Genomic DNA, 481335 nt, shown 5'->3' on the forward strand with positions numbered 1-481335 from the left:
AAAACACAAACAGAGAAAAAGGGACAAGTAAAAAAACTAAGTAAAAAAACAGAATTAGATTGAATTGCTAGAAAGTCAACCCAATTTCAGATTCCCCCTACTCCTTGTCCCTTCCATTCTTCCCAGACCCCTCTTTTTTTAGAACGCGGTAAATGTGCTTGAAATTGGCATGATCGAAACCACATTAACTTTACCTATTAGGCCCAGGGGCTTGAATAAATACGCCTTTCTTATTTGCTCACAGGACATACAGTGTCTTGTGATGATTTTTTTAATGTATTTTTTGCCACTCTTTCAACGCTGGGAAAAAGGACCTTCGCCAACGTACTGTCCCATGACATTTCATTTCTGATATTGGACTATGCCAGATGATATTGTTGGAGCGCTGTTGTATAAATTTAAATGTTTACTGTTATTTACATTTACAGCAAAAGCTTCTCAAGTTCGAATTTCATTTTATTATAGAATTTTTCTTTTGTGTGCTTTCCTTTAACTGAATATTTCTATTTCGTATTTTTTGTATGGATTGATTGAAAAAATCTAGAATTTAGTCTTTCTCAAGTTCCATAGGGTATACTTATGCTGTATAAATACTTTAAAAAAAGTTTTAAAATAACCAAACGCTAAAAACACCTTTTAATGTTCACTGATACATTCTCATCTTATGTTTCGTTCTCCTTTTCAAGAAGATATATATTTCACTTGCCTTCAAAATATTTTCATTATTTTGAAGCATTCACAATTTAAAACTGAAACTAAGTACAGAAAGTTAGTTCGATTTATTATATTTTTTTCCCACCCTCAACTTAGAAATCGCAATATTATTTCATGTTTATAGAATTCACATTGAGAAAAAAATTTTGATCACATTATTTTACTGCACGATAATACAATTCCTGGTCGCGAAAGAAAAAAATCCCCATAACTTTGGTTAATAGAACCAAAAAATACAAAAAATATCAAAAATATACGCAAAAATATCAAAATATACGATATTTAAACGATTAATTCAATAGTTTCTTTGTTCAAATGGTAACGGTTTGCCTGAAATTCTGATTTGCATATTTTTAGTTCCTATTATAGTACCACACAATTTGTAAAAAATCGAAAGCTGAAGCGCATATTTAACCGAATGAAAGATCTTAATGCCATGTTCTAAGGTCTAATAAAATTAGCAAATTTTTCCACATTTACCCAGCTTTATCACATATTATGTAACCATATTTTATATTTCATTTACTCAGTCATCTTCGGTAAGAATTACCGTGCTTTCTGGTGTTTCCATAGAACCAAAGACGAGGTAAATTTCACCATATTTTGAAAGATTTGACCATTCTTTTTTTTTCTTCCATCGAATTTGTTTTTTCCGTCTGTTATTTGCTCTCATATATATAATAATTCATATAAGGTAAACAATAACTGAATCAGTACATTCTTTCAAGTCAAGAGTACAGGTAGAAGTTATTTTAACAATTTTATTTTTTATATTGCATAAGACATTTGTTGAATCTATTTGAGAATGGAAAGTACTTATTAAAATCTCTGCTAACAATTTCCACCAAAAGCTTGACAGATTTGTGATTTAAATTGAAAGTAAAGCAAAATGTAAAAATTGTCAGAAAATGAAATATTTGACACTAGATAAAATTATTTTTAATACAATATGCATTCTTTGTAGTAATATACAGTAGCTTGAAATATTAAATTACAAATTTGAATGTCTTTTCTTATGGAGGGGGGTCAGCTACACCCTAACGCTGAATTATAATTTATTAATGCCAAGTTTTGCTGGCTTAAGTTAAATAAGTTTAAGTTAAACAAGCGAAACCATCATTATTAAATTAGCAACACTTAGTTCGTCGTTGACAACGGAATATAGTTTCATAGGTTTCTAAATATATTTTTACTAGGACCTTCTTAATTAAGAGAAGATATTTTGAAAATTAAGTAAAAAGTATGCAGTAAGCTTTAATTTTAAGTGAACAGATTATAAATGACCTATAAATGAACTAAAAAAATACATTTTCTTTTTCCTTCCTTGTTTTAATTAAAATTTTCAATTATTGCATAAAATATTTTTTCGAATTCTATAGTTAATATCACAGTGATTATAAAAATTTATTAAAGAGCAGTGAAACTAAATAAATTCCAGTAAATTCTGTCAATCCAATTCCAGAAAAAATTCCAGTAAATTCTGTCTTTGTTCCATAAAAAAATCTGTTTAAAAATTTGTTAAATAAGTTGCTAAAAGAATTCTTAAAACAGAAAAAGGAGTAAAATTTTATGAGAAAAAACCGCAAGCGCATGCTTATCTGCTAATGGTGGATAATTTTCTGATAAATAAAAAGTATGCAGACATGCGGTGATAATGCGGACAATGTAATTTATGCGTTATTCTGCATCTCCCGCATTTTTCCACAATTTGTGAAGGATATTAAAAAAGTTAAACGAAACCAAAACTGCGGGGAAAAAGCTGACTACTCAAAAATTATCGAACACGAACAACCGCAATACAAATTCCCTTTCTCCTCCAATGATCATCCTCCCAAAATCTTCAGGTGGAATAAATAAAACAGGAAACACTCAGAACGTACTCCAGAACTGATGGCGGCTTCAAAAGCAGCTACCAGGATCATGCATCACGTCTGCCTATCTACCAGAGAAACAAATGAATCCAGCAAAAAGACCTATAAAAGAGAATAGCAAAGATACCCCAACCCACTCCGTTTGTCCAAAGCTGATGATCAAATCTGAGTTGGTGAAGCTATGCTCGTATATTTTTGAGGCTTTACATAATTTAGAGGTGCTTTAAATCCCTTCCTGGTAGATATGGTTCGTGCCTCAATCTCGGGGCCCACAGGTATCCGGGAATTTCGACCACTGTTTTGTGGTCTTATATAAGTATTGCAAAGAAAAAAAAGCAGCGCTTTACTTTTGCTTTAGAGTTGGAAGGAGTGCTAAAGTATTCATAGGAGGACGGAATTGCGTTGGAGTTTTATGTGGAAATTCAATAGACATCGATGATGAATCCACATAACAATAATAAAATAAAGCCACAACAGTTTGTTACTTTAAAAATTTGTCCCTGACTTTTTTTTTTAATCTCGCTTTTTCATCATCAGATTTAAAATTGCAGTTCAAATTGCTTGGCATTTATCATATATAAATCGGAGTTGTGATAAATTCAAATGATAACTTTAGAAGCAAAGAAAATATCGATGATAAATTCAAATAACAATAACGAGATAACAGTTTTGTTGCTTTAAAAATATGCTTCTGCCTTTTCAAAAAAACTTTTTTCAACACTAGATTTATATTCCAGTTTGAATAGCTTCGCATGCATAATATTGAAATCGGAGTTATAATAAATTGAAATGATTATTTTAGAAAGACATTAAGAAAACATCGATGATGAATCCAAATAACAAGAATAAAACGAAACAGTTCTGTTGCTTTAAAAGATGTTTCTGCGTTGTTTTACTTATCATTTATAACACCAGCTTGACATAGCAGTTTAAATTGCTTGGCATTCGTAATATTGAAATCGCAGTCATGATAAATTCAAATGATTATTTTGCAAACCATCAAGAAAACAGCGATGATGAGTTCAGATAACAATAATAAAACGAAAACAAAACCGTCATTTTTCTTCTTGCCTTAAAAATTTGTTTCTACTTTTGTACTTAATATTTTTAGCACCAAATATATATATCCCAAACAGTTTAAATGGCTTAGCATCTATAATAATGAAATCGAAACTATGATAAATTCAAATGATAATTTGAGAAACGCATTAAGAAAACATCGATGGTGAATTCAAATAACAATAACAAAATGAGAAGAAAACAGTTATGCTGCTTTAAAAATATGTTTCTGCGTTGTTTTACTTATCATTCATAACATCAGCTTGGTGTAGCAGTTTAAATTGCTTAACATTCATAATATTGACATAGCTTGGCACTTGGCATTCATAATATTGAAACCGGAATCACAATAAATTCAAATGATTGGTTTGAAAATGCATTAAGAAAATATCTATGATGAATCCAAGTAACAAAAATAAAAGTAAAGCATAATCGTTATTTTTTTCTTGCTTTAAAAATTTTTTTCTGCTTTTGCGCTCAATATTTTTAGCACCAAATTTAGATCTCAAACTGTTTAAATAGCATATCATCCATAGCATTGAAATAATAAGTTCAAATGATTATTTTAGAAACGCATTAAGGAAGCATCTTTGATGAATCAAAATAATAATAATGAAATGAAAAAAAATAGTTTTGTTGCTCTAAAAATTTCTCTGCTTTAGTGATTGACATTTTAAACATCAGATTTATTTCTCAGTCAGTTAGTAGTAGAATCCATAACATTGAAATCGTAGTTATTATAAATTCATATGAAACAAATTAAGAAAACAGCTTAGCAAAGAGATTAGAGTTCCTAAAAATTTGATTTCTGATCGAATCAAATTTAGGATCACCTCTAAGCCCTCGCCTTTTTCTATTTGTTTTATATTTCTTGTGTTAAGGCAACATTGATCCAGCTATAAGGTGCATACGATAAAGCGAGTATTAGAAAAGTTAGATACATTAAGCATCGCGAGTTTAATTTTTTTGGAAACAAATGGAAGGACGAAATATTTCTTCACTATTAACGAAATTGATTTCCTCGAAGAGAAGACGATTGTTATTTCGTCACTTTGACGAAATGCTCGCTCGGAACATATACCAGGAAACGATATCGTTTAAAAACGGAGAAAGTTTCGTGAAATTTGAGTTATTTTTTTGCAGTGTTTTCTTTTCTTTATTTCTATAAATATAATTATTGAAATGCCATTTCAAAACGTAAAAAGGCAAATGGATGCCATCAACATAGATTTACATAACTTATTGTTACGTTAAACAATTAAATTAAATAAAAAAAATTTAAAAAAAAGCTCTGAACCTTACACTTTAAAAATTTTTTTTTAAGAAACCTTTCCCACAAGTATAATGCTCAAGCAATCTGTCACATTGTAGAATTGTGTTTGTGAAAAATGTTATCTTTTGTACACTCTTTTACCTTTTGATTTCTTCTCCTTCAAACATAAGATTAGTTCAGTCGAGTAGATTTAATCCTGAGGACTCTCGATTATTCGTTGGGTTACATTGTGTAGTAGGCACCTTTAGAGTTTTTCCGACGACGTGACAATTCATTCCAAGCAAAATCCCTTCCTTTTTTATCCAAATCCACATTCACTCAATCGGCGTTTCTTATGAAGTGAATCAGCAAAGCATAAAAAATTAGAGAATCGTAACATGAACTGTAGCAAAGAGTTGAAAAGCCTGAAGAACTTCACGCTATAGATTTTTTTTCAGTCAGTACTATATTCTAGCATGCTGTTGGAGAGTTATGAGAAAGCATTAAATATCAATAATTACTTGTAACTTTTTTTACGAAAGGAAAGTTTGCTATGCGGACACAAAAACTCTTTTTAAGAAAAATAAATCTTAAAAATTTCGCTGTTATTTATTTTAAATATGATTTAGCACTACAATTTTTAACTGCATGAACTAAATTGAAAACCCAAAAAACTTTTTTACATTTTACAATCTATACTATGGATTGGCATTCTATCATGTCATGAGAGAGTTTTGAGAAAAGTTAAATATCAATGATAACTTTGATTTTTTTTTTTTAGTAATTTAAAATTTGCTTTACAAGTTCCTCCTTGGATTGGGCTTTATGTGCGCAAGGCAGTAAAATTATACTGGATAACACAAAGTTTATAACTGATAAGATTGAATTTTAATTGTAAAATTTTAAAATTTATAATTTTAGTGAAAATATTAACAATTAATGAAAAAATTTTTTTTGAAATTTCCTTATTAAATATTAGAAGATTTTTAGCCAATGAAAGAATTTAGAAAGCCCTCTTTTTTTTGCGGACATAATCGTGTGAGCTGATGATGAGATTAGATTATATCTTTTCCTTATTATGTTGTCCAGCTTTTTTATTTTTTTTTGTTCAATTAATTTATTTATTTTTTCTTTTCTCTTAAAATATATTCTTTTCCATGTTTTCTCTATATTTTTTACTTATTTTATCATATATATATACATAGATAGATATATGTATAATCGAAATAAGATTATTATAAATAAAGGTATAATGCTGTTATAGATTTATTTTCATCGATAAAGAGAGCAATAAAACTAAATATTACAAGGTGAAGACAATTAATTTGAGGATTCTATACAGCGGGAGAAAAATTTCTTTGCAGATTCTGTAGCATTTGTAATTGAAAATTAAAATTACAGAAAAATGTAAGTTCAGGTAAACCAGTAATAAGCAAGATGCTTTAAATGCTAATTTTCGCTTCAAAAAAATATTAAAATATTATGAAGTTATGGCAAGATTATTGCCTAGTTGCGTAATTCTGTCATAATTTGTTTACATTTTGATATTTTGAAAAAAAAAGTCTTTTTTTTTCAGCATTTCGAACTTTATGTTTTACTTTAGGTTTACCTGAATAAATTTTTTTTTCGATACTTTAAATTTTAAAATATTTATGAAGGTGAAATAGAATTTCACATAAAGCATTCCTTCCGCGATATAGTGTCCATTCAATATGGAGTGATCAGTTTTTTTTTTCTTTTTTTTTTTTCACTTTTAGAAAAAAGGAGAAAATAACCATAAATTTTTTCTACTTTAGTCATTAAAAAAAATTAAAAGTAATTAGTTTGCAATAACATAAATTTGTTTAATGTTACCTCATCATTTGGTTAAACCCATCGATGCATAATTTTCATGAAACATATTTTTTATACTTGTTTCATTATTTTTTCTTAATTTTGATCAAAACAACTGACAAGTATTATATTTAACATTTTAACAATTTATGGTTATGAAATACAGCATAAAAAACCTAGGTCTTTTTCTGTGTTAACGAAAAAATCTTCCCAACATGGCTCACTTCGAAGAAAACATTTTTCAAATTTGCACTTATTTGAAGTTATTTAGATCTAAGAGGAACAGTTATTCATCATTGAAATTTCTCTAATTTACAAAATCAATTATTGATAGATCTTTAGTGTGATTGAAATTTTTTTCTCAAACTTCGTTTTTTGGATTTTGTATTTTAGAATAAACATAATTCTAAGAAACTCACAGATTTTTTTTTCGTAACTTTCAGACTATTTCTTATAATTAAAAAATACTAACATCTATTTTTACTTGTAATTAGACTATCAGAAGAAATATATATATAAAATGGACGCTGGTGTCCCTTCTAAGGCCAAAGGATTAATAAATTCAAGACACAAAAAATTTATTTCTGAATCTTGCCAGATAGATATTACAATCAACCGTAAGGAAGCGGGCAGGAAACGCAACGACTAAAAAGAGCACGATATCCAAAAAAATTTCGGGGAATGAGGGAGGCTAGAGAAAGATATAGATACAAAACTAAAGACAGATAAGAAGAAAGAATATTGACAGGTAACATAAGAACAAGAACTTGAGCGTCACAAAGACGCGACACAAGATAATATTCTGATTTGAGATGACACGGCGAAGGGCGAGGTGAGCTCAAAGCGAGTTTTTGAATGCTTAACGAAATCCAAATCTGGGATAAGGAAGTTGCAATAAATAGTAATTATAAAGTCATGATGTACGAAAAAGTATAAATTTTGCTTTTTTTATTTTCTGAATACATTTATTTCCTCGTTCAATAAACTGAGCTAATTGTTAATTTAAAAAATACATATGCAGATTGATAAACGAGTTTCTTTCAATATTTAATTGGAAAGATAGCCAGATATACAAATATACACAAAATTGTATAGAAGTAAAGAAAAGAGTTTTTTTTTTCGAGCAATAACTCGATAGATCATAAATCATAAAATTAATTACAACTTCATGTCTATGTACCTTTATATATTTCTTTAAATAATTAACTATAAAATAATAAGTGTCTGAATTAATATAGCTTAATTTTCAAAGAATTCTGGAATTTTGAATTATTATTATTGATATAATTGTCGTTATATATATATATATATATATATATATATATATATATATATATATATATATATATATATATATATATATATATATATATATATATATTACAATTTCCGGCATTTCTACTGGGCAGAAAAAAATCACCTGATAATTAATAATCAAAGGAAATACAAAAACCTTAGGGAGTTTTTCAGTATAAAATTTATAATGATATTAAAAAATAATTTATTTAATTATCCTTCACATAACCACATTTACAAGCAATCATTATTTATCATCTCTTCGTAATATCATTTTCTGTCATTATCAAGTACTTGATTTTGTTTGCCATTAAAAATTAAAAGTCTTATTCCTTCCAGAACTAAGTCATGGATTAAGTATAGCTAAATATGCTGACCCCTTTATGCTTGCCTCTTTTTTTGATTCACCCACTGTCAATTGGGATTTTTTTGATACAGTATATATATATTAATATATCGAATTTCTTTTTTTTTTTTTTGGATTCATCCACACTCAAAAGTTTTTTTTCAATATAGGATAACTAAGTCATTATGGCTAGTCTTTTTTTTTTTTTTTTTTTTTAATTCCTCCGTATTAAAAGGTATTTCCGATGTAATGTAGCGGAGTTATTATTGCTTATCTTTTTTTTTAGATAAAGTAAATTCCTTTTTTTTCTTTTTGGTTTCTGTCCATTTTCCTTGTGGTTAAATATTTATCGAACATCTTTATTTTTAAAATGAGCAAAATTATCAGTTTTTAGTACTGTATGTTTTATTCTTTGTAGTACACATTGCATGAAAGAAATTGAAAGAAATTTGAGAATTTTCTTTACTCTACCTTTAGACGAAGGAAATGAAGAGTAAAAAAAAAAAAAAAAAAAAACTCTCACCCCTTCTTTTTTTTCTCCCTACTATACGGTGCGCAAATTCTCAGTTTAAACTTAATCCCATCATCTTCGGTTGAAAAACTGAACAGAATGATGTATCTTTTTCAGTATCCTTTCGTCCACCCTCTTGAATCCCCCCCCCCAAATCTAGGGGTGTCGTCGAAGCGAGACGGCATTCTACAAATTACCTGCCGTCTGTCAGTTGATATTAGAACACGCACGCATGCATTCTGCATGAGCTCGTTTTATCGACCCCCTCTTTTGCATGTTGGGGGTGTGCGTACTCGGTTACGCGTTGTCGGATGTTCAACAGATTTAGTGTTATCGAAGAACACCCTGCGCAATCTGATCAAACTTAATTTGAATCTTAACAATGGATTAATGAAAAATTGATATTCTTGTATTTCATCCACAAAAGCCGCTGGAATATTTTCGGAATAGAAATTTCTATCCTGCCTTAAAATTACTGGATTTGAATGCATTTTTCATTTCATTTTATATAATTAAAGTGCATTCGTTATAGATATTTCATATTGTATTGTAAAAAATAAAAGTCGAAAAATTTTTTAACACAGTAAAAAATCGAAAAAAAAATTTAAAGAAAAATCTTAAACTCTGTAAAAAATTCATGATCAAATCACAGTAAACAGTACCGGCACTCAGGATGTCGGTAGTTTTTACTGTAAAATCCATTTTTACCGGAACATGTTATTGACAAATATCTGATGTACCGTAATTTTTACAATAGTTACAGTGAAATAACTAAACCATTCTAATTAAATAAATACTATCGTTAAGATTACGGTTATAATATTTTACAGAAAAAGTGGATTTTATAGTAAAATGGATTTAACGGATGTAGCACCCTAAGTGCGGGTACTTTATTTAGTAATTTGATCTGGAATTTTTAACAGTGTAGTTCATAAATCTTATGGTATAGTTAACCATTCTATCTTGCATCTCAGAAAAATTGGTTCAACATTGGACCGAAATATCGTACATAGGTCATAATATGACAATAATTTGCTTCAACCTTAAAAGGGAGCAAAATTGAACCATAATTTGAACCTAGTATCTTTTAAATAAATTTAAGGCTGTTTATTTTGCACATTAATAAGGTTAAACATTGTACCTTATTAAGCTCCATAACTTTTCTCAGAGGTCTGAGAACGATTGGAAATTGTAATGCCATCTGACACAGAGCTCTTATAGAAATTTGGGAGATCTAGCTAGTCGGAAAGTGATCGAAATTGTCTACCTATCAGCAAAAATCATGAAATTTCTAGCTTAAGAACTTTAATTTCCAGCAAAAACTTTCTGTTTTTCAAAAAAAAAAAAAAAAAAAAAAAGAAAAAAGAAAGAAACTCTAATAAACATCAAGAGAAATAAATATATCATAGTTAATTAAAAGCAATTTAACTGTCGGAAATTTTGCATTTCTTTTGAAGTTTTAATCGCAAATTTTTCATTTTATTAACAAAACTATGACTTTCAAAATATTTTTCAAATGAAACATTTTCTGGAAAGCTCGGTTAATTATTAAAAATAAAATTTTATAATTTATTTCCTGTTTTTTTTTTTTTTTGAGAAATAAATAAATTTAATGAATCAGGAATCAAATGAGAAAATGAGAAAAATAAATAATATGTATAAAAATAAAATCAATGATCGAATAATTAACAGAAATTTTTACTATTTATTTAATACTAAATCTACTCTAAATCCCTTATAATTTCAAAATAAGTGATGCTAAAAATTAATATTTTTCTCAAAATTATTTTAGTACCTTTATATTGTTGATTTTACAAATGCTAATTAGTTAATCAGTTTCTTTTAATAATGCTGAAAACTGTGAGAAAAAAATCATGCAGGATACGGCTAACAAGGTTTCATTAAGCAAAAATTGGAAATTTTGAGAAAAATCTTTATTGCTAAGTCGAGTCAAAATAATTAGTGACATGAACAAAAATAATCTGGCATGTTTATTCACGGCATTTAAAATTTTATTAAAAAAGTGGCCACTGAAAACTTTATCACGAATCGGGGAGGGAGTATAATTTGAAACCAGGAAGAAAAAATTCCTTCAAATGATAAAGCATTTTACAATGATGTTTTTAAAACTTGTATTTAAAATTTTGAAAACTTTATTTAATAATTATTTTACTTTCGCTATTTCAAATTTTTTTCTTTTAATATATATCTATATTATTCAGGTTAAAATATGCACTGTTAGAAATTTCTCGGAAAAAATGGTTAAATAACTATTTTTTAAATTGTTATTTTACCATATTCAAGCAAAACAGTTAAATAATCCTAAATAAGATGGTATTCAAACTCTTAAATTTGAGAAAAACAGGCGGTCAGTGTGCGGGTTGGTGACCACTTGGATCAGTCTGCGTAGGGACCGAGGCTGTGCGGTATTGGTCCTCGGTAAACTGCTCTACAGCAAAGTGCTCGACTTCGCGTACAGGTCGTCGGGCTACCGAAGCGGGGGTGCCATCCCCTCTGCAGAGGATTAAAATGACATGTCTTCGGATCATCCTCAGGGATGTTTCCCAGACCGTCGCCAAAAGCCCATTGTTCATCTCTAGTGTGCATCTCTAGTAAATGAACTACAACAACAACAATTGAGAAAAACCGTTTATTAACTGCTTTCACCTAATATGGTTTAAAAACTAAAATTTTATCCCAACAACTAGACCCACCTATTGAAGCCACTTAGTTCCTTGCAGCTGGGTACATATTATAGCCTATAGGCAAATCTGACAATCTCATGACTGACGGATCGATTCACGTCGACAGCATAATTTTTTCTTCATTCCCTTCAGCACATGAAGAGTTTCCAGTGCACTGCACTGACCAATTTGTGACCCAGGACTGTTCAAATACAAAACTCTTACTTATGCAAAATGGTAGCATTAGAAAGCTGCTTAACACAAAAAAAGTCTAGTATTTTCCTTCCCTTATGATAGGATAGGTGAAACAACCAAATAAACTAATTAAACCGAATTCCATGGTTTATTTTATAAAGCACAACTCAACCAAAGCCTAACTCTAATGCCCATTACCTAATGGAAAGCTTACTTCCAATGTCCAGTTAATTTATTTTTTACGGTTTTGAAACCATGCTAGTTGAAAATAATTAAAAAAAGAATATATAGTTTTATATTCATGGCTTGTATCCATACTAGTTGTAAATGATTTCAAAACCGTAAAGGTAAAAAATATTCTTTACCCCAATTGGACGGACAGACTGCTGTCAGTTGTTTTACCGTAATTTTAGAATGAAAATTTTAACGGTGTGCTTTAACGCAAAACAAGGCACATAGATTATAATATAGACATATTTATATTTTTATCAAACAAACCAGAAAATGTGAGTAAAATCCTTTAAATAAGTAACCAAAAATAATTAATAGAGTTTGAAACTTTTAAAATCTATTATGCATTAAAACAAAAATTCATAAACGTAAATTTAGAAAGTTGCAAAAACAGGATGAAAAAAGTATATATATATATATATATATAATTTTGTGTTACAATACAAATATGAGCAATACGTCAAGTTCACATCAAATTATTCAAAATAAGGGACAACTATAATTCAGAAACTTAACTTCATTTTATTAACTTCTTTCCGTGTTTGTGACGGAAGAATATTTCGAAAAAAAAGATTGATCATTTTCAGAGTAGCTAACAAACTCAAATATCTTAAAACGTTCTATGCGTGTTTCAATCGTTCAAAAATTATTGTATCTGTATTTATCGCATACATTTAACATCATTCATAATCCCGAACACTTTCCACATTTCTAAAGCAGTTAAAATTCATATGGATTTCTGCGCAGTATGAATATACAAGTTTAAATCGTTCCTGAACCCCTAGAACTTCAGAAATAATATTATTTTTATAATTATGAAATTAAGAGCATTATTAAGATTGTTTGAAAAGCAAATGTTGATTTAAGTTTCAATTGTGCTAGTACCAAGGGCATTTCATGTTAATAAAACAAGAAATACTTTTTTGTACCCTAATTCTTCCCTCTAACACTATTGCTTCAAAAGTTTTTTTCCCCTAAGGAAGTAATAAGTAATCATAAATGATGGAAAATTTATAAATGCTTCTCCAATAATACTGTTTAGCCGAGCAGGTGGCCGAGTGGTTAGCGTGCCTGACTGCAGAGCCGATGGTTGCGGGTTCGAATCCCGCTCAGAGCATGGATGTTTCTTTCTCTCTCTGTGTTCTGTGTCCTTTCTCCTTTGTGTGTGTGTAATTGTGTGAATGTGACCCACCCTATAAATGGGTCTGTGGTTGTGTGACGTGGGCGATGCTGCTCCACCGCCGTGGCTTCGCCACAGGTGCACATTGGGTAACGAGAAGAGAGTAGCAGTTCTGGCATTCCTGAGGCCAATGGGTCAATTTCCTAAGTGCCCGCCATTGGAAAAAAAATAAATAATACTGTTTCCGCAGTTAGAGAATAAAATAATCCTTTAACCTAAAAAAAAAAAAAAAAAAAAAAAAAAAAAAAAAAAAAAAAAAAAAGCGTCTTATTTAAACTTTGGAGTAACGTCCTCTAAAATACCATGGTAAACATAGGCTAAGTAAAATGCTTATATCCGTAGTAATTCATTCTAAAGATTTTTTACTAAGGCAGTAACAGAAAATGAAACAAGAGATAGAAAATTTACAAATGCTTTTCCAATAACCTTGTATCATCAGTTATGTAATAAAACAGTCATTTAACCTCAAGAAAAACAAAAACAATTTCTTCAAGTTTTGAGAAAATTTTCGAGAAACTTCCTACAAAATGCCATGGCAAGCATTAACTAAGCCAGAAGTTCAGATACTTGATGATTCAAAAGTTTTTTTAAGAGGAAAATAATGGAAAAAACCAAGCAAACGAGAGAAAAATAATTAATGCTTCTTCAATAACTTTGTTTCGTTCAGTTATGCAATAAAATAATCATTTTACTTCAAGATAACTTCCAGAAATAAAAACGCATTTCAAAATAAACAGCGGGAAAAATAAGCAAAAGATGCTGATAATGAAGAAAAATAAGCCTGAATATGATAAGTAAACATAAAAATAAAATTTCGGAAAGTGTTAAAATTAGACTTAAGGATGGGGAAAAAAGAGACGAAAATGAAATGAATGACGTATAAACTTAAAAAAGTTGCCGATGTATAAGACCACCCACAGCGCAGCAAACGTCGTCGCCTGGTCGCATACATCATCGCCAAATGGCGTGTGCCACACAGGATAATTATCTTAGTGTCACTTTTTTATGAGGTATTTAGGCTTCCTGAAAGCTCAATATCATATCTGAGATCTCATCTCCTTGGTTGTTGGAGAACGGCAGAGACGTCTCCTCGAATTCCTGTGATTCCTTGGTGACGCATTCGTCAATTGGAAGAGCTTACCAAACACGCCTTGAATTCTTTTTGTTGTAGTCAACACTTGTGACGTCTAAGTTAAACAATCATAAATCCAATAGAAGGAAGAAGAAAAAAAATGTTTTTATTGACTAAATTATTTTTCTAATGTAATAAATCTGTTTTTGAATGAACTTTAAAACAAAACAAAAAAAAGAAAATTAATAATTTTTCCATGGTTTTTGAACATCTGCTTTGCTTAGAATTTAATCGCAGAAGAACCATTTTTTGTCCATACAAAAAATACGTAAACATGTATTTGATGATGTTGATATAATTGTCTTAATTTAACTCTTGGATCATCAATTAGAAATTTGAAAAGCAGGAGACATTATTCTTATTATTACCTTGTTTTTAAACAATAATAATACTATTATTTTTTTACAATGATAACACTAGAGGAGAAACCTCTGGACTTGAATGCCTTTAATTTGAAATCAGTCAAACATCCAGATATCCTCCAACAACTTATACTAAATTCGATGGATATTTTGATTATAATTCTAGAATTATTAGAATTATAATTCCAGAATTATTAGAGTTATTATAATCATAATACCAATTTAATATAAAAAATATATTCAGTTTTGCAACTTTATGATTGGATTAAAATTTTATTTACAATTTTTTTACAATTATAAGTTATATTTCAGAAATATTTTTTGCCCCATTGAAAATGGAACTACATCGAAAACTGGGTCAGGTAAGCTTAAATATCTGCTCCTATTCTGGACAAAAAATGCAACAATATTGAAATGAATGTTAACTTAGGATTATAATAGACAAAATATTATGCAAATCATAACATAATACACCAAAAGGAAAGGGGAAATCTTGAAATAAATAAAAAGAAAACGAAATAGAAAGCAAATATGAAAAACTAGTGGGCTGCTGCCCCTGCTCGCTGAAGCTCGCCAACCCCCGAAAATTGCTACGCAATCTTATATGGTTTGCTTCGCGAAAGCAAACTCGCTTCGCTTGCTGTTAACTTAGGCACATCGCAAATGGTCAAAATTCTAAGAATTCAAAACAATCATTCAAATCTGTATAACAACTTTTTTTAAAAAAAAAAAAATTACATCTTTTTAGTAAATACTAAGTCATTAAAATTAATTTGAATTCAAATAAATGACATAGGTAATTCGTAAAACCTATTAGAAATGTGCTATGGTATAAAATCTTAAAGCGTAACAGCACGACTGAGACTCATTTTTCAATGAATAACAAATAACAATAATAAAACAAATAAATCCGTGATATAAATCAAAAATCGTCAAATAAATTCGTAATATATACATTTTTGAAAAAAAAGCGCTTTCGACAAAACACTAAAATAGAGATCTATCGACAAAGACTACTCACTTTTGCCTAGATTAATAGTATGAGATTGCCGCAGTTGATAGGGTGAATTTCGGAAGAGATCAAAATTGGTGAGGATGCTCTCTCTGGTTATTTCCGTTTCCGTTTTTAAAAGCGCTATATGTTGAGCCACCTCAGATTTGGCATGTGACATTTTTAGCGGCAATCATTGGTCGATTTTCCAGCGTTGTCATTCGAGGAATTGTAATGAGGCTTTTTTTGTCGTCGTGTAAGAGAAATATATATATATATATATATATATATATATATATATATATATATATATATAGGGGAGTTGGGACCATGGAACTTGTATTTATACGAAATTACTCCTTACCTACTATATTACTACTTTTTTACTTTTTTTAAAGAAAAAAACTTCTAAGCAATTACCATAAAACGGGATAACTTTGTGACCGTCAAGGTGAATATCTATCGCACTCCTTTATTGAAGTTGTATCTAGCTAGCTGGATATTGTTCATTTATAAGCTCTACAGCAAGTAAAGTGATTCTGCAGAATAATAGCCGTTACCTTAAAGAAAAAAAAGTTAAATTTTCTTCTGGTCGGAAACTTTGCATTGGTGATTTAATCACCTGCATTGGAGAAATAAAAAAAGTACCTCTGAATTATCAGAGAAGAATGTAAAAATGAATTCTTTTGAAACAATTGGACGCTTGATTTTACCATCAAAAGAAATAAAAATTAAGAAGAAAGATTAAAATGCTAAGAAAGAGATATAAATAGTAGTGAAAGAAAACACAAATAATTAAGATCAAAAGGATAAAACTTCTTTGAAAAAAACGCGCTAAGAAGCAGCAGAAATTTCAGAAAAAAGTATCAATACAAAACAAATGAAATAAAATAAAAATATGACCACCGAAGCCGACGTCTTCAGGGGGTACCGGCCCCGGTAGCCATTAAAAACAAAACCATTTCTATTTGAGGGAGAAGCAAAAGCTTAAAATATCTCCCTCAGTACCCCGATGGTTTTGTATAGAGGTCCAGGAAAAACAAGATTCAAAAGAATAAACAAATTACGAAAAGAAAATCAATAAAAATCATCAGAAAATTAAAAACTCACAGTCACAGGTCAAGAATCAACTTCAAAAGCGGAGGAAAAGAAAACACTACAAACTGAAAAACAACGCCCCCTATAATAATGCGCAGTAAAAGTTTAAAAATGATATGAAAAGGTCAGGAGAAGGAGATACGTAGATAAATTAATAGAATGTTTAACTGGGGCTGCTCAGTTAAGACTGGAATTGCGCCCTGTTAAAAGAAAAAATATATAAAAACTTAAAAACCATCAATCATTTTTTTAATTAAAAAATTAACATTACAAAAATTAAAAGGAAAATCATTTTTACTCAAATTATTTAAAAAATTATCCACAGCTTCCCTAAAACTTTCAACATAATTACAAATTTTCTTAATCCTAACTAATTGCGAAAAAACAAGATTTTAGAATATTTTACTACACAAATTAGTTTTAAAGTTGCAGAAAAAAATAACATTAAAATTAAAGGCTTTTCTTTTATCAAACACACCAATTTTAATAAAATTGTTAACAATATCAATTTTAAAATCTAAAAATTCAATATTAAAGCAATTTTCATTAGTTTTTTTCAGGACCAAATCACCAGGATAAATTGTATAAATAAAATTATAATCGTCACAATTAAACAAAATCAAATCATCAATATATCGGAAAGCATCAAGTACCCCATGTTCAAGAAATTTAGCCTCAAAAAAGTGCAAAAAAATGTTGGCAAAAGCCCCAGAAAAGGAATTACCTTGTGGAATTCCAATAATTTGTTTATAAAAATCTAAACCATTAAAAAGAACATTCTCAAAAAGATTAAACTTGCATAAATCTAACCAGTTAAACCTATCAATTTTTTCATCAAATAAATACTTGTCATAAATACCTTCACAAATCTCAATAATTTTTTCATGTGGTATGCTGGTATACAAATTTTCAAAATCAAAAGTGTTAATGCTGGAAATATCATTACTTTTGATAAAATCCAAAACTTCAACATTACTTTCAATAATAATATTTTTCTCTTTTTTAATTTTAAGCAAAATAATTTTTAAAAAACAAAAAAACCTTTTACTAATATCAGAATTATAACTATTAGTACCACATGCTATAAACTTAAATTTAATCGGATTTTTATGAAATTTAACTATTGGAAATAAATATGGAAATGTAATCCTATTTAATTTAAATTTTAATTTTTTACTAAATGCAATAATTCTTTTTTCAATAACTTTTTTATCTTCTTTTAACTTTAAATAGGTATTATTTGCATTATATTCCCCAATAATCAATTTTTTAAAAAAATATTTACACATAATACAGAAATTATTTGAAGCTTTATCTACAACAGTAACAATGAATTTATCCTTAAGATTTTTAATTTTCCTAGATAAATCATAATCAATAAAAGTACCTTTAGGAAATGAACTAAAACTGGTATTAAATAAATTAAATCTAACCCTTTCAATAATTTTAGCTTTCCACTCAGAAAAACCTTCAACAGGCCAATGATATTTTCTGGAAATTTTTGCAATAAAAAAATCTAGATGTTGAAAGTTTTAGGGAAGCTGTGGATAATTTTTTAAATAATTTGAGTAAAAATGATTTTCCTTTTAATTTTTGTAATGTTAATTTTTTAATTAAAAAAATGATTGATGGTTTTTAAGTTTTTATATATTTTTTCTTTTAACAGGGCGCAATTCCAGTCTTAACTAAGCAGCCCCAGTTAAGCATTCTATTAATTTATCTACGTATCTCCTTCTCCTGACCTTTTCATATCATTTTTAAACTTTTACTGCGCATTATTATAGGGGGCGTTGTTTTTCAGTTTGTAGTGTTTTCTTTTCCTCCGCTTTTGAAGTTGATTCTTGACCTGTGACTGTGAGTTTTTAATTTTCTGATGATTTTTATTGATTTTCTTTTCGTAATTTGTTTATTCTTTTGAATGTATCTTGTTTTTCCTGGACCTCTATACAAAACCATCGGGGTACTGAGGGAGATATTTTAAGCTTTTGCTTCTCCCTCAAATAGAAATGGTTTTGTTTTTAATGGCTACCGGGGCCGGTACCCCCTGAAGACGTCGGCTTCGGTGGTCATATTTTTATTTTATTTCATTTGTTTTGTATATAAATAGTAGTTTATCTATGTAAATAAAACGAAATGTTTCTATGTATGTATGCGTATGTAAGTACATACCTTATACAAATCCGCAATTCCTAACCAATCTGCTTCAAATTTTGTGTAAATATACATTAGAACAGTGGTTCCCAAATGGTGTTCCGAAGAACCCCAAGGTTCCGTGGAAGTGATAAAAGGGATCCGCGAGTTATTACTTTTTATAACCAGTGATGAGTTTTGAAACCTCTATTTATATTTAGATACAACCTATAATTTAGAATTTATTTAATGTTTCGGTTGCTTTAAGAAATTATTTCAAATGAAATAGAAAAAACAGTTTTTTAGAAGAAAATATTATATTTCCACTAACAGTATATTGAATAAATCATGAAAAGAGCAAGCATTTGTAAAATATTGGTTTAGTATTTCCTATCGTGCTCTTCAAATCAAAGTAAAAGAATTACATTTTTTAATAAAGAAATGTGTTTCCCTCATGACAATTTTCAACGATTATAGCAGTTCTTTCAAAATTTCATATTGAAGTAAACTATAATTCTGCTTATTTCATTCATTTTCATCTTATGTACGTACACCAAAAAGAAATTTATCACTAGACTAGATACACTACTCTACAATAATGGAAGAGACACTTTAAATTTTTGACATTTTTTTTAGATTTCTCTTGCAATTTTTCATACTCAGCAATAGAGCTTAAAATTTTGAGAAGTTTGAGAGATTGACAATAAATTACGAAAAAAAAGGATTTTTGATTACCCTAGCTCAGAAATTCAAGCAGTAAGCTTGTAGCTTACATTGATTACTTTCATCTTAATTTGCAATATCTGCGTATAACTTCGTAAGCTTCGTTTAAATATTTGTTGTGATATAGACATTTTTTAAGAAAAATAATCTTTTTTCAATCTTGCGTTATTTTGCAGTAACTATAAAATCATTCGATAAAATTAAACAAAATTTAAGGTTCAATTTAAATAATTATAAAATTATTGTTTTAAAATTTGAAAAAAAAATCTTTAAAAACTGAGCAAGAAATAAGTATTTGAAGTTATGAAGTGCATGCTCGAAAAATATTTAAAAAAAATTTCCTCATAATTTTGTAGTCTGTTGTATATAACAACTAATGAAAAATGTTTGAATGAAATATCGTAGAAATTTAAAAAGTTTCAAGCAATTTTCTAAGTAATTTTTTTACTTTTTAAAAGAAAGCTCAAAACTATAAGGGGTTTTCCACATATTTCATTTTGTATTATGAAGCAAGATTTGTGAAAAATGAGACCGGTATTGTGTGGGATCATCCCCCATAAAAATAAAGTCTTCGTCCACATATTTTTTTGATATACCATCACATTTTTGTGCACAGATGATTATTGTAAAGTATCATTTGTTATTAAATTTTATTTCATGATACAGAATAAAATTTGTGCTTACCCTTATCGTTTTGAGCTCTCTTTTAAAAAGCACAAGAAATTCTTGAGAAATTGCTTGCAACTTTTTAAGTTTTTAAGATGTTCTCATCAGACATTTTCATTAGGTGTTTTCATTATATTAGTTGTAACTAAACTAAACTCAGCTGCGCGACAGCCCTTGAGGGCCAAGGCCTACTGTGCCCATCTTAGTTTTCTTGACCTTGGGCTCTGGGGTGCAGGAGCAGATGTTCCGGTCAGGTGGTCAGCCGAACGCGGAACCCCCAGTGTTTAGTTCCCAATCATGCTTGGTACTCATTTATCGACCTACTGAAGGGATGAAAGGCTGAGTTAACCTTGTCCGGCCCAAGGATGGAACCCAGGACCTGTGGCACGGGAGCGCGAAGTGCTACCACTCAGCCACCGGGCGTTGTTATATACAATTCCCGACATAATTATAGGGAAAAAAAATTTCGCGCTCGGTCAGTATAAAAAAACTACGTTAAATAGTCATTTTTAATGAATTTTTTTCAAATTTTTTACCAATAATTTTATAAATAATTTTAAATTGCTAGATAAAAATTATCTAAAAATTAAATTGCTAGATTAAAATATAATAGATTTTCCAAAATACAAGGGGTAGGCACAATCTGGGAAATATGGACCTCATAGTTTGGTCAGGAGAGCGGTCTGAAGTTTGGACCCCTGTAATCTTTATCTTATTTTTTTACGTATATTGCCATATATCTCGAGAACTCCCTAAGAGGATTGAAGATATTTCGCTTATCCATAAACTGACTTGTAGTAAATATTTAGTAAATTTAACATTTTATTTAATGATAGCTGTAAACTGTAAGGTATTCAATTTTTTACATCATTTTAAAGAATCTAATTTTATAAGGCAAATAGTATACATAAAAATGTATTATCTAAGCTAAAATGCAAAATTTATGCAAATCGGTCAAGTAGTTCCTGAGAGATCAATTTTTTTTAAAATGTCACTTATTTTGATGTCGATTTCTCAGGAACTATTTACTGTACATAAAATGTTTCTACATGGCAAAAATTAATGAAAACACTAAATAGATCTCATGTATATATATATATATATATATATATATATATATATATATATATATATATATATATATATATATATATATATATATATATCAAAAAGACTGAATAAAATTAGCTGGTTAAAGCATCTTCTATCCTTCTGGAAGTAAGAAGATAGGCTTTCATGAGAGAGATATACTTGGGAAGCAAAATCTCAACTTTTCTAGTGTGTGACTGGGACTTATCAAAATCGTTCCTCCTCCCCACCCTATCTGTGTTCATCTTGTGAGGGTGGCGGCGAGTTAAAGTAAATCTCAAGCAAAATAAACAGATTTCATTCTCCCCGCTCCCTCTTTGCCCACCCTTCTTAAGTCGGCAGAGCTTGGGGTTGTTGAATGAAATCTGTGAGGACAGAGAGAGAAAAAAAAATTCGGTGAAAAAATATTATTCTTCCGTTGTTAATTTTCTTTTACCTTTACTCGTCAAAAAATATTTGGACTGATATAATATTAATGCCGGGAAGACTTGAGAAGGGGTGTCATGTTTATATAAAGCACGCAATATAATAATTAGCTTATAAAGCGTAATTAAAATACTTAACATCAAGATTAAAAAAGTCGTAGCTATGTTGAAATATTTCGAAATTAAAGAGTGATAGATTTTTGTTATACATGTTTCATCCAAAGCACTTATAAAGTCAATTTTTATTATGGTCAATTTTTATTTTTTATACTTCAATTGAAGAGTATAAAAAATTTTCATTTTTCTTTATGATTTGGGAAAAATAAAAATAAAAATTGACCATTTCCTGGTTGTTTATTTTGTAAAATAATTTCTGTAACTAAGATAATTAGTAACTACTTTTTTTGCACTAGATTAGAGAGTAAACGCATTTCGTAAATAAAGAGTATAAATTTTTGTAATACATTTTGTTTCAAAGAAAATACTTAATACTGAACAGTATAAAAAATAGTGTATGATATTTTCTTTATGAATTGAGTAAAATTGAAAAAAAGTTAATCGTTATCTATTAGTTGTTGACTCTTAAAAATATCTTAATGTTACTAAGATGTTTAGTAACTGTTTTTTACTGTCATGATTTTATGTGAGAGGGAGTCTATTGAAAAATATGAGAAAAGTATTTATAAAACATTATGAAAAGGGATCACATGACTAATGAAAAAGTATTGAATTTATAATAATACAATTTTATTTTAAAATCAGTTATACTTCATTATCGAAAAATTCAGAGATTAGTTTGACCCTTGTAACTTTCTTAGTCACTTTTTTGCTAACTTTCTTAGCTAACCTTGTAACTTTATCAACTTTTTTTTACAATGTGTCTTTTTTAGGGAACTCTGTACCTTAAGGTGAATTAAGTATCAAAATAGAATATATTTGCTATTATATTTCTGAATTCAGGAATCTTCAATTAAACAAATGAAAAATGAAGCGAATTTGTTTGAAAGGTCAAGAAAAGAGTAAATATATGTCTTATGGGAATGCGTTTTATTATTTACTGATATGTTTTATGTGAATTAGCGTAATGAATATTATAAAAACGAGGAGCATCACGGGATTAAATTCATGGCTAAAATCAAATACAATTTTCTCATTTCAAAAGTGGATATTGAAGTGACCAAATATGAAAAATTTATTGAAAAGTAATTAGACAAGTAAAACTAATCATGCAGGCCGAATATCGAAGTAAACTACTTCATTAATGTGCCTTACACTTGAAGTAATGTAATTTTAAACTATATATATAATCTTTCCGTGATTATATATATAGTTTAAAATAGTTATATATAGTTTATATAGTTTAATGTAGTTAAATTATCTGATCTTTAAAACGAACAAATGACTTAGTTTTAAAAGTTATTAAAATTTTTTAAAAATTGTCAATTTTGATACATTTTTCCACTTTGATGAAAATTATCAAAATCACTACCTTATTCTCAGTTTTTGCAAATTTTTATGAGCCCAGGTAAAGCAACATTAGATTAAGCTTTTAAATATTGAAAAATTAGATCACAAACGTTTTTCATTTAAAAAAAAAAAACTGTGGCTTTTCTCCATATTTACGTTTTGTGTCATTGGCTTCAGGTGGCTAAACTTGACCTAACAATCATGAGTAACAGTCGCAAACTCACAGCAGTTATAAATATAGCATCATATTGCAAAAAAGCATCATTTCATATTACAACGGAGATTTCGAAAAACAACCTTAAAGAAAATTTATTACTCATATTGAATTTTTATATTTGGGCAGGAGTAAGAAATCTCAGAGAGCGAGATCAGATTTATATGACAGGTACAGCACGTGTATCTAACGTAATTAAAGAATTGCGATTGCCGGCTTCAAAACTGTCCAGATTGGAGTCTATGGAAGAAAAAAAAAGGATATTAGAGTCGGTTGCCACACTTGGCAAAAATTCTCTCAAACTATTCAAGATTACTATCTCTCAAAGATTCAAGATTAATTTTAAAAACAAAAGAAAAAAAATCTTATCTGTAAATTTGAAGTTCTGTTGAAAAAAATACTTTGCCAATCACTCCTAATTAGCGTTGTTTTATGAGATTTTTTCGCCAAGGAAAATAAAAATTTAAGTGCATTACACATACTACAATGCTATAATTTTAATTTATGTTTAGAACTGACGAATAATTTTAATACTTTAAGAGGTATTTAACTTTCTTAAAAATTGGTATTGGCAAGATTTTTTCACCCTAGATGAAAATTGCGACTCTCACAACATATATGAAAAAGGCATATTATTTGAAAAAAAGAGAAAGAATTTATTTCATGTTCCTATTTCCGTATAGCACAAAAAGATAGCGGTCATTGCATTTTCTTGAGAAAGCCCAGTCGTCAATCGAATACACAATTTCAAAAATTCAATGGTAATCAAGGCAAACATTTATCTTCTGAAATCAAAGAAAAAAAGCTGTTTTATTTGCATATTTTAAATCAATAAAACAATTTCTTATAAAGAAATTAAAGTTCTTAAAAAAATAACAAGTAGAAGCAAATTCTAAATAAAATATCTTAAAATCATGCATCACTTATATAAACTGTAAAATAAAAATACATGAAAAATTATGAATGTAGTAAAACAGAACTATTAAGGTTATATTATTTATATTTAGTACTTACATATCGTTTCTTTTACTATTTTTTTTTCAGTTGCTTTATACTTACATCCCGTTTCTCAACTTCAACTGAGGGAGCAGCATAAATATAAAAAACAATGTCCATCATTCTGGCTATAGTTGTTAATAAAAAATAAAAGTTATTAAACCTAACTTGAAAATTATGGTCACTAGTTTGTAAAACTGCTTTTTTAAAAACCAATTTTTAAAAGTTTCAAAAGAGAAACGTGAATAGAATGTTCTCGGCCAACTCAAACATGTAAAAGGAATTTTAATTTGTTTTGAAATTTTGCAAATATGTGCTCCAGGACTCATAATTTCGAATCGTACTCTAACCATTAAGGGTAGATGGGACACCCTCATATATATAGATATAAAGTTTAATGGTTACTAAAAAAATCTGTTAAATTATCGTATTTATATTTTTACTAAAATATAAAATCCAAAAAAAATTAGTTTGAAAAATCTTTCTCATTCATATTCAGAAATTTATCAATAATTAATTTTGTAAATTAAAAAGAAAAAAAAAAAAAAAAAAAAAACTCATTGACGAATAAAAGTTTTTCTTGGATATAATTGACTGCAAATTAAAAAAAAATTTAAAAATTATTGTTTGGAAGTGGGGCCGTGTTTAGAAGATTTTACAGCGAAAGACATGTATCATGCTTTATGAAAAGTGTATCATGTTCTATTTCATAACCAAAAATCATTAAAATTCGAAATATGGTATTTTTCATTTATATTTACCTAAATTAATACAAAATAATGGAAAAAAAGTATGGGATGTAAGTATACTAAATATTCTGCGTTAAAGGGCCAAAAGAATTGATTATTTGATCAAAATAAAATTGCCTTTAAATTGTAAAAGCTAACTTAAAGTCTGAAGTAATGCATTATACATGTACCCTGGAATAGATGACCACCACAAACCTCTCCCAAACTTTTCCCACTTAATTGTGCAGTCGTCCTCTAGTCCCAGGAGTTGTTAATTTCTCCAGTTAATCAGGACCCTCGCTCCCCATTCGATTAGTGTCCACGAGATAGGGGATTTGATCTAATTTCCTTTTTCACTTCTTCATCCACACTATTTACATCCCCCTATTTTCTTGACCATTTTCAGCGGTCAAGTGATTCAATAGCGTGATCACGATGCATGTCCGCGTCACAGTCGAATGAAAATCAGAAGTATCCAATTTTTCTAAAGGGTTTTTCCCTCCTCTTCGTCCATTGTGCATAAACAACGGTACTTGATGACGGAGGACTGGGAACTACGATTTCATTACAGCTTGGTTTAGATGGTAGGGAGCTTTCAGTATTGTTTGCTATAAATCAAGTATTTGTGTTCGAGTTTGAGGATGTAAGTATCGCGTTAAACTAATGTACTGTAAGGGAGTACTCGATATTGGGTGCTGAAAAGACTTTAGCAAATGAAAACCATAATATAAGAAAATAAATAATCCTTCTCCGTTGCCAGCAGAAATATTTGTACCCTGCCCACCAGTTTATGAAATCATTGAGTTTGTGCCATCAGCAGCTTATAGTCATCAAATTTGATAACATCCCGGTAAACAGATTCACAACCTCTGAATACTCGTATAAAAATCAGGGATACCAACTTGGTCCGGACAGCAAATTAATATTTTTGAGTGGTAGTTTATTATTGTGTGAATCCTGGTTTAATAAATTAAATTTATTAGGTTTTTATCCACCACTATTTCTAAATATTTCAAATGCTTAAAGAATTCACCACTTTTTAGCATTAAAGTCATGTGACATCTTTTAAAGAGTAAACAAAATCAGTCAAATATTTGCAAATTTTAGTATGTAGTTGTTTACCGTTTTTTACATTATTAAGGCGCGTCCGGAGCAGTTGGCATCTCTGAAAAATTTCTGTTCCACATCGAAATGTTCTAAAAGAAAGTAATGCCTTCTAAAGAGACAGAAATCCTTACCTGCAGTAATTTTCTTGTTTTTTTAAATTTTTTTTTACATATATTTGCATATATATGTAACAATACCAGTTACTAATAATACAAGATTTCACTTAATTCATAAATTATAAAACTGAAAAAAATAGAAATTTTTTTTCTACCACTATAAAATAAAATGAGTGTTAACAAAATAGGCACTCGTTCTCATGATTCGCTAGATTCGATTTAAACAAAAATTATTTAATCAAAACAGATTTGAAGAAGAAAACATATAGTTGTCAACAAAAAAGGAAAATAACTGAAGATGAGAAACGAAACAAGAAACAAGAGCGGTTGCCGTGAGACACAAATCAGGCCCGGATCTTAATATTTCGATCCTGGATTTAAGGCTTCATGGATCGTAAATGTGAATTAAGTGTGAATGCACAAACATGTCATTAGTGTACGCTTAATGTATCTAGCCGCTATTGTCACCCAACCACTTGCCATTAAAAATATGAATTATTTTTGTAAATTTTTTTGAAGTTTTTATTTAAAGGATATTAATGTACTGTCAAAAATTAAAACTTTGCGTTTGAAAAAGATGCCATTAAAAATTTGGATTGTTTTAATAAATTTCAGGAATGATTATTTTAATAAATTGAAGGAATGATTAGTTTAATAAATTTTATGTAATTTGATCTGAAATGTTTCATAGTGTAGACACTTAACTTTAACTCATAATATTAATTCAATTTCCAACAATTATGAAAAGTGTAAGCGCATCTGCCGGGGAACAAATTCGATTTTTAAACCTACTTGATCTAATAAGGTGTTTGATAGGCAATTAATCAAATTTACATAAATAAAGAAGATTATTATTTATTTATTTTTTGGATAGCTTTAGACAAAAATCTTACAAATCATACTATACATAAGTAAATACCAAATCACAATACAGAGAAAATTTGCTTTGTTACAACGTTTAAATTTTCATTAATCAACAAACTAATTATTCATGTTCTTTAATAATATATTTAATGATTCGAAATTAAAATTAATTCAATATATATTTCAAAAATCTATTTAAATCACTGACGCAGCAAATTTCTTTATTTTTTTTCTATACTTTACCCTCTTTATACTGGAAGTTTATTGTAGGCGAAGCGAAAAAACATCACATAAAGCTAGTAGTACAATTTCTATTCTTTTCCAATTTTATGTTGGAAATATATTAAAAATAATGTAAATATCAACAAGACAATGTAAGGACAAGAAACCACGAGCACATTATAAAATATCAATTAAAGCTAAACATCCAATACTTTTTTGAAATTAGTTTAAAATGCTTATGAATCAATAAAATAAACGTGTAAGACTTACTTGTTAAGTTGATTGAGGTAGAAAACTGAAAAGTGAGGAATAAAAATGGTGTCCTCGGACAAAATATCAAGTACAAAATATTTCCATAGGTGATATTCAACTTCAGATAATTATATGCTGTTAATTAATAACGATAAACTAAAAGTCTTATAACAGGGACGGACAGCTCCCCGAGATATTTTATTCCGCTCGGGACTTGAAAATCCCTTCGGGGCATAAAATGTGGAAGATAAAAAATATATCGCAAATAACAAAGCAGTAAATAAACTTCCTTTTGTTCTATACTTTACCCACTTTAATACTGGAAGATTTATTGAAGACGAAACATAAAACATCACAAAAAATTAGTATTATAATTTCTAATATTTTCCAATTTTATGTTGGAAGTATACTGAAAATAATATATGTTAAGACAGGAAAATACGAACACATTATAAAATATCAATTAAAGTTAAACATCTAATACTTTATTTTAAAATTAGTTGAAAATGTTAATGAATAAATGAAATAAATATGCAAGACTTACTTGTTAAGTTGATTGAGATAGAAAATTGAGAAGTGAGGAATCAAAATGACGTCCTCGAACAAAATATCACCAACTACAAAGCAAAATATCACCAACTACAAAATATTTCCATAGGTGATGTTCAACTTCAGATAATTATATGCTGCTAACTAATAATGATAAACGAAAAGTCATATAGTAGGGACGGACAGCTCCCTGGGATATTTTATTCCGCTTCAGTGTTATATGGAAATACTATTAGGGACTTAAAAGTCCCTTCGGTGCATAAAGTGTCGGGGCATAAAATGCGAAGAAAAGAAAAAAAGATATCGCAAATAACAAAGCAGTAAATAAATGTCTTTTTTTTCTCTCTATATTTTACCCGCTTTAATACTGGAAAATTTATTGAAGACGAAGCATCACAAAAAATTAGTATTATTATTTCTATTCTTTTGCAACTTTATGTTGGAAATATATTGAAAATAAGACAATGTAGAGACGAGAAAATAAGAACACAATCTAAAATATTAATTAAGGCTAAACATTGAATGCTTTGTTTTACAACTAGTTAAAAATGTCTCAGATTAAAAAAAAAATTTAAAAAAAACCATAAATATTTCCTCTTTAAAATTGATCAAGATAGAAAATTGAGAATTAAGGAATCAAATTGGCTTTCCGTCAGTGCATGAAAGAAAAGATAATGCAAATAACAAGGCAGTAAACTAATTAGTTAGCACTGTTAAAAATTGGAAAGTTAGAATTAGAAATAGATTATTTAGAAATTAGTTAGGACAAATTAATAGATTTAAAATTGAATAGAAACCTATGCCTTGAAAAGTGGGCATACGCCACTAGGGGTGCTTCTCCTATTAGAACCAGTTTCTCCCCTTTCTTCTAAACATGTCATTAAAGGGTAACACTCCTTGTCATGTACGACTTGGTACTTAAGCAATTTTTATCTCAGCGATGTGCCTTAACTCCCCTGAAAGTTTGTCACAACATTTAGCGACCCCCTCTCACATATAACGTTTTTAAACTTAAATATTTCGAAAAAAAAGATACTAAAATTTCCTTTAAGAAATCTGTTGTTTTAGCAGCAAAATTGATTTCAGTTTTGAAATCAATAAACCCGAATTAGGCAAGATCAAGTATTTTTATGAATGCAAGAAATCTGTTTCACAGTCTAATGCAAATATTATAGCAGTAAATTAATTTCCAATTTCCTATACTTTACCCATTTTATACAGGAAACTTATTGAAAAGAATACAAAAAAGAAGTATCACTGAAAAATAGTATTATAAATCCTATATTTTCCAGTTAATGTTAGAAATACATTGAAAATAATGTAAATAACACCACAACAAATTAATTATTTAAACCATACATTGGAAGTATATTTATTGAAGATAATGCATCATGAAAATACATTCGCAAACATCATCATTTCAATTCAAATCGAGATGAGAGAATGAAGACATAAACAAAGCGTGGGTCACAAAAGAGACGAAACTTAAGCTTTGGCCCTGGGCATTGTGAAGTTCGAATTGCATGATCGAAGCCTTTCCACTTGATCTTCCGCTCTTCCTTCCGCATCCCGTTTCTCCCACTGCTCTTCCGGTCAGTTGTCCCGGACAGAAAGGGGTGCAATAATGGAAAAGCGATGATCTATAGTTGTCCCATTTGTTTCAATGAAGAGATTCTGAAAATCGATATATTTATTGCTTGATATATTTGGATAAGGATTATTTGAAATAAATATTTCAATCAATAAACAAATCTATATCTATTAATAAGAAGTTATATAAGGTAGGACAGAGTAGAGTTCAATAACGTACAATAGTTAAAAAGCCAATGAATGCAATATTTTTAGAAATAGTACAGTAGTTAGTGCATGATAAATTGTGATAAGTTTATAATCTTCAAATAGCATCGAAGGAATGAGTAAAGATTTATTATATATAAAAAGCGTTGAACAATCGAATCAATTCTGAGTTCAATGTTCAATTCCCTGGTTTTGTAATTTTTAACCCTACCCAAAAGACAAGGGGACTCCTGGATCAAGATTGAGTCAACCTAGCCTTTGCGGAGGATTTTTTTATGGAACTAACTGGCGCTTGTGTTACATGGAGAATAAAAACACGAAAACCCCCATGGCTATCCCGGCAGCTAAAGGATTTTGACCAATGATCAGTCTACCTCTGATCATTGGTTAAAATCATTGGTTAAAATCATTGGTCCTCTGATCATTGGTATTTTTTTGTTTGTTTATTGGAACTGAAAACAATCAAAAATTTCAAACTCTATCAAATTAAGTGAATTACATAGGCTTTTTCTCTATTTTCTAAGTATTGTATTTTTAAACAACATAAAAATACAATTGTATTTCCGAAATATTTGCTAAAAATAAATGAATTAATTAATTAATAATCGAAGAAACTTAAAACTTTATACTTTTCTACTAAAAGGTATGATAGACATTATTCGAGCAGGAATAAAAAAAAAGGTGACCTTATCAACAAAATGATACACGAAAATAACGTTTCAAAAAATTTATTTTAGATTCGCAACAACAAAATAATTTTTTCAAATAATAAGAAAACAATTTAGCTTTCGATTTTGGTTCTATAAACTATATTTTTCTTTATTAATTAATGTTTATTACTCATAGAGAATGAAAATAAAAAGGAATTTATATCATTATTTCGATAGCATATCCTAAAATTGTGTAAATTTGCAAGAAAGGCTTAACTTCTGTTCATTTTGACTTTCCCAAGTAAAGTTGAGAATTAGAATATACAAAGAGCAACGAATAATCAAAAAAGAAAATAAGGACACCTAATTGAGAGAGCGTTGGCATTCGTAGACGTAGTAGAGATTTTTCCCTCTAGATGGGGTAAAAGTCGTTTGTCGCATTTAAAAGAACAAAAGAGTGTGTATGAAAGTATGTTTCCAGTGTGAATAATCAGCAACAGAGGATGCTATGAGTCGCACAGAAGTTTTAGAGTGGGATTTAGGCACTTTAACCGTGGTGAGATGAGATGTAATGGCTATGTTCATTCTGGGCGCCCTTCTCCTTTTCGAAACGGTAAAAAGTTGAAAAAATCCGGCGAAAGGTCAACGAGGATCGTCTTCTTACGATCGACTGAATTTCAGAAGTGCCAGGCATGAGATAGAGCTCGAGCAAGTAGATTTTGTCTGAGGATTTGCAAATGAGACGCCCCCTCACGCCCCGTCTCACAAGAATCCTACTATTCTCCCTCTTAAGAATGGAATGTCATTTTCTATCCACCGTATTCACCAGACCTAGCCCCATGTCACTTTTTCCTGCTGCCGAGAAAGAAAAAAAATCTAAAAGGGAAACGTTTTGGTATGGTGGAGGTGGTAGAAACAGATTAAATGAAAGCACTGAACCAGAACGTTACCAAAGTTGCTGAGTACCATGAAAAATCTTCGAACAGTGGGGGAAAAAAGAACTTTGGTATCGAAAGAAAAGTACTTTGAAAGTGACTTAAAGAATTTTGTTAAAAGTTAATGACTAAATTTTTTATAAAAAGAAGAAAACAAATCTGGAAACCATTTTGTGCTATGTGTATGTATATATATATACACCCATAAATATAGGACATCAATTTCAACATGTGGCAAATAGCATGATTCAAGTTTTTTTTAATAAAATCTCTTAAAGAAGTCATTTATCGTCTAAGAGTAAGCTTGAAATATAAAATAAGTGTTTGAGTTTTGAGCTTCATATTTTGATCAGATGAAGAAGATTCGTGAGAAAAGACGGATGAGTGAAGTGAAAAATCAAATTCCGCTTATTTATTTTTTAACGGGAATTATCTATTTTTGATCTAGAACTTTTATCAAGTCACAAAAGCATTTCCTTTTAAATTGATTTCTGTTTTGAAAATCAATACTTTATTCATTATAGAAACTCCTAAATAAATCTTTAATAATAATAATAGTGAAAAAATATATCTGAAACAAAAAATCTGAAAAAACAGAAATCTGGAAACTTAATTTCATAAGGAAACGTTGAAATCATGGAAAATCTATGTTTTTTCCCCCACAGATTAACCGTTTTCATATTTCCTGATACTTTCCCACAAACCCACTGATATTTCTTAACAAATTTACAATGTGGGACAGTGATTCTCAACCTTTCTTTTGTGGCGGCACAATTTTAACGATTTCGAAATTTGCCGGCACACAATAAAAAAAAAATTAGTTTAAAAGTTGTTTACTTACCTATAATACACTGTGTTAAATAGTTAGTGATAATAATTTTGAATGTGAAATAAAATAATATGTACAACAAAAGCACGTTTATTAAGAGATAATTATTTCTTTCGACTAATTTTGTATTAGTTGGTAACAGTTATTTATTTTTTTGCTAGTTATTAATTGTTAACTTGTTTTCTATAGTTATTAACTGTTAGTTTTTCTGCATTGCTATTTTTGTGTGATTTCTTGTTAACTAGTTTTTTTGCTAATTAATTGTTAGCATATTTTTTTGTTAGTTATCCTTTGCTAATTCACTTTTATAACTATTAATTGCATAGCTTACTTTAATGATTAGCTTTTATTTCCGTTTGAAAGTCATATTTAGTTTTCTTTCTTTTGTTAATTAATAATTTTAATGGTCATTAAATTTTCTACTTATTTCAACATTTTTTAAAATTGCCATAGACAATTTAAATGCTTCCTTCTTATTTTAACTTATTTTGAGATTGTCAGAGACAAGACAATCGATGACAAAGATTTTCACGCTGTTAAAGCCCGGAAAAATTGCAAAAGTATATATATATATATATATATATATATATATATATATATATATATATATATATATATATATATATATATATATATATATATATATATATATATATATATATATATATATATATATATATATATATATATATATATATATATATATATATATATATATAATATTATGTATATATATATATATAATATTATGTATATATATATATATATATGATATTATACATAATATACACTTTTCTTTAATTTAAACTTTACTCGTAATAAAAAAAGCATTTTAATTTTTATTGTATCATTTCTAATATTTGGCGACACATTTTAAAAATTTGGCGGCACACAAAAGTGCCGCGGCACAGTGGTTGAGAATCACTGATGTGGGAAGTCATTTTTTCGAAAATTAAACTATAAAACGGAAGAAAAAAAAATTAAATTACTAACAAAACTATTACTTTTCAAAAATTAAAATGCAAACGCAAAAAGAAAAAAAAATCTTTCTGTCATTTCGATTTTCTAAGAAATACTTCAAAAAAAAATTTACGTTTTTAAAGCACTTAATTAACAGCATAATTATTTTTGAGAATTCCGTATAAGAAAAATATATTCATAAATTTTGCAAAACATTGAAAAAGGGATTTCAGTCATTATTCTTTACTTGAATAAAAACATAACAAGAAGACTGAAAATTTTTAGATTCCGAAAAGATGAAACAGTCCGTGATACAGAGGATTTGTATCCAAGTCACTTAACAACTTGTGGCCAGTTAAGCAAGTTGCGGATTCATATCAACTTATCCACTCGGACTAGGCAGATAACTGCATCCACCACCTTATGAATGTCAAACTACTTTTCTGGGGATAACCCCCAAAGGGATCCCACTCTTGCTTCCAAACAAATACGAGAGTCACCCACGGCTCCTGATGCAGACATCACGAGCTATACTCGAGGGAGTCATCTTGTCAAAGCTAGACACCGACAGCTGGAGACGGCCTCAGAAAAGCCCCTCAACCCCGCCTGTCATTTAGCTCGTAAGCTCCACTTGCCCCCTCTCTAACTACCGTGTATCAAACCCGGGTCTCTTTCGGGACCCAAAACAGATTGTGTGATTGATTTTAGAATCCCTCGGAACAACAACCATTCGATCCACTCTTCGGCGTGAGGACTCAGTTTGGGTCCTAATTGAAATACGGATATCTTGGGGGGCACTGGTCTGTTGAGGAATAGTGTGCTCTGGAGAGAGACTAAAAATAAATATAATGCAACGAGGATTGTGTCATATAAACATTTGTCGCGAATTGATGTGACATAAACAACTAGGAACACTACTCTCATGTTTTTTGTTTGCCTTTTTTTTCTCTTTCAAGTATGCAAAAAATGTACACTCAGAAATATAGTAATAAAAGTTACCGCACTTTTACTTTTTTTTGAGGTTTGTAGTTAAGTCAAACAAGTCAAACAGCAACAGACTTCAGTTACAATGTCTATAAACAAATAAATTTTAGTTCAAAATTGCTAAGATGGGAATATAATTTGATAGGGCCTGGTACATTTCCCCGACAATCAGTTGCCCGACTACAACTGCCCGATAGGCATGTTTGCTCGGCAGCATATTTTCCCGACAGGTACTTTTGTCAGACATCTCATTTGTTCGACAATGTACTTGTTAAGCTTTTAATGCTACCCAGAATTAACTATGATTCAGGTTTATAACATTAACAGTTATTACATAAACAGTCATTAAATATCGCTTGCACTTTCTTAGCATAAGTAATCCAGCCTTATTTAAATGGTCAAACATTTGTCATCAGTGAAGAATCTTATACTCATTTCTTTTACCTGTCAGACTGTCAGGCAAACGTATCCATCGGGAAAATATATATTTATTTATAACCTTTTTTATTTTTAAGTGCTTGAATAATTTTGGGTTCCAATTTTGCGACCCAATTTTGGGTTTACTACTAACAATGCTCAACTCTGCAGTCTTGTAATTTTGAACCCGATTCAGAAGACAAGGAAACTCCTGGATCAAGCATTGGGAGAAATTTGCCTTCGTGGAGGACTTTTTTGATGGAACTAACCCTTATTTGCGTTACAAGGAGTGGAAAACGACAAAAAAACTCCCAAGGTTACCCTGATGGCAAGAGGACTCTAAACCATGATCACCATGATCAGTCTACCACTGAGGATAATATTCGTCATCACTGTGGTCGGTGCAAGCCGGATGCAGATTCATATCGACCAGTCATCGCTGGGATTCAAACCCGGTTCACCTCACTGGAAAGCGAATGCTTTATCCCCTGAGTCATCACGTCTCGGGCACATGGATGTGTTGGGAAATTGTACACATTGGGAAAATTAATTGTCGGACGAACGTACCTGACGGGCTATTGAGTTGTCGGATAACGGAATGAGCCTTTATGTTGTCTTGCAACTTGAAGCCGCCTGGCAAATGACGGGATTTGATTTAAACAAATCGTTTTTTTTTTTTTTTTTTTTTTTTTTTTTTACAAATACAACTTTTTTCTCTTAAATCAACCCGATAATTTTTCTTTTTTTTACATTTTTGCAGTTCCCAGTAAAATGATGCAGCATTGATTTTTCTTTAATGCATACACCAAATATTCAAATAAATAAAAACTAGGTCATTCACATTGTTTATTATTCCAAGGTAAAGCGACCAATTTAATAAGATATGAAGTTCAATGCTCCTAAAAAGTCAAACTATCATAAATAAAAAATAAAATTCTCACTATCAAACAGCCAAAGAATAACTAAGATTATACAATAATCTCTTACACAAAGGATCTAGGTTCGAACACCGATCAACGCTGGCTTGTTTATATACCACCCAACTCTAAAAAATTACGCAAATATAGTCAGTGGCGCACGGGTTTTGGATTGAAGATCTATTGACGTTGTAATACCCCAGAGAGCATGCAAATTTCCAGATTTACAATAATGAACAATAATAAAGGCTAGTTTCCTTAACAAGGTTTGTAATAGAACTTAATTAGCGAGTTATCTAGATATTTTATTCAGACGTTCCTAGGCCTTTCGGAAAAAGGGTAAAGATATGCCTATGAACGTCGACGGGAAAACTACTTTATTATTAAAAAATCAGGATTAATTAATTACCAACAGTTTCCATTATAGAACCAAACTAATGAAGTCGATGCATAGAATTTTTTCGTTAATATAGCAATTTTTATCAAGTTACGGGAATAAAGTCAATTTAATACTTTAGTACCAGTACAAAACAATTTGGTATTAAAAAGAAACGTAAAGAATTACTGTATTATCCTCGGTTGCCATTATAGGCATTGCATATTTCTCAGCCTTTAAAATTTCTTTCATTTCATAAATAAAGTTTTTAATCCTTCTTATTCCCGTTATAATAAAATTAAACCAATAATTTAATTTTAATCATATTTCATAAAAAGGGAATTTTTTTCTTAACAATCAATGTAACAGCTAACCTTTTAGTTCAATACAAATGTATTACTACTCATTATTTCAGCGTCGCGACTAATCGAATATCAAAATCTATTTTTAACTCCATTTTTCTTTAAGCTACTTTATTTCTCTAACAACAAAAATGTTTCGATTGCAGGATTATATTAATTTATAAAATTCTTTCTGGTGATTAAGTTGTAGCTAGATAATTTAAAGAATAATATTAAGAACGCGGTGTTGGCTTTGTTTTTAGCTATATTATCTATCGATAGCTCGCCAACTTAAGAACTCTCTCTACGTGTTCATATACACGTAACTCACCATTCACAGGTAATTTTAAAATTCTTGCCGCTAATACAGTTTATTTCTTCTTTTTTTCTCTAGAAGTCCGATGGTTCTCAGTCTGACCTAATGGATCGGCCTTCGTCTCTCTGAAAGGAGATTCTGCTTAATATTTTACTGGTTAATATTTAATATGGCCACATTTGCTTAATTTTTAAAATGAAAAAGTTTTTCTCTTCATTACTCTGCAGTAATCCCTCTTTTGTTGCAAACGCAATGTACTGGAAATTTACACCTCTCAAAACAATAATACAAAATCACAATAATACATGAGACAATGATACATGAAGGAAAAATACAATTATGCTTCGATAGATGGTTGCTGCGAATATATTGAAACTAAAACTCAAAATAATTTACAATCAACTTGCCAATTTAAAAAACACTGTCTCTTTTCTTGGAGGAAAATGTAATAAAAAAAAATAACAAAAAATTTAATTTCCTAATTTGCATTTCAGAAGAAATAATCCTTGTTGTTGGTTTGTTATATGGGTCCCTTGATTAGTATAACATGAAAACTGGTGATTTACCACCCTGCGCCCGGGAACAGATGGCCAGCCTGCGGGGCCAGCAGACCCTTCAGGCTCAACCTTGCGTGCGAAGATGCGATACTGCAATACAGATTGAATCCCCCCCCCCCCCGATTTTTCTCATTTTTTCCTAGTTCCAATTGAATAAAAAAAAATCTATGATAAAGAAGAGAGCACAATATTAATTATTTCATTGTCGCCAGAACCTGCTTTTTGTAGCGAACCGCGTTTCTAACAATAACCCGGACACGCTTCAACAAACGATTCGGGTAAATGAAGCGGCCTAACAGGCGCAGCGGCCTAGCAGGCCCTCTGTTTAACGGGGGTTGACTGTTGAATCTGTTGTAGTTTTTTTCTTTTTTGACTTTTATGTGAGCTTTTGATTGGCGTTTCAGAGATACTCGTGGTTCGGGTGTCATTTTAACGGGAATATTTTACTTTTTGTGTTTATTCATAGCTCAATGGTGGGGAGGGGTTTGTTGAAAAGACAATTATTAGATAAACAGGTGAATTATGGCTAAGACGTTTTGGTTATTAAATATAGAAAGAACAGCAAAGCAAATGCAAATTTTGAAAGAAGTTCTATAATTTATTCATGAACTGTATGCATAGAAGCCGTAATATAACAGATTTTATACAACTAATAAATTTTCTTTTTCTTTTTTTTTTTAAAAAAAAAAGACAGCTGAAAAATTAATTAGTTAGACACTGAGAAATTAGACAAAATTAATAGAGAAATTAATGAGAAATTAATAGAGAAATTAGACAAAAAAAAATTAATTAGAAAATATAAAAATTTTTTTAAAATAAATTTAAATCGTTTCATAGTTAATTTCTTTTTAATAAATATTTTTTAAAAATATTCTTTAATAAACTATGTTTATACATTTATATAAGTTAATAAATGTATATAATTTAATAATATATATTATTATTATAATTAGAATAATTAGAAGCTTAATAAAATTACCCATTAAACAAACTATATATATATATATATATATATATATATATATATATATATATATATATATATATATATATATATATATATATATATATATATATATATATATATATATATATATATATATATATATATATATATATTTATATATGATCACGTTGATTTTTTTTGCTTAATTATTGCATTGAAAAGGTAAAAATGCTGTTTGAGCAAAAAAAGAAGGAAAAAAAATTCTATGTGTTTCATTGGCCAAAACTGGTTTGCAAAAATTCGTCTAAGATGAAGATGTACCACACTAGTTTAGGCTGATGCAGACCCAATAAATATAACCTGATTAAACGCTGAGACGTTAAATGTATCGAATCGACGGTTCATAATAATTTGCAACTCCCAAGGTTTGATCTCAGAGCTCAACATATGGGTTCCTCATGTTGCGGTAAGAAATTTGTGCCTTCGCATTGACGCAAGTGATTTGCTTCTGAAACGTCAAGAAAATTATTTTTCATCACTGGAGACGAGAAATGGGTTGTCTAATATAGTTAAGCTTTATTTTGATGGGATGAATTTTTAAAAACGTGTTTGGCTTAATCTAGTAACTTAATGCCAATGCGAAGAGCAACGAATAATAATAAATAAAATAATTAAATTCTTTCAGCTTAATTAATTGCATCTGCATAGGTCTTTCAATTTTTTGCATAATATCGTAAAGAGAATGAATATCAATTTTTTTTTTCTCCCAGTACAAGGAACGGCTACTCAGCTAGTGTTAAAAATGTGTTGAAAATTATTTTCTTGAAACTTGAATGCAGTTTGAAACTGCATTCAAGTTTCAAGAAAACTTTTTAGCAATGAAACTTTTATTAGTAATCATTTATAACGGTGGATGATATTTTTATTGATACTATCTTCCAAACCTTTTAAAATTACTAAATTTTTAAATTGAAATAACTGTTTAGTTTAGTTTATTTTGCATTAGAAGAAAAGCAAAAACAAATAAAAATTTCTAAAAAAGCTCTTAATGAAAAACAATATTACAAAAAACTGAGATAATTATTCAGTTGTATTTCACTTATTGTTGCAGTTTTTGTGTACCGTAAGTGTATAAAAATGAAAATTCTTTTCAAAAAATTTAGTAATATAGTTATAAGTTTATAGAACAGCGCAATAAAGAATGATTGAAAAGCAAGCAAATCTATAAAAGCCTCTAATGGATTTTTTAAAAAAAAACTTTTATTATATTATCAGTTTTAAAGTGACACCTGAGATATTTATTATTATCAACACTATTCTATATCATCCAGAACGGAGGTCGGGAAACCCCTCTATTCACCTCTATTGAATATAAAAAAGTGTCATCTTTGTACCATATGGTCTTTATATACAAACAGAGTTATGAAAACGACTATAGGGAGATTGTGCCTCATAGGAATCATATTTCTGTTTTACTGGGATTCTCAAATATCATTTTATGTACTCAATTCTGTATTTATGGTATTACATATTGCACACTAAATGCACAGTAAAAAATGGATAGTCAAATTTTTAAACACTTTCTTCGTTTTTGACGAAACCGTTTCCAGATCTATGCTCCAAGCGAACATTTTGTCATAGGGACGAAATAACTATCGTCACTTCATCGAGGAAACGAATTTCGTAATTCTACACTGGTTATCATAAATTAAGGAAAAATCACAAAAATAGCGATAACTCTTTCAAAAGTAAGCCAAACCGTGCAAAATTTGCATATGTTGTCCACTAAGAGTAGCTGAGTAAAATTGCAATATGCAAATTAGTGGCGCTGCACTCGGCTTACGTCATCTGCCTGGAGCATAAAAGTCCAAGTTTGAGAGAAAGCACACAAATTTTACTGTGATTGCGACATTGAAAATCTGAGATAGCCAATTCGTAATAATGACCTCTAGGCATCATTTGCCTGAAGAACTACGATGGAGAGCCATCGGGAGACTAGAGGCAGGGCAGAGTCAATCAGAAGTGGCCAGATGGCTAAATGTGAGTCCATCTGTGGTTCATAGACTTTGGAGGCAATTTCAAACCACAGATTCGGCATCTAGGAGGTTCAGTCAAGGACGGCCAACTGTTACGACCAGTGCCGATGACCGATATTTGACATTAAGTGCACGCAGGAATAGAACCGCTACTCCGACACATCTTAGATCCTCTCTTGCTGCAGCCACCGGAAGGTTGGTGTCAACGTCAACTGTGCGCAGAAGGCTCCACGAAGGTGGTCTGTATGCGAGACGACCAGCCATTTGCGTGCCGCTCACATCACGCCATAGGAGAGACCGTTTGCAGTGGGCCCGACAACATGTCCACTGGACGTCAGATCAATGGAGGCCTGTTCTCTTTACGGATGAGTCCAGGTTTAGTCTAGAAAGTGACAGTAGACGTTATTTGATATGGAGAGAACCTGGGACCCGTTATCATCCATCAAACATCCGTGAAAGAGATGCATACGGAAGAGGCAGTGTCTGTGTTTGGGGAGGCATATCCTTAGGAGGGCGCACATACCTCCATGTCTTTCCAAGGGGAACCGTGAATGCTCAGGTTTATCGAGACAACATCTTTGATGCTTATGTGCGCCCATATGCCGGGGCAATTGGTGATTGCTTCCTGTTACAGGACGATAATGCAAGACCACACAGAGCTCGCATTGTTGATGATTATCTTCAACAGGAAACAATTACTCGCATGGAGTGGCCAGCTCGATCCCCGGACTTGAATCCTATCGAGCACGTTTGGGATGCTCTAGGGAGGCGTGTATCTGCCATCAATCCGCCCCCTCAGACCCTTGCCACGCTTGCAACTGCTTTACAAGAGCAATGGCTCTCACTTCCTATTGAACTGATAGACCGCATAATTGAAAGCATCACACATCGCTGTTTGTGCTGTATTGCTTCTAGAGGCAATCATATTCCATTTAAAGGTACTTTTTCTATTGCAAACCGATACTTCCAATTTGTTTATTTTATACATGTGCTAATTTCTATACTACTATTAATGTCTGATAATTTCTTTTTATGTTGTTTAATACCTTACTATGTGTTGTATATTGTGGGTAAGTTTCATAAAATTCCATGTGTAATTTCTTGAGTTATCGCGATTTTTGTGAATTTTCCTTAATTTATGATAACCAGTGTAGTTAACGATCACCCACAACGCACTGCGATAACGTACCGGATGCGAACTGTGGACACATTTTCGTCATAAATCACGTGATTTCGTGAGAGAAAAAATGATTCTCAAAATTAACGAAAAGATCAAGGATTTCTGAATCGTCAAAAGTTGGAGATTTATTTTTGATTGTGTGGTTGCTTTTAATATAATGAAACATTTTTACAGAGAGTACTGGACACTGAATCAATTTTTTTTAAAAAGTTTTAAGCAATAATCAATCAAATTATTTTTTTACTTTTTTAAATTAAACTAAAAAATTGACACTGAATTAAACTTTTTCAAATTACATAAAAAATAAATGTATTCACGTATTACCTCATTATGCATTTATGCCAAATCTGAAAATAAATTAAGAAATGGTTCAAATTCAAGCATTATTTTATTTTATTCTTTCATGCAATATGTTATACTTGTATTTTGCTAATTACTTTATATTCAATTACTTTATTAAAACAAATTTGAAAGACACTAAAATGACTTTGGTGCAATGTCTGCGAAAATGGTCGACGGGATAATATATAAGTATCTAAATAACTATGATATTACTAGCGAAAAATCAGTTTTACGCCTGTTTATAATCTGTTAAAAGATGAAAATTATTCCACCTCTTTGTTAAAGAATCGCTGTTTTGTAATTAAACATGTTTCCTGAGGGTTTTATTTTCGCTATGGTTTTTCTTATTTTATCAGATTTTCTCTTCCTTTGTTAATTATGATTATTATTAAAAGCTATTGGCAGTACTGATTCTTTGATTCATACTTCTTAGGTTCTTGGACATAAATTCTTAGATGTTCAGATTCTTTGAAATAAGTACTCAGATGCTTTGATTCTTAGAGACAAATTCTTAGATGATTAGATTCTTCGAAGTCAATTCTTCGATGCATAGATTCTTAGAAATTAATTCTTAGATGCTTAGATTCTTAGAGATAAATTCTCAGTTGCTTAGATTCTTAGAAATAAAATTTATGCTTTGTAAAAATTATTTTTTTCTTTAACTTTTAAATAAAATTAGAAATCAAAGATCAAAAGAAAAAATTCTGAATAATGTTATTATATGTCGTGAAAAAGTTGAATTACGAAAGTTCTGTTTGAAGTATAAAAATATATCGTTTTTTTTTTTTTTTTTTTTTTTTTTTTTTAAATTTATTTATTTCAAACAAATATTCGGGTATCAAACTATAAAATTTTTATAATTTTGTGCTTATAAATTTTACAAAAAGAAGCAATAGTAGAAATAAATATGTGATTTATGAATAAAATCAAATGTCAAGAAATACCTAATTAAGATAAATAAGAATGCATTATTTTTTAGTCTCCAACATCAATAACATCATAATTGCATTGCATTATCAAATGATTCTTGATATTCTTAAAATAGAAAGATTGCCTATCGCCCAAAAGCAAAATTTATATTTTGAAAAACTGTTCAATATCAGCACTTGTTATTCGATGCAAAATGAATAACATATGTTGATGTTGAACGCTTGTTATTCAAGATTCAATGCGAAATTTACATTAATTTGTGTAAAACATTTTTTCTTAAAATAAGAACTATTGTTCAAATGTTAAAGTAGAAAGAAAAAATATCTAAAATACAAAGAAAAAAAGAAAAGAAAATGAAGTTAAAAAACAAGGCCGAACCAGAAAGCATTAATAATGCCTCATAGAAGAAAAAACAACCAGACATACAAAAACTGCTTTCATCATCATCATCATCTTAGCTCTAATTATTGCTCTGTTTACTTTTTTTTTTTTTTTCTTTTGCGATCAAAATTTAAAGAAAGAATATGTAACTCAAAATGCAAATCATTACTCTTAAAAACAGTCAGTCTAAACATTAATTTAAATACCGTATTACCTGACTACGATTACCGTTTAAATGTCTGACCGTGGGTTCAATTTGTGTTTAACGACGTCACAAAATTAATTGTATCATTACAGTAATTTGTAGGCATAATATAATTATATTGTAATTCTTTATGCATAATAAAATTACATCGTTTTAAGAATATAATTGTAATTAAAAATTGAAAAAAAGAAGCTACAACTCAATAATATTATGTATGCGAGTAAAAATAGTCGTCTTAACCATTTGTTTAAATACAGTTCATGTTTCTTTGATTAGTTGATAAACGTCGTAAGGGCCCGATTTTTGAAAAAAACGAAATTAAATTGCAGTCACAATAGTTTGCTAAATTTCATGCATAAAAAAACGAGATTTCTCATTATTGAGGGAAGAGTATATACCCACCTTACCTCAGCCAACGACGACCATGGATTAGTCACATTAAAGTAAATATCTCACTCTTAGTTTCAATTCGAGAATAATTTCGTCACCATTCAAATTGCATAAATGGAATAAATTGTATGCTTTGCTCAATACAATTACTTTGTTTTCAAATTTCAATTGCTGTTTAAATTTTATCAGAAAAAGTATAAGATTTGTGTACCACTATAGACAGTAATTATAGCAACCATTTGTTTCAATATCGTTCAGATATCATTGATTAGCCGCTTTGCCGTTTAAAAGAGGTGAGCGTGGCTGCTATTCGTGATTAATATCGTCACGAAAGGATATTACCAGTTCTCTATAACGACCCTTTAGCCTATAATTTTGTATTTGTACCTTCACCCTGCATTTAACACATCGTCTGAAAAAAAGCGAACAAATAGGGCAATTAAGGAAAGCATTAACGTCAAATATTTCCAAAAAAAAAAGAAAAAAAAAAAAAAAAAACTGTGTTCGACTTTGTATGAATATTTTTTTGTATTGTATTAGTTAATATTTCGTTTTCACACGTAATTTTTAAATATTCAGTTTCCTTTTTCAAAAAAAAAAAAAAAAAAAAAAAAAAACTCTTACTCTTTCTTAAAAAAAGAAAAATAAATAAATAATAATTATCATAATTATCTATCTTAGTAAAAAATTTCTTCTTATCCTTTTTTAAACTAATAGACATTTTTGTTTTGGATTCAATTTTAGGCTTTTGATAAATTTCATTTTCTAAAAATTATATTTAAAAAAAATAATTTTCTTTTTAATCTTTCAAAAAAAAATAATAATAATTCTCTATTATAGTCTAGAATTTTTCTCTTCTTTTCTAAATTTCCCTTTTGTTTTTCTTAAGAGTTAGAATGCTTTCCAGTTACAAAATTTTTTATTTTTACCTTAAAAATTTCTTGACGTTGTTTTCAGCTTCATTTTTTATTCTCTGTATAAGCCATTTATTTTTGTTGTAATTTTATGTGTTTTATGTATGTTTAATGTATGTTTTGTCTGTAGAATACATGTTCTACTCTCGTGTGCCCTTGATTAGGGCGGGTCGAGATAAGAATAGACAATACACATATCCGACTGATATATATATATATATATATATATATATATATATATATATATATATATATATATATATATATATATATATATATATATATATATATATATATATATATATATATATATATATATATATATATATATATATATATATATATATATATATATATATATGTATATATATATATATATATATATGTATATATATATATATATATATATATATATATATATTTATATATATATATATAATTACCTATCTAACAGTATTTCACAGTTACATTCACTTGTTGTCAGAGTGATTTTTTTTTTTTTCTAAATTGAAGCTTCTAAAATTGGTGCTATTTTAACATGAACAGTTCCTATGATATTACCTTATTTTATAATACACATAATAAAATGGTAAACCATTTCTCAATTAATTAAAAAAGTAAATAATCACTATTTTCTTGTAAGATTTAATTTAAATAGTTGCTATGAATTAATGGAGTTAAAATAATGAATACAAAACAGTAAAATATTGTTTAGGAATTTACGTTTTGTACCAATATGAAATAATTTTTATGACAAAAAGCATTTAACGAATTTTTAGAGTAACTAAAAATTAAATTGGAATTTAAAAAAAGAAATGAAGTTGCAATGGCGTCTGAGCAAAATTATTAAGTTTAAATTTTATCCATATAGAATCAGTTAATCGGTCTGTTTAACACTTTAAAAAAATTAACAAAATTCATAATAATAATAATCATTGTGTAACTATAGGGGGTTTTATGAGCGAACAGGGGTATATTGCCCTACTGTTTTAATATTTTCATTTAGTAAATTCAAATGTTTTATTTAATTTTTCTTTTTCAATTTTAATTGAAATGAAATGCATACATAATTTATTGCTATATAAGTATATACTGTAACTTTAAATTGTATTAAATTACTAAAAGACATATATTTAATTTTAAAAAAAATATTGAAGATTATTTTAAATAAAACTTATTATTATTTTTTAATTTGATACTAAATGACGATTATTTATTTACCTCTGAAAATTTCTAGACGAAGCCCTTTAATAACAGTGAGGCCTTATATATAGCATATTAACATTGCTTTATATTACATACAGTAATACTTTGCTATATTTTTTATGACTTATTTTCAGAAAATTATTTAATCACTGTTGAAGAGTCGAGGAAATTTTGAGTTTAGATGAAAAATTTAAAAAAATACTTGGTTGTACAAAAATTTTATATAAAAATTTATTACAGCTTTAATTTAGTGGCGCCATCTGCTACAAACGATCTAAACAAACTGTAAGGTGTTGAAAAACAAATAGTAATATATTTAGAACATTTCAAATATTGTAATATGAACGTTAATTAGAGAAATTAAACATCATTTAAATTATTTTTATTATTTTAGACTAAATAAAATAAATATATAGAAATCCTATTCCTTTGCATTGATATATATTTGCATTATTAAAATATTATAATATGACATGCTAGAATCACCAATTGAAATTAAACTACTGAGTTCGGTTTTTTAAACATCTAGTTTCTTTTTCTTTTCATTGTTAAAATATTAATTTATTGTAGCATTTATACTTTTTAATCAAGCATTATTAAAGGCAATAATTATATTTTTAAATTCGAACATTGTGACCATGAAATATGCAAAAACTGCATAATCAAACTAAATTGAATACAATTACTTATTTTTTTTATGTATTATATTCTTCTTTTAATTAATATAATTTAAATGTAATTTCAGGCAAATAGAGAAAATTGTATTAATTATGCTTCGAAAGAGTCATCACGAAAAATTATTTTCTTCTTTAAATAGTATACTAATGTAAGCATTTTGAACAAATGTTGACATACCTAAAATTATTTATAAATTCTTAATGAAAAATTTCTTTTTCGTTAAAACCTACATTTTAAAGAATCAGTTAATGCCTACATTTTATTAATGGTCAGGAAAAACTGTTTTTATAAAAACATTTCAGTTTTTAATGAATTTGTCAGACAATTATTTTAATGTTAAAACACTCATTATTAAAATTATAATGCATGTTATATTAAGAAAAATTAATGTAATTAAAGAAATAATATAATTTTATAGTAAGAAAAATCTTACGTTTTGTACGCAGTAACTGTATATTGTTCACAATGCAACGTGCATTATCTTATATATGTTGATCGAAGTATAAGTATTTAGTTCTTGTAATCAATATTAAATTTTTTGAAAGAAATGTACTTAGTTTTTTTTGCGTAGACAGATGTCATATACTTTACTGGTTTTCTTGTTTAAAAGTTATTTCCATGAGTCCTTTTATCATCTCTAATGTTAAAAAATCATTGAGTCTTACAAGTTGTCGTAAAAAATATAAAAAGTTTTTTGATAAATTTTTTTGTCAAACACGCATTTATTATTATCATTATTATTATTATTATTATTTTTACTATTATAAACTTAGTAGGATAAGTTTAGTAACTAATATGTTCTAAATCTGTTTTTAGCAGATTCTGAAAATTTTACTTTTTTGCTTTTGAAACTTATATTTTAAGATCAGTTTATAGTAATAATGTGTCATCATTCTATAACTTATTTTTTATTTCCTAAGTTGTCAGACAGAGGGCACCATTAGTAAAATTTTACTTGAAAGATCTTCATGCTTTTTGAAGGCTGTGCTATACGATTCTGGAAATTTAATATGGCGACATGGATATAATGTATGGTCACAAAATATGAATTGTTTACGATTTATAACATGATTTACAATTCTTTTAATTTATATAATTTTCTTAATGAGCAATTTTTACGTTACCATAAAAAATAAAACTAATTCAATATCTGTCCTAAATAGTTTTGTTAACTATTACTACGTAGTTATATTGTATACACTATATTATAAATATATTGAACATACTTACAGTATATACAACATAATGTATTGTTATATACTGTACATATTCAGAGTTTCAGTTTAGAAATTTCTTAGTGTCATTGTTATAGTTAGTGAAAAGGGGAGAGGGAGGGGGTAACAAGATGTGACATCACATATTTTTAAATCGAACGTTTTAAAAATCAGCAAATTAAAGATTTTAATATTATTTGTTTTCCTCAAAGTAAGAACACATCGAATCATTATTATTGCAATTCTCGCTAATGTCATTAAATCACATAGTTCAAAGAAGTGGAAGAGGGGTCAAAAATAAGTGTGACATCATTTATGAACGGCCTCTTATTTTTGCTTTAAAAAACAGACACCCACAATATTTTTCACCTGCATCTGGCGAAATCCCGGTTTGGCTCGGAAATTTTTTCCGACACTGGAATTTTTACAAAGCAAAAATTAACAAATGCAGAAACTGGAAAAAGAAAACAAATATTAATTAAGGTTAAATACGTGGAAAATTTTAAACTGTTCTGAGCAAATGAATCTTCGTCAACATTCTCATCTGTCTTGTGAGTACTTATCAATATGTTTTTCAAACAAATTATAACTTTCTTAATTTTTTGCACATTTAAGTTTTCTACATTAGTTTAAAAATTATAATTGTTACACTTGAGATTATATTTTGCAAATTAGAATATTCTTTTCAAACATTTTCCTTTGAATCTTAAAATCTGTAACCTTTTTTAAGACGCAAAAAGTTTTGAAATTATTGCTGTTTTGCGTACAGAATATTGCTGTGTCGAATATTTAATTTTTTTATCAACTTATAAATTATTCCTATTATGTTGTTTTAATATACAGTTTTATGTCACCTTTATTGCTTCAACAACCTAAAGAGAATTTTCTTAGAACTTTTATATTTGATCTGCAATTCCAAATTAGAAACATTAAATTTTAGTTAATATAAGCAGCAAAGTCATAAGTTTCACCTTTGTTATTTGATTGATACTTTATAGGTAAACGTTTTTCACAATACTAATTTGGGAAAATTCATAAAATCTGCATTATTAATAACAATTATTTTACTTTTAGTACATATTACTATTTTATTCATGGAAAAATAAGAAAATCAGAAGTTTAGATAAAAATAGATTCGACAACTCACTCATAAAATAATGTTGTAAAAGATCAAATTTTGGAACAATTTATCCTCGCATTGGCGCTAGGAAAATAAAATAAAATTAAAAAAGAAAAATTGATAAACACAAATTTATCATGCCTTATTATTAGTTATTATTAGATCTAGGAGGCTTTGGATATAATAAACTGCGTTTTCAAAAGGCTAGAAAAAAGAAATTAATGTTCTTATTGTTGCCTAGATGGCGCAACAGGCATATTTTAAGAAAATTCTTCATTGTTAATATGCTGCATTTGTAAAAAAATAAATTTATGCATTTGTTATATGTTATGTTTCAAACCTGTTGCATTTTAAAAAAAAAATCATTTTTTTAGGGTCCCATTCATAATTTCACTTGAAAGGGCTGAAAAAAAAAAAAAAAAAAGAAATGATAAGAATACATAATGCACGTTCTTAAACACAATCAGTTTTAGGAATAATTAAACATTATTTAGGAAATACCGTTTTAGCCACTTGCCACTATTGCCTTGCAGTTCAAGCTCAGTTAACTATTTAGGCTTATACTCAATCCGCGTCAATACTCAATGCAAATGTATGAGCCAATAACGTCATATAGTAGCCTAAAAACTAGTTAATAATGATTAAAATGGATTATTAAAAAATATTTTTCTATAAAACGGTACAGTAGTATAATGTTATTGCAGTAATATAATATAGGGTTATTAGACTATGTAGTATAATTTTTTTCTAAGTAGTATAATTTCTAAATGGAAGTAAAATCATCGGGAAATTTATTTAACCTCACTCAATAGTATCATGTAGAATATCGAAAAATAAACTTAACGATTTAAAATTATATTGCAGTGATTGGTAATTTATTTGTACCTTTAAACAGAAAACTAAATATGTACAAGCAATTAATAATCAGGAGTAAAATATTTTAATTTAAAATTGATCATCTCTGAAAATGGTACCTATATTTGGGCATAAATAGAAAAATAGTAAGAGAAAAAAACTTAAAGGTTTTTATTGTATATTTATTAGTGTAAAAGAGTTATAACACGTGGAAAAAATTTCTGGTAAAATTACCGTATAGTATCATAATGAAATTTCTGGTAAAAAAAAATAATGGCATAATTCTGATTAATAAAACAAAAATATACGGTATTTAAACCATTTATTCGTTAAATTGTCCTCGCTCAGGGTAACGGTTTATGAAAAATTCCGGTTTCAGAAATTATTGTTCTTATTAACACATATTTAGTAAAGAATACAAGACTGAAAAGTAAATTTAATTGGCTAAATTGCCTTTATGCCATGCTCTGAGATATCATGATAAGTATTTACCAAGTTTCACCACATTAACCAAATTTTTATCACAAATTATAAAGCCATATTTTATTGTTAATTTGACCAAGATCATTACCAAAAACTACCTATAAACTTTTTGATGCAAGTATAGAGACAATAAACTGAGAATATGGTAACCATATTCTGGTAACCATATCACCATATTCAGGCAGTTTTGAGTATATTTGTTTTCTCCTTGAAAATACCACCAAAAAGAATTTTTAAAAGAATATACGATAGATACTATTCCATCGAATAAAATATCTCTCTTTTCGTGCAAGATTCAGCGTTCGTGCAAGAAACATTCAAACTTCATCACCAATAGGCATTAGTATGAAATGAAGAGTTCTTAAACTGTTATTCTTCTTTTGAAATTTATTTCATAAGTTTTCAGCTTTCATCATTTTTGTAAAAAAAAAAAGATGTTCCTTTTTAAGATAAAATGAAATAAAAAATTATGGAAAACAGCTTCTTTAAAGCTATAAGAAAACTAAAAGGAATTGTTATAAAATCCAAGTGTATACTATTACAAATTCCTCGGAAAAAAATGATTAAATAACAATTTATTTAATTGTTACTTTACCATATTCATACAAAACAGTTAAGTAACCATAAAAAAAACAGTATTCAAACTACTAACTGCGTGAAAAATTGTTTATTTACTGCTTTCACCAAATACAGTTAAACAACCGGAATTTTACAACATCAACTAGGCTCACCTAATGAATCCACTTAGTTTTTGCAGCCAGGTACATATTATAGCCAAGAGACCAGATCTGTCAATATCATGTCCGACAAAACGGAGGTTCTAGTCCCAGCGTTGACACAATATTTCCTTCAAAACGTGAAGAGTTTCCAGTGTCTTGAGAATTAGAATACGGTACTTTCATTCACGCAAAAGATAAAGATGGCAGCACCATAAAGCTGATTACACAAAAATGGCAAGTATTTCCATCTCTTACGTTACGTAAAACAACCAGATAAACTAATTAAACCACATTTTACCGGTTCATTTGATAGAACACATTTCAACCACAACCTAACTCCAATGCCTATTACTTAACTAAAAAGTCTAGCTCCAATGTCTAGTTAAATTTCTTTTTTGAAGTTTGGATACTTTGCTAGTTGTAAGTGATTAAGAAAACCATATTATTTCGTATTCATGTTTTTTTTAAAAATCATTCTAGTTGTAAACGGTTTCAACCAGTAAGGTACAAAAATAATCAACTAATATGGTTCAAAATCATAAAGGTAACAATCATTCTTTAATTTAAATTTAACGGTTAATTGCACGGGCAGACTACAGCCGGTTATTTTATCGTAATTTTGGAATGAAAATTCTAATAGTGCACGTTTCTCATTTTTCTGCAAGTGATTATCATATTTCAAAATTGCAAATAAAGCCTGGTTAGTATGGAGTTTGGTCCATGTCCAGAGGGGGTCGTGAGTACGATCCCCACCTGTCAAAAACTCTACGTGTAGTAAATGGTGACTGGTGCACCTTAAATTCGTCGGGCCTCAAAATCCTCCAATTTCCAATAAAAAATCAATAACTCTGGATGTTCTGTGTTTGAAATTGATCGTTCTCTGACTCAGGTCAAAATTGCGATCTGTCGTTGAATGAATGGATGTATTAATAGGTCCACCCTATAAACGGACTGTGACGTGTGTGTGGCAGAATTCGTATTCTTGACCATAGATGGCGCCTCTGAAAAACGAGAAACGCACCCTTTACCTTAAATTGGTATTGGCAGGTGGCATTAGAAACAACACACAACACTGGTAAAATCCTTTTATATAGTTATGAATTAACTTCAGAAATTGCTTTCTATTTACCTAAAAATAGTGCGGAATTCAAATCTACAGATGGCAATATATAATTAATTAATATTTTAATATTTGAAAATGTATTAAAAACATAATTTTTAATTTAAACACTCTGTATATTTATTATTTATAATCTACTTTTGTGAGCTTTTAAGAATATCTTAAATTTTAAATATTTAATACTTTTGAAAAATGTTTTAACTTCAAAATAACTGAATATAATTGCCTTTGAAAAAAGTTTATGTAAATATATGCAAATTAATTTGAAAAAAATATTAAAAAGTTATATCCCAGACAGAAATAATTTCAAAGCATTGAGAAGTAAATTTAAATATGCGATATTTTTAAAAAAATATTTAACTGCAAAATGTCTGAAAATAATAGCCCTTGAAAAAAACTTATCTAAATATTTGTAAATTAATTCCTTCCTTTAAATAACTTGCTTTAATAAAATATTTTTTGCATTAAATCACTAAATTTGTATTTAAATCTGAAATTTATCGCTAAGTAAGTATGTAAATTTCAAATTCTTTATATAAAACACTATTTTTCATTTAGAGTAATTTTATGATTGCTGAAAGTTATTCTAAAGAATAATCAATGTACTAAATTCTAGAGAAGAAACAAAATTTATTTATACGCTTCAATTATATTCTTTTATATTTATAAATTTGAAAGAAACAAAGAACGAAATACAAAATTGTTTGCTTTTATAACATAAGCCGATATAGATTTATAAGCTTTTCATGTCTTAAAACAAAGATACTTTTAGTTTTTGGTACAAAATAATTTATACTAAATTTATTATATTTATCGCTTTATATTACCATGGAAAAATATTTAAATAAAATTTAGAGCTTCCATTTCTTAAGTTCTCGTTAAAATGATTGATTCCGAAAAGCCAAATATGTAAAAGAAATTTGCTAGCATTTCTCTTATTTAAATTGTATTTGCAAACTTTAATCCTGTAGCTGATTTATTCTAACATGAACTAATACTGTTTGATTGTTATGAAATGCTAAAAAGAAATTAATTGAAATATTTTTGAAAAATTTAATAGGTATGTTAGGAAATAAAAAGCTATTCTCAAAAATTTATTCTGTTTTTCTTTTACATTCAACTCCAAACTTTAACTTTGTGCTAAATTTATTTTGCAACACAACGTTTACGTAAGGTGCGTAAAATACAAAATGGATCACCGTGAATAACTTATGATCTAATGATCGGATCTTCACATTCTAGAACTGAATCTAGAAGGTTTAAGTAGGTTAAGATTGATCCCCAAAGAAACAACCTGAAAGGTTCACGATCTCAAATATGCTGATTAATTAGTGCAAAAAATATTTTAAGTTATGAAATTAAACTCAAAAATGTACTTTCTCTGAATAAAATACCCTTTTTTTGATAGATTTGGATTTCTGATCCCCGAAATATAGGGGGTAGTTGTAATTTGGGAAATATGGTCCCAATAGTTTGGTCAAAAGAGAGGTCCAAAGTTTGGACTCCTTGATGTTAATTTTACTTTTTGTTTATTTCACCATATATTGCGAACTTTTAAGTTAATTGAAAAAATTTTGCACCCAGTTATTAAATTTGACTATTCGAAGACGATATGACTTTTTACTAAAGATTTATTATTTTTTATTATTTTATTTAACAGCAGTACGAAAAAAATTAATTATGAGGCATGCATTTTTTTTAACAAAATCTAAAAAAAAATAAAAATGAAATTTTAATTAACATAATACAAAATTTAAGCGAAATCGGTCGAATAATTCCTGAGAAATCAAATTTTTAAAAAGTAGTATTTTTAAAATTTAGCAAAAAGTAGATCAAAATATATTTCGGATTGTCCGTTTATTTATTTATTTACTTTAGGCACTGGGCATTTTTAAACTCTCTATAACAATTTTAAATTATTATTTTTTTTTACTGATTATATAATCGATTATTTTTAATTAATGTGCTTAATTATTTTATAATTTTCAATATTGGTTTGAGCAATATATAGTTTACCAAGTTTTATTTTCTGTGTTCTACGTCCTTCCTTCTGTGTGATTGTGAGAATGTAATCCGCCCTATAAACGGGTTTGTGGTTGTATGACGTGGGCGACGCTACTCCACCGCCGTGGCTTAGCCATAGGTGCTCACTGGGTAAAGAGAAGAGAGTAGCAATTCTGGCATTTCTAAGGCCAATGGGAAATAGAGCCAAGTGCCCGCCATAAACCAAAAAAAAAAATAAAAAAATGTTTTTTTTTTTTTTTTTTTTTTTTTTTTTTAAACCGGAATCACCATACACAGTTATAATGTAATATGTTCGACGTATTTTTAATTATTTAAAAACTCTTTCTGAATGTTTACTTGGTTTGTTCAACGTCTTCATGTCTAAGAAATGTGAAGCAAAGTTATGAAAATGAAATAACAACGCAAAAATATAATTAAGCATAAAGGTAGGTAAGCACATTTTTTTTATTTCAAAATTTGAATTTCAAATTATTCAATCGAATTATTAAACAGCGTAAAAATTATTAAAAAGAATGAGATGTAAATATTTTGTTTGTAAGTAAGGAATTTAGATATTTTCAAGCTTAATGATATTAAAATCGTTTTTACTTTAAATTAGTTGAGACTAATTGGATTTTATGCTATCGGAAAGTATTTTAGGGCAAAATGAATTTCAAATCTTTCCATATATCTTGAAAATTTCTCTTTAATTCTGTAACCGTAGCTCAAAGATCCAATCCGATTAAGACTTATAACTCACTAACTTTAAATATATTACTATTTTTATTATGAAATAAAAATTTTTAACAGAGAAATATTTGCTACAAGTAATGAATTTTATGACAAATAAATTGTAATTTCCCTAACTACAGTAACGACATTTTAATCATTGAATTTTTAATCTTTGCATTTATGAAAAAAGCTAAGATAATTTTTTTGTAAATAAGAACATTTTTTTTTAATCTTTGGACAATTAACACTTGCTTAAAAAGAATATAGACTTTTAATTTCAGTGATTTTTTCAAAAAATAAATTTGCTTTTTTTCTCCTTCTCTGCAATGTTATTACTACTCATTGCAAAGAGTATCCAAAATAACCACTAATTGAGGAGTTCTCCCCGGGCAACCAAACGTCAGTGATTGTTTGTTAAAGGAAAAAAAAAAAAAAAAAAAAAAAACATTAAATCTCTTTCATTTAAATCAACTGGGTAAATGCTTTAATTTTTTTCAGCAATGTTGACAAACGTATGGTCGTTGTGCACGTGATGCCATAGTAATCATTGCATACTTCCTAGTTTTTAAAATTTCTTTAATGCCTTAAATTTAATTTTTTCAATCATTCTTAATCGAATTTTAATTAAATTAAACTAATTATTTATTACTTATTATTCAAAGCTAATATAAATATTTCTTAATTTTGTTAACAATCAATGAAATGGTTAAATTTTTATTGCAATACAAATGTAAAATTCAATAATTCACTGTCGTGACTAAATCGAACATCAAAACAGTATTCGACTAATTCTCAAGATCCTCTTTTGGCGATTAGCTATAGCACAATTATTTTTAATTTAATATTGATTACGGGGGTGGATTTGTTTTTGAATATTTAAACTTTCGATAAATCTCCTACCATGGATCTCTTCCCATGCTCCTAACTGTCCTTCGGGAACAATTCACTTTACTTCATTTTGAATTCGTTGCGTTCGAACTCAGGGCTTCGGCCCTAAGCCCAACCATTCAATTTTAAAATTTTACTTTTCGAATTCGGAATGAATTTCCACACCCCTTTCACGAATCCCTTTTTTATTTTAGTATTTTAAAAATATGGCCATATTTTTTATAATAAGATTTACAAAGATAACAAATCAATATTGCTAAAATGATCTTATTTATTTTTCTGGGAAAAATATCTCTCTTTCATTAAAAATTATTGTGTATATGATACGGCTGAAAATATGCTTAATGCTATACTAATGTCTACTATACTATACTATACTATACTATACTATACTATATACTATACTATACTATACTATACTATACTATACTATACTATACTATACTCCACTGTCCACTGAATTGGACTAACAATCCCCATCATAGGCAGTTCTCATAATGAAAGCATAATACAAATGATGATGAGGATGATGAGAGCATGATACACATGAGAGCATAATACAGATCAAAACTTTAAGTTCTGACAATAAGTAAAATTTAACTCACAGTATTATTTTTTAAAAAATAAATTTACAATACTGACTAGTTACAGGAGTTTACTTGAATAATTGCAAAAGCGCTCTAAAAATCCTTAAAACAATTTTTTTTCTAATTAAAAGGGTCACTTTAAAAAATTTGTGATGTTAACTGAGCAAATGCAACACCAAAAAAAAATTGTTTTTTTTTTAAAATAGTATTTATAATAGAAGTTTAGAAATAAGTTTAAATAAGACGGTTAATAAGTTATATATTTTACTTTATGAAATATTATTAAAAAAAGTAATTTAGTGTTATGATGTGCATGCACTATTATCAAAAAATACGGTAAAGCAAACAATTATAACTTATTTGTTTATTATTAAAATATTTCATTAAATATTTAAGTATTTATTTATATATTCATGAAATATTTCAGCAACAAAATGCTATTTTCTTATGCACAAAATTTAGGATTTCCCAAATTATGTGAAGCACGCAACGCTGATGGTCTTTCCCATAAATTTTATTATTTAATATAATCTGATGTCCTAAAATCCAATGAAAAAAGTTGTGTTACAGTATTATTTTTATTTGAACAGAAAAACATATTGAATTAGAAATGAATAATTAGTGCATATTCCGTAAGTATCAATATAATTCAAAATTATCAGCTTCTCACATTATTTTTCTGACCTTTTGAGAAGTTTTCTATTGTGAAAAATTGGAGGGCTTTCGCTAAATTCTCACAAATAAAGCAAACTATTCCAAAAATACACAATATCTAAGAATGAACTGTTTGCTAATTTCCGGTGTGGGACTCTTGTGAATTAGTTTCAAATAGAGAATCTTATACGATCCTTTTCCATTTTATTAAAGGCTTGCTTTAAATACACCTTTGGCGATTTATGTAGTGACATTTATGGGTAGAATGCTCTCTTAATTTTCTTCTATTAGCAGATGTCAAGGAGATAAGTTGTGTTTTTTGATAATAAATCGCATTTTATGTTTGAAAATCGTTAGTAAATGTCTGATTGTCTCACATAATTCATAATTTCATTAGAAATTTTCATTAAGAAATAAATTTGGAAATTTTAAATTACAGAAATAAAGGAAAATAGAAGAATGAAACAAATGAACTGCTTAATGTGAAAGTTGCAAAAATTTTATTCAGAAGTTCAGGAATTTAGTTTCAAAACTCGCCATCAGGTGGCGACAAAACGATTAAGATGTACCAGATTAAGAGGTTGAAACCATGCATATTATTTAAACAACGGTACTGGAATATCACAGATTAGATTACAGTCTTGCCAATTCAATCTACAGTCAATTTTTTTTTTAAAAATAACTTATATCAATCCTTTAAAAAAGTGAATAACTATTAAATATTACTTTCTCCGTAATTATTTAGAAAATATGTAAGGAATACTGGGGGATAAAAGTGTTCTGCTAAATTTTGAATCACGCATTTATATTGTATTCATATATTTTAAAATGAAAGTCAAAGTAGGCTATATTTAAAATTTTTTTTTTGCGAAATTGTGATATTATTGTGATCTCTCCATATTAACCGTTAAGTTATACCGTTAAAGTTACACTAAAGCTTATCATATCGAAACTCAGAAACTACTTAATGCACCATTGTGAAATTTTCAACATTTTTATCGAAATGCTTAAAATATATTCTGATACGAAATTTTTAATGATATGATGAGTTGTTTTCTGTCAGTTTTTTGCGCCACACATTTTTCAGTTTAATGAAAACTATTAGCATGAGAATTATGATTCTTTGAAGCTACCTACTCTCAGGAAACTAAATAACCTTGTACTTAAAATGTCTTAATTTCCCACTTTAAAATATTCGTAAAAAAGAACGCATAATCGATAAAACCTGCTGATATATCCATATATTCTCTGGATAAAATAATACTTCAAAGTGTTACAAATTTTATAAAATACGTCATAAATTTTAATAAAATGAAAATACTTAAATGTATCATAGTTTAAAAATGATTTAACCTCAAACGTAACTTATTATATTTATTTGCAATTAGTTTTGAACATCTGGATGAAATCCTTAAAAGTCTTAACTAAATAGAATCATATTTCTAAATAGCACGGTTACGTAAATTAGCATTTCTATAATTTTAACTATTTCAAGATTTTAGTAAAGCTTTGAAAGATAGTTAGCTTTCGACATTTACGAGTAGAAATTCAAGTATTCTCGAGATTTAAGCAATTTATAATCCTCTTATAATGGAGAATAAATTTCAATGGGACTACGAACAATGTACTTTTCTCATTTAAGATAACCTTTAATTCAAATGAAGACATAAATGATAAATAAAATGAATAATAAACTTAGAAAAAAATTAAGAAACAAAATTAATATATATATATATATATATATATATATATATATATATATATATATATATATATATATATATATATATATATATATATATATATATATATCATTGAATTATGATGAATAGGCTTATAGGCTTATCTTGTCTAATATTAAGTGCTCGAGCCACGTTGAATCAACGAATAGAGAGTTCGCCTCCCAATGTAGTGACCGAGGTCTGAATCCCAGTGATGGTTGGTTGATGCAAGTTTTGCTCCAGGTTCGCACAGACTACTATGCTGACTTAAAATATCCCCAAGCGTAGACAGATCATAGGTTAGAATCCCTTTCACATTGGGCTAACCGTTGGAAGTTTTTACGATTTTCCTTTCCATGTAGCACAAAAGCGGGTTAGTTTCATCAAAAAGTCCTCGACGAAAGTTAGTTTGTCCCAATGCTAGATTCAGGAATACCCAGGGCTCGAAAAACCGACCGTCCGCCCGGTCTTAGGCGGTCAAAAATTTCCCGCGGACAATGAATTTCTCGAATCAGACGTCCGCGCGGACGGCCATTTTCCCGTTAATGGTCGTGATACACTTTTAATTTTTGTTATCTTACAAGAGTCTAGCGCCTCACTTCTAAAATGATCCTCTAATCTAGAAATCCCGTACAGCAACATACTGCACATAGTGGATTGATGTTTTTTCCGTCTGGGAGTACTGCAGCAGTTGAAAGGGACTTTTCAGCAATGAACTTACAAAAAAACACATTGCGCAAGCGTTAAACGCAATTATGAACATCCACCTAAATGGAAAACCCCTTTCTGATTTCTGTGCAGAAACCTCTGTAAATCATAGGCTTTATTGTGGAACTGGCAAACGTCATAATTCATTTAAAAAATGCAGTACCCTCAGATAAATTGACATTCCAGATAACTTGACCTTTGTCATTTAAATTATTTCATAAAAGAAATAAATTATTTCATAAAAGAGATACTAGGTTTCACTATTAGTAACCTAGTATTTCTTTTATTACTGTATAATGTAATCCTAGTAGCTCCTAATTCATTGTGTAATTTATATAAATGTTTGTAATAAATAAGAAAAAATAATATTTTTATTTATTTAGAAGCGACCGGTTAGTTTCAAAGGAGGATGGGTACATTGTTGGACAAGCCGTCCTCGTGGACGGGTAAAATTTCTGAGTTTTTTCGAGCCCTGGGAATACCCTTATTTTCTGGTTTGGGTTCAAAACTACAAGGCTACGGTGTTGAACATTGATAGACGTAAACTCAACATTTCGTCGAGTATTCAACGCCGGCTATTAAATAAAATATTAAGTGCTCAGGGACGCTGAATATTTCAAGTGCTCGGTGACGCGTTAAATTTGTCACTGCTAAAAGTCTTTTCATAGACTAAGGCGTGGAAGTTTGGACTGAAGAATACCTGTTCTGACGCTATCAATCTAGGATTAAAATTACGTGTCATTCCTTCCAAATTTGTAAAAAGATCGAGCACTGAAAAACAGGTTTAGGTGCTTTATGGTTGGGTAATATATCTGATATTAAGTAGACCCTTTGGATGGTAACTTTTTTATGAATATAAATTTTCGAGAATTAGTCACATAAGTTAGTCAGTCTTTTCTTTAGCAAGTCCTAGGTTAACGATTGGCATACCTATTCACCTCTAATTATTAATTTCGACCAATTGCCTTGACAAGAAATTACATCTGCACTGAATTGTATTGTATTCCAGTTGTATTAGTTTCCTATTCTTAATCGCGATTTACTTAACTTTTTAATAGATAATTTAAAACTATTTTCGAAGTTTAATTTGTAATTGAGGATGATCATGCTTGAGTGATATTGTATACTTCTTAAGCATAAAATGGCATTAGCGTGAAAAATAAATAATTAAAATTAGTTAATTCAATCTCTCTATAATAATTCTTTATCATAAATCTTGCACCAAGCAAGATATTTAAATTTTCATTTGTTTATTATGTTTAGCGTACTTTAGATGAATTTTAAAAATAATATAACACAAAAGGAATTAATCTACTCAGAAGTAGGGAGGTAAGCAATGCTAATATGTTTGAAAATGACTTCAAAATATATCTGAGATATAATTGATTTCGACCTACTTACATGCAGAACTTTGTTTTTACCTGCTAATGTACATATTCTTCTTGTACCCTGCAGATATGTACTTTTAATACCCACTTATTTGCCTAAATAAGTAGTTGAGATATATTTCGAGCAAAACCTATCTCAGAAATATCTCTATATATCTCATTAATATCCCTATATGATATATATCCGCAAATCAAAAATAATAGAAACTAATAGGTTTTTGTCGAGTGAGATAGCTCCATTATTATTATATTTAATTATTTTTTATTTTCGATATTTGAAACTTGTAACTTCTTTTTAGTTTATCAAATATTCAAAATATATGCTGGAGAAAGATAAAATATCAAATCAGAATAATTAGTTATGAGTAATATAATATTGAACTAATACAAAACAAGCAAAATTTCCAACAAGAGCAAAATAGTAGTACTGAGGTAATATGATGATAAGCTACAATTTCCGTTTTCTTCTTCTTTTTTCGTTGACCTGGTATCAAGCGGAAATTACGGGAAAGTTATACAGTAATTATCTAGAAATAATACTAAGGAAAACTTGAATTTAAAAATAGCATTTTTGAGAAAATAAAGATTCATATTATGTTATCATCATCATTATAAGCCTTTAAATTAATATAACAACTCATAATGATAATTCAGAAATTAAAATTGAAAAATATACTTGTTTACGTAGTTCGAAGTTAACGATGATCTATTGGTCGCGGACCTCTAAACGGTCCCTAATATCCTAATATAATACAAATATGAAATATAAATCTATAATATATCTTATATATATATATATATATATATATATATATATATATATATATATATATATATATATATATATATATATATATATATATATATCTTATTTATAGTATGCTGTTAATATAAATCTTATTTATAATATTTTATCTATTATATATTATAGATAAAATATACTATATCTATAATATATAATTATCTATAATTATTTTGAAATAGAAATGGTAATAAGTGTTTAAATTCAGAAAGGTGCGAAAGAAAAAAAAACAAGCATTAAACATTTAATTTAAGGAAGTAATAACACAGAAATTCATTTTCATTCAGTAATGTTTATGTTTAGAAACGTTTTATCCTGTGTTATGGCGTTCATTGCCTTGTGTCTTAAAAATAACGAACATATTTTGAATTGTTTTTCTTATTTTTCTTCCATTGTCTGCGGCATTGTCCACATCCTTACGTACGAGAACAATTGCTTTGTATGGTAAGTTATTCTAGGTATTTTAGACACTTTCTCTTCCACTTTGAATACTGAGATTTTTTTTCTCTCCCGATATTACAACGCCAAATAATTGGCATAAAAAAGTACAAACACTCAAAACATTGAGTTACATTCAAGTGTAAATTATTATTGAGATGAAGAGATTTTTTTATTATTAAAAACAGGCTGATTACCCGAAAGGGGTAAAAAATAATTAATACATTTGCAATAATCAGCACTACGAAATAATGCACAAAACTAGAAGGCATATTCTGAGACAGTCAATTAAACTGAAATAATTTCATTTTTTTAAATTTATCATTTCTTGTCTCTCTTTCCGGTGCATTTCAGTATCTATCAGTTTGCTATCAGCATCTATTAGTAGCTATAGCAACTCACCAAAATGAAGTTTATCTATTAATATCAATTAATCAAATTTTCATTACTAATTTTGCTCTTAAATAAATAACTCATAGTTATTATTTCAATCACCATTGCTTTTAAATTGTTTAGCACACCGAAACGCGTTTCAAAAGCCTTACTTTTAACAGCATAAGCAGGTGGTTTCAGAAATTTTTTTAAAATATTTCTGTGACGGTTCTGTGTACTTTCCCGAATCTCTTTTTCATATTTACTTTTATTATGTTCAGTACTTTGAAAATTATTAAAAAAATTTTTTTTTTACTTATGTAATGTAAAATAAAATTACACCCAGCGGCTGAGTGGTAGCACTTCGCGCTCCCGTGCCACAGGTCCTGGGTTCCATCCTTAGCCCGGAGAAGGTTGACTCCGCCATTCATCCCTTCAGTGGGTCGATAAATGAGAACTAAACACTGGGGGTTTTGCGTTCGGCTGACCACCTAACCGGAACATCTGCTCCTGCACCCCAAAGCCCAAGATCAAGAAAACTGAGATGGACACAGTAGGCTTTGGCCCTCTATGGGCTGTAGCGCCTCTGAGTTTAGTTTAGTAATGTAAAATAAAATTTTTCTTATCTTAGAAAGAGCTAATGTATTCACTGTAGTACGTAAGTAGTGTGCTAAAATAAACAAGTACTGTGCTATTTTAAATAAGTAGTAGGCTTTAAGTTTTACTTAAACGAAAATGAAAAAATTATATTTTTCAAGTTGTATTTTTAAACTATGATATTTATAACTGTATTATTGATTTGTAAAGTCTTGTTTTTTTAAATAAAAAATAAAGGTTTTACCATAATACTGTTAATTTATTTTGAAAAATGTAACATAAGTAGCTAGACATGATATCTCAGTGGTTAAAGAGCTGGGCTGTCATTATGAAGAACTGGGGTTCAATAACTAGTGGAGAATTGAATGCCTCTAATTTCAGAACGGTTGATATAAGCTGGTTTGGAAAGTAAAGGTACCCTAGTGAGCAATACTGGCAATATTGCCGAAATCATGTCACTGGTCATGAAATTGCGAAACCTTATGCTTCCAATCCACAGTATCGGGAATGCTTTTTTCCTTTTTTTAAAATTCTTAAATAAGTAAGAAGTTATTATATTAGAATTGAGTTTAGCGAGTAGACTGCCACGTCACCTATATTCGGGTGACAGCTAAGTTTCTGATCCGGCCGCGTCACTTGTCTTGGGGTGACGCTTATTTGACTACTTGTGAAGGATATTCGTATGAACTAGAAAAAGTATTTCACAGGAAATAACAAAACTATTGAATTGTCATAAAAATAATACAATAATACTAATTTATTAAGAAAATTATTGTGAGCCTCGTAAAAGCCTTCTTGTTCAATACTATTTGACTCACTAAGAGATAAGTTTTCCATTTTTCTTTTCGAAATTTCAACTAATTAGGATAAAGATTTTAAGTTACACTCCTCTTTACTCTTCAAAGCCTCAAACTGATCGTGTAAAGTGGCGAGATGAGAAACAGATGCGCAGCAATGGACACAAATAAACAGACATGATTCCATAGAAACAAACGGAGCGAGAAATTTTTCTTCTGACCACCAGAGGTTTGAATGGCGGTGTCCACCAGAGACTCGCATCATTAAAATATCGGTGGGAATACTTAGCAGAATACGCTTCGTACAACGGTACTTGTGGCCTGAAGGAGATTTCACTGTAAAGGCGTGTGGCAGTCAACATATTAACAGTATCGCCGAAAGTATTAATTACCGTTAAATATCTATATCTATAAAAATGTTAAAATATTAATTATATTTTTACATAAACAAAACCTACTAATTCATTTCATACATTTTGTAAGTTCTTCTTAATTTTTCCAATTATATTCCAATTAATTTGTTTCACAGTAAAATTTTAGTTTATAAAAGTAATAATCTAGGGAATAAAAGTCTTGTAGAACAAATTTCGAAGTGCTAGCTAAAACTAAATCGAGTTTATTAAAGTGTGCTAAATTTAAAAAAAAATGATTAAAAAAAAAGGTTTATAATACTCAAACAGTTATGATACAATGGTCACTAAAGAAATGTATGTCATAGATCTGTTCTATGCAGCCTATATTTTTCTGACAAATAAGTTTTAATAAATTATAAATAAATATAAATTTATTTTTTTGTTCACAATATGTAGAAGTTAATGTGAACAAAACTCCTATGTATGCAAATATATTCGTTACGCAACATGAAACAAATTAGCTGTAAGTCAATTACGGATTTTAAATGTAATACGAGAATGGAAAAAAACAACAACATAGAAATTCCATTGAATAATATGAAAGATGTAACGTAGTAAATATCTTAGCTTCAAACAGTATGCTATTCTGGCGCAAAAGAAATATTTTCGAACAAAGTAAAACATCTTCCCACGCGATAACTCCTAACTTCTGCCACTCCTCATTTAGAATTTCGAATGGTAATTCTTTTTTCATAACAAGATTTTCTTCACTGTATCCATAATCGAAAGGGGGATACGAGTGAACCGAAAAATCTCACAAAAAGCGAGAAAACATCCTAATTTCATTTTTTCCCCATATACGTTGGCAGAGGGCGCTCTACTTCAAAGTGATGTGATCAGATTCGCAAAATTTTCAACTGAAAAAAAATGGCAAAAAAAAGTTATGTGAGTTAGACTGCGTAATTTTGCTTATCTGTGACATATTATGAGCGGCGTTTTTCGTAGGTGCGGCACATAACTCATGATAAGCCATTTTTTTTTCTATTTTTCTTCTTTATGTCTAGGTGAGAAAAAGATATTTACTGCGATACAACGAAACGAAATGTAAAAACATAAGTTTCTGTTTTTTTTCCTTTCATTTTTCTCGTGCTCTTTTGTAATAACACCAGCTAATCGCTTTTAAATGAAGCCGAAAAGTTACCTTTAAACTCTATTACATTAAATCTAAAAAGAATATGTTGAAATTCTGAAAAAAAAGAGTAGTTTCTCGCTTCGGCTCAACAATAAAATTAATTAGCGCTAAATTCTTCACATTGTTCGAAATATCCAATAAAAATAATTGTTATTTCTTTTCACATCATCAAGCAAAAGTTAAACTACGTCAAAAGTAATAAAAGCATCGATATTTCACAGAGCACAATTAGTTTTTTTTTCTTTTTGAGTTCTTGTTATTAATGAGATATTTAGAAAATTACCCTAATTTACAGAGTCATTAATTTACGACAGAAGATCGCGGTAGGGATTCGAACAAAGCAGCAGCTAGGAAGTATCTCACAAAAAAGGAAGTTCATTTTGAAAGTTGTTAAATTGAAGAAGGGAATACAGTAACATTCCAATATCTCCAAATTCGCAGAAATCTTTTCATTTTAAAAACGTTCACATGATTGAGGATATTAACAAGTTTCTGCATTTCTAAAAATCATTTTCAGAGAATAAATTATAAATTCCGTTCTATTTTTATATGCAGATATAAAGAAAATTGTCATATCCACATAAATCTAAATATTTCAGCTAAATTATAAGGATAGAATTTAGAAATAACCAAACAAATAACAAAATAAATTTTAATTGCTAAAACACCTTTATAATACTAAGATTGTTTTTTTTTTCAGTCTTTTGTTTGGTAGCATCGTTCCCGAAAGAATAATAATTTTCTGCATATTGCATTGTTTCGGTTTAATTATTTAAGTTTTATATTATTCTAATCTTACAAAAACCAGCATGTTTGAATAAAATCAAGAGTGTTCTGTTTTAAAAGTAACCCGAATTTTTTCACCAATAAATAAACAAAAAGGTATTTAATATTTAAAATAGCTATCCTCTTTTGAAAAAGAACAATAATGACAAAGACAATGAAAAATAATAACAATGAAAATTCTAGCTTAAAAGAAAAAACAAACTATTTTTTGTAATCCTCAATTTTTAAAGAGGACTTATTGTAAGTTTCCAAAAGTACGTTTTTTTCAAAGATAATGATATTTTTATGTTGAATGTTGCATTGTTCTGGATAAATTATACGAAATTTTACATAATTTCGATTTAGAAAAACTGACGACAGTTTAGAAAAGTCTTTGAATGAGTCTGTCAATCGGAGATACTTTGGTTCAACACGAAAAAAAAGTTGTTAATGTTTATACTGAACAAACAAAACAAGACATATTTTTTTCTTCTTATAATCAGCGAGAAACAGTCGATCCTATTCTGGGTTTACTACTGTCAATGTTTGACTCCGTCGCCATGAACTGAACCAAAAAGACTAGGGAACATGGGGACAAAGTGATCTTCACTTTTTGATGGAACTAACTCGCATTTGCCGCATGAAAACGAAAACCCGCATGAAGACGAAAATGACGAAAAATTCTCGTGGTTATCCCGACGGCAAGTGGATTCTAATTCATGATCCGTCTACCACTGGAGGTATTTAATGACAGCACTGTGGTCGGTGTGAGTGGAGAGAAGAATTCGCATCAAGCAACCACTGCTGGGATTCGAACCTGGTTCACCTCATTGGGAGGCGAACTCTCTTTCCCCTGAACCACCGTGGCTAAAGAAATAAAACAAGACATATGGGGATATTTGACCTTAAAAAATAATTTGTTTCCAATATGAGGAAATTTTATTTGATTTAGATGATTTCAAGCTTTTACTATTGGCAACATAGGAATTTTTACAAATCATTGTTTTTATGAGAAAATTGTAAACCTATAAATTTTCTGTTAACGAAGCCAATTACCTAATAAAAATAAGGTAGGGGAGAGGGGGGCACATGTGAACAATTTTTTTTATTTCTTCACTTTTCGAAAAATATCATCAATTTTTCATAGTAAAGAAGTCCATATGTTTAAATAGTCTTTTCTTTGTCTTGTGGAATTTTTTGAGATTTTTCAATAAAATATTTCTTTACTTTATAATATTTTAGAAAAACGACTTCAATTGTTCACATGTGCCCCTATTGGGGGCACATGTGAACAGGCCTGGGGCACATATGAACAAGATTAAAAACACAAAGCAATCATCATATTTCAAAGAAAAAAAATCTTTAATATAACAGATATAGGTACGCATTATACTGAGGGGGTTGTAGCTTACTATGTGAATTTAAATTGTACAACAGTACTGTCAATAAGAAAATAATTTTTCAGCTGTACAATAATTTTTCCGTAATTGGGTTTTTCGCAACTTCATGTTTCACGGGTGTTGTAATGGGCCTTTTTCTTTCTTCTCTAATACTCTTTCATGCTTTTTTTTTCATTTTTTCATTTGTAGCTTTAGCAATTCTATTTTCTCAGGTGTATCAGTTAATATGCGTGATGCGCGATCATCCATTTAATAAAAAAAATTTTTTTTAAAGGAAAAATTAATAAATTAATTATGGAAAATCAAATAATGATAATTTTAAATGCATACATATTTTTTAAACTTATAATATCATGAAGATAATAATCTTAATACTATGTAGGGGCACTTGTGAACTGTTCACATCTGCCCCAGATGTTTTGTTCACAAGTGCCCCCATCATCCTTCTTAAACCTAACTTGAAAAATAAAGAACTTTTAATTGAGTAAAAAAAAAGAATAATTGTCATAAACTTACCTGAATGTTCATATAATGATCTGCAATAGTTAATTTTAGTTTATTAGTTGATTTATATTATGCTTTCACTTGGAGAAGCGAGCGATTATAATATATGCAACACCAGCTGATACAAAGAAATTGTCAGAATAGACCAACAAAATGTCTCATTGTTCTGAAAGTTTTTCAGAGAGGTAGGACTAGTACTGCCATCAATTGAAAATTTTTCGAGATTTTTTATTTCAAATCATATTGGTAAAACATACCATGTTCACATGTGCCCCCTGTTCACATGTGCCCCCCTCTCCCCTAAGTATTAAAATATTGCCATTTAGTAATCAATTATCAATATGCGATAATTCTTTTCTTTACTTTTTCGCCTCCTTTCTTTCTTTTTTTTTAACGGTACATTAAGTTTTCGTGAATATAACCTATAAAATCAAGCATGATAGAAGGGATATTCTTGTTCACGAGTAAACTGAAATGAAGAAAAAATTCCAACCCCCTTAGTTAATGAAACGAGGATACTTTAATGATCCTGAGATGTCTGATAAAGAGTTAGAATAAAAAATTAAGCATTCAAAAGTAAAAAATAAAGTTTTTCTCGCGTTTTTCAAATATTATTATTTTTCTTTTCGTGTTTTGCGTGAAGTGTGTTTTTAGTTACTAAGTTGCAGTGTCATTTCATTTGTAGATTCCTGTGCATAGATTATAATGGTCCAACATAAGAATATTCTTGTGTTAGAATAAGTAAGTGATCTAAAGAAGCTCCGAGCGTGAATTATTTTGGTCCAAAATTTAAATAACTGTAAAAAAAAAAAAAAAAAAAATCTACGAAGGAAGAATCAGTTTACTTCCTCATACTTTATACCTTAAATTTCATTTTGAATCTTGAAAATCCTTTTATTATATATTTTATAAGCAAATATGTTCGGGTAAATAATAAGTGGTTCAAAGTAACTCCAGTTGTCGGTACGTATGCACTGTAAAAAATTCCGGGTCAAATTACGGTAAAAAGTACTGGCACCCTGAGAGCAGGATCTGCGCAATTCACTTTACAGTAAAATTTTATACCTTAATTTTTACAGTAATATATATATTTAATTACAGTGATTCAGTAATTTTACAGTAACTATTACTGTAAAAATTACGGTATATTAGAATTTTTTGTTCTGTAGAATCTTATGGTAAAAAAGTTCTGTTGCACTCACAACTTAGCAAAGCTTGAAATTTTGGAAATATTCCAATAAAATATCATTAGCGTTATGTTTCTGATTAATTTGATTTAACTTTTTTTTTTCAATTCAAAATTTATTTTTTCTAAAGTTTTCAAATTTCAAATTTTTTTAGCTTTTTTATCAAATCAAATTAGTCTTATGATTAATTAATTTTCGTTTAATATTTCGTTTAGGTACAACTTCGAACGGTATGGGTTTGTTGGTCCAGATCTAGGTATTCGCAGCAGGTTCAATTAGCACAGATGCAATTCTTTTCCTTCTATACCCTTCACAAACGTGGAAAAGATGTTCTTATTTATAGTAAAGCTTAAAATTTTTGAAATATTCAAATAAAATATTATTGAGCATTGCGTTTATGATTAATTTGATTTATTTTAGCTTATACAGGTCTTTGAAAAGTAAGTTTAAATTTCACGCATGAACAAATTCAATCAACTAATAAGCTCAGAAGAGAATAACTCGCAATGAGTTAAGTCAAATGAATAACATACAATGGTCTAGGATATTACGATCCAAGTTTCAACGAACCAGTTTTTTTTACCTTGAAAAATTTTTTCTTCTTCTGAACAGCATGTTAAATTTTGTTCACAAAAAATTAGATCTAACGTATAGGTATTCTCATAAAATTTTTATGCGGAAATTTAAATTTTTAATTTCCACATGAAAATTATACAATGTTAAAATTGGTCCAAGGTCTAAAACTTTTCTCAGCATATAGATTTTATCAATATTTCTTTTACCAATATTTGAAGTGTAAATATTTAAAAACATTTTACATTGCAAATTCTTGCTGTTACTTGAGAGACTGAGCCTCAATTTCTGTTTTTGTAACAATTAAAAAAAATCATAAAAATGGCTCATAATAAGACTCTAGGGATGAATAAGATCAGGGATAGATAAGAGTTGTATATCTATCCTTTGTTAGAACAGAGCAAATAAGTACGGTTAATTTGTAAAAACGAAAAATAATAAATTCCTATTCTGAGTTTCAAGCAGGTGTTGCAAACACTGATTCTGGGGACATTTTCAAAAAACATGTTCTAAGCGGATGCAAACAACAGGAGTCCAAGCAATAACGACAGCTGCATTTAACGCGAAGCTAAAATTTGCATTATATTGTGATTAGAAAGACAATGAAGAGTTTCCATACTCATTCTTAAAGTAATTGTAAAGTCAATGCAACCATGGTGAAGACTCTTGTTTTATTTTATAAAAAGCTTCTTCACAAGAGCTATTGGTCAGTTTTGTCAAAAAAATTATGGATGTATTTTTGCTCTAATAAAGACTTCAATAATTTAGGTGTACACAGTTCATACTTTTAAACAAATTAAGCATAATATACTGCTCGAATTAATTGAGACAAGTCTAATTAATTGAGACTATACTGAGTAATTAATTGAAACTTTTTAGTTATATCCTAATCTTAGTATGTCGAACAAACTGTAAAACACCATGCATCACAAGGAGCTTAATTACTTCGAAAGAATTTTTTTGTAGTAATAATAAAAGTTGCCATGACAATTTGGAATGACTTAAGGAATGGACAACTGAGGAGATGGATATCACAATTTAAATCCTTATGGCACAAAAAAATAATAAAAAACCAAATGTACTGTACATGATGCAATATTCATCCTCAAGGAAAATTAAGCAATCCATGCAATGGGTACTAATTGTTATTGTCAACGTCGTTTTTCTTAGCCATATGCTTTTAAATGTGCTCGCTGAGGAAAAGGCTTTCTTATTAAAGGTAAAATATTTTAGCAGCTATATAATGGTTTTCAAATTCCATGCAAATGCATTAGGTAGAAGTAGAGGGTATCTCCGAAATTAGATTGATTTCCACCAGTATGTCAAAGTTGATTGAGAAAAAGATGAACTATTATATTAATGGTTTATATTTATTAGTAAAAGATAAAATTAAATATTGATTTAATTTTTAAATGATCGAAAATGTGCTACGCTTATATTTGCATGACAATATATAGATACTAAAATGGCCGTAATAGCAGGCGTTTGGCAAGTTTTTTAAGCATTGTTTTTCTCCTTGAGATAATTGAAATATTATGGAAGGATTCATTTTGTGCAACTAAAACAAGGTTTCCTGATTTATATGGAAATTATTTACCAGACAATTATTAAAAATTGTGGAAGATTTTGAAGAGTCTTTTAGGAAATATAAGCTTAGCAACAAAATATCGCATGAAAAATAATGCTATGATTGTTTGGTTACATGATGAAATTAAGAATATATGTGGTAGAATATGTGCAGACTCTTTAAAATAGGCTCTATAGACCCTATTTTAAAGAGCCTGCAAAAATTCATTGCTACCAAACACACTATTTATGATGCAGAGAGCAGACAAAAATATGGAAACACTTCTACACTAACACTATGTAAAGAATCTTTCTGCAAGAAACAGATGTTTTGAAAGATTTTTACATGGTGAAACTAGTGGCATAGTATGATGGATCAGGCTTGAAGGTTTTGGAAATGATGTCATATTTACCCATGCAAAATTTGGATTGACCAAAATGAGTGGAGGATGGTTAAATCTTTTTTTAACCTTAATAACAGTAATTTTGAAATTGTTCTATAGTATTGCAATATTAATATCAGAATACTTTTTTTAAGTCATATTGGTATTAAAAAAGGATCTGATCTAAATTTCATGAATGAAATTTTTACATGGGTAAAAAGAACCTAATTTCTAAGAGCATTCATTCAAGTTGTGTCATCTTCAAAGATATTTGCTGCTCACAGAAGGATTACTTGCATAGAGTTAGCATAGAAGTGCTTCCATACTGTTACAAATTTGTAAATTGGTGTATAATTTTGTAAATGTTCTCTTGTTATGAGATGAAATGCTAAATATCTCAGACGAACCCTAAATAAGCAGTTTAATTAGAAAAATTGCCAGAAAGTCCCAGAATTTTAGCAGAATTTAACGAGAAAATAACACCTAATATATTTCGTATACAAGACTCGATTTGGCGATGCTTTTGCCAACTTGGCCGTAATCTTAGCGATACTCGGGGATTATTTCGGCAACAAAATGTATCTTGTGAGTGTTCTCTAGTGAGTTCATTAACCCGTCTGAGTTGGTGAAGCTTGTGTCCTGTTTTGTACTTCACTGTTATTTGAGCTAAAATAGAGAGCTAGAAATAGCTGTATTTCCTGAAGGACTTTATTGATAAATTTTTGGAGTCTTCAAGACTATTTTATTCATCTCCAATTGAAACGAACCCCTGTGCTCGGTAGATTAATTTTGTCTAACCGCTGTGTTTAATTACACTGCATGAATAAAGACATTATATAAAGCTGAAAATGTTTTTCCCTTTTTACACTCAATTAACACACTATAATCAAATAATAGAAGTGCTAAACTATATCTTCAAAATGATTGGTGTCTTTGATTTCTATGAAGCTTTATGAAGCGTCAAAGGCAGAGGATAAATTTATAATATATCTTGATTTCATTTTTTAAGTTAAGTAGTATGGTAAACCCTCATGAATTGCCCAACTTTGAAAGAAGAAAACATTAAATGCGATCAAAATGCCTTGTTTGAAATGTATAGTAGTTTTCAATATTTCGTTTCAATAGGCAAAAAGTATCTGAATTCATTTCGTTCAGATGAATTTGCCTACAATGGAGAAAAAAAAATTAATGAACGAAAAAAGTATAGGAAAAGTAAGCCATTTATCAATAAGAGATTTATAAAGTTCTCAAACATTAACAATTAAAAGTTCATTAAAATAGGAAGATAGATACAGCTCGTAATTTCAACTAAATGTTCGTTGACTTTTGACATATTTATCAACCACTTCGATTCCCATTTAGGTCAAAACCTAAAATAATTCAGGCGGTCCGTTCAAATAGAAATAATAGAAAAATTTCATTAATGTGATGATGTCACGAAGGTGTATCTCCACCCTGTGATGATAATCCTTTGACAGATCTATTGTTCCGTTTGGAAATTCGCCCATTTTAATAGGGGGTGAGGTAAATAGAGATCGTCTGTATCTTTTTGGATCGATAGTAGAGGCTCCGGCGGTCTGTCTGAAGAATCTTTTAAGAAAGTACACACTAGACTTAAAGAGGTCTTAAAGAAAGTCATAAATTTTGTTTAGAGTGTTGAAAAGTCTTTTCTTTTGTGGTTTTGAAACCTCCTTTTCAACTTTTATTAAAATATTCTAAGACCAAGATTTTGTTTGGTATTATTTATGTCATTTTAGAACTTCAATATATTATGATAAATGTTACTGCGGTGGTGGTATTTTATTAGAACTAAAAAACTATAATTTCAAGAATTTATTTTTCGATGATTAATTGGGCTTGTGTATTTGTTGTCACAATTTAACACTTTTCATTGTTTTTTTTTCTTTAATTTTAAAATTTTCCTAAATATATTATTTATTTATGATAAAATAAACTGTGCAGTCACCTGAACATCTTTTCTCCTGTCCGGCCGATTTGGCCGTCTTACAAAAGATTAGGATTTAGGTCCGTAGGATCTTTTTTCGGACATTTGCCTTGATATAGCTGAAGCAGTGTATAGGACTTCCGGTGCTATACATTGTTTTATTGATTTATTTTTTATTTATTTTCCACGTCTATAAGACGATAACCAACCAGCCAACCAAAAACTGGGGAAAATAATATGATGAAAACCTTGTATATCTTGCTATACATTGTTTTATTGATTTATTTTTTATTTATTTTCCACGTCTATAAGACGACAACCAACCAGCCAACCAAAAACTGGGGAAAATAATATGATGAAAACCTTGTATATCTTGTAATTACACTACTTAAAGTTTGCAGAAAAAACACCAATTAAAATTTACTTATAGGTAGAAATTGCCTTTTCTATGATTGTTATTAAATGAAATTGACACTACTAGTATAGACGTGTCTTCTTAAAAGTTTGTTGATCACTTTCGTTATTGTATAATTTATGGCCTAATAATTACTGTAAAGTAATTCAACCAAAGATAAATAAAACAGCATGTGCAAATTAAGTAATGAGACTGATTTATAAATATTTTTTATTCGTACAGAAATACAATTCAATATCGTCACCCTCGAAATAATTCCCTTTGAGAGGGCAGGCGGCGTTGGTGATGGTTCTTTCACTTCATATAGCATAGCTGAAACTCTGGTGTAATAGCATTTAACTAATGGTGGCAGTCTTTTAAGTGCTTTCCAGTGTCCAAAGTTACGATGATTGAGAGGATTTTTCAATCTTGGGGATATAAAAAGACCAAAAGAACTCAATTTAGGAGAGCAAAGAGATTGAAGATAAACACAAATGTGTTTTACTGCCCAAAACTCATTTTTTGACATTGCTGAGGGACAAAAAACTTGCCATTCATGATGTTTGGTGTCAAAGGCATGATTTCTTTCGTTGTACAATTTCAATTCATTTTTCAAAATATGATAAACAGTAGTGGGATAAAAAATCAATTATTTTCCGATCGTCAACCAATGATCTGAAAGTTCATGAGATTTTGTCAGTATTTCTACCGATTATTGCAATTAAAGGCCTTTAGCTACCTGATTCCTTTTCCATCAACTCTCTTCTTTCTGAAAATGTCTTAAACCACTGAAAAACCTGTGCTATTGACGAAACATTAAGCCTGCTGGAATGTTTTCAACTGTGCCCAAAACTGAAGCAAAGTCTGATAGCACACCGTTGGTCCATACTTAATATCACTCATTTTTAGAACGCACTACAAAAACTGACTTCTGAAGAAAGATAATGCGGACAATCTACCGAGTTCACGTTTGTACTGAACGTATAACAGATGTTCATCTACCACCCTTCCAAGTTTGGTGGATCCAGGACCGCCATATCGTATGCTACGTTCCCAGTCTTGTGAAGAATTATCAGGACTTTAGAATGAACACATTATTTATATTATAAAAGTCATTAAACTTTTTTAAAATCTCCAATTTGGAGATATTTTTGCCCCTAAATTAAAATTATCAAAATCAATACCTTATTTTCCAAGTTTTAATGAATCCAGAAAAATGCAACATTGGAGCAAGTTTTCAAATATTGAAAAAATTAGGCCACAAACGTTTTTCACTTTCTCAAAAGTGGCTTTTCTTCATATTGACGTTTTGCACTATTTTTCGGAATAATCAGAGATATCTAAAGATAGGTCAAATTTGACGTAACAGTCATCAGTAACTGTTGCAAACTCACAGCAGTTATGAAAATAGCATATTATTAACAAAAAAAGATAATTTTATTTGATGACCTGCAAGTTTGTTTTAGGACCTTACAGACTTCAGTTGTTAAACAATATCTTTATTGATGCACAATATTAAACATCGTGATATCATGTCCATAGACCTTCCACAGAAATGATGAGATGTTAACGGAAATGATATTTGCTTAATAATTTATTGAATATTGTTTTTGCGTAAAGCAAAGCAACTGAATAAAGTTCTGTACAGATGATATTATATATTACAGTTTTCAGCTTTTATATCTTTTATAACTCCTATCAATTTCCATCATGATTATGAAAATGACAGAATGATTTATTGATATTTAGCTAAAAAGAACTCAAAAACTTTACTGAAGTTTTATTTGATACTATTACTTCATCTAAAATGCCTGAAACTATTGCTTCGCGCGTTTTAACTATTGCTTTGAAACTATTACTTCATTTAAAATGCCTAGAATTTGAAAGCCAAAATTTTATTTTTCACCATCTGTTCAGCTATTTAAATGCTAAAATAATTTTTTAATGTTATTTAATGCTAAAATAATTGTTTAATGACTTTTCGTAAGTTGTTAATATTTAAAACTGTTACAGTCAATACTTATCTAATGGATAGCAAAAATTCATTTAATGTTAAAATAAATACGAAGCAAGTTTCTGTAAGCTGTTAATTATATACGTTGGTTTCTTTTGTAGCAGTCAATTTTGTATAGAAATAATTGTTTCCTGTCAAATAATAAGTAACGGCTATGATACTTTCTTGTATGATTCTTATTTTTAAAATAACTATTAAATTATATCTTGTAAACTGTTGATAACTAAGACTGTAAAATTTTGTGATTTTCAATTCTCTATTTCTTAAAACACGTTTGTATGAAATTTTGGATATGAAAAATGTTTAGTTATTTACATAAATAGTATGTTACTCTATGATACTCATGATACGATATGAATAGTATAGTACTCTAAGTTTTCTATCTGACTCTTCCTCAATTTCGTAGAAATACATCACGTGGCATACTCTTATATGTTTCTAGAAATCTAAACCATGTCTTTGATCGCTTTAATGCCTCTTTTGGTTTTGAATACTCAAAAATACCTGTTTATTTCGTTTTATTTTTCACTCAATTAATGATTTTGGTTAACAAACATGTCTCAAATGTTACTTTAAAACAGTCTGTAACAACTTAGTGAATGCAAATTTGATTAAAAAATCCATAGTTATTCCGGCAAAGCTGAAGTAATAGTATTAATTAAACTTCACACGGTAAGCATTCTTTCATCTTAACAAGATTTAGTTTTACTTCACAGTACAAATTCGAAATTTTATGTCAAACTCATGTTAGAAAGCCTGGGGGAACATCATCGTGAAACAGTAACTAACGACAGAAATTTCACGAGCAATGAAAGCTTTTCAAAGTTAATTCGAAAAACATTTTTCAAACAAAATAAATTTCTAAACACAAGAAATAGTTTTTAAAATTTTTTAGGATTTCCTTCCTGTATTATTGAAGATATTTAATTTTCCTTTTTAATTTTAGAGGAATTTTTAATTGTATTTGCAAATCAGAGATATTTTTGAAATTCTTCAATTCCTTTTTACTTATTTTCCTTTTTGTTTTTAAAACCTTAAGAGCCTTAACCTGTTAACAGTTAAGAGGCTTAATTGTTAACTTTTCCTCATATGGTTTTATTTTTCACCTATTTTATTTTTAAACTTTTTTTAGACGTAATAAGTTATTACACTGAAATTAAAATCCAGATAAAATTATGGTAAAAAGTACCGGCACTCAGGATAGCTATACTTTTCCCCATTAAATCCACATTTACGGAACAAAATATCTGAAATATCGTAATTTTTACAGTAAAAATTAACGTAAAATCAATGAATAAATCTAATTAAATAAATATTATTATAAAATTTACGGTATAATATTTTACAGTAGAAACGGATTTTATAGTAAAATGGATTAAAGTGATTAAAAGGAACATGGGAAAAAGATAGGATAGATTAAAAGAGCATTAAAAATTGGCTTGATCAAAGGGTTAAATAAGAACCTGAGAAAAGGCAAAAAAGCACCATTAAAAGGGATATAAAAGTAAAAGGTAAAATTGGTGTTAAAAAATAAAGTTAAATGACAAAAATTTTTAAGTTCGTTATCCGTAAAATCTATTTTTACCGAAAAATATTATACTATATTTTTTACAGTAATACTTATTAAGAGTGATTAAGTCATTTTACGGTTATTATTACTGTAAAAATTACGATATATCATTTGTTATGTTCCGTAATACTTTCCGTTAAAAATGGATTTCACAGTGAAAAATACCGGCAACCTGAGTGCCGATACTTTTTACTGTAATTTGATCAGGAATTTCTTTCAGTGTATGGAATGCCTAGACATTTGATCGAAGAATCAATGCTCTTTAGGCAAAGCATGAAATACTTAATAAGCTTAAACTATGAGTGAATTATGAATGAGCATAAATTATGCATTATATACTTTGCCCCGTCATTGCCCTGAATGGCGATGCTTCGGCAATGTGAGAAATATTAACTATTTCTAACTTATTCAGTTAATTTTACAAATTTTTTAAATTAAATAGGTAATTAAGCATTTCATACTTTGATGCTAAGATTTTATATGTTAATATAGTATATATATTTAAAAATCAGCCAGCATTCATTTTGAAATTTTCGAAGTTCAACGGATTAAATTCCGTTAGAAATAAATAAATTTTATTTTCTACAAAACTGGCTTGCAAGGCTTTTAAATAATAGTAAAAAGTACGCGTGGGGAGATGTGTTAGACATATTTACACAGAACTGTTTTTAGAAATTATTTACTTTTTAACAACATCAGATGCGAAATTTCACGTAGCAATCTTTATTCCATCGAGAGCAAGTTACACATTCCTCAATTAAAATCCTTTTTGTTCGTAAAGTAATTTTCGTCAGCGAATGTTTAAAAAGCTCTCAACGAGTTAATTGCACAGCTATTTGATTTACGTTAAGTAAAAAAAGTGAAAAAAAAATTCCACTTTTTAGTCACTTCTGGTGTTTTTTTAAAAGTGAAATGAGAAAAGACAAAACATTAACTTAAATAACTTTTCCGTAGGTTTTATGAAAATTATTAACTAAAATAAACTCATTTCTTTAGCAAAAAATACGTAACTATAAAAAATTAATGAAAAAATAATTTTTCGTAAACTAATGCTGAATTTATTTTTATTCAAGATGTCTATAGAATTGTTTGTTTAATACATAAGCATAACTAAGAAATAAGTTTAACGCATTTTTTAAATTAAATTTAGTAAAAACAGCGAACATTTCCTAATTGCAAAATTTAGTGAATATTTTAAGGAATTACTCGTATCTCTTAGAGATCTATTTCGAATAGACATTTTATTTATTTTTTGAAGCTTTGGGAATTATTTTAGTAATTTTTTTCTCCTTAAATAAATAATTTTTTCCTTCAATTTAATTTTTTAAAATTATTTTTCAGTTTTTGTGACAAAGAAAACCGAATATATTCGAATTCTTCTTCCAAGGCATTGTTTTTACATTTGCTTAAAATAATTATAAGACATTACTTTAAATAATTCTCACTTACAAATATAATATTTAACTAAAACATCCTAAATTTAGTTTATGAAACTATTGTCGCCCAGGAGAATTTAAGCCAATTTACCTTAAAGGATGTAAAAATAAAATTTTAAATCAATTTTTAATGAAAGAAGTGAAATCAATCCGGATATTATTAAATATATAAATACAGGGTGTTACGAAATTACTGATCATAATTGTAAGAAAAGGTAGAGAACATTAAATGATAAGAATTAAGAATTATTCAACAACCCATGATGGGAAATGTGATCATACATCACTTTGGAAGCCAGTTTATTATGGGCTGGCTGTTCATGTGCATTTATTTACCGAAATTATCTAAATTTTATGTTTTCTAATAACTATTGTAGAAAATTGCAATAAAACAAGACATAAATAGCATTGCAATTTACCGATTTGGTGACCTATTTGGCAGTATTGCTGATACAGATATTATTAATCGCAAGAATATTTTTTTAGAATTTTTGTAATGCGAGCTATAACGAATATATATTTGTTTAAAGAAATTTAAATGGCATTTTTAAAACTCACCGCTAATGTACATTTCTTTTAAAGAAATTATGCGTCGAAACAATTTATTCAGGCCTTTCTTTTCGGCTATTTTTTTGCCAATTTCTTTTATAAATTAAAAAGAAGAAAATTAAAATAGTAAAAATAAATTTTAATTCATAAAATTTATAAAACGAAAGGTAATCTAAATTAATTCGATTGATTTGAAGAAAGTATTGATAATTGCTATAAAGGATTTGAAATTCTGATTCAAGCTTAATGCATTAAATATCTCTTTTACCTCTAGAATCATTTTTTTTATTCACCATAGATTTCTTAAATGCACATTATGATAGTAATTCTAAGTTCAATTTTTTAAGCTTTAAAATGAAAGATATAACATGGGCATTGTTTCAAAAACATACTTTTATAAAATTTTTCCATTAAAGTGTATTTGCTACTGTCTTAAAACTTATCTAAACGTATTACTTAATTTATATAGTTTCAATTATTTGATATTCTATTCCTGAATATAAATGAATCTAATCTCATCAAATTGTCGGTGACTAATCCTCTCTATATATATTTCTCTTACACGGCGACGAAAAAAAGCCTCATTACAACTTCCCGAATGACAACGCTAGAAAATCGACCAATGATTGCCGCTAAAAATGTCACATGCCAAATCTAGATGAGATGGCTCAACATATAGCGCTTTTAAAAACGGAAACTGAAATAACCAGAGCGAGCATAAGCTAGACCGAAGGGAGTAGTCTTTGTGGATAGATCTCTATTTTAGTATTTTTTCGAAAGCGCTTTTTTTTCACGAATTTATATATCACGAATTTATTTGACGATTTTTGATTTATATCACGAATTTATTTGTTTTACTAGAATTTATTTGTTTATGCAGGTTTTTCCATTGCAATTCACGTATTTCAATTTTTAATAGACTTAATTATAGCCAAAATTTTAATCTTTTCAAAGAGATATCCGTTTGAGAAATTTTATCTTAAGATTTTATACTATAGCACATTTCTGATAGGTTTAACGAATTGCATGTCATTTATTTGAATTCAAATTTATTTTAATAACTTAGTATTTACTAAAAAGATGTAATTTTTTTTTAAAAAAAAGTTGTTATGTGGATTTGAATGATTGTTTTGAATTCTTAGAATTTTGTGCATTTGCAATGTACCTAAGTTAGTTGTGAGCGAAGTGAGCTTGATTTGCGAAGCAAACCATATAAGATTGCGTAGTAATTTTCGGGGGTTGGCGAGCGTCAACGAGCAGGGGGGGCAGCCCACTAGTACTAGTATTGAATATTTTTCCTCCTTGTTTAAATTGCTACCTGTTCCATTTGGAGACTTTTTTCTTAAAAAAGCAACTTCCAATATGAATGGAATATTTCCTCAAGAACTACTGTTTTTAAAAACCTAAATTTTGTTAACTATACATTTTATATTATTAAAAATAAAACAACCTGCATTAAGTAATCAAAAACAGATAATGTTTTGTTTCTTCAACTTTACATTACATTTTAATTTTATGTGGTAAAACAATAAGACTTAGAAACTTAAAAATATAAAAATAGACAGAAAAATGAGATACAGAGAATACAAGGGAATAAAAACTTATTTCTGAAAAATTATTTTGAGAATTATTAACTTTTAAATTTGTAAGGAAAAATGCCAAATGAATAGATTTGCATTCAGGAAAAATTTGATATTTAAATTTGACTTGATGAAACTTAAAAAAGTCTTTTTTTTTTTCTTCAAAATTCAACTTACTTCGAAAGTTGGCTCATTTTTATGTGCTTTTTTGCTAACTTTTTTTCTCAGTTTATTTCTTAAACAATCGCAATATATGCTTTGAAATAATGTGTTGCAAAATGGTTTTAAATATAATTTTAATAATTATATATTTTATTAGCAAAATTACCTTTTATAAAAATAATGAGAGATAACCACGGGGCTTATGAGTAGAGTCTCCCTGATTTTAAACATATCTTTATTGGAAAAAAGCTATCTAAGTTGCTTGTATCGTAAATTTTTTGAAAACGTTCTTTAAAAATGATCCTTTTTGATATAAATCGTATAGGGATTCAGATGTGTTGTTGTTGTTGTTCATTTACGTTGCACTAGAGCTGCACAATGGGCTATTGGAAACATCCCTGAGTATGATCCGAAGACATGCCATCACAATTTTGATCCTCTGCAGAGGGGATGGCACCCCCACTTCGGTAGCCCGACGACCTGCACGCGAAGTCGAGCACTTTACGATAGAACAGTTTAACGAGGACCAATACCGCACACCCTCGGTCCCTACGCAGACTGATCCAAGTGGTCACCCACCCGCACACTGACCGCAGCCAGTGATGCTTGACTTCGGTGATCTGCTGGGAGTCGCGTCTTAACGATCAGTTCATTGCGGGACTCAGATGTGTGAAATAAACTACTTAAATTGTTTTTAGGATTAAAAAGCGTGGATAGATAAGTAATTGACTTGAATAAGATCAAGATAGATTTTACACCATATCCCCAAACTGTCATTTGCCATATTAATTTCTCGGGATTTAACACCTAAAGTCAAGTATAACTGGGTAGTTTTGAAATATTAATTACCTTTGGCAAAACAATATTTGTCAGTTAAATGATTGAATTTCTAGAATGACGTAATTGATGCATGTCTAGACTCTATCTAAATTAATAATAATGCTGAATGTTTAGAAAAGGACTTATCCAGCAAAAGCCAGCATAACTTTCAGCAGTAAACTTTCCATGCATTTAGTTTCAGTTCCACTAGAGTTAGTTCGTTTCTCTAATGAGTAGGTTTCTGTCAGAAAATCAAAGTTCAGCAGAAACCTGCAGATATTTGTAAGACGTATAAATCTCAAAACTATTCCTCCGTCTTATTTGACGAATGAAAAGTTTACTTAAGACCTCAGTTTCTGAAAGTCACGCAGTGAAGAATTTAATATATTCGTAAGTATTAAGACAAAAATAATTATCGTATAACAAAATTACTATTTTGTATAAAATATCACACTTATCAAAACTTATAACGTAATAAAACTTTAACCATTTTGCACGAAATTCTAAATTTTCTTGCTACGTAATGAAAACAAGGACAAATAAAAAAAATTTGATTCAAGCATTCAAAACTTTTCCCTCGTCTTAATTGACTAATGAAAAGTTTACAAATGAAAAGTTTACAAATGAAACTTAGTTTATAAAAGTCACGTAGTAAAATATAAATTTTGATATGCCTGAATTTTAATATATGCCTAAGTATTAAAGCAAAAAAAAAAAACTTTTATAATAAAATTAGTATTTTGTAAAAATCTATTATCCCGTATCGAAGCTTATAACGTAATAAAACTGAAATAATTTTGGATGGAATTTTAAATTTCCTAGCAACATAATAAACCAAGGACATATCGAATGAGTAATTTATTTAAAAGTAATTTATTAAAAAGTAATTTATTAAAAAGTAATTTATTCAAAATTTCAAAACTATTCCCAGTATTCATTTCGATAAGTGCTACTATTACTGATAATGGGTGCTGTGGTAATAGTCACTTAATTTTCCTATTTTCCTTATACAATTAAGATTGGAGTAAACTAATTTGTGATTTAAAATATAATGCTATTGTACAGACAAAAGTATTCAAAAGGTAAAGTAAAAGTAGACAAAAGTAGTAGTAGTATTACTTTATTTACGTCGCTCCAGATCTGCATACTCAGCAATTGGCGACCGTTCGGGAAACATCCCTGTGAATGATATGAAGACACGATTTTCTGCAGAGGGATGATTCCTCCTCTTTGGTAACCCGATGATCGAAGTCAAGTACTTTACTGTAGGATTGTTCTTTAGCGGGTAGTACAAGGCGATCACCCAACCGCTCAATGACAACAGGGAGAGATGCTTGACTTGAAGATCTACGGGGAAACATGTCTTCCGTATTAGACTAAAAGTACTTTAGAAAGATACTAAAACACACTTCTGAAGTCAAACATTGCACTTATTTGCTTCTGTCATTCTTTGGTTATTATAGAGTTGTTTTGCCCGTCAGTTATTTTAGTTTTTTCCAAGACAATGCATAAATTTTTTTGCATGCATTTTTAAAGTCTAGAACAAGCCATTCATTTCTGAACTGATGTCTTTTAATTCATTATTTAAATTAGTTTGATTCCTGTTGTTTTTAAAACTAATTTATAATTAACAATTTTGTTTGTGAATTTTACTAAAGAAAGGTAGGTACCAATCGAATTTGGATGGCCAATAGTAATAAAAAGAAGTTGCCAAACTATTATTGAAGCTAGCGATGCTAACAAATTATGATAATAGATATACTAAATATATTACCCAAATGCACATCAACAAAGGTTTTATAGGATGTATAGGTTTCCTATTTTTGGAAATTCATTTTAAAAAAAGCATCGTCACACACAAAGCTGGACTAAAAAACAAAAACATCCGATAAGCGAGTGAAGTGAGCTTCAATTACGAAGCAATCCGAAAAGAACTGCAAAAGCAATTCCGGGGGTTTGCGAGCACTGCGAGCAGGTGATTAGTCCTTAGTATTTTTCACTACACTGAATTGACTGAAATAAAAAAAGTCGACAGCATAGGAGTAATAAAAATTTATCAATATTTTATGTATGAAAAATACAATTTCTGGTCCATACTTAGGTATGCTTGTTTGACATTGCTCCAAGTAAAACATTGTTTCTAATGCAATTATTCACCGTTAATCCAAGGAAATCTCAATTAAATATTTTGAAACTCACAAGGTTTAATGCGTAGAAAGGTGTAAGTCAAAAAATATATTTTTCATTCCTAAAGCCCTCATCATTTTGAAATTATAAGTTTTGTCGACTTTTGTTAAATCTTATTTAAATCAAAGAATACATGAATAATATCTCACTTGCCTAGAACGAAATATCAGACACTGAAATAGTTAAAAGTCAAAGATTATATTTATATAATTGAAACACTTATAACTTTTAGATTATTTTATTTTATAGACTTAGGATTGGTCTTGCTCTATTCATTATATTCACGCAAATAACTAAGAGACAATACCTTATTTGTCTAGATAGTGAAGTTTAGGATAAAAATTATAAGTAAATCAGAAAAACATTCTTTTTAAAACCAAATAAAAATTAAATTGAATGAAATGCTTGTAATCCGAGTCACAATATTGTTTTATGAGATCTAACGCAATGCTGCCAGAGCAAGTCACTAAGACCTTCGTTAATTTTTCCTCTGGGGAGAAGTATTTCTCTTAAGTTAGCCTTTTTTTTCCATCCTTCTTTTGAGTAAGGAACTTCAAGTATTACAATAGCAATGTAAAATGCATTTAGGTCAAAATTTATTGTTTTTTATTATTAATATAAATCTTAGCAACTTCGAAATCATTCGGTCTAATGATTTGGATTCATAATTAAATCCATTGGAGACAGAACATCACTTGTCAAGGAAGCAATTTTAAAATTTAAAATTCAATTTTGAATCAAAATTTTAAAATTCAATAAATTCAAAATAGTGACTTAAGCTCAGCTAGCAGGAAAGCACAAACTTCAGTTGTTCATATCCGACTTTGATTTCCTGTTTTACCTAATTCTCTCTGAGAACTCTTTGATTATCTGTCTGATGTTTTTATAATAATTGGTAATTTATTAAACCCCTAAATTCTTTTTCGGTTGTCATTAACTGAACAAGGAAAAAAAAATATTATTATGCACTCGGTGCTAAAATTCACAATGTCATTCTCGATTCATTGTGCTTCTAGGAATTATATTTTCAAAATATATTTTGCTTATTAAACACCTAAAATGCTTTTTTGGCTGTCATTTGTTAAGAAAAAGGGGAAAAAATACTATTATGTTCTTGGTACTAGAATTCACAATATCTTTCTCTATTCATTATGCTCGGCGGAATTTTATTTTCAAAAACAATATGCTAGCAAAACTCTACTTACATAAACCTACAAACTCATTTTAATAGAAAACACCCAGTTTTATTTCGTAGTAAACTCAATTTTATGAAGATCTGCCATTCGTTGATAAAAATAATAAACTTTTTTTTAAATGAATCTATTTATGAAGTGAAAGTTTAAACTGTTTCATCAAGCAATAGAGTAAAAACTAATATTTTATAACTTATTAAAATCTTATTTGTAAATTATTTTATTTGAAATAATTTATCGTTCTTGTTTGCTTGAAAATGTTGAAAAATATTAAGCTGACATGTATGGTATAATTTAAAATAATTTCATAGATTTTCCGAGAATGATAATTTATTTATTTATTTTTAAATAATTTTTAATCTTAAATATTTTAATAAAAAGGAACATCATTTTTACAAATCTCAAAATATTATGATGTTTTTAATATATGACTTTAATAAAACATTTATTTTCCAGTTTGGAAGTATAATAGAAATAAATTTGAAAATGATTAAATTGCACGATTTAATATTTATATTTTATACATTAAAAATTCACGATTATTTCAGAATATATTATATTGAAATAAATTCATTTTAATGTTCTATTTTTGGACAAGATTAATTTCCATTTTCTTTATCTCTTTATCTTTTTAAATTAGTAGATAGAAATTTGATTTTATCTCATTACTTTAAAGGTTGTAAGGTTATTTATTTTTACCGCTCTATATTAAGTTTCTTTTCCAAAACTCATTATGGTATAAGATTATTTTGAAATTATTCATTATTACTGATTTCATTATTTCAATGTTTTTTCGCTGCAGATATAAGTTATGTTGAAGTTTTATTTAAATAAAAAATATAGCTTTCAAAAATCTTCGTCAGATTACAGATCTTGGTTAGATCACGAGGTCGATGATTGAGTAACTCGCTTTTTTTAATCTAACAACAAACCAGAAGTAAAGAGCTCATCTCTATTAATATATATGAGAAAGTCTGCCAGGGTGAATATTCGATAATAACTCGAAAATGGGAGCATCGATTTGGATTGTGCCTTTTTCTTTTTTCAGCAGTCTGCAAATTTTTAAGTGATGGTATGTATTCAATCAATCCCTTCTTTTCGTTGATATGTGATTTGGGCACAGAATCGAAGATACGAAATTTCATTGAGGAAAACCATTGTTACTGATTAAAACGTGCATTGTTATGGAAAAAGCTTTTTTACAAAATATTGAGAAAAATAGAAGCAGACGAAACCACTAAAAATATCCCTAAAGCTCGTTAAACTCATAGTTTAGGTGCAGAAGTAAATAGTGGTAAAAGAAATATGCAAGCTGACATAAATAATCGAGAATTGGAGGATATTATATTTCGCCTTTAGTGTTAATGTTTAACTTAAATATGGTTATTTTTAATCATTCAAACGGCATTTCACTTACAAGATTTTCAAACTTATATCAAGCTCTAATACTAAAGTGCTTTAATACTAACAATTCACAAAAATAATTAATTGTTCAGGTCTTTTTTTTGCCACGAATTTTATATTTTTCACACTTTATATTATTTTCCTTCAAATGAAAATATCATATACTTAACTAAAAGAAAAGTATTTATCTGTTACTGGTACTAAAAAGCAGAATTCACCAACAAGTAGAACAACATCAGGTTCTGATTTATACAGGTTACTGGCTACTGATAATGGACAATATCGTGACAAAGTGATAATTAGAGAATACGATACAATTGTAATTAAATTTTATTTGGGAATCAAAAATATCGGAGTCATTATTTAGAAATTAGATAAATTTAGAAAGTTATCGTGATATATTTTTTTAATTTTTACTCATTAGTTCATGTTAATGCTTGTGTGGGAGTTCATGTTAATGCCTAAACGAGATCCTTTTAACCGATAAGCAGAGTTTGGATACCAACAGCAGATGTCCCAAATTTCCATAAATTATCTATTTGAATACACACATTTAAAACATGAATCCGCACTCCAAAAAAAAAAAAAAAACTCTTACTTTTGACGATTCACAAATTCAATTGGGTAGTATTTCGTTAGTTTTGAGAATCATTTCGTCACGAAATTACGTGATTGTGGCGATACCCTAACTCTCAAATATATGACGAAAATGTTTCCTCACTTCGGAACCTCATCGCAGTGCATTGTGGGAGGTACTCAGCTATACTTAACAAGAATGACGGATGTAGAAGGAAAACTAAACTGTTGAAAATGAAGCTTCGACATAAACTGACCGGAGTGTATGGCGGTGAACTGTTTTGCCTTATACTGGGAAGATCCCGGGTTCGAATCCCGCATTGTCTTTCTGTCATTCTTGTGTTTTTTGGTGACATTGATCCAACTATATGGTACCCACGATAAAATGATTATTAGAAAAGTTATTAACATTAGGTGTGACGATTTTTTTGGAAAAAATAAAACGACAAAATTCGTTTTCTCGAAAAAGTGACGAATTGTTTCGTCTCTTTGTCGAGATGCTTGCTAGGAGAATATACCAGGAAACGGTTTTGTCAAAAATGAAGAGATTTTCATGAAATTTGAGTATCCATTTCTTACAGTGCGTTAGGTCTTAACTCCGCGGTCTCAAATTAAGTAAACTTAATAACAAAAATCTTTCTTTTTGAGCTTAAAAAATTTAGATAAAACTGATTGGCAAGCTAATACCTGTTTTAATTACCAATTTAACGTGACAAATAAATGTAAAGATTGATGTTAACTTTGTAACGAAAATAATCTTTTAGTTGGTCATGATTTCTTTTAATTCTTGGACAGTGCCATTAGCTAAATTATTGCTTAAAAAATTGTTGTTTATTTTTTTATTTTTTTCAAAATTCTGACTTAGGAGATAGAACACTCTCCTTCCAATGAGGTGAACCGGGTTCGAATCCCACCGATGGCTGGTCGATACGAATGTGCATCCGGCTTGCCCTGACTGCAGTGCTGAAGTGAAATATCCTCAGTGGTTAGAATAGTGGTTGGAAATATCATGGGTTAGAGTTCCTTTAGCGTCAGGCTAACCGTGGGAGGCTCTCGTGGTCTTCCTCTCTATATAACGCAAATGTGGGTTAGTAACATAAAAAAGTTTTCCAAGAAGGCAAATATCTTACAATACTTAATCCAGGAGTTCTCTTGTCTTCTGGATCGGATTCAAAATAAAATGGTTACGGAGTTGAGCGTAAGTAGTCGTAAAACCTAAAATTGGGTCGGCTGTGTTCAACGACGGTAATAAAATAAAATAAAATTACTTAATATTAATAAAAGTCAAAGTTCGTTTCGTTTCGGCAGAAATACCCATCAATCATATGAAATTCATTAGCTCCTATAATTAATAATAGAAAATAAGTGAGCAGTTTGATCTTGACAAAGTTATTAATTTGGTTTATTGAACTGGGAATTTTTTTTTCTAATAATGTTTTCAAACGTTTCAAAATTTTAAAACTTTAAAAGAATACTGATATGAGGTCTAACAATGAAAAATAAAGGTTTCTAACTCTTTGTTCATTTATAGAATAAAAATATTTATCTGTTAAACATCAAAAATTTCTGAGAAAACTAGTAATACCCATTCATAACAAAATTCCTTTAAATTAAATTAATCTTACTTTGGACATCTGTATATAACATACTTTTTTAAATCTCAAGCTTTTGAGTCAAAATCAAAATTTATATCCTTTTTTTTGCAATACTTTGGATTCGAGCCATGGCGATGTATCCAATTTTCTTGGATGGTAAAAAAAAGGTTGAAACATTGTTTTTTAAAAGTAAAATTTTTTTTTTAAAGAAATAAAGAAAAAAAAATGTTTCGAATGAAACTCAAAATTAAAAAGTACGAATAAAGTAAAGGCAGAAGAAAAAATTCATTTTCTGTTGTTTTCTTTCTGCTCTGAAGTTACAAAAAAAAGCGTCTCTTTTACTGAATTACTATTTACCTTTAATCTTTTTTACTGACAACAACAGTTTCTCCGAGAACATGCTTTTATTTTTACTCGAAAACAACCAATTTCTGCCATCTCTTGTTACAGTTGTTCAAATGGCTTGAGAGATATGGCAGTTCTGTCCTACTAAATCTTTTTGATCTCTCCTGTGAGAAAACCGAAATAAAATAAGCGAGCTAAGATATTAATTTAGAGAAAAGAAAACGTGAAAGTGGCTTACTTTTCAAATTTATGACGCTCTGCCACACGAAGAGATTTAAGGGGATAACATTTTTCTGTGCTTTTGTCTCAGTGGAACTGTGTGTTTTGGAGACTAAACAGTTTTTTAAAAAAAAAATCACTTGTAAGATTTAGGAGACAAAAACATTAGTGGTTTATTACACACTATCACTCATTAATTTCAATACACCTTTATTTTTTTTTAAAGAAGTTTTCAACAAAAGCAAGCGATATGCAGCACTTTAATGTAATATTCCCAGTGTTTTTGATTTTGAAATGATTTCATAAATTTTTTGTCTCAAATATAAGTAATAAAAAAGAGATATAAAGGTATAGCATTCTTTTGTGCTTTTGTTGCTGTGGAATTGTGTGTTTTGGAAGCTAAATAATTTTTTAAATAAAATATCTTTTGAGCTTTAGGAGACAAAAAAAATTTGTGGTTTAATACGCATTATCACTCATTAATTTCAACACACCTCTATTTTTTTTAAAAAGTTTCCACCAAAAGCAACCAAAATAAAGCACTTTAAAATTTCCAAAGTTTTTGATTTTGAAATTATTTTATTAGTTTCTGTATCAAACATAAGTAATAAAAAGAGAGATTTAAAGGGATGACATTTTTCTGCGCTTTCCTTTCTGTGTTATTGTATGTTTTGGAATCGGAACTATTTTGTTTTAAGAATGTCCCTTAAGATTTAGGAGACAAAAACATTAGTGGTTCATTACGCATCATCGCTTATTAATTTCAATACACCCCTATTTTTTTAAAAAGTTTTTAGCAAAAGCAGGCAAAAATAGGTACTTTAATCTAATATTCCCAAAGTTTTTGATTTTGAAATGTTTTTTAATTTCCGCATCAAACATAGGTAATAAAAAAGAGTAAAAAAAATTAAATATTTGTTATAGTAATTTTGATCACTGTAACATACTACGCAAAATATAAATGATGTTAAGTGAATAATTTGGATCATAGCATCAGAAATATAATTATTGCAAGTTGTGAAAGATGATTGAGTGTGATTAGAATAATATTGGACGCAAAATTTTAAATAAGTTTATCCATATTGCCAACACATCTATAAATGCGTGGGAGATGATTTCTTCTATAACAGATAACTTGAATTCTTAGAAAATTAAATAAAGTTCTGTTGTATTTGTTAAATTATGTAATGAAATATGATTGTTTGCTTGCCTGAATAAAAAATGATATTCATGTGAAATTTTAAAGCTTTTGCTATGAATTTATTATAAAAACTAATAAACAGAAATTGATTGTTTTTAAAGTCCAGTACACAAATAAACAACTATAATTAAACACTGCGTGAGGAAAATAGTATTGACTACCATATTTCTGGATATAACGAATGAAACAATTTCCAATAGTTGAAGATACACAAAAGATACAGGTGCGTAATGCTACATGTACTGTACATAGGATGACCTGTAATTAGTTCTCTTCTGCGGGGTTTTTGTGTTCCTGTGGGGTTTATTTTAAAATGTAAGTAAATAACAACTTTTTCGAAATTAAATGAAAAAAAAATACTAATAATCTAGATTCGCAAATTATGTTTAAAACAGAAAAACTGACGAATTATTATTGAGGTCAATAACAGTAAAAGGGAGATAAAAAGAATCTTAACAATCTTATTCTTCTGTGAAAGAAAATTATTGGGAATGACTTTCACTTTTATTCCTAACTTCAGAAATTTCGACCCTTATAATCATTTGTTAAGTTCTTAAGATACCTTTGTTTTATTTTTTGCTAAATATTAGTTTCAAATTCAATGACTTGTATGATTCTTTTTTTATATTGTACTCTTAAAAGTACTTTGACACTACTTTGTGATTTAATATAGGAGATTCCGTTGTAACCGTCAAACGGATATAAAACAATTTAAAAAAATGCGATTTTGATGAAAATTCTATCTTGGCTACTTTTAGAATGTTACTTAACAATACAAATGTATTTGTAACTAATAAAACATTTTTTAAAAATAATCATCGTTAAATAGACGTTGTTGTAACAAACCGAAATTACCTTGTTTTCAGGTATTTTTATATTAAAGCGAATTACTTGTAAAATAATTCGTATTTTATTATAAAAATAACGTATTTTATTAACTGAGAATTTAGAAACATCATTTTCAAAAAGTTTAACTGGTACCACAGTTTAAGTACAAAGAATACTTCTTTTCTCTAACATAATAACGCAATCTATATTAATTATATTTTTTATAGTAAATATTACAATTAATGTAGTAATAAACCTGTAGTTTAAGATGGATTTTCTTTTTGAAATCTAAGGACAATCTGGAATATGATCAATATTTTTTTATAAAAATCGAAATTAAAAATAAAAATACGAAAAAGACTTTGGTTTCTTAAATAAATATTTTTCTGCTGTATCCATGGATGCCTTAACGAAGACGAGGTTGATGACCTACCTATAAACAAATAAATTAATAAGATAAAATTAATTTTTATTTTAAAAAATGTCTTTTTAAGTTCTAAAAACACATATTACAAATTTTATAAATGAGAAAAATATTTAAACACTTTCTTATTTGGCAATCAAAAAATAACTGGCTGTATTTTTCTACAAAAGGCTTCATTATCTAAAAACGTCTATTTCATTTGAAACTTATGCATTTTATTTTACTAAAAATAGTTTTACCCTCGTCTCTTTGTTAGATAGCGCAATCGATTAATACGAAGAGGAGCATTTATCGGAGCTAGTTAAAGAGGAAAATGAATTAGGGTGATAGTTAAAGGCATTTTCGAACTCATTTATTAACTTAAAAATACCCGAGGTTTAAGTTTATTTTAATAATGATATTAAATGAGATGAAATTGTCTGATACATTATTAAAAATATTTTTAAAATTTTGGTGCTAAAGCTGGTAAAAGTTTAAATTAATTTGGATTTTAAGAAAGAAGGATTTTTAAGATTGTATTTATTGAAATATTTGTAGAAGTTGTAACAATTAAATAAATTGTAAAATAATTAAAAAACAAACTTTGAAACGTAGCTAAAAAGGGACGCTAGTAGGCATTAAAACTTTCCGATGGCCACGCACCTAATAAGTCGTATTTTGATCTGTATTCATCTTTCCTCTCTCAGCGAAATTCGTTTTTCTACGATTTTAGATGAAGAAACGGGTTCGAATCCTGCTCAGGGCATGGAGCCTTCCTCTCTCTCTGTGTTCTATGTCCTTTCCTCTTTGTGTGAATGTGACCCACCCTATAAACGGGTTTGTGGTTGTGTGACGTGGGTGACGCTGCTCCACCGCCGTGGCTTCGCCACAGGTGCCCACTGGGTATGGGACAAACCCCAAGGACCCGCCATTAAAAAAATAATAATAATATATTCTTTGGCTAAACTGTTAGTTGTTCTACCGTATTATTCCTTTTGATAATTCATTAAACAAATGGCGCCAAATTGTTTTTGGTGAAATTGGGAGGACATTTTATTTTCGGAATCCCTGCAGCAGTATTTCAAACATTTTATTTTAAATTTTAAAGTTTGTTGCTTCAAAAGAAAATCAATTGATCCCAAGAAATATTTTTGTACAAATAATGTGAACATTTTTTTTAAAAAAAAGCTAAGTGATTAGCAATTTTTTACTTTATTTTATAACTACAATTTTTTTTTCGCGTTAGAATATTCGATGAAAGTCTTTATTTCTTATAAACCGGGAGCAACATTGAGTTATTATTTTTTTTTTTACTATGATACGCTATCTAAATGAATACTTTAGTAACTTGGAAAAGATGCAGAAGGGGAAAGTATCTTAGAAGTGGAAATGGAAAATTTACATAATCGATATATCTACTTAACATATATGTTTGAGATTGGAGAGAAACGCTAGTTGATAATGATAAAAAAAGTTTTTGAACAGAATTCTGACTTTTCTGAAGCTTTTCTAGAGTTGGGGGGATTTTTTGTAAACCAAGTACTTGACCAGTTTAGAAAAGCTAGTGGAACTTGCAATTTTGTTTCCCTCATGTTGCAAACAAAATTATATTCCCTATACTTTTTGCGTATATGCAAGGAACGTGATTTTTTCCGAACTATTCACAATCAAGCCTTCTCAAAAGGTTTTATACTTTAAAAAATGATACTGTAATGAAAGGTAACGTTTTTTTATAACTTTAGTACCTAATTTTATGAAAAAAAGTGACAAAACTTATATATATGGATTTGTATAGGTTGCAAGGTGTTTATTATTAAAAAAAAGGCTTTGATTTTATTCGTTTTTTAAATTGTGATCATTATTAACTGAGTTTTTCGAAAGTACTTCATTTAAATCAAAAGAATTATTGAAAATAGGAGGAACTAAAATATTTAAAATAAATCTTATTTTTAATTCTTGGATGGGTGTATTAATTTCTTAAGTTTATTCGATTTATTTCAAATAAAAAAAGTTTGGATAAATTTATTTTTTAAATGAAAATTTCTTTTAAAAGTAGCTTTATTCTAAAAATTATTTAATTAAAAACGTTTTTACGGGATGTAATCTAATTCACTTAGATGATATCCCCCCCCCCGGCTAACCTAAAAAAGGGATATTTAGCAGTAAAATATATGTTTTTTGATACATGATAATCAGTTCTTCGTAAATTTATTTTAACAATCTTTCTAATGCAGTTAATTCTTAGTAATAAGATTACTTTCATCCGTAATTCTATACTCTTGAGACATATTGCCCTGTTTTATACAAGTTTTTTCTTAATATGATCTTTCATAATATATTTAGTTTAATTTACAATACCAGTTTCATCAGTTTTAATAGAATTAATAATAAAGATCCCCAAGGCTCAAAAAACAAACAAAAACTTGACAAAATTTTGTTGGATCAAACCATTTTATATAATGCGTAGCACCCATTACAATCTGGTTCACAACCCGTTTTAATAAATTAATCATTACTTAAACATTAGTTTCTGGAAAATTATTGTTATTCTCCCTAATGAATTGAAATAAGTCTTAAATTGAAATTTGGCAAATATGTCTGATTTATATAATCCCTTGGGTGGTTAAGATTAATTTCCCTTCAAATTTTAAATAAATATTTTTTTCATTAATTTTCTCTCTGAATTTCTGTGTTTATTTAGTATTTTTTAAAAATTAAATAATAATTATTTACAAAAATATTTCTAATACTGTTTCAACATCCATTTTCGGCATCATATATTTCAATTCCGTGTTTCATACATATCTTGATTGTTTTGTAGCTTCTAATTTTTTGTTATCTTTTTATCTATATATGAAAGTATATACTGAGATCTGTTTAATGAGTTTTACAAGAATTTAATTCATGCAAAATTTAGAAATTATTTTAAGGCATAAAATTATTTGTTTCTCTTTATTTATAACAAGATACATTGAGCGCTACAAATATTCAATATTTCACAAATGTTTTCCTTTCTACTTTATATTTCATATATAATAAACCACCTTTTAACAATGGCAATGTCTGGATAATGGTCATATATTGTTTAAAATTTCTCATAAAAAATGGTCAAATAATAATTTATTGAATCGTTATTTCGATATTTTCAACTAAATCAGTAAAATAACCATAAAAAAGGAAGATACTCAAATTGTTAGCTGTGAGCTAAAAGTTAACTGATACGGTTAAACAACCAGAAACCAGCCAAATACGTCCAACTTATGAAGATACTCGACTTAAGGAATACGAAACTCTCATTCTCGCATATATGTATAGCTCGTTCACCAGGAGTTGGCACTTGGCTCCGCCTTCATCACGTGGTATGCGACGATACTATTTCGCTATTTTTGGGAGAAGGTTGTGAGCAATCCTGAACAATATTGCTATTTGGCGATCGTTTGGCAAAAATATTTATTTCGCAAACTTAATGTGCATTTTTTTAACAATGAATATTTCATAAATTTGATGATATTTACACTATTTTTTATGATATTTCTTTCTTTTGAGTGAATAGTTTGTCCTTTATGAGACATTTCGCTGGGAGAACAACAGTTTTTAAATTTAAACTATATTTAATTAGCTAGTGTAACAAAAGGTATATTAGCAGATGATAAAGCAAAGTAAGTGAAAAAGAATTCACTTTCTGTGTTTGGCGCAAATTAAGGGTTGTCTCAATTTCAACAACGGAGATGTTTGTCCTCTTACTCCCCCGCGCTGAAATGAACTCAGCGTCCGAGGAGGTGGAGCCAAGTCTCAACTCCTGGTGAACGAACTATAGCTCTACAGGGCTGCGGAACATAAAAAGTCTAGTACTATTTCCTACCTTTCAAGATAGATGGATACCAGATCAACTATTTAAGCCACAATTCATGATTTCATTTGTCAAAACACAACTCAACATTAATTAAATAACGAAAAGACAAACTTAACCCAACTGCAGTAAAATTTCATTTTTTAAAACCGTTCTTGTTGGAAATGGTTACAAAACTGTATAATTTTGTACTTACGATTCTTCAAGGATACCAGTTGTAAGCGGTTTTAAACACGTAAAGTGAATGAAATGCTCCTAACCGTAAACTTTACAGTTAAGTTAAGGAACATACTACAGCTGGTTAATTTACCGTAATTTTAGAATGAAAATTCTAACAGTGTATTATTACGGAATCGAACGACTTCCATATAATTTAGATTAAGGGGAACCTCTGAACGGAGATTTCAGAGCAACGGTCACCCGTTGCTTGCATGAATTTTGTTTCAAATTGTTTTAAAGCCAACCTTTTTTTCACTTTTTCAAACTCTAGCATGCAATAATTTCAGTTGATCATTACTAAACACGTGCTTTTCAGTGATTGTACAATAATAATTTTTAAGCATGTATACAGAAGTCAATCATTGATACAATTCGGCAGTTCAGGTTTGCTTACTACAGATATACTGTATCGTTATAATGAGTGGTCTGGATAATTACAGGAGTATTGTTGCAGCATTTATAAGGGGTGGCAGAAACTGATACGTGATTACTCGTTCATGCTCGAAAGAAGTAACTTGTGCACGCGTTAATCAAAATTTGTTGACGGATAAATTTTTTTTCTTCTCTAAGTCCAAGACATTGGCATAGATGTAGAAAGGAGAATTTTAGTTCATAAAAAATTGAAAAATGAGAGAGAACTACCAGAAAATTCCATGAGGCATAAAATCAAAGTTATTGGGAATAGTACATAACTGCGGCACTACATAACAGTAAAAAAAATTAAAAAAAAAATTAATGCATTTAAATTAAAAACTGATAGTTTTTGTATCACTGTCTTAGTGGACACTTCACTTGAAAGCATAGCCTTTGGCCTTCCCACGGGATTGGAACTTATATATTTTATTATTTCTTGTTATCTGTTTCCTTGACATGCTGTTTGACACAATTGCAGTAAAGCAATCGGTGCTTTTCCCCCAATACATATTTTATCTAAGAAGTTTATGATATTCAGAAAATATTAGAATGCCCAGAAATATTGTGATACCCTGCTTTGTAAGAAGAAACCAATTTTTCTGAACAGCATAAGTTTAAGTTACCAATGAATTAGAATGTAAGTTAAAAATTTGAGTTCCACATAGCTTTGCCTGCATTTGTAGAATACACGTTTTTTGAATTTTTTCCCATTCTTTTTCACGATATTTTGTGTCTATTAAAGGGTCCAATCTTCTCTAATTTTGCATCAAGAACCTTTGTTGCGAAGATAAATTCAATGAAATATTTTAGATGAATTATGTAAAACCTCGATGATCGTTTCCTGTGTTGGAATTTTCGGAAACATCGTGCAAATCCTTAATTATTTTAAAAAAAACACCATTACGTCAATCATGATAGCACCAATATTTTCATTATCACTGTTCGGATCAGGAGGAATGATAGATAGTTCAAAATAATATTATTCATCGGATTCTTCATGAGGTAGTGTATTGAAATATCCATCCGCTACTTCAATTTTTTGTAAAGAAATTTTTTCTTGATCTTCTAGAAAATTAATTGTTTTTAACAAAACGATGCAAATGACTTCATTTATTACTCAAACATATAATTTAAGTAAATTGCAATTTTGTTATTCAAATAGTAATTGCTGTGCATATTAGTAAATTAATATTTTTGATTGAAACAAAGATATCTGCATTTAGAATTTTTAAAAAGAAATCGATAAGATCAAGTTAAGATAAATTTTAATGAGCAATCTGATATACATATTATATGTTCGGTTCTATGTTCATGTTCAGAATTGATTCGCTTCTATATTCAGAATTTTGTTCAATGCTTTATTACTATTTTTTATACAATAAAATTACTCTATTCCAAAGGTTATCTTAAATAAAATTACGTTTTTTTCCCCAAAAATTTCAAGCATAAATTAAATTTACGCACTTTATAAAACTAAAAAAAAATCATGAATATTATAGAAAACCATAAAATTAAAGCAGTTTTCTTATAAAAATATAAGACAAAATAAACATTTATTCTGTTTTCAAAATGTACAGAAAATGATTTGGAATATGCAACACGCTGCTTTGCTTAATTTTGCTGGGAATTTTGCCAAATGTATGTCTACAGGGCGTAATTTTTCTATAGTGAGCAAATAAAGAAAATAATATTTTTGTTTAAATAAATACATCGAGTAAACTTTGGCTTGAACTCTTAGAAATATAAATTTATTTAAAAATCTTGCATATTCTTGCAAATTTTACTTTAAATGTCTCTAAAATAGTACATACCTGTTAGATTTAGCAATGACGCACATTCAACAAAATTAATTGTCCAGACACATGACTTCATGACGCTAATTTCCTTGTGATACTATCACATTGATCTTGGCAGACAGCCAGAACTGTTTTAGTTCTAAAAAAAATTAAGAGAAAACTTTTATAACGGTAGATACATTTAATGCTAATTGTGTTCTTTGTAAAAGATTCTGGCCTTGAATGGGTTAAAGATTTTTATCATATTCTCTTCTTGTTAGTGATCACGAAAAATAGCGGAGCTTGCAGAGGCATAACGTCGGGGTTTTTTGGGCTAAAAATTACATTCAAACTTCACCTTAAGTTTTTTACTGCTGGAATCAAGCTTCAATGAAAAGAAAAGGTGTTGCGATTGAAAATTGCTAAAGTTTGTCTTTGTAACTGCGACCATGAAAGCTGAGCAATCGATTATGGCATCATTCTTTACCGCATATAATATAATGCCAACCTACAATATTAATCTCACCCAAGCAGTAAACTCTTCAGAGAGTCAGCAAAATTATTTCATAATCGCCCTATGTACTATAAACGGTGTGTTTAAATCTAAACAATAATAAATCAGATTGATTCACACCATTCATGAATTATTTTCTTATCCAAAAATGCCACTTTTGGCGTATTTTGTTTCCTTGCAGCAAATTTTCCGCATTAGATTACGAATTTGAATGAATTGGCTGTCTTGCACGTTGCTATGCATCAACAGCTTAAATTGTACTGCAAAAACCGTGGTGTAATTTTTCTCCGAATAGGATGTTGAACAACGCAAACAATTGTATATTGGAACACTTAATTTTATGTCCTCACAAATAGAATTTTCATATACAAAATTTATTATTAATTATTCATTATAATTAATTTAACTCTAAACGCTTAAAATGGAATAAGCTTACACTAAACTTCCAAAAATGTTACTTTTGGCATATTTTGTATCTTGTCAGTAAATTTTACACGTAAGATTACGAAATAGAGTGAATTAGTTGTCTTTCACGTTGCTATGCATCAAGAGCTTAAACTGCACTGCAAAAACTGTGGTGTAATATCTTTCCGAATAGGATGTTGAACAACGCAAACAATTAGAATATTAGAATATAAAGTAACAGCTACCTTCAGTTCTTGGTTCAACGAAAAGCCTAGATCCAATAGTTATGTTTTACGTTTCACTATACCACTTTTGTAATTTTTTGCACCACTTTATTTTTAAATTTTAGAATGAAAATTCTTGCAGTGTATAAAGTAGCTGCCACCTTTTTTGGTGAAAAGATACACTAAAAGTTTTACAGTGCAACTGTTTTTTCTTTAAATTGTATCGTAAATATAACTTTACTGACTTTTATATGCATTAAATTTCCTTGTTATAATAAACTTTAGTATTAAAGCGTTAGCTCACACTGAACATGGAGGAGGCAACTTAAATACGAGCGGCTAAAGATGCTCACTAGATAAGTGGGAGGTCTTGAGTTGGATCCTCCAAGTTCTCATGATTTCTAACAAGACTTTAGAAGTATGTAGATATATTATTTAATAATATAAGTTATTTAAGATTTTAGTTATTATTTATGGAATGTTCTAGAAGTTTCTTTGAGTCATTTCCGTTTCCTGATTTCATTGTATATAAATTCACGCTGTGTAATCTAGATGTTTGTTTATAAATGCTTTGTGTATTCTAGATATTTGTTTATAAATCAATTCTACTTGCCGGTGTAAATTCTATTCTTTCTACGCGACAATCTGATAAATTTTTTAATTCATTTATTTACAATTAATCTAAAATTTGCTTTTAAGATAGATCATTAAAATCATACTGTGTATTTAATATATTACAAAAAAATAAAGTAATCGTGACGAAGCTTAGAAATTATTTTACATATTTGTTTAATTACATTAAGATAAAGATGTAAAATTCATTAAAAGGTTTCTTTCAATATATTTCCTTCCATGAAAAGAATTTAAACCCCATAAAACAAAAGACATTTTTGTTAAAATTGAAAAGCCGATGAGTTTAAAAACTCTGCGCGTACAGTGACTTTCTAAACGCTACTCAGAATTTATCGAAACTTCTGCACTAAAAGGCTTTATTATGTTTGTGCCGTTCAGTTTTTTAATCTGAAACTCCTTTGTTACAAAAAAGAACGACTTTTCAATTTTTCTTCTTTAGATGATTAAATTTAGATAAAGTAAGTACTTTTAAATGAAATAAAAAGCTTCCCAAACTATGTAATGGCTGCCTATTGAAGTTATATTTACTTTATTCTACTTATTTTACAATTTCACTCACTATAAATTTTTTTATGCCTAATAGAATTAGCTAATGCCATAATTACAGCTTGTGTATAATGTTTACGTTTTTATATAAGATATAAAAATGTTATAGATAACCAAATCGATGTTGTTTTTATTTTTTTAAAAATTTATATTGTGCATATTATATTTAGTTTAATTTCTATTCTGCATTTTATTTAATATTATTTTTATTTGGCTAATTTATGCACAAAATGATGTATTTCTTACGAATATTATTACTTACTCAAATAAAGATGGTTGTTAAAGTATTCTTTCGATGCCTGTTTTTGTTGGAAAGTAGCGTAGTTTTAAAAATCTTACGAACTTTAGTTTTTTTTTTCCTTTTTTGGATCAACTTTTTAAAAACGTAATATTTCTAATCTGTTTAAGCATCCTCGAATAATAAAAATTAACAGTTTCTTAAAAGAAATATTTATCAACTAAGCGAGTGTCCCAAAAAGGGTCAACATTTTCAGAAATCTGTTAAAGAGAAACCACACGGAGACAGTAGTGTAAGGATTGATCTCTTTAGCTCTTTAAAAATTTAATAGAGTAATCGATGTTTCAGACTTCAGTGTTCAACTTAACGTTGCATTTTGCTTAGCTGCGCAAAAATTACATGACTTAAAAAGTCAAATTATGAAGGTGTGTAGAAAAGGAGCAACTTTTTAAAAGCTTAATATTTTTAAGTTTCTTAAGCCTTCCGAATAATCAAAATTAGCAGTTTCTAGAACGAAATGTTTATCAACTAATCGAGTGACCCAAAAAGGGTCAATATTTTCAGAAGTCTGTTAAAGAGAAACCACACCGAGACAATAATGTAAGGATTAATCTATCTAACTGTTTAAAAATTTAATAGAGTCGTCGCCACCGCCGTTTTCGGTGTTCAACTTAACGTTAAATTTTGTTTAACTGCGCAAAAATTAGAAGTCTTAAAAACTCGAAAGTATGAAGGTGTGTAGAAAAGAAGCAACTTTTAAAAATTTGGAGCAGGTGTTCCTTACAAGATCTAAAGTTTCGATATTTTATAATAATCGGGGTAATTAGGAAGTAAATAGGCAAATTGGCAATAATGTTAAAAAAAATGTTTTCTACAAAGATTGAAGTTTCAGATTTGGATCACGTGTTCTCTATGAGGTACAAAGAAAGAATTGAAAATAGTTCCATTTTTTGTAATTATTTTGTAAATTGGACGATAATTATCCTAATTGTTTTAAATGCTAACTAACGTGATTCCTCCTATTACCAATGAGATTTTTATTCAACTTAACCGATTTCGTCTCTTGCGCCATTAAACCGCAAAAAGGAGAGTTTGTGCAGATCAACGATTATGTAGAACTAGGATGTTGTGAGTTTGAGTGGGTGGATCTACTGGCCATAGCAGACTAATTCGAGAAAGATTTAAAACATTCTGGTTTGCATTTCCTTCTTTTTACGCCGCACTGGAGTTGCACAATGGGCTATTGGCGACGGTCCGGGAAACAATCCTGTGAATGATCCGAAGACACTGGTTTACAATTAAAATAGTAATAATGATGATTCAGAGTTGCTGAAGGCAGCAGGAGCAAGCATATAACCTAAAAACGTTGAGTTTGGTAGAGAAAGAAAGATGTGGAAAAGCGAAATGGTCAGTTTATGCAGACAAGTCTTACTGGTCACTGCACGCGGCTAGTATGACTGCAATCAGTAAGCGGGTGGGTGAACGCTTTGAACAGTTTGCGTAGGGACCGAGGGTGCGTGGTATCGGTTCCCGTTAAACTTTCTACCGTAAAGTGCACGAATTTGCGCGCAGGTCATCGGGCTACTAAAGAAGGGAAGCCATCCCCTCTGCTAAGGATCAAAATTGCGATGGCAAGTCTTCGGATCATCCTCAGCTATGTTTCCCAGACCATCACCAATAGCCCATTGTGCAGCTCTAGTGTGACCTAAACAGAGTACCTACCTATGAAGCGGATAGTGTATTACATAACACAATAATTAGAACTTACAGCAACAATGTTGGAGTAAGAATATAATTGTTAGACACCCGTGCAAAAACATTAATTGGTATCAAGTAAAACATAGTTTTATACGTTTCAAAGCCCGCAGAGTCAACTGTTAATGGGTTCTATAACTAAGTTGAATATTTTTCAAGATTAAAATCTGTTTTCTTGAACAGAATGTACAATTCTATATCTGCTTGCTTTTCTTAATTGAGTTTTCAAGTTGTCGATCATTTTTGGGTACCCCGGTATCCTGACAATTATATTTTGATAATACTGTTTCAACACTTTACAAAAGTTCTCGAAAGGAATAAGCAATCTTTTTTTTAAATTAAAGTGTTAGTTTTCATTTTAATTTTTAGTATTAAAAAGTTGCTGACTTAATTGAAAAGCACAAATAAAACTTAAATTTAAAAAAAAAATGCTCAACCTTAAAGTTATATATCTAATATATAAGATAGTAACATTTTAGTCATGAATTAAAATTAACAGTCGTAGAAACTGAGTAATGTAAATTGTTATGAAAAAAACTGAAAAATCTCAGAGATTTCCCGTATTAGTACTTTATTCATGTCACACTAGAGCTGCACAATAACCTTTCGGTGGTGCTCTGGGAACCATCTATGAGGATGATCTGATGGCATGCCACCACAATTATGATCCTCTGCAGAAGGGATAGCTCACCTGCTTTGAAAGCTCGACGGCCTGAGTCCGAAGTCGAGCCAATTACGGCAGAACAGCTTAACGAGGACCGATACCGCACAATTTCGGTCTCCTCGCAGGCCTATCAAAGTGCTCACTCACCCGCTCACTGACCGTTGTTAGAAATTTCTGAGTTTTGCATTTAATCCACTGTGGGATCAGTATTCGCTTATAAAGTGATAAAATTATGTATGGTAGAATTATTTAAAAACGCTATAACAACGTAAAGGTATTATCCATATTTCAAATAAATGACAGGCTTTCTAATTTTTCAATACACTAAAACAAGAATTTTTGAATGAGCAATATAGAGGAAAATAGTGCTTTCGGTTGACTATAAGAAAATCATTATATAACCAGAGATTATGCGGCGCATATTCAGGGCTACATCGGAAATGAGACTCGTCATTTTTACGCTTCCAAGTTGTTGTTGTTCATTTACGTATCACTAGAGCTGCACAGTGGTTATTGGCAACGGTCTGTCAAACATCCCTGAGGATGGTCCGAAGACGTGCCATCACAATTTTGATCCTTTGCAGAGGAGATGGCACCCCCGCTTCGGTAACCTCACAACCTGCATGCGAAGCCGAGCACTTTATGGCAGAACAGTTTAACGAGGACCAATTCAGCACACCCTCGGTCCCTACGCAGACTGATCCAAGTGGTCACCCACCCGTGCACTGACCGCAGCCAGTGATGCTTGACTTCGGTGATCTGCTGGGAACCGTGTCTTAACGATCAGTCCACTGCGAGACTTTACGCTTACAAGAGTTTGAAAGATGATTCCAAATTGCCAAACTGCAGCACTATACTAAAGTTAATATTTTTAATCTCGTTTACTCTAGTTTATAAGTATTTACAACCAAGTGCTTAATTTTGATGCTCGTTTGTCGACGAAGACGATTTTTATTATATATATATGTCCCGCAGTGAACTGATAGTTAAGACACGATTCAACACCGAAGTCAAGCATCACTGACAGCGGTCAGTGCACGGGTGAGTGACTACTTGGATCAGCCTGTGTATGGATCTAGGGTGTGCGGTATTGGTCCTCGATAAACTGTTCTACCGTAAAGTGCTCGACTTCGCGTGCAGGTAGTCGGGCTACCGAAGCGGGGGTGCCATCCCCTCTGAAGAGGATCAAAATTGTGATGGCATGTCTTCGGATCATCCTCAGGGATGTTTCCCAGACAGTCGCCAATAGCCGATTTTGCAGCTCAAGTGCGGCTTGAATGAACTGTAATAACAACTACAACAACATATATACGTGCATATATCGTGCATGATTTTGTCAGTTTTGTCAGCTTCTCTGTCTCAGACTTGGACCTTAGTTCTTAGGAAATCATGGTTTACATTTTATGTGAAAAATCTGCTGACTTGTATACATTGTACGAAGAATACGCTGATTATATTGATTTATCGTCATTAACGAAAAGGCTCACATTTCTTAAACATTTCTCAAAGAGATAATGGATAAAATAAAATGCTCCCGACTGCGAAAGAGAATACATACCCTCCAACTGCTACGGAATTTCCGTAGTTTCAGAAATCTTCTTTTCAGACGGTAGCAAAATTAATGTCTTAATATTTTAAAAAAAATTAATTTTAGCGTAACTTGCTCACTATTACTTATAAAAGTGCAGGCCATATGGCTAGATTAAGTTCTGATAAAAGTTTTATGAGAGATCCATTTGCTTTAAAGATTTCTACTTTGGTTCGCTACCACTAGAAGGAATTATTTTCAAAATCCTCATAAATTGGAGGGTATGGAGAATATAGTGATATTTCCTATAGAGATATATTTTCCATGCATATTACCCCATCCCTACTTTACATCAGAGCGCTTATCACCTTGTCAGATGATCGCAGAAGTTTTAATCTTATTCTATATCTTAAAATTGTCCCATAGTGGACTGATCGTTAAGACACGGTTCCCAGCAAATAACTGAAGTCAAGCATCATAGGCTACGATCACTGTGCGGGTGGGTGACCACTTTGATCAACCTGCGAAAGGACTGAGTGCGTGCAGTATTGGTCCTCTTTAAACTGTTCTATCGTAAAGAGCTCGACTTTGCACGAATGTCATCGGGTTACCCAAGAAGGGTTGCCATCCCTTCTGCGGAGGATCTAAATTGTGATGGCCTGTCTTCGGTTTATCCCCATGGATGTTTTCCAAGCCATCAGCCCATTGTGCAGCCTCAGTTCGACGTAAATAAACTACAACAACAATTTCTTAAACTTAAATGAATTATTAATTTGGGGAACTTCTTCGGCTTACTTTGATTATTCGAGAATAATGGGATTTGATAATTTTGGCTGAAGTCAAAATACAGCCTTTAGAATTACACCATCTTTATTTTTTTATTCTATGAATAAAAGAATGAATGAATTTACTTCTGGGTCCTACTTCTAAATTTGTAAGTTTAATGGTAAAAAAAAAAAAAAAAAAAAAAAACATTTTGGGTTTTTTTCTGGTTAAGGGAAATTTCCTTTTTCACCAAATGCTTCGAGGCATGTAGGTGATGGGTCCAATTCCTTCTGTAGCACCTGAGGTAATTCATTCTTTGCGATGTTTTTTTCTACTTTTGAACAATATGTTTTTCGAAGCCATTTCAAAACAATTTATGTATGAATATATTCAGTACATTTTATATATATTTTTTTCAAATGAAAGATGTAATAAAAAATGAAGTGAGAAAAAGTAAGTAAAATATCACAGATTATAGAAAGACCGAGTGGCTATCATAGGAAAGTTTCAAAGAGGAAAATTAAGGAAGGAGGGGCAAGAGGGCATACTATTTTGAAGTTTTATAACAGTAAATTAACAATTTTTCACTGTTTTGCATACTTTTATTTAAAATATTATGATTGTAAGATAGTTTTGGTGTTTTTTTCTTAACCGTTAAGGAGCTTTTTTAAAATCTTTTATTGGTGATAAACATTTTTCCAGCCATAATCTTCAATGCATGCAACCTTACAATCGCGAAAAGAAACAAAAATAATAATAATAATAAAATAAAATAATTTTTATAACCAATTGTTTAGTTAAACGGGATAGCTTTAGTTAAGCCATTAAAATTGTTTTGCAAGTTCCTACGGAAGCTGTGGAAATAATAAGAGCTCCGTAATATCTATCTATCTATATATAATATATATATATATATATATATATATATATATATATATATATATATATATATATATATATATATATATATATATATATATATATATATATATATATATATATATATATATATATATATATATATATATATATATATATATATACAGGGCTCGAAAAAACTCAGAAATTTTACCCGTCCCCGAGGACGGCTTGTCCAACAATGTACCCGTCCTCCTTTGAAACTAACCCGTCGCTTGTAAATAAATAAAAATATAATTTTCTCTTATTTATTACAAACAATTATATAAATTCCACAATGAATTAGTAGTTACTAGGATTACATTATACAGTAATAAAAGAAATACTAGGTTGCTAATAGTAAAACCTAGTATTTCAATTATAAATAATTTATTTCTTTGATAGAATAATTTAAATAACAAAGGTTAAGTAATCTGTCAATTATCATGTCAGTTTATCCGATGGTACTGCTTTTTTTAAATGAATCAAATATGACGTTTGCCAGTTCCACAATCAAGCCAATGATTTACATAGGTTTCTGCACAGAAATCAGAAAGAGGTTTTCCATTTAGGTAGATGTTCATAAATGCGTTTAAACGCTTCTTGTTTAAGACCAGTAAGTAATGTGTTTTTTTGTAAGTTCATTGCTGAAAAGCCCCTTTCAACCGCTGCAGTACTCCCAGACAGAGAAAATATCAATTCCACCATGCGCAGTATGTTGCTGTATTTCGAGATTAGAGGGTCATTTTAGAAGTGAGGCGCTAGACTCTTGTGAGATGACAAAAACTGAAAATGTATCACGAACATTAATGGGAAAATGGCCGACCGCGCGGACGCTGGATTCAAGAAATTTGTTGTCCGCGGGGAATTTTTGACCGCCGAGTACGGGCGGACGGGCGGTTTTTCGAGGCCTGTATATATATATATATATATATATATATATATATATATATATATATATATATATATATATATATATATATATATATATATATATGATTGTCAAAGTTGGAAAATTAGTTAGCATATACTTAAATTAATAATTTGTTGTTACCTTCACATTTCTATAATACTAGAAAAGAAATATTTTGTCGGACACTATAAAACACATTTTTTTCCTTTGTTTTAGAAGAATCTAATAAAATTCGATTAAAGTCATATAAATTATTAATATACAATTAATAAAAACTAAAGACCTACTGGAATCTCAATGGGAAGTTCATTTTAAATGATAGTTTTTATTTCTTCTTTTAGTTCCGCCCTTTCACAAATTCAGTCGATTGCTAATAGATGGCGCTGTAGCAGGGAACAACCTTCAGATTGTACGGAAAGGGAAAACTAGTGCGATTTTACTTTAGAAAGATATTAGCCTTCTCTCGACGTAGTTTCAACGGGATTTAAATTGAGTGTTTTGACATTCGAGCGAAGCATGGTGCGCATGGGGTTGTTTTGAGATAAAATTTTGATAAGTTTGTCGATTTCATGAAATTTTAAAAACTTACCTTTGCTTCAGAAGTCAGGAAAATTATTTTTCCTAGAAAGAATATCAAAATTTTAAAAGAAATTTCGGAAAAATATGACTTTGATCTTAGAAGAAAAAAGAACAAAATGAAAATTTGGTGAATTATTTAGTGCAATTTAAAGTGGAATAAAACTCATATTACTTGAAAGAAAACTGTCAAGATCCGGACGGATTTAAATCTGAAATTTATTGACACTGAGTGATTTTCAATCAGTAAGTTCAAATTTTAATTAACTTATGATATTAAAATAATTTACTTATTGAAACATCAAAATATTTCATTAAAATTTAAGGAATCTAATTCGCAACCAAGATACTTGAAAATAGATTGGTATTTAAAATTCGAATGATGTTTAAAGTATTATAGTATTGTGGGAAAGTTAATTCATATTTTAAATATTAAATTTATAAAAATTAAGTGATTTTATGTATATCGTAACTGAAATTTCAATTAAAAAAATATTATAATTTTATGTAAAAATAATAAAATGACGGGTATGTTTGAAAAGATATAATCTATGTTTAAAAACTCATATTTAGTAAAATAATATGTATTGGATCGCTTGAAAAGGTTGATTTTTGACAAACTATGTATGATTGTAATACTTTAAGTTTCAAATATTCGCTGTATAAGATAAATCGCATGATATTGTTTCCCATATTATATTATAATAATGTTATTTTCACTATTTCAATTTAAAATGAATGGCATATTTAGGAAAACTAAAAATATATATTGTGAAAATTGTATTTAAATTTTGAACAAAATGTTCGAGAAACTAAATACACATTTAGATATTTTCAAATTGTCTATTTTTTTTCTTTTTGTATTTTTATGATATCGCTCTGATATTTATTTATTTTATAACTTGCGAAAATTTTAATAGTTATTGTGAAAATTATATGCAATTTTCAGAAAATGTATTTTGTTCTTGGTTCTGTAGTTTTAATCTGAACTTATAGCATTATAAAATATATGCTCTAAAATGCTTCGAATGGAGTTCTTTGAGAAATAGCGAAAATCCGTTCTACGCACAGATGAGCGTCTTTGCTAGTTTTCGCAGAGTTAGAATATTTATTAGCTGTATGTCATTTGGACTTATTTTAAGCACTCAGGTTTTTAAGTAATATATAATACAAACTTATCAAAATACAGTTTTATTAAATATAAAAAAGAAAATTTTAATAATAATTTGAAATACCATAAGAAAATTGGTATATTTTGCATAAATAATTTTTATTTATTTGTTTTTTATAAAAAAAGTTTTTGTACTCTGTTTTGTGAGAACATTTTTCGTTGATAAAGTACTGAAATTTCAGTTTATATTCATTTGAACATGACTATTTTTTGCATTTTGGAACAATATTTTTCTCATTTTAATTTTAACTCAAAAGCTTATTTCGGAACTTAAAATTTTTACGATGATGAATTTTTAAGTAAAAATAATTTTTTATTTAGCTGTAAATAGAAAAAAAGTTTTCTGATCCAAAATATTTTTAAATTGACACTAATACTAGCGAATTCGATAGAGATGGGAAAATTAGGAATTTTTAAGGAAAATTATAACTACAAGTTGTCTGAAAAAATACACATTTGTAAACTATTTACCATTTTTAGAATGAACTTCTTATTCTTCGGTTTTTTCCTAAGAAAACTTGAAAGGTGTTAATACTGACAGAATTCTTAGACCCACAAAACTTTAGATTCATATTGGTCCTAAATCGAAACCTTCATAAGAAAAATTAGATTTCTTATAATTATTTTCTTTTAGATAAAAATATTTTAAAATCTTCAACATTTATGAAATTAATTGTTAAATTAAGAATTCTTAAATATATTTAACTTGAAAGGATAAAATGAAACAGATTGTGGTTGGCTAAAATATTTAAAATAATTTTGGCTCATTTAACTTGCTGATTTTAAATATAAATTTTTTACCATAAATTTTTTTTGAATATGTGACACAAAAATTACGAAATTTTATACACCCAACAAAATTGTTTCCATACTAAACTATCAAAAAGAAATATATGCTTTCAGAAATTTTTGTACCCGTGAATCACGGCTGCAAGTCTTTTATGAAGCAAAGTTGAACAAAGTTGAAGCATTATTGTGCTAAATAAATCAAATTTAACGTGATCGCACCTTACTGTAAAACTAAAATTTACTAACAAAGCACAGAACATTTTTAAGTATTTTAAGAAAATATTGAAACAACACAAAACTTAATTTACGCATGTTATTGGAAATGTTTGCGATATTAGGAAACATTTTGTTAGTAATATGTCTTAGCATTATTACAGTAACACAAAGGAAAGATTCTAATATACGTTGCAAAAAAGTTAAAATAAGGTTTCTGCATTGAAATTGTATATAATATATAAACTCGATAATTATTTTTATATCTGGTATATTAAAAATTTATGTGGAACCCGTTCTATACAGTATCCTCTTTTGCCTTATGTTTTGTTCCGACCATGTATCAGATTTGGATTTTTTTTAAAATAATTCTGATTATAAAACTAGCTATGCTAAATCACCCGCATTAAGTCATTCATAAAATATCAAATAAAACGGTCATTTTCCTGTTTACATTTGCTCGTATCTGGCCACTTTACTTTGCTTTCCTTGCCTGCTTTGTTAGATTTTCTTCTGTTATTGTCTGTTATTTTTGCTCAATGCGTATATTTTCTTTTCTGAAAGGATGAAAAATTCGCAGAACTGCTAAATACATTCTCTGGTTAACAATTGATGTAAAAAATTGAAGTAAATTAAATAATTTTGTAGTAAATTAAAATTATAGAAAACTTAATTAAAAGAGTTTTTTTTGTTTAGAAAGTATCTCATTACAAGAATATTTTATAGAAACAGAAATTAAATTTTAGTTCCCGAGTGAATAATACTTTGAAATTTTAATGAGAACAGAAATTTAAAAATAGAAAGGACTTTTTTTTCAAGAAGTAAATGCTAATTATTTATTTCAATTTCGAATCAAATATTCTACGAGTTTCCGACAAATCATTTAAATTCTTTAAACTGAATTCGAGAGGGAAACTTATTTCTATTTCAAGTGATCCTTCAAGACTTGTTGCTTTGTAATTTTAATGAACGAAGTTCATTTAGTTTAACATAAGATATTAATTTCCTCTGAGAATGTATTTGTTACGAAAGAAAGTTTATTAATGCAACTAATATAGTAAACGAACCTGTCTTAATCAGTGTATGTTTCTAGTAAGAAAGTATTCTTTTGAACAAAAGAGATGTTACTGTGGAGTAAAGATATAATTAACGAAACAATTCTAATTTAGTAAGGAGCTTGTTTCAAGATTGCATATTTAAGTTACCGGAAAGGAAATTCTCTCATCAATTGTTCTATTCTTTAACTTGTCTCTACCACAATTGATGTGGTAAGAAACTGAATGGATAGAAATGTTGAGACTAATTTCTTGCGTTAGCAACCCTCTTATTTAAATAATGAAATAAAAAGTTAAAATATTACGTTTTTTAAGTTGCCTGAAAAGGAACTTTTCTTTCAACTTTGCTAGACATAAGACGAAAAACCTTGAAAGCGTCACTTTCGCAACTTGAAGAGGGGTTTTGGTGATTAGTTTGAGAAAGTAATGCACCCTATGTTTTTCCTTTTAGGTCTGACAAAAATATTTTTTCCCTTTTTAAGCAACTCTATAAATGTGACTTAATTTTTTAAATATTTATTTCAGAATTTTTTTAGTTATGTCTGTTATTTTGCTAATATTGGAAATTGGTCAAAATTTTTGTTTGCAATAAACGTATACTTATACATTGATATCTGACGCAGAGATCCAGTTGTAATTTGATAATCAAACTAGCTAGTGGTCAAAATTTGTATTGACAAGACATTTTTTCGGCGATAAAATGAAAATAAATTATGATAATAAAACTAGCTTATTTATAAGTCAAGAAACGATTACGATAAACAACATAAAAATTAAGTTAAAGAAATATAGCTAATTGGTCAACTGTCGAAATTTTGATGGACGATAAATTTCCTTTGTCAACATTATGGCAATAGAATCGGCTTGTAACTGTCAGGAAATGATAGATTTTTTCTAAAATTTACTGCTAACCTACTACTGACCTAATTGATCTTAATTCTTACCGAAATTAGGTTTATTCATAAGATTTCAGACTTACAAATTATACAGGGTGTCCCAAAAGGTCGTTTACAAACTTAACATGCTGGTCTGTCATATCATGATGAACAAGATTTACATAGGAACTTGTGTCCGAAAATTAAAACTGCGACCGCTAGAGGGCGATAATTGCACGAAAACGGGAGAGTGGGAAACACAATAATTTCAGGCAAGAACGTTGAAGGAGAAGGATGAATGAGTTTAGCAACGCAGAAATGGCCGACATGCATTACGTATACGGCGCCGCTGATAGAAATGGACGAGCCGCGGCACGGACGTACCTTGAGCGCTTCCCAAACAGACGTCAGCCAAGTCATGTTTTGTTTGGACGATTGCACCGCAGATTATGTGAATCAGGTGCTTTCGTATCACGTAGCCACATCGGTCGAGAACGTGCTACACGCACACCTGTCGTAGAGGAAACCGTGCTACAGGAGTATGCCATCAACCCGCAAAGAAGTCACCGAGAAGGCGAACGTGTCTTGGGTGTAGCTCGTTCCACCATAATGCGCATACTGCACGATGACATGCAACACCCTTACCACTTCCAAAAAGTACAGGCATTGTGCGCTGACGATTATCCCAAACGCATTGCATTGTCACGCTGGTATTTGCAACAGCGGGTCGCACAGCCAGATTTTCCATCATGGATTTTGTTTTCTGATGAATCCTGCTTTACACGGGATGGTGTCGTGAACCTGCACAACATGCACGTATGGGCGCATGAAAACCCAAGATGTACACGTGCCCATGCACATCAACAACGTTTCAGCGTAAACGTTTGGGCTGGTATTATCGGTGACATGTTGATTGGCCCTTACCTTCTACCTGAACGCCTCGACGGAAATACCTATCGTATTTTTTTAGAAAGAGTTTTGCCGGATCTGATGGGTGACGTTCCAGCCGCTACACGCCGAAACATCTGGTTTCAGCATGATGGAGCTCCTGCCCACTTTAGCTAAGCTGTTCGAGAATACCTCGATAGGATTTATCCTAATCGCTGGATCGGTAGAGGCGGACCAGTCCCATGGCCGCCGCGATCCCCCGACCTGACTCCCCTGGATTTCTACCTGTGGAGACACATGAAGTCCATATTGTACGAGACACCTGTAACATCGGACATGGATCTTATCGCCAGGATCGCGGAAGCGGCAGTACGTGTCCGTGACACTCCTGGCCAATTTGAACGGGTTCGTGAATCCATGCACCAACGCTGTGAAACGTGCATAGTGGCGAATGAAAGGAATTTTGAGCATTTGCTGTGATTAAATGATGTTTTATAATAAAAATCATATTAGCACCGCTATCGATATCATTTTTTTTCTCCTCATCCAAACCTGCACTTATCGCCCTCTAGCGGTCTCAGTTTTAATTTTCGGACACAAGTTCCTATGTAAATCTTGTTCATCATGATATGACAGACCAGCATGTTAAGTTTGTAAACGACCTTTTGGGACACCCTGTATTTGTCTCCATGTTTCCTAAATTTTAATCAAGATTTTGCCGACAGTTCAAAAGATTGTTTGACCTTTTCAGAATAAAATGATTGTTGTTTGCAAACAGGGAAAAAAAGTGGAGAAATTTACGATCATAAATTCCATTATTTTACCTTTATGGAGCATTTACATTTCGTGTTTGTATCTTGAAGCATATCTAGTAGAAAAGTAGAGAATTTAGGTTTCAAAAAAATGGCTTTTTGACTTCTCAAATGCTCAAATTTAATGATTTTAATATTAATTTAGTGCAGATAAAGGCTATATTCAAAGATTTGAATTTTGCTTTATTTTGTGAAATAAGATGTTGCCAGCAACGAAAAGAACTAATGTCATTTATAGTTATTGAGAATATATTGTTACGCTTTTAACTAAAATCATAACTTCTATTTTCTTCATTAAAATAGATTGTTATGAGCAAGAAAAAAGCATATTCATTGTTAAGCAATATTTTGAGTCATTTCCTGGTCGCATAATTTCCCGTTTTAGTGATCAAAATTGACAGCTCAGATCATGCGATTTAATAATGACGGTGGAATTTTTATTTTACATTTTTTTAGGTATCTGCCATTAGGTTGATAATCAACCATACCTTAAAGAAAATCGAGAGCTGAACCAACGAAATTCAACCTGTCACATTTTTGCAAAGTGCTCCTTGCGATTTTCTTTTTGATTATAATACGCAAAGCAAGATAATGAAGACTATGAATTTGAGCCATTTTACACGTAACTCTATACTATATACTAAATTAGGAATGAAAAATGACAATTTTTGTTTTAGTTTTCTACGTGATTTTTGTGTTTTCTATGGAAATTGCTTGAATTTTATGCAATTGCACGTAGTATTGCTTTATCAAATATACATTCGCAATTTTTCCCAAAATTTTAATTAGTAATTTATGACCGATGTTAAACCCAAATGTGTCAAACGTCCTCTTAATGGGACATTCCTTTTTCCAAAAGCAGAACCAAAAGGGTACAAAAAGTGTTTCATTATTCGTATTTATTTCGTGAAAGCAAGGTAATTCTACTGACCGCAATGTATCAAAGACATGAATATTTATATTAACATCGAAAGTCTAAGCGTAGTGCTTTTTAAAAGCTAAAGTCGTAAGTAATAGAATGAAACATACTTGGTGTAAACAAATATGAACTACCACTTTTGTGTCTGTGCTTTTTATATTTAGACTACTTTTTGGGGTCAGGCATTTACGGATTAAGAAATATATATGACACTATGAAGCGAAACTAAATCCCGTAAACAAATAAATTGGAAATTCTCGTAAATGAGCCTTTACGTTTTTCTTGAGCAGCGGTTCCAAATTTTTTCGTGCTAGGGAACCCTAAATGAACGATCTTATATTGATGGAACCACCAAGATATTGAATAAAGGATATAAATATAATAGGTTTAAAAAAGCCTTACTGATTTTCCCATTTTAAAAAGTCCTAACTATCGGAACCCCTGTGATCCACCCACGGAGCCCTCGGATTCTGCTGAGCACCATTTGGGAACCATTGTTCTATAGAATGAAAATAAAAACATTTTAAATTTTATGAGTGAATTTTTTTATTGCCATTTCTTGTCAATTTTTTGAGGGGAGGACGTACGTATAGCAGATACGCATAATTTAAACGTACTTCCAGCAGGCATGTTAATTATATTTCAATATATTTTAAGTATTTTCTAAATGTAAATTGAATGTCTGTTTAGAAATTGTTCCAGTTGTATATCAAATTTGTACACAACTTTTACGTTGTAACTTCACAACTATTTCATTAATTTGCCTCGGTTATCTTTACAGTACATTACTTAGAATTCTAATACTATTTAAGCAATTACTTTCCTCGAGTGTTTATGACAGACACGTTTCGCAGGTGAAACTACGCCAAATTATTTGTTTGGCCCACATGCAGCGCCATTCGTTTGTTTTTATGCTGACGAAAGGCTTTATTTGCACAGACAATCGCAAATATTAGACGCAGAACAATGAGTAGTTTGACAGACTAGCTTCTTCCCCCTTATGTTTACATTTTGTCTAAAGATGATTTCAGTTGCTACAATTAGGATAATTAGATAATAATTGGTGTATTTATGTCACAAATTTTGTATTTAATGTTTTTTTCCCGTTATTGTGACGATTGCGTCTTATGGTATGTTTTGTGAATGAAAGGTTTTTCGATGAAGACAAAACTTACACGCAATTATGCATTTTATTTTGATATTAAATAACATCTTAAAAGTTTATTTTTAATATTAGACTTAGAAAATTTCTTATTTTGTATGGGTAATACTCTCAATAGGCTCTTATGAAGTATTTGCATATTATCGAAATGATTTTTTCAAGCTTTAAGAGTCTTGCAAAAAAGTTATATTTACTTTTATTGGTAATAATTTTTAAATTAAACTTATTTTTAGAAAAATACAGTTACAATAATTTTTAATTTTAAAACTATGTTTGTGAAAATTTGCTTCTAAAATGCAAACAATAGAAAAAATAAACGATAGTTTTGAAAGAAGTTTTTAAAGTGACAATTTAACTTATTAGTAGAAATAGAATAATGTAGTAAGAGGTTCAGGGGATAGAGAGCTCGCATTCCAACGAGGTCACCTTAATTCGAATCTTAGCGATGGCTAGTCTATACAAATTCAGCACCCGGCTGCCCCAACTTCAGCGCTGTCGTAAAATATCCTCAGTGGTAGACGAATCATGAGTTTGAGTACCCTTGCCTTCAGGGTAACTATGGGAGCTTTCGTGGTTTGCCTATATATGTAACGCAAAGGTGGTTTAGTTCATCAAAAAGTTCTCCGCGACGGTAAGTTTCTCCCAATACTTGACCCAGGAGTTGAATTGTCTCCAGGATTGGGTTTAAAATTACAAGCTATGGAATTGCTCATTAGTAGTCGTACGCTTAAAATTGGATCGGCTGTTCAACGACGGTTATAAAAAATATACAATAAAATAACGTACTAAATTTTCCTCCATGATGCTAACAAAAAACTCGAATAATTAAAAAAAATCACATAAATCTGCAAATGGTTTAAAAAAACTTTTTAAAAATCTCGCTAATGATTTGAAACAAATCTTCAAAATAAACAAATGGTTTGTAACATTTCTACAAAAAAAAAAGATACAAATAGTTTGAAAATACTCTATATTCAATTACTAATTATTATGCAAATTATTTTTCTGCACTTAGTATTTATAAAAATGTTTGGCATATAAAATCACTATCATTAGTGATTTCCTTCAAAAACTGATATTAATTATTCAGTGATAATAAAGAGTAATGAAAAAATTAGAATTTGGGGATGCTATTTGTCATTATTCCCAATATTGCAAAGAGATTAAAAAAAACCCTTTTAAATGCCTTTTATGTTTTGATGGTATCGCTGTCAATTATGCAAAATAGCACAAATGGTTTCTTGCTTGCATCATAGCGATAATCATTGGAACAAATCGATACAACTGTTTTTCTAACTTGGCGAATACTCTATCGCCAGCTGTTCGTAATTACCTATTTAATTAATGTGGAATATATTATCTTTTAATTAGCGGAAAAAATGCTCAAAAGCTTGATTCTTATGCTCGAAGTGAAATGAATTGAAGACTTGCGTGGACAGTGATATAAAAGTAAAATTTTCTCATTCGCTTAGACACGTGTTATTTTATTTTTTAACTTTGGAATTTTAAATCTTTACACTACACTATATAGACTTTTCTATTATATTAGAGATTTATATATTAACTTATTTTATATATTAATTGTTTACATATATAATAGTTTTTAACTGATGTTTTTCATACATATTAGTTGAATGTAAAAATATTGAAATTTATTAGAAGTATAAATTTTAAAAATTATTACTACATAAAGCAGCAGTTCCCAATTTGTTTCGACTGTGAAACCTTAAATGATCGAACTTTTTTTGCGGAACTCCGAAAATTAATGAATAAATTTCAATAGCAATAGTGATCATATTAATTAACGAAAGACTATTTACTGTGTTACAAAAATGCAAAAATCTAAATTTGATTCATTATTTTGAAAATATTCAGCGAATTAATAAAATTTTTTGTCACATTGTTTTATTACCATAGTCTTAAACATGAGTTTTATGTCAGACATTTAAATTCACAGATCTGGAGCCTCATCTTTGTCTAGTTCTTAATTTGATTTTAGTACACTGCAAAATGAAAGCTGAAAAATAAGCTGAAATAAGGTTGCCGTTAAAATAAAAGTAAGGAATGAAAAAAAAGAATTGTTGTCAGGGAAACATACTTCATTGCTGGTTATTTTATTTGATTCGAATTACTAACAGAATTTTTCGTAAATGATGCATCTTTTTCACAATTCATTCATTATATTGTTATTGGAAGAAGAAAAAAATTTAAAATTTCTTTCTTTATAAGCATTTCAATTTAATAAATTCTTAAAAATAAAGTAAATATTTATTTAATGGACTATCAATTGTACGTAATTTTTTAATTACAAGTATCGAAAAGCGCAACGTTAAGAAATTCTTTTTTCTCGGAACCACAGTGTGATCCTTTCACGGAACCCTAAGGTTCCATGGAACATCATTTTGGAACCGCTGACATAGAGTAGGATTGGAAATATCTTTATTGTGATTCCACATCAGGGAGAAAAATCAGATTTTGTAATTTTATATATATTTCTGTAACAATAAAACTACTTTTATGCATTCACATTTTGCACGAAGAAATTTTAAGTTAAGAAACATACACCGAAGTGCCATTACATTATGACCACCCTGCTAATAACATGTAGGACCACCTTTAACCCTCAAAACTGCTAGCACCCGCCGTGGCATTTATTCCACGAGGTGCTGATAGGTAGTCTAAGGTATCTGGTACCAAGCTCTCGCCAACTGGTCCTGCAATTCCCTCACATTGCGAGGGAGTAGCGCGGCAGCATGAATTTGGTTTTCCAAGTAAGACCACAAATGCTCTATTGGATTAAGGTCAGGGGAATTTGGGGGCCAAGACGTGACTTGAAAGTCACTGGAATGTTCTTCGACGATTCGACCCTTATGACATGGTGCATTATCCTGTTGGTAAACACCTTCCCCTGCAGGAAAAACTGTTGCCATGAATGGGTGAACCTGGTCTGCAACTATGTTCAAGTAGCTTTCAGACGTCAGGGATTGTTCGATGAGGATTATGGGTTCTAATGTGCAGCATGAAAACATTGTTCCTGGGCGAGAAACCATGAAAACCTGGGCAAGCCCATTGTTATAGATGGAGGGTGGTCATAATGTTATGGCTCTTCGGTGTATTTACCTGATGTATTTTTGGCAAATGTATTAAATTTATGCGAAAAAACAGTGGAAAAGTTCTTTACAAAAATTACGAAACTGTTATCTCCGATAAAAGCGTTTATAACATTGGGACATAATTTTTTTTGTTTGTTTCATGTTTGACGCTATATACAAATTCCGAGACAACAGTCTGTTAAATTTGTCTAAAAACTTAAACACATTTAACTTTCGGCAAAAATTTAACGCATCTAATTTTGGGCATATGATGTTAAATATTATTCTTACCTTGTGGTATAAGAAATGTGGCAAAAATTGATTTAACAATTTACGAATTATATGTTACAGACAAATAATAATTTTATCGCGTAGAAAAAAATATCAAAATTTTTGAGTTAAATATAATTAAATTTAAAAAAATCTCATAAATATTGGAGTTATACGGTACAAGAGTGATATCTCCTCTGTATTAATCGTTCTGAAGAATATAAAGCAACAGGCTTAGTGGTGGGATGCACAGTGGCTTGTATATTCTGAAATATATTAATGTAAAAAGAAACTAATAGTACAAATTAATCGTATCATTTAATTAGCAAACGTACGGAGCTTTGCGGCAGTACTATTTAAGCATTTGAATCACGAAATAAATTGTCATGGTAAAAGTGCCCCAATTTGTATGTCTTTGTAGCGAATTACGTTTTTACACAAGTAATATCGTTCCACTTCAGTTTCTTGAGATTATCTATATATATATTTCTCTTACACGACACCAAAAAAAAGCCTCATTACAACTCCCCGAATGGCAACGCTAGAAAATCGACCAATGATTCCTGCTAAAAATGTCACATGGCAAATGGCACATGAGGTGGCTCAACATATAGCGCTTTTAAAAACGGAAACAATAACCAGAGTGAGCATTATCAGGTTGTCTAATTCAGATTCATGCCCTAAAAACATGATAATATTTAATTTAAACTCAATTAGGAATTAATTAGGCTGGCCTTCTTCATGACTATAAATAAGTCACAAGGTCAGACTTTTGAGAAAATCAGTTTAGTATTGACTAAACAAGTTTTTAGTCATGGACTTTATGTTGGCCTGTCAAGAGTTAAGTCATTTGACAGCCTTTCAGTAATTGCTCCAAGATGCCAAATCTATAATTGTGTTTTCAAAGAAATTCTAAATGCTTAGTGTTAATTTCTTAGAGCTTTACAGAAGAAAATGTTTTTTGGAAAAAATTTAATTGAAACTTCTATTGGCAGTAGGCAAGGGGAACTGCCAAAATCAAAACTCCCCGATTAGAAATGCAGCATGGTGACCTCCACGTGGCTAACAGCCACGAATTTTAATTTATTGTATGTAAAACATCCTTATTTTGTTCTAAAATGTTATGCACTTTATCACAAATGTTAATTAATATAGAAATTGATTTCAATAATGCTGATCACCAAAAAATATTTCATTAGGCGATAAAACAAATTTTTGTGTTCTTGAAAATCATAAGTACAATACTATGTCTTTGATGATAAAATTCTATGTCCTTGATGATAATATACTATGTGTTTGTGCTAGAACATTGTGTTCATTGGCGAGCGAGCGCAGCGAGCCATGGTTCACGGCGTGAACCACATAGGATTGCGTAGCGATTCTCGGGGGTTGGCGAGTGTCAGCGAGCAGGGGGCGAAGCCTCCTAGTTTACTTAATATTACAATAAAAGACCTTTTTAAAACATTGTATATAAAGCTGTTGAACTTTTCAACAGTAGTATCTGTATCGCAAACTTTAAATTTATTTTGACTGTATGTGCATCATTGATTTTATGAAGAAATCCTTAAAGTAAAATATGGTACCTTAAAGATGAAATATGGTAGGATCGATTACTGAAAAATAATGTACGCCAAATGAGACTTTACTAAATAATACAATGTGCACGGTCTTCCATCAGCAATGTATTGTTGAATTATTAAGTATTTAAATTATGTTATTTGAAAGCTCTATTGTAGTTATGTTATTTGAAATTATAATTTGTAAGGGCAGCTCCCTCCTTAACATTAAAAAAAATTAGAATTATTCCATGATTTTAGTTTACCATTTAGATTTTTTAATGGAATTATTTGGTCTTTTAAAACATTCAATTAAAAAAATAATAATTTTTTTAATGTTTTTTTTTTGACGCGGACAGTAAACAAGTTGAAGTAGAAAGTTGCAATAAAAGCTATTTTCGAAAATAATATAATTCCAATTTGAAAAAGTCTTTTGTTAGTGTATTCAGTGAAAATAACGGACAAAAATAATCATGCTCTTGCTTTTAATTTAAGAAAAAGTTTCGGCTAATACGGTTTTTCGTTGTTACTTACATTTTGAAATACATTTAAGCATTTATTTGATTTCATAACTGTCGTTGAATTGTCGACCCAATTATGGGCTTATGACTACTAATGTTCAACTTCGTAGCCTTGTAATTTTGAACACAATTCAGAAGACAAGGTAACTCCTGGATCTGGGGATATTGGGGAAAATTTTGATTTCATGGAGGATTTTTTGACGGAACTAACCCGCATTTGCGTTACACGGATAGGAAAACTTCCCACGGAATAACCCGACAGCAAGGGGCTTTTAGCCCATGATCCATCAACCACCGAGGATATTTTATGTCAGCACTGTGGTCGATGAGAGTTCGTATCGAACTGCCTTCGCTGGAATTTGAACCCGGCTCACATCACTGGAAGCTGAACGCTCTATTTCTTGAGCCACCATTGCTCTAACATTGAAGCATTGGACAGTATGGCTGATTCCGACTTTCAAACTATTTAAAATCTGCATTATCGATTTACTATTAATTTGCTTAGTTTTGGGGCACTCATTTAATATCTATGTGGGGATGGTAGTTACAGACCATGTCAGCCGTCCTGTATGGAAAGGTACCCCAGCATAGAATCGAGTTAACATGTCCTACATAGTAGTGAATTGGATTTGTATATTTGTAGTGGTAGATACGCTACAGTACTCCCCCACCAGAATTATAGCTGTGATAGAATTCGATATATGGATGCCACTAGTTGAGTCATTGCTGTTTTTTTTGTGTGAAGTCGGGAGAGCTGTATTAAGATCACCGTATTTTTTTGCTGATCGTGAGAGCTGACATACGTGAGATTTCAGCCCAGTTACGATAAGAGAACAAGCATCAGTTGATGTAGCGTTTGCAGCCTATGACTTGAAACGTGGTGTTTATAAAATTCCATCCAGAAAAAAAAAATATTTTTTGACCAATGGATTACCAGTGATTATAATAATACGACCAAAATGTTCTCTCTTTTGAAGTTAATTATCATTATATCTATTAGATTTTTATCTTTTAAATTGCATGAAAAAATTTATAGGGAAACATTGATATTTCGCAACTCTCATTTAATTCTTATTATAGTTTCTTGTTTACAATTAAAATAATTATAAAAATGCTATACGATTACGTCTTTTAACAAATATGAAAGAGACAAAACAATTTTGACTATCCAATTATGACCAGGAAGACCAATTATTATACGCCATTTTATGACGACCGCAAACCTGATATCGTAATATTGCCTATTGCTATCTTTAATTATGACTAGAGATGTTGATTACTCAAGTGCTATGTGGTAGTTAAATTCATCATATTTCACTGATGTATGCTTACAGTATGCATTGATTCACTTTGTAATATCGGATCTTATACTGTGTAGCATATAATATTGATATATTGTGTGACATTAAAATTCATAAGTCTGTAAATCGAGGGAAGTATGCAATAAGTTAATGCTTGATAAATCGATGCAAGGAAATATTTTAAATGTAGACAGTTGTTTTCTTTAATTGTTTGTTGACCAGGGATTTACGTTTCCAGTTTCAAGAAATATTAAATTTAATGAAGCAGTTTAGAAAATAAGAGCACTTAAGATACGATATTGTGCACTTATGCAAGATACGGCTTCTAGTGAATATGCATATTGTGCTAACCAAATTTCTAATTCTGCTTTTAATCCATAATTCAATAAATTATTGTATATTGCTGATAAATTATTAAATGTATGCCAACTTTAAGTTTGATCCTCATTGCGTGGTCTTATTTGAAAAAAAAAATGAACAAAACAGTGTCCATTTATATTATAATGGTTCTTTCCAAATTAGTTACAAGAAACTGTAATGGAGTAAGAAAATTTTATAACAGGAGTGCCCATCCCCCTAAGGCTTATTGGGACAAATACCAAAAACTTAGAAATTCTGCAAACTTCCAATAAACACAAAAATAGATGCTAATTTTTTTTTTAATAAAAAGCAACCTTTTGTATAAGCAAAAAAATTTTTTAATTACATATCTTCTATGATATATCATATTTAATGTATCAATAAACAGTAGTTTCTCTGAAAATTAATCTTGTTTTCAGTTAAAAATCACCACTTAGAAAAAGCATTATTTGTACACGATTATTATATTATAGTACAGTAGTGAAGTTACTAAAATTGAGAACGTTCTCAGAGCTCCTAAAGACAGAATTCTAATAATTTAATGTCTTTGTGCATAATTTCTTTCCTTAATATTCAAACCAATTTTTACATTCTAATTTTTGAAATAATATTACAAATTCGAATATTTGGGAGAGAGAGAAAAATTATAAGTTTTGAATTTTTATTTTAATGAAACATTTATGCTAGTATGTTTGTTTGTATGACTATGATTTAGAACTGCGTATTATATACAAAATATTGCATCAATTTCATCTTTAATTACATATCTTCTTTTCAAAATAATTTTGAGATATAACAAAGGTAAAATAAAAATGACCGAAATTGCCTCACCACAAAAATTTTTACAAAACGCACCACCTCCTCCCCCCCAAAAAAAAAAATGCATCAAAGATATAATAATTTCACTAGAAATATCCTCTCTCTTCAAATTTCCAAAAATACCTCGTTAAATATTCAATAGTATCTCTTAAATCTATTTTACACTTAAAAAAATATCTTAAACTATACGCATTCCAAAAATCGGGTACGGCGACTAAAGTCCCTTGGTTCCTCCTTGGTGGCACCTGATTTAATGCAATCTATTGCTCTGAATATCCCATATATTGTATGTCGTGCAACATTCATTGACTTAAAACATTTTAACTGTGTTCCAGACACTGGTCCAGCTGGAGTGGAACTGGACCAGTGGCCAAGTCCTGGGCTATATGGTTAAGGGTTTTCATAACTTAGGTACATGCTCAGGGCTTGGAGGAAAGAAGAAAAAAAAAGTGTTCCAGACATAGAAGACAAAATTCAATATGAACTTTGGTGGTACTATATATATATCATTATTAAGTGCTATTGCTCATGTCCGTATTTTTGTATTAATGTCTATATAACTGCTTAAGAGATTTTGCAAAATATGTTCATTCGTAAAAATCTAATCATATTTGTAACCAATAAAAAGTATTAAAATTAAAAACTAATTATACGCAATTTTGTATACTTTATATTTTCTTAATCTAGTTTGATATAATAGAAATTTTTTTGTATATTTTTCATACATCTTTCAGACATTTTGAGAAATTTTGAAGTCGATTTGTATGAATAAAATATGAAAACCACCCTTAGTCAGCTATTTTCTTGTTGTAAACTGTGCAGTAAAGTTACAAATTGCTAGCAGTTTTATGGCCTATTCTAGAAGCTATTCCACACAAAGTTATCCAAAAAATGACATTTTAAGTCCGCTGCTAGTCTTATTGTGATGCAAATGATAACGGCATACGTTCATTTTATTCAGGCATTATAATACGCTCTAAAACATGGTCTTTTTTCATAGAAGAAAAGTACTCACAAGCCTTACATTTATTTTTATTGTTTGTGAATGCACACATCATGTTATAAAGGCTCATAATCATAACAGATGGCATTAGATTATCTTGATAGTAATAAACTTGTTTTGGGGATTATTCTAAACCAAACTATAAAAGCTATTTTTACCCGAATTCTAAAGCAGAAGAAAACCACTTATTATCTATACACAATGAAGTAATATTAGCTTTTAAGAGTGAAAAACAACTTAGCAATTTGGCAGTTTAAGTTTACCGAAAAAACGATGTAGTATTCCATATTATATGAAGGGCTGAGATTTTAAAATTCGAAAAATAATATTTTCTTGAATAAAATACTTAAAAAATGGTATGTTTTCGGAATTTGAAAAGCGAATAAAAGTGCATTTGTTTAAAAAATATTAATCAATTGAAACAAACCTGTATTATACAAGAAGCACAAAACGTAACTGTAATGTCCAGTTTTTTAGGTTTAGATTAATTGTAAAGAAAAAGAAAACAAGGATTCTATATTTCCGAGGCATTCCAAGAATTTGGTTTGCTTTCTTTCAGATTTAGTTCTTAAAACGTTTTCAGCTTACTAAAACGTTTCACTTAGGTTAAATAAAAATTGTGCACAGTTTAGTGTATTAAAATAAATTTCCCCTCTGATATCCATGTTGAATTCTGAGTGAAAAATCCGACTCTGCAAAGTACCTCTGAAATTTCGCGATGTTTAAGTTAGTAAATAATTTCCAACGTTTCCATTTATCCTGACAGTTTTTAGGCTTACTACATGGTAAGTTTCGAACCTATCATTCAACCTATCATTTATCTCTGTAGGTTTTTGCGCCTGAGTTCACAATAATCTGGATCGTGAGAGCCGTAGCCGTGGTGACTTAGGGGATAGAGAGCTGGCCACACAATGGGGTGACCCAAGTTTGAATCCTCCTGATGGTTTGTCTATATTAATTCCGCATCCAACTCTCATCGACCACAGTAGTGACGTAAGAATATTCTCATGGTAGACAGGTCATAGGTTGAATCCCCTTTGCCACCAGGCTAATCATGGGAGGTTTTCGTGATTTTTTTCAGCAAGTAAAGCAAATGCGGGTTAGTTCTATCAAATTTCTCCCAATACTTAATCCAGGAGTTCCCTTGTCTTCTGCATTTGGTTCAAAATTACAAGGATACGGAGTTGAACATTGGCAGTAGTAAACTCAAGAATTGAGTCAGCTGTTCAGTGACAATTATAAAGTAAAATATAATCTGGATAATGTTCTAACCGTTTGTGGAGATAGCAGTTTTTGTCTTTTAATGTACAGTGCGCCAAAGAGAAGCTGACCACATGGTTTAACTTTTTATCTGATGATCGGATCTTAATTTTATTTTTGTTAATTTATTTTTAATTTTGCTTTGTTAATTTTACTTTTTGCGTATTTCGCCATATCTCGAGAGCTTTTTAACAGAATTTAAAAATTTTTGAACGCAGTTATAAAATTCGTTTATCCAAAGATAGTTCCATTAAAAAATTAATTATAGTAAATATTTATTATTTTTATTTTATTTAATAGTAGCCGATGAAATTTTGAATTGCAACAATAAGATATATAATTTTTATGTCACTTTAAAGTTTATAATTTTACATGTCAAAATACAAAATTTGAGCAAAATCGGTTGAATAGCTCCTGAGAAATCGAATTTTAAATATTTGACTTTTTTAAAATTCGAGTTCTTAGGATCTCTCAATCGATTTCACTTTTATTTTGTATTTTGCCTAATAAAATTACATATTTCAGAATGGTATAAGAAATTGTATACCTTACAATTCAAACTTTATTCATATTTAATAAAATATAAATTACTAGGAGGCTCCACCCCCTGCTCACTAACGCTCGCCAACCCCCGAGAATTACTACGCAATCCTATGTGGTTCACGTCGTGAACCATGGCTCGCTGTGCTCGCTCGCCAATGAGCACAATGTTCCAGCACAAAGACATAGTATATTATCATCAAAGACATAGTATATTATCATCAAAGACATAGTATATTATCATCAAAGACATAGTATATTATCATCAAAGTCATAGTATATTATCATCAAAGACATAGTATTTTATCATCAAAGATATAGTATTGTACTTATATAGAATAATTCTATCAATGTTCTTATTGGCTTTTAAAAAAGTATATTAGCTATTTAGATTGTACATGGTGAAAAAATCAAAACATTGCCTAAATGAGAAACATATTAGCAAAATAAATTATCAAATGTTGCAGTTACTCACCTAAATTCAACTAAATGTGTATAATAAATTAGCAAAAAAAATTTATTATTTAGAATTATAAACTTTAAACCCTAACTTTTCCTTGTGAGATAATAACCCTCAAAAAGTCTTTCATTTTCAAGAACACAAAAATTTGTTTTATCGCCAAATGAAATATTTTTTGGTGATCAGCATTACTGAAATCAATTTCTATATTAATTAACATTTGTGACAAAGTACATAACATTTTAGAACAAAATAAGGATGTTTTACTACAATAAATTAAAATGCATGACTGTTAGCATTACCCGAGAAATACCACGTGGAGGTCGCCATGCTGCATTTCTAATCGGGAAGTTTTGATTTTGGCAGTTCCCCTTGCCTACTGCCAATAGAAGTTTCAATTAAATTTTTTTCCCAAAAAACATTTTTTTCTGCAAAGCTCTAAGAAATTAACACTAAGCATTTAGAATTTCTTTGAAAACACAATTATAGATTTGGCATCTTGGAGCAATTACTGAAAGGCTGTCAAATGACTTAACTCTTGACAGCCCAACATAAAGTTGTCCATGACTAAAAACTTGTTTAGTCAATACTAAACTGATTTTCTCAAAAGTCTGACCTTGTGACTTATTTATAGTCATGGGGAAGGCCAGCCTAATTAATTCCTAATTGTGTTTAAATTAAATATTATCATGTTTTTAGGGCATGAATCTGAATTGAACAACCTGATAATGCTCACTCTGGTTATTGTTTCCGTTTTTAAAAGCGCTATATGTTGAGCCACCTCATGTGACATTTGCCATGTGACATTTTTAGCAGCAATCACTGGTCGATTTTCTAACGTTGCCATTCGGGGAGTTGTAATGAGGTTTTTTTTTGGTGCCGTGTAAGAGAAATATATATATAGATATATTATCTTTGGATAAATTAATTTTATTATTGTGCGCAATTTTTTTAAATTAACTTAAAAAGCTCTCGAGATATAGCGAAATACACAAAAAATAAAATTAACATTGAAAGGTGTAAGCTTTGAATAGCTTTCCAGTCAAAACTTTAGGAACCATACTTCCCAGTTTACTATGCTTGTCTACTCCCTATACTTTGGGACTCAAATATCCGAATTCGTCGAAAATCAGGTATGTTTTTTCAGAGAATGGACGCTTTTACGTCTAATTTCGTAACTTAAAATATCGTCTGCACTAATTAATTAGCATATTTGAGGCCACAACTTTTAACCTTATTATAATGAGTCCTACAACGTGAAGATCTGATCATTAAATCAAAAGTTATTTAGGGTAGTCAGTTTTTAATTTTGCGCACTGTACATGTTTCTTATAGCGTATTTTTCCATATCTTTAGAACTATTTAAACATAGAGAAAATCATTTGTACAATTTCTGAACTCGTTTATTTAAATTAAGTTCCAACTTAAATGTAATAATTTTGGACAATTTTAATTTTTAATTTATCTTTATAAAATATATTCTCTTTTTAGTGTCCTCAACAAAACATTATTGCTTAAATAACAAAGCCATAGTTGTCTAGGCTCTTTGTATTGTCTAGGCTCTTTGTGTAAATTAATTTATAGATCAAAGTACGTAAATAGGTTAATATTTCTTACTTTATCTCGCGGTGTATCGCGGAGGAAATTAACTCATCTTTTCTATACTTTTATAGATTGGTCAAACGAGTAGCGTCTTGGGTAAATTAATCAAAGGAATTCCTACTTTAAACGATAATGGAAGTTGTATATCAAACCTTTCGCTTATAAACTGAAGTTTGTTATGAATACTCGTAAACTTTGCGAAATTATTACATATTGTGGTGCGGCTGCGTTGGTTTAAGCACAATTTTCGATAGCATATGATTAGATTTTTCATATGCTAAAACCAAAATTTCGTTAATGCTTCAGAAAAAAAATATCGATTATCTATGTTTATTTTTGTGTATTTTTATTCAAGTAACATATGAAAAGTTTCAAGATTTGATTTATAAATATTTTGCGTTACCAGTTCAGTTTTTTTATTTTTTGTTTACATGAACTAGATGGAATTTCATGAAATTTACTAAGTTTAATAATGGAAGGAAAATTTACTTAGTATAGATAATTTAAGTTTTTTTTTTTAATTATTTCAAGCCAACCGACTTGTATAGGGGTCAAGGAGATGACCTCATGTCAGAAAGGTTTCTGGTTCGAATCCCGCTTTGGGAATGGATCTAATTTCTCTCTCTCTCTGTTCTATCTTTCTTATGCTGTTGGAGTTATTTGATCCACCTTTATGGGGCCCACGAAAAAGTTGTAGGCATTGGAAAAAACAATTATTTTATTGGTTTAAGTTTAAGAGGTTAATAAGGGATAAAATATATGACATTATTTAAAATGAAATTAAAATAATCTTAAAGCATTAATTTTTCACATTCGAGTGCTTGTTTTTATACTATATCTATATCACAGAAGAGTGGAAATCTATACGGATAAAATGAAACTTTTTTTTATTTATTTTAGCATCCATTTAAGTTCTTAAACTTTACAATAAGTTTATTTTAAAAAACAATGTTATTGACACGAGAAAAAAAAATTCAGTGAAAATAGTTGGATGATAACTTGCATCTCGCTTCCACTAAGCAGAAAATAACTGAAATAATTACTATTAATATGGTATAAACATACACCGAAGAGCCATTACATTATGACCACCCTGTTAATAACATGTAGGACCAAATTTAGTCCTCAAAAATTGCTAGCACCCGCCGTGGCATTGACTCCACAAGGTGCTGATAGGTGGTCTGAGGTATCTGGTACCAAGCTCTCACCAACTGGTCCTGCAATTCCCTCACATTGCGAGGGGTAGCGTGGCAGCATGAATTTGGTTTTCCAAGTAGGACCACAAATGCTCTATTGGATTAAGGTCAGGTGAATTTGGGGGCCAAGACATGACTTGAAAGTCACTGGAATGTTGCTCGAATCAATCCATGACGATTTGACTCTTATGACATGGTGCATTATCCTGTTATCAAACACCATCCCCCACATGAAAAACTGTTGCCATGAATGGGTGAACCTGATCTGCAACTATGTTCAAGTAGCTAACAGACGTCAGGGATTGTTCTATGAGGATTATGGGTCCTAATGTGCCCCATGAAAACATTGTTCCTGTGCGAGAAACCGTGAAAACCTGGGAGAGCCCATTGTTATAGATGGAGGGTGGTCATAATGTAATGGCTCTTCGGTGTCTAAGGGTAACATCGTCCATCAATCAGACACAGCGACATAGTAAATTAAAGAAGTGACATAGTGAAGTAACAACTACTTTTAACAATACATGGCTTTTTTTACAAATTCAGTAATGACGCGCAGACAGAATGACGTTACTTACGTTATCTGTAAAAGAAAATATACCTGTTGCCAACACACAGTTGAAACTTAATTACTATAATTCACTATTAATTCAATATATTTAGCATGCTACTCTAACAATTTGTTTATTGACACAAACTGTAGGGAAAAATTTCGTACCTCGCAATCATGTGATCGTTAACAAAAGTCTTAAAATATAAAAACTTATAAAATTTATTTTAAACGAAAGCTTTGAAATATTTTTTTTATTGCAAATAAATTATATAAGTATAACTTGTTTAAATGAAAATAGATGAATATTTATTACCTTGTTGTGTACATTATTTATTATAATGTTTATCAATGTCTAAGGGCTATTCATCGATGTATAAGTGGTTGCCTTTGTGCCCTTCTCCTTTTTTAATTTATTTTCTAAATTATTTTTCTTTCTTTAAAATCTACCTAGACATTCCAAGTACACTTTCTAGAATTTATTTTTTATATGATATTGATTTTGATTTGAATGTGTAAAAAGCCATTTACACCGCAGAGCCATTACATTATGACCACCCAGCTAATAACATGTAGGACCACCTTTAGCCCTCAAAACTGCTTGCACCCACCCGACTTGTAATAAGTCGACTTGATTCAAATGCTCAAAAAAAGGCACCCGTTTTTAACATTTGTTAAACGCGAATGAGCAGAAACAAGAATGATTTGAAATATAAAACGCAAGTTGTCAAGGGCAAATAAAAATAAGGGTGGCGAGCAAAACTAGAAAAACCTCTGAAGAAGAGGGAAAAAAAAAAAAAAATAAAAAAACAGAACATGAACTGTCCGAGAAGGGCAAATCAGGGTAAAATGCATTTCCACGCGTTATCGAGGGTTCATGAGGAACTAATGTCATTTTCAAATTTTGTTTCTCACCTTTATTCTCGTATTTTTCATTGGCAACTTTACGTTCTATACTTCAAATCACTTTTGTTTCCTCTCATTCACGTCTGGCAAGTCTTGAAAATGGACGCCTATTTCTGAGCGCTTGAAACATGTTGACTGTTATTTCCAATTTATTTATTTTTGAAGCAAATGAAGTTTTTAATCAAGTAATATCTTACCGCTTCAGTTTCTTGGTATTTATTTTATTGTGTTGAGAAATAATATAATAATACCAATTTTTTTTAAATATTTCCTTTATCAGGTTTCATACTTTTAAGAGTCATCTATAATATTTATTATCTATTACATAGGTTGCAGAAAGCAAGATGAATGATTTTTTTAAAAAATACTTTTTATATTTCCTGCGATGGCAACGTTAATCTTTCCATTCCCTATTGTTACATAGCAACATTTACAAATGTTTACAAAATTATCAATTTCAAAAAAGCTCTTGTTTTAAGATTTTAGCTTTTAAAGCTTCCAGTAAATAAAACGAAATACATTTTTTCAGAAAAAACATCTCATTAAATATTTTTAAACTATTTCAAAAACATTATGATTTAGTGAAATTTTTCATAGCGCATTTCTTTTAAAATTAATGATATGTGAAGGAATGTTTGTTGAAGTTGAGTTACTTAACAAATCTTTAAACAAGCAATATATTTTTGAAGTTAAATCTCCGAAGCTTCAAGCTATTAAATTAGTTTAGTTTGAATTGAATTTATTTTATATAAAATAATCTAAATATATTCTTATCAGGTACGTTATAAACTGATTTTATGCAACGAAACACTGATTATATTTTATTTTTCAAGCATGAAAATAAATATAATTTTCATCGGTCTATTCAGGCTCATAAGTTTAAAATATAAATGAAATAAAAATTATTTTGTTGATACGTTTTATTATTTCTTTAATGGCTGTTTTGTAAAAGTTCAAAATGTATGTATAATAACTAAGAGAAAAAAATGTTAAAAGTCAATATTCTTTTCTTTTTGCTACAAAAATAATGCTAATAATGATTTAACTGAAGAAATAGTTATTTCTTCTCAACGATGCGAAGACTTGGTTTCATTTTTATTATAACACTTTAAAGAAGCTTTTCTTTTATTAATTTATTAATGCTTTTGTTTGCTTTAAGAATAAATATTTCATAACTCAAAATCTATAAGAATAATTGCATGAAATGTAAAGAATATACATAAAATATTTTAATTAAAATTTGCCCTGAAGAATTTATAAAACATAATTTGATTTTTATTTCGCAGTTATTATTGCAGAATTTTTGTACTTTAGTATTTTGTTATAAAAAACTTATACTTTATTTTAAGTTACAATACGAGAGCGCATCGACTTCTTACAAATATAATCCGACTAAGATTATTTTTGTTTAATGAAGTAATTTTTAAGTTTTTTATTGCTTCTTGAAGAAATTTTGTCTATAATTTCACCGAAATAAATTTTTTACGCATTGTGAACTTCTATTTTAATCCATTGCTTAAATATTTTTTATAAATAATTTCTACCTGTCAACTTACGAAATTCAAAATTAACCTAAGTCAAGCAATTTTCTCTTGTACGTATCTCTTTCATTAGAGAGGGCATAAAAAACTAATCATCACATTACCTATTAGCTTTCAAATGATAAAGTATAACACCCCTTTTGTCAGACTACTCCTTCATTGGAGTGGACATAAGAAACTATTCACCACATTACCTATTAACTTTTAAATGATAAAGTCTAACACACCAATTGACACCCCTTTTGTCAGACTAACACCATTTTGCCATGTTATTTTATTAAAAATTCGTAATATCTTTTCATAGCATTTTAAATTTTTTTCTGCTTTATTATGTTACTTGATTGGTACAGTGAACTGCTCAAATATTTTTTATCGATTAGGCATTTAGTAAGTAGTTTTAATGTTTTTGTTTTAGCAATACTGTCGTGAGAGTCACGATTTAATGGTACTATTCCGTTTCAGGGAGTCATAAGAAGACGCGAAATTAATATTGAAAGCCAGTCATGCTACATTTTGGTGATAAGTTCTGTGATAATAACTACCTAATGCACTGTTATTGGTAGGCATAAGTTGAAATAAGTTCTTTGCGCCTTAGAAAAGTGGTAAGTTTAATACAGGTTAAGGTGTAGAATCAGGGATCCCTTGATTTGGCGATAATTATCGCTCAGTTTTACTCTAACTCCGTTTCTGATTAACGTGGTATTCTTTGCTGCCTAAGATTTCTATGACATCTCCTTTAGATTACCGCAACTTTTGTTTACCGCTATGTAATTGGTTCTTAATTTATTGTAATTCTTGAAAATAATTGCTATAGTACTTCACTTCGGAAAGTCGTAGAAAATCTTAAATCTAGATCCTAATATTGAAAAAGCTTAAAAAATTTTAATAGCTTCCAAATTTGGAAATTTTTTTTAATTTTCTGTGCATTTAATACCACAAAAACTCGGCTAACATTTTTATAATTATCTTTTGAAAACTAATGCTAAAGTACTATTATTTCTAATATCCAACATTCTTTCTCAGCTAAGAGAGTTTGTCGCACAAGTTGCTTTATACAATTTTGTTTGAATGTTTAAAAGCACCTGAAAAGGATTTTTTAAAACTAGATACTGTATCCTGGTATAGTTGATACTCTGAATTCTCCACAATTGTCTTGTTTTCCTTCAATAACTGGTTTTGTTGAGCTTCGGCAGGAAAGAACAAACTTTAGCTCACGGAACATCTCTTTAAATAGAGCTCTGCTAAAAATTATCTTGCTGAGTCGGTACTTAACTTCTAAACTTTCATTTTTTGTTATCTGTTGTCCTTTTCCATTACCTTTAAAATTCATAATATTAAGTTTATCCAAACAGAAAAAAGAAGTTTAACTTACCAAAACTCAATTTACATTTATGTTTATGCATAATTTTTTCAACCTGATCAAAAGTTAGTCTAAATTTTTTTCGATAAATTGGGTTTTTGTAAATAATTTTAGTTTTTTTTAAAATTTTAATTCTTGTTCACATTAAGTGATTTAAGTTGTCAGAAATACTTTTAAATAGCGTAACACGTGATTTCAAACATCGGGTAGACTATATTTGAGGGTGCCTCTTGATTTTCGCCAAGCTGGACGATGTTGAAACCCAATCGTGATTCTGATTGGTTCAGATTTCAGCGTTATTTTTAAATGTTCAGCGGTAAATGTAATTTCAGAGGTCCGTTAGTTCTACGGTGGATACCGACTGGTAAGATTACTTTTGAATCTCATCACTAAGATCGAAGTTATGTGGGCAGTCATAAAAAGGGATTTAAGAAAAAAATGTCACCGCTTGTCCGGTATTACAGACGCCATTTTCGATTCGTATTTCGTCGAATTTATGAGGTGATGGAGGAACGCAGATTCTGTTCATGATAAATTTAGACAGTATCTAACTGTTATTAGATAATTCTGTGCACCTAAATGTGAGAATATTCAAGTTTAATGAAGTTGCTTTTTTCTTTTTCTTTCCGCTCCTACTCCATTAGTTTTTGCTTCGATTCAAAATTCTTTTTATTGGGATTATTAATTTTGCTTATATTAGGTTCATTGCAAGTTTTGGCCGATGTTTTGTTGAAATTTTCCAATGTTTTATCGAAATGTCATTATGTTTTGGCTGCCATTCCTGTTACGACGGTTTTCCACGCAAACAGGAATAACGCCAAACATAAGTCGCCAATTTCGCCAAGGGGCACCCTCAAATATATTTTTCCCCAAACATCTCTCAAAATTTTAATGGGATACCTGTCAGTATGGGTATCTCAATCCTGATCGGTTGTTGAAACATAGCATTTGTTCACGTTAGCAACTGTTCTTTCCATTCTATTTCGAGTAAGTAAAGGCTGTTGAGTATTAATTCCCTTGAATGACACATTCTATATTCTTTCACAAAGCTTTAAATTCTTTCACTATATATTTCTTATTTAACCCAAAGGCAGGAACGAAGCCATGTGAAACATAAACAAATTATGCGTTGAAGTTGCCAGGTATATCAAACAAAAAATATATCACGGTCACAATAAAATACATGAACAAATAATAAATCTAAGTTAAGTAAAAGATGTAGACTATCGTGAATTCTTGTTCAACAAGTTTAATGTGCGATACGGCACTGTATTTAATTAACTATATGAACATTTTGAACAGTTTATGAACATTCTAACTTGTGTGGAGAAACTTAGCTCAACTTTAACTTTCCATTTTGCTTGCAAACGATCAGCTGGCGCTGACCTCGTAGGTCACATGTGTGGGTATCAGTGATCCTGAAGTGCAAGTACTCGATTCACTAATGTCACGAAGTATCAATGATGATTCTGCTTGTGCTAACGAAATAAGAAACCAAAGATAAGTGTAACGGAAGTAAGAACGGATCCATTAAAAAGCATTTTTGATTGAACAAAGCTATAAGCTTTCAAATTTCTCGTATTGTAAAATATTTATGAAATCCTATGGAAAACTCTTTTCTATGGAATGTAGCGCGTGAACTGGTCATCAGAGGGAATTTTAATGTAAGAAGTTAGGTCCGACTTATGTAAGTACATTAAATGCAGAGCAGATAAGTTCAGAATTGCGTATTTATATAAGGTACATACATGTAAAAATTCTGCTTTATTTACATAGATAAATTTTACAGTAATTCAGTTTTTTCAATGTCACTTTATTTATTAAAATTGCATACGTATGAAAAATGTGAAATAAAACAATACTCAGTCAGAAGAATCTATATTTCTGTTAGCTTTTAATTTTGACTGCAATGTTATATTTAGAAGCAAAGAATTGTATTCTCTTGTGGTTTGATCTGATCTCTTGTAAATTTAAATATTATGTAATCCAGCTCTAAAGTTGACCCATCACAAAATATTAAACCTAAGAAAGCACGTTTCGCTAAATATTAATTGAGAAAATGGACCCCTCCTTGATATTTCTTTTGAAAAAAGGAATCTATGTCGTTTTCAAGTCAAAATTCTGAAACTAAAACTCAGAAAATAGACAATGTTTGCGTTTTTTTTCCTTTACAAAACAAGACTTTATTTTGACAAATTTCCCAAGATTATGAGTAGAATTTTCTCAAAAACAGATCTTTCAAGAAAAAGTAGGGTATATCATTTGCACTTAAATTATTTCGCATCATAATTTAAATTTTGATTTGTACTTTTGCAATGACGCACGAAGAGGAATGTAATAACATGTAGCATTACATATACAGTGGCGTATAATGTTTAAATTTGCAAGAGATCCAATGCAACCACGGGAAAATACAGTTCTTTGTTTCCAAATATAACATTAGATCCAGATTCACGAATGAATAATGAATTTGTTTATTTAAAATTATTTTATTGTTTGAGAATCGTGACTGAATATTCACCTTTAATATTCCATTGATACATTACAAATATAGTAACTAAACCTAATTATCATAGTAATTTTCTCCCAAGCTTATATGTATACCCTTATTCCATTTTCCAGCAAATAATTCTAATGTAACTATGTTAACTGTGTCGGTTATGTTATCCATTATTTGACGTCTAATGTCACTAGTAACGGAAGTTATGATGAACTTGTAATAACATATTTGGTCTAAAACTAATGATTAAGGGCTATGCACTTATAAACAAGCAGCTTAGGACGGAAATCTGATAATATATTCGATGCCGAAGGATATGTTCGAGTTGCGTATTTTCGTATTTCAGAATAAATTGAAAATATAACAAATTAACTTTTTTTCTTTACAGGACAGAATGCGTACTGGAAATTTCATCATTAATTGAGCTTTTAATAAAAATTTACTTTAAAAAAAATCTACATGTAGAGAGATTGATGATTCATGATGGTCGATGATAGAGATCAATGATAAATCGATGATTATTCAGAGCCAAACAGATGAATAAAAAATAAAAGAATTTTATCCTGATATAAATCAATATGGGAAAAAAAGATCAAAATATTGTTTTTTCCTTAAAAAATCTACGCTATAAAATTACTAAAGAATGGATTAATTTTTAATTAAATATTTCAATACTCAAATTTGAATTTCGACTTAAGTAGTACATATTACTAACCTTGTTTGGTAAAATATAAATTACTCAAAGTTTGACGCAGTTTCATCCGATTCCGGAACTTCGGCCATTTAAATCTATATTTAACTTCGAAGTCCTTTAATGTACTGTTGAAAAAAAGAACTTTACAAAACAGAAAAATCTTGCAACCTTTAAGTTATTAACGAACTAATATTGCAATAAAATATTTTAGTATTGTCATATTAAAAAAAATTGACACTGCCAACTCAATTTGGTATTAAATTTTTAAATATTGCTTATTAATAAACAATATCGTATTATTAATAGTAATAAGCTAATTTAAATTAAAAACCTCGTTTGAATAAATTTCTGGTTGAAAATAATTAATTTCACTATATCTTTTACCGAATTTTTTTATAATATAATTTTTCTTTTTTTGGAATATGTCAACCTTTACACGGAGAAAATTTTTTTTTTTTGTCAAATTACCGTACTGTATATTAACATTTCTGGTACAAAATATATGGTATATAAACGATATTTTTTCAAAATTATAGTTTTTATTTTTACATATTCAATAAATTATGCAAAACTAAAAAGTAAATAAACACAATAAATGGTTCTTATGCCACCCTTTAAAGTATCATAAATTTTCGAATTTAACCACACTTACCAAATTTTATCTCATATTTTAAAATCATATTCAATTGTTAATTTTACTAAAATGATTAACAAAGTGCTTCGGTAAAAATTACTGAACTTTTTGGTGTTCTCATCGAATCAGAAACACATTAAATTTTTCCATATTCTGGTGGTTTTGACCAAACTATTTTCCTCGGTGCAGCATTACCCTAATTGTCAGATGCCCTAATTCAAAAAAATCCTTCAAGAAAAATCTTTGAAACTCTTAAAATTGCTTATATGTTGTTTTTAAATAAATCATGTCAATTATAAATAAAGACGATTATTTATTCTTTTTGGTAGTTGAAGGTTTGTAAATAACTGAGGTAAAAATAACAAAAACGAAATGTTTATAAATGTCGAAATGGAAATGTTTTTAAATTTAACAATTCTTTATATTGAATCGGATATCTTATACTTTGCTCGTTTTATCGAAGTCTCAGGAATCCAATTTTCCATTACTCTGGAGTCTGTTTTCACTTTACTATAGAATCGTAAACATTTTATTATATTCTCAAATATTTTTCTTAGCATGCTAATAATGTTATTGAAGGAAAAATCTAAATCTTCCGAAAACGAACATTTAAAAAAAATATTTTTTTCCTTATTAGTGTGTATTGTACATAACTTTTAGGGAAAAAAATTATAAGTCGTACATAAATTTATTAATTTTTTTTGCATAATTTCTAAAATATATTGACTAAATTTCGTACGATTATGTAGCTTTTTACTTTATTGCGGAGTAAAACTGAAATGAAACACGATTACTTATAAAACTTTACATTATTTATATCAAATCAGATCTCTCAATAATTTGCCATGTTATTATATTTCAGAGACTCCAATTTTCAATTACTCTGGAGTCCTTCAGTCTCCTATTTGTCAGGGAATCATAAAGACTCTATAGTATTTTCAAAGCTTTCATAATGTGTCAAAAATATGATAGGAAGAATAATAAAGGTCACCGGAAAAGAATTATGAAAAAAAAATCTTCGAAACAAAGCAAAAAATATTTCAATGTAATTGTGTGTGTGAAATACGTCGTAAGTTTCATGGAAAAACATCTCAAATGACATATAGTTGGAACTTTTTTGTTCTAATATGAATTGATATTTTTTTTTACTCTTATATATTCTTTTACTGAATTACGGAAAATAAATCCAGCATGTTTACGTATGAAAATTAATATCGAAATAGATACCATGAACTTTTTCCATGGAATCTCAAGTCTCCATTTTTTTATGGCTTTTCAGTCTTATGCTTTCTCCTTGCAAGAGAAATGTGAAGATCTTATCTTGAATCTTTCTCTCAATATGTTTGAAATATTATCGATATAAGTAGTATACTAATACAAAATTGTTTATGGTTAGAAATCCTAATCATATCAGTGGATCTTTTTTGCTTTATTTTTTAAATATATTAGCATGACTTTGTACGATTATTAAATCCCTCTTCATTGGAGGAAATAAAAACTAAACTTTTCAAAATGTTTATAAACTTAAAAATGAGTTATATTAAATCGGATATCTCATACTTTTTTCGTGTTATGAATGTCTCAAGACTCCACTTTTCGATTACTTTGGAGTCTTCTGTTTCCACTTTGCTAGAGAATTGTAAAGATTTTATCGTATTCTCAAATCTTTTTCTCAATATGTTAAAAATGTGATCGAAAGAAAAATCGAGATCCCCCAAAAACGGAAAATGGAAAAAAAAAAACTAGAAACTCAATTTAGAAGAAAACTATTGTCCTAAGAAGGAGAAAAAAATAAACTCTCATCGAGATTAAGTTCTGAATAAAATTTGACAACAAGTTTGAGTAAGCTATGTTTGTAGGTGAATTCGTTATTCATGGGAGAGAGAAAAAGATAAATTGTTAACTCTGGAATAAAAACAATTTTGTTAAAGAAAAATGAATGAAATCTGGAAAAAGAAACATCGTTTCTCTGGAAGTGTAAGGGAGTTTTTCTTGATTAAATTAAGCGTAATTTTATTCAAATACAAATAACGAGTTTGCATTGGTTTTGGTAAAGTTACAGCTGTCAAAGTTTCGTTTGTTTAGGGTTTAAATAAAATGTTAAAAAAGTTTACCTATTAATTTAAGTGGTATTTATTGTGTTAGATATTTATAGAAAAGTTTTATGAACATACTGTATTTTCTGTTAAAAAATTACAAAATTACCATTACTGTTATTTGTGGGATATAAAAGCAAAATATTTAAATTTTACTCATTTGTTACATGTTAAATATGTTTTTATTCTTAGAATCAAATTTTTTTAGTGCTTTTGATTTTTAAATTTGATTTCTGTAATTGAAGTGTAATAAGAAAATTAATATTGTAAAAAATATGCAAGTTTTAGACAATATATCAGATGGTACGAGTTTAAGAATACCTGAAGAAAAGTATTGTACTTTTTTTTAATCCCATTCCTTCTCGCTCTTGGAGGCGATTTTCCAATCCAGTGCCCTTTAACGATGCGCTGACAGGACGTGTGACAGGAAACTTTGGCATTTTCTTAAATAAAGGAAAACTAGATTCTTGACTTTTTTTTAAATTCAGGTAGCAAATTTTAAAAGAAAAGCTTGCTTTATACTTGGTATTCACTACAGCCGAAAGGAAAATATCTAAAATAGAGAGTCGATAAATGCCTTTAGATTGTAAATCAGCCTCCCGCCAAATTGACGGAGAGAAGTTTCGCCCTCTATTTTTCGCTCCCGTGATATTTTTAGGCTGGAGTGTTCAAAAGTAACACACCGAAAAAAAATATATTTCTTATACCCGGAATAATCTTTTTCGTAATCTATATACCAGATGAAAGTGGTCAGACAGTAAGAAACAGTTCATTTTATTAAACTAGATGTCAGCGCTCATCAAACATGTATATTTGTGATTAACTCAAAATTTAAAAATTAATACATATGTTGTACATGCACTCAGTTTTATATAAATTTTCTTGAATTAAAAAATAGGCATTTTTATGAAAATTTTCTTCAAAATTTTGTAACATTTAGGGGGTTATTAAATATAATTTGATATTTTAAAGGAGATTTAAGAATTTTACGAATTAATGATTAATTAATGAATTATACGAATTCTATGCATATATAGTTAAAAGTTATATTACAATAAAAGAAAAAAAGGAGAGAAACAATTATTTCTCGAGGTTAATTTTTAGTAGAAAGACATAATTTTTTTTAATAATTATAAATTAAACTAATGTCTTTTTATTATTGCAGTATAAGATTTTTTAAGCACTCTTTATTAATTTTCTGGCTGTAAATTATAGTTTAAACTAAACTCAGTGACGCGATAGCCCATAGAAGCCAAGGTTTACTGTGCCCATCTCAGTTTCCTTGACCTTCGTCTCTGGGGTGTAGGAGCAAATGTTCCGGTTGGGTAGTCAGCCGAACGCGGAAGCCCCAGTGTTTAGTCCACTAGCATGCTTAATTTATCATCGTTTATTAATGATAAAATTTAGTGATACTGTTTTGCAATGTAGTTTCCAATTTAAAACCGATAACAAAATGACACACATTCAGAGAATAATGAAAAAACTAATTTGTTATAGAAGTACTTTCATTGCAAATCAATTTCTTAACGAAGTCTAGCAAGTTACTTCATGTAATTCTATTACCCTTCCCTATTTGGTCACGAAAGTTAGGAAAATATGAAAATTAAATTCAACTAATTAAATTTATTTTTAATAAGATGCAAATTGTATAAATTGCTTGAAAGAAAATATGCAGTTTTATTTTAGCTTTGAGACAGTTTTGTAAATTAAAGTTTATTTAATTATAGTTTTGTTTGAATAAATTATAACATTCCTACTATGAACGGGAATTTCTCGTGAAATAACTTCAAAATAAACATTTGAAATTTTTATTTTTATTCATAATTTGTTTCACTTTTGGAATTGAATTTTAAAATTCTTTGCACAAGGAAAAATTTTAAGAATTTTTGCAGGATATCTTTTGCAGTAACTCATTAAATTTTATAAGTTGTTAATTTTTTATTACGTGTTATCCTTTTTTTGTAATTTGGTTGTTTAGTTATGCTCTTTATTATTTTATTAGTAACTCTAGAAATTTTTGAAGAAAAAGGATATTAAAAATACGAAAACCGGTTAGATTGCTGGTTTAGACATGAAAGTTTTTATAATTGTCTTTTAACTCTTGTTTCAGGATTGTGTTAAAAATTACAAGATTACGGAGTTGAATATTGGTAGTCATGAACTCAAAATTTTGTCGGCTGTTTAACGACGGTTATAAAATACAAAATGAAATTTCCTCAAATGTGATTCGCAAGATTTCTAACAACAGAGAATGTTTCGTTGATTATTTTTAATTTTGTTCTAGTCATCCTTTATAATTTTATCCTATTCATCCTTAATAATTTTATCCTAATAATCCTCAATAATTTTATCCTAATCATCCTTAATTTTTATCAATCATCCTATATTATAATCATCAGTGTTTATTTTATCCAAATTATCCCTAATAATTTTATCCTAATCATCCTGAATAGTTTTATCCTCACCCAGAATAATTTTCGTTACGCAAGGTCAATACAAGTTTTAATGCGAATACTGGAATTTCTAAAGAAACAGTTGAATAATTTTTCATAAAAAATTAAAATAGTTATAAAATATTGTATCCCATAATGATGAATCGATTTCGTTTAAATTTGGTTTTATTATGCAAATTAAAGAGCTGTTAATTTCTTTACACTTAAATTTTTAAAGGCTTTAAATCATTAATGACAAAAATAAAAATAAAGTAAATAAATTATTTCGTAAAATTTTCTTTAGGCACAAATGTTTTGTATTTAAGTAATTAAAAGTTTTGTAGTTAAGCTATTATTATCAAAAAATGGGGGAGCTTATTAATGATCGAAATTTCAACTTTAACAAACATTAAACTCATTAGAAACATTGAATAAGATAATCAGGATAAAAGGAAAAAAAAAGCTCGAAAGTTATTTTTACGAATTTAGTAACTCATTTACTTATAATTGAACGTAAGCTGAAGTTTTCCTTTTCCCATTCTGATATATTCCAGTAAAATTTATTCTTCCCGAAAAGTGAAAATTAACAAGGACTTCATAAAAAAGTAAAACAGAAACTTCAGTAATATCAAATATAATTTGGAAATTATTCGAATTAGTTAAAATGAGAACTTGAAGACTAATTCTTTAAATTCTTTAAATTTTGAATTCACATAATTTGCCTTTCACGATTTTGCCGTACTCTGTCATTACGGCTTTTAAAGTTATGCAATAGTTCACTAATTAATGCAATAACCGAGTAATTAACGAAGAGAGCTTGTATTGCAAATGAAGTACGTGCCCTCTTTTCATTCTCTATTAATGAACTTTCCCCCTTTTAAGTCTATAGTTCACGTATCGATTTTATCACGTGATAAATTTAAATAATTAGACTTTATTTGAAGAGTTTCTTCGATTGTAGATGAGTTGAAAATTTTATTTTCTCTTACAATTAAATTTGAATGTTATACTAGTTCATACCTGCTTAATTATTAATTTATTGAGCAAATTCCGATACTAAATAAATAAAAGTAATAACGTGCTTCGGAATTTAAATTGCTGCTCTATTATAATTATTTTACTTAGAATTTTTTGGAAGAAATAATTTACTTAATTTTTTTAATTGGTAAATATTATTGGTCGAGCAAAGTAATGAGAAGATAAAATTATTTTTTAATTTTAATTTACCAAACGTTTAAAAATGTTGTTTCCTCAAAGAATATAATTATCGAAAATCATTTAAAAGTAAATATAAAAATGCTGAAACTAAACGATTAATAAAGTTTTATAAAAGATTAAAAAGGTCTAGTTAAAATGATTAAAATTAGGGATTATTTCAAAAAAAGTTTTATTTTCTATCTTATTTATCTCAAAGTGCTACAAGCTCAAAAAACAGAGGTTACGTACTCGTAGTAGGCAAAAATAAAAATATATATACGAAACAAAGTATTAAAAATAATGTAATAAAAATTTTAAAAACTTCGTTTTACAAATTTATATATACAAAAAAGAAAATTTTATTCTTGTTTGAATTATTGGAAAAAAGAAGGGAAGAAATAGACCGCTTTAGAAGGCTGGTGGTTAGTTTTTAGTGAATTAAAATGTTACTTTTTGATAAATTTTCATGTTATAATTTTCTTTTACTTAGTTTCGTGTCTATTAGTTTACATCATAAAGTCAGAATTTTGTTTCGCAGTGAATTTTGCTGATACCTCAGGAAGTAATTTGAGCACTCTAGCAAATTGTAAAGTAGTTTAAGTTCTTATTGACGATAAAAAATTCGGTGATAATTGATTTCAGTTGGAATTCACTTTAGCGATATGTCCTATCAGAAAAATACCCTATTTTCACAAATAGATCCTATAATAACGTATCTTGACCGAATAAGGGTAAAAGTCTCCATTATTCAGCCTAAACAAGACCCTATTAAGAATTGTTCAATTCCGCCAATATTTTCAACTACTATTTAGCTAATGTAGGCCCAATAGAATTGTCAGATTTCTTCGATATTTTATAGCCATTACTCAGCCGGTGTAGGCCCAATAATTCTACATGGCCATAAATTCTGTTTAGAATCAAAAATTATTCCAAACAAAAATCAGAAATGATTGAAGCTTGTATTTATCTCATACACAGATGCTAATTAAACAATTTTCAATCTTCAAATTGAGTAAAATTTATTAAAAAAAATTAAATAGTCCTCAATTATATGGTTTTTAATTTATATCTATACGCTTTTTCAAGGTAACCCCAATAGTTTAATTTTAAATTTGAAAACTTTGAAAAAATATAAGGATTTGGCGCAAAAATTTAAAATCACAATCAAGTGTAATAATGCAAAAAAGAAAAAGGATAAACAAATTAAGCTATAAAGTTTAAATTCTAATTTGAGAAACTTATAATCAACCGTGACCCTAATTTTGTTTTGTCTCAAATTTTCTAATGACGTTAAAAAAGTGTTCGATAATATTCTGTGCTTTTATATTCTGTTCTGTGGAAGATATCCATAGTGTTCTATTATTAAATATATGTGACTCTTAATTAGTTACCACACAAAATGAAATAGTTTCTAAAAAACGCAGATTTTTTTTTAAAGTTAAAAACCTTTTAAAAGTAACTGCGAATTTTGGAGAAATTATTTACAAGTATAATAATAATAAAAAAATGTCAAATAAATTTACGTTTAAAACTTTTAGGCATAATAGAAGTTAGGGGGAAAAACATAAACAAATTACGCGGCCTCAATAACTAACCTTGACTTTAAACTTTCTTTTAATTGTCTCAAATTTTCTGCAGACATTAAAGAGTGTTTGATACTTATCTATTTCTATGCTTGGGTGAATGCGTCTTTTGGAAGCTAATTTCTTTTCGGTTTTATACCTGTTATATCTAACAGGTGGCGTCTTCAGCATCTCGACATTTCATTGAATAATTTATCACCCCTTTTTTTATACTCTTAGCCGATGATAACGATCGTGCCACCCAACTATTGCCTTTCTTTCGCCAAATATTAACGCGTGGAAATAAGACCCAGTATCTCGTAAACATTAAATACTTGACTGGAGGCATAATCGTGACTTTTTAACTCATTGCCACTTGGCGATCATGCACATTTTCAAATTTTCTATCTGATAAGTACTTCGCCAAAAGCTGTTATTTTGTTCCTTGCTATCTTCATTTTCTTTGCTCCTAAAATATTCATTCGCGAGTGTTTTATTTTGCAAATAAGAGAATTTGCATTCAAGGCGAGAGGAACGCGAAGTGGTATTTAGCGTTTAACATAAAAAAATCAAGTGCTATTTGGTGTTGAAGCGCGTTTAGGGAAAAATTATTGAGCTATTAAATCGAAGAAAAAAGTGGTTAGACATGTAGGAGCTACTGAATTTTTATATTTTTGGAAAAATTGTATTGGGTTTATTTGGCGTTGAAAGATTGCTTCTTTTTTTTAAAATCTTTTTAAAGCGATACGAAAATTATAATATGGTAAATAAATATATGCTGTAATGCGGAAAAGGGAATTGAATGTGGCTAGGAATAAAATTTATTGAACTGCTAAAAGGGAAAAAAAATGGGATAACAAAAAAAATTTGTTTCAAATATGTGTAATTGTTATCTCGCGTTTATTGATAAATAACTTATTGTTAATAATTAACAATTTTATTTAAAATATTTCTTAAAACTTATTATTACTTAATTAGTTTATTTTAAAATGTTTTTTGTATAAGAACTTTATATATATTCTTAAAATTTTTGCTTTTCCATTGACTTTTGAGTTTCTAATTCATTTTAAAACTGTCGTTGAACAGTCTACCCAATTTTGAGTTTACGAATATGAATGTTAATTTCGTAACCTAGTAATTTTGAACCCAATCCAAAAGACAAGGGAACTTATGGATCAAATATCTTTACGTAATTTTACTGTTCTACAGTATTTTTTTTTAAATGCTCTTACATTTGAAAGATTATACAACTGATTGTTTTATACTTATTATGTTTTAGGCACTATTAAAATAAATATTATTATACTTTTTACCTTTTACTTTATTGTGACGAGATTAGGAATTTCAGAATTTAATGAAAAGAAATGTAATGCAAAAATTTCCAGCCTATGAAGACATGTTTGACATTCAAAGAAATTAAATATGGAAATTGTATATAAATTTTGCATTCGCAACAAAACATAAAACGAAATGAAGCGTGCTTAAGACTATTTTTTTTAATCTTTATATATTCAGGTGATAAAACTTGACATATAAATATTTTTTAAAAGTATACTTCATTATAATAAAATGATTCTCGGCTAGCACTTTACTTCTTTTAAATATTTTAATAGCAGTTTCGTTTGGTGTAAAACTCCTTTTTTTCTAGTTTTATCATATTTAGTGATTATTTCTAATTATTATCATTAAACTTATTTTTTATGTTCATGGAATTTTTTTTGTTGATTGAACCAATGCATGTAATAAGGAAAAAAAAGTCACTATAAAAAATTATATTCACTCCGGCTTTTATGCCCAAATTTTCTCGCTTTAATTGTTCAAAAAAAGAAAAACCTTTAATAAAAAAACACGAATTGAATTATTTTGAAAAAATGGATTGCTTTTTTTAAAAAATTTGGTTACTTTGAAGATGATCTTAAAGTTACTTTTTATTTATTGTGTTATTCTTTCTAAGTTGCATTTTTAAGTATGCAGTTAATAAGCTTTTTCAACGTATATTTTAATTAACAGGTTAATAAAAGGCAACGCATGCGTCATTTTTATGAAAATAAATGAGTAAGCTAAAATGCAAAGTAGTATTCGTTTTTGTTCCATTGAATGGTATATTTTATCTGTCTTATTATACTTAAATATTATTTAAAAATTGACACAGCTTTGACATTTTTTATCATAATTTACAAATTTTACTGTGATTTTATGTGCCTGCACCACTTTCTGTGCATTTTATTGTGATTTCTGCTGAACTTCCAGGTTGTAAAAAGCTTACAAACCATTTAGATGGCAGCAAAATAAATAACATATTCAAATTCAGCCTCTCAATATTTTCAAAATGTTAGGAATAAAGATTTTGTTTCTCTAGATGAATGCCCCTGGTAATTTCAATTAAAGAACTGATAGTGCAGTGCGCTAAAAAGAAACATTCTAAATAACTTTTGATGTAATTATTGGATTTTCACTTATTAGGTTTCAATTTTAATAAATCTATGGCCTGATCTCAAATATGTTAATTTTTGTCAGATTACATTTCAAGTTACTAAAACTGATTTTCTCTGAATAATTTACTTTTTTACCATAACTTTTTCGTAGCAAATAAATTATTGGAAAATAAAATTAAAAATTTTAAAATCAAATTTTAAAAAAAATAATATAAAATAAGAAAGAAAGTTAATTTTATTAGGCTGAAAAGATTACTAGTTAGTATTAGATTGGTCCATATTTTTAGATTACAATTTTATATATTCCAATTAAGAACATATATTTCAGAATATAATTTTCTCCAACGAAATCGAGCAGTGTTCTAACAATGCAAGTCGAACAACCCGAAAGCATTTTAAAGCACTAAACTGGAAACAATAGAAATTCTGTTTTTTTTTTTTTCTGCAATTAGATTTTTTTTCTTGCAACTTTTCTTTCTCCCTAACGTATGTGGGAGTTAAAGTTATTTCATCACAGGTGTTTACTGAAGGCAGGGATATAAATGACCCGCAATTCTCAATTTTATTTGCTGAATAGACATAGGTAGGGTAACAAAGTCCTCAGGGGGCCTTTAGAAGGAGTGAATTATTTTTTCTTACGACCCGCGCAACTTTCGCTAAATACGATGAACGCTATTAGCATGGTCGATTTACCGCTAAATTACCGCAATTACCAATTAACTGCAATTTAGCGGACTATGATTTGGAAGGAAAAAGAATTTTTCGCTAATATTTCAGGGGTGAAAAATGAATTAAGGAGTATTTTGGTAATTATGTTTGAGGGATTACTCTGTAGAAAGCCTATTTATCAAACTGGCATACTGTTATAATAGAATTAGGCTCTAGGATATAATTGAATTGGACATATGTTTTGTTATGAAAGTAGCTTATTTCATGCTCGTTTCGATGTGTAGTGATTGTTAGTTGAAGACAATCTATAATTTTCCAATTATCATTAAAGAAATATTACAAAGAACTTTGTTTGCCAAAGTAAACAGAAATATACTATTTCAGTGACCTTTCATATGTATTTATTTAACAAACCAGCTAATATTTCTTTTATTTTTTAAAAAAAATTGTTATCAGATGTGAACAGATGAAAAAACAACAAAATTTTACATTTATTAATAAAGTAATTTTAAATGTTCATGCTCGTTTCAATGTATATAGTGATTGTTGAAACCGATCTATAATATTCCATTTATCATTAAAGAAAGATTACCACGAACTTTGCCAAAGTAAACAAAAATCTATTTCAGGGGCCTTTCATATCTATTATTTAACAAATGTATATCTTATTTAACAAATATGCAAATAAAGCTTTTTTTTCAAAAATGAATTTCAGTTTTCAACTGATAAAAAAACCAAAATTTTACGTTTATTAATAAATCAATTTTAAATGTTCATTTTCTTTTCGATGTTAAGTGATTGTTCGTTAAAGCCAATCTATAATATTCAAATTATCATTACAGAAATATTATACACTATTTCAGTGACGTTTTATATGTATTTATTTAACAAATCTGTGAAAAAAAAATTTTCTCAAAAATGAATTTTAGTTTTCGATTGATGTAAAAACAAAACTTTTGCATTTGATAATAAATTAATTTTAAATCTTCAAAAGATTTTTCAATAGTTATTCGTTAATACAAAAAACTATTAAAATAACCTTTTTTTAAAAAGAAAAGAAAAGGCACAGTTTTTAAATTTCCAAATTTATTTCAATATCATAATTTTCTTTCTAATGAAGGTTTTTAATTGATAATGTATTTTTTGTATAACGCAATGAAATAATTTCCTATTAATATTTAATTTCTACCCAAGACCTTTAATTGAAAAATTGTTTTTCTTTAATCTTTGAATTACTTTTACATTTATTTTGCATAAAAATGAATTAATTTAAAAACAAAAAAAAAGCACATTTCTCGAACTTTAAAATAGAATAACGGATGCACTCGCAACGGTGATTCGCACTCAAAGGTGATATTAAGAATAATTTTGTTCCATCTAAGTAATTTACTATCGTTATTTTTCATGTTAAAAAAAAACTTCAACTTTAAATATTTTGTGCACTCGAACTCCTTACAATTGTTATCTAAGCAATGTTTACAAATTTTTTTTTAATTTTAATTCCATATTTATTAGGCAGAAATATTACCAAGGGAATATCTGAAACATTTCTCTAACATTTTATAGATTTATTCAAACTGACTTTCTGAAGATCGAACCTAGGATTGGATTAAAAAATGCATGCATGCTCGCATATTTCAGACAAAGTGCTTTGAGCGAACTTCTCGCAAACAGGTGCAGAATATTAACAATACTTTTTTGCCTTATTCCCCCTCCCCACTACTCATCTAGGATTTGACAGAAAGAGCTTTGAATCATGCGCCGAGAAAGATGAATTTTTTGAGAAAGGCGAATACAAAAACGTTATTCTTAAAAGTGCGCTAGTAGTTCTCGCCCAAAAAATTCAAGAGCTCTTTGCGCTGTTGGCAATCCTTTCATTTGTATTATTCAAAGGTGAAATAAGAGTAGGAAAAGATTTTTTCTTTCTTTTCTTGTCATGGTTATTATTTTTTTCATATGCTTCTCAAGAAAAGGTTTGAAATTTTTTTTTTATGCTTAAACATGAAATTTAGTTTTACTTGGAGCTTGCTTCTAATTTTTTATGCCATCTTTGCTTTCTCAAATACCACCTCAATGAATATGATACCACGTGTTTTATATTTTCGTAGATTTATTGAAATAGAATTAGAAGAGGCGTTTTCCCGCGATTTAAGCAGTTTTTTTTTTCTCTCAGGTGAGCATAACGTTTTTTTCTGAGATAGGTCGGCTAACCTTGAAATTCTAAGCTTTCCTTTGCTGAAAATATTAGTCTTTGAGGATCTTGAATTGTTGGAGAATCATTGAGTGGTTTTGGTTGAGTGTACCTATTTTTTTTTCTCAATTTGAAATAAATTGAAAGTAGTTTTTAAATCTAAAAATTTATTTCTGAGTTCATTCCAATCATTTTGTGAAATAAAGTTGAAGTTTGCTAACTGAATTTCTGTGTATGTATTTCTGTCTTCTATCTACTTGTATTAATTTTTTTAAATCTCATAAATATCCATTTTTTATAGATACTATTATTTGATTTTAAAAGAATTCAAGAAAACGAAATTAATTTGATTCAGTTAAAATCTTGTGTGCTAATGGTGACTAGCATAGAAAATATTAAAAACACAAAAGGAAAGCACTTTCGCTGATGTGAATACAAAATATAACATTAAAAATAAGAAAAAGAGGAAAACAGAGCAAAACTGAAAATAATAAAAATAAAGCAAGTTAAACAAAATAAAACGATAGGCTGTTTTAGAGGAATTTTTTTTTTTCTATTTATAATTTTTTTCAAGTTCTCATTAGATATAAGCTAAGAGTACACTATTTTTATCATTAGTTAAATATTTACAGTGAAACATTTTTTGTTAAAGTAAACTTATACATCTTAGTACGTATTTTCAAACTCGTCAAAAAATGTTTTATTTGCATTTTTAATTTTTCGTATAGTGTTTAATCGTGAGATGACTCTGAATTTTTAGAAGATTCACATTTTCAACATCAATTAAAATAAGAAAACATTATGGTATTTACTTTTGTATTTTGCAACAGTCTATTTTAAAGGAAAATTCTGTATTTCTATTTGTTCTGTAGTTAGTGCTAATCGATATTTGGCGTCAGTTTTTAGCATTTATCAAATAGTTACTTTGGAATACTTTTTTTAAAGTAAACCTGTGCATCTCTGAAAGTATCCTGAAAGATGAAGAAACTTTGATTTACATTTTCTAACTTTTTGCAAAGTTTTTAACCGTGGGGACACTGTTTTAGAAAATATCCCATTAAAACATCAACAAAAATAAGAAAAATATTTATCGAAAATTATTTTTCTTAGTCACATTAATCAAAAAATTTTTTGGAGCATTTTTTGTACCTTAAAATAGTTTTTTGTGATTGCAATCAACAAAAAATAAATAAATGAACGTTACAAAAAAATGGCAGTGTGATACACATTTTAGATTTAAAAAAAATTAGGAGCACATGTCCAATGATTTCAAGACATATATAGATGGATAGACGAAGACATGGAGGGAGACATAGATAAATGGATATAGATTGATGGATGGATGGATGGACATAGGTGGAGGGATGGATGGACATAGGTGGAGGGATGGATGCACATAGGTGGACGGATGGATGGACATAGGTGGAGGGATGGATGGACATAGGTGGAGGGATGGAGGGACATAGGTGAAGGGATGGATGGACGCAGGTGGACGGATAGAAGGACGAAAAAAGATGGACGAATAGACATACAAGGATCGAGAGACATGCATGGATATATTGATGGATGGATAGAGAGGCATACATGGATGGATGGATAGACAGACATACATGGATGGATGGATAGACAGACATACATGGATGGATGGATAGACAGACATACATGGATGGATAGGGAGACAGACATACATGGATGGATAGGGAGACAGACATACATGGATGGATAGGGAGACAGACATACATGGAAGGATAGGGAGACAGACATACATGGATGGATGGATAGGGAGGCCTAATAAATGGATGGATAGGGAGGCCTAATAGATGGATGGATAGGGAGGCAGGAAGACACGGAAAAAGATACGCAGAGAGAGAGAGAGAGAGAGAGACATGACAATATCTTAAGGGTCTTAGACAAACACTAAATCAAATAATAATCATAAACGCTATCCCTCGAAATTAACTTTTTTTTGAAATTTCTTCTATCAAAAACTGTTAAACGGATACCAATTAGATATTGATTTCTTTTTTTAGTTTACTTCTGTGTAAAATTTTGAAATTTAATAGTTACCCTACCTTAGAACTCCAGATCTTTACAATATTTATTGTATTGGACTTTGTACCAATGCAACACAAATTCAATTCCATTCTTTTCCATCTTTACTAATTGATATAAATATGGAAATATACAAATAGGTATAAATAACTATTTTTGGATGGAAATTACCTTTGCGTCAACGCATACAAGTTTTGTAATAGGCGCAAATATATTTCGATTTGTGAAATTTTTTCCAGAGACATAGAGTAAAATACAAAGTAAAATGAACTTTTAGGTGAACAAAGTATTGTCTTGATCTCCAAATTGAACTCTTGAGGCCATATTTTGGAGCTTGTGACTTCTCCTCACTCCTATAAATTCACTGGATTAAAAATTCCAGTTCCTCCAAGAAATAAGTTTCTTCAGAAAAGTGTAAGCTTTTGCCAAATAACTTATCAAAAATAGCACTAATTAATTAGCATCTTGAACAATTTCTCTTAGAACCATAAAGATCGCAATTTAGTATAGACAAATCTCATCCTTAGATAAAAAAAAAATATACTAGGCTACATCACGGCTAGCTTTTTTCATAAATTTGTTAAACTTGTAAATTATTCTTATCTCTCTTAAACAATTGTTTTGCATGATATTTTGTAGGTCATTTGACCGAAAACCGATAAGCCCAACATATTATATGCCATTTTTAATAACAAAAGCATGTTATGATTTATTATAACAATAGGATATTTTCTTTCTCAAAAAAATTATTATTCGATAAATAGTAGTAATGTACTTATGGAAGAGAGAAACAAAGATCTATATTAAGTATTTTGTCCCCTTTATTTATCCTTTTTTTAAGCTGTCCTCTAAATTTTATTTATTTTGTCATTATGAAAAAATGCCGTAAAAATCAACGAACTACTATTAACTATTATGTTTACCTTTCCAAAAAGAAGTTTTAATGTGCAGCAGATGTTTCGATGCAGAATAAGAATATTCTCAAGATTCCTTTTATTTATGTTTTCCTTTAGAATATTTTGTTATTTGTTTGACATGAAAGCTGCAAATACTGAGATCTCGCGTCAAAGAATGGCCCTACTTCGGTATTTTTCATGTGAAAAATGATGAAAGAACCGATGATAAAATATTGCTTTCAGGCAGACTGTTGGTTACAAAGACCATGCATGTAGGAAAGAAATATACAATTCAACAGATACGGTTTTTATCTAATACCGATCATTATTTGCTTGAAAAACATCGGAAAAATTCATTCCATACTTCCCTTTGGTGATGCCTAAAAAAGAAATCGAATTTTATTTCATACACTTCTAATAGTACATAAAATAAGATTTTAGCGTGTGATCTTACTAAAATTTTAAATTCAATAGATTCTTGTTTTGCAATTTATTGCCCTTTCTCATGAGTTCTTGCCATTCGAATTGAAATTTACTTGTTTTCGATTCAAATTGAGAATTATGAAAAATAGTTTAAGCTTTTTCATGTTTCTTAATTCAAAAATTTTATGATACTCTCATTTTATTTTTATTACAAATCTTAAAGTCAGCAGAGGGGAAAAAATAAATCTCGTGAATGAGCTTCGTATATTAAAATATGTAGTTACAAGCGCCTTAGGATATATCTGTATATGTATTTTAGAATACGTTTAATGTCGGATCTTTAAAGAATCGACGATATATGCCTTGTCTATTGCATTTTTTTTTACGAAACTTAAATAATCGGGTTCATTTGCACTTACGCATCTCGTCATTCAAACTTAATCTATTATTTTTTCTATTGAAAAAGAAAAATGCGAAAAATGGTTTATACCTTTTTAAGTATAAAAAATTTTCGAATTGTATATTACAAATTGTTTTATTGTTATTAAAAACTAAGTTTAGTGATTGAAAAAAATACGAAATACATTCCTTAACACTTCTTAGGATATTTCTTAAACTTAGCTAATGCTTAGAATATATTTTTTTGCATTACAATACGTTTGATATATCATTTTTAAAGAATTACCATGAACTGTCTTTTCTGTTAATCTTTTAAATAATTTGGTTTATTGTTCTGATGTATCGAAAAATTAAAGCACCAATCAATGTAATTAAAAAGTTAAAATTTTCGATGCTATATTGGAGCACCTTCTTCGGTTAAAAAATTCAGAAACTTTGGATTTTTTTTCTGTACTTTTGTACTGAAAATGCTTCAATGCTACATCAAACATTGCATGAATTAACGAGTGGATTAATTTGTGAAGTTGAAAGCTGTGCTTTAGTTTAGTTATCATCCTCGCATTTCTTCTTATGATTCAATTCTTAGTTAAAAACAACTTGTTTATTAAATCACTTTCTAACTTAAATTAAATTTTTACTGTTTTCATGAAATTTCCTTTGTTTTCTTGGTATCTCAGTATCTAAAATATGCCTTTTCATGATTTTAAAATATTTATAAAAGTGCCTTACTGTTAGTTTAACTCATTATAATTGATTTCAATATTTGTTTTGATTTTGTATATCCCGTTTAAACTTCTTTTTCTGTAATATGTGTACCACATATATGTGTGGATAAATTAAATTTCTCTTCAGTTTCTAGTTTCAGAAATATAAACATAGGGAAATTTAAATGAAATATTTGCGGGACTATAATATATTTATCTGGAATAAATTTAGAAATTAGTGAAATTAGGTTTACCTGAAGCAGAAAGTACAGTATTTGCAATTGGTTTCATTGTAAGTTGAATAAGCACTACCAGGACAAAATCTTTTAACTAATATGGATGCTCTTACGTACAGAAAGGTGCATATCTATACACGTTATTTAATTAAGAGAAAATGTGCCTGTTGGGAGATCTTTTGCACAAGCTTACTCAAATTTTAAAACTAGAAAAATAAACACAGTCATTGTAACTTTTAACATAGGATATTTTAAAAGGATTGTAAATTCGCTGTTAAGTGTAACTGTGTTTCAAATAGAGTAATGAATTTATTTGAATGATTCTCATCACACTTTTGTAACCACATTTTTAACTTCAACTTGGTATTGTGAAATAGTCATTCCGAGTTTTATTGATGGCTTAGGATAATTCAGGTACTATTTATTCATCACTTATTTTTGTTTATTTAGAGGAATAAAAACAACGTACAGATAGACGGAAAAAACTCATCAATTTATGAAAAATGGAATAAAAAACTTATATGAATTAAAAAAACACCATGATGGAAAAAATAATTTAACAAAACACATCTCAAACTAATACAAACGAAAAAAGAATTAAAGTTTGCCTCTATATTGATATAAATTAGATTGTATCAATATTTTTTTATAGCAAATGAAGTCCCTATTTGAATATTGATAACATTCTACTAAACTCGTTTTTATGTTTGTTATAATTTCTACGTAATTATAAAACTAGTGCACAGTAAGCTTTTTTTTCTGGCAAACAGAGGGAGCCACAAGTCCGCATAAACAATACATTTATTAGAATTTTGAGGCTCTGTATCATAACATGCACAAAGATGGAGTTAAACCACTATTCAAATAAGCCCTTCTCATAATGTAACTGTTACAAGATTATATCTCCCATAAACTTATATCGGCAACAGAAGAAAAGAAACAAAAAAAACATGATAAATCTCTCATCCTGGATTAAGTGTCTGCCGGAAAGGTGTAACATATCTTCCTTGAACTGAAGCTGATGTAATTTCGTTTGTAGCTTTCTGACAAGGTAGTCTCACATTCTTCGCTGCATACGCGAGTTAGACCTAATACCGTTGCCTTGGCGAAGAAAAAAAGAATGACACAAAAAAAGAGAGAGAAAAGAAACATCAGATCTAAAGTCTAACCCTTTTATTTACCCTCGTCAAGCGATGAAAAGCATGCTTAAGAAAGAGTGGAAGCATATGACTGATGTTGCGACGACGTTTTTGACATTTCTTTGAAGAGTATTGCATTTTTGTGTCGCGGGATCTGTGACAAGATTTTTTTTACTTGCCAGCGCCAACTTGGCGAAAAGATTAAAAGATTCAACGTGTAAGGAGATCTAGGGATAGCATCTAAAGATCAAATACACTAAAAAAAGTATATTCTATTAATATACTTTTTTTTCTTCTCCCTTTCTAATCTCACTTCCGAGTAAGATTAAAGGGTTGTGAATAATGTATTAAATTCAGTTAATACGCTATTTCTTTTCCAAGTTTAAGTTTTTTTTTCCTTTTCATACCTCTGGAGAGGACATAAACTCTATTAGAAAATTAGTAATTGAATTGCAATTTCAGTTCAAATATCTTATTTCGTATTTCTTTTTACCTAATAAATGAATAGCTGCAAAGGACGAATATTCTGTACCATGTATTATAGCAAAGGATATAACTTTCTCTCCGTATTCAAAAATCGAACTACCTGCACTCTCGCCACTGTTTTGGATTTTAACTTAACATTACACATTGTTTCATTGTGTGAAAACTACAAGACTTAAATTCTAAATTGCTGGTTTGCATAGAAAAATGATAATTAATACGATGGATTTGTAATTAGTTCCAGATCTATTAGCTGTGCAATTTGTTGGAAAAATCACTACAAAGGCTGATCTACAGGTAACAGGAAGATAACAATAGAATTGAAATTAGGCAGACTGAAGTAGCTATATTTGCTTAATATTTTAGTGTTTTTCGAAATTCCTATTTGTTCGAAAGCTATTGTAATTTTAATTGCCCTTTTTTCACTTTTTTGCTTTACGTTACTTTATTTTGCAGCACAGAAACTAAACGACATTGAAACTAGATTATGAAAGCGACGTAAAAATAATTAGGGTTTAATGAAATAAGTAGATACAATTAGATTATTAGTTCGAGAGTTACTAACTGTTAACCCCCTTCCTTCTCGCTTCCGTGAAAATGACGGGGTGAAATTTCGCCCTCAATTTCTCGCTCCCGTGATATTGACGGGCTGGGGTGCTCTGTAGTAACGCACCAATAAGAATAAAACTAATTCATTTCTTTTGCCCGGAAAACATTTTATTTCTCATTTGACACACCTGATGGCAGTACCAGTTTATTTTTAAGGCAATTGTAGATAGTTAATTTATTTTAAACTAGTTGCAGCACTAATCAAATACGTAATACAAATACAGAAGTAAAAAAAATAGGCACTTTTATGACCGTTTTCTTGAAAATTAACCGATCGTTAAGGGGTTAAACTTGTAGAAAAAAAATCTTGCTTGTCTGTCTACTGCCTACTGAAATGTAACTACTGAGTTGAGAAGTAACTAGCTAATGTGACCATTTTAAATTATAAACTTAGCAATTTTTGCTTTGAAATTCTAATTTGTTTGAAATTTATTGCAATATTAGTCCTTTTTTTAATGAGACTATTTTTCATCCAATTAATAACCATTACCCATTGTCGTAGAGAACTTTCTCTCTCACAATTTCCCTTTTTTAAACTCGCACTTGACTTTATTTTAAAAAATAACAAACAAAAATAAGAGATTAGTTGTTGCCAGATATAAATCTTAATATTTCTATGGAAATGTTTACTAATATAAAGACGAGAGATTTAAACCATTTCCAATGCGATATGATATAAGGTTATCATCACACATATAATACATAAAGAGGTAAGAAATTATATAATAAAGATGTAAAAATTATAAAAATATGTAAAATTGGAGATGATGATACAAAGATGAATAAAATAATGAAGATGTAAAAAATAATAAGAATGTAAGAAATTTTTTCTCATTTTGTACTTCTTGAGTCACACATTCTGTATTTCTGAGTTTAAATTTTCGATAAGTTTAATTATTTATTCGTGATTTTATTGATTATTGACAGTTATTATTTTCCATACTTTGGTATTTCATAACGATGATGAACGAGAAGCAACCATGGGGGTTGGTGAGCGACGTAAACATGGGGTGGAGCCTCCTAATTTTTTAAGAAACAAAGATTCTTATTCTTCTTTTCGTGTTATCAGTTATTTTCGTTTTCATAAATTGATGTTTCTGGTCGTTGAAATTTGCAAAATTTGGCTCTTGTCCAAACTATCTTGTTGTAGTAAAAATAAGACTTCAGCATAATGTTTATTTTCAGTTTTTATGTATTGGTTATTTTTAAATTAAACAATTCTATTGCACTTAAAAATTATTTGTTTGAATTCACTTTCAGTTATTTCAATAATTAAATTTAAATATAATAGTTGCAATTACAGACATCAAAAAACCCATGTGGCATTTTTCAGAATTTTTGTTAAATTTCGAAGAGATCATTTTTTTTTTTTAAATTCAAAATAAACCAAGTTGCACGTCTCATACTAATTTTTTTTTTAACTTCCTAGAAGCCTATGACTATACATTTCTTTGATTTATTGTGATTTTATAGATTTTCTTTCAAATTATTACTTTTATTTGTCGGTTAGGACTTTTTTTTCGTTTTTACGATAAACGAAGAGTAAAAAAACACATTCGGGATTTAAACTTAAGAAAGGGACTTCAATGTATAAAATGAAAGCCCGCATGTATTAAATCTCAGTTATAAAATTGCTTAAGGTTTTTAATTGCAGAACTTTTTCTAAGACTTATGGTTTTGATAATTTAAGTGTCACTGTTTTTTTAACACTAAAAAAATTGTACTGAACTTCTATTATTCATTTGAAGTTTATAAGGTATTAATTCGCATCCAATGCATATTTTGAAAATTTAGATTATATCTTACATTTCTTTTCATACGAGATTCATTTCATAACAATTGAGTTCGCCTCTCACGAAATTAAGCATTGTTGTTTGGATTCTGCACGGTATAGATGATTCTATTTTCGTGCCATTAAACCATTAAATTTTATATTAGTTTCAATACAATCGAAAACAATAACTTTTTTCTCTCTTTCTTAAATTTTGTGAGATAAATTCTGTTTTCCAGAATCTCTTTACAGATTGATATACTTCTATCATTAAACAATTTTTTTTAAAAGAAAAACGATGGAAAAAAGTGACTGGTTGTTTATTTGATTTTAGTCTCCACTTTCTTTTTGTTGACTGTCCTCATGGTGAGTTGTAATTTTCGGGTTTAGCTGCTTACGCAACTTAAATTAAAATTTATCGCATTTTAATAAAAAAATCTGCGTAGCATATTTACCACACAGAAAATCTCAATTTATTTTCTTTTCTGTTTTTTTCACTACCTATAATTTATCAGTGATTGTATCTAATTCAATATATCAATATGATCCTCATCGCTGAAAGCAAGGTGTTATTTGTAGAGACAATGAACATATTATTAGTTGCTTATAGTATGCAGTTTCTACTTTCCTCCGTATCCGTAATGTACGAAATTTTATTAAATTTTGAACTTAAACGAACTTAAACGCAAGTTAATAAAAAAAATCTGATTAGTTTATTAACCATTCAAAAAATATCAATGGACTTTTTCTGATTTTCTTACGTCGTATAATTTATCAGTGATTGAATCTATTTCAATCCATCAATATGATCCTCATAGTGTCATTTGTAGCGACAATGAGCTTATTATTAGTTGCTTGTAATATGCAATTTCTCCTTTCCTCCGTATCCATAATATACGAAATTTTATTAAATTTTGAACTTCAACGCAAGTTATTAAAAAAATCTGATTAGCTTATTAACCACTCAGAAAATATCAATAGACTTTTTCTGATTTTCTTACGCCGTATAATTTATCAGTGATTGAATCTAATTCAATCCATCAATATGATCCTCACAGTGTCATTTGTAGCGACAATGAGCTTATTATTAGTTGCTTGTAATATGCAATTTCTCCTTTCCTCCGGTATCCACTAGATGACATGGTTGAACGACCAGATGAGACATTTTGTGGAGCTCACGTGGTAACGGAAATAATGCTAAGTAACTCAAGTAGTTGAATATTATGAGTAGCACAGCTGTTCCATTGACATTTGAATGGAGAAATTGCTCTTATTTTTCTCACTTTTTTTTTTATTCCAGCTACTCTCTTGTCTCAAGGTTTTGATCAAAATACAAAAAATATCTAAAAGTAACTTATTGTATAGTATAATTTAAAGGTATATTGGATTTCAAAAAAGTTTTTAGAAACTTGTGGAAACTGAGGTAACCAATTGGAATAAGCGGATGGAGTCTTAAGAAATATTATCGTTAAAAATGCATCAATATGTGTATTTTTTAAAAATTTGTGTAACTGTGAAAAGTAATTGCATTTAAAGTAGTTTGTTGTACAGTAATCTTAAGCATATGAATATTATTTTCCATTTCTGGATTTTAAGCTTCTGTTTCAACTCCATTCAAAAACAAGCATGATCTAGTAAAATATAGAAGTAATACATTGTTATTGCTTATTAAATAGATTATACGTTATATAAACTATGTCTCTATGACTTTTTCAAATGCAACTAAAATAAACATGAAAAGTTATTGAATGATTAGATTTGAAGCTGAAAAATCAGCTTATCCATATTTGTTTTTAAGATAACTATTTTAAAAGAACCAAGAAGCGATCAAAAAAAAAATACTACAGGTTCTCTTCTGACGTCATAGCATTGACGTGACTATCTCTTTTTTATACTTTCCGGGCTTGTATAAACTCGGAATACTCAGTTGTTCTGAATTTAGTTCTTGTGTAGTGTTTTTTGGAGAAAAAAAAATCTGTTCTTCGTATTTCAAAATATCAGATGAAGATATGAAAAAAAGTACTTAGGGTAATTTTCTTATATTGATATGCTATTATCTGATTGTTAAGAAACGGATTTACCTAATTTAGTTGACACCAGCAGAAATTCTTCTACCTGAATCTTCTACCGGAAGTTGAAACTACCGCTGCAAACACTGCCCTCTACCGTGAAGAAAATGAAACACGGCCAAGAATAGCCATGCTGATGTTAACGCTCAATTAGCTCGTTAATAACGGATTGTTATTAGGCATTAGCATAATAATTTCTCACTGCTATAATATGTCTCATAATAGTTTAATCGGGTACTTGTAACTCGAGAAGAAGTGAAGTGATTATGCCTAACCCTGTGATTTAAACCACATTTAATTGTATACCTGTAAGCAATATCATGAGTGTACGTATATGTATATGTATATATGTATATGTATATATATATATATATGTATATGGATATATATGGATAGATATATAATATATATAGTAACTGCGAAAGCTGTTCCGAGAAATGGCAAGTAACCGCAAATAAAAGGCGATAGACTCCAGATTATATAATTTTTTTAAAGATGAAACGCAAACATTTTTGCTTGAAATTTTAATAAATTTTAAAGAAGCTCACACATACATCCTTTTCCACAATATATATATTTTTCAGAATTTCCTCACCAAGCTAGAACTTTTATAATTCGATTTATTTTAAAAATTTGCAACCAAATCTCTCTTATCTTTCCCAGTTTCTTGATTTATATCTTTCAAAGTTTTATTAGTATGAAATAATTGAAATAAATAATTATGTATTAGAGTTTTGTCTATCAACAATTGAGATAAATTAATAATAACGTTTTCATAGTTCTTTTGCAAATTTAAGATATTTTTTCTTCAAATAATCATTCGTATTGCCTCGGGATATAATGTTAATAATGCTAATAAGTTCACATATCTTCGATGCAACCGTTACGCAAATTAAAAGAAGGAAGGAAAAAAATGATCTCAATCTTTAAATTAACTCCGTGTGACATGGAAAGAACAGTTGTATTGACAGAAACATTTTAATTTTCCGACTTGAAAAGTTAAGAGCAAACGCTCGTAAGTTCTGTCGATTTTTATGTTAATCCCGCTTCTCAAGGAACGATAACTTAAGACAGCTTAATTAGGCACTTACAAGAGCTTCGACCTTAATTATGCTTTCAACCTTTCGCTTTCTTTTAGCAGAAATAAAATGGCGGCTATTAACTTGGCGTGATGATAAACCACCCATGTACTAAGCGCATTTAATTTTCTTGATTATTCATACGCATTGCCTACGTTTTGTTTCATTTCACATTGGTGGTCTACGGCATAGACAGATGTTCCGCATTTGCCATGGCATTTCCCTTTTCTAAATTAGAAAATAACTCCGCTCGCGTTTCAAACATTAGTTGCGGAATTATTGTTTTTGTGCTTGGTATTTAGAATGTTTTGACATTGGTTGTCGAACTACTTTTGGGAATAAATGTTTCATTCGTAAATTTCTGCTGTTCTTTGATCTGTTTTGTATTAGGATATTAGAATTTGAAATTCCTGTATACTTAGTAGCATGGATTGCTCTTTTCGCAATTATAATAACAAATGTTTGAATCGTACAGTATTTTCCTATTTGTGATTTGTAGAATGGTTGCATTTAAAATTCATAAATACGGTGATTACCTTTTAGCTATTGTTATAGTTTAGGTTTTGTAATTATTTTTCTGTATTTCAATTAAAATGAATGAAACTGAAATACTGAAAGAATATATCTTTAATTAAGAAACAGAAAAGTTATATTTTAAACTATAACTGTCTAGACTATATTGCCCATTTCAGGATAAGCATTGAAATTTTATAAAATATGATATTTTTACTGAAATATGCTTAAATTTATATTCATTACTGCAAAAAAGTTTTTTGCATGTAATAAAAAATTTTACGAAATAAAATGGCACATATATGCACCATTGGCCAAATCAATAGACAAATAATTTAATTGAACATAATTTTTTCACTAAATTTGTTGTATTTTTTTTTTATTTACCAAACTTGCAATTTTAATCATATGTTTTTAGGAGGGATTAATCTCAAATAGAATAATTATACCTTTTCAAAATGTCAAATTTGCCTATAACCGTTTTAAAAACTTGTAAAAACGTTTCGATTAGATCAAAAATGTTTCAAAAGAAAGTATTTACTCCAATTGAATTAATAATATTTTATAAATGTCTTCAGAGTCCTTGACAGTAGCATAATTAAGTAGCAAAATTAGCCAAAAATAAATATCTAAGTGCTGATAAAATTATTACTAAAATGGTGCGTTTAAACAGCTTTATCCGAAAAAGCTTTATAACTATTATTAATAAAATACAAGTATCAGTTTTTAAAATAGACAATTATTTTTAGTATTCCAAAATGTTTGATAAATACTAATGTCTTTTAGCTATTCTTCTTCTTTAAATATTATCTTTCAGCTATTGTAACATTGCTCCTTTAACAACTCAAAGATATTTTCGTTACGGAACCTGCTCGCGTCTATTACCATTGCCGATCCCTATTATTGTTTCTCATTCATTGTTTTTCCCTTAAAAGTCAACAATTTTCTACAAAAAAACTAATTTATTAGATTTCTTTAAATAAAAAAAATTGACTTAAATTAATATATATTTTGGTTCTGTAAAAATGGAAAACTAGTAGTTTTAATGTTTTCCTGGCAGTGAATATGTATGTAGACAATTAGCAAATTCAAACAATAATTACACAAGAATTTCAAGCGTAATATATCACATTCATAATTTATATATATTATCAGAACTTATTCTTAGAAGTTAGAAATTTCTTAGACATATATGTTTACTTTGCAAAGAGTAAAGTTTGTTGCAATAAAATACAGCTAATTATTTTCAGTCAAAAAGGGAATGTTTAAACTATTTCCTACAGTGAAATATTTACTAGAATTTTTTAAAAAATGAATAAGCAAAAACACATATAAATGTCCCGAATTCACCATGTGCGTAAGTTTTACACCGACAGTGAATAAATAAATAAATTCAATGCTATTTAAAATATTTTCACAAACATTAGGCCAATATTTTGGAAATTATGCACGTTTGCTTGAGTATACGTATTGAGTACGCAAATATAAAATTTAAATACATTCTTTGAGGTTCTCCACTTTTAGGCTTATGCTAAAGAATCAAGTTTAATAGTCAAGTCTAAAAACTATTTTGCGTGAAAGTTTTATAAGCATTTTCTGAAACGCCGAAAGCGATAAACATTAAAGAGCGTATTCATTGGAAAGGTGATGATTATACCATTCAGAAAGAATTCTTAGAGATATTTTATGCAGGAATTTTTGCAGTGAATATAAATAAACTTTTTGAATAGTTCCGAACTTATTTTTATTCAGAAAGAATGTCTTTAAAAATGCAATTTTCACTCATTATTCATGTATAATAGGGTAAATAATTTTTTTAGAAATACGTTGATGATTTAATAAATTTAAGCAAATTTTATTAAAATACTCGGTTATAAGTTATTAGATATCTACAATGCAATGTGAGAAGAAGTTTTGAGTTAGGAAATATTAAAATTAATTTAATTCTTAATCCTTCAGATGTTTTTAAGTAAAAGAAGTTCTTAAGTAAGAAAAAAATTATGTAAACTCATTAAATTAAATATTTGAAAAAATAAATACAATTTTCTGTTCAAAAATTGAGAGTTGCTTTTAGGTATTTTTGTTAAATCCCATTGCGTTTGTTTGAAACATGTTTACTCAGAAAATGCTAAAAAATATTGAATAACAGTTTAAGCATATTTTATAGAACGCTTTCCATTTTAATATAACATGTAGCATTTATTTTGATTTTTAACAGTCACAAAATTTGCATTTTAGTTTATAATAATGCTTTGTTTTGTTATCTCAAGCTCCAAAAACAGTTTTCCTATGTTATAATCTTCTCTATTTTATCATCTGTCATAAAAACTATTTTAATTATTGTATGCATATGTAATTTTGAAAAAAATAATTCCACTTTTGAAACAGTGATTTTTAAATTGTGTTTAGTGATTTTTAAATTTTAAGTTGAAAGCGCTTTTATAAAAAAAAACTGCATTTGATAAATTACTTTATTTAGAAAAGCAAAGATCCTAGAAAAAGTAACAAAAGCAAAAATGGTGATACAATGTATTAAAATATAAACAAAGTCACTCTTTTAATTTTGCTACATTTTAAAACAAACGTTACAAAGAAAACAAACTGGATTGACGACGACGAGATGATGATAATCTCGTTTAGCATTTCGAAATGGTTTCTTTTCATTCCTTTGCTGATCATGGGACAGCCAACGTCAAGTTATTTTGTAAACGAGTCAAAAGAGGCAAGCGAGCAATTAAAGATCTTAAGAAAACGCAAACGTTGTGACAACTTGGGAGGGTCGGACCTTTGATTATAGCCTTGGCCAACTTGTTTTTGGCCTTCTTTTTTTTTCACCCCGCAATTCGGTTTTTCAAAAATGACACTAATGTGCGAGTAAGTAAAAAGAAAGAAAAAAAAAATCCGACGAAAACTTGTCTTTGTGGAAGATGAGACTATCTGACGAAGGCAAAGAAGAAAAATAGTGAGCATTCTGAGAAATTGTTCAGTGTGATCTAATTTACTGCATCAAATGCATTGTGTGTTCTTGCTTGTTTGATCCTCCAGCTTGTAAAATGTAACCTTCATAAATGGTTTACTCATAATTATGACCGATTTCTAAAGCCCAGAAGTCTTGGTAGTCTAAGTGTCATCAATGGAATAGCGTAATTAAACAAATATGTAAAATGACTCTTTATAAATTGTGTTTTACATATTTTCTTTTTCTTTTGACGTCTAACGTTCTTTTCAAACTGTAATGATAAGTGGAATAAGTAAATAACTACATTTCACCGATGCTACATTTCATGTTTATTGTATTCGTAAACTAATTTACAGCACCAAACGCATTCTAGAATTTTTCTTATTTGGTCTTGAAACTTATAAAACGTAACATTTATAAATGGCTTACTCATAATCATTATGACTGATTTCTAAAACCCTGAAGAATTAATGAAACAAATATGTAAAATGACTCTTTACAAATTGTGTTTTGCATAGTTTCCTTTTTTTCCTTTTTTTGACGTCTAACATTCTTTTCAAACTCTAATGATAAATGGAATAAGTAAATAACTACACATCACACGGGCTACATTTCACATTCACTGTGCTAGTAATCTAATTGACTGCATGAAATACTTTGTAGACTTTTGCTTATTTGGTCTTGAAGCTTATAAAATATAACCTTCATAAATGGTCTACTCACAATTATGACCGATTTTTGAAGACCAGAAGACTTGGTATTAAGTGTCATCAATGGAATAGTATAGTTAAAAACAAATATGCAAAATGACTTTCTAGAAATTGTATTCTGTTTATTTTCATATGTTTTTTTACGTCTAATATTCTTTTCAAACAGCAATAAGGGGAATAAGTGAATAACTTACACTTAACAGTGGCTATATTTCATAGTTATTTTACTCCTAATCTAGTTTACTGCATCAAATGCATTGCAGATATTTGCTTATTTGGTCTAGAAGCTTATAAAAAGTAATCTTTATAATTGGTTTGTTAAAAATAATAACTAATTTCAAAAGCTCAGAAATCTAATATCAAGTGCAATTCACCAAAGGAAAAGAGCATTTGAAATATGTATATATTAATTAAATTGAATCTTTGGGGCAACTTAGTATGTAAATTTTCATTTTTCAAAGTTTAGTATTCGTTTCAAAGAGTAGTGATGTGTGGGATGAGTTAAGGGAATTATTATACTTCACGTAGGCTATATTCAATAAGGCACTGCGTTTCACATTCAGAATAATTTAATTGCATTATAGATTTTTTTTTTTACCTTTTTGTTCCTGGGAATTATAAAACGTAACCTTCATATATAGTTTGCTCATAAAAATAATAATGGCATATTTCTAAAGATGAGAAGTCAAGTAGTCAGATGGAACAATGAAACTAAAACAGACATGCAAAGTGACTCTATAGAAATTATATTTTATACATTTTCATATTTTTTGATGTCTAATTCATACGTTCATATTTTTTCATATTCATTTCAAACTTTTGAATATCTACACGAAGTTTTAGCTTTAGTAAAAATAAACGACTTAAAATTTGTTTACCGATCAACTATGTTGGTTACAGTTCACGCTGTGTTTTGTATTCTCAGGTAGTTATCTTTTTTCGATAAACATTGGACAACTTATGCCATAAAGTGTCCACCTATCAGGTTATACCTATCAGGTTATCTATTTACATTTTTTGTAACACTTAGTTTATAACATTATTTCATTTGGTTGGTCAAATGATTTTGCTCGGTGAGTGATCTCGAGTAGGGGTGGGTTCCCTCAACTAAATAAATAGAATTTTAAAAAAAACTTTCCAAAAATTAAATTTTTTTAATATTCTTTAATAGCCGTGGTGGTTCAGGAAATAGTGCTCTCCTACCAACGAGGGGACCTACGTTCAAATCCCAGCGGTTGCTGGTCTATACAAATTCTGCTCCCAGCTTAACTGCTCACAGTGCGGATGTAAAATATAATCAGTAGTAGATGGATAATGGGTTAGAATTTCCCTGCCGTTGGGCTAATCGTGGGAGGTTTTCGAGGCTTTCCTCTCCATGTCACGCAAATGCGGGTCATATCCATCAAAAAGTCCACCACGGAACCTATTTTGTCCAAATGCTTGATTCAGGAGCTCCCTTTTCTCCTGGGTAGGGTTCAAAATTACAAGGCAACGGCGTTGAACATTAAAAGTCGTAAACTCAGAATTGTTTCATCTGTTCAACGCAGTTTATAAAATATTTCTAAATTTCTTTTGAATAAAATGTAAAATAATGTTGAACTTGGTAAAAAATATGAATAGTATATATTTTAAATAAACTTAAGAACCAAAATAGCTCAGTTAGAACAAAAATATATTATATTGATTAAAGAAAAATCTTAAATTAGTTCTGTAAAAAAATTTAAGAAAAATTAGTAAGCTTTGGAAAACTATCTGCTCAATTATAATATTAAACTTTATTTCATATGTTTAAAAGTAATATTATATTTAATAAATGGGAAATAGGAAACATTGCCTCACTAAAGATTTGAATGAATATTTATGCACCTGTGATATTTTTTTCAAAGGTTTATGTCATAGGGAAAAAATAAATATTTTAGAACAATCGATATTAATATAATTTTAATGCTAAAATCTCTCAAATATTCAACCATCTGTCAAAAGTTCCTTCCTCGCTTCAAAATGTCGCGAGCTGTAAAAAGCGAGGAAAAAAATCTTTTGTATTTCATACGTTTAGTAATTTATTCACCTAGTAACTTTTGCAAATGACTGCCATAATTTTACAGATCGTCGCATTTTAAGGGATCGGTGAGCGATGTTCAGGGCTAAATTTAAATGGAATCTTCTTTTCGCCAGAAGGTGTTTGGCTGTGTCGTCTTGGCGATGGAATTATTGCATGCTGAAACTTTATTTCACGCTGTCTCGTTTTTATGAGGGTATAAAAATAGGAACAAAAAAAGGGACAACCTTACTTTTTGCTTTTACAGAATTTGAAAGCTATTAAAATTTCTTCAAAATGTTTGAAGGGCTCATTTTTAACTCAAAAGATATCAATTAGAAAAGAAGTTTGGAAATGACGCCAAAAATTAAAAACTGCCAGTAAAAGCTTTGATTGTTTACGCTCTTTTATAACAGAGAAAAATTATAAAAAAAATATGTAAATAGGGGTCTTTTAAGGAAACTTCTTAACATTTTCTCTTCGTGGTTTTAAAAAGGAACTGCTTCAGGCATTTAATGTCATTTAGTTTCTAAGTTAAACTGTAAAAAAGAAAATTAAGAGTATTTTTTTTAAAATTAAGAATAAAGTTTCGAACAAAATTCACTTCATATATTTCAGAATAAAAGAAACTAATTGGGGGATTTTTGTTAGAGATTTAATTTTCTAACGCGTTTAAATTATTATTCTTATTGAAGAACGATCTTAACTACAGCTTAAAATATTCAATCACATATTTTTCTTACTTTTTAAATCTTTATCAGAAAATTCATAATCTTCTTTCCGTGTACTTTTTTTTCTATATGAGCTATGCCGTTTTGAAGGAAATTTTTCAAGAAAATATTAATGAAATTTTAAAAAATTTGTGTTTAAGTCTTATTAGGATCGTTTAGGGAATTCTCTACGTTAGGTTATTAGACAAAGTAATATTCGAAAATTGAAGTTTTATATCCGTTATATTTAACTGGAAAATCAATTCTTTCTAATTTCTTTCGTGATATAACAAGTAGTCTAATTTATTTATGAAGGATTTCCTTAATTTGTTGGCTTTTGGTTTCAAATATGATCCATACATTTCTGTAGTTGATTTTGAGCTTGGGATTTCTTGAAAATATCCTAACCTAATAATTTTTTATGCATCATACACTATCTATCAATAAGTATTTGAGCATACATGCAAATGATGATATCTACGACTCTGATCTATGTCACCACTTCACTACTTAAATGTCCTGTAAGAAACAGCATCGGCATTAGTCGAATGCAAGGTGCCTCACAATCCACAGCTGTCTGATTTCGAGAAAGTGGCAGTAGTCGGATATCAAAGAAGTGATCGATCCTTATGGGCCATATCTAGTGAGTTAAGCATTCCAGAATGGACAGTGACTTTTGTGATTAAGAAGAGGTGCTTGTCAGAATGTTCTTCGACCCTGAAGACCTACGAAACTAAGAAATATATACCGCCGAGATCTGTTTGAAGAAATTCACCCCAAACCAATGGTCCACATACAACAATGTGCTTCCAACTCTGGAGCATAGCTTAGCAACGCTTGGTGGGTTGTAGCATTATTACTTCTAGGATAACAACGCCATTTGTTTAGTTGCGAGGTCTGCCATGGATCAGAATGATGACAATGGAGTGAGCCGAACGGACTAGCCTGTCCGGAGTCCAGATCTGAATAATATAGAAAACTTCCGGGACGAGTTGAATTGCCGAATCAAAGGGTACAGCAAATATCCAAAATCGATTAAAGAACTTAAACAAAGCCAAGTATAGAAAAATACCACCTTTCGTAGTCCGAACAATTGTGGTCATTATTAAACGTGCTGCGGAAGATTACTGCTGTAATTGCCTGAGATGAAGGCTCTACCATCTACTGAATATGTATAAATTGTATTTATCTTTTTAATCCCAGGGGTGCAATTACTTATTGATAGATTGCGTAATTGGCAGGTAAATCAATTCTAATTTCGTTCTTAATATAACAAGTATCAAGACAAATTTATGAAAGATTTAATGAACTCAACTGCAGTTTGTTTTAAGCACATGATACATATAGTTTTGGAAATATTCTTAAGCCTATTTAATAACGTTCTTTGTTTTTTTCAATATCATCAATATTTTGAAAACTGAACAAAATTTCTTCTCCCTAATTTAAATAATTATATAAAAGATGAGCTTTCTTTCCCCAAGTTGTACGAATCTATGTTGTGAGACAGCAACAAAATGCTAGTTTATTCTTAAAGGAAAACATATATTTCTGCATTACCTATGTCAAAATTATATGTTTATCCTTAAACTACAAAATGTGAGTTATCACTTTTTAAACCCTGTGTCACAAACACGAATATTTTATGAAATATTTTTTTAAAAATATTTCCTAAAAAATATATTGTTTTGCGTAACAGTTAAAAAAAATTCATCAATTCATTATCAATATTTTGCAAATTACTTTGCTTATTCGGACTTTATAATATCACCGATCAATAGAGATAGTTGTTAACAGGAAAAATTATTGCTGTGAACTATTAACTCTTCATAATAGTCTTTCACGTCATTTTCAGAAATATTCATACGATATGCGATTTAAAAGGGGGGGGGATAAAATCTTCCTTTCAGGAAGACTTAAAACGATGTTAAATTCTTCAAAGCGTACCTCAAACGTGCAAAGAAGCACGAACTTGTGCTGAATTATTAAATCTGGTTTCGAAAGTTTCATCGCTAGTTTAATGTGATTCATATGTCAGATACACTAGCATTCAGTGAACAGTGCAATCAGTAGCAAGTAGCACGATTTAATTCTATGAAGATTAATTTCCTATCGTAGAAGTCTACGGATCAATATCTTGGTCTCTGGAAATAGCTTTTTAATTAAAAGATGTTTTGTGGCTCTAAGATAGCAATTTGCTTCCTTTTAGGATTTATAATATATTAAATGTAGTTAGTGTTGTTCTTCAAAGGGTACTTCCATCACGTAAAATGATGCATTTTATTTAATAATATGCTCTTTTTATAATTTGTTCGTATTAAGTTCTAACTCTTATGAGTTCTCAGGCTAATGTATAGAGAAACAAAAAAATTAGTCATGTAAAAAAATCCATCGTTTTAACAAAACTTTGAATAATTTATCTGAATCTGATAGTCTATTACTTGTGCATGTTTAAGTACCTTTTAAATAGCAATCTAAAGACAATTCCTGTGTTTCCTTTTAAGATGTATAATGAATTAAATGCAGTTAGGATTGTTCTTCAAAGATACTTCCATTGCAAAAAAAAAATAAAGAAAATAACGCATTTTATTAAATAATATGCTTTTTAATAACTTGTTTGCATCAAGTTCTAACTCACGTGAGTTCTTAACTAATATATAGAAGAAACTAAGTACTGTTAAAAAATCCATTGTTTTAATAAAACTTCGAATGAGTTAGTCTGCAGGTCAATTACTTGGGTATATTTAAATATTTTTAAAATAACAATCTAAAAACGATGTGATCTCACTATTAAAGTGAATAGAAAATTTTTCATCCTTCAAAAGATGAAAATGCTTTAAAAATGCTGTTTAGAACTTAAAAAGAATATTTATTGCATTTCACACAAAGCCCAAAGTTAAAGTTTATTTGATGTCAGAAACACAGTCTTTGCAAATAACACAGAGACAACTGATGTTATGTAAACTTCGCTTTGAAAAATTGTTCTATTTACTTTTCTAGGAGACATATCACATATTTTTCTTTCTTTCTCTGTCTTTCTCACTTTTCTTTCCGAGAAGAGAGTGAAAAATGGGTAAAACAACCGATGTCGTGGTACTATTTTGTCCTCACAGTAAATTTAGTCAATTTAAAAAAATATATAAATTTGTACTGTAGACCAGTAATTTTTTATTTATTTTCTTAGAAGCATGAGAGGGTGGAGTTTTTATTAAAATGTAACGTTCCGAATGTTTAGGAATTATTTTGAAATTTTTCTGGCCTAACACTATTTTATATAAAGATCTACGAGCAATGGCAAAATTATCACACATTCATGCGGATTTCTGGAAGAGAAGATGGAGTTGGACTGGACTTACATCGCATATATTTGGCCACCAGATGGAAATTTTTATACACAAAAAAGGAGACATTCTTGAATGTTCTAACTACCGGGGTATCAGCCTGCTCTGCACTGCATATAAAGTCTTTTCAAAAATTCTATTTAACAGACTTAGCCCCTATGTAGAAAACATCATTGGTGAATACCAGTGCGGTTTTAGGAAGGGCAGGTCTACAACTGACCAAATATTTTGCATAAGACAGATTCTGGAAAAGACCAGGGAATTTGGAATTGGTACCCACCACCTATTTGTGGATTTCAAAACTGCTTACGACAGTGTAAACCGAAAGCGACTCATTGAAGCTATGCGAGAATTCAATATCCCGGACAAGCTTGTACGACTCACCACACTTACACTGTGTAAGACCATGCAGAAAGTTTAAATCCAAAATGACTTCTCGGAACCAATGGAGGTAAAAAATGGTGTAAGGCAAGGCGATGCATTGGCATGCCTACTCTTCAATTTGGCATTAGAAAAAATTATCAGAGATTCAGGAATCAATACCAGAGGACATATCTTTCATAAGTCTGTACAAGTTTTCGCATTTGCCGATGACATTGACATCATAGCGCGAACACAATCTGACTTAAAGCAAGCTTTTCTATCCATGGAAAAAGAGGCAGAAAAAATGCATCTCACTATTAACCAGGAGAAAACCAAGTATATGCAATGCATCAAAATAACTGATTCTACAACTCACTTGCAAATTGGTGAATACAAGTTTGAAAAAGTAAACAGTTTTTCTTATCTTGGTTCTGAAGTCAACGTTAATGGCAATATCGCACCCGAAATACAAAGAAGAATTAATAGTGCAAGTAAATGTTTTTATGGATTAAAAAAATATTTAAAATCAAACCTACTAAAAGCAGATACTAAACTGTTAATTTATAAATGCTTAATCAGACCTATCCTAACATATGCCTCAGAAACTTGGACAACAACACAGAAAGATGAGAATTCCTTGGGAATCTTCGAACGTCGGATCCTAAGATCCATTTTTGGGGCAAACAAGTTGATGGTACTTGGTTCAGACGTTCAAACTCAGAACTCTATCGGGCTTTTAGAGAGCCTGATGTTGTCAAGTATGTAAAATTCCAAAGAATTAAATGGGCTGGTCACATCATTCGAATGAACAGAGAGCGTTCGACAAACATAATCTTTTTGGCTCAGCCCATCGGATCAAGGCCCAGAGGTCGACCAAAGCTGAGATGGGCTGACTGCGTGGAAAGAGACTTTTCAGTCTTAAAAGTCTCAAACTGGAAGACAACTGACAGGCGGAGGCAGGCCTGGAGGAAGTTGATTGAGATGGCCAGGGTCCACCCGGGGCTGTTGTGCCATTGAGGAAGGAAGGAAGATGGAAAACTTAAAATAGGAAGACCAAGACCAAAGATAAATTCACCACGATCTGTGCAAAACAAACTAAATGAATGAGGGAAGGTAGGAGGACTAGCTCTGGACAGGAGTTAGATTCGGAGCTAGAAAAAGGGAAAAAATAAAACTTGTGACAGGGAAAACTATTCGAATTTTCTTTAGAGAGGGTAAACCGAATAGGAACTGTTTTTAAATTTTCAGTATGGGATTGCATAAGTTGTTCTGGTATAGAAATTTTGTGTTCTTGATTTTTACTTTTCGTAATTTATTTTGTTGTACTAATTTGTTATGTTACGAAAAGAGTATCTTCAATGAACCATTTTGAACAAAACACATCAAAATCTTTGATCAAGGGTTTTCTTCAAAAAGAGACTTGATACTTTAATTGAAAGCTGGTTCAAAATAGGCCAAAATTAAAATTTCTTTCTGACTTATAAAATTCGAATAAGACTGGAAATTTGACAAACAAAAGCAAAACAGATTACAGCAATGATTTTTATTAATATCATAATAATAGTTTATATTTGATTTCTTGTACCATAAGAACTGTTTTTAGGAAAACTTTGGATCATGTAATGTTTTTTTTTATCTCCTGGTGGTGTTCTCCATGTTTTTGTGCATAGAAACCATATTAATTTTTTTTTTAATGAAAAGTCAAGCAGCATGCAGAAATTTTTTTTTCTTGTTGATTACCAAAGATTTTGATCCAAATAAATATATTTTGAATTATAAAACAAAATATTTATCGCCATTTTGAGTTTTGACTTCAAATTCTTTAAGTCGAATTGAATTTATGTTTACTTTTTAAATGAAGGGTATGGTTTAATTTTTCTTGAAGAATTTCACTAATATTTTTGCTTTGTTTCTGTAAAATACTTGAATTTTAAAATGTTAATACAAAATACTTCGACTACATTTACAAGTTCTTCTCAAAACTAACATATAAATTATGATTTCCTACGAAATAATTCGACCTCATAAAAATATAACTTAAGTTTCTTATTTCCGAAAAAGGACGTAAGTATATCACAAAAATATTCAATTTGAGCATCATTTCAAATTGAAAATAGAAATGCCTGAAAAAGAAATTTTTTAAGCTCAGAAAAAATACATTACAGAGTGTAAGTGCCTATAATCTCGTATAATACTTGGATCTAATAAATTGCTTTACCTTAAGAAAGCTATTTTCTAATAATATAGCAAATTTTGAAGCGCGTCTTGCGTTCCACTTTTTTTATTTTATTTTGTGCAAGGTTATAACTCAAGGATTGCATTATTCTGTACATTAATTTAATACATTAACTTAATTAAGTTAATGATCCTATAATTGTCGTTAAAAAAGTCGCAGCTGTCAGGCTAACAAAATAAATTGTGCATTGTTGAAAACGAAAACTTCCTTATGACCACTAGCAATATGTATCTATAAGATTTCGCTTGGTATTTGTATATGCTTGTTCATCTTTTTTCCTTCCTAGAATAATATGTAATAATGCCACTCGTCTTGGCTCTACTCTGCATTGGTCACTGTCGCTAAAATTTTCAAATTCTTTCTTTATTTAAAAAATGCGGTTTTGTCTTTTCAAAAATTCTGAAAAAAAAGTTAATGCTTGAAAAAATTCACTATGAATTGATGTTAAAAAAAATTTTAACCAGAAAATTTTTTCGTGTCATTTTTTTTTCTTTTCTTTGTTAAACCAAGTCAAAGTATGAAACTAAGTATAAGTATTTTTATAGAAAGAATAATTCCAAGGAAGCTAAAATAAAATATATTGGACCCAAACGAAAATAAAATTGATTGTCATATTTATTGAAATGGTAAAAAGGTCATGTTTCCAGCACTCAAGAACATTATTTCTCAAGTACAAATTACGTGAATGATCAGCAATTTAACAAATTATCTATTGTCATACACTGCAATTTAGCTCCGATAACTGCGAAAAATAAACTTCTTTAATGTAACGCTAAAATTCATTCCACTATTTAGCTTACTTTGATGGTCTTGTCTTATTTCATTCATATGAATGACAATTACCTGGCGAATAATCTCTGTTGTATCCTACTCCTATATTCAGCATATTCTATCCAGATTTCCTCCTGCGGCCACTTTAATCTCCTTGACTATTACGGTATTTTATGTTTTGTTTTGCTCCCTAATTTCCCTTCCAGTTTTTTGTTGACAACTGAGCCTTCTGTTAACTACCTGTTGATACAACCTTCTGAGACAACAAACTTGCTCTGATTCTTGTGAAGCCGTCTTACGAAAGAACTGAGCGCTCAAACTTTTTTTTCCTCTATTCAACTTATGACACTAATGAAGTTTATATTTTTATGTTTAAAAATTATTGCTATCTAGTTCAATTTCAGAAATATTTGATAATTTTAAAGAAATTAATAATAATTAATAATTTGATAATTTTAAAGAAATTAATAATAAGAATTAATAATTTGATAATTTTAAAGAAATTAATAATAATAATTAATAATTTGATAATTTTAAAGAAATTAATAATAAGAATTAATAATTTGATAATTTAAAAGAAATTAATAATAATTAATAGTTTAATAATTTAAAAGAAACATTGACTATTTTTGAAAATTGGACAGCGACTGATGTGCGTAAAGTTAATATATTGATTTTTTAAGAAAATTAGTTGGGTTTAAAATATCTTTCGAGTTAAAATTTAAATTATTTTTGACGACAAACTCTAAAACTGTCTCTTTTAACACAAATACTCAATTTCGGAAAGGCACATATTTTTTTTAAAACTTTCCATTACTAGATTAAGCTTATTTTTTTTTAAAACAATTCTCTTTAAAAAAATATTATAGATGTAACTTCTTTTCACCGCTTTTATGTTTTTTCTTTAAAAAACCACACCTAAAATTTCTTCAAAAAAATCTCTCTTAAAACTTTTCTCCAAAAATGTTTCAGGAAAACTGTTTACCACGCCTTTGTTACACAACCTCCAAAACAAAAGTTTAAAAAGGTATTCCATTTAAACATGGGTCGTTGTGCCTTTATTTTACGCTTTATATTTTTGCCTCCCAAAGAAAATGTTCTTTATTTACGACTTATCGAGTTTAATATACCCCCAAAACAGCATTCAACGCGCTTGTATTCAATCGAAGTATGAAATTGCACATCATTTAACCTTACTTGTAAAAAACTTTTTCATTCAATACGACCCTTCAAAAATTTTGAATGATGACCTAATAAAAGAAACTCGAAACTGCCGTTTGAAAGTTCTTGTTACTGCTAGCAATCCATTCAATGATCTCTTATTTAGAGTTATAGGACGTAAAATTCTCTTCTTTTTTTGTTATCTGAAGCGGCTAACGTTAGGCTTATAAAAATAAACAGAATTAGCGCTTAGTAACAAAGGAATCCACTGTTTTTTTATGCTCGGTCACCAAGAGTGATACTTTAGTTGGGGCGTGTGAAAACAATATTTTTCTAATAACGGAATTTTCATTTTTTCTAGTGTTCTGGTAATTTTGTATTTAAGATTGATAGTGTAGAGACAGTTTTAGCTTTTTATGGATGAATTAAACAGAAGAGTGCTTTTTGAAAAGAATGCAAAACAAAATAAATAGTTGTTGGATAACGGTAGTTATTGTTTAAGAGAAGGCAATTTATCACTTTTTAATTGACTTTTCTGCAAAAAATAGCTATTTGTGTGGTAAATTCTTCTGGGTTGTTGTAATCATGCACTGCGATGAGCAGTCGTTAAAATATTCTTTAAAAGTTTAACAATTAGGTTCTGACTATTTCCTTTTTAAATCAATGATGTGCTAAAACAATTTGTAATTAAATATAAATTGCATCTGGGATTGGATTATCAATATCAGATTGTCACATATTTCTGGAAATGAGGAATAAGCGGAATTTGTGCAAGTTGTTGGGAATCATCGTGGAATAAATTGTTTAATTTTAACAAAAATTTTTTTTAAATGTCGTCTAATACTCCATGTTGTTTATTCGCTTTAATTTGAGGAGTAACAATAGTTTATTTTAAACAATATGTTACATTTAAAGATAAAATATAGACATTTTTCTATGCGTACAATTTTTAAAAATAATTTTAATATCTTCAAAGCGTTTCCAAGGGTTCAAAGAGGTGAAGCAAAAAGAAATATTTTTTAGGAAATATAATTTTTAGAAAGATAAATGTGCATGTTATAGAAATAGGAAAACTAATGCCGAAAATTTTGGAACCATTTTCTGTTCACACATCCAAAAAAAATTTTTTTAAAGTTTATTTCATCCATTTTCTTAATTAATTTATATCATATTTTTAAGTGGTGATTTCATGTTTATTTTTATGTCCTTATAAGCTTTTAATTTAAACAGATTTAAAAAAATAGGGGAACGCTAAGATTCGAAGGCCTCTTGGAGCTAAATCATTCGGAATAGAAACTGTAAGAATCAATCAAGATACTCATTGTTGTTTATTTATGTAAAATAAATAGTTCATGAAAAGTCATCGATGAACTACTTTTTTCATATATGATTATTTTTCCTAGAAAAAGTTAGATCACCCGAACCTAACCCACTAGTTGGGTAAGATTGGGTGCAACTGTTAACTTTTTGAGAAATTTAGAGACACTAGAATTTCAGTGAAAGAGTCGAAAACATTTCTATTTTATACGTCAATTTAAGAAAATTATGCATGTTATTTACATGAGATTTTGTCAAGGTAATACTAAAGATGGAAAGAAGGATAATTATTTAGGATCCGACCAAAATCTCATACAAATAATATAGTGCTTATTAATTAGTTTTTTTAAGAAGAAAATTGCAGAAAACTTCTTTATCTTTATGAGAAACTACAATATTATTTAAAAGGTCTTCAAAAATTCTACAAAATGTAAAAATAAATCACTTTGTGCTTTGAAGAAGTGGACTGTATGAACTTTTTTTCTTGGAGATCGTAAAATCTTTGTTCAGACTTTAATGTAGTTTTTTTCTCCCATCTCTGCACGGCACCTTCTGAGGGCCCAGCAAAGACCCACAACAAGAGGGAAGGAGCAAGATCGGGTAGTACCCGGGTTTTCTCAGAGAATAGAAGTTATTGAAACGAATACTGTTGTACTCAACCCTTATTGTTTGTTAGGTTATGATTTCAATAAACGTATAATAAGCAGGAAAAATATAAATTTTGTAACTGTAATTATCAGTGAATATGGCAAGTTTAAAAACAAAAGAACATTAGAGAGCTGACTTAGTGAAAAAAAACTTATCTACACAGACTAATTAACTACTAATTAACTAACAACAATTCGCCAACATCGTAGGTCCTATTTCTTGACTAATGAAGTGTAATTCAGAGTTTGTCCACTAGGAAACTGAACTAGTCAATTGAGTTCAGTTTTCTAGACATAATCGAGGTACGCGGTTTGATCCCTTCTAATCCTACCCTGTCTAATCCCTTTCTCCCGACATTTTTTAATTGCAGTACGTTAATCTTTACTATTAAAAAAACATATTTATTTTTTCTTATGTACTACAATATACTTTGCGAAACATTAGACTATACTAGGTATTCAACATACTTGAAAATTCGAAGTAAAAAATTATCTTACTAAATAATATTATAAAAATAATCACAATTTTATAAAAACAGTCTTCTTTTTTCAAATTTTTTTAAACTATTTCTTTTTAATTCAAATATTTTTTAAAACAATCTCCAAAATGAAAATTGACATAGTATCTTGCTGTCCTTTACAGAATTTACACATTAAAATCAGAAGAAAACTCTTTTTTTTTTTGGCAGATATAATAAATAAAATAAAATAACCGACCTGCCCTTAATAGGGCATGCGGAGTAATTTTTAAATTCGCAATTTAAGAAAGATTAAGTTTCACAACATAATAGGCAATGATACAAACAGATTAGTTACACAATAGTTCACCACTAAAAATGGGTTGGCGGCAACAACAAAATTAAATTCATAGTACATAAACCATAGGAAAGTAAAATCATGTAAGGGGATAAAACACAAGTATAAGGCAACCAAGTATAAAATATGATTTTAAAAACGAGAAAAAAAAGAGTTAAAAGGTAATTTGGCAGTTATAATATCAAATCAAGTAGAATGTGTGAATACAGTCAACTGAATCAATGACTTTGTGTAGAAATATTATTACATTCAAATATATCACATTGCAATCTTATTTTTTATATTATAAAACTCAAATATTTTAATAATGAGTCGTGATCGCTCAGAGGATAGTGCGTTAGCCTTCCTATGAGGTGAACCAGGTTTGAATCCCAGAGATAGCTGGTCGATATGATTATCGCACCGTCCACAGTACTGACATAAAATATCCTCGGTGGTAGACGAATCATGGGTCAGTACCCTTGCCGCCAGGCTAACAGTGGTAGGTCTTTGCGGTTTCCCTCTCCATGGAACATAAATGTGGGTTAGTTCCATCAAAAAGTCCTCCAAGAAGGAAACTTTCTCATAATACTTGATACCGGTGTTCCCTTGTCTTCTGAATTGAGTTCAAAATTACAAGGTTGCGAAGTTGAGCATTGGTAGTCGTAAGCCCTAAATTGGGTTGTCTGTTCAATGACGGTTTTAAAATAAAGTATTGTAAAAACAGATTCAGAATTTTTATTTGAAATTTAATCAAATAACAGAATTTTCAACAAAAAGAATAGAGAAACATATAGAGAAAAATTATATATATTAAAATAGATCGCGATATTTACATGCAAACTTTATTTATCGAGTGAAATAGCTTTAAACTAAAAGTAGTGTTAGTTTATTATAATTTTGTAAAGTTAATCTTTAATATTACGTTTTGTTTAAAAACTTTAAATTATCCTAATATTAAATAGTTCTAGTAGATAAATTTTTCTATTACTATTTAGCCAGAAGTGCAAATATTATTCTATAATTAACTAAAACTAGTTAAATTTTCTTGTAAGACCGTGCCTTGTTGAAAAAAGATTTAATTGAATTGGGGCACCTAAACATGAAATAACCATGAGAAAACAATCTTAACTAGTAACTTTTTTGCCTTTTATTTTAATAAGAACTCTTTGGGGAATTACATCTCGTATGTATTTAGAGTAACTAAAAAATAATCTAATTATCACTACAAATCTAACAATTTCTTTTTACTGCTTTGAATGAAGTAAAAAAATTATTCCACGTTTTTGAATTATTTTAGTTACTTTTTTCTACAAGCTTATTAAATGTCTCTACTACTCAATAAAATAAAATGAAATTATTTTTCATATGAAAGCTATCCAAATTAAAATATGAAATAAGGAAATAAAATAAACGTAATTTTGTTTACCATTAAAATGCGTAAAAAGTGTGGAGGCTTTAAAATAAAAACAAGAATTACGTGAAAAAAAGGACTGATATTTTCCTTTAAAAAAATTTTTCTTATTTTTTTAAACTTATCACATATTTTATTGCAAAAGTTTTTCTTTGTAAAACAAAGTTTGAATTTACTGTAAAACCATTATTAAATTACTACTCTAGTTAGTATGAATTATTACCAGTGTTATTAGTTAGTATTATTATTATTAAACATTACTCTACCAGTTTTTAGTTACGTATTATTTATGAAGTGTCTTTTTACTTTTTTTGTTAAATTGCCTTGCTTCTTTTGCTAATACAGTTTGTTTTAGTGCTTGAAATTTATTTATGATAATTAAGTGTAAAATAGATTTGTCAATTTTCAACTAGTATTATATCTTTAAACTGACTTTAATATCCAATCAGTCAGTGTGTTAGCTACTTTTTAGTACTTAACTCCATAGTCTTGGATTTGGATACACTTGCTTTCGACAGAAGTGTTTTATTTTTGCAGTATTTGAATTGTATTAAGGGGAAAATCGCTAAAACTTCTTACGGCTAGCATAGCAGCCAGGAAACTTCTAGATATGTCAACCATTGAAAGGAAGTCTATCACTCATTACCACTCGATCAGCAATATACCGATCAAACATATTTGGTATTTGACTCGAGATATTTTTAATGCAGGGGTTTGCATCCATGCTCTAAGTATGGCACGTAAGATTATTACACTTGGCGCTTCAGAGAATTCAAATGTATTGGGAAGCCACTGTTCCTCTTTACTTTTTATAACTTAATTTCATATCTTCTAGATCGTGGGTAAACCAAAACCTTGCGATAGAGATTTTGTTTTTGTACATGGGATTTGAATTTTAATGATACCTGAGACCAAGAATTTTAAAATGTGTATTTTTTTACGTGTTAATTAATTGTAAAAAGAATAATTGTTAACACTTCGAAATAGAAAAGTACAAAAAAAGGAGGGTGATGGTCAGTTTTTATGGTGCCATCAGAAATGTAGATGGTTTTTGATGGAATATAAGTTAGAAACCAACAAAATGTGTTGGTTCCTGATACATGTTTTTGTTGGATCTTTGTAAAATATCAAAGTATGCTTGTTTTGTTTATGTTGGACCAACAAATAATTGTTCTTATTACTAACATGAGGTGATGGCTAATCTTAATGGTCCCATCAGGAATTAAGATTTTTGATGGAATATGAGTTGGAAACTAACAAAATATGTTAGTTCCTGATGATTTTTTTTGTTCGGCCATCAAAAAATACCATCATACCATGTTGATTATGTTCATGTTGGTCCAACGTAAATTTATTCCAATTCTTAATAGGAGGTAATGGTCAGTCCTGATTGTATCATTTAGAAATAAGACGGTTTTTTATTGAAGCTCCATGATGGCTACCATCATATTCATGATGGTCCGTAGAAGAAAAACCATTAAAAATTTTGTCTTGGGTAGTTAATAGGAGGTAGCATGGGGATGGGTTTGCTTTCACTTCGTCTTTTTCTTGTTTTTGAGCATACAACCTGTACCACGACTCCCTCTACTTCTCCTAAACAAATCCAAGTTCCAGTCCATTCAGCGTCAACTTAAGTTCAATGATCAACTATGATGATCAGAGATCCAAGGACAATGATCATAAAATGATCATTTTCTGGTTCATTTCTTAAGTGTCGTATATTGATTCTTCGTAGAACTAGGGTAAATAGGTTTATTTAACTGTGTAATTAAGTTATTCCCTTTTATTTAGGGAATACCTTAATAACTTATAGGTACTATTTAATATCCCTTTCCCTATTTATCAATCACTAAGGAATGTAAGTCTGTACAAAGAGTGATAGGGGTTGTAAAGAGTATCTGAACTCGCCTGTTCAAAAGGTTTTCAGCAGGTAAAGCAAGGTGGTCAACAAGTAGGTTGCCTTGCCTTGATAGGGAAACAATGTCTTTACTCCTAATTCATTCCAGACCATTTGATAATAGATGAAATTAAAATTTATCTGAGTTTCAGATATTTATTACGTTAAAAGGGAGAATAATAAGTATTTGTTTGCTGTGTGTGCCAAAGGGCAATTCCATATGTGACGGAATGACATTTTGACTTGCAAAATAACAATTAATTGAAGTTTCTATGTATCTAATTTCAAATAGAATTTTTTTTTTCTCATGCATATCATTATTATTGGCATAATGCGCTTCATAAACTAAAAAAATAGGATTTTCTATCTTTTTTACTTTTAATTTTACGAACTTTTTATTTGCGTGACGGAATGACATTTTGGCAACCAAGCTTTTGGCATGCCGCTTAGAACTGGTAGCTTCTGCGAATTTTGCAGCTATTATTTTTCTGAACTATTTTATACTTTTAGTATAATGTGTAAGCAATATAAAATGTGAATTTGGAAAATTAACCTCAGGTTGGCTAGCAGTTATTAACATCTATTTGCTGTGACGGAATGACCGTGACGGAATGACAAAAAGTTTAGTAGAAGAAAGCCTTCATTTAAAAAATGTTTTATTAATATGTAAATGATAAACAGAATGTAACAGATAAACAGGATTAATATTTATGTAAGAATTAGTAAAAATTTCAACAGCTTGAAAATTAGGTTGTCTCTGAAGAGGTTTTATATCTAGCTTGCCAATGTCACATCTTATCTTCGTTCTCAGGAAATTTATGCATTATTAAGACATGTGACGGAATGACGTAAAAGAAGTTACTTTTATTTTATATATTAAACTTAAAATGTTTACATTTTGTTCTATATGCATATTTTTATCAAAATATTGCAAAAGAAAGATACATTTCTTTTATTTTATAAGTATTTTTCAAGAAAACAATTTGAGCACAAATGTGAACAATTCACTTGTCAGCCATGTGATTACCTTAGAATGCTGCCAGATTCAAAAAATTTAAAATTATCAAAAATGAAACGGCAATATGTAGACTTTGGCTATTTTTGAACATATTTTTAAAATTAAAATATGCAATTCATAAAAAAAAAATTTTCACTTAAAAGTTGACACTTCCGTGGAATTGCCCAAAATATAAAAAATATTTACCTATGAATTACAAATCAGTTAAGTAAAATTAGGAGAAAGGAAATTATCCCCCTCCCCTCAAACAAAACTTATTTCTCAAAAGTCTGAAGTCTAAATAAATTAGAAAAAGTATACAGAAGCCACTATTTTTATTTATTTTTTCATCGCGTCCATGGACAATTAAATGGTCTCGTGTGTCTTCAAAACTGCATCCGCAAGCTCCAATGCATCATTACTGTAGAGGATCTCACGAAGTTCTGAAGCCAGTGGCACCATACCCAGTTATAAAACATATGGGGTAAGGGCACTCGAGAATGTGATCCGGGGTAAGCTGGATGTCGGTGCAGTTCTTGCAGGGAATATAAGTTCTTATTTTGTCGGGAAGAATTTTTTATCCCTTTAAAGTGGTTTGTTATTAATCTTGTAATTGTTGATGTTAAGATTCTGGAACAATCAAAGTCAGTGATGAGGGGTTTTCTGAAGGAATGGGGCAGAAGTCTGTGTCTTGCAACTGCATTTGCGTCTGCAAGCGTGATGGTGGTGCAAAGCCACTATTTAATTTTCAGATATAGCTATCGTTAAATCGCTCAGTAAAATTGGTTTGGTTAAACAACAGTAAAATTAGCCACGTACAACTATATTTTATATATTAATTTACAAATATTTAATTTTATGCTTTTCATAATTTAATGAACTAGGTATTACAAATCTGAGACATGAAAAATTGATTACATAGCAATAACTGGGAGCAATAATGACTAACATTTATAGATGCTCTCGAAATATTTTAGTTGAAAATGTACGGTATGAGGAAAAAAATATTATTTTCAGTTAACTACAGTTAGCAGTACGAATTATTGCAGAAGTATTGGTAATAGGGAAACGATTGTGAGGATGCATGCTCTTTCCTAGGCTCAGAAAAAATTTATTGCTGAAACTACCAGAATATGGTAAAAGTTACCGACTCTATGGAAACATCAATAATCTCGGCAATTTTTATGAAACACTTAGGTAATTATTTTGGTAAAATTAGCAATAAAATATGATTTCATATTGTGTGATAAAATCTAGTAAATGAGGTAAATCTGATAATTTTATTATGATTCCTCAGAGAATGGCATAAAAAGCATTTATTTGGTTAAATTCTCTTCTCAGTTTTGTATTTTTAAATAAATTTGTGGTATTAAAAACTATAATTTTGGAAATCAGTGTTTTTGTCATTTGAACGGAATTTTTTAATGTAATTGCCATGCAGTATTAAAATACAAAATTTTTTATTCCCATACAGTATTGTAATTTTATCTGAATTTTTTTTCTCCTTCTATGATGAAGGCGATAAACTTTTAATATCCTTCTGCTTTTATTTTATTGAATTTTTCAAACTGTCGTTCATTTTTGGAGACCCTGATAATTTATCATCAATACATGCTGCTGTACTTTATTGTTTAAAAAAAAGAGCTACTAATTATAGATTTTTAAGGCAGTATTACAATATAAAATCAATATTTATTCAATATTTAAAAAAAATTTCGTCATCGGAAAATATTATTCATAAAGTTTGAAAAACTAGTAACCTAATAACATTATATAAAAAAATATCTGTGCACATGGTTAATAGTATAATTTTAGGAATATGGAATAAAATAAGTTAGAATTCGAAATGTTATATTTCCTAAATCGTCATCGAAATGAATTAAAATGATAAACGAAAATCAAATTCATCAAAATAAAGAGACAATTTTTAACGTAAATTACTGTTTTTTTTATTGGTTTCTGTGATTGTTTTTAACTTAGCTTACGTGTGTTTTTACTATGTAAAAGTATTTCTTTTTAAATTTCACCTAGTGCCAGTCCTTTTCTCAAGTGAAAAAAGGTCATTTTGGAACTCGCACGAATTTTTCTCAGTAATGTCAAAAAATGGGTACCTTCATGGCAAAATAACACTAATGAACAAAAAGTGAGTCAAAAATGAAAGTAAATTTTTTAGGTATGCATATAATGGCTCGTAGTGTGCAATTTTATTCAAATGTAACTGCGAAGTAATGTCATTTCATGTGATGAATAATTTGTTTTTCGAAATGAAAATGATTAAACTTTTACTGCGAAATTTTTCTGTTTTGTTTCCAGTCTCACAAAAGTATTCTGTGTAGGAGTCATTACGTTCTTTTCGAGAAGCAAAATGCACCAGAATTTCTGAAGTCATATTTAAATGCAAATATTTTGCCTTGAATTATCGTATCTTAAATAAAAAAAGGCATCTCGGTGTTGAAACTGGAATGATAGGGAAAAAAGAAGTTATGGGAAAGACAATTACTTTAAAATTAAAAATAAATTTTTTCAAGAATAATTTGGATTGAAAAAAAAAATTCAAAAAATACAAAAACTTGACAAGCTGTTTTTATTTTTGGCAGATGTAAAAATTCTCATGTGAGACACTATTGTGTGAATCTAAATTTAAATAGTTCAGAATATCTGCTTAAAATAAATTTTTCAATAAGTAGTAAAATTTTTCTGGAATGTTTAACATACAGAAATTAAAAAAAAAGATTTGTATTTTGACTGAAACACATTTTTAAAAATAATTAATAGTCAGTTTTTCTTCTTAATATTTATCTGAAAATCAGTCTTTATTTACTAGAAACTGACAAATACTTTGATTTAACACATTAATATTAGAGGCTTAAAATCTTTTCCATTTTATTTATCTCCAAATTTCCTACTTTATTCCTTCTTATGAGCTTTTCTATTAACTGAATTGTAATGTAAACTTTTAGGTAACTCTTTCTGCTGTAATATTTAAATACGCATCTTAATAACGATTATAATTTTTAATATTATTTTCCCCCTTTTCTCATTAACTTAACTGCTACTCATTGTCAAAATTGTTATCATTTTTGGTACTTTGAATGGTAGATTTACAGTTTGCCTTAAATAGAATTTTCATCTTGTTTTGAAGAATAAAGTTCTTTAAAAAATGCTCATTAACTTTATTTTCCTTGAAGTGTCATTAAATGAGTTTTGCTAGCTTGTTGAGGATTTTTAGTGTCTTTACACTAAAAAATGTTTTTTTGTTTCGAAACCGACGAAGATTCTTTTTATGAATGAATAGTATAGTTCATTTCTGTACATTTATTTATGCTTTATTAACGTTTTTTTTGCTTTGTAGTTAATGACTGTGTCTACATAGTACGCGATAATTATATTTCTGTTTCCATTATTAACAAAAAATCAACTTTTATCAATATAGTTTCCTCTTTTAAATCCATAAAACTTTGTAATTTATCAAATTTTATTTTGTTTACTTCCTTATTCACCTATATCAAATAACTAAACATCAAATTTGTTAAAATAAGTTTAATTTAAACTAGAATACTGTCCTTAATTTTACCTTCAAGCAAGCCATGGACTAATCCTACTAGTAATTTCTTCTACTAGTAATCAAATTACGATTTTGATTATTTTATTTTAGGTCTTATCATCCGTTTAAAGCTCAACTTTTAAGATTTTAGTCGGGAAAAGAGCATTTTCTAAAAGTATAGAAATGGGCGTACTATAGTTTCCGTTCAGCAAGCAAGAACCTTGTTTTGTGTTTAGATCTTGAAAAAAGTTGAATCTCTAAATTCCAAGTTTCAGTGTTAGACTCTGAATTTTTCTCAGTTCAGTGTCAAAACACCTAAAAAGATATATATAGTTCTAGGTTTTGTATTGTTTGAAGATGTTCAGTTTCTAAACATCCGAAAATTTTTATTTTTTAGTGTTTAGACACTGAGGAGGATTTTTTTCTTCTGTTGAATCGAAATTATAAGGGGTATGTCTGTTTTATTACCTTTATTCTTTCGTTATTCACATTGTTTTTGTTTCAGAGTAAATCACTATTTTACAGTACCGCAGTGGACTGATCGTTAATAAGACACGGTTCCCAGCAGATCACCGAAGTCAAGCATGACTGGCTGTGGTCAGTGTGCGGGTGGGTGACCACTTGGATCAGTCTGTGTAGGGACCGAAGGTGTGCGGTATCGGTCCTCGTTGAACTGTTCTACCGTAAAGTGCTCGACTTCGCGTGCAGGTCGTCGGGCTACCGAAGCGGGGGTGCCATCCCCTATGCAGAGGATCAAAATTGTGATGGCATGTCTTCGGATCATCCTCAGGGATGTTTCTCAGACCGTCACCAATTGCCCATTGTGCAGCTCTAGTGCGACGTAAATTAACTACAACAGCACTATCTTACAGTTATAGAAAATTTTTGTTGGCATCAATATCGGAAAATAAACTTTGTCTAATAGCTTTCTTTTTGAATTCCATAAAAGATTGTAATTTAACAAATTGTACTTTTTTACTCCATTATTATCCAATAGCAAATAGCTAAACATGCAATTTATTGAAATTAATTGAATTGAAATTAAAATACTATCCTTAATTTTGCTTTCAAGCATTTCATGAATTTTATTACGCTCGCTAATTTCTTTGTTTCGTAGTTGCTTTAAACTACGATTTTGATTATTTCATTTTAGGTAATATAATCCGCTTAAAGCAAAACTTTAAAAGTGTTTGTATTGAAAGAAGCATTTTCTCTCTTCTGTTTACGGAGACGATGAAATTTTTCTATCGTTATTTAAAGTCTTCGATATTTCAGACAAGACGTACCCTTTTGATGAAAAGCTTAAGCATTCTTTTTGAAAAATGAAGCTTTCAAATTCGGTTCACTTTATCATTCTAAAATGCTTGAGCTTTTAAGATTTTTGGCAACAGGCTTTTAAAAAAGGCTTATAATTCCTTTAAATTAACCTTATAAATACTTTTTAATTTAAGAACTTTCATTGACCGAGTTTAATTACATCACTTTTCGAGTTTTAACATGTTATTTATAATTTACGATCTATGCAATTAAAAACTATTTTAATATTTTGTGTTTTAAGATAAAACAATTTCATTTAATGAGTGGTCTTTTTTATTTCATAAAATGCTTTGATAGTTTTCTTTGCGAATTAAAGGAATCTGCCTCTTACTCGATTGGCTCTCCAACCCTTATGATTGATGCAGTCGATTTTTTTTGTACTACTAACAGTTGCACTGTATAATTTTTATTGTATTAACTAGGATTTGGTTCGAAAGATTTATTTTTTCTTGTTCTTTTAGAATAAAGTTTAAACTGAATAAGTTCTTATGACTGTATGAACTTCATTTAAAACTTTTTTTTTTTGAAACATTTACTTAATTTTTGGTTACTATAAAAACTCATTAAATATTTTTTGTTTAAAATATTAGTTAAAAACAGTTCGAAACACTGTGATTGTTTTAAAATTTTAAGTAATTATTGTGGACTTATTGCTTTAATTTCATCCGTAATTTGAATGAAGTTTCACATAAAAAATTTTCATTAGAGTAAATTTCATTTTTTAAAAATAATTGCAATTTATTTACTATCTGTACGGCATTTATTTTGCATGAATATAGGAACCAACTCTAATTTTTTGAATGTTTTAATAGTGAAGGAAGGTTACAAGTGCATTTGGCTATAAAAATCGACAATAAACTCAGAAAGCATTTTTCGACCATATATTAAACCAACAATGGTGCGAACGTTAAAATTAGAACAGCTGACATGAATTCCTCGTTGCTGATAGGCAAACCGGGGGAGTTTTCCTTGGATTTCATTCTCTCGATAATTGAGCCAGAAGCTTCCTTGTCTCAGGGATTGGGCTCAAAATTACAAGGCTACGGATTTGAACATTGGTAATCATAAACTCATAATTGTGTCGGCTGTTCAACGACTTTTATAAAATAAAATAAAATGAATGTAAGGGGCTGCGAAAATTATAGTTGGGTGATTAAGGGGAACATTTAGGAATCAATTAGGAATTTGCGGCTAGAAAATAGAGACAAAATCCTTGTTTTTCACAAAGAAACACTAATGTCTAAACTTTATGGCTAATTGACTTAAAATCACTCAAGTCTTGCTTAAAACCTTACACTTATTAACTCTTAAAAACACTTTTAAACACAATGACTCATTGAATGAGATTTGTTTAAAATTTATACACATTTTGAATTTATATATAATTTTTAAACAATAATCAAATAAGAATATCAAATAAGATTTAAACAGAAAAATTTAACTGTGTAAAAATAGCTGCAAATTCAATAATCAAAAACGATAGTCGGAATTATATTAAACTTTCATTTTTTAAATTACTCATTTTGGGTAAATTTACACAATTTTGAACACCCGTAAAAACATTTTATAGTAAACTGAATGAGTAATGAAGTTTTTTGCTGTTTCAACAGGATATAATATAAACAATTATTCTTTAGCTCTGTTTTTATCTAAATTATGTCCGAGAATCACACGAGTAGCAGAAAACATTAAAATTTATGCGGCGTCATTAACTATAATTTTTCCGAGAAATGTAAGCCTTATGTCAAAAATTGTTTTATACTTAGGGGAAAAGTTAATAATTGAGAACTCATAATGAGAGAACATTAAAATACTTTATATAAATGAGCAAAGAAAAAAAAACTGTATGCAAGAGTACTAAATGTAGAGAATACTCATTTTTCGTCCTAAAGATGATTTTATGTTTATTATGTGTTTCGCCTTAGGAAAAATGAAACAATTCTTTTATTCTTTATAAAAAAATATAATTATTTCTAAGAAATAAATGCATAAAAACGCATTTGACGGAGAAAAAAAAATTCTTGTTCGTAGATTCCTTTGATCTTTTTTTACTCAAATATGCAGGTTACTTTTTTTTTAAAATTACTTTATTCAAGTCATTGGGTTCTTTTTTATGCCAGATTAATTAGTAAAATTAATTTAATTTGCGAGTTCGAAAGATTCTAGGAATAACTAATTTGTTTAGATTAAAACTATTACTAATGAGATTAGAGTGTTAAATGAAATGCAAAATTTATATCTGCTTTGCCGTTCGCAAATTTAATTAAATGTACATTTTTTTTAAAAAAAATTTTGATTAATTTTTTAATAAATTTAACATCTTTAATTATCAGAACAAAGTAATTAAAAAGTTTTACGTGCCTATAATGTCGGTAATAAACGAAGCCTACCTACCTTATTTAAATGGTAATTTAGGTTCTTTAATTATTACAATTCAAGAAAATTTTTAATTCAATTAAAAGAAATTTTTTTAAAGCAAGTATTCTTGCAGATGTTGCACAGAAATTCAATTAAGGGGTTAACCCCCCAGATAATTTCCTTCACCCTACCCATGTTTTTAGTTTTTGTTTTTTTTCATGATGAATAGATTGTTAGATATAAATTGAAAAGTATTCAACTGAAAGATTTAAAAATGTTTTGCTGTGTTAACACAGATTTGGTTTCACAGATTTAGTTTCACAAATTTAGTTCTTGATTCAATAGAAATAAAATTTATATCGATTAGTTTTTGTCCCTTACCATTACAATTTCATTTACAATTTTCTTCTTGAATTTTTAATTTTAAGTTACTTTAAAAACTCGTTAACATTTTTTTTTCTCACAAGATATAATTTAGTAATAGTACAAAAAAGTTCACTTATAATATTTTGCAATCATATATTCATAATTTTAATTGTATATGTTGATTGGACCCAAATTTAATTGAAGCTTTTAAAATAATAACTGTAAATAAGTAAATGTTATTTGTTTTCAGTTAAATAATTTTACAACCGTTAAATAATTAATATATCGATTTAAATAAGCTTATAATCAAATGTTACAAAAAAAAGATAATTAAGTAAAATTAGGTAAAATAAAATTTCGATATTAAAAATAACACAGCTTTTAGTTTGAATTTACTTGGAATTAATAAACAAAATCTGAAACTTCATAATTGCTAAGAACATAAAAAAGGATTATAAATATAACTGATAAATACCTTTTAAATTAATTATAAATATTTTATCGGTGAATATTATCTCATAATTTTTGCTAATTTTATACTGAGGGCAACCGAAGAAATGTAACTCTTCACGTGGGAATACTGGGTCATACCACCTGTTTCCATGTGTTTTATCAGTCTAATGTGTAATTGAGTCTTGGACAGGTTATTATTGTCATTCGATTTTTACCGAAGATAATCTAAGCATCTCAAAATATTTAAAGTAGAATGCTATACTTTTATATTTTAGACAACAGATAATTATTAGAAATTCAGACAATTAATAGATATTTAAATAATTATTAGATATTGAGATTATTATGAGGTATTCAGGTAATCATAAATTATTTAGGAAATCTTTAAGAATTTAGGATACCATTCGGATAATTATGAGACATTAAGAAAAGTATTAGAATATTCAGTTAATTATAATTTGATAAATTTTAGATATTTCGAAAAGCCGATTAGACTGTGTAGGGGCCAGGGAACGGGCCTTGCATCAGAAAGTCTCTGGGTTCGAATCCCGGGCAAGGCATGGATGTTCTTTCATTCTCTGTACTATCTGTCCTTACTGTGGGAGCAACGTTGGCCCACCTAATATTGAGCCCCTTAAAAAGTGCCCAATAAATCTGCCCTGTAAAAGCCTGAATTGATGAATGTTAACAAAGGTAAAAATTTATTATTTAGAAAATTAATTTTTCATCAGAAACACAGAAGCTGTGGTAATCATTCCAACGTAATCCTAACTTTTTTACTTTAATTCACTTAAGCTTGGACAATCAAAGGCAACGAATTATGTAAGATAACTAACATGAATTTCATACTAAATTTAAAAGCATAATTTTCCTGCAGTTATATTTTTTCGGTTATTCAAACTTTATTTTGTTCCAACTAATGTTGTCTTTCATAAAAAGATATAACTTTATGAACCTTTATACTGTTAATTTAAATATACTAAAAAAATACCGTTCTCTTTTTTATGCTGCAATTAAGAATATTTCCAGGTTTGGTTTGGATTAACTGATTATATTTATTTAAGAAGTATTATTATATATTGATAGTCTGAAATTTTTCTCAGTTCTTAATCGAGCGATTTTTCACAATTCCTAATTTACTTCATTATTTTTCACAATTCTATTATGTTTTAAATTGGAATCACATTTAATGTTCTCTGATTTTTTATGATCCACATCATCAAATCGTATTTAGAATTGTTCACATTCTCACGTTTTTCCATTACCTGTCCAACACATCGTAAAAACCTCATTAGAAAACTTAAATTTCCCAAAAAAGATTGAATGATATCAATTTATTGAATGGAAAATGCTTGTCACTATTAAATGAAAACCTAAATCAATCACAATTTCAATCAGTATTAATCTGTTTTTATTCCATTGCTCTGAATTGTAACTGGGGTGATCCATCTTTTTAAGAAAAGCGCCAATCACAGTTTTATTTCTTACGCCTGAATAGAGCGAGTAAGAAGCTTGGCGAGAAAAAAACGAAATTAGTACTTAGAGCTGGATCAGAGTAGTCTTAGAGTTTATCTTCACTATCTAATGTAAAGAAATGATTGTTTGTCGCGAAAAAAGATCTGAAGAAAATCTCTTTACGTGGGATGTTATGGTTAGGCCGAGGGAGAAAGTTAATTTTGTTTTTATAAATGCATGATTGTTTGGCGATAAAGTTTTATCCATATTTACAGTCGAATAATTTTTACCCATTTATTTATTCTGATTTTAGTTTTCGGAAGAGAATAAATACTGAAAACATGTAGGTAATCAGAATTTGTGCATTAAGGGAACTTTTTTATTTTATAATTTTTATTGAACTAATTTCGAATCAATTTTTCGTAAACAATAAAATTACATAATGTTTGACAGCAACAAGTTTAGTTTTATTTCAGATAATACTAGTTTCTAAGACGCTTTTTCTTTGCACAAAATTTAATACTAATCGGGGTTTTAAATATCATGTATTATCATGTATTATATATATATCATGTATTATATATATATATATATATATATATATATATATATATATATATATATATATATATATATATATATATATATATATATATATATATATATATATATATATATATATATATATATATATATATATATATATATATATATATATATATATAATATATAATATATATATAATATATAATATATATATAATATATATATATATAATATATATATATATAATATATAATATATATATATAATATATAATATATATATATATATATATATATATATATATATATATATATATATATATATATATATATATATATATATATATATATATATATAATCACATCGCCCAGTAAATATCTGGTTCAGCTAAGAAAAATTTTTTTTTTTAGAAATTATACATAGAACGATTTGTCTTTTTTCTCAAAATAGGCTGAATCAGAACTTTTTTTCTTCTCATGTGATGCCGGTTTTTCTTGATTTTTCATGCTCAGTCAATCTAATAATGCCATGTAGTATCCGCTATATATAGTTTAATCTTTTTCAAGATAGGCGATGAGCAAAATACCATGCGTGTCCGAAAATATGAAGGCCATAACCTTGCCAGCTGATAGTCCAGTTTTTTGTTCTCTTTGGGCGACTTTCACCGGCTACTTTCCCCTCAGCTGAAGCTTTTTCTGATTTAGGAGTGTAATAGTGGATGCTTGTTTTATTCATTGTCACATACCGACGAAAGAAGTCATTTTTATCTCTCTTTAAAAATTTCACACAGTGTTCTGAATCATCGACACGTTGTTCTTTTTTATTCGGTGTGAGTAAAAGCAGCACTCATGTCTAAAGCAACTTAAGCATTCTCAAATTTTTATGTAAAATCTGTAAACACACTACCTTCTGATGTCTTTACGGTGTCAGCTATCTCACACAACTTAACTTTACTGTCTTTCAAAACTATTTTATGAGCTTTTTAGATATTTTTCGGAACAAACGTTGATTTTGGATGACCAGAGCGCGTTCAGCATTATCAGTGTCTTTATGACTGCTTTTAGATTCAGCATACCAGTCAATAATAGTAGATGCAGAGTCTCTTAAACTCTTATCAATCCACTGTTATTATTAAACAGTATTTTTCCCCTATTAAAAAGCAATATTTAATCGAAATACGAAATTCCTTTTTATCCATTGTTTAAAAAATTACAAAACTAGGGTCATTAAAATCACTTGTAACCTCTTAGCTAATTATCAACATGTCATGAAATTTTCAGTTATAGTATGGTTTCAAAAATCGATGATTTTAAAGCAACTCGTCAGAATGACCTGATGTTTTAGCGGAACAATCGTGAGGTAATGGAATTTTGTTAGGCGAAGGAAGAAATAGTTCTAAAATTTGTCGATAGATGTCTCGAGATATTTGCCTGGAGATATGCAAATTACTCTACCATGAAAATGTAGAGTACTTGCACTTTGCTTGAATGCTTCATCATGACTCTGACTATGAAGGACCGCTCTCTGCTCGTTCTTTACGAGAACGACGGGCGTGCGCTCACAGCAATTAGGAAGTTCCGGACATTAAAATCCATAAAATTGGGTCCAATAACCACAAACAGTCTGCGAAAAATTATTGCTATATTTTAAGAGACCAGTTCATGTGGCTTGAAACGGGATAGAGGAAGGTAACCAGTTTCGGTTGCGGTAGTAGAAGATGTGGCAACAGCATTGCAAGAATAGACGAACAGTGATGCTGGAATCAGCAGTGCTCGGGGAACTGGCCGAACGTTGGATATGCAGATCAGCATTTTGCAGAAAGTCGTGCAGGTTATCGTTCGCTGGGACCCGTACATGATGACTCACATGCAGCAGTTGCTATTTGCTGACTGGGATGCACGTGAATCTTTTGCACTGCGATTGCTTGCCCAGATGACCATGGAACATTCTGTGGTCTGACGAACACCACTTCCATTTTCGAGCGTCTGTAAATACGCAAAATTGAAGGATATGGGTGATCTAGAGTCCATTCTATCTACAGCCATTACCTCTTCACTGTGAAAAGGTCATTGTGAGGAGCGGAATAACTGCAACGTTCATCGTCGGTCCGTGTTTCTTCGAGGTCCTGTGGGTCCAATTACCTGCACAATTACTGGCAAGCGGTACGAAGCACTTTTGCGGAGCCACGTCCAATCGGCACTTCAGCAGCGTCACTGTGTGGATCGCACAATATTCATGCAAGATGGCGCTCCTCCGCTCATTGCTACTCCTGTCTATTTTGGAGATGATAGAAACATTAGCAGCCATTTTCCAACAACGTGGCCGCTACGTTCCCCCGACTTAAGCCCGTGTGATTTCTGGTTTTGGGTTTACCTGAAGAATGGTGTTTGCAGCAGCCAGATGGAGAATCTTTGAGGAATATATATAAATGCAAAATGCTGCAGGCAAAAGATGGAAGAGTAAAATACAGCAAGAATGCTGCAATAAAAGTCTGAAAGAAAATGAAAAAAAAACGATATAATGTTTCCCCTTAAATTTTTTTTTTAGATGTTCTTGTACATTTTATTTCTTAAAATTATTATGTGCTTTCATTTAGGAAACTCGCAGTAAATATCATTAATAATTTGCATTCTTAAATGATTTCTTTAATTTTTATAGCCATAAAATTTACTTTACAAGATTGGTTCATAAAGTTGAAATGTAATTAAGAAAGTAAAATAATTATGTCACGTCTGTCACTTTTTGGATTTCATTTTTTATGATGAATAAATTAATAGCTGATACAAATTGCTAGTAAAAATAAAAATATTTGCAAAAAATTTTTCGAATAAAAACTAATAGCAAATTTAATTATTAGCTTAATAATTTGTCTTTTAACAACTTTTATGACTTTTTTTCTTTGTCTCAAGAAGTAAAAAGAGTTTGAATATTAGTTGCAAAAAAATTTACTGCTATTTATTTACAGTTAAGTGTTAAAAAAAAATTTATAGATCAAAAATATTTCTTTTCCCATTAAAGAAAAACATAGTAAGAGCTTACAGCTCTTTAATACTCAAATTTAAAGAAAAAAATTATGATCGTCTTAAACAATTTTATGCTTTAAAACAACTGTTCTCATTAAAAAATGTGAGAAATTTGCACAAGAAAAATGAAGTGCAAAGTAAAATTTAAGCTGAAAGTTAAAAAAAAAAACTGTTCCTCTACATTTTTAAATATAATTTGATTAAATAAATATTTATGATATCTTTTACTTTTTAAATTTTTTTTTGATTCTTTACACTAGAATATTCTGATTTTAAATACTGAACTATCGTATTAAATTTCAAGGTCTGGCTTATTATTTAAAAATTTTAAGAGTACTACTAACTATTACTAAATGAAACTATGTCGGATTCTTTTTACTGAAACTGTATATTCGATAACAACTGAACTATTGCATTAAATTTTAAAGATCTGGCCTATAATTTTAAAAATTTTGAAAGCTGGTCTATTCCAGTCTTACGAACTGATACTTTATATAACGAATCTAATAAGCATTATACTCTTATAACTGGTATAAAATTATTTCTGATATTGCACTAAAAGTAAAATGTACATCTATTTACTTGTTTAAAATAAAATGACCTTCAAAAATGTAAACTTTGACGACCTTAATCATGCAAAAGTAGTTGCCTTGAAAAGTAGTAATTTGAAATTGGTAAAATAAATAGAAAGAGAAAGTTCATCAAAAAAGTTTCAAAAATTAAAGCTAGTATTTAATAACTGAACTTCTTTAACTGAACAAACTTTTTTTGAAGATTTATTAATGAAAATACTTAATTAAAAAGCCAACCTTTCATCCACTTTTTTATTAAAGAACTGAAATTCGGAAAAAATAACACAAGGGGTGTTTTTTTTAATTAATTTTTGTGTTGACTAATTTTTTGCAATTTATTATTAACGAAAATAGCAGTAATGTTATTTTTCCCCGTTTGAATAATAAATGAAGACTACTATAATCAAAACACGTATCCCAGCTGAAAATTTGCCGAATCAGTTTATCTTTCTCCTTTAATCTAGATAATTATAAATATTATTAAAAGCAACTAAATATTTTCCTTTTAGTTAATTACATTTTCGTGAAGGTAAAAGTTTAATCAGTTTAGTGATAATAAAATTTTTAATCTTGCTAATAAATGCTTTTTAAAAATACCTTATTCTAGTACTTCTTGAGAAAAAAAATATTCGAAGGGTTAAATAAAAAAATTTACCCTTACATGCAAATCAAATATACTTCATTAGAAAGTTGAGTTCCCTATTCAAATATGGCTAATTTGCCAATTAATTAAAAACCTATTTTTAATTCTAAATAATTCTACGCCCACTTTCGAAATGTTCCGGCATAGAGATGAGAATGTCCCATGAATTAAAGATAATTACACTCCTCATCAGATTGTACGTAATCTGCATGATGTAAAAGAAGAAATTTAATGTTTAAAATTGTAAAATCTAATGGTTTCTATACTTTTTATTCCCAAAGAATGGCTTTTGTTATCACGGAAAACTCATTTAAAGTGATCTAGATCCCAGATTTTGTTTAAATGTGCGGAAATAGCGGTTCATTAATGCACGAAGACATCTTTTAGTTAAACTCTGGCTATTAGTGCGTTGGCGCATTTTCAAGTATTTAACAAAAGCTGTTTTGATTAGTCTAGCTTGACCCAAAAAGCGTTTTTTTTTCAACGTTATTCACTATCTCTAACATTAACGTTTAGAATTTTAAGTGGCGCCACGAGATTTGAGCCAGGAACATATTACAGGCTTCAAGGTTAATACTAAACATTCATAATCGAAAGCTCTATGTCAAGTTAATTACATCACTTAGTATACATAACATCAAGCAACTCATTAATTACCCAAGTTTTTCATGGTTGTTAAGTGATCTTAAAATATTTAAATTTTGATGGAGAATTTTTTTTTCTCTTCACATCAGCTTGAATTACTGGTATAAATCTATATAGGGAAACTGCTGAATGATTGCAGTTTAAAAATAACATTTTTTATTACGCATGTAATGTACGCAAACGATATTTTTTATAATTTAATTATTTTAACGTGACGTAAATAGTTAAATTTGGCTTTTTATATGAGAATTAATTTTTATAAGTAATTTTTCCATTACTTTTGCTGAAAAGTTTGAGCATTAATAAAGAGAATATAGAAAAGAAGACAAACATGTAACTGATAAATACAAAATAAGTTAAAAATATAACATTTTACCAATCGTTTCAACATACCTAAATGCATTAATAAAAAGTGCATAATACACTTTCTGAAATAAAGCTCTCACTTTTGATGATTTGGAAATCCTTGAGCAGTATTCCATTAGTTTTAAGAATTATTTCGTCACGAAATCACGTTGTTTGTGACTAGAGCCTTATTTGTGACGAAACGTGAACTCTTAAATACATGACGTAAATGCTTTCTCAACTCCTAATGATAGTGCATTGTGGGGATTATTTATTTGACAAAACTATACAATCAAAAATAAAGTGACTGGTTAAGTCGACTGACTGTTTAGTGGTCAAGGGGTCAGTCTCGTACAAGGAAGATGCGAGGGTGGGATCCTGATTCGGGCAGTGCAATTTCCCTGTTCTATCAGTCCCTGTGTAGTGCTACCTATGTTATATGGTTCTAACGTTAAAGTGATTAAAGTATTAGAAAAAATAGATGCATTAGATACTATTTTTTTGTTGAAAAAAATAGAATGACAAAATATTTAATCTTGACGAAATTCGTTTCCTCGGAGGAATGACGATACTAATCGTCACTTTGTCGAATTTTTTGCCCTGAGCTTGTTCCAGGAAACAATTTGGTCAGAATTTTTCATTAGAGTCATTCATTGGTCAATTTTTCATTGGTCAGTCATTTTTGAGTATCCATTTTTTACTGTGTAAAAGGGAATTTAAAATCTAATGTTTTAAACAATGCAATTTTTAAAAACTTGTTAGTTTTAGCTATTTTAATTTAGCTATTTTAGCTCTTTTAAATTAAATTTAGTTTGTAAATGTTAAATTTAGCACAGTACTTTATGAAAATTAGATTCTTTGCCTACAGTGCCTTAGCTTTTTTTCCTATTTTATAAAGCAAGAGAAAACTGGTAAATACCAAGTGACCAAGCCAAACCACATTTGATATAATAAAATTAAACATGAGAAATTCACGCAAGAATAATTTACGACTTTTAAGTTGTCTTAAAAAGTGGAATTGAGTATGCATTCAATAGATTACGCGAAGTACAAAATTTTTTCTCAGATAGCTGGAAACCTTACTGCAAACGTTGTATTTTCATTTGGATGGCAGAGAGAGGGTGACTAATTAAATTTTTCCTTAAAACTTAGTGGAAAAATTAGTATGCCAAGCTTATGTCCTTTAAAAAAATAAAGGCATGAAATCTCACTTTATAGCTTTCACAGTAAACCTTTTTTTTCCACTTTTTTTCATTATATCTCTGTCCATGCTCTCCAATGCAGCATTTTGTTGGCGTTGAAAAGTTAATGATCAAGCCAAACTTCCATTTAACCAACCGTTTAATTTTCGGTTTAATAATTACGATGTACATTGATTTTGGAGCATGTACAGATCAAATATTAATGTAAAAGACCTGTTGGTCATCTAGTTTTGCTTTGAAGTTCTGCAAAATTAAAATAAATCTATTCTGCCACTCTCTAATTGTGTTTCACAATTAATTTTCACCTTGAGAGATTGTGAATTGTCAATAATTGCATTTGTTAATAAAAAGTTTGGCAAAATACAGTTAATTTTACATAATTAATAGAAAATTAAAAATGTATACGCAGAATGAAAAGCATGAGTTTAGTTTAAAATGTGAAAGCTAGTATTTAAAATAAAAGTGGGCAATATATGTATAGTAACAAGACAGTTTATTTTATCAAATTATCAAAGTCGTTAAATAATTAACAACTGACCATCCTAGTGAAAGGTGTGTAAAGTGCCATTTCAAAAGCTTTGATCTGCCATCTGAACAATAAATGAGAGGAAAAAAATTTGCTGTCAACAACATCTTCAATGCTTTTGCATCTAAAAGTTTAATTCTTTTAAGCTTATTTATAAAACGTTACTAAGCAATCCAGTTTGCTACGCAAATCAAATTAAATACTCTTAAGCCTGTTTCAACGAAGTTACCTCTATACTTCATGAGTTAATTTCCTGTCTACCACCAAAATTAAGGTAATATATAAAAATATTAGAGATCTTATCTCCGTGTTTTCAAATTAAGGATGCAAAATTTTCCTTTTACAACAAACGAGCCCTTTCATTAATTCCTTAGAACCATTATAGACATTATGCTATTGCCCAATAATTGAAAAAGTCTAACGCTGCAAGAGCAGTATATTTACAAAAAAATGCAATATCGAGTGTATTTATTAAATTAGTGGACAGAATACTAATTTCATGATGTTTACCCATTCCGGGTTTGTAAAAAAAATCTTGTACGAAACCTTAGAATCATTATGTCTGGCACGTTGATTTTCACACAAATTGGGCGGTGTGAATCTGTCATATCCGATTAAAGCATAAGATAACTGATGAGAAAAGTGCACTTTGTGTTTTAATAATCTCTAACGGTAGGTGCGAACAAAATTAGACTCTCAATGCTAGAATTTATGACGGTGTCAGCTTTCAATAGGCGTTTTTAACTTGCACCATTTGGGCGTTGAGCCCGAAATGCAACGTAGCTTTAATAAGAAAATGCCACGGACGTACGTAAATAAATGTAATTAATGTGCTCCGCTTATTGCAAAGACTGTTGTTGAAGGAGTGAGAATTGATTCTCTCTTGAAGTTTTCCACTAACGTTGATATTGACTGAGAACATCATATTGTTGAATTTTGGAGCTTTGAATTTAAACGACCCTGTTGATGCTAGATCATGTAGTTATAGACTAATTGCTTTAGAAAGTTAATTGAAGAAAAATATTGGTCTTGTTGGGAAATACGATGGAAGAGTGGGTGTTTCTCGATTGTTTTTTTTTAATTATTTAGGATTTTTAATTAGACGAAGAGTTCTAAACTTATTAAACATGACTCAACGTTGTTCGTAATTGCTTCTGTGATGGTTAACTATTTTGGGAACAAAACTCACTGATTCATTTCATTCACTTTAATATAACATTGATTTCTTCAGTCACTCATTTATTCACTTACTCTTCTAATGCGTATAAACTAGGTATGTCAAACTTATTTCGTTACATAAACCAAATTATGAACAGTTGATCATACCACGGGTAAACTTTAAATGTATTAATAAGTAAATAATAGGTTGTAGTATTTATATTTGTATTTTTCCTTATACGTTATAATTTTAGCGCAACAAATATTTTTCTACCAGATTTAGCATTGACGGCGATATACCTAGTGAACTGTATTGAATGTCAATTTTTGTATTATGCAAACTGTATTCGATATGTAACACAATAGGACTTAAATTATCCACAGGAACTAAGTGAAATCCTACTGTGGATAATCGAAATATTCAGATTATAGAGGTATTGGGATATTTTGACTATTTTCATAAATTCTGAATAACGAAGTTCTTTAGCAATAGAGCTGTTAATATTTAAATTTGGTGTGTTTATTTTATTACGCTCTTTGTTTCCGAACAGGTACTAAAATTTATATTTTAAACTTTCCTTGCACTATTGCCAAAAATGGCAGTATTCCTTTATTTCTTTTTTAAACTGACTATGTTTACATCGTAAAATCGAATTCTTAATTGTTAGCTGAAGTAATTTATTTTTTAGTTGATTTAATTTAGATTCATTTTCCAGTTTTAAGGCTTAATCCCGATTCCATTTGTGCTACAATATTTTATCATTTTCGTAAAATAACATAACTCGGTTGACCAGTATTTTTTTCAGAATTTTTATGTTCAAATTAAACTAAACTACACTACAAACAATGAAAAAAGGAAACACTGGAAATTACTAACCAATAAGTAATAACGTACACACACACATATATACATTTCAAATAATATTCAATTCAAAAAATTGTGGTGTGTATTTCTAATTTTTTCATTTTTATAAAAATAGAACATGGAACATTTTAACTCTTGAATCAAAATAAATTGTGCAAATCAAGTAAAAAAGAATTGTCATATATATGAAAATGTTTTAGGTATTTTTTTGAAAATAACTTTTTTATGAAAAGCCTTAAATTTTCTTACTCGCTTTATTCAAACCCAAACAAATGATAAGCAGTTGTGATCAAACTATTCCTGAGGTTCTTTTTTTAAAAAAAAATTATTTCATTGTTGTCTGAAATTCTTTTATTCGTGCCTATTGATAGAACTATGCAATTATTCATTCGTTTGATTTTTTGAGGAGAGAATTCAAAGAGGTTTATAAATTTTTATAGACTTTTTCGCAGTGAGTTCTTCTTTGCTTTCAGTTTTGTTTGCCTTCATTCAAAATTAAAATTCCCTTTTATATCTTGTGGACATTTCAATCTCGAGAATTATTCATGAATACAGCTTGAAGAATTATTTGAAGAATTTTTTTTTTGTCCATGCGAGGTATTGATCTATTTTTAGTTTTTAAATATATTAAAATTGTAAATTCACTATAGAATTTTGTTAAAATGTAGAACATGGTTAAGTAAAGATTAATAAGATTAAGAATAAGGAATAAAGTAAAGATTAAGAACAGTCATATTAAGCTATGTCAAATAAAAGTATTAGCATAATACTATTTGTTTTATTGTTTTCACATTGAAATTTCTTAAAATATCATTTTTTGTGTAATTTATACATTTTTTTTTATTTATTAATATATTTCTAATGATTTGTGCCTGACGCAAAGCATTGTGAAGCATAATTAAATTGGTGATTTGAAAAATGTTCCTTAATAGCTCGTATTGAATATTTTTTTAATTACCCATTCAGCTATAGTATTCCTACTTTGAAAAAAAATAATATTCATCATCAATACATAGTGAATAATTTTAATAACCTACCGAGTTACAATATTCTAAATTTGAAAAATAATAATAAATGTACAAAAATAATATTAAAAAATAATATTCTTTAACCATACAAAGTGAATTATTTTTAATTCTATTTTCCTTTCATTCAACTAAAAATATTCGCGTTTTTGATATGGATACAATGCAATTCTTAAAATGGGTAATTGGTATAAAATTAATTGATAAGGTGCGAGGTGCAGTGTAGGTGCATTTGGTCCTTATGCTAATAAATTGATTGAGGGATTCAAAAAAGACTAATACACCTGAATAATAAATAGAGATCAATATCATTTTTCAATCATCCATCTAATTATGTAACTATTACCTTGAAAAAATAATGAAATGACGAATTCAATTTGAAGAATAACGCGACTTACTATATTTGAAAATTCAGAAGTTATTTGAAAACTCATTGTGTATAAAGTAACTTTTTAAAGTGAATCTAAAAAACTGTTTACGGCAATTTATTTGATCATCATTTAAATTGTGAGCTTTTTTTCCTTTGGTTTTTTTTCCGATTTGGTGCAGTTTAGTAGCTTTATTTTTTCGATTTGGTGCAGTTTAGTAGCTTTAGGTTCTTGTGTTGAGAAACTACGCATCCAATCCAACCCCGGTTCAATTTGCATTATATTCTAATAAAAAGCAAATAAGATCATTGGGAAATATTTATAAAAAATGACAAACAGATAAATTTAGGATGATTTATCATTTAAAAATATGACTTTTAAAAAAATCTAAACTTATAATATTAACAACCTAAGTAATTGTCTCTAAAAGAAATTATGTAAATGGGAGATATAAACTCTCTATTTCTGAAAAAACTGTTCATTAACAAGAGAAATTTGTTTCGCAAATTAATTTGAAAAATTTTTAAAATTATAAATTGCTTAAAAGCAGAGTTAGTACTTTTTAAAATCGTCATTAAGGTATGTTATTAAAATTGTTTCACACCGAAGAATACTTATGTTCTATGCTATAAAGTTCCGTAATTTTTTCCATGTTTTCTCTTCATTTTGAACTGACTTTATGCATTCTATTTACTTGCAGCTTATGCGTAGTAAATAAAACTTCTTTCTTATTTTTCTTCGTTTTTTTTCTTTTTGTCCTCCTTGTATTTATTTATTATGCTATATGTATATACACCGAAGAGCCATTACATTCTGACCACCCTCCATCTATAACAATTGGCTCACCCAGGTTTCTCGCCCAGGAACAATGTTTTCATGGGGCACATTAGGACACAGCATAATCCTCATAGAACAATCCCTGACGTCTGTAAGCTACTTGAACATAGTTGCAGACCAGGTTCACCCATTCATGGCAACAGTTTTTCCTGCGGGAGATGGTGTTTACCAACAGGATAATGCACCATGCTATAAGGGTCGAATCGTCGAGGAACATTTCAGTGACTTTCAAGTCATGTCTTGGCCCCCCCAAATTCACCTGACCTTAATCCAATAGAGCATTTGTAGTCCTACTTGGAAAACTAAATTCGTTCTGCCACGCTACCCCCTCGCAATGTGAGGGAATCGCAGGACCAGTTGGTGAGCGCTTGGTACGAGATGACTCAGACTACCTATCAGCACCTTGTGGAATTAATGCCACGGTGGGTGCTAGCAGTTTTGAGGGTTAAAGGTGGTCCTACATGTTATTAGCAGTGTGGTCATAATGCAATAGCTCTCCGGTGTATATATTGTTTAAAGCACACAAAAATATTAAATGTAGTTTGTTAGACATTTATTACAATTTTGACCAATATATTATCTAAAACTTTTACCTTAAAATTGAAAATTTTTTTATATAATGTTAAACATTATGCTGTTAAATCATAAACAAAACATAATAAAGAGTTAAAATGAACTGAATAATGCGATTATAAATTGACTATTAGACATTATTCTATACTTATTAAGTACTTATTTTCCAATGACAATGAATATATACAATAAATACTAAGCATTTGTTTACTTAACGTATTATTTAAGTTTTACAGCATAAAATGTTTTGTGTAAAATCCATAAACACTTAAAGAAAAAAAAAACTTTCTATTCGCTTTGACAGAATTCAACATCAGTAGCTTATTGGATTAAAATTTAAAACTTTATTCGTGAAAAGAAAACCTTTATGTCAGAAGTTTTCTTTTAATTTTTTTAAACCTTCTGTCTATAAAAAAGCGAAAAACTACGCTTCAACCTCAGCTGCGCAAGCTTTCCTAATCTAATATACCGAATGCAGTCGCCTAAAATTCTAGAAAAATGGTGGAAAGAAATATATTTTTAGAATTTCGAAAAGTAATTTCCACCTAGAAATCTCGGAACATAACTTTCCAAACTGGATTCTTTACGTTCTTTAAGAATCTCGAACCCAATTCATCCTTTACGTTTGCATATAAAATTTAATCAGTTTAGCATAAGGTTGGGTGGCTTATGAGCAAGATAAATACATTCGCAGGAAAACACATCTGCTTTATCACATTTAAGCTAAATGATACTTTGTTATGCTTTTATAAATACGTTGTGTTCTATTAACTAAAGTGTATATAAAGCATTAATTTTTTTACATTTCTTAAGCATGAGTTTTTTAAGCATAGATCCGTGCGCTCTAACAGCAAAATTAAACTGAAAGAAAAATATAATTGCGTTTGTCACTCGAAATCGGGACTTTCTTGTCTTTTTATTAAATATATATTCAAAATGTACTAACGTAAAATTACAACTTCGATCTTTTTTTGAAAAAAAGAACTTCGGAATAAGATTAGATTGCTAATGTTTGAAGGCATACGAAAGCCAAATTAATCTGGCAAAATTTTAAAAAAGTTGGAGAAAAAAACGTTCACTATTTTTGTGAGTACAATTTAAAATACATTATTATTATTTTTTTTCACTCTTAATATTTTTAACTGAATTTTTATTTTATTTTTTATATTACCCGCAAAGTTCTAATTCACCTTATTTGCTTATAGTCTATAGCAATATTTCTACTAATTGTGTTTTGATACAGTAGTAACACTTCATAAGATAATGCTACTCCCAGCGCCATCTCATAGAAGACTACAGAGTTTAAAGTTCAAATTTGAGTATAAGATTTCAAGGGAAGGGAGGGGAAGTCGGTAGGGCATATATCAATGCTGAAACTGATCTTTTTCGATGTACTTAATGCCATCGCTTTGAAATTTTTGGGGGATATTTGAGATTATATCAGTTGTATGCTGTGATGATGCTGTAGCTTTTACCAAGAATACTTTTTGAGTTATAAAAATTTTTTTATGAAGCAAAAAAAACCACTTTTTTTTTTAAAAAAAATTGGTTTTCAGTTCATGATTTTTTAAAAATTTTCTGCCAAAGATAGGCATTAAAAGTTATCACAGTTTAAACATGTTAATATTTTGTGGGAAAAAAAGCTGACGCTATATCCTGTTTCGATGCAGAGAAAAAATGCATCCAAAAAAGGTCACTTTTAACATTAATTGTATGCACTACCTATCCACTCAGCTTAATCTAAAATAAAGTTACTACCTTGTGATAACTTTCTAAGATTGTTTCTTCAAAGATCGTTCTCGGAGTGTAACATAACTAAATCAAACAAATCGTGTTTTTAGCGGGTTTTTTTTTAACTTTTAGGTACACAATCAGTTTATTTTTCCGAAATTTTTAATGCCCTAAAACTTGTAGTTTACTCTTCTTCCCAATCTCGTAAAGAGTTTAAAATCGGAACACTAACTTTGAAGTTATCCACCACGTGGCACTGTATGTGATCTAATTTAATACTGCAGTATTCGACTATAGTTTTTTTGAATCATGATTTTTAACCACCACATTTTTAGAGACCTCTTTTATAGCTATGTGGTCATTCGAAAGATAGGAGAGGGGATATTGATTTCTGTGAACCCCTTTTGGGCGTTTGTATATGTGTATATTAGAGTGGAATTTGAAATTTGAAGGAATAGAAACATGCAGGGGTTGTACAAAATTATGAGAACACTTTTATACTAACTCTATGTGATCAATCGTTCTTTTTGCAGCAAATGTTTTGGAAGACTAACATAACTATTGACACATCTTGAAAAATTGAAAAATCATGCTTAAAGCTTTTAGAAATGATATCATTTTTTTTCCCCATGTTAGATTTGGATGGACCAAACTGAGAAGATGGTTATAACTTTTTTCTATCTTTAATACCAGAAATTCTAAAATCATTCTATTAGTTTATTTTACGCTAAAAGTTATGAAATATAGCGAACATTTTTTTTCCATATCACAATAAAGGAAAATAAGTTTGTTATTGTCGTATGCCATTAAGGCAAAAGGGACGCGCTTCTTGTTTTCAGTGGCGCCATCTATGGTCAAGAATTTGATTTCTGTCACAAACATACGTCACAACTTGTTTATAAGGTGGACCCATTCATTCATCCACAGATCGTAATTTCGACCTAAACCACAGATCAATCAATTTCTAATTCAGTGCCCCAAGAGGCATGATTTGTTATGGGAACATGAAAGACTTTGGGACCCGACAGATTTAACGTGCACCAGTCACCATTTACGAGGAGACAAGGGACAGCGGAGATGAAACTAACGAGCTCTTAGACATGGACCAACCGCCCTACCAACCTGGCTTATAAATTCTTTAAATTATACTTTAGTTCATGTTTTGAGTAGGAAAATATTAAATTACGGAGCAATATTATTAATTTAAAGTATCTCGCTTTCTTCTAACTAAATTAGATTTCGAGATCACTCTCAGTTTTAACAGCAATTTTAATTTATCTTAAGCCGGTTTCATAAAACGAATCCACGTAACTTCATCAAATTACAGGAAATTCATTATACATAATAGTTCAACAAAACACTTGGGCGCTTGATGCATACTACAGTCACTTTCCGATAAGCTGTTTAACCCATAGATGGTTGATTCGCCTGCCGTGGCATTTTAATTATGAACACTCTCATTAAATGAGGATAGGCTTTGAATCTGGTGTAAAGGAAGTGGCGTCGTGTTATCTCATCACACCTCAGTACATAATCTGGAGAATTTAAATCTGATCTTGTATTATAGCTGATGACATCTTAAGAAGTTGTTGATAATCAATAAGGTAGATTTAGGCTAAACATTAAAGCTCATCTTAATCTTTATGTGATGCATGCTACGATAAAATGAGGATTAATTGTCGTATTCAATCATCCATATATATAAACAAATTTGTTGAACAAAATTATAATTGTTAAATGTAATCAAGTTTTATTATTCCCTTTTTTTCGAAATTTTGAAAAAAATGAATTTTTTTTTCTGTTGAATATTTTATATATTTTACATTTGATACTAATAATTTATTGCGTTTCTCAAACCCGCAGTTTAATACTTTTCAATCAAGAATTTATTAATTTTTTTTTCATGAAGAGTTGATTTGATTTTTTTATCAAGAGGTTGATTAGATTTTTTAATAAAGTGTTGATTAAAAAAGAAAAAGAAAATTAATCAACAGTTCTTTAGATTTTTCTAATAATGAGTCTTTTTTTTCTAATCAAAAGTTGATATTTTTTAGTTTTAATACACGAACACATTTAATAATTTAAAGGTTATCTTGTATTGTAGCTTATGGCATCTTAATAAATAGCTACCAATCAGTAAGACTAAACTAAACATAAGAAGCACCTTTTAGTCTTTATGTCATGTGTGTTAAAATAAAATATGGATTAATTGTGAACTTAATCATTTATATATTTAAATAAATTTACTGAACAAATTAAAAAAGAATTTAAAAACTCTTAAAAAAAATTCCTTAGAATTCAAAATTCTTCAGGGCATTTTTTAAGTGCATTCCAATAAAAATTTGATAGAATTTTCCTAATCAAGAGTTAATGAGATTTTTTTAGCGGAAATTGATTATTTTTTATTTAGTCAAGAGTTTATTAGAATTTTTAGTTACAAGACGACTATATATATATATATATATATATATATATATATATATATATATATATATATATATATATATATATATATATATATATATATATATATATATATATATATATATATATATATATATATATATATATATATATATATATATATATATATATATATATATATATATATATATATATATATATATATATTTTGGTTAACATTATGTTTAAAACTGACTATATTAAATAGAATTGTACAGCTTTTTTGACTTGATTACCATAAATGATTATGTGTTTTCAGGATAATTTTAAAAGGGACTAATCTGGTCGCCAAAGGCAGTAAGTATCCGTAAAATTACATATGAAATTTTCTAAGTAGAAAATTTCTCCTCTCGAGTTAATGGTTATTTGATACTATTCAAATGCTAAAATGTCTTTGTTCGAGAAAAAATTGTTTCAATTCTTTATGGTCTCTTAAAAATTTAGTATCCGTATTGATTTGACTAATTAAGTGACAATATAACTGAGTTCATTTTTAAAAACTCTTCATTTCTAAATTATTATTATGCAACGATATAATTAACTCCATACGAATATTCATTAATGATTATTTTATCAAAACCCCACTCTATTTTAAAATAATTTTATAGAACATGCTTTTTAAATTTCGAACCATATTGTAAAAAAAAATTAGTGTAAACGAGCTACTTAAACATTTCTTCTCTAAAGGAATCGATTACAACTTTGCATCTGATTTTTATCGCTAATTTTAAGTATATCATATTTCAAGTGATATAATTACTCGGCCTGCTAACCAATTACTGATGTAGCTATTGATTTCAGCGAGAAACAGTGAAGCCTAATCGTCTTTTTGATTGATGTCTGGAGTCAGCTGTTTTGACAAAGAGGATTTAATATCTAATTTCTCCCATCAACTAATAATTTCAGCTTGTGTTTGACCATCGCCCTAAACAGGTTTGGCGATGTTCGAACAGCGAGTTAAAACAAATCGTTTCAATCAGTGAAAGAATTGCTAAAATGAATTGGTTAGACATAATGTTTTGTTGTGCTTCAATATATGATTTCGCTCTTTTGCTTTTATTCTTATCTATTTTGACTGTGTCTAAAATATTGCTATTTAGTGGAATATTTATTGGTAGTTTAGTGAACATTGTAATAATATATCGCTCAGGTAAAAATGCTTCAAAATACAAAAATTGGTACTCATTTAAAAATACATTTGTATTGAATGTGATGTATTATTTTAACGTTAAAAGGATAAATCAACATATGTCTTTGTCATTACTGTGATTGGCTTAAAAAATTCATATCTAATTTAGCCTGCGTCAAAAACATCGCTCCTTATTTCCTTATTTTTAACATTTAATGGTAATTTATCGCTATTGAGCATTGAAATGATAAATCACTAAAAATGCTCCAAAAATACAAAGCTAAATACCTAGTTAGGAATAAATTTATATTGAATGTGTGTATTTTAACTAAGAATAAATAAAACGAAATCCTCCAAAGTCTTTGTAATTACTTAGCTTTTGGCTTACTAACTTACTAATTTAACTAATTTTGCCTGGGTCAGAAAAATAGCTCTTGATCTCTTTATTTTTAACATTTAATAGTAATTCATATTTATTAAACAATTGTAATTATAAAGTGCTAGTATAAAAGTCCTTGGTGACAGCTGTATATATATACACGCTGAAGAGCCAAAAAAAACTGGTACAGGCATGAGTATGCAAATAAAGGGGGTATGGAGCCAATCAAAGCACAGCACTGCAATCGGCAACGCGTATGTAAGACAACGAGTGTCTAGCACAGTTCTTAGATCGGTTACTGCTGCTACAATTCCAGGTTATATAGATTTAAGTGAGTTTGAACGTGGTGTTATAGTTGGCGCACGGGAGATGGGACATAGCATCTCCGAGATAGAAATGAAATTTGGAGTTTCACGTACGACCATTTCACGAGTATACCGTGAGTATCGGAAATCCACCAAAATCCCCAGACATGAACATTATTGAACATATTTGGGATGCCTTGCAACGTGATGTTCAGAAGATATCCCCACCCCCTCTTACTCCCACTGGTTAATGGACAGCCCTGCAGGATTCATAGTGTCAATTATCTCCAGCACTACTTCACACATAGATCGAATCCATGCCATGTCGTGTTGCGGCACTTCTACGTGCTCGCGGGGGCCCTACACGATATTAGGCAGGTATACCAGTTTTTTTTGGCTCTTCAGTGTATATATATAGATCATGAAAGAATAAGAGTGCTCCAAAAACTAATAAAGATTGGTACTTAATTTTTTCTCTTCATTTTTATTAATCGTGAGGTAATATTTTAATCTTAGATAACGAAATATAACCTAGATTCCTAGATATCAATGTTACTTGGTAATTAATTGTTCAACTCATAGTTCAGGAATTGAAAACAAATTAAGTCTTCTGTATATGTACATATTGCCTTAGGTCAAACGAGCTAACTTAAATTAAGGAGATATTTTATTAAAATTTTTAAAATGATAAATTTTAATGTTAGCAATAATCTTTAGACGTTGTTAAAAAATTAATAATACCTGAACTTCGTTAAACCGGCAAAAGTTAGTGCTCTATTATACGCATATTTAGCTAGTTAGGGTTAAATAATGCGTGAATAATGAATGATAGATAATAATAGATTTTAATGATAGAATTTGAAAAAAATTGATTGATTACTGAAAACTGCAAGAATCTTAGAAACATTGTCTATCCTTAAATTAAATTATGTAATAATAGTTTGTTTTTAGTTGCATTTAAAGTTAATTTTTATGGTACTAATTTAATGTTTTTATAAAAATCTATTGAATTTTCAAAAACCTCTTTGTTAATTAAATTATAAAATTTAAATACATAATTTAATTATAATTATAATTAACTCATATAATGAAAAAAGAATTATTAATATTTAGAGTATTCTTTAATATTTTTTTAATATAAAACTATTAAATCAATTTTTTTAACTTGTTTCTTTTCGAAAATTGAATTCTGTTTTTAAAGTATTTGTGAATTTAATTTTGAATTAAAAATGCCTTTTAGAATAATTAATTTTTAATAAATAAAAAGAGGAAGATTTTAAGGCTAAATATGCGTAATAATAAGTGAAAAAAAAGAAAATTTTCTTGTAATTGTTTATGAAAAAAAGCTCAGATTTCAAATTTAAAAGCGAAATTATTTTCTCTGTGTTTTAAAATACTTTATTAACAAATTTGTTGGATTCAGCGCCTTTTAAATATTTGAAACAAAATAAGGAAATTTTCTTCCCTTCTTACGAAATGCAATTATCTAGGGATTCAAAAAAAGTAAATCAAACTTTTTTTAAATCATTCTTTTAGACCGTGTACATTCGGTTGATTTAATGCGATGTGTTCGTAAATTAAAAAGTAGCAAATTTTGTTTATTTTTTTACCTTGTTCTTTAGTTTCGATGCACAAGAAAAAGAATTCTTCATTCTCGCTATGCAAAAAAAATTTAATCTTCTGTTGAATTTTTCGATCCCCCCACTCTTCTATTGAATGAATTACTTATACATCACACCTGATCCTATAAAGTGCCATTAAAGTTTGAAAAAAAAATAAATCAGTTGAGAATGTGTAAAAAAATTTATCTGAAAAAAACCCTATAATTCTTCAAGTTTTTGTAAAAGTACAATCGCTGAAAGTTAAAATAATCGGTTTTGAGTATTGTTAAATTATTCAATACTTTTCTTATACACTAAAAGAACGAAGAAAAATAAATGTAATGTGTGTGTTTAAAACAGTGTTTGAGAAAATAGAAAAACATAAGATAGTGATTCTTGAGCATGCATTAAAGTTTTATCGTTATGTTATTGTAAACATTTTACATTCTTGTATAAAAACTATATTCCTTTTTGAAAAAAAATATTAAGCTTTATTTACTAGAGTTATTTTATATTTATAAATTATCAAATTTATGTTGAAATAAGTTGTTTTAAAATTGTTTATCGTATTATATATCTGTATCATTTAAATTAAAGTAAATGTTAATTTATTGTATCAAATTGAATATTTGAAATTTGCTACTTTCTGTTAAACTTTATTAGTAAATTTGTTTGACTTGATTTTTCTATGAGTTTATTTAAAAAATGCATAAAAAAATTATTTTTTAGATAAAAAAACGTATATATCTCACACACAAATTTTTACTCCACTTTAGTTTGGCTTATTGCGAAATTTGAAATTCTTTTAAGGAAATTAAAATATGAATTAAAATCCTTGCTCCGAATTTTTTTATAGGTTTACTAGCTTTACTTCCTTTGTACATTCAATGTTTCAAAAGTCCAGATCTTATTAAACCTTGTTGCTAAGTCGAGTATTTAGCGTGTGCGTTGAGGCAAAAATATTATAATGATGTTTTTATTCTAAAATGTAAGTCAAACATTAAAACGCTATCAACTGTAGGGAAATTTGAAATGCCTTTTAAAATCTTACCGAGATGCACCTCAGAAAATCATTATGAAAGTGAAACATTCAGAAAATGAAATAAAAGTAAATAAATAAAGAAAAACTCCATTTTCAAGGGATCTTCAAAACTTATTAAAGTAGAAACTGCCGCAGCTCGATCAAAAGTACCATGAGTGAAACTTTCAGAAATGGAAAAGTTTCCCGGGACATCAAGGAAGGTTTATCTCTAAACTCTTTGCGCTCCAGGTAGAAGAGCTTAAAAAACTAATTAGAAAGACCGTTTTTAGTCTTGTATAATGCAACATTTGTTTTAAAATAAAAATATGGTGATACATAAGGTGATATTACAAGAAGTGTAAGGAATCTTATTTACTGGGAGGGACGTAGAAATATGGTTTATTTTTTATAACAGTTGCATAACTTTAATGTTCAGAAACTTGGTTTTTTTTCCAACATATTCGCCATATTAATATGTGTATACTTTATAGACACTATGAGAGCGCATTTATATGCCCTTGTCCCATCACCTTGTCCATATTCTAAGAGAATTGCTGAGAACTTTATCTTGATCACATTTCAAAAAACTGTTGGTTATTACTATATTGTTGTAATTTGTGTTTAGATTGCACCTTCTTGTTTAAAATTTTTTTTTATAATAATTGTACTTCCTAATCTTAAAATTAATAAAATATTTTAATATTAACACTCAAAATATTTTTGATTCAGCGTTTGCTAATCTTGGGGGAAAAAGCGCGAATTTTTCTCTGATATGAGAATAGCATCTGTTGGAAAGCAAGAATAAAAAAGAAATTGTACGGTGTTGTGATAAACAAAGCAAAAATAAGTTCATTTTGATTAAATTAGCTACCAGAAAAATATACAAATTAAATAGCTTATTCAAGAAATCTTTCAATATTTTGATACTTCCTCTCTGGCCTATAAGAAATCAAATTGCGAATTAGTATATGCGAATTTTCTAGTTATGGAGAACATGGCAGTTTTTGTAGGCGTATGACCTATCAACTCTTCAAAAGTTCAGTTGAAATATAGGCTATTTCATTTCGAAATTATTTCAAGAAATCTTTCTTTATATATACATTCCAAGTTAGGAAAAAGAATGGAAAACTTTCATAAAATTTTGAAATTTAGGGTAAAATACTCATTTGGAATCTAGTAGGCAACAGAAAATTAACACTTCCTAAGTAAACTCTTCCCACCTTTTCCCTATAATTTTAAGTTACTTTATAAATTTTAGTGCATATTTATTGATAAATAAGTAAATAAATGCTGGAAGACAACTTATGAGGATTTTATTAAGGAAAGAAAAATAGTTCCCATATCTTGAGGATATTCCCCGTCCCCCTGTAACCTTAAGTATTAAGTGCAATGTAAAAACATAATTTTACAGAGGTAGTTTTTAATTTTTAAACTGTTAAATAACTGAATTGATTATTTATAATTTAAAAAAAATCCCTACCTTTAAGGAAATGCCACACTTTTACTTGCATGAATTGGCATGAATGTAAATAAGCAGCGACAGAGGTTGGTGGTAAACGTGAAAAAGGATGGTATTGCTTGTCAGACCTACCAGGAATGAAAACATTGAACATTAGAATCGCTGGTGGTTTTATGTGCCCCTTGCACTTTTCCATTTTGAGCATCAATAAAGTAGTATCACCACCACTCAATTCATGAAGAAATAAGATAAAATCCTTTCAGTCATTTAGAATAGTAGAATTCTGCAGGATAGTACATTTCCCCTGGGGAATTCTAACTTTTTCATTATTAGAATACGAATAATCCTTACACAAATTGTCGTTGTTCTTAAGATTTATTTAAGGATATTTTGTGGTATGGTTGATTTAAGGTTTATTTGAAGTTAACATCAAAAACTTTCAAATATAAACCTACTAAGGTTCATAATGAAGGTGAATGCAGTTATTTTATTCATACCTGAGGTTGTTTTGAGATTGATGCAAAACTGCCTTGGAGCAACCAGCTTAGAGAGGTTGTAATTGAGGTGTACAGGTTATTTGCATATCATACTCATATGTATCATACTCAAATAATATGAAATTATTTTCATCCCTAGGATTTAGATAAATTATATCCCAATTAAAAATTACTTAAAAATTGAAAAAAAATATACTAAAAATATTATTTTGCAGATACCTAAAACTTGTGATGTCCTCTGTAAAGTCCTCTTCAAGGAGAATGAACAATGTCTTTTTCATTGCAAAAATATACACGAGTTACTTTCTATCAGTTAAAATCGAAATAATACATGCATTAAAATATAAGCTAGCATTAGAAGCAGTCTTTCAGGAAGTGGGAACTTTTCTTGTTTTTTATACTTAAACTTCATATCAGTACTTAAAAGTTTCAAAATGTTTCCATTATTTGTCACAGATTAATCGTCAAGAACACGGTTCCCAGTAGAACACTTAAGTCCAGCATCACTGGCTGTGGTCAGTAAGAGAGTCGGTGACCAATTTGATCAGCCAGCGTAGGAATTTAAGGTACGCGGTATCAGTCTTCCTTAAACTGTTCTACCGTAAAAAGCTAGACTTACCACGCAAGTCACGGACTATCAAAGCCGATGAGGCACCTTTTCTGCAGAAGATATAAATTGTGATGGCATGTCTTTGGATCATCTTCATGCATGTTTCCCAGGCCATCACCTATAACCCATTGTGCAGCTCTATTGCTACACAAATAAAGTACCTACCCAAGTACATACACTTATTTGTAGTCTTTGCATCCAATTTCAGTGTTTTATGATATTGTTGCGGTGTTTTGAATTTTCACTATTCTTTTTTTATTTTAAAGTGCCTTAACTAATTACAATTCAGAAATTTAAACTAATTGCTATATGATATTAATATTTATTCACAATTATTATATGTATATAGTAATACTACTACGTAATTATATTAATATTAACACTTTGTTTTTTCCAAAATTCACATTCTGTAATTAGCGTATCTAAGAAGTATGTGCGAACTTTCACCTTAGTGTGAAAGGAGCGCCTGCTTGAAGATTAGTATTGAAAACCTTATGTCATCGTCTTAAACAAGGCTAACATAAAATTTAATTTGATTAAATTAACTATTTGAAAAATATATAAAGTAAGTATCTCACATACCAGCATGAGTTTGATTCTGCCTCTCAGACTTACAATAAATCCGATTAATAATTCTTAACGTAGTTTCAAATTACTGAGAATATTTATAGATAATGAACTATTAATTTGTCAGAAAAATGCCGACGTTCAGTCAATGAAAGTTATATTCCATTATTATTATACAATTATGTAGGTGTCTAATAAAGGTCTTGGCGTACAAAATCAATATCTATAGTTTAATTGAATTTCATATCTTGACAAAATTGATCATAATGAAGCCTCTCGGTACGTTATAATTAAGTCATTAGCGAATATCAAAACATGGAAGCATGTAATAGGCGTGTGATTGATCGACGGTTAATTTCCCATATTTAGACAGGAATTTGGGGAACACCAATTAATTTCTCAGCTCATATTATGATATTGCTCTTTCAAGTTGTGAAACTAAGAAGTGACAAAATCTTGAATAATAGTATTTTTCCTAAGCCTAATTAGGCTTAATAACCTCATTGCGTGTTTTTTTTTAAACAAGACCAATATGAATTTTTTTTTTTTTTTGGTTTGAAAACAAAAATGCTTCACTTTTAACACCTAAATTCACCCTACTTCATTATTATGTGAAATATAAAGGAATACTACAAATTGTTCATTCTTATTTTATTAGATATATGGCATTCCTTCGATCAATTCAATAAAACTTGTAATAACAGTGACAGGTGAACATAAAATTCAGCATTTTTAAGTGGAAATATAGAAAAGACAAGAGAGCTGAGGGAAAATATCTAATACCTTTTTGAAAATCATTATATTTAGCAAAATAATCATTTCAATTACAAAACATGTAATTAATATGCTCTGTAATTACATTGAACGTTTACTTTAGCAATGACTGGTGTGACAAAAGGACAGGCGATATTAATGATATTTTACACTTTCTTAGTAAAGATGTTATTCATAATATTTACAACATGAAAACTAAGCGCTGTTAAAAAGCATCATTGTAAGATCATATGTTTCTTTTAAATGATCTTTGTAAGAAAAATAAACGACAAAGAACACAAATATCACACTTTTTAGACAGTAGCCCATATATATATATATATGCATGCATGCGGGGGGGGATGACTGAGGTGGACAAAACCTTGACCTAATAGTTATGTTTAATGTTAAAAATATGCAACAATTACAAACATTCCAAGCATTCCATAACAAACTTTTGACAAAAATACTTTTTCACATGAAGTGACAGCTTTAGAGTTTACCAGCTACACCACAAATTTAGTTTCCCAAATTATTGTTTACCAAGGCTAGGGATCTGGAACATTTAATAAATGGTAGAACTATACTGCAGAAACTTGTCATAAAGATTTTGAAAGTCGAGTTTTAATCGATCCAAAACTAACAGGTTTTAAATCGAAGCTCAAATTGACAATAAATTTAATCAAATAATTTCGAACTTCTAATTAGTTTTTTTGCGTTTTTCAAAGGGTATTTTTAAAGTATCAACATGGAAACTCTGAATACTTTTACCCAGTAACATCTTTTCCTTCTTTTTTTAGAGTTAGCAAACCAATTTATTTCCCAAAAGTAAACTTTTTAAATTAAACCAGAGAAACGCATTAATTCTGTATTGGATAGTTTTTCTTTGTTTGTTTACAAACATAGCCTTTCATTGCACTTTATTTAAATAGTATGTTACACAAAAATTTTGCAAATGAAGTTTAAAGATAAATTATAACACAAAGCACATTGCTTAACAGGAAAATGATTTATAAAACAAAGTTTGAATATGAGTATAATGTTCGTGTTAAGTACCTGCTGAATAAAAATTTATGTAATTGTGGTTTTTAATAGTTTGTTGTTACTAATTTTGTTGTTTTCTAAATGAAAAATCCGTCTGCTTGCAAGTGTCACTTACGGTTTGCAATGCGCCGGACAAGTTGGAAAAGTCTGCAGTATTTTCTAACCACCTAATTTACGTGAAGTATTTTTTTTCTTCATTTAGTTCGATTACGTTTCCATAATTATATTGTTTTTTTAGAATTTTAGAAATTTGATATAATTTGTAAATCTTTTATTGCTTGTAATATAATTAACCAAAAAATCTAATTTTAATACTACGACTACAGTATTTACAATTTTACTTTAAAAGCTAATATTAGTTTTTTAGCGGGCAGCAGATCAGATTGGAAAGCCTATTTTAATGCAATTTTAAGTTAATTTCAGTTGAACTAAATATCAAATGCTATAATTTTATTTCATCGTGCTTCCAGAGCATTTTTCTACACATCTTCGCATTGTCTAAAGCAAATAATTTTTACTACGTAACAAAATTTAACGTAAGGCTGAACGCCCAAAACAGCGGCGGTGTGTTTCGATATTTCTTTTCTTCTTTTTTTTTAATATACCGCTTGCAGTTTTTTTCAGTATAGAGAGAATGCTGTAAAGAGACCGTTGGAAGTTTTTGTGGTTTTCCTCTCAATGCTACGCAAATACGGGTTAGTTCCATCAAATAGTCTTCCATGAAAGCTAGTTTGCCCAAATGCTAGGTCCAGGAATTCCTTGGTCTTCTGGATTAGGTTCCAAATTACAAGATTATCGAGTTGAGCATTAATTGTCATAAACTCAGAATCGGGTCAGCTGCCCAACGCCGGCTATAAAATATGGTACAACAGCTTGTGCAACACATATACTCATTAAATAAGTAATCCAAGGAAACGGAAGCTGTACGATATCACTTAATTAATAATTTAATTCGCTTCAAAAATATTCAGATAGGAAAAGAGCAGTCGACACGTTTCAATCGCTCAAAAATAGGCACCCATTTTCCAGACTTTCCAGACAGGAATGAGAAGAAACCAAACTGATATGAACTATAAAGCGAAAAGTTGCCAACGTAAACTGGAGAGAAACAAAACTGGAAAAACCTCAGTAGTCGAAAGAGAATAAAAATAAAGATTAAAAAACAGAATATGAATAACCACTATGGCTGATAGGTTCATTGCATTAAGCGCGTGGAAATGCATTTTACCCTGATTTGCTTCTCTCAGCTACAGTGTGTCTTTTTATTCTTAATTTCCATCTTTATTTTTATTCTTTTTCGGCTACTGAGGTTTTTCCAGTTTTGTTTCTCTCATTTATTATCCAGTTGTCGTTGGCAACTTAATGCTTTACATTTCAAATCACTTTTGTTTCTTCTTACAAGACGACAGTCTTGTAAGTCTTGAAAATGGGCTCCTATTTTTGAGTGATTGAAATATGTCGACTGTTTTTTTTTCCCAACCTGTTTATTTTTGAAGTGAATGAAATTTTTAATCAAGTAACATACATTCATTATATTGTGCAATGCAGAATGGCTGTGTGTTTAAATTTAAGCCGATAATTTAATGCAGTTTTAAGAAGTAAAAATTATTTTCTTCTGTGATCACAAACAAAAAAAAGGGGTTATACCACACATAAATGACAGGCACTTATAAACATCGCCAACCAGCCGACCTCTTTCTAACGGCATTAAAGTCATAATTGTAAAATACTGCCAACGATTACTGCTTTCAGCGGGAGGTGAGAGTTATTCCAGTTCCACTTTCGTCTCTCAACGATTCATAAATCTTTCTGTAACTTATCCCGAGGCACCCCAACGATTCGAAACATACTTAAAGCTCTCCCAAGGCGAACCGTTGAGCCCGACATCGAACAACCAACCCTTCCCACGCGCACCCTGTATGTGTGTATGTCATTGGCGTGTCAGCTATCACTTCATTAACAAGATTCCGAGAATTTCATACTAACGCTGGAGCTAAGCATTGAAAATAATTACTCACAGTTGATTTGTGAAGAAGGTATTCGATGATTAGGGAATAATATACATCAATTATTCAGAACTGTTCATTGAAGTTTGATTATCAAGGAACTTCAATTTTTATTGTTCCATCTCATGCCATTAATTCAAACATAAGCTGTATCGATAACAATTGATTTTTCCTGACAATCAAACTTTAATGAACAGTTCTGAACCTTTTGTATTATTTATTTAATTTATTTAAAATTGAATTTATATTCACCCAAATAATTTTAGTGTACAGTTTTATATGTGCAGTTGAATTTATAAGAATAAAAATTCTAGTACTTTTCTATAAATATTCAAACTAATTCAGTAGTTTTCATGAACGTAATATTTTACCTAATCTTTACTCATTTCCCCACTTCAGGATGTTTAAATTAATTGATGACAGTCACAGACATAATCATTTTATTATATTATTTGCTTATTTTGAAGTTCGATTTTTTTTTCAAGCATTAAACTAAAACTTTTAACTGATGAACTTTTTCTGAAAAAATTTATCGTTGAAGGGACCGTAAATTATTGTTAAAATATATATTATCAAAATTTATTCTCAAAACTCAATTTCATTTACTTTTTTTTACATGCGCAGAAGTAGAGTATTAAACTAATGATTATGTTATGTATGAGTTTACGATCCTATCGAAAACAATCACTTTAACAAAACATATCGAGAGTTTCAAAGAGGACTTGCTTGATTTCGAGGGCAACAAGCTGATTTTTCATATCATATTTCATGCTTAAACAGTATGAAGTAAAAATTTTCAGCAGTCAGTTTTTTTTTTTTTTTTGGTTAAAATCCTTTTATACGAGTAGGCCTAGAGCAATTATTTTCATTGCATAACTCCAGCGTAAGTATTTTTGGAATTTTATTGAATGAGTGATATAAAACAAATATTCAGAACTATGCATTGAAGTTTGATTACTTAGAAGCATCTATTGTTATCGATCGTTACAGCTTTCATTAATATATATGACATAAGCTGAAACATACATTTCATACTTTAAATATCCAATTATGACTTCTCAGGAACAATTTGACCAATTTCTATCAAACTTCGCATTTTTCTATATAAAGTTACTCTTAAAACTATGTCAAAAATTTTATGATTTGCAATTTTAAAAATTTCCAACTGTTTTAACTGTTCAGATTTTTTAAATAATATAAAATAAGTAATTATTAAAAATAGTTTTTGCAGGGAATTTTTCTTGGATAAATGAATATTGTAATTGCGCGGAAAAGTTTTTCGATTCACTTAAAAAGTTTTCGGAATATTTCAAAGTACTCCAAAAGTAAAATTAGCATTAAAAGGATGAAATTTTGGATCGCTCTCCTGAACAAACTATTGGGACTATAATTCAGATTGCTGCTACTCCCTATATTTTATGGGTCGGAAATCCGAATCCGTTAGACAAAAGGTATCTTTTTTCATAGAAAGTACCTCTATGTGTCTGTTTTCGTAACTTAAAATATCTTTTGCATTAATTAATTAGCATATTTGAGATCAACTTACCCCTGATGTCATAAAACGTGAAAATCATATAAGTTATGGAGGTTGTTTCGTTATATAATATATGTGCATGGATCATATGCAATGGTAGCATATTTAAAATTATAACTATTACTTTTTTTAAAAAAAATACTACTTTCGAGTTCATTCAATGGTAAAGTATTCTATGCTTTGCCCATTACACCCAAAACGATAACTTTATAGCAATGTGAAAATTAAATGACATTTTCTAACTTCGCTAAAAGATCTTTTATTCCTCTAGTTATATAAAGATCATTACAATTACCACTTCTATAGTCATAATTACAATTCCTGCTGATCAGAATGGATAAAAGAGCTATCCTTTTTCAATTTGCAGAACTGTGAGAAATAAATTGCAAAGTTTGTAAGAAATCCGATCAATCAAAGATAAAACAAGAAAGTAATTGCATTCTAAGGATGTTGAACTCTTTTTCTTTTTTCTTTGAGATGAGTGTTGTTACAGTGTAGCAGACGTCTTAATTACTTCTTAAACAACTCCGATTCCTCTTAGATCCAAAAACAAGGTGACTATTACTGTTTTATTTATTAGGTTTGGTCATTTACCGTCAAACTAAAACGAATCCATTAATGATTTCTCAAGGATTTATAAAAAGCAAACTATATTAAATTAAATGCTCCACACGTCCATTTAAAAATGCGATTTTGTGTACGCTGTTTATTTTTTAATTGCAATATAAAAAAATAAACTTTTACCGTAAATGGATTCTTAATCGGATTGTTTTTGTCATACAATTTGCATGTTCAGCTGAGGCCCAGGCTGAAATTTTCTACATAATGAAATAAAATATGTAAAAAAAATTTGAAACAGTAATAGAAGACACCCATGGTAGGAACCCATGGAGTTCCCTTGTCTTCTGGATCGGGTCAAAAATCATAAGGCTACGAAGTTTAATATTGATAGGCGTAAACTAATAATTGGGTCCACTGTTCAACGAAGGTTATAAATTAAAATTGAAAAAAAAAATATATATAGTCAATTAAACATCGTTAATTCATGTAATTCATTTTTTAAACTTTGAAATATTTTTTGCTTTTTTTACTGGTGATTTGTAATGTATTAGGATTATAATTTGAAAATAATTAACTAGTTAACATAATCCTGGTCAGGAGAGCATTTTTTAAATTAAAATCATCGTGCTTTAAACTTGAATAAAGACTCAAATTCTACGCTATGTTTTGAAATTTTATATATTAAATTTCAATAACTTATTGAAATTAAAAATTAGTTCGCTATTTGAAAATAAAATGTCTGTTGTTAACTAACTAACATCCATATCTTCACTGCTAGCGTCTTTTTTGTTTAATTAAAGCATTTTTAATTAAGTTTGAAATATAAATAGTTGCATTACGTTGATGAAGTAAAATATCAAATAACATTTTAGTAAAAAAAGAATTATAATAATTTCGAGTGAAACTGTGCACAGATTTTAATCAACTTGTGCAACTCTAATCTATCAAAACAACGTAATCTGGAGAAGATTTTTTATAATTTATTTAAATTTTTATAAGAGATAAATATTATAAAATAGAAAATAACTCATATCTTATAACAAAGTTTTCCTAATGGATTAAAAGTTTACGATTTTATTTTAATTAAAAATACAATATGTTTTGAATTAAAAATTAATATTTCTACGTTTAAATTATGCATATTAGAGTTAACAATATGGTTAATATTTTCATATGTTATCCAGCGTCATATTTTCATAAATGCCCTCTGTCATTCATTCTTCATTTCATTTGACATACAGTGACATAATAAGACAAATTCATAGAAATGAAAAATCGTAACCATGTGGAAACTCTTCCTATTACAGAGCGGGCAAAGCTTACAGGTCGTATAGAACAGGGTTAAGAATAATTAAAACTAATTAGAATACGTTTAATTGTTATGCAGGAATACAGTAACTGCAATGCTTACGCATTTTAACAGGTTTACGCTAATTGCAATAAGCAATATTTTATAAAACTAGAAAAACAAAGCAAACGCATGCAGGTTAATAGGGTTAACAGTAACTACAGCATTTTTGCATGCTAACATGGCTAACAGTAATTGCAATATCTACACAGGTTAACAGCAATTGCAAGCGACACTTTCTTAAATGTAAATATTTATAATTAGAAAAATTAATAAAAATATAAATACAGGTAAATAAATTGAGTAATTTCTCTATGAATAATTCATTTTACACGAGTTGATTATAAAGATAAAAACAAATTCTTTGACATACAGCTGTTTTATTTGATAAAGAAATCATAGAAACCCAGTGTCGTGACCATAAAGAAATTCTTGCTTTTTATCTGCTTTTATTTATTTACAATATGTACAAAGATCACACGTCATAAAGAACAGGGTTAACAGTAATTGCAATCTTAAATGAATAGCTTGGGGAGGTCCTGACGCCAAACTTTAGATGAAAACAGTTTCTTTAATCTTTTGTATCTTATCACTTTCCTAACGCCCTCCTACACGCTTTTACTTGAAATATATTCATCATACTGCACCTTTACTTTGTTAATGAGAGGCTAACTTTATGTTTTGATGGGTTATGTTTATTTTTTAATGTTCCTTCATTGTATTGGGGTTATGACCTTTTCATCACCTTTTTCTTCAGATTTGCAGCTGAAGAATTAATAAAGTGGAGAGGGTTTTCCATGTCGTGATGAATCGTTTGTCTTAGTTTCTAATTTATTTTAGGAACTTGTGAATGTTTTGGGCTGAAATAATTTTTACTAATTAATTATATTTGTCGTTAATTAGGAAATAAATATTTATGAGTTTAAAGAATAGCTTAATTGCAAAAAAGTTAATTTATAATAATCTTATTACATCAAGTTATGCGCAAAATAAATTAATATAATTAATAGATTTTGATTAAGAATATTTAATTTTTTCAATTTTCTTCGAACAGTATATATATATATATATATATATATATATATATATATATATATATATATATATATATATATATATATATATATATATATATATATATATATATATATATATATATATATATATATATATATATATATATATATATATATATATATATATATATATATATACCTTTATACTGTCATATCCAGTATTTATATATTTACGAAATACATATTACTTTACTGTTCATATTTGAGGGTTTACTTAATTTTTTGGATAGTTAAAATTTTAATCATTAACTTTTTTTTGTACTCATAGCTTAAGGTTTTTTGATCAATTAAAAATGGTTTCTTTACTGAAATGCATTTTGAAAAAATTGCAATATTTACGGATTTATTCTATAAATATGATGTATAAATTTATTATCATGCATAAATTCATGAACCAAATGCTTAGAATTTTCATAAATTAACTTTTTTTTTATAATTTTTTTTTACAGACAAGTTTTTTAATGGGGTAAAGATCTGAAAACATAATTATTTTAAATTTTTTAAAAAATATATTATTATCTACATTTCTAATAGTGAAAAAAGAAGTATGCTTTACACCACTGTGCTTTCATATGTGATATCCTTCATACGTAAAAAATATCATGCTCGAAAGTGATGATAACGTTTGATAAATTTGAGACACTGAATAAGAATTTTTTTTTCGGCTAATAAAGACAAATTTCGATATTTTTTGAAAAATATATTGAAATTGCATAAATATATAATGTAATTTTAACTTCAAACATTCTTTCAATTTTTTTTTATTACTAATATTCAAAACGGCAAAGACAAATAACAGTAAATTCCTGCTTAGTGTTTTTTTTATCATTAAAGCATAATATTTTCAGTTACATGAAAATTTAGAGATATAAGTATTTCAATATCCCACTGAGGATTTCTTAAAATTTTCTCGGGCGTATTAATCGTATACACTTATACTTTAAGTAAATTATTTAGTTTTATTTTCGTCATATATTTTATACATTCTCACTTGGCCAAAATTGTAAGCTAAAATTGCTTCTTAATGCATTATAAAATTTGAGTTTACCCTTAAAATTTTAGTAAGGATTACAAATAAATTTAATGTGTTTAAGCAAAGCTTAGCAAGCAAATTTTGTATTCAATGTCGAATATCATTTTAAGTAAATTTTGAATTCATCGGTAGACTCGTATGGCATTAAAAGCAATTTAACTTCCATAATTTTCACTGTTAATTTTAGTTTTTTATAGTTCTAATTTTTTTCTAATTTGCCTGAAGTTTCTTTCTTTGTTTTTGAAATTTACTTGAATATATTGAAATTTTTAAATTTCAATATATTCAAGCGTGATATCAAACACCATTAAATGTTGCCAATGTGATGTGAGTATGAAATTCGATAATTTTTTCCTACAATTTAGTAGTAGTAAAGTGGAATCAAGCTCTTAAACTCTTTAAAAGTGCTAAAAAATTATTTTAACGTCTTAAGTTCCATAAAATTTGAGCGTAGCTTTTTAAAATAGTATGTTTCAATTAGTAACAGCAGGGTATATTATTTTCAACCTCCACTCAACTATTCCCTCAATTTAGTAGTAGTAGAGTGGAATCAGGCTCTTAAACTCTTTAAAAGTGCTAAAAAATTATTATAATTAACGTCATAAGTTACTTGAAAAGAAACTACGCTCAAAATTTATATAAGTTTCAAAAATATTATCTAATAAAACGTTCAAAAGCAGAATAAAAGCAACAGCAATTATTATATGCCAACCCTATAAGAAAGATTAGGTGGAATTTGATTACTTAAAAAAATAAATTTAAAAAAATCAAATAAACAATGAATTAAATAAAATAAGCTTTTTAGTTTTTTTTTTACAATATTTTATATAGATTAAACTAAGGTAAATTTAATATTTTGGAAACTGACGATATTGATTCTTTTGAAACGAAACTCAGTCTGCAAATCCTATGTTTAAATTAGTAGTATTGTACAATACAGAATATCCTGATCGAATGGAATATATTAACTTGGAATTCGGCTGGTGTTAACTATATGTAATACCATATCTAGAATAGTAATAATTTCTAATGATACACTTTGACAGTTAAGGGTGCAGATTTAACTACGAAGATATTTTTTGGGGGTTATTCAGGAACATGTCAATATGAAATTAGTTATATTTTATTGTTTTCTAGTTTAGTTTCTTCCTTCTGTATAATTGTTTAAAAAAATAAATGCAATCTAATGGAACTAAAGCTGAGGAGGAATCGGGATATTGATCATAATATAATTGCACATGTCGTTTAAATATCTATTACATATTTAACAGGAAAGTTGGGTGTTTTCTTAAAATAAAGAAAGTATTCGCTTTTTTTTAAATTTTATTTTAAGGCAATATTTAAAATTTTATTTGAGTGCAATGCCAGCTTTATAAGTCATTCCCGAAAATTTTATCATAATTCAAACTTCAAATCACACGGAAATTTTTTTTTAAGATTATGATTTCTATTAGTGGACATTAACGTTTTATTCATGGTATTATTTTGTATATATTGTTGGCAACATTCATTTCATACAGATGAGCTTCTGTAATATCATTGTAAACTATAAAATGTAATGTTTATAATAAACTCATTGATTAAATAGAATAGTTTTTCGTAGATAGACTTTTAGTTCAGTAAGATATAATTTGGAATTAAAATTTTACTCAAAGGCTTCTGTTTTTGAGAAAAGTTGTACGTGAGGTAAGATTTATTATGATTGTCGCAATTTGACTTTTTAATGTTTACTTCATGTCATATTCTTATTGATACTCTGAAAAGATGAGGATACTAATCTATGAGCCTAGGTCTGATAATTAATTTTACAACTTCACACACACCCGCTTGTTTGAGAACATGTGTTCCTCCTAATTATTTTTCTACGAAAATAATGAGCATGCTAATTTCAAATTGTCTTGTTCAAGTATGATTTAAAAGAAATACACGAATAAAATACAGCGATATCTCCAGGTAAGACGACCTTTGTGTAGCGACCTCTTCTTTTAAGACCTCTTTTGAGAGGCATTGAATTTTTTCCATAGGCTTTGTGTTGAAGGAAACCTTTAGGTGTATCTTACTCTTTAGGAGTTTTTTTAAATCAAAACCTCTCCTAGTTACCAGGCAAAACTCCGTTCCCAATTCAAAAAAAATCAAAATTAAAAATATTAACGAAAAAAAAATGGATTCAAATGTATTCATAATATTTGCGAGTGGCTTTTATTTAGAGCTCTTTTTGACAATTGCTGAAAGAGATTGACAACCTCATGTTACAGTAAGAGTACCTTAAAGACGTGCTATCAATGATTTAGTTATAGAGTTAAAAGTTAAATTACAAAAAAAAGTTTTTTTGAAAAAAATAGTAGGCATCTCAAACAAAGAAATCTCTAATTTTTTAAAGTAAATTAATTTTTATGATATAAAATAAACAGCAAACTTAAGCAAAAAAGTAATTATTTATTTAAAATAGTTCTATAATTTATAATTTGTAAATTTGTTTTTGCACTAAGTTATATGAGTAGGGATTATTTAAATTGTGGCTAAATTTTATTCATAGATCTAGTTTTCAGATCTTGGTTAGATTCTAGGTTAGATTATTACCTAGATTTGACAAAAGAATCATTCGTGCTTGAAAAAGAAAACTAACCAAAGGAATACAGATTGAGAAAAAAAAGGAAGACATGAGAAGTAATTTCACTCATTGAAGAGATTAATGACAATTCATATAGGAAACCGTTTTTATCGTTAATTATACATGTATATTTTTATCTTCATTCTCCTAATTTTTGTATGCAATTTAAAATTTTATTTTTGATTTTTCCTTAAAAATTTTAAAAATTAAAAAAATATTTTTTTTTGATAATCATATTATTAAACTTTTAAAAATATATATTCCCATGATAATATAAAAACAAGTTGTTCAAAACCCATATTTACTGGTTTTAAGTGATTAAAAAATTAACAATTAATAAAAAATTTAAAGGTCTGAAAAGTTTAAGAAAAGATCAAAATCTACAGATTTATGCTAAAACGAGATTTTTTAAGGAAATAAAAAGTTATTTACACTCATATTTGTCACTTGATTCTCATATAATGAAATTAAATAAGATTTGTTTTTCAAAATACTTTGTGGTGATTGAAATTAGGGAAATAGTTACGAACTTTTATAAAAATTCCACAAAAACGATGAAATAAAATTTGACATATTTTTCATCCTCAGAAAGAAGAATAAAGTCAGTTTCTTTAGTTTCAGGACGCACTTAAACTGATTAAGCTTCTTTTAACTAAAAAACAGGAAAATCGCACTTATATTCGAGAACTTTGACAACACTCATTATGCGCCTCGATGAAAATCACGAGTACTTGACGCAAACACTCGAAACTCTTAAGTTTTGGGATGTTTTGAATTAATAATGGAATTCTTAAGTTCTGTTTTCTTAAGCAATATATGGTATGACTGGTAGACTCATTTTGAATATTATGCTCGTGATGTTGACAATTTTTTTTATCAAGACAAAAATTTCCCCAAGTAGTTTTATGAGAGTTTCTTTTAAAAGAATGTAATTAGTTAATTAAACGAATTATATCTTACTTATAAATAAATATATGTTCAGATTAGTTTCTTATAAAGTAATTAGTTTTTGCTAAAGCTTTGTTTATAATATAAATGTTATTGTCTAAGTTGTAAATACGGCAATGGAAATAATGCCGAAAATCAGCCGCCAAAGCATGAAATGATAAAGAGCTTTCTAGGCTTTCTATATAATGCCAAATGAAAAACCAAAAAAAGCATAAAATATGATAATTGCATACTTCTAATAACTATAATAAATTTTAGCATTTGCTGGAATTAAATTCCTGTTACAATTTTGGTTCATTATATATTTTATTTAAAAACTTATGCATTTCTTATTAGTAATCTTAATGTACTATTAATAATAATTAGATTAAGTGGACTATTATCTGATATTTTCTATGCTGACTTTTATTGTAAGTTTAAAATCCCTTGTCCGGTATATCCTACGCCAGTGGTCGTAGAATTGTGGCTAATGAGCTAGCTTAACGTGATATTTTTGTGATTCGCTTTTCCTTCTGCTTTTAAATAAGATGCATATTCTTACATTTTCTTTTCAAATTATGCATATCTTTTATAGCCACAAATAGTCTTGATAATATTGATTTTTTTTTTCAAAAATATTATCAGATAGGTTGACAAATAAGTTTTTGAATGAGTAAATCAAACAAACTAAGCATTCTTGCAATTATTTTTAAATATATTAGTTTAAATGAAATTTTTAAGTTTATTTTGAGTCCAATTTGACTAATACTGATTATGCTTGCAAAACAAAACAAAAAATCATTCAGATTTTAAATGGAGTGCTTTAAAAATATTTTTGATTAGTCTCTTACGCCATTAAGTTCGTTTAAATTATTCGGTGTTCTTACTGTTTTTTTCCTCACCATACCTTTGTTAGTGATGATACATGGAATGAAAGATTCTGATTATGTAATAATTATGTAATGTATACACATGAGAAAAATCAAGAAAATTTTTGAATGGAAGTTATCTAATAAATTGGTAAATCTTTTACTAAAGAAAATGTTAATAGAATGAAATATTCATATATTTCTTCCAAACATAAATATTGTTTTATTCTTCCGAATATTTTAAGAATGAATTCGTTATTTATCTGAAATTTAAATTTGCATCCGTAATTTAAATATTTTAGTTTTTACTTATAGTTTTCGAAATAATCATGAATAGAAATGCATTATTATTTCGAAAAGAAATGCTCAGAGAAAAATGCATGGATTAAAACTGATTAACATGCATAATGTTCAGATTATTTTCTGTTTAAAATATTTTTCTGAATTAGCATTCATTTAGACTTGGAAAATAATTAGGACTTATTAAAAACTTTATTCTTATGGATTTTACAAAGAATCATACATATTCCATTTCTTGGTTTCAGAGCGGCTAATTTCTATTTGGGAGATTATCTGTGATTTTAAGTTTTAATGAATTTGTTTCATACTTTTTTCTATGAAAAAATAAATTATACCATTGGAAAACAATTTTACCAATGGGAAAAAAATTAGCACATTTGTAAGAAACGAAACTTTATGGTTGAATTTTAAATCATTTTAATTTCCTTTAAAGTGATTAAAGAAACTGAGTACAAAATGACATGAAACAGACCTCGGTTGGATAGCTGGGGGTTGTGAGTTTGATCGTGTATCTGCAGCAAGGTGCACGTTAAATTTGCCGTGACTGGAAGTCCTTTCGTTGGTTGTGGTGTGAAAGCTTGTTACGAGAGGTACCAGCTCAGTTGCTATCCCCGTCATATGACCAGGTTCAAAATTACGTAGCATTCCTACCATTTCTGTTAAAATATAGGGCCCTAAAAAGGGGAGTAAATGCTTGGGTCATGGTTAGGTGGTGATGAAACAGACATGCTACACTTTTGGAATAGGTAAGGGATTAATCCATATAAAAACTTACATCAGTTTCTAAACTCATCCCGTGTTTGGACACTGATGAAGATTCTTCCCCAAAGGTATTCCTAATTATTCTTACGTTAATTTGTTGATTTTTGAACCGAAATGAAGTTTAAAAAACAATATTCTATTTTAATAAATAAAATTTTCTTAAATATTAATTTTTCTATACATTTATTGATAGTGGAATTTCAAAACGACTAATTTGCTAAACTTAACAAATTGATGTAAAAAAGAAACTCAACGACTAATTTAGTTTCATAAGAAATTGTAAAGCCATTTTAGTTGTTTTTAAACAGTTTAATGGATTATATTTCTATTATACTTGTACAGTGCTCCAAAAAACGGACCACGAAATCGAATTTTAAATATACGATTTTTTTAAAATTTGATTTCATCGGAACTATTCTAAAGATTTTGCTCAAATTATGTATTTGCCATGCAAAATTAGATACTTTAAAATAATGCAGAATATTGTATACCTTACAATTCAAAATTATTTCAACTATTATTAAATAAAATAATAAATATTTAGTGAAATTTATTTTTGCTTTTAATTATCTATGGAAAAACTAATTTTATAATTGTGTGCAAAATTTTTTTAATCCGCTTAAAATATTTTCAAGATATACGCAAAAAGTAAAACTAACATAAATTGATCCAAACTTTAGATCGCTCTCCTAACCAAACTATTATGACCATATTTCCCAGATTGGACCTTATTTCCTATAGGTGGAAGTAAGATATATTCCCCCTATATTTTGGGAGTAAGAAATTCCCCCTATGTTTTGGGAGTAAGAAATCCAAATCCTTCGAAAAAATATGTTATTTAGAGAAAACACGCTTTTGTGTCAGATTTCATAACTTTAAATATATTTTACACTAATTAATTAGCATATTCCAGGTAACCTCCTAGAACCATTAAATTTTGAATTTTTGAGAACCTCGAACCATTATGAAGATGCGATCATTATATCGCAATTTATTCAGGGTGCACTGTACAACAAGATAGGCATGTATAGCGCTTTTTTAGTATCTATATACACATTATATAATATTTTTATGAATTATGCACAGAAAACGTTACGCATATATAGATCATAAAAATTTTATGGTTTTGAATAATTTAGTTTTCTGCCTTTCATTCATTTCTCGGGAAATCTTTTTTAAGCTTTAATTTCGTTTGAACATCACTCGCACTTATTTACACATATATACATTTCCCTTTTATAGGTTTTTCCTTTTATTATGGAAGTAATAGAAAAAGGGGGAAAAGTTTGCTTTCAGAAAAAGCTATTAAGGAACGAAGTATTTCCAGCTTAAACATTTTCAGAAAAAAAAAAACGATAACTAGCATCCCATCTGCTACAGACAAGAATTAAATTAATACTACCGGCAGTTTCCCACAACCAAAACTTATAAAAGAAATTTATGTGGATATTGAAAAAGTCGATTCATACTCAACTGCTTGAGAATCCCAAACAAATAAATATTACAATGGCTTTTCCACCTCTGTTTGTCAACAGCTCCAGAAGATAGTAGATTTTAAGCTTTTCCAATCCCCTAGTAAACACCATAGTTTTACTTTATGATTTTACTTACTGTCTCACACCATTGGAATAAATGGATTTACTATCTTCGCAGTATGAATCAGTTCTGAATGCGTTGGACATCGGCATTATTTACAAGGCTTTCTGTTTGCGGGTATAAATAATGTTCGCAATTCCTCCACAAAATCTCGGCAGCTGCCATTTTTCTCACAATGTCCTTTTTAGTTTTTCCACATCCCTGTCTTCTCATAAGTTACTCTTTCAGGTAGTTTATTATTATTATTTTTTTTTGCTTCGATGTTGTGAGAGTTTTTATGATTATTTTTAGATTCGTCACGTTCGCGTTCCTAGTGCTACAAGAGCCGATACGTGAGTGTCTTAGTTGGTACTTCGTCTTGTATTTTTGACAAGTTTTTGTTTGTTTTTCTCCCAAACTCAAAGAAGACAGCTGTTTTGAAGTAATTGGTGTGCCCCAGCTTTCGGCTCTAATGCGATATTTCGGAAGAATTTATTTATAAATTCCAGACTGATGCTTGTTTTTGAAATCTTTATTGCCGAAATAGTTTTTTATGATGAACTTAAATTACTTTGAGACTTTCGATTGTGTACTTTTCTGTTATAATTCAAAATTATATTCCTTATATTTAAAAAAAATGAATATTTGAGTTAAAAATACACATTTTTACTCTGTGTCTGATATATATATATATTTATTTTGTGAGAATTAGTCACGTGCATTTTTTGAAATTATTTATTTTTTAAAGAGTGGAGAAAATTTCGAGAAACACTTTATTTGCTGATATTATTGAATCAAGGTGGCGATTATTAGGAAAAAAATCATGTGTGTATATGTTGTAGAGTGAGATTATTTAAAACGTTCGAAAAACGATCATGTGATTTATAGACATTCCTTATACATTTAATGCTTCACTTCTTTTATGTTTTACATATTCTATTAATATATATAAAATTACGTATAGAGTTATTCTTTTTATTGGTGTAAGTTACTGGAGGCAAAATAAGTTGAGAATGTAGTTAATTGAAGTTTTATATAAATTTAATGAAGCACCGTCTGAAATGTTTAATTTTCTTAATTTTTTTAAATAAGTATATTTTAAATTCCAGTATACTTACTTGATAACTTCCCAATATTATTTTAAAATTGTTAAAATAATTGTTTTTAATACTTTTTGTTTTTTATAGAATAAAATCAACTAAATTTCTAACTACTATTTCAACTTTAATGTGTTTCTATTTTTCAATGAAATTAAAAAAAATGGTAAAACAGAAAAATATTTACAAAGGGCATTTTTTCCAACTTTTAAAAAAAATTTCTGATAAAATTAGCTCTAATTCATGGAAAATTTATAGTAGAACAAAACAATTTAGTCGAAGATTAGTTATGCGAGCAAATAAAAAAATATTAGTTCCATATGCATGAATATTCACCCCCTAATTTGTTAATTGGATATAAGATTTTAAAAAGGTAGTGTAATTGCCAACTAATTAATCTCTGATATCATGTTTTTGTTGTTAAATTTTTGTCTATTATATTATGTGCAGAGTTAATGCATACGTGCCAACAATTTTTTTTAATACTTAATTTGTTTTATAATAAATATTTAAACTTAAGTATTACTAAGGTTGCATATGATTAAAAAAATTTTCTTCTTTTCATTATAGAAGTTATTTGGGCTTTGTCGTTACCTCAGAATTTGGTTACATAAAAGAGGTTGAAAAGATGAATTGCTTCTAGAATATATTCTCTATCGTAATCTACGTATTTCTATTGTTAATGAGAAATTTAGGTAAGTCTTGTTGCTCTTTTTATCGATAACTTCCTATTATTACAAAATTTTATTTTGTTTTGCATTTATTTTTCATAGGATAGTAAAATAAATAAAAATAAATAATTTAAATGATTCACAAAATATTTAGACCGAGAGACCCTGGGTGGTAGGACGTTGGGCTAATATTCGTGAGAACAGAAGTTTGAATCAAGCCGGCCGAAAAAAAACCGTGAATTCAATGGTGACTGGTGCACGTTAAATCGGTCAAGGTTACAAAGTCTTCCAAATTCCCGTAACAAATCAATACGTACTGAATTGGAGATTGATCGTTATCTAGTTCAGGTCCAAATTGCAAATATGTGCATGAATGAATGGATGTATGAATATATCTGCCCTTTAAAACTGGCTAAGACGCGTGTGTGTGGCTAAAATCGTATTCTTTGCTATAGATGGCCCTACTGAAAAAACAAGATAAATAATTCACCCTCTGCCTGAAATTTGCTTGGTTACCCAAGCAAACTTGCTGATATTGGAAAGTGGCAATAGAAAAAACTACAGAATAATAATTTTTTATAGTGATTTTCTGTATGTTCATTTAACAACTAAGCAAATTATTTAAAAAATCTTGTATTCTCTTAGAACATCATAACCTGAAAGCTATGTCCATTTTCAATATATTTTTGAAATATTGAAAGTATAGGAAGCTTCTTCGTATTGGTTGAAAAAAGTAAGTAATCAATAAATTAGTACAAAACAACGCTTGGAAACCAAGCACGGAACAGAATGACATATGCCATCACAGTTAATAAAGTTTAAATGATTCTTTTTTTTTTTTATCAATTACCATATTTGGTTCCATCCGGAGGCTTTACGTTATTAGATTATGCAAAACACTTTTTTAGCAATTCATTCTATAAAAATAATGATTAAATATGTTCAGTATTCTTTTGTGTGATGCTCATGCAATCAAGCGGTTTTCTCTGGTACTTATCCTTTTCAAGGTTTATAAAAAAAAACTCTTAAAATTATATCTTTTGATATAATTTTGAACGTCTACTGGCTATAATTTTGGACGGCTACTGGACGGAATTTTGTTTTTATTAAGAGTTTTACTTACTCTCTAATCGAGAAGTTATTTTCTCTGTAACTTCATGTTAAAGATAAACTTATAAAATCTATTTTTAACGTGATTGTTTAATTGCTAAATTTTATAAGAAAAACTTATTATGAACGGATTCCCTTTCTCAAGTTCTATATATATAGACGCAACATAACGTAGGTAAAAAGTAAATAAGACTCTCAACGGAGCAATCTACTGACAGACCAACTGTAAATGGACTATTAGGTATTTTCATACTTTAATTGTAAGAATGCCATATTTAAAATTTGCGAGTAGCAATTTAAATTGCTTAAAATAAATCCAAATGAGTTTTTTAAACTGACTTGTTGCTAATATAAATTAGTATTATATCAAGGCAGTAAACATACTTGATTTTTTTTTACTTCTACATGAGACAAGAAACAAGCTGTCGCCCAAGATACCGAAAAAGGAGCCGCTTGGCGGTCACCCGAAATATAAAGCTAAAGAAGTTTGCATTCGGAAGAAAAAAATTGCGAAGATTATTCTTGTTGAGCGTCAATCATGACGGTGAAAGCTAGAAATTTAAGGAGATGATGTACAACTTCTTGACATTTGAACTAAATAAAAAGAGAATAACTTACTTGGATTACGATATTTAACAAGCTACCCGCATTAATCAACTCGGGTTATCACAATATTTACGATTTGTTCCATTTTAACTAGCAGCTGTGAAAGTAAAAGATTTAAAGTGTGTAATAATCACAGTTTTGAGGTGTCAAAATTGATAAAGCTAAACGTTACCAAAGACGTTAAATTTAAAAGGAAGAAAGCCTTTTTTGATTTAAATAAGATCATAATATATTGAAAACTCTTTGTTTCAAGAAAAATAATTTCTGAAACAGTTCAAATTTTTTATACACGAAATTTGTGTTTAAAAAGTGAAATTAAGTTATATAATGCTAACCTACATCTAAGGTTTTTCTAAAATTATTGTAAAATAAAATTGTGTCTTAAAAATTTAATAAAATAAAAATTATTCGAACACTTATTATAAAATCATTTGTATTTTACAAATTGTAGATTGTGTACAAAAGTTATAAATTTTGTTATTCAAAATTCCACTATCTTTCTTTCCACTTTAACCCTTTGACGCAGATAGGACCCCCGGGTCCCTTTTATGTATTTTTGCTGACGCTCTAATTTACAAGTAAAAATTCATTTTTATCTTTTTTAATTGAAAAACAGTCTAATAATTACTAAGAAATATCTGTTAGATTATCAGAATTATATATGTAGTAAGATATAAAAGCCAAAAAAAATAATTTGAAACTTTCCCATTCATATTCTAAAACGTATTAATTATTTATTTTGTGAAATTTAAGTAATGAATAACTATTTCTCTTAGATCTAAAGAACTGCAAATAAGTACTCATTTGAAACATAATTGTATGAAAGTGAGTAGTACCTTTAACACAGAAAAAGACACCAGTGTTTCATGCTCTATTTCATTTCCATAAATTATTAAAATGTTAAATGCAATATATTTCCCTTATTTTGAACTAAATTGATGCAAAATAATGAAAAAAGTATAAAAATCATGTTTAATAAAACTTCTGCGCCAAAGGGTTAAACGACAAAAATCTGAATCCACAAAGAAGTCATGTTTATTGTGAGGAATTGTTGTTGTTTGATTTCGTACTGAGGAATTTTTTATTAGTTTAGTGTCAGGTGATGCATTCTCTAAAAAGTTATACCGATTCTTCTTAATTCTTTTTGCTGTTGTTGTTTTTTACTGCATTTGTCACACGAACACTGAGACCTAATAAATGTAGTAAATGGTAGAATTTGATTTGCGCTGCGACTTTCATTAGGATAACCAAATTGTGTACTTTCACGTAGTCAAGAAAGAAACCATAACCAAGAAAAATGCTCCTTAAGGGTAACCAATTCTGGAAAGAAAGAAAAAACATAAATTCTTTTTTCTCTGCAACAACAATGATATAAAGATGTCACTACTTATTACTGTTGTAAAAGATGTTGTTTTTCAAACACTTTGAAATATCTGAAAATATTCACCTGGGGATCAAAATTTTATGAACCTAATCTAGAGGTAATTATGAAACAGAATATAAAAATTAACAAAATTAACAAATTACCAAAATTAGCAACAATGATATAAAGATGTTACTACTTATTACCGTTGTAAAAGGTGTTGTTTTTCAAACACTTTGAAAGATCTGAAAATATTCACCTGGGAATCAAAATTTTATGAACCTAATCTAGAGGTAATTATGAAACAGAATATAAAAATTACCAAAATTACCAAATTAAATATAACTGAGAAATTTATTAACGTACAAGACAAACAACAATTAACAAGTTGCAGAGTTTGGATGTAGGAAGAGATTTCCTTCAAATTAAAAATTCATCGTCATTTCTTGTTTCGCATTCCACAAGAGAATTGTCTAACCCAACCAATTACATTTCGATACTGCTTTCAAAACGTTGCTAATTATTGCTGTAGTTTAAATGGTATTAAATTTATGTATTAGAACTGAAGCTTACAACACTCGCAGAAAAATCCCTGCCCTCCAAATAAAACTAATTCAGTTATTTGAACAATAATTACAGAAATACAGATTAGAAAATATTTCGACCAATTTAACGAACATTATTAAAACACTTAATGATTAAAAAACAAACTCGCATGTATTAATTTTTCAAGTTATTTCTTAAATTTTAATTTTTTTTTAATATATTTTCTTATTAATTTTCGTTTTTTTTTATTTAAGTCTCGTCAATAAATTAAAATTATATTATAGTGTGCGAGTGTGTATATACAAAGTTCAGCGCAGAACAGAACATGACTTGCAGATATTGTAGAATGTATGTAAGCAGGATAAAAGGAAATTGGCAAATATTGGAATTAATTTGAATTAAAAAGCTTTTTTTTGTACAAAATAAATTGAAAAAGTGCAGTAATTTAGTTATTAAGCATTAGTATTTTTTATTCACTAATATTCATTAATATTTATTTAATAATTTCGATTTGATTTATTAATATCCCTTTCACATTCATTTTATTCATTAATGATTTCATTTATTAATATTCATTGTTATTTTCTTTTTCATTGATATATTTTTTTTAAGTCTTGACTTAAGTATAAAATAATGTATGGGTGTGTAAAATTCAATGCAGAAATGAACTTGACTCCTTCTTGCTGATATTGTAGATTATATCCTGTTATGAACAGAATGAAAGGAAATGGACTAATATTAAAAATGATTTAAATGAAAAACCTCTTTTTTGCACAAAAATTAATTAAAATAAAAATTTATTAAAATAAAAATTAATTGAATTAAAAATTAATTAAAATTAAAAATTAAATGAATAATTAAAAGTTATTTTTTGCTTCAAAAATAGTTTATATATGTATGAAAGATCAAGACTTTATAGTTATAGACTGAATAAAAATGTCAAATAAGTTTTTGACAGTGTCAAATAAAATAAATATTGTGTGTAAGCACAATCACTACGCAAAAACCAAAGTTGCAGTTAGTGACAGATATTAATTACCGGTAATTAATTTATCATCAATCGTTACTGGGAGCTTCAAATTGAGGAACATCTCTAAAAATAAGAAAACTAATTTAAGAACTTGTAGTGTTGATAAATAAGAAAATGTCCTTAAATGTCAGTTAAACATTTGGTAATTTATTTAACTTCACATTACCATTATTTATATATTTATCAAGCGCATCTCGTATGATTGTTTTGGGGAGAAAAAAGAATAAATCAATATAAATATTGCACACATCTGTGAAATATGAAATAGCATGTTTTTTTCTAGATCAGAAATCTGTGTCTTCTATCGCCTACGATTATTTGTCAGGATATCCTTATTAAAATGCAATTTTATTAAAAATTTGGCCGAAATAGTTTAGTTATATGAAACTGGTATCAGTCAGCATTTTTTCTAGAAGTATTCACAGTTTAAAGTTCATTATGAACATTTTCCAAAGAATTTCAAGCTAATTGTCTCAGAAAAAGACCCTCTATGTATAACTATTTTACTTTATTTACGACATTGGATTAAAACTGTTATTTTTGAAAAATAAGTAAAAATTGCTCCAACATAAATAGCTGGGATTAGTTAAGTAAGTGAAATATTTATTTTATTTTATAATAATAATAATAATAATAAAAATAGCATACGATATTTGTTTTAAATTAAATTTGTATTTTTATTTTAAAATTATTTTTATTTCATAATTAAAGTGAAAAATTAAGATATATTTCCAATCCATTTTAATTAAAATATTTGTTTTTAAAAATTCATCACTGTGGTGACTTAATATTGTATAATTATTCTCATTCATTATACTTGGTAATAAATATTGGAACAATCAAAACTGTATATAAGCAAAACTTATATGTGGAATATTATACAATGAAATAATGTCCGTTTCGTGAATTCTCACAGGACAAGTAAATCGCATGATGTTACATTCAATAAATATAGCAACTATAGATTGGAGCAGAGAACTGATAGAAGATATTAATGGAGTTTTAATCATTTGAGATCTTTTAAACGCTTATTTTTCTACTCGTTGTAATATTTTCTGTTTTTATCAAATTTCGACATTTTTAGTGAAAGGATTCTTAGGATTAAGAATGGATGCTTGAAGTATTTTTTTATCCTAAGATGTTTCTGCATTATGCTATAGTTGTCTTTAAGTACAGTGCCCAAAAAAAGTGGATCACTCTAAACACCTTTTGATCTAATAATCTTAATGGTCCGAGGGGATGAACTCAAATATGCTAATTATTACATACAATATCTTAAACTACGAAATCAAACACAAAACATACATTCTTTAAATAAACATGGCCTTTTACAATGAATTCGGATTTCTGACTCTCAAAATATAGGGGTTAGCCGTAACCTGGAAAATATAGTCCCAATAGTTTGGTTAGGAGACCGGTCGAAAATTTGGAGCCCTTAATGTTAGTTTTACTTCTTGCGTATATCGCTATAACTCGAACGCTTTAAGCGAATTGAAAAATATTATAAAATTCATTTATCTGAAGGTAATTTCTTGCAAAAAAATAATTTTTTGTAAATACTTTTTCTTATTTTAGTTCTTGATAAATGGAAAAAATTTGAATTGTAAGGTATACAGTTTCTTATATTATTTTGAAGAAAGTAATTTTACATTGAAAATACAAAACTTAAGTGAAATCGGACGAATAGTCCCCGAGAAATCGAATTATAAGGATCTGACTTTTTTTTACAATTATTAAATAAAATGATTAGAAAATTACAAATATTTACCGAAAGTTATTTTTTTGCTTGAAAATGTCTTCCGATAAGAGAATCTTATAATTGTGTGCAAAAACTTTTCAATTCGCTTTAAAAATTCTCGAGACATAGCGAAAAAGACAGAAAAGAAAATGAACATAAAGGTGTTCAAATTTTGAACCGCTCATCTTACCTAACTATTGGGACCATATTTCCTAAATTGCGACAATCCTCAATAGTTTGGAGGACATAAAAAAGAATCTGTCAGAAAAAAGGTATGTTTATTGCAAAAAAGTACCAATTTGTGTTTGATTTCGAATCTTAAGATATCGTCTGCCACTTATTAATTAGCATATTTGAGGTCATTCTTTCGAAGCATAAATATTGTGACCTAGAACGTAAAGATTCGATCATTAGATCTCAAGTTATTCAGGGTGGTCCGCTTTTTGCGCTCTGTACATGTCTTCGTGATAAGTTTATGGATGCGTTGAAGTTAAATATTTGTCATATGTAATCTGTGTGGAAAAGAAAATTTTCAACCCAAACAAAATTCCCCGTGTATGCAACAGAGCAACATTAATTTTAAACATTCATTAATTATATTCTATTAATATAATTTTAAAGTTACAGTTTAAAAATTTTGGTGACCTATTTATATATTGGATAAAGTAAGAAAATTCGTGTTGAAATATTTTCTTTCACGTACCATAGACTTATTAATTCTGCTTTTCTTTCCCAAAGTGGCTTTGGGGGCCAAAATCTTTTAGAGTTTCTAAGAAATATAGATGATATTTATGTTTTTCACGTACTTAACCTTTTCTACTGTTTACATCGCCGAAGTTTTACGATATTTTTCTATCGATATTAAAGAAAAAAATTGCTAAAAACTTTTCATTTCTATGTTTTTAAAATACTCGCATCTTTTTGATTGTTTTTTAAAAATGATCAGTTTTAACAATAAGTTTCATTAAATAATTGATTTATACTGTAATGTTTTATCCTTATTATTGCTTATTCTTATAAAAATCTTAACGCAATTCTAACATGAATTTAGTACCTATATAATATATATCAAAAGTTTCGTGAATTAGTTTTTACATTTTTTTGCAACAATGAACTATCAAACTAAAATGTATCATATCTTTTTGAAATTTATAATTTGAAATCATACATTTGAACGAGCTCTTATAACCATGATCCTTTGCTAATTTTTAACCAAAATAAAAATTTTGCTTTTAAATTTCGCTACATAAGCATGTCATCCACCTGAAAGCTTTATTTATGAATCTGGTGAATAAAAATATTTCCAATAATCTAACAGCTATAAAAATATTTCCAATTGTAATTTACTAAATTGTTTGTTATCATTTGAAAAATATGTAATTTTTGGAAAAATTACTTTACTTGCTTTGAACCAACTATGTTAATTCTGAAACATTTAAATATTTTGATCCTTTGAACCAACTATGTTCATTTTGAAACATTTAAATATTTTGATCCCATCCCGACTTGTTTTAAATTTTCATAAGTAAATATTATACACCATATTTATTTCGTATTAATATTCACTATTTTTTAGTTTATTAACATTTAAATATTTATTATGAAATTATATTATATTATTATGTATTAAGAAATTTTTTACCGATTGTATTAAGTTCGGGCCATTGTCTAGTATATCCTTGCCCGGTATTTCTTATACGGAGAAAAAAATTCTGGTAAAATTTTATGGTATCGTATTGTACGATAATGACCTTTCTGATAAAAAAAAGCATAATTGTGGTTAATAAAACCAAAGAATATGGTATTTAAATCATTCATTTGGTAATGTTTCCGTTCCTATGGTAACAGTAACGGAAATTCTAGATTTCGAAATTATATATCTTATTGTCTCACTTTTAGTGAGAAATAGAAAACTGAAAAGTAAATTTGTCCAAATGAATGGTTTTTATGCTATGCCTGACTATTTTAAAATGCTTGGTGACAATGATTGGCTATTTTTGACAATTTTAAAATAATAGGAATGCTTAATATTAATAATTGTAGGCAAGGTTGAAAAGCACTTATTTAAATTGCATATTTTTGTACATGTTTCAGATTTCACTGAGTTAAGCATTGTTTTGAATATTCTTTTTATTTTTATTGCTTTAATTGAAAATATACATCACTTTATTTAAAAGAATTTTAATTTTTAAACTATTTTAACAAGAAAATTTCGCTACATCTAAATAATTAATCTCTAAAAATATTACATTTTCTTTTATGTCTATCTATTCGCTTTTGTAAAATAACAATTTTTTCTATTCCATAAAATCCGATTTTTTCCCTTATAAAATTACGTTTTTTTCATAAAAGGCGAATATTTTTATAATTCTCAACAATACTATTATAATAAAATATAATTTTTTACTCGAATTCATAATTATTTGTATTATCAACAGGTGTTTGTATTATTCACAACTTCACTGATTAGAAAACAGATAAAAAAAACACAAATATCTAAAAATATGAAGTTTTCTTTTATAACTAATTATCAGTTTATTTTTATAAAATAAAAATTTTTCCTAATTCATAAAATGTGATTTTTTTTTCAAATCAAATTAACTCTTTTCTTAAAACGAGAGTCTTTTTATATTTCTGAACAATACCATTACAATAAAATATAGTTTTTTACTCCAATTCACATTTCTTTGTAACATCAACAGGCGTTTATATTATTCATTACTTTTCACGGATTAGAAAAGCGAAAAAAAGCAATTTCCATCACCAAACTAATAACCTCGAAAGATTTTTCCAAGATTACGTGTAATAAAAAATCTTTAATTCGATTGTAGTTTTTTACCTCTTTCCTCCTTTTCACTGTGTACAATTTATTTTCCTGATTTCTTGGGTAGTCATTTACTATCCCTTTACTCAACGAATTGTACAAAAAAGCTGAAGAAAATATAAAGAAGAAAAAAAAAATATCGGTATATATTTGAAGAAAATTAACCTTCTTCGGATGGTATTTTCTTTTCTTTTTTTTTTTCTCTCTCTCTTTGACTGCCGCTTCAAAAAGCTAATTTTTTCTTTGCAAACGGTGTGGACAGCAAAAAAATATTAAGTTGATTTTTATGTTATTTTTATTTTTAACGCCGTCATGCGATTGGTAATGCCGTTTCATAATTTATCTGGAATAAAATTAGCAGAATTTGGTTAAAAGCAGCTGGAGTTTTTATTTCTTAACGTAAATCTTTTTACATTTTGAATTTAAAATTCAAAATCAATTGATGCGTATTGATTTTCAGATTTTCCTTTAAATTGCATTTAACAATTCTTTGTTATGTCTTAACATTATCTTCTACGGGGCTGTGCAGTTTGTTTAAGATTCTTAAAAATTTTCTCGACTCCGACTCCGGTTTATTTCCGGTTGTTGGGTCCTTAGGTAAAAAAAAAGGGTTTTTTGATCCTATTAAAATTATTTAGACAAATATTTATAGTTTAAGTCAACAAAAATATCCCTCAAATGTTATATCAGTTATTTAAATTTCTAGGAGGCTCTGTCCCCTGTTCGCTTCTCTCATCAATCCCCATGCTCGCATCTTATTCACCTTTGTTCTTTTTTTATTAATTGAATGAGATTTTCCGAAAGATTTTAGATACTTTTGCATCGCTGGTTTCAAATCTGCAGTCTATTTCCATCGGCAAGCTACAGCTTTTTTTAAAGGACATTTTTAGTTTATTTTTGTCTTGTCTAAAAATGTTATATATAACACGGATCTGTAAATGTTGAGACAAACTTCCACAGCAGTTAGGGCACATCATAAGGATAAAAATTGCATTGCAAACCATGCCCGAAATGCCGTCATACGCCAAAAGAAGTACCTCTCTATTCTGAGCTGTTTCGTCGTTAAATTCTGAACAGGTCATGAAGGAAAGCGCCCCTAGTCGTCTAATATAACATTTTTAATCCATTAATTAATTATGCAATTTTAATCCTGATGGTGTGTCCTAACTCTTCAGAAAGTGTTCCTCAACATGTATACTGCCTTCCGTTATATGTAACGTTTTAAAACCTGATAATATCGACAATGGATTAACTAAAATATTATTTAGAAAAGAATGTGTAGCTTTAGTAGCAAAACTAATTTCAGATCTGATACTTTTTAGATAAAATGCGTCGAATATTTTAAAAGTGATCTTTTAGGAAGAAGCAACTAAAACTTTAAATTAAATATAAATAAGAAAACAAAATAATATATATTAAGTAAAATTACCAATCGTCTTGTATGATACACATCCTTCTTATCTTTCATACTTTACAAACCTTTCATTTACTTATTATCTGTGATTTTAATTAGTTTTAATGCAATCAAATTTTATGAAAAGTTTGATTGTTATATTTGTTGAATCAAAACTTAGAGTTCCAATGCATCAAGTTTCTCACTTTTTCCGGTAACGTCTGTATTCATTGCGAATATAGTAAAAAAGTAGTTTTCTTCTTCAGATTAATAATTTACCATTAGACCATTGTAGTAAACATTTAAAAGTTATTCAAAATTATATGTTTAACGAAATGTGGAATTTAGTATTAAAAGATTTGTTTATTTATCAGATTTCTCGAAAAAGTTCATTAAAACAAGTTTCTAGGTACCACTTAAAATAAAAAAATAGAGATTTGCTAAATCTGAAAATTTTTCTTTAAAAATTTATTTTTCTGATGCAATTTCTTGAAAACGTTTTACAAAATAAAATTCCAGAATTCACTTAAAATCTTTAAAAAAAACTGGAATTATTATAATTGTTTTTTAACCACTATTATTAAATCCCGAACCTTCTCGTTAAATTTATTACTTTCACCGTACTTTATAATCCACCTAAAGTAAGACATTAAAAGATTTATTATTCAGCAATTAAACGCTTCTATTCAAAATGCAGAGCTTTAAAATAAAACTCAACTTGAATTTATTTGAATGTCAGATAAAAAATTAAGATCTTTTGATCAAATCGAAAAACTGTCTTGAAACTTGAATGCTTTTCTAATAATATTTCTTTTGAAAAGATAAAACTTGATCTTAGAAGCTTTTGAAATCGAATGCTACTTTTTCTTTTATGTTCCTCCTCCATTAGTTGTTCTCTGAAAAGAAAGATTCGAACAAATGTATCCTTTTCTGTTCAAATACTTCTCGTTTTTCAACTTTTTTTTATATTTTTATCTTGTTGTTTTATTTTCCAGAATCAAATATAACGAACATGAAGCTTGGGACGTAAGTTTTTCTTTGAAAGAAATGTTACATCCGATAAAAGGCTAACATTAATCGGTTCGAGGTTCTCTTCTTGAATTATCCTAAAATTATAAAGTACTGTTACCTGGTATAGGTATGAAATGGAATCGCATACTTTCAGTCAAGCTAGAAATAGTGGGGAAAAAATTTAAAATGCAAGATAATTCAAAATGAATATAGACATTACAAACAGCTATAACTATTTAATGAAACATAATTTATCGATAGGATTAGAATATGATAGAATGTAGATGGAACTTCAAAATTTTTTTACGTAAAGCGCATGCGCAATAAAGTGGAATCCTGCGCATGCGCAATGTAGCGAATCCTGCGCATGCGCGAGTTTATTAGTGAAAATGGCGAGTCTCATGCGGAAAACATTCTGCGTGTTAGAATTTAACAATTGTCATTCTGTTACCACAGTGCAGGGAAGATTTCATCACTGTTGCAATCAAGAACCAAGTGTATGTGCTTACCATGCCCAAAACAATTGAGAAACTCAAAGAACGCATTTGTAATGCACTTGCGTCAGTGACTGCACAAATACTATAGAATTTATGGCGTGAATCGGAGAGCTTCAATCTATCGTGCCAGCGGTCTTGGGTTCAATCCTCGTGCTCACAAGGGTGACTCAGTGGGTCGACAAAATGAAAACCAAGCATGCTTGGGGACTAAACACTGGGTCTTCCACGTTCAGCTGACCATTCAACTGGAACATCTGCTCCTGCTCCTCAGAGCCTCAGTAGGCCTTGGCCCTCTATGGGCTGTCGTGCCACTCAGTTTAGTTTATATTTCATACTAGTGCGAAAAGAATATTTTATAACAGTAAGGGGACATTTTTAATGTTAGAAAAAAAAACATGATATGAAATTCGATTTACTTTTTATATTTGGCATTTTATAAATGTGTTCTCTAAGTATCCAAGATATTTGATTAATTTTTCGCTTTGTAAATCTCATTCTGAAAAAATAATTCACCTGACTTTAAAATTACTAGACGTATGTATGCATGTTTAGTACCTTCTTATTTCTTTTACTGAGTCTTGAATTGAAACTTGGGAAATATTTCTAGAAATATTGGTAAATTTAGTTTAATATTTATTAGAGTCTTTTTAATAATCTAATAAAATATATCTTTCACTGATCGTGTAAAATATGTAACTTCTTTAGAAAGCATTTTTAACGATGGGTTCAAAATAATTTTGATTATAATGAAATAAAATTTTTCTTGGATAATCTACACAAATCCTACTTTTCAAATACATACTGTTCAGGAATGATTGTCCTTTATAATTTTTTTCAGAATCCTTGAAATGAAATAATAAATATTATGATTTACAAACTGTTTTTTTAAAAGAGGAAAAACTGACAAAGAACTTTATTAAATTATGCTGAATTTTCGTAGAGGTTTGTGAGACAATTGATGAACTAAAACTAATAAAATATTTTTGAAAAAAACAATACAAATTTATGTCACATTTTATTTGATTTCTTGTTTTTAAACAAAAAGCGCATTAGTTTCATAAGACATTTTTTTTTCATTTATTTTAATGCAACCTTTTATTGGTTTAAATTCATAAATGTTTCGTTAAATTTATGTTTTATATTTTTTTTACTTAAATATCAATTTTCGTTAACTAATACATATTTTTATAATTTTTTTCAAGTATTCCAAAAGCAAATAATAAAAGCGATGATTATAGATCTATCCAAGGTAAAAGTTTTTTTGTATGTATTTTGGAAAATTTAGTAAAATATGTTTTTTTAATCTAAACAATTGTCATTTTTAGGTATTTCCTCAATAATCAAACCTGCCCCTTTTAGGCATGCTTTCCCTTATATAATATAAAAAGTTTAAAAAAATTTTTACTTTAACTCCCTACCGTATTCTTTCAAAATAATTTTAAGCATGGCACTTTACATTTTTGAGTTGAATGATAATAATTTGTTTAAAATATGATGAGTTTGCCGAAATTTAATATATTAGTCTATTAGAAATTAAGAATTAACAACAACCTGTTTTCGGTATAAAAGGCTATGAATATTAAGGCTCTTTAGTTTTGAAGGAAACAAAACGAAGGTATGAATCCACGCATTGCTCACTGACCGCCTTTACTTCGCCGATCATTATCTTCCTAAATTATTTGCTGTTCTCCAAGATAACATAAATTATTAATTACCTCTAGTTAAAAAAAATAATTAAAATTTTTTTTAACAATGAATAAATTGTTATAATATATCAAAAAAGGTTTATTACAATAAAGTCATTCATTGAATTATCTCTAGAACATTAAAGTTATACTTTAGAAATTTAAGAGCAAATAAACTGCGCATATTTTGTATAACAGTTTCATTGGTAGTTTTCCGAGACTAATTACTTTGAATAATACACCATATCGTCATGTATATTAAAAAAAATGCGTATCATATTCCATAAAATAATATTTATGCAATTAAATCAAGTTTTGAATGTTAGAAAATAATAAAAACTGATTAATTGAGTGAATTTTTTTTTCTAAATGTATTGAAGTGATTCTCAACTAATTGATAAATTTGTCTTAAATCTTGAAAATTTCCAAAATTCATACTAGATTATTTTTTCTTAAAAATTCAGATTTTCGAACACATTTAAAAAAAGAGGGGCTTAAGTGCCTCTTATTGAATTAATTATTAGTACAATTAATTCAATGAGAGGCACTTACGTCCCTCTTTTTTTATCATTATTAGTATAAAGGTATAAAGAATTTTTTTAAGTTTTATTGATAACTCTATAGTAGTTCAGACGCATAGTTTGTTTTAATTGCTTAATTACTTAACGGAAAACTAAGCGAAGTTTCTTTTTATAGTTTCTGCTTAATTGCGGGATCTTTTTTGCAACTACCACAAATATTTGATTATATTTATATTTAAATTGCAATAATCGTACTTTTTTTTTGAAAAAAAAGAAATATTTAAACTAAAAGTTGGAAGTGAGAATTTACTTACTTTAACCACATAAATGTATAGCTACTTTTTACATTGACATATTTTAGACGATGAATTTTATTCTACATACGCTTTATTTTCAAAGAAAGTGAATTTATTCTGCAATAACTTGCACTAAAAACTGCCATATAACCAATCTGCAAATATATTCTGTTTATCAATTTTGATGCAATTCAATTTGATAGATAAGAAAATGCAGGGATAAATTTTGAATTCCCTTCTATTTCAATGAGAAATTTCCTCTCTAAGATGGTCTATTTTCTACATTGATATAGTACAATTTTATAAACATTTCACTTCTTTTTTATTTCTTTGAAAAAAATAAAATTCTTTTCCCTTAAACGGATTTCAGTCCTATGATTTAAGAGATTATTTATCTCTCTTTTGTATTGCGCTTAAACCATTTATTTTGGCTTATGGATTTATCTGTTGAAGATTTACTACTCAAAACGAAGATAAAGATTATTTATTGACGTAAAATATTTTATTAAAATGATTCTTATGTTGATAGTTTTATCTCTTAATGGTTAAGTAGTTATCCAAATATTTCCATTAATCGCTTTATTGACGTTTTCTTTATTTGTTCTTAAGTTTTTTCTTTCTTTTTTTTGTGTTATTTCTTTCAAAGAACTTCATTACATTTTCCCCTCGTTATTTTATGTATATTTTTTGTTCAAAATTATCAATGAATTATGCTTTATGATATAATTAAGTTAATAACTGATTTGAATTTCAAATTTGAATGCTTTAAAGTAATCAATACAATTATGTATTAAAGAGGTAAACTCTAACGTCATTACTATATTAAAAACATTAGATACTTAATTAAATTCTTTAATGGAAAAACCTTTAATGAATGAAGTAATGGCATGAAAGTACCTTTTTAAAGCAACTAAGTATCATTGCGGGAGTTTCTTTTTTCTAATTTTAAAGAAATTAACCTGCGCAATTAAGATTAAATAAACGACTTCTTGGAAAATGCCATATTTTAGGATCTTTTTAAATGCTTAGGTTTTTTCTTTTTGTTTATATTTAACTAATGAAACTGTTTTCAAAGAAAATTAACAATGTTGCTTTTAAGTGAAATACATTTGGAAGGAAAACTAATTTCCTAATTAATATTATTAGTTATTGCGATTTTTTAAGACTGTAATTTTTTTTGTATTCAGTTACCATCCCAGGAATTTTGATATTCGCTTTTTCTGTTTTTTGCTTTTTTTTAAAGTTTTAATGAGAACACATCATTCAAGAGTAATATATTTTCAAAAAAGACAAAAGTTATGTCTCTATTAGATTACGAGAAATACAGCTCCAAATAACCTTCATATTTGAACTACAGCGGAGTTAAGTTGAAAATAATTAAAACAACTAAGTTACGCATTACTAATATATTTTGATTTTTTTTAATGTTTAGGTACATTTTTCTGTTTTTTAAATTCTTAGAAGTTTACACTTATTACTGTTCAACTAATGAAGATTGATTAAGTTAATATCTTTTAATTATTGTCTGTTTTTAAATTTATTTTTCAAATTCGTTTCATTTTTATAATTTTAAGAAATAATGTGTAATACTAAAATACTTTTTAGAAATACTGATTGCTGTATTGTATTCGTATTTCCTGAAAAAAAAATTCTAAAAATTTCAGGGTTATGTCTTGTTTTTAACTACTTGTCTCTTACATGCTTCAACAGCTACTGTAAATACTCAGCAAAAGTATTTTTTTAAATAAAACGAAGTTGTACTTTAAAAAAAATTTACCCGTATTTTTGAAACCTGCTGTCAGCAAATAAGTAATTAAGGCAGTTACAGATAATTTTACCTGGATTTTAATATTTAAAATTACCATAGATTTTGTGAAATGTAACATTTTTAAACCTAAGCTCCTGAAAATTGTTTGGTAACCGAAAATTTCGGTTTCGACTCTAGTAATTTTAAACTCATATAGAACTTTGCTTAAAATTCATTTTTAAAATTGCTATAATATGAATAGAATGTAAAATGTGAAGTCGTGGGGTTTAAGCTATGTATAATGTCAACCACCATTTATCTAATGGTGCCTCCAAATAGAATCGAGTTAACATGCCCTATACACTAGAGAATTGGAATTGAATAATTGTTGTGGTACAGTATTCCTCCACCAGAATTTTATCTGTGATAGAATTTGATGAACGGATCACACTAGTCAATTATTTGCTGTTTTGTGAGAAGCCGGGAGAGATGTATTTAGATAACAGGACTTTGAGTGCTGGCCGTAAAAGTTGTATTAAGTCCGGTCGTGATCGCACCTGTGTTGCAATTAGCAGTTGAGTGTATACAAGTCGATGTTGTGTGTGATCGAAATTGAGTAGCAACAGCGTGATAAAATGCTTTTTGTGATAAAACCTAGAATTACCAATTTCCTCACAACGGCGAAATTTAAGACAAACGTTGAGTACCTTTAATGGCGAAATAATTTTTTTTAAAAACTTAAAAGTAGAACAAATATTTCCAATATTTATTAATCAGCTTTCAATCGTATATTCTATCACTAGCATTTAACAAGCTGGTCAAAAGTTTAGAATATGTGGAGCAAAAATTAACAAACGATTCATTACTTAAAAATTTAAATATAACTTTGAAGTACATGCTATTCGGGTAAATAAATATATTTATAATTTAATTCTCCCATAATTTTCTCATTGAGAATTTGTTTCCCATATCTTAGTTAAAGATTTTTTTACTTGCAAATATGTATGTACACACAAAATATGTTCATCTCAATTTATATTATTAAATTTTAATGATTTTCTAAAGAGTTCTGGAATTACAAGTCTAATTATATTAAAAATATAAATTATGTGTAATTTCAGTTAATAAATGTATTTATATTGCATTACATGTTTGTATGTCTAAATTAAGGAACAATCTTTTTTAGAAAAATTTTATTTATTTTGATTATAATTGCAACTAATGAAATTAGTTATTTCAATCTTTTACCTAAAGATCGGATCTTCACCTTCTAGGACTCAATCTTTATGGTTCGAGGAAGTGACCTCAAAAATGGTAATTAATTAATACTGACGATATCTTAAGTCATGAAATCACACACAAAAATTCTTTTTCTTTCGTCGGATTTGGATTTCTGACCCCAAAGATGTGGAGAATAGCCGCTATCTGGGAAATATGATATTATTCACACTTTGCTTAAAAGAGAGGTCAAAAGTTTTGAACATATTGATGTTAATTTTAGTTTTTGCGTGTTTCGCCATATAACTTTTAAGTGAATTGAAAAATGTTTGCACAAAGTCATAAAATTCGTTTATCCAAAACTAATTACATGCAAAGAATGACTTTTAGTAAATATTTATTATATTTAGCAACTTTATTTAATAATAGTCGAAAATATTTTGAATTGTTTGGTATGCAATTTTTTACATTATTTTAAAGAAAGTAATGAGTGAATTTGGCCGAATAGTTCCTGAGAAACCAAATTTTAAAAATATGACTTTTTTATGTTAAATTTACAGATCTGGTTAGATATTATATTTTCAGAACAAGATTCAATTCGCATATTCTATTGGTTTAAGAATTAAGATGTCATTCCCACTATTTTTTAGTTGGAGATACAGCAATTAGATGAGATTCAATTAGAAGATCAGCAATTAGAAGAAATACAGAATTTCAGCATCAAGCGATAGCATTATTGTCGAATGCCATTTAAATCTCTTTACGCTGTCTTGTGCAATTGAAAAAAAACCTAAGTGCATTACGATAAATTTTGACTTGAAAACTATTTTCATTCCCTAAATCTATCAACTTTAAAATAGAATTTCAAGAAAGTTAGAAAAAATTTCATTTTCGGAAAAACGTTTTTTGAGCAATGAAAAGCATAAAAAAGTTCCAAATATATAAAACTAAATTTAAAATTTTTTGTCGCTTGAGTTCAGTTTTTTATTGCACGTAGAAAAAGTAATAGCAATAAATATAATTATAATAGTTCAAATATAATAAAAGTTGTAACAATAAAAGTAACTACAGTTTAACGTTATATCTTAGTACGGTTACAGACAAAATGCTATCTCCATATTCTGTGTCCTTCATTGTGTTTATTTTGAGATGCTGCTCTACGTCATAAAACTACAATGTTGTTCTTGAATTGCACCATACGTTTTACGAATTATTTTCTTTAAGAATGTATAAATTTCTAAAAGTAATACCCTCTATAATCTTCTAAATCTTTTTTTAAAATAAATCACATACATCAAATTTAATCTATTGGAATTTCTTTTGTTTAAATCAAGGAAAAACTTATTCGCTACACCCAATAAAATATATTACAAAACTTCAAATTTTAGAATTTCTTACTGCAAACAATTGATGTGTGTAAAGTACAAATCAATATATAAAAAAGCTTAAGCATGTTATTAAGGATTTCTCTATTTTTCTACTCACTTGTTTTTTGTAATATTTAAAATTAATGGTTGACTTAGTTTAAAAAAAAAAGAACATTATATTATATCGATTATTTTAAATGTATTCTGAGGAAGAATAGTTATATAAGACTTTATTTCGCTTCGAAACGTTTTAAAGAGCAATGGATAGGAGTATATAATATTTCAACCGCAAGAATTCAATAATTCAAGAGAAAATTGATTTCATATGTTAGTATCAAACAGGCATATTTCTTAGATTAAAAAAGCTAGATATATTATTATAAAGTTAAATTCAAATTTTTAAAGATATAAAATTTTTATTTAATCAGAAAAATAAATTGCTGGATCAGAAACAAAGGAAGATTTTTTAAAGTACACTGGTCGACAAAATTAAGAGATGGAAGACATTTTCCCAAATATCTCAAAAAATACTGAATATAAATCAATGAAATTTGGTATGGATATAGCTTATTCCATGATAATAAAGTATGTAAAACAAAAATGAAAGTGCCATTCACTGGCAAGACCTATTGCCAATAAATCCAATGTAGTCTGAACTTAAGGATAAAAGATGACAATAAAAATTAGGCTTGTACAGTGTGTGTTGCCTCTAGTATGGTGTATGGCCACCCCTGACAGACAGACAGCATGCACAACGAGTATGCATGCTGTTAATAAGGGAGTTAAGGAGGACTTGTGGAAGACCCTCTCATTCTTTCACCAGAGCAATTTTTATCTCCAGAATGGTTCTGGGGGGAGGTTGGAACATCACAATTGCTCTCCCAAGAGCATCCCAAGCATGTTTAATAGGATTCAGGTCAGGGGATTTGGCTGGCCAATCCATTCGTGCTTTCCAGATACTCATCAACCATGAGAGCCCTATGTGGTCGCGCATTGCCGTCAGTAAAAATGAACTCAGGGCCAACAGCGCCCCTGAAAAGACGCACATAAGGCTCTAGGGCCTCCTGACTGTACCTCTGGGCATTCACGGAACCATTGTCAAACACACGGAGCGGTGTGCGGGTATCTTGCATGATCCCTGCCCAAACCATGAGTCCTCCACCAGCATAATGGTCCTTTTCGATAATGTTGCTGGGATGGTATCAGATTCTAGGTTCCCTCCATATCAATAACCGTCCAGAAATAGCGTCATAGAAATGTGCGTCATAGAAGAATATAACGTCATAGAAATGTGCGAAAATGTGCCATCTCTTAATTTTGTCCACCAGTGTAGAATCAAATAGATGGTTGTGAAGGCTTGTATAAGTTATTATGAAGTTAAATTTAATTTTTAAAAATTTAAAAACTTTGTTTAAATTACGAAGTATGGCAACGGTTTATCGAAAATTTCGGTTTTCAAAATTGACACATTTTTAGTGAAAAAAAACTGATTAGTAAATTTAACACAAAAATAATTTTTATGTTGTGCTCTTAGGTGTCATGATGAAATTAAAAAATTTTAGGGCAGATTATAAAATCATATTTTAGTGTTAATTTTACCAAAATCATAACCAAAGCTCTTCGTTAAGAATTTATTGAACCTTTTGGTGGTATCTTAGAGCTGAAACATGGTAAATTTTACCATAGTTTTGACCATACTTTCTACCAAAGTTTTTTTATTTGATATCAGAAAGCTTTTTTAAACTTTTCTCGAAATATGTCACATTTCATATAGTTCCGCCGAAAAAAAACCTGAATTATGAGAATTAAAAGTACGCTTGGCTGAAATTTTTCTGAAACAACGGAAATTGCAGTTTTTTAATAAAAAGATAACATATCCGCGGTTATCCCGACGGCAAGGGTATTCTAACCCGTGATCAGTCTGCCACTGGGGATATTTTACGTCAGTTCAGCACTGTGGTCCGCTCCTGACTCACACCGACCACAGTACTGACGTAAAATATCCAGAGTGGTAGACGAATCATGGGTTAAACTCACCTTGCAGTCAAGCTAACCATGGGAAGTTTTCGTGGTTTTCATCATCATGAAGTGGAAATTCAGGTTAATTCCATCAAAATATGCTCGAAGAAGGCTAGTTTGTCTCAACGCTTGATTCAAGAGTTCTCTTGTTTTCTGGGTTTTGTTAAAAATTACAGGGCTACGGAGTTGAACATTGATATTCACTCAGAATCGGGTTGGCTTACAAACGCTGGTTAGATAAAATAAAATGAAGTAAAACTTTTCCCTTGCAATGTTCGAAATTTTATATCGTTTCACCGGATAAATCTTGAATTACGAGAGTCAAAATATGAACACAATTTTTGTAATAGAAAGATTATATATCATACCGTCGCATCAAATCCTAATTGGCTGTTAATATTTTTACGAAATTTCCAATAGCCTAGATTAAAAATTGTAATAACAATAAGAGTGTATAATTTTATATTCTTTCGGGTCTCAAATCACTTCTCAACGGATATTACATTTTTATGCAGCAGGTAAGAAATCGATTTTTTTTTCTTAATCTATAAAGCTGTATTAAAAATTCTTGCATAGCTGTTTTACCCATTCATCATTTTCATAATTACACAGCAAGTACATACCGCAGAAACGGAAGCTAATATACACGTACTTACTTTTTTCTGGCACCTTTAACTCATCAATAACAAAAACAATAAACAATTCTTCATTATTGAAGATTATCATAGCATTCTCATCACATTTAAATTGTATCATCAAAACATATTTACTTGATAAATAGACTATGATCGATTATATTCTTCAATGAGGCCTTTGATAATTAATTTTGAATGTTTAATCGTGATCCTTTTGAGTCACGACAGGCGGAAGTTCAGCTCTGATTTTTATTTTTATTGCAAGTTTAAGCATGATGTACAATTTTTCAGGAACAAGACATTTTAATAAGTTCCCGTTTTTTTTTATACTCATTTTGAAAAAATAGTTTGACTAGTTTTAAGAAAGGCATTTATTAGCCTTTTTTTCTTTGCTGTTGGAAGTGATTTTAGTGCTATGTTTAAAATAATTTACGTACATTTGTGGTGAAATTTATTGGTGACAATATATTGGAGAAGGAGAATATATATATATATATATATATATATAGTACTGGTCAAAAGTTTAGACTCACTCTTGAATTTTTAAAAATAAACAAATAACGAGGTTTTTAAACTGAAAATCACAACAAATTAACTTTATATTGATAATTATAGGTACACTTATGCTGTAAGAACTATAATTTTATATTTAACTTATGAATTTCGTCAATTCTTGTATTCTTCGAAATATCCTCCATTAGCCATAATCACATCAGCACATATTTTCGGCATTCTTTCTATTAGGTTTTGCAATGTTCTAGTTGAGATCTCGTTCCAACAACTATGTAAAGATTCCCAAGTTTGTTTTGATTGGTACATCGCATTTTTCTAATATTTCTATCTAGTTAATCTCACAATAGCTCAATAGACTAAATATCTTGGAATCGAGGGTGTCAATCCATGTATTTCAGTACTTTTTTTCTTTCTTTTGGTGCAAAGTAGTTTCTACACAATTTCGATGAATGTTTCGGATCGTTATCTTGCTGAAAAACAAACCCTTGATCAGCGATTCTCTGTTTACATGGAAAAGCTTGAAGCTACAATATTCTGTGATAATATTTTTTATCCATAATTCCCTCTATTCTATCAAGATCTCAAACTTTGTCACCAGCAAAACATCCATATACCATGACAGGACCTCTACCATGGTTTACAGTTGGTAGTAAACATTGATTTGTCATACGTTCTCCAACTAAGCGATGTACGTACTGCCTTCGTTTGCTTCCAAACAACTAAAATTTTGACTCAACAGTGAACGAAACTTTGACTACTGTTCTAAAGACCAGTTAACATGTTCTTAGCTCATTTCCGTCGTTTAACTATGTTTTGTATTTTCAAAATAGGTTTTCTAGTAGCTACACAACCTTTTATACCATAGTCACGAAGTCGACTTTGTATAACAGTTACTGACTCAGTTTTCAGCCTAGTAGCAATCAATTCCTTACGGATTTTTGATGCTGTTTGAGTCTGCTGATGCTTACTTTAAATGCATATAAACTTATCCTCACATTTGGACTTCATTATAGGTCTCCCTAATCGTTGGCGATTCTTATTTTGGCTAGTTTCTTTCTTCCTTTGCAAAGTTCCTCTGCAAAGTTCAGTGGTCTGGGAAACATCAGTTCTAGAGGCAAATTGTCTACTTGAATAGCCTTCTCCATGAAGTGCAATAAAAACTGCACGTGTTTCGACACTTAATTTTGGTTTTTGACCCATATTTTCAATCCGCATAAAAAGTTTTCGACATATAGCGAAATACGCCAAAAGCAAAATTAACATTAAAAAGTATAAAACTTAAGAAAGCTCTCCTGACCAACCAATTGGGACCATATTTCCTTGATTGCTGCTACCCCCTCCCCGATATTTTGGAAATCAGAAATCTGACTCCGTCAGAAAAAGGTATGTTTATTCAGAGAAAATACTTTTTTGTGTTTGATTTCGTAACTTAAGATATCATCTGCATGTAGTAATTAGATCCGATGATTAATTCAAAATTTATTCAGGGTGGTCTGTTTCTTTTTACAGCACTTTACATTAATATGAAGTCTTTCAAATGACAAATAATTTTTTCGAAGAGTAGAAAAATAAAAAATAAAAAACTTCAATAAAAGTTCTATATGCGGGAATATGCATTTCAATGTTTTCTTAAACTTAGAAAAGTTGCTTACGTTTTTCTGAAATTATCTAAGTGCATTCTTTAGCTTTACTTGTGCTTTACAGGAAATATAGGTAGACACCAGGCAAACAAATCTCTTAATGCCTGCTTGATATTTAAAAACGGAAACCAAATAATGATTAAAACATTTAATCAGTTTCTAAGATTTATTTTTTAAAAGACTCGTGCAAAATTGCTCTTTCTGTTATGAATAAAACATTTACTTCAGTTACCGTCGTTTATTGTCTTAAAAACGATAGCAAGGAGAAAAGGAAATTATTATCAGAAGAAAAATAACGATATGTTTGCCAACTTAGACAGACAACGGTAGTTATTAGAAATTTCATCCGACATTTTAATCATTTTTTTGAATACAATGACCTCAAATCAATACATTTGAGGAGGCAAGCACAAGTAAGCTGAATAAATTTGAAGGTCCTTTTTTTTTTCTTCTTGAGTAAGTTCGAAAGGAAACTCGAGCCTGCCCACATATCTAATCAAGGACAAAGTCGTGTTATAAATCGTTTTCTTTCATTTTTTTCACGCTTTATTTGGTTACAAATGTTTGGAAACTAACGCATCCTAGATAACAACCGTGAAGAAAAAGAAGAAATTGTTCTCTGGAAGCAACAAAAAACCGTATGATATCCAAGTCATAAACTGTCATTTGTAATACTGAGTAAATACAGAGAAGTCGCCATGTTTGTTCCCTTTGCGTTGCACTATGATATCGATCTTCAAATCCTTTGGGCAATGAATATTGAATATTTCTGCTATTTTCCAAACAAATACTGATATCAACAATCTAATACTTTATAAATCTCATTTTCTTCTCGTTGTTGTGTTTAAAATATTGAAAAGGGTTGGTTTCGAAAACAAAAAGTATTGCCATATCTTATAAAATGTAGAAGAAAACTAATTAAATTAATTAAAAGGTTTATTAATTAAAAAGTACTATATTATCTTTTTATTGTGTAATCATTTTGTTCTTCATAAACTTTTTAAATTTAACCTTTTTTTTTTTTTTTTTTTTTTTTAAAAAGTAGACTCCAAGGTACAACCGTGTAGCCTCATTTACACTTGTTGATGTTCAGCTTAACCCAGCTCTCGTGTCAGAACAGAAATTAATGCCAATTCCATGAGCATTTTAATCATTTAAATTCTTTATAATATTAGGAGGATTCTATTATAATACTTTTTGGAAGCAGAAATATTTAAAGCATGGTATGAAAGTGTGAGAGTGAATTGTAAACTTTTTTCATCATTTATTTGCAACTTTTAAGTTGTATATGACACAGTTCGTAATTTTTAATATGTAAGTCTCATTATTTTTAAGCAGCCAAGCAAAACGTTATCTTAAGTTGATCCTTAAATAGTGGCGGAGACGTTAATGATTTTTGTAATATAGCGAGAACACTCATTTTAAACATCACAATTTGGCTGACTTATTAAATGCAAAACATTGCTTTAAAACTGATTAATTGCATTCAATCTTTATCGAGCTTGAATCTAGATTATCTAGAGCGTAATAAATTCTTTCTACCCACCTCAGAAAAAGGTATAGAACTATAAGTTTTAAGAAGTACGCATTTTCTTTTATTTATAATAATAGCTGAGCTATGGTGACACAAGGAATAGAGGGAGAAAATGAGGTGATTTGAGGTTGTTTATGGGAATACAGAGGTTTGTTTTGTGTTTAGAACTTACGTACGTAAACGTTATAGGTGAGCTTGCAAAAAAAAATTTTCTCACCCTGGAAAAAGTAAAACACAATGTACATAATGTATGAATATCTTTTCTTGGTATGAAAATTAAGGTAAACATTTAGGCAGAAAAAGAAACAACTTTGAGGTTCCTCCCAACTCTCGTTGTCTATTCACGTACTGTTCGGGAGCAGCACGCTCTCTTCAGTGCGCTCAGCAGCACGCTCGCTCTATTTAGTAACCTCAGCAGTACATTCGCTCTCTTCAGCCTCAGTATAAATATACCCAGTAATAGACAGATCGTAGCTTAAAGTTCTCTTGACATTGGGTTAATCTTAGTACGATTTCTTTGTCAAATCTCGATGTAATAGTAAATGAAACATTCCCATTTAAAAACTTCTTCCCGAAGTGCAAGTGTAACCCAATGAGCTAGCTTTTGTTCCTTTTCTTGTTTCATATTGAAAGACTACGGAATCACAAGAACATTAGTATAACTTCAAATTTTATACGGATCGATTACTCCACGAAATAATAAAATAATTATATTATTAAATTAAATAAAAATAGGTAGAGTAGGAGAAATTGGCTGCTGCCATCACCTGGATTCGAACTCTGAGAACCTGTTTAACAAGTCTGCACTCTTATACCATCGCACAATATATACAGTTTTAAAATGGGATAAACAATGATAGAAAACACTTTTTATACACTGTGGTTACAGTGTATAAAAAGAAAACAATATAAACCTCAATTAATATTCATCTAGACCTATCTTCTCCTTATAATTTACAGTAAGAATTGAATACTGCAACGGAAACTATATTTCACAGTTGTATTTTCTTAAAACTATCCTAACATTTTTGGCAGTTAATTTAGTTTATTTTCTAATATTCAATTACGAGGAATATAATAAGATTTAATATGTAAAAATGCGATAAATAATAACACGTTACTTCAGGAATTTACTTTTGTTACCGAATTATATGGTAAATGCATATCCAGACAATAAAACCTGAAAAAGATTTTCTATCAAATATATTCTAAATCCAACTTTCATCATTAATGGCGTTTTGTTCTTAATTTTATAGTTTTCCCTTTACGACAATGAAAACTAATGTTTTCAAAATGTCTGTGAAAATTTAATTGAAACCATAATTATCATACCACAACAAACAAATGAATGTGTATTGTTAGAAATTGATATATATATATACGTTATTAATGAATAATTTATAAGAAATATTAGAATGAGAATACTTTTAAAAGCTCTGAGCCATATTGTTTCCTTTTTTTTAGAGTTTAATTGAATATTGAGGGCTTTTATTTATCCTTTCTATTTTTGAAAGTGCATTTTTTTTTTATATTTAAAATCTATCTTAAAGCATGAAATAAAACATAAAATATCTTAAGACATAAAATAACTAATTTTAAAATTTCAATCCAATAAAAAAATTAAAGAATTGCAGTAAACAAAAAATTAAGTCTGTCTTTCCAAACGAGTTGAAAATTATGCATGTTTATTTATCTTAAATTTAGTTCGTATTACTATGATGCGGTATCAAAATTCTATTTAAGAAAAATTCTGCTGAATTTTGATATTAAAAAAATCAAAAACTTTCAAAATAAAATATTCTTTACATTAATTAAAAGCGTTATTCTTGATCTTTATACAAAAACTTTTTATATAAAAGTATAATATTACAATATAATTATTTACGCCTTATGAGTCAAACGATATGCATTCATCTTACAGGAAATATTTTATCCTTAATTTTTACTATGCATGTATGACAACAAAATCCTGTTAATTAAAAATACCATTAATGTACTAAAATATTTTTGGTAAGAATAAATTAAAATAGGGAGCAAGGACTGAAAAAAAAACATGTTAAAATGATATTCATTATTTTGTTAGGAAAAGCTGGTATATTTTATTGCGTCTGTCTTATCAAAAGGTAAATGCTGTGACATTCTTTGAATATTTTGTTCCGTATTAAAAATATAATAAGGAATAGTGTTATCATGTTGGCATTTTTTTATTTGATATTTCAACATCGAAATTATTTATTATCGAAATTTGATTAATTTCGCTTTTTTTAAATATTTGCTGTCGAAAAAGGCATAAAAAATTGAAGCTTAAATGAAAAAAATTATTAAAAATCTTAAATTCGAAAAAAAAAATTGAAATAACAAACTTGTCTTAAAATAGTGAAATAGTTATTACTACAATTCCAAAGTAGTTTGTAGTGACTACATTTAAAATAATGTAGTTTTAGTTTACTGCATTTAAAAACAAAGTAGTTGTAGTAAAGTACAAAAATAATGTAGTAATCTGATAAAAAAAAAGGTAGTATAAAATAATTCTGATATTATAAAAATTATAAAATAATGTACAATTCTGACCACTGAGCATAATCATCTGGAATGAATTTCACAAGCAATTCCAGGGTCGTCGAGCGATAGCGAGCAAGAGAACAGCTCTTAATAAATATATAAAAAATAAGTGAAAAAATGAAAATAAAAGACGTACAGGGTCCTACAGGGGGCTGGATTTTTACTGAAAATCAAGGGAAGGTTGCTTTTGCAGAGTTTTATGCATGGAGCTTTAGAAATTCCAAAACATTTAGAGCAAGAAAGCATTTCATACTATTTATTTTTTAACTAAAGAAAATCTCTTTGAAATATAAAGATTCTAATCCTCTTTACTTTTCCGTAATTTTACGGTTTTCCTCTTACCCTCACAGGTGCCTAAATATTATTTTGCAAAAAAAAAAAAAAAAAAAAAAAAAAAAAAAAAAAATCAGCGAAGTAAAGAATTTTAAGAAAAGAATTGTAATTCATTTTTTTTTTTTTTTGAGTCAAAAGAAAATCTGTTCTTTAATGAGAATTTTTTTTATAAGAGCTTATATTTTTTTGAACTTACTTTTGTAAAATCTTTCTAAAACATTATCTATTGATATACTTTCGACTGGCTTACTTTTATATTTGAAATAGCTCTGACATGATGGAAACGTGATTCAAAATTGTTTCTAAGGGCATTTGACTTAAAACTTGTCCTCTTTTTATTCTTTTCCCTTTTAATAGGAACTTTTAAATATATTTTTAAAACCATGTCTCAGTACTCTCGCTCTCTCTCTCTCTATATATATATATATGTTAGTTTTTAAGAAATCATTTTTTCTTCAAAGTTTAAGTAAATATCATTTTCTTTTTGATAAAAGGAAGGAACTGTTTTTTAAACTGGGGACTTCTTATAATGTTGTCGGCAGAAAAGTTCAGATTATTTAGATTTATCTTGTTTTGAATCTTTCACTCTTTTTTTCCGTCTTGCTTTTAGTTTGCAATTATGTTTAAGATTAGGAATTTGTGACTCCTGTTTTTTCTTCTTTTTTTTAATAATGCAAAAGAATGCATCTGAAACGAAACACTTTAAATGTAGTTATCGCTGGGCAAAATATTTTTAAAATCTAATTTGATAAAAGTATGCATTTCACGAAATTTTTTTCAAGAACGAAGACTGCGAAAATCTCTTCTCGATAGCTTTTTTCCCTTAAGTCCCACACACGAGAAAGGAAAAAATGATATAAAACGCTCCTTTCTCTTTTACACCTACATTTGTGTGTGTGTGTGTGAACGAATCAAAGATCTTTATTTTTTTCCAAATCAGTTCAAAATTTGATTCTCTAAATAACCAAACATCGCATATACAAAAAACAGTGTTTTGTTCTAATAGCAAGGATGCATAATAAATCTGTAGACTAAGCTAATCGTATAATTCATGCTGCCTACAATAACCTCTGATAAAATTAAAACATTCGTTCGTAATGTTGCTTTAAAAGGAAAGAAAAACATTACATTTATTCTAACATATCTCTGAAAAACAAAACCAAAGTATTTAGGGTTCGAAAGGTGGCGAGCAACCACTCCGATTTCTACTTAGGAAATCGATAATGTTTTTGCAAGACTAGATAGGGGCTACCTAAATTAAATTGCAAGAACTAATTAGGACTTCGTTTGATTAATTTTAATTGATACAAAGCTAATTTGAGTACTGGTTGCTGTTATATGTAATTATTTAACGATACTTTTTCAATATAAAATTAATACTAATTAATTAGATATAAAATTAATATAATTCATTCAATATAAAATTTATACTAATTTATTCAATATAAAATTTATACTAATTTATTCAATATAAAATTTATACAAATTTTTTTAATTCAATTAATTTTCTATTGAATTAAAATTCAATTTGAAATTAATACTAGTTTTAAATTAATTTTCTTTCCAAATTGAATTAATACTACTTAAAAATTTAAATTAATACTAATTAATCTTTTATAAAAATTAACTAAATTAATTCTAATATAAAATTAATCTTACATTCGAATTGTTTCTTCTGCTTTAAGCAATATTTTTGAATTTTATGTAAGAGATTAATCTTCTTCATTTTAGTTTGACTTCATTTATGTTTCCTTTTTTATTATCTTGCTTTTTGCTTTCAAAATGATGCGTTACAAGTTTAGAAATTCGGTATCTTATTTTTTTATAATTCCATGAGTGTGCAAGCAACTGAAGTTTAATTTCTGCCTTTATAAGCTCAGTACTTTCAATGCAAATTTGCAAACATCAAGTTTTATTTTTTGTCCAAAGCTGCATACTTTAAATGTTATTATCTCCAGGTAAATAAATTTTCCAATTTTTCAACTCTCAAATTGGACAAAAATGGAGTCTCTAAAAAAGTTTAGACACTTTTTTCTCAATGCAAGCGCACTTGACGCTCGCAGTTCGCTAAGGATCATTTTCCTCAAGTCACACCCATCAGCCATACACCCACGGTTGAACGAATAGAGGATCCTCAAACTTTTTTTCAAGATCTGTTACCGAAAATGACCACACATCGCATTTCCAAAAGTAATTTATCTAATGGTTTGTGTAAATAAGGCGAGGACACGTAAAGAAAACTGTAATTCTAAGCCACTCACATATTTCTTGTTACCTACCACTAGTCTCTAACAACATTATAACATCCGTTCGTAATGTTGTTTTGAAAAAAAAAAAGATACATTAAGTTTACCCAAACTTTTCTCAGAAAAATGAAGAAAAAAGAAAACCACCGTATTTATTATCCCCGCAAAAGTGGTGAACGGCCATCCCAATTTCTACTTAAGAAATCGATAATGTTTTAATAAGACTTTGGATTGGGATTACCATGATTAGATTGTAGGAACTAATTAGGACTTTGCTTGATTAGTTTTAATTAATACAAAGCTAATCGGATGACTGAGTATTATTATTTGACATTTAATTTAACGCTACTCTTTTATATTAAAACTAAAGCTAATTTTCCTTTTATTTACAAATTGTGTCTTTCTGCAATGAAATATGTTTGAATTTAATGCGAGAGTTATTTGAACTCAGTTTGTTCATTCTGTTGATTAAAACTATTCATGTATGCCACAAATTGAAATGTGTCCTTAGTTGTGTTTTACTCAATTCTATCTTCAAAAGACTCAAAGAGCCACATTTGAATAGAGAATTAGAGTAATTAATTAAATGAAATAACGACAGAAGTGTAAATTTAAGATACGAAAGCCTAGCTATATTTAATTAAATTATCACTGAGAATTTGAAGACTCTATTTGGAAATAAATTTTTTAACAGTAAAGTATAAAAATCCGTGAGTTTTTTAACGATTTAACTAATAAATTTAAACTATTTAACTAGCTACTGAAATTTATACTTCAATTTATACTTCAAATTTCTATTATTAAATTTACAAACGTGCATTTTAAAAGTAATTAGCTTATAAAATTAGATTTTAATCCGAAATTTTTTAGCTCTTTGTCAGTGAGTTTTTAATCTGGACACAGCTCGAAATGTCTGTTTCCGAAAATGGACACAATTCGAAATGCGTGTTTAAAGAAATGGGCACAGATCAAAATGCATGTTTATGAAAATGGACGTAATTCGAAATGCATGTTTATGAAAATGGACACAGCCAAAATGAATGCCTACGGAAAGGACACAGCTCGAAATGCGTATTTACGAAAATGGACACAGCTTGAAATGCGTATTTACGAAAATGGACACATGTCAAATTTTCGTATTTTCGGAAATGAACACAGCAAAACGCGAGTCTGCGAAGTCAAAACTAAAGAGGAATTATGCGCTTACTTTCTATTTCTTATTAAAACACTAAACAAAGTCATTGCGGATCAAAATATTACAGATGTGACTTTCCAGGCGATGTTTTCGTATTAAAAACCCAAAACGTATCGTATTAAAAACCCAATAATCTGTTTTGAAACTCTAAATTCTAAAACGTAAATTTACTATCATCTTAATAAATTTATTGCACCCATGGCAACCTTGTTAAAAACAACTGTTAACTTTTTAAATATTAAAAAAAGACAGAAAAAATAAAATGTACAAAGTAATTTATTCAAATGGACGATATCACACTACGATTTTATTCTGATTCGTTAGTTTATTCTTGGAAAAATAATTCAAAATGTGTCCATTTTTACGCTCGCATTTTCAACTTTGTCAATTTTTGTAAACCGCCATGTTCAGATGTGTCGATTATTGTAAAAAAGCATTTCGAGTTGTGTCAATTTTCATAATACACGCATTTTGAGCTGTCTATTTTTCTTAATAACACGTATTTTAAATTGTGCCAATTTTTGAAAACTCACCAATGATTTGTTAGTTTTTTCAGTATATTAATATCATACAAAATTACAAAAAAATTACCAAAGATTAATATTTTCCATTAATAATTTATCCTACACATATTGTAGTAATAGTTTTTGTACATTTATGAAGAAGGAAAAGCTAGATCATTCAAAAGTAAAAAATAATAGTAAATCAGCTAGGTAACTCTGAATTTGTATTGACTCAGGATGAATGACTCGGTGGTTTGATCGGTTGGATTTTATCTCAGCCTTTCAGTCGTAGAATCAATTATGAATCCAGGCAAAGCATCGGCAATATTTATGCAGTCCTAATTTGCTAAGTGAAAAATTCTCTTTCCGATGTTAGTAAAATAGAAATTTGTGTGGGAATGTTACAGCAAGTCGACATCACAGAATTTCTCCGACCAAATTGACACTGTTTCAGCCATGGCGTTTGAAGTTAGAACTTTATGTTTCATAGTTGAGTGTGTTTCTTGGCTATTCCTGTATATTTAACGATGTCGAAGTCAAATACAATAAAAACTTTTCTCAAAATGTTTTAGGTTAAACGTTAAATTATTGTTAATTAAGCAATTGACAACACAATTAAAACCTTCAAGCCGAAGATTATAACTTTTCTTAAAAAGTCAGATGTCTGGTCAAAAATTATTTAATTTCTTTAACAGTGTTTGCTTTATTTTGTTTTACAAAGACATATTAAGTTCTTCATAAATAATGTGTTTTTTTTCTTCTTTTTTTCTTTTTTTTGAAATTTATAATTTAATGTCAAGAAATTTTTCTTATCTTTCGCAGTGTAATTTTTTTAAGTGCTTATTGAGACATTTAAATTAACATTTTATCGAATTATAAAAAGCAGTGTTGGTAAGTTAATCATTGTTAAAGTCGTGATGGTACTGGTTCTTTTGCTGTATCATCGGTTAAAAAAACAATCTTTAACACATTGCTAAAAAACAGATATTATTCATGTTTATTAAAAAAATTAATTAAATTGAAATAAAAACTAATTACTTATTAAACATTTTGTTAGCGAAGTTCAGTAAAAAAACTAAAAGTATAATCTGCAATTTTCTTTTAAATAATTATAATTTAATTTTTCTGTTTCTACAAGTATCAATTCTTTTTATTTAAGTAATATGATTTGGAAATATAATTAAAATGAGTATTTAAATTATAATGTCAAATTTAAAGTTGGTTTAAAAGATATTTTGTTAAATATTTGAGTTGTCACTATTGGTTTTGCCTTTTTGTTTTAAGTTATCACTTTCGTAAAATGTTAATACTTCTAATTCTGCTTAAAAAAATTTAGTTCACTTTGATCAGTTAGAAATTTAATTAAATTAGTTTTTATGCTTTGTCTTTTCTGTAAGAATAATTATTCAAAGCATTTACTTAACAACTAGGCGACAATTAGAAAAAAACTATTATTAAATAAAAAATTAAAGTATTGGAATAATTTATACAGTTGTAGGAGTATTAGTTTTAAACATCCAACGCGTTGAAATATGCTTAATCTTCTGTTATTAACTTTTTGTAATTTTTTTTTTCTTAAAGCAAATTTAATTATTAAAAGAGCTCTTCTACGTTTTTTATTTTTCGTCTGAAAAAAAAATTTTTTTTTTCTTAGCTAATAAATTTTAAAAGCTAAAGTGGGTTAAAAAAACTTTGTAAACATAATCTTGATAATTATTAGAGTTAATAAAATTAAAACAATTTAAAAAAGCAACGTGTGGAAGTTTAAAAAACAATATCTAAGTAAATAAAAGACTTTATTTAATAATTAAGAAGCTGGAGTAAAATAAGTTTAAAAATGAGTAAAAAATTTTTTGAATATATGTGATGAATTAGTATATAAGTATTATATTAAGTGTTTTATATAAAGTATTCCCGGACATGAATAAAGTAAATTAAATTATAAAGTAAGCTATAAGAAAAAGTGTATAAAGTAAGACTTATTAAATCAAATCCTTTTTTCTCATAATAAAATATTTTTGTAGATTGATTTTATAAGCCAGTATTTTTTAACCTTGCATTTAATGAAAGTTTGAATATTGCAAAACTTATTTAAATATACATTATATTTAAATAAAAAAAATTTAATTACTTGGCAGTGCTTAATTTTGCTGCACTTAATTACAGATTTAAAGAATCTTTGCTCAGTAAATTATAAATTTATCGAGAGCTTATGGTAAAAAGTGAATGTTTCTGTCTTAGGCACTTCCATGACCAATCCCCAATTTTTATCTGATACTTACGAATTTTAGTATTTAAATATTGGGGGCCTCTTGTTGTTTTAAGTTTGTTGTTTAGGTAGAATAGTGGGAAAAAGCTTTCATAGGAATAACATTAACTATATCAGCATTCAAAATTCAGAAAAAAAATGTAACTTTTAAAAAAAAATATTATCAAGCAAGCGATATTGGATTTAAATCATGCAACTTTTTTAAAAAAATATTATCAAGCAAGCGATACTGGATTTAAATCATGTCATTGCGGATTTATAGAATCCTTTTCTTTAGTTTTTTTGATTATCAAAACTTTAATACTTGTATTTCGATTTATTTCTAGATATTGGATAATGTTTCATTAAAATAAATAGCTAATGTTATTAAAAAAAGCATGATCAGTTTATGTTAAAGTCGCTCATTTTGATGCATATTTCCCCCCAAAAAATAATCTATTTATTTATTTTTAAATTCGATTGCGTGACAAAATTATCTTCAGTTTTAAAGTTTTACTTATTATATTTTTTGGTTTCGTTTTCTTTGTTAATCTAACACAATTTTAACTCTTGCATTCCATTTTTTTCGTGAATATCAGGGTTCTGTTCCGTTAAAATAAACTGATAATTAAATTATTTAGTTTATTTTTAATTAAATGGCTTTTGTTAATTTTTAACGGCATGCATATACCATCGCAAATAAGTATTTATTTTCTTTTATGGTTTCTTAAGTTTATACTGTAAAATGAATTTTAAAGGAAAATAACATTTGTTATATCAGAAAACATTAAAACTATTAAAAAAAGTTGTAACTAATACTACGGTTCACATTTCAACAGATATACTTTTAAAGACTTTTACTTTTTCTTATACTTTTTTTCAACAGATATACTTTCACAACTTTTAAAGTCAATTATATTGAGAAAAAATTGTAAATGTCAATTTTCAAGTTCTTTATCAAAATTTGAAATGCATAAAACATGGCAAAAATGTATACCATAATCTATAAGCAAAACAGAAGATTTATGAAAATCGATTCAGTATTTCCTGAGAAAAGGTACTTTATTATCAGCATTTTCAGCATGGGCTTGCATAAATTATCCAAATTATTTTAAATAGTTCATTTTATAACAAGCATTTATTTGCTAATATCAGATTTATTGCTGTATCAATGTTCAGTTCTGTAGTTTTGTAGCTTGGAACCCAATCCAGAACACGGTGAACATTAATACAAACATTTCTTCGTGGGGATAACTTTTTAGTGTAACTAAACCTCTTAAAGCCTCCCAGGGTTAGTCCAATCGCAAAAGAAATCTTACTCGTGTTCGTTCACTACGAAATACGATTCGATAAATACGAAAAATAACGTTTAATGCTTTATACTAAAGTACGCTTAAACGTTATAAAATACGTTGAAATACGTTACAATAAAATGCGTTACAATAAAATGCGTTACAATAAAATGCGTTACAATAAAATACGTTGCAATAAAATACGTTGTAATAAAGTACGCTGCAATAAAGTACGCTGCAATAAAATACGTTTAATGCTTCACCAGCTATATATAGCTGGTGAAGCATAAAACGTAGAATAGCAACGTAGCAAAGCATAGCAACCATAACCGGTTTGAAGCCTGTGTTGTCTCATTGGTAAGTACTTCATCCTCAGAGCCATTCGCATCCAAATTTCTTCTTAAATGTTTTCAATATATTCAGAATATACTTCATATAGAGTAACTTTAACATTCTCAGAAAAAAAAAGAAATTCATTTTGTGATTCATTGCGCTTTATATCCTTTACAATGATAGTATTTTTTTTAAAAAGTTTTTAAATAAAAAATACATGATTGAAGATGGTAGGGCACATAAAACTTGCAAGTGAATTAAAACGCTTCGATGGAGAATTACAATATGAAATATTTAAGAATATTGTTATTATATCGAACATTTTGTTCAAAAATTATTCTTTTATTTTTTCTTTAACAGTTGATATTATAGACTTAGAAAAACATAATTAATCTTAAACATTTCACTTAAATACGCGATTGTTTTAGGGAAAACATTTAAAGATTTGATAAATAGATTTCGATAATACCTTTAAGTAGAAACATGAATTAAATCAGTAAAGTTTAGTAGTGCAGAAGATTTATCTTTTAAAAACATTTGCAATCGACATGATATTCGAATCTATGTTTTGAATCGAGGCAGTACGTAAAGTGTTTCAGTAAAGAGTTAACATTCAGAACTAGCAAATATTAATTTAAACTAAATCAAGGTATATAAAATGTTTCAAGTTTGCGAACGCGTTGACAGGAGTACTTTAATTCTCATTTAACCATGTAAAGACAGGTGGTATGGCGATAAACTTTCCATTAGTTGGAAGTGGTTTTTACGAACTTTTATTGGCTATTGGAAAAATATTGCTATTCGTGGGCGAAAAAAAATCATCTCAAGGCTCTTAAGATGATCTATCTCTAGATCATTATTTAAGAAAGAAAATTTTTTGTCCCACTCGGAAGGTCATGATTATATTGCTTATCGATCAATTTGGTTTTATGAAGAACTTACATCATAAAACAAACTTTTCTTATTTTTTGCCAATTATATTTAAAAATTATCTGTATATTTTATTTTAAGAAGACATACATATCATCATGACTGTGAATAGTTGAAATTAAATCGATAGTTGAAATGTTCGAAATAAGTTTCCGACTTAGGTATATAAAATTTTCTTCGAATACTAGGAAAGTATATTTTTAGTAAATTATATTTGTAAGTATGTTTGTATTATGAAAGTATATTTGCAATCAACATTTTATTTTTAAATCTTGATTACTAATTATGTACATCTACTGTTTCGTAAAAAATGTACTGTTCAAAGTTATTTTTAATCAACAAAAAAAATTTCTTTTTCACATTATGACAAATGAAGTAATAAATTTTAACAAATTATAAGCAAAATGCATTAACATTTTTTTAAAATAATTTTGAAACTTAGTAAAATAAATTTGATTTTAAACTTGATATACCAAAAGGCAATTTATTTATAACACCGGAGAACAATTATTTTTTTATTTGATGAGATTTTTCACAGATTTTAGAAGCTTTCTGAACGCTGATTTCAAATCTGGAATTTCTTTCTTTTTCCAGTTTTTTTAATGACTTTCTTAGTCTATATTTTGTAGACTGTATAAACATACAGATGGTGGAATAAACGTTGCTAAATACTTTTAAGGAGTTAAAACATATCATCAGCTTAAAATTGCATAGCCTGATGATATGTTTTAACTCCCTAAAAGTGGAACCCATGCCCAGAAATGTCGTCATACTCCACTAGGGGTACTTAACTATTGTGAACTCTTTCTTCATATGCTTCTGAGCCAGTCCTAATGGGGATGCGTTCCTAGTCACGTAGTATTTCCGACATGTACTCGTATGCAATTTTTATCCTGAGGATATGTTTAAACTACATTAGAAGTATGTCGCAGCATTTATGCTACCTCCTGTTATATATAGTGATTCAAATTTGTACATTTTGTCAAAAAATAGACTAAAAATGCAGCGTAAAAAATTTGCATCTTCAGGAGCAAAACTAATTTCAGATTTGAAATCCCTACAACTGAATTAGTGAGATAAAGTATTTGCAAGTAAGCAACAAAAATGTTTTTTCCAGGTGTAATTTATTTCTTAACATCGAATTTTCTTCAACTGCACTACAGCCCAACGCAGGCCTATGCTTTCTCAATCCTCTTCCTCCAGACAAAAAAAAAAATTACAGCAAGGATTTACAGCAAGGTTACTCCACCTGTTCAGTCCCAACTCTCTCAAATCCTTCTCTTCGCTGTCCACCCATTTCGCAACTGTTTTTTTCAAAAGTTTATAAATTTAATGGTTATTTTTTCATAAGTTCAATCAAATTAAGGCTCAAAAAAGATCAAGTGCAAAAAAAAAATAATTAATGTGATAAACTGTAGCCTAAATAGTTGTTATGATATTCATTTAAGTAGTATGCTAAATATTATGTTGTATATAAGGACCTAACTTATAAGTAACCTTCGTAGATTCTAAAAACACGCTGTAAGAAAATTTTTAGTTTTACCTTCTGTGAAACGTTTGTGGATTTGTAAGCCTTCTGGGGATTTCACAATAGATGCAGAACATAAGAGTTATTTGGGTAGAAACAGAAGAGATTTTCGAAAAATTAAGAAATGTCGTTAAATCTACTTGCTCGTAAGCGAAACTAATTCAGTTATTCTGAAAATCATTTTTTTTTTTGACTTACTGGCACTACATGAAGCTTTTAAATTTGCAGTTACTTAATATTTAAAATTAGTACAGTCAAGAGCATACAGGTCCTCGTACATGTACTTTGGCACGTATGTCAAAATTAATGACAGCGTAGTAGTCAAGTGAAATCTTATAATATTGTAAGTTTTCAATATTGCATCTATTTAGTAATATTTTTATGTGTATTTTAATTGTTTTATATTAAGATACATGCATTTTATAACTTTAACTTTTGTGTTTTTTTTTTCCATAATTTTGAAGTTTACCCCGAAGAATTAAATATTTTTTAAATATTTTTAGAGCTAATGGTAAATTCTTTTCAGTAATTATTTATTTTACGTCGTTTGCATAGTTAAAATATTTTTGAAATTGAGATATCATGCAGTAATACATGCTGCAGATATCATTGGTATTACATTAAGCATTATTACATCTCATTGTAAAAACAAATGTATTTTTTAAAAATTTTTTTTCTTAAATTCTTAAATCATTGTATTTAATAGACCATAGTATAACATTCTGCATGGTAAATATTTGCAATTGAACAATTGTCCCGCAGTGGACTGATCGTTAAGACACAGTTCCCAGCAGATCACCGAAGTCAAGCATCACTGGCTGCGGTCAGTGTGCGGGTGGGTGACCACTTGGATTAGTCTGCGTTGGGACCGAGGGTGTTAACTCGTTAAACTCTTCTACCGTAAAGTGCTCGACTTCGCGTGCTTGTCGTCGGGCAACCGAAGCAGAGGTATCATCCCTTCTGCTGAGGATCAAAATTGATCCTCTTTTTCGGATCATCCTCAGGGATGTTTCCCAGACCGTCGCCAATAGCCCATTGCGCAGCTTCAGTGCGACGTAAATGAACTACAAACAAGCAATTTAACAATTGAAATATTTATATTTATTTGTAGTTAAAAGCTAAGGTCCGCGTATGTGAGCCGAAAATTATTGGCCCTCTGGCAGTATATTTCGGTGGTTTAGTGGATAGATGGTACACTTCCAAATGAGGTGACCTAGACTCGAAATCTATCAGTGGCTGCTTGTTACGAATTCTGCTCCATGCTCGCATCGACCACAGTGCAGACGTAAAAGATTCTCAGTAGTAGACGGATCATGGGTTAAAATCCGTTGGGTAACTATGGGAGGTTTTCGTTGTTTTCCTCTCCATTTAACGCAAAAGTGGGATGTCGAAAGTCCTCCTCGAAATATAGCTTGTCCCAAAGCTTGATTCAGGAATTCTCTTGTCTTCTGGGTTTGGTTCAAAATTACGAGACTGTGGAGTTGAGCATTGGTAGTAGCAAACTCTGAATTCGGTCAGCTGCAATAAACTCTAGTCATAAAATATAAAATAATATTAAATAAATAAATGATATTAGACACAAAATAAGTTAAACAAAAGATAAAATGCAAGCAAGTTATGGGAAAATTTTAATAAGTGCAAAAAGTAAATGATTGTTTTAAATATATGGAAATTTGAAAACATTACTCCCCGCAAAGAGTGAAATATTAATTTATTTAGCAATTACCCGTTAATTTATTACTGAATCCCCATAGTATTGATAATTACTAATTGAAATGTAAATTTCATTTGTCTGACCAACATTTTTATCAAATACTAGCATATTTTACATATCATTAGAAAATACTGTTCAAAATAAATACATTAAAAATACTGAAAAATAATTTTATGGAAACATTAAAGCGAGTTTTGAAACTAAATATTCTTAAATCACTTCCAGATAAACAAAATATCTCTGATCACAAGAACTTATATTCTTTAAGTTATTTTGAAACCAAGTTTTCGTATAATATTCTCAATTACCTTCTTTACAACTTCTTAATGCATTTTTTTAAAAACAAAAATCTCTAATCATGAGTTTACATCAATTCTTTTCAGTGAGTCTTGTTATTTCTTTTCAATTAAATTAATGGATAGTGGTCCCTATTTGAGACTCGTATTAATTCAATGTATGCATAAAACAAGAAAGTATTGTCTTAATGATCGTTTAAAATTCCCCATGCTATCTAAATCCTCCTTAAAAAGTTTTAGTATGTATTGAATTGCGAATATCTAAAACTCCCAGGAAAAAAAAAGAACTGCTTTTATAATAATTATGTTGAAACTTTTATTTTATCGTCCCTTATATTACACAAATAAAAATATAGGTGATAGGAATTATAGGACGAAATGGATATTCCATGTAAAAAAAGATAATAAGTAATTCAACATTTAATTAAGAAAATGTATAAGGTGCATGCAATATCTTCATGTACAGACTTTGAAAACCTTTGCCAAAAATGTAGTTTTTTTGTTTCAAAAGTGATTGATTAAATTTGTACATTTGATTTCATTTAGATTATTTTTACTTATTTTTCAAGAAAAAAAATTCATTCCTTACAGCTTATTGAAAGTTTCGCAAAGTTAACTGTTTAAAATTTATTATTTTCTGAATTTTAACATAACTTTTCGTTGGATGACTATTTTACGTACATACTTATTGATCTTCACTCCGAACTGAAGTATGACTAACTACTTCTATCATGGCTCTCCATCTCACTCTATCTGTGACCAGATATTTTGCCCTTCTGCATGTCTTTTCTAATGCTTTCAATTCACTTGTAATCACCCTGCACCTAGTATTTTTAAGCCATCCTTTTTTTATATTTCCCTGAGGGTTCCAATACAAGACTTAATTTACTATAAATTTTTCTGATTTTCGTCGAACGTAACCAATCCATTTCCATTGACGTTTTTTTTTAAATTTCCAGTTCAATTGGTTTCAGTTTTGCTTTTCTCCGAATTGTATAACCATTATAAAGCCACTGGATACCTAAGATTCTTCTTAAACTGATGATAATAAATACTTGTTTGCATGTTATTAAGTTTTGCATGTTATTTTTATTACGGGACCATGTCTCAAGTACTTTGAGTGGGATAGATTAAGCATTAGTACTGAAAACTCTAGTTTTTGTTGAATTTTATGTTATTTTTCTCAAGAATTAATTGAGATTAGCGATGGCCATCCTACCTCGACATTAAGGAATGAAGCCAATTGTTAGTTTAATTTCAAGCAATTTGTTTCATATTTTTTACTCAACATTCTCTTATATTTTCTTTTTAAAAATATGTTAAGTACATGCAAGAGAATTTAAAAAATGCGCAAACATTTCTTGTATCTCTGTTTTTAGTACTTTTATTTCAACTTGAAAAAGCTCTGGCCATCTTTCCGAGACTTACCTTATTTGTAGCAAATTAGTTTTAATTGATTTTATGAAATAAAATATGCAACTTTAGCAGTTTATATTATAATATTTTGTCACAACTTACAAGTATAATGTTTGATGTCTCTGGTCGATTAATAACTTTGGCAAAAAATTTCCTTGTTGCAATTTCATGCACTGGCATTTTCAAAACTAATTCATTATGAACTAGCAAAGAATTGCTTCACAACTCTCTGAACTAATTTTTTGTAATAAAAATTAGAAATATTTATTAAAATATACATAATTTTAATAATTTGATAGTAATATTGGATGTAATACTATTTTTTTCAATAACCAAAGATTTTGAACTTTTTTTCAAAATTTTTACCCTTTGGCACAGAATTTTAATTAATTATATTTTTCATAGTTTTTTTCATTGTTTTGTATTCATTTGAATCAAAATAAGGGAAAATATTATATTTAGCTATTTAATAGGTTATGGTTGTGAAATACAGCAAGAAACAAAAAGTTAAAATACGGTACACTTCCAAAGAGTAATTTTTCTAATTTACACTTAAGTGCAGTTATTTAGATCTAAGAGAAGCAATTATTCATCATTGAAATTTCTATAATTTACATAAACAATTCTTGATAAATTTTAAAATATGAATAAAAAAACAATTCAAACTACTTTTTTCTGATTTTATGTTTTTGCGCAATTATAATTCTGAAAATCTAAAAGATATTTTTTTGTAAATAGACTGTTTTTTAAAAACTGAAAAATACCAAAATATATTTCCGCTTAAGTTAGAATATCAGAAAAATTTTTTAAAAGGGACTCCGGTTTACCATATACGTCAAATGGTTAAAGTAAAAAAAAAAAAAATTATGAAAATATAAGATACTTTTCTTAAAAAATATCTTAATGTATATATTTTCTTTGTGCTTAAACCAGTAGTTCAAAGTTTTTTTCGGCTACGGAACTGTGAATAATTTAACTTATTTCGGCGGAAAATGTGACTTTATTAATAAATTTATTAATTATTATTAGATTATATTTTAATAAGGTAATTGTGAATGCATTGACCGATTAAAGACTATTTTTGAAATATATTTAATTGGAAGAATAAATATTTTTTTACATCATTAATAATCTTAAATTAAATTTTATGTTCGACAGTTAAATTTGCAATTCTTGTATCTAATCCAGTCACAAATTTTTTTTTTGATATATAAGCTGATAATGAATAAAATAAATCAAATGATGGTTTACTCCGAAATGAAAACTGAAAAAAACTTTTTTAAACGTTGAAATTGTTTATTAGGTAAACATATTTCTTTATTGAAGAGCTTAGTTAATATATTTTTATTTGGAAGGCTTGTTGGGAACTACTAATGAAGTTTCAATATATTCTATTTTCTTTTAAGAAGTACCATTTCTATTTCATTGACATTTTACTTGCAATAATTTCAAAAAGACTACCTAAAGATTAAATAAATTATAAATTATTTAATGGATATAATAATCAGAGATTTCAATAATCATCTTTGGGTATAAAAAGTACTAAATCTCGATACTTATTTAACTCTGTAATCCTAGCACAGCATTTGGGATCCACTGCTTTAAACATTAGTTTGAATTTTTTTTAACAACAATAAATAATCCGAAGATTTTTGCCTTAATAATTTAATAGAAGAATTGTAATTTGTAGTATTAGTTTGATCTTCAGTAGCAACAGTTGGTTATTATAAGATTTTTGTCCATCTAAATTCATAATGACGAGAATTCATCTGGACGATTAAGCTGTCAACTTATATACTTACCGGAGTAATTGTTTTCAATTGTAATTACCGCTCTGCCTTTCCGAATCTACTTGAAAACAGGGTAGAAAAAATTCGCCCGCACACTTCATTGTGTTCAAAACGTGACTAACAATCTAGTCTTTAACATGATGATTAAGAACCTTGTTAGCCAATTCGGCATGATTCGAATGAAATAATTGCAGCATGTCTGTGTTAGACGGAAATATTGATAAAGACAGCTGTTCAACGCCAGGATATTTAACTAAAAGGTTTGTTCCAGAATAATGAACTCAATGAAAGTTCAAAGCTAAATTCTGTTATTTAAGTCATGTAAAAGCTGGGTGAAAATTATCTGTCCTAGTATGTGCCATCTAAAATTAGAGTATCGCAAGAAAATACCAATCCTTTTGCATCGGAAAAAGCATTAAAAAATGGCTATACCACTGATATTATCGAAACTAAATATCTATGCAACTAGTTATTTTTATATTATTATTTCACTAATTTTATAAACGTACTAACAAGCGGAGAAAAGAATCCTATAAGAATTACCGTATTGTATGGTAATGATATATCTGGTAAAAAAGTCAATTTTAATTATTAAAACCAAATAACCGCTCATTTTGTAACTTTTCCATTCATATAATAGTGACGATTGACCGAAAATTCTGGATTTCAAAATTATATTTCTTATTACCACACTTTTAAGGAAAAATACATAACTGAAAAGTAAATTTAACCGAATATATGGTTTTTATGTCATGCTGTGTGGTATCATGATAAAAGAACCAAATTTTACACCGTTTACCAAATTTTATCACATATTAAAAAATAATTTTTTATTGTAAATTTTATCAAAATCATTACCAAAGCACTTCGGTAATAATTATCTAGCATTTTGGTGTTCCCATAGAGCTAGAAGCATGGTAAATTTTATCATATTTTGGTATTTTTTTCCATATTTTTTTTTCTCGAATTGGACTCCCGTAAACATGAGATGTTGATGAAAACGTGTTCTTAAACATGTTTTTATTAACTACATGTGTTAGCAAAACTAGTATTTAGTTATCACATTTAAATTAGTATAAAATCGTTCTCATCTAAATTTAATTTTTGAAATCAATTCAAAGGATATTTTCTGGTTTTAATATTTCTTTATCATTCATTCTGATATTGATATTTCTTTTATTTTTTATATCAGTTGCCACCTAACAATGGGGATAATAAAAAGATTTATTTGTTCTTTAAATGTTTTGTTTTGAACTAACCGACAATAATTTTTTAAATCTTAGTCATAGGCATAGAAGATTTGAAAGAGTTACGATTTAATCATTCATGCAAAGTTTGTTTAAATACCCGTGGGAAATTATTCACCACGAAGAAAAAGAATCCTCAAAGCCGATTAGGATCCTTTTTCTTTCGATTCTCATACTTTTGAAAAGAAATATTGTTTTTTGATTCTCTAAAATGTTTACTCATGAGATTGCGTTAGTTTGTTTTCATGTAATTGATTCTTTGAAGCCCTTTTCAAAAGATAGAAATGCTGTTTACTTCAACATCTTGTTTCTGAATGGAATGTTTAGGTTTGTTTTTTCTGGAAACTTTCTCCATAATATTTTTCCACTTTTCCTAAAATTATATAAATTCTTAGCTCTTTTTAAAGGTATAAAATCATAATATTTTCAAAAATTCGTACGAAAAATAATTATTTTCAATGTAACAATTGATTTTTCTTCCCTTCTTCCCTCTGAATACATATTGATAAAATCTCCCGTTTTATAAGTTCTTAATTTGCTAAAGTGCTCCACCCTTAGCTCGTAACAACTTGCCAACACCCAAAAAACATGTTGCAAATTTATTGATATCAATTTGTGTATTCTAACTTGCTACCATCGATACCCAGTTGGCAAAGTTATTGGTTTATGAAATAAATACTAGCAATATTCATGGTATTGGCATGTTAAGTTTGATAATCATCTATGTGGTCTTGCTTATGTAGTAGCGATAAAGTTCTTAAGGCAAGTCATAAAATCACTTGAAAGCGTTTGAACGTAACAATTTTTTGTTTGAAAAAAGAATCGTTGATATTAAAGTTAGGAGAAGCTGAACAGCATTTTAAAATAGAACATTCCTCTTAACTCTCCAGAGACGTTAAATGCTCAAATGTTTTTTAAAAACGCGAATACAAATATTGTATCAATAGTGTATTAACATGTTAAGCATCAGCATTGAATTATTAGACTTGCGAATGCAAAAGATTATTTTAATTAACTTCTTACGTACAGTGTGTAAAAAAAATGGACCTCCTTGAATGACTTTGGATTTAATGATTGGATCTTCATGTTCAATGACTCAAAATTAATGATTCGAGGGGGTGATCTCAAATACGCTAATTAATTACTGTAGACGATATTTATAGTTACGAAATCAGACATAAAAACATACTTTCTCTGAATAAATATGCTTTTTTTTTTAACTGATTTGGATTTCTGACTCCCAAAATATAGGAATAGCTGCAATCTGAGGAATATTTGAAATGTGTATGCACCAAAGTTTAGACCCATAATATTAGTAATTTTAATTTTTGCATATTTCGTTATGTCACGGAAACTGCTTAAGCGAATTCAAAAATTTTTATAATTGTGCGCAAATTTTTTTAATTCAATTTAAAATATCTCGAGATATTGCCAAACTTTGAATCACTATCCCGGCCAAACTATGGGGACAATATTCCCCAGATTGCGGCTACCACCTATATTTTGGTGGTCAAAAACCCAAATCAGCCGGAAAAAAAGGTATGTTAGTTCAGATAATGTACCTTTTTATGTCTGGTTTCGTAACTTAAAATGTCGTCTGAATTGAATAATTAACATATTGGAGGTCACCCTTTCAAACCATTAATATTTAGTTCTAGAGTGTGAAGATCTGGTCATTAAATCAAAAATTATTTAGGGTTTGTTTTCTTCGCAATGTACATTCAAAGGTTAACTTTCGAACCTTATATAGGTATTCCAAGTAGAGTATTGGGCAAGATAGATCCCATTTTTACATTAGATTTGCGAATTTGTCTTTTGAATTTTCACTTATGGCTGGATGCCCTTGTGAAACAGTAGTGACAGTTTTGAAGAAATTACACATTCGTGAAAATTTGAGAAAATAACTGAAATAGATCAAAGAAAAGTGAGTGTCATACTATAAGTATTATTTATATCCTTTTATTTTGTTTGAATGATAATTTGCATGATTTTGAAAGTTTATTGTGTGAAAACAAAACAAAAAAGCAACCTTATCTTTACTACTCGGGATGTATATGTCCCAGTAGTTTTTTTTTTCATGGGTCATGAGTTCCTCAGAAATTCTAATGGGGCATCTATGCCCCACGTTTAAAATTAAGGAAGTGAGTCCGGGTTTTTTTTAAAAATTACTAGCAATTTTATAAAATAGTAACAAAAAGAATCTATGTGCTTTCAAAAGAAATATTTCTCTATAAAAAAAATTAGAAATCACTCTTTAAGTATTTAATATTATTTTAGCTGTTAAGTATTTAAATTGTTGGAGAGAGAGAAGGCTTCTTTACTACTGTGCATAGCGCTTTCTGACTATGCATTAGAGATGCGTTTGAGCCCATTTTTAAAGGCATGTGACTGAAGATAAATATTAAATCAGATCCCATTCAAGCCCAAAATTACTACAAATTTTTCGTCTAAGAGGCCAAAATTTTATATGATAAAGACCGACTTGAAAAGTCAAAGCTTACGAAAAGAAAGACAAAATAAATTTGATTGCGGTAACTAATTAACCGACAAATTTTTTTACACTTGCCAATTTTTTTCTCTACTTAATTTATACTTAATTACTGTATCAGACAGAATTTTATATACAGAGTTATTCATAATTCCCTCCGGGGTTTCGAAGCGTTATAGTAACAAAACGAAGACGAATATGGCAAAAAAGAACATATAAATTATTCCGAAAGTATTCAAGTTTTAATTTAAGCAGTTGCCGGTAGATGGCAGTCCCATGTACCACTGAAGCCAGTTGTAGTAAAGAAAAATGGCGTTTACAGGCGGAAGGAATTATGAATAACCCTGTATTTGTTAATTTGAAAACATGGGGAATACATGGAAGCTTTATAATGAAATCAAGTCTGAGGACTTGTTTAGGCGTTAAGTCCGAATTCTGGCCCGGACTTAGCTGAGCTTATATCTAGTTAACAATCGTAAGTGTTCGAATTACTATAAGAAAAATTTAGCATAAATGTATTTATTACTTGATTAAAAACTTAATTCGTTTCAAAAATTTCCAAATTGGAAATAGTAACAGTAGACATGTTTCAAGAGCTCAAAAATAGGTGCCTATTTTATAAGATTTTCCAAACTCATTTACGTCTGGGTGACAATTTTTTAGACATGTTGACTGTTATTTCCAATTAGAACATTTTTGAAATGAATGAGGCATTTAATCAAGTAATATCCTACAGTTCAATTTATTGGTATTATTGATTTGATAAATGTATGTTGTTAACAGTCCCGACTGCTGAATTAACAGCTCCGACTACTTTCTGAAATTTATTTATTTTTTTTTATTTTAAGAATCAAAATTCGGTGTCCTCTAAGACATACAAAAATTCGTTATCTGAACATTTAATTACATTTAAATTGACGTTTGTTAATAACTCTTCAGACTTGCTTTGTGTTTTTGAACTTTTCGGTTATTTAGCTAACTGCTGCATAGCACTCATTGTAAAGTTCGATATTTCAAGAATATAAAAATTGTATTTCAAAGAAATGGGGGAAAATTCAATTCTCAGTTTTAAGTAAAAATACTTTTTTTTCAAGAATAAAAATCGTCTTTTGAAATAGCATTGAGTTTGGATAAATAGAGATTGTGATAGTTTTTATACCATCCCATGAATACAGAGCATTTACTAAAACATGCAGTACCCAAAAAGTTTCCGACTCCTTTGCCAGATAAACCACCTGAAATGTATTTTTGTTAGGGACTATAAAAATAAAACTTGTGAAAGATGTCTTTGAGTTTCTTCTACAAATATTTGCAGAGGAAAACGAAAGGAAATTGCATTTACTTGAATTCTGTAGAAATTCTGAAAATAGATAAAAACCCACAAAATGTTCCTTGGTTCAAAGAAAACTTTATTAGGTAATTGTATAAAGTCGAAAAATCATTACCTAGCAAAACATTTGTCGTTTCTAACACTATTTTTCTTTCTGATTATGCTTTAAAAAATAATTATTTTGAGGCAAAAAAAAACTTCCGGATAACTTGCGTTTTATTTTGATTTTTGGCTGATGCTGTCGTACACTAAATAGAATTTAGAACACCAGATACCACAATAATTTTCAAACATTGCTTACCTGTTGCTGGACAAAGATTTTCTGTAAGCAGAGTCTCCAAAAAGTAATCCAATAATATAATTATTTTCATAAGTATGCATCGGATCAAACCTCTGAAAATACACTTGTGATATATTTTTAAAAGCATTTAAAAGAAATCTATCGAATAGTCTCTTAGAAATGTAAAATTAAAAATTGTATATGCTTTTAAAGATAACTCACTCGACTGACCAACCAAGTGTGGGTGTGGGATGGGACCAGGGAAACTAAAATATCTTAAACTGGTACTCCCATTTTTATTGCAGATTTGTATTCGCCAGAAAAAAGGCCCACATTTAATACAAACTAAGAGTACTTAGTTTATTGTATTTTGATTCACAGGTGGTGCTCTGATCATGAAATGGAGGAAAACTCATGAAAAAAATTTCAAATTAAAAAAAAATAGTCAGGTTTAATATTTTAAAAACTCATCGAGTCTAATTTACAATTGCAGTGAAATGTATTCGGCATATATTTAACTATTTTCAAATTGAATATTGTAAACAAAAGTATTTTTTGCAATAAAATATTGGAAAAATATTGGAAATTTGCATTAAAATATTGGAAAAAATACTATATTTTTTTTTGTAGTTTGCATGGTCAAATCGATAATTTATATTTTCTTACAGATGAGATTCTCCCCTGACAGCCTAAACCTTATAGAATCCTTGTTAAGAATGAAGATAAAAAATATATCCATTCCGGGGATCAAATTGTAATATTTAAGCAAAGTAAAAATAAAGAAAATATTCAAATTTGATGAATTAACATTGTGTATGGTGGTTACACAAAAAGTTGCAAGGCTTACATAACATGTTTTGATACTTTGTGCAACCATATTTTCCGGTAGTGATAAATCTGAATTTATCTAAAAGCTTTTTTGTGTTTATTTTTGTTTAAAGATTTTATATAAAAAAATAAGTAGAAAATAGAGAATAATAAAATAAAAAAGATAACAATAAAATAAGAATAAAGAAAATAAAAAGAAATAGACGATAAAAAGAAAATAAGAATGAATATTTTTGTCTGAAGACTTATGTTAAGGGCTATCATTAAGGAAATATCTGTATAAAAAAAATTTTTTCAATAAGAATCTTGTTATAAATTCTTATTTGAAGCTAATTGAAATCTGTGTCAAAGGTTGTCATTACGGAACACTCTATACTTAACACTAAAGAATTTCAAAAGTCATTTAATAAGAATCTTGTTATAAATATTTAGTAGAATTTAATCAAAATCTGAGTTAACGGTAGTCATTAAGGAACACTTTGTATTTTCGAAGAATTTTGAAAAGTCATTCAATAAAAAATATTATTAAAAAGGATTTTGCTAAACTTATTTCCTTAAATTTGTATAAAATTAATCTAATAGTCTGCTTACTTTAAAAGTCTTGTACTGATTACGATTAAGTTCTATTAAAATGTTAAATATATTTCTTTCGCAATTCTTTTAAGAGAAAATGTGAATAAAAATTCTCTCACTGAAATGCTTGGCGAAAAAAAAAATCTATGCTACTTTTCACTAGACAAGGAAACCAGAGATATTTTTTTAAGTTTTTATCAAACGTAAGGCAATTTCGTTTTTTCTGAAAAATTCTTTCTGTATCTTTACATTCTTCTGCGTGTTATCACTTTTTATGAGAAATCAGCCTTTGCTTACACTTCACATTTTTTTGCTCTTTATGTAAGTTAGAGATAAGAATTTTTTCATTCGATTGTTTGCTTTTAAGTATTCATGCGTGCGATGAAAGGAAATATGCTAAATTTCTTAAACGTTATTAATGCATTCGGGAGTTTCTTATTTCGAGTAAAAAATTTTCTTACTTACGTCTTTTAATAAACTATACAATATATAAAACTAATAATTTTCTATTTTAGAGTTCAGTTATGTTTGAAAAAAAATTCATTTTAAATGTAAGAAGAGATTTATTTCAAAAAAATTATGGTATTATCAATGTAATTAATTAAAGGGAAATTATAGTTGTACTGAATAGTTATACTGAAGTTGTACTGAGTAGTTATAGTTACTGTATAGTTATACTGAATGATAGCTTAAATTTTAAATAAAATATTAAATTAATTTATAGTTTAATTAAATATAAAATCTTTAGTTTTACAGAAATCAAAATTTAACATTTAATTAATACAAATCTAGGAGACCAACTCAGAAAATGACGCATGCAACGAGAACTATACTGACGGTTTCAAACTGTTCTAGAACTTTCCTAAAAGCCATAGTAAAATTAAACAAAAAAAACTGCTTTGTAATAAGTTTTTATTAACCACTGCTATATATACCACTGTTTTTATTAACCTATGCTTAATATTTCCAAATAAATTCCAAGAAATCTGAGGAATTTTCAATTTTATAGTGAAAGCTAACTAAAAGAAATTTGGAACTTTTCATTAGTATATTAGCATAACTATTTTGATTTTTTTCAAGTGCCGTACGAATCCTCGCTATCCATTAGTTATTTACTATCTTACTTATCCTTTTCGTGCCGAACTGGCTCATAAAGCCTCAAGTGTTTTTCTTCACGCAATCCTGTCTTTGGCCAGGTAAAGCGCTTCTTCCCATCCAGTTAATCCAGCTCTACTAAGATCTTCCTTAATGCATAGTTGCTATGTTAGTCTCGGTCTCCCTCTTTTTCTCTTTCCGTCCGGGGCTCATGAGCTTGCAATATTTGCAGGATTGTTTCTGTCTGTTCTTAGTATATGGATGAGCCATCTCCATCTTCGTTTTAAAATTTCTTCATTAACAGATGGGATATTAGCTTTTGTTAAAAGGTCTTTATTTGTTATACTATTTTAGGAATATTTTTAAACTTCTATTTTGAAAAGTTTCATGTTTTCTTTTTCTGATTTCCGTGGATTCCATCATTCAGCCCCATCTAGAAGAATGAAACTCACTGTAGCCTAATACACATTTGTTTCTACATTCTGTTAAATATTTTTAAAAAATCGAGTGATATTTGAAAGAATTATTGTGCATGCTAATATGTAGTTGGATTCATTTTAACCTTTCTTATTTATATGAGTTTCAAATTAAATTTTTTGCGCAATGTTTCCAAGCTTACAAAATCTTGATTTGTAATGAAAGAAAAAACTTAAATTTTAAAATTTTAAAGTGCTGTTTTCTCCCAAGAAAAGGCTGAAATTAAATTACAAAATTCATAATCTTTTTTTATTGAAGTAGTTTATTCTAAAGTGTTTTTTTTTCTAACAAAACATTAAATTTTTTCAGCATTTAAATTTTTCGAGAGATTCTGTTTTTAAGATTGCACTCATATAAAATGTCATAGAGTATTCTTGAAAAATAGTTGACCAAGCAAATAGCTATTAACGAGAGAGAAAAAACTGACTTTGAAATTTTTTAATCAAATGCAACCTTTCGATCTAATCATATATTTGCAATATTGGACTCAGTGAGTGGAAGGCATATCCTTAAATATGTTAGTTGAGCCATGGTGGCTCAAAGGATTGTACACTTGCTTCCAAGTTAGATGACCCAGACTCGAATCTTAGTAATAACTGGTCTATAACGACCAGCCATCAGCAGAACAGAATGAGCAGTCGCCAGCACTGCGGCTTTAACCGATCACATTACTGGCGATAAATATTTTCTGTGGTAGATGGATCATGAGGTAGAATCACCGTGGGAGGTTTTCGTGGTTTTCTTTTCCATTTACAGCGAATGCTGGTCAGTTCCGTCAAAAATTTCTTCTCGAAAGCTAATTTGCCAAAATGATTCAAACATTTCCTTGTCCTGTGGGCTTGGTTCAAAATTACAAGGTTACGCAGTAGAACATTTAATTGTCGTAAAACTGAAAAATGGGTTGATAGTCCATTGCCGGTTGTGAAAGTAAAAAAAAAAATATGCTAGTTAATTAATGCAGGCGATACATCAAGCTACTAAATCAGACACAAAGTCATACTTTCCAACATTAACATACATTTTTTTCCTGTGAGGAATTTGGATTTTGGGAAGATTGGATTTAGATTAGGCCGGGGATTTTCCGAATTTTCATCTCTTTTAATGTTAATTTCACATTTTGCTTATTTCACCATCTCAAAGTAGCACTATATTTAATATATTATTTTTCAGGCATTAGTCAACCGATTCTATGTAAATTCTGGATTTTATGATCTGTAACTACGTTAAATGGTGTAGAAATTAGTATACTTTAAAATGAAATATTTTAGCTTTTTGTTTAAATAATAAAAATTATAAATTACTTTCGGCGTTGAATTATATTTGCTTAAGCACCTTTGATAATTGTTTGCAAGCAATTTTGCAATTAATTCTCTTCATTAGTTCCAGAAAAGCGATGAAATACGCAAAAAGTAAAATTGTTTAAACTTTTTAACTGCTCGTATCATAATATTCTCCAAATTGCGGCTACCCTCACATTTTATAGTCCAAGAATCCAATTACGTCGAAAAAAGTTTGTTTATTTAAAGAAAGTATGTGTTTGATTATGATTTTATTAATTCATTAGCATATTAAAGACAGGGCGAAAACTGAGTCCTCGTACATGAAAACATGATCATTAAATCAAAACTTTCAAGGATGTGCTTAATTTTTTGCACACTGTACATATTTGAAGCCCATATAGAGATATAATTTAGAATGATTTTCTTGTATGTTATAAATATCTGACAGCGACAAAAAAGAAACTACAATTTTTTGTTACTTTAATATTAATGGCACTTAATTCCTTCAACGACCTACTGGGAATAATGGGAATACACAAATATTTACTTAAGATAGAAACTTTGTTAGGAGTTAGGTTGTAGTAGTATGTAATGTTGTAGTTCTTTTTCTTGATGACTTTATATTGATATTGTCCACCATCTTACTTATCCAATAGAATAGAAATGTATAAGTGTGATAATAATGACTATTAATCTAATGACCAACAATACTGGTTTTGCTTCTGGCTATTATCGTCTTATTGATGTAGTTAATGTTTTGATTACGAGCATCAAAAGAAAATTCTTGTATTTTTATTTATTTTGTTTAACCAAGTCATCAACTGTCAAATTCAATTATATCTGCTCAGATCAATTTATTTTCCAATGAATAAATAAAAGCCAATCTTGTCTTTGAATTTGGTAAAATATATTTGGAAAATTTTTTTCAGTTAAATGATAAATATTTTTCCTAATTTTTGGAAACGAAATTTTTAGTTTTATTTAGTTTAGAATTGTACTTTTGCTTGTTTTTCTTTTAAACACAATAATGTTAATTAAAATTGCGGTATTAAAATTTGATCAATTCAAAAAATTTTTCCTTAAAAAAGACTTTCAGTTATTTAGTTTATCAATGAATTCTTTTTTTTCCTTGAATTTATTGATCTGATTTTGCTAGTTAAGAGAAAAGAATATTAAAACGAAATGCAAAACCACTAGAGAACATTACTTTAAATGGATTTCCAGCCACTGAGACATGATCAAAAAGAGTGCTGACCAATTAGATACGCATTCTTTAACTTGGGAAATTTAACCAACTCCTAGAAGAGAGAAGGCCTCTGCTCAAATCAATTTAATTGTCCGACCTATCGACCCGTGCGAAGACCTTCCCTCTACTAGGAGGTATTGATGGAATCCATGATAGCCGACTGAACACAAAGCACCAACTGGATGGCAAAGTTTATGGGTTTCCTTGTTAAGTATGCGATGTGCTTTAAAAAATTTCACTTTTGAGTTTTCCACTTTCCGAACAAACCTTTCTTAAATATTGATTGTTTACTTTTGTTAGTGGATTATTTACTTACTAATATAATAATTTACTAATACAGGGTGTTCCCAAATTATCTTTACATCACCTGGCTTGAAATTGATTACAGACTGGAAGTGCTTAGGGCCACCAATGGTGCGCATGTTGAAGTGTACTAAACTAAACTTTATTAGTTGCAGTAATACATGCAAAAGACAGAATATAAATATCTTGTTTATTTTCGAAGTTATGAATTTTTGAAGTTGTAAAGAGAATTTTGGAACACACTGTATTTTGTTTTACTAATATATGTTTTACTAATATGTATTACTGATAAATTTGTTTTACTGATATATTATTTTATTAAGAAACTTTAATCTCTTATTTTTAATTTCAACTCTTGTCCATGGGTGCTACAAGCATATTTATGAAACAAAGCTCCAAATAGAGCTCCAAAACGGACAGACCGATTACTAGTACTACATATTCAGAAATAATTCACTTATGGAGAACATTCTTAAACTATTAGAAGTGTAAATTGCCTATTCTTAAACTATTAGAAGTGTAATAAAAGAAAGCCTTGATTTTTATCTTCTGTTTTCTAAATTAATTTACGCTTTCCCTCGATTTATTTTACATAAGATTTATTCCTTTCTAGCTTTGGGCAGGTGATTCAAAACAAGTCAAATAAATTTTGAGTGGAAACGGAGAAATTTCCTCGCCTTTTGTTTACCGTTAAAACGAATCAATTCGACTTTTCAATCGTGGCTTGTTTAAGCAGGTTTGAAAAGATTATAGCAAATCATTCCCTTTGAGTTTATAGAATTTATGTTCCTATGAAATTTATTTGAGGAATTTGTTTCGTCCGTAAGTTATAGGAATACCTCGTGGGGTAAAAAGTGATAACACACATGTATTTTTAGTTCAAACTTAAACACATTTATATTTTAGAACAATATATTTATTATAGCATTTTGAATTTGGAAAACTTATTGTTGTACAATTGTCTTATAGCAGTTATTTATCTGAGAAAATTGAAGTCTTTTGTAAATAAATTTAATTCAATGTAAATAAGTTCTTATTTATATTTTAAAATAAAAAAATTAAACATTTTATTATTAACATTTATTAACAAAAAAAATTATACCTTTGTTTGGCATTTTGAATAGCAAACTTTCCTTATACTTTTCCTTTGACCTTCCTCTATATCGTTGAAGAAGAAAAAAAATATATCACTTTTTCTTTTCTTTCGTGCACTTAAATCGTAGCAATTCATGAATATTCATGATTAAGATTCGCGCACATTCACTTTTTATTTCACAACTTGAGTAGTAAGAATTGTAGGATCACTCGGTGTCGAATCACTACTTTGGATGATGTTTCTTCCAACTTATAGGCACTATGGAATTGTAGGGTCATCGGATGGGATACTTTCACTGGTTTCAGGGGACAATCTCCAGCCATCGTCCTTCCTACATCAGCTTTTCAGGCGCGACGAGGTACAAGTAGTACGGGTGGAAAATCGCCATCCTTCCTTCAACGTTTTTTTCACTGCCGATTTTTTTCTCCTCCGGGGTTGATGGAAAATTTCCACGAAGCAGTCAAAATGGGTAAACTTCCTCCGCAAGAAGCAACTATCCTGGCGTCTTGTAATAACAGGGCTCCAACCCTGTTATCAGTGTTGTATTTAGCTTGAAATAATTGCAGTCTTAAGCCATCATACGTTCTAAACAGGTTTATTAAATGTAGGCTGGTATTGCTAACAGTTGACGTCCACGCTCCCTACGGGAGGGGAATGGACAAGACTCCGGACAATTCCGGCACAGCTTATTTGGATCACATCATTATGAAAAGGACACGCAAAACTATGCGTTCTTACGTTTTATACCAACATAGATTTGAAGTAAAAAGGCACATTCGTACATTCCTTGTAACCTTACGCATTAAAGAAAATCATTTCTGCTTCCTTATATGGAATTGAAAAAGGGAACGATTCTAAAAGTAACTCTTCCTTTGAAATATAAATCTATTTATATTTCAATGGTATGTTTTCAGCCTTGAATTCCCAAAATAGAATCTCTCTACGCTTATTCTTTAATAAAGACATTTTATGAAAACGAAAGAGTTTTAGTTCTTTTATTAATACAAAAGTATTTAATTCTTGTATTACACACACACACACACACACACACACACACACACACACACATATATATATATATATATATATATATATATATATATATATATATATATATATATATATATATGCACTTTATGTAGCATGGTTTGGACTAAACAAATGCTATTTAAAAATTTTGGATATTTATTTCTTCACATTTTTGGGTAATTTTTAAACATTTGACATTTTCTCGACCCTGCCACCATCTGAATCATGCCACGCTAAGAGCATAGATATGATTAACATAATGGAGGGCACTTCGAAAAATTTTTCTAATTTTTTGCAATGAGGAATTCATTTGAAGCTTATTTCAGATTAAAAAGTTATGGTCAAATTTTTCAAATATGCCCATAATTGTGAAGAAATACCACAAATTTTCAATGAGCATTTGTTTACTCCAAACTACGCCACGTTAAGAACAATGCTACGTTACCCCAACTCCAAGAGCTTATCAGTGAGATTGAACTCTCATCCATACTGAGGAAGTGGGGTGTAGGGCTTATTAAACGAGAGTTCATCGATCCGAAATAGAGTTAAGCGCTCATCCCATAGCACTATAGTAAGAGGTCATTAATACTAAAAGTGGGGTGTAGAACTCAAATTTCCCCATACTGACACCAATATGAAGATAATTAATGCCATTATTATGGTATCAATTGTTAAAATTTCGTTCTATTTGCAAATATCTCATTGTGAAAAATTCGTTAAACGTAGGTGCAAGATGATACAATTTATTTTACTGAATTTTTGCAATAATAGTTGAAAAATTTTAATTGATATATTTGAATATTTTTGGGAGTACAGGAAAGTGGGAGTCACTTAATTGTCTAAAACATTTGAAATAAAATATATTTTATGAATCTTTCGTTATTATAGGAAAATATTATAGGAATCTTTTATAATTAATAGTTAATGTTTTTGCGAAAATAAATATTTAGTAAACCTATTGATCGATATACAGGAAAGAAAACATTTTACATCTCATGCGTTACAAATTTATCAACACAATCATAACTTATAATTTTAAAAACTTCATTTAAATATTTAATTAGCGCTTTAATATATATATATATATATATATATATATATATATATATATATATATATCGCAAAATAAATAAATACGAAAAAAACGAAGAAAATTAAGAAAAACAATAAGTTTTATTTATTGCGCATAAGCTGCAAGTAAATCGAACTCTTAAAATGTAGATAAAAAAATCCGAAAAAAAGGACATTTTTTTTTTAAATCGAAAATAAAAGATATAATCTTTTCATTCATAATCGTGTGGGCTGATGAAAAAATTATATCTTTTATTTTCCGGATTTTTTTTTTAAAAAAATGTTTGTCCTTTTCTTCGGATTTTTTTTTCTTCTTTCAGTTTTTTGATATTTTTATTTTTAATATTATTTTTCTTTTTCCCCTTTTTTCAGTGTTCTGTAATTTTCCTCTGTTTTATCTACATTTTGAACTTATTTTATGAGTTCTATTTACTTGCAGCTTATTCGCAGTAAATAAAACCTATTTTTTTTTCTTAATTTTCTTCGTGTTTTTTTGTATTTATTTATTATGATATATATATATATATATATATTCTCGCTTCAGAGAAGTATGAAAATATGAAACAAATTTCCCAGAATTTATTTCTGGAATTACTTCTTTCAAAACTAATTTATGAATAAACGGAACTTATCACAACTGAGTCAATTGGTCTGAACCCAATAGATCCGGTTATACGTACTAAATTTCAAAAAACTCATTCTGAAAAAAGAAAGTACTTTTTTTTTTACCTCAGCAGGGGGCTTCTAGTGTTTGCATACTCAATGACCTTCAGGAACAAAAAATGCAAATGAAAAATAAGACGGGCAGCATGCTTGTCACCTTGATTTCGCACATGCTTCTCCGGGTGGTCTGCTTTAGATGATTAGAAGGCATATCCTATCCTATAGGACTGTGGCATACAGAAATATCAAGTTCCTTCGTAGTAAATCATGCCCCCTGTATCAAATTATTTTTTCTCTTTCTTTCAGTCATATCTGTCAGTTGATTATATGCTAAGATAAGGAAAATTTATATCACAAGGAAAAGTTTTAAGTTTGAATCAAGTCTTAACTTAAAATAAGGATATGTGTATGCGAGAGTTGAATTTATTTTGGCGCCATTGAGACCTATTCTGTTCATCAACTGGCGAAAGTAGTCTGTCCTTCATGCACTTCTCTGATCGTAAAATATAAATTGCCAAGACAATGAAGGATCTTTCCTGGATCTTAATTTTACGCTAAGTCAACTGCAGGTAAGATTGTAGTCGTGTTCGGGAGGATTTTACATGCCCATGAGTATCGCTTCATTCATAAATATTCACTAGATGTGTAAGAAGGATTACGTGTAGATGCGGAGGATTATCATTGTGAAATGAAGATTAGTATAAATTCAAATTCTCGCGTTAAGCAGCGAAACGTAAATTTAATCAGCGGAAATTATTTAAAAGTGAATTTTTATTTGTCATTCACTTAATGTTTTTTTTCTTAATGCATATAAACATGTATTTTCTTAGTAGATAACTATATCATTAATATTCATGCTTATTACTATTCTGAAAAAAAAAGACATTAATATTACTACTTCGTAAATCTGTTTATTTTTTGAAGTTTTTAATTTTCCTGAAGTTTAGATTTATTTTCGAGAAATTACTTGTTTATCTCTAGAATTATTTAAATTACAAAAATGTGTTGTTATATTTATGGTGTACTGAGAGGCAACTTGCAAAGAAAAGTTATATAATGATCATAATCCATCAAAAAATAATTTTTTTTCAATATTTTTTTTTAATTAAATTGTTAATAATTTTAAAGAAACAATTATCTTTTTAAAAATAAATTTTATCTGAAGTATACCTAAATATATATATTTTTTAAAATCTTCAAAGCAAATATTAAAAAGGAAGTGCATACCTGTAAATATTTTTAAACAAAAAAAAATAATGTTTTAAACAATAAATTACAAATAAAAGTATGTTTATAAAAGTGATAAATTTAGAAGAAAAAATTAGTTGAAACAGTTGGTAACATTAAAAATTATATTCAAATTTTATTTAATTATTAAGGGAATTTGCTTTAGTAAAACTTTTATTGCAATAGTTGAAGAAAAATAATTGGTTTGGAAGGGCTTTATTAAACCTCATTCACCTGAATCCGCATTATTAAACAGATAGATGTAACTATAAGATACAAGGGGCGGAAGGAATAACTACGTTTTTTTTTAAGTAATCTAAAAGCAAATCTGATACTTAAGTTCTCACAGTAGAAATACTTAGTCCCTTTTGTTAAGCTCTTGTATTGGCACACGTAACTCCCAAGAAATTTACTTCTTAAAGTTCAAATTGGATTGGTGAACAATATATCATTAGTGGTTGCTTAAACTATCTTTCGATTAACTACATTTGTCGATTCAGATCTTTTTTGGAAATGGGATTTATTGCTATGATACTTAGAGCGAAAGTAAAAATTTTGTTTAAATGCATGGAGTTTTTCTCAAACATGAGTGCTAAAAATAGAAAAAAATAAATTACTTCATCGAAATCATCTACCCTTCAAATTAGAGTAACTGAAGCGAGCAATAAGGATTCAATATTTAGCTCATGTTAGTTGGTTATGACTTAACAAAAGGATGATATAAATGTAATGTATTTCTCAAAACATTTATTAGTGAGAATAAAAGTGTACAAAATAATTTTCTACACGGAGAATGGGATTGGATAATGGTAAAATTACAGTATTTTATGGTAATGGTATTTCTAGTAATAAAAAAAATCATTCTGGTTAATGAAATCAAAATATAATGATTTTTAAGCCTTGCTCTAAAGTATAACGGGAAAATTACAAAATTTTATCACATTCCACAAACTTTATCACATACTATAAAACAATATTTTATAATTAACTTTACCAAGTTCATTTTCAAAGCGCTTCTGTCCCGCAGTGGACTGATCGTTATGACGCGGTTCCCTGGAGATCACAGAAATCAAGCATCACTTGCTGTGGTCAGTGTGCGGGTGGGTGACCACTTTGATCAGTCTGCGTAGGGACCGAGGGTGTGGGTATTGTTCTTCCTTAAACTGTTCTACCGTAAAGTGCTAGACTTCGCTCGCAGGTAATCGGGCTACGAAGCGAGGGTGCCATCCCTCTGCAGAGAATCAAAATTGTGATGGCATGTCATCGGATCATCCTCAGTGATATTTCCCAGGCCGTCGCGCCACTAACCCATTGTGCAACCCCAGCGCGAGTTAAATGAGCTACAACAACAACAAACTATCGGACTTTTTGGTGTCCCCATAAAGTCAAGAAATTTTCCCACATTCTGGAAGTTTTAACCATATTTTTTTCTCATTATACGCGTTTAATGTTTCGAATATTTAATTTATATTTCAAAGTTCGAGATATTTTATTTAATGAAAGGTAATAAGCTAAAATAAGTACGGCGTACTCTATTTTTGCTCAATGTTTTAGTGTAACATCTACAGATTTATAGAGAAAAAAAAATTTTTTTTTGCTACCTTGGAAAGAAAAACTATCTAAAAATAATGAGAAAAATTGAAATGGAAGTATACTAAATAAGAAAAAACTTAACATGGAAGTACATTTTTAGATACTGTTGGGAAATACGAAATAGTGATTAAATTTTTGTGATGAAATTATCTTAAATCTAGGAGAATTTCATTAAAGTAAACGCAGCTTTAAAAAGCACCCATTATTAAAATTTGCGATCCCAAACGAATCTAACGCATTGCTTGCATGAACAATCTAATTCTAAACAGTGTTTGCTAAGATATGCGTCGGTAATTTACACTTCTGAAAGTGGTTTAAATTGCTAATCTTGCTTAAATAACCTTGGAAATGCGGTAATTTTTTTTTTAATATAATAATTATATCTTGTAACTATTGCTTGAAATAAGCATTCATCCACCATAAAAAAGGGCTTTTCTGCTCCGAGCACCGACGTTCTTAATTTTGAAATTCTTTCTTATACGATACTTTTAAAACCTAACAAAAAACATAAATATTTCACAGCTTTAGAAATAGGATAAGTACCCAAACGGTAAGCAAAATTTATTAGCGAGAAAATTATAGTAGTTGCAAGATTATAACTTAAACTTTCATTTATAAATTTAACGGTATATGTGAAGCATAAACCTAGCAATTTTAAAACCGCTTATTATTTTCGTTAAATTAATTTTCTTTAAGAAAAAGAAGATAATAAAGTGTCTTCCCGTCTGTGTCGCTTCTTTTAAGGCCATGCTAATGAAATGCTATTCTCTGTCTGGAGTACTTTAAAAAACTGCTTTGTTATTCTGAAAATGTTTGCTTGAATAAGCGATATTTCTAATTTTATGTAAACGAAAATCATGAATTTCATTTTTAAATAACAATATAGCTTTTCTTGAATGAGTAAAAAATCTCGAAAATTCAATAATGGAGTCCGATTTTTTTTTTTGAAAACTTTTGAATTCTTATACATATTAAATATTACTGAAATGATTCTCCTTCTTATTTTATGAAATTAATATCAATAAAAATGCCGCATAATCACAGAAAGATAATTAGTTAAACAATTTTTAATATATATTTAAAACTTAAGTACAACTGATTAAAAAATATTAAATCATCTATCTTTTCTTATCAACATGAAATTTAATATCAACATGTACATCAAAAAAATTCTGTTTGAAAGTATTTAAAAGGGTTTCTGTATTTATTACTATTACTAGTTGAAGACGTCCCGCATTGAACTAATCGTTAAGACATGGTTCCTAGCGGATCACTGAAGTCAAGTATCACTGGCTGCGGTCATTGTGCGGGTGGGTGACCACTTGAATCAGTCTGTGTAGGGACCGAGGGTGTGCGGTATTAGTCGTTCTACCTTAAAGTGCTAGACTTCGCATGCAGGTCATCAGGTTACCGAAGCGGGTGCGCGATCCCCTCTGCAGAGGATCGAAATTGTGATGACATGTCTTCGGATCATCCTCAGGGATGTTTTACAGACCATCGCCAATAGTCCATTGTACAGCTAAGTACGACGCAACTTAGCTGTCGACGCAACTTAGCTCAACAACAACTAATTGAACAAAAGTTCTTCAAACGAGTGATAATCGATAAATCAGTGATGAATAACATTTAAAAATTATGCATAAAACTGAAAAGCATACAAACACGACTAAAAACTAAATTAATTCTAATTTTTCAATTTAATATCTTATTTTCTAATTCTCGGTGGCTTTACATTATTAGATTAGGCAAAATACGTTTTTAGTAGTTCATCACATCAAAATAAAAATTAACCGTATTCATTAGGCATGATACTGTTGCTCGAGGTCAACTCGTGAATTAATCGCAATCAAGCAATTTTCTATGGAGCGTATTCCTTTCGCCAGTCTGAAAAACCTCTTTCCAGTGTATCGATTTTAAAACTGTACTGTAATGATGAATTTTTAACAGGAATTAAATGAAATACCTTATATCAATATATTTGAAACTAATAAAACTACACCAATTATCATGATGCCTACTAAAAAAATAGCTAAGCATCATTGATGTCAATAATAATGTGGCTATTTTTTACATTTCTTTTTAACGAATTAATGCAATTTTTCTATTTATTTTGCTTTTTGGTATTGGCGATTTTTACAATTCTGTATCATGAATTTGTACCATTTCTCCATTAATTTTGCTTTTTTTCACACAGATTAATTTTATATTAATTAGAATTTACTACCAAAATTGAACATCATTACCGTTGATAATAGTATTGAGATTTTTTCGCTTTTTCTAAATTACTTTTACTATAGTTCCATTAATTTTGCTTTTTAATGCGTAGCTTCTTTTTTATTTCAAGTATTGCTTAAAAAGTTTTACACACTCTTATAAAATTCATTCCTCCCCCCAAAAAATGAAATTTTTGTGTAATTAAAGACGTGGGGAAGATCAGTTTATATACAATTCTTATAAAAATGGCTATTGGATCGCCCTCTGTTTTATTTCGAGGATTGCTTAAGCTCTGACAAATTAATAACGTGCAAAATCAGTTCTCCCCGTGGTGTATTACATATTGTGGAAAAACATTTCCTGTCCACTCGCAAATTTTTCTCCAAATTATCTATAACCGTCTTTCCCTTGGTTTTCAATTATTTATTATTTTCAATTATTGAATATACTAATGGTCTAAAAAATTTAAATGGACTAATTTAATGTTAGTTTAAAAGAATACAATCCGAAATTTAAAACGAATTGATCAAATAATTTTTATGAAATCAAAATTTGAAAATGCGATTTTTTTTGAGGTGATGGAATACGCAAAAAGTAAAATTAACACTGCCAAACTTAAAATTTTTTTTATCTCCTTCGATTTTCCTTCGATTTATTTTTGGACAATATGAATGGTACTATTAAAATAACTCTTTCTCCAAAACTGACTTTAAATTTCATAAATTAATTTTTGAGTATTAGTATATTAAATTTTAATTCTTAGATAAATTTCTGTTATGGATAGATAGTTTTAAAAAATCCAAAAATTCATGTATATTTTTTAAATAATATTTTTCTCACGTGAATGCAATAACTTTAAGTGAAGATTCAAAGATAAATACGTCTTGCGTTATCTTATAATTAAACTTCTATTTTACAAATGAATTCCAGTTTTTAAGAGAGAAAAAAAATTGTTGATCACCAGATGTTGATTCCCTTGTATTTCACAAATAACACACCACAAGGATCTAGTAATTACGACTTTCTGTTACCTTGGAATGAATGGGAGATTTTACGACCGTCACTTAACTGTCTTATAAGACCAACCATGGAGTAATAAATAGGAATACAAACAATGAGTTAAATGCTTATGTCAGAAAATTTGGAAGGAATGCATTATTTTGACACTCATACTAACAACAATTTTCTCTATATAGTATTATTACCATAGCATTGCCTCTTTATCAAAAATAGACATGTATAGGTTCTAAAATAATGCTAATAATTAACCTAATAGCCTATTTTCTGATATTTATTTAAGCTATTACTCTGATATAATATAGTTAAGAGCATAATAATTAGAAACTCCTAAGTTTTATTTGGAGTACATTTTTCCTCGATTTTCTGAACAACAGCGTAATGTGTACGTAAAACTAATACAGCAATGAAACATTTATTTTATTATCACAAGAAAGTGTTTTTGATGAGGAAGAGTTTTTGTTTACATTTTTACATTTAATTATTTCTAATTATGAATAATAGTATAACTGTTTGTGTTAAAAGAGTTGTATTGTGTGCGTACGTTTCCAGAGCTGCCAACCCAGAAGTTCGCACCATTATTTTTTTTTTTTGCGGGGGGGGCGTGCCCATGCGATTTTACGGGTATTAATTTACACTATTCACTGAAAATTGGATAGCAAAATTCCTTAAATGTCAAGGATGCTTATTTTAGCGTTATTCCCGATGTTTTAACTTAGACCCAAATATTTTCGATTGAGCTCAAATCAGGTGATTTTGCAGTCCAGTTCAAGTGCATATCAGCCTATGTGAGAGTTCTTAAATTAGTCTCAGACTCAATTAACACGATAAATTTAAGTTGTCATTTTTTTAATGTGGTTTTCAAAAACATGCTTGTGAAAATGCTTGCTGAAATGACACACATCATAAGGGATGTTAAATTGCATGGAGTTTCATGTCATTGGAAGTTGTAATAATAAGAATATAATGAAACACCATGAAATAATAATACGATACCAAGCACCATACAATGAAAATAGAAATGCGATGCCAAGCACCATGCAATAAAAATGGAAGTACGATACCAAGCACCATACAATAAAAACTATACCATATCAATTACCATACAATAAAAATAACAATATATCAAATACCATAAAATAAAATAAACAATACGCGGTACCAAACACCAAACCATGAAAATATCAATATGATATCACAAATCATACAATAAAAATAACAATACGCTACCTGTCACCATACGATAAAAATAACAATATAAACTAAAAATAACACAATTTGATTATGCTTTTTATTTTTCTTTGATAATTTAGATATCTTTCTGTTAGTCATTTCATTGAAATCCATCTAGTGAGCTTATTTTGTTTTCAAAAAGTGCCTTATTTATTCCTAACTAAAAATTACCATTAGAAAATTAAAAAGGATTAATATTTGCATACAGAAATTAATTGATTTGTTTAGAACTTATACATTTCCCTCTAGAAATAAAATACTCCATTTTTTTGATAAATCCTATTTTTTTAAAAAGCAAATTGAGAATGATTTAATGATTATGATAACTTAATTGTACTCAGAAAGAAATTTTTGTTAATTTTGAAGTTAAATTTTTTGCTTTTAAAACATAGAATGCATTACACTGCAGAAAAATTTTTATTAATATTACTTTTTATCAGAATAGCCTTAAAACTTGCTGCGAAACAGGTTTTTTTTTATTTCAATTAAAATTAGCTGCTTGAAAAAAAAAGATTGCGTCCTAATAAATGTATAATACAATCGCATAGTATTATTTTCATTATGCTTTCTTTTTCTTCAAAATTTTGCTGTATAAAAATGGAATACTAATTAACGAATAAATTATTAGGAAATCTTGAAGATTTAGATAAAAACATATTTCATTAACATATGGTTATATAATTCAGCGGTATAATTTTAAATTCAAATTGAACAATATATACTTGTAAATAATATACTAGATTATTCCAATTTATAAAAAGTTAATGTCATTTTAATCAACTCTTAATAACTTTTATCCGAACTGGAAATTTTCCTTTAAAAATAAAATAATACTTTTTATAATTAGAATGTCATAATGTGCGAAAATTTTTGTTACTAAAAACAACAATTTTAAATCAAAAAAAAGTTATTGCTTTTTAAACAGATTCCTCTTTACTAAAAGCTATTTCTATCTCTACCTACTCCTAATAACTGTTATCCTAACTCAAAACAAAATAAAATAAGTTTCATTAAAAAGATTTTATAAAATGCTATTGTCATAAAAGTGTCATAAATATATATTCTTATTAATAAAGATTTTTAAGGGATTTTTTTTAATATTTTTTTCAGCTTTTAAAATTTTAAAAAGTAATGAATGTTTTACGAGACATTTACTTACTTAATATGCATTACGGCATTTAACACTTCTGAGCTTCCTTATAAAAAGCCCTCTAACTTTTAAAAAGATGTCAAAACAAAATGGATATCATAATCAAATTTAAAAAAAGATTTCGATAAAGATTTTAAAGTTCGATGTTAATTTTTTTTATTATCGCTAGTCGAAAAGTTTAAAAAAAATGAAAATGTATAGTTCTATATAAAAAAAAATTATTTAAAACTAATTTGTTCTTAAAATACCCCTATTAAACCTGTCTATTTCAGAAAAATCTAATAATGGTTTTTGATAAATAATTATATATAAAAATTGTTATCGTAATGGAAATACGTCTACGAAACATGTTTTTTAAGATTCTCATTTATTTCGTCATAAATATATTTTAATTAACAATCTTTCGCAAAAAGATTTATTACAAAGACAAAAATAATTTATTTAAAAAAATATGTAACTTAAGCAAGTTGGGTATATCATATTCAACCTTAGCACCCCTTTTATTCGGTGTCCTAATGGCTAATTATCCAAATTAATTGTTTTAGGACAATTAAAGAATGAAAAAAAATAATTACGTTTGAGTCTATAAAAAATTTCGTTTTAACAAGAATTTAATATTTATTTCTTTAAAAGTTTTACCCAAATTTTCAGAAAATGATGGAATAATTATACAGTGATTAATTACCATTGCTTGAATAGAAAAGAAGTTTGAAAACAGATGTGCTTCTTAATGTCTTTATGGCCAGCTCGTTACTTCAACTTTGGCCATTATGCAAATTTCGTTTTTAGGCGTATTATAAAGCAACCTTTAAAACCTCCTCGCGTTAGTTTTTGAAGTTTTAAAGTAATTAAATATTTTTTTTGCTTGCTGTATAATAAATACAATGAGAGGATAAATTTTATGTGTGCCAATATCATATTCAAGAATGATGAATGTGGAACGTAATGATTTTATGCTTAAGAAAGAGTTTTAAATTGGAAAATTTTTTTGTTGCTGTTTTAGATAAAACCTATAATGGGGGGGGACACATTTTTAGGGGCCGTTTATAAATATTGTTCATACTGAAATAATGAGTTCTTTCTCCAAATAAATTGAGTGTTTTTAAATGCAATTTTACCACCCAAAACTTGTTTAAATATTTTTAAAAGCTTTTAAATATGTAATCGATCAATGTATGATTTCATTTAATAAAAAATGTTGATGTTTATGAAAGGAAGAAAAAACTTTTCGAGAGAAGTGAAGATTCCGAGAAAATGTATTTAAATACTTTAAAATAAAATGTTTCTTTATCAATTAAAATGTTCAAAAATATGTTCAAAACTTATTTTTTTATTCAAATATTTTTAAAAATAATTTACTTAAACATTTAAAACTTTTTTTAAATTATACCTTTTTCCCATTTTAAAATCTTTTATTATTTTTAGGTGACATCAAACATCATTCTGACTTTTTATAAATAACTATGAGTAAATTAAAAATTCAAATTAAGTCTATAAGATTTTAAATTAAGCAAGAAAAGAATGAAGTTGCTGCCAATGTTTCTAAAGAGCTACTGCATTTAATCGTTATGACAAAGGATAAAACTACAAAATATAAAATTATCTTTTATCTATTTACTTTCTGCACATTTGCATTTAAAAAAAATAATACACTTAAAACAAAAGAAATCATTGCAACAGTTTCGTAGAAATATCTTTAATTCTCTTATTTGGGTCAATCACTTATAACGGCAGGAATTAAAACAAATGATAGCATTAATTGGGTCAATCCTACATATGAAATAAAATGGATAGCTAGCTTCCATGTTTCACGCTTCATTTATAACCTATTTTAAAACTAGTACACATCTTAGTTTTGCTGCTCAACATCAGCTCCTCAATTCAATCGGCTCGTTTTGCTCTTCAAATCAGACTAGATTATAAGCGATATTTCGTAGACTGTATGTTCCGTAAATAACAAGGAGGAGCTTACTCATTATTTAATTATTGCATTCAATTTATAACCAAACGTATTAAAAACATTTAGAGAACAGAAATAAAATGTGACTGTGGCTCAGGAGATAGAGCGCTTTCCTACCAATGAGGTAAAACAGGTTTGAATTCCAGTGGAGACTGGTTGATACGAATTTTGCTCCCAGTTCGCCCCAACCACAGTGCTGACGCGAAAAATATCATCAGTGGATCGTGAGTTAGAATCCTGTTGCAGCCAGGCTAACCATGGAAGGTTTTCGTGGTTTTCAACCATGTTACACGAATGCGGGTTAGTTCCATAAAAAAGTACAACACTTTGGTGAGTTATTTCTAATACCAGATCCAGGAGTTCCTTTATCTTTTTTAAAGGGTTCAAGATTATAAGGCTACAAAGTTGAACATTGACAGTTTCGGAGTTGAACATTGGAATTGAATATTGATAAGGCTACGGCATTGAACAGATGACTCAGAATAGAGTCGTCTGTTCAATGCCGGTTTCAAAATGTTTCAAATTGGGTAAAAATAAAATAAAAATTTATAAATTCAAAAAAGATTCATTTGTTTATAGATAACTTTCGCATTTTTCGTGAATTTCTCTTATGGATGCTTATTTTTACATTCTACTTATTTTTATATTCTTTTGACATAGTTTATAAACAATAACTCACATGAAATTAAAACTTTCTCTTTTAGAACCATCGCGACCATTCTGGCAAGGTGAATAAAACCACGAAATCCAAATTCATCCCGGGATGCTTAAAAAATATATATATAAATATAATAAAGACTTTATTATGCAGTCTTACATCATCTAATGCATATTACGCGGAAACCACTAAATGGGTCAAAAGCGTGGAGTATATGCAGTAGCGCCATTTGAACCCAAGAAGAGGGGAAAAAATATCTCCAATTACTGCTTCCGAAGTGATATTCAAAAGCAACGAATCATTCTCGAGTCACGATCTTTATCAGATGTTTCTGCAACTCTTTCTAAAAATGAGAAAATAAAAATAAAATAGAAAAAGCCGAAATTTTCGATAGTGATCCATCCATAAAAACCTTGGTCTAAGTGCAACAAGAAAGACCCCATGCTTTGAGAATGCAACTAAATGGCGGCATTATGCCGTTTTAAGACGTGATACGAGTTCAAAATCAAGCCAATCTTCTACTTCTGTTGTCTCTCAATTTGATTGTGTCAAATTTAGAAGAATGGGGAAAAGCGAAGTATTCTTGAGACGCGGCGCGCTTTTTGGTCTTTTATGTTCCAAGGTAGTTGTAAAATAAATTGACAAATTTATCTCTACGGTGAAGGGAATGGATGCTAATGATGGAAACTTAATCTTGTTGTCTCTCTTAATAGTTCACGTTTTGTTTTACTAAAGACTTTTATCTTCCGCAAATGTGTGACGCATGAAAATGAAAAACCTTGAATTGGAAAAGTAATACGTCATGTCGTGATTTGAAATGTAATGAATTACCTGTATAGAATAAACTAGATGTTTTAACCTGTGCGTTTGCGTCTGTTGGCGATAAATTGTTTAGATTATATAGTGTAACAAATATTGAAAGTAGCTTAAGCTCTTTCTTCATTTTTTTAATTTTGTTGCAAATGTCGAAGATTACAACAAAATTGAGATCTAACAAAAGCTTATTCGGATTTCTCATGAACAATTCTTTAAATTGTTCTGTATATTTGTTTTAAACATGTTTTACCTTTTTAACTGTCTTTGTATTTTTGACAATAGCTTAATGCTGCTCTTTGTCAAGTGTGTCACACTACGTCGTTGAAATTAAGAGAAAATTGCATTTTAAAGTTAAAAATATTTGAAAGCGAAAAAAAACGTATTGTTGGACATTCGTGATATCGTAGAGCTTCTGTAGTTCAATACTAGTATTATCTAGATTTGGCAGTTTTATTAAAAAATAGGTTTTGCATAACGTAATGAATTTTACTAGTTGTAATCTTAAACTTAAAAATTGTGAAAATTTTTCTAGGCTTTATTGCAATTTTTCCTTTTAGAGAAAAAGTTAAAGAATTATTAATTTTGAAAAATATCAGTCTGGCAAAATTAACCCTTACAAAGCCATTTTTTCCAATAAAAAGAGAAATTATGACTTTATTAAAAAATAAGGTAAGAATAATAATTTTCTACCAAGGTAAAATAAAAATTTACGTATCTCACAGGTTTTTTTAGAGACGCGTATGTCCATGTGGTGTTTTCTTTTGCGGGACATAAATGTCCTGGTGGAGCTGAAAGGATAATTTTACTTTCAATTTTATAGAATTTACTAAACAAAGAAGTACATTTGTAGAAAAGCTGGTGTAATACTAAAAATTTTAAATATAAAAGTTAAGACTTTTTTTGTTTCCAATTAGTTATAATTTTTTTTGAAAAAAGATAGTGGGAATACATATTCTTTGAATAAAATTGTCGAAAAAAAGTACTCAATTTCTCCAATAGTTACTCGAACTCAATGGATATTTTTTTTAAACTGAAATTTAAATTTGTGCATTCCATTATTTTCATCTTAAAATCCCTTGTTAAAATTTTTGAAAAAAATTGACACTATTTAGCCCAGTGTTATGAGTAAGACTAAAAAAAGTAATAATAATTTAGTTATTTACATGAATACAATGCATTCTTTCCTATAAACATGCTGTGTTTTCAAAGCCTTAAGAAAAATAATCTAAAAATCTATAAATAGAATAGACAGCAGGAAACTTCTTTCTAACTCCAATAAGCGTATTTGATTTTTAAATATTTGTTTGATTAAGCTTGCTTTAATCTGCTGATTTAATCTGGATTAAATCTTTTTATCGGAACGGTGTTTCAGCTGGCTTCCAGAAATGTATCATTGTTGTAAATAGCTGCTGAATGCATTTATGAACATTAAAAATGTTGATGAACATTAAAAATGTTCAGATTTTACTGTAAAAACTTTAACTTGCTCTATCCGTATGTAGATTCCATGAACTTCATTTTAAACAAGAGATTAGTGCACATTAGAGATGAGTTCTGGATCGCTTTTGGAAGTCCGACCCTGCCCTATCCTGAAGAATTTTAATCCAAGCCCACCCAATCCCGAGATGCATAGGATTTCTTAGAACCCGAGATATACGTTGAATAAAGGTGGAATTTTGTGATCTAGTCACTCGGTCTTTGATGTCTAAAAAAGGAAATTAGTAAACTGAAAACTGTTTTATCACCAACCAGGGGAAAAAAAGCGAAGAGAAATACTGAAAAACTCCAAGTTGGCTTAAGCAAAAATTATTTAAAAAAATCAAAATATTATAATATGTAATACAAAATATATAAGCTAAATAAAAATTATTTGACAGTTATAGCTTTGCGAAGCAAAAGCTCCGAACTGTAAATTTTTAGATCTGAGAAATTTTCCCTCTTTTTATGCTTAATAATGGAACCAAACGTTGGTTTAAAAGTAGAAAAGAAGTTAATGAAAATTTTATCATGAATCCGAGCTCGCCAGGGCCCGAAACCTTTATTTAATAAACGAGCCCAAGCCCGGTTTGAGCTCGGACTTTCGGGCTCGGGATGGGCCCAAGTCATCTTTAGTATTCACCATAATTTTAGTAAAATGATTTTTTTTAATAATTAAATTTATAATCTAATCGGTAACTGTTATTTTTACTACTTTAGCTAGAGTATTCAATAAATAATTTAATCAGATAAAAAGACACTTAGCATAACTTTTAATTTATTTAAAGAGTCATGGGAAAGGATAGGAATGAAAAACATTGTCCGAAAGTATTAAACAATTTACGACTGAAACCATAAAGTGTATTAACCTCTCCTAGAGGGAAAACTTTACTGTTTTGCGTGTTCTATTCCTTCAAATAAAATAGCCTCTAGTCTCTCTTTAAAAAGTGATTCCCCGCCTTGTGTTTGTCTTCGTGTAATCATCGAATGGAAGGTTTCCAATTTTGTTTGAGTTTGTGTAAGGAAGAAAAAAGAAAATTAAAAATGATACTATCCAGTTGTTCCCGAATGAGTTTTTTTTTCCTAGATGGATTAAAGATTGAATACGATTAGTTAGATGACTTTATTAAATAAAAAAGTTTGATTTGCTGAGAGCTCTTTTTTGGATCTATTAAGAGCTGAAACTAATTCTTTTATTCAGGTGTGCTTTAAACTGTTATCTCTTTTTCATAGTTTCGAATAAATGTTTTATTTTTCAAATGGGCATTTTTTTAATAAAATAAAACTATATTTTGTTATTTAGAAATAAAAAATAAATATTACTAAAAATTTAGCGAATGTTTAAAATTTATAAACATAAAATAGTGTTTTAATTTTGCGCATCTAAATTAGGTTAGTCAAGACATTATGCTTAAAATTAAGTTAATCATGACATGCCTAAAATTGGGTTGACCATGTCGTGCATGAATCCTGACATTAATTTTTAAAAAAATTAGTTTAGATATCAATTTTCAATTAACATCTTTTCCCTATATAGAATTGCAAAATATTTTTTTTTTATTTTGAATTTTTTGACTATATCGGTGAAGGAAATTACAGAGAAGTGAAAAGATAAAGATAATTACAGTATTCTGACTATGTTTTTTAATATAATATGACATTTAATTGATATATACTTGAAATTTGGTTATTTTGGGAAATTTAAGTTGCCAATTGCTGTGCGATTTTATGAACAAAATTCATAAGAAACATATGTTTTTATTTATAATAGGGAATTTGTAAATATGCCTTAAAACAATAGAACGTTTAAGTTTTCAAAGTTAATATATCTAAAATATTTTTATTATTTCTTGGTCCATTATTTTTTCAAAAAAAAATTTAAAGTTACGAAAAATACCAAAACTAATAAAACATTTGCTCTTTAAATGTATGATTTGTTTAAGGCTTGAGAGCTTTCTTTTATCCATTAAGAGCTGTAACTAATTCTGAAGTAGGTTAATCAAGACATTATGCTTAAAATTTGGTTAGTCATAAGATTATGCATAAAATAAGGTGAATTAAATGAGTAAAATTATATCAACAGTGGCATAATGCTTAAAATTTAGTTAATTATGAGTTTCATTTCAAAACTTGGTTAACCAGCGCAATTATCTTAAAATTATTGCGCTGATTGACCTAGTATTTTTGATCATTTTTTTTCTACTTTGTATTATATGACTATAAAATTTACAGATTATGAAAACAGTTTGGAAAGTAGTGAAAATACCGAATTATGCTAAATAGCGTTTAATTATATAAATTATAACTCTCTGAAGCATTTATATTTTCTTTACATAGCAATATTTTTGTGTATGCACACTTTAAAAAACGTAACTCCCAATGTAAAAATAAATCTTTACAATAAAATTTTTTACAACATATAAATATTCCAAGTTCTTTTAAGACTTTAGATAATAAAGTTCTAGTTTCTAAGTATAAGGAATGCAGAAAAACATTTTTAGTTTGATATTAAAATATGCAAAGAATAATATAAATTTTTGCAGCTTTAATTACTTTAAAAAGTTCAAAATTTTTCTTAAAATGTTTGATGACTTTAATTTTTTTTAGAACATTGATTTAAGGGATTAAAAATTTCAACCTCTATCTGTACAGTTTAAAACAGGTTTTTGAAGAACAACTGAAATAGTTCAATTTGTCATGTTGTCAGTGAAGGCAGTTACTGTATTTTACAAAAATTGGCAAACTAAAGGCTTACGTTGACATTTTTATGAGTTCGAAAGTAAATTTATTCTGAAACACCTTCAGGAATCTTCGCGTCGAAAGGTTATTCTTTCATAAATTCTTGATGATGGCTGAAAAGTCTGTCTGAATATTCAACTGAATAATTTTTTTGTGAAGTTAAATTTCATATTTAAAATTTAAATGAATATATCTAGAAAAAAGTAGAGTTTATAAAACATGTAAATATACGTATTGAAGCATTCAAACTATATTAACATTCAGCCATTTTAAACATATAAGAAATATCTCAGCTTATCTGATAAAAAAATATGGTTAAAGATACTAAAATATCATAAAATGTGCCACGTTTTTGGTTTAATGGAAATATCAAAAAGCTCGGTAAATTTTACCGAAGCGATTTGGTAAAAAATTTTTAAATTAAGAATAGAAATGATTTTATAATATGTGATGAAATTTGATAAATGCAGTAAAATTTGCTAATTTTATCATACCTTTAAAGATAACATAAAAACCATTTATTAGACTGAATTTAGGTGGGGTAATAAATAGTATAATTTTGAAATTCAGAATTTCCGATAAACCGTTTTCATATAAACGGAAAAATTATCAAATGAATGGGCTAAATACCGCATAATTTGGTGTTAATAACCAGAATTATAGTTTTCTTTTTTACCAGAAATGTCAATTATTACCAAATAATTACCAAACAATACCGTAATTTTACCACAAAATTTTTCTCCGAGTAAAAATATCTTCAGATAAATTATTACTTATTTATATATTTACAGTCTTACAATATGAAATCTTCAGAAAAACGATTAATGCTAAGCTAAAATTTTTGCTCTCTAAAATGAAATGTTTTTTTCAATCTAGTAAGCCTTTATAGGAATAAATTTTGTTAATACTATTAATTAATGTTTTTGAAATACGATAGTTTTTTAAAATTAAATTTTTCCCCAGTAAAAATTATTTATAGATATCTGTTTTATAATCTTCTAAGCCTAAATTGGATTCCTCTAAAATAGTTATTAATTTTTTTGTTACTATTTTTGCAATATAAAAGCTATTTAATGATTATTTTAAGATAAAATCTTCTTCAGATGCATTTTTAATTTTATTTTTGTAAAATCTGCTACATACAGACTCAATTTTTTTATTTTACCTTTATATTATTTCATATTTTTGTAAATCTAAAATGGAAAAGTTTACGAGCAGTTTTATTTCTTATGCAAAATTTAAAAGAAAGATAAAAGTATCAGGTTTTATAATATTTCTACTTTTTTTGAAAATAAGTATAATTGTATTCATTAAACCAACTTAGATGTTCACAAAGGAATTTTAAAACATTCTTTTTCAAATCTGAAAATAATAAAGTACATATTTATCTTAAATGACTGATTTGGAAAAGTTAGCCAAACTAAAATTTTTGTGTATTGGTAATAAAACTATTATTAGCACTTTGGACAAAAAGTTCCGAGACTTACCAAAAAGTTGCTTCACTTAAAATAAATGCATACATGTGCCAGAGAGTACAGTCTTTCAAAAGATACGTGACAACATACCCTCCAACATTTGATATTTCAGTACTTTTTTATCCTCTGGTAGTAAACAAAAGCAGACACTTTTAAAATAAATAGATTCTTTTAAAACTTTCCATTGCAAATTTAAGACCTAGCCTTCAGTTCTAATGACTTTTCATTTATCTATTTATATTATTTATGCGGAGTGGTGGACAAAATTCTTTTGTTCTAGCTTTTTTTTTAAATATTAGTACGCTATCTTTGCTGCCACTGAGAAAAATATTTTCTGACACTTCAGAAATTTCGTAATTGTTAAAGGGCATGCGATGCTTGGTGGGTATTGGATTTAGCCATCATTTAAAATTTTTGTCAAGGAGTTTCGAGTTGAAATAAGAAGTGTCGAGTAAGAACAGTAAATACAATCAAAAGTTGTGTGTTAATTAAACACTTTTCACCTTTGGAAAAAATACCAATCATAAAATTTAATTATTGCCGTTCAATGATCTATTTATTTACGTTGGTAGAGATTGTAAGAACACTGATGAAGTTGAGTACTTCTGACGACAAAAACCACTGATTACACCAAAAAAATCTCCAAAGTTGTATTATGCGCAAAGAGGGAAATTGTATGAGATTTCTTTTTTTTTTACCAAAGATTGAGTACATAATGTTTTGAAAAGTTGTGGAAAAATTGCTTTTCTAATGGATGCCTCGTCTGTTTACAATGGAATAAAAACAGTAGCATGTTTATTTTCGATTTTCGATGGTTAATTACAAAATTGCACGCTACTTGCTACCTCACTTCAGACATGACCTCTTTTAGACTATTGATATTAACCCCTTTTGACTATTACGAGGGCCCCCTATAGACTGTTGAGATGGCTCCTGTAGACTATTGAGATGTCCACTATAGACTATTGAGATGTCCACTATAGACTATTGAGATGCCCCCTATAGACTATTGAGATGCCCCCTGTAGACTATTGAGATGGCCACCTGTAGACTATTGAGATGGCCACCTTTCTTTTTTCGTTCCTCCAAGCCCTGAGCATGTACCTAGGTTATGAAAACCCTTAACCATATAGCCCAGGACTTGGCCGCTGGTCCAGCTCCACTCCAGCCTAAATAACATAATATTTAAAAAAAATTTAAAAATTTAAAAAAAAAAAAAGAACAGATTTTCCTGAAAGTGTGGAATTTAAGAAGAAATAAGACAAAAAAAATATTATGCATGTGAAATGGGAAGTTATTAAAATTTTAGTAGATAGTCATTATCCGCTAAGAAGTTCATTACTGTTATTAATCTTTTGTTTAAAGTATTGTTTGTAATAAAAGTTTTCTGCCAAATTTCTGAATTTGTTGGGCTAGGTTGACGACTATGCCAGGAGACATTGTAGGAACAACTAGTGAGATAATGTTCAGGCGAACCTTGTTGGCCGCAGGTGCAAAGATCCGTATCTGTTATATGCAGGTAATTAAAGAAGGTTGGAAATGGTCCATGACCCGTCAAGAACCAGATGACTTGCTTTGGAGGAATTGTTTTGAAAAAAGCAACATTGTTAATAATTTTGAATAGACGTCTGCCTCTGTCTGAATTATTCCATTGAAATTGCCATTTTGTTAGAAGAGAATCTGTAATACGTTGTTTAAGATATTAAACAGGAAGTGGGTATACATAATTTTTCGGTTGTCTCGTAGATTGTTTAGCTAAATCATCTGCTTTTTCATTACCTACTCTATTGCTGTGTGCTTTAATCCAGGAAATTTGAATTGATGTGTGTTGTAGTTCTTGTTGAATATCAAAAGAAATTCTATTATTTGTGCCAAAATCAAGTATTGATGATATTGATGATTTTGAGTCTGACCAGATTACATAAATATCGTTATTATTGAGGTTTTCAGTGCTCTTAATGTATTTTTTGCATTCAAAGATTGCCAACTGTTCGGCTGGCTTGAAAGACTGAATTTTCCTTGTCTAATGTGTAGCTTTGTGAATGTGTAATATTGAGGAAAGCGAAAGCTGTGCCTGTATTTGTCTTCGAGCCATCTGTAAAATAGTTTGTTTTTCTGTTAAAATCAAAATTATTCTGCTCTACTAAAGTTATTTTGTTAATTGTGTGAAAAGAAGGATGGCGATGTGGTATTTTTAGCTTTTTCTCATAGTCTAGTGTATTATACGTTATATTATTAAATTTGGCATCTTTTTTTAGGTGAGTTACGGTTGTTGAACAAGATATTGACATAATCTGTTCTGCGAGAGGAGGAATATTGGTTAGTACTTGAAGTGCTGCCGTTGGAGTAGAATAATATGCTCTACTCATGTTTAAAAGAAATTTTCTTTGAATAGATTGTGAAGTGCGATAAATACGCGGAGAGATATTCGTAGCCCATAGGCTGCAACCATGAGCTAATGCGGGAATTATTACTGTATTGTATATTAATTTTCTCGCTTTTTGGTTGATACCCCATGATTTTTTGAAGCGAATTTAATAATGTTTTAGATTTTTGTTTTAAGAGATTAATGTGAGAACCCCAGTTTAATTTTTTATCAATGACTACTCCTAGATATTTAAAATGATTAGAATGTTTAATTTTAATATTATTGATTTTAAATATTGCACTGCGATCTGTGTTATAAAAGTGGATGTAAACTGTTTTTTCTATAGAGAGATTTAGAGCATTTTGAATAAGCCATGTGTGAATTTCATTAAGGGAATTATTAGTAATCTCTTCCAAATTTCTCCTTGAGTTGGCAAAAGTCAGTATAATCAGATCGTCTGCGAAAGCTTGGATCATATAATTTTCAGAATGTATGTTAAGCAAACTATTGATAGTAAGATTCCATGCTGTAGGACCAATACATGACCCCTGGGGACAACCTTTTGAAATGTTTTTAGTTACGTAACCTTGATCTGTTGAAACAATTGCTTGTCTATTTGTGTTTATACTTTCTATGAAAAGGCAAAGATTAGAGGGAATATGATGTTTTGACAACTCATAATTAATTATACTATATTGAATGTTGTCAAAAGCACTTTTAATATCTAAAGATATAGCTGCAACGTGTTTGTAATTATTTTTTAGGTGTGTTAAGTTATCTTTAAAATTATCCAAAGCTAAATGGACTGACTTGCCGAATCTGAAACCGTATTGAAAATCTGAAAGGGCGTTTACATTTTCCAAATGAAAATTTACTCTTTTAATAATAAGTTTTTCCAGAAGTTTACCCAAGCAAGGTAGAAGGGTGATTGGGCGATAAGATGTTAAATGTTTTGGATCTTTGCCCTTTTTTAGAAAAAGTAAAACCTGACCTTTCTTAAAATGATCTGGAAAATAATTTAGAGCAAGACATTTGTTGAAAAATTTAAGTATTAAAGTACTGAAAAATGAGAATAAAATTTTAACTACAATGTAATCTATTCCACCGATGCCGGGTGCTTTTTTGCTGTTAAGAGTTTTAATTGGGCGTTGTAACTCATTGTGTGTGAATGTGGGATCCGGTGTGTTATTACTGTAAATTAGTGGACGTGTAGGAATAATATTATCGTCAGGATAAAGATTTTTGAGAATGCTGTTTGCTTCGTCAAGTTGAGAATTGTTGTTGTATATATTTGTGAGTATTGTTGGATATGAATTTGTTCTGAATGAAGTTTTATAATGGGCGCCGTAAATATTCTTAGTGTTTTCGCAAAGAATCTGCCAACTTTTATATTTAGCTTGTGTAATATGTTTTTCATACTCTGCTCTTTTTTTCTTATAAATTGTTTTATATTTATTAATAACCTCGATATCATTTGATCTTTGAAAGCGTCTTTTAAATGCTTGAAGTTCTTTTTTGTAAATTGTTAACTGTGTTGTCCACCAAGTGGTATTTGTTGGGCGATGAAAAAGTTTAGTTTTGTAAGTTTGTTGACAACTTATAAAAATTTTATTAATTAAGTTATTCGTAAAATTGTTTAGTTCTGAATGATTTTGTATTGTATTTAAATCATCTATTAGGTCTAGGTTAAAAGTTGAAAAAACTTTTCTGAACTTATTGTGATTTCCGTATTTCGTTTTGAATCGCGTGAATGAGGAAAAAGAGTGTGTTATATACTTGGATTAATATGTACTTATGGTCAGAATTACTGTTTATATCCATTACATTCCATGTTGTGGATGTTAAAACATCTGGATTATTTGTTAAAGTAAGATCAGGAATTGATGAAGTTAAGGAGATTACAAATGTCGGTGTCGCGGGCTGGGTATTAAGAATTTTCAAATCATTAGATGTTATGAAATCTAGTAAAGCATCGCCCCTGGCATCACTGTTGTTATATCCCCAGAAGTCATGATGAGCATTAAAATCCCCACAAATTAGAGTAGGTGAATTATAAAAAATTTTGTTGCTGTAATAGATTAAATCCCTCATTAAATTTATTTCGTTATCACTTAGAGAGTTATAAAAAGAGATTAATATTAATGGAGAATTATTTGATGAATTTATCGAAATCGAAACTGAATTTTGTAGGATATCTAACTGTAGAGGAGTTATTGTTTTATTTGGTATGAATATACCGCTTTTACCATCTGCCGACACGAAAAGTTTCCAAGAGCTTGGGTATCCTATTATTGTTCCTTTAGGAGAATATGGTTCTTGAAAACAAACTATATCGATCCCGTGCTCAACAACCGTTTTTTGCAATAAAAAGATAGCTGCTTTGCACCTTTGAAGATTAATTTGTAGAATGTTAAGTCCGTCAAGATTTGTTGATATAGTATACTGTTTTATATCATTATTAAATTGGTTAAGCATGACTAAATGAAATTAAGTTGAAATGCTCAGAAACTAAAGTTTAAACAAGAATGAAAGTTGCTTTAAAAATTTAAAAATAAATAAAATGAGGAAAAGTAAGATGGTAAAATGAGATGGCCACCTGTAGACTATTGAGATGGCCACCTGTAGACTATTGAGATGGCCACCTGTAGACTATTGAGATGGCCACCAGTTGACTATTGTGAGATGACCCCCAGTTGACTATGGTGAGATGGCCCCCAGTTGACTATGGTGAGATGGCCCCCAGTTGACTATAGTGAGATGGCCCCCAGTTGACTATGGTGAGATGGCCCCCAGTTGACTATGGTGAGATGGTCCCCAGCAGACTATAGTGAGATGGTCCCCAGCAGACTATAGTGAGATGGTCCCCAGCAGAATATGGTGAGATGGTCCCCAGTAGACTATTTGATATTTGCAAATCTATAGATTATTATACATTTGCAAAGCTCAAAAATATATCTAGAAGACAATTTAACACATAAGTGGAAGCTATATCGAAATAGAAGACTTTTTTGTAGACTTCGATTGTTAATTTTATACCTAATCGTATAAATCGTATAAATTCCGGAGAAATCGTTTAAATTCCGGAGAATTCCTGGAACGCATATTATCAATCTTAAAGTAGATTATGTTTTATAAAAACAGTCAAATTATGCATAAAAAATAAAGCTACTAGACTCTACACTTTCCAACCGATGTGTTACATTACAATAAATAAAATTATTTTCTTTTGAATAAAATTTAATATATTAAAATGAACTATGTGACATGTGCAATTGATAATATTTCTACCTTAATTAAAAGCGAAATTATGAAGAGATAGAAGATATAATTCATAACTAAATTGCAAGTATGATATTTTTATGGTGCTTGATTTACTCGTAGACCAAGCAAGTATATTCAAAAATGTCAATAAAAGCAGCAACAAAGCATTGCAACTTTAAATCCACCGTGATTCAAATAAAAGCATTCAGAATAAATGAGTTATATAGAAAAAGAAGTACAATAAACCACTTCCGAAATCGGAAGAAAGAAGTTTATGATCGTAAAGGAAATCTACCGTATTTACACTTCAGATGTTTAAACTCGAAGTTATTTTCATCGGAAATTGGGTCTTGCTTTAAGTATATCACAGAAATTACATGATTTACCATTTTATATAAATTAATGTTCTAGAAAGCTTTTTTCCTGATTAAATGTTTGAAAATTCTCAGAAATTTAGATTTGGATGAAACAGTTTTTTTTTTTTGCAACTTCGTTAGTATAGAATATTTAATGTTTGTTTAGTCTTTGAATATTTTCCATTCAGGTATGTTTAACGAACGAAAGAAATCTATTATAAATATTAAACTCAGTTTTGGTCTTATCTTCAAAGACGGACACTGAAATAGTAGATTAAAATAAATATTAATAATTTTATAATGTTTTCATATTTGAGCATGAAAATAGTAATTTCAATAGAAAGTAAAGATATGTGAGTAGAATTATAGTTTTAATACATGTTCTATACTTGTTATATAGGTATAGAATACCTATGAGACAAGAACATAAAATTTAAATTAAATAATCAATAAACAGATTAATTAATTAATTCCATCATAAAACTACTTCTTTTAGTTACGCGAATATATTTGTTTCGTTAGGAACAAAAAGGTTGATTACTATTACTGCAGTCTTTAGTGGTACTCATGAAAAAAAAAATTTAAAATATCTGTATAGTTACTGCTATTAGATATACAGGTTTTTCAAAAAAGGTCAGTTAAAGATTGTTTCAATTCCTTTGTAGATCGTTTCAATTCATTTATAGATCTTTTCAATTCATTTATAGATCTCTTCATTTATCGATCGTTCCAATTCATTTATAGATTGATTTAATTCAGTTAAAGATTGGTTTTATCCATTTAAAGATCATTTGAATTCACTTATAGATTACAAATATTTAAATCTGTTAATTAATGAGCACGAAATTTAGAATAGTAGTAAAAATTGTTTGATGAATTATTCAGCTAATTAACAAGAAATAAGGTATAGAGAAATTAAAGATAACTGTAAATAATTTTAAAATACTACAGTAATGTATCTGATCCATGTAGATCTCATAAAATTTTAACTATTTGTTAGATAAATGTAAAAAAAAAATCAAAATTACGTTATTTGTAGAACGTAAAAAGATGGCAAAATTATTTTGAACTGAATTTTAATAGTCCGAATATGTTCATTACATCAAATTTAAACATTTAAATATGTTCACATAAAATTTTAAAGTTTAAACAATATCAATAAGTTCGAAGTGTCGTCATTTACTAAATACACTCTATAACAAAAAAATCGACGCACCAAGAAGAAGTTGTCCGATTGAAACGAAAATTGGTGGATAGGAGGACAATGTACAGAATAGTAAATGATTAGAATGTCAGAACAATTGAATAATTTAGTGCAGAATTACAGTAACAAGTTCAATAAGGTGTTGACCCGCCTCTAGCCTGGATACAAGCTGCCACACGGCGTGGCATAGAGCGATAAAGCTGCCGGATTCGAGGGCCTCTTGTGGTATTTCTTGCCAAATTCGAGCCAACTGTCGAAAGAGGTTATCAACATTCCGTGCCAGATGCAATCGCCTTCCCATCATATCCCAGACATGCTCGATGGGAGGGATATCTGGTGATCTGGCAGGCCTGCTGAAAAACCTGCCCAGGGAGCTGCAAAAGGAACGGTAGCAAAACAGGTCTTAGGATGTCGTCGACGTACCGCTGTGCAGTAAGTGTACCTCTAATGACGACCAAAGGGGTTCGGCTGTCAAAGGAAATGGCACCCCAGACCATAATGCCTTGATGAGGGCCAGTGTGGCGTGCAATAGTGAAGGCAGGATCCTCCCGTCCCTGCCCTGTGCGTCTCCAAACACGTCTTCGATGATCGTCAGGACACAGTTGGAAGCGGGATTCGTCGCTAAAGACTATACGTCCCCAACGGCACCATTCCAGCCATATTTGTTCAAAACATTCATGCATACGAAATTTCAAAGCAATCGGATGATTGTTTCTTGGTGCGTCGACTTTTTTGTTATAGAGTGTATAAAATAAATTTATTTGATGGAAAATAAATGCATTCCTATTTCAGTCCTATTGTCTAAAAAAGTTAAATAAAATTTAAACATTCAGAAAATATATTCTGAAAAGTTCAAAGCTATATTTTTCCTTAAACATGACTTAATTTGCTTCAAATAGAATATGGCTGGAAATGAAGGCAATTACAATAAGGAAAAATATATGAGAATTAAATTTGAAAATATTAACGAGAAAAGGAAGTTAAAATTATTTTTTAAAAAAATTCTTATAAAATAATGTTTATATCAAACGAATGGGGAAAAAATATGAATTCTCATCTCTTTTCCATAATTAGCAGAAATTAGAAAATCATAAACATAATAATGTTAAAATTTATTTGTTATCTACATTTCATCTAAATTTCATATTTCCCTTTCTAAATTATGTTCCGCAAATAAATATATCGAATTTATATTCATAAGAGAAACATAAAAAACACTAAATTTCATTAAATTCTTGTAACTCAAATACACCTATACATGTTGAAATCCATTACTTTAATTTGCATTATTTTGAATGGATTATTTTTAATTTGTTTTGTAATTTACATATTACATAGAATTTTTTAAAAAATAAATATGTTATAAACTGCGTTCTTTATTTTTTTACTTGTGAAACCAAAAAATATTTTGCATGTTATTAATACGTAATTTTATGTAGTAAATCAATACAGTTATAAATAAATAATGAATGAATGCCCAGTCATATTTTTTGTCTTTATTGTTATGTGAAAAGAACTTATTTATACATTTATTATCATTATACATTTATTATCATTATTATTATTATTTTTAAATTCTTATTAAAATATAACTACTTTATTTCCTTTTTTTAAATTTTTATTTTGAAAAATCAAACTTTTAATAATATCAAAAATTTAAATTTGTGTAAAAATTTGTGTCAAAAAATCGAAAAATCAGAAACAATATCAAAAATTATTCATTCTATTTTGAAATAATTTTAGTAAATATTTGATAATTTCATACTTATGTGATTATATTCACTTTTCAAATAATTGCTTGAATTAATTTATTATAATTAACCTTAAGCATGTTGAAATATGATTCTAATATTTTCCTTTCGGAATCTCAAATTTTATAACAGCATATTTGTGAAATACATGCAGCCATTCATGTTAGTATCAAACCTTTGTTTACGACAGATACAACCGTTTGATTAGAATAGTAAATATCATGCTAAGTACCGTAAACAAAGGATTAAGGAGTAGTCTGCTAAACTATTAATAAAATAATTATTTCCGAAGGAGTTGTCTGTGAATTTAAAAATAAAATAATTATTTCTTAAGAAGTACTCTGTTAAATTTTTAATAAAATAATTACTTCCTCACGAGCAGTCTGCTAAATTATTATTAAAATAATTTCTTCTGATTGGGTAAAGCCAAATAATTGATTGTTATGTTCAAAAGTACTATATTTTTTTTAATGTTTAAAATAATTAGTATGGGTAAGTAATGTTAAAGTTTTTTTTTACTTCTCTAAATTTTTCATTGATACTATAGTTAATATCTTTTTTAACTGCACTACTAGCTGGTAAACCTGACTTTGCTGGAAAAGAAAATTGAAGATGAAAGATGATTTATAAGATAAATATTTTTAACATTATTTAATTATATTTTGTCTAAATTTTACCTACCTTCTTAATATGTATGAAAGGTATTGCACCCATCTCATTAGAGTATAATCTCATAGAGTAATCACCGGTTTATTCAATTTAAACTTTACTCACGTACAGAGATCATTTACATACAAGGTGTGGAACAAAATACTGACTTAATGAATTTCAAAATGGCAAAAAAATCCTTCAAGAATACTATTTATTATATCAGCAAAACTTTTTCGTCACTTTTTTTTTGTGTTCGCTAACATTTATGTCTTAATCTACCTCATATTTTTAGAACCTTTCTAAACTGAGGCTTCAAAATGACATTTACTACAAGTTATTTAGTCATTCAATTTAATATAAGTTTTCAAGATTAATTATGAAATACGTAAGGAATATATTTTATCGAAGCCGGGTTATGGTTTTTTTTCTACAGCCTGATTTAAGATTAGAAAACAAATTTGATCTTTATTTTACGTAAGAGAACTTTGTACAGTTCTCAAATGGAAAAGCGATAACTTTTTAACAAATGATAGGATTTTCTAGGAATCAGTGTTAATAGTTTGAGGGCCTAACCCTAAATAAGCTATCTAATTATTACAGGAGTCACGTTGGCTCAGGAGATGACCAGGTTCGAATCCCAGACTGCTCGATACGAATTCCAAACTCGACTCGAATCAACCCCAGTATTGTCGTAAAATATCCTACGTGGTAGATGGATCGTGAGTTAGAGTCCCAGTGCCTTCAGACTAACCTAGATATGATTTTCGTGGTTTTTCACTCCGTGATACGAAAATGCGGATTAGTTCCACGCTAAGAAAATTAGTTCCACAAAAGCTGGTTTGTCCCAATGTTTGATCCAGGAATTCCTTTATCTTCTGAATTGGGTTCAAAAATTACAAAGCTGCGGAGTTGAACTTTGGTAGTCAAAAACTCAAAATTTTGTTGGCTTTTCACCAATGATTATTAAATAAAATAAAATCATTTTAAGCGAGATCTAAAGTTATGACACCAGTAACAAAAACGCGCTTTTCCTTTAAAAATAATGAATGGATTTGGATTTTTTACCCTCAAAATATGGGTTACAAATTGCAAATATCTTAAAAAAATCATCACATAGTTCAGGCAAGATATATTTGTATATGTTGTTTAAATAAAAGATAATGAAAACTAAAATGATAATGTGAAATTTTACTACCTCTTTAAATATCAAAGAACTATCTCCCAATGAAACTGGAAAAAATGGTGTGTATTACACTCTGTCAGTCATGAGATGGGCCCATGACATAACTAAAAGCAACCTAACTAAGAAAGTCTATCTCGCGATTGCTAGATAGTATTTTTTTTAATATTTCTCAACTCTCCTCAATCACATTTTTTATCTCAAGGCCTTATTAAACTCATCTCATTTTAGTTAGTTTTTAAAAATTTTACCACCATTGATTATTTTTATAAAAGTTCTATTTTAACGATATTAAATTTGAAGATTATCTTGAAATCATTTGTATCACAAATAATGCATAAACACCGCCATTTAGTTATGACTTTTCTGTTATTATACAGAATTTTGCCTTCTATTCACCTGCACGAATTTTCTGAACCTGGTAGATAACACTATTTTGTTGTATATTCTTCCTGAAAGTATTCCCTTAAGACTCATAATGCAAGTGCCATGAATAAACACCATCTCAGGGTAGGCTTACTGGAGCAATACAAGGTATTATTCCAAGAAATTTATAGGACGTGGTAACCATACTGTTGATAGACTTTAATTCATTTATTTGATATAGTGAAGTTGAAATTCTTTGTATATCATTACTCTAGAGAAATAAAGAGTAAAAAATTTCTGTTAGCATGTCTCAAAACAAAGAATATAGCTGGAAACTATGACAATCAATCCCAAATAATAATAATACGTTTGAAAACTAAACGTGTTACAAAAATGTTATATTTTGATATTGATTAACCGCATTTTCAATTATATTTGCTGATATATATAAATATATATATATATATATATATATATATATATATATATATATATATATATATATATATATATATATATATATATATATATATATATATATATATATATATATATATATATATATACTATATATATATACTATATATATATACTATATATATATACTATATATATATATATATATATATATATATATATATATATATATATACTATATATATATACTATATATATATACTATATATATATACTATATATATATATATATACTATATATATATACTATATATATATACTATATATATATATATATACTATATATATATATATACTATATATATATATATATATATATATATATATATATATATATATATATATATATATATATATATATATATATATACTATATATATATATATATATACTATATATATATATATACTATATATATATATATATATACTATATATATATATATACTATATATATATATATATATACTATATATATATATATATACATATATATATATATATATATATATATATATATATATATATATATATATATATATATATATATATATATATATATATATATATATATATATATATATATATATATATATATATATATATATATATATATATATATATATATATATATATATATATATATATATATATATATATATATATATATATATATATATATATATATATATATATATATATATATATATATATATATACTATATATATATATATATATATATATACTATATATATATATATATATATATATACTATATATATATATATATATATATATACTATATATATATATATATATATATATACTATATATATATATATATATATATATATATATATATATATATATATATATATATACTATATATATAATATATATATATAATATATATATATATATATATATATATATATATATATATTATATATATATATATATATATATATATATATATATTATATATATATATATATATATATTATATATATATATATATTATATATATATATATATATATATTATATATATATATATATTATATATATATATATATATACTATATATATATATATAATATATATATATACTATATATATATATATATATATATATATATATATACTATATATATATATATATATATATATATATATATACTATATATATATATATATATATATATATATATACTATATATATATATATACTATATATATATATATATATATATATATATATATATATATACTATATATATATATATATATATATATATATATATATATATATATATATATATATATATATATATATATATATATATATATACTATATATATATATATATATACTATATATATATATACTATATATATATATATATATACTATATATATATATACTATATATATATATATACTATATATATATATATATATATATATATATATATATATATATATATATATATATATATATATACTATATATATATATAATGACAATTTCAAGCTAATACGCATAAAATGCTTGTTAAATAATGTTTTTATTAGCAAATCCGTTATAAAGTCATTAATTTTATTTAAAAGCTATTCAACTATGTTTTTTTTACTGTAAAGATCCACATTAATTAAAATCTCCAATCTTCGTTTCTTGTATAATAAATTCTTCGTATATAAATATAGCATATTCATAATATTTCATTAAGAAAAACCTATTGTGTTTTAACCATTACATAGATTTTCACTTACCTCATTTCATTTTAAATTTCTCCATTAATTTTCATCAAATAATTTTATTCTAAGGTTTTTCTAAAACGAAATTAAATACAAAAGGAATTCTTTTGGGAGAAAATTCATTTTCAGTGACTCGAAAATAACAGTGCTCGAGCTCAGCAATGGTAACTATAAATCAATAGATATGGTTCTAACTTATTTATAGAAATATAGTATAGACGTGGACAGTCTGATTTGAATAGGTAACCTTTTTTCTTTAGAATTTCTATTTTCATTATTAATAGATTGGCATTAATGGAAGTCCGAAAGTTTCATTTATCATATAGTCCTGATTATTGATCTACTAATCATTTTAATATAATACGGTAGTTTTAAAAAAATGGAGAATTTGAATAAAAATGGATTGTCAATGGAATTTCTTTTATTAACTTCGCCTCTTTTAAGAGCTTAAGTTATACAGTAAAATAAATGTTGAGTTACCTAACAATGTTACATTAAATTTTATTATAATTTTTATAGATTCACACTATTAATATTATAATTAATAGAATAATTAACAATTTACAATATATGAGAAGAAACTTCAGAAATTTGCATTATCATTGTAATTGAAATTGTCATAGTATTGAATTTTATAATAGTGTTTCATGAACAGCTGACACAATTCTGAGTTTATGATTATCAATGTTTAACTCCGTAGCCTTGTAATTTTGAACCCAACCCAGAAGACATAGGAACTCCTGAATCAAGCCATGGGACAAACTAGCTTTCATGGGGGGGGACTTTAATTTAAAAATAATTAAGAAATTTCAATATGATCTACTAAAATAGATCTTAAGCCAATATTAAAAATCGTAATTTTCAAATTCTATAAAAAAAAAAAACAGTTTATATATATTGAAGGATATTTTATTGGATAAAAAAGTTATTTAAGCCTTTAATTTTTCTCTCCATAAAATAGGAAATTCGCTGAACAAAATATGATAAAATAGATTACATTTTAACAATACAATCATTTAACAAATCATTTTAACAAGAATTACTTATAAATAGCTTAGAACAGTCCATTATTCATTGCCTTTTGTTATCCTATATTTACAATTTTAAGCATGTAATTTTTCTAATCTAGTTTAATTTGCTTGTTTTAAAAATTACGCTGAAAAAATTTTAAAAAATAAATAGCATGAAAAATGAATCTTTAAAACAAGAATGAAATATTAATGTATGCATTTTTTTTATCATATTACGTTACATTGCTCTTGCTTTATAAAAATAAGCTAAACGCGTGTTTTGACTGAGCGTATGAAAAATATAATTAAATTGAAATGAGATTATTTTTACCATAAAATTAACAAAAACTTTAAAATATGCTTAAAAATAGTCCAAAAACAAAAATTTACCACTTAGTTACTTTTCTGGTTGCTGAATGGTATACGCCTTTTATTTGATTAAACAAAATGCAGTTTTTGATACTTTTCCGTTAGCCTGACGCAAGTAAATTCAACTGCTTTTTTTTCTTCTTTTTTTTAAATTTTAAAATCGTCATTGAACAGCCCCACCCAATTTTTGTGCTTACTACCACCACTGTGTTCAACTAAGTAGCCTTTAATTTTGAACCTAATCCTCAAGGTCAAGGGTACTCCTGGATTAAGTATTGGGAGAAATTTTCCTTTCGTGGAGGACATTTTGATGAAAATAATCCGCATTTGCGTTGCATGGAGAAGAAAAATAGGAAAACCTTCCACTGTTAACCGGTTGGCAAGGGGACTCTAACTTATTGTCCGTCAACCATTAAGGATAATGCTCACACTGTGCTTAGTGCGAACCGGATGCGGAATTTGTATCGACAAGCCATCGCTGAGATTCGAACCCGGGTCACCTCATTGGGAGGTGACTGCGCCATCTCCTTAGCCACCACTTCTCAACTATTTTAATTTATTTATTTTGGAAAGACTGAAATTTTTTAATAAATAAATAAATAAATTTATAGCATAATTAAAAACAAATTACTGAATTTACTCGCACCGGACAAACGGAAAAATACGCAATTTTTGAAGGCATTTACCTGACTACAGCATAATTTATCTCACTGTCCTTATATAAATATATTTCTGTTACATAAATAACTCTCAAAACTCCTTGAAATACACACTTGTTACACAACGAAGTGCCATTTGTACTAATAAGGAAGTCAGATTATATCTACAGTTTAGCAACATCTTGAAAAAGCCTGAAGTCCCACATGGGCAAAGAAACCAAGCCCGTAAAAGGGAGTGTCAGCCTTAACTTAGAACTCCGAGTTATTTCTTCCCCTACCTATCCTGATCAAACAAGATTATTTCTTGTTCGATTATTTATTCCCACCACCTTTTGAACATCTCTTATCTTATATTTGGATAAATACTATTAAGTGATTTAGGAGACCTTACTAACTGCTGAGGCTGTGACAGTGATGTTTTCTTTAGTGTCTTCCCAATCAACCGAAAAAATATTTTCAGTTTATTCTGTTCATAACTTGACGAACGCCTACGTAGTTGTTTCTGTCAACTGAAAGTTTCGAGTCAAAATAATCAATTTATGTATGAGTCATGAATATGTATGAAAACTGAAAAATCGGAAAGATCAAAATGGAAAAAGAAATTTATGAAGATGTGTTTCTGTTTGAGAGCAGCACTGATGTAAAATCTGGAGAAAATTTATTCATCTTACAGGACATGATTGCCCTAGAGGAAATAATTTGAATGACATGTAAATAAATAAAATTAGATATTTTTTTTTCAAAATGTTAAAATAATTTCCATCATTTTCTATTAGTTTAAATTATTTTAAACTCGTGTTGATAGCATATTTAAAGGAAAATTTTTTGGTTTTAATAAAAATTATCATTACTAATTGTTCGCAAGAAGTTTTTAATTTTAAAAATTTTTATTTTCTTAAGATAAATGAAAAAACATGTTCTGATATGTTTTCGTAAACGTAATTAATTTACTATGAATTATTTTCTTGGTTTATAAACTTCGTAATTTTTTCTTTAGCACTAATCTAAAATGCCATCTTATTATAAAAATGGGCATAACTTTAACTCTTTGAACAATGTTAGTGTGAACATGATAATTTAGAAAATAAAAATAATTTATCACAAAAACAATTTTTTTCCGAAAAATTTTAAACCACTTTATGATAGAAACATAAATATATAGTTGATAATATTCATAAATTTAAGATTAATATTTTATGATAAGTAATTGCTAGTTGTCATGAATCGCTTATTATTTTATTTTTTATTTTCGAAATCTGTAATTTCTCTTCAGTTTTATTAAATGTCACAAATTTGCCTCACTCATAATGGAACAAATAATTTCGCATGCGGATAAACACCGCATAGTATTGCTAAGTCTGAAAAAATCCAATAATAAGGATTTTTTTTAGATAAATTTAACTTGCAATAATAGAAAATTGCATAGATAGCGATGCAATTTTAATTGATTTTTTATTAATTTACATGCAGTCACATAAGGGGAAAAAAATTTTAAAAAAATCATACAAATTTAAAAACGGAAAGTATCAAAAGAAATGCACTTTTGGAACTTGTTTCTTCCAATATTAGACAAAATCAAGCACATACTCAGATTACCTATTGACGCAGAATTTTCACTAAACATTTCATACTTTTTCATCATTTTGTATTAATTTACGTCAAAATAATTGAAAATATTATATTTAGCATTTTAAATGAAATACAACGTGAAACACCGGTGTCTTTTTCTGTGTCAAAGGTAAAATATTTAGCACACAAGCACAGCTTAGCTCCAAGCAAAAATTTAAAAATTTGCTCTCATTTGCGGTTTTTAGATCTAAGAAACATCTATTCAATATTGAAATTTCTTTAATTTAAAAAATCAAGTATTTAAGAAAATATTCAGTCCACTTTTTTTTTTGTATTGAATATTTTAGTACAAATATAATTACGATATTCTAACAGACTTTTTCAATAATTATTAGACTGTATTTTATAATTTAAAAATACCAAGATGTATTTTTACTTGTAAAAGAAAAAAATGTATAAAAGGAACGTAGGTATCCCATCTACAAGGACGGGTTCGAAAAGATCAGTTTTTGTTTTCTTTTTATCATATCTCGGGGAGTTTTTACTTAATTGCAGTTGAGACCAATCTGTAGAAATGGAAAAGAACAATAATCGAAGATTCGTTCCATCCATCCCTTGCAAGAAGACTATAGAAATCAGAAAAACATCTCATCTATTCGCGAACAATGTTTTTCTTGCTATTATGACGTTTCATGACTCCGACATAAGTTACCTGATACCAAAAACAAAAGTTGAAAATGGCCGCTTAGTGAAATGGTAAAAGTTTTGTTAAAATAAGCTTAGCTACTAGTCATTTATTCATACTGTTTTGATAAGTAAACCTTAATGGTTATTTGATTCATTCTTAGTTTATGAATAAACTAGATATGTTTTTACGTTTAAAGTTTGATGCTGTTGACCTCCATTTTTAGATCAAAAATGAGATGTTCACGAGTTATACATATCACAGTATTCCAGTTAAAAATGGTAATGTTTAAGGTTATGGGGAGATAGTAATGAGATAGTTAAGAATACAAATTGGTTTTAGTTTGTTTCCATGCAAAATTAAAATATTGTGATAATGTACCACATTTCCATAATATTTTTCTATAATATTTGTACTCTTTCTTATTTTATTACTATTGCTGGTTATGGTGGGATTATGAAATCAAAGTTTCGATCACTTTCCAACTAAATAGAGCACTTAAATCTCCAATGACACTTTATTGATAACACTTTCTTCAATCCTTTACTGATCAATACAATTAGCGAAATAATTTTTCTTTTTTTTAAATTGAAACTCCAACCACTTTCCAACTAACTAGATTCGGCAGATCATCGCGAGTGCCCTGCATCTAAAGTTAATACAAATTCTAATAATTTTTCGATGTTTAAACTCCTGTCCAATAAGCTGAAGTGGTTGGTTGGTTCTAATGCCACTTGCCACACGGGTAAGCCAGCTTGGTGAAACCGAGCAAATTTAAGGCAGAGTGAGCGTTTTTTGGTTTTCTGTGGCGCCATCTATGGCCAGGAATTCAACTTCTTCCACACCATGCGCCACACCCGTTCATAGGACGGACCCATTCATACATTCACAGATCGTAATTTGGACCTGAATCAGAGAACGATGCACACAAGCTAGAGTGCTTAGGTTTTACCAGAATCCCTTTGATTGTCGACAGTACAAGTTTCAAACATCTATTGACCCCTGCCAGAAACAAAATTTAGACCGTCATTTTATAGTTATTATATTTATACATCATTTTATTGATTTTATATCCAATCAAAATTTTGACCTGTTCCAAAACAGCTTAGTAACTCTCAAATTTCTCACGAGAAATCTGCTTGATACCAATACAGAAAACAAATGTTTCCCAAATGGTGGTTAAAATACTTATAGCTTTTTAAATTTTTAACCACTTTCCGATTTTTACACCTGATCGGACAAAACACTGAAATGAAGAAAATTATAAAATTAGATACAGACTGGCTTATTGAAGTAAAAAAAAAAATTCATTTTGCCAGAAAGAAATGAAAAATGAAGGGTGTATTTATTTCTCAATAAATTTTGACCTGCATCAAAACTCCCTCTTCTGTCTTTTAAACGTGATGAGCTTTTTTTAAGACTTGGCATTGTTAATTTACTCAATGTTAAAAATAATAATTTTCGTACCTCATACAGTATTTGTTAATTATAGTTTCACAACATTTCCACTTAATAATTTACTTTATCTGTAACTAGCAATGAATTGCATAATATGTTTTTAGTAAATTAATATTAATTTATATGCGTTTTAGTAAATGTTTTAACAATAATTTGTGCTTTTTTCATTACTATAAAAATATCTGGTAAGAATATATGCTGTCTTTCTTGTACTCATATGAGGTTAAAAAAATCGATACTCAAACTGATTCTGCTATGAATAAAGTGGGTAGAAATATTTTATTTCATTTTTATTCCATGTAAGTTTTAAATAAACGTGATTCGTGTCTGAACTTCCAATGAAACAATAAATTATTCCAATTATTCAGATCATGTATATTACTGTATTCATAGCATTTTCATTATTATTTAGTTTTAAGCATTTTCAAGTGTGACTGATTGATTATGCATGAAATTAATTTCAAAATCAAAAGTAATTTTTTTTTAAAAAAATTTATTTGCATTACTTCACACATTAAGACAATCGTGTATTGTAGCTTTTGAACGAATTGATAAAAATAACTAGTAAAATTGATACTTTACTATGATTTTCAATTAATCTCAATTATATTGTAATTTTTATTATGCTAACATTAACTTTGAAGTTTGTTTTACATTTTTGGGCGTAAGCCAAATAATTAATTAAGCAGAAAACAGCTTTTTACAGCTTTTTATCGCTTTTTTCCAGTTGTAAACATGAAATCTCAATAGAGTAATAGTTTCTTCTTTCCTCACTTACAAGCTTTGTTCCTAATTGCTTAATTTTTCTTTCTAGATTTAACTGAAGAAAGTAATTTGGAAGTATGAAATACTACTTAATCTTGAGGTGGCTTTTCTACTTAGTATTCGCATCCAGCAACTCAAAGGTAGTATCTTTTCTTTAGATTTTCTTTCCGGATTAAATTAAATTATTTAAAAAGAAAGAAAAGTTTTTGCTCCCAAAGGAGAAATTAAATCAAAAGACAACTTGAATATTTTGAAAAAAAAATAACTACGAATTTTAAGAGTTTGTGTTTTTCAAAGATTAACGAGCGTGCTTTTGAAAGAAAACGACATCTACTGAAGATTAGACTGAAACTTAAATTTTGAAGCTTGAAACTTCAGAAAACTTGACTTTTTAAAACAGATTTTTAATGAATAACAAATTGCTTCTTGGATACTAAGTTTTTCCCTGTTTAAATATAATTATTTCCGCCTCTATTTTATATGGTTACTTATGGTATTTCAGTATGGAGATATCCTTAGTATAAAAAGATAATTTGCGTTATAACAAATCCATAATTATAAATAATCGCTAATTTTTTCTTCCAACTTTTTGTTTATAGTCTTCCCCTATTGTATGAAAGAAACAATGTATAAAAAACTTTTTTTTCGAAAACGAAGTTAAAGAATATTAAAGTAAATATCAAAAAATGTATTTAATCATGTATGTTAATTAATTTAGTTTTTAAATTTCTCACTACGAATGATTATGTCAAAACATATTTTAATTTATTACGTTATTGTTTTGGTATAAAATAAAAAATATTAGTAGGGTACAAGTCGAGTACAATTTGAAGTATAATCTCAACTTTATGTGGCCAAATTCTCTATTTTAATCGATAACTGGAACTGAATTTTAAAGGTTCGAGGGTGGGACCAAATAGGCTAATTAATACTTGCAGACGATAGTTTAAGTTACGAAATCAGATTCCAAAACGTGCTTTCTCAGAATGAACATACCTTTTTTTCGACCTATTCGGATTTCTTACCCCCAGAAATATAAGGGGTAGTATGATCCCAATAGTTTTGTCATGAGTCCCAACCTTTTTTTTTATTATTTGATTTCAAAATTATCGAAAGAATTTGAATAGTAAGGTATTCAATTTTTTACTTAATTTTAAGGAATGCAATTTTAAACGTCAAAATAGAAAATTTGAGCTAAATCTATCGAATAGTTCTTGAGAAATTGAATTTTAAAGAGGTAGTATTTATAAAATTTAATTTCTCAAGAACTATTCGACCGATTTCGCTCAAATTTTGTATTCTGCTATATAAAATTTCATTCTTTTAGAATTCGGAAAAAAATTGTACGCCTTACAATTCAAAATTCTTTTGACTCTGGTTCGTAAGTTAAAATGCCATCTGCATCAATTAATTACGCATATTTGAGTCTACTCCCTCAAAACATTTAGATTGAGTTCTCGAACGGGAAGATCCAATCATTATATCAAAAACTATTCAGGGTAAACTGTTATTTTTTTCTTCATGCTGTGCGTATATATGTCTGCTTCTCTTCGCACGTTTAGAACTGTTTCAACTAGGGACCAGAAATTAGGACAGTGAATGTTACTAGTAGATGTTGACTAGAATGTTGTTAGTAGATGTTAAGTTTTTAAAATAATTTAACCATAATATCAGTTTTTTGTAGCTTATCGCTCTGTTTCATCAAAATCGATCTTCGTTTATTGCACCTTTTTTTAATAAGTATTTACATCTGATCGATTGCGTAATGTAAGCTTTAGCAAAATCAGCTTAAGGTGACGCCATACAATTAATAGTTTAAGAACTCTCTTTAAAATTCTATTTTTTACAATTATGCTTTTCTAAACGGATTTCATAAAACATAAATGATTTAAAATCACTAGTAATTGAAATAAAAAAGTGTGTGGATAATTTTCCCTTTCGCAAGCGTAGGCAATAAAGTTGCAAGAACAAAAAAAGAGGGTGAAAGTAAATTCAACTGTTCAATTTATTTGTTTATATTTTTTAGGTAATGCCCGAGGGGACTATTTTTTTAAAATAGAATAAACAACCAAATAAGAAATAAAACAAATAAAATAGATGATTTTACTTGTCCTGTGGAATAGAAAAATAACAAAATAATTTACGTATTTAGTACAAATTTAATTGAAAGTTATGGCTATACTGTGGAATCATTTGACAAGTTGACAGCGAGCATTAATATAATTTTCAGTGTCCAATGATTCTAAATTTTATTAATCGTGTTTTTGATTAATTTAACTTTACATTATTAGAACAAGTAAATCATTTTTTTTTTAAAGTTATCAGAAAAACAGCAAAATTGAATCATTTTAGTGTTAAATTGTGGATACGTATGCCTTTCATATTTGATCATAAACTCATGATGCTAACGTGTTTATTACCAATTTATTGCACGTTCATTTTTAATCTTCCCCGTAAGAATAGTGGATATTCAGTTCAGTAGATAGAGCGTTTGCTCACTAATGAGGTGAACCCAGTTCAAATCCCAGTGGTGGCTGGTTGATACAAATTCTGCTCCCGGCTCGCACTGACCACATTGCTGAAGCGAAACAACGCCAGTGGTAGACGGATTTTATATTAGAATCTTTTTGCCATCAGGCTAACTGCTGGAGGTTTTCCACTCCATGTAACACTAATACGGGTTAGCTCCATCAAAAAGTCCTCCACGAAGGCTAATTTCTCCCAATACTTGATCCAGGAGTTCCCTTTTCTCCTGGATCAGGCTTAACACTACAAGGCTACGGAGTTGAACGTAGTCATAGGATCAGAATCTGATCGACGGTCATAATATAAAATATTAAATTGCAATATAATTTCAAGAATATTTTAGTGTATAACATTGTGAAATCCAGAAATTCGTTGCTCCTAAAATGCGACAAATTTGAAACAAACATTTTAAATTTTACCTATCCATAAAAATTGATAAATTTTCGAAACCGAAACTGATTGGGCCAATGATTTGTGCTCACTTCTTTTTGGATTCAACTTTTAAAAGATTTATCATTTCCGTTATATTGACTCCACTGTTAGATTAGCCGACCGGACTGTGTAGGGGGCAGGGAACTGTCCTTGCATCAGATAGGTCCTGGATTCGAATCCTGGGAAAGGCATGGATCTTTCTATCTCCCTGTGTGTGTTCTATGTCCTTTTTCCTTTGTGTGTGAATGTGACCCGCTCTATAAACGGACTGTGGTTGTGTGAATGGCGTGACTGAAGTCGAAGTCCTGGCCACTGAAAAACAGGAACAATCGCACCCCCACTGTCTAAACAGGCATACGACCAAGAAAACAAAAAAACAAAACTGTTACATTAGCCATAAGCGAATGTTGCAGTTGAATTTATCAGCTTTTACTTGCGATTGCACATGTATGTCAGTTTTCTGCATAAATGCATAGTGATGATTAATACAAATTAATTGTGCGTTTACTTTTAATTTTGGCTAGCAAGAATAGCATGTATTTAGCTAGTTAGATGCAATATTTAATTGCAATATAATTTCAAAAGAATATTTAGTGTTCTAACACTGTAAAATCCTATAATTCATTGCCCCTAGCAAGCGACATTACTGTATCAAATATTTCAAATTTTATATATCCATAAAAATTGACACATTTCCGAAACCGAAACTAATTGCGCCAATGATTTGTGTCCACGGCTTTTCGGATCCAGCTTTCAAAAGATTCTTCACTTCCGATACATTGATTCGAATGCTACATTAGCCATAAGTTGTGTTCCTCATTCGTCATTTCAAACCACTTGGCGTATGTCATTCAGAAGCTGATAAGAATGACTTCTCTTGACATTCATCCTCCATTTCAACTCACTGACACATTGTAGATTAGAAAAGGAAGTAGAGCGCTAAGATGGCCATCGCTTTATTGATATCTTGAATATGACTACTGTAAATAAAAACAAAATGAAATATTCTTTCACTTTTGGAATTGCTTTCAAGCTTTGGAATATCTGTTGAAGCTTTATATATTTCTTTTAATGTATAGAAAATAGTAATATAATACGAAATGTTTGGTAAAAGTTTACTGTAATATTGTTTTGTAACAGAGCTTTTTTATTCACGAAATATTTCTTTATCCTTTGACGAAGATTATCCGTGTCCCTTTTATGCATTCTTTTTCTGATGTGTAGAGTACAATTTGAAGTATTATCTAAGCCTGATGGAACAAATTCTCAGTTTTAATCATTTAAAATATTTTACTCAAAAAGCAAGAGTGAAAAATGAAATCACTGCTGTAACTGTCTATAAACGGAAGAGTTAGTGTGCTCATATATATACCTGCTTCGCTTATCCCGTTTAGCTACTTCAGATTCATATCAGCTAGTGACCTGAAATTCGAACATCAAATGCTACGGAATATTTCCATAGGTATCATAGTTTTCAAAAAATTGAAATATAGTATCAATTGCTTGCTTATGGTTCTGTTAGATTAATACCTATCTTCGTTTATTGCACCCTTAACAATTATTTAAATTCGATCGAATACATCGTGTAAGTTTTGGCGCATTTGGTGTTTTTTTTAATTTTTTTTATTGATAAAATATTTCTTCAACCCTATGACACAGATGAGACATTGGTGTCTCCCTTTATTTTGTTCCAGGTACAATTTTTATGTTGAGTACAAATTGAACCATCTAAGCCTGATGTGGCCAAATTTTCAGTTTTAAACAGTGAAAATGCGTAACTCAAAAGACGTTATTCAGAAGAAAAAAATTTAAGCAATGTTGTTTCTTTTTTAATAAATAATACGGCTAAACTTTTTTATTGATAAAATATAGATTTTACCTTTTAGCGCAGATGGGACACTAGTGTCTCTTTCATATATATTTTTCGGGCGCTCTAATTGCAAACAAAAATTTATTTTGTTATTTTGTAATTAAAGAAAACAGTCTAATCGTTACTAAAAAAAGTCTGATTCGTTATCAGAATTATATTTTGAAATTAAGAAATATTTGGAACTTTAAAGTAGTTTGAAAAAAATTTATCCACATTAAAAATTTTATCAATAATCGTTTTTGTAAATCAAAGAAATTTCAATCATGAATAACTGTTTCTCTTACATCTAATTAACTACAAAGAAGTATAAATTTGAAAAATTATTGTTTGGAAGTGAGCCGTGCTTGGAAAATTTCCTTTAACTCATATAAAAAGATACCGGTGATTCATGCTGAATATCATAATCATAAATTATTGAAAAACTAAATATAGTATTTTTCATTCTTTAACGTAATGTAATACAATTTAATGAAAAGAGTAATAAAAAAAATTTCAGTAAAAATTCTGCGTCAAAGTGTTTATAAGGACCGATCCAGGTTTAGTGGAAGTGCTTGCCCTCATACCCCAAAAAGGAAGTACATTATTTCAAAGTTTCGTTTTATAGCTTGCGATTGCAGGGATAGACCGATGAGAGATATAAAATCTAACTGAAGTTAGTAATGTGAACAATTTTGCAGCTCCCCCAAAGTAGGTAAAATTACAAAATGAATTCCGTAAATAATGGGAACCATTTAAGTTAGTAATGGGTAATATCTTACGATTTGTCTAGCTGTGAGTGAGATTTGTGATTTCTGTTAACTGTACTGCTCTGATAAAATATAAGACAATAACTTCAACTTTCGTTCTAAATGCTTTTTGTAGCATCACCAGATCATTCTAAAAATATTGAGTTGCCACTGTCTTAGTTTATATGAAGTGTCCATTGAAAGTATCCAAATATATATACGTTGAAGATTATTAAATTATTGATAATTTTGCCTATTAATATATTTAATTAGGAAGACATGTCTACTAAAATGTTTTTCCTAAAATCTGACGTCCATAAAACATGGAGATATAGGCAGTATACGTTGGCATTTAACCTTTGATCGGTCATAATTTTTTTTAAACACATCCTAAGAAAACCCTTTTTTTATATAATGCCTGTCTCAAAAGCTTTTTCTAATGATATAGATAACGATGCTAGTGTGAACAAGAAAAATTGTTACACTATAATTTGAAAAGGGTACCATTTTTAACAAAGGCACATAATTATTTGTGAACTTCTAGGTAGAGTGTAAAATAACTTTTAAACCGGTAATTTTATAAGTCCAAAACTACTGAAATATTATTTTTATGATGGCAAAGGTGTTGTCTTCACTATAATTAGTAACTAATCCTTTTCTCAATCAGTTGCTAAATTAATAATATAATGACATTAACTGCTTGCCATCTATTGAAGACGAAGGAAATAAAATAATTAGTTTTAATGTGCACCCAATATTTAAAACCATTTTCTTCTTTAAGTTGTATAAATTCTCCAGTAAGTCCTAAAGGTCTTGTTTAGAACCTGGGATGTAAACGCTATGCAGTAGGCAAAATAAAAAAATGAGCAAATTAACTTTTGTTTTAAAGACAGACTTTAATATTTTATATAGTTCGACTTTAATTTCATTAATTTACTAAAATCCATTCTCAATTGCTAGGGAGTCTAACCTTAAATATGCTAATACATTAGATCTGGTAATATTTTAAGTGACAAATCAGACACAAAAAAGTATTTCCTCTAAACTAACCTTTTTAATTCGACTGATTTGAATATGATACTCTTCTGATTTGAATATACTACCCTCTTGATACACTATCAGAATTTGTATATTGTGCCTCTAATACAATCTAGGAAATATGGTCCAATTAATTTAGGGAGCAAAAATTTTGAAAATTTCAACCCATATTATTAATTTCATTTCTTACGTGTATATCTCTTGAATATTTTGAACAAAGCACGATTGTTATTTTTTTTTTTTTTTTGCATACAATTGTAAAACTTGTTTATTCAAAGACAATTCTACAAAAAATAATTTTTATAACTATTTATCATTTTTTATTTAATTTGGTAGCGTTCGAAAGAATTTTAAACTGTAATGTATAAAGAGTTTTACAACATATTAATCGTACATTACCTATGTCATAAGAAATGACAAAAACCAAAATTAAGTTACTTGGTTAAATAGTTCTTGAGAAGCAAAAAAAAATTGAAGAATCCTCTTTCAAATGGCTAGATACATTAAAGTAAAATTTAGAATGAAGTCAAAACTTTCATCAGCAGTTCTGAACGAACTATTGGAACTATATTTTCCAGATTGGGGCTACCTCCTCCTTATATTTTTGAGAGTTAAATATTCAGTCTTCTGAGAAAAAGAGTTATTTTTTAGATAATGTACGTTTTTGTGTCTAATTTTGTAATTTTAAATACCGTAAGTACTAACTAGTAAGAATTTTTAAGGTTAGACCCCCGAATCAATAAGATCTAATCTTTGTTCATTAAAATCTGCTCAATAGATCAAAAGTTATTAAGGTGTTCTTTTCCTTTTGCTCACTGTCTACTGCTGTGCAATTGAAAAATCTACGTAAGCGAAAAAAATTTCATAATTGAGGTTTTGATATACTTGACATCCTTGTAAGGTAAGCTACATACTTCAAGAAAAAAAATTTCAAAATTAAATTTTGTTTTATGAGCTTTTTGACATTCCATTTACCGTTCACATACATTTGCAATAGGAGAACTAACCACTTGTCAAATCACTTTTCTCAGAATCAATCGTGAAGCACTTGCATTATTTTTTCAATTGCACAGCAGTATAAATAGCAAAAAGAATAATACTTAATTCATATTGTCAAAACCTGTAGTTTCATCGCTCAAGGCTCTTATTTAAATTAGTCTCACAGTGGTTAATTAGTCCACAGATCGTTAAGACAGATCCCAGCAGATCACTGAAGTCAGACATCACTGGCTGCTGTCAGTGTGTGGGTGGGTGACCAATTGGATAATTCTGCGTAGGGACCGAGGGTGTACGGTATTTTTCCTTGTTAAACTGTTCTACCGTAAAGTTATCGACTTCACATGCAGGTAGCTGGGCTACCAAAGCGGGGATCGGTATCTGCAGAGGATCAAAATTGTGATAGCATGTCTTCGGATCATCCTCAGGGATGTTTCCCCGACCGTCTCCTATAGCCAATTGGGCAGCTCTAGCGCGACGTAAATGAACTACAACAATAAAAACATATTTAAATTGTATATTAACTTATTAAAGATATTTATTATGACAAAATAGTACACAAAAAACAATGTAAATAATAAAAACAATAAAAAAATAATACTTAAAAATATTTTTTAAATGTGCATAGGTCTAGACTCTAGAGTTTTTAAACGAGAAGAAAGAAAAAACTTTAGAAAAATTTTTTTTAAAAAACTAAGTTGAACACAACTAAATCTAAAAGGCATTACATCTCAATAGTGAAGAAATTTTACTGTAGTAGTGAAAAAAATTTTACTGACCCATTTCTTAAATACCAGTACACTTTTATATCACTGAATTAAGCAATAAAAATTTAATTATTCAATCACAGTTAATGAAAGAGTGTTTGAAAAAAATAAAAAAAAGGAATATTCTCATTATAATAACCGAGAATTTATTGCTGTTGAAAAAGAACATTGACAACTACGTTACTTAATCTCTGTTATATATCTTAACACTGATTCGATCAGCACTGTCAACATAACAGTTTCTTGTATGATGGAAGTTCCAGAACATGTAATTTGAATAATGGATGTCACATTAAATGGACAAAAATGAGAAACGTCACGTGAAAGTGGACTTCATTTGGCAGAGATCCATTAAAAATTAAATATTTAACAATGGCAGTGATGGATAAGATAAAATGCAGCACAAAAGAATAAGAGGCGATAATCACATTTTCGAAATGAAAATTGCGGGGTAAATTAGGAATATTTCAAAGCGAGAAATGTAGATATGGCAATTAGAGGAAGAAATAAAAGTGATTAGATAAAATTCCGCACTTAAACTGCGCTTAAATTTACTTTCGCAAAATTTCCTTCAATTGGTAAGCTAAATGACAAAGATGGAGGGAAAATAAGTATTTCGAACAATGGAATGGAGTAATAAAATATGAGCTCTAAATACCGTGCGTGACAACATGGAATTGGATATTGCGATAATTAGATTTAGTTTTGATGTCTGGTTTGGGTTTGACATTTTTAATTAAATTATCTTGAAGGAAATTCATCACAAATATACATTAGATTGCTTAATTTCTTTCCCAATTTTTATCTTGGGTAATAGTTTGTTAGAATTTTGCATGTCTCTTACCATTTTAACTTAATATTACTTTGATGTGGTGAAATGCTAAATTAAATATAAATGACGGAAATCTTTTTGGTTTATAGGGATACGTATTTTTCTGAATTTATTTGTTCAAAAAATTTTTCAAAACAGTGATTCTCTCAAAACACGTAATTTGTTTTATATTTTTTCTCGGATACCCAATACAATTTTTTTTTCATTACCCGGTTTTACAATAAAATCAAAAAGTGCTTAAATAAAAATCTCAAAGCGTTTTATCGCTTAGACCAAAACTTGGTTTCGCAAATTAAGTATCCAAATTTATTATGATAGAATTTAAACCTGATCATTTTATTCAATTACCATTAAAACTTCAGATACAAACTTTTTTTTCAAATTCTTGTTTAAATTTTGTTTACTAAAAATACTCATTAAATGTTTCTCGCTTAGGATTTTTCAGCCACATTTCCCATTTATAGGACCCAGTGTGATGCAAATCTTAAATGAAAATAAATATATTTTAGTTACTATTTACTAATTTTAAAAGGGTTATTAAGTTTAGATACTAATTTAAATACTCTTATCATGAACATTGCCGTAGAGTAAAACAAAAATCATGAAAAAATCATTTGTAACAATACTTTCGTATCAACAATAATTGAAAACTTCCTTCGGGAGACATTCGCCAACGAAACTCAATTAATTCATTTGAAGGAAATATATTTTAATGTACAATGACGAATCTTCATTTTTACTCAATATGTTTCGAAAATATCAAGATGTTTAAAATGATATGATCACTTCCCCTGAGTTCCTATGCCTAATACGTTTAAAAAAGGTTACTACAAATTTTATTCATTTAAAACTTTTGATGTTTGAGGTTAAAAATAATCACACTCATCGTAATGTATATTTTTAATTTGGCAATGCAGTTTTTAGATTTAGGACTGCGTTATAACTATGAAAATGTTAAAGCTTTTACTATGTTTAATCCTAATTTATTACAAATGTTTTATTATTTTTTGTATTAGGCGCAATAATTTTAACATTGTTTTTAATAATTTTATCGTGACATTTTAGATTTGAAATTTATAAATATCTTCTTCTTACTAGCTTACTTAGGCTCTTCGCGACGTTGGGCGCATAAGGCAGCTAGGCTATTTCTCCATGCCTCGGTTTTTGACTTGGTGGGATCTGGCTTCCTTTTACCCTTTAATTTTTTCCTTTTTAAAATCCGCTTTCGTTTGACACTAATAAGTCATTCTTAGTCTTCCATTTTTGTCTTCTCTTGCCATCAGGGGCCCAAGAAAGAGATTTTTTCTCTTGGCAATCTTAGCAAATGTCCAGTCTATTTCTATATCCTCTCTTATTGATTTCATCTTCTATTGTTACGTTTTTCTAATATTGTTTCGTTTCGAATTTTATAAGAGCAAAAAATTTTGAAAAATGTTTCGAGTCAGATTTTATGAAAAAACCGCAAGTTTTCGTAGGCCTAATGTTCTAAGGTACCGTTTTTCATAACCCTATAACACATTTCTGAGAAAATTGTCTTATGGATCTTAATTTTTGGCATGTATTGAATGCTTGTTACATTCTAGACATTTTCGAGGTTTCTAAAAGGTGTTGTTCAGACGCCTATGTTCTTAATTTCTGCCTGGACTTCTCGACTCTCAAATTTCTTGCTGTCAAGGACAGAATCCATATACACGATTTCTTTCATATTGTCAATTTTGTCTTTATCAAGTTTTAATTTTCTTTAAGATTTTGCCTTTTTCATAGTTGAGATTTTTTTTTTATGTACAGCATATTTATTAAATAATTGTCGTATTTTCAAGGTCGGATGATCTTGATGACGTGAGCTCGGTGTCGTCAGAAAAATTCAGATCTTCTATTACATTATTAAAATCTTCACCTCATTCTTCTTTGGTCTGCATTTGTTAATCAAATTCCAGTCAATCAGGTACTTAAAGCTCGAAAAGAAGTGATTATATCTACCTTGCAATCTAAATCAGATTTAAATGGATACTTGTTAGCGACATCATGCGCGTGTAGAATCCGATTGACTTCTGAATCGACAAATGCCACGATTTATCTATGGCGACGTCTCTTGCAAACATCCAGTTAGTACAAGGAGGAACAAAAGACCAGATAGCACACATTCCGGTCCTGACACCCGTTTTTACTTTTAAAAAATTCGGTAAAACCCCATCCATTTCTGCTATTGATTTACTACTATGATATGGATATATTGATTTAAGTTTCGGTATTTTATAATTATTTAAAATGTCTCATAATTTGTCTCGATTCACTTAGTCAAAGGTTTCACTAAAGTCGATAAAACTCAAGTAGATAAGAGCATTAAATTCAAGACACTATTTAATAATATTTCGCAGAATAAAAGCTTACCGTACGGTGTTGTTTCCTTTACGAAAACGAGCTTAAGCGTCTTTTAATTCCATGTTTCAAGCGGTTCAGTAGAGCTCTTGAGAATACATTTCGTGGGAGGGACAGTAGGTTTATGCCTCTCTAATTGTCACAGCTAGTAATGTTCCCTTTCTTATGTATTTGGATAATGCTTGCCTCTTTCCATTCTTCTATTCAGCTTGTGCTAAATTCCAAAATTTGTTTCATCTCCAGGGTAAAAAGAAACTCACACAATATATTCAAATTTATTTAAAATTAGTAATACTAAATGGATAATACGATTCAAAGGAAATGTATCGCAACAATTATATCACTTAATCGTTTGATAGGTTCAAAATATTAAGCATAGGAATTCATCAGTCTGTCCAGAAATATTTCTAAGTCTCTCACAAAGCAGAAATTAAATTTTAAATTAATTACATTGAAAATTTGACGTGCTGTGACTTTTTGTATTATTTGAACACTATGTTATATTGTGAAAAAAAATTGCTAGAAAGAAAAGGTGACCATAAAAATTATTACACTGTGTTTAAATACATTATAATTTAAAAATTACATTGCGTATGAACTAAAATAAATAACAACTAACAGCATTTAAGCTGATAGAATTGTTATATAATTTCTGTTTCATAAAAATGTTTGTATTCCATTTAAATTGCAATTCTATTTTAATTAAAATCTTTTTTTTAAATCATTAGATGAGTCAAGATATCACTCACATGAAATCTCAAATTTTCGCATTGTATTTTATTTCTTTACTTTTTTTTCTTAATCTGAAATTCCTTTTTGTTTATTTTTTTAAAAAATCAGGAAAATATTTTTTTTTAAAATATGCATAAAGTAAGAAGGGATAGTTTGTTGGGGGGATATTTTCAAATTTAATAAAAGCTGATGAACCGTTATTAGAGGGCAAGTTTCTCCTTTTGCCTCCAGAATAATATGCCTGTGATAATAAAATATATTGCGTAATAAGGTGATATCATAGGAATACTTTCTAAAGAAACAATCCCTTTTTTTAATCCTTCAATTTGGAATAATAATTAAATTTTAAAGAGTAGTAGGAAAGGACCTCTAAATATTGAGAAAAAGAGTTGCTTTTCAAATAAACAACAATTTTATAAGGTATAATTTTTTTATACCGATGATAATTATAAAAAATTTGGTTTTTATGTGAAAAAAATGAATCATAATATGTAATTTATCCGTCTAACCTGAATGCACGGACTTTTCATCTTTTTCACCTGATTTTCATGTCTATAATAATATCGTTTGGTTACCAAAATTATCAGTTCAATATCAACTAATTCTATGAATGTTACAAAGAATATGCCTTTAACTTTTCGCAAATTCCAATGTTTTCAAAAGTTATCATTGCCTGAACTAGAATTTGCAGCTTTTCGAGTGCTTCCAGAATTGTACAGTTTTATTTTTCATTTCGATTACATTTCTTTTATTATTGTTAGATAATTTACCTTTTATTTTTACCAGAAAGAAATAGCACATAGTCTATTTATTTTATAAGAAAATCAATTATTTCTTCAAGGCAATGTTAAAAATAATTTGCATTCCATTTGAAATAACTTAGTTCGGAAACACATTTAGTAAAACATCATTCAACAAATAAACAATTTTTACTTATTTCTCTTAATGTGCATAACTACTTCTTAAATGACTGAAGCGAAAATCCATTAACTGTTTATGTTTCTTACTTATTTGCACTTTAATATAAACAAACCTAAGATATTCAGCAATATACCTTAAGCTCTTAACCTTAAATTGCAAATGACAAAGGTAAATTAATACCACAGTTTAAAAGGCCCTACACCAAAATAAATATACCTTTTTTTCGCTTCATTCGAAGATCACTAAATAGTTGTGAAGGCTGAGTGTTGTTGAAGTGTTAATGTCAAACCTCTCAAGAAGATCCTCCACGCGCAGATCTTATCCGGGATCCTCCTCATATGTAAAGCAGACCTTCCACAAGAGGGTCATCTCCTAAAATAGCCAGACACTTTCAAAAGGCACTCAATGATTTTTCAGTCATCCGGGAGATGACACTGTAGAATCATTGACATCCCTTGGAAGGGTGGTTGTTGACACAAAGATAAATGACAAGCCATCCTGGATATCTATAAATAATTATAAAAAACGAGTGTCTGGAAAATGTCCAGACAAATCTTGCAAATTTATGGAGTTTTGAGTGCTTATAAAAGCGAGATGTGTCTTACTTTAAACAGTTGAAGAATTCTTTTTTCCCGGGTGTTCTTCTTTGGGTGCAAAGGAAATCTTGTGGTATTTTTAGATTATTTTGATAAAATAGGAAATTACACATTTGTTTTTTCGAAATCTTGTTATCCAGGGGTAGACTAAAAATAAAGAAAGTGCTTTTCCTTCAAGAAAAGTTAAAAACATTATTGCACTGGTTATCAGTTTACCCTCCTTTTGATTGAGAGAATCATGTGTTACACTGATGTTATTGTGATAATAAAACATCTAAAATGATTGATTAGATTGTAATTAAATGCGTCGTGAAATTTATAATATTTCAAGATAAAAAGGAAAATTGTTATTAGTCTTTATTTATTATTAATCTATCTTTATTCATCCTTTTATTTTTAGCTGTGTGTAAACTTTTTAAAGCAGAAGGAACATCGATATCCCTTTTATATACTTTTCTCTGACTCTCCAATTATTACAACCCATATATATATATATATATATATATATATATATATATATATATATATATATATATATATATATATATATATATATATATATATATATATATATATATATATATATATATATATATATATATATATATATATATATATATATATATATATATATATATATATATATATATATATATATATATATATATATATATATATATATATATATATATATATATATATATATATATATATATATATATATATATATATATATATATATATATATATATATATATATATATATATATATATATATATATATATATATATATATATATATATATATATATATATATATATATATATATATATATATATATATATATATATATATATATATATATATATATATATATATATATATATATATATATATATATATATATATATATATATATATATATATATATATATATATATATATATATATATATATATATATATATATATATATATATATATATATATATATATATTATAATAATAATAATAATAATAAAAAGTCAAAGAGTAACTAAAAAATTCGGAATTAGATTTGTATTAAAATATAAAATCTGAGAAAAATAATTTAAAATTTTTTATTCGTACTCAAAAATTTATCAATAATTGATATTGTAAATTTCAGAAATTTTGATAGTAAATAACTGATCTAAATAACTGCAAAAAAGTGTAAATATTTCCTGGAAGTGCCCTATGTATTGAAGATATTACCTTTAACTGAGAAAAAAACACTGGTGTTTTCATGCTGTATTTTATAACCATAAATTATTAAATTGCTAAATATATTTCTTACTTATTTTCACTTAAACTAATACAAAATAATGATAAAATGAAAATTATATTATTACAATATATATACAAAGGGTGAAGTATTAATATTTTTCAGTTTTCTTTCAGTAGTTTTTAACATTTACGATGGACCTATTGTTTTCCGCCTCGGACATAAACAGATAATCTGTTTTTATTTTTGAAAAATCAATCTGCGTAATTTAATAAATTGAATATTCCACAAATCTTTTAAAAATTAAAGTTTCCTTATAGATTTTAAAAAATGAAATTTTAACATAATTTTTGTAAAAGTTTTTAAAGGTATTTTGCTTATAAAAGAAATACGTCTAGATTTTTTCGGATTTGATACATTTTAATATTTTATTCGTGTAATTAAAATTAAAAACCAAAAATTTATGTTCAAATATAGACATATAGAGTTATGGAAAGGGTTCCGTTATTAAGAAGTATCGTGCAAGATTACTTTGAAATAAGTTAATGAATCACTGATTAAAGCTCAAAATCTATAAATGGCTAAAAATGCTAAAGTTGTACTAATTTTATAATTTATAAGAAATCAAAAAAAAAATTTTAATAATAAATTTTTAAGATATTTTCCCGATTCTTCAGAATAGAAATGTACCATAATACTAAGCGTAAAACTGATGGATGGTTCTAGAAGAAAAAAGATTTTTTAACCTGATTTTTGCTTCATCCATTTGAAAAAATACTGCATATTCAATTCTACATCTTTAAAGCAAATTTTGATAATCAATTTCTAAAAGTATTTCGACTGTATAAAATGAAGCAAATTATTAAAAAATTATGTTTTTAAATTATAAATCGATTAATGAAGGTTTCGATGCCTCAGTATCTAAAATCTTTCAACCTTTAAAGTACGTAGCAAAAAAAGGGAAATTTCCTTCTCCTATTTTTTCTCAAATATTTCTTTTTGTATTAACTTCAATAAAATTAAACAGAGAGCAAATTTAAAATTTAAAAAAGCGTGCTCTTATTTTTATCTTTAGCACCATTCTAGATAAATAACGCTAAAGTTTTTATACTAATTTTTGTGACTGATTTGGTAACTTAAAATACCATCTACGCTAATTATCTTGCACATTGAAGATCACCCCCTCAAACCATTAATATTGAGTCCTAGAATGTAAAGATGCGATCATTAGATCAAAAGTTATTCAGAGTGGTTCGTTTATTTTTTTAAGCTCCATACATTTAAAAATATGTGTTTCAGATAAATGAGTATAAATTAGTCTTATTTTATCCAACAACGTAACTATCTACTATATAATATGTAAGCAATTACGCGTATTAATTATATACTAAATAATCCTCTTTATCCACATTTTTTGCACATAATTGATAAATAGACTAAAATACGCCTTGAAAATCATTATCTGAGATTGTTTTGAATGAAAAATGTTTCATATGCTTTATAAATAAAAACTGCAGCATCGAGAAATAATTATTTCATATATTAAAAATTAATTTTTTTTTTTAAATAAATAATGACACATTTTTAAGTTAAAAATAAAATTTTACTAGCTATTTCAGAAAACTATATTTTTTACATACGTGACTAAATGTGTAGTGTACTGTAAAAATAATAAGCTTGAAAAATTGTATGTGAAATATAAAAAATAAGTAAAAAATTTTCGAAATTTTATTTTCCAATACAGCGCGTTTTTTAGTGGAAAAAAATGAGAAACGCTGACTAGTATTAAATATAGTTTATGTATGAAATCATTTAAATCATCGAAGTTAAGCTATTTCATGTAAATAGTTAAGAATCAAACTGATGTAAATTATGACTATGCATATTTTTTTAAAAGAATATTTTTAGAAACGAAAAATTTTAAATATTTTTATTTAAAGAAGAGCAGATTTCTCTTAAGTTTGTAAATGCATAAATATTAATATACACTCAAACGTCAATACTCTCAAACGTCAAGAATATGATTCAAAATTTAAAATATGTATAACTTTCCATGCATATATTTTTTTAATGCATAGATTATGAAGAACTATTTCAAGATACGTAATCACACGTTTTTAAAAAGTTCGAAACTCAAAAACTAGAATGAAGCAAAGTTCTAATACTAAGTCGACTTATTTAAGTGCTTGCTTTTATCTCTAGAATATATGTAAACATCATAAATGCTAGTATTTGGAATTCAGCATTAGAATTTTACTTAAGAAATAATGTTTGAGTTATAGGAGAAACATTTTAAAATACAAAATGAATGTTTTATTTTTTGGTAAGCTAAAAAAGAATTGTTCAAAAATGATGTATTTTTAAGACAAAATCTATATTTTATATATTTAATATGTTTTTATCTTTACAAAACTAATTTTCGATTATGTGTAATTACAAAAGCTTTATAAAGTTATGTCACTTATAATTTTTAGTAAATCTTAATATTTTTATACGCTTATATATTTTTGAATAAGCTAAAAAATTGTATTTTTAGGAACAAATCTATATTTTTTATAATGTGTTTCCTCTTTTCAAAATTATTTCTCGATAATGTTTATTATAAATAAAGCTTTAAAAAATATTTTTACTTCAATAAACATTGCATCCTGATCTGATACGGTTTTCAACGCAACACTCTCGAACACAACATTTAATATCTATACACATATCTAAATTTGGAATATATTAATCTGAGAATATCTATCAATACGGAAAAGGCATCAACAGCTTTAATTGTAGTTTAAAGAGATTTGGAAAACAATATTTCTTCAAATAATGTATTTCTTGCAATACATCCGTGGGAAAGAATATCTATGAATCTTTTTAAATATCTCTTGATTCACCAGAATATTACAAAAAAAAAGAATGTTCAACTTTTTAGTTTTTGCACTACATAATTGTTTTTTAAATCCAGATTTCAAGTTTGACTGTTTAAGTATATTTCGAATAGAGAAAAAAATGAAATTGTCGAAATATTTTCACCTGACAACAAAATTTAGTCAAATACATTCTGTTTTAATTTTTATTTTATTTCTTTTAAAAAGCTCACCGATTAGATGAGAATCCCGGGTGCAATTTTTCAATCCAGGGGCTTTTAACGATCCGCTCTCCTGTGTGACATTTTCTTAAATAGTAATAACAAAAAACTTGATATTCGTCTTTTTCTAAAGTTAGGTAACAAATTTTATTGGAAATAAAATCTTGCATTGCATTTGCGACTAACTACAGCCAAGAGGAAAATCTCCAAAAACGGAAACGAGTCGTTAAAGACCACTGGATTGTAAATTAGCATAGACGACTGCAGAATGTTTGAGCAACAATAGTTCTAATTGGTTTTGTCATTAGTTGTGGCTTGGGTGAAGGTTTCGTTCTTTCATTTGGCAGCTAACTTTGAATTAGTACATGGCTTCTTGCTGTGATCATATTGGAACTCCTTTCAGTGCCAATAATAGACTGTATGATCTTTTTCAATAACATGAATACAGTTTATCAAGAACAAAACTTGAAATTCGTAATAAAACCATTTGAAAAAAAAATTATTCGTTTTACTTATTTCAATAAAGATTAAGGAAAAAATCTGGATCTTTTCAAATTTTTTACACGCTTACATATCACATTAATAAGAGTAATTTTAACTACGTGCATTATAGTTTTATTGCTTTGTTGCGTTGTACTGAAATGATAAAACAAGGGACTCTTATAACTCCTTCACCTCAGATGCAGTGTTTTAAATATTTATACTACCCTCAACATTCAAAGCAATAAATCAAACTTTTTTTTCACAGCAGAATCCATATTTGGGAAATTTATTATAACATATTATGTATTATTTTTACATAATTATAATTAGTAAAGATCTTGTAATAACAATAATTAAATAGTTTTTGTATTAAAAGATATTGAAACCCTAAAAATATTCATAATTTATTAAATTATTTTACCAAAATTTTAATATTCAAGAGTACAAAAAACCTTAGACTTTATTTACCTACGTAAAAAATATTTTGCTTTTTATTATCATTAAATATACGTGGTTAAAAAGCAATATTTTAATGAAAGTTTTAATTTTCTCTTTTAGCTTCCACATCCTTATTTCGCATCTCTTAATCTTAAAGTCTTCTTTATTTTTTTCCAGCTCTTACATTTGAAGATAAACAGATTTCTGCATAATAATAAAACTAAAGACATTTAATATTGAAATGTAAACTTACAAATAGCGTTCTAAATTGCCTCTTGATTTCAATCGAAACAATTTTAACAATTTTTAAGGGCATAGAATGTTCTTCGCTGAAATTCTACTATTATCCTTGGAAGATAATATTCAAATAGAAGAAGAATAAGGATTTACTTGCACAGTATCATGTATTGCGATTTAAGATTTTAAAAGCACGAAAAAGATTTTATATTGAATTCTGTTTTATTGAAAATAGTATTTATGAGAAAAATGTCTATGAAAGAGTTTTATTGAATTCTTTCTGTTTTTAGCTCGTAATATCGAGAGGTAAGTGCTATGCGAAGAATTTTATCCAATTCTTTTACAATGATAAATCCAATATATATATTTTTTGTTTGACTGAACAAAATTTTTGTCTCAACATTTCTGGAACTTGATCTTATGTAATACGTAAAAAAAAATAAAGTAAAAAATGTCATGTATTTCAAATAAATCAAACACAGTAAAATAATAATCTTGTTTTATTGACTTAGAGAGATATTTTTATCACTAATGTCCGTAGTTTATCTTCTGAGGCAGATTTGAAATTGATTTTTTACAAAAATTGAAGACATATTTAAAATTGATTTTATACAAAAATTTAATGGATTAAAAAGTTTTTTTTTTTTAAATTCTAAATCATATTAAAAATATACTTATCTGCTGCTAACGTGCGTATATTGCAGTTTTTAATTGTATGTATCAAATCAATTCAATCTATAATTTTTTTGTTTCGCAATAAGGGTTGTTCTTATTTAAATATAATGTAAATGACAGTTGAAGAAAACGAACTTTCAAACAAAAATAAAAGAAATATGATATTAAGTGTTGTTCTCTGTTAATATATTTGATATTTACTCTCTCTTCAAGAAACATTTTTTTCAAAAATTGTAATATCCCAATATTTAAGAAAGTTAAAAATTGTATGCAAGAATAAAATTCTGCCTTGTTTATTAAACTTGCCTGGAAAAATGATGTTTTATTAATTTTAATTGTCATAATTTTATACACACAAACAGGAAAACAATTTTTAATATTTACGACCGATTTGATAGCATTTACAATGAATCAAATAAAAATAGTAATTTTTTAATTGAAAAGATTTATCTCTAATAAGCTAATAACCAATTAAGTTGCGAATTCAGGCAGGATAATGTTGTTTAACACGTTTATATGAATACAGGATAATGTTGTTTAACATATTTTAACACGTTTCCCCTATTTAGCATATTTTAACATGTTTCTTCTATTTAACATGTTTTAACATGTTTCTCCTATTTGACATGTTTTAACATGTTTCTCCTATTTGACATGTTTTAACATGTTTATCCTATTTAGCTTTTTTTACGTTTCTTCCATTAACTTTCTCGACGAGCGATTTAGATTTTTAATCTTTAAAATATGCTAAATAACCGCAATCTAAATAATGTGATCCTAATCAATTTTAATTAATAGAGCAATGGAATTTTCTTGTTTTCGAAATTTTATTGTTTATATAACTCGTTTATCAAGAAGATATCCATGTAATCTAAAATAATCTGACTCTTAATCCATGTAAAAAAACTTTTTTTTAATATTTTCTTGGATATAAATTTTTTACTAATCTAAGTGAATGTTAAACTCAAAGTACAAATCTGGGATAAAATTAGTTTACTATTTCTTCAGAGGTGATAATTCAAAAGTTTGATGTTTTTGAAATTTTATTACTGAGAAAACAGCTGCCAAATTTTGCATTTTGCCATTCAGAAATGCATACCAAAGAAGCACAGTTAAAATGATGTTAAAATATAAACTGATGTAAGGTGTGCACCCAACACAGAAAAATAATTCAATCATTATTTAATTAGAAAATTAAAAAAAAGCTTTATTATGTTCTATAATTCTATAATAAAATTAATTTAGAAAAATTAAAAATAATTTTTTGGCATAAAAGAGATTTTTCAATACTGTAAAAAACAGTACAGAAGGCTTGTGCGGAGCAAAAAAAAATTTTTTTTTTGTTTTAACAAAGGAATAAAACTTTGCAATAAAATTCAAATGAAATGAAATTTTACCAGTCGTTTCTATACTATTACCAAAGACTAGAATCAGTTAACATCCATTTACATCGTTTTAGCAAAGTTAATGGCTTATTTTACTTTACATGCATGATAACTCTTAGTTTGCTTTATTTATTTTCTATTTTACTTTACTTCTATATAATTAGCCATTCTCTTACTTCTACTTAACAAGAGGAGAAAAATAAAGAATTTTCTCAAATTTAAGACGTTCTTTTCTTTCATAATTCAATCGATGGATCAGATTACTTTGAAGAAAATAAGAACTAAAAATGAAACCGAATCATTCCCAATGCAGATTTAATCCCTTTTGCGTTAAATTTAACCTTAGACAAGCATAATATTTTTCTGCGGATTTTGAATGTTTATTCTTCAATTCTCTCTGTAACTCTTTCGTCATTCCGAGCATTTGTAATCACCTTCCTTCCATCCCCTCTCCCAAGTAAAAGTTCTTGGCTAATCTGGGAAACTGATCTGGCAGATTGGAAAAATTTATCACCTTTCTTAGTTTCCGAAAAGAAAATAAGATTCCGTAATTCTGTCTTAACTATGTGCGTGTTTGAAGCCAGACATACCGAAGGAAAGGAAATAGACTTTTTAGGGGTGTTATAGAACACCGTAATCATGCTCGTGCAGTTAATCTTTTATCGACCTCCAGTTTTACAAATTTTCTTGACTGGAATTACGTGGAAGAATATAATTTATTATTCTGGGAGACACATAATCTATAGCAATATATTGGGCTGAAGAAGATATTTCTGACTGCTATATCATAACATGTCTTATTAAAGCGAGGTTATTTATATTCTAATTTTACGAAGTTGATAAAAGTTTAATGGATTCATAGATCTTTTACGAAGTAGTAATGACATTATTTTTACTGGTTATCTAGCTGTTAGTTAAATGACAGTTTTATTTTTGATATTAACAAATTATACGTGAAATTCACTGTTTTAATATATGGTAGGTAGTATGGTTTTAAAGATCCACAGCTTATTAATGCTTTTAAGTGCTATTTTATAGCTGCATTTATCTGTAATTATATTGCAAAAAGAATCAGTATATAAAATTTTCGTGACGGAAATTGTCTCCTATGAGTAACTAGTTTTCTAAAATTTGTGTAAATCGCATGATTGGACACAATTTACAAATGAAACAATATTAACAGGAGAATAAATATCCTCAAGCACACCAAATAAAATTATTTTATTTAACAGAATTTCCAAAACGTAATTTAAAATTCTAACAAATCCAATTTTCTCTTGAGCACCATTCTTCATTAAAATGGAAATGTAAATGGCCAAAATGAAGTTAAACATATGAAAATAGTGCGCATAAATGGAGAGAATTTGAGTATTTTCTAAGAAACAAAAAAGTTTAAGAAATTGAGAAAAAAGTAATAGTTTTTTTTACAAGTCATCCAGTAAGTAACATATTTTTATTGAAAATGGATAATTTGCGTACATATTAATAACTGAAAGCATAAGCATTACAGTGAATTATGTTTTTGGAAAAAAATATATTTACACGAAATTAAGTAAAATTTATTTTATTTATGATTACTTATAACCAAACAAAATTTATGTTATTTTTACTATTATAATATCAAAGAAAAAATTTTAATCTAATTCGTTATTAACGCAATGATTATTCTAAATCATATTAAAATTAAAACAAACCAACCTATTTTAAAAATTTGTTATTCTAAAGTCATGGTTGCGCAGCAATAAAATAATTAATTTAAATCAAATTTTGAATTAAAAATTAGCTCTCTTATGAAACAATAGTGTGATATTTTGTAAAAAATTTTCGGAATCAATGCAAAAAAAGGAACAAAGCAACATATTAGAAGAATTTCTCAACAACAAAAAAAATATTTATCGTCTGAAATATTTTGAAAGCTTAAAAATTATTGTTAATTAGAAAAGTTTGTTTCGTAATCTGGCAATTACGAGATGAAGTTACTCTGAGTTGATTCGAGTGTTCATCTTGTGGTTGCTAGAGAGTAAGTAAACAGTTACATTATATTGATGAGACATATACCGTTAAGACATACTCCTAATATTTACATATTTCCCCGAAAGAATCATGCAATTGATACGAAAATTCATGGTTTGATAAGGTGAAGGCTGATGACAGAAATTATTTAGCGAAATTAGTTATAAGAATAAAAACGGCTAAAATAAGAAAAGCAAAATTAACAATAAAAATACATCTGTTTTTTTTTTTAACTAATTATCATAATTGAAATTTCTATATCGTTTTACAATATTTTTAGTAAAATGATAATTCTAGAAAAACGAATTATATAATATTACTATTGAATTATATAATATTTAAATGAAAAGAAAAAAAACAGTTTTTTAGTTCCTGACTGCTTTTGCTTTGTATTGAATGCGCACCGAAGAGTTCTCTTTAATAAATATTTTTAACTATTTGTCATGTGCGATGTATACGATGTTTTGAATAAAGATTTACAACATGAAAAAAAAAAAACTCAGACAGCGCATCATATGAAACAAACTATAATTTCGGCTCTACTGTGAAAAAACATTCTTCTGTGTTGAAACATAGAAAATAAAAGGGAAACACCGAGACACAGAAGAAAATAACAAATTACAACAAGGAAAAAAGGTATGTTAACCAATAGGAAAGGGGAATCAAACAAGATAATCATTTAAAAGAAATGCGATATGGTGGTGTGGTTGGAGTAGGAATATAACTCCAGACATTGCAAGATGAAAAGAAAATAGGCTTTCTAACATTTAGAAGAATGGGATACTGGAAAGGTGATTAGCTTAACTATTAGATTTTTTTCATAAATTAAACTTACCATACTATTTTCCATGCATTTTATTTTTTATTTCACCCTAAACATATAGCTAAACTGTTTTGATTTTAAAATTATATTATTAGTGTGAAGAAAAGGTAATAACTTCCCTATAGTTCATCAGTTCATTAGAAACAATTGAATTCATATACCCTGTACGAAATAATTGATACACACAATTCTGATAATAATTGTCTTTTGTGTATGTTCTGAACATCAGTTTACACAAATACAGGGATAATTTCAGAATCGCGTGCCTTCAAATGATTAATACTATCGTAAGTAAGATCTTAATTGCTATTTTCTCCAACATAGTTTCGAATAAAAAAAATTTCTTTTATTGTAGAGTCTCGCTTACATTCAATGTACTTATGTTAGATAGGTCATAAAGACAAGATATCCGGAAATTGAAATCGTATATCTTCTCTTGTGATTGAACTCCATATTTCTAGAAAATTCGGTTATTATTCCAGATATTGCGATTGACATTTCTTATCTTACATGTTAAAAATATATTGAGACATCATTAAACATTTTTTTCCAGTGGAGAGTTATATATATTTCTAAGATATTTATTTCAATGTAAGGAACATGTATTTTTTTAGATTTAATAAATAATGATATCGTTATTCGATTTTCATGCAATGCATTTTAATAAAAAGTTCAATTTTATGAATCTGCATAGATGAAGAAGAATGTTTAAACGTTTTTATATTAAATTTCATTTATCTTTCCCTAATCTTGAAATCAAATTTGTACCTCCGTAGACTGACGATCACTGAGACTGAACACCGAGGTCAAGCATCACTGGCTGCTATCAGTAAGCGGACGAATGGGTGGTGGTCAGCCTGAGCAAGGACCGACGGTGTGCGGAATCGGTCTTTATTTAACTGGTCTATCACAAAGTGCTCAACTTCACTCACAGGTCATATCGGGCTACCAAAGCGGAGGAGCCACCTCCGCTGAAGAGAATCAAAATTGTGATGGCATATCTTAGAACATTCTCAGCTATGTTTTCCACACCATCGCCAATAGCTCATTGTACACTTCTAGTGCGACGTAAATAAAATACCCACCGTTCTTTAAATCAAATTACATGGTAAAATCCACATAATTCTAGATTCTATAAATGCAAGAAAATAAATTTATAAATAAAGCAGAATGTTTATATGTATGTATCTACCATACACGAATTCGCAATTCTGAACCGATTCATACCAAATTTAGTGAATATACATTCAAAGACATGGCAGATCTGTCTAATTTAAAATCCTCATGACGGATTCATCAACTACGTCTTAAAGAAAGATTTTTCCATATGATTTCTAAAATATTTTTTTAAAATTAGCGATTTTCTAACTTGCAGCTCTAAACCATCAAAATCAAAAGCTTAGTGAATTATTTATCTTTGGTATATATGTTAAGCTGTCACAAGTATAATCAACATTAATAATTTCAGGACGTAAAGTGATGACATCACCGAATCGATATTTTAAAAGGTACATGAAATCATGTATTTCTTATTGATACTTTTAAACACGAATTATAATACATAGGGCAATCCACTCTGACGTCATCAAGATGCTTTTGTAAAAGTTTCTCCTGGTCGCACGAGTCCCTGCTCCCCCTAGCAAAACTTAAAGGAAACGATTAGCTGATACAATAGAATTAGGTAATGGTTTTTTGTAGAGTGGAAACATTCAACCGGTTTATTAGACTCGCAGATTTCAATACCTAAATCTTACAAAGAATATCAGAGAAGCTCTAAACAGGTACTTGCAGTATTCCGCTAACAATAAAATCTGAAATCAGTTCTCATGAATGATGCTCACCGATTGTTATAGATAAATAGGGAAATATCCCTTTTATAATAATTTTGCTTTGCCTGATTCTGCAAATATTGTTTCACACTTTCTAATTTTGGTGAGAGTTGTGCTCTATCTTGCGTGTTTTTTGTTATAACATATGTTAATATTGGTATTTTATTACCGTCGTAGAGCAACTGACCTAATTTAGGGTTAAGGACTACTAAACTCCGTAGTCTTGTAATTTTAAACCTATTCAGAAGAAAAGGAAACTCCTGGATCAGTACCTCCAGAGGTATGATTTGCTACTGTAACATGGAAGACTTCGTGATTCGACAGATTTAACGTGCATCAGTCACCATTTACTACACGGAGAGTATTCGACTGGCAGGGATCGAACCTACGATCTTTTGGACATGGGCCCAGTGCCCTACCAACCAGACAATCTTTGTCCAACATACGTTTATAGTGAATTTCAATAACATTCTTCATAGTAAACTAAGTCTTTCATTATACTCTGTCAAATATAGCCAAAGTGAATTAGGGGATAAAGCGTCCCCCTTCCCAATGAGGTAACCCAGGTTCAAATCCAAGAGGCGGCTGGTCACATACGAATTCTACTCCATGCACAGAGGTTGACGAAAAAGGTGTTTGATTCTCCTAGCTGTCAAGCTAACAGTGGGATGTTTTCGTAGTTTTCGTCTCCATCTAACGCAAATGCAGGTTAGTCCCATTTAAAAAAAATTCCTTCACGAAATCTAATTTGTCCTAGCGCTTGATTTAGGAGTTTTCTTGTCTTCTGGCTACTAAGCTACAGAGTTGAACATTGATAGTAACAAACTTAGATATCTGGTTGGCTGTTCAACGCCAGGTAAAAAAAATTTAAAAAAGTGTCCAGTAAAACCTGAGTGCTTAGTTTTTTATTCTGTATCTATCAAAAAAAAATAGTTTTGGGCAATTACTTAAAAATATGAATTTTATATTCAAACTGGAAAACAACTTAAGAATAGTATTTACAAAAACCTTGAGTATAGCAAGCACGTAAAATGATGTAAAAATTAAATATATTTAAATACTTTATATACTGAAATTGCAGTTTATATTTTAACGAACCAGCATTAAAATTCCGAAAAGTCCAGCGGGAAAAGATTTTTTATGAGGTTTATAATGCTTCAAAAAGAAAACTTTTATTATGGTTAAATTGATCTACGCTACTAACAATTTATTTTAAATCGGTAGACTTAAGTCTAGTTAAAAATTTCTAATTAATTAAAATATTAAAAATACTATAAGCCCACATTTTTTAAAATTTTAAATAACTCTGTAATTTTAGGAAGAAAAATCTTTGATCAAATTGTATGAATTAAAATTTAAATAATATTTATATAGTTATTAACGAAATAAAATTTTTAAACAAAATATAAAACTCTTTTCAAAAAATAATTAATTTCAACCATTTTATTAAAATTAAAGTATTCTGACAATAATTATTTTACAACTCAAAAACAACTAGTTAATATTTAACCATCAACAGCTCATTTCTTGTTATAATTAGCTGGAACAAATTTGTTGAGAAATTTACATGTTTATGGATTTACGAGCAGTAGGAAAACATGAGTAATATCTTTTTTACTCTTATACTGAATTTCGAAGTTAACTATTATTTTAATAAATCTCAGCACACATAAATACTGAACAAAAATGAGTCTTTGTTTCAAAATATTTGTTTAACCAACTACTAAGTAAATATATTTTGAAAATTTGCCGCTGAACATTTCGTAAATTAGACAGATGACACAATATTTTAAATTCTCTTAGAAAATATGTGGAGTAAGCTTAAACATACAACTTTTAATTAAGTAAACATTCTACTAAAAGTTATTTAATTTTCTGAAAATTTTTGAAGCATTAAATACTTATTGATTTAAATTTATGTTCTTATTAAGAACACAAAATTTCATTTTTTAAATAAAGTTTCTTTAATTTCTTATTTTTATGATAAGTATTTTAAAGTACTTTCAAAACAAAATAAATTATTTAAAAAAAATGAATTATTATTTTTGCACTGCTAAACGAAATACCAATAATTATATTTTTTTCCTTGACATAATAATCAATAGTAATCATAATAATCAATAATGATCATAACAATCAGTAATAATCAATAATATTTATTGAAGAAAATACGTGGGGTAAGTTTAAAAAACAACTCTTAATTTTAAGAAAAAAAACATTCTTTTTCTTCTGTTAAAAGTTATCAAATTTTCTGGTAATTTTTTAAATATTAATGATTTAAATTTATCTTCATTTAAAAATGCAAAAATTCATTTTTTTTTAATATTTTCTTTGATTTCCCATTTCATGCTGTGCATTTTTTAAAGTAATTAAAATCGAAATAAATTATTAAAAAAACTTTATATTACATTGCTATACAAAATATCAATAATTGCATAAGTTTTTCTGAAAATAATAATTAATATTAATTAATTAGAAATTGTAACATTATTAACAAGTTTCGCAATTTCCAATCTTTACAAAAGCTTTATAAACAATTACCAATCATGGAGTTTTCTTTCTTTAGAGAAACTCTGGTCCCACAACTCCGTTGCATTCATTGATTTCAGTTTTGTATATTTTTCAAAGTATACAACTAAACAGAAAATTTATTACAATCATCACAGAACAATAATGAAATTTGCTTATGCTCCGTCAATATATAGTTCCGGCAATTCATAGACTGCTGACAACTCGCGTGTTATTCATTGAATGCCTAATTTTTTTCAGCAAAGTATAAAATATGATAATTATAATATTCTTTATTCAGTTCCTGAATAGTAGACCTGAAGCACTTTCACTAGACATTAAAGCATATACAATGAATTAAATCAGTACTTGATTTGCTGATTGGTTTTAGACATTTTATTCGATGACTAGGTAATCTACAGAATACTAGATTTCAAACGCAAAAGGTAACAGATTCACAACGAATTAAGGAGCATTTTAACTTTACAGAATAAAGTGGCATGACGTTGACTTTCTGACATGAATTTTATAGGTGTAAAAAATATTTCTGTATTTAGGAAATCAAATTTATGTGTAAATAGGAAACTGAAAAAAGCTAATTCTCGATTTTTCTTAATTTTAACCTTATCCTTCCAATGTCACCTCTGAGTAGACATCGAAAATCTCCAAGCTCAAATAGCATATTGAAGTAAGTGTTCAGAGTGCAAAAGGTTAAAACACTCAACGCCAATGATAAATTATTTACCTTTTTCTCAATATTAGAATATTTCAATATTAAAACTAATATCTTTAAATTAATGCAGTTTTTGTTATCGAAATTGGGTATAATATGAAAAAAACACAACTACTTCGATTTAGTAGGAACAACATATGACGCAATGCTAAACGAATGGAATTTAGTTGTTGTTTATTTAGTTATTGTTATTAGTAGTTGTTGTTATTTGTTTTAGTTGTTGTTGTTTATTTAGTTGTATTTAGTTTCAATAACTATTCTTTATAATGCAATAAAATCTGGCGAGCAGCTATTTAAACGATCGAACACTTCGTTTGTTTATTTGTAGCTTGAAGTTAGGCTCGCAGAAAATGTCGTTCATGGGTTAAATTTAGTAGGAACAACACAACCTGTGACGTAGGCTATATTATACCCAATTACGATAGCGATGCATTGTTAAATTACAAACACTAAAATAATGATAAAACGTATTTGAAATTATATATAACGTTTGAGGCAAACCAAAATATACTTTAAGGAAGCAATAAACACATGAAATAAATATTCCACCATATTAAGGAAAGATACTATTCATGATGCTTACTAAAGTCTGGAACCATTCCTTGAACTTTCAAATGGCTTTAATTATATCTACAGAAATAATACGAGATACTTTATGAGATTCGCTGATGGGAAGCTCATAACTTGCCTAGTTAGTGCATGTATCTTGAAAACAGTGCAAATAAGGAGAGAAAAGGGAATTGCAAAGTAATTGAAAATCTACGATATTGAAAGATTGACCCATTTTTAATAGTATTCTAAGAAAAAAAAAGATTTTGCCATCCTAAAAGTAAAGAACTGGAAATCAATTGCTAGGAGAAGGGCAGAATGGGAAAAGCTTATGAGTAAGGCCCAGGCTCACAAAGGGTCGTGCCAATGCTGATGAAGAAAAGTAGTTAAGTCACGTATTCATTTGCTTTCAATTTCCTAGACCGTGAGATGACAAAACGATCTTATAGATAAAGAAAAGACATCTAATTATTACAAGTGTCTACTTATTACAAGCATTATTACAAGTGTGTTACAAGTATTATTACAAGTGTCTACTTATTACAAGTATTATTACAAGTGTGTTACAAGTATTAATACAAGTGTTCACTTATTACAAGTGTTATTACAAGTTTTTTTCGATGTAAAAGCTTGTCTTTATTTTCGATTCTTGAAGAAGTTTTAAAGTCTGAAACAACTGTATCTTAGCTGTAGTTTTCTTTTCTTTCTAAAATCCAGCTAATTATGTCGAAATCTAGAAAACCGAGCAAACAAATAGTGTTTTTATCGCTTATATTTGCATTTAACTGGTAATCTACGGGACTGCCAACTTTGTATGATTTTTGGGGCAATATATTCTAGGGGTAGTTAAGTTCATGTTTTAATGTATGATCCTTTGTTTTGTAAATCTGTTTTAAAATTATTTTCCTCGTCACTACACGTAAATGACTCAAGACTTCATGCGAAAGGGGTTTTTTTTACAGCTCTCTCATGGTGAGGCTTTAATGATGCTCCAAAACGCTTGTTTACCACAAAATACGTTTACAAAAAGCGTAGCAGTTAACTGCTCTGAAAAACTTTTTTTTTTGAAAATAGGAAGGAATGGAGGGCATTTTTTCAAATGTAGGACATTTCTCTCATCAACTTTCTCCTAAATTGTAGTGCAGAGATCTTATCAATTAGCAAGATGATCATAGCCCCTTTACTGTAACTTTGCGCAACTTCCACAAATTAAGATTTACAATTTCAGGTTTAAGTTTGCGTCCCATTAAATGCTACGTAATTAATGAGTTATTGTTATCTTTTGTCTATCGCAAAATTTGTATAGTTTTAAGGATTTGGTACATAACAGATACCCCTTTATAAAATCTAAAATTTATGTTACAGCCATTTCATGATTTGAATAATTTAGGTAGTAATTTATAGAGTTAGACTGATTTAAGATTTATAGAATTCATGAAAAAAAGCTGTACTTATAGAAACATTAGTACTGACTAAAAACGCTTCATTGAAGTAAAGTTTCTTATTTTAGATTTCTTAACATTGAGCAACCATGCGTTGTAAAGTAAACATTAAACAAAAGCTAGATAAGTTTCTCAAATGGTGTTCCGCGTTAAGGAATTACAGGGGTTCCGAGAGTTGGGAATTTTTTTTTTTACCAGTTATGATTTTCGAAACCTAGTCAAGTTTATATCCAGCTTATAATCCATTATTTATTTAATATTTACGTTGTTTCTGTGAAAGTATTTAATTGAAATGTTTGTGAATTGATAATTGTTCTGAATTGAAAGAAATTTCAAAACAATGTGTTTTTAACAATATAATGAATGAATTAAGAGAAAGGATATGCATTTATGAAAAATTCCTTTAGTATTTCGCATAGAATAAAAGTAACCAAATTCAACAATGAAGTAGGTTTCCCTGATAATTATTTTCAACGTTTATTTTCTTTTAATGGTAACCATATTTCATCCCAATAATTTTCAATTTATGCATGCATTAAAAATCAAATTAAGAACAAAACTAGATGCCGTTTCAGACCTGTAAATTCAACTGCCTGACACAAAACCCAAATTTGAGGTTAATAATGATAAAGCAATATGATGAGAAAATTTCATTCTTAATTCATTCACTAAATATTTTTAAAATAATAGATACAATTTAGATTTCTACGTATTTTAAAAATAATAAAAATCTTTTCGTTAATTTATATGTTTGCAATTTTTAAAGAAATTTATTCATTAAGTCTCTGGTTTCCACCAAAAGAAAGTCGATCACTTATAATTCCACATCCAGAAAAAAATTAGAAATCACTTAGCTAAGTAAACGCTTGCATATTTTAAATTTTTTTAAAACTCTTTTTTTTCTGTTTTGTAAAAACTGCTTAAGTATGAAATATGTTATTTCTGTAAAAAATGATTTACGAAAACACCTAACCAAATTAATAGCTTTTCACATTAAAAACGAATATATTTAACGACCTAGTAGTCGTTCCAAGTTTTTTTTTTTAAAAATAGAGCCAATGAAAATTAATCTTTCTAAAATGAATACATTTATTAACAGCTAAGTTACGTACAATTAAAAAAAATAGTGTATTCAACCATCATTACAACCAGATAAACGTCAAAATATACCCTAAATCACCATGCATTTTGACTTAGTACCCCATTACTCTAAATGTCATGTCTTAAATTTAGGTAACTACAAATTAACTGTAAAATCGTCCAAGTAAAGAGCTTGCTCTTCAAAAATACCCATAAATTTCCTCTGCCAGGGGATGTCATTAAATTAGCTCCCGAAAAAAAAAATTAAGGTCAACTTCTGGATACAGCATTGCTCCAAGACCTCCCCATCATCTGTCAGATTCAGATTTAGTGTCACTTCATTGTGTCTGCTCCCCGCCGTGTAATAGAGGGGGCCATGAGGGGCTCCTGTTTGTGTATTTCTGGAAGGAAGAAAGGAAATCAACAATTCAAGTTGGCGAACTCTCGCTATGAGGGAGGTCGGTGTAAAAGACATGCTATATGTCGTTAGCTATAGGGAATGACGTGACAATGTGAGGATCTTAACTACATCACAGCAGGTATATGGCAACTTTATGAATGTGTGGCCATGTGTGAATGGCTGTGAACGACGGGAAACATGGCTGCTGTGAGAAATGGCACCAGCACTTTCTTTGGAAGCTTGCTGTTGTACCTGCAGCGGCCGACAATCGGAGTTTATGAATGTGGATCGAATTGTAGATTTCTTAAAGGTACCACACACATGGAACAAGAAGTATTTATTGCTTGTTGTTCCAAAGTGACCGCGCTTGTGTTTGCTTTTATAGATATATGGCCTAGTACTGATTCGATTTATTAGTTGTGGTATAAAACTAACTATGTGGGTGATGAACGTTAATAAAATAAATTGTTTAGATCAGTAAAGACGATCTCTATTTTGACCAATTGAAATATTTTCTGACATAAATTAGAATAAATGGATATTTTTAGTTTTAGACAGATTTCAAAGATTTATTTTATTTAAGAATAAAATGACAATATGAAAAAAAAAAACTTAGGCCATTTTGGCAGAGTGTTTGAAAGAATATAATAAATATAAGTGTTTCTAAAAACGCTTAGTTGTTACATATTTTAGATTTTCATCATATACAGTAAAACATCGGTTCAACAATATTTAGGTTACCAAATAACTATATTGTTGTAGAAGGATATATTGTTATATCGTGGGTCTACATACTTTGGTGACACAATAAGATTTTTTTTTTAAATTTTAATGTTATTAAAATTAAAAGATTATGAAAATAATAAGATTTTTTTAATATTAACTATAAATATATTTAAATATAATATAAAAAAATTAGTTTGCAGAGTGTTAATTATGGCTAAATATTAAAAACAATTTAAATAAATTCAGAAAATAAGATTTTAAACATACCCTGAAAATCGTTTTTATTGAAAATAATCCTGTATTTTATGTTTATTATTTTTTTTACTGTTAAGTCAACCAACAAAGAATGCATTGAATCGTCGCAAGTTCGTCGGGACCATGAAACATTATCGTAATAGAAGGAGTTAGTGTTGTATTGGATATCGTAGTAACGAGAGCTCACTGTATTATAATTTTGTAGTTTGTAAAAGACTATGAGACTAATTTCAAAAGTATCTTACATTAAAAATTTAGTTTCTAGTATACTATTCTATTGCCAAAAATGTTTTTAAATTTATGTCTTTGATAGAAGAATTTAAATGCCTACTTTGCTTTCTATAATGACTTATTGAATATTTATATTTAAGGCATTTAAATTTTAAAAAAATGTCTGTGAGTAAAAAGTTTCATGTTTATGGATTTCATTCAGGTGCAATGTAAACCAGTAGTTATACAGCACGAAACGAATCACTCAAGTTTCAATTGAGTTTTTTTTTTTTTTTTAAATGGGAAAAAATCCTATACGAGTATCATTTCCAAAACATTTCTGGGTACTTTTCTGTTAACAAGTAAATTCAATAGTTCTTTATTTCTTTTATATCAGTTTCAGTTTTCATGTTCAATCAATGCTAAAATCAATGCTTTCATGACTAATCAGTGCTAAAAATTTCTGAATTTACTCGCGCCTGGTTAACCAACATGCATCAACTTTTAAAATGTGATTTTGTAATTGTTTTATCTCTGTTATAGATAAAATGTTTCTGTAACATTATTTTTAAAATGTTTCTGAAATGCAATCTGTGATTTCTGAGATATATTTCGAAAACGTTTGCAGAAAAGTTGGAGGATTGATCTTATTACGCAATTGTAATGTTTTATTCTATATGGAGATGAGTTTTCAAGTTAAAAAAAAAGCAGCACTGTACGGATCACTTTATCACTTTTGATGATTTATTCTGAAACATACGCTTGAAGCGATGCAAATTCAAATTTTAAATCAGAGAAATTAAATATTAATATCCTAATGGTTTCAAACCTATCTAATTTTAGAAATTACCTAGGTAACCCATGTTATCTTGTTGCTCCCATATAGTTAAAATTAAATACTATAGTGCTTATTTCATAAGCATTTCGATTTTCCTATTTCCTTTCTCACACACCGTAACGACTGTAAGGAGAAATGGGTTGGAATAAAAGCTTTAAATACATTTTTATATCTTTTTAAAAAGCAATCTTAAAAGTGTGAAACTTTTACTTCCACTGCAAAGCCCCAGAAACTATCTTACCTTCTCAACTTATATTGGTACTAAACACGAAATACAGAAATATCTTACGGAAAAATGACTGCTGTTTTTGAACGATACGCCACACGTTTTAAAAAGATTTTGTTAAAAATTTTCAAAACAAAATATTTTTTTTAAACACATAAAAATAGCCCTTATTTTTTTAAATGAATACGGAGAGAAAGGTAGTATTTACTCGACAAAAAAATTCCGAGGCAGAATTTTCCTTAATGTTGACACAGTAACATAAAAACGCCCCATTAACGCATTTTCTCATTTATGATAAACGAAATAATAAAACTGCTTTCCACTGTTTATTTACTTAAAATTTTTGTCGGCAGCTCTTGTTGACATATTATTTTCAACACTAAGTACTTAAAGTCCGTTACGACACTGATATTTCTCACGAAATCGCTTATAAACATTGATAAAGAAATCCTTTTTCATGCTTTAAAAATAAAATATGAACGAGAATATTTTTTACCAGTTGAAAGAAACGTATTATCTTTAATACTGTGTTACAGAATTGTGGAAACATTTTATCAAAAGTTGTTTTCTTTTTACACGTACCGTAATCTTTCTGACGAACACGACGTAGAAGGATTCCATAAGTTTCAAAATTAGAATTTTTATAAATAGTTTTAAGACTTAGCATTTTTTTTTTTATTAATCAACAGGGAAAAAAATTAAACACTTAACTTTTTGCATAATGTAGCAAAATAAAGTACTTTTTTGATAAATCATTTAAATTTGTGAAAAGTTATTGATCAACTATTCCTATTTTATTATTTATTATTAATTATTTTAATGATCTATAATTTCTTTTTCCTGGCTTTAAGTCTTACCATACACTCTCAGTGAAATTGGTGCCACTTTAAAGCATTATATTTTGAACGAAACTTTGAAGCGTTATACATAATACGGTTCAACTTTACTACAACCTTCAAAGTGTTCAATTGAACCATATTTGTACTCAGACTGAATCACAGTACTATGGAATAAAGTATAAGATGTACGGTTCGATTTAGCATCGAAGTTGCAGCTAATTTTAATCCTGTTGTTCAGCTCGATTCAAAATTTTTAAAACTGTATCCAAGCAGTACAAAACAGCACAAGATACTATCGAATAGTCACATACGTAATATTGAAAGAAGTAACTTTAAATCATATATATGAGAGAGATATTGTACTCCCAAGAACGTAAGTTCTGCTCTCTTCAGTGCACTAATAAAGTTTTCTTTCTAAAATTACGAAAAAATAATCGGTAGCTGTCTATCTAGTTTACTGTAAAGTTTACGGCGAAGAACATTTCTTTTTTATCTTTACGGTTTTGAAACCGTTAACAAATGGTATGGTTAAAAAACCATGAATACAAAACTAAACTATTTTTTTTTACCATTTACCACTATTTTCAAAACCTTAAAAAAGAGATTTAACTGGACATTGTTTAGCAACTTTATAGTGCTGCCATCTATGTATAAATGAGAGCATCGTAAGGATCACAATATGGAGAGCACAGTACATGGAAACTCTTCATGTGTTAAACGGAATGGGGGAAATATTGTAGTGTCAACGCTGGAACTCGAACCCCCATTCTGTAGGTCATGAAACTGACAGTCCTTTCAGCTATAATATGTACCCATCAGAAAAGAACTAAGTGACTTCATTAGGTGGACCTAGTTAGTGTGATAAAATTTTGGTTGTTTTACCGTATTAGGTGAAAATAGTTAATAAGCTGTTTTTCTCCCAGTTTAAAATTTGGCAACTTTGTTAGAATATGGGAAAATAACAATTAAATAAATTGTTATTTAAACCATTCTTTCCGAGAAATTTCTAACAGTATAACCCCCAAACATCCTCAATTTTTTACAAAGTCGTATATATTATATTATAGTCTTTTTTTTTTAAATTGTACTCCATTGTCTTTCTTGTTACCCCATTACCCCCCGAAGTATGGATAGTTACTCGAATTTCATTTCACATCTTACACTGTGAGATTCCCATCAGACCTCCTCACCCCTGTGTCGTATCTGCTCCCTTTATTATCTCGTTCCAGCTTGTTCTTCTTCCTTCACTCGTTAAACTACTTTGTTATAATGTGTTTGTCTCGTTACTGCCTTCTGTCATTTTGTGTTTCGAAACTGAGGAAGATTTAGAACTGAAACTATAGTGTTATGTCCATTTCTGCTTACTTTTTTTGTACTTGATTCACATTCTGTTTTATTTATATTTAGCAAAAACTTTACTATATCTTGATTTGGTCATTTTAATTTTTATAATTTCTTGTAAAAAATTAGATATTTTCTAAAATTTAATAACAATTACTTTTCAATTAACACATTGGGTTGTTCGACTTTCAAGCCTAAAGAAATGGCAAAATTTGCTAAGAGGCTTAATAATTATAAATTGTTTGAAAAAAAATATGTCATATAGAATTGTGAATTTATCTATCAATGGATTCATTTTGAAATGGTGTGCCATGTATTGTAAGATCAAAAATTTAAAAGGAAGATAGATATTCTATTTTGGTGATGGATGGAACTAAAAATTTATATTTTGTGGTCATTTTTCGTTGATATTAAATATAAATTGGTGACTCCATTCATAACTATTTTTCTCTTCGTGACACTTCAGCTCTTTTTATAAGAGATAAATTTAGTCTTTTTGATATACACCGAAGAGCCATTACATTATGACCACCCTGCTAATAACATGTAGGACCACCTTTAGCCCTCAAAACTGCTAGCACCCGCCGAGGCATTGATTCCACAAGGTGCTAATAGGTAATCTGAGGTATCTGGTACCAAGCGCTCACCAACTGGTCCTGCAATTCCCTCACATTGCGAGGGGATAGCGCGACAGCACGAATTTGGTTTTCCAAGTAGGACCACAAATGCTCTATTGGATTAAGGTCAGGTGAATTAGGGGGCCAAGACATGACTTGAAAGTCACTGGAATGTTCCTCGACGATTCGACCCTTATGACATGGTGCATTATCCTGTTGGTAAACACCATACCCCGCAGGAAAAACTGTTGCCATGAATGGGTGAACCTAGTCTGCAACTATGTTCAAGTAGCTAACAGACGTCAGGGATTGTTCTATGTGGATTATGGGTCCCATGAAAACATTGTTCCTGGGCGAAAAACCATGAAAACCTGGGTGAGCCCATTGTTATAGACGGAGGGTGGTCATAATGTAATGGCTCTTCGGTGTATATAGTGTTCATAAAGCGAATATTGTTGACAAAAATGACAAGAATTTTTCCTTGCAGACATCATCCTATGCACTGAATCAAATGGAATTCTCCAATCAACATGCCAATTTTTTGAATTCTAGTCCAAATACTCGTAACAATGGTGATCAACTTTATAGTCCGTGGTCTCAATGGACTCCATGTAGTGTTTCTTGTGGAAACGGAATATCTTCTCGAACAAGAAAATGTTTAAAGAGGTAATCATATTCAAACTTAATCATTTCATTGAAGTCCTAGAAAAATATAACTACATAAGTATTCATGCCTTTTGATTGATACCTTATACCCACTAAACCTTGAAAAATATCTAATTTGTGATATATTTTCATGGAATTAATTACTATCGTATTTTTTTGTTACTGTAAATGATTTAATATTTTTGTATGGATAGTAATTTTTAAAGAAAAATTAGTTTCCCACTTCTTCTGTACTAAAATTACGTGTTTAATAGTTACATCAATTGAATTAAACGTAATTGAACACAGCTCTCACATTGGCTGCAATGTACTTTAAAAATACCTAGGTATAAATTAATTTACTATAAGAAACTTGTGAAAGTATTTTGAGTAAATTTCTATTTATCAATTAATGTCTAATTAAGAATTTAGAGAAAATATTAGAAAAACCCATTTGCGTAGCTTATAAAGTAAAGTTATTTATTTTAATTAATATCTTGTTTGCTAAAAATAGTCGTACTTGAAATGATTTCTGGCGTACTAAGACATTGATTCGATACAATTTAAAGCAAATAATTCATCCAAATTTTAAAAATTGTAACAAATACTATATTTAAATCTTTGATATTAGTATAGATATATGTATATTTAAGATATGAAACAAAATTATAATCTTGAATAAAGAATGAAATGCCCAATTTGAGAATTTCCAGACATGGAATTTTTTTCACTTACATAAAAACGCTTATCTATTATTAAGCACATTAAAATCCCATTAGAGAAATTCGCCTGGAAAAAAGCATATAATTAGAAGATTAAAATAACATATTATTCTGGTTTGTTGTTTAGTGTTATTTAATTATTATTTTCAAATGCAATTATACAACGTTTACTGCCGTATATTAACGGATTTGGTTTCTTCCTACTATAAATAGTTCTATTTTTTATTTCTTCAAGTTATTTGAATAAGAAGTATGTGACTGTTTAAAATTTTCTCTTGAAATAGCAACTAGCTAAAGTTGACTTGTATTGTCTATTTAAAACATGTAGTTAATATTTGGCAATACTTTTTAATAAAATACTATACCTTAAATCAATATAATTTCTAATAAGCTAATAACTTTAAATAATTAATTAATATTAAATCATAATTTTTATTTTAAAAAAATATATTTCTGCTTAATATTTGTTATTTAATGAACACATACTTTTATTAGAACTTTTAACTGTAACCATATATTACTGATGAAAAAAAACAAATATTTTCAGATTGATGTGGTTTTCCTCCAACTTTATGGATTATATTTGTTTTTACTACATAGCTTTGGGATGGGTTTTCTTCTTCTACTTATGTTTACCTATTTCAGATATTTAAAATTCAATTTCTCAGGATGTTTTTAACCTTTAAGTTACGTATTTTGGCATGTAAAATTATATTCTTTAAAATGATGCAAAAAACTTTATACCTCACAATTTTTCCGACCATTATTAAGTAAAATAATAAAAAAAATACACAATAACTAAAAGATATTTTTTGCAAAGAATTATCTTTGGATAAACGAATTTTATAATTGCGTGCAAAAAGTTTTAAATGTGCTAAAAAAGTTCTCGAGATATAGCGAAATACCCAAAAAGTAAAATTAACTTTAAAGGGTACGAATTTTGCAGCTGTCTCCTAACCAAGCTATTTGGAGTAAATATCCCAAATTACGCCTACCCCTTATATTTTAGGAATCAGAAATCCAAATCAGTTAGAAGAAAGACATGTTTTTTCAGAGATAGTATGTTTTTGTGTTTGATTTCATATCTCAAAATATTGTCTGCACTTAATAATTAGCATATTTGAGGCCACCCTCTCAAGCTATTAAGATTGAATCATAGAATGTGAAGATCCGATCATTAGATCAGAAATTATTCAGGGTGGCCAGTTTTTTTTCCCTCACTGTACATTTAATTCTATCTTGATCTATTTGCTTTTCATTCGCGTTCGCAAAATTCACCTATCATGAACTCTCTGCTTTGGATTCACGTTTTTCAAAAAATCTCCATTATCGTGACGGATTTGCTTTACAAGAAGTCGTATATTAAAAATTATGTATTTTTACGTGTAAAATTACAATCTTTAAGATGACGTAGAATAATGTATACTTTAAAATTTAAAATTTTTTCGACTGTTGTTAAATTAAATAATAAAAAATAATAAATATTTATCAAAAGTTATTTTTTGCATAGAATTATCTTTGGACAAACAAATTCTATAAAAGTGTGCAGAAATTTTTCAAATCACTAGGAAAGTTCTCGGATATGGTGAAATACGCAAAAATAAAATTAACTTAAAATAAAATTAAATATGGGATCTAAGTTTTGGATATCCTCTCCTGACCAAGCTATGGGGACCATATTGCGGCTACCACTTGTATTTTGGGGGTTAAAAACCATATCAGAAAAAAAAATGTTTATTCAGAGAAGTGAGATTTTCTGTCCCTTTTATTTGTAACTTAAAATATCGTCTGCACTAATTATGAAGCATATTTGAGGTCATCCCTTCGTTTCATTAAGATTGAGTCCGAGAACGTGAAGATCTGATCATTAGATCAAAAGTTGTTCATAGTGGTCCTTTTTCTCATTTTGCGTGCGTACATAAAAATACGTATACATTTTTATGATCGAAATTGAAACTGTCTCTGTTGTGAACCAATCATCTCTTTGGCATTACGAAACGACCTGGAATTAGTTATTTTTGAATATTATAATTTAATACTAAAAATCTAATTTAAAACGAACAAGATAATCTGATTAATAAAAAAAATCTGAATCTTCTGGGGAAAAAAAAACTTTTTAATCTAGATAAATAGCTATGCTCATACGTTAAAAGTTAGGAACGGGTTCATCGAATACAGTGGTTAAAAAAAAGAAGTAGAAAGTATTCAGTATTTCACTGTTTTGTGTATCTAAAATTTGTAAAATTTCATTTTTTAATGCAAAAAATTTTTTGATTTGCGTGTTTAAACATATTTCCGATTTACGAAATTACAGATTAAGTGCTTTGCTTAAATCAATTTAGGTATATGGATTCTTGTTAATTTCTCCTGCTGTAACCTTCATGAATTTTAACAATTTTTCTTATTATAAAAGTCTTGAAATTTTTGAATTTTTGAATAATTTATGCAATTTTTGAATCTACATTTTCTTAAATTAATGTTTAGTAAAATTAAAAATATAGTATAAAACGTCAACTTTTTTCTAAAGTAATAAAAAAATATATTGTATTGTCAAATTTCATAAAATATCGGGATATTAACTAATGATATAACTTTAAACTGGAGTATCATTTATTATTTGGAATTTCATAAATTAATTAAACTATAATATTATTTTCTTTAAATTAGTTTCAATTTTATCAAATTTTAAATTTTAAGAGACTTTTTATTAAACTAGTGATTTATAAGCTATTTTTTAACGTAAGCTAATGTTTAAATTATCATAAATGTTTAATTCGAATTATTATAATTGATTTATCTATGCTTCTGTTATTTTTCCAGTACATATAACTCAAGAGGCGTTCCAATTCCTTTATGCCATGGAGAATTTGAAGAACATAAAATATGTAAACTAAAGGTAAAATATTTCTTAAACTATAAAATTATGAAATCAATTACTTACATTAAAATACAATTATAATTGTATATAAGCTTAAATACATATATTTTGATGTTGGGTGATTTATAAAAATTATGAGAGAAGATTATTATGAATAACACTAAACAGTTTATTTTCCTCTATTCAATATAAAATCATTTAAATATTTTTAACTTGAGAAATATTTTATTTTGCTTTTTTAATTAAACAAGTTAAACAAATATCGAAATAAAGTGTAAGCTTTAAATTATTTGTCATTAAACAATCATTCTATTGCTTTGCTTCATTCCCTAATTAGTTTTCTTTATTAATAATAAAAACATGGTTTAACAAATTTCTTGTAACCTCACCTATCTTTTCATCAAATCAAAATAAATATCTATGATGTTTAAGGAATATCAATTGTTATTTTTATTTTATAATGTTTTTGACACAAATATTATACTTCTTTTTACTGTAAAAGTAACTGAACTTACTATGAATATATATTATATTACTGTATACTATACTATACTATTTTATAAAGTAAATATAACGAAAATTTATAAATGGGCATTTGTTACAAATTATAAAGTTCACCTATGTAACAAATGATAGCTATATCATTCATAAAATTATTCCTAGGATGTTGCTGCTGAATGTTAAATGACCATAAATAAAAACCTTTTTTTTCTTAAAAAAATTACCATTTTATGTTTTATCAAATTCATTTCTTTAACTATAAAAGAATAAATTCAATACTATATTTTGTTTCGCTGTGTTATAGTTTAAATTTAGTTTATTTCTAACCAATATCTTCTTACAAACTATAAATCCCACTCATTTTTATAAATGATTGCTATATCATTATTAAACTATCTCTAAGATGTAATCGCTTAATGTTTTAAGTAATCAAAGAAAGAAATTGTTCTTTTAAAAAATAGCATTATGGTTTTTTTTAAGCTTTTAAATTCCTTTCTTTAAATATACAAGATAAATTGTAAGTGATATATTTTATTCCACTATGATTTATAAAATGCTAGAAAAAATAGTTTGTTGGTGATATGCCTTACAGCCGTAGTGGATATTTATTTATTGAAGTCTAGAAAAAAGAGAAAAAAATAGAATGAAAAAGATATTTAGGAGGAGGAAGCTTATTATCTTGCCTTTTATAGAACTCATTTCTGAATATATTTGGTTATCTGATATTAAATATTTTTTGGCAAAAATTGAATAGCACTTCTACTTTAAAACTGTGATAAAACTCCAAAATCCATAAATCATTGCCAAGCGGAACTTTTTTTTGTAACCGCCAACAAACCATCTAAATTGGCTTTGATGGCACTATAATGCTTTACATGATTTTTTTTTTCTAATATGAAATCCCCTCTCTAAAAATATCCCATAAGTATCTGAATTGGTTATGCCAAACGACACGTTCTAAATCACGTGCACGAAGTTCTGGAGTATCTTGGCGAGATAGTGGGACTCTCAGATACAGCAAACCAGAACTCCTTTCTGAAGTGAATGATTAATCGGTTTAAAAATCGGGCCCTCAGTGCAGTATCATCAATCATTTGATTTAAGCATGACTATTGCATGCAGTATAGAAGCATAAGTAAAAAAATAAATCTGAAAACAAAACTTTTTGATGATTATAAAGAACCTCTCTTGTCATTATTAGACAAAATACGTTTACTTTAGAAAAATAATTATAAAATAAACAAAAAGAAGGCGTTTCCTATGCAACTCATTTAACACTAAAGGCATATTTCCGGTATAAATACATAGTTGAGGTTTAGAAATTCAAACTTAATCAAGTTTGTGAAATAGATTTTTTAAGTTGTATTTGAATAATTAAATATGTATTGCATATATTAGCACTAAAACTCAGAAATCAGTTATTCCGCAGATTAACTAGGGTAAATCGTTGAAAATACCAAAGAATATTTCATTTCTAAATTATCTAGATAATCTACTTGCATATTATCTAGAGATCTGCATATTATCAAATTACCTGCATATTATCTAGATAAAATCTGCTTATTATATAGATTATATCGATAGTCTATACTTTATCTAAATAGTACTCTGCATATTATTTAGATAATTCTGCACATTACCTGTTAGATATTCGTTAAAGTGAAAATGCGATCATCGCTGAAACAGCAGGATTTCTGCATGTTTAAATTGACATAATATTTATTTTTCGATATCTAAAAAATAATTTTAATGCAATCCAATAAACGAATTAGTTGACGGAATCAATCATCAATAAATTATATATTTATAATAAAAATAATTAAATGGTTTAAAATATTACAAAAAAGTAAGGAAATTTTCCATAATGCAATTCACTTTTCGATATCCAAAGAGTCAAGTATATACAATCAAACAATCAACAAATTATTTGAAATTTTGCACTTTAACAAAACGGAAACCGTTAATGTGCATATTACTTACGTAAAGTGTGGGAAAACAATTAAATAATTTATAAATTAATTAGGTAATGCACACATAAACTACTCTTTAGGTTTACCGTCAACATTAATTATTTTTGTTAATAAATTGTTAAGGAAAAGTTTATCTGAATCTTAGTTAAGGAATTGAGAAATAATTCTAAAATTAAAGTTTCTAAAAAAATACCTTCATTGATTTGTTTATCAATAAGACACATTTTAGATACAAATAACTTATGTTTTCTAAAGTTAGAAAACTGATGGCTTAGAAATGAAAGTTTTTCAGTCAGTTGAAAATAAATGACCATTAACAAGATTGATAAAAATCTAACATTTCAAGGATCTAGCATATCAAGGAATAGAAAGTATCATGTGTTTTTATGAAATTATAAGAAAATAGTATTAGTAAATGTAGTTTCATATTATCCATAAAATCGAAAATTTGCCTGCTTTTAAATGTTTCTAATTTAAATGTAAACTTTCTTGAAAAGCACAAATTAGAACCATACACATAATTTTAAACTAAAAATTTCTGAACAATGACAAAATTAAAAAAATAATACTTTTCAATTTATCACTATTATTAATACTAATATTTAATACTTTTTCATTTATTTTCAATAATTAATTATTTTTACTAATTTCAAATTATCTATGTACAATTGTTTTATTTATTTTTTTCAGATTTGTTCGGATGACATAGTAAGTAGTCAAGAAAAACAATGTTCTCAATACAATAACCGAATTACCGCTGGAATATTTGTAAAATCTTGGACTCCTGAAAACGGAAGTATGTCATTTCTATTGGAAATGAAAATTATTTATCTCATAGAATTTTCTCAAAGCATAAAAAAATTTTTCTGAAATTAAATATATGCAAAGAAAACCGGAAAAGAAATAAAATTATCTATGTGATTTTCATCAAAAATAGAATTACAAGCAACACTATTTTAGGTGTTACAGATGAACTTTCGACTAATTTTGTCAGGCATGATACGTTTGCGTCATTAATCCTTAGAGTATTCCACAATTACATCTCTTAATATACGCAAACGCTTACTTTATTATGACCACGTGACATTTTTATGTGAATGAGCTATTACATCACTAGGACACCTCTAGAGGACTAATGTTGTGTTTGCATGCATTAAGATTTATATTTCATGTTCACGGCTGGAAAAATTAAACCTCAATCCTCATCGTCTACAAAATTTCATCCTGTAATGTTAATATTTTAACACAATAGCGAATGGTACTTTCAGTTGGATAATTTAACCTTCTATACAAAGAATTTGAAACATGGTATCGAGTAGAATTTGTATGAGAAACATGAGGGAAACCTAATTTTGTTGCGTTAGCTCAGAAAGTCCCCAGATCCCATTCCTATTAACCCTTTTAGTAACGACTGAATTTTCAAGTCCCTCTAACTGAACAAAGTATCCCATCGGAACTTGTCTATCTCTTTAATATGACTTTCCGTTTATCATTAGTAGTTGATAACACACGATTATATGAAGTTAAACATCACCAATGAAACTATTTAGATTTTGATATTTTGCCTTCGAAAACGCCATTTTATGATTCCGTAATTCCATTCCACAATTCTCAGCTTTCTATCTCGATCAATTTTGTATTTAAGTCTTTCATGTTTTTTTTTTATTGATTTATGAACCATTAAAACTTTTAACTAATTATAAAACGAAACATAAAATTTTTCTTTAATTAAAATTTTATAATGTAATATAAGTTCAAAATAAAATTTTTGTGAAAAATTAAGAAGTAATGAATATTAAAATGCTATTAGTCAAAGTTTATAAAGGATATTTAATGACATAAATAAAATAAAAAATTTGATAAATAAAGGTTTCAAGCGTTTCTAGAAAGAATGAAAAAGAAGCATCTATCATTTAGATCCCCGAACAGCATTGGAATATATTACAAATGGTATATCTCACAAAAGATGCATTAACATCTCGTCGAGACCATGCCAACAAAAATCAAGATTGTGTTTGAAGAAAGTAGCCCAACAAGACATCGGGAAAAAAATCTAATGTATTTTTAAACTTTGGAAAATCATTTTAAGAGCATGATTAAAACGTCTGAAGGCAATTAACTCGAGAAACACATCTAATTTTAATAAATTATTTTCATCTTTCATAACGATTTCGGCAATGATCGCCCAGGTTCTTTTTAAGCTTTACTGATTTTTCTTACTCATCTATTATAATGTATAGCTATTAATTTCCAGCATTGATATAATAACTCCCCTAAATATCATGAGGATTTAACATCGCTATAATATGTTACAACTTAACTTTCATCAGCCATAATTTAATTCTGAATTTGGATAGAAAAGTTTCAGAAACAACTTTTTAAGACCCAATTCGAAATTATCTCTAATTCTGACATTCAAAACTTAATGCGACTTAAACATTTTTATAATTTGTTTGTTCAGCGAATTTTTGGTTTCGGAGGGTTTTTTTTTTATTTTATGACCGCCGTTGAACAGCCGACCCAATTTTTGGGTTTACGACCACTAATGTTCAACGCCGTAGCCTTGTAATTTTGAACCAATCCAGAAGACAAAGAAACTCCTGGATCAGTACCCCCAGAGGTATTGATTTGTTATGAGAACATGGAGGACTTTGAGACTCGACAGATTTAACGTGCATCAGTCGCCATTTACTACACGGGGAGTCTTCGACCGGCGGGGACCGAACCCACGAACTCGGTTTTGGAGGTTGTGGTGATTTAATCATTCACCATACTCTTCTGTCAACCTTTCGTCATTCTTTTTATTTTTTTTATTTTATTTACAAAAGCTAAAACCTAGCCCCCCCCCATTCTAGGTCTCGCAAATATTTAAGAAAGCGAGGATTTAAAAAGTTATATCCAAAGCTTTTCTTTTTTCTTTTAAAGTGCAAAAGTGTATTTTGGTGGATGGAGGTCACTTAAAAGTTTTAGATGAGTATCTAGTTTACATAATATATTCAGAACTTATTACTTCAGTGCTGAAAACTAATATCTGTTCCTTGTAGTTTGCGAGTTCTAATGAGCATATTTTTACATTTAACTTCCATAAGAATTCTTCCATCAGCATGGCAGCCTAGTACAGGCCAGAGCCGCCCACCTGGTTCGATCAGACACTAGGTTTCTCCATTTATTGATTTCCATGGTTTTAAGATCTTTTTCCACAGAATCAATCAATCTGATGTTTGATCGGCTTTCCCTTTTTCGGTTGCCCGTAAGCCTTCCAAAAGTCACCATCATACCGCCTACAGATGTGACTCAACTATATTTTCCTGTAGGATTTAATAACTTAAATTATGTCTGTAAGGACTAGTATCGAACATCAAATTTCAATACCAGTTTGTACTTGGTTATATATTAAATTCAACTTTGCGATTCCCTAATTTATTTTTATAATTTTAAGTTTCATTAATAAAAATATTGTTATTCCTACTATTTATTTGATGATTACTTAAATTTTGGTAAGATATATGAAAGTATATGTAAGTAGTTGACAAAATAATGCGTGTTAGCTTAGATAAATATTTAAAAATGGGATCATGATTGTTATACTTGTACTAACTGCAATCAAAAATAATTCTTTAAAACTACAAATCTCCGTGTCATTTGATAGTTAAACATTCAATTCATATGATGCTAATTCATACTGTGCATATTTTCATATTTATTTTATTTACTTTAATAAACTTATTACAACGTAAAGGAAAAATCATATTTTAATTTAAAATTAGAAATGTTATAAACACGTAACAAACATGTGATATAAACATAAACTAACAACATAATATATATAATGTCTAACAACATCCATTTAAGTAATAATAGCATTTATATATAAAGTAATAAATACACCAATATTCAAATTAGAAGTTTTGTACTTTATGGTTAATTTACCTAAACCTATATAAAATTTAAATGACTAAATATTATTAAAATATATTATTCTAATAATTACATTTCCTGAAAATCAAAGAACAATAAGTGCAAAATTACTTTAAATTTTAATTTAAATTTAAAAATTAAGAGATGAACTCAAATATTTCTAACAATACACTAATTAAGAGCATTGTTTTCTGTAGTAGATAAAATCTGCATTCTCATTGTCTGCAGAATAAAGTAATAGAGGTCTCTAAACCAAAATCACTATATTTACTGTTAAAGAAATTAAATTTTTACAACGTTCAATTTAACATAGATTTATGTTACTGACAGATAAAGATTGTCGAAAATAAAGCTGAATAATTCATGAGTCAAAGATTAAATTCGTGAGACAAACTAGTTATCGCTTATTTTGACTTGCATTTTCTACTTGTTTATTGATAGCTCAAAATATGCTACAACAAATAAATGGGAGGTAAATCTAAATTAGTAAGAAATGCAAGGCTATCTAATCTGAATCATATAAGGATATTTCGTTGATATAAATTCTGAAAATTTCATTTGATATTAAATAATTGATTTCGTACAATTTACCTTCAATAGCATTAATATTTGCATGTGAAAAGAATCAGTTGCTATGTTAATGATAATGAAGTACTTCCTAGCCGCGGAAAACTGAAACTAACTTTAGGAATAATTTAGCCTGAAGAATCTAATAAAAATAGGAAGCAATACCGTTGGGACCCTCCAAGTGATAGAAGTGCCATCTATAATTTAATTTCTTTTATGTATTGCCTTGAATACATGTTATTTCAACCAAGTTGACCTAATATTTTTATATTTTCTTTTTTAACTTCATCAGTCTAAGAACTAAAAAAAGTAGATGAAACTTTCTACAAATTAATTTTAAATACGCTTCTCATCGTATGAAATATTTAATTTAGAAATAACACTAAAAGAGAATATTTAATACATACCCAACTACATGGTAAGGGCTGAAACAAATTTCTCTAGCAAAACAAATTACAAATAACCGTTGCAGTAAAAAATGTGTAAAGAGTAAGTCATCTTTTATTAAATAACATGAAATATTATTCAAATTGTTCTAGCTGAAAACAGATGCTATGAAAGTGTAAATACAAATAAATTTAAAAGAAAAATCTTTTCGCGTTTATTTTCCTAACTTTGTTGTTTAATTTTTAAAAAGATACTCCTGCTTTATACTCCATAAGTATTTATTAGAGTATAAATTTGTATAATTCAAGCGAAGTATTAATTTTAAAAAAAGATGGCAAAAAATGAGAGGTCGTAATAAAAACCTTACAGATTTTTAAAATTATTTAAGAGAAGAACAATAAATTTGTTCAAAAATACTGTTTTAAAAAATCAAGAATTAGTATAATTTAGAATTAAGCTACATTTTCATTTAAAGCGCACCTTTCTGAAATTTAAATGTTACATTTTTTTTTAATTTACTTTATCTGTGAAAAGGAACGTATATATTTACTAACTCTTATTAAGAAAAAATCGACAACTACCAAGGAAAATTTTAAACTGTAAAAAACTCTCATGATTTAAAGGTATTTTCTTTACAAAACCGTTTTTCTCCGTTTTCCATGATAGTCATAAACGGATTAAAACAGTATGTTCAAATTATAGTTTCTAACAAAATATTTTGTTACCGTACGATGAGTCCTACATTTCTTAAAATCTTTCTACTGTAATTCTCCGTAATTGCTATTATTTTGCGGTAATTACTTAATGGTTTTGAACATCGTATATGTAAAACTGCGACTAAACTTTGGTAAAACCCGTACTTTACCTGACTTTTCTATATTTTTTGACTTTTTTATATTTTCTGATATTTTTAAGACATAAATTTTTGATAAGTTAAGTTTGCTAAGCATTCTTATACGGGTTGGGTACATTATTTTTAAACGTTTTTACATTTCAATATTATTTCAATAAGTAAGACTTTTATTTCTTCATACTGAGACACTAGCGATGCGATAGCTCAGGAGAAAGCTCTCGCCTCCCAATGAGGAGACCCAGGTTCGAATCCCAGCGTCGACTGGTCGTAGTTTCGGCTAGCGCCAATTACTTCGGCCAGCGTCTTAATACTTTCTCAGAAAAAAATCTATTCTTCTTATAATAATATTCAAATAAAGAAGAACTAGTTCAAAGGAAGAAGGAAACAAGATGGAACCCGTTAGTCAACCTCTAGCCCGTTAGTCAATCTGCTAGTTCTTATTAATACTTGTTTGCATTTTCTTCAACATATTTGAGTTTCTCTTTTACTCTTTGTACTTTGATAAAGGTCTTTCTTTTGGCACCGAACTAATACTGAATCAGCTTATGTGAAGTTAGTGCTTTTTAAGTTTCAATTAACATTAATATCTTGTAAATATTTTAAAACTTAGCAAGACATTAAGTTAGCTACATTGTCATTGAAGTTAATACATTAATCAAGTGTAATAAATATTATTTTGCGTGATGAAGGGTCCAATTCGGAATTATAATAAAGTTGAAACAAATTTGGACGATACTATGGTCTAACACTATCCCAAATTTTTATCAGTGCAGAAAACCACCGCCGAATAAAATACGATGAAATTTAATATCACAACAAGTGTATATTAGGATAGACTAAAAGTTCGATATAACGAGAAGTCGAATTCTATGATAAATCTGTGCCAAACTTCCAATGTTAAAGATACAAAAACTGCATGTTTATAACTAGTTAAAAATTACTAGTTTTCCGGAATAGGGAGAAGGATTTTAAAAAAAATTAAATTTTCTGAATTTTAAGTAAGCAATATTACACGACAAAGAAGAAAAGTCATTTTTATTTATTTTTCGTATCAATACAGAAAAAATAATTAAAAATCCTTTTACCTCATTTCTTTCTTATAATCTTATGACTTTATGTTTATAAAGCAAACGTGCGTAAGTGGCCATCATCCAAGTTATTTTACTCCTTCTGCTGTTTTTCCTCCAAAATTCATTAACTTCAATAGCACTAAGGATATTACAGCACTCCTCAAAAAAATTTACCTTTTGTTGACTAATGACCACATCTATACCATGCAAACTTACTTCCCTTATTAATAGCTTACTATTCAAATCAACACTCAACGTCATCATTGACGTCAAAAACTATTGCACATTATTATACTACAATCATTTTTCTATTGTATTTCACTTATTACTGCAAGCTCGCTGCAGGGACAAACCTATCTGCTATTGTGAAATGTTATTATAACGAATTTTTATTACGTAGTTTAATTTCGAACGTAAACTCAAATGCTTTTTTCTATAAATTAAAATTTTTAAGATGTCATTAAAAAACAATTCAAAGTCTTCCTAGAGAGTTTTATCGTCGAATAGACGCAAAGTTTATAAAGCAACACTAATCATTGATAGCCAATAGCAAAATTTCCATTAGGCTTCAGTAATTACCTAAGATCGATTGTAAAATCCCCTTCAAAAGCATTAAAACTCATTAATTATCATCAATGGACAATGTGTAAATCTGTTTCTGATAAATGGATTTACTCGGTCAGAAAAACAATTAGTTAATGCAAATTTTGCGAATTGGAGTATATGGCCATAATTTAAAGCAATTTTAGAAATTATTGTACCAATTTTTTTTTTCAATTTTCTCACATTGAACGATTAAATCGAACTCCTTCATTTTTTCTGTTGTAGTTTTTTAATTTTATTTATTATAGCATTAAAAAAAATATTTAAATAAATTTCGATGCATCGATATTTGTTGGATGTAACAAAACTTGCCCTAGAGAAAGTGAGCTGTAAAAAAATTGCTAATTATGTCTTGAGTGTTAACCGATCATCTTATTAAATTTTATTATGGATGGACTTATGTAGACAAACAAGACAAATTTTTGAAAATGCATACTTGAAACAAGCTATAAAAAATTTAATGTTAAAAAAATAAAAATTATATATTGGTTTTTTAAATAAATAAAGCAGATTTTCTATTAGAAACACTTATATATTTTACTAAATATTTTATCATAAAGCTCAAACTTTATTGTTGTGTTTGAAATTTATTCATGAAAATATTTTCAATCTCTGAACATTCAATCTCTGATCTATCCATCTCTGCTTCATCAATCAATCATAATAAAGGTCTATTGACACAGGTTTTTCATAAATACAGGTCTATTACATGCTTATTCAAGATACTGTTATTAGAAAAATAAGCATTTAAAAAAAAATTCTCTTCCCTTTTATTAACATTCTACTTTATTAAATGAATACTACATTATTAATTTAATATAATTATAAATACTAATTTTTAAAATCATTACTGTGAGGTAAAAACAAGCCATAACTCTCGGAACCTCTTTTACCCTGTAACGGAACCCTAGGGTTCCGCGGAACACTATTTGGGAACAGCTGGAGCTGAGTACAAATCTAGAGTTATCTAGATATACAGAATCTTAGAACATGTTGTTATAAATTTGCGAAATCAACAATTATACCCAACAATGACTTAATTTTGTTAATTCCGTTTTAGATTTTATTTTTGATTGGAAATCTTAAATCAACCTCAAAGGACTATAAAAAAAAAATTCTGATTGACTTTTAAAAAAGAAGCAGCATGCGCATATTAAAGATTTTATCTTATTTATATATTTATTGTTAGTATATGAATAAAAATTTGTTGAAATTCAGAAAACCGATAAATTTTTTTATTCTTAGATAATTTTAGGATTTTTGTTTTATTTTCAAGGTAATTGTAATATTAATAAATGTGAGTAACGCGAAGATATTTTTATTTGTTAGTAAAATCGTGAATAATATTTCCGTTTGATCTTATCACTGCTTCGAATAGGTTGGAACCCTTGTGAGCTAAGGTGCGAGGCCAAAGTCGAACACTTGGTGCACAGCTTTGGGAAGATGTCCAACGGCACCCCGTGCCCTCAAGGTGCGTGTCTGGACGGCAGGTGTTTGGTAGGTAGGCCGCAACATTTTTTTCTTATTATTTTATTTTCTGTTAAGTATTTTTCAATTATCTTCACTCGTGGGTGTGATTGTAAAACTATAATTTGAAATTGCACAATGATGAGCAAGGTTTTAAAATGCTATGCTCTTTAATTAGTTTTATAAGTTTCAAAAAAATTATTTTCGAAAGTAATTTTATTTCTGCGCAACTAAAATAAAGCATTATGGATGTGCATTTTTTTAATGAGCATCAGTTTTTAAAAATGTGATAATCTGTTGAAGCACTCCCATATCTTTCTAAAAAGAATCCTCCTTCTAAGCCTCATTAAAAAAAAATAGGAAATAGATTTATAAAGTTTTTGCTTTGTTTGCTAAAGTGCTAAATAAAAGTAGCATAATTTTGACTATTTTTACTAATTTAATATTTTTAGAAAAAAGCACATCACATTTCGTAGTATTGAAAATTATAACAGAAACTACATCAAGTCGCTGTAGTGAAATATACTCGTACTGAACAGAAACATGTATATGTACTAAAATTACATCAACATGTCTCTGCAAAAAATAAAATTTATAATAACTAAAATGAAACTTAATTTTAATAGTTTATAAGACAATCGCTTTTACAAAATTAATTAAAAAAATCCATATTTATATTTTGCTTTCATTTTTAAAAACAAGTTTTTGTTTCATAGTAAATCATAACTTTAACTACTTCCGAAAAATTTTAGTGTGTGAGTTTCACAAAAACTTAAAATACGACTTACTGGTTTACATTCTAAATTTAGAAATAATCAGGAAATTTTGTTTTGAATTCTTCATTCTTTTTAAACATATCTCTTTAAATTATAAGAGTTTCTGTCCTTATTACCAGCAAAAAAAAAAGAAATAGAAACCTATGAATTACTTTTACTTCTCTTTTACCTCATCCTAAAAATTCAAGTCATGTATAAATTACCATAAAATTGCTAAAAACACTGTAATGTCATTGAATAATTTTTTGACTATTTTATCTCCTGTTAATAATCTAAACTTATACTGATAATATTGATAACTGATAATGATTTTAAATTATCATCATACACACTTATTTAAATGATGAACATTCAAATACTAATATGTTAAAGTGCAAATCTCTTTAATATAACATAACCACAGTCACATATTACAGCCTGACAAACTTTAGTTGCAATAAATCAGTATGAAATGTTTCAATTATGTATCCGAACTCCAGTCCAGTTCATATGTCAGTTTTAGATATTAATGTGATTTCTCGCCAAATTTAATGATTGTTGTTGCCAAACTATGAATTTATGCTTCCAAATCGGTTGACTCTACAACTACATTTAATAAAGTTTGCTAATAACTATCCCTTACTTAACTGATGTCCTGCCTTTCATCCCTAAATTATGCACTTCAAACAATTAACTTGGAAGTGATTATTGTAATGCATATTTATGTTTAGGCGTTATTAGAATTATGCTATTATTTATCGATACATGGCAATCGCGGAGGAAATAATGTAAGAAGAAATCAAATATGTTGCAGAAATATGATAATCTGAGCCAGCTGTATTCCTATGTAAGAGTTTATTATGAAATTTTTATGTAGTTAATTGCCCGAAGCATGTGAACAGAATCGCAATGTACCTAGTTTGAACTTAAGGAAATAAATGAAAGTATTTGAAATTTTCTTTGATTTTACTGATTAAAACTCACAGATTTTAAGAGTAATGTCTATAAATGAGACCAAAATATCAATTATAAAAAATATTTAAGATAATTATGTTTAGATTTGTTCTTTTGGCTATTATTTTTCGCTATGCGATAGTATGATATTTTAGTTTTCATGCTTTGATGTCGTATAGCTGATAAAATGAAAATTTTAATTAAATGATTATTTTTCCATTTCAAAATTTATACTTTAACTTCTTAAGGTTTTTAAAAGCGTCTAGTTGATTTTTAATGAATTATCATATAGATTGAAACTCTGTGTAGAAATTAAATTTAGCTTAGTAATTACGGTTAAAATTGAAGCCAATAAAATTTTAATATTGCACCTCCTAAGAAACTTGCCTATGTTGTACCTTATAAAAACTGATGTATGAATAATTTTCAGTATTAACGTATTTGACAATAATTGTATGAAAAGTAAACCCCATTTACAGGGTTCACCAAACTGCAAAATCTTTGCGCATGGAACAGTGCAGCTATAAACTTCACAGTTGAAGAACTGAGCATTAACTTGAAAATTTATAATCTGTAGTTATTTATTGCTGGAACTATTTTTTGTCTTGTAAATATTCTTTTTTGTCAAATTATTTTACTTACTGGATGAAGATAGTTTGTATTTTATATTTAGAAAATAGGCTGTGATGAGAGATTAGGTTCAGAAGTTGTGCTGGACATGTGTGGAGTTTGTGGCGGTCGAAATTCAACTTGCGTCCACTACAAGGATGTTTTTCAAGGTCAACCTTCTTCAGCTACTGGTAAAAAGACCAATACTTTATATTGTTTTATAGGAAAATTTATTTCAATGAATTAAAAATAATTTAGTTTTGAAAAAGGCAAAAAATATCCCTGAAATATAGAATATTCTTGAAGTTATTTTCAGCTCTCCATGATAGCATAAGCTTGATATATGTCTCTTTAAATATATGAAATCTTGCATTCCATAGAATGCCTAGTTCTTGTGTAGAACGCCAAACACTGATCGGCAAAAGATTAAATGATTATTGTGATATTAATAAGATATGAGATTAAATAGCTATACTATATGAGATTAAATAGCTATAAAATGGCTAACAAAAAACCTTTATGGTAAAAATTTTGATATACAGTTGCCACCATTTATTGTGATGAGGTAAACTGACTCTTTTATGAGCAGAATTGTAGTTATTATGCAAAAAAAGTGTATAAAACTGACAAAATAGCAGTTTTTTTGAAATAATTAATATAAATATATTACAAAAACTGTGCCTGTAGTTTTTACGAAACGTTTTTGAAATAAAACCATAAATTGATTCGAATGCGTAAAAAATTTGTCGTCAGTAAACAGACAAATAAAATTATGAATAAATAAATCTATGAATAATAAATAAAATGTAACTACAAGCTCTGCAAAAAAAAAATTAGTTTACCTAAGCATTAAAAATGGTGCACAGGTATTCTAACGATGACTAGACAAAGTATATAATAATTCTCATGTTTCATACTGTGCATAAAACGCCAGGTATTATATGAAAGGACAATAACATACACATGATTGACTGTTTTAGTTATTTTGAGTGTATGTGCTCAAGAAATTTAATTTACATAAAGCATTGCTTTCCTCCTACGAATTACACGCCATTAGTAGAAATGGGGTTCAATATCTCAAAGTTCATTGTCATTCCTTTTATTTTCCACTATTACACAAATTTAAATTTACTTTAAATTGCTGCAAAATAATTTGAATAGCTGAATACATATTTATGAAGTCACGATTTGTTTATATAATTATTCGTTGCTTTTAAGGAAGTCGAAGTGTATATCACGAAGTGGTTTCGATTCCGAAAGATGCGAGGAATCTCATCATTCACCAGAATTTGGGAAAAAATCTTTTAGGTAAGTCATATAGTAGTATTTGGGGGAAAAAATCTTTTAAGTTTTTTAATTTTGTAAAACATACTACAATTTAATTAGAATTTTTTTTTATCACTTGTGACTGGATGTTATTTGCTTTACCATGTCATTTACATAATAGTCTTGTAATTACGAGATAAGCCCCGTAGATAACTGAGAGCAACCTCATAGCAATCTCATCTTGTTATTACTAGACAATAAAAGGGCTAAACAATAACCACTAAAAATCATAGAATTCAGTACTTTTTTAGAAAAAATTCAGAGGTCTCAAAACAATTATGCAATAAAATAGTTAGATGCTCAGAGCCTGACTAAGGCAGGGGCACACGGGGCAGTTGCCCAGGGCCCCCACATCAGAGGGGGCCCCCAAATCGAATGGAAAGTTTACTTTAAGTTTCCTTCTTTAATGAACTTTTTTTAAACGAAATATCAGTCCAGTGTAAAGTCGTAGTCAGTTTTATGTTGGCTTCTTCATTATCTTCATAACTTATATACTTTATATAATAATAATTATACGTTGGCATCGCATGAACACAATCTATATTTCATAAATCCTAGGACGGAATTTAGCTAAATTTTCGAAATTTGTTCAATCAAAAGCCTGTCTGATTGGCTTGATTGAAACATTGTAATTGCAAAAATTTAGCTGAATTCTGCCCTAATGTCAGCAAGGATATTAATTTTTTAGTAGATAGTTAACAAAGTTGACAATCAGAAAACAGCATTCGGCATGATGGACACAGAATGATCAGAAAATGAATAAAATAGACAGAACGATATTTCGTCTGACCATTGGAGGGAGAGGGACATTTATAGCTATTTTAGGTTCTATTCAATTTTCTTGTTATATATCTATAATGAGGTGAAAAATTTAAATACCTCCATAAAGTTCAGTTCTTCATAACTGAAATAGTGAAGCTGAGGGGGGCCCCCAAAGAAGTTTTTGCCCCGGGCCCCTATTTAGCAAAGTCGGGCCCTGTAGATGCTTACAACAGACAAAAAGTAAAATTGAATAAATACTATTATTTTTAGAGCCAAAATTTACACTGCCTAATTACAATGCGCAAGAATTTTCGCCTTTAATATTTTTGTGCATCATCGCTTAAAAAACCCAATGCAACGCAATGTGTGCTTAAAATACTCCTTTTGTGAGAGTTTCTTATATGACTATGGTAATTCTTGTTGCTCTGCAAAAACAGTTATGCCTTGTTAAAATTTCACCGAATTTTATGATTTTTACTTCTGCAATGTTTCCTTGTTTAAAAAATTTTTTTAGCAAGACAGGAAGTAATTAGCAGCATTTAAAAAAATAAAAAAATAAACAAAAAATGACTCAAATATTTTTATTGCTAACTGTAATTTGGTTAAGTGTGTAAAGTATGAAACACGGATAGCTTCAAAATGATTAGCATAACAGAACAAACTTAAATACTAGCTTTTAAATTGATTAGTAAGTCTTATTTCTGTGATCTATAATTACATTTTGCTATTCATTTTATTGCATCAAATATCGAGTAATAACTTACTTCGACTTGTATTGGACTGCCCTTTGAAAAATTTTCAAAATTAATTATTACTTTTTACGAAGGGGTCAAAAGTTTCCTACCTTAGATATGACATCATGATTATAGTTAAAGTGACTAAGTCACATATAGTGAAATTGACTGCAATAAAAAAATTACAAAGCACCGTTACTTTTTAGAGCAATACAGATTACTCCAACTATTAATTTATTCAATTGTTCAGAAAAAGATGCATTCATGCTTCATACTTTTTTTTTAAAATGTCACGCAAATCGTGGTTTTGGGCGTTAAAGGAATTGTAAAATAAGTTCTCGGCTTCGCCTGTCTATCATTCTATTGAATTTTAAGCACTAGCACTCCACCTATTAAATTTTATACGCTCAGTTATACTTATCAGAGTTTGCTTTCTTATTCCTTTCTCACTAGTCGTAAGATATCAGCAATATATTTCATCCATAAAATTTTATCAAGTCTTTTAGGCTTACTATGCGAGTCGATTGTTTGTAGTGAGCTCATAAAAAGGGCGTTGCTCTTGTAAAAGTCATGTATATGATAACTTTTGTGTCTTTAATCTTAATTGCATTTCCAAAGTTATCTGTCTTGTTAGCCATGTTTATGATGGCAGTGCTTGAGTTTCTTTCAAAAGGGGTATGATAAATTTAATACATGCATGCATTTAATACTATGACATATTCTGCCAAACAGGATTAGCGTGGATTTAAAGTATAAAAAAAGAAATGAACGCAACCTATACACATTTTAAATAAAACAAATCAGATATCATAATCGGCTCACTTTTATAAAATATTTAAAAATCGACATTACAACCCCAGAATGCTTTGCACAACTAGAAAATTTTTTTTTGTCTTCGCATTTTTATTTTATTTTAATACACTGAAAAATTTTATTGCTTCAAATTTTATCATTCAGTATTTCAGAGGGAGGAGTAAAAATATTTATTTACCTTGTTTTGTTTCTTTTAAATTAAAATATTTTACCGGAAGTCCTCTTACAACGTAGTGGCTCAGATTAGTGTATCGCAATGCATTCGTATCATCCAGAGAAAGTTATAGAAGCGTCTTATTGTAATGCCATCTGATGTCAATAGAGGGAACCACCGTCAGGAATAAGGTAAGTAGGAGGGAACTAAAATCTGCAAATATTATAAATTTTTTTTAAAAAAAGCTATTATGATAAAGGATTTATATTTTGAAAATAAAAGATTTAAAATAAATCTAATAACCATAAAAGGAGCAGCGGTTTCTCAGGGGATAGAATGAGGTGTTATTAAGTTCGATTCTCAGAGGTGGCTGGTTTATACCAATCTACTCCCAGCTCATACCAAACCACAATGCCCACGTAAAATACTCAATGGTAGACGGATCATGGGATAGAATCCAGTTGCCATCGGGATAACCTTGGTAAGATTTCGTAGTTACCCTCTCCATTTAATGCAATTGCGGGATTGTTCCATCAAAAAGCTCTCCACCAAGGCGTGTTTGTCCTAATTATTGATCCAGGAATTACCTTGTCTTCTGGGTTGGTTTGTAAATTATAAGGCTACGGAGTTTAACATTGATGGTCATAAATTCAGAATTTTGTTGACAGTTCAACACCGGTTATAAGATAAAATAATCATATAGCGTATCGCGCAGCAACTACAAAGTTTATATTAGCCTTTTTTTCAATATCCTAACTTTCCGATTTATTTATTGATTGATTTTCCATTTATAAAATTATAATAGTCAAATTATTTAATTAAGAGAGTGTTTTCATGTTTAATATGATCAAAAACTTGACATAAGTACATTTAAGGCATTCTTGCAGTAAGTAGATTGCAAAATTAAATTGCTCATCCATAATTATCAAATAAAAGAGAACGGAGTTATATAATTTCGTTCAAAGAGAAATTTAAAGCAGAATTTCATTTATTTGCTAAATTTACAATTCGTATTTTACATTAAGCCCCAGGAAAGAATATGTATTCAAGTTTATTAAAGTTAAAATAATCATAGTTGTGCAATATGTGTAAATATATTTCATGAATTATTAATGTATTTCTTGATGAATTTTGAATTTCAATAAATTGATTTAAAATATGAAAAACTTTCCTTTTTTAAATCACTGGGGAAATTCCAGTTTAACTTTCAGTTAATTAAAAAAAATGGAAATATTTAGTTAAGTAGCCTTTTTGTATACGTCACTCGAATTTATTGTGGTGGCGACTGAATTTCTAATTATCTGAAAAAGTAATAATAATTTTTATTATATTTGATACGATTTCCATTAAATATGCTATCTAAGAAACCTTACTCTTATTTTCATGCGTCATAATTAATTTCCTCAACTATTACGATTGCTTTCAGCCATTTAAAATTTAAATTAACGTACTTAAAATTTAAATTAACGTAGATGATTAACGAACTGATGTGATATAGATAAAGAAACTAATACATTAAGGATTTTAGGAAATTAAAGCACGCTATTTTTATTTTTAAAAAAAGGTTTTACTTTGAGGGAAAAAACCTTAGAAATTTCTGTAAATAAAAAGTCCGTAAATGAAATTCACGATTCAGTTTAAGCTCAGTGCTGTTAAAATAGGTTATCATAATTATTAGACAGTTTAATTAAATGATTTGCTTAAATTTGAGATTAAAAATGAAAAAATTGACCCCGCAATGGAGTTGATTTTAAATTTTAATGATGTTTCAACCTGAATATGTTGATTTGTATAATTTTTATTATTTACTGACTATTTATTTGTACTTTCCTTTTACAGTCTAAGTATACCGGATTGCAAAATAAAATATACTTTATTTTCGTCATTGCATACTATAAAAGAATTTGATAAAATGTTTGAAGCAAACAAAATTTTTTATTTCTTCTTCGCACTCTTATATTTCTTCGGAATTTTAATACGAGCTATCCAAAGGAAAAGAATCACACATTACAGAAAATTTAGCTCCTTAATAATACAATAAAGATCAAACAAAACATTTTCGATCGAGTTGTCAAATCTATTTTCGTTTTATAACACGCATACTTGGTAGAAGCTCAAGAGAATATTCCAAGAAAAAAAGTTGGAAATGCAACACATTCTTTGAATATTATAGGCATTTTTTTTTTCAGTTTTCCTTAGATTATCATGAAACTTTCATTTTCTTTTTATATCAAAATTCGTTGCCTGCGCTACATTATTGATTCCTTTTTTTTTTCATCTCCAATAAGCTGTTCTTTGTAATACAAAATGAGTCATAAAATATGTATAAGTATTGCAATGCAATTTTACAAATGTATGAATTTTTAAAATTTTTGCAACATTATTTAAATGCTCTTTTATGAATTTATAAAGTAGTCAATCGAATCAAGTATTAATCAAATCAATATGTAAAAATTGATATATTAGTCTAAGGAAATATAAGATGAAGCAATTAAAGAGCAGTAATACTGTTATTATTTATGTTAATTTATGTGTTATTGTTGTACAATGTTTAAGAATTGCCAGCAATTTTAAAAATGAATCGATGAAAAACGAAAGAAGGAAAAATATATGAGCCTTGCGACCTTCTTTTTCATCCTCTCCCCCCCAAAAAACTTAGAAATCTTTTTTTTAATTATTATTATGAAGCTTTGGTTTTTTTTACCCCAAGATTTAAAATTAGCGACAAAATAAGTTAGGAAATATGTAATGCAATTGAAAAAGACATTGAAAGCAATGTTTATAATGATAACGATCAAATGTAGTAACAGCATGCAGTATCAGGTTAAAATTAACTGACATCATTGAAAATATTGCTGTATGAATGACCTGACATACAGCAGAAAATATTGTTTTATATTATTCCATTCAGAAGCACGATTTGTTTACGAACGTTTTAAAAATTTTGAAATTATGCGAAAATTACATCTGTTTTTGTAAGTAGAACTCAGCTGCATGTTATAACTAAGAAAACTTTTATATTCGGTATCTGCGAATATTCTGTAACTTCGTATAATTCTATCACCTTATAATTCTATCACCGGTAGTTTTTAGTAAAATTCAATAATTTAAAAATACATGTAACTAAGCAGTTTTAAAGTAAAAACGCTGAGGAAAACATCGAAAAAAAACTTGAAATCTGCTAAATTTGAAAAAAAAATACATGGTATAACTATATTATATTACGATTTAGAAAAATCCAGATAGCAATAGAATAGACAGCAGAAACGTAAGATTTAGATAGCAATATAAAGCTTATTTAATTGATATTATAGTAATAGCTTATTTTCAATTATGCGTGTGGCCATAAATTTATTCACAATATAGTTAATAATCATCTGTGTGAGTTTAAAGTTTCAGTTGAATATGAACTTTTTTCCTTATTCTTTATTAAGGTGTACTTAATTAGTATTTTTTTAAGTGTTTATATTCATGTTTGAGATAGTTTTTAATAAATTTTGTTTGATAATATCATAAAAATATGTTCTAAAGCACAGTAAGAAAGATTGAATTCCTGTGTTTCTGTGACTCACAAGCCACACTTATACTAACTTTCAAAAATGTACTGTAAAATGCGTTAATAAATATCTAATTCTCTTTCCATGACTCACAAACTACACTTTTACTAACAATCAAGAATGGATTCCAAAATGCATTAAAAAGTCTAATTCTTTTGTTTCTGTGACTCACAGCTTATGCTTTTACTAACAACCTTTTAGGGTAATACTTTTTTGACTTATTTCTTTTTAAATTGTTCATAAGTCCTTTAATTTTTTCGTCATGATTAATTTATTCTTTATTGTAAAATGTTTCCGATACGATCACCTGAAGTAAAGTAATATTTAAATGAATAATCCCAAGGAACCGAAGCGGTAAAATAGTACCTGATTAAAAACTTCATTCTGTTCAAAAATATATAAAAAGAAAATAGCAGTTGATATGTTTTAAGGGCTCAAAAAATAGGCAAGATTTGCCGGACTTGAGAATGAGAAGAAACAAAATTGATTTGATGTATAAGAGGTATAGAACGTGGAAATTCATTTTACCCTGATTTGCCCCTCTCGACCACAGTGTTTTTGTTTCTTTTTTTTTGTTTTTTCGGTTACAAGTAGTTTTCTAATTTTGTTTCTCACCTCTATTTTTCCATTTTACATTGGCAACTTCTCCTTTTATATTACAAATAACTTTTTTTCATTCACGTCTGGCAAATTTTGAACATGGGCGTCTATTTTTCAGTGCGTGAAACATGTCGATTGTTATGTATATATCGACTGTCGACTTATATATTTTTGATGAGAATGAAGTTTTTAATCAGGTAAAATAACATTTATTTTTAAATTAAGACTTTATTAACTGAGTTAATAATAGTACTAATTTTTTTCGGAAAAACTTAAAAAACATAAAAAACGAGCAATTAAAATATCTATAGATTTAGAACATGCAAGTAAACCTATGCTAAATATCCAGTTTTGTAAATATAGGATATTATATCTACACGGCGGTATATTTTGTAGATATTTGATGGTATTATGCATCATTTACTGAGCCAATTTTGTCACGGTTTTTTCATAGATGTTGAGAAGTTTTCGATTTAACATAATTATAAAAAAACGTAATTATGAAAAAGAAATTATAAGCGAGTAGCTGTAGCACTGTTTACAGGAGTAGACTATACTGTAAGATTGGCTCATACGTCAACTAAAGCTAATTTTTAATAAATTTAGAAAATGTTATTTTGATGACTTACTATAATGCTGTTGTTTTGAAAGATGCAGTATTTAAGAACCTGTTGTCCTTAAAATCCCTTCAGAGAAAATTGTAGTTATGCTATCGCATACATTTAATTAAACGCACTTAATAATAAACGTATTTATTTCATATTTCTAAATCTTATTAAGTATTATTGAACAACAAAAAAGGATAAAAACTAAAACTGCCTTAATTTAAATAAAACGATATTGTACTAATTAAAAATATCCTAAGCAATTTGGATGGTTTAGAATAAGTAAGCACAATCAATTTCAAATTAAGTTAATTGCGGTTAATGTCTTCTGCTTTAAATAAATTACCTTCTACTTTATTGAAAAATTAGATTCATATTTCTTCACTTTTATTAAGTCTAAAAAACCAATAATATACTTGTAAAATAGTCCATTAGTTTATATCTGACTTTTGAATTAACATCGGAAAACTTTTCACCGAAAATATTTGCCGGAGGTAAATATTTGCATAAAGCTTCGATTTACAATAGCTTTTCAAAATCAAATAACTGCCAGGCATATCAGCGAGACTAACATATTAGTTTGCCAATTATTTAAGTTACTTTTTGTTTCCCAACTGAGTTGAAATAAGCCTTCGCAGTCATTAAGTTTGAAGGTTTCATTATATTTGATTGTGCTCTTATATACTAAATGCTTGGCAATTTATAATTAATCAAGCGTATATAAATATTTAGTTTTAATAAACTGCTAGGCTTTATTTTGAATGTAATGAAATATTTTGAGAAAAGAATAGTAAAACGAAAGTTCAAAACGGGAAACTTAGCTGCAATTTTTTTATCACCCTTTCGTAGATTCAATTTTATACAGTCACGAAATACTGGTTAAATTTTATTTAAAAAAGTTTTGCAAGAGATAAATTAAACTCTAAACTATCACGAGTTTCAAATACCTACCTGATTGCGTTACTTTTCTGAAAACACGCTTTAAACAGGCTCTGTAAAAAATGATACGGAAGAAAATTAGATTTGTTATTTGCATTGGAATCAGATTCGTATCTTATAACATTTCAAAAAATTGAAAACTTTTTTTTTAATAAAATTCTCTAAAGATTTTTGTTAAGGAAAAATAAAATGTTGGTTAAATGGGAGAAATATAAAATATATTCATGTTCTGGCTTTAAATATTATATATAACTTCAAAATTATATGGTAGATTTTAGTATTAAACGTATTTCCCTATTCAGAGCAGTCTACTAAAATCAGTAAACTTTTTATATTTTAAATAAATGATGCAAATTTACTTATTTTTGAGTGAAAAATGCTTAAAAAAATTTATGGCCTAATACAGCTAACTGATAATTATTGGCGAATAAGAACTAATGATGAAGTAAAAGCTATTATCAAGCATAGAAATATTGTAAAATTCACCAAAGCACAGAGGCTTTTATGGCTTGTTCACATTGAGGGATCCCCTGACAACCAAGTGATAAAGATCTCTCATTGGAAGCCCATGGGCAATAGGCCAGGAGGTAGACCAAATTAAAAAGGGATGGATGATGTCTTTAATGACTTAAAAACTTTGAAGATCTTCAACTGGAAGATCAAGGTCAAGGACAGAGCTCGCTGGAGAAATATTGTGCGATAGACTAAGGTCCACCCTGGGCTGTAATGCCATAAAAGAAGATGATGAACATTTGAAGCTTATGGAAAATATTTAAAATTAAAAAAATAATAAGAAGAATAAAGCATTAAAGCAACAACTCGTAACGGATCAGAGGGTCATGGAGATTAAGGCTTCTCAATTTGGTGACCAACGGCATGATAAAGACAATGTGTTAAGCATTGAGCTCAGATATCCTTCACTATAGAGGTAGCTGGTACCCATCTATCGGAAGCTGAGTGGGGCCTCAATTAAGGATCGAGCCCCCAATTCTTCACTACGGCAGTTTAATGTCTTGTCACTGAGACATCACAGCTCAGATTTAAATGTTTAAAAAAATTCACAAATTATTGATTGATATTGTCCTTTGAAAATGTGCCTGATATGTGAATTGCAGATACATCCAAAAGCGTATAAGTCAATTGCGTGCAAATTGCATAAGCGTCTGTAACGTATATGCACGAAGTCTGCATTGATTTCTGAAAAAGCTGTGCATTATTTATGGTGGTAAAGGAGGGCAAAAAGGTTTTATACACCACAATACATGCAGAAGTCTGTTATGTGAATTTCGTGCAAATTGTACATGTATGTTTATTGTATATATGTGAGGTCTGATTTGGTTTTTGTAATTTTCCCTCGAGTTTGAATTTAAGAAAATTATTTTAACGCATTGTTTTTTTTCTTTTTACTTATAAACTTTTGCACAATGCAAAAATAAAAGTTAATTATTTTAAAAACTCAAGATGGTGACCTGAATTATTTTTGTTTGATTTCTAATAACTTTTTCCATCAAAAAAACAATCTTTTTGCATAAAAGGTAGTTTTCTTTTGAATTATTATTCTTACTTATGAAATTGTAATTCTTTTTCTGTTATGCATGGTTTTTAGAGCCACATACCAGATGCAAGTTAGTCTTACACTTTAGTCTTTCTTAGCCTCTTTCTTCATCTTTTATCGTCTTCTTTTCAAGCTTCCATTTTTCTTTAACAATTAATGTGATCAAGCAATGATCAAAATTTTGAAATTGTTTGCCTTTAGCCTGTGTTTATTTTTGCCCTTTCTAATTATTAAACAAATAGTTACAGCTGAATTTTGGTTAGTTGGTGAAAAAATGGGATATTTTTAAACTACCATATATAAAAAGCATTTGTCAAAATAAAAATTTTATTTTCATAAGCAATTAACAGCTTTTAAAACCATATTTGGGCTACTTGTAACACATTTTTTCTCATGAATGAGAATTATTTCCTATTGCTACAAAGACAAATTACATGAAAATTATGAAAATAAATAACTAATATCGAACATTTTTAGTCTTCTAGTTAGAACTAAAAGTTGAGATAAATCTTTTACTAGCAATGAACTTCAATAATTTTACTCAGAGCTAACTGTAACTGAACTGAATCGTTTTCTTATAACGAAATCATTCGTTGCAACGAAAATGTTAGGAAAATTTCAAGAAAAAAACTTACTTTTTAATATTGATGTTGTTCAAACGGCAATACTAAAGCAATTTACTGTAAAAGTATTAAGTTAATGAATATATCTTTTTATTAGCTTTGCAGGATCGAAGCAAAGGTATTATTTTCAATGGCGAGCAGAACATGAACAAATATGGAGGACAGTATGAAATATCTGGATCATCTGTAGAATACCTAAAGACTAGTAATTCAACAGAAGAATTGATAGTTAAAGGGCCTTTGATGCAAGAACTTTATGTCTTGGTACGTTCATGTTTGAATTGATAAAAAAAGTGGAGAAGTGGTAAGGCTTCTTATGAAGTTCACAATGCACATTTTCTCTTTTTATTCTCATTATATTTGTGATGACTTAAGTGTAAAAAATTTTAAAAAAATATCTTCTTATACCTTTTCATACCAGCTTAAATTATCTTATGTCATCTTCTTTTCCTTATAATAATAATTCTTATTATTTTAATGCAATATTCAAATCCATTTTGATTCAATTCGGATCAAATATAACTCTGTTAGAAATTTCTCAGAAACATTTTTTAAGTAGCAATTTATTTGTTATTTTATCATATTCAAACAAAAGAGTCAAATAACTATAAATAAGATGGTATTCAAACTGTTAACGGTGAAAAAAAAAACGTTCATTAACTGCTTCTCTTAATGCGTTTAAAGAACCAGAATTTTATCACACTAACTGAGCCCACCTAAAGAGGCCACTTAGTTCCTTGCAGCTGGGTACATATTATAGTAGAAGTCATATTATAGTCCTATATTCCCTTCAACATATGAAGAGTTCCCAGTGCCCTGCACTCCCCAATTTATGACCCAGGGCTGTTAGAATAAGTTACTCTCATTCACGTGTAGATGGCAGCACCACAAAGCTGCTAAACTATCTCCTATGTCCAGTTAAATATCCTTTTTATGGTTTTGAAACCATGGTAGTTGTAAATTGTAAATAGTTAAAAAAAAAGCATAGCTTCGTATTCATAGTTTTTTTAATCATACTAGTTGTAAACGATTTCGAAACCATGAAGGTAAACAATGTTCTTTATCTTAAACTTCACGGGTAATTGGATTGACAGACTGCTGCCTGTTATTTTGCTATAATTTCAGAATGGAAAATTTTGCAGTGCAGAATGGAGAATAGAAATGGGTAAATACCGATTTTTTTGGCAACAGTTTCAAACACTTGAACCATATAGTATTAATCTTATAATCGTATGAATCTTATTTTGGATCTTAATAAAGGATGGAAATATTATATCTTAATAAATGATGGAGTTATGAAATAAAACTTCTAATGGATTCCATTCCATGTCTGAGATGAATTGAATCTATCAATTTTCGTAGATCAAATTCGTAGTATCAATTCAAAAAAGAACTAGTTCAGGACTAATTCCAAATGAGTCAGCTGATTCAGCTAGTAGAAACTAAACGTTCCTTCTGAATTGTTTTGAATTGATACAAGAGGACCTGTTCCTCAGTTGTACTAGATACTTTCGGATTCTAAGTACAATATATCAGGCGTGTTTCACAAAACTTTTTATACAGATTGATAAAATATAGGCAATTTCAAAGCATATCAAAGTAGTACTATCCATTTTATTCGTAAAAAATTAAAATATATCCTTATTTAATGATTTATTTGATATACTAGATACATTTAAGTACTAAATACGAAATATCAGGCACATTACACAAACCTTTTTATACGGATTGATAAAATTTAGGCAATTTTGAAGTATGTCAAAGTAGGACTCCCCATTTTATAAGAATCATTATAAGTTTTATTCGAAATAAAGTATTTCTTTAATAAAGTATTTAAAAAATTAATAAAACGTAAACTGCTTAACTTTAAAATAAACTTTATGACAGAATGTCAATATCAGGAGACTTATAACTTTGACATATTTTGTGTATCAGTTTCTAAATTAGCTATTTAAGCACAACAAATGACAAAACTGAAAGAGAAAATGCTTATTTTAACAATACTTCCAATTCAGAGTTAGAAAAAGAAATATTTAAATCAAAATTTGCGAAGGACATTATTGAATCAATCCCTTCGTGGGTAGCACCAATTAGAAGGAGAAAGTACTTCCGTTAACTAGTGAAATCAATAGTAAGAAATATTTAACCTTTAGTTAGAATGGCATTTTCCTATCATTGTATGAAAATGAGTCAACATTTTTTAAATTTTTGTGTGTAGATACATTTTGTAATTTTAAACAGAGTTTTAGCGTCACTAGTTGCAACATTAAACTCCTACACTCAATTATCCCAATAAATACAACCCCATTAAACCCCAATAAATACTCTGAATCAACATATATCCAATTAAAATTTCCAATAAATACCAGTTATAATATTAAGTAATTAATAAATTCAAATTATATATTTATTTTTAAATGCACGATTAAAGTGAAAGAAACTTTATTTAAAAGTCAATTTTATATTATATCGTAGCAAGTGAAGAAATGAATTTAAAAAATAATATATTTGAACAAAGTCATGAAACAGTGCAAAGCAATTATTGGAAAATAATTACATATAAATATTATCTCACTCGTACAACGTACAATCGTACACCTATGAAACTCTCAGGTATTTAAAAAAAACTGTAAGCATTAATGAACTGAAGCTAAGAAGCAATTACAAACTATACATTAAATTCATTCGCATACTTTTTTTAAAAAATTAGCTTATAACTTAACTAAATTGATTTGGTTTTGAGCTTATAAATTAAATGATAGTTTACTATTACCTCATTTATTAATTACGGTATTTTAATACTTTTCGTAATTTCAGCGTTCTTTTTCAAGAATTTGGCTAAATGGACTCAAAAACGCTGAAATGTTATTAAGTTGAAATGTGATAATTATTTTAAATAGATACCGTAAAATTCATTAGAAGAGTATATTTGTTTGAATAATTATAAATATTTGTCATAGTCTTTTTTTTCCTCTCTTTCAATCTACAAGACCATATTTTAAACTAACCGAAATCGGTGTCAAGTGAACTTTCCCCACTCCGTAAGATCAAAATCTTTATCAGTCTTAAGATCAATTTTTTTTTTTTCAATCTACAAGACCCAATTTTTAACTAACCGCGTAGTTGAAATGAAGCACATTTTTTTCCCACTCCAAATGCTTTAAAATTTTCATTGACTCCGACTTCATAGTCTTGGTTCTGATGAGAAAATGATAACTGTAATTTTTGATAAATATATTTTAAGTAAGAAAAAAACGTATTGTTGTAAAATTTTTGCGAATATCTCTGGAGAAAATTTTTTTTAAGTCCAAACGATATAGAACAAATCTAAAGAGTTAGAGTTATAAACATTTATTTCACAAATATCGTGATCAGAATTATAAAAATTCTATAATTGGTTTCATTTGTTTGTTTAATATGCTTGACTGTCAGCAAATAACGGAAAATACTCTAGTAAAAGAATCATATGTGCTTCCTTTGTGAGTTGTATAGGATGCGCCCCGTGGAGTGTCAAGATAACAAAGGGCGTGTCGAATAACCAGCTTTTTAGAACCCCACCTACGCCGACACTCTCCCATGATTAAAAAATATCCCCATTCTCTCTAAGTTAATACAGGAATAAATTTATGATGGGTATTACTTTACTTATAAGAACACACTTAAACTTTATTGCGTTTTAATTAATTTATAGCCGGCAGCAATTTTATTAGTAGAACGAGAAATAAATTTAATTACGATCCCCATCAAACTCGCGACGTATTTTTATTTTACTTTTTTAGTACTTTATCAATTAACCTCCAAACTTAATTATGTTCTCCAACTTAGAAAAAAGTATATTGCCAGCATAAAAATAGAACTGCTTACGAAATACTACTTACGCTTTTCGGTATCCGATTTTAAAAAGCATTAATGCTGTGTGTATTTCTTCCTATTAAAATGCCGTTGTTTAAATTAGCATATTCTCGGCAAATTTAAAAATTACTAATTTCATGCTTCCTACATGAAAGAGATAAAAAGCCATTTAAAGTTTATTGGTGGATTTATGTTCATAAACTTTTAACTCTTTATATGGTTGTGAGAAGTATACTTTTCCACCAACTTGAGAAATTTTTAAATGTCGAATGAATGATGTGACTTGTGCGGCTCTCTGCTGAAAACTGCAGAAAATACAAATTAAAACTAATGAAGGGCTTGGTTTACATAAATGTGAGCAACACTAAAGGTTTGTGTGGGGTCAAGAACAGAATCCAATACTGTGGGAAGTTATTTTTTCTAGTGCTTTATGCGTTCGTTCATTTGATCATTTCTCATGTTTTTTTTTTTGGAAAATATAACACAAAATATGTAAACTTAGTTTTTTTATAAGCACATAAGTTCACATTTTGCACCGACCACAGTTCTGACGTGAAATATCCTCAGTGGTAGACGAATCATGGGTTAGAGTCCCCTTGCCGTCAGGATAACCCTGAGAGGTTCTCGTGGTCCTCCTTTCCGGGTAACGCAAATGCTGGTTAACTCACTCAAAAAGTCCTCCACGAAGGCAAATTTCTCCCAATACTCGATCCAGGAGTTCCCTTGTCTTCTTGATAGGGTTCAAAATTGCAAGGATACGGAGTTGAACATTAGTAGTCGTAAACCCACAAAATTGAGTCGGCTGTTCAACGACGGTTATGTATATTAAAAAAAACGTTAAAGTTTAGAGCCGATTCCTTACAGAAAGTTAATCTTTGAGAATCCTACTCATCCTTCACGCACAAAAAAAAAGAAGAAGAAAAACAGATGATTTAAAAAATCACATCTAAGCTATAATCTAAATTAACTTCTTTTTAAAACTAAATCTAAGTCCCAAAAATATTTTAACACTAGCGGGAAAAAAATAACCTCATAAAGGATTAAACAAAGACAGAGATAAAAAAGAAAATTCAAAATTATTTACAAGGAGAGCCATAAAAATTAAATATAATATTAATATTGAATTATTTAACAATTTTTAAGCTATGAATTTAAGGTAAAATGCTTCAAAGTGTTTATCACTACAGGGACCACTTACAACTCAGCATTTCTGAGCCTGTATCTCATTACTCTGTGTTAGAAGGTTGCCTCTCCCAGGGACAGAGGTTCGAATCGGAGATAAAGACACACTTAGCACAAAAGTGACACACTGTTTACTGCTTCAAATCATTTGAAAACTATTAAAACGTGTTCGCAATTTTCGTAAGACTTAAAATGAAAAGTAAAGAAAAAGTTTTGCGTTTTACAGAAATTTAAACTTTAGCTTAAATTTATATTAGTATTACTTCCTGACATTTTAACCATAGGATCATCTAAGAGAACATTTATACCTTTCAGAAAGTTTAAGAAAAAACTTTTCTAAAACTAAGAGCATTTCTAAAACTTTTAGAAACTAAAGACCCTAAACAGCATTTCAAAAACCCTAAAGAGTATTTCTAAAACTTTTAGAAATGCTCTTTAGGATTATGAAAAACATGGAATTAATATTTTATGTACGTTTTAGTAGTGAGTGAATTTTGGATTATTCACATTTTTTTTCATTTCAATCTATGCATTAAGATGTTTCTGCGCATTGTGCCTTAATTTGATGGAAGTTATAAAACTTGTAAAGCTCTTGAATTGAAATAATTCTAAGAATAAGATAAATACAGATCTGTCATTTTTGCCAAAAGTGAGGTAGGTTGTGTCAATCGATTAATATCTTTACCGTTGAAAAGAAGTAAAGAAATGTTAAATACGCATAACCTCAATTTTGTAACCTCTCAATTTTTCCTTTCCATTTCATTAAAGCAACTACTAACTAAATACAACCTCTTTTTGAACTAAATACAGATCTAGATACAGAGATACAATGTCAGCTTTTCTTAAATTATTCTTAATTTAGAACTATCTTTGAAAAAAAAAGACTAGCATTTAATATAGTATTTAGTTGATAAAAAAGTAAAACTATTATACCAAAAATAATTATTATATATTAATATTTCTTTCATATTCTAAAACTTTCCTCGCTATTATTTGAATGATTAAAAAGATGTCAGTTATTGCTTTGTATTAGTAGAAAAAAACCGTATTACCAAAAATTTTGAACTTTATTTTAAATAAAAATGAATTATTCCTCTTAAAATTAATCAATGCATATGAATTTATATCAAGCAATCTAAGAAAAACATTTTACTTCATAAGGTTATTTTCACTTCATAATAAATTTAATACTCTTACAGGAGACTTAATTTTACGTTGCGAAACCGTCATCAGCAAGTTCCTGAGTTTGTAGATAAAAAAAAATCTTTCAACAGTATTGATCGTCTCTGTGAAATGATTAACGATTAAGAAGCTTTGTTCTACACTCATTTTATTTTTATTAATTTATTCTTACAACAATTAATTATTCAAGTTTAGTTTCCAGGAAATTTTATCAGATATTTTTTAAGGGCCTTATTTGTTGACAAAATTGAACAGAAAATGTACATATCAAGCTAATATTGAAGACAGAAATAAATAAGACCAAATTATTTTATGAGAAGAAAAAATAAGACACCCTTCTCTTATTTGTTAAAAATAAAAGAAAAAGATAAATTATTTTATGTTCTTTTTTAATTAAAAACTTAAATGTTATTGTTCTGCTACAAGTATAACAGACTAAGCAAAAGATCACTATTTTATGTATTGGATATTCCATTTAAATAACTACGATTTGAGGAATCAATTAAAGAAAAATAGAAAGATTTAGAAATGAAGTCATTCCTGCGTTATGCTTAGTAACCCGAAAAGTTGTCACTAACTTTCCAAATTAGTTACAAAGGTCTTCTGCAGATGGCGCCACTACCAACAGGGAAAACTATATAGTACATAATAATAACGCCCAATCTATAACTAGTTAATATTCTTGTTCTAATTTTGAAAGAATTAAAATCACAAAATTCTTTATATTTTGCTCTGTAAAAGAAATAATTTTACACTTAATTAATCATTTATTACAATGAGAGTATGCACAGTAGATGGCTAAATTATCCGACGCTCTATAAGAATCTATGCAAAATCATAATTATCAGGTGAAACTGTACAACTTTATTGTTTTTACACGACTAAAACTGGTTTGCATTTGTTCACGTTCGTGTATCAGTTGGATAAATTAGACTATATATTATATAAAAATATAATGTATAAAAATATAATATATAAATCAGGTATTATTTTAATGTATTATAATAATTAGGTCAAATTATTTGACACACTGCAATATTTTAATAACTGCAAGTTTTGCACTAAATTATATGCAATACTTTTATATTTAAGCATACATGCAATGGGTTTTTATTCAGGAGATTTCTTACATACTTCCTATTTGTATTTATTTTTAAAATGTTGCATTACAATATAAACCAATTAATACACGATCATAAACAAGCATAAACCAGTTTCAGTCATGTGAAAACAATAAGGCTATATAGTGCCACCTGATAATTAAGATTTTACATAGAATCTTATTGTGCGTCTAATAATTAGGCCAGGGACTGTACAAAAGTCATTAAGTTGTAAAATTCATTAAAATAAATTTTCAATTAAATATTTAAAGTGCAAATTCAGACTTAGTTACTGACCTTTAATAATTTCAATCCTACTTTTTTTTCACTTTGCAATACGTGCCTTTAGCTACCAGCTTAATCACCTTGCCAAACTATCTTGTGCAACATATAAACTTTAATGGTAACCAGGTCAAATGCATAGCACAACTGTATTTAAATATTATAATTCTTCACCCCTCAGCCAATCCTAACACTCTAATTCGTTTAAAATGATTTATTAACCTAATTTTTTATCGTTTTGCTGTTGGCAGCAGCTTTGTTCACTCGGAAGTACTTCGATAAAATTTTCACTATTTTCAAGAGATGTTCAAGATATTTTCAAAGTTTTCTTTTTGTATTAACATTTAGTAAATAATTTAAAATCTGTCCGGCAGCTATTAAATCACACAAACCACCGTCAGAATTACTTCCGGACATTTCAGCATAGTACGCAACCTAAGTATTAAAATCATTTCCATCTCTGTAGTGAGGTAGAAAATTCATCCAAATGCTACTTCCTCACGCACTTTCCGGACCGCAACTTGAGTATCGTAAAATAACTGCATGCTATTGCTCGCAAAAAGCTAGCTCCGCTACGAATAATTGGCATGACAGCATGCGGCACCATAGCACCGTTTATGTTTAAAATTTCTGCAGTCATTTTAGAAGGGATCAAAAATAAATCTAAATAGTTACTTCGTAACTAAGTTTTTTTTTCTATTAAAATACATTCTAAATAAATGCTTATATTCACCACTATTTATTACTTAAATTATTGCTTACAACCTAACAAAAAAGAAATTTAAATAAATATTTAACTTATAACTTATTTTTTCAATCCTACTAAAGTTATGATGACAACCCAACGAAATGAATAATAGCTATGATGTTGCCAATAAATAGAGAAATATCCCAGTTTATGGTGACACACAAGAGAAATATTTGTGTATATATATAAAAGAACAAACAAAAAATTTACAAAATCAATAAAAATATTGAAGCTTCCTCTGTTACTGATTTGTAACTAGACTAGACTACTGGCATATAGAAATGAAAAAAATTTTCATTAAGTTCTTCAAAATATTTATATAAATAATTGTTATATTTTTATACTTATAAAGGAGTTTTCTCACAATTCAATCATACATTTTACAAAAATATTTTTCCTAGAAGGACATAACTTATTTCAGAAATAATAGAACAATAAAGCTGCACAGACTTCAATGACAAGTTAAGCCTTAGCAGACGATATATCCAAAATGTATTTGAAATTGAAAAGCTTTACAAAATCGCTAAATAAATAATTTTGAAATAGAAAAACATTTTTATTTTTACGTGTATATCGATGAATTATTAAATTCTTCCACGCTTTGAGAATAATAGTTGTTTAATCAATTTTTATCTATCTTTTTAATCTAACATAATTTTTAATGGTGATGACTATCATTAATGAAATCTCTTCAAAATATAAAATAAAGGTAATTATGTTTTATTAGTATTTAAGAGTTTTAGCTAAGTTTTCGAGTATAACGAAGCAAAATCTTTGAATTTTATGTTATTTTCATATATTACTCATTAGAAACTGAAAGGTAATTTTCATGAATTGATTAACCTATTAATTGAAATATTTTAGAAAATTTCACTCCTATTATTGCTAAAATAATAAAAGCTGCTTTTTACAATTAGGTAAACAATACACTATTGTTATAGATTATACAATTTATTTTCAATCAATAACTGTGTTTAAACTATTAGCATCATTAAACTAACTATTTTACGATTGATAAAATATTAATAATTTCTTGTAGATTTAATTCTATGGCTGTTAAACATTTATGCCAGAAGCACATAAGTATTGCTTCGCAGACGTAAAAACAGGAACAGTATCATGAAATGAAAGTTAAAAATTCTCTTTTGTAATCAATAGAATTTTTCTTTTCTTTTAATTTTTCGCAATTCAATAAATGTATTGTTCAATGGAGAATTATTTTGTCGTTCAAGAAAACACAGTTTTCGTTTCTTAAATGCGCGTGATTCTTACGAATTTTATGGGTTTTTTTTACTGCCTCGAAAATATATCTAACAAATGTTTTAAGACGCTAGATATTAAATAACCGCTGACATTTCTCATTTTATTATTCAATCTAAATTCAATGAATAAATTTTTAGAATTGAATAAAATATTTAGCATCACTTTGTAGAAATTAAGATACACTTTGTTTCGATATTTTTTCTATTGTTTTTAAGAACCTCCATTTGAGTAAGAAGCATAAAAAATGTGATATTCTTGTTATGTATTACTATTTTATGCAAATTGTTAATATTTACAACTACGCGAAATGCTAATATATGCTAACGAAAGAAAAGTATGCAATTACCTCGGAATACTTTTGCACAATATCATGAATTATTCTTTGGCATACTATTACAACGTATACTTTTATGTGTATTACTTACTTTTATATGTATTAATTTAAATAAATCTTTTTAAAATACGTACTTTAAAAAATAAACCTTGATAAATTTTCCAATGAAATTACCGTGAAGAGCAAAAAAGAAAGTTTTTCATTTATTTTCCTTAATTGATCATTATATAAATGACCGTTATCTTTATTTATATTAACTAAAATGCTGAAAATATTTAAAAAAAATTATTTTCTAGAATGACAATTGCTCTTTAATCAAAGTATGGAAATTTTGAATTATGCTTTCTTTAGTCATTATATAAAATTATTTTTGATATTTCCATTTTTATTCTTTAGAATGCAGTTGCAATGTGTGAAATATTAAATCGATTGCCGATTTGTCATTAGTCGTTCTATGAAATGCCTTGAAATATTAACCTTGTGTGAAATATTAACCATTTGTTGGCAAGATTTTTCCCATTGACAACAAAATATTAGCTTAATCATTATATTTGTTTTAATAGGTTCTTCTGCGTACAAACAACCCAGGTATTTTTTACGAATACTGGTTGCCAAAGCAAACCCACAGCCATAGTGGTGGCCAATATCCATTACAGCCAATAAACAATAAGCAAACAATCCCGACAAAAGCGCCGATTTTATCAACGAAATCTCAATCCTATGCAGTGCCATTTTATCCTCATAAATCCAGTTTGAACAACCAAAAGATTCATCATCCAACAAAGCCTGCATATGCGTATGGATATGGAGAAAAACCTTACAAAGGACAAGAACCACCCATATTTCGCCATATTTTATCAACTACCATAACACCACCAGAAAACCTTTGGCGCAAGCCCCCTCCACAGTATCCATCGCATATAGATCAAGTTGTACCAGCTCTCTCAGATACTTACAAAAAAGATTACAGATTCAGGAAAGATGTACCGGGGTATAAACCCAGGTATGTGAAACCAGAAGTTGATTTCTACCAAACTTACCGCAATGCTTCAAGAAATGCAGCTCGCAGTCCTGTAGATTACCCCAAAGATCTTCCTGTACAAGGCGATTCAAGTGTTTCTGGAAACAGACATGAAAACAAAGATCAGAAAACTTCATCTATAGATAAAAAACCAAAACTCCTTGGTTTAAAGCCAGCAAAAACGGAACTAAAAATCACCAAACGTGGTGATGATCAGCCTCGGAAATACGTGGCAAACGGGCGCTTGAAGTATTCTTTTGAATCTAAAACTAGTGATGAAGTTTACGCTAATACTACAGGAGGTTTTCACCCAGAGCAATTGGCCATAAATATTTTAGCACTGCCTGATAACGGAAATTCAAAGCAAGGTGCCAAACAAAGTGGTAAGTTAAGGGTGACACCTTTTCCAACCTATGCTTTTTTCTTTACTAATAGTGTTGCTATGATAATTATTCTAAATGCTGCAATAATTTTTTTATAGTGGTGATTTATTTTGTAGTTATTAAGGTATCCGACTGGGTGCCAAACAAAGTGGTAAGTTAAGAGTGACACATTTTCCATCCTATGCTTTTTTTTCATGATAGTGTTGCTATGATAATTATTCGAAATGCTGCAATATTTTTTTTATAATGGTGATTTATTTTGTAGTTATTAAGGTATCCCACTGGTTAAAAATCATCAATTTTGACAATAATTTGGATTTTTGTTTTTATTGTCCGTACTTTATTTCCGGCGATGAATAGCCGACCCAATTTTTTGAGTCTATGTTTAACTCCGTAGCCTTGTAATTTTAAACCCATGTGATAAAATACACCCAAAACAGGTAACAAGAGAACTCCTTGATCTAGTTTTGGGAGAAATTTGCCTCCGTGGAGGACTTTTTGATGTAACTAACCATAATTTAAAAAACCACGAAAATCTCCCATGGTTAGACTGACGGCAGGGGGACTGTAACCCATGATCGTCCATCACCGAGGATATTTTTCGTTAGCACTGTGATCAATGCGAGCCGGGTGCGGAATTTGTATCGCCAGGCATCGCTAATAATCGAACACGGGACACCTCATTGGGAGGCGAGTGCTCTATCTCATGAGCAACCTGACCTCTATTGTCTATATTTTAACTTTAGCTCGTTAGCTTTCCAAAATCCTTTTAATTTTTAAACTCTAATTCTTAGAAATGAAGTTTTAGTTGCTTTTTTTCATATGCCGAAAAACAAAGTATTTTATTAAAATCTTTCTTGTTACTTCGCGAAACAAGCGTATTTTATAAAGTTTCTTTTGAACAATGTGACAAAATTCTTCTTAAATATCGTAGAATTTTTATCTTTAATATCAGCTTCGAGATTACAAATTTTGAAGAATATTCGCAAAAACAAAAGATAGCTAACTCAAAGATGATCGCTCGCGGATTAGTTTATCAAATAAAAATAAAACTTGATGAAATGTACAGAAACAATTCGTAAAATTTGCAGGCATGTTTATGACATTTTTTTAGAGTAAAATGAAACATTTGCAATAAATCAGCTGAAGCCATAGTATCTCAGGGGAAAGAGCACTCACCTCCCAATTAGGTGACCCGGGTTCGAATCCCAGCTACGTCACGTCGTTGAGAATTCTGCACCCTACTCGCACCGACTACTACATTGACCCAAAATATTCTTAGTGGTAGGCGGATCATGAATTTGAGTCCCCTTGCTTTCAGGCTAACCGTGGGAGGTTTTCGTAGTCTTCCACACCATGTTACGCAAATGCGGGTTAGTTCCCTCAAAAAGGCATCCACGCAAGCAAATTTCTTCTGGGTTCATCGGTAGTCGTAAACTCAAAATTTGGTCGGCTGTTTAATGACGGTAATAAAATATAATAACATAAATCTGCTGAAAAGTTGCACAGATAAAATTTTATTATAAAGCTAAGATATAGGAATTTTTCATGGCTGTAACTTTTTTAATAAAATTACTGTACCTGATTTTACATTTTTTTTTTTTTTTTGTAAAATTGCATTGTAACCTATTTAGCGGATATTTTTCTCATACAAAGTTTGCACTCAAAAAGTTATGTAGTCATTAAATTATCCATTAATTTGTATGTACAGTTTATGTGGTATTAATTTCTTTTATTTACTGAGGTTACGCCCTCCCTTTAAATTTTGTGGCCTAGCATCCTCCCTTTAAATTTTATGGCAAAAAGTTTTTATTTCTACCAGGCATTACCGTTACTAAAGGTTTATACTCATATGATGAAACAGCAGCAGTAGAATAAAGTGTCAATTTAAGTACTATTATTTTACTGAGTTAGAAAACAAATGACAATAAAAAAAACTGTGAATCTGATTGTCATAAAATGTTAAATTAATCATTGATCGATTGACATGAAACTGTATACATCACATCTGATTTTTTTTATCGAATCTTTTCGTGAAAAATTGTATGAAATGCTTTTTCCAGTTTATGAAATTTAGGAAAACAAATATTTAAAAAATACAATGCCTCGTAATGATATAGATTCTTGTGCAGATATAGATTCTTTGATAATTTCAAGATGGGACTAAAACTCCTTTTTAAGTAATTACGTTCAATTCTCCTACTACTTAGTACTAGCAACTTTAGCCAACTAAGATTTGACTTTTGAAATGCATCTAATAAGAAGAGTTTTGCTGCAAATCTTGTTTCTTTCCTGTGCAATTTAACGCATTTTAAGTATATATTGAATTTTAGTTTCTGAAATAAATTAATAAGAAACCCAAAAATGCAGTTTAGAAAAAAGTAACCCCAATATTTTAATAACTTCATTAGTCTTTATAAACTGGTTTGTTAATTCATGACAAATAGTATTAAAAAATCCAGGCATTCAAACTGGAGTACTAGTATGAAAAGAACTAGAATAAATGCCTGTAAAAATGGAATTTTGTTGAAAATCTTGTCGTTTCTCGTGCAGATTAACGTATTTTAAGTAAATATTTAATTTTAATTTTTAAAATAATAAAAAATATAAGAATGCATTTTAAAGAGTTGTCTGATGTTTTAATAAGAAATAATAATATAATTTATAAATTTGGTGAAAGTCGTGACAAACAGTAATAAAAATCCAAGTATTCTTCGAACAGGAGAACTAGAATGAAAGGAACTAGAATTAATGCAAGGAAAATATAATTTTATTGCGAATCTTGTTTCTCGTGCCAGTTAACGTATTTCAAGTAAATATTTAATTTTCATTTTTGAAATAACTTAATAAAAAATTGGATTTCAATAAAAAGGGTCGCCCAATTTTTAATAAATTCTTTTAGTGTTTATAAATTTGATTGGTTACGTCATAAAACAGTATTTAAAAAATCTGAATATTCAAACTGGAGTACTATTATATTGAGTTCGCAGAAAAGATAGACCAAAAGTAAACAAATAGGTTACTAGGTCAGTTGTCTTGGTCAGTTTTGTCACTTTTAAGGATTTTGTCTAGCATTTTTTTCCCACAGAATTATGCTAAAAAGAAATTACAGATGAAATCGTTCTGTTTGTCTGTCTGAATTATTATTTCAAATGCAACGAAACTACATTTCTTAATTAACTAAATGCAATTAAACATTAAATTAATATTTTTAAGTGTTCAAATGGTTGTAAACCACTCGTAAACTGATTCGCTTTATATTATTATGCCTGCTAATAAGACTATGATACAAAAAAATGAAATGGTAGTGTAAAATCCAACCATAAATTTTAACATAGCTAACAATTACCAATTTTTTAATAAACGCAAATAATGGATTTTTAATTAAAAAAATTAAAGCATAAAAATAAGTTAAAGTGCTTATTTTAATCGCTGATTGAACTTGACAAATCGCTGGGTTTTTTTTTAAATTTAAATCTAGTCTATCTTTCCGCTGAACGGACTATAGAATCAAAAGGTTTTACTACATTCTAAATAACGAATTAAATTAGATTTAGAATATCTTTTACAGCACCTTTAAATATCTGTATTGAATAAAGCGAGTTCTGTTAAATAATTCGGAAATATATTGTGTTTTTTTAGGCTCTGGGCATAAGAAGAGGCAATAAAACTTCTTGTAAAACGAAACAATGTCATTTTATTACAAATTCATTTTTGATTCATGATTAATGAAGTTCTGAAGAACCCAAATTGAATTTTGTGTTCTTTTTTAATACCCTTCATTAACTGACTTCGTTTCATTTTCTTGTTTTATTATGGGGACGCCTATATTATTTGGTTGCATTACCTAACCGTTGATCTTTAGGCACACCTTAAAATTTCTTTCCATCAGCGAGACTCTTCTAACCGAAAGTCTAATTTGCAATAACACTACGACATTAAACTTCATCGCAATCTTTTTCAATTTTGGTTTTTTATTCGTAATGCATCTTAGAACAGCACTTAGGACGAATTTTTCACAGATTAACTACTTTTCTATTGCCTCGCTTTTGCGTCAGTGAGGGTGGAATATTGCAATCGAAATTCCATTTAACCAATATTCTACCATTTCCTAATAAAGCATTCAAGTCTTTACTTAAGCTCTGTGCAAGATGTCAGTTTTTGACTAGTATCTGGAAAAAAACTTTAGCGCTATTTTCACATGCGGAGTGTCTATTGTCAGAGCCTGTTAGATAAAATTTATTTTGTTATTGTGTCAAAGCAAATTCCGTCCAATCAAAGAAAGAGTTCTGTTCAAAGGACTTATTATTAATTTAATAATAACTCTGTTTAATAAAATTTATTTTATTAGGCCAAAGCAAATTTCGTCCAATCACAGCACGGGTTATGTTTATGACTTATGATTATGACTTATTATTTATTTTTTTCTGTTGTTAATCGTGGCGGCCACGGTTGCGTGGGATCACGTTTTCTTCGTATGAAGAATTTTAGTACTTCTGATTAAGTTTTTCTCAAAAATAATTAAGGAGTATTAGTAAATGAAGAACTGTCGTTTATTGTTTTTAACTGTTGGAATGATCAATGGGATGCGAGTACTATTGCCCAGCTTACTTGCCCAGTACTGTACTTGTACAGTATATCTTACGCAGTATATTCTACACTATTGGTATTAAGGTTAAGTGCTACTGCCGAGTTTACCCTACCCCGACTTAAAGTTAAGCGTTCTGATTAGTTTCTGTACAGTGGCGCTGTTGTCAAAAGTCGACAGCTCGGTGCAATAGCCACTGCATTTAGCAAAACGGAAATTTTATTTTTTCACAAACTTTCAAATTTTTTCTCTTACTTTTAGTCGTCCAAACTAATAATATTGCAGCATTACCTGAAATGCCTCCTATAATAATAAAAAAAAGCATTGTATATCGCATGTACTAAATTTTCTATATTATAAAACAACAAAGCGTAATGTTTTCATTATGTTTCGGTTTCTAGACTACCAAACATTTTTGATGTTCAATCAGTTGAATGTCATCGAGATTTGTCTTGTTTATTATTTTTCTATAAAATTTTAAAATTTGATTTCTCTTATATTTTAAATACGAATCAGTTTTTTTAAGGACTTATAATGTATGAAATGAAAAAAAAAACATGCAAGCTCATTTATTAAGTATAATTATATTAAAAAAATGTCTTTATACAGATTTTGCAACATTCTTTATTCAGCAAGCTTAAGACCTTGATATTTTTGATAAGTGTTTTATTGTTTTTAAAAATTCATGTTTAAATGCTTTATTTTTAAAATGACGTTCTTTTTTTATTTATTTCTCAGCACTGCGACTGTATTTTTTAGCTGTAACCTGTATTTCATCGTTAAAATTAAAAAAGGAAAATTTAATGCTTAGGGAAATATCTGAAAACCAGATTAGATTAATTTAAATAGTTATTTTTACAAGGGAATATGATAAGATATAAATATTTCATAGAACTTTATTCAGTGGTTATAATTCTTGCTTCAATAAATATTTTGTGACATAGTGAAAGCCGAGTTATATATATCAAGAAACATTCTACTCCAGCGCTTTTCTATAACGACATATTTCGAATCCCAATAACAGAGGTTACATCAGCGAGTTAATGCATGTTTGGGTTTTCAATCAATATACGATCAGATAGAATGTCAATTTATAGTTGAAATTCCATTTCCGTAAAGTAACGCTTTATACCTTAATTAAATTTCGTATTGTTAATTCTTAATTAAATTTCGTATTGTTAATTCTTAATAAAATTAAGTATTTTATTTGAATATGTTAGATATCTACAGAACTTTTTTTCTCCTTATCAGATAATGTAAACAAAGTGAAATTTCAAAACAGGTATATTTTGTGTTATGTAAATAAAATCAATCATACTTCACGCCAATATTACTTAACAGTGTTGCGTAAAGTATAATGCAATTGTATGAAAAAGAAATTGTGCTCGAAATTATTAGTTACTGAGAAAATTATAGATAAAAAATGAATTTTTAAAAATTCCATTGAGTTTTTCTTCAGCTTCTTTAACAATATTCCATAATATTAAATGTATAAGGATTGTTCAAATGAAAAGTGGACACGTGCAATTGATTCGAAAAGAACTGTAACTATCGAATTGGGATATAGATGGCGGCAGGAGTTACGAACTGCCCACGGCGTTTAAGCGTGAAAGCTGTTTGTGGTAGAAGAAATTGATTGAAATACAGTCATGCTTTACATGGATGCTTCCAGATCACAAAAAAGAGCGGCAGTACGGTTTCTGACTGTGGAACGTAATGTGTACATCTATCGGAAACTACGTCATATGGGAAACTACAGAAAGCAATCAAAAGCAACCAGAACTTCCCACAAACAAGTAATCCTTTTTCATTACAATGCCCGGTCACACGGCTCCCTTGAAACCTATCCGAGAGTACAAAACTTCCTTTTGGAAGTGTTGGAACACCCACAGTACAGCCTGGATTTGTCACCCGGTGACTTCCAGATCTTTGGTTCACTTAAGAGAGCGTGACACGTTTCCATTTTTGCAACGAAGTGAAGGAAACTGTGCAGGGCATCATCCAGAATCAACTGCAATCTTTCTACAGCAAAGGCACCTGTTACTTAAACAATGGAACTTTTGCTACTATGCCCATGGCAATTTCTTTTGATTTCCCATTTCTTTCGTATTATTCGTTCGTTCAACTTGTTCACTTTTCATTTGGGAAACTCGTATATTTTGTAAAAGTCTTCATGTCAAGACTGTTTTTCGAAGGATCTGTCGTAATATGAAATGCTATTTTGCGAGTAATGTGCTATTTTTGCAACTGCTGTGAGTTTGCAACTGTTAATTATGACTGTTAGGTCAAGATTAGCCAATCTGAAGCGAAAGCGCTGTGTTCTTATTTTGAAAATGGTGCCAATCGTCAATATGGAGAAGAGTCACAGTTTTGTGAAAATGAGAAGCGTTTTTGGTCTAATTTTTTAACTTTTAAAAACTTACTCTAATTCTGAATTACATGGGTGAATAAAAATTCGCAAAAACTGAGAATTAGACAATGATTTTGATAACTTCAATCTAGATGGAAAAATGTCACCAAATTGGCAATTTTTAAAAAAGTTTAATAACTTTTAAAATATTTACGCAATTTGTCTGTTTTAAAGCCCAAATAATTCTTCATTTGAGAAGTAAATTTCTCAAATGTCAAAATACAAACTTGTTAAATGCATGAAAATTGATATGCATATTATTTTATATCTTATTTTGTTGCTCCACTTAAAAACAAATTTTTTTTATTTCTGAAATTTTTAATGTTATTTTATATGGGAATTAATGCATGTTCACTTATTGTAAAAGTAAATATACTTTTTTTTTGCAGGTCGTTGTGAGCCGTGTCAGAGGATTCGTAATCAACTGAAGCATTTTTGTTCTAGCGATTTTGGTAAGAACTTCAACAATTTCTCACAATTCATAAAATTGTGGCAAATTAGCCAGTATATGCAATTTTATTGAAAACTCATCTGATTTAAAAATTTGTTTCCTTTATGGAATATTTTATTTTTAAAATCTTTTTGCAAAGTTTGAAAATAATTTTTAAATGTTATAGGCTTTTATTGTTAACCCTTCAAGAGCATAATAATATTTTAACACGCATAATTGGTAAATGAATACAGGAAAAATACAGAAATAAAAATCAATAAATTTTTTGACGAGGGAGGGGGCATTTTTTACCACTTTGCACAACTGCAAACTTAAGTATCAGTGAATGTTATACATGCACTGATACGTAATGTAAATATAAACTATGGAATATTTGTAATAATAAACAAAACCATCAAAAATAAAATGAAAATTGAAATAAATGAAATGATGGAAGCTTCAAGTTGCCTTACTGACGAAACTACTACAGCAAGTCCTTCAACGTTGAAACTAGCTCTGACTGGTGCTCAATTCTTTTCCATTAATAAGATAAGCACCTTCACAGAAGTGCAAAGCTGTTCTCAATGTTAAATTATCGAGGACCGGAGAGAAAATATAATTTAAACTTAGCTTTGCATATATGCAAAGAGGAAAAGTGAAAGTATGAATACTGTTGATTATTGTCAAGAACATCATGTTAATAATTTTTTTTAATCAAATCAGAATTTAAGTCACATTTATGCTTATAAATAATTTTATTAATGCCATTTAAAATCTACCATTTTCTCACATTTTTTTTAAATAAAAAAGCATAATTCTAATATTTTTATGTAAAATCTGTTTCAACCATTTAATTTAAAATAAAATATTTTGCTTCTAATCGTTTATCTGAATTCAATCTTTGTTCAAAGCTTTTATTCAAATTACCTGTTCCTATTACCTGTTTGCGAAAAAATTGTACTAAATAAGAATAAGGAGTTCGCACATTTTTTTACTTGAACCTCATTTTCTATAAGCCTATGTAATTCTTCAGCACATTTTTTTGTGAACGTGCCTGTATTCTGTTAAAAATTGTTTTTTCAAAAATATTGCATAAAAAAATTATAATGAAATCTTTCGAAAGTTTAAAAAATTGACTTGTTTAGGATAAAACTTTTGTAAACAATATAGCATTAGAGCAGCAGTAAAATATCGATTTTTTATGTTGTTAAAAGCCTCTTTTATAAAAGATTTTATTACTTAGATATTTCATGTTCTAAAAGTCAGTGCTTAGATGCTAAAAATTTCATAAATTTGAATGATAAAAAACCTAAAAGTAAATTAAACTGTTAAAGCATTCTGAATTATGTTTACATTAGATCAAATTAGTTTTTAAAGCGAGATAATAATGTATGTTAGAAGCATATTTTTCAAATGCTCATATCTGTTTGACACTTAAATAATTAAAAAATATTTATGTGCAGAAACTGCTACACAAATCAAATCAAGAAGTAGATTTTTTTTCTTCGCAAAAATTTTTTTTTCAGAATGTGTTAAAAAATATCAAAAGGTTTTTTAACTAAATTAAATCGAGGTTTTTCTATCTTTAAACGTAAAAGAAGTGTAACAAAAAATAATGATTCAGACGATTTTTTGACAATGAAATTAATTTCTTACCTTTCACAAGTAGCTGTGTTTTTTTAATTCAAAAGGAAAGGTGAAATTACTCCATCCTCTTCTCTTCGTTGACTATGAAAAAAGAACTTTTTTTTCATAAAAACTCAATTAAAACTTTTCAATTCGCAAAATGTTGCAGTAAATGCATTATCAAAAATATAAAGATACGAAAAAATACTATTTCTTTTTGAGTCTTTTAATTGAAAAACTTTGATTAAAATTTCTTTGCATATTTTGTTTGTTCTATATTCCATATTTAGTTAAGTCTCAAATTTTCTTTAAGCACATATTTAATTATATGATTTCGATTGAATTTTATTCAGCACTGCTTCATTTCAGTTTAAAACATCTAGTTTCAGTCATAGATTTTTTTATAATTTAATCAATTAGTTAATAGTAATAATAATAAATAATACTATTGATATTAATTAATACAATGAATAATGATATCGAATAATACATAATATAATGCAATGTATATATACTATAATACAATGCATTATAAATAGTAGTATATCAATGTTAAAAGTAGTAAAACTGCCTATGCTTTTGTTATATGCTATTACTATAATGCCTTTACTCTATTAAAGCTATTTAATATTCGCTGGTTTTTAAAGTTTAAATTAATGGTTATTTAAATTATTCTCAACGTTAATAAATAATGACATTTGCTTCATAATCGATTGCGAAAACTAAATCTTTGACTTAAAAACTTTAGACTTGTTTAAATTCAAGTTTAAATTTAAAAAAAAAAATTTTAACTTTACTTTTGTTGTTCTGATGTTTACTTCTTAATGTTAATTACACTCTTTGAGTATTCCATTTTTTCGGAACTAATAAAGTGAATCAAAAAAGTTTTACACATAATTATAAAACTTGTTTATCCAAAGATAATTCCAAGTAAAAATATTTTATGTATTTATTTATAATTTTTTTTATTTAACTTTCTAATGATCAAAAAAAAATATTTGAATTCTAAAGCATTATTCTAAGCTGTATTCTACATTATTTTAAGTGACTTTTAGATTCCCTTTACTGTTTAGCAACATTGTTTTTAGCCAAACACCTGACCCTTTCTTTATTATTGTGCATAAATTCTTTAATTATAGTTGTTAAAAAATTTATTAACCCTTCTTCTGTGGTTACGTTAACCTTTCATTTTTGTAGATAATATTTGCTTTCCTAGGATTTAGTGACTATTTAAGGAACAGGTCATACTCTTAAAGTCAGCAGTTGGAGCTAATCACTCATATTTCTGTCTGTGATACTTCATTAACTTTGTGAAAAAAAGCAAAAAAAAAGTGTTCTCTAAATGAGGCATTCATATATTAATTCAATACGCCAGTTTTATACATTTTCCTATTATATCAGAGTTCCAGTTATTTCAATATTAACTTACGTGCCTGACTGTTTTTGAATAACATTTTCTAATATTAGCGTGATTTCCAAACTTATTCACTGAAGAAAATTTACCTACTTTTCACTGAATCAAACTCACTGAAATAATTTTTGACTAAATGAAGTTTTGTAACGCATTCGTGCATTAATTTAATACACTAGTCTTATACACATTTCTTATTATGTCAGAATTCCAATTAAAAAACATTTCAACCCTAACTTATGTTAACAGACTGTTTTTCAAATAACATTTAAACATTTTCTAATATCTAGCGTGATTTTTAGACTTGTTCATTGGAGAAAATTAATCTACTTTTGAGGGAACCATACTTCCCAAGAGATGCATTGAAACTTCTTCAAATCATAAATAAAATTCACGACCAATTAGTTGGTTAATGATGCTCTCACAAGTTTTCAGACATGTATGTTTTTGAGCATCGAGAATTAATAGCACGTCTCGAAAACCAGGTGTATCAAGCCACTTATCTGGCTTTTAGTCAATTAAATACTGACCTTGCTTAGCTAATTCTGGCTTGATTTTTCTCTGTCTCATGAAAATGACCGCAGGGTTTATCATCTCAGTCAAGTCGTCCAGGGTGGTCAACGATCCGTTAATACGCTAAGACCAGACGAATAAGGAAGTGATGTATAGGAAAAAGTATTTTTTATTTTAATATAAATTGGTTTAAAAATTAAGTGTTTTTGGCGAATTGATTCTGCATGTTTTAGTTATTGTTTCCGAAAAAGTCCGAAAATATTTAGATTTACATTTTATTCTTAAGAAAAGTCATTTGAATTTTTTCATTCATTGTTAAATATAAATGAATCAATGTTAAAGTAAAGTTTAACAATCTAGCAAAAGGGATTACTTTAAAAACATTTTTTAAATTAAGTTAGCTTTGATTTAAATACATTAAATTATTTGAACTAGCTACGGATATTGTATTCTATTTCTTTCTAATATGATTTATTATCGCAGAATTAATATTATAATTTCTATGCAGAAAACGTTTAGACAGACAGAAATTGTCTGTCCAGACAGAAACTATCTCGTTAGTAACAAGAAAAATATTACAAATTTTCAAAATGAGCATTTGGACCAAACACAATTTGAAACATTAACTTTTGAAGTATGATTTGTTACGTATCTGCATATTTTAATCAATGTATTTTTTTAGAGTATTTATGGTTTTACAAATGTAAGCTACAAAGCAGAACTTGATATTAGCACAAAATGGTAAAAAATAACAGTTTGTGTGATTTCTTATATATTTGACCTAATTAGAAAACAACCTTTGCAAGAATAGAAAATAGAAAAATTATTTCTTTAAAAATATGAAACTCCTTCTAAAGAGTGCTTTAGAATTGGAAGAAAAGTTCTGAATTTACGAGATTCTGTGAGTAAAGTTTGTAACTAACTATTACTGGAGTCTAAGCCCAGAAAGTCGTTAAAGATTGGTCATGCTCAAATGGGATATCGGCATTGACACTTTTGTTGATTTTTGGAGTACATAAATCTGCCGATCCAATAGAGTGGTAGTTCCTGTGTACCGGTGAAGTAGACTGTGTCGATTCTACCAATCCAATTCAAGTTTGAAAAAGGAAATCAGAAGTGATAAGTTGTAATAGAGGTTTGCTTTTGATAAAAATGAATCGCAATGTTATCGAGGACTATTTGAAGCCTTGGATGAGAATGTGTAACTCTCATCCAAGGCTTCTCATCCTGCATTCTCATCCCGCGTACTGACTCATGCGGAAATGGACAGATGAACGATGCTTATCGTGTTGCACAAGCAGTAAAGATCTTTTGGGATGGAGGTCTTGGCAGGTGTTAAAATATACTCCGAACTTACCTGGCATAACTCCTTGATATTAGAAACTCTTTCCTAAGCTGAAGGAACTTCTTCAAGATATTAGATTTCGTGATTTGAGTAGTTAGATACTTTGCCACTTATTTCAACTAACAACTCCTTATATCAAACATCCTACAACTTTCTGAGATCTGGCGAAAGGTACAAGGTTTTCCTGGTGACAGTATAAAAAATATGTAATTTTGCTTGCATCTCCATAACAATATGCTTTTCAGGTATGTTAGTAGTTTATTTAGAACTCTCGTATAATACTAGTTCATGCAGCATGCCTGTGTTCCCATGTATAGTAATGATACCATATTTATCCAACACCTAAGAGAGAGAACCCCTTCACACGTATTAATTTAGTAGTCCGACGTTACGAAAATAAGTTGCGCAATGGATGAAAGAATAAGACTACTTAATTGCGCAGAAATATAAGAAAAATGTCCCAACGTTCAGACTACGAAAGAATCAGATTTCTTGTTTGTGGTAACCAGTGCGGAGGTTTTCTCTTTTCCCTGATGTGTTGATTTATCACGCGTAGTAGCGATTCAATAAATTCCGCTCCCAACTGCTCCAAAACAAAAACAAGAAAAGCCCAATCATGTTTGAATTATTATATTTATATGATTTTTAAATCAAGTTTAGTCTTTTTTTTAACTTGTAAGTATTTCATATAGTACACGATTTGAATATTGTTCTTGTTACTTTCGTCATTAATATTGTTCATATATTCTTTTGCAGTAATCAGAGCTCAAGTTCTTGGCTATGAGTTTTTGAACGGGGAAACAAGATACGAGCTAGACGTGCTTCAGTCTTACAAGAACAAATTTTCGATGTTACCTAAGGAATACGTTTGGTCTGCCGACACATGTCGATGTCCTAAACTACGCCAAGGAAAAGAATACGTCATAATGGGCATGTCGGACAGCACTTACAAGAAACGTGAAAGCAGGCTTTTAGTAGACAAAAACTCATTTGTCCGAACATTTAATTTGAAATATGCTCGCCGACTTCAAAAACTAAGAAAAGATGAAGCCAAGAAATGTAAAAAAGAATCTTAGCAGAAAAATAATCAGTTTGTTCCTTATTTGAGTCATTAAGCATGCAGAAATTGTTATTTATCAAGCGAATATTAACTTTGGCGTCGAAAGAATAAAGTAAAGTAGCGCCAGGATGCCCTGCTTTCAAAACGCTATGCCAAGGATTTAGAACAAAAGATGCGAAACGAGCCAAGCTTCTCTGCTTGTTCACGAACTGAAAATATGGAGTTTGAAAATTATCTGGTTTTTTTCTAAACCTGGTTCGAGAATATATAAAGAAACGGGAATTGAATAGAAAGTGTTTTAAAACTTGAATTTTGTGATTGCGCAAGTGCCATTGTTGTCTAGTTTGAAATTTGTGATAAAACTGAGAAAGAATACTTTTTGTGCGCTGACTTATTAAGAGGAAACCTATTTCCGAATTGATATTTTCCGTCAAATAAATGTTGAGTGTGGGCAATGTTTTATTCTCAATATTGTAGACTCTATTGAAATAATAATTAGTTAAAAAAAATCGTTCACTCATATTATTGTGTAAGTCAGTGTATGAAGTTAGTCTTAAACGTTGCCAAGTTTTTGTGTTAACGCAGATGCAGAAAAAAGTTAAAGCGTTATGGTTAGAGATGGGTAAAACAAATCATTAGATTTATTGTTTCGTGTCATGATTTTTATCTGTCAAACAAATTGAATCCATTCGAATCAGTCACAGCAATCCTGAATTAAGTCTATATCATGAATTTAATCATTGATTCGCGTAACAATTTTTATAGCAAAACGATTATAATCAGAATTTTGTCTTAATATGAATATGTCTTGAATATGTCTTAAAAAGAATATCGAAAACATTGATTCAAAACCCTACCCATCTCTAATTAAGTCACAAATAAAAGATTAAAATACAATGTAGTTCGATGTTAATGAATTAATTCTGTTTGTTGATTCAAATTATAAATGAAAAAAGTGGCTCAAATTGAATCACTAATTCAGTGTATTGAAAATCTGATTCAAATAAACACATTTGAATATTCACTTCTTTGATTCATATAAGTGTCTCAGTGTCTCAACTGTGAAACAGAGTAAATTAAAATAAAAATACTTTGTATGTAGCATTTTTACATCAGTACGACTTTTATCGTAATCATGACTGTCATATATTTTAAACCTCTATTTGTTAAATTATATTGATATTCTATAAATAACACTGCCAGTTTAACAATGTTCTCTTATTTATATAATGCTTTCGACTACATATTAAAAGACCAATGCATTTTCATGTTTATAGGTTTTTTCTAAGTTATCAGATGTTATTTATTCCTTAAAAACGTAGCGTTATTTTATTAAGAATATTCTTCATGAATTTTTTTATACTTAATCATTAGAAAGAAAATAAGTTGATAAATACTTATTCTCATAGTTGAAGGTCATGCTCCTTGTTTAGGAAACTCAATTAAAAATTTAACTCAGTCCGCATTTAGTTTAATTTCAACGCTATATTAAAATTGAAAACCTCTTTTTAGCCAAAAGCAATAATCATCAAATATACTTTACAACCCAATCACCTACTTACACGTTAAAGTTGTCTTTCTATAACTCATTATAATCGGGTATCACCAAAACAGCCAACGTAATGAAAAATCAATTAAAAGAAAACAAAAATAAATTAAAGTTTACGGTTTCTGCTTAGGAAACTAAAAAGTTTGTTTTAAGTAAGTTTTTAAATGAGTTAAAGTTTATCAACAGTTGTCTCTACTATATGGTAAAAGTTTAAAACAATCTTTTATAGCTATTTGTCAGATCAAGTTAATTATTCAAAGTTAAAAAACGAAGATCACGACTTGTTATTATTTTGCCAAAATCATTATTCTATATAAATCATAATTTCGTGTTATATCAAAAAGAACTTTTTTCTTGCAAGTTTGTAAGTAAAATTAAGTGATAATATTTAGAAAAATATTATTTAAAATATTTATAGTCCTACTAAAATTTAAAATTGTTATCATTGATTCCTATTACTATCGAAATATATAAAAAAGTAAGCTTTATTTAGAGCTCTAATAACGAAATTATCAAAAACTAATAAAAAAATCAATTTAAATAACTTTTAAAACTCCTTATTAAAATTAGAAAGAACATAAACAGGGAACGCATAATTTTATAATCTATTTGGACAATCCTTATTTATATCAATTTCAAGATTTGGTACACTTAACGAAGTTTCAGGTATAGATTCAGGTTGTTTCCTTTATTAAAATATTAATGTGAAATAATAGTAATATTTTAGTATTTGATAAATTACTGAATAAAGTAATGTCAATGTTGAAACAGAACATTTTTTAAATTTCTTTCTAAACATTCTCCAATTCACAAAGCAAAATAAATAAAAAAAATCAACCTAACAGTTATTTTTGTTTAAGCATTCGCATTTTGTAAACATTCTGATAAAAAAATTTTTGCAATTCATGTTTAATTAAATGTTATATTCGATAATTCGGCTATAAGAAAAAAATAATTTATGTAATTCTGACAATAACTATCGTTTTGCTCGAGAGAGCACTAATTCTTTGCTCAAGTTTTTAATTTGCAAAAAATAAATACCAAAAGTAATACACTCTATGGTGGTAAAAATTATTTCCCCTGCAGATTTTTATCCCAGCTAAATTCTTTAAATGAAGATCTATTGATTTTAAACAAGTATGCTTAATATATAAAATGTTTCTTCTATACCTTTGAATGTTATTAAAAGTGCTCATATTTTCTTTTATAAGTATTAATTAAGTACACTATTTTAATAAATAGTCTTTTCACCTTTAGTTATAAGTATTAAAGTGTCCGTTCAATTAATAGAGTATTTAAAATATTTTTTCTTTCTGAAACTTTATTTAAATCCTAAATAAATATAAAGTCTTAATATATTGAAAATTAAAATACATCTGTCCTTTATTTCTCGAAAAAAGGAAAAGAAGTAGTGTGTTAACAAATACTCCAATAGCGATAACGAAAAGAATTTTCTGTTATTGTATTATTTAAGGCTTATAACAAATTCGTTAATATAATATTCTTCGCAGCGATATTTGATTATCCTTAGGGTATTTGATTACTTACACGAGTCATTTTAAAATTTAATTAATTTTAATGAGTAATTAGGAATTTTGAATGCAATTTGTACAATATTTGAGATTAACTACTTTTTTACATTTTACTTAAAGTAATGTTTGTATTTTTTTTAAATTAGGATTTTACTTAGTATGTAATACATATTATTAAAAATCAGAAATTTTCAAACTTATAGTAAATAAAAATTTTAAAAACGCAAAATTATAAGTTGAATTTTTGAAGGTGATTTTATAAAAATTATATAATAAACTAGGAAGTTAAAATTTTTACTGCATTTGGCTCAAATTTTCCGAAATTTTTCCTGGTAAGTAAAATATATTTCTATAAACTTATAAACCCCAAAAATTTATTCAGTAAATTCTCCATTAAATTTGCCTTCTCAAAATAATAATCTATTAGTTGATTTTTTGTCAATTCATCAAATTTGCATTTGCAAAGCAAAAATATTTTCATTTTTTTGAACTGAAACAAAAATAATATGGCATTATTCTGTTTTATTTTAATATTTTCTTATTTATTGAAAGAGTTTTCTTTTGTATTGAAAGAATTCACTGTGTAATTAAGTGTTCTTGTGTTGATTGAAAAATTTTATTGTGTTTATTTTAAGATTTCTTTTTACAAATATAACTCATTTCAGATTTATTGTAATCAATAACTCATTTTATTTTTTAACTGCCAATGCACGTATTGTTCAAGATTAAATATTGTTGAAAGTTTACAGGCACTTCAATACACGAAACTGAATCTAACTTAGAAACAGTTTCACAATGTTAATTCGGCAATTTTTTTCAGTTCATTTATTGTTAGCTTTGTATATACATGTACGAGCAACAAGATGTTTATGTAAATAAAACGCAATAAATTGTCAATAAAGATTTACTTAACAAATGAATTACATTTTTTCCTCTAAACTAATATTGAAGTTGAAATACACTCTATAACAAAAAAATCGACGCACCAAGAAGGAGTTGTCCGATTAAAACGAGCCCACCGTGTAGCTCTAGTGCGACGTAAATGAACAAATCAATCAATCACTCGAACCGATTAAAACGAAAATTGGTGGATAGGAAGACAATGTACTGAATAGTAAATGTATAAAATTTCAGATCAATTGAATAATTTATTGCAGAGTTACAGTAACAAGTTCAATAAGGTGTTGACCCGCCTCTAGCCTGGATACAAGCTACCACACGGCGTGGCATAGCTCCCGGATGGTCTCTTGCCGTATTTCCTGCCAAATTCGATCCAATTGTCGAACGAGGTCATCAACATTCCGTGCCAGATGCAATCACCTTCCCATCATATCCCAGTCATGCTCGATGGGAGAGAGATCTGGTGATCTCGCAGGTCAAGGAAGAGTTTGACAAGCTTGCAGACAGTTCATAGCAACACGTGCCGTATGTGGTCTGGCATTATTCTGCTGAAAACCAGCCCCGGTCATTGCCAAAGGAACGGTAGCAAAGCAGGTCTTAGGATGTCGTCAACGTACCGCTGTGCAGTAAGTGCACCTCTAATGACAACCAAATGGGTCCGGCTGTCAAAGGAAATGGCACCCCAGACCATAATGCCTTGTTGAGGGCCGGTGTGGCGTACAATAGTGAAGGCAGGATCCCCCCTCTGCCCTGTGCGTCTCCAAATACGTCCTCGATGATCGTAAGGACGCAGTTGAAAGCGGGATTCGTCGCTAAGGACTATACGTCCACAGTCGGCATCATTCCAGCCATATCTATTCAAAACATTTATGCATACGAAATTTCAAAGCAATCAGATGATTGCTTCTTGGTGCGTCGATGCTTTTGTTATAGAGTGTATATTTTAGGTATAATACAGGATAAAGAATGGAATAAAATGATTAATGAATGTATTGTAAAGTATGCTTTAAAAATACTGTAAGAAACTATTACTGTGGCAGAATTTCGAAATTTTCAAATGACAACACCTATTTCGCCAAAAGTTTATAGTGAAAAAGAGCCTCCCTGTCCGAATAGCATCGCCCGCCAAACGCTCTGAAATATGGAAGTAGCGGGATCGAAGTCGTAACCCCGGGATATATATTCTCTGAATTTTGTAAGTTTTTCTACTTGACAAAAGAATATAAGCCGTACTTATGTAATTGAGCACACAAGCGTGCATGCGTGTGTACCAAAACTGAAAGAAAATTAAAATAAAGATCATGGCTAAATTTCAGAAATATACCGTGTTGTCAACTCCGAGATAATAGTAAAAAACACATTGTGCATTATTTAATAATTATTTATACTGGAATGGTTTACTTTTAAAAAAAAAGCAAAAGTTACTATTAACCTTTTTGAAGTACTATATACATATAATTGTTAGAAATTCTAAGAGAAAATTAATACGACTTACCGCTATTATTTATAATTATTTTTATATAGGTGAATTATTTTTAAAAAAATCACCATTTTAGCATTTTTTGAAAGTATATAATTTAATATCGTTAAAAAATCTGAAGATAATAGCAACCCAACAAACAGTATATATATACAGGGTTATTCATAATTCCCTCCGGGGTTTCGAAGTGTTATAGTAAAAAAACGACGACGAATACGGCAAAAAAGAACAAATGAAATTATTTGGAAAGTATTCAAGTTTTAATTTAAGCAGTTGCCGGTAGATGGCAGTAACATGTACCACTGAAGCCAGTTGTAGTAAAGAAAAATGGCGATTACAGGCGGAGGGAATTATGAATAACCCTGTATATACACACACACTGCAGCATGTAATGGAGCATTATGATGGAGTTTTCTATCTTTTCTCAAGACAGAGGTGGAAATAATTTTAATACTTCGGCTGCAACTCAGCTGTACTTAAATGTCCCACATATGTAACACATATTTATGATGATTTTTGCGATTTAATAGCTGCCGGACAGGTTTAAAATTACTGGTAAAATTCAATACATAAGGAGTTTTGACATTATTACATGGTTTGAAAATCAATAATGTCAATGTTGAAAATCAACAATGTCTACAGTTATACGATGAAAAAATTTGGTTATTGTATTGTTTAAAAGTAATTATGGAGTTTAAATTGGAGGGGGGATTGCGGAATTAGATACTTAAATACAGTTGTGCTGTACATTCGGCTTGATTATCATTAAAGTTTGCATGTTGTGCAAGATAATTTTGAAGGATGGTCTAGCTGGTCACCAAAGGCTGCTAGTTATTAAATTTTTTTGCTTAGACTGTTGTGGCTACGTTTATTGCCCTTGCGAATTTTGCCCTGTTTGCTTATTGCCCTGCCAACAAGCATTTTGAGCTATATCCTGAATAAAAATCTCACAGACAATGTGTTGCTTTTTTTTTTAATGTTCTTCACGTTTTTTAGCTTTATTTTTCGGCCAATCACAAGAGGTTATTTCTGTTTTATTATTAAAACAAGAGGTTCGTTTCCTGTTGAGAGCCGAAAGTTATTAGCTCAATCATCACAAGGAAAAGGTCCATCATGAGGAGTTATTACTGTTTTATCATTAAAACAAGACTTTCCGCTTGTTGAGAATTGGAAGCTATCAGCTTAATTAAGAGTTCGACCATTCATTAGGTGTAACATACTGTACTGCCGAATATCAAGTGGCCCAAAAATGATGAAAGGTTTGAAAATTCAATTAATTATTATCAGAAAATGTTAGTTTTCTGCTTTTTGCTTTTTAACTCAAAGTATTTATTCCCTTCAAATTTTTAAATTAGTTACTAAGATCCTCAACAGACGTCGAAGTAAGACAGGTAAAATTATAAAGTTATATTCCACGCTGTTGCTGCAAATACAAGTTATTTTGAAAAACTGTTTTATATTTTATCACATTTAGTAGCTCCATCTGTTGATGAAATTTGCCTCCTTTCACTTTCGTAATAAAGTTTTCAGATCTATGTCTAATATCAGTCTATCGGTATACCGTAATTCAATATTCCTGTCATTATGAAGAAGAAATTTAAAAAGATGATTACCAGATTTTTATTTCGTGCTGTGTACATACAAATGAAGGCTTAATTGCCTTCAAAATTTTAAAAATTATTTTTATGGAAATTTTTATGTGCATACAACTTTTATAGGGCTTTGGTCATTGGCCATGGGTGAGTGTAGTGTAGAAGTATACTGGTAATGACTTCCTTATGCACAGGGCCGGATTACCCATTAGGCCAGACTGGGCCATGGTCTGGGGCCCCCAATGATTAGGGGCCAATAAAAGTGGATTTTTTGAAAATAACTTTTAAAAAATTAAAAAATACAATGATTTTTCAAATTTTTTCAAAATGTTATGACTATTTTTTAGTTCCAATTTAATAAAGTAAAATTTAATTTATTATCATTTACTTTTGTTTTAAATATGCTTTCTTAAATGAAAAGATTTATAAAAACTTTTATATTTGAATAAATAAAAAATATGCGAGAAAAAAATTTAATCTAATTGCCCCAAAAATTTGAATGGCCTAGGGCCCCGCGTGCGCTTTATCCGGCCCTGCTTAAGCAAAAATAATAATTATATATTATACTAAAGACAAAAAGAAAAGAGAAAATAACGAAGAAAATTAATAAGTTTTATTTACTACGCATAAGCTACAGGTATATAGAACTCATTAAATAAGTTCAAAAAACAGAGAAAACATGGAAAAATATAATAAAGATTTATGAAAAGAGAAGAAAAGCATGAAGAAGAAAAAAAAGAAATATTTAAAAAAATATTTAAGAATTTTAATTAAAACAAAATTAAAAATGGAAAAGCCGGAAGACAAAATAATGAAAAGATATAATCATCAGCTTACACGATTATTTTCGCAGAAAGAGTGCATTCTAATATTGTACTAATATAGCCAAAGCAAAATATATCAATACAATAGTGTAAAAAGCACCCAGAAAATTGAAACGAAAATAGAACATATTGAGTAAAAAATACAAAACATATCCAGCAAAAAGTAGAAAAAAATACAGAATAAAATATAAAATGTAATGCTGGTATCTTTAAAAAATGGTTTAAAATATTTTCTTTACATGTTTGCTATATCAAAAAATGAGAAAATAGGAGCGTGAATAAGGAATAGAGGGAAATTCAGTACTGGAGTACTGAAGCGCGTTTGATTTGTTAGATATCTTGAATTGGCCCGAACAGCGACTTTTTTCTTTTCTTGGACAAACTCTTTGTCGCTAATAAGTGAAAATAAATAATGCGGACGCCTTTTAAATAAAATCAATCAAATGAACTACAAGTTCTACAGATGAATGACAACAATTATAAAACTTTAATCTTTTAATAACAAATAATTTAGCATCAAAAACGGATTCTAAAAATTATAATTCTAAATTATAATTCTAAATTACAACAAAAAAAGAACAACAACAAAACTATCTCAAGTTGCCACGCAACCTAAAGTGAAATATTAAATCAAATAAATCTAAAGAAAATTAAAGGTGGCGCTTCGGTCAAATATACATACGCTAATGACTTAAAATCTTAAACATACTCCCACCTTGCAAAGTGATATTATAAATAGCACTTTGGAACAAACAGTTAGCATTTCTTTAAAATACAAACTAACTCATGTATCTTGGTCATCTTTATATGAAACTAATTAAAAAAATATTCAGTCATTATATAAATAACAAAAAGTTCATAAATCTAAACGTTGTGGAATTTTTATGATTCTTCCCAATCTGCCTTTGATAGGAGAATTCACTTCCAAATTATCAGGCACATCAACGGACTTGGGAATATTATCAACTTCCAAGTTAATTTTCTTTGAAGACTTTTCCAGAACATCCATATCGTTCTTTGCTGATAGCTCTAAAGGATAAAGTCTTTGGAAAGGTCGGATCCTTTCTCCTTGAGAGGTTCTTAATCTGGCTACTCTAGGAATACTGTCCTTTGCAGGATAAAGCTCCAAGACAATTCCAAGAGGCCAATCTATGCGTCGAGCATTATCTTGTCCTATTAAAACAATATCACCGATGTTTATTACATCATTCCTTCTTATTCCCTTGTGCACTAGCTGCGCAAGATATTCATTTCTAAATCTTTGTTTGAGATCTTCACGTAATTTTTGCAAAAATTTTACACGTTTCAACATAGAGGTTCGATTCACAAGGTCTAGATCGGGAGTTTCGTTGCTGTTGCTACCTTCCCCGTATATAAATGTTGCCGGAGTTAAAGGCACTAATTCAGATGGATTATCGTGAATGTAGGTCAATGGTCTGCTATTTATAACCGATTCACAGTCACATAAAATTGTAGTTAGTTCTTCATAATCCACAACAGATTTACCTAACACACGACGCAGAAGAGTCTTAAGCATTCCAACTATCCGCTCCCACCATCCACCCCACCATGCTGCTGTGGGTGGAATAAATTTCCAAATTATTTTCTGAGCGGTTGAGTACACAGCAATCTTGTCCCAATCTAAATTCTTTAAATAATTGTTTGCTCCTACAAAATTCTTTCCATTATCCGAGTAAATGACCGATATTCTACCTCTTCTTGCGATAAATCGTCTGAATGCTTGAATGAAAGCATCTGTAGTGAGAGATCGTACTAATTCAAAGTGAACTGCTCGGTACACAGCACAGGTAAACAAAACGATCCAAGCTTTTTCATTCGATTTTAGATACAGAGGACCGGCATAGTCCACACCAGACACTTGGAAAACTTTTGTCTGAGTAACTCTTTCTCTTGGAAGGGGCGCAAAAGGAACTTCTACTGGTTTAGCTTGATGACGCTTACAAGTCACACACTTGGAAATAACTTTATTTACTAACTTTTTAGCTTTAAGAATCCAGTATCGCTCTCTGAGTCTTGAGAGTAAGATGGAACGACCTGCATGCATCGCTTTTATATGCTCTTCACGGATTAATTCTAACACAACACTGTTAGCAGGTAAAAGGATTGGACATCTGAAATTCTCATTCTCATCACTATGTACCAGTTTGGTCTTGACTCTCAGAATACCACTTTTATCTCGAAAAGCTTGCATTTTGGCGAGAAATTTATCATCTTGGAAATGCGTTGTTTGCATTGACTTAAAAATCACACTTTCTGCCTTTGTTAACTCCTCACAGATTAAATTTCCCTTCAACTTATCCTGATGTGAAACGTTGTGGACAAAACGTAAGATCCAAGCGACTACTCTTACATTTCTGCTATATGTTGAAAAGTAATTACACCATATTTCCGTTACTTCAATATTTACCATGGAAATAACTACTTGTTTTCTTTTTTCCAAATTTACTTCCTCTTCATTAACGGAAATTTCGTCAGCTGCTGCGGGCCATTGTGTGTGGGAAAGATATAGCCAGCTGGGGCCCACCCACCACTTCGAATTGCCAAGTTGTTGAGCAGAGCAACCTCTACTTGGTAAGTCTGCGGGATTCATAGATCCGGGCAAATGCCTCCATGCTTTTACTGGAGTCAATTTCCTGATTTCCTGAACTCGATTTTCCACAAATACACCCCATGTGTCTTCTCTTTTGAGCCAAGCTAATACAGTTGTTGAGTCTGTCCAGAAATGAACTTTATCCGTCGGAAACTGTTTTACTATTTCAATAGACAGACGAGCTGCAATTGTGGCACCAAGAAGTTCAAGTCGAGCAATCGTTGTTTCCTTTTTCCCGCTAGGTGCTATTCTTGCTTTACTCTGTATCAGATGGACTTGAACATTGCTTTCATCTTCTATTCTCAGGAAAACTACTGTGGAATACGCAAATTTGCTGGCATCACAAAAGAAATGTAATGAAATGCGTTCGTAACCTTTGTCACAATGTAACCACCTTGGGATTTCTATGTGCTTCAGATATTCAAGCTGACTTAGCCACTTTGTAAAATCTTCTCGTGTTTTTGTGTCAACTTCATCGTCCCAACCAATTTTAGCTTTCCACAAATTTTGTAACCATAATTTTGGTCGTAACGATACCGGGCTAGTTATCCCCATAGGATCAAAAACTCTGTGTGAGGCAGCTAAAATGCTTCTTTTGGTGATTTTTTCATGTTTTGTGTCTTTCATATCAGGAATATTAATTAACAGAGTATCACTTTGTCTATTCCACTTCATTCCCAGAATATTGGTCTCTCTAGAATTAGGCCCTGATGGGTTAGTAGACTCCCACCCTCGTAAATCAAATTGTCTTTCAGCCATAATATTAGTAGCAACTTCTATAAATTGTTTCAGCTCTGATTCAGTTTTCACGCTTGTGAGGCAATTATCTACATAAAAACTGCATATTAGTTCCTGTATAATCTCTTTAGGGTATTTTTCATTCCCTCCCATTGCTTCTTCTAGTCTATTATTCAAATGGTATTGAATAGTGGCTCCTAGCAAAAACGGACTACAGGAAACGCCAAACACAACTCTTCGATGACGAAAATGTTTCATCTGTCCATCTTCTCCATACCATAAGAATCGTAAGAAATTTCTATCATTTTCATAAAGACTTATTTGCAAAAAAGCCTTACGTATATCAGCTGTTACGCCAAATTGATATCTTCGAAATTTATTTATCATTGAGGGAATTTCTTCTATCAAATTTAACCCTTTTTCTACACAATCATTTAAACTAGGAACTCCTTTTCTCTTAGAAGAAGCATTGAACATGGGCCTGATTTTAGTTGTGCTGCTCTCCTTTATCACAGGTCGATGAGGTAAGTAATGACAAGGTATTCCCATGTCTTCTTTTGGAACCTCTTCAATTATTTCCTCTTTCTCCCAGTCCTTGAACACTTCTCCATAGGCATCATACAATCTGTCGGTTTTCAACTTGCGTGTTGTCATTTGCAATCTCTTTAACGCCAAATCATAATTATCTGGCAAAGGCAAATGCCCATCAAGCCATGGCAGACTAACTATAAAACGGCCATCTCCTTCAACTTTCACTGTATTTAAGAAATGTTCCATTGAGGCTTCTTGCAGTTCCTCTCTAGATTTTTGTTCTGAAGGATCTTTTATTCCTAAAGAATCTAATCTCCACAGCTCAGAAATATCCATTTCTTTTACTAAAAGTGAAGTAACCAACATTGCGTTGCTTGACGGTAAATCATTTTCAGGTGCTTTCCCTGTTAAAGTCCATCCCAATAGTGTCTCTATTGCTACTAATCCACTTGCCAAAACTCTTCGTTTTCCTGTCATAAGTTTTCCTATTACGTCAGCTCCAAGCAGAATTTGAACTGGTTGTGACTCATTTCCGACGTCTGACAACTTTATATTAATTTCTTCAAGCTCTTTTAACCAGGGTCCAAAGCTAACAGGTGTTATAGTATCACAAATAGATGCTTGATCTAAAGCTTCCATGTTACAAGTCAAGTTATTCTCTGGATTCCTTAATCTAATTCTATAACACGTGTGTTCAAATTTATCTGATTTATGACCACCAAACAAAGAGTGTATGAGAGTTTCTTTTCTCAAAGGAACATATTCCATCTTTTCAGCCAAATTTTTTAAAATATATGTTCTTTGTGATCCAGAATCTAAAACTGCTCTCACCACAATTTCTTTTCTATCAGATATCAGCTTTAGTTTCATAGTTTGAAGGAACACTTTCGGACCGTATGTGATGTTGGACATGTTTATTTCAGAACTTTCACTTTTCTGCCCAGATTTATCGGGTTCACGATTTTTTGCAGCTAAAGATTCACACATTAGTACCACATGTCTTTTACCGCATATGACGCATTTTATAAAAGCTTTGCACTTACGAATTGGATGTCCTTGCATTAAACAGGCAAAGCAACATTGACTTTCTCTTACTATGTTCTCTCTTTCAGCTAAAGTCATATTTCGAGCGGAAAAGCAATCTGAACTTTTATGTTTCCCTGAACAAAACACACACACTTTCTTCAAATCTTTTACATCTGTAGTCAATAGATTTGCCGCTGTTGAAAATCTTTTTGTTGGCAAATCTCTTGCTTTCTTTTTAAAGGGTAGGCGTTTTTCATCAGATCCCAAGCCAAAACCTGACATGGCCAAATTAATTCTTTCTTCACCTTCCGTTTCTGCCTTCAGAAAAGCCATGATATTCGTTAATCGCTCTTTGGCGTCAACTGAAGCAACGCGGGAAGAACTTCGGTTCCAGGCTTTTAGAAACTCTTCTTGGAAACAAGATTCTACCATAGGGAATAGTATTGAAGCGCATTTCTCGGTCGTAACACCTAACGTTTCTAACGCTCTAAGATATGACTCTAGTTTGTCATAAAGGGACGTCATAGATATCTTTTCATGCTTTTGAACGGAAACTATGAGCTTCAACAATTCCCTAACATAAACTTCGACCAAAAGGTCATCCTTGCCAAATCGGGCTTTGAGGCTATCTACTGCTTTGGTATAGTTTGCAGCTGTTGGAGGAAAGCTTTCTACAACTTCTCTAGCTCTAGATCCAACAGTTGTAGCCTGAATCAGGTATTGAAATTTGTTTTCAGGGGCAATATCTGTATCGTTATTAATTTGTTCAAATTGTCCCCAAAATGGTAGCCAAACTTTTAAATCTCCACTAAATTGCCTAAGTTCTAATTTTGGCAAATTAAATTGCTTTCTGACACTGGCACTAATAATATTTGGCGGAGACTCACCGGTTCTTTGCGATGTAGCTTGAATTCTCGCCAACTCCAGTTCATGTTTTCTTATACTTTCTCTCTCTTCATATTCTCTTTGTTTCTCTGTTTCTTCATATTCTCTTTGTCTCTCTTTTTCTTCATATTCTCTTTGTCTCTCTTTTTCTTCATATTCCTCCTTTTGTCGTCGATCATTGACAGTAGCTACCAATACACTTGTTACAAAATCTGGATCAGCTAAATATTCTTTACTTTTCAAAATGATCGTTTTCAGATCCGCTACAGTAGCTTTTTGAGGTAATACTTCGCCAATTTCTTGGGCAACAATAATAAGATCCTCCTTTTTAAATCCTTTTGATGCTAAAAACATTTTTCAAATCAGAAGTAGCGTATCAACCGTCCTGTCGCGGACGCCACAAAATGTCGCTAATAAGTGAAAATAAATAATGCGGACGCCTTTTAAATAAAATCAATCAAATGAACTACAAGTTCTACAGATGAATGACAACAATTATAAAACTTTAATATTTTAATAACAAATAATTTAGCATCAAAAACGGATTCTAAAAATTATAATTCTAAATTACAACAAAAAAAGAACAACAACAAAACTATCTCAAGTTGCCACGCAACCTAAAGTGAAATATTAAAACAAATAAATCTAAAGAAAATTAAAGGTGGCGCTTCGGTCAAATATACATACGCTAATGACTTAAAATCTTAAACACTCTTTTTTACGGATATAAGCATGTGAGCTGATGGCAAGATTATAACTTTTCTTCATTTTGCTTTCCGACTTTTTAATTTTCGGAAAGAAAGTTCTTAACTATTTTTTAAAATATATTTTTTTTTCTGCAATTTTTCTTCTGTTCTCTTCATAAGTCTTCATTATATTTTTTCCTCGTTTTCTCCATATTATATATATATAGATACATATATAGGTATATAGATATATATATATACACCGAAGAGCCATTACATTATGACTACCATCCATCTATAACATAGTTTCTCTCCCAGGAACAATGCTTTCATGGGGCACATTAGGATCCATAATCCTCGTAGAACAATCCCTGACGTCTGTGAGCTACTTGAACATAGTTGTAGACCAGGTTCACCCATTCATGGCAACAGTTTTTCTTGCGGGGGATGGTGTTTACCAACAGGAAAATGCACCATGTCATAAGGATCGAATTGTCGAGGAAACATTCCAGTGACTTTCAAGTCATGTCTTGGCCCCCAAATTCGCCTGACCTTAATCCAATAGATCATTTGCGGTCCTACTTGGAAAACCAAATTCATGGTGCCATGCTACCCCCTGACAATGTGAGGGAATTGCAGGACAAGTTGGTGGACCACTGTATATATATATATATATATATATATATATATATATATATATATATATATATATATATATATATATATATATATATATATATATATATATATATATACAGTGGAACCCCGATTTTACGTTATCCCGCTTCTTACGTCATTTTCTACTGATCCGTGAAAATTGCCTATACCGATAATGTTAAAAAATCCCGGATTTTGCTTTACCCCTTTTAATGAAAATACCGCTTGATGCGTTTTGCTACAAACAGATCAAAAAAAATTTTTTATTCTATTCGAAATGGTTTTATACTCATTTTTCCGTGGTAGCATACCAAATGAGATTTTCAGTCGGTTTTTTTTGAGTTTGAAAGCTATAACATTTTTTCTCATTTTCGAAACCTCAGTCATCGTTTTCTTTTCTCGAAAGAAGATATCGGAACGAAAATGCTTTTCTCTGCCCGAAAAGGCTGAAATCATCAAAAAAGCTAAAGAATTTCATGGCACTAAAGTTGATCTTGCTAAATCTTTAAGTATTGCTTAATCAACTTTGCAAATGATTTTAAAGCAAGAAGCTTCTACAGAACTAAGCGCTGAAAAACTCGGAAAATATGAAGAGAAGAGAAAAACCCTTAAAACATCTTCGTATGATGAGTTAGAAAACATTTTAATGAACTGGTTCAAGGAAGCCAGAGCAGCAAAGATTCCTATAAATGGATCCACCCTGAGAGAAAAGGCGCTTGAAATTGCTGAAAGGCCAAGGCTTCAGTGCATCAAATGGCTGGATCGATCAATTAAAAAAAAAGGAACAATTTATGCTTCAAATCTATCTGTTGCGAATCCGATAGTATGGATATGACAATTGTGTAAAGAAGAAACTCTGTCAAATTTATTAAAGGGATATAATCCAAGTGACATATTTAATGCGGACGAAACGGGATTGATTTTCAACCTATTGCCAAACAAGACATTGACAATTGAAGGTGAAAATTGCCATGGAGGAAAGCTTTCAAAAATGCGCTTTACTGTCTCTGTGCAAATGCCGATGGAAGCCAAAAGTTAACGCCTCTTGTGATCGGTAGAGCAGAGAAACCACGGTGTTTCAAAAATATCAAAAGTTTTCCTACCGATTGCACTTCAAACGAAAACGCTTGGATGACGCAAGCATTATTTAAAAATTTACTTTGAAAACTGGATAAGAAAATGAAATTTCAAAAGCGCAACATAATTTTATTCCTAAGCCAATGCACTGCTCATTTAAACCTTAAATTGAAAAACGTGCGAATAGAGTTTTTCCAGCTAATTGTACAAGCAAACTTCAACCACTGGATTCAGGAATTATACGATCATTTAAAGAGAGTTGCCGGAAGCAACTGGTTAGAAACTCTCTAATGTTTCTTGATTCTGGTGACTTTCAGGATGCTTCTAAGGCAAAAATTAATGTTCTTGAGGCTCTTAATTTGATATCTTCAGCTTAGGACAGTGTCGACCGAAAGTTCATAATAGATGGATTCATTAAAGCAGGATTTTCAATATCGGAGGAGGAGAGCCTGTTGTTTTGGAAGAAGAACAAGAAGGTAGCGTGTCTGAAGTTGAGGACCTTCCGGAAGTCGATGATGCCTACATCGACTGTGACACTGATATCATTACTTCAGAAATCCCTTTGATAAGTGATTTAATGCCTGATTCCGACGATAGTGCTGATGACGATGAAATAACAGAAGACATGCCAACAGCTGATCAAGAGATACAAAGCATAAAAACTCTAAAACAATTTTTACTTGCAAATGTAAATCAAGAAACAAATTTGCAAAAACTTGTTAGTATTGAACGAGATGTATACGAAATTGTAGCTAGACTTTACTTTACTTTATTTTTTAAAAATTGGGCACCTGTGCAATTGTAGCTAGAAACGAAAAGCGAGTAAAGATTATTAATTTCTTCCATTAATTTAACTGGTAGATGTCAATTTTTTTAAAAATATGCATAGATGGTTCTTAACCTCGATTTTACGTTATTGCGCTTCGAGCGTTTTTTATCGCTAGTCCGACATAAAACGTAAAATCGGGGTTTCACTGTATATATGTTATATGTATATATATATATATAATATTAGGTGATATCACGATATTACCTGCCGAAATAGTGCTGTTCTGCATCGAAATTAAATTCTAGTGTTACATGTGCTGTATTTTGTTATTAAAAAAAAAAAAGAATATTACAAAAAATGTGTTTTAAAAGACTGTCACTAGTCATATTTTTCCAAAAATTTTACCAAAATTAATTTATAAATAACTGATGTCTAGACATCCGTTTAAGAAAATGAATAATTACAGACAATAGAAACATTAACAACAGAGTACAATTGATTTTCTGGCAACGCACCCTTCTAAGGTAAATCAACAAAAGCGATCAACAAGAAAAAGGGGAAAAGTGATGAAGCTGACATGCGCATTTATTTATATTGTTATTAGTTCAGAATATACAAAGCAAAATCATTCACAATTCTATGCGCTACAGCTTTCTTTTATAAATGTCTAACTATTACTTATCTTAACTAAAACACTAACTTAATTAACTTATTCGGTATTTATTTTCTTCAAAATAAGAAAAATAATTTACAGCTTTTATGCATAATTTTATGTTGATAATTTTGGCCAGTTACTAATTGTAATGATGCTTAGCAAATGTTATTGATAAGTAAACCGTTTTGTTTTAAAGCTTGTCGGAGCTTCAAAATTTTAAAGCAAAAACACTTGAATTTATATAAAATTCTAACAATAAATCTAAATTAATACTTATTCAGTATTTGTATTCAATTACTTAGCAATAAAATATTGGTTATAAATTTAGTAAATGTATCGGGTAAATGAAGCTTTAGTTGTCAGGGCTGTCAAATCTTGACAATTTTAAATAAAACGTTTGGATTTATAGTCTGACTGTAACTAATCTATGGCACTAAATTAATATTTGATCAGTATTTATTTTCAATTAATTAGCAAAAAAAATAATTTAAACTTTTATACTCAATTTTACTCTGCTAATTTTGAACTGTTACTAATAGTAATAATACTTAGCAAATGTAATGGAGAGTAAAGTGTTTTGTTTCATGGCTGTAATATCTTGAGAATTTTAAATTAAACATATGGATTTTTCTAAAAATCTAACTATAACTTAACTGTTCTGCTAAATTAATAGCTGTTTGGTATTTGTTTTCAATTAATTAGCGACAAAAAATAATTTTAAGATTTAATGTCTAATTTACATCGCTAATATTTAGCAATTACTAATAGTAATAATGTTTAGCAAATGTAATGAGGATCAAAGTGCTTTGTTTTAGGTACGTCTGACTATCATTTCATGGACATAACATTTATCAACATAAATAGTTTTTTCGTAAAAATTAAATTTTAGGAAACTATCTAGCAGATAAAAATAAGCTTTAAACGTTATTTAAATTATCCAACAACTCAACTACCTTTGTTTGTAAATAAAGACCTTAGTAGGTCTGCCTCTACAATCCGCAGTTGTCTGTAGCCAATTGATGAAAAATAGCATATTAGTTTGGAATTCCTACTAATAAATCAAATTAATATTTCTTATCATTAGTTTATTGGTTAAATTTAAGTATATTATAAATTTAATTACGGTTTGACGGATTTATTAATGATTCATATTAACTGAACAAAATTAGTTGTTGTTGCTGTCATATGCTATTAAAGTAAAGGGGTATGCTTGTACTTTTCAGTGACGTCATCTATGCCTAAGAATTCGACATCTGCAGCATACGTCACAGAGAGTTTATAGGGTAGATCCATACACACATCCATTTATTCATCCACAGATCGCAATTTGTGATCTGAATTAGAGAACGATCAATCTCCAATTCTGTGCCCCAGAGGTATGTTTTGTTATGGGAGTATGAAAGACTTTGCGACCAGACAGATTTAACGTGCACCAGTTACCATTTACTGAATGGGGAGTCTTCGGCCGGCAGGGATTGATTGCACGACCTCTTGAGGCTGGGTTGGGCCCCCGGCCTTAAGAAACTGAACTGAACTGAGCATAACAACCACTAAATATAATTAATTTTTTCGTACTCAGCAGAAAGATGAAAAAGAAACGAAGTTCAGACTTCCATTTAAATAAGAATTAAAGTTTTTTACACGCGAAAAAATTTTTAAGGTAGTTTTTTAAATTATCTTCTCGCACAGCATTATTTCATATTTAATTAATTATCTATCGACTGTACATCTGTACATTACGTAGTGAAGCCTTAAATAAAAACGTATAGACTGTTTTAAATTCATGTACTTTTTTATTTCTTCGATAGATGGCAGCAGCAATGCGTGCAATATTTATTTCCTTGTACTTATGCTCTTTACACAGGTAAAATTCTTCCGCTACTTCGTAATTTTCCGCTTTTAAAATATTTCTTGAGGGAAAAAAAATTTCAATAAAGTTAGTGCTGCAATAGGAAAAATTTTAACAAAAATTGCTTTTAAAATGTTTTTTTCTTCCAGTTTTTAAAACATCAAAGACGCGAACACTTAAGTAAACATTCACACTCTCCTAATAAAATCTGCTTCAAATGTTGTTGAAAGTGTATCAATTCTTCAGGAAACCAAATAACACTTCTGAAATACTACAATAATAATAATAAAAAAGAGAGAAATTTTGAAGAATTGAATAATATGCTATGGACAAAATGAAAATTTAAGAAGAAAAAATGAAATTCGCTAAATTATTCGCTGCCATCAAACAATTGAATGCATGTTTCAAAACACAACAAAAAAAAATAATCTGTAATGAAAACAATTATTTGAATCTGTTTAAGTGTTGCCACAAGTATCGACTCTCCTTCGTGAAATTATAACTTACGTAGTATTCCTAATAAATGCTGTTTTTTCCTCCGTAAATATTAAAAAATCGTAGCGGCCTCCACCGCGATTTTTCAGTTGCTTCTTTACATTACATTTTGTTTCGCAGCGCAAAAACCCTGCGAGACCTAGAACTTTAAATTATGAAGATGTGAAGAAAAATGCATATAGTACAATGGAAGAATAAATTTAACATCCGATAAAAAGTTCAAAAATTATTAACTGTTAAGCATGTAGTAATATAAATCAAACAATATCATAAATTAACCGAAGAAAGAGATAATTCATAGAATAAATTCACACGTTTGCAGTAATAAATTATAAATAATTTATTGTCATCCATATTATGTTTACTAAAAAGAAGAAGAAAGAAATGCTGTCATAATAAATTATATCAAAATCATCACTTACTCAACTCACATCTTTTACTTTTTAATTATCTATAGTAAATGAAATATATTTAAATAAAATAAATTAAAAATAATTTTTTGTTAAAATTAATTTCAATAAATCTTATTTTTATTTTTAATTTTTTTTTTTTTAATTTTTTAATACCGAAATATAGAATCCAAAAAATAGAACATATTTTTTTGGCCTAAATAATTGAAAATATTTTATTTCATCTAAATTAATACATGAAGATAAACTAAATATCAATATTACTATTAATAATTTGTATAAACTAATTAATATTATTAATTAATAAATCGATAATACTTAATAATATGTAAAATAAAATATATTTTAATTTAAAGCAACTCATTTTATTTCATCACTGGTATTAAATATCTGATCTGTACCGAATTTGTGGCTATATCAATTTACAGTTCTTGAATCTCGTTATTTTAAAAAAAAAACCCAGAAGACAAGGGAACAAAAATGAACAAAAATTGATTTAAGCTCTCTTATATGGAGGGGGTTCAGATGGAATTGTCCCATATTTGCGTTACATGGAGAAGATAATCGTAAAAACTTCCGACAATTAGTATCTTGTCAAAGACTACCACTAGATTTAACAGAATTCGAATTAACCAGAAATAACCTTGATTCAAACTTGGATCTGAATCATGAGCCCAAATTTGAGATCCAGAGCCCAAATTTAAAATATTATTAGCAAGGCAGTTCTCTATCTCTCTCTTTTTCTTTCCTTTTTTTTTTTTTTTTTTTTTTTTTTTTTGTAATTTGCATGCGAAAATAGTACCTGCCATGAAACATTAAAAACATTAGAAATGTTGTGCAACTGAGCAAAATAATTAAATTTGCTTGGCATTTTATTTGGAAGAGCTAATGCCCTTAGCTGAAATTATTGAAACAGAAATTTTTATATGTAATTCGAGATAAGAGATCTTTTAAGTTAATAAAGATTTTTTAGTTAAAATGCAAATCAAAACCTAAAAGCAATCTAAAAAAAAAAAAAAAAAAATTGGGAATTCATTAAAAAAAAGTTACCAAAACATTTCAAATAGCCAGCAAAACACTTTTAATGAAAGACCAGATTTTTAAGTTTCATAAAATGAACATAGAGCAATATTTTTCGACATCCCTTTTATGAATTATCCCTTTTAAGAAAGATTTTTAATTTTTTATAGAGTTTTATTTTGAATACACGTTCCTTTTTTTTTACCCTTGATAGTGTTACAAATAAGCTTTTATTTTCTGTAAAAGAAAAAATTCTGGACACACTACTTACAATTAGGCTCTGTGACATTAATGTCTCATTAGTCAGATTGAGTGGGACATATAATATCCCACAGTATCCAACAGTAACAGATAATGATAAAATTATAAACTTTAAAAATCACGAAAATTATTATTCAAAACAATGTAAAAGAATATAAATAATACTTTAATTATGGCGCATAATTTTTTTTAGCTCTGTTTCAGTTATTATCCAAACGAACTAATATATAAATCTTCAAAAACATTTAAGTTCTTCAGTTTTGCTCTTCGGATCATCCTCCGGGATGTTTCCCAGACCGTCGCCAATAGCCCATTGTGCAGCTCTAGTGCGACGTAAAGTAACAACAACAACAACAAATCTTCAGTTCTGCAAATGCTGTCAACCATCGAAATGGAAGTAGGGCTGTAATGTGCTAAAAGACTGTTATGTGCAAATCTTATGCTAAAATGTCATCTATTTAACTAAGTAGTCTACTTAGAGCTTCTGAAGGGAAGTATTTTGAAATGGAAAAAAATTTATTCATTTTATATTTCACTCCTCACATCCAAGAAATAAGAGTAAAAATAAATCTATGGCATTTAATTATTTCAAACTAATTGTAATAGATGGCAGCACTACTCACGTTGAACCTGGTGGAAATCTTTAACCATTATAGCATTTTTTTTCTAATTATTTCATTTGATAAATAAAATATATATTTTTTTATTTGCAATTATGTAACATATTCTATTAATATTCCTACACCAATGAGAAAAATTAATCATTTTTTTTAATTCAAATCAGTTCCTTTTTTAAATCTGTCTTTATAGTTAAACGAGAAAATTGAATAGACAAATCAGACATGTTGATTAGTCAGTGTAGATTAATTTATTATTCACTGACAAAAATATTGGCCATTTAACGAGAATTTTTAAGTTTCATTTTTAATTCTGAATCTCTTAATATTCTTAATTTTTTTCTTTAATTTTTAATTAAAAAAATTGCCGTTGATGAATGAATGACAAAAATATTGGCCATTTAAAGAGAATTTTTAAGTTTCATTTCTAATTCTGAAATTCTTAATATTCTTAATTTTTTTCTTTAATTTTTAATTAAAAAATTATATATATATATATATATATATATATACAGAAAGATTATTTTTTAGTAAAAGATGCAGAAAAAATAGAGGCCTTTCCCAATAATTTTTCAATCGTTTTTTGAATCACAAATTATTTTACGTTAACAATTTGCATAACGCTATGCAAAATTAAGAAGTTTTGTTTTTAGAAAAATGCAGCATTTTCCATTGCATGAACAAAAGCCGAACAAAAGTATATTCTTGTATAAAATAAGTTGCTTTACCAGAATCTGTATGTATTAGTCTACTCTCATTTCATAGATGGCAGCACCAGAATAATGTTAATCATGAAAGTTGCAAATTCTTTTCCTGCTCATCGCGTCCATTGCAAATTTTCCTATACATTATTATAAATTATTTCTAATATAAATTTTTATGCTTAATTAATTTGGCATGTTGCTACCAATATAAAATCTATTCTACTGTAATTAAATTAACTTAATTTAAAAGTGAACACGGCTATATCGCAATATTAAAAGGGTGTCTTAAATTTGTTTGATGGTTTTTAAAAATGTATAAAAGTTAAACGGATGATAAAATTGAATAATAGTTCCTTTTTCTGCAGCATATTTATGTGAGTAACCATAAATTTGGCCTCAACGAGTTGATGTTTTAGTTCAATATTTTCCGACCAGATGGCACTTGAAACTCTCTGTTAATACCTACAATACGTTATGATGTATTTCATTCTCTAAATATAGTACTACACGTGATTGTTGAACATGTAAAAAATATTGTAATGTTATTTTCATTTTTTGAAAGATTTAAAAAGTTTGCGAAATGATGTTTATTTTCTTGGTTTCACGGGATTAAAAATTTTGACTCCACTTATGTCTAAAAACTATAATTCTGGTCGAAAAGTTCTGTAATTCTGGTCGTTTTTTTTAAATGCTTATTAAAGTATTTTACTTAAACAATAGAAGATATCCATATCAGCATCATCATTAGCAAATCAGTACACGCCACTTCGTTACATCTGAACACGCATTACAGCTAAACAAACTATGTAGCAGTTCAGTTTCCTTACTTCCGATATATTTATTTTTTATAAAATTAAAAGAAACCGGCAAAATGTATAACTTTAAAAGAATACATTATGATGCAAAATCATTTTCATAAATGTTGCGATTGACATTTGCCTTCTTCTTGACTAGTAAAGTGCCTGCCAGAGTTGGTCCTTTAGAAAACGGAACTAATTTCCACACAATCGAGGTACCCGATCTTACCCCACTTCCTATTCTTACCGTTAGTATGAAGTTGTTGTTGTCGGCCATTAAGGCAGAGAGTTGCGATTGTTTCTGTTCACCAGTGGCGCCATCTATAGCCAAAAATTCAAGTTCTGCCGCACTCATACGTCACACCCGATTATAGGGCGAACCCATTCATACATCCGCAGACCGTAATTTTGACCTGAGTCAGAGAACGACCAATTTCCAATTCAGTACCCCCAGAAGTATTGATTTGATATGGGAACATGGAGAGCTTTGTGATCCGACATATTTAACGTATACCAGTCACCATTTTCTAAGCGGTGAGTCTTCGGCCGGCTGAATTCAAACTCCTGTTCTCACAAATGTGAGTCCAGCGCCCTGCCAACCAGGCTATCTCGGCCTAATAGTATGAAGTCGCAACGGAATATACAGCTATTAACAGTGAAATTAAAGTTGTGCATTACTTGTGATGATATTATGGGGAAATTAGTGATATTGACCTCAAGCAATAATATTAAGTTAAATGATACTTAATATAGTTAATCTTTATCTTAATAGGATGAACTTCTAAATGCCTGTTTTGCTTAATCTAACAGCGTAAAGACACCGGGAGAGGCTGCAAATAATAATAAACGGCAAAAATTCTGACTTGTTTTAGCTCAATTAACTAGGACAGTAGATTTCTTTCAATTTTGAGCATGATTTCAGAGTTACATATTTTCTGATTATTTACCTTTTTCCCTCCTAATCAGCTATTTTCCTATAAAACAAAAATTGATGAAAACAGACAAAAATTTGAACTTAAGAAGTTATACATATGACATTTCCTAAAAAATGTATAATTAATAATAAAAAATATAGCATCTTGAGTTATTATTTTGGCTAGAAACTGTCTAGTTATCCACAGATTTTGTATTTGAGAAAGAAGGAAAAAGGAAAAAATTAAAAACATTTGTGAAGAAAGGGAAGGAGCAGAATTTTGGAAGTTAAATTTAGTGAGGATTCCAGAACTCAGGCAATTGAGTTGCCGGAAGTAATTCTTTTCCCATATGTTTTGTCTTCAGAGTTACAAAAGTTCTGTGCCTTAATGAAACATTTTCCTTGAAATGTGAATTTTTAAAACTGAATTTCTTGAAAAATCTTAGAAATTCAGATACTTCAGTTGACGTAGATATTCCTTTAGTCACTAAAGAATATACGCTATGATTAAATGCAAAATTTTCCTTGAAATCTGACTTTTAACATCCTTGATAAACCAATAAAATTCGGGAATTTGCCTATTTGGAACTAATAATTTTTGTCATGAATTTTGCCTTTTGAAAAATAAAAGTTTATTATTAAGACTATCTTTAAGATCTGAATTTTTGAAGCCGATTTCCTTAAAGTGGTGAAATTTGGTAAAGTAAGTTGATGGAGCTATTTCTTTAGTCAAGATCTTCAGTAGATAAACAAAAACTGTGATTAAAGTTATTCTTTTCTTTGAAATCTGACGTTTAACGAAGTATTTCTTGAAAAAATTGAATTACCGGAACTAATAACTTTTGTTATGAATATTGATTTTGAAAAACAAAAGTTAGTGAATTAAATGTAAGATCTTCTTTAAAATCTTAATTTTGTTAAGCTGATTTTTTTTTTTTTTTTTTTTTGTTAACTGGTGAAGTTCGAGTAACTGAATTGATGGAGCTGTTCCTTTTAGTTCTGAACTTTGTTTCCAAAAAAGAAAAAATTTGGTGTTGATATGCAAAATTGTAATCTGAATTTTGGAAATAAAAAAAAACATATTAAATTTAGGTAATTGAATTTGCGGGGCCATTTCTATTTTCTGAATTTTGTGTGCGGAAGACCGACAACTTTTATTCAAGGTCAAAAATTTGCCAAGAGACATGATTGCCACGTTGAATTAAAAATCTAATATCTGTCGCTAATATCTAATATCTGTCGGGGGAATTTTTATAAACCAATATCTATAATTTAATCTATATATACCCATACAATAAAGTGTATCCATAATTTGTTTTATACTGTCAAAAGCAAATATTATTTGGTAGGAAGTCAAAATACAAAATTTGCATTGTAGCAATTCCTATAAATAAACAAATTGCGAATATTTCTGATAACTGGCATTACTTTTAAGAGATTTTGTATCACATTATCAAAAAAAGCTTTCTTTTATAATTTATGCAATTTTTTTCCCTTCATTTTTGCTTACTTTATTCAGGAATATCAATCCCTGCAAATCAGAAAAAACAATACGTCATAAACTGTTAAGGAATGATAAACAAAGAGAAGTAGATAAACAACAAACAAATAACAAAGAAGAGATGAAGTTTGATCGAAGAGAGTTCATTCATATTCTGGCGTTACAATATAATTTGCAATTTTCACCCAGTCTCCGAGACTGGACCCCCCCAGACTTGGGAGTGTAAGAATAAGGTCTGCAGTTAGAAAGCCCACTTTACAGGCTTTGGAATACAAGGAATACCTTTACTATTCAGATATTTCACCATGTAAAAATTATCGTGTCATGTCTATGTTTGCTGCAGCTTCTCCACGGGAATTAACTATCTTACAAATAAGAACGAAATTGTTACAGGTCATTCAGTCGGAATGGCCTGTCGCAATTCTGCAATCGTATCCTACCTAAGTTTGCTACAGCTTCTCTACGGGAATTTGTGGTAAAACATTTTCCAACAGTTTTACAAATTAGAACAGAATTACAACAGGACTTTTAGTTTTAATATTTAATTATGCATTTTTTTTAATATTTAATTACATATTTTTTTTAAATTTTAATTTTTAATGAAACTGAAATATTTTTTAAACTTATTTAGGCTAAAGATTAATATTTGTGATGCTGTTTAAATACAACGATAATCCACAAAGGAAACAAAACATAACTTTGCTACTAACCTAATATATTAAACTTCAATAATTTTGTTAGATTTTAACAACTGAACTTAGATCTGTTTGAATTACATAATTTCATTTCATAAAGATACAGTATTGTTTAATTGCTAATATTCAGTATTAGTTTGATCATTAAAATTCAGTATTATTAAAATCAGTGCTGTTAAACTCCTTCTTGTATTAAGTAAGTAATTTCTTAAACGCAGACACGATAGACAAGGGGTACTGAACATAACTTTCAAACTAACCTAATATATTGAACTAGAACAATTTTTTCGACTTCAATGTTTTGGCTTAAACAAATTTGAAATTGCAAGTCTTCTCTTTGTAGAGATTCATTTTTTGTCAGTTTTAACTGTTATCTTAACAGTTTTGAGCGTAACTGTAAAACGAAATCATGTTTTATAAATCAAAAGTTTTTAGGTGTGTTACGGTTGGGTCATAAATTTAACTTTCTTCTTTCTAAAAATAAAAACTCCAACTCGAGCTATTTTAATTCCACTCTCATTATCTAATCGATCGAAGATGAATTGGTTTCACGCGATTGAACTTTGCATACAAGTGTAATTCGTTTCCTTTACAAAAAACACACAGTTATTTGTTTTGTTTTTTTTTTTACTTCGAAAATGTAAAGAAAAATTCTTATTTAAATAAAAGTAAGAATAAACGAGAAAAAAAGTACAGTTTCTTTATTTTTTTTATACGAGAAGGATTAAAAATTAAGAAACTATTTTAAAATTACGTCACTTCAATGCGATTGTTTACACATTTGTTTTCCCCTTTACTTCAAAATTGTAAATTAAAATTCTTATTTAAATAAAAGTAAGAATAAACGAAAGAAAAAATTGGAGTACAGTTATTTTATTTTTTTATACAAGAGCGATTAAAAATTAAGAACCATTTTAAAATTACTTCGCTTCATTGTGATTGTTTGCACATTTGTTTTTCTTTTTATTTCGGAAATGTAAAAAAAAAATTCTTATTTAAATAAAAATAAGAATAAATGAAAAAAAATACAATACAGTTTCTTTATTTTTTATTCAAGAATATTTAAAAATTAAGAAACTATTTTAAAACTACGTCGCTCCAGTTAGATTATTTACACATTCGTTTTACTTTTTATTTCGAAAATGGAAAGAGAAAGTCTTATTAAGAATAGAGTACAGTGTCTTTATTTTTTTATAAAAGAAGGATTAAAAATTAAGAAACTATTTTAAAAGTACGTCACTTCAGTGCAATTGTTTACACACTTGTTTCCCCTTTTACTTCAAAAATGTAAATTAAAATTCCTATTTAAATAAAAGTAAGAATGAACGAAAAAAAATGGAGTACAGTTCTTTTATTTATTTATAAGAGAACGATTAAAAATTAAGAACTATTTTAAAATTACTTCGCTTCATTCTGATTGTTTACACATTTGTTTTTCTTTTTATTTCTAAAATGTAAAGAAAAATTCGTAATTAAGCAGAAATAAGAATAAACGAAAAAAATAGAATACAGTTTCTTTATTTTTTTTATACAAGAAGGATTGAAAGTTAAGAAACTATTTTAAAATTACGTCGCTCCAGTGTCATTGTTTTCACATTTGTCTTTCTTTTTACTTCGAAAATGGAAGGAAAAATTCTTATTAAAAAATAGAGTGCAGTTTTTTTATTTTTTAATACAAGAACTATTAAAAATTAAGAACTATTCTAAAATTACTTCGCTTCATTATGATTGTTTACACATTTGTTTTTCTTTTTATTTCTAAAATGTAAAGAAAAATTCGTAATTAAGCAGAAATAAGAATAAACGAAAAAAATAGAATACAGTTTCTTTATTTTTTTATTCAAGAATATTTGAAAATTAAGAAACTATTTTAAAATTACGTCGCTCCAGTGTGATTGTTTTCACATTTGTTTTTCTTTTTACTTCGAAAAGGGAAGGAAAAAATCTTATTGAGAAATGCAGTACAGTTCTCTTATTTTTTTTTATACAAGAACGATTAAAAATTAAGAACCATTTTAAAATTACTTCGCTTCATTGTGATTGTTTGCACATTTGTTTTTCTTCTTATTTCGGAAATGTAAAGAAAAATTCTTGTTTAAATAAAAATAAGAATAAATGAAAAAAAATACAATACAGTTTCTTTATTTTTTATTCAAGAATATTTAAAAATTAAGAAACTATTTTAAAATTACGTCGCTCCAGTTTGATTATTTACACATTTGTTTTACTTTTTATTTTGAAAATGGAAAGAAAAATTCTTATTGAGAAATACAGTACAGTTCTCTTATTTTTTTTTATACAAGAACAATTAAAAATTAAGAACTACTTTAAAATTACTTCGCTTCATTGTCATTGTTTACACATTTGTTTTTCTATTTACTTCGAAAATGGAAAGAAAAATTCTTATTTAAAAATAGAGTACAGTGTCTTTATTTTTTTATACAAGAAGGATTGAAAATTAAGAAGCTATTTTAAAATTACGTCACTTGCGATTGTTTACACACTTGTTTTCCGTTTTACTTTAAAAATGTAAATTAAAATTCTTATTTAAATAACAATAAGAATGGAAGGAAAAAAAATAGAATATAGTGTCTTTATTCTTTCATTCAAGAAGGATTAAAAATTGAGAAATAATCTCAAAATCACGTCGTTTTAGTGTGATTGTTTACTTTTATTTTTGTGATTGTTTACATTCTTTCGAGAAATAAAAGCTTCAACTAGTGCTACTCTCATTATCCAATCAATCAAAAAGGAATCGGTTTCACGCGATTGAACTTTGTGCTCACGTGTCGTTTCCTATAAAAAAACAGTTATTTTTTCTTGTTTTTACTTCAAAATTAAAAGAAAATTTATTGTTTACTTATCTAAATAAGAATAAATGAGAATAAATGCTAAAAAAAAATAAGAGTGCAGTTTCTTTATTTTTTTTATGCAAAAAGGATCAAAAATTAAGAAACTATCTTAAAATTACGTTGCTTCAGTGTGATTGTTTACAGTAAATTTTGTGATTGTTTGCACTGAAAATTAGTAAAAATCCAAAACTTAATATAACTTAGCTTCTTACCTGATGACCTGATGTTCAGTCTATAAGCTTAAATCGCTTTTAGACCACAACAAGTAGAATTTATGACTATTTAGGCCCAAAATCAAATTTATAATTCATCAAAATTCTAAATAAATTTTCGACGAACTGCAGTTCTCTAATCGCATCTGAAGCCTTATGCTAAACGGCAGTTTAAGTTTCAGTCATTTCTTACCAGATAGAGGTCAGAATCGGTAGTAGCCATATTATTACCGCCGGAAATATATCGTGAATTAAATTTCTTATCAAGTAACTATGACTTCAAATTTCGATTATTTAATAAATTCATATTTATAAAGTATAATATAAAGTTTAAATGTCTCTCACGCACATATAGAGTTCCTTATTTCGTTTTAGCGAATGATGTCTCTCATATATTTAATTAAATTTTTCAGAGTAACATGATCTGACAATATTCTTAAAGAGATATCAGTTTTAAAAAAAATTTAAGTGTATTAAACAAGAATAATAGAATGAATTAAAAAAGAATAAGAGAATGTATTGAAAAGTGAATGGAAGAGTAGAATGGAGATTGGGAAAAGGAACGAAAAACATTATAAACAAGAATAATAGAATGAATTAAAAAAGAATAAGAGAATGTATTAAAAAGTGAATGGAAGAGCAGAATGGAGATTGGGAGAAGGAATGAAAAACATTATAAACAAGAATAATAGAATGAATTAAAAAAGAATAAGAGAATGTATTGAAAAGTGAATGGAAAAGCAGAATGGAGATTGGGAGAAGGAACGAAAAACATTATAAACAAGAATAATAGAATGAATTGAAAAAGAATAAAAGAATGTATTGAAAAGTGAATGGAAGCGCGGAATGGAGATTGGGAGAAAGAATGAAAAACATTATAAACAAGAATAAAGAATGAATTGAAAAAGAATAAGAGAATGTATTGAAATGTGAATGGAAGAGTAGAATGGAGACTGGGAAAAGGAATGAAAAACAAAAAGTAAAAGGCATAGAGAAAGAGGATTATGATGAGAAATTGAAATAAGGGGAAAAAAGACAAAGAGAACCGAATAAAAGTAGAAAGGAAGAGTAGAAATTAACCCAGGAAGCAGGGAATGAATAGAAATAAGGAAAGGAGGATGGAGAAGGAAGGGTGAGAAGAAAATAAGAAAGAGAGAGGAAAGAAGTAATGAAAGGAAAAATCAAGGGAAGTTAGAAACGTTGGAAGAAGATAACACTAGAATGGAGGAAAACAGATATGGGCGGAGAGAGAATTGAAAGAAAAAAAATGGGGTGGATAAAAAAAGATAGTCAAGAACTTGGAAACAAGAACTAGAATAAAATGAAAAAGGGAATAAAGAAAGAAGAGAACAAAAGGAGCTCGAAAAATGAACAAAGAAAAGAGAGAAAAGCGAAAAGGAATGATAGGAATAAAGTTAATTTATGTTGACACATTTTATTTAAAAAGTTGAGAAGACAGACAGATCAAAATTTAAGGAAAATTTGCAGAACGTTTTCACGGTACAAAGCACAAATCAAATTAAAAAATATACCCACGTTCTCATGTTCATAAATTAAGGATAATACCTGTTCCAGGAAATAAAAGTTTTGGTTTACCAGATAAATTCATAAATTATATAGTTGGGATCTTTCTGAAAAATTTTCTTGATATTACAAGAACTATTAGCAAAAGTTTTGGTTAGTTTATATTATAAACTCATAAATTGCATGGTTCGGACCTTTTTCAATAAATTATCTTGAATTTACAAGTATTATTAATAGAAGTTTTGGTTAGTTTACATCATAAACTCATTCTTATATATTACAAAAAAAATATATATTAACAAGCCGAGGAATCTTGCAGCTTCAGTAAAAAATTCAATTTCTTCTTTTTAAAAAAATATCTACTATCAGATAATGTAAGTGTGCGTTAGCAAATTTGTAGTTCCTACATTTTATATTACAGTACAATACAGGAAATTGTTTGAATTATAAATTATGGATTTCGCTCTCTTGAAAGCTCTTTCAGTCTTCGAACAACAAACAGCTTGGCAATTGAATATTCCCCTCAGCTAAGAAACTTAAACAGAAAGGCAACCCATAAGAATGACTATCAATGATCTCTCCACAAATTGAAAATTGCTATATTTGTCTGTTTATTTATGATGAATTATCTCTTGCACACTAATTTAATGATTGATCAACTCATTAATTCTTCGTACTGTCATATTAGATTTAAACCGGTATTTCAGCGCAATTTAGCTTATAATAGTATACCTGTCTCTCACCGAACACGATGATTATCTTCACAGGTAGATAGGTCAAAGGTTGAATAATCTTGCCATTGGGGTTATCATGGGAAGTTTCCGTGGTTTTTTCCCCATGTAACGTAAATGTGAAATACTTCCTCCAAGAAGTTCTCAACAAAGTTTTGATTACTCAAATGTTTTATCCAGGTAACCCTTGAGTTGAATATCGATTATCATTTACCCGTGGTTTATCAAGGGATAGAGCGCTTGCTTCCCAATTAGGTTTCGCGGGTTCGAAACCCAGCGATGGCTGGGACACGAATCCCGCACCCGGCTTGCACTGATTGCAGTGCCGACTTAAAATATCCTCAGTAGTAGACGGATCATGGGTTAGACTCTCCTCACCGTTAGGATAATCGATTGATGTTTTCGTGGTTTTCCTCTCCATGTAAAGCAAATGTGGATTAGTTCTCTTGTTTTCTTGTTTGGGTTCAAAATTAAAAGGCTTGAACATTGGTAGTCGTAAACTCAAAATTGGGTCGGCTGTTCAATGACGATTATAAAATAAAATCATTTACCCAAAAATCGATCAGCTGTTCAACACCCGCATCGGTTACAAAATAAAATGAAACACAAATATAACTTTACGTATATTTTTATGTACCTACTTAAAATATCCATTGCTCAACGAGTTCACCTAAGATATACCGCAATAAGAACTAACCATTAATTAGATTAAGTCATCGCTAGGAAACTATTTATTAATTAAACTATGAGTTCAAAAACATAATAGTGATTACTCTATTTTAACATAGTTCTTCTTAGAATGTTTGAAAAAATCACCGTTAGGGAGTTAAAAAAAAATTTCAAATTTATTTGAAATCAATTAATAAAAATGTCCAACATTTGTCTGATCAAACACAAAAACAAAAATTCGTTAAAATAACACGTATTAAATAATCACCATGGAATGATAATAGTGATTACTCTATTTAAACATAGTTTTTCTTAGAATGTTCAAAAAATCACTGCTAGGGAGTAAAAAAAAAATGTCAAATTTATTTAAAATAAATTAATAAAAATGTCCAACATTTGTCTTATCAAACACGAAAATTGAAATTCGTTAAAATAACGCGTATTAAATAATCACCATGAAATGATAATAGTGATTACTCTATTTAAACATAGTTTTTCTTAGAGTGATTGAAAAAATCACCGCATGGGAGTAAAAAAAAATTTTCAAATTTATTTAAAATCAATTAATAAAAATATCCAACATTTGTCTTATCAAACACAAAAACAAAAATTCGTTAAAATAGCACGTATTAAATAATCACCATGGAATGACCTTCTTTAGTAAATGACTCTTTTTTTAAATCAATAATAACAATTAACCCAACTTAAACAAGATTCTTTAATTTAAGAAGCAATTAGGGAACAGGAGAAACAAGAAGAAACTTGAATTCCGTTTCGGGCGAAACGCGATAGGTTCGTTGTACCAATCTGTTTCGTTATTCTCTTGAACGATGGGACAGGGTGGTGCAACAAGAGGGGGCGGGTAAATGACACCTTCCAGAGAAATTTATTTGAAATCGGAATTCGCTGTCTCCAATTCTTCTGAGCCCATCGGTCCCTGTGCTTTTGCAGCTTTTCTCCCCTTAACTGAGCAATGTAACCCACCGAGTTTTCCTTATTGGCACAGTTCCCGAGGTTTCTATCTAATCTATACCAGCAGTTCTCTGTTTAGCGCTCTGCCCGGAATTTCTAGAAAAGAAATTTTGGGAACAAAAAAGTAAAGGGGAAAAAAATGGGCAAATGGTGAATTCTAAAAGAAGTCATATTCTCACTGTCACGAAGCATAGCCAAATGAACTTAAAATTTCATTTTTTCTTTTGTGATAAGCTTTTCCGTTGTATTATAGGTCAACGAGAATGGGGCACACCATTTCTAGAACAAAGCGAAATATTATAATATAGTTAGTAGGATAGCTGAAAATGAAAATTTATTTATTCCGTGTTTTCATAAGAATAAATATTATATTTTCTCTCCTGGAAAATATACATGATTTGTCCCTATATCAGCAAGCGAAATTAAAAGAAAAGATTGAATCAATTTTTTGTTTAGTTTGAAAATTTAACACAAAAAATGGGCAAATTGAGATTTCTAAATGCAGTCATATTCTTACTATCACAATTCATAGCCAAATTAACTTCCTTTTTGCGAAACGCTTTTTCGTACGTCAATGAGAATGGGATATAACTATTTTTAGAACAAACCAAAACACTTCAATCTAATTAATAGGTGAACTGAAAATGAAAATTACATGATTTCTTGTTTTCATAAAAATAAATATTGTATTTTCTCCTGAAAAATATTTCTGTTTAATCCTATGTAAGTAAGCGAAATTGAAAGAAAAAATTGAATCAAGTTTTTTTAGTTTAAAAGTTCAACACAAAAAAAAAAAAAAAAAAAAATGGGCAAATTACAAATTCTAGAAGCAGTTATATTCTCACTGTCACGATTCATAGCCAAATGAATCTTCATTTTTGCTTTTGTGATAAGCTTTTCCTTGGTATTGTAAGTCAACGAGAATGGGCCATAACCATTTTCTGAATAAAAGCAAAATTTTATAATCTTGTTAGAAGGTGAACTGAAAATGAAAATTATATGATTCCTTTCAAAAAATTGGGCAAATTACGAATTCTCACTGTCACTATACGTAGCCAAATGAATTTTAATTTTTTCTTTTCTGACAAGCTTTTCCGTTGTATTGTAAACCAACGAAAATAGGAAATAATCATTTTTAGAGGAAAGCAAAACATTATAATCTAGTTTATAGGAGAACTAAAATTCTAAATTATATGAATTCCTAGTTTTGATAAAGATAAATATTACATTTTCTCGTGGAAAATATTTTGATTAATTCGAAATAAAAAAGCAAAATTAAAAGAAAAAATTTAATCAAAGTTCTTTTCAGCTAAAAAACTCAATTTTTAAAAAAGGGCAAATAGCGAATTCTGAGAGAAGTCATATTCTCATTGTCACGTAACATAACCAAATGAACTTAAAATTTCATTTTCTTCTTTTCTGCTAAACGTTTCCGTAGTATAGTTGATCAACAAGAATGGAACATAACCATTTTTAGAACAAAACAAAATATTATAATCTAGGTAGCAGGGGAACGGAAAATTGTAATTATAAGATTCCTTATTTTAATAAAGATGTGTATAAAATTTTCTCCAAAATTATTCCTTATGAATCATAAATGAGTAAGTGCAATTAAAAAAAATAATTAAATATATTTTTGAGTTTCAAATTTCTAAATAACTCTATATATTTTTCAACTCATTTCATAAAAATAGTAGCATGATATATTTTCTTACTATTGTCGTTAAAGATAAGTATTAGAATAATTTTTAAAAAATCATAGAATAATTATAAAAAAAGTAAGTGAACTATAAAAGAAAAACAATAAACGTAGATAAAAACAGCATTTTAGTTTGGAAGATCTGAGCTTATTTTTTAACTAAATTTTCCAGTTAAAACCATTTTTAGAGTATTAACAAAATATGAGTTCTTATTTCTGATGGTAAAAATGGGGAACGCTTCGAAGAAAATATTCCTCATTATTCATAAGAAAGTAAGTAAAAACAGCAAATATGAAGAAAAAAAAACAGTTTTTAATTTGAAAGAAATTCTGAAAAATTTCCTGCTAATTTCTGATTTAAAAGAATTATTAGAGTAGTTGCATTAGAAGGTTAGAAAGAAGATTAGAGTAGTTGCATTAGAAGGTTAGAAAGAAGATTAGAGTAGTTGCATAAGAAGCTTGCAGAACTTCATTCTATCAATCAATACTAATCACTGTTCATCATGAAAGAAAATATTCCGACAAAATAATTGTTGGTGTGAGAAAATCTTTTACAATTTAATGTCAATGATTTCTGTCAATAAGTTAATTAGCTTTTTCTTTATTTTATTTTATCCGTCATTCAACTGCCGACCCAAATTTGAGCTTGTCGTAAGCCCATTCTCTCCGTAGCCATGTAATTTTGAACCAATTCAGAAGACAAGTAAACTCCTGTATTAGTACCTCGAGAGATATTGATTTGTTATGGGAACAGGGAAAACTTTGCAACTCGACAAATTTAACGTGCATCAGTTACCATTTACTACACGGTGAGTCTTCGGCTGGTTGGGATCGAACCCACGAACTCTTAGACGTGGGCCCAGTGCCCTACCAACCAGGCTATCCCGGCCTCCAGCTTATTCTTTGCTTATGACACTCTCTCAAATCTTTATTGTTTTGCACTTTAAGGGTCTTTGCCTCATCAGACAGAAAAGGGATCTTGCATTTTCTGCCATACTCTAACAGAGAATTTAATGAGAGTAATTAACTTATTTATGGAATAAAATGAATAAGGAAATAAGCTAAAAAATATTTTAATCAGCTTCGTCTATATGCATGAATCTCTCTCTATTTTCATCCATAAAAATATGAAGCTCTCGTTAACATACATATATTTTAGAATTCTTCATACAGTTGCACTTTAAGAGTATTTCCCTCCCCCTCATCAGAAAAATAAAGAATTCTACTTAGTGCAAGTTAACCTTACAAAGAATATTATAATCGTAATTTCCTTATTTATGAAATGAAATAGACAAGAAAATGAGGATAAAATTGGATTAATCAACTTCCATATGCATGTCACTCTCCCAATTCTAGACACTAAAAATATTAGGATTTAGACAGCTGACAGATGTTTTAATATTTTTCATATTATTGCACTTAAAGAGTCTGCTCCTCATCAGACAGTGAAAAGATTATAAACTCTCCAAGTTAACACTATTAAGAGTTTGTTTTTAAGGTATTTTCCCCTATTTTTGAAGTGAAATGAATAAAGAAATAAGTATTAAAATAGTTTAATAAGCTTCTTCTATGTATATGACCCTCATTCAATTTTCATCTAAAAAGATATGAATGTTTAGTATACATACAAATGTTTAATATTCTTTATACTGCTGCACTTAAAGGATCATCTTCGCAACAGTTATTTAAAAAATTAAAGTGATGTCTGTAAAGAAATACGTAAGAGGATACTCCATGTTAACGCTATGTAGAATTTGATAAATGTAATTTCTTTATTTATGAAGTAAAATTAATAAGGAAATAAGCATAAAATTACATTAAATCAGCTTCGCCTGTTCGTATGATATTGACTCAATTCTCAGCTATAAAATTATGAAGATTCAGAAATCATAAAAATGTTTAATATTCTTTACATTACTAAAAAGAGATAAATCTGATTTGTCAACGTGTATGACACTCATTCAATTTTCAGCTAAAAATATGAATATGTAGTAAGCATACAGATGTTTCATATTCTTTATATAGCTTCACTTTAAGAGTCTTCTTCTCATCAGGAGGTAAAAATAATCATATCCGAAATGATACTCCAAGTTAACGCTATGGAAAACTATCTGAATGTATTTTTATTATTTATGAATTAAAATGGATAAGGAAATAAGCATAAAATTAGTTTATAAACAGCTTTTCCCGTACTGACACTGGCTCAATTCTCTGCTGTAAAATTATGAAAATTCAGTAAGCATACAGATGTTTAATATTCTTTACATTGCTTCACTTTAAGAGTCTTCTCCTCATCAGGAGGTAAAAATAATCATATCCGAAATGATACTCCAAGTTAACGCTATGGAAAACTATCTGAATGTATTTTTATTATTTATGAATTAAAATGGATAAGGAAATGAGCATAAAATTAGTTTATAAACAGCTTTTCCCGTACTGACACTGGCTCAATTCTCTGCTGTAAAATTATGAAAATTCAGTAAGCATACAGATGTTTAATATTCTTTATATTGCTGCATTTTAAGGGTCTTCTCCTCATTAGACAGTAAAAGAATTCAGCATAAAGGGTTCAAAAGATTCCAAGTTCAGCTTATGGAGAGTTTTATAAATGTAATGCATTTCTAACATTAGGAAATGAACAATAAAAAACATAGAAATTAGTTAATTAATTTAGATTTTATGATTGACACTCTCAATTCAAAACACTACAAATACAAATACAAATAGTCTTAGAGCATCTTACAGATGTTATATTACTCTCGATTTTGTTGAAATTAAAATATTAGTATAAGGGATCTCTCTTCTTTAGACAGAAAATGGATTTTAAATTCTTCAATTTAACTTACAGAGAATTTAATGAATGTAAATTTCTTATTCACTTAGCAGTTACTTAATATTTAAGATAAATTTCATTTCATTTTATTTACTGAGACAAAAACTATTAGACATTTTAAAAACTTTTAGGATTGATAATTTTGGATACTTGCTAATTTAAGATGTTGATAATTTGGGATGATCCTTGTCAAAAATGTGATTATATTTTTTACACTTATGGCACATTATTTGTGCTATTTACTAACAGTTTTAAAATATGAGTGTTAAGTTTAATTGTACACTATAAAAGGAAAGGAAAAATGCTGCAAAATACTAGTTATTTAACAAATAAGGATATATATTATTTTCATGAAATTATCTATAACTTATCGTGAAAGAAATATAATCCGTTTTCACTTTGAAAAAAATTTTACTTAAGAGTTAAGTCTTCTTCATAAGTCTGAAGAGAATTTTACCTAAAAGTAAGTTCTCTTCATCAGTCTGAAGAGAATTTTACTTAAAGGTTTTCTTTATCAGTCTGAAAACAATTTTACTTATGAGTAAGTTCTCTTCCTCCGTCTAAAGACAACTTTGCTTAAAAGTTCTCTTCATCAATCTAAAGAGAAATTTACTTAAAAGTAAAGCCTCTTCGAGTTCTGACACGAATTTTAATAAAAAGTGAAGTTCTCCTTCAGACTGAAAAATACTATATAGATTTTTATTTTTAACTAAAAATACTATATAGATTTTATCTGCTCTCTAAATATAGCTAATTCTTTACTATTTGAAGTTAAGGAAATCATCTTTACTTTCTCTGTAGCATGCTTCATGGTTTTTTGAGAACAACTAAGTAAGTTGCCTCAACCGATAAATAAATAAATAAACTAATGAATAAAGCTTCTTCAAAATCATATAAAAGATCATAAATTCTTAGCAAAATCAGCTTTTTTTTAAAAAAAAATTAGAATCGACAACTGGTTGTAATTTTTTCAACAAAATTATACGTAGCGCAAGGTTAGAATCCTCCACTGTTTCGTTTTCTTTGTAATCATTCATCCCAGTGGCGGATCCAGCGGGGAGGGGGGAGGTCACAGGGGTCATGACCCCCCCCCTCCCAAATTGAAAAAAAAATACAAATAATAATTTTTTTTAATAGCTTACAAAATAAATATAATATTTTAAAAATTATTTAAGGGGGCAAAAGGGGGAATCTGAGTCTATGACCCCCTCCCCCCAGAAAAATTTCTGGATCCGCCCCTGATTCATCCCTCAATCCTTACAGCTTTCACAGAGGTTCAAGCTACTCTGTAACGAGTCCTGGTTGTTCCTTTGGAAAGACAAAAAAAACAGTCCTTATCCAATCTTCTATGAGGCTTCTTTTGATATTGAACAAGATTATGACAAATATTAAAGTCTTGGCTAACTTTGCCAGGTCACTAAATTAAAGAAATCATGCGTTGGCTATTTGACAGATCATTTTATATTAAATACATGTTCAAGGTTACTGGGACATATTTTTAAAATGCATGCATCATTTTGCACCGAAGAGCCATTACATTATGACCACCCTCCATCTATAACAATGGGCTCACCCAGGTTTTCATGGTTTCTCGCCCAGGAACAATGTTTTCATGGGGCACATTAGGATCCATAATCCTCATAGAACAATCCCTGACGTCTTTAAGCTACTTGAACATAGTTGCAGACCAGGTTCACCCATTCATGGCAACAGTTTTTCCTGCGGGGGATGGTGTTTACCAGCAGGATAGCGCGCCATGTCATAAGGGTCGAATCGTCATGGATTGGTTCGAGGAACATTCCGGTGACTTTCAAATCATGTCTTGGCCCCCAAATTCACCTGACCTTAATCCAATAGAGCATTTGTGATCCTACTTGGAAAAACAAATTCGTGCTGCCACGCTACCCCCTCGCAATGTGAGGGAATTGCAGGACCAGTTGGTGAGTGCTTGGTACCAGATACCTCAGACAACCTATCAGCACCTTGTGGAATCAATGCCACTGCGGGTGCTAGCAGTTTTGAGGGCTAAAGGTGGTCCTACATGTTATTAGCAGGGTGGTCATAATGTAATGGCTCTTCGGTGTAAATAGGTATACAAAACTTATATTCACAGCTTGTTTGAAAAACATTGTTTTTGGACAGATTTATTAAAAAGTGCTGATTTCTAATTCTTGGTGTAACCGATGATTATTCAATTTTATTCAAAATTTTAAAACCTCAATTTGACTGAAGAAAATGTTGCTCTAAATTTATTAAAAATTTTTAGAGTTTTTTAATTGACATGTTTGAAAATAGCTTATTTTAAGAGTGAAATATGCAATGGCCCTCATTTTTTAATTTCAGTTTTGTTATTTGTTATTATTGTTATTATCTTATATTAAGACTTTCATTTTTTTTAAATAAAAATATCAAATATGTTCCTAGTAAGAAAATAATGAATATTCCTAGTAGAATGCGATGATTTTTATATAACAGAAAATAATATGTTTGAATATTAAAATTTTTTTATTCCTTTATTTTCAAATTATTAAAACCTTAATTTAACTCAAGAAGTTTTCACTCTAAGTATATCAATCTATATTACATAAAACGCTAATACGTACGTATGTATCAATAAAACCGATGATATTTCTTTTCTCGCGCTGGCAGCAGTTTTCATTTTTAATTGATTGGATTCGGCGCGCAAGAGCACGTAGTGAGCATCATATGGCTAATTCATGTTATATAAAACGCTAATACGTTTGAATTGATAGGCTTCGGCGCGCAAGAGCACGTAGTGAGCATCATATGTCTATCTATCTCCGATTGTCACCGACAAAAAAACGGTTGGTTATGAGTACTGAAATAGTTCCTTTTCATTGGCAGAAATGAGAAGTGTTATGCTATTGCTATTTTATTTTGAATTATTTTGAATTGAGCGCTTTACTATTCCACGTTTTGTTATATTATCTTTACATCCGGCGTTCAGTGGCAGACTACTATTTCATATTGTTTTACAACACATGGCTTTAGCCCTTTTGTGGGAAAGACTTTAAAACAAAACTTACAACAGTTACTTTTCTCAACAACTGAAATTTAGAATAGTGTGATTAAGAAAAATATGCGAACTGTTTGCAATTTCAAATTAATATTGAAATGTACAGGTTTAGAATTTTCTACAGAGAAAAGTTTTCGGAACTTCAGTGTTCAAAAAAGTATACAAAAGCTAGACGTTAAGAACGTATCCAATGAGCGAGCAAAGCGAGCATCGGATTGCGAAGCAATCCAAAATGAACTGCGAAAGCAGTTCCGGGGGTTGGCGAGCGCCAGCGAGCAGGGGGCGAAGCCTCCTAGTATTTTATAATTTTTTTACATGTGCGTTTTAAAATTTCTTGTTTTAGGAATCAAAATGTTCAATTCTTATTATCTTGTATTAAGCATTTCGAAAATTTAAATAAATATACATTTATTATCAAATCTGCTCATTGTAGGGGAAAAAATATTACGAAGTAACTTTGTGTGCTGGTGAACGATGCGAGCAGGATGTAGATATTCCTATGTGAAATAGATATAAACAAACTTGACGATGCATCTATATATAATTGAACACTTATCAGAAATGATGTTGATTTACAATGGAATTTCTACTGAGTGTTTAATTACATATATTTTAGAATACATTTTATTTCACCAACCTATTATTTGATTCATTTTGGGCGAGTTTCAATTCCGGAACAGTTGCTTAGTTTACCTTTCCCTGAAGGTTCGATTAGTAAAAGGACACACATATTTACCATTCTCTTAAGATACTCCCCATGACAATCATTGATCAAGTTCCATTTCTCTAATATTGTATCACTTTGCAATACTAGCCCAGAAGACTAGCGTCAGACACCCCGTCAAGCGTAGCCCTGATTGATCACACCTTCGAGCAAACTACTCTCGGTGGCGGAAATGATATGAGTGATTCGCTTTTACTTGTGTCTACACTAAAACAGTCAGAAAGCATTGCTTGATTAATCAGGGAATCAAGAGTTGCGGATTTGATGGGCTAAAGATTGGTTTATCAGTATTCTGAAAGCATAACGGTTATCACTTTAAAATTGTTGTAATTTAAAAGATGTCAATTGATAAATTACGCTTTTTATTAGAAGATAATATTTGTGCTGATATATTTAGTGATTGAGTAGTTCTAGAAAGAAAGAAAATTCCTTTTTGTGATTTTATTTTTTGCTGGAAATACCCAGAAAGCATTGCTTGTACACTATTAAGCAACATGGATTTACAAATTTAATAAAAAGTGTTGCCGAAATGGAGGTTTTCAAAACAAAAATATGAATCCTAACCAGTCTCATTATATATGAGATAAATGCATGACGGAAGACTAAATTTGTGTAAACTTCCAGCAAATTTCGAGGAGTTTGGTAGTTTTGGCCTATTCCAATTCATTTGGTACTCCTTATATGAAATACAGATTACTGGAATAGTCACACATTTATCTCAAAGTTCGAGGTCACCGTTTTTATTCCGAATATCTAAATCATTGTAAAATGATTTTCAAAAAAACACCACGGGGGTACTTATATTAAGATTTACATTATAAAGCAAAATACCTTGTAAAATTATATTAAAAAGATTGCATCGTAGAAATATACTTCGAGTTAAGCTTGCATTTTCATCAAATTTTTTTAACAAATCTTAAACACCTAATCCAAACAGGGTTGCAGATGTCATTTATTCATTAGACACTCCAACATTTCAGAAATGTTTCTACTTTAAAATCATAATAAACCGTCGGTTCCAAACCTTGATACATGAACAGTGATACATTTTTTATGATATGATTACAGTTTTTGAAAATGTTTAGAGATTTTAAAATAGCTTCTTCCAAAAAAATACATGCACTCACATGTCAAAGAAGTTTAAGTCAGTTTCTTTTTCCTGATTCAATCAGCCGCAGTAGCCACCAATAGGTTTCTCTGATGACGTTCCAATTTTACCATACTGTTCAACCTACTCTCAAAGTGTCTGCTCCTCTTCGTTTTTTGAGTTCATCATTGGTGCTACAGACCTTGTTGGCCCTGAAAACCTTAACGAGTTTATACTATTCCCCACAGTTAAATGCCTTTTGTCTCCAGTTATTAACTCCAGTCTTCTTCGACTTGATTTCAGCATCTGTTTTTTATTCTCCCTCTAGTGTAGATCAACAACAGTTTTTTACAGTTCTGCTTCTCTCTACTTGTTCTATCAACTACTTCTTCTTATCTTTATAACAATATCTGTTTCCTTGTAACAATTATAGTTTTCTTTATTTGTTAAAATTCACCATTCCTCACTTTCCCATAATGTTTTTAAAATATTACTCAAAATCTTTCTCACCCATAGTTTAGCAACACTTTTTCACAGCACATCTCTAAGAGCATTGTGGAACAGGTAAATGATGCTAAAAAATACTTGTATACTTATTGTATCCTTTATTTCCGAAAAAAACGCCAATTAAAACACTTTGAAATGAAAAAGGAAACCTTTTATTATGGTGAATTTGTTTACATTTGAAATTTAAATTGTAAGTAGAATTTGCGTATACAAATAAAATATGTAACAAAATTTCTTATATTAGTTTATAAACAAGAAGATAGACAATCAATTTAGCTTTTCCTTCGCTTTGGGATCAACTTCTAATTATCGTAAGTGTAGAACAAGTAAATGATTTAAAAAAAAACTTGTATACTTATTGTATCCTTTATTTCCGAAAAAAACGCCAATTAAAACACTTTGAAATGAAAAAGGAAGCCTTTTATTATGGTGAATTTGTTTACATTTGAAATTTAAATTGTAAGTAGAATTTGCGTAAACAAATAAAATATGTAACAAAATTTCTTATATTAGTTTATAAGCAAGAAGATAGGCAATCAATTTAGCTTTTCCTTCGCTTTGGGATCAATTTCTAATTATCTTAAATGTAGAACAAGTAAATGATTAAAAAAAAAACTTGTATACTTATTGTATCATTTATTTCCGAAAAATAAACAATTAAAACACTTTGAAACGAAGAAGGAAACCTTTTATTATGGTGAGTTTGATTATGTTTGAAATTTAAATTTTAAGTAGAATTTGCATAAACAAGTAAAATATGCAATAAAATTTATTACATTAGTTTATTACCAAGAAAATAGCTAATCAATTTTAGCTTTTTATCAGCTTTGGGATTAACTTCTAATTAAGGTAAATATTCATAAGGAACGGTGCGTTAAAAAAATGTTTAAGACTTTGTAAGATTAGTTTTCGAATTATAACTATAGGCTCACTATAGAATAGGAAAAATATAGATCAATTTGAATTTTAAATGTAAATTTATTTTCTGAAGTATTGATTCAGTTAAAATCAAAAAATTATAACCTAACATTTTTTAATTTAAAGTATGGTATATATTGCTTCATGTGATAAATGCTTTTATTGCAATTTTGTTCTGAAAAGTACTTTTAAATAAACAAATATACATCCAGATAAGAACGAGCTGGAAAAGTCAGAAAAATGCTTAGTAAAAATTATTATATTCGGATGGAATAACTATGAAATTTAACTGAGATATATAAATTCATGCTGTTGTCAATCAGTATATTTAGAATTACCAACGGCAATAAAATAAAGATGCTATAAAGCATAATATAAAAGAAAAAGTTTTATATACTGCCAAATATATATGTTATGTGACTTTAAAGTTGATGCTTGGTTCGAAGTTTGCCACACACTGTAAACAAATTTTCATCAAATCAGGGTAGAAAGTACTTGCACCCTGGTTGAATCCTCCATAAAACTCATTTTACTGTAAAATACATTTTTACCTTAAAAATTTATACCGTAATTTTCACGGTAATATTTATTTAATTACAATGATACTGCAATCTTACAGTAAATATTACTGAAAAAATTAGGGTATTTCTAAATTTTTGCTCTGTAAAATTTAACAATAAAAACGTATTTACGGTAAAAAGTACTGGCACCCTGAGTGCAGATAATTTTATTGTAAAATACGACGTAATTCGTATCGTAATTTCCCGTAATTTAGTTGGAAATTTTTTCTTTTAATTGTATTGTAAAAAATTTTACAAATTTTTTTCAATACGATTTCTGAAGAAGCCGCTCCGTAGAAATATTTGTTATCTTTAAATGAAGAAGAGCAGATGCAGCATACTGAAAAACAACGTTAAATCTGACGCTGAATTAAAACTAATATCAAACTTATAATTAAAATTAATATCGATTACAGATAAAGTTAGATATTTATTGTTTATATACGACACGATCATAATACAATTGACAATTGTATTTGTATTTAAAAATACGAATACAATATTGTTTTGTATTTTTAATTACTTTCAGAATTCTATGCTTTGGGCACTTTTGGACAGTTTTGGACAATAAGGTTTTGGAATTCAAAGGGGGGGGGGGAGTTATCTCGTTTTTTAGTTTGGAGGGGGGGGGAGTATAAGTTAAGAACTGTGTAATATGCGTCATTAAAGTTAAATGATATATTATATGAATTAATCGACATATTAAATTACTAAATTAAGATATAAACAAAAATTATTCAAATAAATTTGATCGAAAAGTTTGTACGGAATAAAGTTCAATGTCATAGAAAGTACGAACTAGTTTCTTTAGAATTATGTTTATCTTACAACAAAAGAAAAGACGCGCGTAACAGAAAAATTTGTCAAAAGCAACGAAAACATTCCATTTTTCTTTAGCATTCCGTTGGTTGTCTCTTAACTCTTTGAGGTTGAAGGAATTCATTAGTTTAAGGAAAAGTCCGACGGTGGCGCTGCTAAAAATCCCAATGATCGACTCGATATTGTCCATCTACTACTGCAGTGTTTCCCCGTCACCATAGAAACAAACCGGCATCGAGGGCACACATTCAATTCCAAGGAAAGCTAACAATATTCAAATGCATATCGCATTATTTGGCGTAATAAATAAAGTATATAAAACTTTTTTTTTTCTCCTTCTGAAGTTAGGCCGGTATGGTTTTCTTGAAGAGATAAGAATCAGATACTGTCTTCCTTTTTATTATTCTATATGCTAATGAAATATTATTATTAAACAAATTTTAGCACTTTATAAAACTTACAATGCAGATAAAGTTTCAAAACTTTAATAGTGATTAAATAGTGAATTAATAGTGAATTAAATTTGTGAGAATAGTTTAATGGCTGATTCGAACTGTAATTCTTTTTTTTTCTTCCTACAACGAAATTTTTAATGAGCTGAATAGGTTTAAATAAAATAAGTACAGAACAAAATTAAAAGCTTGTTATAAGTTTCTTTCCTCGTTCGCTAATATAAAACGAATATTAACAATTTTTTCAGAATTTACATTGTACTTTAAGTTTAGAAAATATGTTGTGAAAATTTATCTGACTTCATAATTCATTGTCTGCCTTTACGAGAGAAAAAAATCTGACAAAATTATCATACTGACATTTTTATTTAAAAAAACATATTTTTAGTATCGAAAACCAAAATATTTGGTATTTAAACGATTAATTAATAATTTTTCTGCTCATATGGCAACATTTGCAAGAAATTATGGTTTTAAAAATTGCAGTTCGTATTATAACTTGCTTCTTAAAAAAAATACTAAGCTGATTTCTAAAACTGTAAATCTAACCGAATAAATGGTTTTTATGCCCTGCTTCAAAATACCATAACAAAAGTACCAAATTTTATCACAAATTATAAAACCATATTTTATTGTTAATTTTATCAAAATCGTTAGCAAAGCCCGTCGAAAAAAAATTACTGAGCTCTTTGGTAATTTCCCAAGAGCCAAAAACACTGTAAATTACAGAATATTCTCATAATTTTCAACATATATTTTTTCAGTGCAGCTATAATTAAATTTCATAAATAGATTTTGAATAAAATTGAATGAAAATGTTTGTATTCATAAATTTATATTATTGTCATATTTAGGTAGAGGGTCACCCAAAATATTACGTCTGAAGTGTTTGGGGGAGTTCTCAAAACTGTGACAGTTTGTGACAAAGGGAAGGGATGGGGGTAACAAGAACAGTGGCAATAATTAATGATAATAAACACATAATTAATAATTATGCGTTTATTAATTGTGTGTTAGAAATTATGTGTTGTTAATTAATAATAAACACATTTAAATTAGCATATCGTGTATTACTTATATATTATTATTACTTATCGTATATTACTTATTTTCATAGTTAGTTTTTCTTTTCATCTTCTTAATTCAAAAAAGTACACCTTTGTTTTTATTACTGTCATGCTTACAAATGTGTCCTTAAAACACGTAGTTAAAATCTTAAAAATCAAATTAAAATTATAATGCATAACTTAGAGCTATGTTCCTGTGTGCAATATAGGCGAAGGAGGGTTAAAGGTATGGATCAAGTGTGATAGTTTTAAGGAAAAGGAAAGAGGGATCAAAACATTTTGATAAATATGTAAAAGCAAGATAAACATATAATTTTGAAATTCAAATTGCTTTTTAAATAGAATGACTACTATGAGAAAGTACAGGATAGAAATCAGAAACTTATTTTATCTTATTTTTTCGTTGGGTAATATGAAATTATACAAATGCTTATTTTTTATATGTATTTTTAATACGCAAGTAAATTTTTTTTCGTATGTTAATATTTTCATCTTACGCTAATATGGAACAAACTCCAGCAATTTTCGCTCTCAATTCACCTTAATTAATTAAAAATAATTTTAAAAAGTGTTTCTGATGAAATTTTCTTAGTAAAAGCAATAGTTAATATTCTGCTTAACTAACTGTACATAAAATGGATTTTACTTCAAAGGAGCTCGTAAGATACAGAAACTTTGAAAATGTTTCAAAGCTATACTTTTATATTGCTAATTTACGCATATTTGTAATAATTATACAGATAATGATCAATTTTCGAATCAAAATAATCCACTTTGGACTCTTTTAAGCATGGTCAATTTTACTTTATTCTGGTAGTATTGGCCATACTTTCTTCTCAGTAAAGTAGAGGAGATTACAAAACAACTTTCTGAAATTTAAACATCTTTTAAATTTAGGAACATTTTATATTTGGTTTGGATGCTATTACTAATTAGTATTTTTTCATAGAATAATAATTTATTCCGACAAGTGTTTGAAAAAGGCTGTTTTCAATCTCCAAAAGAATCTTTTAGAAAATTTGTTTCGCAAAAAGCTTCCTAATACTTCTTTTATATCTTAAAACCAAATTCATAACCGACTGATGATTTTTCTAATAGGCAAATTTTGGAAAATGCCTTTAACAATTTTATTGCTTCTTTTACCAAAATTATTACCAAAACACTTTGGTAAAAATTACCGAGATTTTTGATTTTCCCATAGAGCCAGAAACATGGTCACTTTTACCACATTTTGGTAGTCTTGACCATACTTTTTTCTCAGTGCAGTAGTTGAAACTGTAAAATGGTTTTTTGAAATTTAATTACCTTTCAATGTTAGAAATCTTTTTATATTTGGGTACTATTATTCAATAATAATTTTTGCATAGAACAAGTTTATGCATCAGGTTGTTTTTAATTTCTAAAAGTACCTTTCGAAAAGTATGTTTTGCTAAAAGCTTCCTAATATTTCTTTTGTATCATGAAACCGAATTTCTTAAATGCATTAACCACCTGGTAAATTCGAAAATAGGTACATTTTGGACACATATACACAGTTTCTCTATCTAATAATATGGGAAAATTGGCTATCTAAGTGGAAAAGATCTTGTATCTTAAATGCAAATTTCTACGATCAGAATAATCTGCCAGTTAAAATATCATTTATGATAATCCTTTACTAATCTCTTTAAATGTATTTAGGTATTTGTTAGTAAACGCTCATTTGCTTGGATTATCAACCATTTTGGTTAAATTATATGACCAGGAAATTATTAAGAACAAATCAAATCTTGTAACAATCGAATTAACAAACCTTCTGTTTTGCTTGACTTAAATAAACCTTTTTAACGAGTTTTGCAAAGAAATTAGAGATCAAAAAAGTCGAACTATTTCATTTGTCAATAAGAATAAATTTTGATTTTTAACTTGACAAACCGATAAAATGGTTTAGAGTTAATTTTAGGTATTTTGGCAAAAGATGTATCCTTCTGTTCTTCCAGGACTCTTATACGGACCAACATCAAGTAACAATTGATTCAAAAATCGTTAGTGTACCTAATATTCTTACGTACTTTTTCATTTTGATAAACCACAGCTACATTATTTTTAAATTTTCGAATTATTTTCATTCCTTGCGTTTTACGTTTAGATAGCCTTAACACGTTTAAGATAGATAAAACTATCCCTTTGACGCATACAGGACACCGGTGTCCCTTTTAATATATGTATTTTCTAATTACAAGCAAAAATGCATTTTGTATTTTTTAGTTATGATAAGCAGTCTAATAGGTGCTATACAAATCTTTCAGAATATTGGAACTATATGTGTACTAATTTATAAAATACAAAATAATTAGTTTAATATTTGGGTCATTCTCACTGAAAATGTATAAATAGACTAAAACATTTTCTTAAATTAAAGTAATTAAAAAAGTGATAAAAATTGCATAAATGCCTTTATTTATTTTTGTTATATGTCCTTATAATAATGGTCAAGTTTTCTATTTTATTTTTTAGAAGATTCAAGGTATTTTAAATTCTGCCTTGTCCACGGAGGAGATGTAATAGTCAACGGAGGAGACATTTTATGTTATAAAATATAAAATGTCAATGAAGACTAATTCATTAATTATTGGGTACAACTGATATGAGTTAAACATTAATAAGTAAATAATAGAATATTTCATTATTAGAGATAGAGCTACTTCCGATTAATCAAGCTGCTATGAAAGGAAACATCCATTTTTAACCTAGGTGTACAATTTTTTTAAGTATCTCTTACTGAATATTAAGAAATTAAAATGTAAAAACTATTGAAATAAAAATTCAGACTCCACATAAAAGTTGAGAGTTGAGGGTACTCTTTTATGAACATTTTATGCAAGTTAAACATACTGTCATCCAAATAACGTTCTTGTTTTTTCTCTTTTCTTCTTGTTATTGTTTCTTTTTTCCCTGGACATAAACGGCTTGCTCTATCAATTTCTGGAAATTTAAGTACATTTAATCACGATTTTTCTGTTAAATCTTTTTCTGATACAAATTTCAAAGTTTCTTGCTCTTTTTTTTTTTTTTTACTTTTTTCAAACAATATAGGGTTTTCGTTTAATTTCTGTCCAGCTTGTCTCATACTAAGTTTTTTCTGTTCCCTTCTCTTTTGCATCTGAACATTTGATTGCTTTCTTTTCTTACATTTTGGTTTTGCCATTCTTTTCCTAAAATTTGAAGAGAAAGAAAATATTAAACATCACAGAAATTATTTAGAAAAAATGCCAATATTTACTTCTCCGATAAGAAAAAATTAAACTTAATTTATGTTCTTTAAAAATACAAACAAATTGACACATTTGTTCCATTTTAAAAAATATCAATTGAAAGAAAATAGTTTTTTAATTATTAAATTGTATTATTCTAACACATTGTCTCTTCCACTGACTGTGTCTTCTCCTCCGTGGACTTGTTATGTCCACGGAGGGGACGTCCACGAAGGAGACAAAAACTAGTTCTTGAATTTTTCTGATTTTTAATTTTAAAGTTATAAAAATGGGGCAGTTCCTTTTATTAAATATACTATTTTTGCAATCTAAAATTCATCTATCAAAAATAAAATAATTTTCTCTTACCTTCTTTATGATGTCCACGGAGTATACGGTGAGAACTTTGCCAAACCCCAATTGAACACAACAATCCAAAACTGACACCAAAGAGAACAAAAACAACTGATAGTTAACATTGGAAAATGGAATGGTTATCCCTCCCAGCAGCTGTCGTATAGGGATTTCGCATATGCTGCCCTTTATTGCATATTTACCGAACTATATTAATTGTCCATGGAGGGAGATCTCATTTTTGATGGACAAAGTTTACTAGTCATTTATGTTATTAAAATAAATATTTTTTTAAAAAAATATTAAATAAAAAGTTACTATAAACATTTAACTAGGTGAAACTACGAAAATCATTAAAATAACATTTAAATTGTTTAACAGCCATTAAAAATTACTTTGTGTCACAGACGTAGGGACGTCCACGGAGGGGATTTTGAAGTTATGTTTATTAAAAAATAAGAATGAAATATTAAATACATTTAGCAGAAATGCATATGATTTGTTAGTTAGAACTTTACGAAAAATGATGAAGAAAAATATTAAGAAATCTGCTGTATTTCCTAATATTTATTACTCAGGGACATAAAAAATCACCTTTTTGTGAGAATGACCCATTTGTTTCCTTCATATTCAAGTATTTATCAGCAATTGATTTAAGAAATAAAAAAAAAACTTAAATTATAAATAACTGTTTCCCTTAGATCTAAATAACAGGAAATAAGTGCCAATTTGTAAAATTGTTGTTTGGAAGTGAGTCGTGTTTGAAAGACTGTACCTTCAACGTAGAAAAATACTCCAACCGGTATTTTCATGTTGTATTTCATAACCATAAATTACTAAAATACTAAAATTACATCTCTTAACTATTTTGATCAAAATTAATGCAAAATAACGAAAAAGTATGAAAAATATGCTTAATAAATATTCTGCATCAAAGGGTTAAAGTCATTAAAACAATAAATTAATCAGTTAATAAAATTTAAGTTTACTAATATAAGTTTACTAATATAAAATTTAAATTTACTAATATAAGTTTATTAATATGAAATTTAAGTTTACTAATATAAAATTTAAGTTTACTAATGTAAGTTTACTAATGTAAGTTTACTAATATAAAATTTAAGTTTACTAATGTAAGTTTACTAATATAAAATTTAAGTTTACTAATGTAAGTTTACTAATATAAAATTTAAGTTTACTAACAAATATATTTCTAATTCAATTGTTATTCTTGATTTATAGTTTTATAAAACTGCTCAGCTAAATTTAACTTCCTAAGACAGTAAAACACTTAGTACTTTGAGACAAATCCCGAGATATTAAGGACATTTGATTTCAGATCAGTTGAAATAATAAGTTGCTGCAAAGGAATATGCTCTAGCCTTTTGCATTTTTTAAAAAAAAATAAGTATGAAATTAGTATGTTTTAGGTTAATATATTACTGCATTTCTTTTTGTTATTTTTCTATATCGTTTTAAAAAAATTGAACGTCAACTGTATGTCAAACAGCCTTGATGTCTATTCAATTGATAATATTTATTTTATTTCAAAAAAGTAAGTCTCTGCACCCAACAACCAAATAATTATTTTTTTATTTTTTATGAATTTTCTGCTTTGTTAAAAACATTTATAAATCTCAACTTAAACTCTTCTTCCTGTAGTTCCAATTGTTTTGTCAACTCTCAACGGACATTTTAAATAGTGCTTTTTCTTGTGCAGGTCGTCGGGCTACCGAAGAGGGGGGGGGGCATCCCCTGTGCAGAGTATCAAAATTGAGATGGCATGTCTTCGGATCATCCTCAGGGATGTTTCCCAGACCGTCGCCAATAGCCCATTGTGCACCTCTAGTGTGACGTAAATGAACTACAGCAAATAGCGCTTCATTTAAAAAGTGCAAAATAGCTTCGTAGAAATCTATAAATTTATAGATTTATATTAATATTATAGATATGCATATTAATATGCCGAGTTATAGGTTTATTAAATTCAGAATCCCGCAGTGGACTGATCATTAAGACACGGTTCCGAACAGATCACCGAAGTCAAGAAGACAGCAGCAAGTCACTGGCTGCTGTCAGTGTGCGGGTGAGTGGCCAGTTGGATTAATCTGATTAGGGACCGAGGGTGTGCGGTATTGGTCCTCTTTAAACTGTTCTACCGTAAAGTGCTCGACTTCGCGTGCAGGTCGTCTGGCTACCGAAGAGGGGGTGCCATCCCCTCTGCAAAGGATCAAAATGGTGATGGCATGTCTTCGCCTCAGATGTGTTTCCCAGACAGTCGTCAATAGCCCATTGTGCAGCTCTAGTGCGACGTAAACGAACAACAACAACTCGTTAAATTTAGAACAAGGAAAAAAAACAAGTCGTTTAATATAAATTAAAATATTTGTAAAATATATTGGAATGAACAAGGAAATTTCTAAATGAATGCTTAATAATGTTCCAAATACTTACAGTTTAGTTTCGAATGAAACATTTTAAGGTTGGCTCTATGATTAGAAAAATTGCTTCGAAATTTCTTTTTATAATTCAGTTTTTAGTGGAAAAATAACTTTTTTACGTAACTTAAGTATACATTTCTCACTGTTACACTTATTTTTCTCGCTTTTGAGCATTTTATGATACAGTTGGTTGAATCACCTTGTAACATTATTGATTGACTTCCTATATTTCCAATTGTTTAGTTAGGTTTAATTTTCATCGAATATTTTTATCGCAGATAACTTTAAATATTTCATTCCACCCCTGGGCAAACATCTACAAGTTTTTTTGTAGTTGGCGTCGCAGATCACGATAAGGAAATTTATCCAATGGAAGTTCAAACTAAGGACATTGACCGAATTTCATTGGCTATTATTATTTTATAAATATTGACCGGTTAGTATTAATAATAACCGACTATTTCCATTGACCGTAACAGGCATATATGCAGTATTATTCATAATTCCCTCCGGGCAGGAACTGGACTATCGCTTATATGTATGCCGTGTGACCAAGTGTTCACACATAGAACACCTGTAATGTATGCAAGTAAAACTTGAATAGTTTCGGAATAATTTCATATGTTTCTTTTTTTCATACTCGTCTTCTTTTTTTTACTATAACGCTTCGAAACCCTGGAGGGAATTATCAATAACCCTGTATACCTTAGCAACAATTACCTTGGCCCCAGTTGGGTTCAATATGTGTCCAATAAGATCATACACCGAGGAACCAATATAGAGATATCCAGATTCTTATATTTCTGTCCTGGAATGGTCGATATAGGACCTAAATTGGCCAATATAGAACCCATTTTGGCTAAATAATGAATATAAAATATCGGGTGAATCTTAAAATTCTATATAAGAGCGATATTGGTAGTAGAATGTATGTTTTACATAGCTTTGTGACTGTCCTTATGTTCAGTAAGAAATATGTAATGAAAGAATGGAAATCTTTGTCAAAGAATATGGAATGTGTCACTTAAGAGATTGATTCTTCACGGGCTTGGCTTACTCAAATTTTGAATTGAAAGAATAGTTGCTAACGTGAGCAAATGCCACGCTTCAACAACCAATCAGGATCGAGATTCCCATACTGCGTCCCTTGCTGGTGTCCCCTAATGAAAAACTAATTTAAAATTCTTTCCTCTTATGCCCAGTATAAAATAAATACTTTAAATAGTAATATCTTAAGAAGCTTCTACATTTTTTTTCTAAATTTCAAAATAATAATTTTGGAATAAAGTTTAAATCATTCCGAAAGTTTCGTTCAAGTTATGACACAAAATCTGGAGATAAACTTTTTTATATAAATACAGAAACGTCCATACATATCAAAAAATATTTAAATAAGATTGCAAAATTTTATGCATTTATTAAAGTAATCAATAACACAATTAATCTATACAACTTGTTAGCTTATTGCTTGATTTTCTGATATAGAATGTTCAAAAATTCTTGTTTTTTGTCTTAATTTATTGTCAGTCCCTCAAACATTTTAAAGCTTTAAATCTCGTTGCTACTCATGAAAAATTGGATGAACTAAGCACTTCTAAATTTATAAATAATCCTCTAAATATATCTTGAGAAATTTAAAAAACTAAAAGTGTTTCTTCCATTTTTGTGTGGTAGTATACATGTTGTTGTTGCTCGAGGCCAACTCATAATAATCAAATTTTACCACGATCACGCGATTTTTTTCCATAAAACATCTGGGGAAAATGTAATCTTTAAAATATTTGCCAGAAAATAAAATAGTCGGCAGTCTTCATTTTTCTTAATGTCAAGTTCTAATTAAATGAAAAATTTCCATTTTTCATGGTGTTATTCTGAATGAACTATTTGAAAATTTCGAATCAATTTTAAGATCTGGGGCTAAATTTACTCCTTGAAAATGGTATTCAGTTTTCGAAATAATAGAACCAACGGTAGTCTTATAAGAGAGACCCACATGCACACATGCTCAATTTAATTTATTATTATTATATATATATATATATATATATATATATATATATATATATATATATATATATATATATATATATATATATATATATATATATATATATATATATATATATATATATATATATATATATATATATATATATATATATATATATATATATATATATATATATAGATAGATATATATATATATATATATATATATATATATATATATATATATATATATATATATATATATATATATATATATAGATATATATATAGATATTTCAAATTTTTGTCGAAAACGAAATTTAAAATAAAGTAAATACTGTGGGTCGCAAATTAATGTGAAGCGGATTAATATTGAAAAAAAGCCTACCAAAATCTGCTAAACTAGTTGCAAAAATAGTGGTATGAAAAATATTAAAACCAGTTTGGATTGCCTGATAAAACTAGAAATCGTTCTTAAAAAATTTCAACTCTCCTCTATTTTTTCTACCAATCAAAGAGGATTTAAATATTTCACTTTCACCTTATTTATCTGCGTATTATTTATATCTAAATTTGCAACCCCGAATGCCTACACTTTTTTTTAAATTTATTTTTGACTAATATTCTAAATAATTTAACCATCAGGTCAACAAGAGCGAAATTAGCTTCTACAGAAATAATCATAGAAATGTATTTCTACGCTTTTAAAGTGTAAAATCTTATTTTGTTCTGATCATTCTGTTGTATAATTAGGAAGTAAAAAGTGAAAAGAAAAATAAATATAAACTGAATTCTATTAATATCATTCATATAATAAAGATTTTTTTTTCTTTTTTTAAATTCAAATACGCAAAACAAAATATACAAGAATTCAGCCAAATGCTTCCCGAATCAGCTTAGAAAGGAATACGTTTATTTATGGAGCATTATTCAACCAAGTTGTTTAGAATCTCAACTACATATAACGATCATTGATCAATTGTCAATTTATCAATTTATAACGATCGTTAATCAATTTTCAATATAAACCATGCACTTCCGATCATGAAAAGTGCATCTTTTCACGTTGAAATCAAAGCATTAAAAGGTATTAAAAGTGTTTCGTTTTTGATTACTTTTCTGATTTATCTTATAAAAACAAACCCTTACAAAAACTAAGCTCTTATTGAGTTTGTGTTTAGGTACATAGATGTAAAAACAATACACCTGGGGTAGAAAATAAGGCTATATTTGGAACCAAAAATAGCATTATTACTAACCTCTAACTGATTTGCACCTCTTAAACTCAACCTCATATATAACCCAGCAACACTTTTAGTTAAGATCGGGGGAAATTATTCACACCTTAAATATACTTATTTGCTTGGAGTGTAGAAAAATATCGCATACACCACAAAAACAACCTCAATAAGCTGATTGCTCTAAAGTAGATTTCCATCAACCTCAAAACATCCTCAAGCGTGAATAAAACAGTTTCATACACCTTTATTATACACCTTAGGAAGTTGATCTTTTAAGGTTG

General features: G+C 28.8%; 2 protein-coding genes and 1 long non-coding RNA gene across 6 annotated transcripts; 1 reads left to right on the top strand and 2 right to left on the bottom strand.

Annotated features, from left to right (window-relative positions):
* Positions 1 to 83296: 83296 nt before the first annotated feature.
* LOC139425953 (uncharacterized) lies at positions 83297 to 99574 on the bottom strand. Of its 2 annotated transcripts, none has more exons than XR_015435766.1 (2): positions 98427 to 99574; positions 83297 to 83528 (listed from the first exon to the last, which is right to left on the bottom strand). It is a non-coding gene; the product is annotated as an uncharacterized LOC139425953 (long non-coding RNA). The 2 variants fall into 2 exon arrangements; XR_015435767.1 differs by lacking the exon at positions 98427 to 99574 and adding an exon at positions 87564 to 87780.
* An 8325-nt stretch (positions 99575 to 107899) lies between these two features.
* On the top strand, positions 107900 to 424515 carry LOC107457579 (uncharacterized). 3 transcript variants are annotated; one of them, XM_087168089.1, is made up of 14 exons: positions 107911 to 108294; positions 188344 to 188396; positions 236052 to 236176; positions 332329 to 332419; positions 370550 to 370728; positions 374250 to 374325; positions 377469 to 377574; positions 385555 to 385673; positions 388026 to 388152; positions 389180 to 389269; positions 399727 to 399893; positions 410136 to 410976; positions 418364 to 418426; positions 424056 to 424515. In XM_087168089.1, exons 4-14 carry the CDS (start codon positions 332357 to 332359, stop codon positions 424373 to 424375), a joined length of 2151 nt encoding a protein of 716 aa, XP_087024215.1. In that variant the 5' UTR covers positions 107911 to 108294; positions 188344 to 188396; positions 236052 to 236176; positions 332329 to 332356; the 3' UTR covers positions 424376 to 424515. The 3 variants fall into 3 exon arrangements, with proteins under 3 accessions (XP_087024216.1, XP_087024215.1, XP_087024217.1); XM_087168090.1 differs by lacking the exon at positions 188344 to 188396 and having other exon boundaries at positions 107900 to 108294; XM_087168091.1 differs by lacking the exons at positions 107911 to 108294; positions 188344 to 188396; positions 236052 to 236176 and adding an exon at positions 241297 to 241397.
* Positions 424516 to 433092: 8577 nt separating this feature from the next.
* Positions 433093 to 438381, bottom strand: LOC147807256 (uncharacterized). Its single transcript, XM_087168849.1, has 2 exons — positions 438264 to 438381; positions 433093 to 438143 (listed from the first exon to the last, which is right to left on the bottom strand). Exons 1-2 carry the CDS (start codon positions 438379 to 438381, stop codon positions 433093 to 433095), a joined length of 5169 nt encoding a protein of 1722 aa, XP_087024975.1.
* Positions 438382 to 481335: the final 42954 nt, after the last annotated feature.

This window comes from Parasteatoda tepidariorum, chromosome 7 (genome assembly GCF_982258835.1).
Source record: "Parasteatoda tepidariorum strain Cologne lab strain chromosome 7, Ptep-v5.0, whole genome shotgun sequence".
NCBI classification, from domain to species: Eukaryota; Metazoa; Arthropoda; class Arachnida; order Araneae; family Theridiidae; genus Parasteatoda; species Parasteatoda tepidariorum.

Bases quoted from the DNA above. Each gene is read 5' to 3' on its own strand.
- LOC107457579 (XM_087168090.1), top strand. From the start codon at position 332,357: ATGAAATACTACTTAATCTTGAGGTGGCTTTTCTACTTAGTATTCGCA. The intron at 385,674-388,025 runs GTAGGTAGGCCG...TTTTATATTTAG, and splicing joins GTCTGGACGGCAGGTGTTTG to AAAATAGGCTGTGATGAGAG. The intron at 410,977-418,363 runs GTAAGTTAAGGG...TTTTTTTTGCAG, and splicing joins GCAAGGTGCCAAACAAAGTG to GTCGTTGTGAGCCGTGTCAG.
- LOC147807256 (XM_087168849.1), bottom strand. From the start codon at position 438,381: ATGTTTTTAGCATCAAAAGGATTTAAAAAGGAGGATCTTATTATTGTT. The intron at 438,144-438,263 runs GTAAAGAATATT...ATGAAGAAAAAG, and splicing joins GAAAACGATCATTTTGAAAA to AGAGACAAAGAGAATATGAA.